Below are 490,471 nucleotides of genomic sequence, written 5' to 3' on the forward strand. Positions count from 1 at the left end.
ACTTGGCTTACAATCCTCCACGACTGAAACGCCCAAATATACAAAGAGAATTTCAGTACCATACATAGGCCAACACAGAGGTGGTACAGAAAAATGTTGATTCATTTGAGGGGCAGGCTAGAAAGTCTGGCTATTTATATCCTGTCTGCTGAAATTACATCATATGAGCCAAACAAACAAAAAACCCCACAAACTCCAGCAGCTTATGAACCCTTTACATAGTTGCAATCACTTATGGGGTTCACTGATGCAAAGGACAAAATTATAACCTGATGATGATGTGGACTGACTGCCTATCCACTAACAACGCCCTTTGGGGGTACTTAGGTTTTACAATAAATAGAAAATGAACAATTTTAGAGCATCCTTTGTATCACCTCATTATCTCCTTTGAATCTAATCCTGTTCAGGACAGCAGACTCTCAACTGTACCTTTCAATCCTTTTGTATATGTTGAACATTGCTGTTTTCTTAGAATCTATACATGCACATAGTGTATTATAGAGATATACAATGGCTAATTTAACTGTATTTTTAGCTTTGTTATACCCTTGGTGGTGTAAAAATAAATTAGGATTTTTGTAATGTTCAATTATAGATGCTGAAAGAACGGATCAGTCCAACATCAGTTTTCTTTTCATCCTCTTTGTTGATTCATGTTCCTTGATTTTCTGCATAAATTGGTAATATATTTCTATACTGTGTAGCAGCGGATAGCTAGCAACCTGAGAAACAACAAACTAACTTTCTATTTATTAAGAATAAATGCCTACTTTTTTTGCAGCAGGTTATTTTTATTTTTGCATAAACAAAGACAGAAAAAACATTTAGAAAGTCTTTGAGATTCAGAAAGATTGAGACTAGGTTAAACTCAGAAAAAATCTGTATATGAACAGAAACACAAAATGGAAGTTATCTCACAACTGTCCCTGTTGACAGCACTCATCTATATTTAAGTGTAACGTACAAAAAAAAATCATGATAGCTTGATATTTTATATATGTAATTAAAGCAGCAAAGTCTAAATCCTCAGTAATCCTGTGCAAATTATATGTGGGGCTAATGACCAATGAATCTAAACCAATGCACAGAGGCAAGTGTAACAAGGGTGCCCAAAACCACCAAGACCTTCTGTCAGCTACCCAATAGATGTGGAAAGCATTTGGGTTTCTGGAAAGTATGTAAAGGTTTCCTATGATAGCAATAGGCAAGATGCTCTTTACTAAGACTAGCAAAGTTTGGTCTTAATGACAGAAATAATTTTCCAGAAAAGACAGAGGAAGAAAGGAGGATGTAGAAAGAGACTGATTAATAGCTGCACTTAGACAAGATCAAACAATGTAATAAAATCAAGTATCTTTGAAAGACCAAAATAAGATCCAGAAAACCAGACCCTATTTGATTTGAGTAATAAAGATGTTGTAGCCAATAAAAGTTTATGTGGAAACATAATCCTCTAAACTGATAAAAACTAATTTCACCCAGAATCGTTAAGAGGTTACCAAATTACCCTTCTTTATTTTAACTTTCTTTTAATGTCAGTTGTATTTCATAGATTCTGTGACAGATCTCAATGTAGAGGTTAGTTTCCATACTGTAAAATTTGAGCATCCACATCTCACCAGAAATCAGATATCTGCCCAAAGAGAATAAGATATATAAATGATTATTATCTCTCTTCTGACATTACTGAGAGACTTTACTGCTATTCCAAGACTTGTACCTGCACCAGCATGGTAGGAAGATATTTCCTGCCCAAAAGATTTAATCACATAATTGATTGGCTTCTTTTATACTTGGTGGATGGACAGGTAGAAAGTGCTTTTCTTCACTGAGTATAGTGTCTACGGGAGGCTTCACACACCCCATCTTTGATATCTGTGATGTGAGCACTTATATCTGACCTATATGATCAATGGAAAGAAATAGGCACTTCTGGGGACTTCCTCTGACTCAGATGTCTGCTTCAGTAGATGAGTCATGCCTTAGCAGTGCCTACTTGTCTCCATTGATATTAAGGCAGACTGAGGTCTTTAGGTCAAACGTAAATTTTATCAGACAGCCTGCCCACCCCTGCTAAGTGCACCAAAATGGTAATGTCAAAAAAAATTACTGTTGCCCCAAATTATATTTCCTTCCTTTTTATCTTCATTTCCTGTTTAAACCAGCTCCCTAGGGATGCCACATTGTTACTGGAGAAAGTGTAATTAATAGGTTGGTTATCTGTAGCAGAGACTTAATGCTATTCTCAAAAGAGCAATGTTCATTCACAGATTTGGTGTTAGCTGTGACACCCAAGCTATTCTAGCTGCATATGGGGCAAGAATAAGATGCTATAGAGAAGAATAGACACATCCTATAGCTCAGGGTGCCAAAACGGCACACAGTTTGTGCCATGCAAACATGGCCTGGACCATGCATCTTCCAATCTCCTCTCGCTGCCTTCTGCACCTCTGCCTCTTCGGACCAAGTGATGAAGAGGGACCCACATCGAGTCATGTGGTGGGAGAAGGGTGGGAAAGAGGGAAGTTGCAGGATGGAGCCATATCCTCAGACATGTGTCTTCTGGCAGAGCCCCTGGAAACATGGGGACCCTCAGGGAGATGGCTTCTGGGTTTGTGCCATGGCCACTCCCTAACTCTGGCAGGAGAAAGTAGAGGAGGTGCAAACTGCAGTGTTTCCCATTCTGCACCTGCATTCTTGCTACATAACACATTATTTGGCCTCTGTTTTGAGTTTCCAGGTTCATTTGATCAAAATATGATTTATAGACAATAATACAGTATGAAAAGCATTCTCATTTCCCGCAGTATGTACAGTAATTGATGTTGATGCCAGCTGACTGGAAGATGCAGGGGAAGACAGGGAAATTCAGAAAATCTGGCCCCAAATCCTTGAAAGTTATTTCTACTCTCTGCAGAGGGTTTTGGTTGCAAGTCTCTGTGAGCCCTTCAGAGAGCTCAAAGTTGTCAACACTGCGTTATTACTAAGACAAGTTTTTTAATTTAAAAAGTGAGTGGCTGATTTATGATAGTTTTCCTTTATTTCCAGACAGCATAATACTGGCCAGGTGATTTCTCTATTGGCAGTGACAAACTATGGAAGATTTTAGTTGTGTCAGTATTTCTATGAGTCTGATGCAAAGGAGAATTTGATCCCAGCAGTATGCAACCCACAGCCGTATGCCATGTAATGCTCTCTCAGTTGTTATATTCTGTCGCCTTTTATATACACATCGGATTTATGTTAATCTCCACTACAATAAATAATTGTGGCTGAAATAGCCAGTCTACTGAGAATGTTTACTCATTTATAGTCTATACTTGTCTATACTATAGATTTAAGCTGATCCATCTACTGCTGTAGCGGCACAACTGCAGTTCCATTTGGATGGACTCTTTATGGCAATCAGCCACAATTTGCAGGATAGTATCTTCACCTGCTTTCCAACAGGAGTAATTTCCACTGGTGGAAATGGAAGTTTTGGCTGTCACAATAAAGATTTGTAATTGTGCAGTTATACACTGGCTGAAAGTGGGGAAATCCAAGGTGTAGGCAGAACTGTAGCACGTACAGTTCCTTTTACAGTCTAACTTAGCTGCTCATCAATGAATTGCCATGAGAATATGTGCAAATGAGCTGGAGTTGTCAAGAAAGAAATACATTAGAAAATCCCCAACTCTGCTGGAAAATTTAACTAGAACATCAGAGGGGAGGACTGAGACTGGCTGTTAAACATAACGGTACTTATGAAACCTACAGCTCAGAAATTTTTTGAACTGTTGACTAACAGAAGGTAAGGGGTACGTACATACAGCAGGACAGCTCTATATACAATTTATGATGGTCTCCTAAGTGTTTCCTGAACATCAGTGCCTATCGAATGTCAGCCACAGGACGAAGTGCTAGACAAACCTTTGGTTTGACCCATGTGGCCATTCTTATACACAGTAGTATAAGTAGACCTAACAGCTTCAGGTCAAGTACTTGAAGATGACTGAGAGCCCTTTTCCTGCCATATAAAACTGTCCTAAAGCCCCGGTCTTGTCCTTATAAGAGCATTGTCCTCTGGCAACAATTTCAAATAATTAAATATTCAGACTTTTGGGCCTGTTTCACACGGTCCAGGATTAGAAAGATGCGAAAACTTTCCATATTATTTGCATAGCCTCAGAGTGCTGATTCATTGCCAATGGATTTTGGATTAGACCCACTTTACTTTCAGAGAACCAGCCTTTAATGACAGCTGTCACACTCGCTGCTGTACAGGTCAAAGGCATTCATGGTGAAACTCAGTGAATGGTAAAGAGATAAACATGAACCAGCCCACTGATGGAGTTGCTCAGGTAGGCTCATAGGTAGGAGCTGTTCAATTAGATATTAATTAGATATTTAAAGGCTATAACAGGAAAGACCTGGGAGCTCACAGGTATGGAGGCAGAGAACCAGCATGTGACCTCTCACAAGCATGAGTGGCCCATGAGTCTTCTGCAAGCTGATGGGCATCTTCCAAAAAAGTGTTTCACCTCATCCTAAGTGTCTAAGGTGTGTCATATACATTTTTATGTGGAGCTGATATCTCTCTCCATTGATTAAAGGGTGAGATTAGATGTCTTTCCTAGAACAGATGACTTACTTTATACAGCTAAAGTCAGTTGAGTCCCCTCCTCCCATGCTCTGTGATGAAATCAGTGGCCAAAATATCGGAGGAAAATACTCAGAGGGAGAAAAAAACATATATTCACTGCAGTAACAGAGAAAGAAAAAGTAGAAAATAAACCTCAAACAAATATATGCTGATTATAAAAAACTGCTGTAAGAGAATGTGTTTATCAGAACTAGGATAGCCAAGTTAATCAGAGCAACAGAAGGAAAACCACCCACCATGAAACTGTGTCTCAGTTTCCCTTCTTTGGAAAGGTTATTCTTGAGAACTCCTGTCTCCTCTTTTCTTTTCACCCGCAAATCTCCTTTATCTTTCTATGCCCTTTACAACCCCCTGATTAAATGTAGGCTGGATTCCTTCACACATTGTGTTACTACCTTCAGAGAGCTGTTCTGTTATGTCCAAAACAGCGTTTGCATGACAGACAGATGTATATATAGAGGTAGATATAGATATATACAGATATTTAAAGATCACCTCTTCATACTTTTTTTGCCCTGTTTAATTCTAGCTGTGTGAACAGGCTTACACATTTAGATCAAGATTCAGAGCCGATTAAGCTCAATGAAAAGCTCACACTGACTTCAACAGACATTAGATCATGCTCACAGAGAGGTTAATAGACCTTTCAGCAAAGGAAATGAAAGTGTAATAATACACTGGCTTAGTGTATAATCATGTCTTCATCTAATAGCAAGCCCCAGTGTCTGTAATAGTCCACTGGTTTCTTACAGATAAAAGGCCTACTTTTTTGGCTCAGATCTCACTCTTTTGGTATTGAAGGTCATGGATTCAATTTCCAACAGTTTTTAGGTCTTGCTCTTTTGGTATTGAAGGTCATGGATTCAATTCCCACCAATAGCCACAATGTCTGAAGGGATGCTGCCATATCCGTGTATGGAGGCAGCTGAGGAACGATGTGAACTCTTTGTCTTTTAGAGGCATTTGTCTAAAAGAAATAATACGTAATAGAGTGATTTAGTTCCTGAATTCTTGAATCATGTATTCTTCCTCTAATCCCCAGTCTCAGAGGCTATAAAACCTAGGGTTTTTTACTGGAAGCACATATAACTGGCACATAACTCTTCAAGCTTTGCTGGTAGAGGTAGCTTTTTGAGTACTGGCATTTGTGATATCAAAATATATGTAACTTTGGTTATTGCAAAAGCTGTATCTCTATTACTAAACTAAAAAATGCCAGGCAATGTTCCCAGACTTTGAAATGTTGTCCATCCTGGTACACTGTCAGAGTGCTTCCAAGGGCAGATTTGACCAATGTCTCCCAGAACCTCTCAAGGTTCCTGGCCACAGTTGGCCATTCCCATTAGATTACTTCGGAGGGTAAGAGAACTTGGCAATATGGACATGGGCTGTTTGGTGCCACTTGAACATTGTGCCAGTCTCAGGCAAATTTAATTCCTTAGAATACTTGCAGACAAAGGGTCTAAATCTGTCTCCCGGCATCTTCATTCAGCAATGACCCCAGAGGAAGAGTCCTGTTGTAGACGTCAGTTGCAAGTGGTATCTCTGCATTTTGAAGAGTGGTCAGCTAGACTGGAGTGAAGAATATTGTAATTACTTGTCTATATTTCCTGTATTATAAGAACTAGTTTGAGGAGGTTTTGACCAAAGGCTGCACTGATAACACAGAAGAAAAAGATAATAATGCTTTATTAGCTCATACTTGGATGAAGCTTTATTGACTGCAAAAAGGAACTGTCCACAGAGAAGAAAACAAAGGAAAAGTATACATACCCTACATCTGCGAAAGTTCCCTCTGTTGTATTGTCATTGAAAGAAACAGAAATAACAATACCAGAGGACATAAAATTAATTTCAGGACTCCATTAAACACTATATAGAAAAGGCTAACTCCAGCTAATCAACTTTGGCAACCTTTCATCTGCTACAATAGACCATGAGTATTCTCTTGCAGGTTCCTTACAGGAGAGATAAATGGGAGTTTGAGACAAGAAATGCTCTCTAATGATGGATTCTGACATGTACAGGTTGCCAGGATCAGTGGGAACATATTCCCAATCCATCATCTCCTTCACCTTGCCTTCTTTGAAGTTTCACTTGTAACAGTTTCCAAGGCTATAATATGTCATTCCTTTCACAGATTCCTGCATTCATGCATTAATTTCTATGTAGGCAATTGTAGGAATGCAGATGTTACCTAGATTTAGCAACAACCTAATTTTCAAGATGTCTTCTACCAAAATTGCCAAGAACCATGATCATCCCCATCTTCTGGTATTGCCTCCACTTCACTCTGTTGCCCATTAGCGAGGCAGGTCTTCATGTGCACTGCAGGCATATAATGGCAGAAAAAACTTCCTTTCAAAGTACTATATCCATTTACTCTAGTATGTAACTAACATACAGTAGGTTATAAAATGGAGATAAAGTTCAGCCACAGCTATTATCAAGCCAGAACTTCTCCACTTCAGTTCTCAAGTGGGGTATCACATTGGCACTTTATAACAAGTATATGAAATACCTGAAATCCCCCAGATAGGACTCTGAAGAAAAAATCATAAATGCTCTTTTTAAATTATAAATACTATGTTTAAACCTGATCCATAAAGAAAGCATATAGACTTTTAAGTCAGTAATGATTTCCATTTAGTCTTCTAAAGATAGCTTCTCCTCCTTTTTCTGACCTAGGAAATACATCATAGCATAATAATTCATAATCATAATATTAGTATTGTAACTATGGCATAATAATATAGCTAATCACAGTATTGTAACTAGAAATTTGCAAAAAAGTTCGATACTGTAATCATGATTTTGATTTAGCTGTTCCACAAACCTCGACAGTAGCATCACTGACTCATATTAGAAATCTAGCTTTACACCATTTAAGTTCTCCTGATGCCATATTATACAAAGTCTTCCTGGCTTGTCTCACAGACTCTCTGTGGGTGGGGTTTCATCTCACTTTAAACATCCACAGAAAGGATCTTAGCTGCCAAACTAATCACCTCAGTGTCTCTTTATGGTCAGGAGGAAGAATTAGACACTTCAAGGCTGTGATTCATTTAAATTATTTTAGGATGATAGGAATAACACCCTATGAGTCCCATGTTTTGACTCTGGTGTCTGTAAAGGAAGGCAAGGATGATGAGCTCAGATGTAGACATCTATGCAAGTAAGTCCTATGCACAGGGTCTTGCTATTTGAGCTTTTCCAACAGAATACTGACTTCATTCAGATGTCAGACAAAATTTGAAACATGATTCAAGAGACTGAAAATGTCCAGAAGGCTTAACAAACTTTGCACTCCTCGTAACTTCTCAACTGTCATTTCCCTGCTGCTGAAACTTCTAAATACTCAAAATCATGTGGTCAATAAAGCTAATAATATATGTCATTCTTCCCTAAGAAAACAATTCACTGAATGGCAAATCCTAATGGGTTCATTTTTGAAGAGTAATATCAAAAGAGTTGATTAAAAAAGAGCACTTGATTTTTATAAGGTTTGTGAAAACTATGAAAAACACATTATTTGCAGTGATGAGGCTTTGTTGGAACCGCTGTTTAGGAACAGAAATAGCTAACCAAGATAAATCAGTAAATGCAAAGGAAAAGAGTGAACAAATACTACCTGAATCAAATAATTTTATCTCATTAGTGTAAGTACTGCAGCTTAGAGAAAACCAGCACCTCCAGTCTCTGCTGTGCCAGCTCCAGCAAGGAGCCATTAGACTCATCTCTTAATGCTTCCAGAACCTGTGCCCACACCTGAGACATATTGAATGCCCTTGACTCCCCCAAAGCCAGTCAAAGCTATGGATGCTCACATCACCACGAGACTAGGAACTTACCATTCTTGTTGTTCAGCTTAGATACCCCAGAAATCTGTATTTCATCTTTTAAAACATCTTTTTTTCATCTTATAAAACATCTTTTTTTCTTCCTTCTCTGACTCCAGTAAGCTGGATTTGTTGATAGGTATAAGCTACTAATTCATACTTACCCTTTGAAATAGAGCAAGTATAAAAGCATTCTTGATTTTGCTGAATTCTGATTAATTTAATCATTAAATATTCTTGATTTATTATGATTAACCACCATAACCAATCATAAAGCAAGAAGCACTGTGAACATTTCTCTTTTGCACTCTGAAAATTTGGCTATTCTTGTTCTTAGGACAAGGAGGTAAGAAAAGTAACAGAAACAGGATGAACCTTTAAAAAAACATTGACAGGAATCTTTTTTCAGCTACTTACTCTGACTGTCACCGGATCCCTCTGGAATATACTTGGAAAGTTCCTTTAATGACAATAACTTATGAGAGACTATTGTAATAAAAGGAAAACTAATAAACAGAAGATATGGAACCCAGTGATTCCTAAACAAGAATTTTTAGTTAATACTGACTGAATTATTTATGACAAAAGATTCAGTCATATAATTGCAAAGCCTTTCATACGACCACAGGCAGCAAGTTCTTTTATCTATTACATTTTAAAAGTACTTCAGTATGTATCCTTCTTATACCAAATGTAAGATCAAACACAGGAAAATCAACAACAACATAACAAAACCAAGCTGAAGAGTGATAGGACTGCTTTCAAAACAAAAATAATATATTGCTGTTTAATTATTCAGTAAAATTATTTAAAACTACAAAAGCAATTGAACCGTTATTAACATTTCCATTAACGAGCAGCATGTCTTTGTTCAGATTAGGTTTATTACTGCTAGCGAAAGGCTGCCACTGTCTGAAAGCTACTCCATGCTTCAAATAATAGCTCTTACAAGAACAGGATCAGATCAGCCTCGAAGAAAAATCCAAAGGAGGACTCGGTCTTCTTTAAATCAACCAAGTAAAACAGGACTTGCAAAGTAAAGAGGGGAGATGGTCAACCCGGTGGTGTCAAGGGGCCAGAATGTCTGAAGTGTTGCCTGCTCCACAGGCTCTCAGGTACATCAGTCTGCCATGCCTATCAAGAGGAGGGTTTGATCTGATCTTTGCCTGAGACTAGTGCTCAGGCAAAACGCCTGGAGCTGTGCTGGCTGTTCGTCCCCACGGCAGCGCTGGGATGCTGAATCCCTGTGGGTGTCCCTGTGGCTAAATCCCTGTGGCTAAAACAGCCTCTTTTGAACATTCAGCATCTGAGCATCCTTGTGGCAGTACACACATCGCGGCCTGCAGGAGCCTCCTGGTCTCATCCCCAGGATGGCCAGGGACAGAGGATACTGACCAGGCATGTGCTGACAGCGACTCTCTGCGAAGGCCACAGGGTTTTATAACAAGTGAAAATTGAAGCAGTAGTTTTAAGCAGCAAGAAATATCGTGAAAGCTTATTAATTTCCCTTAAATGTGTTCAGGGTGCAGGATGGGGCTTAGCATGTGTAGTCTGAGAAAGGATGAAATTAATTAGAGCTTGCTCGGGATGTTTCCTGCCTGCTTCGTGTTTGTTGAGGTGGGGAGTGGTTCAGACCGTGCCTATAATTTAGTCCATCCCAAAAGGAAAACTATACCAGTTCAGGAGGATTTTGTTGAGCTTGGTTGTAAGCTGTGCAGAACAGACTTTCTGTAGTTCAGGAAAAATATACTGTTGTGCCACCAGAAAGAGAATGAGTCTACCAGACATTGGACGAACAGCTCAGACCAGAATCGGGATCCCCTGCTCACTGTTTCTGATCATCGGTTCTGAACTGCAGAAAATAGGTGCTGCCAATTTTTTATCACTCCTCTCTATTCTGCTACAAGCATCAGATACATAAAGGCATTTAAACAAGCAGGTGTGGGCTCCAGCACAAACACACAATGTATATGCTACGTTCCAGTCTCAAGGAAACTCTTGTTTTTCTTCACTACAGTTCCAAAGCATCAGATAAAAAATAATTCATGCTTGAACTAATTCAGTCTGAACACTGATGAAATGCCAAACACAGTACATTTTTTGGAATAATGCCCAGGACAAGGAGCCTACCCAAAAACCGGCCATGGTTTATTTAGTTACCATTGAGTACAATTAGAACCCAAACCTGTTGCAATGGGGATGGGGGTATTTGATTTACTTTGTTATGTGATAGGAAGCACTGCTGGTTTTTAGGAAAGCACCCAAAAGCACAGTCATGACTCTATCCTTAATGCTTTCTTTTCCTTTTTTTAATTTGTCATTTGCAATCTATTTTTTATTTTGCAGCTATTAATCTGTAATCTTTGCAGCTCATCTGCCACCTTGTGGCCCCATTGCAGACTTTTCTTAGAGCTGAAAAGGAAGAATGGGTTCTTTAGCAAAACCTCTGCATCTGCTCTGCTCTTGCCAACCTGGCAAATTCAGTGGCCTTCATTAGTATTAGCCTGATTAGCTTTTCATTCTATAGTGTCAAAAATTAGAAATCCAAATGTGAAACTACTCATCCAGCAGGCCATGTCTGTAAACTATCAATATGTGGTGGTCTGTAAGCCCTGTATATGTGTATATGTGGGAATAGAATCAGTGACATCTATTAAATCATATAACTGATATTCAGAAGATATACATCATATAGCATGATATATACATCTATAGAATGATAGAAAATGAGGCTGAAAAAGACCTTGTGAGCTCACCTTGTCAATCTTCTTCGGCAAAGCTGGACCAGGTCTAACAGATCATTCTTCACAGGTGTTTAAGCTTTTCACAAAAACCTCAAACAACAGAGATTGCCCAGCCTCCCCAATAAACTATTCAAGTGCTAACTGTCTTACTACTAGAAAGCTGCTCTTCATATTTAAGTTAAACCATTGGGTTTAATCCCATCACTTTCTGTTCTGTCCAACAGAGACATGATGAATAGTTTATTCCTTCCTTTCACAAACACATAAAACATTACTGAATTGATATCAGTTTAAACTGTTTCTCTGATATTAACTGATTCTGATATGGATAAATGATGGATATTTACATTAGAATTATCTGGGCCTGAATTATTCACAAATAACTAGGGATTTTGTGTGTCCAATTTAAATCTCATTGAAGAGGCTTGATTTCTGAAGTGTTTCTTTGCAAAAATAGGTCTCTGTATAGTGGAAAAAAACGAGGAAACTAGAAACTGGGACACCAGAAATAACTGGTTGTTTTTGAAAATCTAAATGCTGATATTGCGAAGAATGAATCAAAATTTTTATCTCATGGTGATAAAAGTTTTATCTAAAGAGCATCCAGGTGCTTGATCTTGCTATCTTGAGAACTTCCACAATTACAGTCAGTACCCCCCAAAAAAAAATTGCCTCTAGTTTTTTATATTTCAGCTCAATTTCAAAAACGAGCCGCTACTCCATCTGCTGCAGCAGAATTCGTTTACAGATTTGAACTGCATGGTCTACATGCTAATACCATTGTTCGAGCTGCATGATTACTGCTCCAAGACAGATTATATCTACACATCAAAAGGATCCTACAGAATATGCCAGTTTGAGGTGTTCATAAAGAACAGTCACTTTTATGGCTAGTGCCATGCCTATTAAAGGTATTTATGTACATCGCTAATATTAAAGACATCCCTCAACCTTATCTGGTTATTTACTGAGATCTGTTTTTATATCAAATGTCACCTGACATACAGTTTATTTGGCTGAAAGAGTGGAAGAAAAATGTACAACAAAACACATCAGGGAGATGAAATAACTCCCTTTTCAGTCTTTGCCTTGAAATGTCCCTCCCATCACCAGGTCTCTCAAGGGCAGAAATTAAATATACTCTCTGCCTTCTGTCGTGTTGCCTACTGATTTTTTTCTCCAGTACTTTAGTGCACATTGTCTCTTACTCACACACCAAAAGAAAGGCTTTCACAAGATTCTCAGTCACCTACCAATATGGCAATATTGACTTTGGAGACAGAGAGTCCTCTTTGCCTATAAGGTGTGCAGTCCCTTGCAACAGCTATCTCTTAGGCACATTTGAAAATCTTAACCCCTCATCCACATCAGCCCAGAATAAGTTAAGCCTCATCCCACATCAGTACCTGGCAGTAGTTGTGAATCACGCCTAGAGCGTGCTCTATACCTTTTCTGGCTAAAGCACCAGCCTTATATTTTTGGCCTCAAAATTTATTGTAATGGCAAGTGGATTCATTTAGTCCTGAGCATCTGAAGTGATCAGAAAGCTTTGGCTGCCATTGGACAGGAGATGAAAAATTTAAAACTCAGGCCACACAGAAGGCAACATCTGATACTGCCCTTAGAGGGTCACTATGATTTTTGCCCAGGGGGCAGTGATGGCACTTGCTGAAGGTTGTCCTCCTGCTGATTTACTCACGACCAGATCAATATGCTGGCCAGGGGCAGAGAAAGGCTGTAGTTTGACATAATTTTGCCTACCTACAGCTGCCGGACATGAAGAGGGTTGAAAAAATACCCACCACCATTGTGCAGATGTCTTCCATCTCTCCCAGAGCAAGCCTGAGTGCAAAAATGCAGCTTTTTTTGCAGAAGTATCACAAATTGGCCTCAGCCTGTCTCCATGGAGGTGCCTGATGCCTGGGGTTGAGGCTGCCCCCAGCTGCCCCCCAATCTGCCCTGCAGGGTGGGGGTCCCCCGCAACCTCTGGATCTTCTCTACAGGGAGCCACCTGCACGCATAAATCCTGACAGTTTGCTAGCAGTGGTCCTGATGCTTGTGACGGAGAAAATAAATCCCAGCTCCTTTCTCAATACTGTGTATGTGCTGGGAATGGAAAGGGAAATGTGCTTGGTGAGGGGTGTCAGGCAAAGGGGCTTTAGCTGTTGCTGGCTCAAGAGCAGCCATATGGAGGAAGCAGCAGGCTGCAGTCACCATCACGCTTCAGTCTCTCTCTGCCAGTTCTGAACACCGATGCTGCCATTTCCACCAGCAGTGAGCAATGCCAGAAAGCCTCTCAGGCAGCGTATTGCCCTCAAATGGGAGAATAGCACTGCAGACTCCTGCAGACACACTGTTTCTTTGTTTTCTGACCATACAGCATCTACCACAATGCAGTCCTCGTCAACAATTAACACACATTTTCCATGAGCTAGGAGCTAAAGATTTACTGTAAGTGGGCACTAAGTACAAACTGCACTTTGTTGCTTTCCACTTTGAGTGTTTGTGCTGCAAAATAAAATTATGGTGATACCTGCTTTAAAAATAACTGGGTGCAACGGATCCAGCTGCTTTTAGGGTAGAAATACAACATGTCATTGCTGTTGAGTTTCCACTGATGAGGTGTGTTACAGCTATCAGTGATCCCCACAACAGTGTAGGTCACCATTGCCTTTTGAAAATGGAGAACATCCACCTACTCCACCTGTTTGATGGACAGGACTGTTCACTGGGAACAAACACAGGATGCTCAAGATCGTTTAAACTTCTTGACAATAGGACTTCACAGAGAGGCTGCAGGAAGAGCTTTTCTGTAAGAAACAATGTTCACCGTGTTACAAGGGAGACCTGTACGCTGGCTCCCTCCAGATCAAGCAATAGCATGAGTGTGTTGCAGAGGCCTCAGAGCAGCCTCTGTCCCCAACACCTTCCAAGCAGTCCAAAAAACCTCTAACGAGGCATAGAGATGGACAGAGTAGGGAACAGAGAAGATATCTTCCTTGTGGCCACTGAAGACAGATTGCGGATGAAGAGCTCAAAAGCAGTGACACTAAACAGGAGAAACAAAAGTATAAGCAAGCAATGATCATATTCTTATCAAGGATGTCTAAGAAGGAAGAGGCAAAGGAAGATTAAATAAGGTGGGTAGAGAAGAGGGTAAAAGATGGAAAATATTTACCAGGGCCTTTGGAATTGGAAGAGGAAGATGGAAAAATAAACTTTACAAGCTAGACAGCATCCCTGTAGAGCATCTGATGAGATCGCAGCTGGTTCCCATGTGCTACTGCTTCTTCAAATTTCTCACTTACATATGTATATGAGACCATCTGCATACATTATTTTCTATTTCAGAACTAGTCCAAAGAGCTCCCTTGAATAATACATTTTTTATCTATACCAATATTTTAAAACAAAGCAGTTCTGCATTATTTGTTCCAATCTGTCTGCAGTTTAAATTATGCCACATCAGAATGTTTCAGCATGAATTGCATTTGAAATATAAAATTGTTTATGCTGCTTTTTTCCCCCTTTCCAATTGAAAACAACCCAATGTACCAGTTATAATGGATTTTTAAACACATTTCTCATCAAAGAATCTTTCCAAGGAGGAAAAGCCCGTAAGTGGAACACAAACGGACCTTCCTTACAACATTTCCCCATGGTGTGGCTATGTACTGTAAAAAATATGATGCCAGAAGCTTAGACCCTCTAATTACATTTTCTTTATATTTGTGATTAATCAAATTTTCAGCTTAAAAAAGAACAAATTCCTTAAGTACCATGATTAAGCAGAACATGATCTTCTTTATGCCTTTCTCAACACAGCCTTCCTCCCTGCCATATATTATGTAGGAAAACCCAAACAAAACTCTTGAGAATGTGGAGCATTCCCACCAAAGGGCTTGTTTTTTCCCATTAAAGAGCTCAAAGGTAGTTATTTCTCAAATGAATAGACCCAGAAGTAGCTAAGAACATCCCCAAAACCCCAAGTTCAATTTGTTCTAATTTTCATAAAGAGTCAAACAATGGTTAATTATTTGCCTACCTACCTAGCACAGACACAGCCTTCTTCCATTCTTACTGTGAGAGGCACTAAAAGACTGTTACACCTGTAATTATAACTTCTCTGGATGCAAGAGTGTTGAAGAAAGTCCATATCGTTATTTTGGTGATGTCTTGCCTCTGGGGAAGCTCTTGCAAGCAGGGAGTTTATTTTATGACTTAATTTGTCCAGTCAGAGTGAATTGTGAATGGTTTTGTGGTTGTCTGGAGTGAGAGTTTGATTTGCTTTTTCTGAACATCTCCCTACACAATTGTCCTGGTTTTGGCTGGGATAGAGTTAATTTTCTTCCTAGTAGCTGCTATAGTGCTGTGTTTTGGATTTAGGATGAGATAATGTTGATAACACACTGCTGGTTTAGTTGCTGCTAAGCGGTGTTTACACTGGCCAAGGACTTTGCAGCTTCCCATGCTCTGCCAGGTGCACAAGAAGCTGGGAGGGGGCACAGCCAGGATAGTGGACCCCAACTGGCCAAAGGGCTATTCCATACCATACGACGTCATGTTCAGTGTATAAACTAGGGGGAGTTGGCTGGGGGGCAGCAATCGCTGCTCGGGGACTGGCTGGGCGTCAGTCGGCAGGTGGTGAGCGGCTGCATCATTTGTTCATTTGTTTTTCCCTGGGTTTTGTTCCTCTCTCTCTCTCTCATTATTTCCTTTTCATTACATTATTGTTATTATTATTATTATTATTATTATTATTATTATTATTATTATATTTCAATTATTAAACTGTTCTTATCTCAGCCCATGGGTTTTTTTACTTGTGCTTTTCCGATTCTCTCCCCCATCCCATTGAGAGGGGGGAGGGGGAGCGAGCAGCTGCATGGTGCATAGTTGCCAATGGGGGTTAAACCACAACAACAATGAATGTATTATGTAAACTTTATTACAAACTCAGATTAAGAAAATACCTAAATTCCATGCAATAGATATTTCTTTTGGCAGGAACTGATTTCCAAGGCTCCAAGATTTACCATTGTTTAGGGATAATAAAAAGCACGTCTTTGACTTCCCCATTGGCTGCCTCAAAAGAAAAGTTTCTTGAACCTGTACTGTCACTAAATACCCAATCCATTAGTAAAACAGACAGAGCTATATGGGTTTTCAGCTCTAAATTACCCATCCAAGGGCACTGTTATGATAATGTTATTAATTAAGTAGAAGATAAGTCTTCATTTCAACTTCAGAATTAGCAACAAAATGTAAATTGCACACCACAACCTAACAAAAAGTATCAATAATTATAGAGAATATAGGTAAATAGCAACATCAGACCTATTAGTTATAAAAAAGGGGTTTGAGCAGGGTTTTAGCCATACCTAAGCCGCAGCTGTAGATGTAGGGAATTGCAAAACTGAATGTGCCGGTTGACGCAGAGACATAAGAGTGGCCGGGCTTTTTCACAGTGTTGCATCTCTTGTAGTAACAGCTATTGTAATAGTTTTATGGACCAGAGGAGAGACGTAATTTAACCAGCAAGTCCAGGCTGTAAGCTAAACTTATGATCCTCACCACTGTGACCTGAAAACATGTGTTTCATGTGCTGAAGCTCTGCGCATCTTGCCACACACACCACTTTCAGTCTTGGCTCTGTGCAGAACATAGCAAAGGCCTAATTTTACCCTCAGACAGGTACATGCAGCCCTCAAAGACTTCAAACAGCCTTACCTGGCCATATTTCAGCTTAAAGCGCCAGCAGCACCCACCATCTTGCTGTATATTGCAGCCACACACATACATCCCGGCCATGAGTCCTGCTACGATGCCAGCTGCCAGCTCTGTTCCTGAGGAGGGGCTCCTCAGGATGGAGGACCAGTAAGGCTATGAGGTTAGCAGATGGGTAGGATAGGCACTGCTCCAAACCTTTTTTTTATAATAAGAACTCCATGACTTTGGTATTTTGAGTATTTCCTGTAATAGATGTGCCAGCAGGGAGGACTGTGTTTGTCAGGTGTTTGACTGGCAGGTGTGAAGATGTTGTCATTCCAGTCTGCTCCACCAGGGATCAAAGACAAATCCTGAATTCTTGCATATTTCTGATAGGCTTTGGCATCTTTATGGGTCTGGTATTTGCACTCAGACGTTGCAATGTATTACAACAAGAGCGCAATGAGGTTCGACTCAGTTCACATGGAAGGCACTGTGGAGCATGATCAACAGGTCATTACCCAGATCTTTTTCTGAACAGAAACTCTCTTTCTTGAAACAGATTGTCAGGGTTCAGCCCTGTAAGCTTTCTTAACATTCAGAATTTCATAGTTTACACACAGTGTGACAGAGCAGAGTACATCTCTGGTATATTATTCCCCATTTCCTCTCACTCCCAGAACACTAGTCCAGGAATTTCTTTGATGAAGTGATATTTTACCATGGAATCATGGAAAACAAGACTGGCAGGGACCCTTAGATGCAGAATTGGAGGGGTCTTTGCCATTCCTGACACAAGCTTGTCCACCTTATCTTTTGTTTAAATAAAACCAGCAGTGATGATTCCTTAATCTCCCCATAAAGACAGCCAATCTTGATCTGAGAGCATCAAGAGAAGATTCATTGCTGAGAGAGAAAACAAATGTTTAAAACTTGGGTAAGAAACCTTGTTTAAAAGGAATAACTTTCTTATGACATATTTGTTTTGATTAAAAAATAAACATTAATTGAAATAAAATAAAAAACACAAAATCTCTCTGCCGTTGTAACAAAACAAAGAAATGGAAATGAATGTATTTATAACAAGGATGCAATCAGAGGAGGCCAGTTTCCTAAAACCTCTTTTTCTATAATCACAGCTGCATGAAATACATAGGCAAAAGCCCAGTGTTTTTCTCAGAAAACAATTTATATCCTGCTAGGACAGTAAATTATGTTCACTGCTACATTTGAAAAAAGCTTTAAAGGGAAAGGGAAGAAATCACTTCCAGAGACCTCAGCCTGGTATTCCAGAGACCTCAGCCTGTCGGTTCTGACTGCACTGGGCGTTGTGCTCATTGATGTCTTTGCATCTTTATTGCGCCTTTAATACACATTGACTTAATGTGGCAGACAAAGCTTAACTTCTCCCTGAATTTGCTCTAAAATATCTTTGAGAGTAATGGTGCAAAAAAATTCTCTCCCTCTCTCTCCTCCCATGTATGTGTGGGGGTGCACGTACGCATGCCAGTATGGGCATACACATGTGCATCACTCATACATGCATGTAAGCAGTATTTTTTTATGCTGGGGTGCTGAAACAGCTTGTTAACATAAATATCTCAGTGATTTGTTTAGGTACTCAAGTGGCAATAAAAACCACATTCTTATAATCTGATGTCTTTTGCTTTCAAGAGTGCCCCCAGGAACTTAATTTGGACCTGATGTTAGCAGAAGCTCAATGCTTAAGAGTCTGCTTTTCATAAGGATTTACTCCTGAGACAGAGTTGAAAAATGTCTGTAGCAATGGTGTGCCACCATTTACACATCACATGGCCAACCTGCTGTAAAGGACCTACTGAGATCTCCCTGTACTCTGGACAGTATGGGGTCTGCCCATTGCTGGTCAATGTGCACCTGCAATAAAAGAAAAGGCCATTTTAAAATCTTTAGAGCTTAAGTTTACCACGTGGTGAGTATATAAAAAAAAAATCTTGCTTCCACCCTTTTTTTATTGATATCCTGCCATATGATACTATAACAAAGCTACTTACGCTTTGTAAAATGCTGCACAGTTCTGAACTCAGAAATTTGTGATAAAAATAACTACGTGTTGAATTGGTGGTGGTACTTCTGCTGGTAAGGGTGGAGTAAGGTAAAAGGCAAAATCTGTAACAGGTCTCTGCTACTTCTTTTCTCACATCATACACAAAAAGAACAGAACTGCCATCGACATTATTAAGTCATTGCTGCAGCCACATAATGAGAAACCTCTGCAATTTGCAGGATTTACACCTCTAACTTGCCTCCAGTTATTATTTTGCCATGCAAATATAAACATTATAGGTGATTATTATTGCAAAATATGTCCTCACCATTTAAACTGCCCTGTGCTTTGTCAGTGCGGGAGTGACAAGTCCCCCTTAAGCTTCACTCTTGAGACAATAAAATAATACAAGACAAAATGCAGGATAACAGATCAATAGATCGAAAGCCTAAGGGCTGCTGACAGAGAAGAAAGAGGGCAGGGGGGAGGATTTTAAGTGATTTTAGAAAGTAGAAAGAGGAAATAAATAGGAAGAGGCAGAATAACAGATGTGTAGCACAGGGAAAAGAAACACAGAGAAAGGAAATGTCAGAGGAGTGGAAGAAGTTCAACATGTAAAAGAAAATGGGAATGAGCAAGAATGTAGGCAAGAAAATTTTCCTAACAAATAGTTTAAAAAGAAATGTACCTACCCCACTAGTCTTCATAACCCTTCTGGGAAAGGCCCAAGAACAGGGATGTTTCCAGCCCAATCTGTAAAAATGGTTTACTTCCTTTTTTCACCCTTCCACAATGAAACCCATCCCAGCCACCCTCAGTCCTGTGAGAAAACTGCCCTCTGGTGAGAAATCACCCCCAAATTTGTGACTTACTAATGTAGGTTACTGGTGATGTTTTGCCACTGTTTATTTCTCCAGGCCCATCATGCTGTCCTAAAATTGGGATCACCTCCCCTGTTCTCTATGGAGAACATAACCATAGTATGGGTAAAACACTAATTTAGCATCATAAGCAGAGAGGATAGCTTCACATCAGCTCGCTCCAATATGATACTAAGGAAGCTGTACAACACTGTCAATTGGCAGAAAGTGGAATGGTTGTCAGGGGACAGTTTGTTTTGTTATGTTTTGCTCTTACGTTATTGCACATAGTGAGTACTCCCAAACCAATGAAAAAAAGTCAAAATCTAGGTTAAACAATTCCTTCCTACCAATAAGGTACCTTTATCTGGAGCCAGGCTCATGTTTTCTGAAAACACTGCTTAATATGATTCAGGTCATGATCCGCCGCTTTATCAACCATTCAGTTCAGATGCACTTCCTCACCTCAGACTATGCTGTGATCATTAGAATCAAATATTCAGAAATCGTTAAAAAGACAAATCAGAATAAACCCATTCCTGTATGGGAAGAGATCACAGGAGAGCCGTAAGATACAACGGAGTTATCGGCCAAGAAAATGTGAAAGGACAGAAAACACTAAGGAAAGCTGCTGTGAGAGGAAAACACGGGAATTGGAAGAAGCTGGCTTTTAATTTTTAGTTTTGACATTTTCTTAGTTTTTCAATGTTTTTCCCCCACATTCAGGGTAGTCTTACCTATCTTTTGGCACAGCAAGTCAAACCCAGATGAGGGCTATAATTCTTTCTCCTAAGAGATCACTTTCCATCACCCTTGTGCCTGGCTCCCGTCAACGCATGAAGAGGCAATAGTCATCTAGACTTCTGCAGCCCTTTTCACTATGGACTTAGGGAATGGATCTGTGATGGTTCAGGTCTTTCTTCTTAGGTCCAAGTTGATCACAGACAACTGTCCCGTTAGGCTTTCCCCCAGTGGTGATATACTCTGATATGACTATATGACTACTACCTATGACTCTAACTAAACCTCGTGGCCCACTTGCCTGGGAAGCTACTGACAGCAGTGGTGCAAAACATAGAATTAGAGCATGGTGGATTTTTCCTTCTTTCTGATGGGGTAACCTGTCTGGAAAACCCCACCAAGACCACTTTGTTTTACCCTGTTATCTTGCAGTCTCCTCCAAGATGAAAATAAGAGACATCGTCCTACTGCTGTCGAAGATTTTGATAATACTTGCTTCCCCACGAACGCCCACCTGTCTCAACTTAATTGTCAATCAAGAAATCAGCCAAGGAAAGGAATTCCTGAGTGTCGACCTGTGCAGGACTGATGCCCTGAGCAGCTCTGTTAACAGATAATGCTTTCTGAAGTGCCAGAACGGGCACTGAGAACAGAGTGAGCTTTGTATGGGTGCAGCGAGAAAGCCATGCTTTTCTTTTTAAAGCACAAAGAAAGCATTGCCTAAGTGTTCCAGAAAGAAACATTTAGTATCAGAGACAGTGCAAACGACACGTGTGAGCAGATGTGACTTGAACCAGCGGTGAAACCCAAGGAGGTCCCATGAGGCAAGTCACAACTACCGCAAACTGTGAATGCTGTGCTGCAGGGGGGAGCCTCTGCCCTGGCCAGGGGATGCCGCAGGAACAGGACTCGGTGCCCAGTTTTAGACCAAATGAGGTTTATGAGGTACCCATGCAGCCGGGGGCCAGGCAGCAGCGTGCATGGGATATGTTCTTTATTCATCTTGATGACTACACCAATTTGTCACGAATGAGTGATTTAGAGCACTTAAGAAAAACACCATCAAATATATTAGTAAAAGTGGGTTTAATATGATTTATAAAAGCACGCCTTAACAAAGTTTGATGGCAAGGTTCACTCTAGTGCATGGAACAATTATACACCGGAAAGTTGGGTTATGCTAGAGTTAAAGTGATTCACAGAGAGACCGAGGATACAAAAGGGTACGGAGGACCCTCTTGCTGAGTCAGGAGGTTCAGAGTAGACCCCCTTGCTTTCTAAACTCCTGATGGAGCTTGGGTGTGGCTAGGGCCAATCTTAGTCTCAGACGTGGACAATGGTTTATGTCTAAGGGATTATATATGCAAAATTTATCAATTCAGCATGCAATCAAAATTACCAAGACAAAATCAATGTTACCATACTACAAGGTTATGCGTGATATTGGTCACTTACCAAAGATCTGCCGCTGGTAAAAGGTCTTCCTGCCTCAAGGAGTAACCTTGAGAGGTGTCCCAGCTCAAGGGGAGATCACTGCCATGCAGCCACGCTGCCTAGCAGGGAAAGCTCGAAGAAGGCTCACTTAGGCTGTGATATTTATAGATAAAGTGGTTGGCTCGTAGTCAAATTACATGCAATAGGAAAGATATGAATGAGACTCCTTGTACCCACAACTTCCTTTGTTCCTTGATAAATGAGTCCTGGAAAAGCCACCCGCTATTCATGTGTTAACTGCATGATCGGTGTTCCAAGCTCATGTGCATCGATGCTCACTGTCACTCTGCTCCTTTGTGGGTTTTCAGAGAACGGATTGAAACTAGAGGAGTTCTTGCCCTGGCTACAGCTCAGGCCTTTGCCTCCTTTGGAGCCTGTATCAAACTACCGTTAGTTTGGTTAAGAGGTTGAGTGCATCCGTCACAATCATCAACATTGTTTTCAGCACAAATCCAAAACATAACCCCATACTAGCTACTACAAAGAAAATTAACTCTATCCCAGACAAAACCAGCACAATATCCTACTATTCGTGGGTAAATTACTTATAGACATGGTACTTGATAGTCTGTGCCTCAAAATGTCTTCTCCCCACTTACCAGCTTGGGAATGGCAGGAGAAACAAATAAGGTAAAAAATGCACATCACTGTAGGCAGTATGTTTCTTGAAGGAGAATTAAAAATCAATATGAATTACAGAACATAGGAGTGAGCTACTATAAAGTCATCTGAGGTACCATTCAAGCCTTAGCAGGTAGCAAGATTGCTTCACCCCGAATTCTCACCTTACTTTAACAATTTTTAATGCAAACACCACCTTGTGTAATCACTTTCTTGCAAAGTTGGCTTCTGGTTTTAGGAATCAAGTCTCATTTACAACAGGAGAGAAGGCTGGGGAAAATGAGATCAAAAAGGACATACGGAAGGATGCAAGCCCTACTCTTTAAAAGCTCCCTGCTGGAAGGGACTCAACACTCTCAGTGCTTATGGTAGACTATTGAAGCTGGGTACACTTTCTGTGGCTCCACAAGGCACTCAGGACCCTGTGGGGCAAAGCCTTTGATAGGTATATTTTACCTGGAGGAGATCTGAGATGGAAAACTGCAGTATACAACTAGCCTCAGCAGACCAGCAGCAATGAGAAGAAAAGACTTCTCCTGAGTGCCCTGTGCATTAGACTACATGTGCTCAGGGTTGAAAAGCACTTTAATCTCCAGATTGAGACATAACATCTGGCACTTGAAGACAGAGGATCAGGCACCCATTTACACCAGCCAAGAATCTGTCCCTAAGGTCCAAATTAAGCCCACAGTTTCCCTAAGAGGAATCAGAAGTAACTATGGATTTTAAAGACATTTATTTTTAGTGCAAAGTGGTAGAATGAGCTGGAATGCCCTGGAAGAACTTTAAGGGAATATTATTCATGTGTTTTTAAATTGTATTATATCATTTTATTGTGTTCCTTTAATATATTTAAGGTTTTAAATACATTCACTGAAACTTGAAAAATATGCTATACATAAAGAATGTAGCTAAGGAATAGGTGGCCAAATATGACTCATTCAGCTGGACTGAGGTTGCTCTCACCACTCTGGCTATCTGAATTTCCACTCTTGGGCTCCTTGAATAGCTGGTGGAGAGAGGGACACCTTGACAGAGTTGTTCAACCCATCTTAAAGTAGATGTCAGAAGAATCACCATTAATTTCCTTTGTAGAATAAATGGGGGTTTCTACGTGGGGTATTTTCCAACACATTAATCACATTGTTATTATGTAGAGAGCATGATGGAAATTCATTTCAGCTAATACTAACTATTTAGCTTGGCTAGTTGTCTAACCTTCCACTATAATTAAAGGAAAGAGAGGCACCCCTTGAGAGCAATACATGCCCCTTGCTCAGACTATGCTGTTAAGACAGGATGAATTACCTTCTGGGGATGCTGCTCACTCCCTGTCAGCTTCAATAGGACCATGATTTTGGTGAGAGCCTCTGGACATGAGTACAGCACAAAGAATATTCTTGTGCTTTAATGTGGAGTACAACCATAGTTCCATCTTTCCTGTTACTAGTGGGTCTGGATCCTGGGGTATTTTGCTGGGAATACAGAGTCCATTGTCAGAGAGGCAGTGAACCATGCGAAAGCTAAACTGGACCCTGACTGCTGCTACTGAAATAATACTCATAAATCAAACGGTTGAGCTGTTTGCCAGGTCTGGGGAGAAGCAGCCCAAACATTGTCCCCTTAAATCTAATTACACTGGAACAAGTACACAGATGCATGCAGTTTTCAAGTACCCATTTCTCACAGACGGATGAGTATTATCCCACATTATTTTCTCCCCTCAGAAGAAAAGGTTAAGCATCCATTTGATTGGCAGACATCCTAGCCAGAACACTAGAGTAATATAGAAATACGAGGAGGTAGCGTTTAGCAGTGTATTTTAAAGTCATGCCTAAAAATGTAGGCATAGAAGTGCACTTGAAAGACAGCGAGGCGAGTCAGACATCCAGCAATTACGTTGCACTTCAAATGAGTGAGAAGGTTGCTGCTGGGAGGTCATGAGAGATCACTTTGTCAAGCAGTGTTAAATGAAGCAGTTGCCTTGTGTCTTTCTTTGAAGCTGCTCTGTGAAACACAGCATCTAGTAATTTAAAGGTGACATGAAGAATAAGGCAGACAGTTTTCAGAAGAAAAGCCTGGCCGTGTCCATTTGCTTCCATTTGCAAAAGCATGGACAAGAAAAGATGAAAGATGACTTTGCATGTAAGTCAGCACACCTCTGCACGCTCCAGCTCTCAGCTCTCTGAAGGTCTTGTGCAGGATCTGTGCACAGCAGTGAGGCTTGGTTTCGTGCACTGAGGTTTAATTCTGGAATCCACTGACAGGCAGAGTAGCCTGGATGTTGAAGATGTCCCAATTCCTCCACTGTAGGTGTGATGCCATTATCAAAATCATGATGCAGCTTATATTATAGATACCATTGTATATGGAGTGAGATATTCAGGGCATACAAGGACTGGCCTGGTGTTTCCATTTCCAAAATGTCTTTTGTCCAACATTTTCATCTAAGCTCAGCATTTTTCCTGTCTTCCTTCAGTTTGACTGTTCCCAGCATGCGACAAGAGAGCAGCAGACAGGAGCCCTCCCTTGTACACTGAATGAGATGATCATTTGAAAAACAGCTTGATCATACCAGTGTCCTCCAACCTTGATGTGAAGAACCAGCTGCAGTTCCTGTGTGGTGTGCTCTGTTTTGGCTGGTTCCCTGATCCAGCTATGGATTTGCTGACCCTGTGTCCAATATTCTGGGCCTTTCAAAATTCTTGGTGTTCCCCAAGTGTCTTCTTCTGCATGCAATGCAGTTATATTTAATCTTCCTTCATCAAACAGCAGCACACAAGGGCTTGGCACTATTTTCCTTGGAAAAGCACATGTACCTAACGTAGCGATGGCCATTGTCCCAAGAGGCAAGAACCTGAGTGCTACTGATTGTTGTGAGAAAAAGATGTCCAGTGTGAAAGTTACACTCTGGCACAGCTTAGTGTGTTAAACATCACTCACTTTATGCTGAACACTCACAGAGATTAAAGAGCCCCACAAGTGCTGAGCTGACCCTCTAGTTTGTCCTTTGTGACTGCAGTGGAAGCACATGATAGCATTTGCCCTTTAATGGGATTTCAAAAGCCTTTAGAATCCTTTAATAAAAAAAATACAATCAACAGAAAATAAAGCTGCACTTTCAATTAACGAGGACAATTACTTCTAATTGTAAAGCTCATACATTTTTCAAAAGAAGAGATATAATTTTGCCTTAATTGCTAGGTACGTTGAATAGGCAATTAAAAACGCATTAAATTTGGACCCACAGATAACAAGGAACAAATTTCTGTCCTGAGCAGATTACAGTTGTGAATGTGCCTCTGTTTTCACTTTAAAACCAATAAAGGGGCTCCCTGAGCATATTTCATGGTTCCTCCATTATTGTCACTGCAGATAAGATATCAGCATTTCCATTACAAACAGCTGATTTTCAGGGGGAGTCGACTAAATGTTCCTGCAGACAGAAGTGTGCCATCACTCAGCCCAGGAGAGCTGGGTCTGTATTGTTTTAACAAATATTGGATTGCTTGAGCTCCCCTTAGCCATGCTGTGCCTGCCCTCTGCGCTCTGGGGGATGAGCCCCAGCAATTGAACAGCGGTGGGGACTGAGTTAGTTCTGAAGTGCAGATGCTCTAAAGGAAATCGGCTCCCTAACAGAAATAGGCCCCTTTACCCTACACATACCGATGTATGCTGTTAACCTGCTGGAGGGACTAGCTCACAACTGCACAAAATTGGTAGAAAAAAAAAAGAATTTATGTGATTTCTCACTTTTTCCTCTGGTCTCACTTCTGCAAACATTGAGCACATGAGGCAGCTTTCCAGACGAACTTGCTACCCCTTGAACTGAAGTAGACAAGCCCTGGAGAGCCATGTTCTTTTCTGCTACATAGCATCATCATGGGACAAATTTACATGTGAATCCATTTTTGCTGCTATTTATCTGCAAACCAAGAATGACATATGCAAAACAGCAGTCACAGTTGAATGTACTTTGCAAACTGGGATAGCTTCTGTATTCCAGCTCTGTTCTCGTTGTTCATTTAATCCTGCCTCTCTCCAACACCGTTTCTCAGTTAAAGAAACCAAGGCTCTCTGAGGGCACTAATAGGAAATATAATTAGTAATTCCCATAGATGTCTAAAGGTTGAAAGAATGTTAAGTGTAAGATAGCCCCCAAGACTAAAAGTTATGGCTGTCCATCGCTCCAGCCTATCATGCTGTAGGGGTAGCAGAGGGGTAGAAAGGTGCAATCCAGGCCTTATTCATAACAAGTGTTCAGACCTGCGTTCCAAACTGATAATTAATCCAGACTGCTGTCTCTGAACTTTCCCCAGCATTAAAGCTAATGTGCATTAGAAAAGTCTTCTAGTTATGCTTCTGTTCATGCAGCCCAGTGAATTTTAGTCATACCTAAAGCTGATAGGGGACATTACTATACAAAGGACTTTCAAAGCAAAAACACACTAGTAATTGCCATTTTTTGGTTAGGTTTATGCTCAGGAAAGCACAAAGCAGTATTTCATTTATCATGATTTATCATGCACATAAATTTATTCCATCAAGACATCTTTACTTGAACTGCTTGCATGCCTGGAGCTGAGACAGTGGAGAGCTGACTAGAAGTAAGACTGATCAGATGCTTAAAGGAAAGCCTATCTAAGCACCTGGCTGATTTGGTGCCTCTAATGAAATCAGTTGTGGAAACCTAATTCATTAGGTTTTAGTCTTTATTGATTTCTTACCAGGACAATTTATAGAGCCGCAGAGCCCACAGCTTCCTACAAAGATTCCTGTAGAACTAGTAGAAGAGTGAAAAGACAGTTAGAAAGGGTCATTTTGCTCATGGATGAGCAACTCTGGCTCCTGCCTGTCTCCCAGAAAGCTCATTTAGTTCTCCAGGAGAAGAGTTAGTGATGTGGACCCAGGAACCACTCGCAGGTCAGTCTTACCTAGGTCACACTAGGGGACCAACCCAGTTAATAGGATGTTATTGTCTGAAGCTGTGAGAGCTGCGGCAACAAACAAAAGCAGAGGGGCAGAGATAGCAGTGGCTTTGTTTTAGATACTCTCTGACCAGTCCAATGAAGGTATTGCTACTAGTATTGCTATAATATGAGTCTTTACAAATACAAATAATGGTGCTTCTTAAGCCCATTTGCACAGCTCTGTCTTTTAAATGCTTTCTTTCTGTAACATCCGAGGCAAACTTCATACTAATGGTCAGAACAGTTGATGGTCAGAACAGTTGATGGTCAGAACAGTTGCTGTACAAATGAGAGCTTTGATTGTAAAAAGCTCTGATTTATTTATTTATTCAACAGAGAGACCTAAACTTTGGCTTGTTTTGCTAGATGACATTCATAGCACTGTGTCCTCTCTTTGCTGATGACCGCCCTACTTTGCACTCTCAACTCTTTACTAAAGGACATTGTTCATTTTGCACTTCACAGAACCCATCCCAAAAGTTCCCTGGTGCCATAATGAACCAAACCAGCAGGTCCCTCTGAGCACTTCAAGCAATGATTCATGGCAATGCATCCAACCTGGGAGAGACAGTGTGGTGACATCTGAGTTGCTTTCAGTCCCAGATGTTGATGGTGACTCCAAAACTGCCCAGGAAGCAAAGCTTGCCCACACTGCATGGGGTATCACCCTGCTGTGTTAGCTGCTGGCTCTGGCTGACTTCAGTATCCACAACACTGCTTCTGAAAGGAAGATCCTGTGAATTCAGAGTACCACTTCCAGGCACCATCTCTCAAGAGCCACTTTCCAACAGCTAGATCTCTCCCAGAGAGACTTAGAAAACTCAATGGCATGTGGAAATCAGGACTCTGAAGTCAGGTCTGATTCACCTGAGAAGCAGAAAGAAAAAAATCCTTCACCTAGTGATGGGAAGCTGGGAGAAGTCCCTGCCTGATGGATGGTCAGGGGAAGCCTGGATGTGCAGAAGGGCATTATTCCTCTTGGCATTCCCCTTGGCTGCTCCAGCTTACCCAGCCACCAGCCCCAGGGCTGTTGAGCATTGCCAAGCTGTACAAAGGGAGGAAGGAAAATAATAAATATGAATAACAACCGTTATGAATGAGCTGTGTAAATGAGGAGAGGTGATATTACTGAGAAGGCTCCCTAGGGCTCCAACACATTTTGGTTCTGCATCCATGATAGTTCTCATCATTTTGTGTGTAAATAGATAGATACAGCACAGATGGAGAAAGACAATTGCAGAGCTTCAGACACAGAGCATGTCAGTAGAACTGGCTGGGAATTTTCTGTTTAAAGGCTTCTGTCCTCTCCGGAGATGGAAGTTCATCAGAAAAGAAGGCATTTGAGGGAGTCAGCTTCTCTGACTTTTCTGAATAGAGTGTTTTTATACCACCACTTCCAATTTTTCAAAAATACCTGACTTCAGCATTATGAAAACTATTTCTTTAAAAGCATCCTCAAGTTCAGAAATTTTAATTAATTGATATTCACATTTATGTTTATTTATGTATATTTAAAGGATGAAAATAAAAATTAAACAGCTTGATTGAAAAAAAATTGAATGGTTTTGTGTTTGAAAGGTTTTTGAGACTTGGATTTGTGTTTTTACTTGGGCAGACTCAGGTTAAAGAATGAAAACTGGACTTGAAATAATAGAATATTTCTCTATGCTATCAGAGAAAGGGCTAATGGTGAGCCTGTTGTTTTGCATTGTATTCACATCTCATGTTCAAAAGCATTAGTATAAATGAAGATTTTAAAACATTGAATTTATTTATACATCTAAAAAAAGTCCTCCAATATTAAGGGGATGAAAAAAATATTTGCCTGAAAAAAAGTTGATTTGTACAATATTAAAATATTCCATGTACAGCAAGCTGAGTAGACCAAGTGACTATTTCATAGTTGGAGTGTGAGATGCATACATATGATGCATTACATCAGGGAGTGCTAAGATGTATTTATAATTTGAAGGACTTCAGAGACTGAAGCAGCTTCAGCGTGGAAGATGAGATACACATAAAAAGGGAAGTAATCTTGAAGAGAGCTGTGCTGTATGCCTAGGAAAGCAAGGCACCAAAAGATAAACTGTGACAACCAATGCATCCTTAGTTGTCTGCCTTTATAAATATGTATCAGCTAAAAACAAGTACATCTGTCTCAATATGTGTGTAAAAACCTAATCAATATGAAGGATAACAGAGTACGGGTTTTGTCTGGTGAATGCATAGATATTGTAATATATGGATATGTTAATAGAAGTCTGGGATGGTAATGAGCGTATGGCTATAAATACACACGCGTGGGCTGTTTGCACTGAACTTTGCTCTTTCGGGCAATGCTCAAGCAGCAGTTTGCCATTGCTCTTCCTGACTGGGTCACTGCTAATCAATAGTCTTATAAATCAGTGCTTTTAGGCCACTGCCAGTCTGGTTCCTTGTGTAAACACTTGTCAGGTTCAATTAACGGCCAGCCAGGTCTGCTGCTCTCCCCTTCCATCGTCATGTTCTTGCACTGAACACAGGCTGCATTTATTGTAGTAGCTGTAGTTGTTCTCTTCAGATGGTGATGAAGGAAAGGGAAAGTCATCACAGCCTCCTTTATCAGCGGGATTTCTAGGCTTGCTGAGCTGCTCCTGACTCCACTAGCCTTGCTCCCAATTCACTTCTATGTAATCAGCAGGGAATTGGTGTCCCTTTGTGAAAAAACTCAGCTGGAGCAGAAGCATGTAAATACGGATGGGAAACAATGTAGTGTGACCACAGGCATGGACAGACCGACCAAACGAACTATCTCCTTACAGATTAATACAAACTTAAAATACAAGAAACAAAAGGAATAACAGAGAACTTCTTCAGAGTGAAGGAAAGTTACCAGGGAAGTCCCTCAAGGATTTGTCCCAGAGTTTATTCAGCTCAGCATATTCATAAATGGTCTGGAAAAGGGAATAAATAACACAAAATTATTCAGAATAGTCAATTCTGTGCTGATTTCAAAGACTCACAAAAGGATCTCACAATGCTGAGTGACAGGGTGATAAGATTGCAGTTGAATTTCAGTACTGATGAATACAAAGTAATGCATTGGGGGGGGGGGGAACATAACCACAAATACAAAATTATAGGTTGTAGGAATTATAGAGAGGGAAGAAAAGGATAGGAGAGCTCTGTATAGCTAGGAACTGTGCAGACAAGAAAAATTATAAATAATTATTCATGATGCCCAAGACATAGGCTGTCTGAAATAAAATGATCACTAGGAAGGTTTAAAAAAAAAACAATGGAAATTACTTTTTCATACACTTCATAATTAAATTGTGGAACTCATTGCCACAGGAAACTGTAGAGACAAAAGCAAAATCTGGTTCATAAAAGAGCTTAAACTCACTGATAGAGAATACGTCATTGCATATTAATGCTGGCTTAGAAATTTAAACTGCTGTTTGCCAGGAGCTGATAGGATATACCAGTTAAAGATAGCTTCATATGTGACCTGTTAATCCTCATCCATGTGAATCACTGATTACTAACAGAGACGGGATTGGAGACTACATGCTTTTTGTCTAGCCCAGGAAGCTGGTTCTTATATTTTTAATAACACTATTCTTACCCACTTTTGCAAAAAAAAAAAAAAAGCCACTAAACCAAATTGCTGTACATTTGTATGAAAACTAGAGGAGGTATGAAAAAATGGAATAGACTACTTTTTAAATTTCCAGCCTACAGGCAAATGGATTATTTCCCTTGTTTTCCTACTTATTGGGATAATATCCATAGCTGAATCAACATCCATGCTTCCCCATCACTTTGACTTTGCCACAGACTTGATTCTTCAAAGCTGTTATCTTGCATGGCAATATAGGGACCGTCAGTCATGAACAAAATGTGTCCTGCTTGTCAGTAGAGATTCACAGCACGGCTTTAACCGTATCAGAAACTCAATCTCCAGCCCCAAAATAAACACACTGCTTCATGAATGGTAAAGTTAAAAAAGACTGTTTTCTTGCAGATTTGTGTCCTACATCCTACAAGTCAGGTTTTCTCCCTTCCTTCCCACCCACCTCAACCACCAGTTCTTCCTGTAGATCTATTTGGGTCATATGTCAAATGGCTGGTGGAGGCTGGCTAGGTGGCTCTTACCCCTCAGGATACATGAGCTTATAAATGCCTCTTTCTATGGGTCTCATTGAGTTCCTTCTTTGCCATTCTTGTCCTTTATTTACCTAAGTTTAGAAGATATCATTAAGATCTTTAATTCTCTATTAGTTTTGAGTGAAAATGGCCAACAGCATCAAAAGCTATACGAGGGGAACCGACAGACCAAGATTTCCATTACACAGCTTTGATTCCAAGACAAAAGGGTGACATTAAAAGGGTCACATACCACTCTGGCTATTTGTCTGCAGAGCTTCTGAAACTTCCACCTCTGGGGATATAGTGATTAAGAGAGAATCCCAATGTGTATTAAAGGAAATTCACCCTTTTCCCTGATATCAGTAACAGGCAGAAAAACCAGCTTCCAGGACATTTTGATTTATAAGAACATATTAGGGAATAAAAGGACTTTGCAAGAAGTGCCCAAACTTGTAAACATTTTCAGTGTTTTCTGTTTCACTGTGAAGAGGGCAAACTAGCTTTTCTCTCTGCAGTACCTGATGAAACAAGAAGAGACAAACACAACCACAGGATGGAAACAAATTTCAGATCCCATCCAATTACACAGTTCAAATTCTTAAATCATATAAACCGCAAGTCAGACATTTCACTTCAGTTTAGTTCAGAACAAGAAGAAAAAAAAAGAATTCTTTGAAAAAACTCATTTTGTCTGAAAGCAAAACATTGCAAGCCAGCCATGAGCTGTAAGTTCAAACACCTTTGCTAAAAGCCTCTATTCATTTGCAGTTTATTGCATAGCATGAAGCTGCCCACTCTGGTTTTATTCTTTTTTAAATGCTTGGAACAGTAAAATAAAAAAAAAAGATTAATCACATGCAATATATATTCATTAGGTAAATATTGAGATGCTGAATCAAATAGATTACTTTGCATAAACATTTCTCATAACATATGAGTGGGCATCATAGTTAATAAAAATCACAAACAAGTGGAGAATGATTGCCCTGCACGCAAAAGCAATATAAAATAAACACCTTCATAAGCAACAGTTTCACCACTTACCTCCAAAAGCTATTCATATATACAATCCATTTATAACAGTAAACCGGATCTGGGTTTTGCAATTTTACAATTGTTATTCCCTCAAGAGGGAGACAATATGCAACTTTATGGCAACTTTTCTTTTACTTAATACTGCACATAAATTATTGTCAGGTCACAGGGAGCAGAATAAGCAGAGTAAGTCCCATTTTCTTTCCACTCCTTCTTTATTTATTTATTTTTATTCCTTCTCCTTTTGAGAAATGTTTTCCATGAGAATATTGCCTTCCACATTAAAATATAATCACTATTTTGGAAAAAAAAATGGTCTATAGGTCAAGTTCTATTACTGCCCATTAAGAGACCAGTCATTGCTATGGAAGGGCAGAAAATCAGTTATATTGCAGAATCAGTACAGCACTGAACCAGATGAAAATAAATTATTTGAGAAACAAGCACACAGTTTGTTGGAGCAACACAGAGGTTCACCATAAAGGTGAATGCCAGGAGGAACATGAGAACAGTCGATCCCCTGGGGGCCACCACACAAGGCTGCCCAGAGCGAGCATAGCACTGGAGAAGGGCTGTTGCCCTACTGTGGAGGAGGACAATGCCTATCCCAAACTCCTTCACTGTAAAACTAAAATCTAACGTAGTCGGTGTCCTGACTCATAGATTACATCCCTCCATATAAGAAAGCCCTGCCTCCCAGTGTAAAGCATGGCACAGAGGTCAGCACCCAACACTGCCTGGAGCTGTCTAGCCTCTGGAATTTATGGAAATAATTGTTACATGAAATTTTAGTATAAATACATTTCAAAGCAATAAGACATATTAATGGAGAAAGGGATGTTAAATGCAAAGACCTACCACCCCGGTTAAGGAATTTGCTGAGCCACTTACCATGAGATGCTGGAAGAATATGGCAGAACATATCACTCCATATTGCTTGGTCTTATATTGCATCTACTATTGGCCACTCTCAGAGACAGTACTGAGCAAGATGAACCTCTGCTCTGACCTACAGCAATATTAAGCTTCTGTGCTGCAGCTGCACTTTCAAGCAATCTAGTGATTCTCTCAGTTCAGATCCACTACTGACTTTATTGCTTATAAAGAAAGATGTGAGCTAATAGTCTGTATCTCATTTTAGTAGGAGAAAGGTATAAGGAACAAAGAGATAACACTGGCCAACAAAAATGTAACTGTTATTTACACTTGGTGGTTTGCAGCTAGGACACCATCCCTCCAGGAGTGCTGTTTGAAGTGTTTCTAAACAGTAAGGTATTAATTACATTAATTGCAAGTAGTAAAATCTAGGTGTTTCTTAATAGTTGAGCATTTTCAGGTCTAATCTAAGGTAACCATATGCTTCATATTCTTCATTAAGTAGAAGTAAAAGCTTGAGTATAACCATGTGTTTCTGGTGTAACGTGCTCTAGGAAGAACTCTGGAAAATTAAGCAGTAAAGGAGAATGAAGAGAAAATGCTGAGTAGAGAAAAGTTACAACTTACAGGATGCAGCACACACCTAATTATCACTAATGATAAATGTCATAGAGTCAAATACAAGGTCATACATACCATTTACTGAAAACAAGCACTGATACCATCCTGAACTTGTCAGTGCTGTGCATTGTTTATACTGACCCTGAGCAAGTCAGTTTGCTGAGGAGCAGAGAGTGGTTTTTCCTTCACTGATGCAAACAGTCCAATGACACTGCTTTGAGAATACATAATAGTCATGTTCCTATCAGAGATTGCCATTAACAACTTTGGGAAGTCATGATGAAGCAATAAAGCGTGCCTACTGTTGTTCAACCCAGCTCGTCCTGGTCTTAGTGGAAATCAGCCTCTCTGAAGTATGCATTTAGCTTTAAATAAAACTATGCATTCCGCATTTTAATTTAACATAGTATCTTTTTAATGTTAGTGGGTGTAGGATGATACATCTTACACAACTTACCTAAGGCCTTCAAGAGGCTTGGATTCTTAATAATTCACTTTTCCCATGATTAGTCTACACTATGTGTTTTTTACCTTAACTTATCCACAGACTGCAGTCCCTTAGGGTTGTACCTGCTCCAAGTGGAGCCTTATCTATCAGCCACAGTCTCTCCAGGGTTATACCTGCTGTGGCATAGACTTATGCACAGCCACAGTCGCTTTGAGGCAGACCTGTTCCAGCATGGCCTTATCCATGGGCCACAATGCCTTCAGAGGTATACCTGCTCCAGAGTGGCCTTACCCACAGCCACAGTCCCTTCAGAAGTAAACCTGCTCCAACACGGCCTTACCCATGGCTGCAATCCCTCCAGGGGTCTACCTGCTCTGTCATGGGCTTATCCATGGCCACACACTTTGAGGTGCTCCAGCATGACCTCATGCACAGCCACTGATGCTTCAAGGTGTACTTTCTCCAGCGTGGACTTATCTTTGGGCCACAATCCCTTCAGAGGTATACCTGCTGCGGCACAGACATAACAACGGCCACAGACACTTTGAGATGTACTTGCTCTGGCATGGACTTATCCACTGCCACAGACGCCTCAGGGTGTCCTGCTCCCACGTGGACACATCCACAGTTCACAGTCCCTTCAACTCAAGTTCACACTGGAGTTCCAGCCTGTCCAGTACAGCAGCACAGAAACAGCAGCGATGCCCTGGCCACGTGCCAGCCCAGGCACATCGCCATTGCTGTTATCAAAACGTTCCCAGGCAGAGCACAGCAAGATGATAAGCAGTACAGCTCTACAGCGAACAGCAAAAGCAAAAAGCAGCCACTAACGAGCACTAGATTCTAATATACTGCAAGGCAAGCAAGCCCCATGGCAAGCACAGGAGCCCGCCAATTCATAGCTAAATAGCAATAACAGCTATAAATTCCATCTAGCACATTCCAATCAAATCTGTCGTTATGTCGAGTCCTTCGAGCCCCACGTTGGACACAAAAAAGGACTGTTGTGGTTTAACCCCAGCCAGCAACTAAGCACCACACAGCCGCTCGCTCACTCCCCCCACGGTGGGATGGGGGAGAGAATCAGAAGAGTAAAAGTGAGAAAACTCGTGGGCTGAGATAAAGACGGTTTAATAGGTAAAGCAAAAGCTGTGCGTGCAAGCAAAGCAAAACAAGGAATTCCTTCACTGCTTCCCATGGGCAGGCAGGTGTTCAGCCATCTCCAGGAAAGCAGAGCTCCATCATGTGTAACGGTTACTTGGGAAGACAAACACCATCACTTGGAACGTCCCCCCTTCCTTCTTCTTCCCCCAGCTTTCTATGCTGAGCATGACGCCATATGGTATGGAATAGCCCTTTGGTCAGTTGGGGTCAGCTGTCCCAGCCGTGTCCCCTCCCAACTTCTTGTGCACCCCCAGCCTCCTCGCTGGTGGGGTGGGAGCAGAAAAGGCCTTGACTCTGTGTAAGCACTGCTCAGCAGTAACTAAACCATTCCTGTATTATCAACACTGTTTCCAGCACAAATCAAAAACCTAGCCTCATACTAGGTACTGTGAAGAAACTTAACTCTATCCCAGTGAAAACCAGCACACTTTTGAATGTAACAGCCTCAAGGTTTTAGCTCTGTGTTGGCATTTGCGTTACTAGAGAATGGTTCAGGGTACCTAATGTCTGGGGTTGGCAGCTCTTGCTAGAACTATAAATCCAAGTTAATATTGGGTCAAGAGGATAATCAGTGCAAACTTTCATGTGCATCCCCATCAACCCAGACAGTTTCACCATTCACAGACACATCACAGAGCAGATTCACAGCTAACGAAGTCTCCAGAGGTACTATGATGATTTACACTAGCTAGGCTGTAGTTTCTGAGTTTTGGACTTTTGCTTTCCAAGTGGGTGACATTCTCTCAAAGGAGAAAAGTAGGAAATAGGAAGTAGGAAATTAGGAGGGAGGAAAAAGAATTTGTACTGGAAGCCTTCTGTCAGAAAAATCTCAACACGAGCTCTCAGAACATCCATGAGGATGCACAGGCTGAACTGCCTCTTGTTCAAAAGGGGTTGAGCTCTAAGATTACTATTTTGCCCACCTTGCTGTGCTGTCTGTATTTTATTGCTCTATCAACAACCTCTTTCTCTTTTTCCCTGTGCCTTATTATCATATCTTCCCCTCCAAAATCTACCCACAAACATACAATATTCTGAAATGGCATAATCTATCTTACCAAAAGGATGAAATTCTACCATTTGAATTAAAACAAGGAAAAATAGCATGGAGGCTATCTTATCAGGCAGAATTAGTGCTTTAATCCATCATGCTGGCTACAGTGGTAAGTTATGACCCAGAACCTCTGGGAGACTGCTTGATTAGCTCGTAATTACCCATCACACTGATACTGTGATATGAGACACAGTATGTTCTTGATTTCTACATGAATCATGTTAAGTTAGCTGTTTGGCCCTGATTAATGTAAATACTGTAAGATACTAATAAGAATGCTATTGGAAGTGATTATGATGATATCTTCCCCAGCAGAAGCAAGAACAAGCAAAAGCAATGCTTTGTAGATTAAAATACAGTTTTGCTTCCTCCCTCTTAAAACTTTAGAGTCACAGTGCTAGATAGCGTGTTGCCTTGCATGCTTTTACAGCTATTTGCATTTGTAGTAGGCACTTTATACTTAGTTTTCAAGGGAGAAGTGGCTGCATTGCAGCAAGATGCTGAAGAGTCAGCTTCCAAATGTGCATAAATGATTTGAATATTCCATAACAATGTTTTTCTTCTTCTGCCTTAGGAACCAAGTCCTGCAGGGTAATCTGTAAAATAAGAATACCACAAATGGACAGCCATGCAAAAGTACACAGAAAGAAAGGGAAAAAAATATGCCTTTTTTTGGTCAAACCAAGTGGCACTAACAGTTATTAACTTGACCTATTACACCGTGATGGTGGGAAATCTGTTGAGGAAGGCAGAAGCAGGATTAAGAAAAGGAAATACTGCATTCCCCAGCCATATATATAAAAACAAAACCAAGCTGATATTATTTTTTATTTCTTCCCCAGGTACCAGACTTTTTGACAGTGCTGAGATTAACAACCTCACTCTCAAAATGTGTGGCCAGCCTTTGCACTCAAAATAACACTTTATGACTTCATTTCCTGGGAGGTCTTGATAAGGCTTCTGCAGAATTTTTGATGCAGAGCATTATTGTGCTGCTGTGATATTGATTGATCCACTCCAAGATGGGCAGGAGGTGCTCACATAGGCTTGAAATCCCCTGCTTGAGTTTGCAAATAGTTCCCCTAGGTAAGATTTATGTTACTGAGATGGGAAGAAGTGAAGCAGAGTTCACAGGGATCTGAGAGATGTAATTCCAACTCCTAAACAGTTTGTTTATTTTAAAACATATGTGTAAAAAATGCATATATTATTTCTATTCATTATTCACAAATACTGTGCTACCGAGGATTTCTCAGTGATTATGGGAGAAGGCTGATCTTCCTACTTTTCATAACACAGCTGTCAGATTTCTCAGGCTATGTACCACAACACATTTTAGGATCATTTTTAATTGGTGCCTGAGAGAGAGCTGTAGTAATTCGAGTTGATGCCACCTCTAGCCAGCAGACAGCATGGAGCACCCTATGAGCTCAGCGGACAGCGTTGTATTTGCTGAAACTACTAGCTCAGGGGAGTGGCAGTACTTGATAGCGCAAAACTACATCCAACCAAGAGGACACAATCAACTGAAAATTCAGACCGGCACAGACATGCAGATTGCAGAAGACCGACTTCACTTGCAGGATTCTTGTCCTACTGGAAGTTGCAAAGAAGGACAGCTGTGACATGACACTGGCTTACACAGCATCAACACTTGGCATAGTCGTTGAGTGAACAATACTGCATTTTGATTAAAAAGTTTAGGATACTTCAGTCACTGAATTGGTTTCCCCCAGACTGAATATTTTTCTTTATTGCAAATTGATCTACAGACCCAGTTCTTTTATTCTATCAGAGCTCATGCTGTGATAATAGCAATCATGAAACTGCAAGTGCTGTTCACTGCAGAAGAACATAAGCAGGACCTAAATTATTTCCCTATATTAGTCATGTATTAATTTAAATTAGTTACTAATTGACAGTAGTTACCCTCCTCAGGCTCATGCAAAGAAGAAATAGCAGAAAGTTCCTAAATCTCCTATATAACTTGGCATGTGAAGAGAGCCCTGCTGTAACTCAGCTCTGATCTAGCGCTGGTGGGAAATACTACAGTCCACCATTTCAGCCTCAGAAAATACCAGGACATCAAATTCTGAATGTTTCTATGGATTTCAATAAAACTCCACTAGAAAAAGTGCTACAATTAACTACATTCTCCCTTATCCTTTTAGATCTAAACTTTGCTCTGTTCCAGAATGGTTCCATGTCAGCGTTTAATAGAGTGTATGTATATCACACATGAATGGGATTAAAGATGCTCAAGTTAAAGCAAAAATTATATGCTTTTTTCCAAATTTCTTGCAGAGACAGGTGCACTCTTCCTGGACACTAAACCAGCCAGAAGTGCAGTGAATACGGTTAGCATATCTGTAAACTAAGGCTAGTACGTTGTGCCTCTCATTGTGAAGAACTGATAAAATTATCCCCTTGGAGAAGCAGCCTGTAAGGAACATAATGCAGAGCACAAGTGCAAACTCCATAGAATAATCAACTGCATAAAAGCTATGCAGCAGCTGGTTATGCAGCTATTCTACAAAAAGGATTTGGAGTTTCTAGGGGATCACAAAGTAAACATAAGTAAATGTCAAGCTGTCGTAAAAACAGAAAAAAAACCATAAAATAACTTTTGAAATACAAACAGAATTCCTTCTTTGCAACTCAAAGCTGATCAAATCCCTAAGAAAGCACTATTTTCTGCTTTGAGCATCACAGTTCAAGGAATGCATGGATCAGAGAGAGTAAAGAACAACAACAACAAGAGCTCTAGAAAATATGACCTATAGAAAAGACTTAAAGCATGAGGTCAGTTCAGTTTGGAAAGAGGCGACTGAGACAACAAACATCAACATAAAAGACATATACAAAAAAGACAGAAATAAACCATTCTTCATGCCTGCTATAGCTAGGAGAAGTAAGAGTCTTAAGCTACACAAAGGGATGTTTAGACACTGGGAAAACTCTCTTACTGTACAGATATTTAAGAGCCGGAATAGACAGCAGGGAGGGATGTAGACAGTCATCATTAGAGGTTTCTAGGAACATGAAAGCTAAACTTCATCCTGCACCAGAGAAAAAAAAAATCATTCCTGGTGTCAGCTTTAATAAGCACATACCCATTTTGTCCAGCAGACAGCCATCATCCTTCAGATCCAAAGCAAGTGGGGCAAACAAACCACTATAGCCTTCATGCGTTCGATAAAGGCTTCTGGCCTATTCCTAAAGGCTGGTCTGAAACTGCTAATTAACCTACATTTGTGAAATGCTTCAAGATGCTCTAAAAGATGAAAGTGGGTTTGGAGCATGGAGAAAAGCAGATAGGACAAAGACAAATGCAAGCAAGAACAAAAACAAAGAGTAGATCAAGTTCTGCTCTTGTGAGTCATGCTGGAAATGCAGGGCAATTTTCCTTGGGTTCACACAGGTGCAACTAACAGCAAAAATTCACCTCTTTTGTTGCACAGACTAGTTAAGGGTGCCATTTGCATCACTAGCATCCAGCTACTCTTGCCCTATCCAAATTTTTACAGGACAAGGGAAATAGCCTGCATGTGAAGTGTCTCAGTGTCACATCTCTGTCTCTGGTGGGTGTCACAGTCTTTCAGCTGCATGATCCGATTGCTGATCCTAGTGGGAAGAATGTTGTTGGGTTACAGTAGGACACAGAACTGGAAACAAGAGGACTTTTTTAACAAGAGGTTCAAGCTGAATCCAAACTGGATTAGGGCTTTCTAACGCACACTGTTTCTGGGCCAATTGAAGAAGAATGGGCCCTCCAAGTACTTTGGGTTGTGTGAGGAGGCAGCTTTCTCAGTCTGCTATTCATACATCTCAGAGTATTTCAGGGTAGATAACTTGTGCATTCTTATTTCTCCTTTTTTTATGAGTGCCTCATTACTTTCTTCATGTTGATATTGCTACCATCCTGGTCCATTTCCCAGCTACTTGTACAGTACTATCCAGACCTCCTTCCACTTAATGTCCTGTTCCAACTGCCAGACCCTGCCCTTCACATGGGCTTGTTCTCCTTAAAGCCCTCTTTCCCTCTTAATTCCTGTGCAAAGGTAGTTGGCTTCAGTGACTAGTTACCCAAGAGGAATCTAAGGTCCATAACCCAAAAACCATCCAGTCTTGAACCTCTGCAGTGTGCTGGCATGTTGTAGATAGCACTAGGAGCGGCACACCTATAGTACCATCAGCTGACAGCAGCAGGTTTGTGTCTTACAGGCCACTTCACATTTCTCTTCATGTGGGGCTCTGCTGGGTTGGCTCATTGCAACCTGAGGTCACTCTTTGCACACCTGCCACCTGGATACCCACTCGGCCAGCCACCAGCATGGCCAGTGCACTCACAGCAAAATATTGCCATCAGATGGGGCTGCATGTCACATTCCTATTTCTCGCTCACTCCGTGACTAATGAGCTGCACAGAAAAAGTACCTGTTTTTAGTGAAATGAAGAATACGGAGTTACTATTTTTATTTTGCCATATAAGAACACACTTGCACCCATTATTACAGAGCTCATGCAATTGAGTAGGAAGAAATCAGGAGCAGGCTGTAAAATACATGTCATTATAAGCATTTGCCATACATTCTGCTGACTAGCAATCACACCTGAATTGGAAATATTTCTGTGCCTCAGAAACCAGTCATACAGGACTGCACTTGTCATTGTATACTTACTGCTTTCTCATGACGCACTCCTGCTTCTTTACTAAATACTCCTGAACGGAAATTCAGGTGTCAGCCTAGGATATCTATCTGTGGCACACATTTCCCACAGCCTCCCCTTTCAGTCAGGAAGTGCAAAATTCCTTTACCTCACTCCAGCCCAGATGATTAAGGAAATTTTGAGGTTGGATCTGGTTTGACATTACAACACATGCAGGTGTGCAACCATGTGTGTGTGTCTACTTTAATTTCTGCATTTCTGAATACACCATTTGTACTGAGAAGAGTCTAACTCAAGATTGCAGGAGTTGAGCAAAACTTGCCCTCTCATTTCTCCTTCTGCAGCCAGGTGACAACTAAGGGCACAAAAAGGAATGGGAAAGCTGTTCATCTTGAAACATAGAAATAGAAATCCTGTGGAAATTAAAATATCAACTATGCTTGCGAGTTACTAAAATCAATACCATGACAGCATATGCCCAAAGTGACCAAAAAAGATTGAGTATGATTCTTTTATACGGGCACTTCCTAACTTTTTAAGATACTTATTTTGCAAGTTGAACAGCTTTAAATGTGTATACATACAGTAGAGAGTCAGTTCTGCATGGTTTCTTATAACAAGAAAAAATGTAAGTATATCCAACATGTATCACAGATCATATATATGTTCATTCCTGAATACTTGCTTTCATGTATGGTCTACGACATATTGCTATCAGATGCTGAATTGGATTTCATATTAAAAGGTGCAAGTGTTACAAGTTCTTGGAGACCATAATTGCATCTGAGGAGCTGCTGAGATAAAGTGTGTTTAATACTTTGATTCATTTGCATTCCCTTGAATACCAGAAAGGCATTTTGCTCCATACAGAAGAGGCTAATTATTTTACTTTAAATTACTAATAAATCAAAAGAGCTGGGGAATCCTGGCTTACCTAACAAACCACTTAGTTATAATCATTAAAGGATTAGACACTTATATGAATGAGAACAACCTCTACGGTCACCATTACTGAAAAAATATCAAGCCTATCCATCTTTATGCTGTAAAATATAAAGGGCTAGCCTTTCAAACTAGGAGAGTACAAATGCAAGAATAGACTCAAAATAAAGCACACATTATGTGCAGTCCAGTCTGGAGTTCACCATGTCAAAATCCGTCATGGCCACTGGCCTTGAATGGGACACTGAGATTTCAGCTATGTGGGTCTCGCTTTTAACCATCACTAGTTTCACTGAAAATGAAAATTTTCTTCTTCAACAGATTTTAATCATTTCAGTTTAGAATAGCTGCTGGCTATTCTACAGTAAGTAGGTTTATCTTTCTATACAACTGGCAGAAAAATCCTTCTGCAAGATAGACACTTTTCTAGCAAATGTTTTTGGTTTTGACAAACCCTAATTTTCCAAAACATTGCCCGTTTTTCTGAAGATCACTTGTCCAACTCAAGCTGAGATGAGATGCTCTAGGCCCTTTAGATTTCACGTGAATTCCGCCCCATCATGGGAGTGAAGGGTGGCCCATATAAAGTCTCTGGCTCGGAAGTATTTTGAAAACAGTAGGTTGGGAAGGATAGGAAAATCTCTCTTGCTGAGGAAAGTGGTGGTGTTACAGTGAAAGGAAAACAGATAAAAACTAACTGCCATGAGGAACTGGCAGGTATTTTGGCAAATTTTGGTTGGACTGTTCTGCTTTACAGCTGAAAACTTTCCTTTTTTAGTTTTCAACAAAAGCTTGAAAACTTTTAAACATTGAAAACTTGGATTGAAAACACATAAATTTTTAGTTTTAGCACAGATCAAGTATTCAGACATGAACAGCCATCACAGTGTTTAGACAGGGATATTTTAAGGAACAGCCACGTCATTTAAAAATAGTATTTGCTCATCAAATCTAGGCTTGAGTAAACCTAGCTCAGCTGAGCAAACATATATGTGTACAAATATTTGTACACATCCAACAATGAATCTAACTCCAATTGTGTGGTAATAAAGTCATAAGTGGTTTCTCATTGCAAAAGAGGGCACAGCCCTCAAGATCCATTAAAACAAAATTTTGAAATTACATTGATCTGAGCAGGACCAACATCAGGCCTCAGACATCTATATTTTTACATAAGGTTTTCACAAATACTAAAACTAGTAATTTTAAACATAGTGATGGTTTTATACCTTACCCTGTTAAATGGGGGTAATGGCTGTTATCTCACTCCCAGGGAAATGGTGGGTTAGCTCAGATTTGCAGAGCAATCTGGAAATGGAAACTTTACACAAGAGCTAGGTATTACTTTTATTACTCTCTAAAAACCTTTATCACCCACTATGTTTCCCAGAGAACTATATCTACAGCATTTGGCTGTTTGTTCACATAAGGTTTTCTCCTGCCAGACAGTTATGGCTGAAGTCCTGCCATATAAGATTTAAAAAATCTGTCTGCCTTGCAAGTGACAACAGAGAGCACCATTCACATCAAGGACTCCATGCACCTCAGTTGTTTCAGACTCAATTTTGAAGTACTGTAAGCAATTAATTATACTACGTTGTTGTGTTTGGTTTGGTTTTTTTTACATTAAAGGCATTGAAACACATCTGGAAGGCAGCTCTGAAGAGCTTTAATCCATACTGATATCAATTTTTTCTTTATGAGAACACAGAGATAAATAATAGCCATGCCCCAAATGCTCATGTGTCCACAAGCTAAAGTCAGGAACAACAGTGACATATTTAGAGGAAAGGTAAAGATATCAAACTATTTGCCAATGTTTTTGGCTGTCTTTGCTATGCTCCCTAAAGTCTAATTTTTTTTTCTAGGCAACAGCATAACATGATCAAAAGAAACACATACATCCAAACACTTTTCTCCAACTCTCCAAAGCAAACTTCAGCAGGCATGGAAGCAAATTATGATAGTCAATCTAGATGAAAATCCAGTGTGGCATCCAGGAAAAGAGTTGTAAGAATTCTTGAAAGACACAATAGTGTAATAATTTCTGTTTGTGCTGTAGGAGGCTCCCTGTGAGAACCAGGATGCACATTTACTTCTTACACAATATCTTTAGTAATACAAAAAGTTCAGCTGAATGATCTGATAAGAGTCTGATTAGAGGGAAATTCCTTAGCAATTAGGAATTTCTGCCTCCTATGACTTCAAAGCCCGTCAGAAAGTCTGTCTTCAAACACTTTGTCTTAGTAGATCTCATCTTTAAAGATTTATTATCAGTGAAGTTTGCCCCTTCATAAAGATTTCATAGTATTTGGAAAGTCAGGCTTTGAAGAGTGATCAAGTTACTCAAGAACTTTGAGATTTTTCATGTTTATGAGAGGAGGAATTTTCCTTCAAGGCTTTAACGTAACAAGGAATTTTTAGAGGAAATTAATACGCATAGACTAAGGGCATGCCAACTTTATTCCAGCATTAATGGGATAACAACAGTGTTTTTCTCTTGTGTTTTATTTGAGTGTCACCACCTCTGATTTTTCCTGTCATTTCTTTCGTTTACCAAAACATAGTTTCCCTTCCCCTTGTCTCAAAACAAAACAAACAAACAAAAAACCAAAACACAAAACCCAGAATTTGAGAACACAAACAGCAAAGGTTCGCTTACCAGGAGCTGAACTAAAAGAACCCAGACTTCAACATCAGAAAAGTAAATAAATAAATTAAAGCTGCAGTCTAAACTTATGCGAATCTGATTCATTATCTTTAAACTGCTGGGGTTGGCAATAGTCTTGGGCTGTCCACCTAAGTGACAAGGACAAGGCCTGTCCCATCCTCTGGGGTTGCACGTTCTGGGTTTGAACACACTGGGTTTGAACCTGTCACGTTCCTGCTCTGCTTGCAACTGAGACCCCTTTAAACACTGCAGTGACAAGAGCAATGCACAGATTTTATTTCCTTTGCAGGAAGGTTATCTGGAGCTCACAGCCAATTTTGACACCTAAAGAAGATTTCTAGGATCTCATGGGCTTCAAGATACGAACCAGAGGACATAATGGCAGTGGTTACAATAGTGAGTAACATGGTCCAATAGTAGCAGATATGCAGAGAAAAACGGCACCAGGGACCTAACATGCACCATATATGCGTTACTGGTTTTATTTCAGAAGAACTCTAAGTTGGTTCCCATGGTCTGTTCCCATCTATTAGCAGCTGGAGCACATTAGATGCACTCCTGGAGCTCATCTTCTGGAATAATTTCCACTATCAAGCAGTTAAATTCACATGCTCCAGGAGCTCTCTGAAACGTGAGCCCAAGGACAGCAAGTGGGACAGCTTCAAAAATGCACTCCCGGTTCAAGGGAAAATGGTAATTCATCTGCCTTCAGTTAAGGTGATTGCATGACCAGAATGCTACAGCACATCAGCTTAGCCCCTGTACCAGCTGCAGAGTAGTTTAATTCAGCTTATCCTGCAGTGAAACAAGATGAACCTAAACTGCAATATGTTGTGTCTGTGACAGGCACAGAGCACGCACGTAGGCAATGCTCACAGTTCAGCTGATGCACAGTGCTGGAGCTTTAAAGCTGTACGTACTCCTGCAGTGACTTTGAAACCTGGCTGGCTGTGGCCTGAGCAAGGTTATGACTCTTTTCTTGCCTTTTATATGCTAGGACCCATCCAAACCATACAAAGAAAAGGGAGTGAAATTGTCCTGTCTTCTGTGACCCAGCACTAATCAGATAGTACCAGAGAATTTACAAGACTACTTTCATCTCTTTTACAGCCCGGGCTTAGAGGTCTGGATAGTTCAGGTAAGCTTTGTGAATAATAAGCTCAATTTCTGCCTCTTTCCACACCAGACTCCAAACTTGAGATGTGCCCTTCAATTTGCCTTCTATTTTGAGCTATTGGTAGCTATTGGACATTTATTCAAGAATCATACAGTTCAATCATGTCAAGTTTCAACCAGTATTATCAGCAGAGATCGCTGTTTGAATGGATTGCGTTTTTGTCCTACTGACAGGTTGTTTTCCATCTTCTGGGGGATAAGTCAAGCTGCTATGCTCTACTGAATGACTGCTGGGGAGGCAACCCATACAAAATTTAAACTGATCATCGGTCCATGTGTTTTGGACAACGATTCATTCCATTCCTTGAGTTCCCTTTGGATTTTGTAGCTGGAAATGGATGAGATCAGTAATAAGAAGTCTGCTTTGAGTCACTGTCTAAGGATCTGCATTTCTACATGTAGCTGCAAGGAAGATGAGAATCTAAAGGTTTCTTCTTAATGAAGGGGCCCCTGCTTAAAGTACCAAATGTTTTTCCAAGTAGTAATGCAATCAGAATGATGGAATATATTTTTATTGCTTTTTTTTTAATGTCCAGATCAATCTCCTACATTTACAACCATGGGTATGTCTAGCTGATATTCTCATTAATATCATTGTAATTGTCATAGGTACATTGGACATATTTGTCTCCTTTCATATGAGAATATGTGATGACACTAAAATGTGGTACATACAGCCAAAAGGACAGGTCAAATTTCACCCTGAAGTGATATGGCTTTTCAGCCACCAGGTCTCAAAAGTCAGACAGACATTGTAAACTAATCAGATTCTGGACTTCTGAAAAAAATCAGTTCTCATCATATAGGTTCTGCAAATTGAATAAACCCTTATTAACCTTGGTGCAGCTTTGCTACACAGCTGCAGAAAGGTAAATGATTGTAATTTCTTAATCTAGATTATTAATGATGCCTAAAATGAAGCAGTATCCAGATCATCTGCTCTTTACAGTCTCAGCTTTGCATTGCCAACGAGTAAGGTAAATCACATTGAACAGATCTGAAAAGGGACACTAAGTGTCTTGAGTAAGAAGTTTGAGTAAGAAGCCAAGTTTTGTCATGCTGAATTCCTAGATGTTACTTGATGGATTAGGGGCTCTGGACTGTCTCCAGATACTGGCTTTCTGTTACTACTTGATGAGCTTTAGCAAGTCTTTTTTTCAGAAGTCAAGGCATTTTGGCTATAACTTCTCCAATAAAAGCTGGCTGTGTAGGCTTTCTTTTAGGGTAGCTTAGTCTATTTTAGGATAGAACTGTGTAGCTCCTGCTTGACTTGCTAAACCTGTGCACTGCTTCAGCAGCTGAACATCTGCCACACTGCTCACATTTTTCAATTCATAGTTAACTTCTAAGGTACAGAAGAATTCATTATCACCTTGTACTTAGTTCTCTACAGATGGGACATGTGGTTACTGTGGCTATGAAAGAAACTTTATAAACCCAACTCTGTACTAATTCTATACATTACTTTTCACTGTCTTATTCCATTTTCTCTTTGTACTACTGAATCAATTAGTTGGATGTTCCAGAGCATGGATCTGGAATGGTGAGTAGCATTGCTATAGCCCAAGACGTGCATCTATTTTGGAGAAAGAGTTTCATAGCTGTGTCTTCTGTAATAAGGGAAAATGAGTCGCCAAAGTCTCTGCAGATCATTTAGGGAAAAAACAATACTTAGCAGTTACAGCCTCTTTTCTATTAACCATTATCTTAATTGACATAGAAGAGTTTGATTCTTCTTTCTCTGTTTTACAGCTCCCTCAGCACCACTTGAGCCGTTCAGCACTATGAGCCGCAGCGTCCCAAGGGGGACCTAGTGAAAGGGCTGATCCTTAAGAACTCCTCCGCTCCCCAAAATGCACAGCTCTGCAGATAGTTTACAGCAAATCTAGTTCACACCAGAGGCAGCTGCATGCAGCAGCAGAAGCAAAACCCTTTGGTCCTCTCTGCCCTATGAGAAGGAATGAACACACCGAGACACACTGAAGCAGGAGTCCCTCTGCATTTCCCAAGTGCAACGTTGCAGGTCAGACTTGTTCAAAGAGGACTATTTGTTTTCAGAACCAGTCAGAGAAAATAACCATCCACTTCCAAGACAAAAGGATACTACTGACCGCAACATCATGCCAGGGAACACAATCCTGCCTCCCCGTCCAGAGACCCACCTAACCTGACCTGACCTGACCAACTTCAGAGAGAATATGATCAAGACATGAGCTCAGAGTTTATTTCAGAAAGTTTTTTATATTAATTCACTTACACCCACTAACAAAAAGACAAGATTAAGACACTGTAGCAGCAAGTAAGGGGTTTTTAAATGTTGTTGGCATCCTGGGACCCAGAGGCTATTCACTTCCATTGACCCTGATGTGACAAATCAGGGCAGTTTTCAGAATATACAAAGGTCATTATGGAATATATAATTTCTTCCAAGTGTAAAAGCTGTCTTGGTAGTTGCAAGAAATGGCAGCTTCAATGTTTGTTTATGATTTTCCTATCTCACACAGCACTATATTTGGGTTACTTTAATGTTTTATGAATGTTTACAAAGTTCAAAATGAGACAAAAAATAAGCATGAAGTTTAATGGAATTAACTGATAGGTGACACAAAAGCACTGTCAAAACCCATGATATTTAATAGGTTTGCAAAATACATTTGGGAAAGGATAGTGAATCCTATATACGGGCACTTGATTTTGTCTGAAAAAAAGAATTTTAAAAAGTGAACTGCATTTAAATGTTTTTGAAGAAAGCTGTGAAATATACAGTGGAGCTGGCAAATTCCACTCCTGATCATCTAAAAGCCTGTTAGACATAATCCCTGTATTTTTCTTTAGCAGAAGATTATGAAGTCTCCCACTAGAAAATAACATGAATAAAAACAAAGTAGAAACCTACACATAAATCTGGATTTTAGGAAGATCAAGAGAATTTGGTCAGCCTAGGAAGAATGAGTGATGAGATAAGGAGGAGGGTTTTCATGTTAGTGTTTAAAGGCAGATGGCAAATAACGTTTTTCTGAAAAACCTTATGTTATCTCTTTATTTCTCCTTTTCCTTACACACTGAGGGATAAGAACTGATTTGAAAGAGCTCCTTTGAAAAGCTATAACTATATAATAAATCCCAAACATTTTACGCTTGCTCAGGAAGCCAGTATTTTTCCAGTTTTTCAAGATTTGTGAAAGATCAGAGTGGGACTTTGTCCTGGTTTCAGCTGAGATAGAGTTAATTTTCTTTATAGTGGCTGGTATGGGGCTATGTTTTGGATTTGTGCTGAAAACAGTGTTGATAATACAGAGATGTTTTAGTTGCTGCACTGGTCAAGGACTTTTCACCTTCCCATGCTCTGCCAGGTGCAGAAGAAGCTGGGAGGAGACACAGCCAGGATAGTTGATCCAAACTGACCAAAGGGCTATTCCATACCTTATCACATCATGCTCAGTATATAAAGCTGGGGAAGAAGAAGGAAGGGGGGGACATTCGGAGTGATGGTGTTTGTCTTCCCAAGTAACCGTTATGCGTGATGGAGCCCTGTTTTCCTGGAGATGGCTGAACACCTGCCTGCCCATGGGAAGGAGTGAATGAATTCCTTGCTTTGCTTTGCTTGCGTGCGCGGCTTTTGCTTTACCTATTAAACTGTCTTTATCTCAACCCTCGCGTTTTCTTACTTTTGCTCTTCCAATTCTCTCCCCCATCCCACCATGGGGGGAGTGAGTGAGCGGCTGCGTGGTGCTTAGCTGCCGGCTGGGGCTAAACCACGACAGTCCTTTTTGGTGCGCAACGTGGGGCCCGAAGGGTTTGAGATAATGACAGATTTGACTGGAATGTGCCAGATGATAGAATTTATAGCTGTTATTGCTGTTTAGCTATTAATCAGCAGGCTTCTGTGCTTGCCATAGGCTTGCTTGCCTTACTGTATGTTAGAGTCTAGGGCTCGTTAGTGGCTGCTTGGCCAAAACTCTTGGCCAAGTCTTTTAAAATGCCTGAGTACAAGTTTTATAATTCTGTGTAGTTTGAAGTATTTTGTTTCAGCATTTGGCAACACTTCTACATCTCTGGATCAGTGTATTTTCTCTTCACAGCTTCTTTCTAAGCCAAGGTGCTCTCTCTCCCTATGTTCCCACAGATAAGACCAACAGAAGTGCTGAACCCTGCTTTGAACATAAGAAAGGAAGCTACTACTGGAATGTGCTCTCTGAGAATGCTTCAGCTTGTAATCCTCATTTTCTTTGCTTCCAAAGGACCCCAGGTCTGTTCTTCTTGAGGGCACATGAAAATCCCATTAGGGATGGTCTTTACAGGGCTTCAGAGATCCAGGGTGTGTGTTTGCACATAAGGATTGAGATGATCTGAAGAAAACATGGGAAGGAGAAAACTGTTTTAGTGTCCAAAAAGGCTTCTCCTAGTTTGCCAGTGCTCTTTCTTGTCTTAATTTGGTTGAATTTTTAAGTATCTGGTAGGGTGTCTAGATGCAGGAAAAGGTGCTCTGTTAATGTGCACGTAGAAATTGGGAATGAATAAATAAATAAATTGCCACCTGAGGTGCACTATTATCACCCCAAAATGTGATGCTTGACACGTCTTACTGCTTAAATATAACATTAAGCACTTATTACAAGTGCAAGTTTTCTTATTTCACACAAAATCAACCTTAGAAAGAATTAAAAAAGAAAAAAGGAAAAACCCTCTTGTTTACTCCTAATTCTTCTTTTGGCTAGGGTTACAAGAAGCAGTCTTTTCATCCCTGAGGGATGCCACTTCTGCAGCACATTGCAAAAGCAAAATCCCACCCCCACATAACAAAAAACAACGCAGTGTTAGTTAGCACAATTAGACTCACAGTTCAGTATTTCCACTCTTGGCATTCATCCTTTGCAAGTTTTGCCACATTATTAGAGACATTAGTGGTTGCTAATACACATGGATGCAATTAAGAGAGAGCAAAGAAAGGATTCACAAACAAGCAGATGAGCTTTGTATTTGGAGAGGGCATAAAAGCTGAATCACTTATTCATTTTGCTGTTTAAACTGTGAAAGGAGGGTACAGACTGATCAGTATGAAGGGTCTTGCAGCAAAGCTTGTAGCATAGATATAAAAGTGGATTAAAGAAGGAAATTTCTTTTATACTTTGTGTTGCTTCTCTTTTTATAGCATTTATATCTGCTCTTTAAGGTGAGGAATATGTTTTAATTTGGATCTGTATAACAACGCTGTTGACACAGAGGCCATAATTCTACAGACCGCTGAAGTCATCAGAAATTACTGATAGAAATAATTCAGTGCAAATTTTTTTTTCTCAGCCCAAGAGACCTTGAAGATTTTCATCCAAAATTTTACTAAAATAATTTAATTTCCTGATAACCTACTTTTCATCTATAAACAGCATCTATGTTCCCTCTTTTGGAGAATTTCCATTTGTGTATATTTCTGGCAGAACATTTTAAGACCCTCACTGGGAATTACCACATAATGAATAAATGCCAAAGCTGAGCTGAGATGCTGAGTTTACTTCCAAAGCTGTCTCTTCTTGCTTTCCAGGGACATTGACACCATTCTGATTTTACTTGGGACTCCAGAGGAAGCCCTGAATAGAATTAATTTAAGAAAAGAGATTCTGCCTTGTGTGCTACCCAGGGGCCTCAGAATTTTTATTGAGGTCACTATGAACACACGTTGAATATGAACAGTTGTCCAAATGGTCTATGTGGACAAGAATAGCTTCTATATTGGCACTTCCATCTGTCTTTTCCCTGCTGAAGATGAAGAGTTCCCCATTTTTTATGTGGGAGCCTGGATAGAAAGATGTTTGGAGGAGAGCAGAAAAAGATATAAGCCTGAATTCTCCTTTGCTTCTCATTGCAAACAGTTCAAGCATATCCTCCCTGGATACAGCTGGCTATGGGAATAAGTTCACATAGCAACTGAAACACACGAAGTAGGCTGAATCACAAAGAGATTCAGTGCATCTCAGTTCAGACTGTAAGGTAGGAGCATGGGATGACTGGTCCAGCCATAAATGTCAATAATTCAACTGTCTGGAGGATTTTCTCTCCTCTTTAGGAACAGTGGGCACTCAGGAAGATGAATTGCTCTTTTCAGGAGCAGTAAATACCCCTTTTTCCAATCCAGTTTTTTACAATAAAGTGCTGATAGAGATTCAAAGCTACTTGAGGGTGCCCTTCATAGCCACCTTTTTTTGAGATGTGCAATTTGCATATCTGGTTATATGCCCTTAAAAGGAGAGTGAATAAACTTATAGTGAAATCTAGATATTGTCTACTAATTTTGGAGCTCATATGGGCACTTAATTCTAACCACATGAGCAGTCCCATTGAGTTCAAAATGTATTAGCCCAGTAAGACTCTGTCTTGACTTAATCACACTGAAATATTGTTCTCTATCACAGTTTGAGCAATTGCTGTGAACTGGTGGATAATTGTAGGCAATTTCAACAGTACATGCAAACTGACTCAACTCTTGCAAGCAAACATCAGGAGGGAATAGCCAGAAACATTTACTTACCAAACTTCTCAAGATTTCCTTGAAAATCTTCAGATCCAAGCACCATTGGCTTTCATGAAATCAAAAGCTTGACTTCAAACACAGTTGTGTCAACAGGAGCTCTCTGGTGACTACCAAGGGACCTTATGTCCCCACCTTAAATTCTGGGGTCTCCAAGTGCAGTGATCCTATAAGATCTGAGTGAGTATTTTAACCCCACCAGAAATAAAGGAACATTTGGGGTCTCAACCTTTTCCCGGCAGTGCTGCCTGAGAAAAATCTTTTGGGGCACCAGGACTAACAACTTGATAAGGAGTTAATTACTACTGGATTTGGTTTTGTTATCAACAGGAATCTAAGAGGTTCATAGTATGGCATGGTTTGCTTCCACAGCAGCTGGGAATAGCCATGAATAAATCATGAAGATGCTTAGGCGTGTTCATATATTTGAATTACAACATGTTTCCTGAGCTAATTAGGAAATATTCATCTGAATGATTTGGACTCTGGCACATATTCCATATTGGTCATGTCAGCATTATATATATTTTCCCCCTGAACCTACACAGTATTGACAGACTAGTTTGCAGGCATACGTATTACACATTGTCTGCCTAGCAGCCCCTAAATGAAAAAGGAGTAATTCTCTAGAGCCGTTTTCTCTATGGATTTGCATCTCTCCCCAGATTATTAGATCTTCTTCACCCCCAGTTCATAATATCTAATTACCCTGTTAGCCTGTGCTGAATTATTTAAAGCCTCACCCTTACTTATTGAATTTTATAGTTTAATATTAATAGATCAGAGGTTAACTGGCTCAATATTACAAAAGCAGTCACTGGCTCAGTAATACAAAAGGACTCAGGATTATGTTGAGCTCCCCTGATATTAGTAATTGGGCTTTAAAGAGAGAACAGAGAGCAGCAAATGCCAGTCACAACAGGGTACAAAGGAGAAAGGCAATATTTACAGACATGAGTGTCTCCTACCTGAACCGCAGACAGTTCTGAGCGGGTTCTACCACCTACTGAATGGTTTTCACCTGGAGCTTGACAAAGTCAACAGAGAAGCTTCAAGACTTCAGTGGATCAGATCAGGGCCAAGGAAGAGATATCCAAAAGGCAACACTTTATCCAATTAAACCTGAATACTCTTAACACTAAAATAGATAGTGTATCATTAGATGACTGCCCCAACTGGGTGGGCAGGAATTATACAGGGTTATCCTCAATCAGGAAGGAATGATACAGGGTTAATTCTCCATTTCTCAACTGTTTCTTTTCACATTTTTTATGTGTTAAGCATATGGCAGTGATAATGCTGTAGGCTTTTAAGGATACAAGGGAAGCAGTGTGCATAGGGCAAGATGACTTTATTTTTATTAGACTAGCTGATATAGTCGGAAAAGCATAAAAGCTTTTGATCATCTGTTACATACCTATGGGGTAAATGGGCTGCATGCCATGGTATGAGAGAGGAAGACAAACTAGACAGACAGCAGCTTTGATCTTCCAGATAATGATAAAGTCCCAGTCTCACTAGCCCTGGTGCTTTATGAAGTGCTCATAGCCTTTTCTTTATTTTCCTTTTTTTTTCTTTAGGTTCAGATGTACAGCCAGGTTACTGAGGAAAGGCTACCATGGGCTAGCTGAGCCTTGATAACCATCCACAGGCACTGCTGCCCACAGCAAGTACAGCATAATACAAGTTACTTTTATCTCAGTGGAAAAAGCTTAAGCCTCATTATCTCACATTTACCAGGACAGTTATTTCTGCTATTCTATTTTTGTCTTTTCAGATACACAGAGTAACATTTTATGCCTTGGTTATGAACTTAAGTTTAGAGTGGTTTCCAACAGCCTTTTCCCTGGTTTTTAGGAGGGCATTTTTGACAGTCTGGATTAATTTTACGCAAGAAATCACTTTTTACAGTAACTGTAAACCAAATCACCCTTCTCCCAACAGAAGTCACAGAAGCAATTTCTCCCATTTAAGCAAATAGCAGTTTTATAGTTACTGAAATCAGGATTTCAGTTTATGCTTCTCTTTTCCTTATAAGCATGAGTTCAGTGTAAATGGCCACTTAATAGAAATTGTTCCAATGACTCTCAAATGGTGGGACTCACACAAAGCTTATCTGAAGACCAGGATTTAAGAAAACAAATCTCTTCTATGACTCAAATTATTAGGCCAATTATTCTAAAAGTCAAAACATTCCTAACCCAGTTGTTCTCAGTACTTATTGTCCAGGTGTTGTGGTTTAACCTGGCAGGCAGCTAAATACCACACAGCCGTTTGCTCACTCCCCTGCAATGGGATGGGGGAGAGAATTGGAAAAAAGGTAAAACTCATGGGCTGACATAAAGACAATTTAATAGGACAGAAAAGGAAGAGAAAATAATAATAATGAATATAGAATAGTGAATAAAGAATATACAAAACAAATCATGCACAATACGCAATACATCGGTCACCACCTGCTGACCGATACCCAGTCAGTTCCTGAGCAGCGACCATGCCTCCCTGGCCAGCCTCCCCAGTTTTTGTTCAGCATGACGTCCTATGGTATGGAATAGCCCTTTGGTCAGTTGGGGTCAGCTGTCCCAGCCGTGTCCCCTCCCAGCTTCTTGTGCACCCCCAGCCTCCTCACTGACAGGGCAGTATGAGAAGCTGAAAAGTCCTTGAGTTAGTGTAAGCACTGCTCAGCAACAGCTAAAACATCAGTGTGTTATCACATTATCCAATCCTAAATCCAAAACACAGTACTGTACCAACTACTAGGAAGAAAATTAACTCTATCCCAGCCAAAACCAGGACACCAGGATAGGAGCTCACATCTGTATAATAAACTAAATCATTCCCTATTGAGGATGATCTCTCTATTTGCAGAACTCAGTAGCTTTTAGGCTTTTAAAACTACCATGCTCCTTCTAAGCCAAACAATCCTGATTACGCTTATTAGCGCTAGTGTAATTGCTTGCAGTATCTTTTTAACACCACACTGAACACAATGTTTTGGCACTGTAAAATAGCCTTTTACCTGGAGTTTGCTTTTGAAGGCATGCAAGCTTTTAGGGGAAAGGTGAAGCAAACAAAAGAATGGTTTTGAATTCATGGAAGAGGACTGAATCAGGCTGAACCATTTTAAGAAGCTGAGTTCAGTGACACTCAGACTCAATTATCTGCCAAGAGGTGAACCTGAGCCTCCCAAGGTATAGAGCACTCCCGCTTCCAAAACAAGATGTTATCAGTCTGTATGAAAGCCAACAGCAAAAGAAAACAGTTGTTGTGCAGACGGACAGAAGGTTTCAAAGCATTTTTTCCAGCTCTGAGGGCTGAGAACTGAGTCATACCAAGATCAGGGGTTAGTAGCAGCCCAGAGCAGAGGTGCAAAGAGGAGGAATTCGCTTTCAAGCAGGCCGTGTTTGCCATGAGGATATTCCTGCCCCCACGGATTCTCCATGTTTTCATCATGAACCTGGCCTTTGTGTGCAGGAGTTTGTGCAAGTGTTCTCCAGCCTTCCTTCCCTCCATCAGAAAAGCATCAAAACAAAATACCTCCACAGAGCTGTTATTGCTTAGCTCCTCAGCAGAGGCAGAACCGCTATGCCTGACTTTGAAAATGTCATCAAAAATCCAAGGAAAACTGCTCAGTTCATTGTGCATCTTGGCAGGACGCCTTGAAGCCTGCAGCCATCCTGGCATCTCAGCACGGGGAGAAATGGAGATGCTCACCTGACAGATACCAGCCTCTGCACAGAAGGAGCACTGACCCAGGAGTCTGGGTCACCCTTGGCTCCAAAAAAAGCAGGCTATTGGCAAATCACACTCTGGCACAGCTGTTTTGGAAAAGATTAGCAGGGAAAATCCAGTCTGACTTCTTTTGGGGTTTTTTGGACTTGCCCCCATGGTTGCCCCCAAGCTGGGCACCATGGAGAACTGGCCCTTGAGCTATGCAGGGGTACCCTTAGGGCTACCCTTAGGGCTCCTCATAGCTCTGGCTCAGCCTTCAAATCCTGCAGGAAGTGATGGCTGGTACCAGAGGCAGGTCGTGGCCCTGCAGGCTTCTGTAATGACACTTGTACCCCCAACCTCCACTGCCCCCAGTTCCACAAATCTTCAGTAGTAATTGCAAGGTACCTGCCCCTTGTGATCTTGTAGATGGAAATGGCATATTATGCACGTTTCATAATAATTGATAATTGCCGGAAAATATAAGAATGTACCCAAAACCATGAGCCCAGCTTTGATTATTTAGGTGCCTTTTGTCTTCTCATCTGAAACAGAGTCCTATCCAAATTACAGCTCCATATGTACAGACACGGTCCATTATATTTCTCCTTCTATGAAGGGAATGTGGTGGTTCTTAGATGAATGCCATCAGCAATGCCAAGCAATATCCTTGTTAGGAAAATATTGCCTTATTTCTGAGGAAACGGGTTTGCCTTTAACAGACCAGGACAGTTTTATGTAACCACTGACTAATGTCAACAAGATTTCTACAATAATTATCCTCTTTCCAACTCCAATTTCCAAGAACTCCACCAGCAGCAATTCTTTATCAGTTTATATACAATCACTGCTGGAATTTCCTTTACATCAGCAACACATACCTAATTATTTTTAGTGATCTCATTATGTAAAACACTTCAGTGACCAGGACCTAAAATTAACAAGATTTTGGGGAGCCAAAAAATAAGAAACCATCGTATCTCATTTGACTTTACTGAACTCAATTTACTTTTATGAGATTCACTTTTTTAAGCTATCATTTTTACCCACTCATTTTATTATTAAATTTTTTGAGTTAGGAAATAATTCACATTGTGAAACTGCCACCGTTTTGCTGACATAAGTGCTGAGAGTATTGCTGGAGATGTGTTTCTGGTAGTCTCCTGTAATGAGATGATTCTGTCATCAGTGACTTTGGACAGACTTGGAGATGCTGCTTCGAGGGCTGACTAACTGGAGGCATTTTAGTTCACAAGAGGTAGTTGGGGTATTATCAGTCACTTCCTAGTCATTGCACAACACCACACAACATCAATCCCATCACACAAGTGTTCCATGCTGCCCTGGGTTCAGCCGTGCTTCCAGTGTGCCCTAATCAAGCTGCTCCGTCTATGCTGTATCACTGCTCATTTCAGCTCCTGTAGCTCAAGTACAGAAAAGCAGTGAAGGAGGCACAGAGACAAGTGCCCTACTGCTGCTATTCATGGATGTGTTCACCAATAAGTGATAGTTAAAAGTCCTCAAATGGATACAAATATTTATTTGTGTCTCAATACCAGACAAGAAAGCATAGAAATACAAACAAGCTTTTATCTCTGAGGGATTAATATGGTTTCTGAGGTCTGTCTAAAGACTTTCGAGTCTGTGAGAAGGTGACTCCTATGGCCTTTCAGTCCTTCCCTAAGCTTAGAGGTAATGTTAACAAGAGCTGAAGAGTGGAAAGATTAAAATGAGAGATCCCAGGGGTACCAAGAGATTCCTCTCAAAAACCCAGTTCACAGCACCACTGCAGGGAAAGACAATCTGTATTTTGCAAAGCATGGGCCAGACTCTGAACTGTCTGATAATCATGTCCTCAGATAACTGAGGTGGGACAGCAGGGAAAGGAAGTAATGCACTAAGTTATTTCTTTCTATCACTACAAACCAAGACACTTATACATTTTTCAGTCTTTAATGTTTGCTTACTCAGCATCTCCTAAAAAGGGATCAAACCCAATGTCTGGAGAAAGGCAAGCAAAGGACAACAGCCCAGGAAAATCAGTAGCAACTTTTGAACCAGAAGGCCTACATTCATCTCCCAAGCTTTTCGGGACTGGTCCTGGCTATAAAACGGGGAGAAGCAGGAAAGAGCCCTCATCTACATTGGGAGACTGGAAGGCAAAGTGGGGCTTGAGGCTAGTTGTGCCTCTTGGGAGGTAAGAGCAGAGTCCATGGAAGAGACAGTTTGACTCTTTTATTTGCATTGTGGCTCTCTCCGCACGGTGACTGCCATTGATGCTAATGCTGTGGGAAGGGAGCGGTGCCTCCTTGAGTTATCTGTTATGGCTGCTGCTGATTGCTGGAAATTGTCTCTCATTTAAAATTGCTGTTTTCCAGCTCATGCTGAGCTCCTTGTTTGGAGTTGCGCTGTGCTCATGATCAACATCAGTAAACACAAGCATTTTCAGGGAAGAAACAGTGTGTGAAGGTTAGGTGGGATCTGGCTCTCCTCCTCCCTCACCACCAGGCTCTTCACATCAGGCCCTGAACACGTCAAACTAGTGATGCTTTTTGAAAGATGGGGCCTCATGTTCTGAAGTTAATGGAGCCAGGTGTATTACAACAGAGAAAGAAAAGTTCATTAGGCCTGATTTATGTCTACCTCTGGAGTACTACCAGTGACAGCAGAAGATTTAGGAAGGTGTTGTTTAGGTCTCCTCAACACACCTAGATAAGAGACACTGGAAAAGTACCAGGGCTCCTCCATGATAAGGAAAGACAGCAGCACAGGAAAGCAAAAGTGAATGCAAATTAACTTTGCCCCAAGGAAGGCAAGATACCAAAGGATAAAGCAGCTTTGCCGAGCTCATACGAAGGACTGTTAGCGATGAACTGTGTAGGTCCAGAAGCACTGTCAGAAGACAGTGGGTCTGTTGTAGTGGCTCAGGGGAAGGTGTAATTAGAAAGACCAGCCTGCTCTAACATTGGAGTATCTATGGAGTGTTTAGCATTAAACTGATTGTTCTTTCTGACCATTTCCTACACTGCCAAAATTAAAATTCCAGTTCCATTGCTCTGCTGTTTCGGTCATTCCCTCCCAAAAGAGCGTACAGTAACAGAAGGCTTTGCTATCCCGCTCTATTGCCAGCCCTTTCTCACACACCCACACACACATATACATATACACTGGCTCTTCAAAGAGTCAGATAAATTCAGCCCACTCATCACAGGGAGCCTCACAACCTTCTACTAAGTAAAACCTCATGTAGTCTGAATCATCCACTGTTCTGGTCCATGTGGACTTCCTCTGTCCACACAGTACCTCAGTGGGAAGAAGAAAAGGAGGGATATCTGGGGATAACAGGGAAATATGTGAGGATAATGTCTTCTCTATTAGGGGAATATCACACAGAATGCAGACCACAAAACATCATTTTTCTGGAAGTTACTTCATTAATTTAATTTAATTCATTAATCCTCCATTCCACGTATTATTATTTTTTGTTAGATCCCACAGAGCCAGGATATTAATTTATCATCTTGATAAGCAGCACTATAACATCACATATGGAGATGGGAATGCAGCCAACCAGCCTAACAAGAGGCACCTGAACTATTGGGTTAGACAACACAGAACCAGCAAATCTCCCTTAAAATAGGAACTGGAGTAAGGAGGCAAGTTCCTGCATGAAGAGTAGTGCAAACTGCTAGGTTTTCATCAAGGGAGGAAGCAGTCTGTGAAAGAAAAAAGAAGAAAATATCACTTTTCTTTTTTTAAAAATGGGTGGAAATCCTATTCTATAAATAACTTAGAAAGACGCTGAAGAAAAGGCATGAATGCACAAAATTGAAAATAGCACTGCATTCACCAGCAGGGAAACTAATAGTTGTTTCCACATATGTTATAAAATATGGGGGGTAACTTAGTCCCTAAATGGGCTCCCAGATAGTAGAATATCATTAATAAGGATGGGTTTCAGTAACAAGCTGTACAGAAATGTCCTCTGGATTTAAAAAACTTTGTCTTTTTTCCATCTGGATCAAGTTGAATCATCTTTTCTCATTCTCCAAATTAAAATGGATGGAACAGAACAAAAAACTTAATGTATAGCTTAAGAGAGGATACAAATTCCTTTTCGAAGGGAAAAAATTAAGTGCATGGGAAAGTTATTGTGCAACTTGGAGACTAGAGTCTCTCTGAGGGGAGCAATATGAACTTTCATAAAAATGCAAAGAGACTTGAGCAGAGAAGTTTTGCAATAATTTCAATCAGCTGGGCAGAATACATATATAAAAACAACGCATAAAGAAAGTACAGCAGAAAGACGAACACAAAAACTAAAAGCATACAGTATATTATCTGTAGGAGCACAAAGAACAGGAAACTGATATCACAGGGAAAGGGGTGGGAGTTATCCTTAAAGCAGAACAGGATCAAAGTCAGCACGGGTCTGTAGCAGTATGTCTTATTAATAAGATTTACTTGAGCATGAGTGACTGGCAAAAGCAGGTGAAGTGGGATTGAATTGTTACATTAACCTCAATAGAATTATTATCCAGCTGCAGAAGACTGACAAAAAGTTGTCAGGTTCAACTCAGTTATGACAGCCATGGACTCAAAACATGACTGTGACCCAAAACTTTGCCAGCAAAAAATAAGTTATATCCTGACATTTAAAAAAAAATAAATAAATACAACAACAAAAAAATCAAAACCCACCATTCTCTTTGCAGGAGAAGAAAATAGGGTTATAATTTTCATCCTGACATTTCATTGAAATAGCCAGGTCAACTAGTAATGCTAAGAAATGGAAAAATGAAAGACTGCTGTAAAAATATTGCAACAGTAGTCCAGAAACCTTTTGGAACAACTTCAGATAGATAACCTATGCATAGAGAATATAACCAGAACATGTATCCTTACATGCCTCTTAGGTCTAGAAAAGTGCCTCTTCAATCTAGAGAAAGCTGACTTCATAAAGAGAGAAAAGTATTAGTGAGTGCTGGTTTGAGAACCAGGGTTTGTACTGATGCCTTTTGAATTCATGGCAGGGAGACCCTCCCCTGTGATTTCAGGAAACCTTGCTGAGGAAGCTCTGATCATCCTTCACTTACTCCCTAGAGGAAGACAGAAAATGTTCGGCTTCAGCTCAGTCTGAAGGAGGAAGGAGAAATCTCTCTATGCCCTTTTACTTTTATTAAAGCTGGTAAATTTAAAAAGTAGAATGGGCTTTTTCCTTTTAAGCAACTCAGCGGAGGGCTGCCGAAGGTTACTATTTCCCCACATATGCCATATACTACATTTATCCATAAATAACTACAGAATGCACTAACAGCTTGAAGCTCTAAGAAAAGTTGTAACAGGTTTTAAAAAAAGAGAAATAAAGATAGCTAACATAGTGTAAACATTACAGGTAGATTGCTTGTAGGTGTATATATATTAAACTCCACTTGTAGTTTAATCAATAATATTGAAAGTCCCTCCCAAAACCAGGAAAAAGACTTATAGCATTTGGGAACCAATCCAGTTTCCATTGCACTCCCTGATATTTCAAGGAAAAGCAAATGGTTTCTCAGGAAGGTGTAAAGCAGCAGAATTAAAATTGTATAGACCATCTCATCCAGGGCAATGAAGACAGATCTATGCAGGGCCAGCTGCTCCACTCAGAAACCCCAGAGTAAATTCACTTCACTATCAGCCACGCTGAAATTTCTCTAAATGCTTACCAGTGTAGCAAGGAACAGAAGATAGCCCAATGCCAAGTACCAGAGTTGTATTTTGGGGGCTGGGGGGGACAAAAAACCCAACCAAACAAAAAAAAACCAAAACCCAAACCACATCAACAGGACTTACAGCTCACATGGGCTTCAAATTTCTTCAATTTCAGATTGACACAGAAATCAATACCTGGCAGAGACACTCTTTACTCTTCAACTCTTTGTATATGCAGGAAGAAACATGCAGAATGTCAATGCTTATACAAAATGTTAACAATAATTGGCCACTGTAGTCTCAATGAGACCTGTAGAGTGGGGAAAATGGAAGAGGTCCTTGATGTCTCTGCGAGAGGTCTCCCAGGGACCAGCAAAACCAGAAGGGGCTTTTTTACTTCCCCCTCCCTGCAGAGACAGCACAGGTGAGGGGAACAGCCAGGAATAAACCAGGCAATACGGAGCAAAACAGGCCTCACAGGGCAACTCTGCATGGTGCTCCCACAACAGCACAAACGCACTAAGAAGAGAGTCCCATTGGAGGACAGTGGTGGAAGGAACCCTTTCTGGTGATGAGAGGTGCTGAGCTGTTTCTCATGACCTTCAGCATGGGTGACTGAGTGCGCCCTCTCCACATGGCCTTGCTCATCAGGGTTGCTGAATGACATTTTAAACAAAACAAAAACAGAAGGATCTCCACCTGCTGAGAGGACCTGAGACAAGCTTCTTGTGCAAAGTACTGTTCCAAAGAGATAAGCATTCAAAGCTTAAATGCTGCAGGAACCATGACCTCTTAGCTTTCATGCATGAGCTGCACAGTAATTCCCACCCTTCACCTGCTCCTGCCGAACTTTTGCAGTCTTTTCCTCCAACTCTAAATAAAGCGCTTGCCCTCCAGAGTCCCTCAGAAATCAAAAGCAAGCTGTGGAGCAAAGCCATCGTGTTTTGCTGAGGTTGTACGACTGACGGCTTGCAGTCTTCCCAAGAACAGAGGTGCAAAACTTTAAAGTACCTTGCAAGTGCAATGTAGCTGCTTCACGCGCTTTGATCTTGCTGCTCCGTGTTTCCAGGTGAGCGAGTGGCATGTACAGAAGGAAGGGGTGAGATATTGCCTCTAAACACACGGGGAACAACAGTATGACATGAGCCAGTGTTAAATCCTGTCCTCTGAATAACTGATGCAGCTGCTTAGTGCTTATACACACGTCTTAGCCCTCAGATCCAGTCTTGACTCTCCATCAGTTTTTACATGACCCTTGGCGCCATTTTGCAGTCTAAGAAAGAGTTTAGAAATAACTGTAGATGAGATTCTTCACAAAGGCTGCTTTTCAGTTAGGAAGGGGAAAGATTAGGGGTAAAGCAGATTGGCAGGGATCCTTAAAGCCATCCTCCCTGTACCCCACCAGTGGATAGATAGAGATGAGGAAGCAATCTCTTCTGTTGACTGTTTAACCAACACAAGGCTGGAATAAAGCCTTAGGAATTATAGGGGGGCCAGTGGATAAAATTATATGGGATGCCCTTTTCCATTAATTCTTGACTTAAATCCTAACCCAAGGTTTCCTAGCCCAGCTGTCAGGCTCCTCTGATCCATTTCTACACCCCTGATATGTACAGGGCAGTGGGGTGGAATGGCTGTCAGCCGTGTGAAAGGAAAGGTTGTATCCTCAACCAGTCCCTCCCTATAGCTTGTGACTTACCGGCTGGCCACAGGGAGACCAAGCATATCTTTCAGTAGAAATGCACTTTTCTTAATTGACAAAGATTGTCTTTGTGTTGAACGTAGCTAACAAAAGGGAACAAATAGGTCAGTGCAAGAGAAAGCAAAATAAAAGTAGGACAGGCAGATTCAGCCTAGTGGAGCAACAGATCTTTTAAGTAGAAGTTAAACATGAATTTTATTTTATGAAATCCATTTAACTTGCAGCAGTCTTGCATGCCTGAAGAGCACCGAGAGAAGAAGACAAGAAAGCCTTGGGCCAAAGACACAGTCACAAACAGGAAAGCACCCAGACATGTGGCCCCTAAGAGAAAATACATCAGGCGCTCCACAGTGGTTCAATTGACTGATGGATGAGGTAAGATCCTCAAAATAAAAGTGAGGAAACGTCTAAGAAGAGTATAAATGTCTTAAAACCTTTTAAAATGTAAATCTCTCTCTGTCAGTTGAACAACTTGACCAGATAAGTACTTTCACTGCTTTTAGGAGGAAGATGTAACCAGCACAGAGGTTATAGACAATGTTTCCTCCTTTGTAATTTAGTCCCATGTCTTCCCTGGGGAAAGAACAGCCAGGTTCAAACTGGCTCTTGTCCCTCTAGCAAATGAAATACAGGACAAATTTGCTGCATTCTTTATATTTGCAGTCATTAGCCTTTTAAATTAGAAGGAGTACTTGAAAGGACACACTCTCAAGTACTTTTCCTATAGTTCAACTTTGTTTTCCTTTTCTCTTCGTAGTGTGCAACAGCCTCTTAGGAGCTTAAAAATAAACGCTGCTTCATTTTCCTACCAAACATGTCTTTTTCCATTTGTCAAACACTAATTCCCCACACCCCTTGTGTTACTAATTAAGCTTAAAATTAACATGCAAGTAAACAGCTAGAACCTCGTTTGTGCATCTGCATCATCAGAGATGACAGGAAAAGAAATGTTATGTCGAGTCCCTATCCTCACAGCACTTCTCCCAGAGCACAATGATAGTAAAACCAGTGAAGTTTCGAGCCCTGCTGTCCCACATGGGTAAGTCTAAACAGCACTAGATCTTCAAGATAACCTTCAGTGATTCTCAGATGAAGGGAAGGGAGAAAGACATTGGCTCGGAAGAGTCCACGAAAAGCTACCAAAAATTCCATCTGGCATTTGCTTCTCCTGAAAATTCTTTCCCCTCTGATTGATGTATAAAGAGAAAGTATTTACTACAAGCCAATGGGCGCAGCAGTTGACAGGCAACCACCCAGGGAAGGTGCAAATTGAAGTATTATAGAAAAACAAGGAGTTTTTAATGGCGTCAGAAAAACAGGCAATCACACCCTTTTGTGCAGCACAGCTAATGAGCTGCAGTCAGATATGGAACTGAGACTACTTCATATCCATACAACAGGTTTAAGGGATTGAATTTTCCTTTACTCTGTAGGTCATTTTTTTACACATTGAAAGGTGATAGCTGAGTGCGTTTTAGAACAACAAAGTTTGCTCCCATTTTCCACAGATTTAAAAAACTGGGCAAAGCCCCAAACAGGAAAATCAAACCCAGTGTCACACTGTTTTACTTACCTGTAAATTTATTTTTAAATACATAAGTACATAAAACTGCAACTTCTAGTCTGACTGACGTGTATTGAGCATAGAGAAGTCCCATTGACAACCAACTTGCCAACCCCGTGAAAGCCCCATTTTTTTGGAGAGCAGAGAAAATTCCTTTTAATCAGTAAAGGAAGGGTTCATTCCACCCAAAAGGAACCATCTGGAAGTAACAAGGTCAAGGCAGATGTCTGAACTTCCTCTACTTATATGGAGGACACGTGAGGACACACTGCTCTCCACCAATGAGACACCTATTTTTAGGCAGGTGAGGCTCATGGGGGACGTCCCAGGGCTTGTGTCACTGCTGGTGTCTGAAATATGAAGCACTCAGATAGAAACCTGACCTTGAGGTCTCCTTTCCCCCTTTGAAAATTATTTCCTCTCGCTAAGTCTAAGAGGAGCAGTGGCAATGGCTGCGATTACATGCATGAAGGAAGCATACTAATACAATTGAAATGCTAATGGCTCTAAACAACTTGCAAGAAGGTATTTTCTGCCAGCGAGCACTGAAAAAACACAGAGCCACTCTTTTCTGTCTCAGCCTACTCACAGGAGAGCCCATGAGCTGTTTCAGCCCTTAGACACTGTTGTCCTCCACACTGCACTAAATGAAGCCTACGCACACACAAAAAAAACCAAACCACCTTTGGTTTCACTGAGAAGACACATGCAGGAGGTGCAACCCACCATGGATAATGGTGAGGGAATTATGGTCATGAGTGACATAATCCCTCTGATTAGAAGTCTATTTTAATCCTCAGATATTTGGGACCAATTCTATTGATATTCCTGTTCCTACCTTCCTCCACTGACATATTCTGATTTCACTGGGACTTATCCATGGAGCAGAGCACTGGGGCAGTGCCTCACAATAGTGGCATTCCTGGAAGAAATAATTTTTTACTAACAAAATTATAGAGATGTGACCTATGGTAAGTATCTTTTGTATGTCTAAATCTTTCAATAAAGTTACGGCAGCTAACTGGAGAGGGAGAGAAGCATGAAAAAGCCCAATGTTTTAAATGAAAATGTTTTTCCCATTTTGAATTAAACTCTTTTCCTTAGGAAAAACTTAACTGTTTTCCTTAAGTTTTGACATTCATGGGTTCAGCTGTCTCCCAAAGCAAATTTCATATCAGATTCTTCTCCTTCTCCTTGCAGTATTTGTGGATTGTAACATCAGAAGAGATCAATTATAACATCGGCTCTTATCTCCTGTATCACCTGGCCATAGAATTTCTTGCCTTTATTAAAGATAATCCTGCATCAAGCTGAATAATTAGAGTTTGTCTAAAGCATATCCCTTCAGTATTTCGTGTTATTTCTTAACTAAATACAGGCTATTTAGAAAAGCTCTAAGAGCTATTCTTCACATTATCAACCCACAAAGCCACTTCAAGCTTATACCTCCAGCTGACTTATGCCTGTTTTCTGACACAGAGCCATTTCCTTCTTCTCAGAAGGTGGCTTGATGTCTGTCTGGCTACCTAAGTGGCAATTCCAACTTTAATTAGAAAGTATTATTTCCACTACTCCACGTGTCTGAGAAATTAATTGTTTGTAATATCTCCTCTGTACAGAACTGATCAGAAAGAAAATTTGGCAAGGGTTCTGCGGTTTCCTGCGACTCACACCAGAGGCTGGGGCTGGAAAACACAGTTATTAGTAGAGCTGGATGCCTGAAGAGATAAATTCAGCTCTCATTCTACCAGATTCAGGATGACAAGGACAGGAAAGCACTGTTATCAGCTAGGCAAGGCTGGAATTTGAACCTGTTTCTGCCAAAGTGCAAGCTGACATCCTCCACCCAGACTCCAGAGGTAATGCATACACATGCACACTGCTGTGTCCTCATTTCTATGCAGAGTGCAGAACTTACCATAACAAGTGGCTCAAATACGACCACTTTCATTTTTCCTCTTGAAAACTGAATGCCACTTAAGTACTTACAATTTCTATAGCGAGAAGTACATTTTCTAAGTTACAGTCACCCTGAGCAGGGAGCGAAAGCAACAACAAACGCAGATTCCCCGTCATCATTTCATTACATATCTCAGTGTCAAACAGCTTCTGCATGATAGCATTCAGTCTGTACTTCAAAGTCCATAACAGCATCCAGGGCATCTGAGTTTGACAGCAGAGATGCTGCGAAGCAGCCCCGGGGAAGAGGTGGTGCAGAAGGAGCGATAGCAGCATCTGACAGCCTGGCACAATGTCTCCAAGCAGATGATGTTACAGGGGACCAAAGGCCCATGTAAAAGACTAAGAAGGGAAAAGGACTATAAAGGGGTTTCTGGGGTAAGACTCAACCTTGTCACCTACTGAAAGCTACAGAAAGTCAAGGCGGCCAGTTCTGAGAACCAAGGTGAACTAAGCACTTGAAGGTGCATTGTATACACGAACTCAACAGCAGACACAAGGCTGGTTGTGAGGAGTTCAGTGGTCATAGCTGAAATTACTTATTTCAGGGATTCTGGTGTGGTTGTAATTTGGTTCATAAAGAGTGGCCGTGTCAGCCTTGCGTCCCACAGAGGAAAAGGATTTCTGAAAGTAGAATGAGATGTGTAAACCAGAATGAAGCATAATTTCAGTGAAAATACCAGAAGAGAGGTCACACAGTCCCTCACCTGTGAGCACCGTCAGTCCCTCATGCATCATCTCTTGTTCAACCGATCAAACAGGCACCTAAGCAGCACTATCGGGAAACCAGTTGTAACAAAACACATGGGCCTCCAACTCTGCTGAAAAGGAAATCATGCTGCTCCTCCAACGGTCTCCAGTAGGGAATTGTCATTCTGCTATATTTGTCTGCTAAATTAATCATTCAGCCTTGCAAATATGCAAAACAAGTAAGTATTGATCTCAGGATTCATTCTGATATATTGACACAGACTGGGATGCTGCAATACCATTAAGCACAGACAACTGCTAATATTTCCGCATACTCATAGTCCAGAAGATGCCTATCATCTCCGGCTCATTTAATCTGAGTTGCTGAGATTTCTCTTCACTTACAAGATTGGATACTTCCATGCTTCATTCCTGCTGGTTAGTTAACCTGTTTTTTCATAGCAAACATTGCACTGTAAGAAGGATGAGCAAATGCAATGGGGTTCAGATATGTTGTGAGCTTTGCTGACTCTTTACCCTCAAGCATCACAGAAACTATCCTTTAAAATTTAACATTTACAATGAAATTTAGTTTTAGGCAGAACTTAAGTCTAATGTTTCTATTACTTTTTTAATCCAGTGGAAACAGTCTTTACCATTCAATTAATATCCCACTATAATGCTCCCAAACGCACATTACAGCCATGCAGGAAGAGAATCTGACACAAAACGTAGCAGAAACAAGAGGAAAACTAATCAAGCTCTTTACATTGTCCATGCTGTGAAGTCTGCTTATGGAGAAAAGTGGCATACCTGTGAAATGTAAATGCAGGATAAAAACCCCGCTACTTTAATAACTGAAGGAGTCAGTAGGCCAGGACTTGAAACCATGGAAATGTTATTTGCAGTAGAGGAACTACTGGACAGTCCCAGGGCCAGACCTGATAACCACAACATTTCCATACATGCTGTTAATGCGACTCCCTGTGTAGCTTTCCAGGCAGACCCAGCCTCCCTGCCTGCCCAAGGCAGCTTTTTCTGCCCTACCCCAACAAGCCATCCGCTGTGGCAAATTCAGAGCCAGAGCTGGGTACACATCTCTAATACATGGATGAAAATGATTTGTTCCCTCTTTATGGAACAATGTGAGATTGTAATAATGTTATTTTAGAATTTTTTTTTTTTAATTTGAACAAAATGACTCTGAAAATTTGGGTTGAGGTACCTGTGTCCTCTGTCATGTCCTGGGTGGGACCTTGCCACTGAAAAATGAAATGTGACAGAGCTGGAATGCAAGTTGTCCTTTCACCTAACAGATGTTTTCCATCCTATTTATGACAACATGACAGTGGAGGAAGAAACCAACACAGAAGGACAGAAAGAACTTCCTACCCAGGGAATACTGTTTGCTTTATGATCCCTAAGTCATTTCACAGCTAAAGTATACACAAAAGCATTTTTGTTCCTATTCATAAGCCCCCTTGCACTGTCCTAACAAAAGCAGTTTCAAAGCCATTAGGTATCAAGCATGCCAAGTGAACCTACTTTTTATATTGCCACACATTATTTTCCATAGGATAACTGTATCTCACAGTGCCTTAAGTTTTGCTAATAGCTGCAGGTGTTTTACTAATCCAATCTGTCCAAAAATGGCACTTTCATATTTCACTCTAAGTTCAATGGCCCATGGCAGAAGAGCTGGGACATAATTCTGACTTTGTACAAGCTTTTAGTCTTTTGGAAAGATAATCAGTTTGCATGATTCCCTCCTCTTGTCCTTCAAATGGAGACTGTTGTTTAAGAGCTTTTAGCTTTACAAAAAAGATGTTGATTAGCTTGCTCAGGAATCTCAGCAGCCCTACTGGAACCCCTCACCTGGAGATTCGGCAACTCTGTGCTACCATTGTATTCCTACATCTTGATAGTCAGTGGTTTCTAAAGTTTTAATTTAAATCTCCAGTCTTGCTAGTTGCAAAATGGATGCCAAGAATTCCTGATTTAGCTTTTTAAGCCCTTCAGTGATTGTTTAACTGTTCATGGCTGATCACCTGTTTTTCTGGTAGGTTATGATGCATAAGAAATGCAATTAGGTGCAATTTGTGGTGCAGTTTTACAAAGCCACCTTTGTGATGAGAGAAGCGCAGGAATGCAATTTGGGAAGAATATGAAATAAACCGAGAGCAATCAAAAGGGTAAGTCAGACCACAAAGAAAGTAAGTGGCAATATAATGTATTTGACAAGCAGAAATATCAAAGCTAATAAGGTGCAGCTGTGCGAGGCACAGGAAGCTATGTTTGATTTTAAATCATTTATAAGAAGCCATTCAATTGCCTGTCACCATATTAGCATATTTAAATAGTTTTAATCTGGTTTCATCACTGTGATTAAAATTGCTGACAAGGATGGAAAATAATGATGAACAGAATCGAGCATAGCAAATAGTGGGACTGTAAATGGGCTTACAGAGGCATTAGGAACAGCGGCACGCCTAATAAAACAGCAAAACCGGATCACAAGGGAAAAACTCAGGAGGCAAAATTACAAGAAGTGAGCACGTCTCAAAACCTTCTTTCCTTTTCTGATTTTAGTTCACTCTTTGAATTAGATCATAGCTGAAGCGGGTATCAACGGGGGTAGAAGATACGTGCATCATTCAAAAGGCACAAGTTGAGAGATATTAATTCTCAAGAAATTCACTCAGAAGCAGCAACTCTGATATGTCCTGTACTGTCTGAGATCTGTCGATGAGCAGAGTTAGCTGGGACATCACTGCTTCTGCCAAAAATAACTGAAGAGACTGACAAGTACTCAGAAACATCAGGAGCTTGAAAATTCATGAGACCCTTTTGAAAGTATCTTTTGTTTTAAGAATTCTGATTTGTAATGTTTTCTGATCTTGGAAACTAGGGGAGCATTTTAATTGATAACTGAGAATCATTGCAAGTAAGGCTTTAAGGAAAAGCATTGATGGCTCTTGAAGAAATTGAAAGACCTAGAAAGTATTTCCTTCCTGCATGCCCCAAAGTAATTCAAGCAAAGACTAATTTCAATCCTTAAGCAGAGTGGTAGCAGCAAATTCATTTCCACATTAAGAAACAACTGATGTAATGCCAAAGAATATTCACAGTGTAGAGGAAGTTCCTCTGTATTCCCCAGTGTCTGCAAAAGTCTGTTTTGAGCCACTGCATTTCTGCAATCCCTCCTCATAGGAGTTTGCAACGAGAGCAGCTGCTGTTTCTGGAAGCCAAGAATTGCAGATGCCAGCAGTGCTGCTTTCCTGAAGGACTCCCTTCCCTTCAGGCACCCGCTACCCTAGGTGTTGCACACTCAGAGTGAGATGACATCTGTCCCAGAGACTCCTCCACATACCCAACTCCATTTTTTATCATTTAACCACACCATAATATTGCAGCATCCCCATACTGAAAGCACACAGAAGATCTGCATCTTTAGGCCTCCAAAATAACCTTAAAAACCTGCCCTTTTCCAATACTACCCTAATATACAGTGTCCTGGTTTCGGCTGGGATAGAGTTAATTTTCTTCCTAGTAGCTGGTATAGTGCAGTGCTTTGGATTTTAGTATGAGAATGATATTGATAACACGCTGATGTTTTGGCTGTCGCTAAGCGGTATTTACATTGGTCAAGGACCTTTTTTTTTTTTTTTCCCCAGCTTCCCATGCTCTGCCAGGCGCCCAAGAAATGGGAGGGGGCACATCCAGGATAGTTGATCCAAACTGACCAAAGGGCTATTCCATACCATATGATGTCATGCCCAGTATATAAACTGGGGGAGTTGGCCAGGGGGTTGCGATCGCCGCTTGGGGACTGGCTGGGCGTCGGTCGGCGGGTGGTGAGCGGTTGTATAATTTTCTTTTATTTTATTTTTTTTTTCCTTTCCCTTTTCTTTCCCTCCCTTGGGTTTTGTTCCTCTTTCTCTCTCATTGTATTCCTTCTCATTATAATTCATTATTATTATTATTATTATTATTATTATTTTGTTCCAATTATTAAACTGTTCTTGTCTCAACCCACGAGTTTTCTTACTTTTGCTCTTCCGATTCTCTCCCCCATCCCACCGGGGGGGGAGTGAGAGAGCGGCTGTGTGGTGCTTAGTTGCCAGCTGGGGCTAAACCACGACAGTCCTTTTCCGTCATCACCCCAAACCCCTCGAGCCCCACGTTGGGCGCCAAAAAGGACTGTCGTCCTTGACCAATGGTCACCAATGGTCACCAATGGTCACCTTCCCAATTGGTCCTTGACCAATGTAAATACCGCTTAGCGACAGCCAAAACATCAGCGTGTTATCAATATCATTCTCATACTAAAATCCAAAGCACTGCACTATACCAGCTACTAGGAAGAAAATTAACTCTATCCCAGCCGAAACCAGGACAACAGGCAGCCCATTGTGGCAGACACGGGAATTAAGCTAATGTACTAAACTTCAGCCTAGTATCCATAAGACTCTTCTTCCTCTCCTCTGTAAGGTCTACAAACCTTCAGAGTCTTGACAAAATCAGCATCTCCCTGCTTGTTCCTACCAAGAGGGGTTAAGGGCCAATGTCCCCAAGCTTGGATGCTGCCCCAGGATTGCCTTGCTTACCCCCAGGGGCAATTATTTGGGGTTGGGAGCATGTGGACCACACCCAGCATCTGCCTCTGTCCTCCCCTGTAGAATGTGGCTTTGTCTGTCTTTATAGAAGTAGCTAAATGGCAGGAAAGCATGCTAAAGCTCAGTGGGAGGGTAAAACAAGCAGAGAGAAACCAACTGATGTGTCATCAGAGACACAAGAAATGCATGCAAAAAGAGATCCCCTTTATTCTTGCAGCTCTATATCCCTTTGTATCTTTTTCACCAAAGCTTTTTCCATTGAAAATGACAGAAGGCAATATGTCACTGAGAACAGAGATGACAATTGCAAACGGTAGGTGTTTTCACTAGAAATTGCCAACACAAATTTTGATGTCTTTCTCCCATGGAGGCCTTCAGAAAAAAAACGATGCCTTGGAGGTTTTTTTGAAAAGCTGGAATATTGCAATAAAATATAATGCAGTACACGGCTATACAAAATTTATGGGGCACCTCTTATGAGAACATCCCAAGGGGCTTCCTATAATAGCTATAAAACAGTAAAACACATCATGGCACAGATTTAATTTTTTAAATGGCAGAATATATATTAATGATTTACCATCATTACTCTTCATTGGAGGTCTAAGAACACTAATTAAATAGTTCTATCTAAAGTTATTTTAGGTGAAAGGCATTTAATCTGTGAATACGGTTCATATTTTAATAAGTTTAATTGGTTAATTAAAACAATACCAAAACAAAAACAAATGTGATGTGTTTCAGCCAGGAAAGGTTTCTGAATTATTAGTCACTGTAATTTGTTCCCCTTTCCTTCAGGTTACCCAGGTCCGTCCCTCTCAAACTTACAAAGGGACAACTGAGCGGATAGCAGCTGAGCAGAACATTTTGGTCATGTTGAAATATGCACCCTGGTACCATCTAACCTGTCAAAATGCCTCTACCAAGGACGGTATGTAAAGAAGAAGGAGAGTCCTGGCAAGGAATGGCATGTAAGAAAAGCAAAGGAAGATACATGATGAACCGCTTCAGAAATGTCTTGGCTCCCTTTCACACCAGTCCTCTGGCATTGCTATAACTTATACCTCCTACAGCCCCCTCACCATCTGGACCATCTTACGTATTAGAAGTTGACTCTAGCTGTGCAGTCCAGAGCTTTCCCTGCACTCCCATGGGTTATTAGCTACAGGCACTGTTTTCTGCTGAATCTAGGTTTAAGTCCTTTTAAATGAGAACTAGCACCAAAACTCTAGCAACAAGATTGAACTACTACTCTGCAAATGAGTTATTTGAAGAAAGATAAGCCAAGCACAATGCAACACACAATTAATAGGCTGAATAAGTTATGAACTGACCTCAGGGAATAAAAAGTAAAAGAATGGTGTCTGTTTTTCAGCTCTTTGATATAGAAAAGAGGTCAAAGCTGGAAAAAAAATCGAAGTCAAAGACCAAAGTGGGAACATCAAGTCAGATGGGACAGTAACAATTAAATGCATTAGTGATTTTGAAAGCTCAGCAACTGTATTTATCTGGTTCTGTACACTTAAGATTAACACTAAAGTGACCACCAGCCCACATACTTAAAATAACATCCCAAGGAATCTATAAGTATGCAAGGTCTTGACATATCAAAAAGCAGCCTGGGCAATCTTCTGAGCTACTTCTGTTGGCAATCTTTCTGTGGGAAGTTAGGTTGAAGAAACAAAGGTTTTGTTTTGTTCTAAACTCCAAGGTCCTTCATCCCACACTGGAAATGAGCTGAAGGACCATTACAAGAAAGCGTCCAGGAAACACAAGCTCTTACCTTGAGGCAGCTGTCTAGGAACAAGGGAAGTCATTTGCCATGGGCAAAGACCTTATTTACATGAGATGCATCCAGTGGCGTTGAAGATCAACACAAAACACAAACCCACATCCTTGAATTTGACCTGATATTTGACAGAGTATCTGGGAAGACTGGGCTGCAGAGATGCCTTCAGCTGAGCATCTCTGAAACTACTGCAGCTTTAGCTGGGAGTGATGTGAGTGACAGCGTTCCCACCTGAACACCTCGGTACGCAGACTACTGTGGATGAGAACAAATGTATCACAACAGCCAGGCATACCCATTGGCCTGGAGAAGACCTCTTATAGCCCTAACTGCTGGTACATGGGAGGCAGGACCACGTCCTTCCTCCTCAGGAGGGTAATTCACTGTGATCTTCTGATGCTGTTCATGCACTTCTGACTGCTTCTGTACTGCCTCGGAGAGGGAACATACAGACACGCACTTATACCCTCTGTCCCCAGCCTCCCTATAGAGGAAATGCATTTGTTCTCTTGCCTGGAAACCACTGTAACAGTGAAGTTAGCATCTGGATTCCTCACCTTTCGCTCCAAACACTCTTTAGAAGAAAGCACCAGATGAAGCCTGGTCTTCTGTAAAGGCAGATCAGGAGTAGTTCTACAGTAAGGTAGACAAATAATCCAGCCAGGCATCCCCCGAACCATCTTAGTATCTGTCCTTATCTCTGGGTGAAGCTGAAGAACATCAAGTCCTTCATAGTAGTTAAACAAAAAAGCTTCTGATCCCAAAACTTCCTGTGTATTTGCTAACAGGGAGGCGAGTTCAATCCCTACTGTCACTGAAGTCCCTGTAGATGCCACATGGGTTGAGTGCTCTGTATTGACAAAGGACATACATTGGTCAAACCAACAGTAGCAAACCAAGCCTGTACTAGGGCTTGTCAGCCAGGATATCATCTAGCAGGCTTAATAGCTCTGACTGATCTAAAAAGCTGTAAATGAACAAAATCTGTATGTTTTACAAAAATGGGTAAGTAATCAGAGCCCTGCAGTACTGAAATGATAAGCTCAAAGATACAGCATGGGAGAAATCTCCTTATTGCTTAATCCTCAGCTCTCAAGCAAGCCAAGCGTAAAATCCTTTAATCAAATCTAATAACCTGGGATAATCTTCAAAATAATGACTGCGAGGAATAACACATTCCTGCATTCATTAAACCCTGAGATTTTAAAAAAACGGATTTTCTTTAGCAGCAGTGTTAAAGGTATTCTCACATGTTGCATTATGCATAATTTCCCACAAATAGTAACAAATATTCAAACAAAAAAATATTTGATTACACATTCTGATCATACTCAAACTAGCTTCCTCAACAGAATACAACTATTTTCTGTATACAGGAACAAATAACATGTAAGTGTAACCATATCAAACACTGAAACGTGATGCTCTTTGTCCTGAAAAAATTGTCCGAGATATCAGAAGTATTCACTACTCATGAGAACAGATTTATTAGGAAGAAAAGTCTCTCTCTTGCCCTTGTTTCCTAAGAAGTTTTTTGGTTGCCAGTCTTTGGGGGCTTTGGGTTCTTACATATTAACCAACCCACAGCAGCATTTATTTCCGGGAAATTCTATCTACAAATAGTTTAGAGAACTGAGAATACACAAGACTGAAACATATTGCCATTGAACACACCAAACTCTGTCTTAACATAACGCATCTCAGAGTCTAACAAGAGCCATCTGTGCCCCCTCTACAACTGGTAGATGACAGATGATAGACAAGTTAGTCCTAACTCGCTGTCCAGCTTCCACCTTCAGCAATTATATTTTGCCTGTTGAAGATGCTTTTTCATATTTAATCAATTCTGAAGCACAAAGAACATAGAAAAAGATTCTCAGAAGCTGGTAAAACTGATTTCATTTCATACTGTGAACAGATTTGTCTGTATTATGAACAAATGATCACAAAGACATTTATTTTTCTGCTCACTCGTCAATTGTGAAGTGAGAATGTAGTATTTACCCATAAGTATTCTCCAGAGTTAAACAGTTTTCAGTCAAAGGCTTATATATGAATTTCACTAGCTGTCTGTATAATGTGAGCAGTCAGCTATGCCATGTGATATTATCCCTCTTTTCGGTGACTAGGTGTCTGGAATTAAAGATAGGGCAACAACAAATGATTACTGTCAGCAGTATTCCTATTCATCCTCATGTCGTTCTGTTCACAAGCCAGTATGGCATTAGTAAGAAGAAGGGTCACTGCCTCCAAATTGTCATGCAAATAAAAATCTCATTCACTCACACTGTAGAAAATTAGGCTGGAAAAAATCCAAGAGGGCATTAACTGGTCCACCCATCTCCCTGCCTAAGGCAGGATCCCTACTGACATTCCTGATGAATATTTGTCAAACCTATTCTTAAACCAGCTCTAATGATGGAGTCTCCACAGCTCAACTTGAATCTTCCTTGCTGCGAGTCAAGTCCTTTCCTTTTTCCATTTTCAAAATGCATTTACAGAAGATACTCTTTTTTTCTTTAAATAGGGAAAAGGGGGGGAGGGGAGGGGGAGGAAAAAATAATAAGAAAATTAAATAAGGAAAAAGCTATGTTCTCTTCAGCATTCTTTCTTTATCTTGAACAAGCTCTATTATTTCAATATTTCCTTGTAGGTCATATTTCTAGCATATTTCTCAGTTAGAGAATAGGTCATCTCTTTCTTGAAGAGCAGCACTGAAAATGGCAAAATTCTCCATCTAAGGCCATCCTTTTGCTACATGGAAGAATTAATTACATCTCATTGCAGACTGTGCTCCTGTTCACACTCTCGCTGTGACACTAACTGGTTTGCAAAACCCTGCCATCATTCAGTTGTGTCTAGTTTGCAGTCCTCCATAACCTTTTCACCCATCTCTAAATGTCCAGATAGTTTTCTGCTCATCCTATATTCACATACTTATTATTCCTACATAAATATATAGTCATTCCCTATTAAATAATATTCTTATCCATTCTGTCAAGATCATTTTTAAATTAAGATCTGTATCACAGTGTACTGATAGGGATTCTCATCTCAGTATCCTCTCCATTGTACAGGTCACTAACAAAAACACTGGGCAGAGCCAAACTCAGAGGAGACCCTTGAAGAACCTCACTGACAATATCCTTCATTTGGACATGAAATGCTTATGTGCTACGTTGTTCTCAGAGTACTAATCAGTCTACAGTCATTTCCTCTAGACCATACTTCTCTAGCATCCATCCACTTTCTACACTCACTGGGCACCTTACCTTCCTCTAAGCACTCTCAGAAAAAATGCTAAGGGCTGCTAAAATTGCTTTGACAAAATCTTTGCATGATCATTTTGAAAACTCCCTCTGCTGTGTTCCTCTCCTGCTCTAGGATGACTTCTCACTCCTTTAGGCACTGGTATTAATAGTGCTGTCCACCTGATTGCAGGTGAAGATCAATACAGAATAAAGCATTCATCACTTTAGGCTTCTCCAAATCTTCCGTCTATTAAGTGCCAACGTTTGGGCTTCTCATAACTAATGCACCTTGCTATTTCATCTCACTTTATACCTTGACCTTTTTGATTAGGTCACTGAGAGCTCTTGCAATGCCTTTATTCTCCTTCTTAGTAGCCTCACCTAGTTTCTACTTTCTGTATTCTTTCCTCCTGTATTTGAGGACAATTAAAAGTTCATAATTTAGCCAAGTTGATCTCTTACTGACTTCTTATCTCTCCTCCACAAGGAGAGAGCTTTATTAATATCCTTCTTTAAGGAACTGCCAGCTTACTTAAATTCCCTATTCCATCAGGCTTGCCTCCCAGGCAACACCTACCAATTTTGTGAGTGTTCAAGTCTTCCTACTTGAAATTCATTGTTACTGTTTTGCTACTTATCTTCCTTCAAGTCCTATGAATCATAAATGTATCATTTCATGATCATTCTCACCTAATCTGGCCTTTGTCTAGACATTCTCAAAAAACTGTTTCTTCCTATTGGTCAGTATCTAATCAAAGTTCATCCTACTCTAGTTATTTTAATAATCTTTACCAAAGTACATCAGAAGCATGTTCAAAGAGCTTGCTAAACAGACTGTCACTGAAATATATATTTTTTTGCAACAGTTAGTTACCCACATATCTGTTGGGTAACATGCCCAACAGCTATGTGGGTAACTAACAACCTGCATTAAGACTTTCAGCTCCTTCTGCTTATTCTTTATCCTTCTTGCATTACAGTGATTGCTATCCAGTCCTATAACTTTATGAAGAACAACCCAGCCTGGTTTTTATGTCCATCTACGTCATCATTGTTTATGCTGCTTCTGGGACTGATTAACTCCAAGTCAAAGATCTTCACTGGTCTCTGTTTTTGCTCATCACTGTGTAGAACATCATTCTTGGGTGAGGAAAACAAAGGCCTCCTCGTACGTAGCCATGCATTTACTTCCAAGATGCATATTGGTACTCCCTCTACACTGACCCCAGACTGAATGGGCTGACTATAACACCAGCTGTGCCCTTGTTTCTCTCATCCTTGCCTCTCCCAAGCAGCCTTATGACCACTTTGACCTGCAGTATTGAAATGTTCACTGGAGAGAATAAAAGCCCCGCAAAAGAGGAAACCTGAACAGGTCACTGAATTTGAAAGCTGTGTCTGTACACAGCTGACCACAGCAGATTAATTGACTTCAACGGTTCAGTGAAAGTGCTTATCTGCTGAAGAGAGACAGGATGATCCAGCAGCTGGACCATAAAATGACAGAAGATAGGATGATGGAAGAGGGAAAAAGACATTCACAGGGACGGTGGTACTCAGAGAATCTCAAGCTTTGGAGATTTTCAAACTGGACAGGACAAGGCCCTGGTCCCTGAAGAGGCCAAAGTCTGTTCTACTGAAGTCTGGGTCTGTGATCCTGCTTTGCCTTGTTCTCTCCTTTCATAATCCTGACTTTTACCATCGCATAGTCAGTGTCATCAAGGTTTCTGCCATACTTCACATCCCCCAGCACTATCTCCTTGCTTGTAAGCATGAGGTTCAGCAGAGTGTCTCCCCACTCATCAGCTTCGCAATCACCTGTGTCAAGAAGCTGTCATCGGTGCCTTCCAGAAACCCGCTGGATTGCTTGTGCCCTGATGCATGGCCCTTCCAGCAGATATCGTGGTGGCTAAAGTCCACCATGAGGCCTAGGGCTTGTGAACATGAGGCTTGTGCCCATTGTTTGAAGAAAGTCTCATTTACTTTTTCTTAATCCTGTGACTGCAATGTATTCTGTGAAAATTAATATAAAAACACAGCTAAGATGGAAATGCATTTACAGATCCATAGCAAGCCTAGAGCACTCTGCATTACTTATTAAAAAACTGCAATCAGGAGGAGACGAAATGAAGAGGCAAATTTAAGGACCCTTTCCTCTGAAGATGGGGTCATAAAAGACTTTCTTATTAAAAACCAGACAGGTTATAACTATTAAAAAACAAGTCTGTGAGCTCTACTGGGATGGATTTGACACTACTGAAGTCAAGATATATACAGTTATGCATATACCAAGCAGCAAAGAAACAGTAACACAGAACCCTAGAGAAAGACCAAGAAGATATATCAATAAGCACCTGTAAGCAAAATTGGGAAGCAAATGCAACAAAGATGTATTTGATGTATTTTGCAAAGGGTGGAAAGCAGGAAACAATGCCAGTAACACAGCAATCAGCACGACTACAGGAAATGTCCCCGTTCAGGCAACTGCACAGACAGTGGGAAAAAACGCTATGTTGTTGTGCAACTCTTATGCTCCAGTGTACCAAAAAGTCAGTGAGATGTATGTTTTAAACACAAAAAGGAATTTTTAAGCACTGTTCTTAAGAGATCTTGCTAATTAAATAGTATTCCAATAACACACATAAAACAGACAAGATGGACACAGAGGGACAAGTACACATAGCTAAAGAAAGCAACCAAATTGAACACATTGGGAACTGCTAAGTTTCACCAAAAGAGTATCCTATACAGAGCCCAGAATACAAATATGACCAAATGCAGTATATTAGTAAAATAACAGCAGTTCAGAAAAGATGTCGAGCCTGTGGCACCTGCCACATAAAAGCAGGAGACAACACTCAGAGAAAAGCCAAATCAACAGATCTGATTTCTCCTTGGTTACCAGTGAAGCAGGGAAGAAGGCAATGTTATACCAAAATTAACAAAATCTTTCTCATACCACCTGGAGAAGCTGCTGAATATTCCTCATATAGGAGTTTTAGAAAACTGGTTAGACAAGTGTAATATGTAGACAGCCTAGGTGTACCTACACAACTCCATCAGAGGGAGGTGGCTCTCTAGCACATTTCCCTTGCATAATAATTTCTATTGCAATAGACAGCATTTTCTTCACCTTGGAAGAATTCTGGGCTATTATCTTGGACTGCACAATTTTCAATTCTGACATGCAGCTGGTCCAAATTATGCAGAAGCAACAAGATTAATAAGAGAAGGAGCTGAGCATTCTCCTCTCCTCATGACAAGGCCATGGGATGCAGCAAAGAATCCAAAATGACACTTTTGCATCTTCTGTGCCATGAGAGAGAGGAAACTGGGAAAGCACGGCACTAAATCTATGAGCAGAGCTGAAGACCTCACATCTGTGCCCACCTCACTGTTGTAAAGCAGAATTTAAGCATTCTATAGCAATATGTTTGTCTCCAAAGAAATGTCACTGGAGAACAAGACAGATGTTGTGCATCTGAGAAATGTGAAAGGGTATGCTGATGGCATAGGGATTTGAGCTGCAGCAAACGTTAGGAATGACTGAAGCAGAGGGTCTTGAGCCACAGAAGACCAAACCTTACTTTCAAGCAAGATGCAAAATTGTTAAACTTGTTGCTTCTGCATCATTTTGACCAGCTGCATGTCAGAATTGAAAATTGTGCAGTCCAAGATAATATTATTCTCAGGTGCAAAAAACCTTGTCCCATTAATCTCATTTTCAAGTAATATTGCATGTGACAAGACTGGAAGATGAAATGGTTCAAAAATCAGAGGGGAAAATGTAAGCTCTCTGCAAAGCTCATAGAACCCATGCTAGATTAATGAACAGGTGTTGATGCTACAGCACAAGAAGAGCCCAGCAAAAGAACCTTTAGGCATCAGCAGCAAACACCAACTTTTGACCTGTTGAAAGACATCAAACTCTCTTCAAGGAAGCAGCAGGGAGGGCCAGGAGCAGTACTGCTGCAGAATCATAGAGCAGCCTGTTTATTAGCCTCTTACATACCCACAGGTTTGAGAGCTACTTGAAGATGTGTACACAAACTGAAATAGATGGTACATTTGCTATATTGACCTAAGCAAGGATCTATGAATAACATTCCCAAGTTTCCTCTGGAGTTGCAGTTTCAAAGCAGAAACTAATCAATGAGCACTGGCTGCAAGACCCAAAAGAGAAATTCTAACAGATATCACCAAAGAGGATTTTGCAAATATGGAAGCACTTCATCACAACTAGGGTTCAGCTTGGGTGCCATTAGTAATGGCAGAAACACATTCAAGAGCAGCTAATGATCTGAAACAAGCAGTAAACCTGCATGCAAACATGATAAAAAGCTTTGCATTGAATCTGCAAGTCTGCAAGATGAACCAGAAACAAATCACTCAAGAAGAAACATTGCAAATAGAAGAGAATCAGTCTGTGTGCATATTCCCACTATCAAAATACTAACACTGATGTCTGGGATGCTTTTCAGGGCTGAACAAACCAAATCCTACAGTGATGGAATGGAAAATATCAGAATGAACACTAGAATCAGAAAATCCCAATAAAGCAAGGTAGCTCTCATTTGGCCACAAATAAATAGAGGCATTAAAGAAACACTAACATACCAAAAGAACAGAGATGTTGAAAACAAAGCATTTAAAAAAAATGAAGAAAAGTGTTTCCACATTAAAAAAAAAAAAAGGCAAGAATTTGGCAAAGTGGACAGTGCTAAGCCAAGCTATCATACTCCAGAAAGAATCATTTCAGTCGCAGTCACTAATGAGAGATGAAGACAAGACCTTTAAGGGAATCAGGCTTTTGAGAGTCGTCAGAATTTGACAGAAGGGAGTGAAAAGTGCAGGCACCTGGGTCGAAAATAATGCCCAAGATAATCCTTGTATTGACAGCTCAGCAGCCTGTCACCTCAGAGGACTGCAAAACACTGGCTTAGAAAGACCGTGCCCCTTTCTAAGACACTGAGATACATTAAAGCTGCATCAAAGCAAACTAAAGGGCTATGTCAGCTATTGGATTCATTAGAGCTTACTAGTTTAGTAATATTCTACTTAGAAAATATAGAAAGGGATCAAATGTCAGAGCAGAAAAGAGAGTTCTCCAGGAACAGAAGCCTCCTTTTCCCCATGATTTCTACATCATTTATTGTCTTTTCTGCAAGATTCTGTGTTCAAATAAAGCAAACCAGTACAGGGCCTGGCCAGAACATGTTGCCTGTGAACAAGTGTTTCACGGCCTTATATCCTTACCAAACGTCCTTCCTTTAAATAAAGCTGTCTTTGATGGTCAAAAGGTACAGCCAAGAACCACTTGTTTTCTGTCACTTTGATTATTATACAAGAACTGCGCTTGCTAAACAGAGCTCAAAAAATATGAAGAAAGGTGATTAAAGAGCTATTTCATAGCAAAATTCTGCACTGGCTGCACACTGCTCCTGTAGTCCAAGTCACTCCCTTTAGTACTCTGTAACAAGAATTAGTTAAGTTTACGTAATTTTTTATTACCGCTGCAATCATAGTCTTGAGACAAGATTCATATTAGCCATTTTCTGCTCTTGTTGCATCATTTGTCAAGAAAATAAGGAATAAGAATTTCAGCGCCTAATATGCTCTGTGAGTTATAGGACTGTGCCAGGATTATACTTCAGCTTTTCTGATAGTCAGTAGTTCTCTGTCCTACCTTTCTCTGCATACATCTGCTTGACAGCTGACTTATAACCAGCCATCACTTCACTTCTCCAGGGGGACCCTTCACTTCTGGATCTGACCAAGCTGTGACACCTCATAAGCAACAAAAAGAGGATAGTAAATCTATTAATAAAACATAGCCCAGCCATAAATCTGTTACCAGCCCAATCCATTTTGGGGATTTTGCTTCCAGCTCCCAGGTGAGGGCCTTAGCATGCATATAGTCCATTTGAAGGGTTACAAGGAGACAGGGATGTCAGGGCACAAAGTTTTGTATGTGTGTGCCCTTTGGTTCTTGTGTGTGCATCAGGGAGGGGTGGGGTGGGATATAAAGTCATGAGCACACATGTGTAAATTTATGTGGGTGTGGAGATTGATTCTCCGTATAGAAAGGTCTGAGGTATTTGGTGCTTTCATTGCCTTAGGCATTACTGGAAAGGTCTTATTTCAGTCCTCCCACATCCCTGTGCTTAGGGCAGGGTCAGGGGCAGTGAAGTACTACTTGTGGTAGAAGATCATCAAGTTAGGGACTACGTAAGCCTGTACCAATGTATATGACACCAGGCAGGATGCATCCAAAGGCGCTGGCTGATGTCATTAAGAATCTGCTCTCTAAATATTTGAAAGGTCATGGTGACTGGGGAGGCTTCTGATGACTTGAAAAAGGCAAGCATCATATGCATCTTCAAGGACGGCAAGAAAGAGGAGCTTGGGAAATGACAGGCCAGACTCACCCCAGTCCTGGGAAGGCTATGGAGCATATCCTGCTTGAAGCAAGTTCCAACTATGTGTAGGACAGGTGGGTGTTTGGGGTCAGCCAGCATAGATTTGCCAGGAGCAAATCATACCTGACAAACCTGATTGCATTCTACAATAAGAGGACAGGAAAAGAGCAGTGGATGTTGATTTAGCAAAGATTTTGGCAGGGTATCCCATGATATCCTTATAGCCACGTTGGTGAAATATGGACCAAATGGGTTGTCTAAAAGGTGCGTGCATTACTGTCTGAATTGTTAGGCACAGGCAGTAGTAGCAAGAGGTTAAAAGTACAATTGGAGGATAGTTGCTCGTAATATTACTTAGGGGTTGATACTAGGGCCAATAGTGTTTAACATTTATATTAACAACCTGGGCAAAAGCATGGACTCCAGTCAGCAATTTTGCAGATGATACCAAACGGGAGATAAGAAGTCAATACACTGGAGGGGTGCCATTTGGGAGGACTTAACAGACTGGAGAAATGAGCTGCCAGAAATTTCCCAGAGTTCAGCAAAAGCAAAGCTCTGTACATGGGAAGGAATAACTTGCACGGTGGCACAGGCAAGAGGCCAACCAGCTGGAAAGCAACTCCATGGGTCCCATGGGTCCTGGTGGACAAGTTGAGCACAAGTAGGCAGTGCACCCCTGCAGCTAATAAAAGCAACCAAATATTGGCAAAAGCACAGAAAGCAAATCAAGGGAAGTGATTTTTTTCTTCTCTATTTGGCACTTGTAAGACATCATATGGAGTACTGCGTCTTACTTGGAGCTCCCATATACAAAAGGGACACAGACATACCAGAGTGAGTACAGCAGATGGCCGCCACGGTGCTCCAGGGCCTGGAGCACACAAAGTACCATGAGAGGCTGAAAAACCTGGGTTGGTTCAACCTGGGAAAGAGCAAGGATCTAAGGGAGGATCTTATTACTGCCTTTAACTACCTAATAGGGAGATTATAGAGAGAAGACACACCAAAACTTTTCTTAGAGGTGAACAGCAATAGGTGCTAGTTGCCACAAGGAAAATTCCTATTAGATATAAGTAAAAGCTTATCACCATGAGCGTAGTCAAAGCTTGGAATCAGTATCCTCAGAGGCTGGGAATCTCCATCCTTGGATATATTCACAACTCAATTGGAAAAGGTCCTGAGCAACCTGACCTAACACTGAAGTTAGCCCTGCTTTAAGCAGGGACTTGGACCAGAGAGGCCTCTTCCAACCTAACTCACTTCATGACTTTGTGCTATGAGAGAGTGCAAGTTCGACATCATCCCTTTTCTCCTCTGCCTTTTTCTTCAGCCTTACAAGGTTATTTGTGTTGCTGTCTCAAACACTCTCAAATGCACCCTCCTCAGGGAGCCTTCTTCCACGTCTTTAAACCTTTTGAAGTATTCTAAAGCTGCCAATAATTGCATTCTACCTTTGTATTATGTATGGAAAGTGGCACATTGTTGAATATGAAAAATGAAGTCACTCGCAATGTACATTCTAACAACAGGGAAGCTTAAAGTGGAATTAATGACTGATGAAACTACAATGAATTGAGAAAAGGGTAATGAGCTCCCTGTAGCCTCCACCATGCTGCCCACGTTCCATTATCTGCTAAAGTCCCTTTCTTCAAAAATCTAGATTAAAATAATATGTGAACTGAAACTAATGAAAACGTAGTCTTAATTAACACGATAGTGCAACACAGTTTGAAAGTACTTCTGAATGGCAATGAACAGCAGCCCTAGATGCAAACAGACGTATGGATAGCTGTTGCAGAGAATTCTTTTCTGTAATTAATTTCTTGCACAGGGGTTGATTCCTGGAATGTATTTATGTGTCTTCCTTATTCCAGATATATTTTAATATTTCAAATTAGATGTTCCAAAACATTCACATCAAAAAAGACAATAGGCAGACAAAGTTTTCTGTTTTCATCATAAACTTGCAGCCCAATTCCAATGGAAACTGTACAAAGCTTTTGAATATATTTGTGCAACTTTATGGCTTTCAGTCAAATTCTCAAGTTCCTGCAGGCCTTCCAACAGCTGCCTCCCACATAGACAATATCACAGAGGAGAATGAAAAACAGGAAAGCCTCTATCCTGCTCCAAGACACTTCTTGCATACTAAATTGACTCCCAAATGGTATCACAGGGAATTTTTATAATAAGACATATTGCCATCCTGTTTCACAGTCACAATTTTAGAACAGCAGGATGTCTCTGGAGCTCTGCTGGACTGAACAGTTGGATTTATAACATTGTCTGGGTTCTCAAGGCACAGAAGAGGAGAGAAAGTTAAATGTTAGCAATATCTTGGAGCCTTTGCTCAGAAAAAAAATCTACTCATTTTTTTTGTTTTCATTGCAGATTTTGCTGCTGTATGTTGGACTGATTTAGATTATTGCCCAGTTCCTGAGGCACACGACCTGTGCATAATATAATTTCTATCTCTGGACACAGATTTAAGGGTTTTTTTAAGAGAATTTTTTTTCTCCAAGTAACTAACTATGGAAAAACAGTCTGTATTGGGTGGAAGCTGACAGGAGGAGACAGGCTCTGTTAGCTGCACCACTCCACTGTGCTTCTGACTTCAGGACTGGAAGTGGCTCAGGGCACAGGCAGGACCAGCTACAATCCTCACGTTGCTCATTCAGCAGTGGAACCGCTGTCCCAGCTCACAGCCCTGGCAGGGACACTCAGGTCTCCATGAGGCAGCTGCTTCTTCTCCCTCACACCTTTCCTGAGCTGTGCTCGAAAAGACAGAGAAGGTGTCATGGGAGAACCATGCAGAAATCACTGTCTAGGAGAGTATTTTCCCCCCTGACCATTCCCTTTAAAGCCTCCTGCAATAACTGCTGTCCAGGATCTGCTCCTGAGGGTAAACTCAAATTTAAGGACGCTGATGTTGCCTATCACCACAATATTGCAAGGCGCACAGCACCGTGGTCCGTGTTTCAACGCAAGGTCAGTCTTGGTGTTCCTTCCCTTGCTTGAGAGCTCTTTGAGCTTGTTCACTGGGCAGCTACTGTGAGCTGGTTTACGAGGTGCAGAAAAATAAAACAGCACAAATGATAAGGAAATGTGAAAAGATGGCTGGCAGGCCTCCTTCATATTCCCCTCACATTTACAACAAATTTCAGGCTTCTTTAGCTTTCACTAGGCTGCAATAATCACAAGAGGCCAAAAATTGCTATTCTGACCCGCCGATTTTCACTGCCTGGCTGGTGCAGACTCTATGACAACAGAAGGCATAGGCAGTCTCCTTAAGCTGGAGTGTCATAGCAGCAAAACAAGGGAAAGGAAAACATGCAGGGTAAGTAAGTGTACTTCCATGATATCTAGCTGTGTACTGTCTCCTTGTCAGACGTTAGTCCAGGGGACTACGCACTCTGCATTGAGCATCTTCCCTGTTTGGATACCTGCTTCATATGACTGAGATGCGCAAGACGGTGCCTGTGAAACACAAAAGTGGTCTGCAGGGTAAAAATAGCCAGAAGGCACTTTTGCAGCAGCTTTTTTCATATCCCATACTACCTAGCTGTGGATTCACACAGCTCAGGAGTACTCTGGGTAGGGCTGGCTCAGCTGCTCACCCAGCTTGCTGTATTAGTGCATGTAAATCATGCCAGGTCCTTACATGGGATGGGGTTGGTGGTAGCTAGGACGCAGCCGCAGAGGCACTGTGCTGGCAGATATGCTTGCTCTTCTCTTGTTCCAAACTCAAATCCAAGTAAATATGGGTACCTGGTGTACAGCCCAGGTGTATATCCTGCTCAAACCTGGTGTATATCCTGCTCATACCTTGTGTATATCCTTCTCATACCTGGTGTATATCCTGCCCAAACACAGGCTACATTCACATTAATATGGATACATTGCTTTCAGATGCAGCTCAAGAACAAAGCGAGCTCATATCCATCTACAAAAGACTTAACATATCTGTATTCTGCCTCCTTTCGCAGAGGTTAGATCCCTACTTCATATTTCATCCAGCTCCCTGGAACAGACACTTTTAGGGTCCAATTCACCTGACCTATTGACTAAAAGGAGCACAGGCTGTCTGGGTTCAGCTGCAAATGACTAGATAACAGACATCTAGGGCTGAACAGGATGAGGTCACCCTTAATAACTATACAGTAAAATGAACCTAGGAAGAATTATATCAACCCTGCATTAAGTTGTTCTGACACTGAACAGATGGAGCAGACCCTCCACTGGGGTTATCTGAAGCAATTCTGCTGACTTCTGTGGAGCTGCACTGTGGAGCATCATTACTTTCATGAATTAAAGACCTGGCTCTTTGACATGGTTTCATTGCAAACAGCATTTCTAGAGTCCACTTTAAATTGGAGTCCAATGAGTGCAACAAAGAACTTAATTAAAATGAAAGAGATTATAATCCAGCTTTTTGCTGTCCTTTGTTTCCCCTCAACAAAACACTTGCAGATTTATAGTGAACAAGACTACAAAGTGCAATATTAGTTCTAGGTGGTAGGTCTTTGTACTGATGGAATGTAGGCTTTCTCAAGAAAAATCTGATGTTTGTCACATACTACAGCTATTATTGTATGCATCAGCACATGAAATATGACCCAAATTCCATCTTCAAAGCCATCACAAGAAATATTGTTTGTACTGAAGGTTCATAAAGTGCTGTAGCAAGTTATTACATTTATAGTCTATTTTTTCTTTCCTTAAGATTTATCTTCAATTTTTACTCAAAAATCTGGGGCCAGAAAAATCACATTTGGGCTTTAAAAAAAAAACCCAACTCTTTCACTCATTTCCTCTCAGTTTGATAAGTTAGTCTTAGTACCCTACTTAGAGATACTTTCTCCAGAAATGCATAGTCACTATGCAGCCACAGTCTCTTAAAGCAAAGAACCAATATTTTATGAATAATTACAGTAAAATAGAGTTTAGAGTAGACTTTAATATTCCTATTTCCCACCTGTACTGCAGCAATCTAGTTGCCAGCATGAAACATCAGCAAATCCAGTATCACCCTTAGTACTTGTTGGTCTTTTCTTCCTGGCTTCAGATTAATGTGACAACAACAAAGCTCCATAACAAGAAAGTACATCTGGTTGTTGCCCAGAGAGAGGAACAAACTTGGTAGCTCCCTGAACTCTGTTCCTATTACTGAAATCCTTTCTTGGAGTGTGTTGTGCTGGAGTGCTTCTAAAAAAGGGAAGACTAATAGGAGTAAACCCAGAAGTAAACCCCAGGTTACTTCTCTCTGGAGAAGCTTGTTTCACCATGGACAGTATATCCCCAGCAAAGGCTGAAGCAACAGATACACTGCTTGCTACAGAGCAGAGGTCACAGAGACTTGTTGATACTCAAGCAACACTGAGAAACAAATGTCTTGCAGTCATTACAAACCCATTTTTCTCATTTGATTTCTTTTTAAATCTTTTCATTCCTGTAGCTCTGAAGCTCACAACACCTTTTGGCAGGGATTCCTCTCTCTCTCATTAGCAGTGGTGATACAAGCTGACAGTGGCAGGAATCATGTGCTGTAGAAACTTATCTTCAGGTATTGATGCCCACTGAGCTAGCTTTGACAACTCTGCAGAAGTCTCCTTCAGAAGAAGACATGATGTATACTCCTAGCAAGAAGATGACTAGCAATTTTCTGAATTGAGGCTTGCAGCTGGATCATTGTGTTTAATAGCCAGAAGTGGAGCAACTCTGTGTGAAATTGTCCCATTCCACTTGGTTTTCACAGTTTTCTGTTGCAACAAGTTCCATGACTTAATCATATAGTTGGTGGGTGGAAAAAATGTTTTAACTCTGCTGCCTGATAGTACCAGAATAAGGAACACACAATGAAGTCATGAGGAATATAGATTAGATGCCTACTAGCTTTCTCTGAATCACCTGTGATTGCATTATTTCATTGGCCCTAGTCTCTTAGGACTTGGCTGGGATGCAGTGAAGAGTGGAAAGCAAGACATTTTGGGAGACTTTTCTATCCCTAAGCATGTGCTTCTTACTTCAAAAAGTATTTTCTGTGAAATTTTCAGATAAACTGGGAAGTTGAAGAGGAGAGGGTGAAAAGAAAAATGCTATAGTTTATCTTAAAGTGCTAGAGAAGCTTAAGAGGCAAAGCATTAAATTATCAAGCCAAAAAGAATAAATATACATCTCCAGTCTATAACTCAGGTGAGGTCTTAACAACACTGTCTGGGATAGTTGTGGAACTGTTAAATCTATAAATAGAAATATCCGATGGGAATATAGGATTGCCTGTTCACAGGACCATGGAGACATCATGACTGGAGATCAGCCCATTACATTTTTGTCATCATCATTCTTAGAGTGCAAAGGTCAGGAAAGGGCTCACAAAGGATAAAGAAAAATAATTCAAGGCCTGTAAAATCAACTTTGCACCATGAGATTTAAAAACGCTCAATTTGGCTTAGATGATGAATTAGTCTATAAAAACCTACTCAAAGAAAGAGATTATTCTATTTTTCTGACTTAACAGGATCTTTATGTTAGCAGACAAAGGCATAACATGGTCCAAAATCTGAAGTTTGAAGTGAAACTAATTCCAGCAAGACATAAAATCAGATTTTTAGAAGAGAATAATTAATCACTACAGGATGCTTACAAATGATTAGAAGGCACTGGCCATCCCCTGCAATTAAATAAACTTTCTAAAATACATGTTTTGGAAACATAATATTTATACAGGGAGACTTAATGCAACACAGGTTTGACTAAATCGCAGTATACTTTTACAGGCACTCCCTTCCTCTGTGTTTCTGCAGAGGAAAATAATGCTGTGTTCAGAAAGCACTACAGATATTGGTTTCCAAGTAGTTCCTCACATCAGGAACCATGTCTTCTTTGTTTTTTCACTGTCTTTGTTTTTTCACTTGGCATTTCTACAGGGCAGATAGGCATTAGCCATTAGCTGGGATTTCAATGCAGGAAGGTGATGCTTGCTTCAAAAACGTTCAAGTCCAACACACAGCAAGGCAGCACAGTGAATGGGGGCACATTTAACTCTGTGCCACCACCTGGGTTCATCAGAGAGTAAAAAACTGAGGGATGGAGGAGCCAGTCCTTACTGTTTTCATGAACAGCATTCTTAGAAAGACAGACATCAGTATTTTATTTCCTGCCTACACACAATAGCTACCCACTCCTTCCCACTCTCCACCAGTACCCAAACTCTGCCAAACCCCTTTTGTGATTTCCCCATTCAGAGTAAGTACCTAAATCAAAGTGAGCATGCCCCTCAGAGCTGTCCAATAACTATAAAGGCCAGATGTGTACACTAAGCACATAAGCAGAATATCTTTCAAAAGACAAGCACAAAAGTGCCTTCTGGGTGCTCAAAAGTCTGGATTTCCCTCTTTAATAATTTCCAAAAAGCAAATTATGTTCTTGCTATTTACACCATTTATACACTAAATTGTCCATGCTTCCCAATTCTATAGGAATACACTTCAAAAATAAGTCTCTATGAAAGGGGTAGATATTTTAATATTGTTACAAAGTTCTATTTCCCATTGTTTGCTTAGAATAAAACTGTCTTAACAAATTATATGTAAAACAAGAATAAACCTTGTTCTCTACATCTTCTGACACGCCAAGATGGTTTTCAATGCATGCCCATGGATGATGGATACTGACAGTATATTTGTAATTCAGAGAGTATCTGTGGAGTGTTACTGACACTTTATACTAAAAGACAAGCAGAGAATTTTGTAGACAATGCTCCATCCATTCCCTTAACTAGGAAACTGCCATCAGTTTTCAAAAGATTTGGATCATGAGTCCTGCTCCAACCATTTTTCTAAGGCTGGTTAGAGACAAAAAGGGGTTGGACAATCACACTGCCTTTGTGTGTCCTCTTCACATCTGAACCGTTCAGCCAGTTTCAGTGAAAATTTGAAGAGAGGAACTGAAGTCTTAAATGCATTTAGTCCCTAAAAGTTTTGTGAAAAGAAGTTCCAATGTGAAGGAGAGAAACTTAAATTAGTTCAGCATGAGTTTAATTATGGAGTTAGACATCAGAGAATCCCCCTGAGTGCAGATTGTTACAAATGCTGTTACAAATTCAGGAAAAGTTTCAGTCAGAGCCTGCACTTAATTTGATGGAGGATAATCCAACCACACAATATAAAGCCACAGGAAACCAAGATTTCAGTTCCCTTGGTCACAGAGCAAACTGTTGTATTTTTAAACCTGCCCGGATCTCACTTCTGCAACTCTTCTCAATGCTCGCAGGCTCAGCACTAGCAAGTTAACTCTTACTCACTCACTTATAAGCCAACTTTATTAATATTTAGAGTTTGCAGGCTAGAACACAAAAAGGCTATTCACCAGCAAGTTCTTGCAGTTTAGTGAATTAAGATATTAAGGAAAAGTAGCTTAGACTCATCCAGAGGCTGCTGATGTCAATGCAAGAAGCACCAGCCAGATTCAAAAGGTTTTGTTAGAGCCTAGGGGATTTTTATTAGAGCCTTAGAAAATAAATGAGATTTAAAGAAGGATAAGGATCGCAAATAGCACACAAGATAACGATTTGAAAAGTGTGGAGTGCTGCATGAAAGGAAGAAGGATGCCAGAAGCAAGAGAAAGATAAAAAGAGAAAATTGTGCTGTAGGAGGAGAAGTTGGCAGGCTCAGAACAATGTGCAGTCTCTGAATAGCAGGCAAATGATAAAGAACTACTAAAACACATCAAACTGACAAAAGGAGGCAAGACAGACCAGCAAAGACAGTATCCTGAGCAATATCACATTAAGTATAAGAAATGATGCATAACTATCAGAAAATTCTGCTTGATCTGGCAAGCACACAACAAACACCAGTTCTCTAGGAAAGGTGTAGCAAATCAGGTGAAGCTATTTTGCCTAAAGCCATTTTCACCATCATATTTATGTATATCTTGTAGCGCTTTTTCACATCTCACGTTCCATTTTTCATCTCCTCCAAGATGTCAATTATCTATTGATTTCTTCATTTCAGAATACATTGGCCTCAACTTGAGTACAAAGGGGATTAAGATGGCCATTGATTTAGCACAGTGGATTAAAGTCAGTGTTGACACACTCACAGCTACTCAGTGAGGAAACAAGACCACAACATTATACACCAAGCTCAAACCAAAAGCAAATATACAGAGCTGCAGTATAAAGTACCAGCCAGAGGAACGATCAGAGTCAGTCAAAATGTTAGTTCCAGTGGAAAACAATTATTTCCATGGAATCAAAAGCTTCAGCAGGAACATTTCTATTTTCTCAAAAAACATTTAATTTCCCCTCCTTCCCTGGCTATAAGTAAACCAAAATAAAGCAAGGAAAGATGAATAATATTAACTCATCTTCTGTAACTACATGTCTTGGTGTGTAGCTTTTCAGTCAAACTTTTCTTTCATTTACTCAAGCAAAGGCCCAGTGACTATTTACGTCAGTCCTTTAGATACCTTAATTAGGCGAGATGCTGTTCTTTACTTCACCTTGGTAAATTTGGGATCACTTCAGCAAAGCCAAGCCCTTGATTTATTGTTTTAAGAGAAGTTATTTTGGATCCACACATGTGTAACTGGAACTGGGGCTTTGCCCACTGATCATAAACAGAAGATATGCACATATTTCTTTAAACCTTTAAGGCTTCAGAGTCAGATACAAGACTTCTTAAGCTATGCTTTACATATTTTGACAGAAACTCACTTCTTCATCCTATTATTCCTTCTTGCTGCATCACAAGATCAGAGTTTAATACACTCATTAACCAAAATGTGACAAAAGTTTAAGATCAGGCTAGCCACATTTAATACACAAGGGAAGCAAAGGTCTGAGCATATTAACTTACTCAGCAAAGTTTGGGCAGGAGATGTGACACTGGCCATTTGCTTAATGCAACGTAACAAGCAACAGCAGAGGATACATACGCTCAGGGGAGCAGTCTTGTGCATGCCTATGATAAACAAGGTTTCCCATATGTTCTTTTTAGTTGACTAAACAAGTTGTCATGGTACAACGCTCACAGACAAAACCCTTCATACCTCAGGGGTTTAACTGGATTGACAAGAGCCTGGTTCCATCCTTCTCATTCAAGAAATGAGAGCTGGGTTAACACTAGGCTAAAACCAGGAATAACGCAGGCCTCAAGATCCAGCTTGGAGTGCTCAACCTTTGTTTTTGTTGGTGTGGTATCCAAAAACCACAAAGTAAATCTAAAGGAAGATGAGAACCCAAACCCATATAAAACCTTCTTACTTTCCTATTCTATTCAATGGCAAAACAAACTGGACACTTTGGAAGGAGAAAATGTGATCAAAAATCAAAAATATCAGACTATACAGAAAGTGAAACACTCCAGCATGCCCCACTTAGCAGCAGTCCGTGCAGCAGATTTGAGACACCATTGCTGTTATATATTATTTACCACATTTGGCTATTGAAAACACTGTAATAATCATGAATGCTGTCTAAAACATGTTCCTCCACTGTACGCAAAAGAGCAGAGTAGAGGGAAATCATTTTAAGACAATGCATCTGCGGACCCGTGTCTTACAAGTTGTTAAAACATGAGTGCTCTCTAACCTCAGCTTCTGTTGCTTCCAAGGTAGGGGAATTCCTGCTGCTGCCAAATGGACTTCCCAGACTGCACTCAGCATGATGTGACTTCTGACCTCTGTCACTAATCTTACCTTCAGAGTTTATCACTCGACACTTTTTTGTGCCGCAGAGTCATCCCTGGAAGAACTGCAAGAGGAACCTCAGGGAAAGGAGATCACAATACAAAGCGCTCACATTTATTTTCTTTGTGAAGCTGGATCCTGGTCAGATACTTCTTCACATCCACTCTGTCTCTGAAGTCAGCCTGACTTTGAAGCTTGCAGGCAACGGATAACTGTAACATTCAGATAATTTTTAATATGATCAGACCCAAGCAAATATAGCTTTCTCACTTGTACTTCAACAAACAGTTTGCCTCAACAGAATATACGTGACCAACAAAATGTCATCCATAAGTCTAAGAGTTAAAAGACCTCACAACTGACTCACAGGAGAGGTTTATGCTGGATGGTGGGTCTCTGGTTCCACTGAGTCCTAGGTACACTGAGCCTGTGTAACACCACAATTACACAGCCAATTCTTTTCCCATAGCACTGCATGTCTATTAGGTTAATGATACTGCTGTGCTCTCCCCAAGGTAGATTGCCATTGTCTAGAATTTGGAAGTTAAAAACATGATACAGTCTAAAAAAACCACTCCCCCAAGGAAAGGGGAATGCATGATAATTCCCACCACCTAAGAATTGGACCCAGTAAGGTTTGAAGAGACACAAGTTAAGGATAACCCATTGTTACTATCTGGCGTGTTGAATTTTCTTTATCTCGTCAGAAGCCCTTCTCAAGACCAGTTCTAGCCACCTAGCCATACCAGTCCTGAAGAAAAATGCTTTGGCTTCAGGATACCTCTTGCAGGGATGGTCCTGTTGTAAGCTACAATCTTACTGACCTCCTCAGCCTTGTGAGTGCCCAGAAAGTGACAGACTTCCTTTCCTTGGAGATCTTCTTTCCTTGAGAACCCTGTATCCCCACAGCTGTCGCTCTGTGAAAAATTGGATGGTGCTAATGGGGCTCCCACTGTTCTCCAATTTCTTCTAAGGCCCTAGTCAACCCCAGCGTAGCCAGGACACTCAACGTACACTCGAATCTTGCACATTTAGTATTTTCACTTTGAAAGTAATGCCTCCTGCTCTTGTGTTCATAAAGAGAACCAAGGGGTGGAGGTATGAAGATGTGGCATTGTTTTCCTGTTTAAATACATCGTGGTTTATACCCTAATTATGCTGTCTATTTTTCATTATTGTGACTCACTTAAATTACATCTTGTTCTGCTGTTCATTTAGCAAGTCTAACTGCACACTGATTTTGGTATCTTTTTGGACAAAAAACTTGAAGAGACTAAGTAAAGTAGGAGTGATAATCAAGTTCATGTAGAGATCTGCATCTGTCATTTTCTTTTCCCTAAGAGTGGAGCCAATCATCTTAAAATACTGTGTTAACACACAAACATATTAAATGCTATTATGAACTAAAAGCGAAAGCATTTTACAGTCAGATAGACCATATTCCAATGAGACTTACTATCTATGAACACCTATGTCAGTATTTATTGCTCCATTAGACGGTAATAGGATATTTGATATAAAAATCACCTCATTGATCTGAATGTCATATTTAATTTAAACTTGACTCAGAACAAAAGAAAATGCAGTTGTATTTAATTCATTATCTGTTACATCATAACATTCTATGATCTATGGATGATATTTCATTGTTATTACCAGTGCCATGGAAAGGATCCACTACAACAACATTTAAGGTTAAAAAAATAAACTAAATATTAAAAAAAAAACCAGGACACTAAATTATTTCTGTCCTAAACTTTCTGTTCTCCATCTAAAGGCAAAAGACCAATGTCCTCTCAGTGATAAGAAAACTAAACAGGAATCCTAAGGAGACTGGAAGAAAGCCCTAATAACAAGTCATCTTAAAATTATTAAAATAGCTCTGCAGCTATTTATTCTTGCCAAATTAAAGGGGGATTCTCCACACACATCTGAAGTATGCTGGGAAAAAGCTGCTATCAGAACAAGTGCAAGGAGATGAAAGTTTGTTGTACCTGCTAGAACCACATGCTAAAGAAATGATCTTTTAGTAGCCACCAAATACATTGGGCAGGGTGAAAAAATGCTACAAAGAGGCTCCCACTCTGCAGAAACTTCAATTATTTGCTTTAGTCCCATTGAACTCCATGAGAGTCACGCAGGGTATATACTCTACAAAGTGCAGTGTATTTTCCTCAATAGGATGGCCTGTTAAACTCCGGCCCAAGTGCTTGGCCTTATATAAGGATTTCTCATTAGGTACCTGGGCCACAGTTGTTTTTGACCTAAAACTAAGATCAATGTCTTAATTGGCACCTTCAAACCACCCACTCTGCTCTCGTCCACATCGTCCCTCCACCAGTACTGTGAAAATGAAGCAACAGAACCAAAGCTGCATGCTGCACGATTCAGCCTTCCCTCTGTGGGAATCAATAACAAAACACCCACTAACTTCAGTGAGGCAGAAATACACCTTCAAAGCCTGGGAGTTTGCCCTTAAGTCCAGCAATGCTAAAAAAAAATAAATCAGATAAATGGTTTCATGGTATTTCAAACACATTTACAATCTGCCTTTTTAAAATGGTCCCAGTAGTCCTTTGAAAACAGAAGTCAGGTTAGACCTGAGGCCACTGAACAATTGACATAAGTCCAATAAACACATTAAGAAGTTAATTCACTTACTTATAGCAATGTAGTTTCTGGTCAGCTCCCAAGAGAGAATTGTCCCTGTACTACACGTGCAGCACGACCATCCAGTGTTTGCTGCCCAAGCCAGCAATGAGTACAGCTAGGTCAGAGGCTGGGGTGTAGAAAAGGGGGCTACATAGCCCATACTCCAACAGAAGGTGATGGGAAGAAAAGAGGGGAAAGCTCTTTTCCTACTAAATTGTCCAATTTTGTAGAATTGGACAATTCTACATTGACTTGTCAACCTAAACTGTAAAATAAGGGTTTAGCTTCCTGTTTAAGAGTTCTGAAAATATGATTTACTCCCAGTAAGTACTCCTGCATTCAGTAAGCAAATACCATGCAACAGAAAGAAATCTGGCAGTCATCAATGAACCAACCTCAGAAAAGGTAGTTGTTGTTAGCGCTTTACATGTTAAGGCAAACACTAAGAATGCTCTTTGAAGATATCTATGGCCACAGACATGGTTTAGGTACGATATCCTTCCCTGAAGGATAGCTCAGAAGCAGTATGATAATCTGAACCATGATAATCTTTAATCTTGCAATAAATTTAGTTTCGCACTTAAATCTTGCTACTTATTACTGAAAAAAGAGGGGTTTACTACACACAAGGAATTAAAAATATCTAATATATTCCTTTTTAAAAGTGACATAAATAACCCAATATTTTCTTCTGATAAAAGAACATCAGACATATGGTAAGGCACTTGTAAGACACTTGATATATACTTCAAACACTATGGTAATTCTCTTCCTCCTTCTTATCTTCATTGAAATGATCTAATACTCTCTTTTCCTCTTCAGCATCAGCATTTTGATTGGTAATACTTGTGCATCACTACACACTCAAGTACATTACTAATGCACCTGCATTCACTGATTTGTCAAAAATGGAGACAGCTGCATTTCATAGTCTTCTAGGCAGCTTTGCATCTGGCTACTATGACCTACCCAAACAAACTCTGTTGGCATCAACAGCATAGCTGTCATGCCCACCTCCGTGTTCCCACTGTCAGAAGCCCGTCCCCATTGCTTGTTAATGGTCTGGACATCACACAGGCAGGAATAGGGCGATTAGTGTCACGTTCATTCCTTTTGGCACAGGAGGGTTGGTAAAGGCATTCACTGGCACTGACTTTGCAAAAGTTTTCACTTTACCAGCTTTCTCTTACCAGCAAAATCTGTAATAAGATCTCACTTATCAAAGTCCCCTGAAAAATCAAGCAGGAAAAACAGTGTTTTCCATGCAATGGTTTCAAAGGGGAAGGCTAATTCATTGTCAATAAACCACGTCCAAGTCTTTTCCAACTTTTTATACACCAGGCAGTGATTACCATTGCTGAAAACAAGGCAGAGAGACCAAGATTGCCTGTTTCTTCAGCTCTGATTGACTGTTCTGTATCCATTACCGGACACAAACAGTGCATGCAGAAAACCACTGGAGCATGAGTCCTCAGGAGACAAGGGCAGAAGTTCTCCTTCCTTTCAGTGCTCTAAGTTAACTGGAATCAGAGAGGCTCACAAGTACTTTAGACAACTTGCATACCACATTTTTGTAACCTTTTTTACCCCCATTTTTCTAGCTAGAACATGGTAAGGCTTGACTTGCTGATGAGACTATAGATTGGATTTTGTAACCTGCACCTGGGTTCTTGAAATACGTTTGTGTTTAATCCCCTGTTTCATTTCTCAGCATTTTTAATTGATATCTCCTTGTAAATGCTGACCATTACATTAATTCCATCATTTTCTGCTTCTTCACAGAGCTCTAATGATCAGAAACATCCCAGCCAGCTAATGTCTTGTTAACACCACTTGTTGTTTCAACCACACTCACTCTATACACTCACACAGACCCATAGCCAGCAAATGGGATTATTTGGGGATATATGCGAGCATTCAGATTCTTCTTCTTTGCTCACTCTCAGCTTTTGCAATCTCTTCCAGCATGTGTAAAGCAGAAATCCAAAAACATTTCTCTAATACTGTTTTGCAGATACAGTGTTGTGATGTTGACTTTTCTCTGCTTACTCTTTCCAGCAATAACAGCCATTTTCTGGATTTCAGGTTAATGAATTAAGAGTAAATACCAGCTCCAGGTATATCATGCAATGCACTGGTAGCTCAGCAGGATACCTGAGGACATATCAAATGGTGGTAGATGTCTGTGAGTGGGCAGTTGAACTGAACTTTTACTATCTCTGCATGTGGGATTCAGCTCAAGAAGCAGGCACCTAAATTAATGTGTCTACATGAATCTAAGCTCCCATTATAGCCAGCAGTGATCAGGTAAAAAAAAGTCAATCAACAGAGTTATCCATCTCAGCCTAAAGCAGACACTTACACTCACCCACCTCTCCAGTCTGCCCGTGTTGCTCCAAGCTAGAATAGCAAACACACAAGATTAATGTTTCTTGTAAACGCAATGTCTTGTTCTGAAACAAGTCCTAACTTCCAAAGGCTAAATCCTGTAGAATAGTACAGGTAATTCATTAATTTACTAAGAGAATGAAAAAAAACCCAAAATCAACTATGTAACGATTTCTTAGAATAGCCTCAGCCTGGCCAGAAAAAAGCTTAGTGCATAAAGATTACCATATGCACATGCTCTTTTACTTTCCAAAAATGATTTCAACCATGGACTAACTGTCCGTGGTGAGTACCAATCATACTTAGACATAGTGTCTCAGAAGCTATGAGCCAGCATAGAGGGAGTGCAAGCAGACTAAGTGAACTTGAGATAAACTCAAATCAGTAGATTATTTATGTATTTAGCTGGTTGCATTACAGCCTTAAAAGGCTTATGACTAATAGAGTGACGGAGATGTTAACATCGCATCAGCAAGACAAGACATAAGCCCTGAAAGAAGGAAAAGCTTTACATTTTCTCAAATGAGTGGAGATATGATTTTCCATGGATCATTGAGGAAAGCAGTAATTGCTTTAAGGCTTATTGCAGTTTATGCAGGCAGTTTCTCAGTTGCTCATAGTGGACCATCAGAAGGTAGCATCCAAATACAGCAGATCATGATAATTTTCTATAGCTCTTAAGAACAAAACTTTTTAAACACTTTGATGCCAAGAACCTGGGAGGAGATAGAAAATCACAAGGTTACAGAAGGGACAGAAGTGTCCTTTAGCATTACCCACAATCACTGATATGGATACCTCAAGAGTAACTGCAAAGGTAAGGGTGAATCCTGGAAAACAAAACTCAAGAGATAACAGGATGCATCTCAGTAGCTTTGTGCATGGACAAAAATACATCAGCTTTTCCTCCATATATCTTTTTTTTATATATACACACACGTATATATCTTTTCCAGTTGAAAAAAACAATACATGAAATGGTTGAAAATAGCTTTTTTTTTTTCTCTGCAACCACTAATACTTGAAATCATGGATATACAAAAATGTCTCCAAAAACTGTTTGTTACTTTGTGCTTCAAAGGGAAATAATCCATTGTCTGATTATCTGCCAGGCAGCAGTGAAACTTAATTTAGAATACTTGCAGATGTAAAAAGGTTATGGCAATCAAATAAATGGCTGGGACTTTGAAAATGCAACCTCATTTGGAGCTGCTAATTTTAATTTTAATACATCTACTATTCAAAGGAAAACAAGAATAAATATTTGCTTCCAGCCAGGTGCTTCACTCCCATACTGTGTAATGCAGCAGAGGACAATCAGAAAGTCATCCTTTGATCTGGGAGTTTATGAAACATAAGTTTTCAGTCACTTGTCATCTGTCAAGGGAATTTCAAAATTATAGGAAATCCATTTGTCAGCCTTCAGCACAGCAAAGCATTGAGGCACACCCACGCAGATAATTATATGTATATTGAAAGGATCTTAACTATTTTCCAATAATTATCACTTTCTTTGGAGGCAAGGTGAGGGTTGCCTTTTCTTCACAATGGCAAAGATTAAGATAGTGGAAATACATTTTTGGTGACTGAATACTAATTACGGGCTAAAATTGCATGCTAAAAATTTCAAGGTGCTGTCTTAGAAGTAGAATAGTCTTATCTGGGATATACTCAAGTTTAGGACATAAAGGATTCACTGAAGACCAAGTTATAACAAAAAAAAAAAAAAACCAGAACAAATGCTTTAGTCAGAAGTACAACCGATCTAAAAACATAAAAACTGGAGTGCGGCGATGGATGGCTATAAACTCTTCAGGAGGGATAGGCGAGGCAGGAGAGGTGGTGGGGTAGCCCTATACGTCAGGGATTGTCTGGATAGTTTAGAGCTCGATGATGGTGATGATAGGGTGGAGTGTCTATGGGTAAGAATCAGGGGGAAGGCCAACAAGGCAGATATTGTGGTGGGAGTCTGTTACAGACCACCCAACCAGGATGAGGAGACAGACGAACTATTCTATAAGCAGCTGGGAGAAGCCTCACGATCGCTAGCCCTTGTTCTTGTGGGGGACTTCAACCTACTGGATGTCTGCTGGAAATACAATACAGCAGAGAGGAAACAGTCTAGGAGGTTCCTGGAGCGTGTGGCAGATAACTTCCTGACACAGCTGGTGAGTGAGCCAACTAGGGAAGGTGCCCCGCTGGACCTCTTGTTCACGAACAGAGAAGGACTTGTGAGCCATGTGATGGTTGGAGGCCGTCTTGGGCAGAGTGATCACGAAATGATAGAGTTTTTGATACATGGAGAAGCGGCGAGGGGGGTCAGCAGAACTGCCACCTTAGACTTCCGGAGGGCAGACTTCGGCCTATTTAGGAGACTGGTAGACAGAGTCCCCTGGGAGGCAGCCCTAAAGGGCAAAGGAGTCCAGGAAGGCTGGACATTCTTTAAGGAGGAAGTCCTAAAGGCACAAGAGCGGGCTGTCCCTAGGTGCCGAAAGACGAGCCGGCAGGGAAGAAGACCGGCCTGGCTGACTAGAGAGCTCTGGCTCGAACTCAGGAAAAAGAGGAGAGTCTACGACCTCTGGAAGAAGGGGCAGGCAAGTCAGGAGGACTACAAAGGTGTAGTGAGGCTGTGCAGGGAGAAAATTAGAAGGGCCAAAGCTGAGCTAGAGCTCAATCTGGCTGCTGCTGTAAAAGACAACAAAAAATACTTCTTCAAATACATTAGCAGCAAAAGGAAAGCTAAGGAGAATCTCCAGCCCCTAGTAGACGGGGGATGGAACACAGTGACCAAGGATGAGGAAAAGTCTGAGGTACTTAATGCCTTCTTTGCCTCAGTCTTTAATAGCAGGGCCAATTTTTCTCTGGGTACCCAGCCCCCGTGTCGCGGATGGAGTGAGCGTGCACTTCACTCGTAAGAGAGAAGTAAAAATATAGTTTATTGATACAGAATAGGGAGTTAACAAAGTTCAATGCGACAGTGTTTTAACAAGATTCGATGGTGAGGCACACTTGATTATTTACTGCATAGAGGACAGGGTCAGACAGGACTGTCAGGGAGACCCTCCCGTTGAGTCATGAGGTTCGGAAGGATCCCCTTGCTTTCTAAACTCCTTCTCAGAGAGGAGTCTAGGTGCGGCTAGATCCAGTCCTAGTCCCAGACTTGGTCAATGGTTTATATCTAAAGGATTATATATGCGCAATCAATCCTTTATATCACTTAGCTAAGATTTCAAAGTTTAGCATGCTATTAGTCACTTACCGAGGATCTGTTGCGGCAAGGAATCTCTCAACCTCGAGGAGTAACCTTGAGAGGTGTCCCTGCTCAAGGGGAGATCCTGGCGTGCAGCCCGCTGCCGTGCAGGAGAGCTCAAAGGGCTCTTGGGCTGCTCACAGTTTATGGGGATAAGATGATTGACCCATAGTCATATTTGCATGCCGACCACAGGTTTTAGTTTCTTCATTGGGTGCATTGCACAATAGCCCTAGGCTATTGTGTTGTTATCTGTCTCCTGAATCCACTTTGAGCTGATGCAGCCATCGTGACCAGATGCATCCATTACAATCACCGCTGGTGGTTATCACCTAAGCAGGGTTACAGGAGATAAAGGTCGGGGGCAGGGGAAGCACACCGTCACACCCTGGAGTTGGAAGATAGGGACGGGGACCAGAATGGAGCCCCCATAATCCAGGGGGAAATGGTTAGTGACCTGCTGCACCACTTAGACACTCACAAGTCTATGGGGCCTGATGAGATCCACCTGAGAGTACTGAAGGAACTGGCAGAAGTGCTCACCAAGCCCCTTTCCATCATTTACCAGCAGTCCTGGCTAACTGGGGAGGTCCCAGCTCACTGGAGATTAGCTAATGTGATGCCCATCTTCAAGAAGGGCCGGAAGGAGGACCCAGGGAACTACAGGCCTGTCAGCCTGACCTCGGTACCAGGGAAGCTGATGGAGCAGATCATCCTGAGTGCTATCACATGGCATGTAGAGAATAACCAAGGGATCAAACCCAGCCAGCATGAGTTCAGGAAAAGCAGGTCTTGCTTGACCAACCTGATCTCCTTCTACGACAAGGTGACCCGCCTAGTAGATGAGGGAAAGGCTGTGGATGTTGTCTATCTAGACTTTGGTAAAGCCTTTGACACGGTTTCCCACAGCATTCTCCTGAAGAAACTGGCTGCTCATGGCTTGGATGGGTGTACTCTTCGCTGGGTAAAGAACTGGCTGGATGGCTGGGCCCAAAGAGTGGTGGTGAATGGAGTCTACTCCAGTTGGCGGCCAGTCACAAGCGGTGTTCCCCAGGGCTCTGTGCTGGGGCCAGTTCTGTTTAATATCTTTATCAATGATCTGGATGAAGGGATCGAGTGCACCCTCAGTAAGTTTGCAGATGACACCAAGTTGTGCGGGAGTGTTGATCTGCTTGAGGGGAGGAAGGCTCTACAGAGGGACCTGGACAGGCTGGATCGATGGGCCGAGGTCAATTGTATGAGGTTTAACAAGGCTCAGTGCCAGGTCCTGCACTTGGGCCACAACAACCCCATGTAACGCTACAGGCTTGGGGAAGAGTGGCTGGAAAGCTGCCTGGCAGAAAAGGACCTGGGACTCTTGGTTGACAGCCACCTGAATATGAGCCAGCAGTGTGCCCAGGTGGCCAAGAAAGCCAACGGCATCCTGGCTTGTATCAGGAATAGTGTGGCCAGCAGGCCTAGGGAAGTGATCGTCCCCCTGTACTCGGCACTGGTGAGGCCGCAGCTCGAATACCGTGTTCAGTGTTGGGCCCCTCACTACAAGAAAGACATTGAGGTGCTGGAGCGTGTCCAGAGAAGGGCAACGAAGCTGGTGAAGGGTCTAGAGCAGAAGTCTGATGAGGAGTGGCTGAGGGGCCTGGGGTTGTTTAGCCTGGAGAAAAGGAGGCTGAGGGGAGACCTTATCACTCTCTACAACTACCTGAAAGGAGGTTGTAGAGAGGTGGGGGTCGGTCTCTTCTCCCAGGTAACAAGTGATAGGACGAGAGGAAATGGCCTCAAGTTGCACCAGGGGAGATTTAGACTGGATATTAGGAAATTTTACTTCACTGGAAGGGTTATCAAGCCTTGGAACAGGCTGCCCAGGGAAGTAGTTGAGTTGCCATCCCTGCAGGTATTTAAAAGACATTTGGATGAGGTGCTTAGGGACATGGTGTAGTGGTGGTCTTGGTAGTGTTAGGTTTACGGTTGGACTCGATGATCTTAAAGGTCTTTTCCAACCTATACGATTCTGTGATTCTGTGATCTCAGAGCAAAAAAGAAAATATGGAAAATAATTTCAGTGATATACATTGATTCTTGGATACTCAATTTCACAGCAAATAAGATAATCTTACCTGAATCAGTCATTTTCTCTGGGAAAAAAAAATGCTGACTTTTAAGGTTATCCCAACCACTGACGGGCCAAACCTTAATACAAGGCTGGATCTGAACTTTTTGTGTTAGAAATACCTTGTACCTAGTGACTTGGTACAGTGTGTACACAGAAACTTCCAGAACCTTCGACATCGGTTTTCTCAACTTTTTTTAAAACATGGAATTTATTACATGCTTTCCTATCTCTAATGCAGCAACAGAAAGAATATTTTTCTCTGTAAATGGATTTGGACAGATGCAGCAGCTTGCTGAATACGGATTCTACTAAGGCTGAACATCTATTAAAATTGTCAGTGGAACAGGAATGGATTTTTATGAGTAGGTTTACGAAAACAAAATGTACTGAAATATATGAAAAGTGATAACATGTAGCATTTTCACCAATAAATTGAGGCTTGTGATGACTGACAGTATATTTGAAGGCAGTAGAAATATACATTTGAGATAAAAAACACGATATACCAAGGGAAATGCTGTTTTCCTAGAAAATTGTCTAAAATTAGGCCTTTTTCTGCACTTTTCCATGTTTCTGTCCTAGCTCTGACCTTTTCCCCGTGGCTGTGATCTGGTGGCAAAAAGCCAGTTAGTCCCAAAAGGTCGCAGGCTGCGTTTCAGAGCACACAGCAGACCAGGCTCCATCCTCCGGGGCTGTACACAGAGCCCAAGGTGCTTCCCAAAGCCTTTGCCTGTAGTAACACGGCTTTGCTGAATGAGCATTTTTAAAAGAAAATCTCATTTTTCAGCAAGGCTTTTCAGATAACACCAGCTCCTGTTAAAAATCAAATCTACCTCTGCTTTTAAATGCAACTTTTATGGTTTGCTATATCCACAAATTAACTATCCATGTAACATTTGCTCTATTTTTTTCTTAATGTGCTGTTGAAAATGGGTAAAATCTTCTATGGTTTAGAAACATCGCACCTAGCTAAGGCATCTGTAAAAAATGCAGCTTACAGATAATGAAAGAGCCCCTAAATTATCTGATGGTCTCCATTTTGTGGATTTAATTTTCTTGCCAAAGCCAAAAGCAAAGCACTTGAAGCAGCAGCAGTCGCTGTGTTAACACCACTTTCAAACAAACCAAGCGTATTGTTTCTGTCCCATGGAAATGGCCATGACTTATAGGAATAAGCACAATTATATATTTATTTTTTATATCATTAAAGCCAGGAAGATTGTTCTATAAGAAATGTTTAGATATAAGGGTGAGGCAGATGGAACTGAATCTACAGGCGACAGAGAAGCTTCTCCAAAAGATCACTGTAAATGAAACCTGTTTCAGCTGCATTCGAAATAGGTTGGTGAGTAATTCTCCAAGAGATCTTCCAGGGCTTTGTATGTTTTTTGAAAGATTACAGATTCCTAAAAAAACCCAGAATATCTGTGGCATAAACATCTCAGTATCAACTCTGGATGCTCGCTTTATAGGCTTAGTGATTATCCTACTCTTAATTATAAATAAACCCCTTTTTTTTTAATAGAGCTCAGCTTTTGTATTTTATCCATATTACTGGAAGACATCGTTTTGTCTAATATGGTTCTTATGCCGAAAGATAAACAGCACTTTTAGCTTCTAGTAAATTATGCTGAAGGTTTTCAGTACTGCCTGGCAAAGTCAGACATAAAGTGTAGCAGAAATAGAATTTCATTCCAATAATGAAATTCCAATTTTATACTGTGATGAGATTAAGAAAGCCAGGTAACTTTACACGCTAAATTATGGGTATGTAAAACTGCAGCATGCAAAACATTAGGCTACTACTTTATTACTCAATTATGTATTAATATGGAATTAAAAGACATCATGGTGTGATTTTATTGCTAACCACATCTGTTTGCATTTTTTTATAACCAACCACTGAGTCTTTTCATAAGAAATTTCCTTTTTAAAGTCTGAATTACCATGCCAAGAGGCAATCTTTAAGAATTCAACAATCAACAGGGCTGATCAAAAATGTTTAATAATGGCCTTATACTGGAAAATTGTGCTCATTCAAAGTGTTCTCTTAGGATAATTTCAAACTGGAAATGAAAAGCTTCAACCAATGTGAATTAAAAGGGGCAAAAAAAAGAGAGGGAAAGATCACAAAATCTGCCCAAAAATACAGGTTCTAGTGTGGTTCAGCAGTCTCTAGCGGGGGTGTTGGTGCTGTTGTTTCTGTCCTGGTACTCGGGCCAGACCCCAGGCTGGGGTGCCCATCCCGTTGTGGGCTGCAGTTAGTGAATCCCATACAGTTTCAAGGTGCCTCAGCTCAAGACCACAGTTCACCCAACCCAGTCATAAAGAAAGGGTTTACAACTCACCTCCAGTCCAATTCCTACATGCCATCACAGCAGCATTTTTAATTGATTTTTTTCCTGTTTGCAGCCAAAACAGGGAGAGGGTGGGAGCAGGCAGATTTCTTCTAGTTAATGTGGACAGGGCATATGTGAAAAAACTCCTAGTCATGTCTAATTCACGATGGTTGCATCTGCAGTAGGGTGTTTTTTGGTTCAAAGCAGCAATGAGTTTCTGAAGTCAATCCCCAAATGGTCCTGACTTCCAACGCATTGGTTTGGTCTGCAGTGCAGTGCTGGCATAGGCAAAATAAATTTCCTCTGAAGGAAACTACAGCAGAAGCTCTTCCCCAGGTGTTTACCAAATGCACTACAAATCCCACTCCCAAATGGCTGCAGGGATCCAAACCAAGGGCTGGTCCTTTGGACAGCTTCAAGCCACGTGTAAGGTAGAAATGCTCACTCCAGAGCACCAGGTTAAATTTGGTCTGAAATAAAATCCATCATAGTATGCAGCTACAGGGGGGCTCAGCATCAACTCCTCTGAGTTGTCTTTCCTAATGCAGACATAGACAGTTGCTATCAAATTTAACTCATTCAGGCCAATAATTAATAGGCATATACGTAGTAGCATGAGTGTAGGCAGAAAGATACTGCTCCGTGATGCTCATATAAATCTACGTATCTCCATGTACTGCTTTCATTTGGTGTTAAAACTGGTACATATGAACTGGTGTAAATGCTGCCCAAAGCACTGTGGAAATCAGCCTGTTCCCTCTTTGTCAGCAATAACCATCAGCCTGGGTATGAGACAAAAAATACATGCAGCAGAGGTGGAGGGGCAAAAGCAAACCAATCTGCTTGCTCATCTTAAGGGAAAAGAATGGCATCGCTCCAGCCTTGTGCAGTTATTTAATTTTTTTTTTTCCCCTGGAAGAGCCTCGTGAGACAAATATCTAATTTCCTTGGAGTTCCCAAAGAGGCAGCAGTCATAAAATCCATGTTTCAGCATCCTGCGCACAGCACAGACAATGTCAAGCAGAACAGATGTCACCATGCTCTCGCATAGAAACTAGGAAGCAAACAAGTGGCCTGTGTCTTCCCTGTGCCTGCCAGCTGAACAAGCGAGCGAGAGGCAGGCGTGGTTTGCAAACAAAATTCACTCTCCAGCTTCTGAACAGCTCTTAGTAGTACAAACCATTGCAAAACTGAGCCCGCACCTTAACGTTATATCATCTTTGTAGCATTGTTTCTGCACATTAGCAGCTAAGAAAAAAAATGGCAGGGACATGGCCGCAGCCTGAGCTGTGCATTTACATCAGCTTGTGGCTTTGACACCTCCTTTGGCACCAGGAAGGACTGCTCATGGCTCACCCACATGCAGGAGCACCCAGGGCCTCTGTCAGGAAACAAACCTCTGTTGTGGGTGGCTCTGCAAAAACACAGAGCAAAGATAATCCTCATGCCAAAGACAAGAAAAAAAGAAAAAAAAAAAAGAAAAAAAACCCACACAGGAAACCGGAGAAAATTCACCAAACCCAATGAGTAGGTGACCATCCTCCCTCCAGGTGAATTAGGGCACAGCCTACGTGTAGGACACCTGATGTGCTAGGAAGCCAGGAGTCCCAAGCTGTGTCCAGGCAGTTGGGAGGTAACTCTTGTGAATATGGGTGTTGGGGAAAGCTGTGTGTTGTTTGCTGGAGGAAACAGCTAACATGGGACCCAGAAGCAGGCAAAAATGTTGAAGGAAAACCAGGGAGACAACCAAAACACAGCACTGGAGATGGGGTACAGGAGTCCTTTCTGAGCAGTGCACTGAGTGGAAGAGGAGTTGGCACTGTGCATAAGGATGCAGGAGTACAAGATATAAATTAACCAATGTGATTAAGCAAGACAGATGGTGGCTGCTCACCATAAACCACAGTCATGACTCCATTGACTTCTTGGGCCAGTCTCCAATTTACTTGTTATTTAAATGTTGCATCATTAGTCACAAAGCATTGGCCATGGACATCTCTATAGGTTTGTGCATTAATATATTCAGAATGCAACATCACATATAAATCTTCCTGTCTCTCCTATAAAACCCCCATGCACTGGTTATGTTATACCCATAGCTGTAGGCTCTTCTTGCCCCCACACTTGCCTACAATTTTGCAGATACACAAGCTCTTGTGCACAAGCTGTGGTCAGCCCCTGCTATTTGCTTATCGGAGTCAGCGAGGGAAAGGAACAGTGGTAAGAAGCAGCTCTTTTGTCAATCTTCCCACAAAGAGCTCCTGTTCTGGAGAAACCACTTGCCCATTATCAATGTCCTTGTGAGATAAACTACACTGGGATCTGTGCCTGTCAGGAAAAACAAATTGCAATAGCTAAGAATGTGATAATAAATGCAGTGTCATAGCCTCCAGTATTAAAAATTAAGTCATGCCCTACAATATTTACCTACAAGTGATGCACAACGTTTCCCTCCAGGCAGTAAACAATAAGAATTAATCAAGTTGTATACAAGGAAAGGGTATGGCATCACCTCTGCTAGCTGTTCTGCTTTCTGTACTTGACACGCCTTTTGCCCATTTCAATTAAGGAGTAAGTTTTTAGGGCAGCTGAACTATTTCTGAGGTAATAACAGTAACTCGATGAGCAATATTTATCTCTGCATGCGTATGGTAAACAGGGGACAATAAATATCTAAATTTAGTATTTGGCCAGGCACCAAATGTTTTATTAGGAAGTGATATTCTCCCAGTGCCAAATTAGAAGTGAGAAAGGCAATGAATTATTTGGTACACCTTTTTGTCTTTAATTTACATGGCACCTCATGCTAAGGTCTCTGTAGCGGCCTGATAATAATGAAACCAGAACCAACTGGTAGTTGATAGCAGAGCTGAGCAAATCAGAACATAAACGAGCTCTGTATTACCTAGCACCATTTGTCAACGGGCTGTTATCAGCCTGAAATCTGCTGCAAGAGCAATCCCTGACTCTGCTTTTTGGTAACAGCAGCATGAAGGAGAAGCTATTGCATGGGAGGCACTGGAGAGTCAAAGTCATGCAAGCTCAAAATCATGCCACATAAGCGAGCGTTGGGTTGCACCGTCTGTCTGGGCATTTCAGTGCCAGGCTGGGCAGTAGCAGTTCAAGCTGTTCTTTCAGGCTACATCAGGATGTACTGACAGCCGAAAATTCAGCTGAAAATAAAAGGGTCTTATGTCATACATTGATTCAACTCTCCTTCTGACAAACACAGCAGGAAACCGGGATGCAGGGAAGAGAGGGGTCCAGGTGCTCGCTCTCTGGTACCTCTAGATGCATGCAGCTAAGACAGGGGATGAATCCATTCAACAGAACTTAGATCCCCTTCCGTGGCAAAGCTGCGCAAAAGCATCCCGTCTGGCTGGCAAGAAGAGGGAAGCAGCATCCAGGTACTTGAGGAAGGGTAATTTCAATGGGAGACAACTGGGGACACACAGCCATAGGATTGGCAAGGAGGTGGGAATCTCTCACATGGACTGGCTACAACAGAGTGCATCGCTTGACTTTGATGGAGCTATGCTCATATACACAGACTTTTTGTCTTTGCAGGATCATCCCTTCTGATACACTCCTGCAAAAGAGACGCAGGGACTGAAAGAACAGTGAAATTGTCACCAACCTGCAGCAGAAAACCCTGGGGTGCAAATCTGAACTGCTGGGTGAATCCTCACTGTTTGCGGAGTACCAGCACCTGCAGAGGTGGGAGCATCCTTCAATGTTTTGTCTTTGCCCTTGAAATGTTCTTAGTAATGCAATTTAATTTTTATAGCAGATTCTGTAATCTAAGGTGGATGTAAGTCACACATAGCAGGGAAGAAACAGAGGAGAGGATCAGTTGCAATACGCCTCTCCCATTATCTGATGGCAAGAAGTTAATAATTCACAACTCTTTAATCCTCGTTGCTGTCTATTCCCAAAAGTTTCATGATTCTCTATTAGCTCCTTAACTATCATTAAATTAATATTCCTCCTACTTTGTTTGCAGTACACCCTTCATTAAATGTAGATGCCTGCCATTCATCTTGTGTGCTCCTACTGATAGATGCGATATTTCCCCGAACAAAGGGCCTGGGTGGCTTTGTGGGGTGAGGAGGGCATGGAGACATCCCTGTGCCCTGCCCACACACCTTCATGCAGTTCCTGCTCTCTTGAGCAGCACTCACGCTTGGACGCCAAAGCTCAACAGCAAAGTATGGGAGTATGGGAGATGGCACACAGTGAACAGCATGGCCAAAAAACTTTCCATCCTTGCTGTGGCTGCTGGGCCCACTGGAACTTGCTGCAGCTGAGCCGTCAGACCAAAATCCCTTTCCTTCCCATGAAAGGACCTTAAGAACACAATCTCTCAGGCTTGCTATAGAGACTTACTCTATGACGGTGATCCAGTCTCTACTACTGAGGACTGAACTTCTACTGACTATAAAGGGATAACAGGGGGAATCCAAAGTTTCATGCAGTCGAAGAAACCTTACCTGAAATGGCTGTGTGCTGCCTAAAGTTACAGAAGAAGGCACCAGCTCTGACAAGCAAGGACAAGATGAGATCACTGCCTGCATCTGTGCCTACTTTATTGTTTGCCTTGCGTAACAAATGCCTCTGGTTAAGACAACTACAGATCTTTGGATTGTAGCTTTCACCCTTCCCAAACCTCTTGAAATTGTTGGGTGGGTTTTTTTTCCCCTGAAGAAACCTTACTTGAAAATTACATCCCATTTCCTACCTTCCATTTAACAATTGTTTGCCATTTGCTTAACCTCAGGAGACTGTCAAAGATGCTTTGTTTTCTTTTATGCTGTTCTAACATCTGTTCCACCTTGTTCAAGAAACAATAAATCCTGATTTAAGGTTACACAACATTTAGTAAAATATATCTCCCCTTTGGGCAAGATCACTCTTTTTATACTATAAAACTGGATAAGTTCCTGGGAAACAGAATTAAGTAAAAACATAAATTACTGTTCTTCTCCTTTTTTAAATACTATTTCTCTTACTGCTCCCTAGAGTTCCCTGATATAACATTTATTTCAGTTTTGCATTATATTTAGCACTGTCATGAAGAGGAGCAGCCACTTAATGATATTAAAATATTTATGTCAGCAGTATGTTCATAAACAAAGAAAAGCTATTTAACCTCCTTTTATGCAAGCTGGTCCTACCAATGTACAAACACACTGCAAGAATAGTGCTAGAGAGGCCAACAGAAGATTATTTTCATCTAAACAACAGAAGCTATAATAAAGAAAAAGAGAAGAAAAGCATACATTCAGTATCTTAAATGCTTGGAAATATAATAAATATGGGAGACCTTGGCAAATGCTTTGTCTCACACAACAAGCTTCTCCCTTTAGCACGCAAAGCCATAACCAGAGCTGTGCTATCTGCCCTCTCTACAGGCTTTCTGCCACTTTTCTCACATCAGTTTGCTGCTGGCAAGCAGAGCCAGTCCACATACGGAAATGCCCTCTAGACAGTCATGCATCTTTCTCTATGTCTTTGGGATCTATGTTTGATTGTACCTGGACTTTGGCTATGTGACAGCCTACACAGGAGTTTGAAAGTGCCTTTTGACCAGGGTGACCTTCAAGCTGTAGACACTCCCTTGGAGGTGGAGTGGTTCTGTGCTGCCGCTTCCCATTGCACAACATGTAGTGTGCAGCAGCTGTGAAGACACTATGGCCCTATTAGCTCGACAGTGAACATGTCCAGATCTTCTCCTGTCTTTTAGGTCACTGCTCAGGAAGTCTCAGCTTCACCTGAGGCTGTGCTCATGCCTTCAGAGGCAAGCAGGAGCATCCAAGGATGCTTTTGTCCGTGAATGGCCTGCAGGCAGATCTCCTTGGGCTGCGACAGTGTAAGGTCACATCAAGCAGTGGCTCATCTGGTCAATCTTGGCTGGAGGTGCTATAAGTAAATCCTAGCAATGCAATATATCCATTTTCAAGAAGATGTTGTTGGGGGGTTTTGGGGGTGTTATGTGTTTTTTCGTTTTGGTTTCCCCCCCAAAAAAATAATGCTTTTTACATCCCCAAAAGCTCTCAACATCAATACCAATAGACAAGGTGTGGTTGGTGGTAAATGTGAGTGTTTCTAATGTGAAGGCCATTCATAATTCTCATTAGAGATCTAGACTTTCAGTCCTCTGACCCTGGTATTACGTTGTTCATGCATGGAGCCCTGAAGTTCAAAACTGCAGAAGCCACCATGCACAGTGCTGATCTTCCTGAAGGCCTTAGCAAGGAGCAGGAATACCAAAGAGTGTTCATTGTAGAAACATTAGAAAGGGTGTTTAAGTGGATTACAGTTGCACATGTCAGAAGAGAGATGTTGTGGCAGGTTTGGTGCATTCCAAACCTTGCAGTTCTGACAGCTGAGCAGGTAGGGTCCTTCCCTGCACAGGGGAAGACCTGACAAAATATCCCTTCTGCCAGATTTAGAGTGGAGCACTGATTTTGGTTCTCTGCTCTCACAGAAAAATATTCACACTGTAGGTATGTACAAGACAAACTCTCCTCCTCCCCTCATTTTGTGATGACACATAGATCCCCACATAAACCTAATCCCTCACTAATTAACGGCCTTCATATTTATTGAAAATAAGCCAAATATTTTCTCTATAAGCTTGAATGAGGAAAGAGACCATATGGACTGCTGCAGAATAAGAAACTGCTAGTAGTAAAACCCTCCGCTACGGCATACTTCTGTAAACTTTAGGGGAGCAGGACTTGTATTTTAATGTTTCTTGTAAATGAACAGGAAAGAAATATCTGCTCAAGTCATCAGCTCTCCCCCCAGTGGAAAAAACATTCTTAACAAGGCCCTGAATATGGGCTGGTGGGATAAACCCCATGACAAATATCCACAGATGGGCCTCAAGCTGGGCAGACACCTCCTTCCCCCAAGCTGTGAAGCACTGGCTGGTAGAGGCAGCAAGTTATCCTCCAGAGCAACCATTTCCCACTTTTATGGTGGGTGTCCAAAAGCTTTTCTCGTCAAATGCCAACTTTCTTGACAAATTTAAACATCTCATGACTTCTTGCTTCACCGATCTGCTTCTTGTGGACTCTTAGAGGTAAAGAGGACCTTGCACCCACCATGGAATCCCTGGCCACTGGGATATTGATATTGCACAGGTTTATTTCCCTGCACTACACAATACAGCACACGCTGAGCTCCAGAACCACACAGGAAAACTCAAATATACACATCAATGCCTTCTTAGTTGCAAAGAAAAACACATTTCTCCCCCCAGCACCACACATCTTACAACTCTTTGGGCTTTCTTCAGCAAGGATCACACCAGCATACAGACATTAGAGCTGCCCTGCAGAATGACTGAGAGAAGAAAGACAGCAGCAGGGAAGAGAAGCTGTAAGCCCTGTCCATGGCTAGAAATGACAAATCAGCTGTTACATCCAGTACTCCTATTTGGAGAGCTGACCCGTGCAACCTTTGGATCACAGCTTGCACCCTCCTCAGCGGTCTCTCTCCTGCCTCTTTCTGCTTGTATTCGGTGTGGGCATCAACACATGCCTGCACTCTGATAGCAGTTTGTGTTTTTCTCTCTGTATTACAAGACAGAGAGGAAGAAAACAGGCACAACTGAGTCTCAAGGAAAGGTGCTTACTAAATATGCACATTTTGTGAGGCTCTATAGCTGCTGTTAGTGTAGTAGTTTTCTAGTGACCCTTAAAATGCAGAGCAGAGGGCTCAGAAATACTTTAATGTCTTTTACTATACCCAAGCTTTAGTGAGTGCCCTGCACATCAGGCACTGAACTATTATCTAAAACTTATTTAAGGCATTATAATCTGAGTTACGCAGTGAATTTATCTTGTGCAACTGTTTGTCAGCATGACTCTGACTAGTGGCTAAAAATTTACCTTATTACCTGGGGAAGTTCAGCATCTGCCACCTGTGCAGGGGCTCCTTGGTTCCACTCAAGTAGGAAGTTATTTCAGTGGAAAAACACACTGAAACTGCTTTTGATCAGATCAGAGACTGCAATCACTAATTCAGTCAGCTCACAAGGACTCAGAGATGGTAGAATCATAGAACTGTTTAGGTTGGAAAAGACCTTTAAGATCATCAAGTCCAACCAGTAACCTAGCACTGCCAAGTCCACCACTAAACCATGTCCCTAAGCACCACATCTACACATCTTTTAAATACCGCCAGGGATGGTGACTCCACCACTTCCTGGGCAGCCTGTTCCAAGGTTTGACAAGCCTTTTGGTGAAGAAATTCTTCCTAATATCCAATCTAAACCTCCCCTGGCGCAACTTGAGCCCATTTCCTCTTGTCCTATGGCTTGTTACTTGGGAGAAGAGACCAACACCCACCTCTCTACAACCTCCTTTCAGGTAGTTGTGGAGAGTGATAAGGTCTCCCCTCAGCCTCCTTTTCTCTGGGCTAAACAACTCCAGTTCCCTCAGCTGCTCCTCATCAGACTTGTGCTCTAGACCCTTCACCAGCTTCGTTGCCCTTCTCTGGACACGCTCCAGCACCTCAATGTCTCTCTTGTAGTGAGGGGCTCAAAACTGAACACAGTATTCGAGGTGCGGCCTCACCAGTGGCGAGTACAGGGGGACGATCGCTTCCGTAGTCCTGCTGGCCACGCTATTTTTGATACAAGATCCAAATGTCTTTCTGGTTTTTCCACAGGCTTTGATGAAGCTGGCATTATCATGCTAAATTACAGTTCAGGACCACTGTGCATGTACAGATTTATCAGAAGAAAGCTATTAGATGTCTTCAGTATAGTGCCAATTATGCAGTCCCTGACACATAATTAACTAAGGCCCAAAAGCATGTATTTTAATCAATCCCTGTTCAGCAAAGCACTTACGTGTGTGCGCTTAACTTCAACACATATCTAGCTTGCACATAGGTCCTTCTGTGAATAGGGAAAAACATGGGAGCTGTAAGAACTGTCCTACCAATGCTATTGGGCCAGGCACTACTGGGATAAGATACTATACTGCTTGGTAATGGCTTATATTTTCAAAAGTATCTATATAAATCAGAAGCCAAGACCAGTTTCTAGAGTGACCTAGCCAAGGTGCTGTAACTATGGTGATTTAAGGATAAAAATACACAAGTTCTGGAGGAAATAGTATTCTTTACTACATGGTATGTAGTTGGATAAAACTTTCAAACTTGAGGCAGCAGAAATCTTTCTTAAGCCCTGTAAAGCTAGGATTCATCCCATTTGACCTGAGCTGGCTACAGGTAAGCCATGCTGTCTAAACAACTCATCCCGGATTTCCCTGCAGTCAATGGAGAACATCTCTAGATACCAGTTCATCCCATCCAAAGGTTTCCAAGAAAGGTAGGATGAATCACTCTCTGTTTCTGTGTTGTTGTTGGAAAAGCCCACACAACTAGTTTAGATTAAGCACATTGGTTTCCTCTGACCAAATGCACGCATCCATCCAAGCTACCTGTCTCTCTATATAACTAATGAAGACATTCATGTTGCAGACTACCATGCCACAAAGTAGACATCTAAACTGAGATGACTCATGCCTTAAACATACTTCTTTCTCTCCAGCCTGGCCTACATTGACTAGCTTAGCTGCAGAAAGTGGGCTAGATTCAGTCCCATAAAATAGGAGCCTAGCACTGTTTTGGGCACTGTGGGTTATCATATATGGCCACCAGCTGCCGTCCCAGAAGGGTGCAGGTCTGGAGTCTCTCCCTTAGCACCACTGCATATCATGGGAGCTTAGGGAGTGAGATCACATGAACCCTGCACAACCAACACCCAACATTACCTAAGGTGAACCCCTCCCTGTCTTCTACCTTGTTAATGGCTCAGTGGGGTGCAGCAGATCCCCTTCTAATTGCCAGATAATGCAAAAAACAAAAACAGGTGGTAAAGGCCAGGCATTTACACACCTAATGTGATTTCTTAACGAACCTAGGCAACTAAGTTCCACTACTCCCACTTTTAGCCGAGATCAGGCATGGATCATTTCAGAACCAAATGCTGTATCTTCCCAAAAAGCAAAGAACCTATGAAAAGCATATATTGACTTAGAAGCTGCTATGCAGCCTGAACTACAGCAGCGTGAGCCTCTCTGTAATCCATTACGGCTGTGTAAAATGTAATAAAACTACTACAAGGTGCTCTAATTCCATTTACTAATAATCATAAAAGTGTTTGAGATGTGTCTGATGAACCGTTTAGAAGATAGCATTTTCCAAAGATGATTTGTAGTCCAAAGAAAAGCCTTTAATACCACATAAATTAGATTTTATGTACAACAATATTTAAAACCATTGCAAAGGAGGTGTTTTTGTTGTTTTATAGTCGCTGCTCAGTCTTCACTGAATAATTTGTTTGAAGAAAAAAAATGCTTGGCTTCTGAGTTCTTCCCAATGAATCACAGAGCAGGAGTAATATCATCATTTTTCATTTTTTTATCTGCAGATGCCATTGTGTTCAGTGTAGCTCTACCCAGTTAATCTGAACAGCTTCTGATGAATTGCATTTAGTAAAATACACAAACTTATTTTGCACTTAACTAACATCCTGAGCAGCTCCACTGACACAGCAGCTCCTCATGCTGCAAACACACAAATGTTTTGCTTTTCCAGAAATGGAGGCCAGGTGTGCCCGAGAAATACATGGATAAATAAATTGACCATTAATTGATCTGCTGTAGCATTGAGATCAGCTAGTTTGCTAGGTTGAAAGTGACTGCCATATTTTTATTTTTGTCTTACCATGAGCTTTTGCCATCACCAGACACTCCCAGGGCATCTTGGAGCATACATCTGGTCTCACTCCAAAGCTAGAAGTGTGGGGCTTTTTTTTTCTTTACACATTTGCTTTATGCTACCTTTGATCTGACATTTCTACATAAAGAATCTCCTTAAAGGTACAATTTCCTCTGCTCCCATTTCCTCCAGGAGAGCAGGAGTTTCCTGCTAGCTCCTATGAACATTAGGCTGTCTGTTACACTGAATTTTTCCATTACACTGAAGTATTGAAGACGTATCCACTTCTTTCACCTAGCATGGCCTTGCAGAGTGAAGCAGACACCAAACACGCTCCTTGCACCCATGCCAGGCTGACCCCACGCTTGCCTTAATCTCCTCTCTTCCAGCCCACACAGGCGTCCAAGCGAGAAGCAAGTTTTCCTCTCCCATACACAGAATTTTGCACCGACTTTCCATTTGCACTCAAAGCTGGACTATGAATACTCTCCCTCCCTTGCAATGCCATGCAATTTAAATATTCAGTCACAAAGAAGTTAAGCTTTTCATTTGTCCACCAGTGTAAACAACATTTGAAAAACAATGCATAAGACACAATGAAATAGAAAATCTGCCCCTCTCCAGGATTTCTGGGCATCCAGAAAGTTTTCAGCAAACCACTATCTCACCATCAAAAGTCTCATGGAAGCAGCAGTGCTGGCTAACGCTGCCAGTGATGTGTGGGCATGCTGGTTTGGCTGGGATAGATTTAATGTTCTTCACAGTAGCTAGTATGGGGCTATGGTTTGGATTTGTGCTCAAAACAGTGTTGATCACACAGGGATGTTTTCGTTACTGCTGAGCAGTGCTTACACAGGGTCAAGGCCTTTTCTGCTTCTCACCCCACCCCACCAGCGAGGAGGCTGGGAGGGGACACGGCTGGGACAGCTGACCCCAACTGACCAAAGGGCTATTCCATACCATATGGCGTCATGGTCAGCATAGAAAGCTGTGGGAAGAAGAAGGAAGGGGGGACGTTCCAAGCGATGGCGTTTGTCTTCCCAAGTAACCTTTACACATGATGGAGCCCTGCTTTCCTGGAGATGGCTGAACACCTACCTGCCCATGGGAAGCAGTGAATGAATTCCTTGTTTTGCTTTGCTTGCATGCACAGCTTTTGCTTTACCTATTAAACTGTCTTTATCTCAACCCACGAGTTTTCTCACTTTTACTCTTCTGATTCTCTCCCCCATCCCACCGTGGGGGAAGCGAGCGAGTGGCTGTGTGGTGCTTAGTTGCTGGCTGGGGTTAAACCATGACAGTGGGGTATGTTAAAAGGAGCACAGGCTCACACAAGATCCCTCTGCCACCTCCATTCAACTTTCCCCACCTACAGCTTGTGCTTGCAAAAAAGAATAAGAGAAGAAAGCTGGAAATCTGAGCAGCACTGGGCTGCCATATATTTTTTTAAAAGTATGTACCAAGACCTACGTTATCGTCAGCTTTTGTTCCTTTTGTTCCTCAGTGGCACAAAGCAAATGTCTTATCTCAAAACATCTTCCTCATCCCTGCAAAGGGAGTCTCCGAGGTCAGCTTTAACAGCAGCCAGAGAAGGAAGAAACCTCTGAAATGAAACACCTCTCAATTCAGTGAATTTAGTGAGTTTAGACACTTCTTAGTTTCCAGAAGACAAAGAAGTGCCTAACATGTAAATATACCTTTCCATTCTAGCTTTTTAAGGAGCAGCTTCCCATCTGAAGCTGCATATCATCAATTCAGTACAGATTGTGGAGGACCGTAAGTCCACCACAGACCGACAGTGCTGGGATGAAACACAAATTTTGACAACCCTCCCATCCCACCCTCCCCCACCAAAGAAATGTTTGGGAAACAGAAAAAAAAAAAGAGAACAATAATTTTGCATTTAGAGAAAATTCTTAATTTACTTACTTATTTCTTGAATGTAAATTTATACAACATCAAAGAAGTCACCATTTTCCTTTACAGCTTACACATAAAAAATGACTGTGGAAAAATCTCCTTTCCTACCATGCTGTCCAACAAAGACGTTACTGACTCCAGCTGAAGGATTTGCCTCTGCAGTAAAGTTTGATCACTATAACGCACCACGTCATTCTCAGTTACTTACAGTTATACTCATATAGCCCATAGACACTCCTACTCTAGTGAAACATGGCCTTTTTCCCAGCTTAGCTTGTCATTTTAACCAGTTTAAGCTGTGCTGAAAAAAAATATTTTCACTACAACAGAGGAGGATCTACAAGAGAGTTATGTCCTCATGGTTACATTTTCATGATATGCAAGAGTCTTAGCCACACTCCTGGAGATCAGCTCTGCTGGGTATTGAATAACCACCATCCCAAGGAGAGTTTGGGTAAGGCTAACATGACTAAATCCAGGGTGACTAGACAGGACAGCAGTTCAGTAGACTCAGTGCCCACTTTCCTTCGTCTCAGACACCCAATAAGCATTTGCACCATTCAGATCTCTGCCTATCATTTTCCCTTCCCCTGTATACCCTACCTGTTCTGCCCACATTATTTCCACCTTCCTACTGAAAGAATAAACTTTTATAAAACCTCACCAGTTCACCGCAGTGCTAGCAGCAGGGAGTGGATCCGCAGAGCAAATGGTGTTCTTGGTTTCTCTGGCCATTGCGTCACATGCTCTTACATTTGGAGCAAGACTTTAAATATGCCAAGTGCAGCCACAGAGGAAAGTCACTCATATTTCACTGCGATCAGAGCAGCTGATTTATGCCAGTCAGGAGGGACTTGGTCCTCTAACCTGAGCAAAGCAAACTCATATTCAGGAAATCCCACCTGCTCTCACTCCACAAAAACTCAAACAGAAATTATCCATGGGCACTGTTGGCACAGCAGATCAACAGTGACTACCAACCAAGACTTCAGTGAAGGTTTTGGCTGGTTGGGCTCCATGCACCACAAACTATAAAAACAGGAAAAGGCAGCAGGGGAAAGATTTCCATCTTTCCCACTTTGGTGTTACCTCTGCTGCTGTCAGTACAGCTCCTATGGCTTTCACTTTCCAGGCAGCAAAAACATGAAAAGAGCCATAAATCCTGAGTTTCTGACTCACACCTAACATAAAACCTTTGGAGTCATCCATCTCACCTGCTTTTCAACCTGCATCAGTACATCTGACCACTGCATTCACACTTTCAGGAGTCATTCTGTTCTAGCACAACAGAGATCAAGTTGCACAGCTTAAGCTAAAAGAAATGAAGAAACACTTATTCCAAAACCAGAGTTATCAACATATAAATAGAGGATGCATCTAAAATCTCCCAGCATAGACCACACTTTGTATTGCAGTTTGGTGCAAGCAGCAAGATGCTTAAACTGAGAGATCACAATCAGGGCTAGGAGGCAGCTGCCACTTATTCCAAATCAATGGGGAAGACTGAACAGCTGCAGGTGCTTTTGACTCCTACAGGTATAAAACATGTGATAGAAAATTGAGTGAGTTGATACAGTCTGAGGTGAACTCTTGAAAGTTTGTATTTTACCTAATTTGTTGTGTAATTACAAATGTACCAGTTTACTTTGGCTTAAGTATATTTCTGCAAGAATAAGCAGTATTTTTCTTCACTGGGCAAATGCTCCCAGTGTAAAACTTCTGGCAGCCAACAGGGACAAAAGTTTGACTTCAAATCTTCAGGGGTTTTGTGTAAACAGGAGAAAGAAAACCTAGAAAATCCCATGGGAAGTTGCCTACAGGGAAGATTTTTCAACTATTGTTCTTTTCATCTATTCTTTATCCATCAGTCTTGAAAAATTCAAATACCCTATCAAAGGCAGAGGCTACATTTTGAGCTTTACCCCTTCAGTGAGGTACTAACAGTGAGTGCTGAAGTGCAATGTACGGTGTGGCACCGCAGACACCGCACCATCGCCCAGACAGAGCATCCACAGCTTGGATTTACAATTTGGACTGCCAGCACCCTCATGCAGAATAACCTTTCCAGGGTAGTTTCATCCAGTCAGGGAAGACAAAAATAACACGTGACTGACATGGATACTCAGAAAGCTGTCATGCCATGCACTTACCAGTGGAAAACTCACTGATCATGTCCTTATGCATTATTTGTTGAAATTTTCTGCCAGATACAACAATTTCCAAAAGATGTGGAACAAGGCAAAATGAACCTCAGTTCTTATCAGAATGAAGCCAATAATTCTTGGCTGGTTTTTAACCCAGACAAAATACCCGCTGTTTTGCCTAAGGAATACAGGACGATAGAGATCAGAAAGTTTTAAAGATGCCATTTAATTTATCCCTCCTTCTCAAGGCAGGACTGATTAATGTAACTTAAACATGCACATCCTCCCCATCGCAAGCAATGTGAACAAGACAGCATCTCCAGAAGAAGCATGCAATTCTTGAGGCATGAAAAAGATGTCAGATACTTCCCCGGAGGAATATCACAAACCAGGCTGAGCTCAGCAGCCAAACTCTCATAAAAGAAACTCTCACACCTGTGTCCATTCCACAGACTTTGGTCAAATCCCAGGCAGATGTAAACCCATACGGAACAGACTGCAGGACCAAGATGCTGTTTACATGGAAAACTTGTCAATATGAAACAATTTTATCTGCAGCTGTCAGCTAAATCTCATTTGAGAGAATATGTCCTGCCAACAAATGCAGGCTATGCATTTGTGAAAGGCAGGACTAGTACATTTTCAATGCCGCTCCGTACTTTTTAATGCAAGTGCTAATGTTTCTAGCATATTACCTTCCAAATGTTGCAGCACAACATGCTTTATAGGAACTAATGAATCACATAGTAAAAACTAATTGCAACTTACATACTGTTGTGAACTGAGTTTTGCAATATAAAAGCAATCAGCCAGCAATTAAAATGCTAATACAGGGCTGAACCTCATATAACAGTGTGCCAAAATCTAGTGGAATACAGTGCTTCCCGGAGAATTTTGAACAGATGGAATTTAGTTAGTCGGTAGTCATTTCATCAAGCTTATAAAACTTACAGTGCTGGAAGAGGGTCCCCACCATGATGCATTACATATTTCCAGCGTTAGAAATGATGGTAAAAGATCTGCCTAACTTGATATATTTTCTTCTTTTGACTGGCTTTTTCTATTCACATGTAAATGATTAACAAACTCTTAGCAAGTCAGAAAGGAGTGGTACATAACAGATGCTCTTTCCAAACACAGATGTCTTGAATTTCTTTTTGTTGTTTTAAACTGCAAGTTTTGAAGAGGACCACAGATAAATTAATATAGATAGACTCCCAATGTGGTGGTGGTCATCATCAAATTTACTTTTGTTTTTAATTATAAAAGCTCCTTTTCACAGATTCACTAATGCAAGATTCTGAATTGAATGAGACAATTACATTTTAATTGGGTTCACCTCCCCCACATCCCCTTTTTCTTCATTACTTTCCTAATACTAAGACAATTGAAATACATTAATTAATTCAAGTGGGGAATTATTAATTTTCAACATCATCAGCCTTGGAGAAATTACCAGTGGTCCTGGAACAAAGCTCCCAGGAAAATGAGGAGCTACAGACTGTGCCCTGTATCCAGTTCTAGTACCAGTCACATAAGTCTTCATTTTCCCTGAGGACAAGAAATGTCTCAGCAAGGAATGATCCTGGGAAGTTAGTGAAGTATTCTTTAGCAAGCTTCATTCATTGCAGGTTAGCCTTTAAGTTTGTTCAATCATTATTGGCAGCAACACTGGAAAAGCATGGACAAGCTCTAAATGGAATTAGTAACCCCTTTGTACTAAGTCATCTGCAAACAGGAGCCAGGAAGGAGATCAGAGTAGGCACTGGGAACTTGGTTGTGTGTACGTGGTGATGACACCCAAAGTCCTATCAGCTGAACACAGGACATGGAAAGTTAATGAGAGACTCAAGAATGTCCCAGACCTTGCCTGCTTGGATGAAGCTGCCTTTCAGCCATGGGAAATCTTGAGTAATAGGGTCTTGTCTCTCAGGTCCTTGCACCCCTCAAGCACAAGCAAGGCTGAATCACTGCCTGGTCCCAAGACATAGTCAGGCACAGATAATTAATATCAAAAATGGACTGAACCATTTTATTCTCACTCATCAGTGGCTTTCATAGCTTCCTTAAGGTCTTCCATTCAAAAATAATGCTATTTTTCTCACTTTGCTTACAGTCCCTTTTCATGTGCAATGCTCTCCAGGAGAGACCCTGCTTGGAGGACCATGTTCCTTGCTTAATAATCACTTCCCTTCCTTACCATTTTATCCTTAGCATCTCCAAACACCCACTTTCCTCGTCTCCTCCGAGCTCCAGCCCGAGCTCCAGAGCAATATACAGCTACTGCTCCCAGCTAAAGCCCAGCAGTAAAACCCCACACTCAGCACACCTTCTGCCATCTGCACTCCCCTCCCATGCATCCACCCTAAAAGGAAACAGGGCACAAAGTGCAGCAACGGTCTGAAGGCATGACAGATGCCTAAAACACAGAAGATGTCCCAAAAGGTAAGAAACACCCCTCCGCCTGCTCCAAAGGATGGCAGAGCTCCTAAATGAGAGGAGATGGGCTGGGGTTTGCTCCCATGTTTCAGTGCTATAGCTCTACCAGCATGTCAGAACAGAAGGTGTCATTTTGAGCCTACTTTAAATTTATGAAGTAGTAAACCTATTGCTCAGGGCAGCAAAAGGTGACTCACCATTAAAGGAGTGACCTGGACTCTGAAAGAGGTCTGTCAACAGAGGAATTGGAAACTTAAAGCATGGCTTCCCAAATTACCGCTCTGAGATTACTTTGGAAGAAAATTGCCAGGAGGAGAGTGGGGGGCGAAAGCACATTATATGTAAAATTGTTTTTCATGACAGCAAGGCAGAGCCTCTATTAGCCAGGCTAGGAAAGGAGCAGGTCTCACAAAACCTTAGCATTCATGGAAGCCATAGAGATTTTCCTCTACCTGTTCCCCGAGGGAACCCAAAAATTGGCAGGAGTGCTTACGATTTGTCATCAAAACAGAAGAGCTCTGGTGTTCACCCTCACAGGTAATGCATCAGTATAGATACAGCCTGTCTTTCTCAATGAGGGCTTTATATTAAAAAATAAAAGCTGCTCTTCTCTAAGGTCCTCAGTACAGAGGAGAGGAGCAGTACCTTTATTTCACTGCAATGAGCAGAGATTGTGGCTGGGTTAAGGGTATGCCCTGAATCGCACACCACCTTGGGTAAACCATCCTGTGCCATCGTCATTACATCATTCTGCTTCACTTACAGCACATCCGTAAGGAAATAGGCAGTAAAACTCCGAATCCCTCCTTCCAAACCCTAAGCTCCCAAGCCCACACACTTAACACTCACCAATTTATAGGTCGACTGGGGCCTATAACACCACCACCATTTTTAAGTAGTTTATTCATCTTGCAGCAGGTGCAGACACTCCAGACTGACCTAATTCTTCACTGTTTTATTGGTAACTGCGGCCTCGACAACCATGCATTGTATAAAGGGGGAAATGGCTATAAATATCTCTAAACAGTGGAAGTCGGCTGATATTATAAACACACTAATGAGCCGAGGTTGGTTTGTATCTGCTGAAAATTTGACCCTCATAATGTGTTTCTATACACATTTATGAGAAGCTGTAAGCACACACATTATCTATTTTTCACCAGGCAGAAATAGCCACAATACACATCTGAAGCATAAATGTACTGAATTTAAAGGTAAGTAAATTAAAGCAAAGCTGAGACATAAGTTGGACATGACAAAAATGCTACTATAATACTTTACAGTATTAAGCTCTGTCGTTTCTGATGCCTTGGGATAAATATTGCAATAGGGCTGAAGATCTCATTTCATTGTGCCCTGGAAGGGGATTAGGTTCAGACTGCCTGCCCTGGGAGCCTTAGGAAGACACTCATTTGATGACCTCATAATACTTCGCTTTCATGCAAAGCTTTGGGATAAATGGGGATCTGAGCATAGCTGAAGCTCTGCTGTCATATTATTGTACCTGTGTGTACCACAAAATATTTCAATGAGCAGTGAAAGCAGAAAGTTCTCCTCTGATTAAAAAAACCCAGTATCCTACACAGAAATAGTATTTTCAAGGAAGGCACAAAAGCAACCAGATAATCAAAACAGCTCTGTATTTTCCAAATTTACACATTCTTTTGTTTTATTCTCATGTATCTCTCTAATAGCACAGCAGAGTGAAGGGAGGGAGGAAGAAGGCACTTTTGTGGTTAGCAAGGGGATTGCAATAGGAGCTTAATGTTCAGGAAGAACATGAAGGAGACAAAGGAGTACAGTCATGTCAAAAAGAAAAAGTCCTAAAAAGCACTTTCTCTTCTAACACAAGGTCAGAGGAGGAACCTGCCATGCTATGTTTCACTCCTTTGCGAGTGAGAGATTGACCAGTAATTCTGCTCATTGCCTCTGGAGCAAGCCCCAAGTAAGAAAATAACTCAGGGAAAATCTCACAGCCTGTTCCCTCACAGGAAAGTATTCACGTGAGGTTGCACTAGCAACTGGGGAATTTGCATGTCATTTCAGGAGCCACCCTCCCACCTAGGGCAATTGCTCTCACTGTGGGAGAGAGAAGCTCAAAGTCGTTATTGGAGACTTTCCTTGAGGTGGGGCTCAGCTGCAGGACATTGGCCCTTGACTCCCTGTGCACAGCAGAAGACCCAGGCAGGTGAGTTTTACGTACAACCTGCAACACAATGCCTGTGTTATGCAGACGTCCTCATGGCCACTTCTCACCTTCAGCACTGTGAGAAAGCAGCACTACTGTTCAGCCAAACGAGAGGAGTGGAGCTCCTGGGGTCAGTGACAAAGCCCAACACCTAATAGAGAAACAAGCTGAAATGGGAATCAGACCTTTGCGAGGAATCAGAAACCTGATTAATGAGTTTGGGACTCGTGCAACCTAGAAAGGGTAATTGCCTAGACCCTTCTCACCTCTGAGATGTATTACAAAAACAGAAAGAAATTACACAAATGGAAACTTTTTAATAGGCTTGGGGTCGTGCAGCAGGTCCTCATGCCTGGATCTTCTCCTCTCACAACATCCCCAACATGGGGCACTATGGCAGCAGTTGCCAGTTGCAGAATTTCTTTTTTTCAAGAAGCACTAATGAGATGAGTGGAATTAACAGATACAGAGACACCACGGACCGTGGTATATTGGCATCAGTAGATAAAGTTTGCTTTTGGTGACCTACAGAGATACAAGCACTGACAAGAAACCTGCTGAAAGAGGAGGACGGAGCTGTGGGCATAACCCAGAGCCCAATTCAGCCATATGAAGGGGCTTCAGAGCAAGAGGCCAGAAAGGACGGAGAGGAGGAAAATGGTCAAACTTAGGCACTTTGAAGGATCAACTCAGTGAGACGTAAATCTTCAGAGGCATTTCTGTATTGTGGCTAACAGTCTTTCAAGTGGTGAACCATCCCACTTCCAAATAACAGCCCATAAATCACTCAGAAGTCACCATCATGGGAGCCAGGGCACATGAAAATAAAGGTAAAAATTAGAAATGGGCAAAATGAAAAGATGTTAACTACAAGCAAGTCATCGGCCTTTCCAGAGAAGGTAACAAAATCAGGGATAAACAAACAGAGCAGAATGAAGAGAGAGATGAGGAACAGCGAAGGTTGAGAGAAGGAAATGCTGTGCCAGTGTGCAGCTCCCTTCCACACTATAGATGGGCTTGTAAGAAAGAAAAGAGCAGGAACAGAACAAAAATAGGTCAGGGAGTGAAGGATGAGGGAAATTTAGGATATTTGAAAGAGACATATCTAGGGATCATGACCTGACAGCAGTGCGATGGGATGGTGGGAGAAGAGATAATAGTAAGAGGAATGAAAGGAGAAGGAGAGGAGGTACCCAGGCACCAGTGGGATAGCTTTCACCAGAAAAGTGTTACAAAAATTTTATTAAATAGCTTGTATGGGCATCTGAGGGTTTATCACAGCTGGGCAGTGGGTGTGGGAGGTTTTTTTACCCTTGCTATGAAATGATGGTGTATAGATCAAGTTTCCTCAAGCCAGGTCAAGGGGCACTGGTTGAAGCCACTGTCTAAGTGCCACTGGTCCATCCGTGCTCTGGTGGACCCCACAACAGCTGGGAGAGGTGAAGACAGGGAAACATAAAGCAAGCATGTCCTTTGTGCTTGGGAGTAGTCAAGAAAATGAAGTGGGAGATGGGAAGAACTGAGGTCCCCATGGACGGTACTGACTTTGTACAAAAGTAATGGGCAAAGTCAGAGAGGTGAGATTTGATGAGGACAGAGATGTCAGGTCAGTGAGATGAAGGCTATAATTGAATACGGTGAGGTGGTAGCAGAGGTAATTAGGGCTCAGTAAGCTGCAAAGGGCACAAATTAAATGAGGATAAAACAGAAGTTAAAGCACAGAGACAGTCAGCGTGCTGGGTTTCTTTGCCAACGGCAATCTGGCTGATGAAGATCAATTAATTGAATTCAAAGAGCTGGGATGAGCCAGGCCTCCTGGGAAAACAGAGTTTGGGTTGTAAAGAGGAAGAATAGAGCTGGTGAGAGAACACCGGGTGGTACTAAACAAAAGTAATTTGGGCTCAAAAGAAGATAAGAGGGAGCTGCCATGAAAGGAGAAATTAGGAAACAGTGCTGGCCATGCAGGGAGGAAAACACTGAGAAAATTAATGTTTGAGAAAAGGATCAGAGAGCAGGAAAACTGAAAGAAAGGGGAGAAGAGCACTACCAGAAGTGGGAAGAATGAGGAACATAAATTAATTTGTGTTGTTGTCATGTTTCCAGACTGGAGAGGTGGGTAGTCAGAGATTTTTAACCAAACCCAGCACCTCTCCTCTAGTCAATGGCCAACACACCCTCCCGATGAGCAATCAGTGGAGCAGCACTCCATTCAACACAGTATTTCACCTGCTTTCCTCCTCCCTTTGCACTGAAGCCATGAGGCATGTTAAAACTACCAGGTGAAAGATATAGAGTCACCCTTCCTGTTAAACCGCATAAATTATCAACTGGAAAGCACCACTGGTAATTTTCAGGATTTCCCTCTTCTCTACTCATTCGTACTGGGGGAGGTCTGGCTTTTTGGTCAGAAATTTGGCTTCACTGAGTCATTTCCCAACAATTCCCAGGCACGTGGTGTTCTCATATAACAAGATGGACTCCTCTCCTTCACCACCTGGTGCCAGGGAGGCTCTCAGGTTGGTGCTGGGAAAGGTTGAGGGTTGAGTCCCTGCTGGACAGTATGGCTTGACTCCCAAAGCAAGTGCTGTGACAAGGCATCAGGCTTTGAGGGGGCTCTACCTTCATCTTCCCCATCAAAAACACCCCGAGGTCTTTGAAGTCCATGTTCTGCACTTTGTCAGAACACACACTAGCAGGAGGTAACTTTTAGGTGGATGAAACTTGGGTCTTATCAAAGTGATGGACCAGGATCAGAAAGTAAAGGGGTTGTAAACAGATCTGTCCCGTTCCTCACATGGTGGGTCCATTCTTCTCAACTGGATCTCAGCCCAGCAACCTTCAGCAACTTCTGGGGCACAACAGACTCTGCATCCCTCAGGGTCTGTAGGAAATGTCTCTCCTTCCTTCCCTTTGAAGGCTTAGGTGTGGGTCTGCTCCCTGACTCCCTTCAGATTTTCCTGGTCATCACCTCTTCTACAGCCCCATTGCATGTCTCCCAGTCTCTGCACACTGCATCCTCACATCAAGGGGGTTTTCCCCAGTTAAGTGAGCTCTGCTGCTCGCTGGGAAGGAGCAGCTCCTCCCTCCCAGGGTCCTCCCCAACCCAAGGTGTACCAGCCTGGACAAGGTGATGAGGCTGTCCTTTTCCCTGCACATCTGCTGCTGCACATCTCTCTACACTTTAACTCCTACGCCTAATAATAGATTAATCCCCAAACTTCTTGACCTCATGTTAATTAGATTAGCAGCCTAGAAGGACAACACGGTGGTGAGATTTTTCGCAATCCTGATTCAAATAAAGATGAAACTAGCCATTTAGAAAGATATTTTTCCATTTATATTCACATGCTTCCCTGCACTGTCCATCCAAGAGGTGCAGCAAATGGAATTGATCCTAATTCTGCCAAAGACTAATGGTGGATATAGGCCAAACGGAGAAGTGAATTTACCAACAGAGTGAAATCTGCCAAAGGTGATGGAGATCCTTCCTTTCATTTTAAGGTTCTTGAGAAGACACACAGTAGGTTTGTTTTAAAACCATCTATGTAAGATTACCAGCCGCCTCCCCACTGTGGGACTGTAGATAATGTTGATAAAAAAATAAATTGCCACTTGAACAGTTTATATCCCAGCCAGTGCACAATAAGGCTGGAGATGAGGACAAATGGACCCGTTTGTGTTATTTTGAGAGAGAGAACATTGAGTATTACACGTTTGCCTTGTCTGCAAACCAGTTACTGCTGTACCTGACCACCTCCATGAAAGGCTCTTAGATATGCTGGTTGAGAGCTTTATTATCTGTATCAGTACCTGATGTTTGTGTTATTATTATTTAAATTTTTAGTCAAATGGGTTGTTCTATAGCATAAAAACAGCATGACCATGAACTATTCAATTATTATATGGATCCCGGTAATATGAAAATAGTCAAGAGAGGTGAAGCTCCCACTAGGCCAGGAGATGTACACATATAGAGCATGCAAACCTTGCCCAAAGAGTTCCCAAAACCAGGAATTATTTTATCTTTTTGTATTTCTTTTTCTATTTTGCAGGCTGGGAACTCTGGCATAGAAAGGATTAAGCATTAAACTATTTGTTTAATGGCTTCAAAGCCTCCTCAGTGAAAATCAGATAAGATAGGAATCCAAAGGAGAATATGGCTAAGATCTGCCCTGAGAAATGTGCCAAACCAAAACAGACATTGCCACTGTTCATTTGGCTGAGAGTGCACTGTTATAATTTCTGACTCAGCAATTACAGAGTAATAACCAAAATTGGTGGGGCTGACACTTGCTGCCTCACCTGGAGAACAAGAACTGTGATGGAGCCTTTCCATGGACTACCAGCACAGGCTCATCTCCTATCATCCGAGTTTGACTCAATGCCACGGAAGACTTTTGCAACTTTGGTTGCTTTGTGTCCACTATACAGTGGAAAATCTATAGATTGCATCTGTTTTTCCTCCTCAACAACTGGCTTGGGTTTCTAGTACTACTGTGATTAGACTCTTCCGAGTTATGCAATCAGTCCAATTTATATTCCCAAAGCAAAAGACAGAAGTGCTCTGACTGGAGTCTATATTTTCTGTCTGATTGCTTTTCATTTCACACTTCTTTGTTTTAATTACATTTTAAGATTAAATACGGGGATTGTAGTTAGTTGCACTCAATGGATATTGTACAGATTTAAGGGTCATAGGAAAAGGAAAGGAAAAAAGACAACTAATACCTCATTGTTTACTGTGGTTCCTATAACATGTGCAGTCAAGTGCTGAGTGAGTTTTAATAGAAAACTGGCTTGATTGTGATTAAAGGAAGAATTTGCTGAATGAATTCTTTAGCTCAAAAGTATGGGCTTTTAATTTTTTTACATGTATTGAGACTAAAAAAGCTGATTCTGCAAAGCTTTCTTGACCTCACTGATTGCAACCAATTACAAGATGGATGGCCTGGATTTAAAAGTATCAGTATGCTGCAGCAGCTGGCCAAGTATGTCTTAGACAGCTCAACAAGGAGATGGTGGGGAGGAAGGGGACACATTATGGATTTTATGATTTCTTTCATTAAGGCAGTAAAAATCCTGCTTGGCTAGACAATAAGCTCTTTTTCTACATTAATAAATAAACAAAAACAAAGCTAGCACTTAATTGCTTTAATATTATCTAAATAATGTAATTATTAATTATTTAAAAGCTGTTCCTTTCCTTTATTTTCATTCTCAACAGCACTGAGAAAGATTTGCACACAATCAGTATGGTACCAACAGTCCCCCGGCTCCCTTTTTGTTTCCCCTCTTGTATGGCTTCAAGAGAGGTGCTACCGAGAACGGCAAGTAACACTGTGAATGGTGCTTTCACAGCTGAACTGGTGAGGAGCAGAGTGGCTCACTGTACGTAGAATGGCTGAGGGAATTTGTAATGTTATACTGCATCTTGCACAGCTCTTACATTAGAGCTCGTACATAATCTTTGCTATGTTGCTATGAAAAACCCAGTATCTGCACCTAGTAGAACAGATTTCAAAGCTCCAGAGGATGACAGGGTGATACTCATGAGGAAGCAACAATTTCCCAATGTTCAGATCTTGTCTTGAGGTTCAACAGATGTCATGCTAGTGGTTACACAGTGAACTTTATGACCTCAGCTTTTTAAAAAGAAAGCCCTGTGAAATTCCACACAAAACAAGCAGTCTGTCCCAAAAATGCATCATGATGTGATCTTTAACTGCACCTTCACACATTTTTTTCCATGTATGTTTCACTAAATGATGCAGAAAGAGGGAGAGAGATGGCTGTAATTTCCTTAGTTCTTTACATCTGGATTTGCAATCTTAAAAATTTCTGACGTATCTTTCATGTTAGGAAATAGATATAATAAATCACAGTGTCTTCTTGCTCTGAGTTCTCTTTAGACATAGAGATATTGAATAATGGGAGTTAAATAAACTAATAACACTTACAAAATCCATGAGAATCTAAATCAAGAAGAGGAATAATACTAACAGCTCTTCCTGTCCAAACCTTTGCTGACTGTGAAATCTTTTCTCTGGCAGTAAGTACATTAGCATTTTTTAAGAGCATGAACCTGCTTATAACTAACTGGGCATTACCCTGCTCATAACTAACTGAGCATTAGCATCACTGACCATGAAGGCCAGCAGTCTGTAAGCATCAGGCACCTCAAGGTTGCTCAGAGTTCTCCAAACGAATTGAAATATCAATAGCTTATGTGATGATGCCCTCACTGCAAAACCTAATGAGAGTGTTTAGCTAGATGCGCTTCATTGGCTTGATGGAGTATATCTCCTTTGACTGTCAAAGGCGTACAGGTTACTAGCTGCACCATAAAAGTGTCCACTTAGCTACATGAACCCAACCACAGACACCAAGTGACTTCTGGATTTCTGTGGAGATGTCTAATTCCTCTCCCCTTTTCAACTCTAATGAACAATTAGTTGATGGTATAAAATGGCAACTTTGCGGCTGAGGAGGGAAATGAAATATCAGGACAAAATATACAATTATATCATGCTAGAAGAAGAAAATCAAAACCACCGTCTGAGTTTTATGAAGAATATGGTGCACTAAACAGGAAAGATAATAAAAAGATTTTTTTTTTAACTCTGTCCTATTCAGGTTCTTATATGACCCTTATTTCTCAAAATCTCAGTGTCAACCCTCAAATATATTTGGGCAACTTTCATGAATGGAAATTTGGGCTGAAGAGCCTTCCAGGCAAAAATTAAGTTATGTGGCCATTCTCTGGGGCCCTGTCAGGGTCCCCAGATGACAGAGTTGTGATGCCTTGTTCTGCAGTGCTTGGAGGAGTGGACATTCTTTACTTTCTACTCTCTGTGCAAATAAAGTTTAGTAATTTAAAGCGATTGCAGTTCTTTAGTCTCATGCCCACAAGAGAGAAGCACTGAATTCAATAGGCAGTTGTAACCTTCCCCCACAATTTTTATTCTGCACTAGCCCAGTAAAATCTTACAGAAATACTCTTTTTAATCAGTTCTATAGTTTTTAGAGACACTCCTACAGAACACTACTGAATCCCAGTTCAGAGTGACAGAAATAAAGAATGCCACTGCTGAAAGTTGCACTCTCCACATCTCAGCCTTAAAAATAGGCACAGAGAAAATGAGATACCTGACATTTTCTCATCCCTTATCAGCAATCATAGAGCCAAGGCAACCTGTCTATATACTCTTGTACTAAAGGGTTAAGTTTCCTAAAATTACCTTCTTTTACTTGCTGCTTCTTCCATCTGAAGACTGTTTCCCAGCACTAAACCAAGTAGGAAAGCACAATTCCACTTTACAAATGGCAAAATGGAAGGACCTTTCCAGCTCTCACCCAAAGATCTTTTACAGATGAGGTCTTCCAGAACACTTACTCAATCAGACCTAAGGAATGGTGTGACTCATAGCTAATGAAGTGATATTGGCATTATAAAATAATAGAGCTGAGTAAATTTAACAAAAAAAGAGAGGGAGGTGGTAGAATAGGCATCAGCTTTGCAAAGCCTGAAAGGTTTCATGGTCTTTTAAAGGCTTGTTGTTGTTGAAATGACAAGGAAAGCCAGACAATTTCAGACAAAATCCCCATTTATGTAAAGTTGCCAACTCTGCCTACTAGAACCACATGTTCCATTAAACCAAGCATGCAAAGGGCTCCCAGTGGATAGACATCAGCCTAGTGTTGAACCTGGGCCTAAGGTCATTGATGGATTATTTTAGCCTTCCACCCTTAGATTTTCAACAGGGCACATGCAAAGGGAAACTTCTTCTCCAAACATTACCTCACTGCAGCAAGGTGTATAGTACTCAACTGCAGTGAGGAACACTCTTCTGTAGGTTCTGTTATGCATTTAAAACACAAACAGTGCTTAAACAAATGGACTCAAGTTAATTAAATCAATAGCCCAAGCAAATTACTTTTACAAGTGTAAGTTTTATTAAGCATTATTTTACTTTACTGGGAGTCTATTACCAGGATAAGGAACTAGGTAAGGTAGTGAGCTAAACACAAAGCACTGAGCCTTCTGGGAATTTCTTTTTCTGCTTTCCTAATATGCTAGTACTAAGCCTATTACTCAATTAAGTGCTTTATCCAATGTCCTCTCCTGCTTTACCTAAACTAATATAAAACAAGATCACTAATGAGATGCATTGCACTCAGACTTTTATTTGTACAAGAAGTGGAAAAAGAAAATGAAAAAAAACAAACAAATAAATCCCACCAGAGCTAGAGCATTAATAGCTGGTTTTATTAACACTATGTGGCCACATGAGTACAGCATGTTAGCATGTCACTCAGCAAAGTGACAGAGTTTTCACCTCTTTCCTGCCGTCTTGAGCAAGAGGTATAGATTAAACTCATATTCCTTATAGGCCCCTCTCAGGAGGGTCATGGACATCTCCCCCAGGGAGAAAGAGGAGGTCACCCTTTCAGATGTAACTGACCAAGTGAGAAGTGCAGACCCCATACTTGTGGGGGAGAGTGGGGCTACCAGGCACCAAGACTTTGAATGTCTACAGTGAAGGTCTTTAAAGCTGAGCTCATCACTCTGGTGTCTTTGCATACTTAATGGACATGGTTCATCTGATCCTTTCTGGACATCTGCTTCATGGTAAACACCACTGAAGATGAAGAGAGTGTAAGTACAAGAAGATCCATCAAGTGTGCAGGTGGTGCAGCCACTCAGAGACCCAGAGGCCAAAGAAACCCACAGACAGGGTCGAGATGCAGGAATACTGAGGCTGAGAGGAAAGGAAGCCCCATTTAATTCTTTCTAGCAGAACAGTCATAGCACAATAATCATAGGGACTTAGGCAACACAGTAAGCATCGAGGAGAGATACATTAATGAATGAATAGCCATCACAGTTCAGACATTCATCATGACTCCCATCATGCTTAAATCCAGTTGACAGGATAGACGCTTCTTCTCTTGTAGCATTTAGCACATATGCGGATTGCATGTTTTTGTACTGATCAAATGCACCTCCTCTCCCCAGTTGTGCACTCTTCAGAATAAAGTGGAGGTTAACCTGAAGAGAGGGATTGAGAATACATAGCTGTGGAGGACTGGAGGGAGGGACTGGAGGGAGGGACTGCAAGACATTTGGTGGCCAGCCAAATTTGAGCAGAAAGGATTTCTTGAGGCTGGTGAATAAGTCCTTTCAAATTACCTGCTCATGTTAACTTCTATAAATTTATCAGCCATACATTTCTTTTCGGAAGATAAAACAGGGAAAATAGATACCCTCGATAGATGATTGCTTTCTTGATTTAAAGTAAGGAGTCACACAACTTTTTATCTCACAGTTCTCAGTCCTAAATCCCACTTAAGAGTTTTGACTTTGTAATCAAGCTGTGTGGGTGTAGGCAGTAAGCATGCATTTTAGATGTTCTTCAATCTCCAAGCAACCACTTCATAAGGTATTGCAAGGTGTCCACTGCTCAAGGAAAGAGCAGGGGTCAGGCAAGCTGTCCAAATGCAAGGCTGACACTGAATGGGACTGGCTAACAATTCAGTCCCCATTCCCTTTGCCAATCAGCGCCAACAGTCTTGGCCACAAGAATGATGAGCTGAAATAACCATCCTGTCAGCATCATCTCCTGTTGCAATATCACGTGCATTTAGGTCACTTGCTGAACATACTGCCAGTGCTATATTCATTTATTTTGGATCCTCTGGAATGTAGGAGGTGGGAAAAACTGAAGTCCTGTGGAAAATCTCCTCATCGCCAAGAAATTGGTAGCAGCAGTACCACTGTCTTTGGTGGCACCAGGACCATCCTCTTTGGCATGAGAGCCACGAGAGCCTACCAAGAGTTCTGGGAAGGCTGGATAGCACAAGGGTTTGCTGGAACCCCCCAAGTAGTGCAATAAAGATGGTTTTCCAGAAGTGGGGAATGGAAGGATGAAAATGAATTTGAAACGGATAGCTGGATCTCTGAATTTAATATACCAGTGGTAAGGGCAAAAATGAAATACTCATATGCTGAGCTGCAACCCTAAGGAAAATAAGGGGTAGGGGTGGAGAGAGATGGATTTGGTAACCAGGAAGGAAGCTGAAGGTCACAAGAGACTTTCTTGAGGGAAGTACTGAATCTAAACTGTATGACTGCTTGGGCTGGAGCACTAAGGAAAAATAAAACAGCCACATTAGAACTTAAGAAAGGGACCCAAAAATCGTAACATTTCTCTTGTACAAAAATTTCCAAACTCCCTAGTAAAATTATTTCCTGGAATGGGAGGCAGAAGGGCAGATAGCAGTGGAAAGAGGGAGTTGTCTTAAATAACTACAACAATATAAGAGCTAATTTCTTCCCCAGCTACAGAAAAATAACTCCACAATATGGGGAAGGAAATTCATAGAATCATAGAATCATAACATTGTTTAGATTGAAAACGACCTTTAAGATCATCAAGTCCAACCAGTAACCTAGCACTGCCAAGTCCACCACTACACCATGTCCCTAAGCACCACATCTACATGTCTTTTAAATACCGCCAGGGATGGTGACTCAACCACTTCCTGGGCAGCCTGTTCCAAGGCTTGACAACCCTTTTGGTGAAGAAATTCTTCCTAATATCCAATCTAAACATCCCCTGGTGCAACTTGAGCCCATTTCCTCTTGTCCTATGGCTTGTTACTTGGGAGAAGAGACCAACACCCACCTCGCTACAACCTCCTTTCAGGTAGTTGTAGAGAGTGATAAGGTCTCCCCTCAGCCTCCTTTTCTCTGGGCTAAACAACCCCAGTTCCCTCAGCCGCTCCTCATAAGACTTGTGCTCTAGACCCTTCACCAGCTTCGTTGCCCTTCTCTGGACACGCTCCAGCACCTCAATGTCTTTCTTGTAGTGAGGGGCCCAACACTGAACACAGTATTTGAGGTGTGGCCTCACCAGTGCCAAGAACAGGGGCACGATCACCTCCCTAGGCCTGCTGGCCACACTATTTCTGATACAAGCCAGGATGCTATTGGCTTTCTTGGCCACCTGGGCACATTGCTGGCTCATATTCAGCCATCTGTCGACCAATATCCCCAGGTCCTTTTCTGCCAGGCAGCTTTCCAGCCACTCTTCCCCAAGCTTGTAGCGTTGCATGGGGTTGTTGTGACTGAAGTGCAGGACCCGGCACTGAGTCTTGTTGAACCTCATACAATTGACCTTGGCCCATCAATCTAGCCTGTCCAGATCCCTCTGTAGAGCCTTCCCACCCTCAAGCAGATCAACACTCCCGCACAACTTGGTGTCATCTGCAAACTTACTGAGGGTGCACTCAATCCCCTCGTCCAGATCATTGATAAAGATATTAAACAGAACTGGCCCCAATACTGAGCCCTGGGGAACAGCACTTGTGACCGGCCACCAACTGGATTTAACTCCATTCAGCACAACCCTTTGGGCTTGACAGTCCAGCCAATTTTTTACCCAGTGAAACCATCCAGAGTTGCTCACCCATCCTTATTTCTTCTCTGTGCTCTTCTATATTTTCTGAGCGGCACTATATTAAATGGCTCATGTGAATAAAGTGCAAGCACTTAACTGAAATAGCCTCCAAGTCTAGTTAGTGTCACTCATGATATGCGGCAGTAAGTTTGGCAGAAACTCAGATCATTAACAAAATTTAACCCCCTACTACAGAATGCCTTTGGACACTCCAGCTCTCGGCAGTCACCACCATCCAATGCTGGCTGTCTGCCTGTCAATAATTAAAATGCAATCTAAGAAATAATGGGAAATTACTACTTCTGGATGCTTTCCTGATAGCTGAACACCAGTTGCCTTGTTCTGAGCTGTAGGAGCTTTCAGGCAGCTGCTACCCTTGTGCAAGGAAATGGTGAGGTTTGGAAAAAGAGCTGCAGACAGAGAGATGAGCCACAGCTCCTGCTCACAAGACAGTCTTATTCTGGTGAACAGGTTTTTCTTTCTACCTGATGGTCTCCAAAGCTTTCCCTGAGGTTTGGTAACTTTGTGACCCATTTCACTGGCTAAGTGGTTGCTCAAGGCCAAGTGTACCCTGATCTTTATGTGCCATTGCTCCAAGGAGCAGTGTTTGATTGGAGCACTCAGGTAACTGAAGATAACAACCTCAATAGCTACAACTCAAACATAGCCTGAGCTGCGGGCTATAGGAGAGCTGGTGTTGAGTACAGCATAACATTGACTAAAGGGATTTATACTGAGCCTCTGGAGAAATGGGAAGGGAGCTTTGCTGACTCCCAGGAGAGGGAGGGACTCCCTTTTCATCCCACCGGGATGTGACTGAGAGTGATTTCCCTCCAGGGAGGAGGGATAGGGCACAGGCTGAGGACTTCGGAGGGTTGGGAATCTCAGCAGCAGCCAAGCATGCAGAAGGGGTTGAGTTTAGTCTTTATTAGTGTGCAAAATACCTTGAAATAAGAATCGGGGAAAGCCCTTGCTCACAGCATCCTTCTATTATGTTAAATTACACCTCTTCCTTTTCATCTGTATTTACACTGCTCTAATGTCAGGCTGTCACAGAGACAAACTGTGTACATTTGATGCTTAACTTTTCTTCATAAATCCTGCTGTACAGCCCTTATTAGTATCTGTGCTTGAATTCTATCCAGTCCATCAGTGTGTCCCAGTTATGACCTACCCAGGGAGACCAGAAAATTCAAGGTACACCAGCTCGGGCAGCATGGAGGCAATGCCTTCTCGTCCCATGGCTCCCTGCCACAACACCCATGCTCTCACTCCCACCGCTTCCTACTACTTCTTATGCGCTTGGTTCTTCCACTGAATCTGGGGTTTGTGCCAGGTTTTTCTTCTGTAAATTGCCTCTCATTTCATTTTGCTCTGTCCCGTTTTCTGATCTTCCCAATTTGCTGACTCAAAAGTTTTGTAGAGTTGTAAAATGTCACTGTTCTCTGGGACAGGTGCACAGCTGTGTGTCCCTCCCTCCCTGGGAGGACACAGCACTTACCTGCCTCTCTTGTGAATCTCTGGCACCCAAATTTGGTGCCGTCGGGCACCATAAATGCTTTGGTAAATTTGCTTTTGAGAAGGAGGAACGTCAGCGTGACTTGTTTGGGCTGTTCACACTGTAAGACGCCTTGTCCTGCTGCCGCCGCAGTGCCACCGTCCAGCATGGTTTCATTAGGTCTAAGCACTTTAAAATTGTGTATTGAACTCCTAGTACAGACTTACTTAACACATGATTAAGGAACTAAAAGGAAACTGCTGCAACAAGCATTTTTTTGCACTAAAGCCTCTGTATAGAAAAAATTGGTAAGATGTCAAGTTTTTCCTTTAACCAATTTATCTTCCCTGCACAGTTAATAGTAAGATCATCTTGAATAACTAATCCACAGCCCTGAAGCAGAAGCTATCATTTATTTTAGCATTTGCATTTAAACAAAATGATATTAAAATTCAGCAGGACATGATATGTAATCCAATAACCTAAGGTAATGTAATTCTAGTCCATGTAGCAATCATTCCCACAAATAATCTGGCCATACAAGACCAGCACAATTTACAGCAAGTTTTATTGTATTTAGAGTTACGATAAGACTAAAGTCAGTAATGAAAAGAATAAATGCTCTTGGCTTTAAAGAGCTGATTAGCCGAACCGCAAGCATTCACTGGCGAAAATTTCATTTGCTTTACTACACCAGCTTTGTTATATCATCAAGGCTTCTGATTTTTCCTGAAACACCAATGCGTATCTTTGACAGCTATTTGAGAGAATTCACTACCAAAGTTTATTTATTAGTGAAATATAATCCCTGGTAAATCAAACTGGACGATCTTTACTCTTACAGAATGTCACATCAGTATCTCAATTCCCAGAAACCCAGTCAATCCTATCTAGTCTTTAATTGTATTTAAATCTAACCACTGAAGACCTCCAGGTCTGAACTCTTCCTGCAGAAAGGGCTTTTTATTAGAGTGGCAGGTCTGCCTAGGCATGACTTGCATTACTGACCCCAGCCTGATGAGAGCACCAGACATTTTTATATAGATCTAGAGTATGGCTACTGACTTCAGCACCATGATCTGTGTTTGTGAAGGTAAGAGAATAAACCACCAAAAAAAAAGTATACATATAAGGAAACCATAGCGTGCTGGCTGTAAAGAGGGTATATTGTCTGCTTGCTCTTTTGTTCTACATTTTCCCTATGCAACCTTTATTGGCTGTGCCATATACAGGCTTGGATGAATTTTTGATCTGACCTTGTATGGTCATTCTCATTTTCTTATGAATTGTTCATTCAGTGAAGTTTATAGTAGAAGCTATTTCACCCCCCTCCAGACTGACAGTCAGCACGATTTTCCTCATATTACATGGACAAGTTAACAAACCAAAAAGGTATAAATAGGATTTTTTTTCTTTTTTGGAAATCTCTTCTGTACATAAGGCATCCATTTATACATTAAGTGATGAGGGAACTGGGGTTGTTTAGCCCAGAGAAAAGGAGGCTGAGTGGGGACCTTATCGCTCTCTCCCACTACCTGAAAGGAAGTTGTAGAGAGGTGGGGGTCGGTCTCTTCTCCCAGGTAACAGGTGATAGGACGAGAGGAAATGGCCTCAAGTTATGCCAGGGGAGGTTTAGACTGGATATTAGGAAATGTCACTTCACTGAAAGGGTTATCAAGCATTGGAACAGGCTGCCCAGGGAAGTGGTTGACTCACCATCCCTGGAAGTATTTAAAAGAAGTTTGGATGAAGTGCTTAGGGACATGGTGTAGTGGTGGTCTTGGTAGTGTTAGGTTTACGGTTGGACTCGATGATCTTAAAGGTCTTTTCCAACCTATACGATTCTGTGATTCTGTGATTCTGTGATGGAGTTGTTGGGTAAGCTCTACAGAGACCTTCATCTAGTATAGGACAGCATGAAGTCTGCAAGACATTGGTAATCTTTAGGAGGTTTTCAAGCACCTTCCATAAAATCCTTTTCATCAGAAGACTGTCATTAGTTGAGTGGGTTTTGGATCAGGCACCAGTATATGTGAAAGGTTTCAATTTTCTGTATTAGTCACCAGGAGGGGAAGATATCAAACTCCTCTTTCCCTGGAAGTATAAATCCTGCTCACACATCTGTAACGGCGTGCTGCAACCCTTTGCAGCAAAGAGAAAAATTAACACATCAGTAATGTGCCAACTGCTGAAGGCAGCTGGCCTTGGCTGCCCCAAGGGGACCTCAAAACAAGCCTGTTATCCTATACCCATGCCTGAGCTGGGCATGGTTGAAAGACAAAGTGAGGAAGAGAGAAATCACTAATCCCATCCTCCTTGAACTGTCCATCCAAGAAAATTTCTAACTATTAATGTTTGGAAAAGTTATGCCAACTCAATGTGACAGTCTTATAGTTGGACTTGTCACGTAGTCTCAATGACAGGAATGTTACCTGTGAATACTGCAGGAGCTGCTACCTACATTGAACAGATGATAGCTGCATCACGTGCCTAGTAGCTGGAAAAACTGGTACACGCTGCCTACACCAGCTCAATAGGCCAGACAGGCTCAACTTTAATGTCAACCTGTCAACGTAACGTAGCCTTTCTCCTTAGAACTATATTTTCAATGAATTATCCCAATGTGGTGAGCACCATGGCAGCCCAGGGCACTACATTTCACAAGTTAAGTATTCATCAAATTCATTCAGCCTTCAGGTTCACATTTTCTACCTCTGAGTTTCTTGCTGTTCCATGTTGTTGAATTATGGAGAGGGACCTACAACCATTTCATGAACAGGGCAGGCTACTGCTGGTCTCATTCTGTAGGCTGGAGAAGCCCCAGAGGTGTCTCAAGGTTACCCAGAGGAATAATGGTACTCAGATCTCTGCTGATATTAGAGGACCGTCACAGATGTTGCTCCTAAACCTTAACCTCTTCAAATAATAAACTACTTCCTTTCTGCTTTATTGGCTATTTCTTTCAGCCTGAGATTCTTTACCTCAGGGCAATAATTCCTCATAAAACTTCCTGTTGAAATTGCATTTGTTCCTGTACTTTGCATTTTATTCCTTGTCTATCAAGCTATCTTTTGCCTACCTGACTTGTTTGACTTGTGCTTTACATCTATAACTGCTTTGCAATTAATCTGCACTGTAACAATTCGTATCCCTGTTGCTTTGTTCTTTTTATTGGTTACACCTTTCAATCTCCCCACCTGATCCATTATTATTTGCCTGTAAAAATGCCTGTCCAATTGTTGATGTGACAATAACAGCCGTAATTTTCCAGGGAATTGAGAACACAACTCCCCATTCAGTTCCTGGGAACTGCCATGATTTAATGAGTCTGAAAAGAATCTAAGAGTGTGTCTACATCATACCATGACAAACAGAGCAGAAATGCCAGAGCAAACGATGATGAGCTGGGCCCCAGAACAGCTCAGCCCTACCTCTGAGTACATTAGTTTTGCTAAGAGGCAGAGATTATCAGCTTGGGTTTATCACTGTGCTAAGAGCAATAAATTGCTCTTAGGGTCTGAGCTAGTATCTCTGTGTGACTCCATAGCCCACATGATATGTGTCTGCATCAGATAACTCCATGTTAACCTGCTGATGTTTGCACTGAAATCAGCTACAAGGTGTAGACATGACTAAAGGTGGATAGATCAAGCGATGGTCTTCTAGTATAGCATTGCACTAGAGAGAGGTTCAAAGGGGTTAAGGAGACATGGCCATTTTTGACAGCTCAGGCAAAAATGAAGCACAGGAACTATCAGTCCTCTCCTAGATACTTATTTCCCTGGCCCACCGATTGCCATTTACCAGGGTAAGCAAAGGGGGCTGCTGTCACACAAACCTGCTGTGTAGAGGTGTCCCAAATGTGGCATTCAGCTCACTGCCCTGGGGAGGTCAGGCTGCCTGGGCACGATGCCTTCCTTGCATGGGTGAAAATCTTGATAGATGCTTCACATGGCACAATGTCCACCAGCAGCTTGGCTATTGACGCTAGCTAACTGGTAAGCAAGTTTGCAGACAATATAAAACTGGGAGGAGTGGTTGATGCACCAGAGGGCTGTGCTGCCATCCAGAGGGACCTCGATAGACTGGAGAAATAGGCCAACAGGAATCTCATACAGCTCAACAAAGGCAAGTGCAAAGTCCTGCACCTGGGGAGGAACATCCCCAGGCACCAGTACATGCTGAGGGCCGACTGACTGGAAAGCAGCTTGCCAGAAAAGTCCCTGAGAGTCCTGGTGGACACCAAGTTGAACATGTGCCAGTTCAATGGCAATGTGCCCTTGTAGCTAAGAATGGTATCCTGGGCTGCATTATGAGGAGCATTGCCAGCAGAGGATGGCCCAGTGGTAAATAGGGGTAATACTGGTCTGAAGTGTTGCTTGAATAGGGTAGAAACATGCTTGCTCCCTCAGCAGCCACCCAAATAGCCTTCCTCCACTACTACCCCTATGTACGCTCCCCTGCAAAAATGCCTGCCCTCTGTGTGCCCCCTCTCAAAGCCCAGTGCAGAGCGAGTCAGGTACAGGTCCACAGCAGACCTTTGCAGAAGCAAGGCTTCCCAGGACTGGCAGGAAAAGATGTGTTTTTGCAAAGAACATGTATTTGCAATTCCTGTCACTGTGAACAAGCAAAAGGTCAGTTCTCACCTCTGCCTGTCTCCCCAGCATAACACAGTCTCTCTCCCCAGGATATGACCCAGATAGCTTTCTCCACTTAAGAATGCAGTAGCTGCACCGTAGCTGCCCTCCAGTCATGCATTTCTTAGGTTCATAGATTTGTAATGCCAGAAGGCAACATTATGATCAGTGAGGATGACAGCACCATAACACAGGGCATAACATTTCACGTGGTAATTCCTGTATAACTTCTGCTTGAACTGAGTAAAGCTTACCAAGAGAAATCCAGCAGTGATGGAGAATCCACAAAATCATTAGATGTAGTATTACCAGGGCTGTTACCCCGTAAAAAGTTCCTTCGTGTTTTTACCCTGAATATGTCCAGCTTGAAGTTCCAGGCACAGGATCTCACTACATCTTTACCTGCTCATTTCACCAGTCCTCTGCCTTCAGTAATTTTTCCCCTACATAGGTGCTTACAGTCTGTAAGACACATCTTTATTTCCGAGTAACCTTCCTCTTGTAAGTAAGCCTTTTTCCTAAACTCAGATAATTTTCAAAAATATTTGTTGTTATTCTAGTAGTAAGTACTGCATTGTGCCTTTTTTCTGACCCTAAGATAATTTCTGACCAGTGAGCATACTATTGTAGCAAACACTGGTAATATTACTTTCTTCCTTTTACTCCATTTTCTCCTCGTTACACATCCGAGGCTCCCATTAGCTCTCTTAGCCACACGATTGCATTGGACAACCATTGTATGCTGTTTATTGACCATGACCTCCCATCCTCTCCCCAAGTCAATGCCTTCCAGGAGGCAGCCCCACATCCTGTAAGCACTATGCACATCTCCCCTTCCCAGAAGCATATGCTGGCATTTGGTTACATTAAAAGCACTTGTTATTTAAATCATTCCAGCTTACAAAACAAAGTATAACTGCCCTTCCCTTACCATTATTCATGACTGGCAGCTATTGCTCCAAACTGAAAACCTTGCTAGTAATGAGCTGATCTTTTCCTTTAGATCAATAATAAATGCCTTGCACTGAGATAAATCCTATGTATAAGTACTCACCAAGATCTCCTGATAAGTCAGCTTTTTAAGACATTTTGCATGGTTTAATATGTCATTTATTGTGAGGTTTAATAAACAGTTTAATGGTCATTTAATATCACTGGGAGCAATTGCTGTAATAATCTCCCCAAAGTCATTGGTCCCGATTCATGTCATCCCCCAGGGCAGATACACCAAGAATTACTTTGGCTCACAAGCATTTCAAGAGATACATACCCCTCCCTCTTGGGAGGCCTGAGCTATGCTGTAAACATCAATACAATTTTAATCTAAAGCCAAAGAGAGCCACAGTACACAGCTATGTGTGTGTGCCCATACACACCTCTACACACATCTATAAACACGCAGGGCATATGCACTTGCCAGATGTGTGGGTATGCAATCTTCACCCATGTCTCTGTGCAGATGTATTACACCAACATGTCACAAGCAGAGCAGCCCTCTGATTAGGACTTGAGGTGACAGATGACCGAAAACCATTGCTTGGACTGTGAAGAGCTCACAATATTTCAGCAGGTGGGTTCATGATATCCTACATTACTAGAGGAATAGTCAGTACTGGGACAGGTGTAACTGAGGAGCCTTTAATAATCGGTACTTTAAATATGCAGCTAAATCTCCAGCCCTGTCTGGTATGACTATATTGATAATTTGTCAATATTTGTTATAATACCCCACATTATATCGTCCCTATGTGCTGAAAGATGAGCCAGCGGGGAAGAAGACCAGTCTGGCTGAACAGAGGGCTTTGGCTGGAACTCAGGAAAAAAGGAGAGTTTATGACCTTTGGAAGAAGGGGCAAGCAACTCAGGAGGACTACAAAGATGTAGTGAGGTTATGCAGGGAGAAAATGAGAAGGGCCAAAGCCCAACTAGAACTTAATCTGGCTACTGCTGTAAAACACAATTAAAAATGTTTCTATAAATACATTAGCAACAAAAGGAAGGCTAAGGAGAATCTCCATCCTTTATTGGATGCAAGGGGAAACATAGAGACAAAGGATGAGGAGAAGGCTGAGGTACTTAATGCCTTCTTTGCCTCAGTCTTTAATAGTAAGACCAGTTGTTCTCCGGGTACCCAGCCCCCTGAGCTGGAAGACAGAGACAGGGAGCACGATGAAGCCCCCATAATCCAAGGGGAAATGGTTAGCAACCTGCTACACCACTTAGACACACACATCGATGGGGTGGATGGGATCCATCCAAGGCTACTGAGGGAGCTGGCAGAAGTGCTCACCAAGCCACTTCCAATCCTTTATCAGCAGTCCTGGCTAACTGGGGAGGGTCCGAGTTGACTGGAGGTTAGCAAATGTGATGCCCATCTACAAGAACGGCTGAAACGAGGATCTGGGGAACTACAGGCCTGTCAGTCTGACCTTGGTGCTGGGGAAGGTTATGGAGCACATCATCCTGAGTGCCATCACGCAGCACATATGGGACAACAAGGTCATCAGGCCCAGTCAGCATGGGTTGATGAAAGGCAGGTCCTGCTTGACTAACCTGATCTCCTTCTACGACAAGGTGACCCGCTTAGTGGATGAGGGAAAGGCTGGGGATGTTGTCTACTTAGACTTTAGTAAAGCCTTTGACACTGTTTCCCACAGCATTCTCCTGGAGAAACTGGCTGCTCATGGCTTGGATGGGCATACTCTTTGCTGGGTAAAAAACTGACTGGATGGCCAAGCCCAAAGGGTTGTGCTGAATGGAGTTAAATCCAGTTGGCGGCCGGTCACAAGTGCTGTTCCCCAGGGCTCAGTATTGGGGCCAGTCCTGTTTAATATCTTCATCAATGATCTGGACGAGGGGATCGAGTGCACCCTCAGTAAGTTTGCAGATGACACCAAGTTGTGCGGGAGTGTTGATCTGCTTGAGGGGAGGAAGGCTCTACAGAGGGATCTGGACAGGCTGGATCGATGGGCCGAGATCAATTGTATGAGGTTCAACAAGGCTCAGTGCCAGGTCCTGCACTTGGGCCACAACAACCCCATGTAACGCTACAAGCTTGGGGAAGAGTGGCTGGAAAGCTGCCTGGCGGAAAAGGACCTGGGGGTGTTGGTCTACAGCCAGCTGGATATGAGCCAGCAGTGTGCCCAGGTGGCCAAGAAGGCCAATGGCATCCTGGCTTGTATCAGGAATAGTGTGGCCAGCAGGACTAGGGCAGTGATCATCCCCCTGTACTCGCCACTGGTGAGGCCACACCTCAAATACTGTGTTCAGTGTTGGGCCCCCCACTACAAGAGAGACATTGAGGGGCTGGAGCGTGTCCAGAGAAGGGCAACGAAGCTGGTGAAGGGTCTAGAGCACAAGTCTGATGAGGAGCGGCTGAGGGACCTGGGGTTGTTTAGCCCAGAGAAAAGGAGGCTGAGGGGAGACCTTGTCAGTCTCTACAGCTACCTGAAAGGAGGTTGTAGCGAGGTGGGTGTTGGTCTCTTCTCCCAAGTAACAAGCCATAGGACAAGAGGAAATGGCCTCAAGTTGCACCAGGGGAGGTTTAGATTGGATATTAGGAAAAATTTCTTCACCAAAAGGGTTGTCAAGCCTTGGAACAGGCTGCCCAGGAAGTGGTTGAGTCACCATCCCTGGCGGTATTTAAAAGATGTGTAGATGTGGTGCTTAGGGACAGGGTGTAGTGGTGGACTTGACAGTGCTAGGTTACTGGTTGGACTTGATGATCTTAAAGGTCTTTTCCAATCTAAACGATTCTATGATTCCATGATTCTATATTTTCAGGGTGCATCAGTGTCATGATCCGTATTAAGGATACTTTCATCCGCAGTTTCTAAAAGGTCACTCAGGTTATAGATGTGGCTGTTCAGTGCTATGACTTCCAATAACCCTTATATGGCTTTTGCAATTTCTTTCTGAAGTTTGAAACCCAAAATCAGCCCTTGGCAAGATACAACTCCATTGACTGCAATGTGGTGCTATCACCTCAGATCTCCATCTGAGACTCCACTTTATATTCTGTGGTAACATCCTTCTTGGCAGGGTCAGGTGAAAATTGCAAAAGCCCATTGAGGGCTCGACAGCATGAGGCCCCATGAGTTACAAGTTGAAATTTTGTGGACTTTAACAGGGGTTCTCCTCCTAGATAATTTAGATGCATTGGGAAATCTGCTCTTTCCAGCTGCCTTTTGTTTAACAAGCAGGATCCTCTGTTCCTGTAGAGGTTCTGTTTCAGTTGCTGCTGTTACGGTGCTAGTGAACATGGTGGGGGGGAATAAATGGCTGATCTGTTTATTTTGATGACTCCACTCAATGCATCTGGATAGAAAGATACAGAGAATTATTGTCTGATTATGTATTCTTTGACATTAATCTCAGTAGCTGAAATGAAATGTTGGGCTCTTATGAAGTGTGAATGAGCTTCTAAGTGATAAGGAAGGTTAAGATTTGAGCAGTGGCTTGGTTTTCTCGTTGTTCATCTTCAGCACGCCAGATGGTGTGTCACTGGGCTTTTATTGGTTCTTTATCAATTTTATTAGCCATATGATGTGATTGATCTTATTTTGCCTGAGAAAAAATCAATTCAAAAAATATAACTTACAAGAGCAGCTCCCTACCTTAAAGAAATAGAAGGGCCTAACAAGCATAAAAAAGTGTCAAAGATCAGAGTGGCTTAGAGGGGCTTCAAAACACATACGTACATGAACAAGCATGTTGTCAAGCGATGAGGCCACTGGGAGAGGGAGGAAGAAGGGCATACTTCATCAGATTGGAGAAGACTGATTGCTTCTGCAGATGCAGCTAAGAATAGGCATCAAGGTACAATAATCCTGCAGAAATAGCAGCGCAGCAGGTGCACCACTGTGAACACTCCATTGCTCAGGTGGGAGACTGTCTGCCACACACAAAGCCCATGGCCTTTGGAAGCATCAACAAGGAAAACAGGAGCATGTCTAGGCTTGGGTTCACCTCAACAGCATTTCTAGAAGGGCTGTCTTTCAGATGAGGAAATATGAGGTGTCTGGAGAAGGCAATTTTCAAGGTCCCTGCCATCCCTAGGGACAGATATCAGAGTTACGATCTGCAGCTAGGACAGTAGCTTCGACATCCAGCACCATCACCTCTGGGCACTACATCTTGTCAGTGTTGACATGGAGATGTCTATATATGAGCTTCCATTATACCTCATAAAGAGTTGGCCCATACAGTCAGTGAAATCTAGAAAGTATTCATCTCATCCTACACCTATGCAGAGCTGAACAGTTCTCTGCATTCTGCTGGCTCAATTGACTGGATCTTCATGGATTAAAATGGGAGTTCAGGTACCTGGCTCACACACAGCCACCTGAGAGTTTAACTATCCCTAAATTTAGGACAAAGTGAATCCCACCAGCAGTTTCTGAAATCAGAACTAGAATACATCTCTTTTTTCAAAGCTAAATCCTTTTTCCATTCCGTACTGGAGTGTAGTTGAGGCAAATTTTTATAATGTAGACATCCTACATTAGGGGATTGTCATGGTTTAGCTTCAGTCAGCAACTAAGCATCACACAGCTGCTCACTCACCCTCCCCCCTCCCGGTGGGATGGGGGAGAGAATCTGAAGAGCAAAAGAAAGAAAACTCCTGGGATGAGATAAGAACAGTTTAATAATTGAAATAAAATATAATAATAATAATAATAATAATAACAACAACAATAATAATAATAAATTGTAATGAAAAGGAAAACAACGAGAGAGAGAGAGATATTGAGAGGACAAAACGCAGAGAAAAAAAACAGTGATGCAACTGCTCATCACCCACCAACAGATGCCCAGCCAGTCCCCGAGCAGTGATCGCTGCCCCCCGGCCAACTCCCCCCCCAGTTTATACACTGAGCATGGCATCATATGGTAAGGAATAGCCCTTTGGCCAGTTTGGGTCCACTATCCTGGCTGTGCACCCTCCCAGCTTCTTGTGCACCTGGCAGAGCATGGGAAGCTGCGAAGTCCTTGACCAGTGTAAACACCGCTTAGCAACAACTAAACCATCAGTGTGTTATCAATATTATCTCATCCTAAATCCAAAACACAGCACTATAGCAGCTACTAGGAAGAAAATTAACTCTATCCCAGCCGAAACCAGGACAGGAATATATATAAACACCACTCAGACTGATGGCCATGGCTTTTCTACAGTAGAAAATGGGCACAAACAGGTACCAGGTGTTGACCACTGTGCTGACCAGGTGTTGACCAGGTGTTGATCAACAGCAGCACCAACCCTAAAGCCAACATGGGGATTTATAAACTGCTACATAAACCTCACTCAGTGCCAGGAGCAAGCAAGTGCTCAGCTCTGTGGTTTTATGCCTCACACCCTACCAGAGTAGTGCCACCGAGCTGGAGGTTTAGGGATGGAGTAGCTTCTTCCACATCCTAAGAGGCAGGGTTTTTTCGATAGCACTTGTCAGAGCACATATCCTATTCACAGCCATATGCTCCTCCAGCATCCAGGCGTTTTTGAAACACCACCTAACAGCTTCCTGATAAGAAAGAGTGTTTCATAGTCAAGGTTAAAGCAGGAAATCAAAAACGAGCGCTGCCCCCTCCCCACAGTCCAAATGGAACAGGGAGAGACACAAATAAAACCCCCAGTCAAGAGGAGGGAGGAAATGCTGATGAAAAGAGAGTGTGAGTGAACATTATGAATCCCATTACACTTTTATCTTGCGGAGCAGATTGCTGTGGGCAGGAATTTCTGACATATAGTCTAACTTGCTGTAAAGTCTTAGCACATATAAAATTGCAGTAATCATAATGCCAAGGAATGAGACAATGACAAATGAAAAAGCTTTCAGAAGTTAATGTTTACAACACACTGCCAGCAAAACACACAATCTATTTAATTAGTAAAATGCCATGAGATACTGTTCAATTCTCCATTCAGAGACACTGTGAGTAAATATGCAAGAGTGTTATAATACAATGAGATGGCTACATTAAAGATTTAAATATATGTGGCTGGTGAGATGCAGACGCTGCACATTAAAATAAACACATTGCATCATAAATTTAACACACTTGACATCATAATGGGCAATGAAAACTATGTCACCTATGAAAACAGCTGCAGATCCTTTAGAACCAGTGGCACTAACTGCTGCAGACTCACATTGACTTTCCCAGTCTGTGGTCTTGCTGCTCAGGTAGTCCAAGGCCACCAGAATAGCCAGTGGTCTAAGAAGAACCAATGGGTCTTCCCCATCCAAGCAAAGGATGGAAGGAATCAATCATTCATCCACGCCGTGGTGTCAATTCTCTAGTCACAGCTCATTGCTCCATTTTATTGGCTCTTCGCTTTGCTCCAGGCCTCAGTTTAGATAGCAAATGCCACACTCTAAATCAGATACAATCTCACCAGCCTCAGCCTTTCCTAAATGCTCTTCCACATTCTTCCTCTCATGCCTGGGGACTAACACATGCCTTGGTCTGTTCCGAGTGGAGGTGTAACTCTGGCGGCAATCTCCACCAGATACCACCTGCAGCAGTTCCCTAACACTCCAAGCCAGGAATGGTCAGATATTCCAGGCTCCTACTTCTTTGGCCACAGACTCTTTCTAGCATCCCCTAAGCCATCTCCATTGCTAAAAATATTATTAAAATGGGATTCACACTTCACAAGAAGTCCTGGAAAGTAGCCTCAGCCACTCTGAGCTTCTCCAACCTACACAGATGCCAAGCAGTAACTTTTATTCTGGGTAAGTCCACATATGCCAGCGTGGAAATCCCAACAGCCTTTGTTGTGCTGGGCCCAATTGACTGTGAAGGTTCATCACAGCATTGCTGGGTTTCCCTGGAAATGGATGCATTAGGATGTGTGAGTGATGAAAAGGTCATGATGGCAGACTTCAATGCAGCAGCCACTGTCATCAATTCAGGTCCCTGTGCATATTTTACACCTTTCTGTTGCATTTTTCACATACGGCATGGAATATTTAAAATTCATGGGACCCCATGTGGTCCTCAGGGTGTCTACCCAGCAAACCATATATTCTGTTCTATAAGCAGTAACTTTGATTTAACATTGCTAGTGTCTCTTCCTAAATCAGTTTTGATGTCTCCAATTCCATACCATCACACGGCTGTTTCAGCAAGTGATGCTATGATTCACAGTGAGCAATCTGGTTCATCAATTAATCTATTCCCTCACCTCAGTAATTATTTTTAATGGGTGATTTATGCTTTTATGAGTAAAGCAGATTAAAAGCACAGCACAGCATATTTCAGTGTATGGTACATATCTGCTACTTTTAGGATGTGGATTTGAGTTGATATGTCTTTCTCAATTCCAGGATTGACTGACACATCACAAAATGTCACTTCATTAGGAGACAAACAGAAATAATCCAACTAGAACAATTTTTATTGATAAACTGGAGCAGAGAAATATCAGGGTCACTTATCATTTTGTATGTGGGGAACAGGCAATGAAATCTTTATCGAAAAATTCTCTCTGACAGGAATGCACTTAATCTTGTCAGAGATAACACAGCCACAGTAATATATTGCTTGATATTTATAATAGCAACAGCAGATAGCTCTACCCAAACATGCTGTTTCAGCAGTTCACAAAGCTTGAACTACTTTATGTCAAATGCCTTTGAAGATTCCATTTCTCCCTGTTTTTTGCCAGGAAAATCCAGTGTCCAAGCATTTCTTATGAGCATATTGCAAATTCTCAGCCTTAAGATACAGCACAAATAGTGTGATGTGCTGTAGATCACCTAGGTTTTGCTAGGCCTTTTGCAGTTTCAGAAGCTACTTCTGCATGACACGATGGCCTACAGTTTCAAAATGGTGGATGGGATTCCTTTAACAGGCAAAATGCTAGCAGAAAAGCTCATACCACTTGTCTTTAAAGATGACTTAGAATTTGTTTTATAAGTAGCTTAAGCCTTTGAAAACCAAATTGCCTTTGCATTGCTCCAGAAAGACATATCTCTTCTTGCTGTCACACCAGAGACTCCTCAGGAAAATGTAAGCACAGTCAGTAACCTACACATGGGGACCATCTCAGACTGATGACATCCCCAATTCCAGGGCGGGGAACTGTCTCTGTAAATGAAGCCATGATTTGTGTAGTGTTTTATACATTGTCTTTCAATTATATTACAATAATGAAGTGAACTTATGTTTCAGTCACTGAACTGGAAGGTATCTAAACCAACCTCCTCCAACAGATATTTGTCTATACCTGTGGACAAATACCTCAAACGTTGACAGCTCTACATCCTTCTCAGTAAATCTATTCAGTGTTTCATTACCAAGTTTTTTGTGATGTCGCTCTTAAATCCTCCCTGTTGCAACCAAAATCCATCATTTCTCATCTTATCCTCCAGGGATTTGGAAAACAAGTTATTTTTGGTAGCAGTCCTCTGTGTATTTGAAGACTAGCACTACTCCTCTTCAGTCTTTTCATACTTAGGCTGAGCAACTGTGTTGTTCTCAATCTCTCCAGGTTATATTTTCTATTAATTTACAGTAGGATTCAGCACCAGATGAATGAACCTATATGTAAGTGACTGCCTATGGCTCTATACATGGAAACCAGGTGTCTAAGATCCCAATGTAGCTGACAGTCAATCAACAGAGTGTAGAGAATTATTCTGTTCAGTGTAAGGCAGACATCTCCACTGACTATTTTGTCTACATCTTCATCAGCTATGAGAGCTTAGACATCTGCTTCACTTGCAGATGCTTACACTGTAGCCACAAAATCTTTGGTATCTAAACCAGATATCAAATGATCCCCATATAATTTTCATTGTTTTCCACTGAACCAGTGGAGTCAAGCCTCTAGGGCAGCTCCAAGACTTCCAGCCTATACCACTTGGTACCACCTATATCTCTCAACAATTCCATTCTAATAGTTTTCTCCAAAATTAGTTATTTACACCATATATATATATATAATAAGTTATTTACACCACAGACAAACAATTCAGAAGAGTCCTATCCTGGCCTGAAAACATTAACCTGGCAGGAACTTTTCAGCCAGGGATTTTTAATGGCAGATGTCCCAGGCCTGGGAATTTTAAAGTGATTAAATCTGGGGCTGTGGAGCAGTTTCAATGCTTCACCAGCCAGAAAACAATTATAGCAGTACTGGGAATCCCCCTGGCCTTTCCACAGGGCCAGATGCATCGTGATATAAGCAGGAGGACCGCATAGCTACATAGCTGCCTCTTTATCAGGTGATGTGGGAATACGCTTCAGTATCTGGTGCTGATCAAGGCGGACTGTACATTTTTAGCCTGTCCCCTATAAATCTGTGCTCATATGTACAGTCCACAGATGCAGCTGTGATGAATGTTGTCACAGCCTCTCTCTCCTACAGAAGAGTTTCATATGGGTACTGCTATCCACACAACCCCAGCAGCCTCCAGACTGCTGCCATCATTTCTTGTACTACAGACATGCCGAGCCCTGCACAAACGCACAGTGAGAGGCAGTCCCTGGGCAGGCACTTACAGGCAAAACAGACTCGACAGCAACAAAGAAAAGAGAAAACCATTGCCCGGCCCAGGATCCCCAGTCTGGAATGAGATCCATAGGAAAACGCATTCCTCCATCTCCCCACTCTCTCTCTCGCTCTATACACACATCGCCTTGCAGACTCGGTGGCCAGTTTACCCACTGGGACCAGCCCCAGCTCCTGGCAGCTGCGTTTGTAATGGGGAGAAGTGAAAGCCAGTGCATGTTAACTGGCAGCATATTTCTGTAAGATGAGATTGGAAGTGACTTCAACAACAGCTGCCAATTGAAGAATCTTTGACTTCAGATAAGGAAGAAAATTTTGTTTTCCTCTGTGCTCCCCTACAGACCAAAGTGACTGACTGATGTTCCTAAAGGGAATCTAGAAAGCAGGTCCTGCAAAAGTCACCTGAGGGATAGGAAAGGGCAAATGACACCTTGCCTCTCCAGGTTGTCCAGAAGAAATATTTCAAACTGTTATTTTGATTTTCACAGCTGAGGTGCAGCATCCCACTTCAAGCTGGAGCTCCCCTGAAGACAGGGACAGGGGGCACGATGAAGCCCCCATAATCCAAGGGGAAATGGTTAGCAACCTGCTACACCACTTAGACACACACATCGATGGGGTGGATGGGATCCATCCAAGGCTACTGAGGGAGCTGGCAGAAGTGCTCACCAAGCCACTTCCAATCCTTTATCAGCAGTCCTGGCTAACTGGGGAGGGTCCGAGTTGACTGGAGGTTAGCAAATGTGAGGCCTATCTACAAGAAGGGCCAGAAGGAGGATCTGGGGAACTACAGGCCTGTCAGTCTGACCTTGGTGCTGGGGAAGGTTATGGAGCAGATCATCCTGAGTGCCATCACGCAGCACGTATGGGACAACAAGATCATCAGGCCCAGTCAGCATGGGTTGATGAAAGGCAGGTCCTGCTTGACTAACCTGATCTCCTTCTATGACAACGTGACCCCCTTTTAGTGGATGAGGGAAAGGCTGGGGATGTTGTCTACCTAGACTTTAGTAAAGCCTTTGACACCATTTCCCACAGCATTCTCCTGAAGAAACTGGCTGCTCATGGCTTGGATGGGTGTACTCTTCGCTGGGTAAAGAACTGGCTGGATGGCTGGGCCCAAAGAGTGGTGGTGAATGGAGTCTACTCCAGTTGGCGGCCAGTCACAAGCGGTGTTCCCCAGGGCTCTGTGCTGGGGCCAGTTCTGTTTAATATCTTTATCAATGATCTGGATGAAGGGATCGAGTGCACCCTCAGTAAGTTTGCAGATGACACCAAGTTGTGCGGGAGTGTTGATCTGCTTGAGGGTGGGAAGGTTCTACAGAGGGATCTGGATCAGTGGGCCAAGGCCAATTGTATGAGGTTCAACAAGGCTCAGTGCCAGGTCCTGCACTTGGGCCACAACAACCCCATGCAACACTACAACGCTATAAGCATCCTGGCTTGTATCAGAAATAGCGTGGCCAGCAGGACTAGGGAAGTGATCGTCCCCCTGTACTCGCCACTGGTGAGGCCACACCTCGGATACTGTGTTCAGTGTTGGGCCCCTCACTACAAGAAAGACATTGAGGTGCTGGAGCGTGTCCAGAGAAGGGCAACGAAGCTGGTGAAGGGTCTAGAGCAGAAGTCTGATGAGGAGCGGCTGAGGGAACTGGGGTTGTTTAGCCTGGAGAAAAGGAGGCTGAGGGGAGACCTTATCACTCTCCACAACTACCTGAAAGGAGGTTGTAGAGAGGTGGGTGTTGGTCTCTTCTCCCAAGTAACAAGCCATAGGACAAGAGGAAACGGCCTCAAGTTGCACCAGGGGATGTTTAGATTGGATATTAGGAAGAATTTCTTCACCAAAAGGGTTGTCAAGCCTTGGAACAGGCTGCCCAGGAAGTGGTTGAGTCACCATCCCTGGCGGTATTTAAAAGACGTGTAGATGTGGTGCTTAGGGACATGGTTTAGTGGCGGACTTGGCAGTGCTAGGTTACTGGTTGGACTTGATGATCTTAAAGGTCTTTTACAACCTAAACAATTCTATGATTCTATGATTCTCAGCAAGTGTGCAACTGCGCCGTGTAATGCTGGGCAGAGGCTGAAACCTGGAGCTGTGCAAAACTTTCCAGACAATTCCCTTCTTTACAACAGAAATCTCTGTTTGAGGGACTGTAATTTTGCATGAGTTTATCTGAATCATTCTGAGGAGGAAAAATGAGGCAGTTTTCAAGGGTTCCATAATATTTTATTCTGTTATTTTTACATTATTTTATTTTTTGTGTGTTTAAACTAAACATATTTTTCACCCTGAATATATTTATTTTGAAATGAAAACATGGAAATGATGTTTTGTCCTGCCCAGAACAAATTGTTCACTGAGAAAGAAGGCTTATGGCAAGGGTGGTTACACAGCCAGTAAATAGCTGTGTAACTTCTTACCCTCCTAACCCTCTGCAAAATCAGGTACTTGACCTAACCCTCTGCCTATGAAAGTCTTCCCAGCACCACCGGCTTCCTGCACAGACAGACCTGGCTGGGACATCATGTGTGGCAGCTGGAGCTGAGTCAGTGACTTCATCTGCACTGGCAAGTAGTCCATGCTCCGCTTGATTTTAGTGCTGCTTTTGTGCAAGAGTCTTTTAGACTTGATACCCATTACCTCCACACACAAAAACATATCCTGCAGCCTTGAATTACAAATGCCAATAGTCCAGTTTTAAGACATTACATTTTTGGATCCTGTTACCAGCTTGCTGTAAAAGATGTACCGATATGAATCCATCACATATCTTGTTCTCTTGTTCAACAAACTGTTGCTCTTGTTCAACAAACTGGATTTTGAGGTATGGAGCAGTCAGGCAGTTTGTTTTGTCTCTGGCACATTGAATTTCATGGAGGTACTGATACTCAGAAATAAAACAGCAAAAGTCTTGACCAGAAAGACAAAGGGTTGCAAGTTGCACTCTTGACACACGTGCAAACATCTAAAAACCTGCAAGCACTGTAATCCAAGCCACACAGTAAAGGCAGGAAAACAGGAAGGTTTGGGGGCTCACGGGCTTTGCCACAGAAATCCTGCGTGTCTCGACGTATGCTGTTGGCTCATGCTGCACCTCAGTTCTTCCACCTGTAAACTGGGAACACCAGTATTGCTGGGCTAGTGTGATCTTGTAGGGTTTATTTCATTACTGGTTGCAAGATGATCTGAACACAGAAGTGCTAATTCAAGATTCAGAAAGCACCAAAACCTTTTTACCAAATCCAAATGTGAGAGGAGGGAGAAGCTGTTATAAGAGAAAACCTACAGAGTCTTCACAAACTTTTAAAGAAAACAGATACAGAATCCTTCCTGTATGAAGCCACAACTCCAGCAGGAAATAATTAGGGTCAAACTGTTGAAGTCAATGAGTGTCACCCCAGAGACAGCAAAGAGCTTTGGATCAGGCTGTTAAGGAGCAAGCACGTGAGCACATGAGCATCCCATAAGCAAATGTGCTTCTCACTGGAAAACACCACTTACATACAGCTCTACCAACTTCAGATATTAAAAAGGAGATTTTTTTAAACAGATATTGAGTTATTTGCCTTCCCACCGTAGCAGGAATTCATCACAAGGGAAGCTGAAAAATTCTCCTGTCAGGGTGACCAACCATTTTCTGGAGATCAGGCAGGCAAACAAACTCACCAAACCCAGTTTCTTATACAGAAAACCCATTCCAAATCTTTAATTACCATTTTAAAATTAGTTTGGAAAACAACAGTCGTGACAGGTTGGTGATATTAAAATTACTGTTTAATGATGAGAAAAAGCAGGGCTGAAACAGCACGTATCTTAGACAAAGAGCTCCCTCTAGCTAATCAGTGTTCAGTAGCACAAAACTATTTCTTGCACCACAGAGCAACACTGCACATACGCAAGTCGTACTTCACAGAAAGTATCGCAGTATAGCGCATATGCAGTATGAAAGTCTACTTCTCATCACCCCGCAGGTTAGAGAACAGCAATAAATATGAACAAGTAAGCCATTAAGTTTGGCTTCCTGAGATGTCACTTCCGAGGTTATTTCCTTAATGTTAAATCCAATCTGGCTTAAAAGAGTTCTTGCCACTTCCTGTAACTCTCTCGGCATCTTACCAAAAAAAATCACAGCCCTCAATATTGTTATGTCAATCTGTGTAATGCAGCTGCTGTTTTCTCTCCAGGTTACCAGGAGGAGATGGCTAAGCAGAAATTGTTCAATTACCTCTGAAACGCAGCCATTTTAGGGAGGCGAGGCAGGACCTCTTCAAATGCATCTGACAGCACCAGCCAAAGGACGGTTCCCATTTTTAGAAAGCAAATGTGGAGATTCAGCATTCCCCCAGTAACTGACACACTGGAAACACATTAATTGTGATACACAGCTATTTACTGGCCAGGAGAAAGGGACAAGTACTCCTCCAGCAAAATAGATTCCTGGGAACCTAACGAGGGCAGTGCCTACACTCACTGCAGCCATGCTAATTAACGTCATTTTGCATTCCCAAAAAGGTTGATTCTACCTATTCAAAATCCCTCTGAATGCTGATAAATTCAGGGTTGACTCCTGGTCCACGAGCCAACCTACTGACCGACCTGCTGCCTTGTCCCCAGCAGAGATGGGGCACAGGTCTTCGGGCAGCTTGACTGCCCTAACACCCCCTCCTGAGCCTGCGCAGACTCCACACGTCTGAGTTACTGTCTCTGCTTCTTAAACAGCCACGTGCCCAGCAACAACATCCCTGCACTGTGTGTTAGATAGCAGCCACCAGCCCACCCTGCCCCACTTTCCTCTCCCCATCCTCAGGTACAAGGTAAATACCAAAGAGCGGCTGCAATGGCTGCTGGAGGGGCAGGGGAGGTGGGAGAGGAGATGATAATGTTTGATTTTCCAGAGGGCAAAGGTTGCATCCCTGGAGAGAGAGATCATGGGGATGGGGTCACATTCCCCAAATCTAGCATTTGCAAAGGTTGGACCATGCTGCTGCAAATAATAAGGACTTATGTCGTGCTTTAAAGCTCTGCCAAGGAGCTCAGCACAGTTTATGAGGAAAATAAAGTACAGATTCCCTGTATTGCTTTACTGAGCACTAGAGAAGCTGGTTTATCAGTCAACTGCATCTGTCTGGGGGTGATGTCTGAACAGAGAGCTGGGTCTCTATCAGAGCTGGATAGAGCTGTGATAAAGACTGGGGAGGGTCCTACACCAGGAGCAGACAGCCTCTTCCTTCTTCTGCATCACGGAGCACAGGCAGCACCACGGGAGGCCATGGTGGGGGCTGGCTGGGGGCCTGTAATGCTGTAAATCTACACCTAGACAGTGCTAGAGTACTTCAGTCTCTGCCAATTTTCGGCCTTTGCTGAGTGTCCCCAAATGCAGACACTGTTTCTCAGAAGTCATCATGTTTGTTCTTCTTGATTTATGAGCCATGGAGGAAGAACTGATAAAGAAAGTAAATGGAAGTAGGGCTTAGAGTAAAACAATGTCTTGAGATCTGTGTCTGCCTCTTCCCAACCCCCCACCAGACTCAATTCAGTATTTCTCTTCATTAGGGCAACACCTAACCAAGTAATTAGAATCACCATGAGACTTTAGCTTATAGCTTTATATAACTTTCCCTGAGAAATAAATTCTACCTAAAGAGAAGAAAGACAGGAAGGGAAAAGTTAAATCTATTAATCATCCCAAGCTGCATCAAGACACTCATTTTTAGTTAAAGCTCATCCTTTGTATGTATGCGCACAGTCCTCAGACTTAAGCTTGCGTGTTTCCTTGCCCCAAAACAAAATCCCGGTTAAATACCTACTCATAGTCAAGGAGAGCTTTATGTACAGAATAGCAGTTGGGCTTCAGAGATTAACTGTGAAGAAGTTTCCTTCATCTAAACTTAATTAATGTGCATCCTTATCAGGTTTTAGAAAATTGCTGAGAAATCAAAAGCACTGTACAAAAAAGTTTCCATAAGTAGAAAGCTCTAGGATTTCCTTTCTAATAGAAAAAAGATAAAAATTTGCATTCCTATATACCCTCTAATAGTCTAATAAACTGCAACTATCTGATTTTCTATTAAAGGCCAAAAGGCAAGAATTCAAATAGAAATGTCTTCTATCACTATGTTCTGTACATAAAGTAACGTATAGATGCAATAAGAAAGTTAATTGGTTTCATGTTGCTTGGAGTGCACGTGGAAGAAAATTAAAAGAACCCAATTGCTATCTCTAATGAGAATTTCTGAGGAACAACATTGTAGAGATGGATTGTCAGCTTCCTCAGGCATTTCCTACTCATGCCAGTCAAATTTATGCACCCCCTTTCCAATTAGTATCTTAATTGCCTTTCCATAACTAACAAACTAGTGCTGGCTGCTAGTTTATTTTAATTCACAGAGTCACAGGGATGCTAACACCTACCTACCAAAGAGCAGGTGGCCGACTGGGTAAAACACTGCATTGCAGTGATGTCCAAACACTGCTACGTGGCGTATTTCTGTTATGAAACTAAACCCTTTACCATCATCACCTAGGAGGCCAGGGTAGTTCTGGTTCGAGGAGAACAGAAGTAGGTGAAAGATAGCAAAAATGTTTTGCAAAAAATATGTCTGTTGTAAAGCATTCAAATACACAGGAAGGCTTTCATTAATACCTCTGCTTTACTCTTAGGGTCCCTTGGCAATTTGGGCTGGATTTGGTTACCAACTACAGTCTCCTTTTACTGCTCTGAATCCAAAGAGGAGGCTGTCAAGTCAAGCAGAGCATAAGCTGGGCAGAAGGGACAGCTGAAGGATAGGGTAGGATGATGTGAAATCTCACCCCTGCCAGGCTGTGGTTCACACACACTTTCCTGCCTGTCTTCAGTCAGATCAAAAACTAAAGTTTCTTCATTATTCCATGGCAAGAAGCTTCAACATTAAATTGCCATCCAGCATCGTGGGTCCTCCCTGAGTACCAAACTATGAAAAAGTCAAACTTATAAAATGCAAGAAATTAGAAACTAGGATATACAAACTCACACTAAATGTGTTTTTCCCTTTCTGTCACTCTTTCCCTACACAGTCCAGCAAAGCAAATGGAAAACTCCTGGTGGCACTCAGTAGCTTTCCCAAAGTTAACTGGTTTTATTGAAAGACAGAGGGATTCCTAGAAGGGAAGTCAGCACAATTCTCATTGTAATGGAGACCATCACACCTTTCTTGGGACAGAAGACCCCTCGGCCTCGGCACCTGGATGCTACTGAGGTGTTAGATGAGTCTGGTTTATGGGCTGACAAGTAGCACAGGATGAAGATATGCACACAACAACAGAGAGGCTGTTAAACACAGTGGACAGCACGTTCTGTCTGTGGCACAGACTGACAGACGCTAAGGCAGGTGTAAATAAGAGTTGTCAGTTGGTACAAGCAGGCAGAACTAAAAGATGCTATTCTACAGGTGTATTGGGCTATTTCTCCCTGATCATTTGGTGCTGCTCACCCTAACGTTCCCCGTCTTGCCTTCAGAAATTTGAATTTTTCTAAATAGCTTTCTGGAAAAAGCACAACACAACACCCTGCTGTAACTATTTTAATTGAGGGTTTTCTTATCAGATTTGTTTTAACCAAAGACATAAATGTTAATTATAAGAGCTAATAACTATGCAGCCATTTCTATGGTTGGGAAAAGGTGCAGTAGGCTATGTGATCTGTAGCATTTCTATGCATACACACAGCATTGTTGTATATGTGACCTAAATGGGATATAAGTTGTAGCTATGCATCAAACACTGGATTGTATTCTAGCTCCTCCTGACTGCACTGACCAGAAGCTGCTATTGACACCTGCCAGGTTCAGGATCCCATACAGGCAGCAGAGAAGAACTGAGACCCCTCTCTCCCAAATAAGCTTCAAGATCCCCTTGGATCTTGAATCCTCCTACCCCACCACCTCTCCTAAACTGTGCTCTTCTACAGATGACAAAACCAGAAGATGAGGAACAAACAGCCTTCCCAGACCCAGTTTAACTCACTGCTGAACATTATATTCTGTATTTGATCTCCAGTGGGACAGCAAGGACTGCACACTGCTAGGCGGAATCATTACCAAGAGTTTGGGATCCTGCTAAGACTGATGAGAGACACATTTTGACTGTATAAAGGGCACACAGAAATGGCAAAATCTGTCCATCAGATTCCCAATTATCAACATTGCCTGAAAGCTCTCCTCTGCTGATTCCCACTCACTTCTGAAATGGAAAAAGTAAATCAAGTCCAGGCTCTTGGGCTACCTCCACACTTCATCAAGTGCCCCAGTTAAATTTCAGCAAAGAGCACTAGGGTGAATGACAGATATTTTAACATCTTCAAAACCCTTGAAAAAGCACCCCTATTAATACCTGGCCATTTCACTATTCTGAAAAGTATAACTAAGGTATGCTTTCAAAAGATAATGTTACAGCATACAGGGATTCATAATTTAGCTCAGGGAGAGCTGTAGCAGAATTAAGCAGTACAGTGCATTAAATAGAAATGACCTTGAAAAAAAATGGTTGGCAATATACCAGAAGTACTTTACCTACACAAAAATCAGAGTAATGAAGGAATTTGCTGCCCAATAGCTATGACTTTGCACCTTGTAGGCTAACCACAGTCGTCCAATTTAGTTTTGCTTATATAAATGTTAGCTGAAGAGTAAAAGGTTTGCATCAGTTAAAACTTTGTGCAATGAACTGCCCAGAAGCTTGGATTTTTTTAATTATCAAGTGTAATGGCAGGATCTTAACACTACAAGAAGGATGTAAAACTGACTAGAAAGCAGGAGCCGACAGGTTAATGGACACTGTTGAAGATGGTGGTGGTGGATGGCAATAGGGAAATTTTTCATACAAACTTTTTTCATCAAAATTAAGAAAACCAAATGTTTTCAAATCCTTATTCAAGTTAAGCACAGCAACAACAAATAGGAAAAAGTAAATCAGCTTTTTAAAGGCATTTGAACTTTTAGCAACTTCCCTAGAGAAAATTACAGAGCAATAAAAATACTTTCCCTAGTGATCACATGGGATAAATCAGTGTATCCTCTCCCATGTTATGAACCTGCACAGCAACTCAGGCTCTTGCTTAGGACTATCAGAAGTACTGCAGTAATCAGCAGGACAAAATGTAACTCTCCAAAAGAAGATGGATACAGAATTTCACCCTGCAGGTACACATACTTGTGGAGTAAAGGCATGCAGAGAGAACAGCATCAGGTGCCTACAGGCTTTATACTAAATGTCAGCACAACCCTCCTCCCCGTCCCTCTGTGCCCCACAACTCTTTGTGTTCAAAAGTCAACACAATCCAGAGTCATGCACCCATCTGAGTGAATGAACACTGGTTTTGCCTCCCTAAGGAAGCTCTTACAGTTATGCTTGACATATTGTAACAGCTTGACTAACAGAATTGCACTGTGCTCCCAAGCAAGAGGATAAACTGAAGACACCTTCCCGAGTACCAGTAAGTAACAGGAGATCCTGTTTGCAGCCACTGTTGTTGCTCTTCCATTTTTAGCCCGGAAAAAACAACAGTTGCTTGATCCTGGTGCTACCTTCTCCCCAGTGCATTCTTTCTATAGGTGACTCCTTCCCAAGCACCCCAGAGCTCCACCTTGCTGCCAGAAACACCTATCGTCAAGATCCTTCCCAGCCGAGGAGGTGAGAGACATTTGCTCCTGCGTGGGTGCTGGTGTCTCACAAACTTTGTTCTAAAGCTGCCAAGAAATAACCAAATAAATGAACATTATTCAAGAACATTCACCCATGAAAAATTGGTCCGCTACAACTACTGACATCCTATAGCCATGGTACGCTTTCAAAAGACACCGTTACAGCACATAGGAAATCCACGTGGTGGACTTCCATATGTCCAGATAAAGAAAACAGTGTTGTCCTGAAGAGCACCAATAGAGACTACAAGGACCAACATTTGAGCTGCTTGTGTTGCTTCTATCAGTCATTCAGAAAGAGCGAGCGCAAGCTGAGCTGCCGCACTTCCCCTGGTGCATTCACAGGGAAAATTTTCCTGCGATGAACCTAAAAGCCCCATGATGTGCTCAGCACTCCCAATCAATGCAGCTGAAATACCTCCCTTACTGTAACACCCCACACCCTCAGGAAAGCCAGTTTTATTAAGACACCGTGTGGGTAGTCCAGCAAATCACTCATCTGTAAACAATTTAATTAGAAGCTTATCCTCAGAGTAACGTCCTAGTACAACGGCAGCCCACAGCAACAGAATATTAATAGCCCTGTGTGTAAGCAGGGGAAATGCTCCGGTCTGGGCTAGGAGAAGAGCCTTTGATACTTCGGCACAGCCACCGATCCTTTGTACGCTCTACAGTAAGTCATTTACTGTCCTCTGCCTTTGTTCCTCCATCTGTGAAAAGGCCATAAAAATATTTGGCCACCTTGTACAGTTCTTGACTTGCAAAAAGGAAACCCACATGTAGGTGGAGGGTGTTGTTCCTGTGACATGGAATATATTGTTCTCTGTTATGAGCACACCCTTTTTAACCATACAATTCTTGATGTGGTTTGAAGAGCAGGTATAATGGTACAAATAAGTGTAGGTAACAGCACATCCTTTTTGCTTCTTCGGAGTCATTCTTAATGGGTTAACTTACCTTCACCATTTGAATCATGTTGTGATGAGGAACTTCGGATGCGCCTCAAAATTCTGAGACGGTTGACTTACAGCACTCTGATGTCAATGGCAACTGCTGTTGTTCGCGACAGAACGTAAGTGGATCAGACAGGTAACAACCTTATGAGAAGCAAACATGGCTGAAACAACAGAACACTTGGCAGTAATTTTCAATGCAAGACAAATAGCTGGATATTGTGCAGCTGAATAGCTTGAATGATAGATGGCCACTGTATAATAACAAACATCAAACGGCAGCTGAGAGCGGGGAATGGAAACACTGCATTCAGTTTTATAGCAACAGTGAAAACATGACCGAGCTGTAGTTGTCCAAATGTCCTGAAAGACAAGTGCTAAGCTAACCACAGGCAATGCTTCAGACTGGCAAAAAGTTATTTTTGAACTGTTGGCCAATGAGTTTGGCACTAGTAATTTATTTGCTTAAAATTTATGTGAAGGGAATACTTGGGACTTCCAAGTTCTTCTTTACTTCTCCTCATGCTACACCAACAGCTAACAGATCACACAGAGACTTTAGCCAACACCACAGGAACCAGAGCACAGCTTTTTTACCAAGACCTTCAGCACCACATCACCTGCTTTGTGGAAGAACATGAGAAGGACCACTGAGCTGGGTATTATCATCCAAAGCCCTGTCAGTGCCAGTCACATTCTTCATCAATACCACAGGCAATCAGAGATGTCAAAAAGCACATGCAGCTGTTGAAAAGGCCACATGCAGCAAAGCCGCAGCATGGCTGTCTCAGGTCTAATAATTCCCATTAAGATTAAAATAAAAACAAAAGATCAGGCTCAAGGTAACAGTGCCTCTTCGACCCTATGGCACCTTCCATCTTTGTATCCATTTAGCAAACAAACGCTGATAAAACAGGCTCCTCTGGAGAGCGGGCTGCCCTCCTTCCCCCCACGGGGTTGCTCAGGCTTTCAGTCCCCATCTTTTTTCAGTGTGCACGCATTTAAACTCTAACACTTTGCTCTCCTCCTCCTGTTCTGTCTGCTTTTTCTTAGAAGCTCTGGTTCTTGTTTTGGAAAAGGCTAAAGCAATCCCAAATGATATGAAATTAATTCATAAAGCTATTTAGGAGTTTGGTCTTTGCCTTCAGTGGCAACAGATACAGACGCAGGAACAGGAATTACAATCACTGGTGAACTAATAGCTGCCTTTAGGATAAGAAGACAGAATCCCGGAATCTGAATTCCCTGTTATTGAACTACAAAGCTATAATAAATGCCTTAGTTGATGTCCCTAGAACTTGATAAATCACAATATAGCAAGTCATTGCAGCATTGCTTGTTAGAAGGAAGAGGTGTTGATAGCTCAGTGAAGATAAGAAGAAAAAGAACTTTAAAAGCAGAATCATGAAACACAATCAAGGAAGGACTCAAGAACAGCTACAGTCCAGGAGTAAGATGATTTCAGAGATGTCAAAAGAAGCTCTTTAAACTTAAGCAGTTGTATTGGGTTTGCGTGGCACGGTTTTGGTAGCAGGGGGGCTATAGGGGTGGCTTCTGTGAGAAGCTGCTAGAAGCTTCCCCTATGTCTGATAGAGCCAGGGCCAGCCAGCTCCAAGATGGACCTGCCGCTGGCCAAGGCCGAGCCCATCAGTGACGGTGGTAGCACCTCTGGGATAACATATTTAAGAAGGAGGGGGGAAACTGCGCAACCACAGCCAGAGGGAGGAATGAGAATATGCGAGAGAAACAGCTCTGCAGACACCCAGGTCAGTGAAGAAGGAGGGGGAGGAGGTGCTCCAGGCGCCGGAGCAGAGACTCCCCTGCAGCCCATGGTGAAGACCATGGTGAGGCAGGCTGTCCCCCTGCAGCCATGGAGGTTAATGGTGGAGCAGATATCCACCTGCAGCTGTGGAGGTTAATGGTGGAGCAGATATCCACCTGCAGCCCATGGAGGTTAACGGTGGAGCAGATATCCACCTGCAGCCCATGGAGGTTAACGGTGGAGCAGATATCCACCTGCAGCCGTGGAGGACTCCACGCCAGAGCAGGTGGATGCCCGAAGGAGGCTGTGACCCCATGGGAAGCCCGCACTGGAGCAGGCTCCTGGAAGGACCCGTGGACCCATAGAGAGAGGAGCCCACACTGGAGCAGGTTTGCTGGCAGGACTTGTGACTCTGTGGGGGACCCACGCTGGAGCAGTCTCCTCCTGAAGGACTGCACCCTTCCACCCCATGGAAGGGACCCACGCTGGAGCAGTTTGTGAAGAACTGCAGTCCATGGGAAGGACCCACGTTGGAGAAGTTCATAGACAACTGTCTCCCATGGGAGGGACCCCACGCTGGAGCAGGGGAAGAGTGTGAGGAGTCCTCCCCCTGAGGAGGAAGGAGCAGCAGAGACAATGTGTGATGAACTGACCGCAACCCCCATTCCCCATCCCCCTGTGCCGCTCGGGGGGAGAAGGTAGAGAATTTGGGAGTAAAGCTAAGCCCGGGAAGAAGGGAGGAGTGGGGGGAAGGTGTTTTAAGATTCAGTTTTATTCCTCATTATCCTACTCTGATTTGATTGGTAATAAATTAAACTGATTTTTCCCAAGTCGAGGGGGGTGACAGAGCGGCTTGGTGGGCACCTGGCATCCAGGCAGGGTCAACTCACCACAGCAGTACAGTCACAAAAAAACAGCAATGTGAAATGAACCTCCTCAGCTCTGACACTGCACATCAACCAGCGCCTTTGAAAATATGTAATATTCAGACTCACACAAATTACACCAGTCAGTTAAAATACAGCATCACAAAGTACAACTGAATAACATAGAAAGGATGCATGGCAAGAATAAACACTCACAGTTTATCTAATCGTGACCATTACACTCAATTTAGTGCTACTATCAGCTGGTAATTGGCAAATGGATATCTGAATTGACTCAAATTCAGGACAACATGAAAACATTACCAGAAATTTCATTAAGAAATGCAGGGTCTTTCCCTGCTTCTAGTAGTAAACAGGTTTTCTCAGCCTTTCAGAGGTTTTAGTCCTAACCTGGTGCTCTCAGACTCAGAAAAAGGCCAATGTTTCTGAAGAAGGGTTAGCAAACGTCTGTTCTTGTCAGGGACTAGATATACCACCAGAAAATTTGAGCCCAAGCTTGTGACACAGATTTGAGTTTCTGGGAAGAAAACTCTTCTCACCTAAGATCAGCTGCATATCTTGATGTAACTTCATGGAAAGAAACAGGCAGTGCCACGGAATCATTCCTCTGACCTATTTTAGACCTGTGTGAATTGCACTCACAGGCACATACGTCTCTCCGTGGATTATAAAAAGGAGCCCAAACTGATGAGCTCAAATTTAGGTATCTTTCAGAATCATAAAGTGGAACAGACGAATTCTGTCCTAAAAAATAGCACCTCATCTCAGGTTTAAAACCCCGTTTTCTCAGCACGCAACAGTGAACTCACTTGAATATCCGCTAAGGAATCAAGAATATCAAACGTGAGGACTGTTTTCCTCACACGGAAGCTGACACTTTCAGGAGAAGGAATGGTTGTAAAATTACAAGTTTTTCATAATACATCCCCTTCCGGGTGGATTTGCTCACATCTCTCTCCATTCTGCTGCCCTTCACAGAGCTGCCCAGAGAGCTGAAAAACCATGACAGCATAGTTGACAAGACCAAAAAAAAGAAAAAAACCAAAACCAACCAAACAAAAAAAAGCTCTAGAGCAAGAGATGCTAGTATTGACCAGGCATGCCAGGCTGCCATATGTTTGTCCTCCTAGTCAGCACTCACCATTCCCATGATAATACCAGGGATCATCCAGATTGAAGAAAATTAGTATCTGCTGTTAATTATTGTTGTGAAGGTCTGGTAGCATGCTGAGTACATCTCGGACAGTATGTAAAATTGGTCAAAATATTAGGTTTATTGGAGTTTTGCCCACAAAACCAAAAAAGTGCTTCAACTAAACTCTTCTGAGAAGATTTATCAAATGAAATGAAAACTTATTCTCAAAAAAAACCAAACCAAAGCAAAATAAAGGTGGAGGGGGAAGGTGAGAAGTCCTGGAAGCACTTGCCTGTAGTCCCAAAGGAAAGGTAAACCCCAACCAGAGCCAATCTGTAGTGAAGGTGCAGCTTAACAGTGGTACCCGATTTATAATACTTATATTAGCATCATTTGGAAAAGAACAAGTTCAGCTTGGGGACTGAAATGCTTTTATTTTCCACACAAAGACAACTCCTTTCATGAAAGTGTTTAATCAAAAATGTTTTTTGGACTAACATATCTAGCTGAGAAAATGCCAAGCAGCCCATCATGAATCATCCTTAAGTCTTGTTCACTAAACCAGTACCACTTTGGGACAGCCAAAGCTAACGGCATTCTGCGCAAGGACCGTACCTTTCCCATGATCTAATTGATCCCACTTCAGCTCCCAGTTGTGCCCATCCAGAAATCATCCTCATAGTTGATGCTGCTTGGATATGTTATTGGGAATTTCAGCAAAGCCCAGAATGGGGTGAACAAGGGAAAGGGATTATTCTAATTTATTTTAAATTTGCCTCATTTAAGGAAAGGTGGCTTTTACTTTGAGGTCCACACCATATGTGCGCTCTCGCCTGTTATGATCATTCTCCAGCTCATGAGTGCCATGCCTTATTACATTTCTGCCTGATCATAAAATACAGCAACCAAGCCATTTTAAATGCTATTTTTTCCCACTCCAGCCAGTACTTTTCTTTTCTTACATGTATTTTAAAAAACATTACTGCTTAATTCAGAGCATCTCACTTCAGGTGACAGCTACTTCAAGAAGCTACAGAACTATCCCTCTGAAGGCAGCAGAAGCCAAAACACAATCCTGACAAAAGCAATCTGTGAGCACCAACCCACAGGACATGGTCAGAAGCTACCCGAATGATCTCAGTGGGCTGCTGATCTGCCTGGTGATTTCTGGTGGTGGCTGGAGCAGATAAAAAGTTGCTGCAAAGAGGCAGATCTACTTCCGCATAATTTATTATTCAAATGTAAAAGTTTAATGTACCTATTTGAACAATTAAAGTGCGCTATCTGGAGCGTAGTTGTCTTTTTGCTTCTGAAGACACAATGGCTCATGAATCACTAAGTGCTATGGCCAGGACCCCAACGTGCATTTAATCATGAGTTGCTTGTTTCTCTGTACACACCCAGGAGGAAGAAATAGCTTTAATAATAGACACCATTAAAGAAAGATTTTAAGAAAATTAGGAACCTCACACAAAACTCCCTGGGCTTCTGGGACAAATGTGCTCATAGCTGGAAGCCTAATAAGTTTAAGGGTGGCTGATCCTACTCGAATACAATTTTTATAAGATTTTTGCAGTCCTGCCATAAAAGCCTGTGGTGCAAATCATGATTGAAACAAGCAGACCTTCCCTTGGGAAAGAACCGAGTTGGCTTTGCTGCAATTCACTTCATGTAATTTTGTGGATATTTATCTCTGTGCAGTCTGATGATAGTACTGATCTGTTGCCCAATTACATTTAGCCCCAGAAGAAGAAAGGAGAATTAATTTCAGTGTTACCTTCAGTTATTAAGACTTTGGAGTACTCATGACTCAGTGTCTAACTCACAGGGTAGATTTAAATTATTATTCTGTGAAAGATTTGCTTTCTTTGGTTTTTATTACGGCCATACAGCCTAGCCTATGAAGGAGAAAGCAATGCTTGGCTTTGAAAAAAAAATGACACCACTAAACTTGTCTTCTGCTGATATTAACAATTTATTTTTCAGTGCTGTTCTGCTATGCAAACCATGATGGCAACTGCATCTAGCAGCGTATTTAATTCTGCTTTACAATTTCATTAACTTTGACCCATTTGGGAATGTACAGGTTCAAAAGACTGCATCTTGCCAAAGACTGGGAATTGTATTCCTTGTTCTGAAAAATGACTATGCAAAGAACCTATTTCTAGCAGAGCTGCCCAAAAAAATCTTCCCCTTTCCACTGAAAAGTGCCATTTTGTCACAGCCAATCTTTTCTGTTAATTTAATCATTTCATCAAAACATCCATGCAAGTTTCTTAGGTCCAAGACAGAAGAAAACTGGGGCAGGGGGGAACAGGGGAAACACCATACAGACATGAAAGGAGAAAGAAGAATTTTGACTACAATTTCAAAGCAGCTTCTGCTTGAAGAGAAAGACATAGGAGCTTTAATGTTCATGCAATGCACATAGCAGGCTAGTTCCAGCTGTCAGGCCTTATTTGTGGCAATACTCCGGAACAAATTGTTCGATTTATAGTTCCGTAAAGCCATCCGGAGAAATACAAAAGTCAGCCTGGGTTCTTTTTCCTTCTCACATGCTCCCATCAGGAGGAAAGATTCTCAAAGACAAATTAGATGCTAGATACATCTCTAATCTAAGAGCCTTACTGAGGTTACATGATGGTAACTCATGCAAAATAGTGAAATGAAAAGACTAAGGAAAAAACCCTGTTAACTATAAAAAACTGCAAAACCCACCACCCCACACTACAGGAAGTTAAAAGTATAAGCTGACCTGTAGTCTTACATATGTGCAACTTACACATTTAAATATTATTCTGACATTAAAAACCATACCACTGGCTTTAAAATTATGATATTTTTTCAAAACAAACTGCAGAGTCTTTATTTGTCATTGTTATCTGACACCCAGGTTCACATTTCTTAGCAACTATAGTAGAAGCATTCTCCTAAAACATAAATCAGATTCATGTAAAAAACAGCATGACAAAGATCTGGTGCCTTAAGAAAATAAAATAGCCTGTTTGAAATATTTGGCATCACTCTGCCACTGAAAATACACAGGTTCAATTTATGCTGGTAAATTAAACAGTGCCAAGGAACATTCCCAGGCACTGGAGTGCCATCAACTACGCTGTTAAATCGTAAGCATGATCCATAGTACCATTTTGGCCATGGCCAATTCTCACTGAGCCAACTAATGGCAGAGCACAGCTCAGGAATTAGCACAGTCCAGAGACCACCCCAAAAAGCAGTCCACATGTGGACACTTTATTGGCAAAGTGAGGAGAGTTTAGTAAGAACAGGCTGTTTCATGCAAGTGGGTCTCAGTGGCAAAGAAGGGGTTTAAGCACGTTTAGTCTACAAGCATTGCTATAACCACTCAGAACTGACATGGGAAGCAAGATGTTGCATTTCAAAGTTAATATAAGGTTTGATGCTACCCTTAAAGAGAGTCATCCAAGTTCACAGAAAATTAAATGGCATTTAGTTTACTTGTTGTAATTTGGCAGAAAGCAGCCTAAGTTTCCCATTTGGGGATTCAACTAACAGTTCAGCGCTATTTTGCTACTTCAAAGACGATCCTTAGTTACATCCTCATCCATTCTAAATAGCATCAACATTGGTTTATCCTCATTACAACTAAACAACTGCAGTTCTTCAGAGAAGCGTTGATCGCAGAGGTTCTTAGAGTAAATCATTTTCAGATATACAGAAATAAAATGTTTAAGTCCTACTACTTGTGTAATATGTAACCATGTTATCATGAAGGCTCCCATCTCCATTCCACGGAGATGAAGAATCCAGAGCATCTAGCTGAGATGTCTCTGCTGTGAAGGAAAAGCGCAAAAGAGGAGCAAGTTTTACAGTGCAAAGCTGTCTACTGAAGCTTGTCTGTTTTCACTTCCTTAATACTCCAATTTCAGTGTCATCTACTCAAGCTCTGAGCTACCCTGACTAGTAACCGCATGATAAACTCAGGGTGAGGGAGGGAAACAAGCATAACACAACACAAAAACATTCCACTGGACAGTATCCTTTAATAACATTTCCCATGAGAGGTCACTAGCTCCTTAAAGCCAGTGAATTGTAAACTGCATAACCGTGAACTGCATGTTACAGGAAAACAGTCTGTAATCCCCCTATTAATCCTTGGCATCAGGGCACACACCATATAATTATAGACTGCAGCAGAATAATTTGAAAACTTTATTCCACAGGGCCATAATTATATCCTAGCTGTAATCCTTTAATTGCCAATATCATCTAATGCATTATAGACATACCATATGACTAGATGAACAAATGTACTAAAACATTCTGCAAGCAAGCCACAGTAAAAGCAATAGCATAGCCAGTGATGCAGGCTATTAAACAAGAAGCATGATTAATAAGCAGCAGAATACGCAGCCTAGAAACATCAGGATTTCTACTGTCACTTTGCGTATTTGTTGCACCAATAGCTGGTCTTCAAGAGTACCTGATTGGATGCACAAATTAAAACTACTGAAAGAAATTTGTCATAAATTGCCACTTACATCAATCAACCATCAAGCAAAGGGCAGAAACAGATTTCTAGCAATTCTTTGGAAAGAAGTTATGAGGACTTAAACTGCAGTAGATGTTGACCCAGTCCAAAATGGAGTGAAACCACAACAGACCATACACCCAAGTGCTACTAAGGACTATTCTTCCGGTCATCTCTTACTTATATTCTCCACACTAACATTGTCAACATTTTGTTTTTACCCTGGAAAATAAAAGCCAAGGAAGCTGAAAGAGTTTGCTTAAACCTTTTGCTTACCTACAGCATATGGGATCAGAAAGAAAAAGCTTAAAAGGAAACATAATTTGGAGCCTAGCTATTATTCTCAGGCAGGTAATGCAGTGTTCAAGAATCTCCTCACTGATCCAAGAGTTACTTGTATTTTTAACCAATTATTACTACTACAAATGCATATACAGTTCAAATGTAGAAACTAGAAGTTGCCCACTCCAGTTCTGGATGCTAGATCCAGCCTCTCACATCCTCTCCTAGCGTAACAGACTTCAAAAGTAGGAGAGACCACTTCAACCTGATGAGAAGTTTCCTCAGCAGCTGTTCCTACCACAAGATTAGTACCTTAGAGGCAGGCATCCCCTGCCACATTAAAGAGGCTGAGCCCTGCCAAGTTAGAGAACTCCGAAGGAGGGTAATGCAGCCAGCCCGCTGAAATGCATCCTGTTTCTGGATACGAAGTGTCCCTGAAGCACTTAGATGTTCCAGAGAAAGGATGAGAACTAGGACGCAGTCATGCCTAGTATTTTCTAGAGGCTGGCTCTATCCCTACTCATAAACAAACTTCAGTCCCCTTAAGTCCAGATCAGGGGACCCTTATCACCCAGCTGCCAATTCTGTGCTACTCTGTGGGCCAGGGAGGTGCCTGCCACCTCAGCAACGTACTTTCTATTTTGTTTTGACTGCATCCTTACTGGAACTGACCCAAAGCATCTGTCTTTTGCACCAAGCTACAGATTACCAGTAGCAATAGAATTACAAGCAATACAGGTTTACATTAAAAATCTCTCTCTCATATACAGTATCTACCACCTGTCAAAGGCAGTGAACAATTTTCCCTTTGTAAAAGTGGCTGCAACTCTTGTCGTTACCCCACAGGGTGCTAGAAAAACACTAGCAACCTGCTGAAAAATTGCTTGAAGTGAATGCAGCCTCCCAGTTAAACTACACTGCTCCTTTATTTACTGATGTACAACAGACATAATAGGGCACCGCTTCTTAAAGTGGAGATGCACATGATTGCAAAGGCATCAGAAACTCAAGATGTATGGTGGCGATCATCCTCATAAATACCCTTTATTTTCTGACTGTTCAAACCCCCATCCACTCATTTTGTTTTCCATGCAGTCAAAGGGTTAAACACCTCCCATTACTGGCAGCTCTGTCACTTCCTTGCCCTAATTAGAGGAAGATAAATTGAAAATGAGGAAAAAATTCCTTCATTATCTTCCATATATTCATTTATAACGCGAGATGCCGTGTTTGTTGGGAAATGTAAAATCTTTAGTTTTAGAACAGCTGATGTAACTGGGAAGATGTAACAGGCTCCTGGGACCACAAGAAAAGCAGCACCAAACAAAACTAGACATAAGTAAGAAACAATGACTAATAATGTAACCTAGTTACGTTCATCAGCTGAACTCAAGAGAACAAAAGAGAAATAGCACTAGAGAAGTGCGAGAGGTGACAAGGAGTTTGTTTAATTATTTACAGGTACTTATGAACCCTCTACCTCTCCCCAGTACGACACCTAGCTTTTAATGTAATGTATTGGTAAAAAATGAAAGTCTCATTTAAATCCCTAAGGAATTACAAAGTCCTCCGTCTTCTTCCCAATTTCACCAGAGGGAAAGTTGAAAAATAATCCAAATGTCCTGATTTAGCTTGACCTCTACTTCAACAATAGCTGAAGGCAGCAGACAGATTCTTCGGCTAGCTCCGAAGCCTTTCATCTGCCTGGCAGGAAAGTGCTGCAAGACACGAATGCCACTGAAACTGCACTGCATATAGAGTGGACAAAATTTCCTTCTTGAACAATGTGAGAAGTGCTGGTACACACGAGAAAGCCACTGCCTCACAGGAGCTCTGTGCTGAACGCCGTGAGGACACAGCACAGCAGCTGTTAGACAGTGTTTCCTGAGGCACATCAAAACTGCTGTGCTAGCACACCCTTACCTTGCACGTGAATAAGCTGCAGTTTACAGGAGTTACTCTTAAACCGTTCACAAAAACAGGTAGAAAGTGTAACTAACACATAACAGGTTGGCACGTTACACCAAAGCTGTGAACATACAAGCAGGACCACAGACGTTGTTCATTTAAGTAACGTTAAGGTAAAAAACCCTCAAGTCATTTGGAAACTAAAGCAGCATAGCACTCATCCTTCACCACTTTTCATGGATATAGTGCAGTGAACTGCGTCAGCCCTCCTCCTCAGGGAGTCTGCTCCCTCAACCACACTGCTTTAGTATGTACTATCCATAGTGCCCAGAGACCAAAATCAGGGTGGGATTTTTTTTTTCCCCTCTAACTTTGAGCCTTTAAAAATTAGAGGCAACATCTGTGCTAGATATCATAGGTTTTTATAGTCAACTGATGGAGAAATCACTGCCAAAGGATGAGTCAACCAACCTGTTTTAGATGCATATCCTAGGATGAGATGACTTGCCCTCAGGATATAATTCTGCTACTCTCTTTGAAGCCAAAGTGACCATGTCAGACATCCGCACCTAAAGATTTTATGGTTACGTCAGAGCAGACAAATGCTAAGGTATTGTCTAAGAGGCAGTCCCTAGGAAAAGATCAGGAAAAAGCATACAGAAATGAAGTGACTTGCCCACGATGATGCAGCATGGTCAAGACTGACATGGTAGGTGGCAGTAAGAAATGGAAAGGAGTCCAAAACATTACAGGATCAGTAATGCCAAAGAGAAGTCTTTTCCACTGACTTTGGGTCAGGCCCCAAGTGTTTACAGGAGAATCATCAGGTCTGAAACAGTAAGAACAAAAGTGGCCACAGAAGCAAGCTGTGAATACGTACAATTCTGGCTCTTTCTTCCATCACATACATTCAGTTAGCAAAAAAGAAACCTAAGAAGTTGAAAAATTTTACAGACAGTCCCCTTCTCTACTTTCTTTGTGGGTTTTTTTTTTTTTTACCTTTTGCAAAAATGCTCTTGCTAAAGACCAGCATATGAAAATGAGGTAAGTGGCTATTCCTTTGCCATAGTTTTACCTGAGGTTTCATTCACTGTAACTATCCAACAGCTACCACACACCACTTTAATATCATGCAATGCATTTTTCAATTAAGCAGGAGGCTGCATATCTCTGCTCAGTATCCCTGGTGGTTTTAAATAAGCTTTTCATTTATTCCATCTCCAACACTTGTTTGGCACAACAGTAATTTTTCCAGATGAGAGAGAACCCAGTGATCATAAAGAATGAATTATTTACAGAAAGATCAGTACTCCAGTTTACGTCAAGACTTCACTAATTGTAGTTAATTGAGAGTACCACACTGAACATATGCACAATGCTCTTCAGGTTCATAAAAGCCTTAAGTGCTTTTAAATACAACTGAAAAAAAAGGAAAAGGCTCAGAGGATCAGTAGCAGGAAACAATACCTTCCACTTTTACAGCACTGACTCAAGTCGAAGTTAATCAAGGCCAAAACACATCATCTGCTAATTGGTTGATGGGGACAAGTAATTCCCTTTTCTAATGGGCACATGGTAAGATAACCCCTCAACAAAGTCAGAAGTCCCAACTATAACTATGCAGATCAGATTGAACTTCTTGCTGCAGTTTAGCTTACCTACACTCTGTCTCCATGCAGTCCCATCACTGAAGCAATACTGTTGACCTAGATCTTTACAGTGCTTTTCAATATTTTCAAGGCATTTTACAAGCCAAGAAAAAAAGAACAAAACAGAGGAACCGACTTCACAAGACTCATTAAGCAACCAGCAGCAAAGCTCCAGAGCAGTTTAGGTCCAGGTTCATTGTGCTATTCAGTAAACTTGCGGTTTCACCAAGCATGGTGAGCCAATCTAAGAGATCATTGCATTCAAGAAAACAGGAGTGACGAGAGTTTTCTGCAAGGTTAGCATATCAAGTCATCCCCAGAGCCTGCTCCAGGGACAAAGCACTACCACAACCCCTTCAGCAACAGCAAGCTATTAGAGCAGCAAACTATCACCCTCACCAGGCTGCAGAAATCTGCCCTGATGCATTAGGTTTAGGGAGAGCACTCCTTAAGAAATCACAGTTCGCAGAAGTGCACTAGTAATTGCTGGTGTGTAAGTGTCTGGAGGCAGAATAGATACCTGCTGGCCCTTCTGGCTTTAAGTCTTGGGTTCAATTCCTTCTTCTCTCCAAGAGGATTCAAACCCAATGCATGTGCTCCTTCTCAGGTGAGCGCCCCAAACAGCAGGTTAGAGAATTAATTTTCAACTTGCTGTTCACAGATCCTTGTGGTTTTTCATTAACTATTTGCAAGGAATTCATAAAACACAACTGAAAAGGCAAGCTTACTTGCTAACAAGCTTAAATTAGCCCATCAGTAGTCAGCAAGACAGAAGAAAAGGGGCTAACAACTCACATTTGCATTTGTTCTCTGACACGTCTCATCTTGAATTTTCTTCCTCCCAATGACTGTTTTAAACTCACATGGTCTGCACTGTGATAGGTAGGTCAGCCTTCCAAAAAGTTGAAGAACAGGGGAACTTGGCTCCAGGACATTTGAACATCCAGTATTAGTTTTCTTACTATCGTTTGTGTTTGGTTTGTTTTTTGTTTTCTTTTTTTAAATGAAGAGTGAACATGAGCACATTTCCTCATTTGTTTTCAAAGCAAGTCTTGCTTGCTTTTTGAAAGAAGTTTTTCCCTCCCAAAAAACAGGCGCCCATGCCTTATGCCAGAAGTGTGGAGCAAAAATGCCACTTCTTGCTAACTCTGGAATACCTCAATACCTGGCTAAAACTGGTTGCAGGCCACATGTAACTATGCCACATGCCCAGCATTCCCTATTTTGTAGAACCAAGTGAGTGTGCCAGTGTTTCAGCCCACACCTGCTCAATGCACTAGATGTGTAAATCTTCCTCTGAAGCCTGACTCCAGCCACGTTGTGCCCATGGTTCTGGATTCTGCTGTATGGGCCAAAAACCCAAGTAGCCAGCAGTGCAGTGACAAACTTGAAACATAGATTTAAACATAGACAAGCTGGTGTAACACTGGAACAAATTGAAACAGTACACATTATATTAGATTACCCATTTCTTAGTGAGAGGATTGGGCAAAGTAAGCTTCAATGTGTTTCTCCTGAGAGCTGAGCTTTAAGTTCAAAAGCATTCAGAACCAGGCTTGAGTCATGGAGTCCCACTTTGTTTAATTTCTAATTTATGCTGAACAAATAATTGCTTGGTCTCAATCCCTCCATGCCAGTTAAAACCAAATTGATGTGTCTTGCAAAATTCTCATTGGGCTACACAAACTGTTACAAAATCTCTGCTGACAGAGATCAGATAAATACCAGCACAGACAGAATAAGTAGGATTTCCTACTCTATTTAGATTTAAACCATAGAAGAACAAACACCATGTCCACAATACCAGAACATGTACCCATAGTAGGGTAATTAAGCCTTGGAACAGGTTGCCAGAGACATTAAGGAACCTCCATTCACAGAAACTTGACTGCCCCTGAGCAATCAGATCTGACTTTGAAGCAAGTCCTGCACTGAGCAGGAGTCTGGACCAGAAATCTCCAGAGGTCCTTTCCAACCTCAGTGTTACTATGGTTCCATGTACTTTGACATATAAATGGAAAAAATGAAATATTTCACCTTGTGAAATAAAATGGATGAGTATGTAAATCATGACTACCACAAACATTCATAAAGATGTTAACAGCTTTTATTTCACTGGTGCAAGGCCCGTGTGTCATCCACCACTCACCAACATCAAAACCAAACATCTTCTATAAAACAGTTTCAGAAAATTCAAAACAAAGTAACAGTGGCTATAATAAACTTCATACAATACTGTAAATCACTTAGTTTGTGTCATCCAAACAAGAACAAATCAGTTTCTAGCATACATGGCTTTTTTTTTTTTGCCAAACAAAAATACCAGCACAACTCCAATACATGCCTCACACCTGGAAATGCGTAATGTCGCTCCATGACATTGATAGCTGTTCGTGCTTAGAACTAGTCATCAATTCACCCTACCAATATCATAAAATACAAAATGATGTGAAAAACCTACATTTACAAAGTAGTCCCAATCCTGCAATCTAATCCATTTGGGCAGGTACCTACATCCATTCCAACTCCCCTGAAGGCAATGTGGTATTTAGTGCTCCATTGATAAAGATTTGATTGCAGAATCAGGGCACAAGTGGGAAAGGCTTAAACCTTTCCACAAGCAGTAAAGCACTGCCTTATTCTTCTAGATTCAGTTTCAGTAGTATTTGCACAACCTCCTAAACCGAGACTTACCTATTTTCAATTACCTCACATTTAGGAAGAGAGAAGGATAGGCTTTAAAGTAGTCAGCAGAGAAATGGCTTTTACTGAAATGACTTGGGGCTGCAAGTTGTGCTTTAGTGCACGGTGGTGATCCAAATGCTTCCAAGAGACAACCACATCTTGCTTCAGTATTTACAGTATCTGCTGCCTTCCTCTGCATTACATGAGTTTCTTCACCAGCAAGATATCAGAGATCTTGTTTCCATTAGATGAGCATTATGACATGACTCCAAAAACAGGATTATGACGACAAATACTAGGGCCATACTCTTCATAGTCTTTCTTGGTGTGACATACTTGGAAAAACTCTGGCTATGAAAATATAAAACAAATCCCCTCAAAAGCATAAGAATATATCAAGCAGAAAAACCAACAAATAAACTAATGCCTTAACATTTTTGTAGCTTGGAGCTTTATGATGTGGTATTACATTTTTTGAGATAGAATAAAACTGGAAATATTACGATATGAATACAATTAATCAAGAAAAGTTTGACTGGACAGAAGACTGCTTTTAAACACAGCAATAAGAAATCCCACTTTGGAGACAGGAACTGCTCCCATTTTCCTGTATTTGCTTCTCTCTCGGGTTTAAGACCATTGAGTTGGATCCTGTATTCCTGAAGTCCTAACTAATCTCTAGTGCTGACTTCAAGAATAAAGGGACTATATTGCCACTATCATATAAGAACTACTTCAGAATTATGTCAAATCATGATATCCTTACTGAAGTAAAGCTCCCACCTGCCCTATACAAATTTTACTGAGATAAAAGTTGTGTAAGGATCCCAGAATGTGACACAGTTTAGGCTGTCACAATGAAAAGGTTTAAAACTTAGTACTCAGATCAAATATAGCCAGAAGACAACATGTAATAAAAAAATTCAGAACAATTTTGATAAAGACTTACTGTTGAAGCCAGCATGGAACCGCCAAACCAAACTGCGTAACGCTGCATGTGATGTGTTATCACTTGAACTTCAACTGGTTTCGGCTAAGAAAAACAGTTTGTATTTAGTTGGTTTACATTTTCTGGCAAGATCCTTACAAACTGAAAATGCTCAGACCCAGACATCTTCACCCCTCCATTCACATCACTATCTCACATTTGTCTCACACTATCTCTACTTGTCTGGCAGACGCACAGTCTGCCATGTTCCCTAGGAGACCAAGTCATAAAACTCTGCACGATTAGTATGCTGAAGGACACAACAGTTAAATCCCTCTTGCCTACTGCTAAGATCACATATCTCCTAGAAGGGAAACCAGAAATGCCCTTAGAGACTGCTCGCAGTAACTTTAAGGTTCCTGTAAAGACATGTCATACATCACAAGGCTACCAACATGTTTAACAACACATACATACATACTACTCATTTTACAAGACTGCTTTTTCACTAGTGAGGTGAAATTCTGAACTTTATTTCTTTCACTACTCATGTAATCAATGCATTGGAAATTCTTACTTACTTTTATCCGACCACCACTGAGTTCCTCACTAAGTCGCAATCTCGCATCCACTACCCTCTTCAAATCCCTTTGCAGTCGTCGTCCAAAGTCCCTGAACATCGTGGATCCTCCTGAGAGGACCACATTCTGTGCAGAAATTAAACACACATTCTTTAAATCCATCTTCAAGCGAGTTTTCGAAAAGCCAACACTGCAGAGATGACTGTTTGGATCTTAACATCATTAGGAAGCTGACAAGCTACACAGAACAAATTAAGCATTGCTCAATTTCCATAGGAGGTCCAGGGTCCCCTACTTTTTTTCCCCTTTGAAGAACAGTTTTATGTAGAATGTTATTACAAAAGAGAAGGATTCCATTAAAATGGTGAGCTAGTACCCTACATGTGCAGAGCAGCAGAAATAAGACACTACATCAAAAAGTATCCCAGGGATGCTCATAGTAAGCAGTTTTAGCCCTGATACCAAATAAGGCTCTAGACTCATCATATTGCTGTTAGTGTCTTTCCAAAAGCTGTAAAGTTATCTAGAAATCAATTTTTTTTATTTTAAGAGTTAAACTTCTAAGCATAGCAACCAGCAAGTCCAATGATTCTTCAAAAAGGTACCACACCTCCAAAGAGGACTGTAGTACAGAGAAAGGTACAATGCCTTTCACTTTTCTTATCTATACCTGTTTGCCTGGTATTACTTAGTTTTCAGAGCAGAACCAAAAGCCTCTTAGCCTGGACTTGTACTTGGATTCCAAATAGGGGTTTTCAAATGTCACATCCTTAATTCTGATAATGTTGCAGGGTCATAGACTAACACAGAAGTCATTTCAAAAGTGGGGAGATTCAAAACAGGTACCCTAGAACATAACATTGGTGGCAGCAAAAATGCATTTCATCATCAGAAAAATGAACTCTATATGACCAAACTACGTGTTCCTTTGCATACTGCTGCAACTGCAAACCAAACTGCCAATGAGTGCTTACTAAAACCACTTCTATGCCTTAGACACATGTCCAGAAAGAACTCAACTGAGATCAAAAGTTCATTATACACAGGTCAAAGGATTATCTCCCAGTAATAGTTTTTGACACTGCAGACCAAGACTGTGCACGTAATGAAAGAATCCCTGAACCACTGTTTTCAGCTAGGAAGCCTGCACACAGATCTGAAGAGTCAAAGACATGCATAGTAAGTGTTCACACTTGCAGGGTGCAGAAGTAACTGCTTGGATTTTAAGCAACAGATAACAAGGAAAATCTTGTTTGTAACTTGTAAAGTGAGAAGAAAGCTGTTTGTTTATTCATGAAAAAATCTCTGCACATCATAAAAACCATTACAGCAGGAAAAACTCATTTCTTCACAGCTTCAGATTATCTACAGTATAAAGGAGTGCATAACAAGGCAGGTGTACTTAAAAGAAAAGCACACATCCCCATAACATTACTGAAACATTTCCCAAAAGAAAGGGAACACAAAAGACAAAAGGAGACATATGTATAAGCAGGAGCCAGAAACCACAGTTGGTCCTAAAATTAAAGCAGGAAGGAGATCCCCCCTGCTCCCCCCATACACAAGAACATCTCTTCCCCTGCCTCAAAGTGGTCACGCGCTCCACATTGGAAAAGAAAATTGCTAATGGGGAATAAAAAGACAAAAACCAACCTGAGTGATGAAATAGCAATTAAAAAGATGCCATCAGAAAATATTACCTGGAGATAATGAAGTTGGCAAAGACTGTGAAAGCAATAATTCTATTCAAAGCAAACTTCAAGTATGCTCCATAAAGTGGACAATGCTACCACTAAAAACAGATTTCAGAATACACCTGAGAATAATTGTTTGAATACATCCGAGACCAATTCATGCAACTACAGAGTTAGCAGTGACACTGGGAGGATCTGTTATCATTCCAGGGTTAGAAGCTGAGAGGTTACACCTTCCTCAGATTATGATTACTCAAGTACTTCTATACACTGAAAGAAGTTTAACGATAATACTGGTCAAGGAGGACAGAAGCACTAGGGTATACTGTTGAAAAGGTGAGTCATCTCACTACCACATAACTGGACAAGCCAGGCCAAGCAGAATTTTGGATATAAGTAACTAGGTGACACCAACTGCTATTATAAGATGGTTAATTATACAATTACAGTTCGCCTGCTCCCTGCACTTCTTGTCAGCACTGGGCCAAATCTGTGCTAACTCTTTAGTAGAAAACTTACTGAAGCCCATGCATGAGCAGTCATCACAATTCATCAGGTCAGTCTTCTACAAGGAGGTTAGAAGCCAGGTAGTCCTCACTCACAATGAAAGCAGAATCCATACACATTCCCCATCCCTCAAACAACACACCCACCACTTACAAAGGACCCAATGAAGGTGGGAAAAGACTGTCAGATTAAAAAAAAAAATCCAAACCCCTAAAAAAACAACCAAGAAACCACCCCCACACCAAATACCTTCTCTAGAATAACTGAGTGTAACAATTCCAGTAACTACTTAACAAAAAACATAATAACAACGAAGTATGCTAAATACGTCTGTGGAGAAAGCTTACTAGTGATGTTTGGGTTTTCAGCCTGCCTGGGAATTCTCTGGCCTCCCAGAAAAAGACATCAAGGCAGTTAGGATTTAAGTTCTGTTTCCAGCTGATTCCTTTAAACAAGACTTGTTCTGATCTTACTCTGCTCAAACACACTTCGGCTGGTTTAACAGCTCTAAGCAGACCACAGGTTTCACAGCTAACACTGATTATCATACCATCTGACAGAAAGCTCCTGCTGATTTTTATTTTTATAGCTAACTGGTTGAAAATTTAAGGTGTTTCAAAAGAATTCTATTCCCTTAGAAGAGAGGGATGAAGACCTTCCACACACCTGAAAAAGCTAACCACAACAAGTAAATAATGAAAGTAGGCCATTTCTGGAAGGAAACCACGGGGTGAACACCAATCATTTCCGAGGGCTGGCAAGAAATTTCTCACTTCTCATCCATACCCTTTGCTTCTCTTATGAACTCTAGAATATTGAGTTTCTCTCCATACTGTTTCTGGTATTATGCCTGTACAGTGCAATGCTGCAGAGACATGAGGCTACCTAACAAAACCATCCAGTTACAGTAACAGAAATCTCTAGCTAAATAAAGTTTATATAAAAATTCCAAAAAGTTAAATTAGCTTCTGCAGAACTCAATGCTACCAAACACAAGGTGCTGAACTGATTTGTGCACCTTTATGCCGCACCTTGTAACATGATATAAGTGCACTCTCAGCTGGACACTTCAGACTTTGCAGCACCAAACTGAGAAGCATCCACTACTTTTCTGGTAAATATAAATGTCAACAACACATCCCAGTTTCCCTTCCTTCCGAACGATAGCCTAAATTAAAGTTGTTTAACATGACACAACCACACCAGGAGAGACATGTAATAAGAGCAATATATGACTGTTAATAAAAATTATTAAGGGTAAAAACTGGAAGGTTCACAAGCTGAAGCCAAGCACTTCATAAGCAAGTGAATCAATTAAGCTACATGCCTCTTAAATTATTTAAGACAGGGCAATATTTGCCAACATTGTATGGAAAGCATAAGGAGAAACACTGCACATATCAAACAACAAATATGTTACAAAGAAGTAAATATATTGTGAGAAACACTTCTTTTAAATAAGTTCAACTTTTAATGATGAAAAAACAATTTCTGTTTCTTTAAAATCATCATTTCAATGTTCATTTAACAATTCAAGTAATAGCAAAAGATTTCAGCATGACTTATGGTTGTGCTGTTCCGCAGAAATATGCCTGCACTCAGACACAAAAGTAACCACAAAATACTGCAGATGTATTGAGCTACTGTTAAACCAGCTAGCATGGGTAATGTTATAAATTTAATTACAGCTGTTATAGGAATAAAGAGGGCTACTCCTCAGTACTCCTGTGCTATGCTAACGGTGTTAATCACTTGGGGCTTCCACGTGAGGTAGCAGGAATAGCTTTCCTTTCCCATGTCTTATCATCGGCACCAATATGATGCAGATCTAACAGCCTGGCAGTCTATCCAGCCTTGCCTCACCCACAGAGCCTCCCCGCTCTGCACTTAGTAACTAATAGCAAAAATTGTCATTTTGCTGAAGCACAGATAAGCAGATGTCAGTTGAACCCTATCCAGTCTTGTGCTTGAGGATACTTACAGTTTTGGAGGGGAAAGGCAAGAATAGGGTTGATACAGCAAATAAGCTGGGCACCATCACAGGCTGTATTTCTCCCTACAGCTCGCAGATGTCCAGCCAGACGCTGCACAGCAGTCTGACAGCGCCATCTACACACCACGCAGCGCACGTGAAGCTGTTTTCACACAAAGTATCAACCAGCAATCCAAGTTAGAAGTCATGTTAGGGGGATGTTTACCACTCCCTTAGCCTCCCGCATGCCAGATCTCTCCAGGCTTTGAGGATGGTTCATTATGAGCTGGGCAGTCAACAGTTTAACCTTCCGAGAGAACGCTGATACAACAAGTGTAGTCCAAATCTTGAATTATATCAGCAAGCTCAAGTTCACTATTGTCCACAACAGTTGCACACCCAGCTAAAAAGTCATCTTCTCTAAGGAAAAGAGCCAATATCATTAAAATCCTGTCTCCATGCACCTGTGTTTCCACTGAAAACCTGGATGATTTATCTACAATAAAACACCACACTTGTCAATACACTACAGTCCCCACCTCATGCAGTGTTTTCAGCTTGAGAAGCTAGCTTAAATGTTTGAGGTCAAGGATGTTACAACTTGATCTGTCATGATTTCAATCATGAATATTTAAACATGCTTGGCTAGGATCTTTCAGAGATGTTTCTGACAGAATTTACCTGGTTTCAGATGTCACTTATCTTAAACTCTTTCATCCATGTATTTGTGCCAAAAACACAGCAGAGAAAAGTTGAAAGAAATCAATTGTTGGGACAGCCAATGACCCTACACTTACATCCTTTCTACTGGGAGAAGGCACAGACCTCAAAACTGTCAATACTGTTGTCATCTCCTGTTACCATCTAAACTCTGGCAGTATCTGGGGAGAGACTCTGGGTGGCAAAAAAGGAAGATGAAGTAGAGTGTGGAGTAAGAGTGACACTTTCTGAACCTGTTACCAACAAAAAATACCATTTATTAGAATAAAGCAGTTTTTACAACTTCCAAAAGCCCTTTGTCCACCTTTAAAATTTGTCCACCTATTAAAATTATTACTATATTCACTAGCTGACTGTTAAATTCAGCTACTCTTTTTTGACACTTAAGCGTCAAAACTCATGCCTTAACTGACATAGGATATTCCATACCGTATGACGTCATGCTCAGCATATAAAGCTGGGGGAAGAAGGAGGAAGGGGGGGACATTCAGAGGGATGGTGTTTGTCTTCCCAAGTAACCGTTACGTGTGATGGAGTAGTCTATGTCGCAGCAGGTATAACCCTGGCAAGACTATAGCTCATAGATAAGGCTCCACTCGGAGCAGGTACAACTCTAAGGGACTGCAGTCTGTGGATAAGTCCAAGCTGGAGCAGGGGCAAGGGGAGGAGTTCACTGCAATGTTAAACCCGATGGTCTGGTCCAAAGGGACCAGGGGTGGAGACTGTAACGCAAACACCTTTCAATTGTTGTAACCCAGGATTTGAGTTGCATGTTATGGGAATTACTATAGCAGGAACCACCTGCACCAGTGGAGGACAAGCCTTACAAGAAGCAGTGCAAGTGCAGCAGCGACCCGGCTTTGGTGCTCAGTAACTCCATGCAACACACCACCTCTCCTGTCCTGAGTGACCACCATAACAGATGGAGCCCAAAGTCATGGACTAAATGAACTCAGTGGACATTTTGTGGACATTTTATGAGCACTTTACAGGGGTGGTCCATAGACTAAGGGAATGATATCTGTGTATTTTATCAAAGGACGGAATGGGGGTGGTCATTAATGAGGTTGTATCAGATAGTGTGGGACCTGAGCATGGCATAAATGGTATGGAATAAGGGTGGAGAATGTGCTGGGTTTGGCTGGGATAGAGTTAATTTTCTTCATAGTAGCTAGTATGGGGCTATGGTTTGGATTTGTGCTGAAAACAGTGTTGATCACACAGGGATGTTTTCGTTACTGCTGAGCAGGGCTTACACAGGGTCAAGGCCTTTTCTGCTTCTCACCCCACCCCACCAGCGAGGAGGCTGGGGGTGCACAAGAAGCTGGGAGGGGACACGGCTGGGACAGCTGACCCCAACTGACCAAAGGGCTATTCCACACCATACGGCGTCATGCTCAGCATAGAAAGCTGGGGAAGAAGGAAGGGAGCGGGGGACATCTGGAGCGATGGCGTTTGTCTTCCCAAGTAACCGTTACGCGTGATGGAGCCCTGTTTTCCTGGAGATGGCTGAACACCTGCCTGCCCATGGGAAGCAGTGAATGAATTCCTTGTTTTGCTTTGCTTGCATGCATGGCTTTTGCTTTACCCATTAAACTGTCTTTATCTCAACCCACAAGTTTTCTCACTTTTACTCTTCTGATTCTCTCCCCCATCCCGCCAGGGGGGAGTGAGCGAGTGGCTGTGTGGTGCTTAGTTGCCGCCTGGGGTTAAACCACGACAATACCACATATAATCTGCAAGAAGGGCACCTGCAGGCATTTTCTGCATGAACATTGAGGAAGAATCCAAATACATTTGATGGAAACCCAGCTCCAAAGCACAGTGCCTTGGCTGGCCACCACGCAGCACCATGGGTAAGTGAAATTGATTAACCACAGAAATGACAAGAAAGTATGAGTGGATTTCTGCACTTATACACTTTTAAACAATGAGAACAGAGATGTTTGTCCCTTTGCAGTGACCTTGCTTAAGGAAGATAGCAACTATTAGCATTAATAACTACTGACATCTATCATTACATTCAATAGGTAATTGTGTAACATTGTTTTAATTAAGTAAGTATAGTGAAAAACAGAAAATGGAAAAAACAAATTCTCAATCAGTGGCAAGCCAAGGGAAAATTATTTGCCTGCTGATTACAGTGAGGAAAGAGTAACTTAACCTCAATTTTTAAATTCCACTTTCCAGAAGTCAGTACTCATCCCTGCACTACCAAGCGATGAAGCTATTGCTCTATGGCAACTTTGGTCTTTCAGGAAAAAAAGCACAGATCTTAAGCACAACCAGACACTAAGAGTTCCCTAAAACTCTCTGCAACATACCTAAGCTTGAAGCTGCTGAAGACATCTGCTGCAAAATTCACTCCACATATGAGCTTGTTAAGTAGCTTAACTTCCCATTTTAACCTGCTCCACAGATTTGCTCTGAAGCACTATGTCTCATTCTAGATTACAGAGTATGTTTACTAGACAAGTAAAACAGACTGCAAAATTGTAATAGTTACAAATTACCCTGAGATATGACTTAGTTGGAACTTAATGCTCATTCTAATAGGTGAAGAAAAGTACCACCTTTTACAGGAGCAAGCAAACTTCTCCATGCTATTACTTTATGCTGTTATTTCCAAAAAGGCACTGCTGCTGCACGAGCAGAAAACAACCAGGAAGCCTAAGATGTGCTGCCAATATAAAGAGAGCTTGCCATAGGCTATGCCTGTCAGTACCTTCCTTTTCAGTTCTTAAAGAATCAGTGACTGAAAGTACTCTCTGGACTACACCCTCAACAAGTTTAAGCAGGCATAATTATTGTCTCCTGAAAGATTTTAAGTCTTCATGTATTTTAATACTGGGTTCAATACCTGGCTAAAACTGCAGACAGTAGGCAGACACAAGTAAAGACTATGAAAAAAAAAAATCTATGTATTTGAAACCACTGCCTAATAAAGTAAGGGGGCAGAGGGGGGGTGAGACCATGACGTAATCCTTAAAATGGACAAAAGCCAAGGACCTTCATGCACAAGAATTCACATTACAAGTGTCAGATGCAAATAACATCCCTCTGCCTCAGTTCCCTGGGGACAATACTTACCTGTGTATCAAACTACTGCTACAGATAACCCTTCTTTCAGAAATAAAAAGCAGCAAAGGTCAAGTACTCTTCATTCAGAAGTGGCACTTTAACTTGAACTTTATCCCTATTCAAAGTTCACATTTCTCATAGTGGGGGAATTAGTAGCTACATATATGCTTCATGATTATGTCAATATTTAGTCTTCAAATGAATTAAGTTAATCTTACAACAGAAAGACCATACCTTATATAATGGACGCCGGACATCAATGGGACAGTTCTGTATAACTTCATCAACTACATCCGAAATGGATTCCATAAAATCAGGATTAGCAAACTACAACAAAATAGAACAGACATTAGATATTTCCTCCCAAGAACAGAGGAAAAAAAAGGCAAAGTGAGACTGTAGAGAGATTCTGTAATAGCACTTTTAAAGGGGGCGGGTGGGAATCAAAAAAATCACTATTACTCCAGCTCACCAATTATTCTATGTTATGACAAATCCACTTCTGTACAAGGGAAATGAGAATTCCTTTTTCTGCAGAGAAATTCAGATTCTCTTCCTTGGTCATAAATTCACTGTTTAAAATTTATGTACTATGGGTCTACTACTGTGACACGAGTTTGAGTTCTCCTGCAATATTAAACATACTGTTACTGTGTACTGTGGTTGTGCCTTTCCTTTTAGGTGAAATAAAAAAACTCAGTGTGCAAACCAGAATGTTTCCCTGTGAAAAGTTTTCAACCCTACTGAAATACTTATGTTAAATTCCCACCAAAAAGTCAGATATTTTACAAGTACACAAAATCTCTAATATTCAAAAAGGCATAAATACTCTACGGTTTTGAGTGGAAATCCCCATCAATGCAAACATCAGTACAGTGCTAATGTGAATTTCTGCATTTATAAATATTAGAGAGTCAGAGCTGCTAATGCTAGAAAACATTATTGGACTAATGGGAATTTTCCACTTAAAACTTAACACAAGCTTTGGGGGGAAAAAAAAAGTTCATCGCCTAGGTTTTGCCTTTTCACAGATTAAATGTTGAGAAAGTAAATGAATTATCAATAAATACATAATAATATATTATTATAGATATATTATTATGTAACTTTAAAACTTTCCCCAGGGTGCAGAAACTATTTGGGATTCACGTCCTAAACAAGATGAAGTATCTAACTGGATGAATAACAAAAGCCAAAACACAAAAGTCTACATTGAACTGAAAGAGAAATTAGCAAAGGAAGTTGGCTTGGAGATCAGGTTCCATAAGAATGATGTGAAAAATCCCCAAGAATTCAAGCTAATTTCCATAGTAAGAATTAATCATGCAAGAAGCTAAAACATGAAGCCACATAAATTAAAAGAGAAGAAAGAAGTGGTGTTGCTTCACACAGAGAGTTCTCATCTGAATAAACTACAGCCTGAAATCTTCTCCTGAGCTCTCCATAAAGATACTGATAAGACAGCAGGGCAAAAGGAATAAGTACAAATGAGAGTTATGGCATCCAAAGCAGAGTATAACATGCTCCCAGAAAGGGGACTAGAGAACTGACATGTGAAATTGCAGTCTGCTAGCAAATACCATATGGTTGGAGCATAGCAACTAAAATACCTAATTTAAAAAGTGGAGAGATAATCTGGATAACTACAAACCCCAAAGCCTAACTTGAAGAGTATTAAAGACTTCAGAACAAATTTTGTAAGATGGAGATAAACTGAAAATAGGAAAAGATTACAAGACAGCTTTACCAAAGGCAGCTTTTACCTAGCTAACTTGATACCCTTTGAAGTGAGGAGTTAATGAAGTCCAGCGAGAAATTCTCTTTGGATGTAGTACGTATCATCTAGTGTGTTTTTCTTGTCTAGAAAGTCAGTTCAGTTTTGTTTTTTTTTCAATACAGAGCCAAGAAACTATCAAGAAATGAAGAAAATGAAAATTAGTCCTTTATCCTGTTCCTAACAGTCTTTGAAGGGACTATGGAAAGAGGAGCTATTAAAATGATGTCTGACATGTCAATGCCTCTCTGTAAGATCACATGGGTAAACAGCAGGGAGGAGAAACTATTTAGCCCAGAGGTTTAATGCTGGCACAAGATCAGATGGCTACAAACTGACCACAAACAGATTAAGGCTGGAATTTAGACAAAAGGTGAGAGAATGAGGCTTTTTAATATCCTTCCAATGGGAAGAGGGTAGACAAAGGGAAACTTCACCAGTGTTAACATGGATCTTGATTAAATTTTTTAACAGTATTACAAGTTACAGTTGCTGGCAATAAACTTAATGGAGTGCATAGGAATGGAGAGGACCTTCTCTGCTATACTGTAACATATTAAAACTTGACTCCTTCCTCTCCCACAATATCCTGAAGCTTACACAAACTGAACTACCAAAAACTAGACAGACTAGGTATTGTAATGTTTCCCAGAATTGTACATGTTACTTATGAGCACAGCAACACAGACTTCAATGGACTTCCCTCAAGGACAATTTAGCATCCATGCTTTATAAATTGACTCAGTGTCAACAAAGTACACATAAGCCAGTGTCCACGATTTAAAATATTATCAATGCAATGCTACTCACGTTTTTCTATGCTTATGTTATCTGAGACTGTAGCTGGCTTGCAGTCAGGAGGCTTACTGATCTCCTACTTCCACGTGATGGCGCGCTGGCACCAAAAATGATAGCACCTCCCTCCCCCTCTCTTCACTCACACAGTGAAGTTTCTGTAACTGTTCTTACCTCAGGATGAAAGAAAATTTCAGGTCCAAGGAACCTTTCATAACCTACATCTATAACAAACTTGGTTTTGTTGATCGCATTGATGCCCGTATACTGTTTGATCCATTTTCGAGGATCTCCATCGTACTTCGCAAATTCTTTCACTATGTCAGGGCAAATGTAACAGTATTTCTCCTGTTAAGATATACCATGCATTAAAAATTGCTGAAATAATTATTCTGTCATTGAATTAAAAGTATAAGACAATCAGAAAACAAAAATATGTGAGCATTACTACAGATGAAGCTGTTCAACAGATGTTCTCACCCAAATGACTACTGAAGACTCAGCCCTACAAGACGATGCACATGGCCTAGTTGTTTCAATAAGATTGCACACTGACTCATCTAGATTAGTCTCAAAATGAAAACATCACAACCATTAGGTCTGCAACAATAAAGAAGTTCAGTGGCGAGCTCTCATTGCAAGATCAGACCCACACAATCACCGTACTGACATTACATACATTTATTTTTCATTAAACTAAAAAACAAATTTTAAACAAATCTAAAGCTTAAAATGCTGATTTAGTCTGTAGAACATATTCACTCCAAACAGTCTAGCATGAAGATTTTCTTCCTCTTTCTCCTTCCCCCGCACTTGATTGGATAAACCACCAGAAGCTTGTGTAATTACAATACACTGCCTACATTTGCATTTTTAAGAGCCACTGGCAACTTGTTAAAGCCAAAAAATTAGCTCAAAGACTTTTATTTATGTATTAAGAGATAAAAAGGGTGTACCTTTATGGCTTTTGCTGTCTCCAGAGATTGTTCAGGAGGAATTCCCACCTCCCTTTCCCTTAGGAGTTGCTGAATAAAGTAAGTAATATCTCTACCTGCAATAGGAATATGTTTGATGCAACTTCCAATTACATAGCCTTCTGCCTATGTAGGAGGAGAAGAAAAACAACATTTAGGGAAAAACCTACTGTGTACCAATAATTAGCAGCAAAATTAACACTCATTTTTATGATTGTTTTGATTTTTAATTAGAGGTAAAATCTTGAAACTGTAAAATTACTATAAAATATGCAACCCACTGCAAAGTGGATATTATTTCTATTTAAAAGACCTTGATTACCACATATAAACAGATACTGATTATCTAATAGATACACAAGTGATAGATAAAAAAATCTTGCACACATTAGAAGACAAACTCTGGTCAGATGGTTCCTTTTAGGCATGATCTGAAAAGCAAACGTAATATAAATAGACCACTCATGTCCTGTTTGAGAGTGAAAAATGAATAGGAAAAAACATAAAATTTATTAAAATCCTCCAACAAGGAAAAATCAAATGAAGTAGTATCTAACAATAAGCACAATAAAAACAAGAAATCTATTTGCTAGATTTTTTTCAGGATGCATTTACTGAAAACACTGCTGAGCCAACATTATTTCTTCTCTTGCTTTTTTACACTTTTCAGAGTTTCATATGGTAAATGCTGTTTTTTCCCAGCATTTGCCATATGAAGAAAATACTGAGAAGACCAGGTTAATACCAAAACACAAGATCAAGTTAAAGGGAATCAATTTTTCATTTCTAAAATAACTGATCATTCAAGCATACTATATGCTTCAGAAATGCACAAAATGACATCAATACAACAGATGTCAGTATGCACAGATAATTCTGTATTTTTAACATCCTAAAATAATTGAGCCATTTGAGATCAACCATGTATATGAACATGCATTTATACAAGCTTGTAGTTGTTTCCACACAAGTGGAGTTCACTAACTTCTAAAATACAATAAAATCATATAAAAAGCACACGTTGTCAGCTATATTAAACACTCAAAATGCAGGACATCAAGGAAGTTAGGACATTTCTTGTCAGACACTAGTGGCATGCAGGAGATCCAAAACCATGATAAGCATTAATATTAAACAGAACTGACGCATCACAGTAATGGAAGACAAAGTTTTACATAGAAGTAGCCTTTAAAATACGGCCTGACTATTCCTTACTGTGACCCTCCTATAGCCTGCAAGCTAAATAAATTGCATAAATAAGTTCACATAAGAAAATACATACTTTTGAAAACAATCATAAGGGAGGAAAAAAATCCCAAACAACCAAGCAACACTAAAAATTGAAAAATAAAGTTTAGTTTGACACTTCTTATTTAAACCTATAGTAAATAAATCCTGTGCTTGTCCAAAGCACTGATAATTTCAAACTACATCCTGCTACATACCACAGGAATTACGTGGGTCACTCCATCACCACTATCGATGACAATTCCAGTCAAAGTACGTTCTCCAACCTGCCGTGACGTCCAAGAGGCAGCTAAGGCCAACACTGCCTACATGAGAAAGAGTTTATATTTAGAAGCAGGCAGAGTGTGCTAATTTACAATCTCAGAAAATACTGTTTCAAACATTTTAGACATATGCATACAGAAGACTATACATACTGCAGCTATACTGTACTTTAGAAGTATATATTCACTTTGTTCACCTGAACAGCAATGTAAAGTCCTGGTATGTTAAATGATTCGAACATGATTTCTGCAAGATACTCTCTGTTTTCTGGTGTGTTCAGTGGAGGCTCTGTCTGAAAAAAAAAAAGTTTTGAAAAAAGCACCTCAATAGCGTCCTAATGGTTCATGCATTGATTAGCTTGGTATGGTAATCAAACTTCTAAAATTCTCTTCTATGCACTCAAAATAGAAAATTTCAAACAGAATTTAAACAAAGCGATTGAAGCTTTTCAAAAACAAAATCCAACTTGCAGTAGCCTACATCACAAAACGAACGGAATTTAGTTATAATGCAACTTTACAGATTACTTTCCTCCTCCCACCCCCCCACACCCTGGTTGCTGAAGAAATAAGAGACATATACACAGAAAAATCCTCCAACAGAGCTACTCATGCTTGGAACATTATTTAGTTTTCCTCTTACAAAAATATTTTCTTACCCAGTCTCATTAACTCACCATTAAAAAATAGTGATCCTCAGGTTCAGCTCGTAGGTATTTAAAGATGACCTGCTCCATGAATCTCTCCATGAGGTCCCAGTCTTCAACAATACCATGTCGTATAGGCCACTGAAGCAAGAAAACTTGTCAACACTCTAGACCATACAAGGATAAACAAACCAGAAACAGCCTGAGTCCCCAAACCCCTACATCTTCTGCTAGAATGAAAACATTTCATCTCATGGTTACCTTATCAAATCCTCCATTCTAATTTTAATTTAGAGGCACTATTTGAAGTTATCTCCTGCTCCCAGGTACTTCAAATTGCGATTCTATCTTGCAGATGCCAGAATCCAGACTCTGTTCCTAATACTGCTATTGCTCTATCATGGCACTGTGTTTTAATCTCCTTTTCTATCAATTTTATCATTTATAAAGCTGAGAATCATACTTGGCTTCAATATGCCTTCGAATCTATAAAAATAAATAGAGACCATATAGTCTATATATTTTTCAACGAAAATTCTGGCAGGGATGATGTTTACATTTTGTTCAATGTTAAGAACACAGCTGACATTTAAGTAAGATAGTAGGATGTATAAAATATTTTTTTTCCACATAATTCATAAGCCGGTAACATTTTGTAAGTACAAGAAGTCCTTTACTAGGATATGGAAAATATGATTCACAGAAAAGCCACATTGAAGACAGCCCTCCACAAAACAATTGTGACATTCCCTGAAGCAAAAGTAACCAACACATTCCCCAGTTCATATGCCACATTAAGAGGATACACTTTTAGCAAGAATTTAAATATTCAGTGTTTATGACTATTTTAATAGCTAATCATTTTGAAAACTGAAGAGCTGCACTGTATCAATGAATATTTACAAAAGGGTTCAAGCACCAATCACACAGGACAGTACCAGTAAAACAGACATTTAAAAAAAGATAAAACCATGATGAAATCATGCAGTTTTTAAAAAGCAACAAAAATACTTTACAAAAAGCAAATGCATGTTTTAATTGGCTATCAAAAAGGCCTAGAACATTATATAATAATAAAAATGTGAAACTTTGGAAAGACTTCTTAAAAATACTCAATGCTTACCTTTGTAGCATAGGTAGGTTTATCTATGGCTTCATCTCCTATGAAAAAGTCCAGATCATCAACGCCTTTCATAACCCTTCTCTGAGCCTGGTCACCTACTTTGGCTGATTCTCGGATTGCAATACCTTAAAATAAAACCCAAACAAATCAAAACAAAGTTAAAACAGCTAAATACCAAGCAATGAATATTCATTTACCTAAGGATTCTTTTCCAGAAATAAAAATTGGGATATAGAAAGTATAGCTTCCAGAAAGCAGAAATTATGTAAGTGATCTATTGACAAGCCAATACAGCAGAGTTCATTCTCGCTGCATCACAGAGGATTCTTGTCACCCTTCCCTCATTAATGTAAATGATAACTCAGAAAATCTTAAAAATGTACTCTGTTACAGGCTACCGCAGTCACTAAACCTGCACAAGTACAGCATTCCACCGGAGATACTCTTTAAGCCAGTAAGCAACATGATTTTCTGAGTTTCAACTCTGAGAATTAAGAGAAAGAGCACAGGAGGAGAAGAAAAACTATGTAGAAATAAGTATTTGAGTCATTATCCCAGTTGGGGGGGGGGGGGGGGAAGGTAGAAATCAATTTGCAGTGCTACAGAGAAATCTTTGGAGACACTTATGCTTCCTATTAGCAGGCTGCAACTATCACTAAAATTATTAGATGATGGCTGCTATAGGCAAGATGATGAGGCAGCAAAAAACCAAATCTGGGGCAAGCTATAAATAAAAATGGAATAAAGTACTCTTAAAACATAACCTTATTTATATACATTTTTCTTTTAATAGGTTATAATCAGGATCTAAAGAACATACAGTAAAAAATGTGGAGTAGACAGGCATCATCCACAAACGGACCAAATACTATCAGCACCAAAAATTACTGACAGGCAAACAATTCTTTTGGAAACACGTCTAAGCCCCAACAAGTTTATAGTTTTATAAAACAGGATTTATAACAAATTCACGTTATAAAAGAAGTGGGAAACTCTTGCTTTCCCACTTCTTTAACGCAAGACATTTAAATCTTTACCAGTGGTTTAAGTTTGAGTTTTTTATAATACTTAAAATAGTTAGGCTATAACCAGTACTGAAGCTATATCCGGTAAAGAGCATGTCCCCCTCCACCTCTTTGGCCCCCAATTACCTTTATTATTTCCTTATCTTTATACCTTCTACTGCGAGGAACTACAAGGCAGTCTAGATGCATTAATAAGTAGTTCCTTGACAAACTTCAGAAAACTGGAGATAACCATGAGATAATAGATGCCATTATAAATGTAAATACATAGCCAGTGCTACTACTTATAAACATATATAGCATTTGAGAGAAACTATTAAGACAACAATTAAAATCAAGAACACCAGAAAGGTATAACATTTTAAACAAGTTTAACACAAAAAAAATGAAGATTAAATCTGCTCAACAAAAGCATATTAAGTGGGCAAAACCATTTTAATTGGTAAAACAAACACCCAAAAAGAACATTTTCTAATAGGAACAACTTTTTGAATATTAAACTGTCTACAGTCCCAGACAATGTAAATAAGGCAGACACCACCTGCACTTTAGTACTTAATTTGATTGGAAGCCTTCCCCAGATTATCCAGGCAGTAACCATGGTGTCAGGTAGACAGGAGGTAAATTGCATTCTGTCTACTCAAGAGTCCTGGCAGAAAAATAACGGAGATAAAAAGGAAATTGGACTGGAGTTCTCTTCATCTTTGTCATAGCAACCAAGAGCTGATTTAATGAGCAACAGTCCTAGCTAACTGCAAACAAGGAGTTCTGTTTAGCTACACTCTAGCCAAAGATGCTAACGCAATGAATATCACTTCCCAGATGGACAAGAGACTATGAAGGCTGAGTTGGGAAGCACATCATTTACTCATGAAACTGCTCAGTGATAGCGGTGTAGATTAGAATTTGGAGGGACAAAAAATTACTCACATGATGGGATAATGAACTGAGGTTCTGTATTTCCTGCATAGCCAAGTTTTGTATACCTAGAAAAAGAATGATCACGAGGTCATTAGATGCACTTAGATGTAAAAAAAAAAAAACAACTTTCAATTCACTACACTTCTTAAAGTGAAGGCCAAACAATTGCATACCACATCTACATTTTCTGGGTTATGCTTTCAAGTGTCATCCTGCTGAGAAGAAAACTCAGAAGTTGTAAATATTTTAGGCATTATTTATTTTTCAGACACCTTCAGCTTACATATTTTGGTAGTGTTTTTTCCAAACTATGAAATCTGGAAACTCAGCTCTTGCTTCTCCGTCTTGTTGGCCAGCTATGACAAAAGACAGGCAGGCCACATTCCGCCCTTTGGTAAAAAAAGGGCTGTGCAGATCTTACCTTTCAGAAAACTACCATGACCAAAGATGTCATTAGACTTTGCATATTTGTTTAATATTGTCAAACACAGGAAAAAAAATAGCATCTTAAGTACAAACCACAGTTCAGAACTCTAGTTGCAATCCTGATACAATTCCCTTTCATGCCTTGCACAAACCACTCACTTTGTCACAGGTATAGTATCTGTGTGTGGTAATATATACATACTACACCAAAGTGAACATGAATTGATAAAATGCTTTAGAAATGGCCAGCAGATGGTACAAAGCATTGTCCATCCCTTTCAATATACATATAATATCTATTTTAACAAGTAAAGGATCAAATCTATTTTAACAAGTAAAGGATCAAGAGAAAAAACAAACTGGTAACTTGGAAATGAAAAAAAAAAAAAGAAAACAAATTTTCACACAAAACCTAAAATCTCTGCATGGTGTTACTGGCTGCAAGCTACTTCAGGTCTTTAGCAACCAGAAAGAATTAACATCCCAGACTATGAAAAACAGCTCTAATTCTGGGGGCGGGAAATCAGAAGCCGTTTCAAAAAAAAAAAAAAAGAAAAAAAAAGGAAAAACCCACCAAGATTAACTGAATGGTTGCAGAGACTGAACTCTTTCTCTAATATTGTCATTAGATTGGAATAGAAGTACAATAATAGCATGATTTGAGGGAAATCAGCATTACTCACATCCATTTCTACCATGAAAACCTAAAGCCATGACATTCTTCAACGAGACCAATCACAATCTAGGTCCTAAAGTGAATTTAGGGTCTTTGTCTACAGCGTACTCTCAATATTTGCAAAACAATATTATGCCATCGCTAAAGCAGAGGCTTGCTTCTTCATTAACAGCTTAAACAGTAAGTTCCCCTTTATGGAGTATTTAGTATAAAAACACACATTAAGAGTCAGTTTGTTTAGATAAAGGAATTAAATCAGAACTGAATTAGCAATGACCTTGCTATTTAAATATTATATTTTCAACATCTCTTCAAAGCTATAGCTTCAATAGTCTTCAAATAATAGTTAAAAAAGCCTTTTTCCCCAAGGCTAAAAAGACAAGGACTGTGTTTTGGGGGCAAGGGTTTGTTGTATTTTTAATCATCATTATATGGCCACATGCTTTCAGTTTGATCTAAAATGTTTATGCATACCTTCTGCGGCTCTCAAAAAATATAATCAGGACATTAAATTAGACTGATTTGTAAAGAAGGCCACTACTAATAAGAATTCTTTTTATGATTATTATTGCATAGTTTCTTCACATTTTAGCATGAGGCCTACCTAGGGAATATTCTTAAAACATAACAAGCAACAACAGGATTTACACTGGGATTTAATACTTCCTCTTTGTTTCTCTCTCTGAAATGGATGTTGCTCAAACAAACATAGTGAGGACTAAGGAAACCGGTTTTGGATTCAAGAGACCTCGTTCTAAGACTTAGAAATAGCAATCAGGCAGAAAGCTCATGAAAACAGCCCTTCAAGCCCCAGTGACAAAAAACAAAATCAATATATACATATACATGCATATACCTAAGCATGTAAATATGTATATATACTTTTTATACAATTTTTATATATGTGTGTGCATATATATATATATATGTGGTTTTAAACTAAGGGAAGTCAGATTTAGACTGGATTTAAGAAAGAAATTTTTTACAATGAGGGTGGTGAAGCACTGCACAGGTTGCCCAGAGAGGTAGTGGAGGCCCCACCCCTGGAAACATTCAAGGTCAGGTTGGATGGGGCTCTGAGCAACCTGATCGAGTTACAGATGTCCCTGCTCTTGCAGGGGGATTGAACTAGATGACCTGTAAAGGTCCCTTCCAATCCAAAGCATTATCTGATTCTATGATATATAAAAATAAAATTAAAAGGTTCCTGCAATATAACCAGAACTCATTTCTTAAACTAAACTCTGCCCGAGAGGTGAGTTCAGTTTCCCATCTTTTCCCCCTCTACACACATGCTAAACTCACACCCACTCACAGTATTAAAAGAAAACACCCTCTGAAAGTCAACTTGGTCTATCAGTCTGCCATAGCTTTACCTTCCCTCTCAAGCAGGCATCAGATCCCCCGAGTGGAATAACTTATAAAGTTACCAAAAGTCTATAGCTCAATATTTTACCAATTTATTTTTTCACTAGCTTAATTAACCCCAGTTAAAACTACAGGATAAGCTTATTTCTCAGTCTCAGTGAAAAATAGTTGTCTTCAAAGAACACATCTCACAGAAGATAACATCTGGAAAGATTGCTTTTGCATGCCATTAATCCATGAAGGATTAATACTAGAACTATGAGAATAACTAAATTCTCAGTTCAATGTTGAAGGAAGTGAAAAAAAAAAATGCTGTTAAAAGAAAAAAAAAAATCTATTTAGGATCAAACAAGAGACAGACTTGAACAAGCAACCATATTTCAGGTGTTTTGACAAAACCAAATGGAAGGGTAACTCAAACTACTCTCAAAACCACTGAGGAAGAGAAGGAAAAGAGATGCTGCAGTTGTGTGGCCCCTTCTTATTCAGTAGCCTACTCACTCAGGACATGACAGGCTTGGTCCCAGATTTTTCATCTGCCCAGCAGGACCTGAACACATTCCACCTTCCAGAGCCATACCCAAGGGTACATTAAAGTGTTTGGGTGACCCACTTCCAGGACCTCCTACAGAGATTGTTCCCTTTTATACAAGATATTTAAATATTCATTGCCCTGAAAGGCTCTGGACTTAAACAGTTAGAGAGGTTACCTGGTCTCCAGTCCCTTCTCCAATGAATATTTAAGCATCTAAAACATGGTTTTCTTTCTCCTGGGTTACAGCCTAGCAGACTAATGGTAATGCAACGTCTTGTGATCTGTAAATTACAGAGACAGCTGTAGGGAACATATAGATAATCAGTATTCCAACTTAATTTCATTAAAAGTAGCAGATTTATTGCCAGTGAGATAGGAACATACTGGAAACTCTCCAAAATATAGGATACTGGAGGCTGCATTAAAGATTAGTAGAAAACCAATCCAATAGACTAAGTCTATTTCATGCAAGGGGATTTGGAGGGACTACTCATTTAAAAGGAAAAAAAAAAATCACTGGAAGTTATATATTGTTGAAACAAGCAGTTTCTAAAAATACTGCTGTCTCCTACATACTATTTTTCCCAGGTGATTACTTAGTACACAAATCTGTTTCACTAGCTTTTGCATGAGGAATGGTCATTCTAACCGTGTTCTCTTCTGAGGTCCTACCATGGAAAGACTGAAAAACTTACATAGAAAAATGACTGCAAAGATATACAAATAGACCAAACTTGGAAGCAGATGCTGCACCCTCAACCACTGTAAAGAGCAGGGACATATTTTGGAAAATGCTTACTAAAGCATGAGAATAACATAATTTAGGCATTTAAAAATCACAAACTCAGGCTTTATCCATCTCAAAATACAAGACATCCAATTTTTCTCTGGACAAGTGTGCAAAAGACCAAAGCCCAGCTGTGAACATTTTAGCATTTCCTCAGTTTCTATTGCTTTTTGGTCCAGATCTTTAAAACAATGTGTTACATCCATTAAAAAAAGCTCTGAAAAGATAGATATGAAGTGACTGAAAACAGCAAAATGCTTTAAGAAAGTCCTGTAAACAAACAAAAAATAACCTCTGTAAAGAGAACACTGTCTCCGACAGCTAAGATGCTAAATAACCAACAGTTATTACTGCCAGAACACCTGTGATGCCATGCTGCCATAAACAGACTGTATTATCATTCTTATAAATATGCCTGAGAAACTCACAACACAAGTTCTTCATAAAGATGTGGAAAGGCACTTTTGGAATGAAGGAGGATGCGATGAAGGAATGGCAAAGAAGAAAGAAGCAATGAAGGAGGAAATACCAAACAGAAAAAAATCTACTGTCTGCACAATTTACCCAAAAGCACCAGCAAGCACTATAAGAATAAAGTGTACATTAGAGCCATTGCTTTTTTTTGAGAGTCTAGTACTTTAAAGGACTAAAGCCTGTGATTATAAACAACAGTTAATTAACTCAGGCTCCTTAGACCCAGAACAGCAATTACAATAATGCCTGTTCACAAGTCTCACATGTAAAGAGCAGAGGTAATACTTGGCTAAAGCAACTAATTTAGTATCAGAAATATAGTAAGAAGGGGAAAACGTAACATGTTCTGAGGTTCCAGCTATCTTTAATAGCCTAGCAACAACAAAACACACCTTAAGCTTCAAGTTTTAAGACAAGTCCAGCTCACTTCTCCCAGAAATCAAGTATTTACCTCTAAGCTCATCAGTAAGACTTTGCCGAAGTAATTTTTCTTTACTAAAAGAAAAATGGAGTGACATCAATAAAATACACCCAAAATAGAAGTATTCCTCAGTGTCTGCAAAGACACACACTGAAGAGGAGAGAGGTATTTTAAGACATCTTTGTTTCTCACACCCACCTACTAGCGATCTCATGTCCAGAGCTAAATGCCAGTTAATAAAACTACTTATGAAGTTTAAAGCTACTTAAAACAGCAACACCAGAAAGGCCTGGTAGACCTAATAAACTAAAAACATCATGCCCTTCTCCACAAAAAGACCGATAGCAACGTGTAACTGATCACGAAGAAAACCTCATGCAAAAAAATTTAAGATGCAGTGCATCAAAACTGGACATGTCATTTGCAAATACTAATGGAAAAGATGATAGCAAATTATTACCGCTTTCTCCAAATTTGTCATAAACTGTTCACTCTTTGTTTTATAAAGAAAGTTCAAGTCACCTATCCAATAGAGAAAAGAAACGTTATCCTGTTCTGCTATGACAATATATGTTTCTCACTGAACGTCTGTAGCTATTTTCTATACAACTGTTGTTGCTTTTTTTGAGAAATTCCAGCATTTTACAGGACGGAGACTTACGGCTGCAAACAACAGTAAATTAAACCAGGCTCCTTACGTGCAAAACAACAACAAGAGTCTTTTCACAAATTTCTTAAATCCCCTTACACGAAAAGAAGAGGGATTAGTGCCTGGACAAAGCACCTCATTCAGTACCAGAGATGCACGTAGAAAAGTGTATTTTATATATATATGATGTTCCACAGTGCATGTCTGCATATACCTTTTCCTTTCCGCTATACTCTTCCAAGTTTTTCATCCGAAAGCCTTTTCATGAATAATTTGAATGAATTGTTTGAAGCTCGTAACCCAAAGTAGATTCATTCTAACAATAAGAAGGTTTTCAGCCCACACAGAGGAAAATTCCAGAGACTGCGTATCAATGAGTCAAGCTACTTCTTCTGGCTGCTTTGGTTCAGACTCTCATTTCTTCTTGAATTCTGCAAGATAACTTATGTCAAGCTCAATCTCATTGCTGAAAAGTCTTCCACATTTCAGTGCCCTACAGCAAAGCCAAGCAGAAGTCCCATCAGCAGAGACACCACGTTGTCTCATATGAATTAAGATCATTTGGAGGCATGGAAACAGGGACTATCCGAATCCTTCCTGAAACAAACTGATATACATGCCCACACACACAAATTCCACCAGTTTTTCCCCATGCAAGCACTAAACAGATTTTTTAAATTCAATTATTATTTCTCTGAAAGGACACAATAAACCATTTTCTGTCCTTACTTATTTTGTACAACTGTTGGTCAGCAGTACCTACTGCTAGTGCCACACTGGAATCACTCCACAAACTGAGAGCAAAGGAGGTCTCCTGCAAGAGACAGACACTGCATTTAATGCATTTTCTGGATTTTGTAGTTTATACTGTAGCCTTTTTAAAGGATCCACCTAGAGCTCCCATTTCTCTCCTTGAAAAACTCTTCAAAACTGTCAAGTAATATTCCTGTAACACCAACAGTTCTGTGGAGAACAGATATTTAAAATATCTTAAGCAAATAAATAGAAGGAACCTGGGAAACTACCAAGGAGTAGTTTGCACAGGCAGAATTACACACAAGATGGAACCCGGTCTCTATTCTACTCCCAACATTTCCAGCTGTAGACTCTGGTATTCTCCACTGAGGGGGACAGAGCTGATTTCTGGTAAGATAAGGTATAAACAGAAACAGGACAAGAGACTTCTAAAAGTTGTGTGACAGTTGAATAAAGACATATTTCAAAATATGAAACACTTTTTCAGGAGACGGCAATGTGACACCACATCACTGGAAAGTGCTTCCTCTGGTTATCTAGGGGTTTGGGTTTTTTGTTTGTTTGGGCTTTGTTTTTTTTTCAAGATGACTCAGTTTTAGAAATTTTACAGGTAACTTTCCAAGCATTAAATAAATGAAAATAGTGCTGCAAATTCCCTGCACAGGAAAGGTCTATTATTGCAATAAATTGATGCAATCAATGACACTGAGGCACAGCCTGACAAGTAAAGCTATTGGCTGAATAGTTACACACAGACCAGTGTCTCCTCTCCTCCTCAGAGCTGTCTGTAACTGTTGGGCCAAAGGAAAAATATTAGCAAGAGCACGCCACATATTCAGCATCACCTTCATTACAGCTCCCTCTGACACCTCCCATTCTTGAGGCACAGCAGAACTAGTCTACTGGATGATGAATGGGTCTCCTCTAGCCACAGACAGGTAGAAAGGACCTGTTCCTGAAACGCCTCCCGAGCACAGCCTCTGCAATTCAGATTCATTTTAGTCCTCGAAGACTTGAGTTACAAAACTTGTGGCTTGGCCAAATGTAGAATAAATCTTACATTGATTTGACAAAGGTGCAGAGGGATGACCTAATGACCAAGAAACACCAGTAGTATAAGACAGCCAGCTCCCATCGCTGGCTGGAGGTAATACCTGGAAAGGTTCAAGATGTATGTGCCTTCTAGAGGCACAGCCAGATGCAATCTGGCAAGGCCACTGCGGTCCCAGAGCTGTGCACGAAGGAGACACGGCAGCCCAGCAAGCACACCTCACCTGCCTCTGGACCGGAGTCAGTGCTGGTTCATAGCTTCCAGGTAAAGCAAACCCCTCTCTCCAGGCAGTCATTTGAAATAAGCCATACCCAATTTTGACATTTTAGTCATGCAATAGTTTAAAAGTCAGGGAACACGAACAAAAATTGGACCCAGGAGGAGAAAAGGGCACGTAGAAGCACACCATCCCCGGAGGCGCACGGCCTGCCCGGGACACATGGCTGGGGCACGGCAGGACCGCTCTGCTCCAAGCTCCCAACGGGGAGGAAGGGCAGGAGAAGGAGAAGGAGGGTACTCAGTGGACGGCGACAGGCCGAGAGGGAACCGGGACCCACGGCAGGAGCCCGGACCCGTGAGAGGTGAAGGGACTCCCCGCTGAGGGCCCTCGCCGGCAGCGGGAGGCGGCTGAGGGGCGCCGGCACGGCGGAGACACCCCCCCCACTCCCCAGAAAGGGGACTGGTAGCGCCGGTCCCCCCCCCTCCCCGCACTCACCCAGTGCCTCCGTCTATCACGCAGGGGGGCAGGTAGCTCGCCATGCTGGGGAGCCAGCAATACGGGCCCTACGCCACCATCCAGGCCGCCGCCGGCTCCCCCGGCCCGGCGCGGCCTCACTGCACCGGCGGCCGAGGGGCGGCGGGCACCATGCAGCCGCCTGTCAGCGCCGCCCCCGGGGCGCATGCGCCGCCCGCCGCCGCCACGTGACGCGGCCTCCGCCGCCGTCCGCCGCCGTCCGCCCCCGCCATTCGCGGGCCGCCATCTTGGGTGAGGGCGGCGCGGGGCTGCGGGCTTGGGAGGGTGTTGCAGGCGGCTCCAGCCCCCTGTCATGAGGCGGGTGAAGAAGCTTGTCAGAGGCCATGCGTGTCAACAGGATCGTAGCCTTGTTGTGGGCTTGATGCCGTACTCCCTGCTTTCTGAGGGGTGCTCCTTCATCCGGGCTAGTGCTTTAGGCCTGTCAGCTGGGGCTGGCCCCAAGCAAGGACATACTGGCCAAGATGGATTTCATCAGCTTAAAAGCCTTTTTCAAGCCATGTATGACCACAAAGGATACAGTGCATGTCAGAGGGAAGAAAGGGTTCACCACCCCCCAGCAAACACTGCAGATGCTGCTGCCGTTCAGAGCAAGACTTGCCTCACAGTTCACGTTTCAGTGAAGGTGGGGTTTGCCCCAGGAAAAAACACCAACATTGAACCAGTCAATTGTAAAAAACACAAAGCTGTATTTCTCTAGGCACAGGTGGCCACGCTACAGCCCAGAAATCCTCCAGGTTGGCCGTAAACAGGCTCAGAATACAACATATTAGTACACTTGAAGCACTTGGAGAAAAAAAAAACCAGGCTGCAACAAACATCACCTGCAAAGTTGTTGTTACTTAATTTACATACAGGATAATGATGTCTCATAGATGACTCAGCCCTGGTCATACTGCAAGTGCGTGGTAATGCCAGAAATAGACCCTCCAGATGCCTGGGCCCAAGCATGAACCACAAGAACAAGTGTGTTTCCCATGAGGGTGTAGTTTTCTATCGCCCTCTCCCAGCTCCGCATCGCTACACCAGAAGCTTGTGCAGACCAAGGGCTTGTGTAAGAAAATTAATGAGATTTATCCTCTGGTCCTCAGACCCAGTGTTGGTGTGATGGCTATAGACTGTGCATATGCCCTGGGGGGGGTTGTTCAGCAGTCTACCGCAAACTGAGCACACTCGCTCAACATATTTGTTCACTCCGTTCCCCTCAGAGATTTTGGAAGATACAGAGGGTGGTGGAAGGCAGCCCAATTTGTTTGTTGGAAGGGCTCCCTTATCAGTGGGTTGAAACAGCAAACACTCAGACTCTAATAAGTAGACTGCAGGACTGGGGAATTAAAGCTCGACAGAAATCGTCTGCCCCCCTCTTCAGGCCAGTCAAATCAAAACAGCCCGTGAAAGGCACTGTTTTAGCATCCAACAGATAAAAGAAAGAATATGCTTTGACTTTCCTGGCCAAAATTTCCCCTCTCCCATGCTGTTGCACAATATGCTGTGCTGGGCTTAGAGAATATCTGCTCATATGCTATATGGGCACATCACTGTAAACTTTCTTATGATTCTCAACTTTTCTTTTTTTTTTTTTTTCTTCCTTTTTTTAAGAAGTCACTAGCTGTTACAGCAGAGGAGAATGCCTTATCTGGAAACACAGGTATTGCCATAGTTCACATGCAGCCTACAGGCTCTATGTAGACATTCAATTTGCAAACAGCTGCAGAGGTTTGAAGCACTTGTGCCCTGCCCTTCTCAAGCTGTTTGTCAGGGTCCCTCGGGCATTGATTACTACCCCCGGAGTTCTCCCAGCTGTTTGTGTGAGTGCTCCCTAACCCACTTCAAGCAGAATCAGCTGAGATAGTTCAAACAGATTAAACAGGAGCTATGTACTAACTCAGTTGATTGTGCCTGAAGTGGGTTAGGGAGCACTCAAGTTGCTTTGTTAGCAGAATTGCGGGGAGGGGTAAAGCACAGTAACATCTTAAGCTGTTCCAGCTGGATCCAGAAGAGGACATCTGTCCATAGTCTGAGTAACAAAGAGACAAGTCCCTGGAGAACCTGGAACAAAAATTGTGCCGTGAAACTATGATAACATACATCAGCTGATGGTCTTACAGCAATGAGAAATGTAAAAACATTCATTCATCCCCGTGATGTACTAGAGATCAAGTATATAATGATTATTTAAATGACAATAATGATAACTAATTCCTCAGATAGAAGAGGAAGGAGGAGACACCTCATCGATACAGCTTAGTGAATGACAGATTCTTCCGATACCATCGTTGTGCAGCATTTGGCGGATAACATGGCCTTTCCCTCAGAACACAGCCATTGTTATTGTCGTTTCATGCTTTAAGCCCACAGGGATCATTATGTCCTTCTGCCCTTTGCACCATATAGGCCACAACAGTTGCTGAGTTTAAGCTATAGTGAAAGGGAAATGGACACCCAAGAAGTGTACGTAGTCTCAGTTTGAGTATCTGTAGAGCCTGCCATGAGTTACACAACTGAAGCTGTGCTGTTTTACGTTGGTTTGTCTACACCCCTTTTCACCACAGCATCCAAATGCCTTCCAGGAATGTGTTAAGTGATGTGGCTAATATCTGCCATTCTTTCATTTCAGTCTCAAAGGGAGAACTGTGTAGGCAGGAGAGGATTGGTTTTTTACTTTTTATTTCAGGGTTTTTATCTTAAAGTGTTGATGCTACTGTATGTTTCCAATAAAGAAGGTAATCTAAAGAAGCAGAAGGTGTTGAAGTTTTGATAACCCTTTACTCCTGTGAGAATTTATTCAACAGTAAGAGAGCAGCCCTCAAGAAACTCATAGATAACTTTGAAAAAGCAACCCTGCACTTAGCTATGAGAAGCCAGTATGTGAGAAGAGGGTGCCTTTGATGCATTTATGCTAGCTTTTTGTTATTAAGATGAACTGCATGTTGTGTTCTAGATCATGCCTCTTCAAAGCTGATAGTGTCATACCCAGATATATCACGCTGCTATTTCAGAGAAGGGGTAATGGAAACCCAGCTTTGGTTACGTATGTAATCTGCCAGGCGGAGACGGGTTCCTAAACAAAATGCATGCACAAGCTTAGTGACAGCTCAGAGTCCAGGGACATCACCAAATTAATTAGCAAGTTAACCAATTGTGTTTGCATACCGTCAAAGAAATGAGACTACAAAAAAGGTTTTCTTTGTTTACATAACCTCTCCCCTGCTTGAGATCAGCTTCAGTCAGCTTTTCTTCATCACTGAGCTGATCTGTAAAAGCACTAGGCTATCTTAGTGGTACTGATAAGACCTAAGATCTGTTGCAGGACTGTACTGCTGGCAGTTAGGTTCACATTGCCCGAACAACTTACCTGCAGGCCACATGTTCATAGTGAATTCTAGTTAAAGGGATAGTTGTAACGGTATATTCTTCCATCACTCCTTATTTAGTGGACACCTTCATAGAGGCCCTGAGAACATTCTCCTGCACCTCTGCCTCCTCACAGAAAGGTCATCAGAATCTTGAATCGAGTAACATGAGGGTGAGGGAGCACTATCACACATCCCCTGAAGTTTCTGTTCTGTCCAGCTGTCATGCTCCATCCAAAATAATTTCAGCTATGTATTTTTTAAAAAAATTACTTTCAAATCTAAAATTTCAATCTTTAGGTAAGTGGCTGGTCAGCACTCTTCCTTTAAACTTTGATTTTTGGTAAGTAGTGGAGAACTGTTATCAGATCATATTCAGTGAATTACTTTTGAATTAAATAAACTCCACCCTCTGATTTTGTTCATCTGACCAGCCAAAAACAGTGCTTACATCTTGGTCACAAATACATGATTGAAGTCTCAACTTGTTTTCTAACTAGCAGAAATGATGACAACATAAAAAAGACTCAATTCAGAAGCTCAAAAAGTAGCAGCACGAAAGACAGGTCTTTAATCCCTTGATTATCTCAAACACGAGGCGAGTTTAAGGGCAGCTGTTAGGCAGTTGTCATCATACAATCACTAGGAAAGGTCACTAAGTAATGGTGTTCACACACTAGCAATCACAGAGTATTACTCAATCACTGGAAAGTAAATTGGTGAAGCTAAGCTTTCCCCTTGGCTGCAGACGAAACAAAGCCAAAAAAAAGCAGCAACACAGTGCAAACTATTCATACAAAGACATATCTGTAGAGCACACATTAACCTATTGTATATTCTTTTTGTCTGTGTAGACCTGTACATGGCTATTTCTAAGACCATTCTTCAGCCATTTCTAAGACCATTCTTCAGGGTACTTCAGTCCATCTGCAATTTAAAGCACATGAATAGTCACACTGAAAACAACAGAATTATCCATGTCCCTAAAGTTATATGTCCTTTAAATAAGTCTGCAAATTGGGGCCTAAACAAGCTTTAATTCCTACCAAACAGTTGACCTTAACATAGTAGTTAACTACTTGTTAACTACTAACTTAACTGCTTGTTAACTACTAACTTAAGTAGTTAAGTACAACTTAAGTTAGTAGTTAACAAGTAGTTCTGTAGCAGAAAACTACAAGCTGCTTATGCAAACAGACTAAAAAGTACTTGCTGTCTTTAAATTATATTAGGGTCTTACATTACAAGACAAGCTAAAGCGGGTTTGGTTGACAGGGGACAGAGATATATGTCTTTTGCAGAACAGGTGACTTATTTCTGAGTGCCTGATCCCACTGTTGTGGGCTCCTTTATTTGCTTCATAGATACATGGGGGAACGTTGCCATTTCTAGCACCTGTTCAAAAGAGGTTTTTCTCTCCCAGGTAAAAATCTTTCTGTGCTTCTCAAGTTTCTAAAACATCTCCTGTGTCTGCTTTTTCTGTGCTAGGGTTGAACAGAATCAGAATCCAATACTCCTGTTGATATTGTATTACCAGCCATGATATTACCAACTGCTTCCTACCTTCCTCTTTCTATAAACCACTCTAGATTTACTATTGGTGTGTATTTTCTTAAATTTTGCACAGTGACTTCCTACCTCTCTTTCCTGAATGGCCACTGTTAATTTAGATCTACTCAGAAACATTTTGGATTCTATCATCTAATCTATTTTCTATTTATACCACATTCATCACCATGGTAGCTGAGTGCCTTAGAAAGTATCTTTGAGGTAGAGGCTATGCAAAGCTTATTTTAAACCACTCTGATTCTTTGCCTTTAAAATGTTATTCTAACAACTTCATCTTACCCCAGCTGAGAAATTACCCTTTGCACTTTGCAAATAACAGTCTGAAATTTGAAGCAAGTCCAGCATGACTTGGGACCCAGTTTTAGCTGAGAATATAAACTGCAGTAACTCTGACACCTGTGTAAATAATACACTTTTATTTTGATAGTTCTCTTACTCTAAGAGAAATGTTATGATATAGAACATTCATAATTAATGAAAGCAGCAGTTCCTCAAACTCAAGCAAAGCCAGCAGACTTGCAGTAAACTCTCATGCTCACTTTCACCTATGTTAACAGACCTGTCTACCTTGAAATCTGGTTATTATTAACTATACAGTAAAACTCTGCATATATATGTGTATATGTGTATATACAATGACAGAACTGCATTACATGGTTTTAAAACAGAACACAAAATTTTGTTCCATATTCTCAGTCTGTGTACTTTGTGATGCTGCGCCATGGAGTTTGCCAAACATTACACCTCTAATTTTAAAAATAATACACCAGAAGCTATGTTTTTGCATCAGGGGATTTTACCCCTGCACTTCTGAAGAAATCTGGAAAACAACAGAAGGTCTAACTGGTACCTAGGGAAGGTCTGAACTACTCTGTTCATCCCTATCTTCCTAAACAATACCAGCGATACACTTATGAATTGTAAATTTAAGGAAAAGAAAAGAAGACTTCCCATATTGAACATGGGAATAGCATCAAGTCAGCTGTATTTGTCAAGTTTTTATATTAATTGTAGTATTCACTTTCAAATTCCATCTTTGGGTTTTCACTTTGGTATTCTTAGGAAAAAAGCTTGTATTATCTGACAGTTTCTTCCCTCTCTCCAACTTGAACTCACTGGGCAACTTCAACCTAGCTTGAGTCAAGGGTAGAGGCCTGAAAGAGGTAAGCATTTCCCATAGTTGTGTAAAGAAAATAGCCGAGAAGCTTACAGAGAAAGGCCAATATCACCGTCATAGAGAGACTGCAGCATCAGCACAGCTATATTGTTAGACAACAACAAATTAACATGGCAGAGGCAACTTCCCAGGTGCCCCTGTCTAAAGGACTGTTTGCTTAATTTGCCCAAAATGGCTACAGAAAGCCAGCAGAACAGCACAGAAGGCAGCAACACAGTGATGAATTTGTCATCGTTGGAGCACGTATGGCCACCCAAATCTTTATCTGCTTGGAAACAGATGCATTACAGCCAGTTCCAAAAATGGCAATTCAGGCTCTTTAGACGCACCAAAAAGAAAGAGAAATTTAAGTTCCTCCAGGGGTACTCCAGGATGCAAACAATAACCCAGCTCCACACTATGTAGAACCACCCCCGCTATGAGAAGTGCGTCATTCAAAAGCAACTGCACACATATGTGTGTGCAGAACCTCCTATCCAATGGTTTCCATCCTTAAATAAAATTGCCTGCAGATTGAACTAACCCTCTGTTACTCTAGCTTGGAAACTGCACATCTTGTCTCCTGTGCACTGGATGGAATATTTTCTCCTATTACTGAGTCATTGAAATACCATTCAAATAACTTTTATGCAATGTAGTTTTTATCAATATCAAGCATGCTCAAGTTTCATGGTTTGGTAAGTTTCCCATAACATGCTGTTCATAAAGCGTAGATCTGTTTGTCCCAACAATGCCATATGAAACTTCATCTGAGGCCCAGAAGAGTTGGTGGTAATACAGAACGGATTTCTTCATACGGACCATGAAGCAAACAAGAGATCACAATAATCTGATGAGAGATGATCTTGACATCCTCCAGCCCAGCCTACCTCTGCAGATATGTCAGCTAGACTCGTTTGGACAAGCAAATCAGTTTGTTGTTTGTTTTCTTTTAAAATAGATCAAATGAGTCAACACATCAACAAAGCAGCAAGATATTTTTCCAGTTACTAAATGCATTTGTTAATCAGCCAGACCAGAGATATCAAGAAGCCTCTTTGTGGAGATGAAGTCTTTGGTTCTCCGAGTCACCACAAGCACTGTCACACACAACACAAACATCATTTTGATTTAATCAGGCTTTAAGAAAACATTTATCGTAGCTGAAAACAACTGTCCAAAATCACAGAGATCCAAACTGCATGTGACAGGATCAACCCCAGAGGCACAAAAAGGGGTCTGACCACAGCTTGCTGCAGGAGGAGGGCACTAGCTGGTCTAAAGCACCATTAAAAGCAACACGCCGTTCCTCATCTCCTAAACCCCTGCTATTTATACCAAATATCTTTCCGAGTCTGTGTTTAACTTTCTCAAGCAGCAGAGCTGTTTTTAAAAAAGGCTTTTGAGGAAAATCTTGTGAATTTTTCAGGTTGCAACAAGTCACACACCAGAAGGGCTCTGAGGCTGGTACTGGCACACAGTACTTGGAGGTGGAAATGCAGCCTTCCACGGAGGCCAGGGGCTAATTCTCTTCAGTAACATGAAAATCCTGGCATATTCTTTCTGCCAACAGGGGAATGGGCTCTTTCCTTCTCCAAGGCCTTCCCACAAAAAGATTCACAGAAAGTGGAGCTGGACCTTACTTTTAACTCAAGCAAATATACCTTTATTGGGCGTTTGCATGTTAAAAATTGATCAAAGTTTTTACTGATGAAAAAACTGATCAAACTGATCAACAAAACTGATCAAGAATCCCCAAAGTCTCTAGTTGGACTTACCTCACTGCAAGTATTCATCCATTTAGCAGCAAAAATGCCGAGTATGGAGTGTTGTTTTGACTCCAAGTTCACAGGTCCAACATCCAACAGCTGTCACCTACTGTAGAGTGCTCAGACCTATGGTAGTTGTGCTGTTGACAATTGTCCATTGATTTACAATTTTTTTGCTTCTTTACCCCAAGCACCGTGAAGGTTTATGCCAGCCTCAGTGTTTCTAAGTTATATAAGCTCAGTCACCATCAAAACTTAATCTTTCTCTACATGAGACAGCAAAGGAAACACATCTTCCCAAACTACTTTCTTCATCTTCTGCTATATGGAAAAAGATAATTTTCTCAAATACTCTTTGCTGCTTCTTCCCCCTCAGCTCCTGTGCCTCCACTAATACCTCCCTGCATCCAGCTCCACTTGTTTTTGGGGGCTGAAATATATGTCAGCTAACACACAAACTAGGACTTTTCCATGAATTATAGAATTTTGCTAATGAATTACAAAATGTTTTGATACTACTACTGTATAAAGACAAAACCCGATGGTTCAAGTCTCCCATATCATAGCTTCAGCATTTGCGAAAACAAAGACTGTCAAGTCTGTGGACACCTGGTTTCACACAATACCTTCACGTACACCACAAAGCAACAGGTCTGTTCAGCAACTGGAAAAAAAAAACAATTGCAGCACCTGTAAACATATGCAAACTGTTCCTAATCTATATATCTCAGCTATGGGTCGCAGTGATGACGCAACAGCATGGAGTGGGCTGTGGGCAAGTGGGTGGCTCTTCCACTGATCTCTTCACCCTGCTTGTTGCCCAAGCAAAGTAGATCACAGCTAAATCAAATGTATTTACCCACACTACATGCAGACCCCCAGCTGAAGGCAGACGTGCATGGCCGCTGCATATTCTGTGAGAACTTGCATATCAAATTTCCTCTTGCCTGTAATCGCACTCTGAGAAATGTTAAGGTTTGTAGCAACTCTTTAGAGCAGCTAAGGAAGATGTACTTCTGTGGTACTTGTGTGGGTGCCATGCCCTTCCTCTGATGGTTTTGTTTTGTTGTTTGTGGGGGGTTTTTTGCATAAAGTCAGCTATCACTACAGTAGCTGAGACTATCACATCATGAGGTTGAAAGTAAGAAAGACTATCAGTAGATGCAAGCAATGAGGTGAAGATTCAGTACTAATAATCTCAAAGCCTGACAACAAGAAAGTGGATATCACACACTGACAAAATAAGCAGATGCAATCAAGCAGCTGCACCCTTTACAAGAGAGCAAGTTTTTCATCTTATCTATTTATTGCAGACCCACTATTACTTTTCCACTTAGCCAGGCACTCGAGCTCCCTCAGGAAAGGTATGGAATTGGCATGAAAAAAAAAGGAAAGAAAAATGTTTCTTACTGTTTGAAAAATGTGTCTGCTTCACAGCTTTATGGATGAAATATGGGATTCTAATGTAATTCAGGAGCTTGGTGTTACAAAGAGTGAGGCAATAGTTTAAAGATCATCCAGTAGTTACAATCTGCCCAGCACACCGCAGGAACACAGCCACTGCATCATCACTTTGCAAACCCTTATTTACTTTCTAATGACAAAGTCATGGCTCATCTCTGTGCGCTACACCCCTGCCCCCAGCCATTCCTGCTGGAATGAGAAAAAAGCGTAACACAAAGGGTTCGTTCCATATTGTACTTCTCTAACACAATTCAGTTTTCAGACAAAAAAAAAAAGCCTGCTTGATTTAACAGCCAGAAGGCCAGCTCCTCCCCACCGACATCACCAGCAAATCATCCAGTTTGGGGGAACTCACTCGCAGATAATGATTCTGACCACTTACTGCAGTAAGAAATAGCTGCCAGAGGAACTAAATGTGTACATATATAGGTGTATGTGTGTGTGTGTGTGTGTATCAACTGTTGTCATCACTTTGGAATACAAACTTACCAGAGGTCTGAAAAAGAAGAAACATGCCGAGTCCCTAAATGCTGCCTCAAAATTGCTGTGAAGCTTTTGTGCTTCCTGCAAAACTCTCTGGGGAAAAAAACAAAGTTTATCTTAGTATATCCAAGTGAGTCTACGTGGGAGTTCACTGCAGAACACAGGTGGAGAAGATGGTGGTAGCCTTTTGTATCATAATTCAGTGTCTGCAGCACACTCCTGAGATGTTGAAGACCCAAACTCCTCTTTTCCACAGCTCCCACTTCTCAGCAAGATCTTCCAGCCATCAGAATATAAAGTGCTCAGTCCCACTCCCATGCATCTCCTACTGCAGCTGGCACACTGAGCTGCAAAGAAGACAACTTTCAATGGGCCAGTGAGAAAGTAAGCATGAATTTTACTCCTTACTGATGAACATCTCCAGAAGGCAGGAATCTGGTTCTCACTCAGGGACTGCTTGTATTTTTCCATTTAAGAGTCCACCTATTATTACCTTACCTTCCTAGAGCTCAGTATTCTTGATCTGTAAGGGAGACAGACACCCCTAGGCAGTCCCAAGTCAGGCACCTGGTCCCAGACACATCTTCATCCACCACTTCCCATCGGCTAGCCTAAGAGCTTCTTCCTCAGCCCACAGACTTCATCATCCCGTAGGTTCATTACACACAGAAGGAGAGGTATTGCCTCAGGCATGCTGACATGCCCTCTGAGCTTTCTGTCTTCACTTACTATGTGGAGACCCGCAGGACTTGGGTCCGGTGCTGGGAATCACTGCCTGATGGCCAGCACGTAGTTTTGAAGCATTATTTCACTTTAACCCAGTGCCTGAAGCTACTGGGTATATCTGAGTCCTTGGTCGTGTTTTCTAAAGCACTTGTGTGACCTCAGATCTCCAGAGTAACTTTCAAACTGACTCATTGAAAACGGTCTCTACAGCCTCCAGTTATCTCTTCAGGCCAAGAGGTAAGCAGGACTGAAAAATAAAAGAGGGGAGGGTATATATGCTTATAAACATCATGATAAAGTTTAACACTACAATAAAAAAGCATAGAAAGATATTTTACAAGTTACATAAACCATTAAGTTGCTGAGTACAAATGAGGTACTACTTGATATAAACCAAGGAGACATTTCCCTTTTGGTAGATGATTCTCTAACGGTCCACTGGTTTCTCTTATTAGTGCTTTGAACTACGTGGCAGTTCCTCTGTTTGGAGGTAGTGAGGTTCAAACCATGCAGAGCTTCACTAGTTAAAAACTGTTATTTTAAACTGAACTGTATGCCAAACAAACAAAAATATAAAAGATCTTTGCCATCACTTGACAGTTTCTTCTAAATTCCCCTTCGATGCCCAGTTTGGAGTCCAGCACTTGTAAGCAGGTAATTTCTTTCCCGTCCTCTCCAAGCAAACTCTAAGAGGGCTGTCTTGTCTCCTTGCAGGTGGCAGGAAGAAGTCATCACAAAAAGGAAATCCTATCATAGCCCGATGAGCATTATTTTCAGCAGCGCTGCCTGCTTAAGGGGTCCCTGCTCCTACATGATTCCTCCTTGTACCTCCTAGGTTGCTGCAAATAAATCAGAGCAAGGAGCTGAGGTGGCTAACCCCCCCACCCCTTCTTTTTCAGCCCAGATTTTTTCAGCCAGATTAGCTCTCCCTTTGCACTTCACCACATGCCCAAATGCTTGTGCCAGCATAGCAGAAGGAGGAGTAAGGGAGTGGGAAGGAGTGGCTGGAAGTAGGAGGAGGTGAGGGAGCAGAAGGGACTGCTTCAGCAGGTCTGATGCCCGCAGCCTAAAAAAATAACTGCCTCGCTGGGATCAAGTACTCCTAGGGTGCCCTTGTGAGGATGGATGTGCTCTGTCCCTGAAATGCTTCACTTGATGAATCTTTGTGTGCTAGTGAGCATCTAATTCACTGTAACGGAGATCTACCACTGAATGCACTCATCATTTTCTAGTGGGGACATTACCTGCTAAGAGACAGAGGGTTTCAGGCAAACGCTGCCAACATCTCCTTCAGTGTGTTAGCCTTTGGGCCTTTGTATGTCTCTAACTTTGTCTTGGGCACTAAACAGATTCTCACCTAAAGCAACACTGCAAGCAGGCGTACTGTTGCCTGCAGATTTCACACAGCCTACAGCGCAATCACAAGAACCTGCAAGCGGCTCGGATATATTTAGAATCCCACATTGTCATTACTTTCATCCTGAAAAAGCCGAGGTGGGGGGAAATAAAGAATAGAAGCAGATGATAAATGCACAGCTGGAGAACGTCAGCAGACATCTCAGCACTGGCTGGGCCTGGTTCACCTCTTGTTTAACTGACAGGGAGTGGATGACCCTGAGAAAAAGAAAGTCAACATTTATTTCTCTTGCTGTGGTCAACACCTGCCTGCCCCTGTGAAGACAGTGTTATGATAATCCGCCAACCATCGTTTTCTGCGCCAAGTCACTGCTGCCACTGAGGACCGAGCATGCCGGTGGGAAAGGACACAAGCCAAAGAACTGCCTGTGAAGAGGGGAGCACACGGCTGCTACCTGGCTTGAAATACCCTACAGGCAAAGCACAGCAAGACAACATGCCATAAGGACGAAAGAGACTGATAATAAGAGGTGATAAAACGATACGAGAAAGCAGTGGAACAGGAGTTCATCTAGCCAAAGGTCAATGCATAGTCACATGTAAGCAGAGATGCTTGTAATTAATGATTTAAATCACAGTTGTTGGCTAATTACCTTGGATTGTGAAATGTGATATTTGTTCCAAGACAGGATCCCAAGAGAAAAAGGACAATATTGAAGATGCAGATAAAGTTAGAATTCTGCCTCCAAAAGATACTTCCACAATCGTTCAAACTTATCAGGACTGTTTCGCCTTCCTTCTCCAGGCCTCTAATTTATGTCTGCATTAAAACATCAGCAGAGTTGCTTGCAAGAAAGGCAAGATGAACTGTTTTGTGTTCCCTTTCACTGCTCCTGAGACTCCTCATCTATCTAGCTTTGTTTAATTCCTCAGAGGCACCTAATTTCTTGAGAAGGTGGAGAACACTTGCTCATACAGCCTTCAGGCTATAATTATGGGTAAAATCACCCAGATTATACCATCTTTTTTTCCCTCCATGCTACATTTTCAGTTAATTTTGGGGGTTGGGGATTACACTAGTGAAGGCTTTTGTCTGTCAGGGCTTTGTTTGCCAATGGCAAGAGGGAAAGGGGAATGGAGAGAAAGATTCTGGTTATTTTACTTAAAGCTATTCTTGAAGGAACTATTAGGTTCATTTCAGAAGGGCAGGCAAACATGACAGTCAGCTGAAGACTCCAGATTATGGGGTGAGAAGAGCTCTTCTGGGTCCCCATAACTCTGTCACTCTCTAAATAATCCATATTATTCTTAAACTCAGAAAAAAAATCACCAATTTTAGTGGCTGTTGTGTTCAATTAGAAGCTGTAGTGTTAATCTCGGACTCCTAACCATATCAGCCCCAATTTCCCCTCTCTTCTTGCAAACCAGTCCTGTTCTTTCCTAGCACTCTGTTCTCAGCACCCTTAATACCACTCAAACCAGTGGTTCCACTTAAATGATGCAGATATTTTGCAGACATTTCCATGTTTCACTCTCCCGCTACAACTGCATCTCTTCATCAGAAGCAGATCTTCCAGTTAACATAGACACAAATCAGCTTGTGGGATGCCAGCAGCAACAGAAAGATTTGCTGAAAACGGCAATGGTCTCTCAGAAATCCAGGGACCTTTGTTGATGGGTCCAATGTGTCAGAAACCCTGCTGTTGATGCACAGGATCCTTGTAGTTATTTTTAATATTGCAGGTAACTTCTGAAATGCCACATGGATATGGAGAGGTTCCCAGAAATCCATGGTCATGAGCTGTGCAGCTCCCACAAGTCTGCTACTACTTCCCAACTCTCCATGTTGTCTTAGATCACCTTCTTTGTTATTGACCATCCATTTAATAAATCCAAGCTAGTGCTTGCATGCAGGTCTGTCAGAAGCATTGTAACACATTTCTTGCTGCGGTTGCTACCTTGGGTGAAATCACTCTTGTTGAAACTCTCTGCTGTCCAAGGATTTATACAGAAATTATTTTAGCCTACAGATCTATCGCAATTCCCTCACAAATTAAAGGGTAGAAACTGCCCTGTGTTGGGTCAGGCACCAAAACATTTTGGATCACCCTCAGATGGCCTAGCAACAGGGTGTTTTCTTCTGGATGCTTCATTTCGTGCTTCAGAGTTTCAGGCTTTGTTTTTGAGACCGTAAATTGCACTGAGGAGAAATTAACCTTTGAGATTAACCAGTGCTTCGAGGTCTCCCTGCACCTGGCTCTGTAGTCACTTTTGGCCAACCTAAATACAGGCTGCCAGCATGAGACAGTCCTGCCCTCTCTCACCTCTGGCTTCACGTTGCCATCTCCACATCAGGGAACTGAGCACCATAAACAAAGGCAGACTCCTTCCTCTCACCTCCGTCAGCTCCCAGCTGGGTCGCAGGGCTGAGCCGGTTCAGTAACAACCACCAGCACAGCCCAAAGGAGGCAGAAAGAACGTGCAGCCCAGAGAGGGATCACGTCTTGCAGGAGCAGCTTGAATTTATGTCATTTTAAAGCAATGAGGCAATTGCAGCCTTAGCCTGCACATTGAAAAATCTTAAATTACTAGATTTGTTTTAGTGAAGTGCTTGATTTTCACACATTGCTATTCACTACCGCACTGCTTATCGAAGATTACGGCAGTGAAAGAGGTGACCGTGTTTTCAAGTTCTACATAATCTGAGAAAGTATGTCAGAAAACCCCATTTGCAGAGAAAGAATGTTATCCTATACTTTTTTCGCCAGAAACTACCGTTGCCAAATCTCAGTTCTAACCTTTTTTGCAGACTTTTCTGTAAGAAGTCTCTTTCTGTAAACTGTCCCTCAGCAAGTGCTATAAACATGCGTCATCAGAAAATTCAGGCCATCACTGCTTATGTGAGTGCACAGTTCATACAGTTGATGAAAAAATTGTGTGTTTTATATATATATATATATTTAGAATTAATTTTCTGCAGATATACTTGAATGTTCACTTACAAATTTGGTGCTTCAGTGAACATTCCCATCAGCAGCTTACTGCCAGAACATTTGCAGAAAATCAAGCATTGAAATAGGTATGAACACAAGCAAAGTAAATACATTTAATAATTAGAGAAATCCTACTTATCCCAAAGTGATTTTTTGCACTAGTGCCAGGGTGCACCGAATACAGGAAATCAAAATACAGGATGATGTTCCCAAGTCACAACAAGGCTATTTTGTGCTACCCTAACATAATATAACCACAGATGGATATTTTCTTTTACAACAGTAGGAAGACGTTTCCCATCCTAGGGGAGTTTCAGGATTTCAAAATCAGAAGAGCAAAGTCTTGTACTCTAATCCACCAGTGAGCCAACGTGAACATTTTTTATTTATTCATTTCAACTATGGCCCTTTTTCATTAGTATCTTAGGTCCTTCAGTCTGCCATCTCAGTAGAGGTAGGGGATGGAGATCCATGCGGCAGCAAAGACAAAAGGGTTATGGATGTGTTAGAAACCATGGAAGCGCCTGAGAATGGTCACGTAGGAATTAGGGCTTCTTCCCTCAGAAAGGTGACAGGATCAGTAGCCCAACTGAAGTGCATCTACACCAATGCACACAGCATGGGCAACAAACAGGAGGAGCTGGAAGCCATTGTGCAGCAGGAAAACTGCAACCAGCAGGAAAAAAGCAACCAGGTTGGTCAAGCGTGATTTACCATTGGTAAATAAATCTATCCTCACTCTTCCTTGTAATTACCTTCTTGTCATTTGCATGTTTGGAAATGGATTCCAAGAGGATGTGCCCCATGAAGAGCTTGAGCTTTAGTTGCAGTGACAAGGCCAACATCATACAACATCTAAATTTATTCACAGATATCCAGATATTGGGGTATGACTCAGTTGCAAGTGCAGCAGTGTAAGTGTAGTCAGGTTAGCCCAGACCTAGAAACAGTCTGGCCGCAGCAGCACAGGCCAGCTTTACTGACCAAGCTTATGTTGGGGCTTATAGCCGTGGTGAAACAAGACTGCCATAGTAAATCTGTCATCAGTACCAAAGATGGCCAGTCACTGCAGTAAATATACCCCAGTTCTTTCCGATAGATTTATTTCACAGGCCGTTCAGATTAAGTTGTAGATATCTCCTGAGTGAGTGCACTATCAAGCCCCAGTTTAAAGACAAAAACTGTCAAAAATGAGGCAGTCCCTGAATAGGGTCTGGAGTGTCATTACTGCAGTGAAAGTGTGGTCTAGCTTGAACAAAAGTTTATAGCCTTCTATAAAAACATACCTTTTTCTATTACTACCAGTAGCATACCTGACAGCTGTTATCTCTCTACTTACATTTTATGCTTCCTAATTCTAACATATGATGGCACTTCACTTCCCAATATCCAATTGACATTCTTTTGATGTATCTTTTGGGCTAGTGCCTAAGCACATTTGCAAATAGTTTAGTGCTCAATTTAAGGCTGTATATATTCCCAGAATTTCTTTGGCAATCAATTATTTATTACTTACAAGTGTTAAGATCAGAAAGAAAAGAAATAGATGTATATTTCACGCTGACAGGAGGTCCATGGGGATTACAGAAAACAGAAACTTTAATGCTAAATCTGTGTAAAGAGGGTAAAATGGGGATTCCCTAGTCAGTTTAAGAAAAAAAAAATAAAAAAGGGAAATGGCCTGGATTATACAGTTATTCTTCTTGGGCTTTATCTCATGGTTAGAAATGCATGCTTGAACTGTACCATTAGTTCTCTGTACCACAGGGGCAAATTCTGGTTTGCTTTCGCCAAGGAATACCAGTTAGCTTAGACTCGGTGCCAGCTACCTGGATCTTTTATCAGCATACGCAGGGTGGCATAGATAGCTAATTAATTAAAATACTGATTAATGCCTATTGACAGGCCTAGGATTTCTGTTAATTTTTCAGCAAGGTCACACTGCCTGCATGACTTCTTTGTCATGTTTGTAAAATCTGGGGCTTGTAAGAGCATCAACATTCAAGCAAAGGGGAACTCGCAAGAGTAGAAATTAGAACGATCATTCATACTTCATTGAACAGCTCTGTAGAAGGTGGAGAACATTTTCACAAGCATGTTTTACTGGGCCAAAATTTGCATGATTCCTGTCAGTGGGGTGCGAGCAGTGATGGAGGTTCACAAGGTCAAACACAAGACATCTCCCTTGGTGGGCTGCAGGTCAGAGCTGAAGTACTCAAAATGAAATTTCATCTGTAGTCACCCCTTGCTATGAAGGTGCCTTTACAAACCGTGTGCTCTTCTCTGTAAGCATTTATTTATTTATTTATTTATTGCTAACCTTAAACTGTGCCCCAAGGACAAGCAAGAAAATACTCCTGGCCAGGTCACCAATACAAAACCAGTCCTTATCTGTGTGATTAGCGTCCGAGTAGGGAGTATCTGGCACCTTCGCAATGAGCCGGTGCAGAATTATTCAGACAGAACAGAAGAAGCAGCAGGAAAAGAACAACCTGGTACAAAAAACAAGGAGTAATTCCAACTCAGGAATACAAGCTGATAAAAGGCAACCTGCAGAAATAAGAAATCTAGACATAAATACAGGTGAATGGCTGCACAGAGCAAGTTTATTCCTGATGTAACTCTGCAAGCTGAAATGTAAAGCAGAATATCCAGCAACCAGCTATGAAACTCTATCACAGATGCCAGAACTTAGTAATGACCTGGGCTGGTTTTTTCATGGCTAGCAGTCCATCTACAGATGGACTAAATTATTTTCTCTTTTTTTTTGTCCCAGGTTACACAGCAAATCTATCACTTTCTCTGAGGTCGGTGAAATTATAACACCCTTGTAATTTAAGTTACTTATTTCTCAAGTAAACAGATAAATTAGACTACCATAAAAATGAGATGCATCTAAAGAAAGTGGCAGCTCTCCAGGTAAAAAGAATCAGCCATCTGCTCTAAAAAAATCTAATAAAACCCAGTGACAGCTCACTCATTGAGAGAAACTTGGAACAGTGGGGCCGTAATCAGCCGCATGAAACTAGAGGAGTCATACAACAGAGAGGTTGCAAATAAACCAACGGGCAGTTTGCTTTGCCACATGCAGATTCAACATCTACCTTAAGTCTTAATTTTTATTGTTATGATGATGATGATGATGATGATGATGATGATATTATTATTATTATTATTATTATTATTATTATTATTATTATTATTATTCCTTGCTGAGGTCTACTTACAACTTTGAGATGGTCTTTAGCTGGTAAACCTTTTGGGTTTTGAGCATTACTACACAAAGGAGTATATAAGACAGAACTAGAAAATGAGACCTTTCTATTTTGTTTCTTGGAGTGATTCTTCTGTTTAATGACTTTTCGGCTAGTCAATTTGTCACGTTTGGAGTGAAGGTATTTAAGAGTCTAGAGGTTAATTAGAAAAACAACAGCTGACTTTACTGAAAGAGTTTAATTCAACTATACGAATGGAGACAAACTGTTTTCAACCTAGAAGATCTGTTTGGAGCTGGTTTGTGCTGGAATGCACCCACACAAATCTTGCGAGGGAACATCAAGTGACAATACGCTCAAAATGATGAAGCTTATGTTGGAACAAAATCTTTGCAGCTGAAAAAAAATGCTTAAAGGAGGAAACATTTACATTCCAGTTTCTAATTTAGCTATTACTTAATTAAATATAAAAGTTTGATGTATTTTTTGCAAACATCTTCACACAATCTAAATTTCTTGTCACCACATTGGTTTTCTTCATGCTTTTCCCTTTTGTTTAAGCTCTTACCTCAGGCCTTGTTCCAGGATAGGGTGTTAATTCTCTAGACTGACTCTGTATTGTAGACCAACTGGCAATTTAAAGTTAGGACTTTGCTTCTTAAAAATAATTAAATGTTTCTATAAACAGTAGACTCAGTTCTCTACAGCAGTGGGGCACCTGGGCTAGTCCTTCCTTCCCCAGAACCCAGCCCAGTTTCCTTCTGTTGGCTGAAATTAGCAATGATGAACATATGAATGAGCAAATACCCCCCAAAAAATAATAAAAAATCATTTTGCTCAGGGCTGCAACTCCACTTAAAATACCTTCCTCTCTTGTACTGTCATTTTCGCTCCCTACAATGAAGGTCTTAAACATGTGCAGTGGAAAACACGGCATCTCACTGTGGAAGATGCTCAAAATCAAGATTGGGAAAGAGGAATTTTCTCTGCAATACACATTTCATAAAGATGGAGATGCATACCCCTAGAGTCTGATCTTTCTGCTATTAGAAAAGTCATTGCTCTTGCTGCTGAAATGCTACATAAAGAGTGCCTGTGGCTCAAGGGGCACCCTCAGGCTTCCCACATGCCAAACAAAGGAAGACTAATTTTCTGCCTGTAGAAACAGGAGTGCTGGGGCATAGAGTCCCTGGATACTATGAGCTACTTATAGCTATACTGCATTAAGGAGGATCCTGCGCTAAGGAGGTTTCTGCTATTTAGGAAGGAAGAGTAAGGAGCGGGTAGGATCCTGTAGTCTTGGATCACACACTATCACTCAGAAACACTGCAGAGAAATATGAAAGAATGCGATGCTGAGTGCTGAAGTGCAGAGGGCAGGGGTTTAGACAGACAAAGATCTACATAAGGCTGGTTTGGGCTTAAAGTTTGAAGTGTGCATCATTGCCAAAATCTAGCTTTTGATCTGCAAAGAAGAGAAATGATAGTACTGGCAGATAAATGGAAAAAGCACAATGTGAGTCTTTATTAAGGCAGAGCGCTGTCAAAGTAAGTATCAATTTTCTAACTTCATAATGCCAGGCACACTGTATGGAGCAAATGCATGCAAAGGGAACATATGAGAGGTGGTTACGGCAATCTGCCTATCAAGGCAACCAGTGTATTTGATTTACACATTTCTAACTGTTACGTACTAAATATGTCAAGCAATTAAATATGCTTTTTTTTACTGCTCAGGTGAATTCAGTGTTTTTACCCTCTCTCTCTTGAATCTTTGTTGCTTGATCTCCATTGAACTGTGACACTTCATCTTGCGTTAGATTGTAATACCAAAACTGCGTTCACCCATGCAGTAGAAGAGCTCCCATAGGACCCTGCTGGGATACAGACAGTGGTAAGTGATGAGGTAGGAGTGGGTTTCAGTCAACGGGCATTTATGTGTCCTGTATATTTTATGTCTCCGAATTCAAGTAGCAATCACTTTTTAAAAATCAGTGCAATGGCTTTAATTAGAGGAGAACAGCAACAAAGAGCCTATAATTAAATCAAACAACAAAATCATGTGGCTGATGCAGTGAGTAGTGTCTTTGTCATAAGTTACAGCTAGTCCCACTCTACTCTTGGGTTAGGTTCAGTCATCAGTCAGCTTCAAGGGCAATCACTTCTAATTAACAAGTCTTTTGAACTCTTCCAAGGAACATGGCCCAGACCTCTAAGGTACTATAACAATAGTCAGACACGCGGCTCTTAAGGTTGTCTGTCCCTTATGTTGGCTTCTTCCAAAATGCGAGGCAGAAACTTCCTTCAATAAAATTAAACTAATAGTATTGTAGTTGCATTTTTGTGCCATTTGACCCCCCACAGCCATCCAAGTCTTTCTCACTAGAGAACCAACCACCTTCCATGCTCCTGATAATTTTGTGTGTGTATCCATACACAGAGAAGAAGAAAGGCTACTGCAACTGTCCAAAGAGACCATCCCCTTTCTGTACTTTAATGAGCAGTATTAGAACTTGACACTAGAAGTACTGGTTTGAGTTGGGTTAAATCTGACTGGCCTTGCAGAGGCAGGTGGCCTCCATCTAAAACCTTGACTTAGAGTCAGGTGGCAACAACAGGGTGTTTTGAACAGAGGGAGCAGCATATTTTGGGCCGAAAGAGGGTTGAAAGAGTGAACAAAGCCACTGCCTTGCATCTGAGGTTAGATTTGTTTGATTTGTGGTGTATTCAGGACCAAGGTAGGAGAAACTCTTTTTATATAGACAAACATGATTTCTTGGAAGAAACAAAGAACTCCACCACCAGTTTCTTCTCCTAACTGTAAGAACGTGCAGTATCGCCAATAACCTCGCTAAACCCAAAGGGATGATATCATTACTGCTCTTTGATATGCAGATACGGGGAGTTGCTATTCTTATCCTACTGTTTTTGCATTTAGCCTATGGAAAACACAAACAGGTTCTCCACGTTCTCCAGTGCTCGTCTCTCTTGCTGCCTCAGGTTGCACAACTGCAGCGGATGGGCCATGGTCCTCAGGAGGAGCAGGTGCCGCTGCTGGCCATGGGCATACAGCCGCCTACGCCGGGGACTCGCCGGGCAGTCGGCTCCTGCCCTGGAGCATCGCACACCACACGAGCCCAGTTCACTCAAGGCACATATTTAAAATATTCCAGACCCCTTTTCATCTAAGCTGTAATTGATAGCTGGCTTTTGCAAAGAGCAATTTCGCAGGCGTCAAGAGTTTAATCGTGGCCGTGCAGATGAGCTTCCCTTGAGTCACATCTACCCCAGTGTCACAGATGACGTTCCCTTGAGTCACATCTATCCCAGTGTCACAGACGAGCGTCCCTTGAGTCACATCTACCCCAGTGTCACAGACGAGCGTCCCTTGAGTCATACCATCCCAGCCACCTACTCCCATTTCATCAGGAGTGGGGGAAAAGAACACAAACCTATAAAGAGACAGGTCCTTTAAACAAAACATAAATAAACACCCGCCTTCCTGCAGTGACAGGTCCCGCGGGAATCCCAAACAGCACTGGGCCGGCGGGCATGACACGAGCCCGAGGCGGGACTCGAACCCGGGAGCCCCCAGCACATGGCCTCCACCCCACCCTCCTGGGAGGCTGAACCACGCATGCGCAGAGCCGCCGGCGGGCCGAGTGGGGTTCGCTCGGGGCCGCAGGCGCTGGGGAAGCCGGCGGGCAGCGCGCTTGCGCAGTAACCGCTGCCGGCCTGGAGTGGGAGCTGCGGCCCCCTCCCCCAGCCGCGCCATGGCCGACGCGTTCCGGAGGGCGGAGTCGGGCACTCAGGTGAGGCGCTGCCCTCGCCCCTGCCTCGGGTTCCCCTCAGCCGCGGGGCTCCGCTTTCCCGCGGCCGCCATGCCCGGGCGGTCGGGGAGGGTGAGGCGAGGCGGGGCTGCAGCCCGGGGAAGGGGAAGCGCCGGGCGCTCCCCCCTCCGCCCGCCCCGGGGGGGGGGGCGCGGAAGGGGAGCGATCGGCGACCGCGGCGGCTGCCGCCGAAGGGGCGGTGTGTGAGGGAAGGAGGCGGGGAGCCGCGCTGCAGAGCCGCGCCCTCCCGCCTCCGCCGCCCTTCCCCCTCCCGGCTGCCGCCGCCGCCGCCTCCCCTGGGTGAGGGGGGGAGCAGGGCCCCGTCAGCCCGGCCCCGCCCAGCCCGGGGCCGGTGCGGGGAGGCACCCCTGGGGGTGTGCCTGAGGGGAGCTGCGGGAGCGGCCGGAGGCGCCCCGGGGTGTTCAGTCAGTCGCCGGTTAAACGCTTCGGCGGCCTGCTTCAGCCAGGAGAAGGGGAGCGCGGGTGCCCGTCCTGCCTTTGTGTCCCCGGCTGCCCCTCTGAGACTCGGGCGGAATGCCTGCTATGGCGCTTCCTTGCAGCACGGGGCGGGGGGGGTTATTCAGGTGTTTCAGTAATTTCTTTATAAATGTTTTCTTCGCGCTCTCCCTCCCAAACGTTGGAGTGGACGCGGTAAGGAAGAAGAGCTGTGAGGAAGGCTTAAATAAACAGTATGGAAGGTGTAATTGCTTTCCTATTCTTCGGAGGAAACCGGTTTGAGTTTTGGGGTTTTGTTGGTTGTTCTTTTTTCTCTGCTCGATGGTTTATTAGTGACTTCTACTTGGAATTGGCAACTTAATTACTTGGAGATTTGTGTGTTACTGTATCAGAATATGCTGAGTGGTGTGCATAAAAGCATAGAAACGTGATAATATTTATTTCTTGTTAAAGCTCCATGTTTTTTCTGTGGGACTTGAGTTCTTAAGCCCTTTTGACAATTAAAAAAAAATAGTAACAGCTGTCCATTATTAGCAAATACACACAAATTAAGGACACGAGTTGTGCTCTGTGTCCAAGTGGGTACATGCATTTATTTGTCCACATGAGCGGTGCCAACAGGGAATGCGCATGGCAGCAGCTGCCTCTGTTGGAATGGATAACCAAACCGGAATGAGGAAGGAATTGATAACCAATGGGTTAAGAAAGGTTAATGTATAAGTACATCATCCAGAAAAAATGGTAAAAGTCCTTGAAACAGAAAACGCTTCATTTAAAATAATACTTCCTCAAATAGCCTCATGCATAAGATCAGATTTTAGTGAGGGTTATAGTGAGACTGCAGTGTTGTACTCTTATTATTGCATATAATTAATACAGCAAATTAGAACTTCTCGCAAAACACCTTTGGTATATCACAATAAAATAAAGGATAAATTGCTTGCATATGTCTTCGTGCCCAAAGTTTACAAAAGCTCAGAGTGGTTGTAGTGGTTGAAAATTAAATTTTGTCTCATACTTGAGATAGGTTTGTATTTGTAAATAGCCTGTAGGTTAGCTCATAGCCTCTAACAGAGCTGGAGTATTTAATTTGAATTTCTTCAACATTTTAATGAAGTAATATCTCATTCCTGACAAGACCTACATGTATGCTTGCATTTATGCGTAGCTTTGTTGAAACCAATATAGTATAAGCATATAATGTATTAGTCAGTGGGACTGTCGGTATGCATATTACTTTATTAAAAAGATGAAATTGATAAATTATAAAATAGTTGAAATATGAGTCCCACCAGCCTTGTCATTAATGAAATTTAACCCAACTGTTGCCTAACTCTTCCTGTATAGCTTGTTTTCTACACGTATGTGCAGTTTCTTGCTAGTATAATTACACTTTTGAAGAACACCTAAGAGCCAAGACCTACCACTAGCAGGTTGCTAAAAGGTGTTTTTTGTGTAAAAGAAGATAAAAAGAGCATTATAAAAGAAGAAATGAGCACCTGCAGATAAATTATAGAATTTCAAGTCTCTAATATGTGATTTGAAATTGTTTTGGTGTTTTTTTTCCAAGCTCTTCCCACTCAAAGGCTCTCTTCAGTGGTGCTGTGTTCTGTATGCTGTCCATGACAAAGCTTGGGATGCCTGATGCCCACCATCCAGATCACCCTTTAAATGCTGTAGATTCTCCCTCCTTCCCCCCCCCCCCCCCCCCCCCCCCCATTTTACAGAAGAAAATGCAGGAAGGCAAAATGGAAATGCCTCCCCTGGAGTAGAACCAAGGTGGCTTTTGCCGATTTGGAAAAACCCATCTTGTCCCCATCTTTAATGTCAGCAGAGGTGAGGGATGCCTGTCTAGTGTCTCATCTCAGCTTTGCTGCCATCACTTCTGCTGTAGTGTGGACAAACCTTTGTTAGATTTGAAGGAAAATTGTTAGCTGTTTCTGCCAGGAACCCCGTTGCTCCCAGCGTGACACTAATGAGGCAAGTGCCTTTGGAGATTCTGCTTCAGAACTCGGAAGTAAATACAAGTTTGATAAAAACACAGGTGTGCTATCATCAGTGAATTATCATAAATTACCTACATGAGCAGTGCTCAGAGTAAGCACCTGTAGTTATTTAAAATAAATACATAAACTTGTCATTTAAATAACCGCAGATTTTTATTTAAATGATAGTGATCAATCTACCGTGTATTTCCAAAGCTCTAGCAGTAAGCTTAAAGAGGTGATAGTCTAAGAAGAGTCGGGGGCTCATCGTTTCCAGAAGAAATAAACTGCAGAAGATGTATTCATTAATGTACAAATAAATTTGGGAACGGGAGGCTGCAGAAATGTGTTTAGACGAGCAATAGTTGTGACTCCCGGCCCCAGCAGCGCCCATAATCAAGCCCCCATGATCGCTGAGTGCCAGAGTGGTGCTTCCCTTGCTAAGAAATGAAGAGTGTCAGAAAGCAGCAGCCTGTGGTGGTTTTCCTGTTTCTCTCAACTTCCACGGCCAGACAAGGGGGTGAGAGATTCCAGGCCCTTCTCCGTGGCAGGTGCAGCCTCTCCTCACCAGGGGCCAGGGCCAGGCGCAGGCAGCCGCTTGCATGGGAGGGCTGCACGTGTAGGGTCTGTGATGGCCCTCTTGGTAGTTGCAAGCTCCTGGTTTATGTGCCCCGAGATACATTCCTGTATTCTTGTGTATGTATGTCCATCTGGATTTTTGCTTTGTCCAGGTCTCAGAGCCCTACTGGTTCCCAAAATATTCAAGAGTTCACCGCGTGAGTGTTTTCTGTGCTGCACAAATGTGTGAAACGTAACGGGAGGATCTGCAGATCCAGAGCAAGGTCGAGTCAAGTGTTTTTATGGCACATCGGTGGCTGTGTCAGAAAACTCTCCTGAATACGTGTGAACAGGCAAACAAAGGCAAACACGTTGACGTTTCGTTAATGGAAGGGAATGTTAAAATGTCAATGAAAATGTCACGCTTAGATTCCCATCGTGACCACTTGAAGTAAATTCAGGGCCATTTAATGGAGTTTTATTCTACTATTAAAGGCAAACACACACACCACTGTTTAAACAACTTTTAAGACAATTCAGAGCAAATGTTGCTCACTGATGTGGCAGGGAGGAAAGAAAGATAAGGCAGTGTGTGCTTAAAGGTTTGTGCTCACTGCTTATTTGGTGACTGGCTTTAAGGAGGATGGGATAAAACTGAAAGGGATTTGTTTTGTTTAAGTCTTTCAATGACAGCTGGTTGTCTTGGAGAGTGAAATATTTGGCACGAGTGTACCTGCTCTGGCAATGCTCTGAGCATCCTGATGGCGTCCTTTCCCGTGTGTGTTAATACGCCTAGGGAATAACAGCTCTAGCACTGGGTGAAATGTTCATTCTTGGTTTACGAATGTATGCCACAACTACAACTAACACATTACGTGAATACCTGTCTACTTGCTATGCAAATACCTGTCAATTTGAGAAACTGTCCATGAACTTTGGACTAATTTGTTTTACAATGGACTTGCTTTACTAGGGGCTTTGGAGGAACTTGCTTTACAGATTCGAGCTTGCTTTAGAAAGGTTCTTGCAGAGCCTTTTGATCTAATTACTTTTGATCATTCTTAATCCATACTATGTTTGAACAAGTAACTATGATATAATAGGACTGTAGTCCAGAAGAGTCCTATATAACTTTTCAGATGAAATGTACATGTTTTTACTTACAAATGCGTAGAGAGACTAACTCAGGAGACTAATGATGGGTAATGTTTCGCCTCTCAACCAGCAGTTTATTGTGGAGGTGATGGTTATTACAAATGATCTTCTTTCCCTTTGTTCTGTCAAATGGCAGCACTGCTGTATACCAGAGGGGATCCCTCTTATGAGTCTACCTGTGCAGCTTTTTTTTTTCTTTTCTTTTTTTTAAGCTTTATTTCCCCTATTGTATATCCACTCCTTATTGCTATTGAATCTGTGTGCTAATTGTTTGTAAGGATGAAACCATCTGTTGCTGTAGTCCAGACTACACGTTTCCATATGTATTTATGAAAACATTTTTAAAATCAAACTAATCTTTTGATAGGGCTGTCTTGGAAAACTCCCAGTTCTCTGAATCCTTTAAATTTGATTCCCCAGGTCCATTATTTTGAGTTAACAGCATGTCTCTTCTGTCTTTTCTTTAAAAGCTACTTGCACGACTTGAGGGCAGAAGTTCTCTGAAGAATCTTGAACCTTATCTGTTTGCTGAGGAAGGTTCTCCTGTTCATGGTAAAAATGTATCTTTATCCCATTTATGGAAAACTGTTGATGTAAAAGTATTCTCAGAGCAATATGACAGAGATAAACATACAAGTAGATCTTTTTGCCCTGGAGTCAGGATTTTAATTGTTGCTGTGGTTTTATGCAAACTAGATAAAATGAAATAATGTAAAGTCACCATTCCGAACATTATTAAATAGACTTTAAAATACCTACTTTATGGGTATCAAAACACAAGTGTAGGTGAGTAAATACCAAGCACGGTGGTCTGTTTCTAGTTTTACAGAAATTTGTTCTAGATGCTGTCATTTAACCTTTTTTTTTTAATCAGTTGTGTAAAAAACCACCACAAAGTCGTAAGTGCAGAAATTTGCAAAGAACTTGAGATTCAATAAATAGCAAAGAGTTCAGTGATATGGAGTGGTCTGGATCAGTTAGGAAGAGGGGCACAAGGAAACAGTATTTTTCAATAAAGCCAAGTCATCAAGCTATTCAGTCTTGGCCTGAAAAATCCTGATTATACTTAGATGGAACTTTGGAAGCAATTCCATTATGAACAGAGGTACTAATCAGCTGAACGAGTTCGCGGACGATATTAGGATCAAATGGCTTATATAGACCTTCCTTGAATAAACTAGAATGTCAAACTGGAGAAATTGGGCTACCTCCTAGTGATGCCGGTACAACAAGTTTAAGGTAGATTCTTCTACCAAGCAGTTTTAAGATCAAGATTGGGTGTTTTAATGGAAGAAATTACTGAGCTAAATAGAAATTAGCACACTTAGTAATTCCTTGATTATTCAGCAAGTCAGACTGGTTTTCCAGATTGTGTGACGTTTAATGGATATCACAATGGAAGAGACAACTCTGATTACACAAAACTAGAAATATATAGTAAAAAAGGAGTATGAATGGCAAACTGTAAGGATCATGCTGTGAGGCACTACAGTTGTTGAGTGTATGTATGAATGAATGGATTTCATATGAAAAATATGTGGCTGCAGTGGTTATCAACATACCTGTCTGCAATTTGAATTCCCACAAATTATAGAAGGTTCAGAAGAAATAGCAGAAAAAGCAATAAAAAGAATCAAGATAATTGGATGAGAGATGATGCTTAGTCTACAAATGCGGTCACTGTGAGGCTATTCGTGTATTATTTTGCAGCACTTGAGAATACATTAGAGGTTTAGCAATAGATGATTCCTGTCCCTGAAAGTTTCAAATATGATATCACAGAGATAAAGGGCAGAGAAATACTGGTAAGCCAGTGCAAATGGAGCAGAGAAGATCATTTAAATACTCTCAATTCTGAACTGCTTTGTTACCCACAGGAAGAATTAATGGATAATTAGTGCAATTGGCATATGCTTCACAAGGCTCCTGAAGTCTTAACATTTTTTTAAAAAGATGAGATATATTTGTTTTGAAAAAATGCAGTAATAGAAAATGCTGATCTTTCAGTCTATTTTTTTAAATGAACTTTACACACAAGAAACAACAAATGTGTGAGACTAAACTGGCCATATTCTGGTAGAACAGACTATAAGAAGGCTTCCTGGGGGTCAGTAATTGCACTTGCTGTCACAGTCCACAGCGTTACATAATTCCATTCATCAAATGATGAGCTTTGATCTAAAAGCTATATTAGGTCGTTCCTGTCTGTCCAAAGACTGTTCCAGAACCTCAGTTCTGAGGTGGCTGGAAACCTTCTAAATTTGTCATTGGTTTCTCTGTGCCAACACAGTCATTGAGCTTCTGAAGCACTTCTATTTTTCTTCTGCTTTTAACAAATGGCATCAATTATTATCTGTATTGGTCATGCTTTTTGGCTGACATTAGTGAAGTTGCGTAACATATTAACACAGATCTTTAGCTTTATATACATAAATGGACTTCACCTTTTATTACATTTTTGCTTTGTCTTTAATACCACAGTATTTATTGAGTACATGTGTTATTTTGATGTGTGTTCTCATTATTCAGTCTTAAATCCCTGTTGAAGACCTACCTCTCCATTTGTCATGAACTTGACTTTTAGTGGGTCACTGTGGAATACTGTAATACATTGCCCGTGAAGTCTGTACTGAACAGCTCTTAATCTAAAATGTTATGATTAAAGCAGTGCAAAGACCTAAATTATTCTTTTTTCCTGATGGTATTTGAAACAAACATACATATATATGAAGTTTCGTTAAACTATCCAAAGGTTACATCATAGTTAAGTGTTCATAACATGTATGTCAGAATACTATAAAATAGGACCAGCTAATATGGTTACTGCTGTGATATTCTAGTCACTGCTTCTAATTATGCATATTTAAGAACACATAAGCATATTAATTACATACCATTTAAGCTCTTCTGGAATGGAGCAAAAGTGACACGAGCTTTAAATAATCTTCCACTATTGCCAGTCATATTTCTCCTATGCTACTGGTATGAAGGTGTGGGTGTCAGTATAAAGCTCTGATGTTCAGCAACAGTAGGACACCCAACATTAACTTGGAATAAATATTAGACCTTTCTACTTCACTTACAAATGGTAAAAACGTTAGTGACAGCTTCTGCATGGTATTGTAAATTACTAGTCCAGTAACTTCAAGGTATCTGATGATGTGAAACCTGCAGAGCTATTGCTGAGTATTCTAATAGCCTGTTTATAACTGCAGCGTCAGAAAATAGTTTAACCAACATTTGCTACTGTAATGATTACAGACAAAACTTAAGGCTCTTCTCATTCAAAAGATAACACTGAATTGAGGACCAGGACTGAGCACAATGTTTCAGTTAAAAATATATTAGTGTTACATAAATATTTAAGTTTATGCAACATAATTTAGTTTGTCCTGTATGCCATTGCATAGCAGTGGACTCTTGTACTCTTTAGTTTGACTGTAGTGGGCCAGCTCAAGCTATCGTGAGCCAAGCAATGTGTTGGGTTACTTGTTAAAACGTACTTCTTGAATTTGTCAGTGCTGAATTTCGTATGAAACCATTCCGCTCATCCATCTTGATCTGTTAAATCTTCACAGTCTTAAGTCTTTATTAACCCAATTAGTTTGTCTTCTACACATTTTGCCAAGCTAATGGAACATTCATCTACTGCTACTTTGGTAGAACATTGGGCAACACCAATTCTAACAGGAAAATTTCCCATTAGCTTTCTTCTGTGTTAAAGTGTCTGTTCCTACTCTGCCTCTCGGACTGTTTCCATCCCATAACAGTATCTCTTTACTAATCCTCCTTTTGAAGTATTTTGACATTAATGGATGATGCTCGTACTGATCACTAAGTTTCTTCCGTGACCTATTGTGAGGGTGTGAAAGGCTTCTTGAAAACGTTGCTGGCCACACTTCCTCCTCTGCTGTGTCATGGTTTGTCCACCCTGATCCAGAAGGATGAATTTCCCCTCTTATCTTACTGTAACAGCCTGGTTGCTAATTTAATTTAACCCTACATTTATAGATGTTGCTATAAATGGCTTCTGTTTTGCACCCGTTCTTCTTGTGGGCAGCCTCTTTGATAATCATGAAGGCACAGAAATCCCCTGCTCTCTTGAGGTTATCTTACAGTCCAAACTGTTACTCTTTTCAGAGCAACTTAAGTGCACTTTTTTGGTCAAACTACAGCCCGGATGTGTATCTTGTTCAGCAACATTGAACAAGCTTTGAAGGGTGCTTAGCTATCTTGCTGTTGAAATTTATAAACCACCACCACAAAAACTCCTAAGAATGATTTTTCATTGAACTTCAAATTTGTACTTAAATAAATTTGTTAGTTCTGCCAATAAAAGCTCATCCAATGTTGTTCTGTGCATTACAGCTCCCTTATGTAAAGTTTTATAGGAGTTAACGCACAGGCATCCTGATAAAACGTCTTCAAATGGATAAAGTCAAGCATTTATTTCAATTTTTTTGAATCATTACCAAGCAGTAACTCAGATTTGCCCACTGCTGCTTCTGAGCGGCCATACGTTCTGAGCTGCTGTTTTTTTCTTAAACCAGTCATATTTTGCTGTAAAGGTAGGTGAAGCAACCTGTATTGCATAGCGGCCCAATTCAGCTGTTGGGCTGGATTCAGAAATGCCAGTCAGGGTGGCAGAAGTCTTGTGCTGAAGCCAGTGGCAGAGAGAAGATACACTTTGTTCCTTAACAAGAGGTGCCTTGTGCAATTGTTCTAAAATATTTCGATAGACTTGAAATATGAGGGAATGACCTACCCAGCACGTTTAGGAGGAGTTCTTCCAAGCTGGTATCTTATCCAAACAGGGTGCGGTTATGTCACTGGCACAGTCTGTGTGACAGCAGAGCAGCTGCTGGCTGCAAGTGGCGGAGTTGGACATTGCGATCTCTGAACAGGAGAAAATGAAGATTTATGTCATAGGAAGTGTAGTCTTTAATCTCAAAAGTGGGGAGAGCCATTCAGAACAGATAAGGAAGGGTTTGGGAGGCAGTCAAGCTTTTTAACAAATTTCAAAGTACCAGAAATTCGTCAAAATGGAATTGCAGTTGTGGAGCAGCATGGAATTTGATTATGGAGAGGCAGGCACTCTGAGTGTCACTGAAATGACAGGATGGTCACATCAGGTGTAAAATGCTTTCAGCACTTGCAATGGGTAAAGTAAGAACTTAGTTTCTTCCCCACCAGCCTCCGCCCCTCATCCCATGTTGCATCTTGACATTATACACACTTACGAACAAGGACATCCTCTGGAAGTTGAGTAATGACTTGAAAAACCCTGTTAACTCAGGCAGGCACAAACATGTTTAAGTAAAGTTGCAATTAATTCTCTATTCTTGCATCCCCCCCTATGAAAAGCTGTTATGCCATTTGCACTTGCCAAGGCCATAGAAATCTCTCACCTTCCTGCAGTTACAGTTGTATGATTCTCCTTACTGCATGTCTTTACCCATCTGCCTAAAGTCCACAATGTCATAAATAAATGATCCGGTTTCCTAAATTAGAAATTTATAAAGGGCAGCTAATAAATTAACTTTCTTTAGAGTCTTGCTCTGATATGAGACAGAAGACGACTTTGGAAAAGACTTTAGAGTATCTTGCATTTACATCCAACAAAATAACTGGTTTCCTAGAAAAGCATAATGCTTTTTTTAATCAACATTTTAAATTTCTGTGGTATGTATTTTATTGACCCACATGGATCAGGCAGTTAGGCTGAGTCCGTTTATGAACAGAAATCCTTCGCCTCAGACAGTAGAGTTGTTGCCTGGAGTTCAAGGAATCTGAGTCCCCCTTGTCAAAAGAAGCCGTTTCATATTATGATCACCACAGAAGAATATAAGTGCTAAATAAATAATACTGGCATTCTTTTTTACCCGTCACAGATTCCTGTTGGTATCTTGTGACACGCACAGCTACTGAACAAGCGTATAGCAGACATGAAATGCTGAATGACAGTTCGTGCTAGAAAAATAGATGTGCCAACATGATTTGGACCTCCAATATGTCAACTTTTTTTTTGTTTTGCTTGTCCTCTACTTTGTTGCTTTCTTAATTTTGTGCACATAGTGTAAATAGATGGTTTCTTAGCCACTTTTGTGTAGCAGCATCCTTTTCAGCCTTTGTCTACCTGTAATGATAAATGACCAGTTGCCAACCTTTTCTCGATATCGGTATCCGAGATGCTGTTGGCGGGGGGGGGGTTCAACTGTTGTTCCCAGTTGATTTTTTTCACTTCAGAAGCCTTTCTTGAAAATTGAAATTTTTCTTGGTAGATGCTAATCAGGATTTAAACAATTTTATAAATATCACACTTTAAAAAATGCATTTTCCAATTAGTGGAATAGTGAATATTGGTTCACTAAACACTGAAAAAGGAGCTATAAATTCTCTTACCTGACAGCTTGCTGCTTTCTTTTCTAACAGGAGATGTCATTGAATTCCATGGTCCAGAAGGAACAGGAAAAACAGAAATGCTTTATCACCTAATAGCCCGCTGCATCATTCCAAAATCGGGAGGAGGACTGGAAGTAGAAGTAATGTTCATTGATACAGACTACCACTTTGACATGCTTCGTCTAGTTACCGTTCTTGAGCACAGATTGGCACAAAGGACGGAAGAGATGATAAAGCAGTGCCTGGGAAGGCTTTTTCTTGTGAACTGCAATAGTAGCACTCAGTTACTCCTCACTCTCTACTCTTTAGAAAACGTGTTTTGCACTCACCCCTCTCTCTGCCTTTTGATTTTAGATAGCGTATCAGCGTTTTATTGGATAGACAGAAGCAATGGAGGGGAGAGTCTTAACTTGCAGGAGATGAATCTGAAGAAATGTGCTAACTTTCTTGAAAAGCTTGTGCGAGAGCATCACTTAGCCCTCTTTGCAACAACACAAACACTTATGCAGAAATCAACAAACTCTCCAGAAAACTTCTTTCCTTTAAAACTTCAACATGAAACTGATACAGACTATAGACCTTATCTTTGTAAATCATGGCAACAAATGGTAACCCACAGGATATTTTTCTCTAAGCAATGTAATTCTGGCAACAGCAAAGGTTTTACGGTCATTTCTTGCCACCTCAAAAGAAACCATGTAGTAAAACGTTCATTTAGTGTTGCAGAATGTGGAGTTCAGTTTTAACTTGTTTGTTTTTCAAATGTGTAGCAAATCCTGATTAGTCCTGATTAGGTCTAAGTAGTTTTTAGTACCTTTTAAACTAGTTGTTGTTGCTGAATGAGTAAGAATTTTTGTCACCGTTTTCTTAAAATTTAGTGAAGGTTAAATTTTTATATTACTGTAGACGTTCAGTCCAAACTGGCGAGGAATGTTGAAATTACTTGTTTGTGCTTAATGCGTAAAGAGATTAAATCAAGAAAATTATAACCAAAGAAATTTTAAACTCCTAGTATCCTTCAGTAATCTAACCTATGTGATATGCGGCCGAATGCACTGACTTCATTTCTGGGTCTTACTGCTTTCCAGTCCTCCTCTTCCAAGCTACAGAAATAGGAGCCTAGTTGTCCGTGGGGGAGACTGCAAAAAGGCGAGTGTTCGCTCTTTATAAATATTGGTCTTGGTTTGTTCCCAGTAGCCTAGGGCATATGAAATGCATTCACGACTTTGCCTGAAGAGGAGGATTCGTTTTCACAGCCTGTTAAATAGTGGTAATCCTGATCATGCTTCTCCAGGATCCCAGCCTCTCTGTTTACGTTAGCATGTGCTTGGAGAAGCAAGGAGCGCAGGTGTTTTGACCTTTACAAACATCTGGGTTTGAAGAATCTACAGCTATCGCAGAAATGGAGGCCTGATTTCCACAACTGAAGGAAAACTAAAGACTCAGCTCTGGGTACCTGCGAGTTTGTGCTGCACGCAGCAAACAGTTTAGTCTTTGAAAATAATGAAGTGTGGGTTATGGGTTGGTTTGGGTGTGGGGGGTTGGTTTTTTGTTGTGTGGTTTTTTGTTTTTTTTTTTAAAGATGTATGAACAGGCATAATTTTTTTTTCTCTGCCCTGCCTCATTATTCCCGCCCACTTCTTTCCCTTCCCCCACTCTCTCTAAGAAATCCAGGAATGCCATGCCTCTGGTCTTTACTAATATGTATTTGCCACATGTAGAACATTTGTGTGCAGGATTTGGCATGCAACATGTTGCAATTCTGGCAAAGAAGATTCAGAACTTATGGGAAATGCCCTACAGTTCTGGCAAAGAATACCATATTATTTATTAACCTAGAGTGCCCTTTGAAAGCTTCAAAGTGCTTTACAAGAAAGAAAATTGCACACAGTACATTATTTAATACAAAAACTTATATTAGCTTACAAATTTAAATTACTCAAACAAGGGGAAAATATTTCTCACAGCAATATTCGTTCAGTCATGTTGCACAGCACGTTTTATAGTCTAGATTGAACAGATTATTACCAAAAATGCATATTAAGAAGTAGTATCTAGCACAGTATCTTTCTGAGGAAGATGCCTAAAAAACTCTATTGTGAGACACTTACCTTTTAATTTCTTGACTTTTGAAGCCAGCTTTTTCAAGGTGAATGTGTATCTGGATTCCCAGCTGTGTATAGTTCAGCGTGCGTTCCCAGACTTCTCTATATAGAGCTAGGAGCGTCTATCTGTACTGTTGTTTATAAAATTTGGCATTTCTGTGATTTGGCTGGAGTTTTGCAAAGATGATGAGTGTCCTACCTCTAACAGCAGCCAGTACCAAAGGTTTTGGGAGGAGTGTGAGAATAATCAGTTTTCACTGGCACAGCCTCCCCCAGCATGGGGCTTGGGAGCTCCTGACCAGAGCCTGCGGTCAGACCAGTGTTTGATGGCCATTGATCAGACCTATCTGCCGTGAATTCATCCAATCCACTTTTAACTTACTTGCCCTCTTGGGTTCCATCATGTCTTTTCACAGTTAGTTCAGTTTAATTATGCTTTCTGTGGGAAAACTTCCTTCCATTTTAAACCTGCCATCTGATCACTTCTTCACGTCGTCAGTTCTTTTACTGTGAGACATGAGTGAACTTTGCCTTTTCAACATCTCTGCAGAGGTGATGATTTTATAGACTGTCATTTCATTTGTGCTTTCTCTTCCATCAAACCAATATTTATTTTATTTCAGAACTTGCATAAGTACCCAAATACATGACAAACATACAACTTAACCATTCAGCCTAGACTGGCCCCAAGTTAGATGGTTTAACATGAGTACACACTTCCACTGGGAATTATGATAAAGGACATACTTGCATTTTTTTGTAAAAAACTGGGAAGATTCAAGTAGAGCTACAGGACTTTTAAATGTGAAAATTACAGGACTGCATAATTTCTACTACAAAAAAAAAAAACCACAATCCCCTTTTCCAGCAGAGAATACAGCTCCACTGAAGATTAACTGCTTCATAAAATCATACTTGCTAAAAAATATGTTTGAGAAAGAACAATGGAAATGTTCTGGCATTCCCGACTAGAAAAAAAAGCTTTTACATTATTCACAATGTAGTTTATATTTTGCATTGTACTATAAAATAAATGCCTAAATTGGAATGAAGCCAAAGTTCTAATTGATCAAAAAGAGCACCTCAGGAAATTTTGAAATTTCTCAGTTTTATTTTTAATGCAGACAGATTTTTTTAATTCTCTGGTAATTGTAATATTCATGCTCTGCACATTTGTTTTAGATCTATAGCAAGCCTAGCTTTCAGAGATGCTGAGCATCTGCATAGCCCTGTAAGGTTGCAGGAGGGATAGGCAGTATGCAGTCTGGGAGTGCACTGACCTTATCCTCTGCCAAAATTACGCCATTTGGAAAAATGAACCTTTAGGATACAAGTCTAAGAAAGATGCAGTCATAAAGAACCTGGGAAGCAGCAATTTTGTTTGTACCTCAATTAACTGTGGGTATTAAAAAAGGTTTTTACCATTTTTTTAATGGAGAATTTTCTCCATTAAAACTATGTAGCAATCGTAGTTAGTGGAGAATGCAGTTTCTCCTCATGAGCCAGGAACGGTATATGAAATGTAGCATTATATTTAGTATATAATATTAAACCCAAAGTCTCCTCTTTCACCTAGACCTAAGCTACTGCCCAGTCTCCAGCCCACTGTCTAACCTGGAGCGACCTGTGCTGCTGCAGCTCAGTCTCCCAGGGAGGAAGCACGTTTTGGGGTAGCAGGTCTATGCCGCTGGAAATCGGCCCTGCAAAGGTAAGTGCCACCACATACCATTAAGTATAAGGATAGAATGCATGTATTCCTAAACTCTAATTTATCCAAGTATTTCTTAGAAAGGAAAATCCTTTCATGCCAGTGTTGTTGTTCTTCAGCTCAGTGTTGCATATTAAGGCTTTTGTAGGCACAGGAACTTTTTACATTCCTTGCAATTTTTGTTTGTTGCTTCCTATGCAACATCGAATTAAAGCAGCAAGCTTGAAATAAAGAGAAACTAGTTCAGCCTTTTTCCCCCATCCTTTTTATAATGAGAGAGCTTTTTAGCAAAACCAAATTAAGGTATTTTGCAGGTTTTATATTTATTTTTAAATAAACCGGTATTTCTATGGACACCTGGAAAGAAAATGTCATTTTATATACTCGGCAAAAAGTTTTTTGTATTCCTAGACTTTTTAATAGAGCAAATAAAATACAAATAAGTTTGCTTGGTTTAAGTTTCTACTTGCACATAAAATTCAAGTTTCCTTTTTCTTACATAACTGATGCTAGCCACTTAATTTTCCATAGAGTTTGGAAGTGCCAAAAGAGAAAGTTCTCATGTGGAAACAGACCTGCAGGTGTATTTTTCCTGGAGACTAATGGACAAAGGCAGAAGGCAATACCGTTTTGATGGCTGCTGGACATAAGGCTTGGACTATGGCCTGGAGAGGAACCTGACATTTTAGTTATTTTCTGTGGCTGCTCTAATAATTGTCTCTCGAACCTCTTTATTCCAATGTATTTTTGATATGCAAATATCATACTGGGCAATGGGCAGCATCATTTCGTGATCAGCAAGCCTTATGCCAAACTTCATACTCATCTCAGGAGAAAGCCCTGCCACGCCACCAAACCCGAGCTTGTGTAGGAAGTTGCAGTGAATACTCACCTGTGTAAAAGCTGCAGACAGTTTTAATGTTTCCAGCAACTACAGAATAGCATAAGGTTTGCCATTTTGTAAAGAAGGGAAAATGCTGGAAGAGCTTGGAAGCTTTTGGCAGTGGAAAAAACTTTCCGACAAGGAAAGGAGCATCAGTACAATGCATCTGCATGATCTTCTGGGTAGAAAGCTCTGATGCCCTGCAGCAGTCTCTGAAATTAGAGGTCTGGCCATCCCTGTGCCTGAAAGAAGACAGCAGAGTGGCACTGAGCTGTGAATAACGTGTAGTACGACAAAAGGATTCTTGAACTGTTAACATGTCTAGCATGGTAATGCTTTCAAATATAAAGTTGGCTATAGTTGACCTGCGGGTTCTTCCCACCAAGGGATGAAACTGGTGATGGATTCCACTATGTAGATGCTGTATAGCTTATTTATAATGAAGATATAAAACCCTGCTCCTCTGGACCCAAGAGGAATTAAATGTAAAAACAGACTCCTTTTTTTATGTTTGTGTTTTTTGGTTTTTTTTTCCCTCCAGCTCTAGGCACCTTCCCAACAGTCAGCACTTAGCTCCAAAAGCACTCTCACAGCTTTCTGTGTCAGGACCAATGCTTTACTGGAAGTGGATAGTTTTCTCCTTTGCTGAGAGTTTATGTATACACTCTTTATTACCAGCACAGACTGGTATACCCGAATATAAAAGATTGAAGCCATGTGTAACTGGTAAATAGCTTTGGAGACTCCATTCTGTTTGCAACCAGGCGTAATGTCATATCGGAGTAGATGATTTTGAAGAAATGTGGCTGTGACTTTCCTTGGGAAAAGTCTGGCAGTCTTCCCTCTTGCTTTCCCACACTGCTTTGCATCCTGCCCCAACCAACTGGTCGGTGTACCTGTGTGGGCCCCAGTGCTCAAGGATAGCAGTGACAAGATGTCACTGCCTTGCCAAATGCTGGTGAACAGCCATGTTCTGGATCTTGGCACTCTCATACTGCAGGAGTTGGCACAGCCACTGTAGTTTTTAATTTAAACCATTTGCCAGGCTTCTTTCTCATACATCTAGCTGGGCCTGTGCTAAAGACCTCCTAGCCCTGTGGGAGAGATGAAAGAGAAGAGATCTTGCTTTCCGAGTATAAGAAGGACAAGATTTTTAGGCCATTGCTACAAAAAGAGGCCAAGCAAGGCCATGAGGTTCCTGGCAGTGGCAGGTAAATGTCAAGGTCTCGAAGGTGGCTTGGCAAAGATCAAGGGACAGACTGTACATCACCCTTACCAAGTGTCCATATTATGAAGAGGTGGATAGGATTTCTGACTTAGGATATATGCATATTCTCACACTTTAGCATACTGCTGAGAGAGAAGACCATGCTACGGTGGTCTCTGAAGTGCATCTCAAAAGCTCTGCTCAAACTCCATCACTGACGGTTCTGTCTCCAGCCCAACATCTCCATGGACTCCCAGCCTCCTCCTCTGTAATACGAACAGCAGCACTGCAGAGATCAGTAAACATCATTGCATTTGCCTTCACTGGACGTAGTGATACTGTGTGCATTGGTAGATGGTGCTGGGCATTGTCATCTAGGGCAGGTTTGAGCCACGCTTTTCAACTTGAACAGTCTTCTGCATATCCTGTATGATGACAGTGGTCAGTGCAAATGCAATAGCAAGTCCACAGCCTTTGAGTAGGCAGACCGCCAACTGCAAACCCATCCTCTGGACTCAGTCAGCACTTCAGTATTACCGTCTCTGAGCCACCAGCTGACCCCCAATCTCCTGTGCTGTGTGTTCACCAGGTTCAACGAAGAATCCTTTTTCACAGAAGTGCACAACTTGAAGTATTATCCCCTAGTTGTGTAACAAATCTATGCCATATTTGGACCATGCAATGAATGGGTTTAGAAAAATCAGTGTATGTTAGTGGAGATCTTGTCAAAGCAGGTTCATTTCTGCTCAGTAAAATCTCAGGCAGTTTTAAAAACTCTGAAGCTGCGTTTGACTTGCAAAATAATAGCAGAGTTTTTCTAATCTGTTAAAGAACAATTGCAGCAGTAAGTAAACATGGCACCACATGGCACACCATGATTCACAAGGCACAAATAAGATTAGTCCCAGAGAGACCCACAACTTGCTATAAAATGGCATTAGCCGCACCAAAAAAATTACCATCTTCCCAGGGAATATAAAGTGGGATTTTTAGGTACAGAAATTACTCTAGTGCGTCCCCAACATTGTAAGGCCAGGAGAACCTTCTCACTGCTTTGCATGGTGGCAGCTGGACTTGATGATCCTTATGGGTCGCTTCCAACTGGAGATACTGTATGATTCTATCACATTGGCCAAAACAGTTGTGCCATTCCAGCCACACAAGATCAGGAGGTATTAGTCTAGTGAATACCAGCAGTATGTCACTTGCTGGTTCCCCTTAGCCTTCCTCAAAAAGCAGCATGCCTTTTCTATTTTCATTCATGGACAGGGACGTGTCCTCCAATGAATGTATTGGCTGTAGCAGTGCAGTGTGATGACATTTCCTAAGTGGACCTCACAGGTTCCGTACACAGTTAATCTGAAGGCTGATCACATACTGCCTCACTGATGTGAAACGCAATACAGTGGAGGAACAACCCAGCTGGTCTCAGGCACCTAATACCACCCCTGAAATGATGGAGGTTTCTTCTACTTGAGGTTCAAAACATGTGGAAGGGCAGCTGGGAAAGAGTCTCCAAGGTAGAGCCACGCCACAAGCGGGAAGAGGCTTTGGGGTATAAAAATGTGAAGTGTATTATATAAAAATAGTCTGTGGCGAAGCTGAATGATGAATAAGAGCTTATGAATTTCTCATCCAACAAGGCTATCAACTTGCCCAGCAAAACTATCCAGAAACTGGGTGGTAACTACTGCCCAGGTTGAGTAGGGAAGTGAGAGGGGAAGGGGCAGAGAAGAGGGGAGGCTGTTTGGGGAACTCCTCGAGGCTTTGCTAAAGCATAGGAAAGCTGTATGGTCATCAAAAGCTGGCAGGCAAAGGGCTCCGTTTCACTCGAGCCTGTAGAAAAATGCCCACAGTGGTGAGGAATGGCTTAGCTGGAAACAGCAAACAGACTCTGAAGTGGTCAGGAGTTTGCAGGAGCAGCCAGTGGCCACCATGAAGAGGAAGACCTGGCTGGAAAGGACGTACCACCGAACTGCTGTTCTGCTCCTGAACTCTTCTGAGCTTGTCCTGGTGGGAACAGCAGATTGCCACTCGAAGCTCCTGTCACAGCTCCTTTCAGCTGGAGATGGGACACAGCTTAGCCCCTTCTGGCAAGCGGGAGGCTGGTGGGAGGCCACCCTGTCCCCATGGCTGCTGAGCAGTCTTGCCCCACGGTGGGGAGCTTTCGCTTACAAGGTCATGCCTGAACTTTCCCTCATTCTTTATTTTAACGCCTTAACTTTGTGATTCTGCAGTGAGACTACTGCCACTATTTGCACTTCGATTACCATATGTATCAGTGGCACTTTCCTGACAATAAAGTCACATTTTGTGAAATTATACAGATGCTTTTATTTTCACCCGTCAGAAGAAAATGATGCTATTAATAACATTTACAAATAACCTAAGCAAGTGATATAGACCAGTTGTGTAGACAGTGAAGCTACGGAAGTCAGTAGAGCCAGGTATTTGAATAGCCCATGCAGTTACAGGAAGGGGCCCAACGTCTTTAAAATCGGAGGCATTCAAAATATGATTATTCTGCAGTCTTGTTCACGACAAACCTTGCAGGTTGACGCTACGCAACCCTTCCCATTGATTGATATGGCCTGCATGAGCGCTCTGAGCATATTAAGCCTGAAGTCCTTGGCTAAAGTTTAAAACTTAAACATCTCTGTCCCTCAGAGCGGATGCACAAAAGTATTTCTAGCACAGTTACTGTTTTGTGGAAGTGTCCTGTGGGATGCCATAAGCATCCTAACAACTGGCTGAACTTTCTCCTTCGCTCCCGCAGGTGTGGTTAAATGAAAGAGCAGTCTGTGCCAGCTGGAGGCAGGCAGGGCTCAGCTGCGTGGAGCCTGCCAGGGAGTGCCCATGATCTGCTGCTTGGCCTCCCGAAGGCACCGCTGGCTGCTAAATGCTCAGCAAAGGTTTCATCTCCCAGCACAGCAAGGGAGTAAGTGGGACCTCCCTGGACTCAGAAGGTAAATCCTAATGTGCCCCATTTTCACCCTGTTCACCACAGTAGCAAATCAGCCTTTCTCAGCGGTGGAAACAGGAATTTCTGACAGTTCTCAGGTCTTCGCTGGTTGCAGATCAACTCACACTGACATCAGTAAACTCACCCCAGTGACCAGCAGCACAGCCCAAAGGAGTGTTTCACCTGGAGGCGTCTGCTGGGAGGTCCATCACGGCTCCTGGAGGGATGTTCCTCCTGGGATGGGGAGAGCAGGCTCGTCTCCTCTCTGGGGCACAATGCTCAAATGTGGTGGCAGGGACTCCTAACCACTGTCCCAGAGTACGGAAACCACCAAGTCAACCCCTTTCTCTCATATTGATCAAATTCCTTAGCTCTACACATGGCTCTGCTCTGGTGGGATCACGTGCCTGTGTTTTGTGTTGAAGTCACTTTTGTTTTGTAAACTCAAGTGGTTTTGCTGCTCTGAGTGAAGGATAGAGGTTGTATATACCAGTTTCGGTGACATTTTATGCTACCCTAGCAGTACTGGCCATAACTGAATGTTAACGAGTCAGAGCAACATAACAGACTGTCGAGATTTCAAAACAGGCTTTTCTTTTTGTGTTTCTTTGGGTTTTATTGCCACTACTAACATCTCTTCCAGGAAACAAAATTTCCCAATACTTCCTTTTCTGGTAAGTCATGTAGTGTGTGTGGTATCCTACCCACAGGAGATCTGAGAGGTGAAAGGCAAGGAAGGGGCACAGTCTCTGGGTTTATTTTCTGGATCGAAGGCATACTCCAGTTTGGACTGCGCATTACACCACGGTGTTGTTCCACTCATGGATTGATCAAAGATACCATGGGCAATGGGAGAAGTAGGAGGGAGTACTAGAAGACAGTACAGGTGGAGCTACAGACAGAGAGGTATTTAAATGAACACACTGGATATAGAGAACAGAATTCTGCAGCGTCTGAAAGCCAAGAGTAAAACTTTGAACTATTCCTTCTGAATTTGCACTTTTACATACAGAGCACGGCTGAGTTAGAGCCTGAAGATGGAAACATGCAGACACAGAACAACAAGGCTGATTTTCTAGATCTTTTGATCCTACAACCTGTTTTCTCCAGGAACAAGGTCTAGCTTCTAGGAAAATAAAGGTAATACAAATGAACGTGCTTGCTGTTAGGATAAGAAATCATGAAATACCAGTGTAAAAGTTCAAAATATGCTGAGTTCCCAGTATTTAGAATTGGTGACTGCCTCATCTCTGCTCTGGAGCGTTTCAGTGTCACTGTTGTCCTGCCATTTATTTGAAGCCAAAACCATTATTCTTGGGAACCAGGTAGGTTTTCAGACTCTCTTTCCAAAAACCATTCAGTATAATTATGGGATAGGATGTACTAAAACTAAAATGTTAATTCATCCCCACACTGAAACATACATTTAGCTGCCTCTAGGATTCTTGTGAATGAGAGCAACGCACAGATAGAATAGAAGGCACTTCATCTTGCAAAGCCATCACGACATGAAACAACATTCAGAGGGAATGGAGAAACCCTTTAGCTCCAACATGTTTCATGAAAACTGAATGCAAGGTACATTTTCTTACAGTGTGGTCTCTGGTCCCAGATTTCCTCCCTGTCTGCAACGGCGTGCCAAAGCTCAGAGCACTGCATCTCCCCATGCCAAAAGAAGCCTTTTGTAAACCAGAATAAATACAAGTAGCGACTGGAGCCTCACCTCCTTTTGGACTTGTCTTGTTTCCCCACAGCTCTTCTTCTCACTAGTTCATTGGTTTTGATATTCAAAAGCAGATCCTCATAATCCTGGGTAGGGTGACATTAGGTTTTGAATACAGAACAAAAGAGAGGTCAGAGTGTAGTCTTGATACAAAGAATCAACTGCCCCCCCAATCCTATGCAATTGTATAAAAGCCTTAAGTACTCCTGAATAAGGAGTTGCCTTTTTGTAGACCTACAGCTGATGGTCTTGTTCAAGTATCCATTTTTAATGCGTGAAAGGAAATGTAGAAGATGGTAGTTGAGAATGCAGCTTGCCAAAACTTCTGCCACAAAACAGCAAAGGTCTGTTTTAAGATGATTTAGCAAACACAAGTCTAAAAGGCTTGAGTATAGTGCAACTTTGAAAAAACTAGTGGCCTTCAGCCACAAAATGGATTCGGTAGTGCTGTAGGCTGGGTTCATGTTCATCTCCAACCACTAGCTCAAGTCACAATATTGTAGCTAACATTCATAAACATAGGCCATGGTAACTCCAGAACAACCTATAGATTTAAATGCTAGTAACTACAGCTTAAGCTAAACAATAAACCTCTCAAGAAGACCTAAAGCAATGTGAAGAAGCAGATACAGACAATAAAAATGGAAATATTTCCCATGTGAATATAAAAAAAAATAAAATTAGAGGCTAATAACTAATAGAAGAAGTCTTACTAGTCCAGAGAAGCTACTCCTTGAATGATAATTCGTTACTTATCATTGGACTCTGGATATCTTGCCCACAACAGACTGCTTAAGTAATGTAGATCTTGTTCGTTTTTATCAGTTCTCTTTGTCAGGCCCTAATGGCATTGGTTAAGTTTGACTTTGCACAGAAGCCGCCAACAGAAATGCATTACCGAGCGTGCTGCTCTATTGGCATAACTCAGGGTCGTCAACACAATGAAAGGATCTCAGCCGCACAACCCAAGTTAAAGTTGCCTCCTGCCAATCCACCACATGCTAAATTCCAGTGAATTGCTTAATTAACGTAACGAATGCAGACTGCACTCTAGTCTGCACTACGGGTAGCTGGAAACACCCTCTCGTACATAACCAACAATGCCTTGTCCTTTAACAATGTGGCCTAGATTTTATCTATTCTTAAGAGCTCCTATGTGCACACCCCTTGTAAATTTTCCTATTTCATTGTGCAGAAAGTATTTCTGGTTAACTATTTTGGTAGTCTCATTTATATTCCCTATTTCTAGAAAGGCTCATGCATATGTTTAATGCATGAATAGTTCCAGGGAAGTCAATGGGAAAATTTTTATCTTTAAAGTTAAGGGTGTGCATACATCTTGACAAAGTCAGACTGGACTTTGCATCTATACCTAAATCTTTTCTCCAGCTGTGTCTGCCAGAATATACATAAGTGAACCAGATTTCTAACAGTAGTCCATTATTCCTCCAACTGGAAGGTCGAAATCCACCATTGACTGTACAATCATCAGATATGGCTGGCTTCCTTTTTCCTACTTCTTTCCCAAAATACTCTGAACATGGGGCGTGAAACAATTACTGTGGGGGCTAGAAAAGCGCATGGACACACAGAGCCAGTTGATGATGACTGGAGAAGGAAGGCGGGTCGTGCTGACAGTCGCTGTCATCTCACATCGCAATTCAGAGGCCTGTAGTGGTACCCACAGGCTCACCGCACAGAAGCCAGTGTCCCGTTACCAGACTGTGATGACTTGCACTCGCTTCCACCTTCTTCTGGATCAAAATCCATGATCGAAATAGCTTATCTTGCCTCTGTACTATTCATGCCCCGGTCACTTGTAGTCCTTTCCCATCATCACGTTGATGGTTTAACATCACACTAGTCTTTTTGGTATAAATGTTCCACTCAGAAAAAAACAACCAAGAAAAATAATAATAATAATCTGTGTCACAGAAAAAAAGTAGCTGCATTTTTCCTATCTCAGTTTCATTTTCTCTACTGCAAAAGATGGGCCAGTCGAAGACTCCATGGAGTAGAAAAGTATGCTCAGTAGAACAGCATAACTGCTGCCTAAATAACGTTAAACTATCAAGTAGAAACAACATTTTTTGCTCGGTGATTGCATTCCCTCCCACTCTCACACAAGCCAAGAGAAGTCTCTTGTGGTTACAGCCAGGGAATGGGAGACAAGCACTGGGCTGCTCTTGGCTCAGCTCGTTTTTTTGTTTGTGTTGGACACATAGTGACACTCCCCTTGTCAGATCCAAGGTCCTAAAAGCAATTTGTTTTTGTTTAAAAACAGAAAAGGCAGTGCTTTCTTACCAGCACACACGCTGGGGAAGGCTGCCTTGCTGACAAAGCAGCTGTCTGCCCTTGTGCTTCAGCTTAGGTGCCGTGGCTCCCATGGCCCCCACCCAAATCTCAGGCGTGTCAGAAAAAATATAAACACAAACTTCCCAAACTTTTGCTATTGAGCCAGCTATATTGCCGGTTTGGCAACTACAACACCCACTTCTCAGCCTTATTGGGCCCTACCAGAGCCACGTGGACACAGAGATCTGCCCACACAGCCCAACTTGCAAGACCGGTGCCTCAATTTGTCATGCTCGTATAATAAATCAATTTATTTCCTTTAACTAGGGGCTAGTCAGCAAACTCTTACTCATGCATTTCTCATACAGTAAGTCACACTTCCCAGTAGCATTCGTGCGAATGCGGTTTCTGACTGTGGCCTTACCTTCACTTTAGAAAAGTAGCGAGGTGAGGTTGGTTTTCCTGAGATATCAGTTCTCTTGTGACTCCTCACAACCAATAAAGACCTAATTTTTCTACCCATGGTGAAGAGTTATTGGACACGTGGTCTACGGACACGTGTGTCCCATACACCATGGTGTAGGAAAGGGATGTCCTCCAAGCAATTGGCCTGACCTGGATCCGAGTGGCCAAGCAGCAGAGCTGCATTTCACTTGCAGCCCCTCTGCCACCCCCTGGTACGTGTCCTGGGGGCGTATGCAGAGGCTCTTCGTGCTGGAGCAGCCTGGGACACTTTCCCACTGAGCCGTGGGAGATCTCGTCTGTCCTTCTGGGCAAACAGGTTGTTGCGGTGAGCAGCGGAGGTCTATGAGCAATGGCATCTCTCAGTCTGCCCCAGCGGGGCTGCGAGGGAGGGCTATCGCTGGTTATCAGCATCAGCAAAGGCATGGCTGTGGCTCCCCGTAGCCCCCTTGGCCCCGCTTGAACTACTGCACTTGGGCGAGAGAGCCTGCGAGAGGACGGCGGCAGAGGTCCCCTTGGCACTGCTCCTCACAAGCTCTGGCCGATGGACTGCAAAATCTCTAGGCCCGTGTGCTCAGCCTGCCTCGTCCAGCTGTGGGAGGACTTTCAGCTGTGGAATAATTTCTCAGAGGAAGTGTCTACCCATGAATTAATGTCTCTAAGAACTAATTCTTGGGTAAACTGTATAAACAGTCCCTGGAGTGCCTCTCCAGTACTCAGCTTTTGGGCTCAAAACAGACCAAGCAGGCAAGAAGATTTTCAAAGGACGGTCTGTCTGGGCAAGGGAAGATGTAGGTGACTCAGTGGTTTTCTCTCTCACAGCCTAAAAAGACAGAAAGGTCCACAGTGGTCATTTGGGGTGAAAATTTATAGCTTATTAATTAAAAAAGAAAAAAAAAAAGCCATTTCTAAGCCAGATCATAGATTCTAGGCTGCCATCCAATGTCAGGAAATGTTCCCTCCCGGCAGGGGATCCAGGCTAAAAGGTTATTTAATACTTTCTGGTTGATCTTGTATTTGGAATAACTGCCTTAAATGATGGGGTTTGGCCTGAGAAACTGTTTGCTTACCTGGCACCTGAACTTCAGTGATAAACTTTAATGTCCTCCTCTGAGTATTCCCACAGCACACAAAGGAGACTTCACGCAGTCCCGCTAGCTATAAATCTGACTTTTTTAAAGAAAAAATCAAAATCAGATGTTGCTCATTATCTCTTCCAACTCCTATCTATCCGTCAACATCCAAAAGTTTTAAAAGCCCTGCTTAAGCATGTCTCCACTCCATTGATGGAATATCCTTTAATATTTTATAGCTCTGACTTGCACTTCTAAAAGTACTAATTAATCTCACTAGATAAAAACTGGCACAAAATGGCACAAGTGAGAATAGCTCCATCCTTCCTCACAGCAATCGTGTGCCAGTTCATCTTGCAGCATGTAATGATTTACTGTAATAGTTTTAGGCCCGTAATGGGGCCAATAACTGGCATCTGGAAGCTGTGAGGCTCTTTCCCAATGGATGCCATTCACATATAGTTATTTAATTAATTAACAGCTCCACTAGCATAAGCCAGTAAAGAGTCCATTAAAGTTTTTTTTTTTAAATATCTTCCAAAGTAAGAACATATGCTGCACACTGCTTTTCCCTTGGAGAGTGCTTAATGTTGCAACCTGTTTATCTTATGACTGATTTTCAAATTCCACCTTAACCAGCTGCTTTTTGCTCAACTTTAGGATTCGGCAGAGAGCGAACTGCCGAGCACTCAGCAGGAGCAGCGGAATAACATTCTACCTGCATGTGCTCATTCCCGCGCAAGGTGCCAAACCCCTGCAACGGCTGCCTGGCTGTCTCTGCGCTGTTCCCAGACGTTACACGTGATGCACTTTCACTTGCCCATTTCTCTGCTGAAAAAAAAAAAAAAAAAAGAAAAAAATCAAGGTGTGGAGTGCATTTGGAATAAGCAAAATACCAGTGGGAAAACAAACCCCACCAGACACTGGAGGGAGTTGGTCAAGTTTGTAAAAAGCATTTGAGAGCCCAGTCCCATGTGAAATGTGGAAAAGCTATCAGGGGCCATAAAGCCAGCAAAGATGGGTTTGGTCTGGTTACAGTGCCAAAGGACTTTACTTCCCAAATGATGAGGATTCCTATTCCTGAGGTGCAATTAAATGCAAAGCAGGTCCTAATGGGTGCTGCTCTGCAGTAGGGTGAAGGGCTCATCCGTAAGCCTCCCTCCTTCTGCAAGGAGCTGAAACAGGAGATAAGAGTGGCTTCCTTTGCCACTGTCCGGGCACACGCACATGCAGTGTGCAGCTCTGGCATGGTGCCGTGCAGCAGGCGTTATCTAAGGAGCTGCCCCATAAGGACACAGCAGACATGAAACTGGAGAACCTCTGACAAGATGGTAACGTCATTTAACAATAACTGTCTAAAGTAAGCACTGCTAACATGGCATGGCACGGCACAGTGTTAGCTCCCTGGTACTGGATCATGATGTATAGGACATGTCAAAAGTTACATAATCCTTGATGCAGAATCCTTTTCTCTTCTCTGGCTGTAATGCGTTGTGTTGTTCCTCCTCCCGCGCTCCCTCCCACCGGCCCGCAGCACAGCTTTCTGCCTGCAAGGCTTTCAGCGTGGCATGCAGCAAGGCTTTGGAAAAACAGCAGTGCCCTGGAGCGGCCGTCACCTAGAGCCCTTCAGCTGGGGCCTCATCCCTGTGATCCACCACGGATCATCCAGGGGCTGTGAGAAACCCAGGGGAAGGCCAGCAAGAGCTCGGTTTGATACCCTTGTGAGAGAGATGTCAGGTTTGCTTTGCCTAGATGTCAGGTATGGATGAGTGAAGAGGCATCTTTTTAACTTTTAACGTTTCATGTTCCTGCCTAGGTAGAGCCTCAGGCCTGACAAGCGTGAAAAGTTCCGCACCCAGCTCCCTTCCAAGTCCATCTGGACCTCTGAAATTGCTCTTCAGCCTAAACCCCCTAAAGCGATCAGTCTGTCAGGGCTTCTGGGTCATGGCAAGACCTCAATGGTAGTCCTCCTCCTTACAAAAGGTAATGGCAGTTGCTACTGCCTCGCAGGCAAAGCAGGGACTGTAGAGGAGGTGGTTCCCACTTTTAGGCAGTCACCTACTGCTCAGAGCCCTCTCCAGGAAGTGGCACACGGACTGAGTTCCTTCTTCTGTAGGAGGCCATTCAAACACGCATCTCCCACCTTCCTCGGCAATACCTCATCCCCTGTGATAATGTGCTCTCCTGGGCAGGAGGAAGGAGGGAGACTGTGCATTCGTTATTGCGTGTGTCTGTATGACCTGTAATTTGCACAAACTCTATCAGAAGTCCCTGGAGCAGAGGCCAGAGCTCAGGCTCTCTCCTCCCAGGAAAGTGCCATAACCAATAGGCCATGCAAGGCCATCTCAGCTAACTTCACATATCAAGTAGCTAGATACCTAGATGTCTCATACAGGCAGCAGAGCAACAGGCATTTCCTGTCCTGAAAGGAGACAAACATCTCTCTTGAGTTCCTTTTCCTCTCCACTGACTGTACGTGGAGCCTGTGGTGACTAACAGAGTCTTTGAAGTCCAGTTGTTCAATATCTAAATCAGGGCAGATGAGTTCCCCCTCTCCTCCCTCCACCCCTTTCCTGTCCTGTCTTTCTATCCCAGTGAACCTTTCATGTTGTCGCAGCTCTAACAGGAAGACCTGGGAGCACACGGTTACCCTAATCCCCTGCAGAGCAACCAAGAGTTAGGGGCTAGAAGGCTCACCATGGAGCTGTGGGCTCGAACCATCTCCAGAAGTTGTCCTGTCACCCAGCGACTGTGCAGAGGATGTTCATGGGATATGGTTTCCTTTCCCCACTTATTTTAGTAGACAAGACTGACCGCGTCTTGGATCTTCGCAACAGATGCTGTAGACACCTATCTTCTGCGAAGAACTGTAAAAAAAATATTAATTAATATGGTAATTAATACCGCATGGGTGCTCTGTGCTTTTGTGGAAAGCAAAGCAGCTATAAACCCAGTTTAACTGGCTATTCTGTTTCGCTGATTTGTACTGCTCTATTACTCCAATGAATATACTCTTTAAATGGGATTTAGGCTTAATATTACTCATCTTCAAAATATTAGAAGTATCCCACAGTAGCCATGACTTCAGGTTTCTTGATTAGAGTCCATTTACAGATAAATTATCTCAAGGTGGAATGAATGTTAAGCACATATATCCGGAATTTAAAGTAAAACGCCTCGAACAGATTTTGCAGCTAAACTAAAACCAAGCAGCAGAAAATCCAAAACACTCATACCTAAAGGTACACTTAAAATCCAAACAGGTTAAGATTAGAAAGTGCATTCTGTAGCAAATATATTCCCTGGTAGATTTTATTTCATGAGAAAAATCCATCTTCTGTCATAGGTCTCATGAAAAAATTTTGACCAGCTACAGCTACCTCTGCAAGGTCACGGGCAAGTCCAAAGACGCAGTGTGGGACCTTTGTGTGCTGACTTCCTACCTCCACATCCAGCCTTTAGACCAACCTTCTGTTTCTTTTCTAAGTTTGCAAATACATTAGACTGAACTTCTATTACGAAGTTCTTTGATTCTCTACTGTGGAAGAAAACCCAATTCACAGCCTGAGAACTTCCTGGGATGGAAAGATGATGGTGCGATTTTCTGTTTCCAGTAGTGTCACTGGAGGATCAGCAAGTATCGTTAAAACCATACGACAGAACTTTCACTGGACATATGCCGTATAATGTAAAAACACTCAAAGGATTAACAGCAATCAGTGGATATATCTCTAGCTGTGCACAGACAGCAAATCTACAAAGAAGGGATTAGAGATACAGGATATGAACCTGCAAGGAAAAAAATATAGTGGAGCCAGAAATGAAAGCATAAGAGAAAGGTTATTCCTGTATTTGTAAAATTTTATACAAATCCTTGTGTTACATGATGACTTATTTGTATTGCAGCAATATGTAGAGATCCCACAATAAGAGACCAGTCACAAGATGCTGGGTTTTGTATACATTGATCATGAAAAAAGAGTACATGCCCTGAGGCTTGCAGTCCAAGAGCAATTCCTTGCAAGTGCATCCACATCGTTCTACTGTCAATACGTGGAAATCCAGTCCCAGGTGTTAGCCCAAAATAGTTATTTAAACAAGAAACATCTTTATTCTTTTGATGCTCATTATTAAAATAAAATGCCTTTATTACGAATTTTAACAAGACCCATGCACTCCCTAGCTAGCTTTACTTCATCACCCTCTTATCTAGCAAGTTTTTCCTAATGTCAAATCTAAATTTTATTAGCTGCAAATGAATCTGGTTCCTTCTTTCCCTATCCCCCAGTGGCCATGAGGAAAGATTTATCACTATCCTCCTTACAATAAACTTTAACATATTGCAAGATTTTTATCATGTCTCTTCTTTAGACTCTGCTGTTCCCAGACTAAACAAACAATCTTTTCAACATTTCCTCCTAGGTTGTTCCTTCTATGCCTCTGATATTTCTAATGTCTCTCTCCTGGACTCTCTCCAGTTTGTCTACATTTTTCTTACAGTGCAGTGCCCAAAACTGGACACTGTATTCCAGCTGAGGCCTTACCGGTGCCAAGTGGAGTAGAATAATTATCTCCTATGTCTTAGGTTGCAGTCACACATCCTGTTCTGCCTGCAGCTGAGCTGGGTGAAAAGAAATAAACTTTTCACCCACTCCAGCTGCTTATCACCACCCCTCAGCTGCAGGCTCTCCCCCTCCCAGGTCACCCAGCATAACTGCCGTATAATCGTTCCCTAACACAATCTGGGTAAATGATCCAGGTTAGAGTCAAAAATTCAAAAAAAAGGTCTTTTCTAATCATCAGTTTAACAGACCCAGGTAAGGCTGAGGTATAAGAAGGTATAAAGAAGCCAAAACTTCAGGTGAGAGGAGATGATGAGCAACAGGGTTACGGACAGCGGCTTTCGCTGCTGGAGTAACTGCAGCCAGAAAACGAAGCCCGATATCGTCCTTATATTCAGCCTTTAGTTCACTCTGTGCCCCCAGTCCCTCCCTATGCTGCTGCCCAGCTGGGAGGTCCCCTTTTTGCATTTCTCCTCCCAAAGTGCAGTAGGTCGCACTTAATCATGAGGCTGATTTTGTAACATTTTTCCCCATTATCAATGCCATTCTAAATTCAGATTTTGTTGTCCCTAGTAAGACCATCCCGAACAGCGGTGTTTTGTAAGCACATTCACTGTTCTCACACCCAGGGTGATTATGAAAAGGATGAAGGGAACGGCAAGGCCTGGCTGAAATGCCTTCCTAGTATGACAGCAATACCTTCATAGCCATCACCCACAGGTTTTCATCCACTTCTGCAGCCACCTTAGAGTGACAATGTTTTGTGTCTGCTCACAGCACTGCACAGAACTGGGTCATATGGCTTACTAGTGTCACAGTACAAATTTCCACGGGTTTCCTCCACTTACTCTTCCTATAGAGAACACCTAGCAGGACACCACACGAGCTTCTCACACTGGTAGAAGAAATATGACTAAACATCTTGGAAATTCTGTACTGATTAGACTGGAGATGAACATTTCTTTTCTTAATCTGTGGCTTCTGCAAAGATATGATGGAGACCTGAGTTGGCTGCTGATCAGTCTCGCAAATCCTCTGCTCCTCTGCAGAACAGAGTGTTTCATGATCTGAGGAATGAAGACTTGGGAAAACAACAGTGCTAAGATACTTTTGTCACAGTCCTCAGCACGAGCTGAGGACTAAGGGCATCTCTATACCAACCAGGACCACCAGACACAGTGAGGCCATTCAACAAAGTGACTCTGAGAGACTCCCTCCCACAGCTGACGTTTCTTTCTGCCGTTAGACGGAGTTATACTCGTTTTGGTTTATTGCCTTCAGCTCCGGGTATACCTGCATCCCACCCTTTGCTTACCCATGCATCCTTTCCCTGTTCATCCTCATTCCCTGTTTTTCCCCTTCTTGTCCACTTTCCATCTCCTCCCATTGAAACTTTCCTCCAACAGCTTCCTCCTTGTTTTCTCAGGCTCCCCTCTGCCACCTTGCCATTCTCCTCTTGGCACCACCACAGCCCCCATTAACCGCATGCATGCACTGCTCTGCCCGGACACAGCTGTGATGACTCTGTTCACGCTGCAAACCCTGTCTATTTTCTCAGGCTCTTTGGAAGTGGAGGGTTAGGTAGTGCGAGCTGATGGCAGGATGAAGTAATAGGAGTAGAGATGAGGTGAAGTTCTTGTTCTGTCTTGAACACAGACTGCCAATCATGCCATAATAGATGGTGGTTCTGGGCAGGGAACAGCTTTTCAGCCCACCAAAATTAGACCATTAAATGGAATTTCCTCTATGGGCTAATCAGGATTTGAACCCATTTCTCTGGAGATAAAAGGCACAGCTCAATCTCCTGATTTGCGAGGTCATCTGGAATACAAATCAACTTTCATGTATTCATTTGAAATGTTTTTATGTAAGGGATTTTTTTTTTTAACCTGCTTGTTAGTGCCTTGTGCCTAAACTGGAGCTGTGAAGTGACTTTTTCTCACTAGAGGCTAAATAAAGTACTGTACTGTTTTTATAAATGTCCTAAGCTTTGCCAGAAGGCTGGCAATGAAAGAGGCTGGCAGGAGACAGGCACCGTCTCTGTTCTGTATCACGGAAGTAAGCCCAAGGACGCTGGCCAGTGCCTCCCATCCGCGGGAATGTGACCAATTAACGCGCAGATGATGTCATTGGATGGCAAAAGCACTTCCCTCGCAGCTCTCCCTGCTCTGCCAGCTCCAACCTTCAGTGTATTTTCCTCAGTCTGGTCCATGTACTGTAATAACTAAGTCAACTGGAAAAAATATTGAAGAAAAGGCTGAGGAAAAACAGAGTGTAGGGGCAGCTGGAGCCAGCAAAGAAGGCACACTGAGAGCTATAAAGAAGCTTTGTGCAGCAGCTTCTCTCAACTTCAGGATATTTAGCTCCACAGGAGTTGGAGAAGATGGGTAATAAGCTGGCCTTTATTTTAAGGGATATCCCTTGTAGTCTCAGCTGCATAAAGATCAGTCTTTGGGTGTGTGGAAACAGTGCTAACAGTATCTCCCTTTCAGTACCTCCTGCTGCTCACTCTGTTGAATGGCCTCGGTCCAGCTAGAGAGGAAAAAAGCCTTCCATCGCAAAACAGTCATCAGTCTGAAGGAAAAGAGGTGATGAAAAGAGGCTGCGAGTGATGAAGTGAAGTAATAATTTATAGAAAGATACATGACCACAGCACTCAGGTGCCTGCTCAGGAACAGGGCCTCGTACTGCTAATCCTGAATGTGAGGAATACGTGCCTGTGCTTCCCCTGCCCCAGAGCACGCACCGCGTACTGCCCCGGTGCAGGCGAGCAGAGCACGTCTCTTGGCTTCACCTGCGTGGACTGCCCTGTGCGCAGGGTCAGGGAGCACCAGCCTGGGTATGGGATGAGGCTGCTCCGAGATCAAGCCAGGAAGACAAGGGTCAGTGAGGGACGTGGCCGGGCTCAGACGTAGCTGCAGCATCGCTCAGGCAAGGATCCAGGGCGAGGGCTGGAGCAAAGGCAGCTCCCGAGCGAAGGGGTCAGCCCCCGGCAGAGCCTCTCCCAGCTCATCTCACGCAGCTCCTTTCCCAGCAGCCTGCTCCCAGGTTGCAGCTGTGCCGCATCGGAGTCGGGCTTGAGCACCAGCAGCCAAACCCTTGGAGGGGACACGAGGTTTTGCAGAGGCTGTCGGCGCACCCAGGATGTGGATGTACCTATGTAACTACTTATAGAATTGGCCTACAGAAGTGACTACTCCACACAAACCACTAGTCAAGACATCCAAATGGCTACGTGCAATTCAGGAGTACATACATATTTGCAAATGGATTTTGTATTATTGTGAATCAATACGTGCAATGCTGATTACGCATATACGTAAATTCTAATTGGCTTTGCGTTATTGTGAATCGATACACGTAGTGCTGATTACGCATATATACAAATTCCAACTGGTCTTGTATTATTGTGAATCAATATACGTATTGCTGATTACACCTATCCAAGTTTTTACATTTTATAGCTGATGGGGGAGAGCCAAGCTTTGAGGACGGACGGGAAGAAGAAGCAGTCTTACAGGCATTGAGCAGAATGTCCCAGGGACCAATGTGTTAAACTGATCAAAAACCAAGTTTAAAATTTTACTTGGAAAGAAATTCAAAATAAAATTGCCTTGAATGTATCACAAGGGAAGGCCGCTTGAAGTGTTCTGTTGTGCTAGGCAAGCCAGCAAATGTTCACACTTCCTTTTAACCACAGTCACCTGCACACAGTTAGCGAACATTTTTCTACCCTCATCATTTTGCTCCCAAGCCTATGCTTTTCTGTTCTACCTCCATTACAAAACTGGCTTCAAATCATGTCTCCAGTCTGATGTGACAGAGATGAAGAGCAAAAAGATGCCAGATTGCTGGTGGGGGCTCTGGCTGACTGGTACATCGCTGGTAGCTGGAATGTGCTAAGACTAAGGGAGAGCAAAGGAGCCCAAGTTTTTCAGATGCAATTGGAAGGTTCCAGGGGACTTGTCTCTGCCTTGCGAAACACTGTGCAGATCTTCCAACTGGTAAAATGCGAAGTGACAATAAGTGAAATAAGCTACTTTATAATTCAGCTGTAAGTGTCTTCAAGAACCATATGACTGAATTATAAATTGTTTAATAAAATAAAAGTTCTTCTTGTCCTAGAAAGGTTTTCTTTCTGAAGGCTTTTCTTTCATCTGAAGGCTACTTCAGATGTTCAGTTAAATGTATTGTGACCAATGTAATTATCATTTGCCTGTATCTCAAAATTGTCTAATCAAGCACTAGCGGGCTGAGTATTTCATATGCACAAATACAGTGATATTGAACTCTTTTCTTGTGGATTTAATCTTCCATTTCCACTCACCAGAAATACAAAAAATGTGATGAGAAGGGCTAGACATAAGAGTATAATCGGTAAAACTAGCCTGGAATAAACACTGGCTCAAAAATCAAAAGTAAGGTTGGGCATAAGTTTACTGCAGGAGGAGAGGAGAGCAAAACAAGTGGAGAAAAAAAGGAAAACAAGCAGAACTAACTACTTTTAGAATGGGAGTTTGCTCATGTAATGAAAGGGATTACATCATGTTTGTCTGCAGTAGTGAAGGGCTGAACTCGGTGACCTCAGATATCCCTTCCAGCTTCTTGGGCACACAGATACCATTTCACTGAGCACAAAAGAAACACCTGACCCCGCTTCCTTCTGCCACTGAACCAAACCATGCAGGCTGTCTATGGGCAGGAGAAGCAATTTATGTGTTGACTGCTTTTTTAGAAAGGCACTCAGAGTGTTATCCATGCTCCTTAACCTCTGGATTTAGGCACCTTAGTTCCAGAGGTGCTAAAGGGAGCACTGCCTAACCACCATCACTGCCTAATCCCTGAGGAGCCCTTCTGCTCAGCTGGAAAGCCTGGTCGGTCTCCCACCTAAGCTCTTCTGCAACCTAGATTTAGGCCCAATCCTACAAATCACTTGAAAGATCACTGGAAGGGCATACTGAGAAGACGCTGACAAATGCTAACAGGAACACCATGGGGAACGTGAAATCTCTTCCCACCTTTTTCATAGCAATTTGGACACACACTCAGGAAGCAAGAAAAGCGCGCTGTAGGCTCTGCTCAGCCTAGTGCCACTGGTTGTTTCTTAAAAAAGAGCGAACCCGGCTCAGTTTGGCACCCAATAGAAGAGGTTCCTCCAGGGCCAAGAGCCCAAAGGACAGCAGTTCCCGTGGGCAGCCCTGAGGCAAGGGCTGGAGCGTCGGGGAGAGAAAGGGAGCGAACACAAATGCAGCATTTAGCACTGGCTACATCCCACCAGCTCTTCCTTCACCTAGGAAAGCAGATTGGCTTTTTGACTCACTCTCTGCATATGAAGCCTAAATGTCTAATCTAGGTGACCTGGCTTGTCCTGCTGGAGTCAGTCCCATAATTTCAGCTTTTGCAATGACTAATGGGGACCTAAATTAGGTGGTCTTTTTTCCTGAGCTCAGTTCCTCAACCCAACTTCCCGGGCATAGGATGACTGTTGCAATTAGCAGCACTGTGACTGACTGGGTAATAATAGTTTCAGGTTGTGCTGCACAGATTTTACAAGTATTTCAAAATGCCACTGAGCTTTACAGTGCATTGCTTTTCCCTGCAGACTGAAGGAACAGCATCCACCAGCCCTGTGTACCAGGTATGTCTGTCAGCAGTGTTAATTCACCATAAATATTGTCTCCCCCTTTGTGGATGCCGTCTCCGTCTGTCCTTCAGGATGCAACAATCACACTGTGTTGCCCATTCCTCGGAGTAGCTGGTATTCAGCAGAATACAATATCCCTTCTTTGGTATTTTGTATTGCTACTTTTGTATTGCCATTTTGGGAAGAAATGGGTGTATGGGCCGCCTGCAGAAACTCATCAAGAGCTGTTGTTCCTGCTGAGTTCCTGCGGGCAATGTGGAACAAACAGGCTCCAGAGCCTCTCTCTTTCTCTCTCGCAGAGGCAAGACCCAGCCCAACAGCTCCTGCCGTGCATGTGGCTGCACCCCAGCATCCCCCCGACTTCAAGCACTCCGGCTGCTAACGCAAGGTGGATTCAGAGGTGCTCATTTAGGTTTTCTCCTGTTTCTTTTTCCACCCTGATTTTTACCTCTGTCAGCACAGACAGGTGCAGACAGATGTGAGCTCACCCTGCCCGTACTCCAAGCCAACCGGACTTGTGCCAGCCCCTGTCTAGGAGCCACAGAACTATATTAGCATGGCTCGGTGCCCAAGCTAATATGCCTGCTGAGAAGGCATGGGCAGAAGAAGCTTGTGTCTGTCTGCACAGAGCCTAACAGGCCTGCCCTGGAAAGCTGAGGACCAGCCACCTCTCTCGAATAACAGACAAATTTTTGTTAAATATGGATACAGGCATGAAAGCAAAGGGCTCTGATCATTTCAGGAAAGGCCCTGTTATCTTTCTTTGAAACTGCCATGGATCAATCCAGCAGAGACCCTCGGAAGAGTACAGTAAAAGCCAAGACGCTGGGGAGCTGGCCACCTTCTTACCTCTGCTCTGGCCCTCCCAGTCCAGATTGCCTGTGTTTACCTCCCCTTCCTTGAGGGAAATGGAGCATAACGTGCACTTTCCTAATGTAATTTAGGCCAGCAGATATTGCTTGAAAGCTTTGTGGCGGTCTGACATTAAAAAATTATAAATCTGTTAAAAAAGGTAACACTTTTCTAGAACACAGTCACACATTATATCCTATTTTGATAGAAAGAGAACTGTACCAGCATGCTGCAGCACATATGTAGGGATGTCAAAGAAAATGAAGAATTTTCAAAAGAAATTCCTGGCTGCTAATAAAAAGTTTACTATCTGATCCTTTGTCTATCAATATAGTGACTCAAAGCTGTTTCTGTTGTAATATATAAATGCATTCAGTGTTTCTTTGTGCAATAGCTACTTGGCGTAGCCTGCGAAGACATAACTTCCAATGTTTGTGACCAGGTGGAAAATGTCCAGAAAAAAAGTCCAGTGACAATGTGCTCAGTTTTCTCAGAACGATAAGGAGAACTAGGAAGTGAGCTACTTCTTAATTTGGGCTACCTTCAGATAAAAAGTTTCTGACTGAATTTGTATTTGGTAATCAAAGGTCAGCAGCCAAATCTACTTCCCTATTCTAAAACTCCTATGAGCTTCACACCCAAAAAACCTATCATCTCTTTTTTGTTGTTGTTCCCTTTCTCTCTAACTATTATAATCCAATAACAGCATTTGGTGGAATCGGAATAACAGACAATTCTCATAAATTAAGCAGACTTCATGAAGAAGATCTTATGACTACTTTGAAAAGCAGTATGTTATCCTGAGGTCTGGCCATGTCTGATAGATATTCAAAGTTTCAGCGATGTTTGTTAATCGGAGGAGCCTTTCTATCATAAGCTGTCTCCATACAAGCCTGTAGAGAAGTTAATATGAATAAAAAGAAATAGCTAAAATCTTCAAGTCCTGGAAGAAAATCAAGAGTAGAAATTGCAGTTGCTGGATGTTTTCTTTCTGCATCTGAATGGGTCAGCATGGAAGAAGGAGCACCTGGAACAAAAATGGTCACTCTATCATTATGATTCCAGAGGTTGCAGCTATCATCCTGTTGCATATCCTCGGGAAAGTCCATACTGAAAAGACTGCACTGTGCTGAGATGCTTGAAAAATTATTTGGATTGTGGCACGCAACAAACATCTATTCATTAAAGTCTTGCAATTGTGACCCAGCCCTTCGTCTTGCACAAGACCTATAAAAAAGGCTGAGTGACTATAAATGTGTCCCTTGAAGCAAATTATGGAAGACATTATAGGAAGACTGGTTTCCAGCCAGCTTTTCCAGCTTAATGAATTCCTTTCAAGGATGTGTGAAAGCTCCATTGAGACCAATGGTGAGTATCCTTGGACTCCTCTAGGAAGATTTTATAAGGGGTCCTGACTATTGTATTCTTATTTTTCTTCTATTTTCAGAGAGAAGTTAGAAAATAATTTGAAATGGTAATGCTACAGTTCAAACACTTTTCACTGTGAGAACAGACCTAACCGATCCATGAAAAGTCAGCAAAAGGCTCTTCAGCAGATTCAGTTTTATCATGGTAACAATCAGCACACAAATTATTACAATTTGTGTGCTGCCCATTCTGGAAGAGATAAAAAAATATTTTCCTGCATCTTCCACATTAAAACCCTGTTCATTTAATTAAGGCACAGATCTGGACTTTCAGTGTGTTCCTACAGACATCAGCTATACATAGATATGGAATGAGAACATGAAGAGTCAAGGAAGACTTTGCTCAGATCAAATATCTGTAGGTACCTTATATTTATGATACCTCTTGCAGCAGAAGGACTTTCATCTACATATTTACTGTTATCAACTGACTTCACACATTTTCTGTTTCTCCATTAACAGAGAGAGAAAGATAATGATCTGCAGTGTTTCTCTAGAGAATGGTTTGCTCTTTCAGAAACCATTGCTTCAATTACTGCTGCCCAAGATGTTGGAATGAGTGGAGAGTGAGGGAGAGAAATTATGAACTATATGGAGAGAACCTACTAAGGGCAATGAATGCGAAAAAGAGGGATGTTTCATCTGGGAAGGAAAAGGCACAGGGCAATGGGGAAAAAGATGGTAAAGAAAGAGAACAGTGTATAATATGCAGACAGAAAGGATGGGAGATGAATGAATGGAATAAAAAAAGAAAAGGGAATTAAGTTTTAGCTGAAAAGTTCATCACAAATTCTTTGTTTGTTTGTCTTCCCATCCAGTTGTACTAGAATAGCCTGATATTCGACTTTTCGCTTAGGTACTAGAACAAGTCACAAAGCACACAGAGTTTAAAAAGTATTACATATGCCAGCACAAGTCAGACCAACTGTATGCACTCTGCTGGACCTTGTCAGATTAATTCCTGCAACTGCTGTTGGTACCCTTCTTTCTAAAGTGCTATGTAAATGGTAACTTGTGTTATTATCCAAGGAGATAAACATACAAGAATACGTGTCGTCACATGTAGCAGAAATTACCCACACATACTAAAACACATGCCATTACCTGGAACCAGTAACCATACAGGTCTGCAGGCTGACTCTCAATGGAGTTGCCAACTAGAGGTGCTTTTGTCTCTATCAGTAAGGCCTAACACATTATGTGTTTGTATGGGGAGGAGACGCCCATCAGGAGTATCTTGCTACAGCCTACATTCATGGGCAACATGCAAGAACCAGTCTTTCAACCAGTTTGGAAAGCTGAGCCATAGATTCTAAGCATTTCCCTATTTTATTGTTTTTCAGACTACAGACAGAGGAAAATTAATTCCCTATGTAATTCCATTGAAATCTAGTACATTAACTGAAGGACTGCATTTATTTAAGCCTGTACCAATATTTATGAGATGAATTTAGGCCCAGAATGTGTTGGCTGATGGCCCTTTATTGGGAGATGAACTGGATTGCTTTACTGGGAAGACTCCCCAGCCATTGGAGTGACAGTGGGGAGTGGGGAGGAGGAAAGAGAAGAAAAGGGCAGAACAGAGTGTCGAGACCACAATAATTAATGCTTAGTGAGGCAGAAAAGGAGACAGACTCACAGGACGACAATTCTAGCATTTTAATTCATATGTGGTGGAGTTTCAAAGTCAAATCAATGGCTTGAAAGCAGCTTTATCTACACAGAGCTGTACCACAAGGAGTTTATACACTTCCCATTATTTAAAAAACAACCACAACTAGCATTAAATTGTCTTGCCAGAGCAACAGAAGTCTTGCCGTAGACTGCAGGAACAATAAAGGTGGGACAATCTTTTAAACCTTACTCATTTTAGATTTTAGAAATACACCTGACTTTGGTACCACAGCAGCAGAGGCCTGCACAGCTGAGAATAAGAGACAGTTCATTTCAATACAGGGACGATGATTTGGGTATATTTGAAAGTAATTAGAGATAACAGAGCTAGAAAGAAGCTGGAAAGGATTACAAAGAAAGAGAGGGAGCATGAAGAGAACGTGAAAAACTAACGTAAGAAAGATGTAGACCCTTCCAATGGTTTGCATATCCTGGAGATGAATTTTCAGTCTACTTTTCCAAGTAATTTAGAAGTTCCTAAGGCTGAAGAATATACCTCTTGCAAGACACAGATTTTGCACAGTGCTTTAATATAGAGATAAAAAATATAAGTCCATTGCCTTAAATAAAGTGGGTCACGATGCACAAAAATGTACGTGCTCTTTGAAACACTCAGCAAAGCGATCAAAATTCAATAATAGTTTCTTCAGCTCCCTACAGGGGAAGCAGTTTAGAAGCAATGTGGCAGTCTCATGGAAATTACGACATGGAAATTACTGCTGAATTCAAGGTCAAAATTAGTACCAGAGTCAGTATAGGATCAATGATCTTCTTTAGTTCAGTTTCAAATACTACTTACTTAAAAATATTATCAAATTTTAGTTTGTCACATATATTTATACTTGTGAAACATAACATCCCTATGTATTCTGTTTACTCATGTAGAAGTTGGGTCTCAGAGACTTCCACCTCTTCTTTGCAATTAAACTCTGCCACAATTATCTCTAAGTTTGAAACCTCCAGAATGGATTACACAACAATTTAGGGCAAGCAGAGAGGGACCTTTGGGATCACCAGTCTGTGGACTGCAGAGAAGTTTTGACCGCTGTGCCCGTACAACACTCAGGCTCTGCTCACTGCTTTGGATACCTCTTCAGTTCTAGGTATAATTCATATTTTTAGTGATATACTGTTAAGTCTTTCATAATTTGGAACTCCATTTAAATATTGTGACTCCTTTAAATCTGAGTTGTTGCTATTGGGAGCTTGGTTTTCCAAAACCAACAGCTGAGTATTTTTGGTCTGTTCATCAAAACCGCACTTGGTACATTTTGAGCTCCTTAAGTCAACTCAACCATTTTCAATGTTCTTGTATTTGCATACTTGCATTTGCTTGGTTGGTTTGCCCCTTTGTTGCTGGATTGGCAGGGGTGGAGTATTCCTAGTTTCTTGCTGGACCTTTATGAAAGGCAGATCACCTTCCAAGACTGGAGGTCAGAACATTCCTGCTTTTACAGGTGTTATGCACAGACATGCCAGGGGACTAAGGAGTGCTGCAAAACTTTTCCTCTATGTTAGCACAAGCAAGCAGTGTGAGTCCTTGTGCTGGTTTTGACTGGGATAGAGTTAATTCTCTTCACAGTAGCTAGTATGGGGCTATGGTTTGGATTTGTGCTCAAAACAGTGTTGATAACACAGGGATGTTTTTGTTACTGCTGAGCAGTGCTTACACAGGGTCAAGGCCTTTTCTGCTTCCCACCCCACCCCACCAGCGAGGAGGCTGGGGCTGCACAAGAAGCTGGGAGGGGACACGGCTGGGACAGCTGACCCCAACTGACCAAAGGGCTATTCCATACCATATGGCGTCATGCTCAGCATAGAAAGCTGGGGAAGAAGAAGGAAGTGGGGGTCGTTCAGAGTGATGGCGTTTGTCTTCCCAAGTAACCGTTACGCGTGATGGAGCCCTGCTTTCCTGGAGATGGCTGAACACCTGCCTGCCCATGGGAAGCAGTGAAGGAATTCCTTGTTTTGCTTTGCTTGCACACGCGGCTTTTGCTTTACCTATTCAACTGTCTTTATCTCAGCCCATGGGTTTTCTCACTTTTACCGTGCTGTTTCTCTCCCGCATCCCACCAGGGGGGAGTGAGCGAGTGGCTGGGTGGGGCTTAGTTGCCAGCTGGAGTTAAACCATGACAGCCCTCCAACATCAAGCAATATGGCTACACATCAGTATGATCCCCTCCAGCCCAGTCAGACTGGGGCTGAACCCTGAGATGCTGTGTAACGAAGTAAATAGGAAAATGTCCGTGTCTGAAAAGAGAATTGTCACTGTTGGTATAATGACTGCTATGCTTCCTGGAAAATGCAACATATTGTGGTACTTTGTTCAGGTACTTTTTTTTCAAGCCACTATTGCCAGCTCCAAATGTTCAAGAACTACAGTTTGACACTCAAAATCATAAGCCTGTCTGTAAAATGATAAATGTGGAGCTCTTCTACTTTGCTTTCTGTTTTTTGAGCCGTTAGGGTGCACCTGGGTCACATTTGCAAGCTTTATACTCTAACCATTAGGACTAGAAACTTACTTAAATTAAAGAAAGAGGAAAGCTGAGTTTCTAACCCCATTACACAACTCTAGTAGCTGGAGTGTAAGGAGTGAAACATCAAACATCACAAGACTTGTGATAACATTATGAGTGCTGACAACATCAATTTAGAGTAGGAGGTGGGATAGCAGGAGAAACTCAGGGCAAATGGATTTACTTTTTATCTTAGTGTTTTTACAGGCTCTCTACTTTTATCTTTAATCAGAAGTTTTCAGTGGCAGCTCTTTCTTTGTGTATCTGTGCATGACATTAAAGGGTCACTTCTGCATTAATACGTGATGCCATTTGCTAACTGCATCTTTCTGTCAAGATAACATGAAAAGGTAGGTGTACCGACAGTACACCTGGTGCTAGTATCACAGCAAAGAGGTATTATGGAAGTACAGGTCATAAGTGCATGGCTGAAATGATATTGAGAGGGATTCCAATTCCCTGTTGTGTGTGTGAAGAATCAGGATGTTTCTCACGGCTATGATATTTACTGCCTGAGTGAAGAATATTGTATTGAGAATTTCCTAGTAAAGTTCCACATTCTTTGTGAAATGGGTTGTTATAAGGCATTGCTTGCTATATCTTTTATGCCTTAAAATTATCTCAATGAAGAATAACACGGAACTTAAAAATCTACATATAGCTAAACCTTTCACTAGAATAAATTAGCTGTAATTAAGCCAAGTAATTAACGGATCACTATGATTACATATCAGCAGACTGGCCAGATCAAGAATTCAGGTCAGTCTTAAGTAACACCAAAGTGGCAGCGGTGACAAAGTGGCCAGCTGTCCCTCCACTATTAGAGTTAGTTTCCAAATCATGGATGCTTTTATTGTTTGAAATCCTCCAGTTAGTTAGAGGGAATTGTGTACTCACCAGTCCGTTCAACCACATGCAAAGGGTTGTCAGTAGGCTTCTTGGTCACCCACCTGCTGTCATTGGTCTGATCTGTCACTGATCTGAAAAATGCCAAGGTTGCCCAGTGGTCACTCAGGAGGCAGCTCCAGCAGAATGAATACTCCTGCTCTATCATCATAATCCTGTGATGTAAAGTAGGAGTTAAACCTGGTCCAAACGGCCAGTTTGCTTCAGCTGCTTTGCACAGCTCCAGTGGTACAAGCAGAGCGTACAAGTGAATTTCACGATGACAAGCCAAGTTTTTTATATGTCGTAATGCTGATATTATATATCTTCCACTCATTAAACAGGCTCCAGTCCCATCTGGGTGGGACCGAGTTCTTTAGTTCACGTTCATGGATGATTATGTTGCTAATTGGAAGGAGAGACACAACCGCTGTGTGAACTGAGAGGAGGTGCTGAGGGTCTGCAACGTGGCCCTTGTCACAGGAGGAGTGATTCAGCCCAGCGCTGCCCCGGGAGGAGCAGACCCGTTTCTCATGCTGCATCACTGAGCCTGGGCTGCCCGCTCAGTGCGACAGCAGCAGGGCTGTCCAGGCCCGCTTGTAGGTGCATTTTTGCTCACCCTTTCAGCCCCAATCTTGGCACTGCTCACATGAAGCTGTAACTCTGCACTCGGAACTAGTATCAGCACTAGGAAAGGAGATGAAGGCAGAAGTTAATGTAGGGGAGGATCTCCCTTAAAGCTTCCTCCTCCCCTCCCGGTATCAGAAGTGTGTATTGAACAAGGAATTGTCCCCAAAGAAATCATGTTAAGCCAGAGTTATGTAAATAAATCAGAATATTATAATTATCCCCCCAAAAATGTTACAAACTCAGGAAATTCAAGACAAGTACACATGCATAATCTTGTAGTACTGAAATGCAGAATTCAGAAATCCAAATAACCTCAAATTTGCTCTGAAATGATACATAACCATGTGTAACTCACAAGTGTGACAGAATTTTACAGTTCATAGTCTGAATTTAGTAGAAAAACAATTTTTAAAGAGAAATGAATTTAAGAAATATGTTTCAGTACATTTTTGTTCCACATACCACTACAGGAACAGGGTTTGACCCTTTCATTCTCATGGAGGTGATTTGGTGTTCGGTCTAATTTGATAGATTCCATCTTTCTATAAAACTTGACTACAGAGGTCAGAGAAGGAAATGCACTGTCATCTCTGCCTGCTTTCTTGGGGGAGCATTGAGGTTAGCCTTCTGGATTTAGAATCTTACCACAGAGACAGAAAACAAGATTGGCTAACCACAATGACTTGACTCAAAGAATTAGCAACACTGACATAATGTAGTCATTCCTGAAAATCTAAAGTCAGAGTTCTGCCTACTTTTTTAAATAAACAGCAATCCAAAAATCTAGGGCAATAAAACTCCATAGGCATCTCAGAATTTTATTTCAGCCAACACCAATCTTCCTTCTTTTCAGACAAGCTAAATTATACCGGTAAATCAGCAATGTTAGATCAGTCAAACCAGCTGAATGCAAAAGATGAGGCAACAGACCAAATTTGTACTGTGTATATGAATTACTGACATAAAGGAAAACTGCTCATAAAGTTAAATCTTAAATAAACATGAACCCTCAGTAAGAGTACACACAGAAAAAGAAAGACTACAGTCTAAAACTTCTGAGAGGCCTCTGATTAAATGTACAGTGAAGCGGGAAATGGACTTGCATTTCTCCGTACTTCAGAGGATGCAGCTTATGTAGCCAGAGCTTTAAAGGAGCTAAGTCATACTTACTAAGAGGAGAGCAATAGAGCCATGGAGTGCTGGGGCTAACCACCCAGGAGCATACCCAGTTTGATGGGTTCTGTAGCTGCCACTGCTGGAACAACACTGTTAGCAGCACATGAGCTTGCTTGTTCAAAGCATCTGCATAAACTAGGCCACTGCAGCACAGGCACTCCTGGGACTCATGTTCACTGCCCTGATGGATTTCATTGCAGTGGCCGAAGATGTGATATCCTTGCCTTTCTAGTGGAGGACCCCTTCCTGCACAGATGGCAGACACAAACGTGTGCTAGTTGCTGAGTCACTGATGTGGCTATTAAACTTCCCTGTTAGTTTAAACTGATTTATGTTAAAGATACCAGAGTGGGAGCTGCTGAGCTTCAGCAGCAGTATGTGTTTGCTTCTGCTGATCATACTCTAGTTTCAGTGAAAACTGGGTAATGGAAGCTCCAGCAGCTGAGGAACTGGTACCTGTGGAAATACTAACTACACTACAGGGTCCTGTATCAAACCCTGTGAGACTCTAGAGGTTTAGGCACTCTTTTGAGCAAGGCCAAGGACCTCTTGTCTTACATCAGCCACATCTCTTCCACGTAGATCCCTACATTTGCAGCTCCCAAGCCACATGGGACATGGATTTAGAATGCTCCAATACAACCTTCCTCAAGCTTGCCACATCTGTAGGAACAGAATGTCTCACTGCTTTGTAGGTACCCTGGAATAACCTTTAATCAAAGCAAATATTAGAGAAACTAGAATAAAAGAATACACATGCACATATAGACAGCACAAGCCAGTGAGAAAATAATGATTTTCTCTTCCTGTAATGCAGATCAGCTCCAGGAGGCCTGTCGCTGTTTCATCCAGTGAGCAAGCTGTGAACTGTTTGTGGCTAGGATCCACCATCCCCATACAATGATTTTGATTGAGGTTTTCTCAAGGAGTGCCCAGAGATGAAAAACTGAACTGCCCTTAATGCAGAGCTCGCAACAGATCTCCCTCTGCTCTACTCTTACTGAGCAAGGGACATCTGAACTTGTCTGTGGAAAGCAGCTGAAAAAGAAGGTAGAAAGGGGATAAGAAGGACTCGAGATTAACCGTCCTTTCACTTGGGATTTGTTTGATTTCCTTTCACAATATGATACAGTAGAGGTGGAACAGGTCTACCAGATCAGTGAGTATATCTTACTTGAAGAGCAGGATTAGTATCTTCCCACAGCCATCCACAATGAAGAATGCTCCAGTTGCCAAAATAATTCTGTGCTGAATAGCGAAATCCACAGGTGGGAAGCAATTCTCAGTGAATTTGCTTTCTAGGGTGCTTAATAACCACACATATTTAACATCAGCATCATTCTCTCAGACAAACTAGAGCATTTTTTCTGTGGTGCCGTCCTACCTGTTGGCCGAAGGGATCAGAATCCTGAGTTCTGTCCCTACACCACCAACTGGTGGGCTGATCCTTGCCAAGACATTTTTGGAGGAATTATAAAAATCCCTCTTAGAGAAGGGAATTATATATGGTACTTAGGCAAAACAGGCATTCCATTTATAAATATAATTACTTTTGCTATTCCATCAAGAAAAAGAATTTAGTAGTGAGGGATACAACAGAGAAAATTATTTTTATGTGTTGACACAATATAAATAGAAAACAGATCCGGCTGAAACTAAGTGGGAAATGAAAAACATGAGAAAATATGTAACTGAGATTACCAATTGGGGGGTGACTTATGACCACTCTAGTGCATTCTTTCCAGTGGAAGTACAGTCCCTCATTTTGCTTTATGTTTGGATCGTAATTATGTGTGCACTTATTTAACAATAAATGCACAAGCTTACTTTGCATTTATCGCCAAATTATCTTCTTTTGACTGATGACCTTGAACACTGCAAGGCGGGCACTCTTCTCCAGTGCAAAGTAGGGAACAGGATACAGCTTGCACATAGTCCCTCTGCTTTAGCGTGCTGTAGCACAGGTTAGGGAAGAAAGGAGTGAGTATGCCATTCACACTCACATACAGTGACTGGATGCAATATTATCACCTAAGGAATGACTTTGACCCCATCTCTTGTATTCATACACATGCTCCTTTTACTCAGGCTGCTTGTCTGGGTATGTCCCTTACTGCACGTCTTCTGCTTTAGATTTGTGAAGAATATTTTTATCCAGCATCTTCATTCTTAATATTAATGATTTATCACATATGGTGCACTATATTTTTATAAAGCTGTAAGATACCATGGTGATTAACACCATATGAGAACCTAAATAGAAGGGAACAGGATAACAGAAATGTCCTCCCAGCAGACATAGGGCTTTTGCTTGTTTTTAGGGAAAGTATCTCAGCTGCATGATTTTACTCTGTACATAAGAATTGTAGGAGTTCCATAATAGAAGACTGTACTGTACTTGACAATGTTGTAGAGAGAACAAGAAACCTTATGTTTAATTTCTCTCTAGCCTTAATTAGAATTTTCAGATCAATTATGTGAGGAGAGATTGATTATTCTAGCTCTTTTGACCATATAGATTTATTACTTTGATTCAAGGAGGCAGGAGAAAAAAATGTAAGAACCACAAGTATACCCTTGTGTTTATGTATGTGCATATGTATCTCCCCATATTTCTGGTAGGAAAAGATCCCAGCTTCAAATAGCCTTGCAAATTTGTCCTGTCAATATCGCAGTCCACACACAAAATCTACTCACTGAATCAATATGGTAGTGAGAAACTAATCACATTTTACTTACCCATCCAAACACTGTGAAAGCCTGGAGACACTGCAAGGCTGCTTCGAATGAACGTACTACTGCTGGGAACACTGCAGGCTGCTCACACGTGCCCACAGCCCTTCTTTTCAAACAGCTCTGTCCTCACCCACCTGGATTAGGACTGCCACTGGGAGAGCCATTCCCCCCTGCATTACTGGATCCAAAGCAAGGATTTTTCTGAAGTGTGGCAGGCCAGCAAAAAAGGGGATTGTCTCTGGGCACTGGCATATACAAAGCAGCCAGCGTGGGGGCTGCTGGAAAGAGTCAGGTACCATGTGGTACAAAGGAGCTACAAAGGAGCTGAAATTTTGGCTCCTGACGGGCTCCCATGGGGGCTGTGGGGATGCCAAACAGCGGGCTGCAGGCTGGGCTTCCCTGGGTGCTGTTTGGTCCTCCAGGTCCAGGGCTGCAGGGAGTGCCGGGAGGGCTGCAAGGAGCATGGGGAGATGAGCACTAGCAGCTCCCCATGCATCTTCCCCCGGGCAGCGCAGGAGAGGTTAAATAAAAAAATGCATTGGGGAAAAGGCTGTTTCTGCAAAACTGGTCACTACCAAAGAATGGCAGCCAGGCCCCCAGGGATGCTCTCCTTGCCTAAGGATGAAATGGGATTACGACGGTAAGGTTTGCTGCACTATAATTAAGGTGGTGTCAGGACTTTCATTAAAACGTGTGTTTTTGTTGAGGGGCTATGGCTTGGAGAAAATTTTTGGTTGAAGCTGAAATATAACATTGTTCTCAGCCAGAAAACACATGCACAGCCTTTTTTATATATTTAATTTAGGATCTCAGTATAGTCTTGACTGTGGAGGCTCTACTATTGTTTCCATATGGGTATGTAGCTAATTGGTTTAAAACATTAGTTATTAAAGAAGTAAAGGATTGAATTCTGGCTGGACCTCATGTAGGTGACACGTCCCCATTAATTGTCTGCAATTAACTTCAAAAACCAAAGGCCAAATTCTGCCCTTCTTACTCAGACACGTAGTTTTACTGAAGTAAACAGCTGCAAACAGGATTGGGCTCCTAGTGTTGACCTGACTTCAACCCAAGGCACCCGCCTCTCCCACATTATCACTCCTTTAAAAGTGAGGCCATCCTGTCTGGGACAGAGAATATTTCCTTGCAAAAATGGCAATACATAACAAGGTTATTTTTACTAATAGTATCTAAATTCCTATTATCGTAGCATCCAAGATCTCATATAAGGAACCAGTACCCCTATGCACTAGGTGCTGTACAAAACACAGCATAAAAACATAGTCCTGCTCAAAAAAATGCATGATTGAATGCACGCAAATCCTTTCCCCTGTTTCACGGCCAGGTTTGTATTATTTCTGTTAAGTAATCTGAGTGTAATGCACCACTCCTGCAAACAGCAAACACTGCTCAGACATTTTTATTTAACTTTCTGCATGATAAAGTCCTAACTTCACACCAGTCTATTGTCTTTCCCGAGAGGTGCACACAAAGTGGCCGGCTACTGCCCTGTGTGCTTGCTGCTGGCTGTGGGTTTTTTCCTGGCTTGCATGTATCTGCAGTGCAGCCAGCATTTAGTGTGTACTGGTTTCAGATACTAATTCGATTTTACTCAAACTACTGGCATTCTACCTTTTGAGATAAAAAAATCATGCAACTAATATTATGTCATAAAAGATTATTTCTCCGCTGCCCACCACCACATATATGTCAAAACTAAAACTCAGAATATTAAAGTTTATAAAATAACAGTTTCATAAAGTTGTAAACAAGACATGAATTGCAACGAATTAGGCAAGTCACAACGAATGGAACTGAAGTTCGTAAGTAACTTGTGGATGCTTTATGTGACTTCACATGGATGGTAACAAAATACAACATAGTCCATCATTCCTTATAAGAACAAATTATATAAATTGCTAGTTTAGGAAGAATTTAAGCATTTCTGCAAATGCTTAAACACAGAACAAACTTTATTCAGGAGGTAGTTGTCTTCAGTTAAACTATTTATGCATTTAGTTACTTATCTGCCTAATTTAGCATCCCCAGGATCATGGCCTTGGTATGGAATAACTTAATGAATTTCAATATAGTGTATCAGCTACCACTTGTCAAAATAACAAGATTCAAATGTAAACAAGTGATGCTCTTATTAAGTGCAAACATGTACAAAATTAACATTCCTAATAGACAAAGCTTCTCCACATGGGAAGGTATTATTAATACTACTACCAGAGTCAGGCAAGCGCAATTCCTCATGTGGACAAACTCATTCCAATACAAGTACCTTTTTTGATTTAATTTAAATGAATTAAAGAAGGTAATCTGAAAAAAAGCCAGAAGATGCCAGAATGAATGAGTCTGCATGAGGGTTATACTATAACCACTAGTTTTAAAATCACACTTTGGCGTGCACAAAAAGAACATTTTCTTATGAAGATAAAAGCCTCCACGTGTAATAACTCGATATATAGACAAGCCCTAGGGGCTTGCATCTTGAGCACTTAACATTTTTGGCCCTGTCTTAATGGATAAAAAAGGTGTGTTTCTCAGTCACATTAGCCCAGTCTAAGCAGCTTAATATGATGAAAAGGCCTTAGGCTTTGGCGAGACTGAGGTGTAAAGGTGTGAGGTTAGCACATATATCACAGCGTGGGCAAGGCTGCCTTTAACACATACTAAACTAATCAAGTTAAAGCAGGCAGGGGATGGGGAGGCTAGACTGTATTAACCCATGTTCATACAAACGCTAGATTAGCTTGTGCGGAGAGTAGCTCTTGTAGACTGTTAAGTCAGGATATTTCATGGTGGGGAGCAGGTGAAAAAACAAGAACTAGAATGAAATGGTTTTCCTCATAGACTGTGAACTACACTGCCTCCAAAGAGAGCAGTTAGATGGATTTTAGGGGGACTGGACCTCCACACTATCTGTCCATTGCTCCGGAGCACCTGATAACTGGAATTCTCCAGCTGTCTGGGAATGCTGCTCCGGACGAGAAGGGAGGCTTATCCCCCACCATCTGCAGCAACAAGCATCTCCCCAGACTGCTGGGAAAGTCACCATTGCTCAAGGGTATGTCGTACCCACTATCCAGGCTGTGCTGTTGCCTAAAGTAAGACACATCTACAAGATGACAAGTAAGCAAAACTGAGGAAAAGAAGAAACAAACATTTCAAGTTTAAAACTAGACTTCTACAATGCATGTGTTAGCATATGACAATTAACATATGCTAACTTTTTTTTTTAGTCCAGCCAAGTTTAGTACAAATAAACCAAGAGTCATGTATTTGTATGATGTAATCCTGATTTTGCCACTTGATTTAGGCTTTTTCTAGAACTCTTTTAAATTATCTTGGGGTTGGTTTTTTTTAATACTGAAAAAACAGTAATTCAGCTATTTCTGAACTACTTGGGTGAATAGGAATGCAGATGAAAAAAACCTACCATGAGCAGCTGATGTGGTTACTACCCTCAACTGCCCACTGCACCTTTTCCCTGCAGTTTGCTGCTCTTGCAGCAAGGATAGCCAAATGGGATGTGCACTGGCACCACAATCTCCTCAGTTTTCAGAGCAGCATATTGAAGTAAGCAGATGTTCACTACAGTCAATTATCAATTTAGCACAGGTTAAAGACAAAGTGGTTCAATATACTGAACATCTAAAATGTTAGCATGTTGCTGATGTATCTTAAATGAAGCCTTCACTTGGTGAACTGCAATGGAAACACAGGTGCAAAGAGAACAAAAATTAAACTTTTTGGTTTATGGAGAGTGGTGAATGATCATTAAACTGGCTTTATGACTAATGTCATAAAAGAGAAAGTATCTGGATCCCATTCCTGATAGAATCTGGAATAATTTTCTCATTATTTCTGTTACATACACCGCTTTAGTTGTAAAATGGTACAACAGTATTTACATACCAGTTGTCATTTCCCTTTAATTATTTCTATAACAGCATCATTTTCCTTAACTAGCTGATTTAAGACAGCGTCCCATCTTCAACTTGTTCTATTATGAAAGTATCACTCTGTCATTAAGCTCATTGGGACAACTTATGAAGGTTTGAAGCTAAAACCGTTAGCATGCCTTGTTTAATCACTACTGCAAGGGTCTCACTTGTATTTCAGAAACACTTCCAAAAACATGGAAGCGTTTATTTTAAGGAAGGTTAGAATGTAAAAATCTAGTAGAAAGTTTCAAAGCTTCCAAAGTTAAAAAAAAAAACAGGTGTGTCAGTTCACCTGAGTTAGTTTACAATGAACAGGAAGATCTCCTTACATTCAGTAAAGCAGAGGACCTGTTCATTTAATATTACGTCTTTGCTGTAAAAATGTGTGTTTTCCAGACAAAGATAATTTATAATAGGTGGCTAGTGTGGGCCAGGTATAAACGTAAAAATTTTCCTGTCAGAGCTGTTCAAATGTCCTGAATCAACAAAGTACTCCTACACGGGATTTATGTTTGGTGACACAATTTCTCGTAGCTTGTCCCCCTGCCTTCAGTGAGTGATAAATAACGCTAGCAAAGACACAGGTTCCTGCAATTCCATCTCCACTTTAGGTTCCTGCTCACAAGTGTCTCTCAGTCCTACACAGCTCTTCACACCTTTGATTGCCACAGCGATGGCTGCAGCAGGTCACAGAACAGCTGCAGCTAGACCGGCCTAGCTTTGTTCAGACACGTAACGAGATACGGCACAGTGGTATAACTAATAGGCATAAGTCCCTTAACACGCTCTTGTCCTAGACCACACTACTCCAAAGCTAACTTCGTCCTGCCTCCACTCAGATTTTATATTGCGATAGCTACATATAGTTAATATAAAAAATAATGGAGAAAAAAAGTTAAAAACACACATCCGTGTTTGCATAAGAGACAAAGCCCAAAGCTCAACCACTTACAGGTGATCTAAAGGTATTAAACAACGTTTACATGGGAGGACCGGATGAACCATGCATGAAGAAGTGAATCTAGTGATTTCACTGAACGTATTCCTGCTGTGGGATGTGACAGTTATTCCCCACACACCTAGCAGTTGATCTGAGCCCACAGCATGCTCGTGTGTCTCAGCTCAAATCAATTTGCACATGCATAGTAGCTCTGACACATCCTAGACTCACCCAAGCCATTGCGCATGTGCAGTAGATCCACACATGCACGGTCGGTGTTTCAGGAGATGGCCATTTTTTTTAGCAGACCAGATGGCAACCTGGCAACTCTAGCAAATGCCACACCAGCGATCCCACTGTGCCGAGGCTGTGGCCTTTTACTTCCCACTCCCTCCCCTTCCCTGCTTTTTTTCTCTCTACTCCGCCCAAGCCTGGGCCTGTATAGCATTAAATGTCTTCAGTTAAATTATGCTAACTTGCCTGAGTTAACAAAATTCAAAGGCACTTTCTTCTGTGTGGACAGCATGTAAACAGATTAAGTTCCTGTATCTGAAGTCATGTGAGCAGTATACCTATGTTGTCATTTGCAGACTTCACAATACAAACATTTAGCTTAGGATATATTTTTGAATTTGGCAGAAATGAGTACCTTTTCAGTAATAGGGCCAAGAAAGTCACACCAACAATCCAGCTGTTGTCCTTGCACGGCTGAGTGAAAGGGATGGCTTCATATAATTATATATACATATGTATACATATGTGTATAGACTGAGATAAATGTATTACATCTATGTCCACATATAGTATGAAAATATCACAAAGGTCTAATTTAATTATTCACAAAGCTAGGAAATGAACTAACGAAGGCTTTTTGTTATGAAATGCTTCCCAGGAAAACAGGTCAGCAAAAGTTGCATTTGCCACAGCATGCCATTTTAATTTCGTATTTCTGAAGCTGCCAAGTGAAAATTTTGGGACGGAAGAACAGCGTAAAGGTCTGGATTGCTGTGTTTATCTGTACGTCAAAAAAATAGTGACAAACATTAGCTCCTCCCTCCCTCCCTCCCTCGTTGTACCTGTGTGCTACCCTAGGCCATTTTATCAACCGGGATTCAAACACGGAACAGAAACCTAAATGACAAGGAAGAAACGCTTAGTGCAGGGCTCTCAGGAGGTATTTGTACGTATTCGAGTCTTGGAGGTACCGCTCCCCACGATTTCTGTACGTCCAGCGAAGTTCTCCAACACGCCCGCCCCAACCATGAGTCACCCATGCAGGCTGCAGGGCAGCGGGGTTCACTTCTCTTCTGGCCATACGACCCATTTCATGATTCAGCATCCGTGCACCGGATTACTCCCTTCGCACGCGCTGCTCCAGCTCCGGGCAGCGGGAGGCAGGGAGGGAAGGAAGGAAGGAGGGACGCCCGGGCCTGGGGCGAGGGGCCCCGCGGCGCTGCCCGCCGCGGCAGGCAGGCGGGGCGGGGGGGAGGCCGCCTCAGGGGCTGCCCTCAGGGCTGCGCCCGGTGCGGAGGCGCGGCGGCGGGGGGCCCTCGGCCGGGCGGGCAGCGGCGCGGCCTCCTCCCCGCCGGCGGGCCCGCTCTGCTGCCGCTCCCACCCCGGGTGGCGGTGCGCGCCGGGGCAGGGCCCGGGAGGAAAGTCCGGGGGCGCGGCCCGCTTCCTCGCCCCGTGGCCGGAGTTTTCTCTGGCTGCGAGGACGAAGCGCTCCCCCTCCCCTTCGGAGCCGGAGTCCCTCCTGGCCTCCGGGACACGTTAAATCCCGTGTAATGAGGCTTAACCCCGCCCCGAGCCGCGGCGCAGCCGGGCGGGCAGGCAGCCAGCTAGGCCCCTGCCCGGGGAGGCCCACCCCCCCGCCGCCCCGAGCGGCCGCAGCTGTTCCAGCCGGAGCTGCTGGAAAGCGGCCACGCTCCCCAGACTTTGTCTCCCTCGCACACAGCGCTGAACTCTGCTCCCTCCCTCCCTCCCTCGCCTCCCGCGGGGCGGCCGCGGCTCCCTGCCGCTCGCTGCCTTTCTCCCCCCCCGCCCCGAGCCACAGACGCACGGCGGGGGGAAGGGGGGGGCTCCCCGCCCCCAGGCTGCAGCCAGCCATGCCCCGGCTCCCCGGCAGGAGCGAGCGCCGCCGGGCCGGGCACGATGCGCTGCCCCCGGAGCCGCCGTCCTGGGGAGCTCAAGCCATGTGCGGGGACGGGGCGGGGGCACCCTGCTGCGAAGCGGCCACTTTCATCCAGACGGGGCTTTTTTTTTTTTCTCTTCCACGGGGCCGTGGGGCAAAATAAATAAAAAACAAGGGTGGAGAGAGGGTGGGGGAGCGAGCGGGCTGCCGGCCCCCGCGGGGCGCGGTAGGGGGTGGTTGCGCGGAGCGCCCCGTGGCGTCCCGTCCCGTCCCCGCTCCGCGGCTCCGCGCTTTCCCCGCAGCCCGCCGCGGCAAGCGAGCCCGTGAGGTCAGTGTCGGCGGCGGATGGGTGTCTGCGCCGTGGGACGGGCGGTGGGCGGGCGGGCCGGGCAGGCGCAGTGTGGGGCCGCGGCAGGGGAGGAGGGCGGCGGGCGGGCGGGTTCTGTGTCTATGTGTCGCACTGGCGGGGGAAGGGAGGCGGGGGGGTTACACACCAGGGCAGCGGCGGCAGCGCCGGGATCCCTTCTCCACCCCGCGGGGAGGGGGAGGGAGCCTCCTCCCCCCTTCCTCCTCCCCCTTTTTCACCCTTCCTCCTCCTTCTTTCCCCAAAGTTAAACTTCCTGCTCCCGGCCCGGCTGGGAAGGGGACGCGGAGCCCGGCCGGACTCAGCCCTCGACACACACAACAGCTGGAGCTGTCAAAACTTCCTCCGCTCGGCCTCGGCCCCTGCCGCCTCCGCCACCGCCGCCGCCGCCTGCTCCTCCTCCGCCCCCGGGGGCTCTGCGCGGGGGGAGGGCGCAGGGCCAGTGTACAATGAAGCGGCGGCCGCCGCAGCCGGGCAGCGCAGGAGCCGGAGCCGCCGCCAGCTCCCGGGGCCTCTGAGAGGGGGGGGCGCCCAGCGGCGGGATCAGCCGCCTCCCGCTCGCTCTCTTCACCTCGCCCGCCACCTCCCCCAGCCCCGACAGACCCCGCCGAGCCGGGGAGGGGGTGTTATTGTGTGTGAGACCCTTCCTTCCTCTGCGCTCTTTCTCTTCGCCCCCCCTCCCCTCCTCCTCCTGCTCTCCCCATGCTGCTCCCCCTGCTACCTGTGCTGGTCGGCGGCGGCTGAGGCCAGCAATGCGAGGCGGAGGTGGAGGAGGCGGAGGTGAGGAGGAGAGGAGCCGCGGGAGCAGGAGGAGCATCGGGATCCCCATCACCATCCTCATCTTCATCCTCATCATCATCATCCATGTGTCTCTCTCGTCCTGCTGACTAGGATGTCAACGGAGGACAAGAGTCTGGTGGTGGCGGTGGTGGAGCCGCCTCAGCAGCAGCAGCAGCCCCCCGAGCCTGGAGCTCCCCCCCCAGCAGCAGCAGCAGCAGCCACAGACAAAAGACCTAGGGGCCGGCCTCGCAAAGATGGCGCTTCCCCTTTCCAGAGAGCCAGAAAGAAGTAAGTTCAGCGTTTGTGTGTGCGAGGCAGAGAGGGGCAGGGGGCAGGCGGCCAGGCGCAGGCAGAGCTGTCAGCGGAGACTCGCTGCTCGTCGCCCCCTCCCTCCTGCCTAATGCCATTTTGAGAAGGGCCCTTCTTTCTTCTCCTCCTCTCCCCTTTGCACTTTCCCCTCCTCCTCCTCCGTTTTCACCTTTGTCTTCCTCCGCCTGCTCTCCCTTTTACACTTTTCTTTCACCGTCCCTATTCCTTTCTTCTCCTCCTTCTTCGGAGTTTCTCTTTAGCTCTTCCCCCTTTACCCTCTTCCTCCTTTTTTCCGTGCCTTTGCACCTTCCCCCTTCTCCTTTTTGGGTCTCTTCTCCTCCAGGACGCTCGGCTGCCTTCAGCGTCGTCTGGCTACTCCCTGTGCTTGACGGTAGTTCCTCGTCGCTTTCCCTTTTTATCCCCCCTCCTCTTTTTGGGAAAGAAAAGACGGTTCTCGGCGGGTGGCGAGGAGAACACCCCCCCTCCCCCCCCAACACAGGCGGGTGCGGACGCGCACACGCAAAGTTGAGGCAGGAGTTTCTTCGCCGCCAACCCCGCCGTGTGCTCGGAGGTGGGGAGAGGCTGGCGGCGCTGGGGGAGCTGTCAGGCGGCAGCCTCTCACGCAGGGACGCGCCGGCGGGACGGTGGCGAAGCACAACAAACACAAGGGGGGGGGGTGGCGGGGGGTGCCTCTTCCTCGCCTCTGGCAGGTTTCCCTTCACCGCGGCCTCTCCCCGCCGGGGGCGCGGGCGTTCGTTAGCCCCAACGGCCGCGGCGTGCCGCTGCCGCCCCCTCCCCGAGGGAGCCGCTCCTGAGGGGCCGCTCCTCTCCCCTCAGCCCCGGGCGGGCGCGCACAAGTTCCCGCAGCGCGGGTTCGGGCAGCCCGTCGTGCCAACGACCGCTTCCCCGCCGAGAGACCCGGGCAAACCGGCGCGTATGGCCGCTCTGCTGGTGATAGGCGTGAGGTGCCGAGCCAGGCTGGGCTCGGAGAGGCCTGGTGGCCGCTTCTGTGGAAGTACCGCTGCCGTGCTGGCTGCTCTCCCCGCGGGTTATTTTTGAGTAGGATGGATCTTGCCATGACATACCTGATGGCAGCAGTAATAGGGCAAAGCTGGGCGAGCGCATTTGGAGAAGAAACGTAATGATCGTTAGTAAAATAGCCTCTGCGCTGTAGAGTCTGTTGGAGCCTCGGGGTTTCAGAGTTTGTTTCCCTTTGTTTTGAAGGGACTCTTTCCGCTTGACACCCCTTCAGTATATTTCACCAGGTGAGTTGCTGGTGCTTCGCTAAACGCCCACCCCAGACCTCACCGTCAGTTTCTGAATCAATCATTTAGGTTGGAAAAGACCTTTAAGATCATCGAGTCCAGCTATAACGTCACAGTGGAAGTCCAAAACGCTAGCGAGGGATTCTGCTGGGCTGGACCTAAACGCAAAGACTATGCTTTCCTCTATTACAATTTGTTTCTACAAATATATGGTACATAAATATCCCAGGACAGGACTATCATTAGTTTGGGATATATGTATTTTTTTAATGTTGTCGTTGATGAAAGTTTGCCTTCGAAGATTTTAATGTTCATCCCCTCGTTTTGGTGGAGATGCATTGTTTGCAGCTCCCTCTTTTAATTATCTTATGTATTCGCTCGATACAAATTTTCATATAGCGATAGCTGAAAGTAGTTGGCAAACATACACACACAGTAAAGTTCTTAGGTTCATCTCCTTTATGCTGAGTTTTACATACTTTGGTTTTATTTCTACATATAGAATCCAAACCTTACATAGGAAACCTTTGAATATTTTATTTTAAAAGAAGTTTTAGGAAGAAAAATGCAAATACAACTGAAATGTACCAGTCTGCACAAAAAGCAAAATAGTGTTATTTGTGAAAACTGACATATCTTGTAGGCCAATTTGAGGCTGTGCACACGCTCTTGATGAAAAGTGGGTGCTAAAGAGGCAATTCCTCTTTTCCAGTTAGGTTTTTGGTGTCATGGGAATATTGTTGACTAGTTTTAGGAGGAAATTAAATTTTCCTGTAAAAATATGTACTTATGCTGACATGACTATAAGCTTTTGTGTAAGAGCTGGAAGTGAAATTAGCTGAGGCAAAAATTAAAATGAATCAATATTATTTTTCTTCACACTATGATTGTTCCTGTCTGGCGTGGTGCCAAGCGTCCTTCTGTATCTTTATGGAAAACCTGTAATGTTGGTAAAGGTGTTATGACATAAGTCATAAATGCTTTCAAAACTAGGATTTTATAAAAAAAAGTTATTTTCTAACTTTCACAGAGTAGGTATAGACTGGTCTTTTTTAGTTGCATCCATTTTGGGGAGAAAATGGTTTTGTTTTGTAAGTTTTGCTATTTACAAAATATGGATTACAATTAGCTAAGCAAATGCAGAAATAAAATAAGTAAAAATATTTTCTATTTTTTTCTTGTGACTGGGTCCTGTCTTCACTTCTGTGCTTTCCAGTTGGATTAATGTGCCTCATGTAAACCAGATAAAAGAGCATATGTCAGACCGTTTTCTGTACTGTAATCACATGTCTAAATCACTATTAGCCAGTCAAATTGTTCAACCGCTTTATCCCATTATAGGAAATGTTCCATTGAATGTTCAGTCTAAGTGCAGTCTAAGTAATGATAAAACGAAGAGCCCTGCATTAAACCAGCAAAGCCAAAATAGAATAATTCCTCAGCTATGGATGCATCCATTAAAGAACAATACCATATTGGAGAATACTGTAGGTTGGTATTTTACCTTCTTGAAGGCCATGTTTTTAAGCAAATTTGATGAGTTTAAGCAGACAGATGGAAAACTGCCTTGAATCTGCTTCTGTGAGATGCCAAGGATTCTCAACTCTTCCCAGAAGCAGGCTTATGTTAAGGGAGCACAGGGTTCTTCAGTAGGACAACTCTGCGCAAGTCTCTGTCATCCTGCGTTTTACCTGGTTATCAGTAAAAATTCCAGGGCTTCTGTAGGCACAGGTGTGTATAGGGAACAGCTGACATTTCCTATAGGAGATGAACCAGGAATCAGTTTCTTTGTGGCGTTGGTACCTGGAGAGGTACTGATAGTAGAGCATGATGCTAGAACAGCTTTTTAGCATTGTTTGAAGGATATAGCTTCATGAATAGCATTGTCAGGAGACTTAATCTTAGGTGAACAGTTCATTTTTATTATTTGTATTGTAATTGTGCCTAGAGGCCAGGGCACTATTGTACTACATAGAGTACAAATGCATAAGCAAAGATTGCTTCCGCACAAACCATTTCTTAATTTAAATGTAAAGATAAGACAGTGTGTAAATGTAAGAAATGTATTGGGAAAGCACAAGGGAGCTGTGAGAATGCTATGAGCAAAAGAACATGCAGAAGTTCAAGTAGCCTGGCTATCTCAGCATCGGTGAATGATTCATAGGCATCGGACTTGGAGGATATGTTTAAAGGAGGGTAGCATTGTCACCCTGAGGATTTTCACAGATAGCTTGTTTTCTGCCTGAAGTGCTAGATGAACGCTCGTAGTTTCTTCCTTACCCCGTTGTCAAAATGTATCTGTATAGAGCAGTGGTTCAAATTTAGGAGGTAGAGTGAGAATAGGCCATGCAGAGCCTTGAAACTGAGAGCAAGTAGGTTGTTCATGATATGGTTCATCAGGAAGAAGGAAGAACACACAGAACTCTAATCAAAGCAATGAACGAGGAAAATATTTTTGTAGTATCGCCTTTCAAATTAATTTAAAAGGTGGAGAGATGGCACTTATGAAAGCCAAAAAGAATAAAGTTGCGTTACTGAAGATACAACCTGATGGAGGAGGAAGAAACTTTGAGGTGCGTGGTTAAAAAAGAAGTCTTGCTGGTATTGTGTAGGAAAAATGGAAATAATTAGGGGCCATCTCATCATATGGCCTGAAATCTTGGAAGCTTAACTCCTGTACTTGGATTATACCTCAACTTCTAGGCTATGGACCTGAAGGATAGGAATGTGATCAAAAAGAAGTTGCAGGGGAAGAGTATTGGTTCCATTTTAACTATATTGTCATTGTATGAACAGCTGGTTACTCATGAAAATATATCAGAACAGTATTGTACAGGTGCAGTAAACATTTTTGTAATCTATTTTAAGTACTAGAGCTTTCTTGATCTATACAGGTTATAAGCAGCACAAACAGATGTATCTTCTTAGCAAAAATTTAGTAGCAGAAGTCTCATTGATTGTGATCACGATAACAGTTACTTTGTAAGTCAGTATCTAAGCTCATTTTAAATTTTATTTTCGGCATGCATCAGACTGATGTATGTTACAAATTATTTTTGCAAATGTGTGCAGTCTAAAACAGCATAGGGTAATTTCAAAAGGCATGAAATTTGTGGAAAACTTTGGGTGTATTTACTTATGTTTTAATTTTCATCCTAGTTTTTCATTAGTTTGGCCAATGTAAGCTGCAGTAGGTTTTCAAAGGCCACAGATTTCACACATGCAGATAGTTTTGAGGACACGTAAGCATAGCATTTTTGCCAGGAAATGATTATTTAAGAATTTCTATCATTACTTTAGCTGTATTTGCATTAGGGTAGGCCAATATTTAAAGATATCTACACTCATTTCAAAAGAACCTTAATGTGTTGGATGGATTCTCTTAATTGCTCAGCTGTGTTTCTTTAGTTTGTCACACGTTCTATGTGATACTTGTATCTTTACTTGCCTGCCCTTTTCTGGCTTCAGAATGTAACATTTTCAAATGTAAAATATATATTGTGTTATACAATAAAAATGCTCGTAAATACACCTTCACAGGTAGGGAAAGTCATTACAACCTGGCAAGATGGAAGTCTTTCGATGGATGGGCTTTGTACAGCTATTGTACGGATAAGGGTTAAGGTATTAAAGCAAAGAGTGGCCTATACTTCTGCCTGTACAAGCCACGTATCAAAATGTTTGGCCAAAAGCCAGAAGGTACATACTCGATCACAAAGTGTGAAGATGAGGCGTTGCAGTAGGCTTCATAATCAGGACATGACATTAGCCCTTTGAGGGCCTTTCTAGTCCATTGTAGAACAGGACTGAGCTATGTGCACCAGGGTCCCCTGGGAACTTCGTGCCATTTTCTTTGGCAGCCCATGCTGCATTACTTCCTCCATCATATTCATGTTACCAAGCAATTCCCCAACTGTCATCTGTAGTTCTTGCATAGGAGCCTGGCTTAAACTGTTCACAATACTATTTTGCTCAGGAGGTAAATGATCTCCGGTAAATTATCTCTGTATTAATCTATTGATTTTCAGATCTTGGTAAGACTTACATGATGGATGACCATGAAAGTTGTTGCACATAGTGAGTTTTACGGAATTGTTTTGCCACGTTATCAAAGTTGTTAAAATATTGATTAACATGAAGTGGTGTCTTCACTTCTGTCTTAAGGATGTTGGAAATAGATATTTTTCTATAATCTTAGCCTACAGTTTTCACAATTTGAAACAGACTGCACTTGCAAATGAAGAATTCTTTGATTTTTTTTTTTACATTGCAGTTTTTAGTTTGTTAATGTTTGTATTTGATGATCCATTTAATTTCTGTAGCACTTGTCATGTGAGGACCTCCAAGAGCTATCAGACACTATCATGAGAGACCAAGTATGATGACAGTCTGTGAAATCTCAGCATATTAGGGATATTGGTCATAGGGCATGTCTTTGCAGAAGTTAGGAGTAAGAAGCCAGTCTCTAGGTTTCTACTCTCTGAGCCATCTACACACCAGACATCTTTTCATCCTGTAGTCAATGACACAGGAGACTTTTCCCAGCTTAAAACAATAAAACACTTCAATTTTCTTGGCTTTGCTTGTGGATATTAATTTTTTTTTCTTTCTTGTTAGCGTGTTCAACTCCTACTAACTTCTTGTCATTGTTCTTTCATAAGATAAGTAATTGGAAATGGAGATTTTTATTCTTTGTCATAATTTGAGTTGAGAGATGGTTTTCCAAGGCAGTTGGCTTCCTGAGAATAGGTAAGCTCTGCCTTTCTCAGGCTGGAGTTGTTTTTTTTCCTCCTCGGCCCAGCTGTCCCACAACAATGTTGGAGGGGTAGCAGGGTCATGTGTAACTAGGGAAAACAGAATTTCCTTATCCACCGCTAATGATCGCTCCCTTATGTTATTTAACTTAAATAATGTGGATTTAACTTTTTAAGAAGTGTTGTCATAGGTGCGCTAAAATGTTATGAAATTATAAATGATTCAGCAACTAACAATTTTAAAAAATATTGAAAGCTTTTCTCCTTTCTATGTTTAATATATTTGATTATCAATTCATGCAGTCTGCATGATTTGTATAGTTTGGATAAATACAGATAAGCAAGATTTTACTGTAGCAAGTACTGTTTGCTGGTAACTTGCATTGAATTCTGCATTTTTTGTTTTCTTTTTTTACCGTTTTTTCCTAGAAGATGGCACTAAACATTCCCATTCATGCTATTCCTGAGTTTATCAGATGGGGTAATCAAAATAAGTTTGAGCACTTGCTTCAAGAACTACATTCAGTATAAGTTCCTCTAGTAGCATTGGTGCTTTCATTCTTTCGAAAGAAAATAAGATGAAGTAGGAAAAAGCCTTTAAAGTCTAGAATATTTATTACTTAGAGGAACATAGGCAGTGAGTGTATGGAGTGCATCAGGTGGTTATTTTCCCCAAACACCATAAATCTTAAGCTGGTTCTGGCAGGGAAAAGAAGCAGCAGTGCTGCCCTCCCTCTGCTACCAGCTGTTTGTTCTCTCCCTTGTGCTGACCCAGGCATTTGTGTAGACCATGTGGTGAACTGCATTGGGAAATTGATCTGGGTTAAAACTAACCTGGCAAAGAAACATGTTTGTGATAGCATGAGGGAGGAGGCCAGAGCAAGTGGCTAGGCTGTGGAGAGGCAGAGCTACAGCTTTTGGTAGCACTGCCAGCTTAAAGTAGTATCTGCGGAGCTATAGCCTTGGTTGTCTGAAATTTGAGGGTATTTGGTTTTTAGGCTGACTCCTCTGAGTTCTTTAATATAGGAGTTCTTACAGGAGATTGTGAGAGATTTTTACAGCCTATAGTCACGTTAAATATGCTGGTTGGTTGTTTTTTAAAAAAAAATGCTGTTGAGAGGGTTCTTCACAGCATATAGACAGACAAGTTGTTCTCATCTAACTGATTCTTGCCCCAAATGTTGGCATTGATTAAATAAGGAACTTTGGTTCTCACTTTGATCCTCAGAATCATTCTTAAATTGAATATTCAAAATACCCTACAATAGTAGTATAAGTAAAATGCTTTATGTTAACAATAGTTTCTGGTATTCTGAAAGCTCCTTCCTACAAGTATATCAATATACAGGCATTACAATAAAATAACACTAGATCTTGCCTCTCTCAGAATATTCTTCCCTTTCACATTTTTGGAAGTATTTTTATTAAATCACACATGCACCAAATCCTATTGCCATCCATTCCTATATATATATAATTACTAATTTTCAATGCTGTATTTATCAACATTTTAATTGCTTTTCTTGAAGAAACTGCTGGAAACCCTATCAAACTAGGATGTTCCCCCCTGGACTTCTGGCTTTGGGTGGGTGGAGGAAAAAAGAGGCCTTTTTTATCTTCTGCTGCACCATTACTGACAATAAATTCTTCCCAAAAATAGTTTTAATTAGGCTATCAGAAAAAATCAGCTTTAGGAAAATTTACCAATTTTGCCTATTACATTTTTATATTCCTTGGAGTACGTGCACTTGAATCACTTTTATGGCACAGTAAGATAAAAAGAATTTTTGGTAGCAAAGATGTGGTCCAAATGTGCAGTCTCTGCCGCTAAACGTTTACTGGCATCTTATGTGACTGTTCAAGAGTACTGTCTGGAAGCCTTGGCTAATCCAGAATGACTTCTGGAACATCGCAGGGTTCACGGAACCCGGGCTATTCCGGTAATGTTGTCTACCCTCCTATCTTTGTCTGGCAGTGAAGACTGTCTGCAGTGTTCTTAGTGAAAGTCTTCTCAACAAAACATGATAGGATGGCTCCATATTGTTATTAATAAAGGGAGGAGCTATGCTGTATTAAAATTTGAGAATAGGTAAACTTTCTCAAATTTAGAGACTTATTAGTACGCCATTTCATAAATACAGAATGTGAATTATTTAGGTTTTTTCCTGAAGTGTGGAGTTCAGAAGCACAATGAAATTCTTTTAAATAAAATGAATATTTAGTTTTGCTATATCACCACGGATGAATGGAACTGTATGGCCAAAAAGACTTCAGGGTGATCTTGCTCATCCTTCTGTGTTGTGTATCTGTACCATTTCTGACAAATGTTTCTCCAACTTGTTTTTAAAGTATTTGGTGAATGGAATTCCACTGCATCTCTAGGCAATTGGTTTCAGTAAATAAGTTTCTAAAGTATAAAATAAATATTCTTTACTGCTGATTAAGCCAGTTTTGTCTTGTATTACTCACAGTTAAGACTCAACAGCTGAAATGGAGAACAATTTTTATAAGAAACTTTTATTTCTTAGGAGATAGTCTCCTTTGTTCTGCACTGAACCAGCGTAACCTCTATAGCAACATAATGTTGACTTACCTGATTTATCCTTCAAAAGTTTGCTAGTCTTTATTAAGTTTCACTTGGTTGATACGAACCACTTTTCAATTTATCAGAATGTTTTTAATCAAGATCTTGTCCTCTAAAACGGACAAGATCCGTTTATAGCCCCTGCCTCAGCCATGTGTCGTATGGAGCTCTTCTATGTGTGCGAATTTCCTCATGCAGGTCCTGGAGGAAGGAACTTTCTTGCAATGTTCTCCCACCTTGATTGAAAATAAGTTGCAAATAAATACCCTTTGAGTGCTCTAGCTCATTGTTGCTGACCTGTCTTAGGGCAGTTTCACCAGGACTGTATTATGGAAGATGATCACACATAGCTTAGAGATTACTTCTGTTTGTTTCTGAAGTATAGTGTGAATTTCTTCCAGTCCTGCTGACTTGCATTTCCCTCGTTATTTAGCCTACTAACAGAATCAGTTTTTAGTATTAGCTACAATAAATCTGTTTTATGAAGGCTGAAATACAGAGAACGGCATTTGATTCTGTTTTGTTGTCCGTTTGTTCTTCTTTAACATTGTTATGTACTGACTTTCATGTTTTTATCCTTACTTCTAAAATATTTCTGAAACTTTGTTTGCCTTTTATATTGCACAGTGGTAATAATGCATGCTGTGTTTTTATCTCTTCTGATTTTTATCCCTGACAGTTTATGCTGTTCCTTTTATATTCATTAAAATGCCCTTGTTTCCATTCCTAATATGATTCTTTCTAGTTTCAGACCCTTATTACTGGCTGCTTTTGATGCAGCCTGTATTGTTCATACTGCATTTCCTATCTCTCCCCTGCATTGGAATACTTCGCCATTGTGCGTATTCCAGTACAATAACTGCCAGTCCTCCTTTAAATCGCATTCTCGAGATTCTAGCAACAAGTTCAAAGAGTGTGTTGAAATTTGCTTTTCTTATTTCAGTTAATTGAAGATAAAAATTTGGTCTCCTTTTTCTACTGCTCTAATTTTTTCCCCTTCCTTGGCACAGTGAACGCTTCTCGTTACCACTTCCAGCCAAATCACTGTACACATTGAGATGTTTAAAATGGAGCCTGCCCTAATAGAGTAAAGTGTGAAGTAACTGCTCTTCTGGCATCCTCAACTTTGTGAAACAGTTGTCCTCAACGTTTTCACAAACATGTTGGGCTGTTTGTTCTGTTATCTTGGTTTTCTATTAGACGTCTGGATGATGAAGGCCTTCTCTTACCCTCAAGATACGTGCTCTGAAAGCTTCTGTTAGTTGCTTCAAAAGGCTTACCATCTTCCCCTCATTTGGTCAGTGGAAGTTTTTCTCTCCCAGCCTTTGCAGTTCCTTGTTCCCTAGTTCCCATTCTCTGTTGCTTATGTTTTTGTTTCTGCTCCAACTTTTTTCCTTCTCCTCTGTTTTTTTTCCCCCCTCCTTGTCATAAAAGCAAGTGAGTATTTTTTTCTTACCGTGGACCACTGAAATGCACAAGACTAGAACTTCACTTAGAAATGGGACAGATGCTTTTCATTGTGACGAAAGGCTTGGAAAAGGGAATTTTGAAATAAAATTCAAAATAAAGAGGAAAAAACTGTTCATTTCAATTACCTTAAATTTCCCCATTTATAAACTGGGCTAGTTCATGGCTGTGCTTGTGTTTTGTATTGATTAGTGGCATGGTTGTAGCTAGCAATAGTGTTCTGGTGCCCGAAGCACTCAGCTTCTTCACAGTGGCCATGTCTGTGCTTGTAAAAAAAACTCAACAGGGAACATTTGGAGTCTCTGGACACCATCGTCCCTATTGTCAGATTATTGCGGCAGTTACTTGTACAGTTTCGACCTGGGCCTGCCAGCACTCCTCCAAACGGTTCTCAAGGCTGGCCCAAGGGTTCGCGTGGGCATGCACCGTTCCCAACGTAGTTTACGTGTGGCTGCTTTGTTGGGAGTTTGAGAATTAGATAGCACAGATGGAGGCTGCTCTGTGCTAGTCGGCCTCAAGGCCAACATCACCAACTATGTTTAATTTATTAGTATAAATATAACCGGTGTTTTTTGTTGTTTTTTTCTTTTTTTTAAAGGAGAAATTCAATGAAACTGATAGAATTCTCATCGGTTTTACTTTCAGCCTCCTGGGCAAACACTGTGCCACAGTTAATGTTCTCTAACCCATAGGGATGTAAGTTTAGGAGGAACAGCTCACAGCAGAATTGCTCTAGAGGGAGCAGAGGAGATGGGATGTACAAGCCATAAGGCTCCGAGAAATGCTGGCTTTCAGTGCTACTTCAGTCTTCTGACACACAATTTTTCCTGGTTCATGTTTTGTATAATTAACCTTGCATCAGGCATCCTGGTAGAGATTTATACAAAGGAAACTGCAAAACGGATTCAGTGGGAATTCTAATGTGTTTTTCTGCCTGTGTCTTCCAGAAACAGTTTAGGAGAGAACTGGGCCCAGAAATGGGGGATAACTCAGGAAATAAATGATCTGTAAGCAAGATTATTTAAAGAAATTATTTCCTTAAGGCCTTTCAAGTAGCAGTAAAGGGTTGGCTCATGGCTGGCTATTCTGTCGCCTCTTTTTGTAATGGAATGGGAGAGCATTCTTTGTCCTGTCGTGTGCTGTGTATAGCTTGGAGATACAATCATTTCTGTTTCGAATGTGTTTGTTGGTAAAGAATAAATACAAAAACTTGGTAAACTGACTCAAATATTTTGTGTGCTCTACATGTGGTCTTCTCAGATAAGGATACGCTGGTAGAACAGAACAGAGAAAGTACTGTTGATTGTATACCTACTTTATGGACAACCAGAAAATCTTGATCTCAAGGCTCGTTAACCAGCCACTGTCAGAGGGGGTTTAAATTACTGATAACTTAATGTAAATAAATACTGTTTTAAGAATATTTTCAGTTTACTTTTTTTCAATTAATGTGTCTTCTGTAATTTTACTTGCTTTAGACTGTCTTGATAGGCAAAAAGAACCTGTTTTTAAATTGTTAGCTTGACCATGTTATTGTAAAGGCTTTTTTAGACCAATGAGAGTTTTTTGTCTATGCTTAGTTAACATGCTCACACTTCAAAAAAGTGAAGTCATAACTGTCTTGGACATGTATAAACTTGTTGAGTTGAAGCTTGGGCTCTCAGTTATCCTGTATCTTCTAAGGTGCACTGTTTTCCTTGTTTGACTAGAACTTGGGAAAATATGGTGATAGACATGTTAGCTGGCTTTTATCTAAAGACTATAAATGTTGTGCGATCAAGTTGTTGAGTGGTTGTTTTTTTTTTTTTTTTTTGTCCCCCAATATGTAGCTCTCAGTATGAACCTGGGGAATATACAGCTGCACGGATGTGACCATGTCATGTGGTGTGGGAGCATATTCCATCACAGCTATTAGTAATGGTCCTTGGGGACAGGGCAGAGACTGATTTCTATCTCCTGTAGTCATGCCACCTAGGTTTCTTTTTCAGCAGTATTGTGATGGTCTAGTTTCTATCTGAATTGTTTTCTTTCAAAGCTTTAAAAGAATAATGATATTTATTTTACTACTCTAAAGGAGCTTACTAATGAATAGGAGGAAGCGTACTCAAATTCTGCTGAAGTCTTTATGCTTAGTCAGAAGAGAGAACTAGGTACCTCCGAGATGCAATTCAGAAGGACTAAGGAACTCACTGCTCAGACCTTAGAGCCATCTAATAGGAAATACTAGACGAAGGGGTTGAGGTGTGGTTTAGGCAATCTGAATATCACCTTTATGCCCTGATCTCTGTACTTGGTTTGTTCGGGGCATAAGTTATTTCGAACAGGGTCCCACCATCAGATTTCAGCACTGTGTATAATTACACAGCTATGTAAACAATGAATTGACCTTCAAAAATATTTGCAAACCATTTGGGGAACTGACTGTTTGACCTGCTTTGAGCAGGAGGTTGGGCTAGCTGACCTTGGAGGTCTTTTCCAACCAGAGTTACTCTGTGATCCTGTTCTGTGAGCATCCTTTCTGATGGTCATGTCTATTATTTATGTTGTACCCATTGCTTTTACACAGTGAGTTATGTGTAATAACCTTTATTTTGTAGAAAGTGTTTTCCTGTATTATTTCTTGAAAGAAAATAGTTTACTAAATCTCTTTCATTGTCTGTGTCCTTTATTCCCTCTGTCACCTGATACTTGCTTTATCTATTAATCTATGTGATTCCACATATACTAAATAAATTATTACTTCCTTACTACGGTGGGTTTTTTTTTTTCTTTTTCCCAGAAATGGTGTCACCTGGCATTCCAGATTTTCTTCTTAAAGGATATTTTTAAAAGTTTATATGGTAGAAAAGGGTAGGGCTATTTTGATTACTTTAAAGAAAATATGTCAGAATTTGTATTCTCATTGGATTTCCATCATGCACTGTTGAAAACAGTTTTGTCCTGCCTGTGCTAGCAGCTAAGAACGCATGTCATTAGCAATGAGTCATTTTCTGATGGCCCGTGAGCATTTAGGTATTGCCTGTTTCCTACCTCTTCCTTTCAACTTGTGGTCGACTCATCTATATTGGTTTTTAGTCCTTTCTGAATTCATTTGCTCACCCTTTTATTTCCGTTTCTGGTAAGCAGTACTACATTATCATTTCAGTTACGCAACAGAGTTTACCTGTACCAGCACTTAGTAATAGTGTAAAATGGACACAGGTCATGAGACTCTTGTCTCTTGTGCAGTGTTTCTATAAGAAAGCACCACATGCCATGTTACTTCAATACCAGGTAAAATAGTGCAGTTGGGAAAGTGAAGAAGTGAGTAAGGAAATCTGAGATTTCTAGAGGTAATGTGAGATTTGAAGACCTATATTTTTTATTTCAAATATTTTTTTCAGAAATGCCTTTTAACCTGATACAGCCTATGCTTCTCCATTGATATCACTGTTTGCATTGTGTTACTGGACAAGATCTGGTGACACTTCGTGAGCTCAAGCTACCCTGAGACATCTGTGCTGATGCTCTGTGGGAAGACATCAGCCATAGAGGCAAAAGGGTACACTCCAGCTTGTTGTTTGGGGTTTCTGCCTCAAATTCACATTCATCAGTGAATTAAGTGTAATGGTAGGCTTTGCGTTGGAATGTCCTGTTCTGCCATCTCTGTTGCAGGGCTGGTAACCTTTGGCTGAAGCACGGAAAGATATCAGGGAAGAAAAGACACTTTCGGCCTTTTCAGTAATATTTGCCAAAACTTGTCAAAGCCATAAGAACAGACAGAATTTGATGCTTTCTATGTAGAAAGCGATTTCAATTACCTAACTTACGTTACTGTTCAAATTTTATTTCTAATAACATGCTTGCTAGATAGGACATCTTAGATGTAATGGCTTTAAATAAAATTTATAGTAGTAAGTTAACGTGGATATGTAGTTAATGCACAAAATGTGTTTCTTGGCTGTATGATGTGCTGCTGACCTATCTTGGGTTCCAGATACGATCTGGTTCATGCTCACAAGAAAAGAAGAGCACAGGGAAGAGGAAAAAATATGGTTTGGAAATGGGTTGGAACCTTTTTTTTTTTTTTTTTTTTTTTACTTTTAGAAATGGACTCTATCTCCAGAGGCTGTCTTAGTACAGGTCTTAGTATCTAGAAACTAAGAACTTCCAAAACCCTTCAAATGCAATAAAAAAGAAGTCAGACTACTTCTGTTTAATCTATGCTTTGGCATGAAAAGTGGAATTAACAGAGAAACTGTTAACTGTAACAGAAGAGGGTGGTTCAAGTTGATTTGTAGCATGGAAGCATAAAAGGGTGCTAGAAGGTAAATTGCTAGAAGGTAAATTGCCTTTACATTTCAGTAGAATTGCCAGGCTAAGGAAAAATATTTGAGTTTCCTTTCCTGCTTGTTGTCTTTTTGTAGATAGATACTTCCAGCTTAATCTCAAGTCGTTCTTATGATTCTATTATAATATTATTAGAAACCCATTTAAGATCTTGGAAATAGCAGGTCAGCAGAAGTTAAGAAGAAACAAATGTTTTAAAAAGACAAACACATTTTTTTGCTTCTTAATATATTCATCTTTGCATGTTTTAAAATCAGTGAAGTACCAAATCAAATGTGTATGACCTAGCTATTGCAACCAAATAATACTTCTGTTGTGAAGCCGGTGTCTCTTAGAATCATAGAATGCTTTGGGTTGGAAGGGACCTTTACAGGTCATCTAGTCCAACCCCCCTGCAAGAGCAGGGACATCTGTAACTCGATCAGGTTGCTCAGAGCCCCGTCCAACCTGACCTTGAATGTTTCCAGGGGTGGGGCCTCCACTACCTCTCTGGGCAACCTGTGCAGTGCTTCACCACCCTCATTGTAAAAAATGTATTTCTTAAATCCAGTCTCAATCTGCCCTCCCTTAGTTGGATGTGTATTGCACCTGAAATTTAGATTGGAATATATGGGAAGTGGTGACGTGTGTATGCCTGAGTTTCTCTTGGTTGCTGTGAAGTAACATTCTCCAAAAGTTAGGAATTGTAAATAGGGCCTATCATAAACAGATAAGGCATGCTTCGCTAAATGTGTCTTGATTAGCTCAAGGGAGTTGTATCCTTGAGTTAATCAGTTTGAGTTTGGAAGAAAACAGTCCAACATATGTATAGACATAAGTTTTTATCTTAATCATTAAATCCATCGCTTCTGTTGCTTACAAAAAAAAAAAGTCTGTCTTAGGAGAGATGACTGATCCCATTTTTCCCATGTACATTTTCTTGGCAGAAGTGTTGGCTTAAACAGTTTCTGCCTTGCCATCATGGTGAAACATGTTTGTGGAGACGTGTGAGTCAGGGCAGGCAATCAATGCAGACAAAATTGCTTTGCCTTTTTTCAGTGTCCGGCCCCGCTGCTTCTTGCTGGGTTACCCTTTAGCCGGATCAGTCCCCTCATCTGGTTCACAGCATGATCCAACATACAGCTGAACGGGTACAGTTCAGAGGCTGGGAATCAGAGGCACGGGGTGGGATCAGCTTCACTTAGAATTGCTGCCTAAGGTGAAACCCTACCCCAAGTTGTTCCTTTAGCTCATTGTATAATCCTGCTGAAGGCAATTTATGGGCAGTTCGTATGGCAAAGTAGTAATTAGTCAACATGACTGGTGTTGGACCATGTCTGACCGTGCTGTAGTAGAATTACAGTTTTGTCCTTACTAAGATTTTTATGGCAGTTAATGTGCTTTTACAGTAAAAGAACTAAATCTCACATCTTGCACATTGAGAGAAAATGCAGCTCCATGTTCGAAGCTCTCGGGAAGAGCAAGGCCAGCTAATACGACTTCATGCCTATTAGCTTGCATCTTGGGTCACGTGAACAGCAGGGAAAAGTACTGAGGGTAATTTATTATCATTATTTTAACCAGCTATTATTAAATTGCAACTTGTCTTGTTTGTGCTAACGTACTTAAACTTGTCAGGTGACCCATTACCTGGTATGTTAAAACATGCATTTTTTTATGGAGTGTAACATGTTTGAAAATATCTACAGGTTTAAGGTATAGCAGCACAAACAACTTTGTGAATTCATGGTGCATCAGTTACACTGCAGGGGTATCATCTTAGATGGTACCGCACCAGTGTTGTAGCGGACGCTTATATAAATAGGCAGTTATGGGATAGCTGGCATACAATAAACTTGGTGCTCTAGCCTTGCTTAACCTGCTAAGTATAAACACAGAATCTCATTTTATTTGATACAATTTGGAAAATACACAGCATTGCTCCACTGTTGAGTATCTTCTTTGATTTAAGAGGAGCCTATTTTAGCTAATCTCAGAATGACTGGTTAGAAAAATGTTTATATGGTGTGTCCAAGAGGGGTTTGTCCTGGTTAAACCTAAAGGGCTACGAGTGCTAAAGGGAACAGGTAAATTGATTAATGTCTCGGTAGTGGTTTAGCAATTCCCCATTTCTTGGTTGGCCCAAAGTAACCAACCCTTGCTGCAGAATAAAATATTGACATTTACCATCTTCCCCAAGGTTTAGACTAACATATTGAACCTTCTCATTGCAGCAGACTAAGTGTGCTAATACGCGTGGTTACCAGAGGTGTGCTGATAAGCAGTAGCTTGATAGCTCCATGTAGCTAAATACATTTGTGTGTCCGTACCTGTACTAACATGGCACAATGGCTCTTATACAATAGTTACTTGTTTCAGAGTAAACACGTGGAGATTTTTTCAGGTGAGTGCTTTCTTTTTAAAATTTTATCTTAATCTCTGGAGAATTGGTTTGATAAAAAACTTTCCTGTAGGCCAGGCACCGGGAGCGTGTTTCAATTGAAAATGTAATGATAGACAGCGTTGGTCCACTCCCTCGACCTGGGTAGATCGTGCTGTGTGAATCAGTGTGGGGTTTGGGGTTTGTTTTGTTCAGTCTTAGAGGTGAAATGGTCTTTTTGAGTTCCTGAGTGCATTTATTGGGAATTTCTCTAACCAGTACTGATAAGGCAACACTGAACTTATTTGCTTGTCTGCAAAAGAGGGTGCCCAGTCTGTCCAGCTGCAGCTCAGTGTAACAGAAGAGGATTTGATTAAAAAACAACAACAAAAAAATCAGATGAGTGAGAAACCAGACATAACGCATGGTCTTATTTTTGTTTGGCAGGTAAGTTAGAATATTGTTGTCAACATGTCACCCTATGTCTTGCAGATGTCTGATATTTAAGCAAATTTTAAGAAAACTTACAGAAGATTGACAGAAGCCAACCATTACACAACAGCTGTTTCAGGGGTTTTGTGTGAAGGGAAGTTGAACAAAGGTAGTTGCGTTACTACTTAAATTGGCAGACGGATTGGTTTGCAAGTATCTATCAATACAAGTGAGATGATACTTGCGTAATGTTGTCTTGATTTGTTTTTCTCCCTGTGGAAGAAAATGAGAATTGGCAGGGACCATTTGAAGGGTTAGGAAGGAGCCGTTTGTAGACGGACATTTGTCAAGCTTGCTTTCTTAGCTCCTCTGTTCCAGATTGATTTTGGAGAAGTGTAGAGCAGCCTGAAAAATTTTTAAAAGGGGGGGGAGAGGTGGGGGGGGGAGCCAGTCCCCGAAGTCACACCTTGATCTTTAAGGCTGAAATTCTCTTTTTCCCGAGTAGCCCCAAACAGCCGAGGAGGGTCCGCCGGGGAAGCGGCCGGCATCTATGGAAACGTTTTGTAACTTTTCAGTTGCGCTGCTTTGTTAAGTGGGAAGGTGCAGGCGTTGGGGGAAGGGAGGCGGGGAAGGAGAAGGAAACGGGGGACAGCTGCCGCCCGCCTGGCTCGGAAGGTGTTCCTAGGACAGGGGCTTGCGGCAGGACAGACCGCGCGCCGCCGGGGCCGGCTCCCGGGCTCGCCCGCCGCAGCTTGCCGGGACGTGCGGGGCCTCGGGCCCCTCCGCTCCGCTCCCCGCCGCGCCCGCCCGCGGCGGCCCCCAGCCCCCTCCGGCGCCAGCGCCGCAGCGTCCCCGCCGCGCCGGGGGTGCGGGGCGGGGGCCCGGGCGGTGGGAGCCTCCGGCGGGGGCGCTGCGCCTCCGGCCGCCGCCGCTCTGCCTCGCTAGCGCAGTCGGCGCGGCGGCCCCGGCTCCTGCCGCAGGACTCCGGTCCGCACATTGGCGGCGCCCGGCTGCGTCGGATCTACTTTCTCTCGCTCGGCTCTTTTTTTTTTTTTTTTTTTTTCCTCTCTTTTTTTTTTCTTTTTTTTTTTTTTTTTCCCTTTCCCCTCCCCTTCCCCTCCGCTCCCCTCCCCCTCCGCCCTCCTCCGCCGCCGGCTCCAGCCTGGTTCGGGGAGGATCCCGGAGCCGAAGTTCCGAGGCGATCGGGGCTGTGGCGGATCGCTCCCCTGGCGGCGCCGCCATGGGGGCCCTCTAGAGCCGCCCGCGCCGCGCCCGCCCGGCCGCGCCGAGGCCCCGGGGCAGTGGCCTGGGAAGCGCTCCTACCGAGCGGCGGGTCTGGGAGAGTAATATGGCTGATCGCGGGGAGTGCTGAGCAGTCGGTGTCTCCGCACGGCGCTGGGCTCGGGCCGTAACATGTAAATAACTTCTCTTTCCTCCGGATCGTACGGGCGGGCACCGATGCCAGCCCCTCCATTTTCCAGAGGGGATTTGTGAGAGGTTCCGCGGGGCTGGGCTATGTCGCGCAAAACCAATTCGCCGGGGGTGAGTACGGCTGTCGTTCAACTTCTTTGTATTAAAGGGCAAACTGTGACAGCGGGCACGGAGCTGTGTGCGGCGGTCTGCGGGGTGATGCCCGGGGGAGGGGGTGCCGGGGGCAGCGCGGCGGGGGGACCTGCCGCCGGGACCGGGGCGAGCGAGAAACTTGGCGGGGGGACTCGGGCGCCGCTGACACTCGGGACAGGGAATTTTACGCCGTTTGGTCAAAAAACCCCTACCCGAATATAGACTTGGATGTATCGGTTCAAGTTACACGCTCACTAGATAATCCTCGACCATTTAAAAAAAAAAAAAAAAAAAAAAAAAAGAGGGTGGGGGTGGGAGAAACAACAAACACAAAAGCCCAGCTCGGGGCTGACCTGGGCTCCGCAGCCAGTCATCTGGCCATTCCTTCTCTCTGTGTGTACACCTATACACACACACGTGTGCCTGCACGGACACACACACGTACTCTTTTAAAATTATGACTTTATATGGTTAGCTATAGCACAACTCTTTTTTTTTTTTTTTTTCCTTTCCCTTTTTTTTAGCACTTTCATTTCCTGGTGTGAATTCTGGAGTGATGGAAAATGAGATAGCATTAATTTTTCTTAAATATTTGAAAGTATTCTGTACATGCTGTTTTTTAAAAGAGTGCCATTTTAATTTTGCATGATTTCGAAGTGTACCTGTATGGTGTTAATTTTAGATGATCCTCCCAGCTGCCTTTATCTATGGTTCTAAATTAAAAGAAAGAAAAACCCCCACTTTTTAAAATACACTGTGTTCCCAGCACGTAATGGATGCTCAGACCATCATATATGATGATTTTTGTATGAGCAGTGAGCAAATAGGTCATAAGTCAAAGTAAGTGTTATGTAACTGGCTGGCTTTAGCAAACTTGATACGAACTGTAAAGGCAAAATAAAGTCTTACTTTGTTTTTGGTTTTTGATCTGGACAAAATGAGAGGCTGGCTATCCCTTTTTTTCAGTGGGATTACTTTGTAGCAGGTTGATTTAAAAAAAAAAACAAACCGAAACAATCTATGCTTTAAAAATACGAGCCAGCTAATCTGTATGGTGTTTTGTATTTTTCTAAAAATCTGTTTCAGTCATGCACCTAATTCTGGATACTAAATATTAGATATTCACCAGTGAATCATTAGTTAATACTGAAACCAGATTCATTACATAATTGAAAAATGTTCCTGAGTTAGTTTAGTTTTACTATTTAACTTTGCTGTTTTGTAGAATAGCATTATTTGGCATAGTTTGAGTTCTTGAAAGAACTGAAGATCAGTATGAAAATAATTGGGGTTTTTTTGCATCTGAAGAAATAAAGCAGTAGTGGGTTAATACTCCTGTTGAAAACTGAAACAAATAGGCAGACATTTAACGATTCTCAGTGACTATGTAAAATACTATGTGTTGAAGTAAACACAGTTACTAAGCTGGAGCTTACATGTAGGGGTCTTTGTGCTTTTTGTACGTCATGGTGATGTTAGTATGTTGTGTTTGATGTTCTTGCACAATAAAATACACCTGCTACAGAAAAAAACCTGCAGCTCCCAGACTGTTTAGTGCAAATATTTTAGCCATCTATTTATAAGACAAATGGAGGCAGGAGGCAAGATACACTTTTCTCAGTGCTGATGTGATTGCTGCATCTATGCTAGCCATTCATTAATTTCACTAATGGCTACTGTACATTTATTTTTAAAGTATTTGGTGTATGCTTCCTTTACTACTTCATTGTAAATGTCCTTTCTTTTGATAATATACTTGGAGTTTGAGTATCTGTGGTTTTTAATTGCTTGTCTCACTTGCAGGTCATCTTTGTAAACTGTTTTATGACTCTACTCTTCTTATGTCGTGTCTGCTCTGTGCAAAGTAATAAGTAATATTCTGTCAGCGTTAAATCTAGATGCTTTTAGGGCAAATACTCTTAATTATTTTTCTGTAGGAATTGTTACTGAATTTTGGTATAATTAATTTGTCAGACTGCGTAGTCAGTTGACTTATATCCTTTTTTTTTCTTTTTTTTTTTTTTTTCCCCGCCTCTTCTTCTGTATTATTCTTTCCCAAACAGAAACTCCTGCAGAGTTTTGGCAAAATGTTCTTTTGAGAGTTTTTTTTTTGGGGGGAAGGCAAGGGGTGGCATTATTGTCATTTACATAATATGCCAGTAAAAAGTAGTTGCATCATGTACGCTTTCTTAATGTGACTGTTCATTGGACTTGCCTGAAAATGATCTCTTAAAGGTAAACGGCTGACCAAAAATGAAAAGCAGCCATGTAATGATTTCTGCTTTTGTTTCGGGCTAAAAGGACCATTCAGCCTGTGCTTTACAGGGTATTTCCATCCTGAAATGTAGTCCGCTGTTTAAAAGTAATGGTAAAAGTATTCTTCTATCATCACTGCTCTCAAACCTTATGGCTTTGCAGCTGTTTTCCTGTTCTTACAGTGTGGATAGAAAACTCTTAGTGTAGAATAGTATATACTTTTATACCATTTAGTATAAAATATGCAGCCCCAGAAGAAGGGAAAGTGGCTCTGGAGTGTTGTCAAAAGCACACTCTAAATGAGCTGAAAGGTACTTTTTTGTTTTATTTGGGCCATTCCCATTTTAGTAATTACTAAAGCTTCTGGAAACTCTAGGAGGTAGCGTACTTTCAGAAAGTATTAAAAACCAGTTGACAGTGGGCCTTCAGCTAGTCTTTTATAATTCTGTCTTTCCTCTGTGAAATCCCTTTGGCATGTTGTGGTTCACTGGCAGTAGCCCCGCATGTGATATCACAGATATCAGATGTCTTCTTGCGATTCATGGCGTTTGCTGTGCCGCGGTGGTGCTCTCTGGGATGGCTCAGGTGAACCAGGAAACGTCATAGAAATTCAGTAGGGAAAGCGGTATGATGGAGAAGCAGTCACGTAGTATTGGGAATAGGTAAATGCCTTCTGTTTAAGAGTGTTCAAATCTTTGTGTTTGGTAATCTGATGTGGAACGTATTCAGCAAACAGATGCGTCTTTGACTGAGTGGTCTTTACAGATTTTTTTCCCTAACAACTTAGATATAGATGCATATCAAAATGAGTGGCAAAACGTCACAGTTAAGCTTTGGAAATATCTTTGATTTAAAAAATGGATCATAATTATATGTGACCTTGTTAAGATTTATTTTCATCTCAAAGTTGAGGTCCAAAGCCAGGCATAAGTATAGATGATATTGCACATATGGAGGATAGTTGACTCCTCCATAAGATCTGTTGAAAGTTAGTCATAGTGCATTGCATTTCTGTCTGTCTCTTCGGTGAAGTCTCCCTCTTGTCTGTATTCACTGGTGAAATGTTAACACAGTAAGTGTGGTTTGTGCTGACGGTGCTTTTGTAATACAGCTAAAAAATAAAAGATTTCACATTGGCTACTTGGACCCATGTTTTCATCCTGGTTACCAAGCATTGAAAGGTAAATACTTGAGTAACAGTACTTAATTAGACACTCATAGAAGATTAAGGCATGGAAGAAGAGTCTGCTTGTGTATTTATTTGTTTGTTCAGTCAGGACTTGCAGTTCTTGGGTATAATTCTGTTTCAGAGGTGAATTCTTTGTTTTAGATAGAACTCAGTGAGTTCCTCCTAACCACAAACACTTCCATGTTGTTGTTACTCCAGATCTCCCTTTCTCTTTTCTTTTTTTTTCCTTCTTTTTTCTTTTTTTTTTTTCCTTTATTAACCTTGTTTTTAATTTTTGTGCCCCAAATGCCCCAGTGCTGTAAAAAGAGAATGTAGATTGCTTTTGTAAGACTGTTTAGGCAGAACTGAATGTGAGAGCAGGTTATTACTGCCTGGTTTATAGTTAGGTTTCTGCCCCAACCAGCTTATGATCTAAATTATACTCTTGCCCCATGTTAGTGTCTAACATCAGATGCCATAGAGAAAAACGTGACAAACTCTGAAGTGGGCAGTTATGGAATAATCATTCCATGGGGGATCTGTTTGAGATGGGATTAGACCAGGAGGAGAGAGCGCTGTGTTTTTTTCCAGAATTCAGAAAACCCCAAACGGAATTCTTACTTACTCTTATAGTTCTGCAGAAATCTACCTTCTTTGAATCAAATTACTTGTGAGGATATTGAGTTTGATGGAATTTGAAGGCTTTTTCCAAGCGTGAGGACCAGGGTGAAAGGATATGATATAATTGGCAGAACAAAGAGAATGGGGCGGGGGGAAGGGATGGGACTACACAAGGACAGCGTATCTGGAGCAATGAGAAGGACTAAGGTTGGAGCTTTATTTTAGTCATCTTGCACTTCCACTTGAGTTGGGAGATTTTGACAACACAGTTTTGTGGCACTGTTGAGAATGAGTTTAACAAGCAAACAGATACTGATGGTGGTCAAGGAGAGCGATGAGGGAATGAGTTCAGAATATTTTCCAGTCTTCTCAAAGGTTACTTGGTCTAGGCCAAATAATAGAAGGTGTACTAGGTGTTGTCACTGCCATGTCAGCCTTGCCTTGCCTTGCGTACAAAAGCTTTAGTCATAGTCATGGCAGAAGTCATTCATTATATGTTCAGAACTGTCATAAAATGGAGGTCTGGATTGCACAGTAAGTAGTCTTTTAACCTTTGACAGACTTTGCTCATTTGAAAAATTTCATGTTGGCTTTATGATATGTTAGTAGGAGGCTGATTGCTCATAGCAATGGGTACAAAAGCAAGGTAGAGTGCTTTTGGAAGAATCGTGGGTTTGCAGTGATCAGAAATGGGGAATCCAGAGCTACAGGAACGTAATTTTTAAGACAGATGGGAGACTGAGGCTGAGCAGCATAGACTTCAGTCTTTTTCTTTCACCTTAATCCATCTTGGTGCAATAGCTTGCCTGTGAGCAGTCTTTCTTTTCAAGTGCATTTAACCATCTTTTCCTTTCCGTTTGTCCCTTGTCATCTTCTGGTTTTGCCTTGTTAAAGGAAGCCAAGATTTTTAATTAAAGAAAAATAAACAGTTTAAAGAACGATATAAAGACAGTGTTAGGCAGTTCCGGAAGTAGCAACTATTATAATTTGCAGTCTAGTTCTTGGGAGAAGAGGGTGATGGTGAAGAAGCCTGGAAGATTTCTGAGGTTGTTTGTGTGGATCAGGGTACAGTTTTCCATGAACAAATTCTTGAAACTGGGCTAGGGAGAGGAGTCTGGCCTGTATACTTTGTTTAGCTTATGTATTAGTCTACAAAATGTAACATAATTATATCTATCTTTCTTTTTTTTTGTTCGGTATATTTGTTTTCAGGTAGTAAAATCCACCTAGAATGATGTAGAATGTTTAGATATGAGGAGTTTGTAAGTTCATTATTTTCTCTCTTCCATTTTTCAGAAATGCACATAGCTATTGAATCTGTCTTGACGGCCGTGGTCCAGTTACTGAGATGGTTATGTCACTTTTCCATCAAAAGTTTTGGAATCCTAGAGCTGAATCGGTGAATAGCAACTATTTTAGGCAGTTCTATTGCCTCCCTTGGGGATGTTTTGAAATCGGTTGACTTCTGTTTAGTACGTTACCGGAAAGTCAGAGTTTCTGAACTGTGGTGTATAGCCCGAAATTGCTGTTGCCAGTTGTGACATCTGCTGCCATCACCCCTGTTGATGAAGATCGTTTGCTACTGTTTCCTCTGGTGATAGCTGGGAGAAATGAAGCTTAGGGGGAGGTAGTTCTCCTGATCATTGATAGACCTACATACAGTTCATATGTAAACAATCCTATATTATATTTATATATTTGTTTCTTTTCATATGGCTGCCTAATCTTCAATGTCTGCTGCTGACAGCTTCACTAGTACTATGGAGGAGTTTTCATTATTGATGCCTCTGGACCTCCGAATAAAGAACTGTCAGTGAATAAGTACTGTATGGATTCATTTAATTATTAATCAGCATGATAGGGTATTCTCTAAGGTACACAATTCTGTTTCAAAGACAACTGAAGTCAATAGAAAGTTTTCCATTGAAATAAAATAGTCATGAGAGTAAACGCTCATGAGTATGAGTAAGAATTTGATAGTCCAGTCCATTCTGTATCTACTATTTTGAATAGTGCTAACCGATTGCTGCTCTGCATGATGAAAAAGTGTGGGGAGCAGGATGCTTTAGAAAGAATAAACCAGTCATTGCAGAATAGTTTTTCATTCTTCAAATTTCAAGAAAACATGAGACTAGTTTCCTGTCAACTTGGATTCTGTGAAACAGTGCTAAGCTGAAATCATGACAATTATAAATTGCATAAACTTGTTCTTGATTTCTGTATTATTGTTTTACTGGCCAATTAGTCATGTTTTACTCCCACTGCTTCCAGATACTGACAAGAATCACAGTCCTGTTGTGTGTTGAGGGAAAAAAAAATGAAGGGCACTTCTGGGCTGCTCAGTGAGGACTGGTTTATTTGATTGTATTCTCCCTGAGCTAGACATGTATTTCATGCCTCTGAGACCCAGCCTACTGTCTGATACATAGTTTCATCAAACACTCAGCAGCATCATAAGTACTGATATTATGTGTTAAATTTTATCAGAGCGATGTAGGGCTGAATAGTTTTGCATGTAGGACTCCATATCCTATTCTTGTACTTTTCACCATCTCCTGTGCCAGAAGTTTCGGGCCAGGAAGCAGATAAAGAAGAGCCTACTTAGTTGGCTCTCCTGGTAAGTAACATAGATTTGTGAAGAGTAGGAGACTTTTTTCTGGGGACGGCTGTCTTTTAGATCTCCTTTGTAATAGAAAAGCCAATGATGGTTTTGGTCTCTTCAGCAGGTTGTAAAGGTAACTTTTTCTGACTGTTCTGTAGCATCCTCTGAGTGTGAAATTATTTGTGAGGAATTTGAAAGATGTGTTGTAGTGGTATAGTTACGAGTGGAAAAGCAGTAGTGGTGGTGTTTATGTCTCTTAAGGCTATAAGAGAAGCACATATGGGGGGGAGTGGTTGCATCTTATGTAAAACTGTTGTAACTGGGTAAAACAGATGAGCTTTTAGGCACACATAAGGAAATATGTGCTGTTTTTTTCACAAAGTGTCCAGCTGCCCCATAAACACTTCATGTCAGTACAGGAAGTGCCTTCTACATCTGGAATCCAAAATCAATTTGCAGAATCTCTTCAGTGGTTGCAACCTATACTGAAAGAAGATCTGTCTTGAAATACTTTCTCCTGGAATCTCCTCTCCAGTCCTTCCAACAGCCTCCTAAGCCTGCTAAACTCGTCAGAAGCAAACTTTCTGCAGATCTTCCTGTACCCAGATTGTGCCTGAGCAGCAAAAGCGAAATTTGCCAACAGAGCTCCATGACCACCCCGTACATGCACTCCAAGACAGAATCGCCCAGATCATAGGATTCTGTGTAATACACTTTGTCTTTTACTAGATTTCCTCATGAACGTTCACTACATCCTCATGGAAAGTGGTTGGAGGAAATTAAGCAACTTCTAGGTATGAGGATGAACTTGCCCGCAGTCAGTGAACACCAACTGTTTCTCATAAAACTCTGTCCTTAACTCTTTGGTCCTGGCATTCAAAGATGCATGCCAAATTTCATCAAAAAGGTGACCCTGGGTACTGAAAATCAGGACGTGTGGGATGGTTAAAGTCATGAGCCTGACAAATTAATAAATGACAAAATACAATCATACTCTAATATCTTCCCTGCACTCGTGCCCTAAAGCTCACCTCTTTGTCTTCCAGAGATATAAATTGCCTCTTACTCCATCTCTTTTCCCCAGGAGACAACCATCTTATGAACTTTCCCTCAGCCCTTTCTACAAGCCATGTCTACCTGTCTGCTCAGATAGGTTCAGAGCTTTAACTTTGAAGATTGGGGAATCTGCATAGTATTCAAATAAGAGCTTTTGTGTCCAGGAGCTTGTTTGTTACTTGACTATATTACTTGATCCAGGGCAGGGAGCAAAATAAACTCCCACGAATCTCTCTCTGTAGTCTTTTAACTGACTACAAGAAGCAAAAAATCATAAATTCCCTACAAAAAGTAAGGTTAGAATGCTGGTACACTAGGATTGGATAGTATTTCAAATTAGAAAATAGCAGCAAAACGTCACCTGACTTTCTTCAGTGACATGACACATGAAGCTTAGGTTATTTCTGAGGCTGTGCACAGAATTTGGTGACTTAGGAGGATCCATTGAGCTGCCAGAAGAGCTTAGTGTTGCTTAAATACAAGAAAAGTAGGTGTTTTTTGACTGTGAAAGCGTCTTCTTGAAAGGCATGGTTGTATGACATGAAGCTTTGTGTTCTTGAGGTTATTTTTTTTACTGTAGTAGATAATGACCGCCTGACTGAGCAATAAGCACTTAGTATAATCTTTTCGATACAATATGGGCAAAGATCCTAATAAGCAATTTACTGAATGGGAAGGTGTATAGGATGCTCAGACATTTCCTTTCCTTTTCCTCCCCCCGGCCCCCCGCTTCCCAGCATACAGAACTGATTCTCTGTAAGCCTGCATTAGTGTCTCTGGATGTCAGAAATCAGGAACAAGTCCTTTAGAGGAATGAAACTTTTATAAACCACTGAAGGCTACCTAATTGCATGTTCACTATTCACAGTTCAGGATGTTGAATGCAAGGCTGGAAATGAAGGTTAGTGTTGTTAAAGATCAGTCTTTAGGTGTGACAGTAATTTGGGCAATATGATGAGCTTTGTTTTCCTAGCCCTTGGTTCAGAGTCTGTTTGTAAGATAATATGGGGAAATTAACCTATTTCACAACAGCAGCTATACTGGGTCAGGTCAGAGATCTGGATGTCCCATCGTCATGTTTCCTGCAATGGTTAATAGCAGATGCCTAGGAAAGAAAATAAGGAAAGGGTAATTTTGTAATGGTACTTCCCTGAACCTCTAATTACAGAAGGTTGGGAAAGAATTGTGGGATTTCTGGAGTCAAGGATGGTATCTCTGCGTTAGATCTGCTGACCATTAGACATCTCCTTTGAATGTGTCTAGCCTCTCTTCGATCATATGAACTTTCAACATGCTCAGCGTGGAGTACCACAGTTTAACTGCATATCGTGAGAAGAACAGCCACCTTTTCTTGGGATTTTCTTGAACCTTCTACCTACTGGCATCAGTGCCATGTAGTATGTGTTGGAAGAGACAGTAAATTCTAACTCTGTGATCACTTTTTCAATGTGAATTGTGATTATAATTATCAAGATGCATGAAAATGTATGTGTGGAAAAAAACGACTGTGTACTTCTCAAAGAGGTGTGCACATACCAAAGACCTAGTTGAGAGCACCAGGTTACAGCAGTGAAATTTTATTTAAACTGAAAAAAGTGTGTGTGTAACAGGACTGCTTTTTGAAGGCGTTAAGAGACAAATGTACTCCAAAAGGAGGATGTTGGGACTGTTAGCAAGTTTTCTTGTCATTCTTAGGGCAGTACATTTTTTCACTTCTTGCAGCCTTAAGGAATCATGGGATCTTATTTTCTGATGTTAAATGTCTGTATTGCATAGCTTAGGTTTTGAGTGATTCTATTAGTTAAATAATATTTGTATCTGGATGATGAACCTGTTTTCTATCTACCATAAATGGACTTAATTATTCCTGATAGAACTGGTTATTGGTGAGTTTAGGTTTCACACTTGATCATGCTGATGTCTGTGGATCTACAGATCTTTAAAACCCCCAGTGTACTAATGGTGTTATCAACCAAAGCTGCTGCAGCTTTATTTATTTATTTTTCCTTCCTCAAGGGTACCGTAGTGGCCAGTTTGAGCAGTAGCCACCAAATGCCAAGGTGGCTGTATGGTAACTGCAGCAGCATTTCAGTATCTAATGGACCAGGTCACGTGCAAACCCTCATTAAAATATGATTAAAGTATCCCCTTTTGTTTGTTAGATGGAGCCAAGCCCATACTTGCGCTGGACCGTCTGTTACGTTTGTGCTGTGTGTTTTGAAATGCCTCTCTTGTTTGTGAAGCTGATTGTTCACCACCCTAAACCCCAGCCTCGTCAAACCTCTGCTGAAGATGCACTGCCTTCAGCTGGCTTTCCGTTATTCATCTCTCCTCTTACATCAACTGATGATTGAATGCGAGTGAATGAAAATGTTGTCTGCTTTCATTTAAAACATAGTCTTCTAAAGACAAATATGAAATACGAAGCTCCTGTTGTTGACTGGGGGTGTCTTATTTTCCTATACGTCTGCTTTTTAACTACCACAGACTGTTGCCTCTTTTTTTTTTGTGTGTGTGTGTTTATTTAATAAGCTAGTCTTACAGTTGGAGAACCAGTGTAAATTATATTGGTAATTTGCCATGACCACCTATGGTAGCACATAAATAACGAAAGAATAATAAAAACTTACGACTAAATTAAAAGATTCTAAAGGATTTAGTTATGCATTCTAAGACAAGCCTTCTTCTCTTGTCTGGGAGTAGAAAAAAATGGGCTGTTCTTTAGGTTTATTTTTTGTGAAACATGGAAATCAGTATGCTTCAAGCTCAAAGACTCATAGCATGAATCCACAAATTTAATTTGTATCTTTGATCAGGTAGCCTTGACAGTACCTATGGAAAGCATAAACTTATTGGGAACATAGGACATCAAGTCCTATGATGAGCATAAATGACAGGAGAGGGGCAGCTGACTGCTTGTGGTTATTGGAATTTGAGCAAATGAAGAGTATTATTTCCAAATCAACATGTTGCAGAAGAAAAAGGGGGAGAGAATGCTATATAAGTTCTTAGATCTGTCTTTTTCTTTTGACACTCCGTGAAATCAGATGATTTGGCACTTGTAACTACTGTGGGTAAGAGGCGTTTATAAGAAATAAAATAAAATGTATATGTGGCAGTGGTGGGGGAGGCGTCTGTTCTGAAAACATCTGAGATGCTGGAAAGTGCGTCCCCAGTGGGAAAGAGAAATTGCGTAGCTGGCACTGAGGCTCGCTTCTTATGCATGTGTGGCTATATTTAGAAAAGGATCAACATTAGGAACTGAATTATTAGAGAAGTGAGTGGCTAGAGGGATTGAAAATAAAGGAAATTATTTGTATCTTGCTTGTTCGTTTGAATTTGGCCAGACGATGCTGTGGGAGGGTTGCTAACTCCAGACTAGCTGCCTGTGCGAAGTGAATCTTGAGATGAGTTTCAGAAGGTAATGGTTGATTTAAAGCTCCACAGCTGCTGTTACCTGGATTTGTACATGGCGGCCTTCTGCTTGCAGATAGAAGATGAACAGGCATGAAAAAACCCGATCCTCTCGACATGTAAGCCTGGTCTGGAAGGACCAGATCCAACACTTGATGGAGCAAAGTGCAGGAGGCTTGTACTGTATGTAGCGCTCTGGGAAGCTTCTGGTTTTTAGTACATTTTGGAAACATTCATGTGTATAAGTAAAGCAACCAACAGCCAATTAAAAAAAAAACCCATAACATGTTTCAAGGAAGTTATATATATAAAAAAGAAAGCTGTCTTACTGGCAAATACTTGCCAGTATAGTAATACAGTTCATTACAATTATTTGCACCTATGTGGCAGTTTTTAGTTCATTGCAATTCTGTTGAAGAACAACAGATTATCTCAATGAATTTATTTGGGGGGGGATTCAAATGATGCTTCTAAGGAGACAGCCAGAAGGAATGCTTTCAAAATTTTCAGGACCACTTAAACTCCCCCCTGTCCCCTCCCCCCTTTTTTTTAGAAGTGATTCTTTTTGTTACACTCATCAAGACTCATTTTGAAAGACTTATTTTTCTTGTTTTGGCAAAATAGTTGATCAGCGCAACTGGCAAGGAACTGCCATGGAGTAACAAAGAATTTCTTTCTAGCTAAAAATTGTATTCGAGGCCATCTTGGAGCACTTTGTGAACTGGAGTAGAAACTCTTTGTGTAAGAAAGGCCATTCAAGTTAAGTTGCACGTTTTCCTCCCCAAAATTAGCATACCAGAATACTTTATTGCAGAGTGTTTAGAATACTTTGTACAAGAAATAACAGTTGAAGATTGCTAACTGAGGATCTGTAATGAAGCCAACTGACTTTTTTTTTTTTTTTTTTAATGAAAGCTTTGTATACATAACAGGATGAGTCATCACTGGAGAGTTCTGAAAGTGTTTGGCATCCCAAAGAATCCTTTTGTATGTCTCTGCTGCACAAAAAAAGTATTTTTGTCATGAAACTCTGCCTTAAGAAGTATTGCAATAACTGGAAGCTTTAGGGGAGGGTTTTCTAATGTGGCTTAAATCTTGACTTTCCATTATTGTTTTAAAAATATTTTGGTATTCTTAGATCTTCCTGAATAATAGAATGAAAATTTCTAAGTAGTTTGTTGGCTGTTAATCTTTTTAAGATGAGGCTTCAGACGTACTTCTTTTATAAATTTGTTTTTAAAAGTGTGTCATAGGAGCTTGACTGTTTCCTTTAGCTTTAATGCAAGTATTAAAAATCTGGTTGTAGGAGAATACTGGAACTCATTTTGCTTTATTGAAACAGGATCCCTGTTGTAAACCCGTAGTAGCTGCTTATCTGAATTGCACTTATTTTAAGTACATTTTCTTTTGATACAGTTGTCATGTAGAAGAACTGGTTGGCCTTGGTGGTTTCTGTTGTGTCTCTTAAGAAACAAATATCTTACAAATTAAAGTGTTTTCTTATTTGTGTTAAGAACATCAGTAGTTGCTATCCTCACTCAGAGCAACTGCTTGATAAAAAGAAGCAGAAACCTTTCTTAGTGTTTAAGATGTTCATAAGTAGCATATCAGACCAGCATTGTATTTTGCCCGTGGTTTTTCCTAATGATGCGAAACCCGGTTCATATAATGTTCAAGTGCGTGCAAAGCAGCAGAGATTGAATTTTGCAGCTGGTGAAATAGGGTAGCAAACTTATTTTTATCTGAGATTTTCAGGAATGTACAAAAATTTTCATTTTTTTTTTCCCCCCGATTAATTCTTCAGCAGTACATTTTCTAAAGCGTGCTGTAATTAATTTAAAAAATCAAAGCCATTGGTGGATTCTTTCACGCCTCATAGTAGTGAGGATATATCTGTATTTATTAAGTATTGAATGTAACAGTTTTAATGTTTGTGATTTCTTTTGAATGAACCTGAATGTGAAATTTGTGGCCGAGGAAACTTGAAAAAAAGAACAGAATTCTTCAGAAGAAGAGTTCATGAAGAAGTCTTCAGAATTTGTAGTTTTTCATCCAGGAAAAAAAAAAGTGCTTTCATAATAATTTAGAATTATATAGGCTTTTAATCCCAATTCTCCAAATAATACTGGTAACAGAAAGCATAAAAGACAAAAGGGCTTTCAGACAGTCCTTGAAAAAGTATGTAAGTTAATTATTCAGTGCTGCACATGCAAGTGTGATAGTTTTGGGTCCAGCTCTTGGACTCATATATTTGTATTAGCATGTTTTATTTTACTGTGCACATCCAAGGCTAAGCAATTAAACAGTTCTTTCATTTAATTTGAAAGTGAAACAACAGAAACTTATTTAGCTAATAAAGTTGATATTTGGTGATAGGTTTTAATTTAAGCTTAGAATTAGTTCAGTGGCATTGCTAAACAATGTTTTTTAATGGTAGCGCACTTTTTCTGTGTTTTTTTGCTCTTTAAGTTGAAGTTCTTATGCTGTGTGTTACCAACAGTGTTATTCTACAATAAATGTTGGATCGTGCTAATATGGGGTGTGTCTAGTGAGACTGAAGCCCTATTTTTTTTCTTATGTTCCACGGGAAGCTAAACCTCAACTTTTGGTTTCATTTTTGGAAAAAGTAAACCCTCAACATATCTGCAAATTGGGCCACAGAATTGGATATAAGAAAATAAGGTGTTGGGATGTGCCTGTATCGAGGGAAGGTAAAATTTTTATTTACTATTAATTTTACCTTTACCTGGCATCCTCTCGGAGCTGTTACTGGGAGGAGCTGTACTTCAAAATACTGTACTTCCTCCAACAAAACATTATTTCCAGCTTTTCAGATGAAGAAAGTTTCCCTTGGGGACACTGAACGAACAATGTTACCTTTACTGTAGAATCCAGATGCAAAGAAGAAAACCAGTATTTGTTCCTCTACGAGGTGACTTTTGTGTGCTTGTTGTGCAGCTTGTAGGACAGAACATTGGCACCTGAAATTTCTGGGTAGCTTAGATTTTCTCCCAAGTCTTGAGAATTAAAGAATACTAGATTATCCATTTTCCTATATGCTGGATGCTGCAGGGACCAGATGCCATTATAACTTTCTTAAGTTTGCAGTAAAAAGGTATTTCTAGTGCAATCAGTCATTGAAACAGAACAAAGATACATGGAGAAGAAAAGGTGGTGAAGGTTATTGAATGTTTCCCACCTCATTGCTTCTGAGGAACTGTTCCCTGGTAATTTACGTACCCATGTTTTGTTAGTAATGGAAACTTTCTCGTTAGCTTTATATTTACAGGGCATTTAAGGCCACGATTCCAGAGATCTGTTCTGCTGGCAGCAGTGACTTAAGCAGTCGCCTTTTATTGCAGCTGCTCAGCCCTGTTCCTCTGCCAGTGCAACTGTTAGCAATGCCTGCGTGGAGAACCTGGCTGCGAACTCGCTTGTGACAGTATAACCTCAGTTTGTAAAGGGTATGTGCGACTTATGTGTCACTTCAGGTGAATATCTGACTGTTTTCCAAGTCCTGTTAGTTTTGCTTTGACCCATGCTGGCTTTTTGAAGTGTTATGTATAAAGCTATTTTTTGTATTTGTAGATTCTCACAGTAGAATCATAGCGTTCACAGAAGCAATGTGCTTAAGAGGAAGAGAGCTCTTTGATGGCAATTGGTTTAAAAATAAAATGTTTTGGATTTTTTTAAGTTTTGGAGTGGGTTTTTTTTGTTTTTACTTAGTCTTTACCTTTTTTAGCTTTGAGGTCAATGTTTCCTTTCACTTTCTATGGTATAGTTTTATATTGATAAACTTGTGCTTTTACATTATTTTTTTCTAGTTAAAAGGATTCTTGATAAAATTTTAGATCTTGTACAGTTTTAACCTGTGTAAGTAATTTAAGATTTTAAATGCTTCAGACATGCAGAAAAAGACAAGATTTGGTATAGTATTGGCATCTTTATCATGTCAGTAACATATAGTCAGCAGTCAAACAGGTCCTGTTGTGCCTACATCTGTTTTACTTGAGTAAACTAAACCTTCCACACATCAAGGCATGCCATGTCTATGCTACACACTCAGGAAATTTAAGTTTTGAAATTAATAATGTTACTCAAAATTACCTTAGTACTTTTGAAAAGTTGATGTCCAGAAATTCAGCTTTGGGTTATCTTTGTGAGAATTTTGTGCAAAAAAATAGATTGCTCAAGATAACAGGTGTCTAAAGAATTCATGTTGTGATGTGTTAGTGCTAAGCTTTTAAAGATAAGAAAGTAAGTGTTAATAATTCATGTATTTTACTTATAATAGTTGCAGCACAGTTTAAAAAATGATAAGTACAGGTACTCTGTAAATGTTTTGTGGAAATTTCACTTGAAAAATCAATATGAATTGAGCCACAATTCCAGTACGTTTGAAATTGCTTGTATCCAAGAAACAAGGAACGAAACCCATCTGAAAAGTTGGAGCTGGATAGAAGTGGTTAACGGCAGACTGTAGGGATTAGTGTTGGGTTCAGCCTTGCTGCTAATGAGCTGGAAGAAGGCGGAAGCAGCAAGCTAATGGTATTGACAGACAGTATGGAGGTAAATGGATTTGTCAACACAAGGAGAGAGGAAATGGAAAGGAACATAGGTTAGGAATATACAAAAAATAGAAAAAGGAGAAGGAGGTTCCCCCCCAACCTCCTCTAACATAAAATGACCACTATTGAGTCAGTCAGGGCTGATGGGTTTTCCAAACACTGCACTGGTGAGAGTGAGAATCTTGCAATAAAATAACGCTGAAAGGGGACGGCAGCTAAATGAATGCTTTTTTACAGATCGTATTTTAATTACCTCAAATATGTTATGAAGATTAATGCATTACCAGTTGTGATACAGCTAGACTTTGTGTTGATACAAACAACAAGCGTGTCCATGGGATAGTGCTGCTTTGAGACAACAGTTAGTGCTCACACCTAAGTTTAAATAAAATGTGTCATGGGGGGGAAAAAAAAGTGTTGGTAAAATTTAGTAGTTAAGAGTTTAGTATATTTACAACTAGCAACTTTCTATTTTTATATTAAAAATATTAAACCTATTTTATCTTGTAGGCGGAGGTGTAACGATAACTGTGCCTTTTAAGCAGAGATTTTTTTCTGTATTCTAGGAACTTTGAAAACAAAGTTATACTGAGAGAAGAGAAGGCATTTTCATAAAATACCGTTTTCTAGACATTATCTCTGTAGTCCACAACAGGTAAAAACATGTAATAGTTATCATCATCCTAAATAAATAAATAAAATTATCCACTGTTGAAGTGTCCCAAATGTAACCTCAGCTGCTCTGCAGACACAGACATGGAGACTAGACTAGCAGCATTTACCAGCTGTGTGTAAGAGCTACACTGCGCGTAAAGGGATTTCACATTTTATTATGTGGGAGGGATGATGTCAGTTTGGTTGATTATGCCCCTTTCAAGCTGCTGTGATAATTACCTGCTTGTTACCAGAAGTGTCGAACCCATTTTCAGTTCTTGTTTGCTTTTGCTGTCATGCCCTAATTGCTACATAATTTTGTCCCTGCCAATTACTACCTTGGAGTTGAATTTTACAGTGAAAAAGTTGTAAGAAGCAATAAAGTCATTGTTTTTTAGATCGTGTAATTTCAATAGAATATTTTATTATGCTACAAAGTATATTGAAGGACATGCTGCTCAATTCTGTGAGACGGTGAAATCCTGTGGTCCTCACTGAAATCAAGAGGATGTGGAAGGCGTGGCTTTTTGGGAGAGCAAGTCCCTTGCTGTTGGGATGGCTGTAGTATGTGCCTCAGTGGTTAAATATGCAAAAATGAAGAGGTGTGGAGAATTGATGGCTTCTAACTTTTTATTTTTATTTTGGAAATAAATATATTTACTACATTATTTAGAGGCAGGAACTCCTAAGTTTGGTGGTTTGTTCTTATGCCTTCCCTTCCTTTTCATCCAATCTTTTACCTACTATGTGAGTTTTAAAAGTTGCCTTTGATGTAGATACTGGGTCACCTGATGTGATCCTTTATCCATAGTTTTCTATAAAGATGTAATGTAAATGGATTTCTTTAAAAGGTGCTGGGCCTAACGGTGTTTTATATTCTGATTAAAACTATTCATTTGAATTATTCAGTGGAATAAAACCTACAGTAATTGGGTTAAGGGCTGGCTGACAAAGCACTTTGTTGTCTTTGGGAACTGTTGTTGCCTTGCTTTGGGTTTTTTGGGTGGTCCTCCAGCAATATTGACTGGTATTAGTCAATAACAATTACTGCTGTTGAAATCTGTATGTGGAATGACATGCATGAGCATAGGGAAGAGGCAAAAGTGGGATTTGGATTAAGCACTGTTAAACAAAATGCTCTTCAGAATAAGGAGAGGGATGGTGTGACCAAGTAGAGGTGTTGGGATGGGGCTACAGTTGGGAAAGGATCATTTCTGGAAAGCGATTTAGTGTGGGATGTTTGTGGCTGCGTCCTGAAGCTCTGTTTATCATAGAGATTGTGAGATTGGCTGCTGCTATTTTAATATGATTCAGATATCCACAATTGAAAGACTGAAATGTTGGCAGAGAGTCGTGAAGTGGACCAAAGATTGTAGAAAGCTTGGAGAAAATTCCTTTGGTGAGAAAGGTGAAGGTACTCAGTCTGTTAGGTTATGGGAGGGTGGGGAATCCAAACCCTAAAACTAAGTAGTACCTTGATTACAGTGGATAATATCTCCAGCAGAGAAAATACTGAGTTCTTAAGGGTTCCCTAATGTAAGGGGAAAAGGTACAACAAGAGCCAGTGGTTGAAAACTGAAACCAGAGAAGCTCACATAGGAAATGAGCACGAATTCATAAGGAAGAACAAATGACAAAGGGTATGGCAAAGTGAGTGCCTTTCTGAAAGATGGGTTTCAATCAATTATGGTTATTGAGTGATATTTATGGATATTAGACTCATGTGGATAATGATTCTGGCATTGTATCCCATGAGTCTGTGAGCAGTCGGACTTCTGTTTTGATAGCACTCTCTTTAGCAGCTTTTTCATGGATGGTGTAATAAATGTTGAACATCTTTGTGGTCGAAGATTCTTTTCAAATGTGATCTTTAATACATTGATTGGAAAATAGAAATGGTTTCTAAGATTCTGAGGACACAGTATACCTCCATTGTAATGCTTTTGTCATCATGAAGGCTTTCAGGTGCTTTGAGGAGAAATTTCAGTGTGCAAAAATAGAGCAAAAGAAAAAATCAGTTATGCAGAAGTAATACTGTAACAAAAACTAATGGTTTTACTGCTGAAATTTGTGTGGACAAACTGTGAACTAGCCCCTGTTCTGTCCTGTCACGATACCAAGGCAGTACTTGGGTAAATCTGAGTAGCCTTAGGGCTGCTGTAAGTTACACCTAGCAGCAGTGTTGTCTTCACAAGCGGTTGAAAGTATAGCTGTTACAGAACTGCTCTGCCAGCTTTTGATACCTGAAAGTACTTCTGAGAGGTTTGATTTAAGATAATTTTTGAGGCTGTGTGGTCTGGTGAGTAGAACTGAGCTTTCATGCTGCAAATGTTAATTAGAAGCATATGTGTATATGTAAAAAGCAAGCTGAAATAAAAGTATAAATATCTAAGAAGCTGTCATTCCAGAAGGTCTGTGCTCAGAAAAGATTAGGTAAATATACAAATAGTCCCATTATAAATCAGCTTCAGTATCATTTCTGATAATCTTTGTTACTTGTTTTTCTGGTGGCTTCTGAAAAAAGTTGCAAAGCGAGTGATTCGGATTTTAATTTCCAGATCCTTTAAGACAGCATCGCTTACACCGTCCCCAAAAGAACCTTCACTCGCATTGTTCCCTCTCCTCCTCCTCTAGCTACTCTTCCCTATCCCTGCTCTTCTCCCTTGCTGCTTCCAGCACAAATGTTCGTAGACCTCCAATGAATGAAATAGGTTGACTGATCTGGATGAAAATAGCTGTGTTTTGCTGGGTATAAATTCAATCTGTGTTAATTCTTAAACTTTGTTTTACCGTTATTTCTATGTCTTCAGGTTAGCATGTTTGAATCTTGAACATTTTGGCATTTTTCTCCATACTGAACATAAATTTTGAGAATTAATTTATTCTACTAAATTCTGTAATTTTCAAGGTAATCCTGTTACCTTAAAAACACATTTCTTTGCCTGTCTAAACTGAGGATAACTGTGGAACTGGAGAGAGGTCACAGAATTTGAGGATCTTTTGCAACTTGCAGTGCATTAAACGGAGTAAGCTTGCTGCTTGTGTGTCCTTGGATGATGGCCTCAAAGGAACTTGACCTGGAGGTATCAGTTGGTCCTCTTGGATGACTTCCATTGTAGTAGTTGCTGTAACAAGGTTCACTGGATACATGCCCCTATCGTGTGACACAGATATAGTTTTGTTTATAACTCTGACCTGTATCGTATGATGTAGGCTGAGCAGTAGATCATTCTTTTGGTAGCACTTCTGTCACAGCCTGATCTCATCTCATGCTGGGGGGTGTGAAGGAAATGATCAGGTAGTAGAACTCCTCTAGCAGCAAGTGCTGGAAAACCCATCTATTTATTAACCTACCTTTTTTCAGGTTTTTCTTGAAGAGCATATTAAAGAAATGAGGGAATAACAGTTTTAAAAACAATACTGTGAATTTATATATTTAATCTTAATGGACAGAAGTCTGGCATGGAGAAAAATGGAGAAAGTAGCTTAGGTATGGTTTGCAGTGGTCTCAAATAAAAAGAGGTGAAATTTTGAGAACATTGGTGTACAGCAATGATCATTGTCCCAAATAAAGATGATAATTTAACAGTTCTTTGAACAGAAGATTGGAAATTCTCTTTTACAATTATTCGGGGCTATTTGTAACCTATCTGTAATTGTCAGAAGGCAAATTTGTGTCTCCAGGTTAGAATAATCCTCTTTGGGGTGGAAAAAGTGTTGGACAGTTTTCTTTAGCAGAATGCAGCATTTCTGCCTTATCCATGCCCCTAGAGATTGATAGGTCTGTTTATACAGAAGCTTTTAAACGTGTTTGAAGACTCGTATTAGTTGTGACTGTGCTTCGGAGCGTTGCTTATTATGCTGCTTGTATTGTTGCTTATATTTCACAATAGTATTTCCGGAGTTTTATTTACTCTGGTATAAAAATAGTTTCCATGATCTGGCTTTTAGGATTTACTGCTAGTTTGAAAACAATTTTGGTAAAAGAAAAACAATTCATGTGAATTATAGATTTACACTGACACCCATCTGATTCCATTGCCCATTTTCTTTTCAGGTCTATTTTTATTCTTCTGAGGTTTTCCAAGCCTTCTGAATAAGTTTTAATGGATTTTTAATTAGCAAACAGATCTTGTGTTTTTCCCTTTGGCTTTCTTAGGTTTAGCAGTTTTATTGAAAGAAAAATATTTCGTAATACTTGTTGACATTATCTGAAGTAAAAATGCATTTCTTTATAAGGAGCACTAAGGGTGCTAACAGATGGAAAAGATATGTGGTGATATGACATTCATTTCTGTTGTGTGGTTTTTTTTTTTTTTTTTGTCTAAATCCATTTTAGATTGGTAATGACAAACTGTAGTTAACATGCAAGAACTAGTTTTCTTACATGCCATCAATTAATTTGGGTATTATTAAGAAAATTCTACCTAATGTGTTCTAGGTCAGCATCTTGCATAAAAGCAGGCTATTTATATCACTTTGGGTACTGCCGTTCCTTTCATGTCCTGTTCCTTCTAGTTTAAGCTTACATACATGTTGGGGAAAGCAGTAGGGAAATACACTGGTACAGTTGCCATAGGTTGTTCATCGCCTCTTATAAACAGAAGCTCAGGTGAAATCGGAGGACGGATGCCTTTCTCAGGGAATCCTGTAACACCCATCTGAGGGACAGACAGGTGGAATTTTTTTGTGATATTGGTGGGATCAGAAATATTTCAGAAGCATAAGAATGAATTGAGTTATTTTGCATGTAATCTATGGGAAGACTTGTGTTTGCTATTAGGTCTAAAGACATGAGTAAAACTGATTTGAGACAAAAGATACTGAGCTTTATTTGATGAGCAAGCATGAGATGTTCTGAGTTGGCGGATGCATTTTGATAGAGTTAAGATTGGGAAACCTCTCAAAACAATGTTGTGTGAGCGGGATTTAGCGTCTCTTAAATTGATACAATAGGTAAGAGTTGAATATTCACATTGTTTTTTTGATTATCCTAACTGAATTAACAATGAATAAAAGCAGTGGTTAGAGCTTTTTATGATCGTTCTATGCAGACTGTACTTGCTGGGTACAAAACCAATTTTTTTTAGTAAGAACTTTAGTACTCAATCATTTGGTTGTTTGTATACGTGCACTGTGTGTGGCTCGGTATTACGGCAGGCAGCGTAGTCTGCACCTGCATTTAATATATCCAGTGAGAATATTTAACGTAAGCAGACAAATGCATTTTGAAAGAATCTTCACAATCTTACTGTGGTAAGACTCTGGCAGACTGCAAAGTTTCAAAAGGAAATCTTTGAAAATGACTCTTAATTAATGGTGCTAAAATTACAAAAATCTGTTCAGAGAGACCAAAACTTCCACCAAGTTCCAAGTACTTGGCAGCCGTTTCTCATGCATGATGACTCAGATCTGCTGAATTTCATGTAGAGGATCTTGAAATCACCAGACATGAGAATTACAGTCCTTACCATTTTATTGCCACCTTCATTCAGAAGAGAGTAGCAGACAAACCCTGCAACGTATGAAAGAGCAAGTAGCTGGATAATTCTTAAAAAAGGCAAGAGCTTGGTCCTGTTGTGGGTAAAAAAAATTAGGCGTCATGGCTGTCAAAAGATTGGAGGAGTTAAAACTTCCCGTAGCCGTCGTCATGGAGAAACAAATCTTGTGTTCTGATGCAAATAGATGCTTACGCTGCCCATCAAGAACAGACAGTATTTGATGCAGTAGCTTATTTTGATGCAATTTTGTTACTTAAAGGAAGGAGAAGTGTGGACGAGTACAGCATTTGATGGTGCAGGTGCACATGTGAAACTCTTGCAAAGGTTAGAAGATTTGTGGTTTTGACAATGGTAGTGGTCTCTCAACTGTTAGTATTGCCATTTCATTCTTCTTGCCTGTAAAAATAGAACATGTGAAATCATTCAGCATTGATAAGCATTGTTTAGCAAATTTATCTTGATAAGCATTGCTCAGCAAATTCATTGACGAGGAAGTCACACAAACTGTTGTCCAGAGGAATCATAAGAATACAGCCATTACTAGGTCTGGAGCCAGGTAGATACATGGGGTATCTAGCTAGCTGGGGTTGGAAACGTGCAGATGGCTCTGCTTGTAGCTGCTGGTGCTCCCAAAGATTTGTCTAATTTGATTTCAGAAAAGGTTTTAAAAAATAGTGCAAGTGCTGAAATTCTGGTATGTTGTTTTGCATAATTTTGATAGTGAATATGGCTAAGTGCATTGGTAACAAATGTGTAAAGGATGTACTTTGTGCAAAACTGAAAATATATGATGTGTCGGAAGGTTGTAATTGCATCAGAATGTTTTTTGTGTTATAATTATTTCTGAAATGTCTATAATGGTTAAGGTCTGCATGTAATGCATTTTGTGTTACAGAACTAAAACTATATACTGCAAGTCAGACAATGAGTCTGCCTATCAGTGGAAAGGTAGTTCTTGAGAAATAGGAACTTGTAGCAATTTTTGATGCTGTGTATTGCTGACTTAACATGACAGATATTTGACTAAAAGTAATTTTTGCTTACAGAATTTATAGATGTCTAAACAGTCAGTTTGAGAAGTAAAAAGAAAGCTCTGAAAGATCTGAAAGCCTTTTTTGTGATTTCTCATTCTGTTACTCGAAATGTCTCCAAACCTGAACAGTCCATACATGTAGGTCAGGCAACCTGGCTTCATGCTTTTAACATCAAACTCAGATTTTTCTCATGTAATGGTATCACAAAAAGGTATGCAGAAGTACATGGCAGTATAGTAGCCATAGCCTCAATATTTCAGTCTGTAACTGGCTGTAGCAGAACTGTGATTCCATGGGTATTTTATGGGCTCATGTGAAAAGTTTATTCTTTTACGTGCCTGTGACTGTTATCGAGAATGAATCCTCCTAGTTTGGTCCTTGGCTGCTGTGACCCTCCATCTTTCTCGCCAACCCACTGAGGATGTTCCCAAACGGGTAACAAGTTGGGAAGAAGATTTCATGGTCTTGTTAGTAAGGCTCTGTTTCAGGGAGGATAGTCTTCATCTGCTTTACATTTTAAAAGAGCAGTTCCAGACTCAAACTGAACAGCTATGACTTCAGGGAATAGCAGAGAAAACGGTGAAGACAGTCGCTTTGGCCAGACCAGCCTTATCACCCAACAGAGTGTAGCTTCAGGCTCCTGGATCTGGTGGCCTTCTGCAAAATTGAGTTGAGATTAAGATTTTCCAACTGTGAGATGACATTCCTGTTACAGTAATTATGCCTCTCTGATTTGGGTAGTCAGTTCTGACGAGAGCCTGCCAGCAGGACATCCTGTTTGCCTTTTCTCAGTCTCCCATGGAAAGTAATTTTGCTCCACTGTTGGCCCGAGAGTCAACCTAGTACAGGTAACTACGCAAAAGCAGTTGAAGTTGAAAATACAGATAACCCAAACTTCATATTTACTTAAAAGTACTAATTCATTTGACCTTTAAATTGTTGTTAGAACTGTGCCATGCAAATTTGTTTTGACGTACAATATTTTACTCAAAGCCTGTTTCAGGGACAGCCTTTTTTCTTCAAGAGCTCTGCATTCATCAGTCGGTGTCCCTTGTATTAGCTTACTTTTTGTCAACAGTGCCTGTACTCTAGAATGAAAGCAAAGATGCATCTACGACATTCCGTACAAATAATCTTTAAAAGACTCCTATTTGCATTTCTTTGAGTAGCGTAGGAAATCTTTGACAAATCTCCCTTTCACAGGGGAGTACTGGAAAAGTTTAGATAAGAACCATCGAGTGGAGGCTAGGTTCTTTTTATGCTTTTTCTCAGACATCCCTAATCTGAAAAGCTATAATATTTTTTTATTTCAGGTGTTTAGTGCTCTCAGTGGTAACTGTATAAAATATAGATGTGAAAAAAATTTCAGCTCTGAACATGTTAGAGCCTGGGTGAATGAATAATGTTGAGTGAATAAATAATGTCTTTTAGCTCGTTACTAGTTAAAGGAGATGTAAGATGGGAAGTTGCAATGTTTTCGTTTTAAACGTAAGCTGGGTCACTTCTCTTTAATGTAGTAATTTATGAAAAGATTATTATGCTTTATAAATTAGAAGTATTAAGATACACACTTTTTTTTTTTTATTGTACCGGGAGAGTAATAGGCAATATCGAGTATATTTTTGAGAACTTTTAATAATGAAACTGGAGGTTGAGCAAGTTCTATAATGAGACTGTAATAAGTCCAGTTCCGTTGATGTTAAACAAAAATGGTTTCCTACAGTCTTTCACTTCTCTCTGTTACTAAAAGGTCAGCTTTTTTTCACCTCTGCATCACTTGTGATGTTTCTGTTGCACATCTTTTCCATACATTGGGGTCCTTCTGCCTTTAATATACATATATCTAATATAAGAAGTAAATAGGAAGAAAGTACATGTGGAGTTCTTTTTTAATAATGTGCGAAAGAAAATGTTGTGGAGGGCAAGTGCAGAAAATATGTTCACCTGTTACTGATTGATCAATTTAAAAATCCTCCTAAGAATCTTTTAAACCTGAATCAGTTTGAAGGTGGAGTCAATATGATAGCGAGTTTCCTATTTTGGGCTGGTTAGTGTTTAGAGCTATCGAAATTATTCTAGCTAGCTGGCATCTGCCTTGCTTCCAGAGCCATATTGTTCATTTTATCCAGATTTGGATGTAGAATTTTCTCAACTCTTATATGTAATAAAGACTACATTGAAAAGTAGGGTTTTTCTTCCCCTCTCTGAACACTTTCCTTGTAGATATTTCTGTGAATTGAGGCTTGCTTGCTTGCTGTGGTTCCCTTCACATGGGGCTACTAGCTGAACCTTAGGTACTCTAGCTTATACATAAGCACAGTTAAACTTTTACAGCTGTACTTACGATTCAGAAATAGTGGGAGCATGTGCTTTTGCATGCCCGTTAAAAAGATTCTTGAAAAGCCTGTAACAGCTTTCACTTTTGAAACTGTCGTGTGAACATTAATTCATTACTAGCCGTGCTGGTGGCAGCACTAACTGAACCTTTTTATAAATCATTCCTGTACCATCTTCCAGGGTAAGGCTGTGGACAGATGTTCATTTAACAAGACATCTGTGCTGGTTTAGGATGTTACTGTATCCCAGATGTTATGCCGCTTTTTGAGGTTATTGGCCCTGTTTTATATATTTAGTACCGTCATTGTGCTCGGCAGTTTGCAAAGCGTAGGAAGGAAGGTAGTTTCTCCCCTGAACAATCTAGAGGTTTTGGCATTTGAGAAAGCAAGGGAAACTCTGGAGTGGTTCATACGTGCACATTCTTATAAGCCTGAAACAAAATGCACTGGATTAGTAAGGTAATTTCTGTGGATGGTCTGAACAAATTGTCACCTGATTTTGTTGGTAGCAACTTAGGGAGAACTTGCAGAAACTGGTGTCTGGCAATAACTTCTGGGTAATCATAAACTAGTAGCCTGGCAGTGACAGGCATCTGAGGATAGTAGCTTTGTCAGTTATTTCATGTGGTTCCAGGAGATGTTGGCCCATGGCCTCATTACTGATCACCTTGTGGAAAGAATGAGTAAGATCCAAGATGTACTTTTGACCTACGTTGTACCGCCAGGATACGGTGCTGTTGCTGTCACCTTTAAAAAAAACCCCAAAACATGCAAAAACTGTCATGCATTTAAAAAAAAAAGAAAAAAAGACTAAAAGAAGTAGTATCTGATTACTGGCAGGTGAATAAGACACTTTTCCATTTTCTCCCAGCTTTGTGCATCCGTGCTGCTCTCCCTGCGATTCAGCAGAAGCCACTCAGCTGCCTGGTGATCTTCCCGTGGTAGTGAAGTCGGCAAGGCTTTGAGATAGCCTCAGCGAGGCTTTCCGCAGTGCAGAGGGAGTACCTAATGCTCTGCTGAGCCCTGCACAAGGTTTTTCTGGGCTCTTTTTCCTGTGGGCTAAATTTAATTAGTTGCTTACCCAGAGAAGAATTACAAGATTTTTGTTTACTGTCGTGTATTTAAAGATGGAGATTAATGAAAGGCGTTAGCTAAGAAAGCTAATTGATAACAAGTTTAGGAGTGGGTCACAAGTGATTTTGATAAATGTCTCCATTTTATGCAAATACAAGTTAAATTATTGTAGACAGTGGTTATATTCAGCTGGAGTCCTATATACATAAAAAGTGTAGTTTTGTCTTTTGATGACTTTGTTTCATGAAACAAGCTGAATAAAGCTGAATGTGCTTTAAGCACTTAAAGAAGTTCTATTTCTCTCAGTGGATCTGTTCTTTTAAACACAGATAGATGTGGTTTTGGTTTTTTTCTTCTAAATTGAACTCCGTTGTAGGAAAAAGGCAAGCGAGAGAGCCAACCGCGGAAACCTTGGCAGCAGTTCAGCCTGCGTACCAAGCCCACTGCCTGTTGTACTGACTAATATTTATTGTTGTTTTCTTGTAGAGTCCGTATTGGTCGGGCTCTGCCTGTACATTTTGTTCCTGGTTTGTAAGCTGTAGGAGACGTGGCTCATCTGTGTTCGGTACTTCTGCCATCGCAAAACCGATGGGGTTTCTGCAATGATATGTAAAAGCATGATGTAGTTACTCCTCCTAGTAAGAAGGTTTGGGATTGAGCTTCGAGATCTAGAGCAGAACTGAAGTTATAATGTTCAATATAGCAGTTACGGTTCAGTACTGGCTGGCTTTGTGTGAGTGAAGGGGAATAGTCACGGGCTGTTGTTCTGTAATTGTTTTAAGGCAGTAAAAGCTGGCCCTGCTGCTGTCTTGCCCCAGCAACCTTTTTGCATCCTCCTTCAGAAGGATGGACTTCAGAAGAAAAAGTCAAGTCTCAGGGGAAGAACAGAGCACAGGTTACTTTTCCCACTTTATTTAAGGGGGAGTGGAATAAGTAAATAGAAAAATAAAAAAAATTACAGGATTTGTCAGTGGAAAAATCTAGTGTTATGCAAACCAGCCAAAAGCTTTATGTATAAAACTATTACATAAAATGTATAAACTTAATGCAAATAACATCAAACAATCCATTCTTATTACAAATGTTGATTGCAACGATTAGGTATGCTATACGGCCTTCTCAAATGGCGTTTTCTGTGGAAACATTAAATTATAGTTGTCAGTACAGTGTATATTTTGCACTGGTTTGTGACTTGAATTATTTTTTTCTCTAAGTCAAACACAAATTTCTAGGCTATAAAATCTCTTCTGATGATTGTAAAATGAATGTAACTAGCAAAAATAAGTTAATTATATAATCTGGTATTTTTTCCACCACTTTTTCAGTTTTATTTAAAACTTGCATGGCATTATGAAGGCTTTTAGTAGAGTATTTGGGGGAGGGGAATGGCAAGAAAACACCAGACGTTGTTGTATCTTTGGCTGAGAGAAGCACTTATGTTTAATTAATGGAAACCTCTGATTTTCCTTAGTGTTAAATAGGTTGGTAAAATACGGTAGGGAGTTCAAGGAGTGAATACTGCTCTTGTTTAAGCAAAATGTTTAAAAAGGCTTTGTGAGGTACTTCGGTGTTTAATACATGAAATGTAGTTTTAATATAAAATCTAAAGCTGTATGTAGATTACTAAATAAACATAAACAATCATCATCTTCCACTATCCAGTGACCTTCACCTACATGGTTGTGTTGGAGAATACTAAAATGGGGTATTTGTGAAGAAAGCAGAATTATCGTTTACGTTTGTGATGATTTCAAAGCAATCCTGGTTTAGTACAAACTTGTAACTTTGCATTGCAGAGGGATAGTTGGTAGAAGAATAATTGGGATAGGATTTAGAAATAATCCCCGTTCTTAGCTGGTTGTGTTCTGTAGAGCTTTTGAGCATTCCTGTACCAAGGGAAGTGATTTCACTTACCTGCATTCCCATCCTTTCATTTGGTGCTGGCTGTTGTGCTGGGATGTTGTGAAGAACTACAAGAAATGTAATACTTAAATGCTCTTGTTTTCTTACCAGCTGCCTTGTTTTTCTAAGTGTTAGAAGAGCATTACCTTTTTCTTGCTGTATCTCAATCATGCTGAAGAGCCTATTCTACCTGATGAGTATGATGTTCCATTTGCTCTACTCCCTGCTCTTCATTACGGATGGGAATAAATCCATGTGACTATCGCAGATGCTACTAAGAGAAACATTCGTGTCCTTCCCACTTCCAAAACACGTGTCTACCTTCCAGACAGCTCACCGATCGCTATATGCATGGATGGGCTGACACGGTGGCTGAAGGGAGGAGCATAGGACAGTTTCTTCTGGTCACTCTGCAGTTTATTCTGGTTTAAATATGTGTGAAACGTGGGTTTTACGAAACTACACTGGAAGCTTACAGAGCAGCAAAGAAGGGGATGCTGGCTTCTGTCTTGTCTATGAAGGCTATTACTTATTGTGTGTGTTATATGTATGCTGTCACTGCTTATGGATAAGCAGGCAAGGGGAAAGATAACCTTGTATCCCTAGGGTTACCACTGCACCCACGTTTTTCAGCATTGTCCTGAACAAATTTCATAGGGATGCCAAGAGTAGTCCTCTGTCCTTCATCTCTTTCTTCTCACTTTCTTCTCCCCCTCCCTGACTCCTTTGTAAATTGAGTGTTTTGTTTCAGGCTTTGGTTTGAGCCTCATTTTAATTCTTAAATTGTTCCCAGTACAATTCCAAGGGATCTTGTCAGGTAGTCCAAGACAGCCACTCCTCTTCTAGCAGAAGAGCAACACATGTAGACCCAAAAGATGGTGCCAGTTCTGTGCATGTTATTGTCTTTGATCCGTGAGAACCAAAGGCATTGCACAACAGAGATTATTTCACAGCTGATTTAGCAGATCTAGTTCTGCGGAAATAGTTTGGATAGATTTAAATATTATAAGACCCTGTACAAAAAAAATGAAATGCTGCTTTTGGAATGATTTAATCACGTCAAAGAAACCCAAACCCTTTTTCCCCAAGATAGAACTAAACCCAAACCTTTCAGAGTCCTCTGTGACAGAGGAACCAGAGCGGTTTTCTGTTCAGGGGTGCAAGCGGGGTGCCCATGTGCTGGCCTGCATGGCATCCCAATTCAAGGCATGTTGGTTGGGTGAATGGTTGCCTGGGATCTCTGGAACGTTGGAACTGCTGAGATGCCCCAAACCGCTCAGAATTTGTGTACTTGGAATCAGAAGCTCCCAGGGTCTCCCAGGCTTTCCGTCAGCACGCAAGGCAGGTTGCCAAGTAGCCTGAAAATTTGGGAGGCGAGGTGCCAAGCTCTTGGCTCCCTTTCAAATGGGCTGCTGAACAGCTGGGAATCTGGATGCTTGGGCTTCTCAACAGCCCACCACGTTAGTTGCTGAAGAGCCAGGCAGGGAAAAAAGGCTGGAATTTGTGGCACAAACCTGCCTGCTTTTCTGTCAGACCTTGGTTGAAATTGAAACAAATCTGCCAGGTGTTTTAGTTTTGATGTGCTGTCCTCATGTGATGAGTTTTTTAATGTGGTGACATCTAGTCGTCTCTCATAACATTTTATTTTATGTGTCAAAATACTTGTTTCAGTGAAAATAATACGTGTTTCAATTTAATTGCTTTAGTGTCATTACTATTCTATAGAAATTTCTTCCAAGGATGCTCTGGATGGATCAGTATCTATTTTATAGTGTATGTAACTACTGGCCAGATTTTGGATTGTGTTCTCTCATGTCTATCTATAGTTACCTCCTGTGTGGAGCAAACAGGATGCTCCTGTCTTAAAATCTTGCTGGTTTAATGTATTTTTTGATCCGTAAAAGTTTGTTATTCTATTTTCCTTGTAAGAATAATCAGAAAAACTTAAGGGGCCAACTGCTGATTCAAGTGTATGTTGTTGAGAACATTACCTAGAACAGGAAAAAAGGGGAGGAAACTTCTCATTTGTACAAGACTCAAATCACGGGGTAGCTTAAATGTTACATAATTTAATGCTGACATTTATCCCTCAAAATGAAATTATTTAAATCCTGGATAAATTTAAAACTTCAACATTTTAAAAGTGCTTTCAGTTTAAAAAGAGTTTTCCCTTATGTTTGCAGGCCTCGGAGTAGAGGAAAAACTGCAGTGGAGGATGAAGACAGTATGGATGGTTTGGAGGCAGCAGAAACAGAAAACACTGTGGAAACAGGTAATTAGAGTATAGTATTGATGCTGCCTGGTTATTGCTTCTCTCTTGGAATGCATTTAATTATGCAGGACTTTGGTAGACAAGAAATATTTCTTTAATTTTGTAGTACAAGATGTGCATTTGGGCAGATAGAAAAAACCCTATATATTTAAACGTGTATTAATTAAAGCTATTTGAACCTATTGCTTTTAAATAGTCTAATGGGAATGCCTTTGTAGTGTAGTTATGTAGAGGCTCTTTTTCTGGTTTTGCAAGTCTGTATCTGACAAAAATAAAAGCTCTGAAGCGGTAGCTGCTATCTTTAGAATACCTGCCAAAATACAGTATTACTTATTGACCCATATCTTCGGCTAACTACAGCAGATTATATACCAAAGGGTAACCGGGATAACCGAATGTTAATGCTTCCTACTGCTGCTTAGGAAACAAGATAAATCTCTGTTCTTGCTTTTGTAAATATTTGTTTTGATAGTACCCAAATGCTTCCGTTACCAGAGGGATCTCATTGTACTGGACTGAGTGCTGTTGTAACAGTGTGTGATTTCTGTTCTGGCAGGTTAAGAGTCTAAAGAGACAAGCAGATGAGCTAACACACAAGATAAAGGCCATGGTGAAGAACTGTCATCTCTTTGCCAGGCACATGTCTGTAGCCATTTGCCTGTTTTTAACCAGGGACTGAATATGTGTAGAAGGATGAAACCTGCCAGGAAGGATGAAGCCATGGCCAATTGGCAGAAGTTTGTTGGTTTCACAGAAATAAGCCTTAAAAATGCATTGAGACATAAGGGTTTATAAATTTAATTAGGTGGCCCTGAACGTGTAATGAGCAAAGTGGAAGGAAGTGCAGACACACTAACAGCAGAAGCTGACGGTCAGGGCGGCAATGGTATGGAAATAGGGAGTTGTCGAATTACTCTCAGAGCTGCTAAGTAAAGGAGGTAGAGTTGTGAAGTCCTTAAAGATGAAGACAAGAATCTGTCCTTAGTGTAGATTCACATGGAGAACAAGTAGAGGACCTCAAAAGAGCCATTTTTACAGCAACATCTTCTATAGACCATACAGGAATATGGTTGCAGTGGTGAAAGCCATAAAAGAGGAGGCTGAAATTCTGAAGTGGATGGAGGAGGAGCTTTGACTGCATATGCTAGTCTCTTGCTTCTTACTTGCTAGATGGTGAACGATGTTGAGAAGGCTCTGTACTCGAGACTCTAGGCTTTGGGGAGTGTAGTGAGTGTTTAGTCACAACTTGCGTTGAATTTAAGTGTTGTTAATGGTTTGTGGAGGGAGTCTAGATTAAAGCTTAATAGAAAGATGTTTCATCGTTTTATCCTGTCTGTTGTTTTTCTGACCCGGTAATAAGCTGCTGGTGGTAGTGAACCTGGATAGTTTTTTCCAGCTTCTACAAGTAGGTAATTACCAGTTATTAAAGTTGAAAGTGAAAAAGTTGTAGCAGGTATTTGTCTGTAGAAAAACAGAGTAGGGGAAAGGAAGGCTAGTTCTACTTGTGTCCTATATTCCATTTATTACTCGTCCTATCCCATGTGCTAGAAACAGTCTTAGAAAATCAGCAACAGGGACAGAAAGTGTGATTATAAGTGGTAAGTTTTGTAAATTTTAAATATGGTTTTAAAAAAACCCCAATCAAAAAGAAATTCAAGCTTAACAACTGCTGATACTCTGCTGTGTAGAGAATTTATTGTAGCTGTATTTTTTTGGCTTTACATGTCATTATTAAGAAAGTTCCTCAACAGAGATCTGAGAGCAGATCTTCGGAGGAGAGACAGACACAGATAATTATTTTTAAGGCTCCAAGAGTGCATATAGTTAAGTGTCTCCATTATCCTTCATCACAATCATCCTGGCTGTCACAGAGGGCTGATGCTCATTTCTAAAGGTACAGGCAGCAGTGGAGCACTGTGCTAGAAATCCTGATAGACAAAGACTCTGCTGGGTCTGCTGCTTGAAGTGATGCAGCATCACTTCAGTGCTGAGCCCAAGATGGCTTTGCAGACTGTACTCTTAAGTGAAAAGAAGCCTAGTTAAAAACACATAGGTCTTGAAATCCCATTTTTGCAGGGGGAACCAGAATAGACTTGAAAGACCATTGTTGTCTTGAGTGATTTCATAGAGACAGAATTGCAGTTACGTTATTTTAAAAGTTGGAATACCATGTGACTTGACAGAGGTTTAATCTTATTAATTGAAAAGGCTGCTGCCTCTAAAATTTATTCTAAGCGCTTATCTGTATTAATAATAAAGTGTGGGAGAAGGAGTAATTCCAGTTTGTTGCTCCATGTAAAACTGCGCTAATGAAATTGAAGTGTATTTGTGTTCTAGTTTATGAGTTTCTACTTGGACTAAAAACGGCTTTTATTTTGTTTTCTTGCAAATAGTGGACTTGCCAACAATTTGCTGTAGTAGTTGGCAAACCGAAACATAATACAGTAATATTATGAAACACAGAATGAGGTCATCTGAACATACAAAAACTCTTGACATGCAACTTCTGACATATTTCAAGTCTCCGTATTTCTAGCTTCTTTGCCATTGTTTGGTTCATGTGTTGAGTATAATCAGGAATTCTTTTACTGTGTGAGGTTTTCCTTTCGTTTGTTTGGGTTTGGGAAGTTGTTACTATTTTATTTATGGAGTCTAGCATTACTGGTGCCCTTTTGTGAAGCACTATTTTAATGAGAGAAAAATCCATGGTATTAATGGTAAAAATGAGAGAAATCCATGGTATTAATGTTGTATTCGGTGTAATGAGCACTACCTTTAGGGAAGGGAGCAATGCAGGAGGAATGAGAACTTTCCTTACAGGGAGAGAAAAAGGAGATGCGCCATATAATCCCACCTAGAATAAAGAGGTGTTTTCTACTGCTGAACCTTTTGTGGGGAAGAAAGCAAGGGGGGATGTAGGTACTAAACATTATTTCCGTTCATAATGTTGACAGAAACGTTCGTTCAAAAAAGGGGGGGGGGAGGGGGGGAAGGCCAAAATTCTTCCTGAAGTGGCTCTTTAGTAACGCTAAGGCACAGCTGTTTTAATGGCAGTCCAGGAAACAAGGTGCTACCCTTAACAAAATTCTGTAATCTCATATGTAAAAAGAGGCAGAATTGGAAGCAAAGCAGGGTAAGCTGTGTGCCACTCTGATCGTTTCTGATCATCCCCGCCAGCTACAGAGCTTTCTAAGCCCTGCCCGTTTTCTGCCAAGTGCTATGTTCACTTTGGTATAAATGAAGGTAGAATTCTTAAAGATGGAAAGAGAGGGGGATTTGGAATTGGAAAAAGGAACTTTTGGAATTTGGAAAAAATATCTGTTTGGAGCTAAGTCAACTTCTTCCTAAAAGATGGTGCTGGCAACCGCTTCTACTGAATCAGTAGACTTTCAGCTTCTCAGAAACCTCAGGACAGACTCCTTTCCTTTACCCACCAACCCTGTCTCTCCTGTTGATTTCTTGGGTCCTCCCTTAGCAACTGTTTTGCTTCTCAGCTTCATATTGGTCTTTCCAGCTGTCTGTTCCTTCATTTTTCTTCACTGTGGTTCTGACCAGTGATGTTGCACTGGTATTTCTCTATCCAACTGAGGTTGAGCTTACCCATCACTCCCATCATTTCAGCACCCACAGCATCATAGCATGGTTGTGGTTGGCTGCAACCTCTGGAGATCATCTGGTCCAACCGTCTGCTCAAGCAGCACCACCTAGAGCTGGTTGGCCAGGACCATGTCCAGGTGGCTTTTGAATATGTCCAAGGATGAAGACTCCACAACCACCCTGGGCAACCTGTGCTAGTGCTCAGTCACCCTCACAGTAAAAAAGTGTTCCCTGATGTTCAGAGGGAACCTCCTGTGTTTCAGTTTGTGCCCATGGCCTCTGATCCTGTCAAGACCTTCCAGCCATCAACACCATCCACCTTTCTAGCTATCAGTAAAATACAGTTTGTTGTAGAATACCGTGTTCTCCTCTAGGTCCCCTTGTGTTGCTCCTCTCCATAAGAGTAGTTTTCTTCTGATGAGTGAGTCTCTGTAATGGCCGAAAAAAAACCCCAACCAAAACACAAAAGTCTGGAAAGTATGTGCCTGCGTGTGCACACATATATGCAAATACAAAATTGCTAATCTAAACAAAGAAATAATTTAACAAATACATCCTGGTAAGCTTTATTGTAGGTTTGGTGGCCCTTTGCTATTAATGAAGGCTTGGCTTCTGCTTCTTTTTCCCTGTCTTAGTTTCAGCAATTTTCTATACTTGGTATTTTATTGTTTCTGCATTTAAATTGACTGAAACTGAATTCTGTGTGTTAATTCTTTGATTATTCCCTCTTTTTTTTGAGAACACCTGCAAAATATCCAACTCCTCCTAGAATCTGTAATCCTTCCTGTCTTTGTCTCACATAAAAATGTTGAGATTCAGACTCTGATCTGGGAGAATTGCAATAAAATAATTTTATTTTAACTGCTGAGTCTCTTGGGAAGCTCATAGTAAATCCATCGGGTATTCTGTTTACTATCTGTACCATGTCAACCACTTCTTAAAATAAATCAGTACTTAATAACAGACCTTTACCTCCCCATGGTGTCTGGAGGCTTCAGAATTGATAATACATAAAAGAATCTGTATGATTTTATCAACCGATAGCTCCTTGCCTGTGTTATTGTCGTTAGTAATGTTATTTTGAGACCCAGTGACATTGCCTGGCCTGTAGATTTCTTGTTGGACTTCACCTTAACTCCCTGAAGATAAGTCTTCCTCTAATCAGCCTCTTTTGTCTATGGGCAAAACACAGAAGAACCAGAAACAAACACTTCTCAGAGGAGGAAGGTTATCTGTGTAGAAGGTGCTAGAGAATTTTGGACTAATTCAGAATCTCATCAGCATTGAAGCAGCCTGAAATGCACTTTTCTAGAGAAAAAAGTTCTTGCAATATCCTACTTATTAGAGGAAACGCAGTCACCCTTTGCAACGGTATGAACCATACTGAGCAGAGCCTCCTACTAAGACAAGTAAAACACACCTGACAGCAAGTCCTGGTTTGGGTGAATCAATGGAAAAGCTCTCGTCAACTTGTTAACACCAAAGACCACTTAAAATCCACTTTGTGCTTTTCAGATAGATACTTAGGCCTCATCACTGTACTGCTTATCACTTCTAAAATTAATGAAAGGAAGAATTAACACCACTGAGGGCATTGCCTGTAGATTAAATTTGTCCATAAATATTTGGGGCAAATATATGCTTAAAAATGCACTTAAATATGTTTTAAGGCAATTAATATTCCCTGTACTCATTATAAAAGGAGTAGTTCCTTCTTTCTTACGCAGCTGTCTCTTACCTGTCCAGGCACTGGAAAAATTAGCAGAACTGAAGCATCTTGTTGTTATTATTATGAGCATCTTATTATTTTTCTTCATGTTCTGGTAATTTGTTTGTAATAAGGAAACCAGATGCAACAGGAAGTTATTTGATATTTGCCTTTAAATCATTACAGGCTTACTTGATAATAACATTTATTGTCATGCACGCCTGAAATGGGCCATTTAGAAAAATCTGATTTTTTTTTCCTTCTGACTGATATCTCTGTCTCAGGTATTTTGACAGCAGGTGGAATATTTTCTAGTAGGTGGAATCTGTTATTTCCAAATAAATGCTAACCTCACTGAGGTTTTTCATTGCGGCGGTTATTTCTGAAATGCCACCTCTTTTTTTGCTTATTTATTCAATACTGCTTTTGCAGTTTTGTTATCAAACTGTGCTTTGTTAAACATAACCAACAGGTTTTGGAAGGAGTTTTCAAGGACCCAGAATATTCCACCTTCCCATTGCCCTGAAGCTTAATGCTGCTGCTGCTGTGTCATTAGTGTCATGGTGGGAGAATTTGCATTGAAATAGTAGCATGTATCTTGTGTGCTGTGCACTCTTTTCCTCACTGGAAACAATGCTGTTTTGTATACGTTTTAATTCTGTGGACCTGTCTTAATTTTTAGTATTGCTGTGTTGAGGCTGACTCTCCAGTTTGGTAGAAGAAATGTTAGAGAAATTCAGACCTCAGTCCCACCTAATTACAATCATAGCGTAAACCAGGCTGTCACTGGAGTCCCATAAGCATCTGCCCTGGTAACCCTTTCCTAGGTCAGGTATAAAAGGGAAGAAAGTAGCGGATAAAATAAACTTATTTAGGGTAATAAAAGAGGTACCCACCTGCAAAGCACTGAAGACTGACTGTAGAAAATGGAATGACTCTTAAATTCAGTAGTAATGCATGTAAAAGAACATGAAGGGGAAAATCACCATCCTAATTTTGTATAAACAAAAATTGGCTCTCAAATAGCTGTTGCTACCTGAGCAAGTGGTACTGTAGTTCTTCGGAGAACTGCAGTAGCTTTTATAAGTCAAAGGAGGAAATGAAATTCTAAGAATTACTGGCAAAGGGATAAGGGGAAAAAAGCATCAGTGTGTTTTTTCTACTGTTGCTTTAGAAACCTGTGGCATGACTGCATGTTAAATGCCATGTGCAGTTCTGCTTCTCCTTCTCCAAAAAGATGAACAGTAATTGGGAAAGTACAGGAAAGGCCAACGAGTACGACAAGAAGTAAATAATAGCTTCTGTGCGGGGATCAGTTAAGGTAAAAGACTTCAACCTGAAATGATATGACTGGAGAGGAATTTAATAGGGTCCCACAAAATGGTGAGTGGTGTGGAGAAAATGAACAGGGAGTGATGATTCATTTTGTTTTGCACCACAAAAAGTAGGGGACATCAGGTCACGTTCAGAGCACAAAGGTAGGTGCATTTGCACTCGGCATCTACTTAAATTACAGTATTCATTGCTACTGGATGCTTTGGGCATGAAAAATTTTACCTGGGTTTCAAAAAGACCTGAACAAATTAATGGAAAAATAATCAGATGAGTGCTGTTGAATACCACCCCTAGCTTAGGAAGTTCCTCAGTCGCAGATCACTGGGAGATGGTTATCCATAATATGGTGTCTTGTGTTTAGAATGACTGACATGATAGTTTGAATGGTCCTACATTGAAACCTTCTTTTTGTTTTATAACCAGTACAAAATTTGCACAAAGGTATTTTCTGTATAAAATGTATTTAACACATAGGAGTTCTATTTGAACGAAAAGTATCAAAATACACACCGAAATGTACAAAAGAGAGTAACTGCAGGCTTTCTTCTCATCTCCATATAACAACTGTCGCAGCAAGTAAATCACTGCAATGCCCTTCAGACAGGAAAAATAGATAAGTGGTGGTTTTAAAAGAAAATACAACATGTGCAGCACTTGCAAAAAAAACCCAACAAAACACTTCTGATGTGGTGGTACGTTTTGTTGTTTATTGTTGTGAATAAAATTTTACAATGTTGACTTAAGATGAAGAAAGTATGTCTCTGTCCGTGGAGAAGTGGTTCTTGCATGTGGTTATTACCATCACACTCCAGTGTGTTTTTTTCCCTTTCTCTGCCGTGGCTGTGTTTTTAGCAGGCAAGAATAGATGGCTACAAACTCAGTGCAGGCCAAGTAATGGCAGTGGCTGTTAGCAACCATTGCCCTTTGCGTGTCTTTCGACATACCTTGGCTTGTCTTGGTGCTGTCCGGAAGGGTTGCAGGTGATCTGCACGGGACCAGTTAGCTGCAGCATGTCCATTTGTTCCCTCGAGTTCAGCTGCTAAAACGTATACATATAAAGTTATTGTATGTGAAAGATTTCTGCATGTTAGTGATTGCTGTACCTGGTGGCTTGTATGTCTCGGACGCTAGCAGGAGAAGTGATGTTTCTGTTAAAACAGGTCCTGAACGGTAACAAAGTTATGAACCCTAACTAGTGGAAACTAGTCAGAATTTACATTCCCTTGTTAAAAATTATTTTTGTATTGTTGCTACACTGACCTGGTTTCTTTACCTGTCTAAGCTACTAGAAACTGGAGCATTTTGCTGGTGTTTGTAATTCTGTAGACCCCTACGAGGCTGTATAAAACACCTTGTGCCCTTAGCCGTTTTCTGATGCAGCACTACCCCTTCGTTGTGCAAAAATAAGAACTGCATCTGCTGGTTAAAAGCTTGTTATTCCCTGTTACTGAACATCACAGTAGGCAACAATTGAGACCCCTGGAATGTCCCTGCAGTGTTTGGTGATACTGATATTTTCCAGTCTGCAACACTTTCTGTTCTTACGGAAAGTTTTGGAAGCTCATGACATTTGCTTTGTTGTCTGCCAAATTAGCGGTAGGTCTGACAGTAGAGTCCCAACCAGTAAACTGGTTAAACAGTCAACTCGTTGCATCTAAACATCCAGTGGAATATTTATTTTATGACAGCTGCTTTGATCCCCCCCCGTGTCACCAGGTAGTGAATATTATCTCATAAGATTTTAAAGGAGAATTTTTTTTGTGGCAGAACTCTTACAGTATTTTCAGTTTTTGACATGGAAAGTAGTTTCTAACTTTTTAAAAAAACTTTTGGATATGATGGTGTTTTTTCTTTGGCTGGTTGCCATAGCAGAGCCCACACATATGTCTCCTTATCTTGCTGTAGGTTTACCCAAGTGGCATGCAGAATAACATCTTTTGATTACTAGAAAACAGAAAAGGATTGTTTGTAACAAAAGAACATTTTAGATCTTTAGTCGGTGTTGCTTCATCACTCTGGCTTCATCACATCCCCAAAGAAATCTGTGGTCATGTAATAAAATTCCAGCCATCACCAGTCTCCTCCTTCCCGCAAGCATGTATGTGATGGTCTGCAAGGGAACCACTGCCACAGATGGGCTTACAAAAACCAGGGCTTCTGCCTGTAAGTCTACATGTCCCATGCATGTCTCTTACGTGGGGAGAGGTTTCTAAGGCACCTGAACATAGAGCAGGAAAAGAGGAAATTGTCAATACAGTTATTATTCTGAAAGTTATAAATCTCTATCTAAGACATGTAAGTAAGGAGACCAGCTACTGTTAGGAAGGTGGGTAATCCACGTAATCGACTGAGAATGGTAGGTGCTTTTTGTTATTATCTTTGAGTATTCACTGTATTCTGTTCTAGAAAGGAATAAAAATTATTATTAAGAGAATAAATTTTTGAATGCTTGAAATGCAGAACCTTTGTAGAGACTTTTTTTCCTCATTTGAAAAATTTCAAATTACTTCTTAAATAGTATAGAAACTAAGGATTGTCTTTTCAACCCAGAGCCTAATGTAAATGTATACATCTTATTTAGGCAAATGTGACGAAAGTGTTAATTAAAAGAGAAATTTAATACACATGCTGTAAATCTTATCAATTCCAGTGACTTCCCTGCATATTTGTCCCCTGTCTATGCTAGGCTTTTTTTTTTTTTCCCTCCCTACTATTCCATATCTCCATCCTTGGAGATGCTCAAAAGCCATCTGGGCATAGTCCTGGCCAGCCGGCTCTGGGTGGCCCTGCTTGAGGTGGACACAGTGACCTCCGGAGTGCTCTCCAGCCTCAGCCATGCTGTGATTCTGTGAATGTGACTCAGGTTGTAAAGTGTGTGGAAGTCTTGCCCCTTTTGGTGGCTCATGTGAATGAGAACTCTAGTCCTTGTACTTTTGGGGATTTCTTTTAACCTTAATAAGAAAAGAAGGCCTTTCTGTCCTTGCTAGTCAGGTGGGGAAGAACTATTGATGTAATTGTCTTAAAGGAATAAAAAAAATTTAAACGCTATGTTTTCTGGTATTTTCCTAATGTTTTAGTAAAGGATAGTGACATAAAAAAAATCTTAGAGACATTTGGGAATTGTGCAATTAGCTTTTTTAATTCTCAGTTCCCCCACCAACTCATTATACATGGGCAAGACCTTCACTTTGACAGAAACATTCATGAAAGTAGGATGCAAAATAAAGCCTTAAATGTGAATCTGCAAATGAGCTTCACATTTATTAATCATTCATGGTTCCTTCAATCCCAGAAGCTTCAAAGTAGGATGCCATAACCAAGTCTTATGAACGTTGATTAAATACAGTGAAAAGCAGTTAATGTATTGTGCCAGATGCTTCCAAGAACATCCCTGAGGCAGCGATGAGGGTATCTGCTGTCCCTTTGCCGTGCCAGTGCCGGACTCCCATCTCCAAGGAATTTGACTCATGAAACACGTTACTTCTGTTCTTCCTTAATCTTCTGTTGGAAGACTCTAACGAAGTATGGCACACACAACTAACATAAACGTCATTTTCATTCTGTTCGGTGAGCACCGTGTTTTCAGTCTTCCAATGGCATATTGAGACACAGTTTGGTTTATTGGAGAGACAGCAGTTGAGATGTTGTTTGTCTCATTTAGTATAATTTGGGTCCCTTCTTTTCTAGGGAAGCAAACAGCAGGGGGAAAAGCACCATAAGGATGTAAGCTCATATAGCTGTAGTGTGTAGTGAAACAATCTGTGTCTTCTCACACAGTCCAGAGTTCTTGAGAATGAGTTAGTGCCCGTGAACTTTGCCTTTCCAGTGCAATGGGTGCCCATTAATGTATAATGAGATGAAAGCTGGCAAAGAATAAATGGCTTTTGCTTACTTGAAAGTTTCTGCAGGCAGACAGTAAAGCAGAGTTCCTTTTGCAAAGTTTAACTAGGTTAAATAAAGTCTCAAGATGGATCAGAGCAAGGCCACAATTTCTGGTGGTCTTCCTTGAGCATTTCACGCGTGGTTGTCCTAGGCTGTGTTGTGGGTTTTGTTTTTAGCGATTTGGCATCTGCCTGTCTTACAGGTGTTCATGTTTTGTGCTCTTCATTGAGGCTATACTTAGAAATTTGGGGGTTATTTGCACAAAATTATCCTTCAGACCCAAGGTACTTTGAAAACTCACTGCAGACTGTTACAAATGGCTCCACTGGACGCTGCCTGTTTTGGGAATCCTCGTCCGGGAATAATAGCAGGGATTGTTTGTTCAGACATGCCAAAAACTAAGGGTGTGGGGTTTTGGTTTATTTTGTTTTGTTTTCTGTACAGAGCCATTTACTATTACAAGGGATGTATTCCCAACAGGATATTTATTTAGTGTCAAATGATTGTCCAGCATTTTTTTTTTTTTCAGGGTAGGTTGGTGGAATGGGTTTAACACAAGCCATCTGGCTTTTGGACAGGTAGTCGTTTTTGAATGTTTCAGATGTCCAAAAACATTTCATATGTATGTTACTGAGTAGCTTAACCGAAATAGGTGAAGCAATTCCAGTTTACACCAGCTCAAATACTTGGCACACCCAGTCATGAACAGGAATTTCTTACTGCTTTTTTCTTAATTTTGTGTTTTTCTTCAGTATGTTTTAGATGCCTTCATTGAGGGTTTTAAATGTTATACATTGTCTTCCTAAATGAGTTCACTCTAGGTTAAAGAATAATTTTACTTCAATCTCTGCACATCAAACAAGAAAGATTTCCCCTTCTCCATGTGCTCTAGTGGGCACATAATTTCAATATTACAGACCAAGCTGTGCACTTTTACGTTCTGAGAATTTTCCTCTCTTTTATTGTTCTTACAAATAAGAGTAAAGCTTGTAGCCGGTTTTTGTGCCATGTTGCAGATTCTTCTACCCATCCATTTCTCCACTTGAATCATTTATCCTTTGCAGTATTTGATTATATTTTGTCATGTTATGTATTAATTTTTTTAAAACATGAATGTATCTTCTGCTTAAATTCTCTAAATAATCTGTTGCTTTACTCTAGCTGGACTTCTTTGAAAGAGTTATATGTCTTGGCCTCTTAACTCAAGCCCAGCTTCACTGGAAGTTTAGGTGGCGTGCTGGACTGTGGCGTACGACCCAGGTGCAGGTGCTTGGTCTGGCTCTGCTGTGGGGACAGATGTAGCAGCCGTGGACACTGACAGGAGGAGGCAGTAGTGTCTTAAGCTGGATATGCCAAAGAACATCTGCCAGAGTCCTATGGTTTTCATAGGTTTCAAAATCAAGGTGTGGAGGAATGTGGAAATACCAAATTTGATTGCTCTACAGCCTTGACCCTTGTTCCTGTGCATTCTGATGCACTTGGAGCGGCGCGTTGTCATGTCCCCATGGCAAATCCCAGACTCACTCCGTGCAAAGGAGAGAACCAAATGGGAACAGGATTTAAATTGCACAGACAGTGGCAACTTGGTGTTTCATGTTTCTGAGCAGAAACAAACATTCTAGGCGAATACTAACATTGTCACCTGGAGATGTATATATTTCTGTCTAACAACCAGTCTAAATTAAAAAGATGCTGTAAAAATGCTTATATTCCTACAGTTCGGAATGAAGTTTAAGCTGGCATAAACCGTGTCCTTCCTTCCTTCACCTCCTCAACCCTGTTCCAGCACAGAGTTAGTGTAATCAGGAATGAACTAGTGCAGGGAATAGATCAAAGTTAAAGCTAATCTGGGAGCAAAATGGTTTATTATACCCCAGATTAGTGTGCTCACCCTGATGTTTGTTCAGGGATGACAGAGCAGGCACACAAGAGGAGGTGCGGGGAAAATGAGGTTGTCTAAAACTACGACCTTGTACGAAAAGGTTGTCATTGAACAACGCTCCCCATGCCTTGTTACTTACTGAGCATCTTTACTTCACAGTGGTATGCTGTGTTATGGATGTAACTTTATAAGCATTCAATTTCATGTTTTAGCTAGATGTGAAGGATAATATTTTCCTACTCTTTTAATTTTGTTGTGTCTGAGAACATAGTTACATGGGTTAATCTATCTATAAATAAAATGGATGTTTGCAGCACAAGGGAAAGCTTACAGATGTTTTCATAGCCTAAATAAATAAATAAATAAATATTATTCATATTTTTTAAACAGAAGTCAAAGAACAGTCTGCAGAAGAGGATGCCCAAACGGAAGTGGACAGCACTAAGCAGCTAACACCAGTCCTTCAGCGCTCAGTATCCGAGGAGTCTGCAAGCTCCACTGCCTCTGTGGGTGTGGAAGCTAAAACCAGGTTAGTGAGCGAGGAGGCAGGTGCTGGATCAGGGGCAGGGCTGGGAGCCGGGTAATGGGGTGCAGAGTGCTCGGGGCGCAGCCTTGGGACATGCTACTGGTGCTTTGAAGTGCTGACAACAGCAGCCTGTGCTTGAGACTGATGGCTTAATTGGCATATGAGGAGATTGAGGTGAAAAGCACATTGCTTGAGTGTTGTCCTCAGACTACACTGGTAAACCCTTGAATTACAGCATATTAGCTGTTTAAATTAAAACAGACATAAGTGATAGGAGCTAAAACGTGATTACTGAAGCTTTCCTACTGAGAAAATGGTGTATTGGCAAATCCATATAAAATTATTTCTGAAGTTTCAGCTTGTATGTCTATATTTTCAGGAACAAAGTAAAACAAATCTCTTGTCATTTCTACTATGTTCTTCCTTATTTCAGAATTTATAATACAGAAAATAACTTTTGTATTTTTTTAACTTTTTATCAATATAAATTACCCAAAAAGCAGTGGAAGTATTAATTACATTATTTGAAGGAAACCAAAACACACTGTCTGTGACCACTGTTGAAACAGTATCAGAGCATTCTAGCAGAGCTTCTCTGCTGAAGCCCTCATAACAGCTTTTAACCCAGTAGCAGGTCTCTTCTGCTGCAGAGATTTCTGTTACCAGTTACCAGGCACTTACAGGTGTAATTATATTTTGACAGACTTGGAGAGAATTGTCGTCGTCATTTTATTTCCTCCTAATCTGACACAGAGCATATTTTCCATGCACAAAAAATTACTTCATCTACTTGCTGCATATATAATTTTCATGTTTTACATGCTCACAAACTACTTAGGTTCCAATAGATACTTCCCTTCTTACAGAGAATTTCTGTTAAATAGATCTTGTGTGTACACCTGAATGAAATACACAAAAATTTCTGTTCTTAATGGAATTTTCCAAAGCTGGTATTAAATTGCAGTAAATATGTAGAGCAGCTTGAACTGAACAGCTGTTTTGGTTCTTTATTTGACCCTGTTTTGGATCATTTGCAAAAGTTTTGGTGCTGTTTCATCCGCTCTCTGCTCTTCTCAAGGTTACTTTCTTGCTGTTATCATGAATAGTTGATTGTTTTTTAAACTGTTTTTTATAAGCTGGACAACAGTCATCTTAAAAAAAAAAATTCTGCATGGTTCTGAACCAGCCCTTATTTGCCCTCAACTTACTCTTCCTTCCAACTGAAAGCGTTGACTTTGATTAGTCAAGATTGAAAGGCTATTATGGGCCCAATGCTTTGGCCGATCAAAGCATTAAAAAGCTAAGTACTGTTGAGTTTTAATTAAAATAACAATGATTAGACCCTGTCTCTGACATTTTGGAAAGAAATGTATTAAGGAGATGTGGAACAGTTAATTGGGAGTCATAGGTTTCTCTGATCGCAGGTAATTTTGTTTCCAGACTTAGATGCAGAATTGGTGTAGTTGCAGAAGTCATTTATGTCCTTATAACAGTGCGGAAAAAAAATAGATGCCAGGGTTTTTTTTGGCACTGTGTCTTGAAACCTAGCAGAAGAAAGCCTCTTCTGATCTGTGCTTCTTGATCAGTTGTCTGTATCATTGTCTATGTCTATGACACTGCCACCAAGCCATGCAGGGGTAGGAGGACTGGAATCTGGGTGGCTTAACTCCATTCTCTCAGGAGAAAATATAATGTGTGAAATAACATACGTTGATGACATTTGGTTGTGATGACATTTGGTTGGGTAATGGTGGGAGGAAATGTATCAAGATTTAGGATAAGGTGTGACTCCATAGACACTTCAAACCTGTAACTTGGGGAAGTAGTTTTGAACCTGATTTCCAAATTAATCATACTCATCAGCTTAATCTCTTTTTTTGTAAGCTTTTCTGTTTCTATTTTATAGTATAAGTGACTTAATCCAGTGAAAATGTTTATATATTTAGAAATAAATTTAATAGGTACATGAGACGTAGGAGAATTATGGGAGTATATTATAACAGACAGTGCAGAAATTGCCTAGAACACAGAAAAGAACCAAAGCCTCCAGCAGAAGTAGATGCAGGTGTAGGTGGAGCTACTTTTGCTTCACCTTTTTCAGAGTTGAGTATAAGACAATTCTGGGTTTCTGTCTTCGGTAGTAAAGATAAAGGAGTTAGAGAAGCACAGGGCACAGAGCATAAAATGAAGTCTTGTACATGAAATAATTAAATAATTTGCTACTGAAAAATAGTGATTTGAACGTAGTAGGATATATCAGAACTAGGATGGGGATTTCAGTAGCTGAGACATTAGCCAAAGCTTGGCTTGTATGGTATTTTTCTCTGCATCCCTCCTGAGACTGAGGCTAAATTAAGACCATTCAAGAGATAGGCAAGAGAGAAGATGGGTCAGTATTGGAACCTTGGACTCCCAATATGCGGGAGTCCAAGAGAACTATTAACTGCAAATGGGATTGGGGTGGGGAATTTAACAACAGATTTAGGATTAGTGCTCAGAAAGCAATATGCTAAAAACCATTAAAATAAATAGTATCTGAGTCATACTGGGTTAGGGAGGCTGAAAGGGGTGAGGCGTGTGTGTGTGTGTATGCTCAGAAGGAATGAGTGAATTATTGACCACATGTGGGGAGGGGCAATAATGTCAAGCAAAGATAAACTATCAGGCCTGGCAGTGGTAAAGGTAATGCTGCCAGCTCTTATATATCATGAGCGTCATGGGTTTTGGAGCCTTTTCCTTCAGTTGTTCCCTTTTTCTTTTTATAAGCCTTGTGAGAAGCTTCTGTCAGCCCAGGACTTATGGCTGAGTGGATTCCAGCTTCTTCGAAAGGAATCTGCTCCCTTGGTTTTTGCTGCCTGCAGAGAGCAGGGGAAGTGCAGCCCATGAGACAGGCAAGCAGCCAGAAACCGGCTGCGACTTACAGCAGAGCCCACTTCTACCTTCCTCCTCTGTTTCCCACATTGTCAACTGCAAGCATTAAAAGCTAACGAGAATGGCCTAGAAACACAATTTCATAGAAGAACAAAACACCTTTTGATTAATTTTACTTTCCGTCTGCTTTCGGAGACTGTAAATTGCATTAATTGCACATTTTCAGTCCTTTTGCCATAATCATGAAGACAGAACATTCTTAAAATAAATAAGTAGAAACTGAGATTTTCACACAGCTTTTTGATTTCGATATTTTGGTCTGCTAAATATCTGCTCTTGTGAGACTGTCGCTAAAACTACAGAAAAACCCTGGCAACACACCTTCCTGCTTTCCTGCTTCACTTGTAATTGGACAAAGCATGTAATTTTCATTCCAGACCAATTGCAGTATTCCCCCTTATTTTGTTGGTGCTGCTGAGATCGAATTTGGAGTCTGGAGGTGGAGGGCTATTCCATCGAAAAGAAGTGGTTGGCGAACATCTGTTGATTGTATGAACAAAGAAAATAGGGAAAAAGTAGCAGTGAACTTTTTTATCTTTGTTCCTTATATTTTTCTTTATTTTTTAATCTTCAAAGAAAGCGCATTACAAAACTTGAAACGCTCAGAGCAACACTCAGTGGAAAACAAAATTGTGGAGTGGCAGAGAGATTAGATAATCTGGACAGAATAGCATGGCAGTGATGGAAGGAGAAGCTAGATCTTTAGGCAGGAGGGAGTTAGGTAAAATACTTAATATTAAAAACATGTTTAAAAAATTGTTAAAGTTGCAAAGTCAAGGACATATTTCATGAGATACCTGTATTAAGATTAATTTTGAAACTGATTATTTCTTTTGATGCACATGTATTACGATACAGTTTGTAGTTTTACATGAATGTTTTTCTGCAGAGAATAGACCTTACGCACGAAACAAGGCACTTGAAATCGTTGCAGAGTTTTGCCTTTACACTTTCAGATCTAGATCCATGTAAGCATTTACAGTATCTTCCTTTGAAGTCAGTGATTGACTTCTACACCTGCAAAGTGGAGATAGCATTCCTTCATGTTACAAAAATAAATTACTTAATAATAGTGAAGTAATATTTCATCATTATATCAATGACCAGTCTAGCCCAGAGTAAAATTGCTGATTTGGCTTGTGGGGCACAATTTGAATATTGTCAGTGGGTAAAGACTAAGACCACACACTGAAAAATGAGAAAAAAGTTAAATATTTACTGGTTGTCCATGCCGTCTGTTCGTACATTGAGTAGGGAAATGGTCTTAAGAAGAATTTTATGACAGATCGTTGTTAAAGGACCTCTACCTCAGATTCACAGGGCAAGAAGGGACCTTTGGAAGTCATCTAGTTCACCTCCTTTTCCAAGGCAGATATCTACAGCTGTCATTCCTGACAGAAGTTTACATAAACTGCTCTTAAGTCTTCCAATAATAAAAACTCCAGATCTTCCCTAGACAGTCCTTTCTAGTCTCTTTTTTTTTTTTACTGTTGGAAACACTTTCCTCACATCTAACACACACTCTCCTCATTCTGGGTTTATCCCGTTACTACTTGTACCATCTGCTGAGGATAATGAAGGATAGGTTTGTGCAAAAGGCTCTCGGTTTATTTCCCCACCATACTTTACTTCATAACAAAAATCCCAAATTTGTTCATACTTTCTTTGTAGATGATGTTTTCTTAAGCTCTGATTCTTCTTGCTCTTTTGAGTTCTCTCCAGATGGTTCACATCTTTCTTGAAGCACAGAAGCGTATTGCACAAATGGGGCCAAATAAAGGTTTCACAGGCAGCCTTAGTCCTGCCTTTTTCTGAGCTTGAACAATTGACATTGTGACCGTAATGTGTTTAATGCTCTCATGTAGAACTTCTGCCTTGTGGGATTTGACACCCATGATCAATGACATTCCTGACCAGGCCTTTACGTTGCACGGACCTTTGCTCCTTGAATTAATCTGTTACATAAGATCGTCCGACCACAGAAACCACACTTAGAAATATCTCCTGCCCTGTGTGAGCAGGTGCTCCAGGTTTCTGGAGTCCCACTCTCAGCTTCTCATGGATGTTTTTAGGTGTTTTTTCTCTCTCTCTCCCATCTGACTAAGGCTGCTTGTCTCCACCTGGGTCTGTCCTGCTGCTTACATGCAGCTGTCCTGCCACTGGTGGCCAGCAAGCCTAGCGCTGGCAGGTCAGGTCTATTGGCTGGACAGATTTTCTTTCCTCTGAGAGATGGCAGTCAGGCAGACAGAAGCATCCCATGAGCAGGTTTTCATGGCTGGTCGTCTGTCAGACCATGCTGAAGGACTGATAGCAGTACTTGTGACACTGTGTCCCATGTAGACCAAGCTCAGAAGTGGATGGGATGCCTACTGTGTCAGAGGATTGCACAGATACATGTTAATCGCAAGCGATGTTAAGAGTCTGGGATCTTTAGTTCTGTTTCAGTGTTGAGTGAATGCAGCATCTTCTCTCATTCCTTCCAAATGTCACCTTTTCTGTTTTTTTTTTCCCCCCGACTTCAGCTTTCTTTGTCCGACTCTTGTCTTTTTTCACGTTGTTGAATCCTCACCATATTCCCATTCCCTTTACTTTCCTAATCCTAGTCTCTGCTCATCAGTTCTAACCATCTTTTCAGTTTCCACTCCATTGTGGTTTCTTCTTTTTTGTCACTTCACTTGGTCTGCATTTTCCTTCCCTCCATCTCCAGTGGCTCCCAGACAGATGTTTGTGACATGGTATTTCTTCTCACCCCCGTCTCCATTTTCTTGTTCATTTTCCTTGTCAGCTGAGACTGTGTTCTCTTCTTGCTTCCTTTGGCTTTCTGTGTGGTCTGTATTACGCCCCACAGTCACTTGTGCTGTTTCCCCATCACCTTCCATTTCCCTCGCACAGCGAGCCCTCTGTCGTGCCCTGCCTATTCATTCATCATTCCTTCCTTCGCTTCCATTTCAAAGCTGATTGAAAGTACAGGTAATTTAAATGGCAAAATCTGGACTCACAGCATCCCTAAGCTGTAGTTGCAGAGATGATCCCTGTGAGTGTCTGTAACCTTTGCTGGAAGGATGTTCGTTCACAGCGTAAGGTTGGTGCATATGGAGTCTGCTTGCACATAGGGACTGAGAGAGAATGGAGCGTGCTTAGCGAAGAGAGAATTTTTGAGCTTGTAGCTTCGACGTGCTAACGCTTTGCTTGAGCACATGTGATCTACTTGGTGAGGTTAGAAACATTTGGAGAAACGAGTTTGAACTTATTTTCATAGAGTTACAGAAAGTGTATCTGTAACTCCAAAAATGAATATAGTAAAACTTTAAAAGTTCCACAGAACAGCAGAAAGGTTGATCAAAGATCTGGAGTAGGTTCCAGTTAAGTAAACTAGGACCCTTCAGTCTGTAAAAGAGATTGGAGGAGGAAGATAAGAAGCTTCAAAATCATAGGTGGCATGGGGAGGGTGGCTGTATCTTGACTGTTCAGTTTCTTTTAATGCAAGAAACTGAGGGCTGTCAAATGAAACTTAGAAGGGCCAGATGCAAAATAAAAGGAGGTGATTCTTTGCACAGCAGGTAGTTATCCAGAGTGACATGGAAATCCTTGCCAAAGGATGTTGTGGATTGCTGAAAACTTATGTGAGTTCAAGAGCAGACGGGGCAAGTTCATGAAAGAGAAACTGAGAATTATCGAATATATAGGAATCACAGCTGATACAGGGCGGCCCTGAACTGAAAGTACTGGGAGGCATGGCTAGTATCATATGTTTGCCCTGCTCTTTAATATCCCCTGTGTATCTGCTTATCCTATTTCTAACACTGACCGTACAGGGCTGGGTGGACCTTTAACCTGACCCAGCGCAGTTTTGACTAAAGAGCCCCACTTTGTTGTATTTCATCTCTTCTGTAAACATATTTCCAAAGAAAAAATACAAAGTTTGAATTAGGCAGAACAGCATGTTTTTCCATTCCCTAATGTAACTGAACAATTTTGATAAAACTTTCTTGAAAAAATGCTGTTTAAAGCCAACTTGGTATATGTTAAATTTCAGTAATTTTCAGGTAGTAAGACCCAACTTAGTGTTCATATGAAGTTGCCTCCTAAGAGGTGCTGCCACCTCTGCGAGGTTTATGCAGTTTTGGTGTGAACTGTGTTGATTTGCCAAGAGAGGGAGTTTGTCTTGAACAGACAATACTTTCTGGGCACAAAGGCACACCAAAGATACAGGCCACTGTACTTTTTATTTGGATTTTATCATTTGCAGGTTAAATCACCTCTCAAAATGGTGTGAGGTATCGCCCTTCAGGTATGCACACAGTTGCATTCTATATGGGATTTTTGTTTGAGAGTACAAGTCAGTTCAGTTGGACATTAAAGAATGATTTCTAGATGGACTTGGAGTAGACCTCTAAATTCACTTTATTCAGCTCTGGCATTCTGGTAACCCCTCGTGCATTTAGGGTATGTGAAATCCTAGCTGAGCTTTAAACATTTGTTTAAATTAAAGCTGAGACATATTGATGGTGAATAAGAGCATATTTTCATATTTTTTGAATTTTAAAATGTCACTAAAATGTGTTGTTTTGGTGGTGGTGTTTGGAGGGTAATGTTTTCTTTCTTTCAAATGAGAAGAGTATCATTAAGTTGATTATATGGCTGTAGAACTCCAACTGTGCTGGTTTGAAAAAATTGGAAAGCGGTTATTGTCTAATGCAGTTTAATTGCTTTGTGCAAACTTAAAGTTTTAAAATTCTTCACCTGAAGTTCACATGAACTCCCTTCTGCCCTCCTTTTTTTAAAGGAATTGTGCCGCACAAGTTAAATACTCATTTCAAAACCAACTCTGTGTAATAGTGTCAAACCACTTCAAAATTTCAAGTTGTTTTGTGATTGTGTTTCCTGTTGGAAAGAGAACACTTTGCATGTCAAACGCTTAAATATAGCTTGCAGCTGAGAACTTTTGCATCTTTCTCTTTGTGGTGTCTCTATGTTGCACTTTTCATCCTTCTCTATCCTTGGTATCGTTCATTCAGAAGGGTGATTTATTGGGTTGTTAACCCTGTATCAATGTGAAGTTGTTACGCACCACCTAATCAGTTTTCTTCATTAGTTTCCTTTCAAGCATCTTCATTATTGAGGTCCAGATATTTACAGGATATTTAAATGAAGCTGAAAAGCTTAATCTAAACCCCTGAGTTTTAGAGTAGCTTCACCTCTGTGAATGTCTCACATATATTAGAACTCACACTGATGCAGACCGCTGGCATTGTTTTAAGCCAGAAATCTTTTTTTTCCACTTAAAATACAGCTTGCAGGTCTTGATTTGAATTTACATGAATGATACAATGGTGCATCTTCACTAAAGAGAAAAACAATTTACTCTTTAAATAACACAACATAAAACGAGAGTGAAGGCAAAGTAGTTTGTGCATTAGCGCAACTTGGCATAGCTAAATAAATAGTAGGTCCCCTGTAGGGTTTAATTTAGCCTTTTAACATATGTTAAAACTGCTGACAGGGTTAGGTGGGAGAAGTATTCTCAAGGCCAATTCTCATCAGTCTGCTTCAGTAATCAGTACAAACGATGCTCTGAAGTTCTGTTTTGCTCACAGGTATTCCATTTCATTTTGCTGAGCTTAATTTTAATTGTGAAAAATAGATGTTAAAAACATTTTAAATTGCTGTAACAACTTTGCCGACACAACCCAAGGTTTTATGCTTCTCAGTTTCACCTTTCAAAAATGCTAAAGAGTGTGTGAAAAAGACATCCTGAAGGCATTTCCAGACACTGAGGAAAAATATTGCATAATTCCTTTAAAAACAAACAAACTCATAGCAAAAATCAAATGATACCCTCTTCACCTTCTTTTTCAACCCAGAGCATGAATGGAATAGATCTTTATTTTTACATTTTCCAATTTTTTTTTTTTTTTTTACTTTAGTGCAATCGTTATCATGGCAAATGGCAGTTGTGGTCATCTGTAACTCAGTATTTAATGTTAAGGCGATGGTTATAGCTAGTGGATCTTACTGGAATTGCCATGCCTTGGGTTTTCTCAGGTATAATCCATTGCCTTTTCCTGTTTAAACAGCAGCAACAACCTCTGCTTTTAATGAGGTTGATTGAAATGGTGACTGCACAGTAAAACTTCTTTGATAATTGGTGTCCCACAGTAGGCTGGGAGGGATTTGAGAAGAGGTAAGAGGAGAGCATCTCTTGAGCTGAATCCATGAGTTTGTATGTCTCCTGCTGTTGTCAGCTTCCGTTCATCTCTGTGGGATGCTTGGATTCCCCCGTGCGTGTTCTCTTGAAAGAAGGGGACCTTTAACACCTCTCTGCAGAACAGGAGGCCATAAGATTTTCTTTCGTCTGCCTCCTTCACCATTTACTACTATAAAGGTTTGTATAACTTCAAGCGTCTTACCGATAGACGTGCTCAACATACGCCACTTGCTGTCTTCCTCAGCATTTAGCTGTACGGGGATCCTGGAGACATGGAAGGAAGTTACTCCTATGAAAATGAGGAAGGGAAATTTATTCCCCCAGCTGTATACACAGAGTTGCGGGTGGACGGCAGTGCCCCATAGCGTTGCAGACTGCTGTGCCTTCTACCCAGGTATGAAGAATGGGCAGGAGAGTGAGAGGTCACATCTGATACTGTTGAGGGTCACATTAACTCACATGGACCAATCTAAAGATTTCCACCAGCTGCACAGCACAGTACTCATGCAGACACAAGCGTAGATCTGTGAGATACAGGACACTGCATAAACAAAACATGTTTACGTAAGTCAGTCTGCACATCTGCTTATTATCAAGGAGCCGTGGCTGACACAGGATACCCCAGTGCCATTTCCCAACTCAGAAGGATCCAGGAGGGGCTTCTGCTTACTCTTAGGAGTATAACTACAGTGGCACTGTGTGGGCTTGAAGTGTTGGTAATCCTGATGGTCAGCCTTAATTCTGTTAAAAAAAGTTTTGGGGACTGTCGATTTTACCTTAATTCTCTGACAGTATTTGCAAGCAAACCAGAAGATGTTTCTCTGGTTGTAATTTAATATTGTGCAACTAGTTGCCCAATACTGCATGTGTTGAAATGAGCTCCTTTCAACGGGAAAGTCTGTGTTTTAGGATGAGTCCTAATGACTGTATGTCATTGGTCAAGTAGAGGAAATAGTGACTGTTCTCCCTTCCTCCAGGATTAACTGCTGGAGGGCATTTTATTTTCCTTTGTCGGGATGTGGACTGTGGAGGATTGTAGCATCTTAGATTCTTGTCAGGGGGCTGAGTAAATTCTTCTTGAGGAAGAGACACTGGTAGGACAACTCGATGAAATAAGAACTTGTAGAAGAAAATGGCTTGTGACATGTTTCTTGTTAGAAAAGGCATCTTTCTAACAAGATCCAAGTCTGGATCTCCTCTCATGGCTTGGTAGGAACAGACATTAGCCTCAGACATTAGCCTTATTGCCTCTTACTGCATTCCCCTAAACCCAGTTGTATGTTTGGTTTGTTCTGAACATACTTTTTTTTTTTCCCTGCATCATGTATTAAAATTTGTGTGCATACAGATGTATGAGATTCTTTGGGATGAGGTGAGTTGTATAAGCACCTACTGGTAATAAACCACCTGTGGAATTTTAAACCTATATAAAAAGGTAGCATTTGTTCTGGGAAAATTTAGGAATTAAGTTGAAGTTACATATAATATGATGAATTTATATTTTGGGTTGGAGCATCATAGATATATCTTACATGGAGTATTGGTGAGCTTTCTCTTTCTTTTTTTCCTTAGTAGCGTATAAAAAGATATGTGACACATCGTCTCTTGCTTGTTATCCCATTTTGAATTAGCCTGTTCTGAAAATATGCTAATTATGATAACAGATCTAGGGTTTGATCTTAAGAGTTGCCAGTATCTCAGTTTTGTTATCTTCAATATGAGAGCTCTTCTTGCATCACAGATTTAGATCCTCTAATTGCATATTGACATATGGAAAGTAGATTTGTAAGTACTTTCTGCAATCCTCAGATGATAGGAATAAAAAAACTCTACCTTCTGCCCATACAGACATAACTTAAAATATTTACTGAGCACTTAAACGTAAAAGGCTAACGTGATGGAACTGGCCACTTTGTACTGCATGACAAGTCAGCAACATGACATGTTGGGAAGTGGAGGACCATGGCTTTCATGTGGAGGGTCTCTCTAGCATCCAGATGCGAGGCAGGGAGTACGCTGCTGCTGGTTGTTTCTAGGTATTTGGGGGCCTGATACATTTGAAGCCCCTCTGCTTACCCTCCCTGGAAAAAGTGTGAAACCCTTCCCCCCCCCTTTTTATAATCCCTCCCCTCTATCTCAGCCCCACGGTCTCTTGGCTGTGGTCTGGGAATGTTCTGCTGCTCCTCTCTTTTACTTCTGCATCCGTGTGTTCGCAAACGTTCAGTGAAGGGTTCCCCCAGCCCCCTCTCTGTGGCGAGTGCTCGAGTGCTTGCTTCAGCGGCGGTCCCCAGCTTTGCTGGAACAGGAGCAGTAGCACAAACCATATGATTCTTGACAGCTTCACAGCTGTCCACACCATGCTGCAGAGTAGCTGTGAAACTCGCTGCTCCTGTTGTTTCACTTCACTCTGCCTGCAGAAAGCTACTGCTGGAAGTTGTGATACCGGAGCTGCTTTACATGCTCCAGAAATATCAGCTTTACCCCTGTATTCCTTTTTCAAATAGTACCGCTTAAAAGTTAGGTTTTTTTTTTTTTTGTAATTACTGCTTCGTATTTCTCTTTTATAAACCTTAACATTATTGTGTATTTGCTACAACTTCACTTTAAGGAGCTTTGTTTATTTAGTCATAATTATCCTTGAGTCTTTTAATGAGCAGTGATAGTCTGTCCTAACAGGATGTATGAATAATTGTTTATTCCACTGTGGATAATCTTGTGTTTGTAACTAGTGTAATTTATATACCATGGTGCTGCCTGTTTAAGTCTCCTCAAAAGTCTCTCTAGTCTCAACTAGCATAAATAGCTTTGCTTTCCCTTCTTCCAAACTCTGCCTGCGAGGTCAGGTCAGGTTTCACTGGTAGCCTGGTGGTTATATTCACTGACATACAAATAATTTATTTGTTGCTCTGTCACATTGAAAGCTAGCTTTAAAATAGATGTATGTACTGTTTAGCCGTGACTATTCATTTTTCTGCATTCTTATGCTACGTTTATCCATATTTTCTTTGCATCTATTTATCTTCGGGTACCTTTTTCTAAAGATTTCTGGAACGTGTCAGACATTTACTGTCAGCTCCGGTGGTTGTGCTGGCTCACACTGATCCTGTGCTCAGGCAGGATCAGTGAGGGATGTGCGACCGAGGCCATGAATATGAGGATGAGTGTTTCCTAACAGTACTATGGTAGGGTCTTAGTTTGAGTACCATGATGGGACCTATTTTACCTGCCCACCAACCTGCATGTCCCCAAAGGTCTGTCTGCCTTAGGGAAAGTGCAATCCAACCTATAGAGCATAAGTAAAAGTATTTGGCTTCATTTTGGGCTCGTGACGAGCTGCTCCCTTCCTTAGCATCTGACTGTCTGGTATTACCAGTACCGTAATAGTGGAGAAGTTGAAAGGCATTTTACATACCCACTTGTAGTGCTCTTGCCTCACCTGGCTGAAAAGCACAGGCACTCTGTATTTTTTTTTCCCCAGCATTTAGTGAATATTATACAGGAGTTTAGCCTTAAGGTTTTCTCTTCCTCCCACCTTACCTCCCTCCACTCACCCACCCAACGCAGAGTGCCCCAAACCCAAATGTGCCACCTTGCCTATGTACTGGAATCTATTTAAATGGGCTCCAGGCTAAACTGAGCCTCTATCCAAGTGCCTGATTCCCTGAGGCATCTTTTTGGGGTCTGAGGGGCATAAATATGAAGAAAACAAATTGCTCATTTAAGCATAAAAAGATGTGTTAAATGGCCTTCCTTTAATGCAAACTGCATTAGTTGCAGAAGTTCGCATTTTAAGTTTGTGGATATGTTTATTATAGAAATATTTTTCAGTAGTTTCCATATGATGTGACACAAGGAGCGCTGTCAGAGCTGTCATTTCAGTGCTGTTGCTATGTTATGCATGTTAAAAAGTAATTGCAAATGGTGCAGGGATATTGTAGCGGTCACAGTTCTGTAAATGTACATTTCCTCTAGTAAAACTTTTAGGTATTGTTTTGTTTTTAAATATTTGGATTTGTGTATGTTGTATGCCCTGGTATGCGTGACTGTAGCCATTGCTGTGAATTTCTCATTGTTCCGGTTTTTTTTCCATGTTTCATTAAACCTTTTGGTGTATAGTATTTGAACATTGTGTTACACATGAGGTGTAGGTGCTTACGGAAAGATCTGTGTAGTAATGTTCTGTGTTCAGAAAAGCCTTTTCTGTGATGGCAACGCTGAGTTCCTTTAATGGGTGTGAGGTGTTAATAAAGTTCTTCCTCCCATTCTTTTCTTCTTGTTTTTTTTTTTTTTTCCCCCTGTTTTCTGACGCCTTTTAGCAAGCGTTTGTCTAGAGATACAGAATTTTTGAACAAAAAGGTTATATTAATCATTTCATTATTACATGTGGGTTTTTTTGTTAATCATGCACTTTTGTGAACAAAAAAGTTCTTTTAATGTAACTTTAAATTAGCTGGAAATAGCGTTCCTGAATGCTGAATTCTGATACCTGACAGCACTTGGGAGCTTTTATTATTTTGTTATAAAGGGTTAAATTGGCATGAAAGTTGCTCTTTGATGGGGTATTCTCTGCTGGTTCCCCCCCAAAAAAGAAGTAATTATCTTCCCTTTCACAGCGAACAACTCTGCGCCTTTTGTTACTGTGGAGAACGGAGCTCATTAGGACAAGGAGACTTAAAACAATTCAGTCCAACTCCTGGGTATGTTATCCCATGGAAAAACCAGCCTTTAAGTAAGAGTGAAGCCAGCGACAGCACCGATGGAGCTTGCGAGAGAACTCCAAGGCAAAACTCAGTGCCGCGCAAACAAAGAGGACAGAAGAAGTAAGTCCGTTCTACAATAAATATGTAAGGTTTTCGTTTTGCATGACATTCAGGAGGCATCTTTACAGATACTGTACTGCAGTAGGCAAATAACTTGTACTTGTGAAAACGCAGTTCATTGATATTAGTCTTTTTAAAAAAAAAAACAAAAAAAACCCCACCCAAATGCAAGCAGTATAGGAATAGCTGTCTCTTCCGCTTTTTGAAGAGTGGTTGGTTTCTCCCCTCCAGTGAGAGTCTTGACTCTGGAAGAACATAGAAAAGAAACATAGTTATTGTAAAGCACAGATCTACTTGTGAGGTTGAAGCAAAAGTATGCGCAAGAGCAGAAGATAATGGACTTCTGACACTTCGTGTATTTTGTAGACCGGAGTAACTAGCATCCCATCTTGTTGAAGTTTTTTCCCCTTGCCCTCCAAAGCTGGCTCTTGCAATGGCGACAGTATCGTTACAGGCACATGGCACATGGCATGTGTTTCTTACCCTTCAGAAGTGGGGTTCGTTGGCAGGTTTCCCAACAGCATGGTTGTACTATCGAAAGGGCAGCATCCCGAGTCCTCTCAGGTTGGTTCCACCTTTCAGTAATTCTGAAAAATGACAGGAACGTGGTGAAGTTTTGTTCAGCATATGGCACGTCTGGTGATGCCACGTAAGACGTGACCGATCGGTGAAGCGTGTTTTTTAAATCTCTCTGCCCCTGAGTTTTTCACAGAATCACAGAATCGTATAGTTTGGAAAAGACCTTTAAGATCATCGAGTCCAACCGTAAACCTAACACTACCACGTCCACCACTATACCATGTCCCTAAGCACCTCATCCAAACATCTTTTAAATACTTCCAGGGATGGCGACTCAACCGCTTCCCTGGGCAGCCTGTTCCAATGCTTGATAACCCTTTCAGTGAAGTAAAATTTCCTAATATCCAGTCTAAACCTCCCCTGGTGCAACTTGAGGCCATTTCCTCTCATCCTATCACTTCTTACCTGGGAGAAGAGACCGACACCCACCTCTCTACAACCTCCTTTCAGGTAGTTGTAGAGAGTGATAAGGTCTCCCCTCAGCTTCCTTTTCTCCAGCCTAAACAACCCCAGTTCCCTCAGCCGCTCCTCATCAGACTTGTGCTCTAGACCCTTCACCAGCTTCGTTGCCCTTCTCTGGACACGCTCCAGCACCTCAATGTCTCTCTTGTAGTGAGAGGCCCAAAACCGAACATGGTATTCGAGGTGCGGCCTCACCAGTGCTGAGTACAGGGGCATGATCGCTTCCCTAGGCCTGCTGGCCACACTATTTCTGATACAAGCCAGGATGCCATTGGCTTTCTTGGCCACCTGGGCACACTGCTGGCTCATATTCAGCTGGCTGTAGACCAATACCCCCAGGACCTTTTCTGCCAGGCAGCTTTCCAGCCACTCTTCCCCAAGCTTGTAGCGTTACATGGGGTTGTTGTGACCCAGGTGCAGGACCTGGCACTGAGTCTTGTTGAACCTCATACAATTGATCTCGGCCCACCGATCCAGCCTGTCCAGGTCCCTCTGCAGAGCCTTCCCACCCTCAAGCAGATCAACACTCCCGCACAACTTGGTGTCATCTGCAAACTTACTGAGGGTGCACTCAATCCCCTCATCCAGATCATTGATAAAGATATTAAACAGAACTGGCCCCAGCACAGAGCCCTGGGGTACACCGCTTGTGACTGGCTGACAACTGGATTTGACTCCATTCACCACCACTCTTTGGGCCCGGCCATCCAGCCAGTTCTTTTCCATCGGTACAGGGATTCTGTCACCGGGGTCTTGGGCTGTCCCCGCGGTTAGACGCGGTTTCGCTTCAGCGGCTGCCTGCGAACCCGCGGATCGCTCAGCGCCGGCTGCGCGGCAGAGGGGTTTGCAGCCTTGGCGGGAGCGCAGGCGGCGCAGGGCCCTCGGCTGCCGCCGGGCCGAGCCCGAGCCCGGGCCCGGGCCCGGCTGCGCCGCGCTGGAGGCCGGGGATTGGCTGCGGGCGCGGGGCCGCCGCCAGCCCGCGGGGCCCGGCCGAGGAAGTGGAACAATAAGGGAGGCGGGGCCGCGGCCTCCTGAGGGGCCGTGGCCGCCTGAGGGGCCGTGGCGTCGCGGGCTGGGCAGGGCCGCTGTTCTTCAAATCTGACCAAAAGACACTCAAAAAATACTTAATTGCAGATGAAATGGGGACGTTTGTTAAATGGGTCAGTTTGATCTTGTGAGAAGGCTTTCACATTAATGAACGTGCCTTGTCAATGGGGATTTAGTTTTTTCTTAATGGTCGCTTTAAGTCCTGTGTTTTGAGTAGCAGTTTAATGTTAGAAGTGGCTCCACTGGACACGGGCAGTGTGCAGGAACCAGCTTTATTGAACAGAATGGGTTAATTTAATGCTTTAGTAAGGGGAGTTTTAATGATGATAGTGCCAGAGTTAACAGGTTTGGTTTTGTTTGTTTTTTTATGTTCAGCTTCTGTCATGGTGTGGGTTATGAGGATATCATGTAATAATTGAAAATTTTTAAACTTTTTTTGGTGGTACCAGAGGGTTGGCACCCCCCCACCCCCCCCGGCTAAGTTTTTTTTCATGTATTTCTGAATGTAATTGCTGAAGTAAAGGACACATGGTTGTCAGGAAGGCAAAGTTATCGCAGGTTAGAATTCCAGCACTTTCTGTATCTCTTGGCTTGTTGGAGATTGGTTGTTTTTCAGCATATTTTTTTAGAGGTTATAATCAGGAGAGCAGTCAGGAAGGAGAGGTGGTTTTGTGCTGTCTCAACTCTAGAAACTCAGAAGTAGCAGCAAATGTATACATTTGAGTTATTAATGGGGAAGAATAATGAAGTTCAAAGAACCTTAATAGAAAACACAGCACCGCCTTTCCTACCAGCTGTTGAAGCATCAGAGATCAGGTCTCTTTTGTCAGTAAGCCTAATGCACATCCTTAGATGTCCAAGATAGTTTTTTGCCTGCAGGAAATAAAGGAGGAGGAATCATCGCTCCTTTTTTTAAAAGGAGTAATCTGAGTTTTATTAATTGTTTTCTGTTGAGATTAGAATTTGGGGAACAAATTAATAAGGCTATAAACTAGATCCTCCCATGTCAGCACAATCTGCTAGTCTTTGTATCACTGCATTTTTCAGTGTCCCCCCCCCCCCCCCCTAACATCTTGGTGGCATTGGATAAAGATATTTACTTCCAAGCAGCTTTTTCACTCCTGGTCTTTTTTCTATCTTCTGCCCATAGCTGCTGTATTTTATCTAGGCACCTTACCTCTGGCCATGGTAGTCTCCTTTGAGGATACTGTCAATGCTGTACTCTGGACCAGCTGTTAAAACTGCAGGGAGAGGACCATATCAAAGCTGCAGATGGTGCTCGCCCCTTACACCACTCTTTTTTCTTCCTTCTACATCTCTTCTTCCCCAGAGTAACACAGACTGTTTGCTGTTACCTAATTCTCCATTCCTAGGGTTGGGCAAGTTTTAATATCAAACAGAAGGGGGCTTCAAGAAAAGAAGCATGTGTGTCCTGAAGAACTGGAAGAGAGCAGGCTGGGGAAAGGGGCATTTTACCAAGCATTTTTTTTTGTCTATTGAATAGCAGCTTTAGCTGAAAGCTTTGTTATTGGAAAAAATGTTGGGCTAAAGTATGAGGAAGAAAGATTTTTGTTCATGTTGATTTATATTTTATCATGTTTGGAAAGATTTATACTCACTTTCCCTGAGTTTTGGATCATTTACGAGTATCTAGCTAATTGAACAAAGAATGTGGTCACTTCTAAGTTTGTTTTTCTGCTCCCCGATACAGATCTCGATCGAGTATAGCATCATGTACAAGTGTAAGCACCCAAACTGCTTCTGACGATCAGGTTGTCAAATTCTGGGATGAACTCAGTTTAGTTGGCTTACCAGATGACATTGATGTTCAAGCCTTATTTGAGCCAACAGGTAAGATATGTCGCTATCCTCCTTTTTTCTATCCAATAGTAGTACTGTAGCTACAATGACAGTGAGTGAAGTTTTTCAGCTGTTGATTTTCTGTGCTCTGGTGTTTGTCAAGTGTCTGATGATGCTTTCGTAGCTTTTGCCAATGTTAGGTGGTGTTTTTGTAGTCTCCTCTTCAAGTACTGGACAGAATCATGGTCAGCTTTGTATGGGGAAATATTTGTAATCTACTGCTGAACTGGTGTTCAAGTAGTAATATCTTCAGTATCATGATTCTGTTTTGTGGAGAAAAGGAAAAAGAAATGAGACACAGTTTAATGTAATTCTTAAAGTCCTAATCCTGTAGCCTTACCTAATTTCCTGCTGCTAATGCGGGGTTATCAGAAATAATGGAACGGAAGATTTAAAAGAGCAGTATTGCTAGAACAATAGAGGCATAATACACTTGCATGTTTCCAGTATCTGCAAGTTTTCTGTCAGAAAGCTGTCTAGTTTGTCATCTGCTCTTTTCATTTTAATGGAACTTTTGTTTTTACTCAGTTATGAATTACTTTTTCAGAAAGCATCTATGTCCAAATGCTTCGATACCAGTAGTCCACTCACGTATTTTGCCTCAAAAATGGAAATATATTTGTGCAATAATATAAATGTCATTCTTTCATGAGTGTGGAAACTCATTTCAAAGTCTAATTAAAAACAAAAAATAAAATTTAATGGTTTACTTTAAATAGTTATACCATAGTGTGTGTGGATAGGTGGGGAGGTTTATCAGTCTAAATTTTTTTAAGTTGTTATTATTTGTAGACTACTCTTCCCAGGCCCTTAAGAGAGATTTTTGGGGAAGTTTTTTTGTTGCTGAATGATTAAGTTGACCAAGTACTTAATTTCAACAGCTAATGCAAAGCATCATTTTGAATCTAGTATAAAGCTGTCACAGAATTCCTTTGGAAGTATGCATCATTTACATTGTTTGTCCCAGAATTAAATTAGAAACTCCTTTTGAGAGATACCTTTTGAATTCTGCAAATTCTGAATTGTTTTATGTAGATAAACTTTTCTAATTATATCTCCATAATGTGTTTGTTGTATTGACACAGTTTTCTCAGTCATTTATATGGTGTCTCTGTTCATGCTGTATTTTGAGCTTTTAAAAGTTTTGTGTAGAATTCTAAAGCATCATGTGAGTATGTTCTACATTAACATACAGATCTGTATCTGGTCCTTGGGAATCATAACATTTGTCTATATATGAACTCTTGGCTTATCCACAGTGAAATACAAGATCGAATGTAATTCTCCATGTGTCTCGCACACAAACATTGCATATACACCCTACTGTTACAATTATATGATCGAGCATCTGAAAATTAGAAACAGATATACAGAATGTGCCAAAATGAAGAGGAAGATGTGTTAGGTATCAAAAAAATGGCAGTATATTTAGTGTCTGATAGTAACTGCAATATATTTAGTGTATGGTAATAAGGGCATTAAATGTCGCAACAAGAAAAACAGGAAGTAGAAAGACTGTTAATTTTATCTGTCAAGTATTTACTACTAGAACTAAGTTTCATACCTACAGGAAGTGCTTGATGGAGTTGTACCACCAAAGCTCTTTTTCTTTCATAACACATTAGGTCATTGCTGGGCTCATCACCGCTGTGCGGAGTGGTCATTGGGAGTCTGCCAGACTGAAGAGCAGCTATCGGTGAACGTGGACAAAGCTGTTGTCTCAGGGAGCACAGAAGTGAGTAAAAGACTTGAATGCTTAAGCCAGTAAGAAAATAGGGGATGGGGTTGAAAAAAAGATAGTAGACTAATGCAATACAAGGTATGACCAAAAATATCCACATATGGATCTCTGAGCTTACATGTATAATAAGATTTCTTTGGACAGGTCTTCATGATAAAAGCTACTGTTGCAGTTTACTAAAAAGGCTTATGGAGTTGCGTGGAATATATCATTAATTAGTTCTGAGGTAACTAGAATCAGGAAGTACCTGACTGACCAAAACAAACTACAGACAAAAGGAAAGTTGAATTCAAATTAGCAAATGCTCTGCTAGATAGAGGAAATACTTATTTTGCCAGTTTGTATCTGAAATTATAGGATTCAAATGTAGTAAAAAAATTCTCATTTACTTTCATACCAGTTTCAAAAAGCATGTTAGTATAGGAACACTAGTGTTTACCACAAAGCCTATGTTGTTACTTTAAATATTGATAGAAATACATATATAAATATTTAGTCTTTTAATTTGAAATGGTAATGCATTTGGAAAAGTAGGTACCTTTGAAAAGGATGGACTCCTTCTGGTGTCATATTCTGATAGCATTTTTAAATGATGAAGAGACCTGTTTCACATTGGTTTTACCACATGTAACTATATTTTTTTGGCCATATTTAATCATATCTGGTAGATTATTTTAATAGTTTTTTCTATATTAATCAGCCATGCTATCAACAAATCTGTGTAATATTTGCTGGTTTTCCCATGATCATGCTTAGGCTAATTTTTACTTGATTCTTAAAGTTTTTAATGCGTTATATTAAAATAAAAAAATGATGCGGAAGATACCAGTAAATGCTCTCCATTGTGTGTACTAAAAAGCTGCTTTAAATCAGTCTTTCAATATAAGCCATATAATACAGCTTTCCTTGCGCCTTCTACTTTTAGATATAGTCGTATTGAGAAGTGCTTTGCTTTGAATAATTTAATTGATTTCTGTGTATCTGCTTTCAACATAAAAGACTATTCAGAATGAATGAACCTGACAGTATTAAGTTCTAAATTAGCTTGAAGATGTTAAAGCATTTGTATGTGTGTGTGCATGTATAAAAAATTATAAAAAGAATTAAAAGAACATTCAAAATTGGTTACTTTTTTTTCCTTTTCTTTTCTTTTTTTAAAAAATCTCCCTGCTGAAAAGTTTTTGTCTCCTTGGTTTTGGCTGATGGTGGTGGCTTGTAGTCATTCTGTGATCAGCTCATTCCCATCTGTAGTCATTTTCATTATGATATTTTGGTTTCTAACAGAAATCCCTGCTGCTGTGTTCAAGTTTGTATTTTGCTCTATTGAATTTCATCCTATTTCCATTATGTCAGTTCCGTTTCTTTTGATATGGTACCTTGCTCCTCCCCTGTGCCTCAGGGTGGTGGTGCCTCACCTTCACGTTGTTAGTATGTTTTAAGTTTTGTGTAGATGTTTATAATGCAAATATTTAAATAATTCTTGAAGAATCCCACATTTCTCTGGTGTGATGGTTTCCATTTCAGCCCTGTCTTTTCATGTGCTGCTCTTTAGCTTCTCTACTAATCTTTTCAAGTTCTGCAAATAATCTTTAGATACCCCTGTTGTATGTTTCAGTGCAATGCAGAGAGATGAGAGAAATTTGAATCAAGTGCCATTCTGCATATTTTCTATTCAGTCTTTGCTGAAACCATTGAGAAACTTTCTTTGCTGTAATACGGCAGTCAGCCAGGGAAGAAAGGTTATTCTCTTTTATCTTTCTTGTGATATCCCCAGGGAGAGCAAAGTAAGAGTGCAACTGCAATTGTCTGATTCTAGAGGAGTAGCTAGACAAAATGGGACATCTTTATCCCACGATTGTACCAGGGAAGTTTTTGCTTTTATTTTTTTTCAAGAAATAAGGAGCAAACTCTTCTGTAGTTCTCTGTTCCTGACCATGGAGCAGCAACGTGGGGGTTGCTCAAAGAGTTTGTATATAACTGGGTGGGAACCCAAGTAATCCCGTGTTTCCTTGTGTCCAGGCTGTAGTGCTTGGAAATAATTTTTCGCTGCTTTTTAACTTGTCACTAAGGTAAAGAAGGCACGAAAAAGTGTAAGGTGTTGGTTATCCTATGCAATAGTGGAAAATTTAGCTTAAGGGAAGAAATTTTCTTTGTGTGAGATATTTTGAAAAGTTTTGAACGAAAGGTATAGCAGTTAATGTATGTTTTTGCATTTACAGGTGCTTGTGTTTTGCTTTTGCTAAAATTTTGGGCTTTTTTCTAATGCGATGTTACTGCATTTTAAAAGTCAAGTTTCTGTTTAAACATTCTGAATGCTGTTGGCAATGCAGATGCAAGTATGTGCTCAGGGCATACAGAAAAATAGTTTAAATAAAAACAAGCTGTATGCGATTTCCTCTACTTGCCACCAAATTTGCTTTGGGTTTTCTTGTTGTTGTTTGCTTGGTTGGGGATTTCTGTCTTCTTGGAAATCCCTCTGGCTTGACTTGGGTTTATGATGTGGTCTGCAGCATTGACATCTTTCCTTAGCTGGGAAAGTACATTTTCTTTTCCTTGTGTTCATGTACAGATTAATTTTTGACATGTAACAAATGTTTTCTTGATAGCGTAGTCCATTGGTTTAGGTCTTTTAATTTGTGGAGAGCATTTTGGGGCTGTTCTTACCTTGAGGGTCTCTTTAATTTGTAAGTTACATTCATGTTTCTCATTAGTTAGGCTGCCTATTGTTTGCAGATCTGTTTTAACTGGATATGACAGTGTTTCTTATTACTCTGTTTACCAGTTGAGATGTCCATTTGGCTTCACTGAACTTGTGATTGCATTAATAGAGCTTGTGTGGGACATTTCATTGACCTATTCCAAAGTATGTACGTTAATTCATTTTGGTTTTCTTCTTGGCCCGTGTTTGCTGAAGGTTTAAAATACAATACTGTAGAGATCTCAGTATCTGTGCATGTTTCACAAAATACCCTGCTTAGCGTGTCTTTCTTCTTCAGTTCTTTCTTTTGATTCACTCATTTTGAAGCCTGGCAAAGACATCTGACCGGTTTGTTACACGTTTGTGTCTAGACATAGGTCGGTTCTTCGACTTTCTTTCAAAGTCTCGGGTTTGCCCCTCTTTAATGTTAATGAGCGCACATACATACATCGGTATATGTGAGGTGTTTGAATCTTGTGCATCGTGTTGTTTTATAACAAATGACAAATAAAAGCTGGAATATACAGTTAAGTTTATGGTAGTAGATGTGCTGTAGCCCTTGCAGGTGGTATAGGTGACTCATTTCATCTCATTGCTTGTCTTGCTTACCTTCCTTACCTCAGCAAGTGAGAGTCGTGGATTTTCTCAGAACCACTTTCTAAGTTTAACAAGTCATAAGGAAGAACTGGTGATCCAGGTGACAAGCATGGTGTCAGAGCTTTTCTCAAGATGTCTCTTAAGAATTCACATACTCATCTCTGGAGCTTGTATAGTATGTGAGTTAAAGAGCCTGAACACCCAGACATGGCAGTTGCTTCCCCCACTACTTTAATAGGTTTTCACGGGGTTTTGGAGTAATTTTGTTTCAAGTTTTGAAAGAAAAAAACTCTTTGGAATATAGACAGGGGGAGAGAAAACTGCCAGGGATTTGCTTGATCCAAAACTTAACTAAATTTTCTTATAATTCATAAGTGCTCTATGCAGTACATAAAAATTACCATAGTAAAGAAGCTGTCATATTGTCAGCTTTATGAAGATAGACTTTTATCAGTAAGGTGTTTCTACAGATATTTGTGGTAAGATGCAAAGACGGTATGAAATGGAGACTTAGTAAGATAAACTAAGTGAAGGAAACTGATTGAACAGAAATCAGTTTTTGCTGAAAGTAATAGATGTGGACAAGCAGAATTTTCTGCTTTTTCTTGTATTTCTGGCTTCAGTCTTATGCTTTCTTAATTATGCTGCTTTTTGATATTTGGAAGTGTGAACTTACTGGCATTACCATTTAAAATTGAGGCCTTTAGGGCTTACATCTGCTCAGTTTTTAACAAGAGTGGTTTCTGAAATATTTTTAAATACTGCTTTCTAATTTCCTTGTTTATTTTCCATATATTGAGTAGGTGGCTGTTTCTCTACAGTCAGCTGAGGAAATAATAAAGTTTACTACTTGTCTGCCTTACATTGTCTAGCCATAGCTCTTCTGTGCTACAAGGGAGACACTATGCTACGAAGTCCCAAATCAAGTGGGCTGCTTTTTTCCCCCAGTATGTAAGTAGCTTAATTCAAGAAGTGAATTTAAGGAAGACTCAGTAGGTAATGCGTTTGAACCACTTTTGAACAAAATGCGCAAGAAAGGAATGTGATGGTAACTTTCCCAGGCAGCTTTCTCTTCTGATAAGATGTAGAAAGCAGTTTACAAGTCTGGGAGAATTTGTCAAGGACACTAAAGTCAAAGAAGACAGTATTGGTGGAAACCAAGAAGGAGGTTCCTATCTACTTAAAGACTGAATAGGGGAAACATGATAGTAGTGAAGTGTCTAAAGCAGTCATTCCAAAATACTGCATTTCTCTGTTTCCATTTTAAAAATTGTGGATTTCTGTTTGCTTTGAAATTCTGTATAGCTCTTTGCATATTTATCTACTTCACAGCTTTCATTTTTCCAGTAATAGTCAAGTGTTTCTTCAGGACCAAGAGTCTTGCAGCCAGACAGCTGAAAAATTGCTGTCTTCTTCTCCCACCCATCCTTTTTTTTTTTTTTTTAGTTAATCAGGGCAGTATCTTCTCTCTGTACAAGGCAGCTGTTTTCAGCTCCTGCTGGGTTTCTGCAGGCAGTGTTTGGCATGTTATCATTGGTGAGAATTGTAGGAGTTGTTGCTTTGCATAGAGACAAGCTAATCAATAGTATCATGCCTTGTTCCAGACTCAAAACGATCTGCTGTTTTGACACTCCTCTCTCCTGTAAGCCCTTTTCACATGGTAACGCAATCTTGGAATTTTTTTTTAAGGCAGCTTCCCTTCAATTCTGTCACCAAAGGCAGGAGATTGCACTGTTTGTAGATGCTTCCAAGTTGGGGCAATGTTACAAGGCTTGCATATTAAACATCTCACTCAAACTATTTCTTAAAGCCATTCCCATCTACTGTTTTTAATTCTTTGCTTAAGACTTGATTCTAGCATGGTGCTTTCCAAGCTAGACCATAAGGAAATAAATTGAGGGGAAAATTGGGAAACATTTCAAACTTTTATACTTTTTTTTTTTTAAAGTGTTTGTCCATATTTTGAATATATCTTCACCCCTTAGCCTCAAGAAACTTCTCATCTTGTTGAGACTTGTCCACGATTTTAGTGGTATGCGTGTATGTTTACTTGTGCTGCTTTAAGTTGAAAAGTGATTTGGCTAAAATGATACTTACTTTTGTTGTTCCTTGTATGTAAAGATAAGCATCGACATCTTAATATACTGTTAACTTCATACACTGTGGAGGATTGTACCTATTTAGCCATAGCAATTTTTCAGCTAGTTTTACCTTTTGTTGACATAAAAACTGTGTGTGAAAAATCGTTTAGAAGACAGAATCCTGAAGATAGGGACAGTGTTGGCTTCATACATGTCAACCTAGCTGAACAGAGCACGTAGAGATGTCTTTATTTTGAGATAGAGTGCAGGATTTGCAGTTCCTTGATGCTCTAAAAGCTCCCTTCTTCTTTTTTCATTATTGGAAGAGCTAGTAATTCTTAAAGCCAGGGAAAAAATGCATAAAGAATGTCATGTATCATAATTTATACCATTTCTGGGCAGAGTCCTCTGTATTTGCCCATTTTTCAAGGAGAAGCTTTGTAACGTGATACTAAATGAGCAGCTCTGGTATTCAGAAGTTCCTCTCCCAACTCTTGAGTTTTTTATGGTACTTTTGCACGCACAAGGCACTTGGCTTCTCTTCATCTTCCTTCCATGGCAGCTTGGGAGTGACTACCTGGCTGCTCTATTGGAGTGACTTCTGATTTCATCTTACCAAGTTTTTTTTTTTCCTGTAGTTGCTTTTGTCTTGTAACTGAGGAAGGAAGTACTGCAGGAAGTATTCTTCCAAAATAACATCTCTACTTTTTTTAATGGGTTGCTGTCTCTTAGAGAACTCTAGCACAGAAAGTCCTAGAGAAAGACTAGAGGAATAGTGACATATGTCACATCAAGAAGACACTTCCATGTGCTTTTGGTCAGTTTAGTAGTTTCATTCAGTTCCTAACATGTTTTAGAAATACTATAACAGTTCAGCGGGGGGGGGGGCATGAGGTGTTTCAGTTTTCCATGAATTTCCCTCTTGTTATTTTGGAGTTTCTCTAGAGATTTGTAGACATTTCCCTGCCAATGATGACAAGCTCTGTACTTCAAGGAGAGACACAGTGACTAATGGTACAGCTTTGGTAATATTTTAACACTGTAAATTATCTTCCATGAATTACTCTGTTCCAGAACGGTTTGGATTTTGGTCACCTGAAGCCAGATCATTTTTGTCTTGGAGAACGTGAATCAGCCTGTTCTTACGGCTTGTTAATGACATCAGAAGCAATTATTGTCAATTATTAAAATATGTCAATTATTGGCAATTATTAAAATATGTAAATTATTTTATAACTGTACTTTCGAAGTTCTGCAAAGCAGCCGTGGTATCTTAAAATTATCATAGTTGGTTTTGGTTTACTACATGTAATTCTTCTGGAACACCTTTGTACATCATAAATGATGTCAGTACAGCTTTGGTAAATCTGTTCAGGTGCAAGAGCTGCCATTGGACCTGCGTGTGTGCGTGTGTTCAGTTTTTTGCAGGTCCAGCAGTTTGAGAACAGGTATTTGCCTACTTAGGAAGATTTACAACTTAATTCTCGTTAATATTGTCACTTAAACATTGATGAAATTATTCTTTCATTTGAACCAAAATAAGCTTTTCCATGACATACTGTTGTTCATTTGAAGTCATTGTCCTGTAGCAGCTGCTTTGAAAAGCATACATCAAAACAGAGGAACCAGGCATAGGGAGGAAGTGAGAACAAGCAGATAAGAGAAGGAGGAAGGTTGACATTTGAAAATACTGGGATTATTGAAAAATTCACCCTTCCCTGTTTTCTTCTCACCTATGTAATCTGACTCTAGGAGCCAAAGCAAATAAAGTGTAATTTAATATAGTTTATGCAAAAAAAAAACCAACCCCTAGCTTTTTGCCTACTAGTTGTTTTTAACCCTATAGTCACTTTTGCCAAATTGTTATGACACCACCACCCCTCCTACCCCCCTTATCCAGTGGAATTTTATGCATTCTATTTTTTCTTCTGCGGTGAAACACAGAAGAGAAAAAACTAAATTACAAGCCTTACAGATAAAGAATTTTGTTCCCTATCAAAACACAACACCTTTAAAACTACAGAGTTTAGGACTCAGCTTGCAAAAGACAGTTTTCCATTTCCCCAGTGGTCTCATAGACTACATTTTCTAGTACAAAATAAAATACATTTTTCTATAGCCTTGCTAGTATTTAAGAAAATGAATAGTGGAAACTGAGTAAATGTGAATCAAGAACTCTATGCTTCTCTGCTTCTAATATGTTTTTGTAATTATTTTGGCACATAAAGTATTGATACCTTAGGACATAATTAGGGTCCACACTTGGATGTGGATCTTCAGTGACGTAACTAAAAGTTTGAAAGGATTGCTATGAAATGGAGTGATCTGTCTGAATAGTATGATCATCAAGTAAGAGGCAGTAGCATGTGGAAGAAATGTGGCTAATGTAAAGTCTAAACACTTTTGATTAAAGAAGGGGTCTGAAATAGATTTTAATTTTGACTAATCCTTTTTTTGAGAAAGAAAACTTCATTTATTTTCCTAGTGTTTCTGATGGAATAGTTGCTCACTTGTGAATGCTTTGATACTCAAGTAAATCTCTATACATTACTGAAGGAGAGATAGTTGGTAAGTGTTGATTGTGATAGTCTAATTGAGGTTTGTTGACTGAGTAGCTGATCTGTTTTTTCCTTCCCCACCAGTTGTTAGATGGATTAATGTTTCAGATTTGTACTATCTGATGTGAGATACATTATTATCATGAAGTAAGTTTTCAAGTCAGCCAGCCAGGAAAAAAACAAGGGGATAAAAAGATACAGTATTAAACTTAAACTATTTAATTAAAAACTTGTTTCTAAGATAATCTGATAAATATCAGGCTACCTGACTTTGTGCCTATCCAAAAATTAATTTTAAAGAAATACGTAATTTCCTCACTTATTTTCCCATTATTTAACATATTTATTGGTAACATTTCAGTAAAGCTAGTACTCTGCTTCAGCGTGTTAAGGTCTTTGGGATTTTTCTGGGTGAAAAAGTCTTTTATAAAATGCGAAGAAATACTTACTTCAAGGCTATATGACACATCCCAAATTTAGCATTTTTTTTAATTAGCATCTCAAGAAACAGAAAATGTTCCTTTCTTGAGAGGCATAAAACACACTGTCCTGTTTATGTGCTAATATACAGTAGAGTATCAATGTACCAAATGGTGGCAAAGCATTTGATTTAGAGCTTTTTCTGGGTACTTGCTTGGGAGTTTAGTTTGTAACAAGCGCAAATACTTTAACGTGACTTTTCAGTCTTTGTAGTTCTTCCTTGCTTCGTAACCTGTTGTGATCATAATTCTGCCCTGTTAATTAGAAAAAGGAGCACATGATAACGTGAGACCAATTTAGCTATAGTTAACTTTTATACCATCTTCAACATGTTGATTCTATTTACAAGAGGAAGGCAGGCATTAATTTATGAACCACAATTTGGAGGAGCATGTGTCTTCTCAGATGAAGCAGAAGAGAAGATGTATGTTTTTAAACAATTTTTTTTTTTGAGATTTTTCTTTTGATTTGCTTTGTCCTGAGCCTTCTGTGAAATAACAGCTGTGTTTGTATCCCTACCTTTTTGTTTCCAAATATATGAAAAAAAAAACCAACTGTGAATTTGTCTACCTGGTAAGTAGTATTGTCGGTGCACATTATAACACACTGATTGGAGTGAAAGTGTGTCTTATCCTTCTTTGGTCTGTAAGAAATAAGTGCTAGAGCTTAACCCCTGCCAGCTGTTGCAAAGGGACAATGACTAGTGCCTGCATTCTAATATATGCATTTTAGGTTTATATAATAAAGTTTATTCAGAGTAAGAGAGGCCTTTTCATAAACTGTCAGTTTTTTCCAGTGCATGAAAACAATTTCTGTGACTTCACTGCCCGGTTCCCCCTGCAATTTTGCAGACCTGAACAGAAGCACAAAGTCATTTCTGGCAGGTGGATCTGCATAAAAGGTCTTTCCCATAACTGCATTTCTGGAACACAGTAGCAAATGAGGAGGGAAAAGACTTGGGCTACTTAGGCAGCCCAAACCTCCTTTCCTTAAGACTGTTCGTATGGCTTCATCTAAAGGATAGTGTTTGATTTTTCAGCCTCACCTATTGCTTTTTCTCTCCCACTGCAGTGGTGCTGCTGGTTTCCTGCTGTGGTGCCAGGAGGCTGTTCTGTGGGAGCTCGCTCTGTGAGCGCTCCCTTGGCACTGAAGTCAGAAAGCAGAGTCAGCCTTAGAGTTTTCAGTCTGTGGGTTTTTTTCCCATATGAATGCTTTGAAAAATGCACCTTTCTTGAACTCTAGATGTTGAATATGTGGGTACTAGAATCAGGGGAGAGAGATTGTTGCTACAAAGACGTTTCTGAGAAGGTTTTGATGCTGAATAGACGATAGGCATTGCAGATGCTAAGGGCAGTCTGTGAGGTGTAGGAAGCAGACAAAATGGACTAGGGGCACAGAGAGAGACTGAGAGAGAAGCAGCAATAGCCCAGTAATGAAAGCCGAAAAGCCTAGCTGAGAAACATGAAAGGGCCTATGTTCCTGAAGGAATTTCCAGTGCAGGTTTCCTTTATTCACTAACATTCACTGAAATAATTTACTGAAAGCTCTGAAGTGAAATTGTTTAGTGTGTGTTCCAAACTGGTGAAGTGTGTTTCACAAAGACCTTTTCTTCCTTTTTGCATGACTTGAGTAGAAAACACTTTTTTCATAATACACTCAAAGAAATTCTCTATATTCTTTTTCTTCAAACCACACCCCCCACTTCCCCCCCCCCCCCCCCGACTGTCTTTCTTAAATGTTACTCTGAGCATTAAGGCAGTGACATACTAGTTCACATAGAGGTGGCACTCTGTTGCTGGGCATTTCATTTCAAGATTTTAAAATCTATCTATACCAAGTTATTTTTGGAGCTTATGTGTTAAAAAGATGGAGAACCTGATCTCTGAAGAGCAAAGAAGGCCCACTAAAGGAAAATCATGCTGTCTCTTAAATCAAGATTGTACCTTCTTCCTCAGCTAGTGCTTCAGTTGTCTGGTGGGACTGACCCATTTTGGTGCTTTGTTGTAGAACATGAGAATAAAGATACTTGGGCTCTCCCTTTCTCCTGTTTTTCTGTGCTCAGCAACAGTAGCATAGTCCTTCAAGGTCTACAAAAGAAAGAAAATGACAATACAATGCTCCCAAATTTTAAATGTGGAACAAGGAAATAACAAAATATTCTTTTAAACATCTATGAAAATATTTACAAATTTATTTAAATTATTATTCCATTAATATTTTCAGCAGATAAGAAGACTAGAGTTCTATATATATTAAAAAAAGGCAGGAAATCGTACCCATCTCTTAACGACTATGCCAACAGTAAGCCCATAGAAATTTACACAAGGAAGTGTAGCAGCATCTCCTATCTCATCACTTTTGTAGGTATCTGAATGCAACCCTCATTTTCCTACCTTATTACCACCTCACTCATGGCTGCTTCTTCTTTAAATCTTTTATATTCAGTCTTTTTCATTGCTAATGCAGATCGATCTGTTGGTTTTTTTAAATGTTAGTGCTTAAGGGTCTAATTTTGCCTTTGTGTGATGGTTACGTTTATGAAAAAAGACTAATCAGTCTTTTGTAGTTAATATTGGTTAGTTTTAGTCAAGGAGAGGCCCTCATTATGCTTTGAGCATTATAGAAATAAAAAGGCATCTTCCTTGCCTTCAGAAGCTTGATCTTTAATAGATAGCACATGAATAAAAGGAAAAAATACCCCTTTGGGACAAGTTGTAGGTATATTTGCTGAGCTGTAGCATTGTTTGGTTAGTGTTAAACAAGGGACTCTAATATTGGTTTTGTAGCAGTTTCCCTTTTAAGTAGTATTTTATTAAGCATGTCTTTTCAGTTTTTTATGGATGTGGATCACATGCTTTTTTTTGAACAAGAACTTTAAAGTTCAGTCTCCTTAATGAAATTAGAGTTATAAAGTGGTTTTGATTATTCCAATCAAAAGAGTCTGAGTAATATTTTTCCTGCTAGTATAAATTATATCATGGGTTTTCATTTGGGGTTTTCACCCATCCTCAAAAAAAATCATACAAACATATTTTAATTTAAAACTCAGGAGTACTCATATTAGTCTGTTAGCATCAATTTGCTTTTAAGCAGTAGCCTAAAAACTACTTCTGAGATTGGTGTACTCAGCAGCTTGCAAAATCAAACCATTAGCAAAAAATAGTTTTGAACTCCCTAAAGATCTTGTTCTTGACTTCCATTAATGTAAGTTCTGTCCCAGAATTGCAGATTGAGCATAAATATTGCAGGCATCAGTATGAAGTAGTGCCATTAATGCAGGTGTCCTTGAGTGTTTTTTTAATAACATAGAACAAATCACGCATGAGAGAGACGTCTTATGAATCTTCACAAATGTGACCAACTGCCCTTCATGTGCGAGTGCATAACACTCAGTGATAAATACAGACATTACTTGCATTAAAGCTATTTTTTCTAATGATCTATGCTACTATTGATAGTCATCTCTTTATGTGAAAGTATTAATATTGTTTATTTTAATTTATATAATTGTCCTCTCCATTCTGCAGATCTGACCTGGGAATAAAAAGTAGGCAGACAAGGGTGGGTCTGCTGCCAGTAATGAACTTGTAGGTGTTCCATGAATCATGGTCATGATTAATAATAAGAATCCTATTTAATAATATTAATTGAAGAACTGATGAAGTGGCATGTTCTCAAATCAGCACTTCCCATAAGCTTTTTTACTGGTGTGTTTTTTCTTCAGTGATATTAGTGTATTCCTTCAAAGATGTCATGTTCCTCTTCAGTACATCGGGGGGGAAAAGTAGCTGTTATGAAATAAATGAACAAGTATTTTCTTCCTGGAGTATCTAACATTGGTAAAACAACTTGATACACCCTACATATATTGCTGTGACAAGGTCTCACTTCAGATACAGTGAGAATACATGTATTAAATCTGCAATCTAGACACTTTTTTTTATAACACTGCAGGTATTTCCATGTCTAGCCTCACTTCCAATTTTTAATTCATAAAATAATATTTCCTTCTTTTTAAAAAATTTTCCCCCACTCTGCTTCTGTATGAAATTACCTTGCAAAGAAATGGGAAGAGTGGCAGATTCTGCAGAGTAAATAGTGAATCTGGATCTAAATAAACTGCTGTCAAATATCCAAACAAATACTGTTTTTCTTTTTTTTCCCTTTCAATTACTGCAGGTTGTTATGGCAATATTAGGTGTTATTTGTATGGTATTTCCAGGGAGATGTGTTGACAAATCATAAACCTTTAAAAGCGAATAGAGACTTTTAGAGAAATAATACAAGACAACAGTTCAGTTGCTATCATCATTCTTTGAGCTTTGTGAGGAAAACGCTCATTTTCCAAAATGTAAATGGATTTGATACATTGAGTAGGTAAGAGTTTCAGGTTTTCCAAATGTCATACCAGGTGAGGTTTTTTTAATGAGAGTAACTTGAAATAGATGGTGAATTGTTGGGAAGACTGTTACTGTTCTGCATCCATCACATCAGAATGTGCCTTGGGCACCTCCAGAATGTTTGCTTTCTGTCAGATGTAAAATATTGTGATAGATAAATCCCCCAGTAAAGGTCGGACCTGGCAGCAATGCTTACTCATCTGAGAAACTGAAAGGTCAGAATACTCAAGATGCTGGTAAGACTAGAAGCTCAGCATCACAGTAACGTACGGTTGTATGTCCACTCTTATTTTAATGTAAGCCGATTGTGTTTGGTACTCCTGGAAGTTCATTTCTGTAGGTGAGTGCACTGTTACAGTCTTACGGACCAGTTCAGTGTTTTTCAACCTTCGCTGAACTCCTTTAATTGAAATAAATCCATTTTGTGGTAAACCATCTCTTGCCTTATGGGTGTTTTTAGTAAAGTATTCATCCTAGTACTGTGACAGCATTGTTATCTTAACACTACCACAGAATTAGGACGATCATCTGATGCTAAGGTTTCCATGCCATCGGATAAAATTGGTTTTAGAAAACAGTGATTGAATCTTGATTGTTTTAACCATCTAAACAGTCTCTCTCATACTGCTGGACTGCTCACATGAATTAGCTGAGCAGCCTGTGTCTCTTAAAGAGTTTATTTGTAGATTATTATGATTATTAAGCCTAGGAACCACAACAAAGTAGACTTTCCACTGTGTTAGCATGTGGACAGTCTACGCTTAGGACTTGTAACCTTGCTGTGGACTTGCAGCCCAGTCTGTGTGGAGCAGCAGGAAAATGCACTGTCCACGTAACGCAGAAACCAAAATACAAGACTCAGAATCTCCGGCTGGCTCCTGCTCTTTCTCCAGGCCCATGTCTTTTGTTGACCCGAATTATCTCCCCTTCACTAGTTCTGATGTATTATTCATGTAATTTCAATACAGTTCTACTTTTGATAAAGGAATGGGATTTCCCCATTTCACTGTAAAGGTGAGAAAAACCTTTTAGGACATTATTCTAGTCCTAGTTTAGCTGTAACGAGATAAGAATAAAAATATCAAAACCTCCTTGGCCTGTCATTAGAGATTAAGGAAAAGCAGCATGAAGAAATAGGACTGTGCTTCGTTTGACTATATGCTATATAGGAAACAGAAGCTTCTTCTGATTGTTTGTCCCTTACTCCTTCAAGAGCATAAGCAGCCTGTTATACATAGCAACATAAAAACCACACAGAATCTTGTAGTGGAGAAAAGGAATTTTAATGTAAAAGAGACAAGGTGGGAATTGGTGCTGGAACAGGAGTAAATATGTACATTTATTAAGGGAATCTGTGACATATAAAGCATAACACTATTTCCTGGCAGTTTTTTCCATTTGATGGCACTAATATCTCTATAATTAAGAGCAATGGAAGTATTTAGAGGAAAACTGTGTACTGTTATAAACCATTCTTTTTTAAATTGAACAGCTGCAATTTCTACCAATGGAACAAACTATATTATAAGAAAATGGTTATTAGTTTAAAATGCAAAGTTAAATGAATGCAAAATTAACAAACAGATGGTGAAGAATTATTGTGTTTTATTTTACTCCTGGGTAGAAGGGCTCATGCATGATTGTAAAAATGTCATCACACTTCGTAAACCTGAAAGCAAACAGAATTTGCAGTTGTGCACATCTGTTTTGGGACACTGCTAAAGGGTTAGAAGAATCAATGTTGTTTTCAAATAAGGGTATTCATCAAAAGGATATAATTTACTTAACAGTTATGGCTTCTGCTAAGCATCAGACTTAATGTTCTGTGGAATTCATTACAAAATTTGGCAGCTTCTTTCTTCACAAGCTACTGAGGCAGCATGCTGCAAAATGAAACGAACAGCCCCTTCTTATCCACCCCTCCCTGAACCCCAGTACAACAGTTGAATTACCTGCTAAATGTTTGACTAGTAATTTTGGGATTTTAAATTCTAGGTCAAGATGTCGCACTTCATGATGCTTGCCCTCACAATGTCAGTGATGGAATAGGATGGAAAGAAAAGGGGCTTATTTGTTTATTTCAGTAGCTAGCGAATTAAAAAAAGGATATATAATGTTTGGGGATACCATGTTTTGGGAGGAGGAATGGGAGAAATATGTGTAAGAGACTAATTTAGTCAAATTGAAAAAAAACTAAAAGCCCCAGCCAGATAAAACATGTGAAGCTTTTATTAGAAAAGAAATTATATTAATGTTTCAAGCTGGTAGTTTCGAAGTATGCCATCTAATTGCTTTATTTGAGCTCAATTTACAAAAATTAGTGAACTGAAGATGTAGGATTTTGTTTACGATGACTCTGTGCCATTTGGAGAGCGCAATTTAGGAACAGCCAAGGAAATAGGAATTATGAACAATAAGGTACTGATTGCAGTCAGTGGGGAAGGAATACTAAGGAGGTGCTCACTAATGAGGAAGGTATTAAAGGCAGGAAATTCTTGTATTTTTTTATGTCTGTACATAATCCAGAGTTCCTTGTCACCCCATCCGTACTATTACCTTGTAAATTAGGCGTATCATTGAGTATATATAATGACTTTTGCTGACATTAAACTTTTGCTGACATTCTGTTAAACTGAGTTAATATATCTGCAAAACTTTTCTTAAAAGAACACATTATTAAGACTATAAAATCAAACACACAAAGTTAGGACATGCCAGAAGACAGGTTGTCTGCACACAATTAACATCCTTTGCACACAATTAATACCCTTTGTGCGTATGCCTGATTATGCAGTCTTTAATTGTAGGATCACATGCAGGACAGCTAGTGCCTAGTTCAGGCCATATGATGGACGTTGCTGTCTTAGTAGGAACCTCTTCAATATTACATTTTTTCATTGTTGTTCAATGTGTAGGTATGTAGACTATTCAAATACTGCTGAAAGGAAAGAATGACTCATTTCCGCATGAGTTTTTCTATGATGTTTCTATTATAATAAACACGTGAATAACTTGTCTATAAATTTTTCCAAATAGCAGATTTATCTGGCATTTTTATGCATCTTGGGCTCCATTTTCCCCAAAAGAAGTTGATTTTTTTTTTTGTACTTAAAAATATCTGCTCATTTGGATGGCAAATTGAAAGAGTTTCAAAAATACTCAGACTTACTTAAAAAGTTGTGCTGATATTGCAGTTCTTTCTTCACTCTGTTGGAGTTGTGAGTGCACAATCTATGTAGAAATCAAGACTGTATTTTTAGGGAGGGAAGAAACCCAGGCTTTTAAAAGTAAGGTTAAGAACTAAAAAAGCTTAAGAAAAATTTTACTTAATGCTCTGCCCGATATCATAAAGGAACTCTGTGAAAGAAGTGCAACTAGATTGTTTTGCAGGTCATCATTCTGTTGCCATAACTAAGCGGTTTTTTTTTCCCCCAAGCAATCCACAACCTTTTTCAATACATACTTTTTTCCCCTCTACAAATTAAGCACAGTCCTGGAAGTAACAGGTTCCTTCAATTGCAGAGACTCCTTTTAAGCAGTCTATTTTATGCACTAAATCCATGTTTGATCTGCAGTTCTTTTTGTGTTCTAATGTACATACATAGTTACAGTTGTGCATATGTGTGTTCATTCCTTTATCTGTGTGTCTGTACGTGTGTGTTGCCTTGTAATTGTCTGACTATATGATTACCTTGCATCAGGGAAAAAAAGGAAAAGGCAGACCTCCCAAACTGCAGGTTTAAAACCTTTGTAGGTGCATACAGACCTCTGCTATTTGAGCCGGCTAAGTGATAGCGATAGCACTAGGAGTCAGAGGACAGTGTATTTTTCCTCCTTGTAGTCTTCATCCAATTTCAGTTGCCTCAGACTTCTGACTTTTTGTTCAAGTTGATTTTTTAGCCACTTCCACTCTTCCTCGTTCTTCCTGCGTCCCATCTCCTTAGCCTTTCTATTCCCTTTCCCCAGGTTCCTTTTGAGATCTGTCCCTTCGCCATTTCCTGTGTCTTAGCACATCAGTTCCCTCAGCTCTTTATCCAATTTTAGTGCCCAGTTTTAGTTAATTGGCCCTTGAAGTGTCATCCCTCCTCCTCTTCCATCTGAGTCCATGGTTTCTCCTCCCAGTTTCATCAGACTCATTCACTCAGTGGAGTTAGTCCCTTTTGTCTCTTTCACCCGTATATGTCCATCTGCCTGAGTACTGGATACTCTCATTCCCCAGACGATTGAAGTGACAGTAGTATCAAGAGCCTTAGGGATGTTTGTTTTCCATTCCAGTGGCTTATTGTGCTTAGGCTTAGAGTATTTATTACACACTTCCTCTGAATAAATCCTTGACATACGGAAGCAATCTTTGCAGAAGGTACACATAGTCCGATCGGCGATAGAAATTGGAGAGTTATGATCAATGAGAGTAGATTTTTCTGTCATTTTTTCACTGACAAACTTTTGGAAATGTTTTATGTTAATAAAACAGTTTTCTCAAGCTTGATTACATCTGAATAGATTTGTGGGGTAAGGGCAAAAGTTGCACCCCACACACTAAAATTCCTGACAAATTGCAAGTCCAGTGAGTGAGGTTGTTTTTAAGATGAGCAAAATGTTTTTCTTACTGACTTTTCTATTCTCAGAAATGGCTGGAAAGTTTTCACTAAGTGTTCCAGAAGTATTTAAGAGAATTTAGGCATGTGTTATGTGAAGCTTTAGCCCAACTTTTTATCATTCAGAAAACTTACACGAATACAACAGAATTTCTATGGAAGTCTTTGTAAGCAGTACCCATTCACATCCCTTCATTGATAGTGCCATGCTGACAAAACCTTTGGTGTGGACTTAGCTGTGTTACCAGTAGAGAACTTCTGTCAACGTATTTTAGGCAGGCTTCAGCTCAAGACTGTCATCTAAATGTAGACCTCCCTGTAGATGTGTCTGCCTGTGAGCTGTGTTTAAATTCCAATCACAGGCAATGGAGATGTGGCTGGTAGTGTCAACGGAGCCTGAAAATGGACACCCACTGTTTGGTCAAAGGAATTGCGATGAAGTAAAGTCCATAAAATGATGAAGTCTCTATTAAGTGTAATGGGAGCTTAAACACTTTGCTTGTATATAGACACAAAATTTAGAACTTGAAGTTTAGATGTCCTCGTCTCAAGCCTTGTGTCATTTGGAAGCACAGTGTGACTGTATCAGCAGTAAATTCTCCTGTCACTGAGTTTCTATTAAATGACTTTGCAAATGTAATTATGCTAGCCTAGCAGTAGCTACAGAGGATCTGTAGCATAGACATAACCTGTAGAATGCTTAAGCCACTTCAGAATCCTTATAAGTGATTTAGGAACCTAGGAGCTGTGCTAGATTAGACAGAAAGTTGACTTCATCCCAATATCTTCCACAATGACCAGTAACAGATGCCTAGAGAAGATCTTTAAACAACAAGCATGTAGCAATGTTTCCCCCAATTATATTTTTTCAAGCCTCCAACAATTTGTGGCTCAGACTGTGCTCTGCCAACAAAAAGAAATGTCTACACATACTTCTTAAGACCTTCTGAGCATGAATCAAATGGAACTGGCACAATAGTCTGTTTTCTGAGCCTGCCAAAGAGCAGCCTTAAACCAAAGCTGATGATTTCTGTTCTTGCCTTGTTTGTCCTGAAGTTGCTGATGCTGGAGCCTAATAATCACAATTTAAATTACATTAAACATTTTTGACCTTCTCATTGTTGACACGCTAACTAAACAACAGGCTTGTGTGTGCCCTTCTGTCACGGTGGATATTGGATGAGAATTAAGGGAATAGTTGGTTGTTAGCTGTGGGAAAGCATTTCAAAACATTTACATTATCCTAAATCTTTTAGGAAGCAAGGAGGTGAATTAAAAAAAAAGCTTTTCCTCATGACAGTGTGAAAAAAGCAGCAAAGGCAGAGTCTGTGGAGGAAATCATATGCATGCAGTTATTCTACCAGCTTATATAATAATGAGGAGAATACAACTGCAAGGCACACAAACCCTTCTGTGGAGGTTCTGAATAGACAGGGTTTGGGAACATTTTAGGTTATATGAGGAAGGATTTGTGCGCCATTAGGTTTGCATGTTTTCCTCTACCTATTCCAGGTTTCAAATAAAAAATATTATCTTCCTTAGCAAGCTTGCTTCTTATAGGTTATTAACCTATCACAAGTATTACAAAAAACACCCCTGCAAAATATGCATGCTTTATTGTCCTAATTTTCAGATGCCTTGATACCAACACCATTTATTTAATGTAATTTTTTATAAAGGTGAAGAAAGGAGACAACTGGTGGGAAGGAGGAACAAAGTAGTCACTTATAGAGAGCCTGAAATCTCCACACTTAAAGGGACTTTTGCTTTCTACCTTGATTACATGTGCTGAGTCACTGATAGTGGTGTTAGTCATCATCATTTGTATCTTCTTACCTTTGTTCCTTATTCCTGTATAGATGACTGGGCAAGTTACGGACAGATGGAGTATCTAGTCAAGAATTCTGCATTAGGAGACAGTCTTTCTCAGTCATGTGTTGAGCTTGGCCAAATTGCATCTCTTCTGGTTGTCCATGTTTTTTCATACAGTTTTAGAAGCAAAACTTGATAGTGTGTTTCTACAATTGTGATTTACTTTTCTTTAAGCTTGCTTCAGAGTACTCGAAGCATGAAGTGGACACTGTAGTAAAGTTTTAATACATGCTGTCTCTGTTAAGAACAGAGTAATTTAAATTGTACTTTAAATTGTTTTAAATTACAGTTATAAGAGAGAAATCTGAATTTTAATTTCTTCAATTTTGGTATGTGCTAAGGATTGAGGAACAAATAGCTGATCTCTGATCGACTTGCTTGTTATAAATTTAAGTAATTTCCAAATTTGTGACATGATTAATACAAAATTAAAAAATTAGAAGGTAATTTCCAGTACTCCTGGAAATGCATGTCATTTAGTACCTTTTCTAATCAGTAGTTCAATCAAAGCCATTAATTCTTTTTATGTTGCCATCTTACTGCATTGTGCTTTTAAATGCTTTATGGTACTTAAAATGGTGTATTTGACATTAGAGGTGCTAATGGTGATTAGTGTCTATAAGCAATATAGAGCTTTTTCTAGATGATAGAGATCAATCAATGAAGATTATCAGAACTACCAGGGAACATATTTCATTAATCACTGTTTATACTAAAATTTCTTTGCAGTCTCGTTAATGACAGGATGTTAAGGTCCAGTTCTCCTTAGTTACAGGTTTGTACGATAGCAGTTTTCAGTAGCTAAAAAGTCTAAAATTTGTTCTTACAGGTAATACGTTAAAGTGTTTAACTAAGGACAGATGGCTTGTGTGCATTTTTGGGTACACTATAATAAAATTAAAATTGCTTATTGTTATCATAGGTTTTGTTGGCTGACCTTTTAAAAGATAAATAAGCTCATAATCAGTGAAAACCTTTTGTCATTTTGCTTAAAAAGCATTTTGCAATACCTAAGACTAACATTTAACTTTACTGCACTAATCAGGTCACAACTAAGTATTTATTCAAAGTCCATATTTCAGCCTTTCTTTAATGGGGGTTTAAGGGTTAAACAACCTTTAAGGGTTGTTACTTGTCCGGTTGCTGAGACAGTAATACTATAAAGTAATTCTAAGGGCAATAAAATAATGATAAAATATGACCTCTGATTTGTTCTTAGTACTATCTGGACAAAATGTTATGTTATCATAAACACAAACATCTTTTCTTCATTTGAACTTCCGCTGAGGTTGATGTAAAGTTGGAATACATCTTTTTTTTTTTTTTTTTTTTAATGATGTAGGAAGGTTAGAAAGATGTAAACAGTAAGCTGTTTCTCTTGTCACCATTTTACAGTTTGGCCATCTCTTTCCATTAAAACCAGTAGCATTCGTGACATTCAGCTGAGCTTCTAAGCCACAGGCAGAACTAACCTTTTTGTTCAGATGACTTTGGTGCAGTTATGATTCTAGCATGGCGGTATGAGTTTTTGTGTTCCAAGAAACTTTGTGTGTGGTTTCTGCTACTCTCTTTCATGGAGGATGTACTCCCATACAGCTAGAAAAGAGAGGAGGTGATGGATCAGGTTTTCTTGTGTTTGCTGTTAATTCACTTAGTTCTTCCTCTTTCACGGTATTTGTATAACAATGTCATATTTGATCCAACAGAATTAGTGAATAAAGGGAATTTTAAAATGAAATTTGAAAGAGCGCATAGCTATTTGCTTTTAAAAATGAGATCCTTTTCTGTCTGTATGAAAAAAAATCAGATGTAAAAGAAAAAGGTGAAAAAGACCAAGAAGAAGGAGGTGTGGACAGTTTTAAATCATGGAAATTACAATAGTAAGAAGTAGCAGAAGTATGGATGGGATCAGAGCTTTCTTGCCGTGGGCGAGTGCACTAGGAGCTTGCTGAAGAAAACAGTTGGTAACCAATGAAGGACTTCTTGAGTAGGAAAATAGTCTGCTGACTCTGCTTTAGTGATGTTTATTTTATTGAATGTACTATGAATAAGTAATGAACTATCTCTCTAGCTTTCTGACACCTTGTAAAGTTTTTTTCTGTAGAACAGGACTGTAAAATTATTTGATCCATGAACAAAACAGTGTTTGGCTTGCTTTGACAGCTTGCCATTTTCCTATACCTACCCTTTGAATACTCGGATTCAGCTTCCACCCCCTTCACATAACGCCTTATTTTGTGCTCATGCTAATGTTATTGAAGACTCCGTACTGTCTCTGTCTCTGTTACTGTCCTCATACAGTGTGGTAAAGACACTTGCATTTCACTGACAACGTGATTTATTCCTTCCTCCCACCTCCTACTGTCCTGATGCCGTATTTTAGCAATAGAGTAGTAAAGTAGTATTTGTTCCTGAGTTTATTTAGCAGAGCTTTTGATTTCTTTTAAATTAATATACTTCACTGTTCATATCCTTACTTTCTTCATGAGGGTTAGTTAGTCATAATAGCTGCATACTTGTTCTGTTGGGATCATAGCATGTGGCCTGGTTTCAGAGAAGTGTTGGCTTCTACTGCTGGAAAAGTAACTCTTCTCATCAACAGCTGTTGCCAGAAAAATCCCTTTGGGCATTTGTTTCTTCAAACTGCTTTATCTCTCTTATCAATTCAGCAAATGTTGATATTCTGTGCTTTTTATTTGCTTCAGATGATATATACCACATTGTTTGTAAAGTGTGTGTTTTACTTAGCTGCCAAATGCTTTTCATTGCCAGCACAGTTTAGCAGATGGGTTTGAAGGGTTCAATTAAATGTAATTTGGACTTCCATTTTTCTTCCAGCATCTTTACGTGATTCCTTAAATCAACATCAACATTTTTCAAGGATTTGCAGTAATCCTGTAGTTCGCTCATTTCTAATAATTTTATCATTTGGTCATACAGCATTTTGAAAAAGTTGTATTCTGATTTTACATTTGTTATGTGCCATTGTTGATTGGTGGTTTTGAAAAACAGATGTGATGTTTAAAAATGCCATTAATATTGCTATTTTAATCCATTATTCCCAGCTTTTAGTAAATGTTGGATTCTTAGAGTGCTTGCAGTTCTTCCAAAATTTTATTTCCCAATTAGATAATTCTTAAGGGTTAATTATGGGATGCAACAAAGTCTCCGTTGAATACTTTCTTGAGGGACACATTTTGGGCCTTAGTTCCTCACAAGTTCCTGCTTCTTGTGTTTCTTACTGAATAATATCTTAGAAAAATGGGTGGCCTGTAAGAGTTGGGCCTTAGCTATAAGCTGGGCCATCCCAATAGGCTGTAGGAGCGTCAAGTACAAAATAGTGCAGTGGGTTGTATGCTGTTTAATGTGCAGCTGCGGTTCATGAAGTTGGAGGCTTTGTTCTATATTTTCATGATTTCACATCTAAGTTCAGGATTTACCTTTTACAGCATCCTCAGCAAGTGTTTACTGAATATATCGTTTCCTAAAATGAGTTTCTTGCATGACTTTGGTTTTGTTGGCAGTCCTTAAATGTAATTACTATTGCTACCTTCTTCAGGAACTCCATGTTATTCTTTGCTTATCTTGTCCCCCCTCCTGTCCTCTGCATTTTGGCTAGTAAAGTAACAGAATACATCTTTTCCATACTGTTAGTAGGTGTTAGAGACATGGATAGAGGTGAGATGTCTTGCAGATCTGAAGACTAGACGAAGCATTGTAGCACAGAAACATGGCAGTAGCTATCCTTAGTGACCCGTTTTAATTTCTGTGCCAAAGCTTTTTATCTTTTTACACTGCAGTTGCGTTTAGCATAAACTAATATTTTTTTCTTTCTCTTGTCCATGAGTTGTGGTGCAGGCGGACATTTTGCTGAAGACGTTAATTTCATCTGGTTTTAAGAATGTCAGTGTAGCTGTTACCACAGGCAGCTTTGTGATTTGTATTTTTGTATGGGCTGGTTTTGATATCTGTGGACTTGTAGTAGCACTATTTCATGCCTAATTTCATGCCAGGCTTTGAAGGACAGAAGAATTATGGTAATAAATATTGCCTGTATTCTAAGAATTAAGCAGATGCAGTATGTAACTTTTCTTTGATTTGGTTTATGTTCATACTTGGATGTTACTTGACACTTGAGCTAGTAATCAAACATGCCAGTGTTAGTATTATATTTTTATTATGAAAAACGAGAGTCCCTGAGCTCAGTTGTTGCTGTATGTTATGTATGCCTTCCTGTGAGCCACTGACCTGTTTTTTCTTAAGTTTACTCCAAATCTTACGGTGCTGTGCTCTAGCCTTAAGAAGTATTGTTGCCTTGGTGAAAAAGTGCAAAAGCATGTTACAGTACTTCAGGGACTGTAATGAATCCAAGAAAGAAAAAAGACTGATTCACTGAATCAGAAAGGTACGGGTGATATTACAAGCAGACTGATGGAATCTGTTCCCTCTTGACTAGAGAACTGGAGGGTTATTGGGTAGTTCTTCCTGAGAAATTATTTATTTACAAATGTCACTATGGTCTCTAATAATAATCATGCTTATTTATGACTTCTTGGAGTTTGGTGGTGACATTTGTGTAGCCTTGAAAGGAGAGATGAGAAGAAAGTGCTAGGTTATGTAATGCACTATCATCCCAGGGAGAATTGTATAATGTCAATAAGATTTTTGGTAGAACATGGTATTTCATTTCCATTTGCATTTCTGATTACAGTGTCTGCAGTTTTACATTACAACTTAGAGCTATGTGTTTTTTAGTTATAACCTAATGACAGCATAGTGTGGTCTGCCTTTATTACTCAGAATAAGTCTCCAAGCCTCTTTACTGAAGGCACAGCTCAAGTTAGATAACATATAGAAGAAAAATGCTTTTCTGTGACAAGAAGAATCTCGGTCATCGGAGTGCATTTAGAGTAGGTTTTGTTACACATTTTAAGTTGGAAAGATCTGGGAGTGCCACTAAAAGACACAGTCCGCTGGCTTCCTTCTCCTCAATATGCACTCCCTTCTACTGGCTGAGGTGTTTGTCTGTTAAATGAGGCTGGGGAACAGGTCTGGCTGAAATATTACAAGAAAAAATAGTTTTTGAACAATTTGTTATGTTTGTTTTTCAGCGATGTGCATATTGTAAGCACCTTGGAGCCACTATCAAATGCTGTGAAGAGAAATGTACCCAGATGTACCATTACCCCTGTGCTGCTGGAGCAGGCACATTTCAGGATTTCAGTAACTTGTCCCTCCTTTGTCCAGACCATATCGATCAGGCTCCTGAAAGATGTAAGTACACAGTATTCAAATGACATGATTAGTACCAGGTTTTATGAAACTGCTCTGTGGTGGGATCAGCTTAAGAGTGCATTTGTTCAGACCTGTTTTCCCCATTCATGTACCCAAGAACTCATGTACATTCAGGTATGAGAAAGATGCAAGTTCATACTCTTCTGTTTTTGAAGACTGACAGTGGTGCACAGCGAAGTTAGTATTTTTCTTTTTTTTTAATGACAGAACATGGGAAGCATTTACTCATAAGGCTTGTCTTCTTGTCAGGTTTTAGTTCAAATTGATAGGCTTGCTTACTTGCTCTAACTCAAGTTAGATCAACCATATTGCAAACACTTCAGCTAAATAATAGGTTTAGATCTGTTAGGAGCTTTATTTTGTACTTGTTCCAGAGAAGAGTTGGTCCTAAAGCTCTCAGTTTTATCTTGAGAATAAAATGGTTTCTTTTGGTAAGACTTTATTAAGGTTTAAAGTGAATGTACTTTTGTTACAAGAAGATTAGTTGAGTATATCAGAAAACCAAATGAAAGGAGTAGTTATTAAGTATATTAATTAAATTTGAATTTCGTAGGAATGATGAAATTTTGCATGTGTAAGAACTACTAAAGAATTTGTTGGCTTCAATGGATTCATTGAATTGTTTATTGTTTTGAATGAACTAACAATTGAAAAAATGATTTCTTTGTAGCAAAGGAAGAAGCAAATTGTGCAGTGTGCGACAGCCCTGGAGACCTCTTAGATCAACTTTTTTGTACTACCTGTGGCCAGCACTACCATGGGATGTGCCTGGACATACAAGTTACACCTTTAAAAAGAGCAGGTTGGCAGTGTCCTGATTGCAAAGTGTGCCAGAACTGCAAGTAAGTGAGACTTAAAGGACGTGGAGGAGGACGGTGTGAGATTTATGTGCTGTGATTTTAAAACACGAAAGTGCAGATTATTTGCCCAGATATATCTGTTACAATCTTACATTAAGTAGCTGAACAAACCCTTGTGTTGGGAACTTTCTTCTAAAAGAGCTGAGCTGGAACTCCTGCGCATTATACCCCCAGAGTTACCATTATCTTGGCAGGTTCTGGAGAGCAGCAAAACCTCTGACTTCTTCCTCCTTTTATACAGGAGGATTTTTCTCAAATTTGCCAAAATAACAAATTAGTTTAATGTAGTGCCTTCACAATCTGGGAACCTGTGCTCGTACTCAGCTGACATTTCAGCTGTGCATGTTCCACCGTACTGGGTAGGTCCCCTGCATTAAGCCCTCTCTTCTATTTCATAATAATATCTTTCAGAGGCAGTTAATGGTCATTATGAAAACAAAATCATGGCTTAATTGAGCAAAGAAAGAAAGTGACGTGAGTGACCATGATTGAATTGTTACGCCAGACAAATACTGAGACAACAAAACATAGTTGTGATATTCTAAGGGTTCACTTAGAAAACTCTGACGCTTGTACTCTTCTTCTCATATAACCTAACCTGATGGGCACTGCAGGGTTCTTTTCCTTGCTAGTTGTTTTTTCAAAGCGCTTACTAGAAAAGAGATAATGAGTTTTGTTCAGCTTTAGTCAGATCAGCTGGGACAGTATGAAGGAAAAAAGCCACTTCACTGCTGCCTCATATACCTGATCAGTCAGTGCTTTGCTGTTTTCCAAGCAGAACACTTGATATTTGCCAGCCTTCAGATTCACCCACTTGAAAGAAGATGGTTCCCTGATCACACGCAGCTGATAGCAAATGCCAGCAATGAAGTTATAATAGCGAAGCATGTTCGAAAAAGTATCCCTAAAAGTGTCATACTGGGTAATGACGGTATTTGCTAACAAACTCTCTCTCTAGTGGAAAAGTAGAAGAAAAGGTGATGTTTTCACACCTCTTACTTCATGCAGTATGGCCATTTTATGCTGGTGTTGAAGAATAGCATTTTAAGCATATCTCCATGCAAAGAGAGAGCATTTAATGGTTTGGGGTTTTTTAAGTATCAGGTCTTCCAGGTAGTGAAATAGTATCTAGTATGTGTAATGCCATATATTGTGAAGCTTTATCCAGGCAAATCTTGTTGCATACTTATTTATTGAATTAATTTATTTGAACTAGGGCAGAACACAATGCCTTTAGCTATTACCAAACTATTTGTTTTATTCTCTGCAAATTTATTTTATCACTGGAATTTATGGTGGAGCTCTGTAATACATGATTGTAGGAAAATTGAAATCTCTTCCTTTAATGTTTGTTTTGCTCTTGCAGTCATATTGTTTGACATTGTAGGAGCTCTGGTAGTCAGAGGTGGTGGCTCATTTTTGTCTTTGGAAAAAATACAGTCAAACTCTTTGTAGGAACAAGTACAATTGCATGTTCTTTTCAGAAAGAAGTAAAGTACATATTTCATATTTTGATCTGATTTCAGTACAGAAAGGCCATTAAATCTGCCTACATGTGTGTAAATGAAAGTGGGCCAATTTCCAGAAGTTGGAGTGGTTGCACAGGCTCAGCACTTGTTAGAGGAAGCATAGTGGTCTTAATTCATACTTAAATACAAATTTGAGGGCATTATCTTTGGAGCTATTTGTAAATGATAGTCATATATTTTCATGTGCTCAGCTATGTGTCTTCCTGTTTAGACTTTTCATTAAATAGATTTTTTGTTATGGCTTGTTTAAATAATTTTTTCAACCACTTGTTACTTCTCTTAGACATTCTGGGGAAGACAACAAGATGCTGGTGTGTGATACATGCGACAAAGGCTACCATACTTTCTGTCTACAACCAGTTATGGATGCTGTACCAACAAATGGTTGGAAATGTAAAGTAAGTTGAAAGGTTTCAGAATAATTCCATATCATTATAGGGGCCCAAATTTTGTTATCCACATTATGCTGTTCTAGGTGTATTGTGGACTGCTGTTGCCATGTAATATAACTTGTAATTTCTGAAGGAATCCCACTTGGATGTAATCATATGGCTCTAGAGCTGCTCTGTGAGGGTAACTGTCAATGCAGTGGCTGAAGCAGCCTATGTAGGACAGTAAATCAACCCCTGTAGGGGAAAAGAGAAGTGTAAGATCCAGGTGGAGTGGATAACCTTCACTTAATGACAGCTGCTCTCATGATCTAATGTAAACTAAAACCTGTGCAGTAGTATATGTAATCTATACTTGAAGGCTCTTCATATTCAACTACTTCTTGCTTACCAGAACAACAGTTCTGCAGCTCAAGGGTTCCTTTGCATTTGAGGAGAGCAGGATGAATTTGTTGTTTTATCAGTTACTTTGTGAGTAAGTGTAAGTAATAATAAAAATACAATTCCAGCATAACAAGGGAAGTCCCTGTACATGAGATGTATGTAATTTTGTAGTTGGTTTGTGGCAGTCATAAAACAACTGAGATTAGGAATAAAAAAGTTTGGTCTCGTAAGAAATACTCCTTTCAAGTCAGGGAGTAGTGCAAGGAAACTCTTCTTGCTGTTGCACAGGCTCTTCATGCTCTATTATCAGATCCTGCATAATTTATTAGTGTTATCAAGGACAGAAACTTTCTTTAATTTAATTCAAAACAGGAAAATGTCAGTTAATGGCAGTTCTATCACATTGTGAAATATCATAATTAACAACTAAATTCTTGTGATCTCTAGAACTGTAGAGTATGTGCTGAGTGTGGCACACGAACAAGTTGTCAGTGGCACCATAATTGTTTGGTATGTGACAGTTGTTACCAACAGCAAGACAACTTATCTTGTCCTTTCTGTGAAAAACTGTGCCTCCAAGATTTCCAGAAAGATATGTTGCATTGTCACATGTGCAAAAGGTAAGAATCCTACTTTTTGTTAAATTGTACTAAAATGCCTAAAGCTTATCGTGAGCTGTATGACATTGATGCGTTTCTGTGAAGGGTGTAGGCTGTGTTTGATGTACAATGCTATAGTATCCTCTTGTGCAACGTCTTGATCCTTCATCCCTAAATACAATGAACAATAGTAGGTAGTCTTATCTTAATCTTAGCAAATAAGTGTTAATTGAAAGTTACCTGGGGTATACAGAGAAATATGTGCTGCTGCTTCTGCTTCTTACATTGCGTCTATTTTGTGAGTAAGCAGACTAGAGGAGTCATTGTCCTAACTTTCAGAGACTGTTTATAAACAGGGTTGTTTGTAATGGTCTATTTTTGTTAAATTTTCAAGTAGGTGTTCTCTATTTAATTTTATGTGTTTTGCTATGCCAGTAGTTAAAAAAGCACTATTGGGAATCTTTTAAGAGCGTAGACTGTGTTTCATATTCAATGCTATTATATCTTGCTGTGCAACGTCTTGATATTGCTGTATGTGTTGAGGTGTCCAGTTGGGTGTAGTGACAGTTTAGGTCTTCATGTTTAAATTTGTTCACTGCTTGACATACTGACGTATCATGCTAATTTCTCTAAAATTCTCCGTAATAAAGCAATTTTTTATTTCCCCATAGGAATGAAAAACAGTGCTATTTTTTAATTGATTTTTACTAGGATACCTTATATTGTTATTATTAAAATCATAGTCACACTAAATTAATCTCCGCAGGTGGATTCACATAGAATGTGACAGATCTCCAGGTAGTGAATTGGAGTCTCAGTTGAAAGACTACATCTGCACTCTTTGTAAACAAGGAGAAGGGGATCAGATTCAGTCATGTGATGTAATGGACACTTCTGAACTCATTCCTGAACCTGGCGGTATAACAGGTAACCAGATGTAATCTTTATATTTCTGAAATGCTAACATCAAATATAAATGTCTGCAGCTGTCTCACTAAGTCTTTTGTGAACCAGCCACTCATATTCTACTCTGAGGAGTTCATCTATTCCTTTATTTAGCAGCAGCTTCTCAAGCAATCCGTGGGTGAGCTGTCTTCTCAATGTTCTTTCTGGCTTCAGGATCCTGTATTAGAGACATGGGCAAGTAAGCACCTTAATGGTGGCTCTCAAACTTCCAGCTCCAGCTTCCCAGCCTGTAGCTGTAAACTTCTCTAACTTTTTTTGAATGTGGTACGATTCATAAATGTATTCATTTGACAGCCTAACTGTTGTATTAATTTGTGCCTAACTACCAGGCACAAGCCATCTTCTGGTAGATGTTCCTAGAGAAATCCAGCTTTCCTGTTTCCCTCTTGCTACTTGTCAGTCTCATAGTGCCCATTCTCCTCACTATGTCCAGGTAGGACACAGCAGTGGAAGCTGGACTCTGTTCAAGGGACAGGTATATTTAATGAAACAGCTTTTAATCAAATGTCCTTTTTCAAAACAATATATGATTAGTCATCTAGTTGCAGTAGAGAGTAAAGTATTTTTTTTAAAATTACTTAGTAACAGTAAGGAAAGCACAGAGGGAACTTGGCTCTGTTGATCTGAGTCCAGTGGGTCATCCACAAGACCTATGTAATGAACTCATAACTGGATGCCTTGTGTACTTCACCCCATGCGCTCTGTTGGATAGCACCTACTCCCATGCAGGCTGAATTTCCTAAGAGAAGTACAGTTGTGGTTAAATTTGGAAGTAAGGTAAAATCTAACAGAGGGAGGTGATTGTCCCACTCTACACTGCTGTGGTGCGGCCCCACCTTGAGTACTGTGTGCAGTTTTGCGCACCTCAATAGAAGAAGGATATCAGACTATTAGAGTTTGTCCAGAGGAGGGTGACCAAGATGAAGGTGAAGGGTCTTGAGGGCAAGACTTATAAGGAGCAGCTGAGGTCACTTGGATTGTTCATCTTGGAGAAGAGAAGGATTAGGGGCAACCTCATCGCAGTCTACAACTTCCTCAAGGAGGGCAGCGGAGGGGAAGGTGCTGATCTTCTCACTCTGGTGACCAGTGATAGGACATGAGGAAATGGAATGAAGCTGCATCAAGAGAAGTTCAGATTGGACATTAGGAAAAGGCTCTTCACTGAGAGGGTGGTTGGTCACTGGAACAGGCTCCCCAGGGAAGTGGTCATGGCATCAAGCCTGTCAGAGTTCAAGGAGCATCTGGATGACGCTCTTAGTCATATGGTTTAGTTTTAGGTAGTCCTGCGAGGAGCAGGGAGTTGGACTCGATGATCCTTATGTGTCCCTTCCAACTTGAGATATTCTACAATTCTGTGAACTGTACTATCACTGCTATGTGCATTTCTGATGCCTAAACAGCAATGCTTGTGCATTGATCTTTTGTTAAACAGATAGCTCAGTTGCATAGGTATCTGTGTTCTCAAAAGCCTGATAATTTTTGACTGGAAAGGGAAAGTATTGGACTACAACAAAACTCTAATTTTTGTGTGTTCAAACTGATTTTTTGTGTAAACAAGTCATTCTCTTTGATGTTAGCCTGTAGACATAAGTGCGTACCTTTCGTGAGCAGTAAAGAAATGATGAAAAAGATGATCCTCGAGCAAGGGCAGTGGCAGTAGGTAAATGTATGTGAATGAGGAGAACAACTCTGTCAGTGAACATGCACACTGAGTTAGGAAAAAGTGGCGACATCACCCTTGAAGATCACTTCCATTCTGAAAGGTTAGTAGAGGCTGTTGGACTCTCAGGTAGTGTATTTAGAACGTTTAGGAAGATGTCCAAGTAATATCCAGAACTTACTCTGGAGAAACTCCCAATCTTCTACTGAAAACCCTTTTGAATACAGGTTTATCTGAAAGGCTAAAATTTTAAGTAATACTTCTGTTAGGATTTCTAGCTAGTAGAAGCATTGACAAGCATACACTTCTCCCCAAGGAAGAACAGGACTGTCATCTCAACTACTAGGAGTAATCTGGAGCTATTACATCAGTACAGTCATGCAGTGTTTTATACCCAGGAGAGCACTTTTGTACATTAAAATCAGATTTGGAGCCAATCTAAATGATCATTTCCTCAAAGTTAAAATATCACTTTAAAGTTGGGAGAGCCTGAGAGCAGTTTTTAGGTGCTAAAAGTAGCACCACCTAATAGTTCCTGGCTTTTTGAACTTTAAAGAGACTTTTCTGAGCAGAAAGCTGTATTAGTTTGACTTTTTTTGTGCTAACATCTGTGGAGGATCAGTTCCTTTTGAGTTAACACTTACTATATACTTTGTTTTTCCTGCTCCTACTTTATCTAATGCATTTTAATGAATTTCCTTAACTGAAAAAGCTTTTGCACAAGGAAAAAAGTAAGTGTTTCCTGTTGCTGTGCTCTGTAACGATACTGTCAGCCAAAGAAGTGCTCAGTAGCACCTTTTCCATGCAAATTCCTTTATTCAATATGGGGAACTCACAGATTAAGGTATCCTAGTTCTAAAGTGGCAAAATTTAGTTTTCATGTTGTTGAACAGGTAGGTTGAAAATCAGTGTTCCAAGTGCTGGTAGTAGATGGAACCTCATGCCATAAGCCATTGTAGTATTTGTATAAAAATTTGAAGCCTTCATGCTAGATTCTGTTGAATTTAGCAGATTGGAATTTGAGAAAAGACCTTTTGTATTGCTGTTGTGGTTTAACCCCAGATGGCAACTAAGCACCACACACAGCCACTTGCTCACCCTCCCCCCTCCTGGTGGGATGGGGGAGAGAATCTGAAAAGCACACGTAAGAAAACTCGTGGGCTGAGATAAGAACAGTTTAATAATTGAATATAATATATAATAATAATAATAACAATAACAATAGCAACAACAATAATAATAATAATAATAGAAAATAACAAGAGAGGGAGAGAGAGAGGAACAAAACCCAGGGACAAACAAACAAAAAAACCAAGTGATGCAAATGCTCACCACTCGCCGACCGATGCTCAGCTATTCCCCGAGCAGCGATCGCTACCCCCCGGCCAACTCCCCCCAGTTTATACTGAGCATGACCTTATATGGTGTGGAATAGCCCTTTGGCCAGTTTGGGTCCACTATCTTGGCTGTGCCCCCTCCCAGCTTCTTGTGCGCCTGGCAGAGTATGGGAAACTGAAAAGTCCTTGACTAGTGTAAGCATTACTTAGCAACAACTAAACCAGCAGTGTGTTATCAACAGTATTCTCATCCTAAATCCAAAACACAGCACTATAGCAGCTACTAGGAAGAAAATTAACTCCATCCCAGCCAAAACCAGGACAATTGTTCAGGTAATGCAGAATTCTGTGACTACATGTAAATTAAATTTTCACAATTAGGTGTATATAATTGCTTTATAGATATTTTTCACTGTCTGAAAGGTATAAAATAGCTTCAGTGTTAATGAGAAAAAGGCTCTTAATCTTTAAGGAGTACTATATGGTCTCCCTAACCTTCTCATTGACCTGATTTGTCCTAACTCCTATCGTATCATTAAACATTATTCTCTTTAGCCAAAAGGTCAAACAATGACAGCAACTCTCGATGCCGAAGTAGCAGAATAAACATAATATCAATTTTGATAACTTCTTTGCCTCTCCTTAAGCTTGTACAGATGAAATGGAAATGGAAAGTGGTGGAGAGGATGTGACGTTTCAGGAACAACCAATTACTGGTGATGGCCCTGGTCAAGAATCAGCTGTTGGATGTGTCACAGACGGTAAGAAAGAGTTTTGCAGTGTGAGAAAATGCCAGTACTGAACGCTTCAGAACCATCTTCCATTCTGTAAGGTTTGTGGTACTTCATAAATTTAAGAGGAAAAAGTGCCTGGAAAGCATTAGGAGACAAATTGCATCAGTTCTTCTGTCTGAACTCTCAAGCAAGAGTATTAACTTTTTTGCTGGAGAAGTATTTTATTGAAGGCAAAGATAGTCTTCAGAATATTTGTGTAAGAGAAAATTGTTTTACTTGTTTGGTGGGACTGGCTTTCTCCAAAAGCTCAAAATACAGTTAAATGCTTTTGTACACTGGAGGTTTATAATAAAAACCACTATTTGTTGCTATTTAAATACAGTCACTCACACTTTCTCTTCAAGTCTTTTTTGTTTGTAGCTGCAAATAACTGGATCAGATTAATTTCCCCGGTGTGTTTTGGGGCACGCTGTAGAACTTCTTTCCAGTTTATGTGCTTTGTGGTTGTAACTCCACAACTATCTTTGGTTAAGGATTTCTTCTTTTCTTTTTTCCCTTTGTAAATAAAAGATAATTTGTTTAATAAACAAACGTACTCATCCAGACAGGGTGTGCTGCAGTAGCCGATCATTTATGTTCTGCGAATAAATGCATCTTATCAATCACGCATGAAGTACCAGCCAAAGAGAAGGATACAAACAGAATGGTTTCTGGGTCAAGTCCTGTAAATGTGTCAGTGACTGATATCAATGGTGAAGAACTTTACAGTATGTCCCATCCACCTCCAGCCAACGTTGGAGGATGGTTGCTCTAAGGGCAATCAAGAAACCTGTGTTTAAAGCCAAAGCAAAAAAATACCTTGCAGATTAGCTGTGATCACTCTGTTATGCATCACAGCCGATGGTATAAGGGCCATGATTTAAAACTACCAGTAAAGACACATTCATAATAAAATGCTAGGCTTTGAACTGTAGTGGCTGAGGAGGTTGTAGCAGTGTGAATTTAAGAGTGCAAGTGTAATAGAAAGTAAGTGGCCTGTAAGAGAATCAGGGTCTGTCAAGATACAAAAAGCCAAATTCAGAGCAAAGAATATGGTTCTCCATGGAATGGATACAAGACTGGAACTCCTTGATGAAGAAAGTTGTGGATGAAAGGTGCTTGATTTGGTTCAAGGGAAGGCTAGACAAATATTTTTGAAAGAAATCCATGAGACATCAGTAAATTAAAAAACAGAATCAACTGTTTTCATTTCAGGTGATTTCCTAAAGTCCAAAAGAGTGCTAGGAGGGAAATGTTTTTTATTTGTACTTGTCCTGTTCTTCTTAGATGTCTGCTTTTGGGAAGTGTTGGGACAGTTGCTTAAAATACATTAATTTATGCTAGCATACATCTTCAATATGCAGAAGTGAAAAAGGAGAAGCTACTTTTTTAGCTGCCTACCTGGAAATGTGTATTCAGATTCCCTAGAAGTTAATCTTGGGTCTGCTTTCTTGTGATTTACTCTGCTGTGTTTCCAGGGAAGAAAAATAATGATCAAACAGGGGAAATATATACTAAAAACATAGACTACTGTAAACATAGGTACAAAGAAAGATATTTATGAAGTATATTTTAAGTTACATATTAAATTCACTTAAGTGAAGTGATATGTACTTGGTGTACTTGATGTGTACCAAGTATACTTGTTGAACGGTACACCTGTGTAAGTTTTTCTTCTTTGCACTGAGCCTTTAATATCGTTGTACTTAGTTACAGGCATATCACCAGAAGAAAAGACCACAGAACTGGAAACAGAAGTCTCTGTTGAAATTAATTCAGCTGAAATGGAAATGTCTCCTAAAAAGACACCAGCATCTGGTGACAGTCAGACTGAGAAAATGATGGAAGTGGTGGAAGGTGTTCAAGCTGTAATACAGCAGGAGTTAGACAAACAAGTGGAAGAGACGCAGCTGCCACAAGGTAGCGCGGAGGTATCAGAAGTATCCACAGTAGACTCTCGGTCTCTGTCTTCAGTACCTGAGACCTTAACTGTGACGCCAGAAGTACAAGAGACTGAAAGTAAAGGAGATATTTGTATCTCTGTAGAACAACAACTGGAAATAATTAAAGTACAAAAAGATGTAGAAAAAGGAGAAACCCATGAAAAGTCAGAAACACCAGCTCTTCTAGAAGTAGAAACTACTTCTGCAAATGAAGGTGTTGCAAATAGTTCACCAGTTGGAGACAAACCCATAAAATCACCAGCTGAGACTTACCCCTCACTTCCCCCATCAGTTAATATAAACAAGGCAAAAGTGTCTTCCTCGCCAGATGTTTCATTAGACTTGCATTCTGCACGAGATGTACAGCACAGTCAGCCCCCAGCATTGCCTTCCACTGCTGGAAGTGCTCTCCCAACGACTTACATATCAGTCACTCCAAAAATTGGCATGGGAAAACCAGCCATCACCAAACGCAAGTTTTCTCCTGGGAGACCCAGATCAAGACAGGTAAGCATGTAGAATAATTCATTATATATTTATGAAGCACATAGTTCAATTTTCAGTATAATGCATTAAATTCACCTATTTTTTAGCATGTAGTATGCATTTATTCTCCTAAGTGAATGTGTAGTTTATTTATTCCAGAAAGTAATTTCATGTTAAATAATTGAAAGGTCAGACATCATAAAGGTTCTCTAGTGAGAAGTAAAGTTTCTTCCAGCTCATGCTTAGAGCAAAATAAAAGAAAATTTGTTATGTTTCCAATACATATGCTACAAATGCAGGTATACATAATGCCGTGCCTTTTAACTGATCTCTTAATCTTTTTCATATATGCATTTATTTTGTCTAGTACTTTCAAAGTGTGTTAACATTTCTTAAACTGGCTTTATAGAAAAACCTGCAACAACTCCTGTTTCCGTCATGCTGCCAGGTATTACCTTGATTGATGTTTTTAATGGTGTTGCAGATAATTCGATGGTTTTGTTACATTAGCAAATACCATGTAAGAACTGTCTGGTACAAATTGTTGTGGTTTGACTAGGATTAAATTTGATTAAGTGAAAAGAATCCTCAAATCTGTCACCTTCTGCAACATATTGCTCTCTATTAAAGTTGCGTAGTTGTGGAGAAAATGGTTCATCAATCTGTAGGATTTATTTTGTGTTTGAAAAATTGTACACAAAATGTATGTCAGTGTGACAAATGAATGTTTCATTTCTGTTCTTATCACAATTTATTTTCAGTCTTTGGGACTTCTAGGTTGATGATTTCACGCTTTTCTGAACTTAGTGTTAAAAAAACTTTTTATATATTGCACAATTCGTTCCATTTTTACGTGTTACCTAAGGGTTCAAAATTCTTGGTTCTTAAGAAAAGGTATGAGATAGTGTTCCAAAAGGGTTAGAAGTATACAGTAAAGGCAACAAACATAATATAAGAAATTAAATTTGGAATGTTTTAGAGTATCTCGCGGGGGGGGGGGGTGGGGGGTGGTGGTGTTACTCTCATATACAAGCATGTATAAAAATCATTGTTCTTAATACTCGGTACTGTCTCAAACTGAGAAAAGAAATTTAATTTTTATCATGCAAATTGAAAAGGGATGGGGTTCTTAGGCAGTCTAAAATGAATTTGGGTTTTCTGTTGGGGAAGTTTATTTGTCTTCTTTCATATTTCAGTAAGAATTGTATTTATTTTTCTGTGCAATTTGCCCCTGTTCTCCATTGGAACCAGCATCATGATACTGGTAATAAAATTAGTTAACCACCAGAGAGCCTGTCGAGGAAAACACGGAGGCTGACCGCAACTGTAAACGCCTGTAGTAGAATAGATACGTGTCTTAAAAAAAAAAAGGGGCAACAAAAAAACCCCCCAAAAACCAACACACACACACCCCCCATCAGCTGTAAAAGTAGCAGTTTGTATAGTCTATGTACACTAGAGTATAGATATTAACCTTTTAATATGTGGTGTGAGTAATGCAAATAAAACTGAGTTGAACTACGGTTTGGAAGTCAGGTGTAACAGAAAATCCTAGCTGTGGTGCTAAATCAATATAATCTCTTCAACCGTTTGCAAATTCTATTTTAAAATAAAAAGGTACTTAGCAGCTTAGCAGTACCTGTCGTAGAACTGGACGAGTTACTTTTAAAATTCATTATCTGTCTTGTAAAAGTATCTTGGAAATCTGTGAAGGTTTCTTTGTCTTGTGCTTTAAACACCTATTAAGATGGAACTTTTGTGAAGCAAATAGCAATTTTCTGGTAAGAAAAGCATGGCCATACTTTAAGTCCCAGCACACTTTCTTACTTTCCATTGATTATTCAGTTTTAGCACAGATCGGCACCTTGTGGAAGTCAGTGAAAAATTGTCTTGAGTGAGGACTGAAAAAAAAAAAAAGAAAACCCTGTGGATACTTGATTAGTGAAAAATAGACACTGTTTTCCTCACCTACCTGTACTCTGAATTCAGCTTAACTATCTGGTAGGGATTTGGGCTTGGGGATCTTTTTGAGACTCTTCATCAGGCAGTTTTTACTTCTGTTCATCTGATTTTCCATGTTGGGTGTGAAGGATGCAAGTCTCGTACCTGTAGATAATGTGTATTTTGAAAAAGGAGAAAAAACTTGTATATAATAGATGTTTTCTAAAACCAGCTCTATTATTAGGACCTTACTTCTGTTCCCATTGAGTTTAGGAATTCTGTGTTTATTTTGCTGCAGTTAGATTTTTCTTGATCACGGTGCAGTAAGGTATATGTCATATTTGCAGAAATACGTATATGCCTTAAAGAGTGAAAAAATTCTCTCTGGTGCTGTAAGTTTGCCGTGTTAACTTCCTACTTTAGGCCTTTGCTGAGGGACTGAAACCTGTCGAATGGTGGTCTGTAGACTATAAATAAGAGATTTAGAAATGCCCGGTTACAGGTAGGTGCTTTTCCTTTTGTGAGCAAGATGTAATCAGACAAATCCACCATGGGTAAGGCATGTGTTTGAATGTTTTACCCTTCGGATTGCACACAGAAACTGGTTTAGGTTTGGTTTGGGTTTTTTTTTTTAATTACTGTTTTTGCTGTAAATGTTCAGGTTTTTTAAAGAATTTTGTACTTTTCCAAATTGAGAGTTGTGGATAGGAGCAGAAACCTCTAAATATATTTGATTGTCAAAGAACACCTTGCATTTTTGACTAATTGTGCTCAATTTATGTCATCTTAAAAAGTGCAGTAGTGATTTCTTGTTAATATTTGTTCCAGTTCTCCAGAGAAAAAATGCTACATTTTTCTAATACTTGTGCCAGCAGCCCTATATATGACTTTCTTTATAATCAATTCATTATGTATGATTTTAGAAACTGATTCACCAATTGGCAAAAGAAAGAAGAAGCCTTATAGCTGTAACTGTAATCTTCCTTCTGATGCTCTCTCTGCTTGCCGTCAGTGCTCTCCAGACACTTACATGTGCCAGGGTCTGGTTTGGTTTCCTGTTACATGACAATTCTTTGGGGCAGGTTTGAAGGCAAGTAAGCAGGTTTTCAGCAGGTATAAAAACAAAGAATTAAGACTTTTTTTTTTTTTTTTTTGTGTCATAGTCTACAGACACTTCAAAATGGATATTTTCTCCCACTTCTGGCTTAGGGAGAGCATCATATTGGGCAGGTGCTGGCAGCTGAGAAAAGTGCTGCTTTCTGCCATTCCATCTTATTTTCTGTGCCAAGTGTGGCCTCACCACTGCAGAAGGGGCATAAACTTAATTTAAAACATTTTAGTCTAACGCAGCGTTTCAGTGCTTGTCTGTCTGAAGATGATCACATTGATACAAAACAAGTAAAAAGTGGGGAAAATAATTCCGGAGGAAAAAATGGTTCTATGAAGTTATAGGTATCGCAGTTCGGAATAAACCAGGTCATGTGTGATTCTTCTCTGGGTGTCACTAAAGAGGAATTTTGCGTTCTCAAAAGCAGGTTAATGTTATGGATTTGAGGTCTGCTTCTTTCTGTTTAAAAAATAACACATAATTCTGTTGTGTCGCTTTGTGTCAGGACCTAGGTTATGTGATACAAATGTTACCTTGCAGCTGGATGAGTTCTTAGCAACATGTCTTAGAGGGCAGTGAAATCAGAGAGAAAAGTTACACAAATAGGATTGGGTTATTTTTATTGATTAAAGAGCTCCTATACTTGGTGAAGGTAACATTGGCTCCACAGCTGCTGTCTTTTGTTGCACAACAGCACTGTCATTGCAGAACTAGTTGCTTGCCAGGACTGCACAGGTTTAAAATAGGCATAGTCTGATTACTCTGTGGACCCGAAAGACAAGCCAACATTAGCCAATTTCTACAGATGGCAATATTCTTCACTTTCTCCTAGAACATGTGAATCTTTTAACCTGTAGTTTACCTTGTTGGAATGTCCTGTTCCTGTTTTTTTTTTTTTTTAAAAAAAATCCATTGCAATGGGTTTATAGAACTTCGTAGGAAGAAGAATAGGAAAAAAATTCTCAGAATCCTGAATATATTGCTCCTCAATTTTATAAGACACATGCTTCACTGGAGTCAGGGGAATCCATGTAAAGGAATAGTTTCTGATTTGGATTTACTTTCATTAAATTTAATGTATTGTACTGGGCAGTAGGATGAATGATTATGCCTTTGTTCAAAATCTATTAATACAACTGCTAATAAAATATATTTGAATAATTATTCAGTTTTGCTATTGAATACAAAGTTATGCATAATCTGAAGTGATTTCCTGTATTGGATCTTTGTAGTTTGCATTTGTAATAGGCTTTAGTGATGTGTCTGCAACACCACTACATCTCTCCTATTTTGGAAGGACTAAAACCTATCTCACAAACCGTGAAGACAATATTCTGCTTAAAAAGGCTTCAAGAGTCCCTTCCAGTGTTGCTGTCATCACCACCCCTCTCCCCCCTAGCATTTTTGCAGGCATCAGTCCTTTGGTTAGAAGCAACAGGAGAAAATCCATCTTCTAAACAAAAGGGGAGCTATGTATAAATCAATATGTAGGTACGGTTATACTGATAAGAATTGCTTTTGCTGGTACAAGCTTATTGCACTTTGGAGAATGTGTTTTTTCTGTGTCAGGGTGAGAACTCCTATCAGTAAGGTGTACTTCTACTAACAGTGTTTGTTAGGATAGCATATTATCCATACCTCCAGCTACAGGTAAGCTTTAAATCTGCATGCAGCCCAGAGAGGACTCTTATATGCCAGGCTTAGCATTTCAATGACGTCCCATGAGTTTTGGTCCATGGGTTGTGTCTTTTCTGTTTCTGTTATCCTACTCCATAATGGAGCCAAATTCGTTTTTACATATATCTGAAATTTAGTTGTTCATAGATCAGAGATAGTTGCTAGTAGCTGCCAATGTGATAAAGTTTTTACAGTGCTGTCCTCAGAGTTGTGTCTGTGCAGTGTCTTCTTCATGGAATATGCAGATTCTCCACCCTTGCCTACAAACTACAAATTTATGCCGGGGGCAGGACCTTTTTTTGATCTTTTTCATATTTCTTTTTTCTGAAGTAGTAGTCTTAAAAGAAATTATTGTGTAAGTTTATTAATGACTAATCTGACGTATATCTAGTTTGAAATAAATCTTCACAAGGAAGATGGGTATTTTTTTCTGTGGAGGTATACTTTAAATGGTATTGGGTATATTCTGTGTATCTGAACTGAACAAATTTGAAATAGTTATTTTTGCAACAGTACTGTGTACTGGAAAGCATAATATGAAGTCAGAAAATGGAGAGCATTAGAACGTATGTGGCATTGTAAGACAGGTAGGTAAAGAGGTGAGAATGGTTTGTAGAATAGTGTTGAATAGAAAATAATAACCTTCTACTGTTTTTGTTTTATCGTATTATTTTAGAATATATTCCATGGAAAATACTATGATTTAGAGGTATTTAATTTTCATCATGACGATACTGGTGATCACTATTATATGGCTCACTACATATTTCTAGGTGTTTTTAAAGAGATTTTCTAAAATGACACTGAAAAATGCAAAGCACCGTGATGGGTTCAGATTGATGTTCTTTCTTGGGTATTATGGCTTTTTTGCTGTCTTCAATTACATGGTACCACTAAGAATGTTCTTGTAGTTGTAGATGGTGGGAAAAAAAAGATCAAAAAGGGTCTTTTTCAAGGATTAGTTTTTGTTACGGTTTTTTTATGAGGGGAGCTATATTTTGAACAGATTAAATTTTGCTCACAACCCCAAAATTACATTAAATATTAAAATGCAAATCCAGGTTTGTGCATTTGCAATTGCGGTAGATTTCATAAAGCATTAAGCAGCTAAACACAGTCAGTGGTAATTTAGTGAGATCTCCTGACCCTTGCTGACATTGGGTTTCCTTTTGTTATAATTTACTTGCAGCTGTGTTGTTCAATTTCGAGGACTCAAGAATATGATGGAGAATTAGAACTTCCTGTTTCTGTCACAGTACATAATTATTGCCGTGGTTCAGATGTAAATGAACTCAATAGAACTTTCTCTTCAGTGTTGTGTGGTAATAGGCATTAATTAAATGCCAAAATATAATTAATGCATCTCTTTGATGTAATTCATTTGTTCGTAGTATTGTAGAAGTGTGTGTTTTTAATTAAGTTTATCTGACCAAGAATTCAAATGTTTCTGATCTACAATAAAACTTGGATTAAATTTCCAATTTAATTCTTAACAATATGGTTCATGAATCATATACAATTCATTTTGTTTTGCAAGACCGAATATTTCATATTCAGATTTAATATTCTATTAGCTTTTTAATCTTTTGAATATACTTAATCACTAGAGAAGTGTATCTTCTTAAAAGGAAAATAATTTTGTACGTTCCAAATAAGAGTAGGTAGTTTAGTTGTTGATTAAGTATTTTCAGCATGCTTGAGATCTTGAATTTTGACCCTTAGACAGCATGTTGCCTCCCTTATAGATTGATGTAAAGATTGTTTCTACGATACACAGATTTTCTTTGTGTTGCTATACAGATTTTCTTTGAGTTGCTATATTATAAGAACAGTTACTTACTATGCATTATGAATTTTAGAAATATAGGGAAACTAACTAAAATTCAGTGAAAATCCTAACTTTCTAAAACTTTCTAACTCTTGCTAAAATGGAACATTCTTTGGTAGTAAAAAATATGGCTAGCATCGTAAAGTTAAAGTTCCTATTGCCACAAACCTGCTGATGTAGTTGCTAACTAGTGTGACAGTGCTTAGTAAAAACATGAGGTTTCAACAGAGAACTGATTAATAAACTACAGTGCTCTTGCTATAACAAAATCAGACTTCAGTCTTGCCTTTTCTGCCTCGTGGAAGTTGCTGCGGGCTTGAGGAGTGGGATTCACCCACCCACAGATACCTGCAGTGTTAAAGATCTGCTGTAGTCACCTTGAGGTTCCCATTAGAGTCACTGGAGAGAAGTGGGGGCATGTAGGGTGAGACTAATCTGATACCTTCCATCCCATGCGGTGAGTTGCCTTCTGCAAGCACCCGTTTCCCTTTGCTGACGATGCCTGGGGTCCAGGGTGGTTCAGCACAGGTAGAGAGTGACGTGTGTTTCAGAGGAGTCACCCCAGGAACATGTTTGGGTAGGTGTATCAAACCTCCGTTTCTGTGGTAGTTTGCTTGCTTTCTTTCCACCTGTTTCTGACTTGGTGCGGTTGTGCCCATGTTACATCATGAGTATTATGCCCTACGTCCTGGATGTGAACAAGAACTCCCGTCCATCTCTAGGTTTGGAGGTGCAGAAGGTTTCTGCTCAACAGTATTCCCCCCTTTTAGAGGTTGTTGATCCTTTTGATCTGTTGTGTTGTCTGCATGACGACCGTCTATCTGAAGTCAAGCAAAAAACCGGGATGGCAAAATCTTACAATGTAAGCTGTTTAATCAAGCATACTCACTTTAACCCAAGTGTAGGTGAGCAGTTGCTGGCACTAGCAGTTCAGCTGGAGTATTTTTTGGAAGCACCTTGGCAGAGGGAGGACACTGATGGGAAGATGAAAACACAGAGGTAATCTTCTGGCCATGAAGCAGTTTGTAGGTTGTATGTCTAAGTACCCCCTTGTGTGGACAAAATTGTAAAGTGGTGAGGTTTTTTGTTTTTAAAGTGTTGTATTGTCCATATTCCCTTTCCCATGCAGGCATAGCTAAACTTGTAGAAAGCAGATTTATACTGAATACCACCATTTCCACACTGTGGGTTGTACCACTTGGACAACGTTGGCATTTTTAAAATGCAACTTTTATGCGTAATTAGGCTTTTAGGTTGCTGACAGACTTTTCCTTTTGGATCTGTTGTGCCAGTTTGAATACTGAGCTATCTGAGCAGCTGTAGGTTACTGCCTACCCAGCTCTGCAAGCAGAAGGCGTCATATGAGCTTTTCCTCATCTGCTCGAGGGTAAGCGAAATGTTGGCTCATACTCACCTTCATCAGCAGATTGAGCTAACCTGGCTGTGCCTTGTATGGATTAGGGAGGTCTTGCCTGTGATCCTTCTGGCCTGAAATCAGTTGAGGGGTAGCCCTATTTTCAGACAGCGCAGCTGTTAGCAAAATACCTATTTACAGTCTAAGATGAATATACCTTTTGATGACTTGTTGATTCCAAAGAAGCTGTTTCCCACACATTCTTGATGGAGAACATTTCATTTCAGAAAAAAACCCACATTTTAGAAAACTATCTCATTTTTCTTAATGCTTATTATTGTATAGACCAGTATTCAAAAGCATAAATGTGTTTGGGCTTGCCCATGTGAGCAGTTATGCATGTGTGAATAGTTGGGACTATTAGTATGCATGAGGTTATTCTGTATCATCCGTGTGATTCTGCTGCTGAATGTCATTCTGGAGAAGGTAAATCTATACTTTTTATCTGTTTCACTTCTCATCTTGGTATTCATTATTTCTTTACTCTCACAAACTTAGAATTAGGAAAATGTATTATCCTTTAAGTATTCTAATTTGTAAATTTAGAATGAAGTTATTTATTTTGATGGCTATCTCCTGCTGTCTTTACTCAGGGTTCGAGGAAGTCTTCCACAGATTTTAATGTGTATGAGGAACTTCAGCGCTGTTTTTTTCTTGTCCATCTTAGCACTTTCTTCTTGTTTTGCCATATTTCTTGTGACAGAGTTCTGCAATATCTCACCATGATGGCAACTATATGGATAGGGATAATAATCAATTAGTTAAAAAGAGTTTGTAGGTACACCATATGGGTGTATATTATTACATGTATATAATAACGTATTAAAATTTGATACCACCACATAACATGAGAACACTGGGGCGAAAAAAACCTTGGTAGGGGGTTTTATAATGGTTTATTTGTGGCAGACTTGCAGGAAAGAGGTCCTTTGTTAATTACCATGGCTGTTTCTCTTTTCTTTTTTTTAATGGTTTATTTATATTCCTTTTGTTTCAGGCACCTCTCAGACTAGTTGTTGCTGTGATTGTCAGTAGTTTAAACTCAAAAGTCAACTAAGGCCATCTGTTCTTTCAAAATGTGATTTGAAGTGTAAAAGGGGATGTTATCATCTCAAACTACTGTCTCCATTTGATGCAATAAAATTTAGGGATATAATCTGTTGTTGTTATGATTGCTTGCTTTCAATTTGTATTATGCTTTGTTTATAAAACTCATTTTGTTGTACTTAACCTTGAGTTTGAGGTTAGTATTTGTTTTATTGTATGTTTCAATGAGAACCTAAAAATTTCCCACCTTCCTCTCACTCAGTGAACTAATTGACTACTTAAGTTAACGTAGAAATGCCTATGCCTGCATGTGCTTTGCTTTTCAGATTTTTTTTGTTGCTTGCTTTTTTCTTTTTTTTTCTTTTTTTCTTTTTTTTTTTTTTTTATGTTGCGAAGTTTTATACATCTATTTTCTCACCTACCGTATCCTAGGGGGCTTGGAGTACCAATAATACAGTCAGCCCACCTTCCTGGTCCCCAGACATTTCAGAAGGTCGGGACATTTTTAAATCCAGACAGCTTCCTGGCAGTGCCATTTGGAGCATCAAAGTGGTAAATAATTTGAATTTATTTTCATGTATCCATTGCTATCTTTCTGCTGTAGAGACTAGTGATGAAATTCCGTATCTCACAACTGAATGAATCTTCCATTGTATTACTGTTTAAGGCCTTTAAAAATTATTGAAACTCTGGAGATTTCCGGTTAAAAAATGTATGCTTTCCAGAGTGTACAGTATGATGGCATTGCCCTGATTTTCAATGGCAAAGAATAGCTTGTATTACCAATTTTTTGTGCATGTTTAGTAGTTCCACTTTTTGTGGTTGGCTTTATGTAGCTGTCTAAATAAATTACCTGAGAAGGAAAACGTCCTTAAGACTGGCAGTAAAGTAAGCCAGGCATGGAAGGGAGCAGAGATCTGAAGGGTGGCTTGAATTTGTTGCTGTGGAGAAATCTTGCAGAGTGAATTCAAAGTGACATCATTTTTAGCTTATGGGGGAATAAATAACAACTTTCCTACCTGATTAGGTAGGCCAAAGCCTGTATCCACAGTGACGTTTACCATTAACAACACCTGAAGAAACTAAGTGGAATTATTATTTTTAAATAAAGGCAAGAAAGCTAAATGATGAAACTCTGACATAGTTGTAGCTTCCCAATGGTTTATTTTCATCTCACTTTAACTCTCATGCTAATTTTATTTTAATTTGACATTAGCTTAGCTTTTGCTGCTTCAAGCATTAATTTTCAGCTTAATACTCAGCATTAACATCGGTACAAGTATGTGCTTATTCCTGTTACTAGTTGTGTGAAAATAACAATACTGATACCTGGTCTGAAACAGACAAAATAAGAAACATGCCAGAAGAGTTTACATCTTAAAAAATTGACGCTTGTATGTCCTGTGTGTGCATATGTATTAACTCCATATATATGTAAGGACAACATTTTTTGTTTCACCTTAGTACATATAAATACTTCAGCCATCAGTAGCATCCTTCCTTTCACTTCCTAAAATAGCATTGTGTGACATTACCTCGTTGTGTAAGAGTAAGTCAATTTAATTTCTCTCTCCATTAATAGATGGATGTTAATAAAATTTTAACATTGGGATGCTTGGATTCTCCCTTTAATTATGACCATAAACTTCTCTGTCTTCTTTAAAACAGGAGTTGGCATGTTTGAAAAATACTGTTGGTAATATTGAGCCCATAGTGCTGCTTTCCATCCAGGGAACTCCTGTCTCTTGTCAGTAGAGACTGTTCGTGTCTGTTGGTGACACCGTCCCCAAGGAGCTTTGTGGTCCCATCAACATTGTTTTATTGAGTAAATGTTTTGTCTTGGTATTAAAAGTAGTTTCCAGCAAACATTTGTATGCAGACACCATATCTAGATACTTTGTGTATGGAGTTGGGTTGTATTAGGAGCCGAGATTATTCATAAATTTGAAATGCAATAATCTCTTTGCTTATTTCATAATAGGAAAGGTGCTTAAATTTGAGTATATACTGTAATTATCATCATTTATACAGATCAGAGGCTCTGAAACATGTTGTAAAGGTGTCTGACATACCAGCCAGAACTCAGGGACATTGTCAATATGTTCTTTTTCTCTCTGGAAAAATATTAAGTAGGATTAGGGATCCTCTTTGTGTTTCGTTCGTTTGAAATTTAAAAAAAAAAAAAAAAAAAAAAAAAGAAATTCAAACTAAATCACAGTATTAATATCAGGTAATTATTATTAAAAACATACTTCCTTTTCCACAGTTAACTGTAGTTGAACATAATGTGGATACTCCAGACCACACAACACTGCAACTCTACGTCTTCATTTAAAATAAGGAAGGGGGAAAAAGAAGCTGTCTAAAAATAAGTGGATATTTTGTAAGAAAAACATCATATTATGAGAAGTGTTGATCTGAGTGTAATTGATATAATTAATATAAAAAGCTCTCTCTGTGTCTGCCTGAATTCAGAGAGTTTGGTGGAGCCAACTCCTGCTTCGGTTTGGGAGCAGGATTGAGTCCTAATAAATTCCAGTGTTTGGTTGATTATTCACAGTATAAGAAAAGCATCTATGATTGCAAGTAATCAAGTGTCCAGACCCTATTCAGAAGTCCCATGACTGTCTGAGCTGACTGTTTAAAAAGAAAAGAAAAATGAGTCATAGAGTAGAGGATATTTATTTTGGATACTTTGCAACTGTGGAAAAAAAACCCCAACATTTCCGTATTTCCAGTTATTCCTGAGCAGAAAGTAAACATTTCTAGTTTTGGCTGCTTTCTCACTGGTGATAAAGGTGATCATATTATGTAATGTAAGTAGTTAAAGGTATTTCACAATGATTTATGCAGTGACTTAATGACTATGGCCTAGTGTGCTCTTATTCACTTGAAATCATTGGATGGTTTTTTACTTATATTTTTCCCTAGATACGTTGAATAAGTTTGAATCCCATATAACAAAAGAACGTCAGGTTGCATTTAAATTCTTGTCTTATATTGAATAGGGCCGTGGATCAGGATTCCCAGGGAAGCGGAGGCCACGTGGTGCAGGTCTTTCAGGAAGAGGTGGCAGAGGTAGATCAAAACTGAAAAATGGAGTTGGGACTGTAGTCATTCCAGGGGTAAGAACATTTAATTTTAAGTCATATTGCAGTCTGTTAATGTAACATAATTTTATTCAGCTATAATTCTTGTATTAAAATACTGTATAAAACCAAGGAGCACGAAAACCCAGAGGTATTTGATAAAGCCTGGCTATTACTAAGTGTTTGTGATGAAGAACTAGAGCACTGTAGCTTCATGGACCTGAAGCAATTTTATGCTGCTCTTGCCTCTAAAAGGGACAACTGTTGGGAGTCTTAGAGTACTCCTTCCATTTCCTCGGGTAGAAAACGCACTGGGTAAAGGCAGCGCTCACTGGAACAACACAAAAGGGGAGAGCAAGGCTTGTGCATAAGAATGTGACAGCAGCCTAGCAGATCAGACCAGATGTTCTTCTACCCAGGGGACCAAAACTGAGTGCTGGGGGAAAAGTGCAGAAACAGAAGAGGCCTAGAGAAGGAAGCACTTCAGCAGTTTGTGGCTTGGGGGCTTGCTGAACAGGAGGTGGTATCTTTGGCCTGGGCAGCCTATGTTGGAGCTTTCTGTCATGAATTTGTCTGTTCACTTCTAAACACTTTTGGAAACCATGTTAATCTTTTTTAATTCTACAGCTCATCAGCATTTAAATTGCTGCCTGCTGGTTTAATTGCTTGCTCCTTGGTGCTCTTACAGTAGAGGCAGTGGAGAGTTGTTTTCTATTCACCTCCTCCATCCATGCCACTCGGTTTCTATAGATCTCCATCATTTCTCCTCCTTTTTCTTCCACTCTTTCCTTGTTGGTCTGGAGAATCCCAGTATTTTGAGTTGTTCCTTGTATGGAAGCTATTCCATATTTTTTATTATCCTTGTCAGGTTTTTTTCATGTTCATTTTTTTTACTTTTTGGACTTTCATCTGCCTTTTTATAGCCCTCAGCTTTATGAAATTCTTGTGCAGTTCTTCACAGTTGTCTTTCAATTTTTGTTACTCTGACTATCTTAATACTGTTGGCAAGCTTTGTCACCTTACTCCTTGCTTGATTTTTCAGATTGCACACGAGTGTGTTGAACAGCATGGCCTGTTAACAGACATCTATACCGGATTTCCACTATTGCTATTCTCCCACATAGAAAACCGATGATTTATTCTACTCTATTTTGTATTGTGTCAATATAGGGACCATTCCTCTTAATTCTATGTCAGTTTACCTTTTTTTAAGGAGCACTGGTGAAGGACTTTGCCAAAAGAATTTGGTAACGCAGTAAGTTACGTCAGTCAGATTTCCCTGTCCCCAGGCTTGCTGACTCCTTCAGAGAGCTCTGTTAGATCCTGATTTACCATAATTAAAGCTTCCTTGACTCTTTAACAAAATATAATATATATCAAAGTGGCTGCAAGTTCTCTGTTATGATCAAATGTCAGATATTTTGTAGGATAGTACACGGCTTCCCCCAGAAACCTTTGAGAAAATGGTAGTTGCATTCACCGTCTCCCATTCCTATAACACTGAAGTGATCCTAAGCAAGTCGTTGCTCACTGCAATTGCTAGTTAAGCTATTTCATACTTGAAGTCCTTTTAAAACTCTTAAATCTTACACAGTCCTGGTCTGCTCCTTATAAGAAGAGGGATTTTGGTATGAAAAACTGTTGGAAATCTGGACTGCAAATAATTCATAGTCTTTTTCCTGCTATGGACTTGGCTTCTTTGAACGTTCCTTTTAAAGTTTGATTATCAATCAGCCCTGCAGATTTTGAGAGGCATCCTGTTCCTCATGTTCAGCGAAGGACTTACTCATTTTTATGTCTTTATGAAGTAATTCCTCAGACTCTCTTTAGAGCTGCTTTTTTGTGTTCTTACATACAATCTGTTTGAGTTTATACGGCATTGTGCCACTTTTTGCTGCCTATATAATAATTTCTTGGAATACTCTGGTATTTGTGATCTGGGAAAGAAACAAACGTCTGTGTCATTGTTCCCTTTTAAAGCTTTGGATGGTCAAGATTCGTGAGCAAATACATAATTTTAAACATAAAAAATGAATTCCACTCAAGCTAGTCATAGGTACCTTATTGAATTGGAGGCATTCACATAGTTATTTAGTCCTCAGGGAAAGACATGGACCTGTTGGAACTGGTCCAGAGGGGGACCACAAAAATGATCAGAGGGATGGAACACCTCTCCTATGAGGAAAGGCTGACAGTTGGAGTTGTTTAGCCTGGAGAAGAGAAGGCTCTGGGGAGATGTTATAGCAGCCTTCCAGTACTTAAAGGGGCCTTATAAGAAAGGTGGGAACAGACTTTTGAGTAGGGCCTGCAGTGATAGGACAAGGGATAATGGTTTTAAACTAAAAGAGGGTAGCTTTAGACTGGATATAAGGAAGGAATTTTTTACAATGAGTGCGGTGAAACACTGGAACAGGTTGCCCAGAGAGGTTGTAGATGCCCCATCCCTGGAAACATTCAAGGTCAGGCTGGACGGGGCTCTGAGTAACCTGACCTAGTTGAAGATGTCCCTGCTTATTGCAGGGGGGTTGGACTAGATGACCTGTAAAGGTCCCTTCCAACCCAAACTATTCTATGATTCTGTGTTACAAAGCACAAATTTGTACTTCAAAGGAAGCTGGGTTTTATAGAACACTTAAAAATTTTTGTAAGTGAACAGAGGATATCGAGTTAGATAGATTGCTATAAATACAAAATGGACGTCACTCTCCACAATTTCCTATAGAAATTTAATCCTGTGACTCGTCAAGTAAATGCCAGCTTCAGAGTTCTAGAGCAGAGATGTGGCTGTCTTGTGATAGAGTGGATGGAGGTAGCAATACCAAGAGACCAGTCTTTTGCCAGATAAATGTTTGAAATGGGAGTATTTTCAGCCCCTTTGCACAAACTGATTCTTACTCAGCATGGGAGCATGACCAGTGGACAGTTACACAAATTGGGAAATATTTTGGTGTATCTTGGGAATAGGGAAGAAGGTGGCTACAGGTTAACCCAAGCTGGGTCATGGCTGGCATTAAGCAAGCATCAAAATTACAGTGATTCAGTCCTTCAAATTCTGCTCTTTTGTATACGCAAGTAATTCCAAGAACTTTGTGGAACCTGTGGACATATATGTGAGGGAAAAGCTCTCCCCCAACATATCAAGAGGTGTTTTGGGTGTTTTTTGGTTAATTAGTTAGTTACAGCTGCAGTGCTCTCAACCATGCAGTAATTAAAACACGGTAACAGTATATTCCTGTTTTAGCTGTTTCTCAGTAAACACTGATTTTCAGCAACAGTGTATCAAAAGGATTCCTGTAGCTGTTGTAAGGGTACTTACATTTGTATCTAGAGTGATATTTGGATTTGTAAAATATTTAAATTATTATTTAAACAAAACTATCTGTGTAAGATTTAAACTGTGTTTAAAATAATCCACATTTATAAAACTAAAAGAGCTGGTAAAACAAAGTTACATTTCTCTGTCATGCATTTGTTCTTTTATATAGAACTGTGTGCTTATATCTTCCAAACTTCCATGGCTGGTACTGGTTCAGAGAGTACATAGTTAGGCCTGTTAATTTAAATTCATGGATAGCAAATTCTGCATAGCAAGATTTGCATGAAAGTCAGAACACAGTTGAAGTCTTTTTTTTCTTCTTTTTCTTCCTGAAAAGCTGTATGTACACTGAATTAATAAAGGGCAGGTCAGAGTAACAGTCTCTTGATCAAAAGGAGAACGACTGTCTGCAGTAAGAGCTTATGGATTGAGATAAAAACAGCTGTTTCAAGTTCAATGCAAGTTTTTATGGGCAAGATAGATAAGCCTCATAAAGAAACTGCTTACAGAGAATATCTTAACCATTGAAACTTTAGAACTCTTGCTTATTCCTCTAACATACTTGGAACATTAGCTAAACCACATTTTAGGCAATGTGGGACAAATTACATTTCTGCAATTGCTCTTTGAATTAATACTCAAAAGTATGTCGCTGCAATTAACTTTTTGATGAGAAGAACTTCAATGTTTATATGTAGGGAACAGAGCAGACTGGTCACAGTATGAAAATTTCTGCTTAGCGATTTTTTTGTTTGTTTTCTTAGACTACCTTTTTCCTTCCATTTCCATTTTAAAGTGCTATGAGGTAATATGTAAAGGTGAAAAAAGGAGAGGAAGAGAATGTGTCTGTAAAACTGAAATAGTGATGATGCTTGTACTGACGTGAAAATGGGAATTAATATCATAATTTCTGATAAAGGTAGCTTTTTATGAAAGCTCATACTGTATGAATAAATATTTGCAAAGCTTGTATTCTGTGGTACTATTAAAAAATTAACATACTTAGAAAATAAGTTTCATCTCGTCTCATGTCTTAGAAAACATGATGTGCTTGCTATTTATGCAGTGTGTTTTTTTTAATAGGTCACAACTATGGATATTTCATCTAACAAAGATGAGGAAGAAAACTCGATGCATAATACAGTTGTCCTCTTCTCTAACAGTGACAAATTCACTCTCCATCAGGTTAGGATAATAGTTACTGTGTTTTCATTTTGTTTCTCTGCTTTTAATTAGAATAAAATAAATGAATATCCTTGTTAGGAGTTAAATTATACAGCAAGCTAGTTGGATTTTACAGTTACATGTTTTCAGAATTTAGTGTCTGGCATGTGTTGAAAATCTGCTGTTTTCTATCATTTCAGGATATGTGCGTAGTTTGTGGGAGTTTTGGCCAAGGTGCTGAGGGCAGGTTGCTTGCCTGTTCTCAATGTGGTCAGTGTTACCATCCATACTGTGTCAGTATTAAGGTGAGTGCTTTTGTTACATAAAAAAATTACTTGATTACACTTTTTTCATATTGTATTTTAATAGCACTATGCTACCTTTGCTTTTGTGGTAATTAGGGGAGTCATTAACTTGTTAGATATTCATCAGCTAATGTGACCATTATTTGTATGCGACTTGTGAAAGACTTTAATTAAATGTCATTTTATAGTGTGCATTGCCTCAAGAGAAATTAACCTTTCTGTAATTTCACAACCATAAATAGCACTGATTATCCAGCAGTTGGTTAAAATAACAGTTTAAGATATAAGCTTAAGACCTAAATACAAGCAGAATTAAAAACAAAGAAAAAGATTATACTGCATCTTCATTTACTAGGGGTATAAGGTTTAGTTGATTGAATTTGTCTGTTGGCTGTCAGAATTGACAGCAGTTGGAGTGGTTAATTAATACATTTTACATTCATTAGTCTAGGAGAGAATGTGTGAAAATTAAATTTGAATGGTATGAGATGACTTAGCAAGCACATAATGAGCTATTTACTGCAATATATACACCATACACTCTTTATGATAGAAGTACATCCATGTAAAAGTGGGATTTTTTTAAACATGTCACAAAACTTTATTTTAAATGTACTTCACTAAATGCCATATGCATATTTCATGCAACTGTAATTTGGCTTTGCGTTTATATACTATTCTTACATTATATATTAATTACAATAAATTAATTGTTTGCTTCAGGTGACTAAAACACCAGCACTGATTATCACAGATAATTTAGGAAAGATAGAGGATTTGTAGTGACCTGAATCCTGGCTTTACTACATGGCTGGAAAAAAGCACCTGTATGTTCTCCTTCTTCCCTACAGAACCAGTTACTCCTATAAGGAGTAAACTGTCCTACATGTAGATCCAGTGCAGTATATATTCTCTGGTATGCTAGTTTATCTGAAAAAATTATATTTGGGAGCAGTATCAGCTATCAGTAATTACAGTTCCTTTCTGTTTAATCCATTCCCATTTATTGAAGCTTCAGAAAGTCTAATTGATAAACAGCTACTTGTGATGTGGATAGTGTGCACAGAAGAGCATCCTGTGCTCCACTAGCCAGACCTTAATTTATACAACGATCACACTTCAGAGAGCGGTTTTCAAATAATTCTCACCTTGCCATTTGCAGATTACTAAAGTGGTGCTTAGCAAAGGTTGGAGGTGCCTGGAGTGCACAGTGTGTGAAGCCTGTGGGAAGGCAACAGATCCAGGAAGACTGCTTCTCTGTGATGACTGCGACATCAGCTACCACACGTACTGCTTAGATCCACCCCTGCAGACAGTTCCAAAGGGAGGCTGGAAGTGCAAATGGTGTGTTTGGTTCTGGGGTCAGAAATATTGACTGCTGGCTTCTTTTGTTTCTTTTTGTCACTTCATATTTGCAATGTCAATTAAACTGTAATAATGTTTAATTGTATTTGTCAGGTGTGTTAAACACAGGAAACAAAATACTTTTGAATTGTTTCATTCAGTTATCAATTTAGCAGGGAAACTGTAATCTCCTCTTAATACTGTTTCTTTGTGCCAAAAACCAAGTAAGTAGAGATGGACATTTTTCTTTTGAAACTCTTAGCCAAAAAAATCTAATTTACATTCATTGGAACGTTCATTCCAATGTTCAGTTGGAAAAATGAATGGTCACTTCAACAAATCGTTCTCAAAATAAAACCCTCTGAAAACCATTCATGTTACTTGGGTAAAACACAGAATAGACCTCTCACATGGTTAAGTCTGTATTATCTCAAAGTGAATGGCAACTGGAAGCAGGAACGCCTTTGACCTGTTGAGCTGTTACAAACACCTATCTGCCTGTTTTTGCAGATTGAAAGGACTTCTTACTTAGGAACTTTCTTTAAAAAGTATAGAAGATGTTAGTAATTTTCGAAATCTAAATAATATATTTTCATTCAATTAAAATATTGTTTGACCTGAAATGAGTTTTCCTCTCTGCCATCCCCCCTCTCCCCGCTCCCGAAGCAGTTAGTGAACTAAAACTTAATTACTTATCCAGTTCTAAGTAGGATGTTTTAAAGCTGCAAAATAATCTTCCTGTGAACTGAAAATAACAGATCTTTTTTTCTGTTCTGCAGGTGTGTTTGGTGCAGACACTGTGGAGCAACTTCTCCAGGTTTAAGATGTGAATGGCAAAATAATTACACACAGTGTGCTCCCTGTGCAAGTTTGTCTACCTGCCCAATCTGCTATCGCACTTACAGAGATGAAGAGCTTATAATTCAGTGTAGACAGTGTGATCGGTAAGGATTTCTAATATTTTACAGGTTTTTCCTGTTTAAAGCTTATTTTAAATTTTTTCCCCCTAATGTGAAAGTGTAAAGATGAAGGGAATGGTCTTGTGGTAAAGAGCACTGGATTGAGTCTCAGAAGTCTCTTATTAGTTCATTCCTAGTTGTACCGGAGACTTAATTATATGACTCTGGGCAAATTAATTAATCACTCTGTGCCTTGTTTTCCCTCTCTGTAAAAATAAAACTAATTTACCTCACAAGACTATTGGTATGAGGCTAAATCTAGATAAATTGTATGAAGTAAGTAGTTAAAATGATTACAATATAGGGAGAAAATTATAATACTAAGACATACTTGATTCCGGGACATTGTTTTATAGAGATTTCCTTCCTGTGAAGGGAAATAGGTAATCTGATACTGTATATACAGTACTTAACACACACTACCATAGGGGAATGCTATATACAGAGAGCCTGATTCACCATTTCTCCCTAAAAGAATTTAAACTAAACAAGTATTTCACATTTAGTTGGACCATATACTGATATTTGGGTCTCCTGAAACACCACATATTTCCTTTAAATTGTATTTTTTCCCCCACTTAATTTCTAGATGGATGCATGCAATCTGTCAGAACTTAAACACAGAGGAGGAAGTGGAAAACATAGCTGATATGGGTTTTGACTGTACCATTTGTAGGCCATACATACCACCAACAAACGGTAAGAAGACAATTGAAACCAATGGCAGGATTGCACACTGCAATAAATAGGTTTGGGAATGTGTTACGGTTCTTTTCTCTGGTGGAGATTTGGCTCATGGTAGAAGTAAGATATTTCATGTTTATTTTAAGGGCCCTTCTGGAAGTGTCCTCAGCTCTTTCACACCTTCTAGTGATTGGCTGCAAGGCCAGAGAAAACCTAGCAGAGGGAATTCTGGATAGATTTATTGAAGATAATTTGGTAAAAGACTAAAAGCATTTGCTATTGAAAGGGTAAAAGGCATCTCACTTTGTCAAGTGGAAGGAAGAAAGCCCAGTTCTCTGAAGTTCTTAACTGCAGAAGAATCTGAAAATCAATTCTAAGCAGAAAAACTTTCTATATTTCAGTACTTTGAGGCTGTCTGAAGCAGCAGTAGCTGTAACAACAGTCCGTATAAGCATTTTTCCCCTGCTCCCTCATGTTGTATTAATGTGACTCTCTCAGCTCTCCCAGTATTTAAGACCAGTGCTTCCCTCCCTAGCTGCAGTCTTTAAAAATATTTGCCATGCTTTCCTGCTCGGGAGTTGCCACTTTCTTGTTAAAATGTATAGTTCTTCCTGATGAACTTTGCTCTTCTTCGCACATGTTATCAGTGAATATATATGCCAACTTCTTCATTAGTCTGTATTACATAGTTCTATAGCAGTGGTACTTCAGAAGCTGAGGTTACTGCACTTTTCTCTTTAAGCACAGCTACAGCATCTGGTTCTGTGGGATGGTACTGGTTACTGTTATTGTGAGTGGCCTGTCAGCAATTAGATTGGTCTATTACATGATTTATGGTCTTGCTACAAGGGTGGTATCCCAGGTCTGTTTTCTCTGCATGTCAACTCACGGGAGTTGCTGCTTCAGTCTGCTACTTTAATAGAGCGTTGACACCTATACCTAGAGGAATAGCATGTTCAAGTATTCACATTAACCCTTTCTTGGGGTACGTGAGAGTACGGTAGGAGGAAGGAAGAATGAAGCAAATGTTTCAAGAAATATTCATATCCACCAAGAAGATGTCAGTAAGATTGGCTTTCCTGATCAAGGCTGAAGATACCATGAGGCAAGTGTTTGAGAGGTCTGCCAAGGAAAGTTCAATAGAGCATCTAATGTCCCTTTACACTGGCATGTCCTCATAACAGCGTGGCAGTAATTGTAACCTACTGAGGTGACCTTGGAGGTTTATATACTCCCTTGTCAACTGCATATGGTTGTGGAACACTTCCAAGTATCCACTTTCATCACTGTTAGAAGTAAGAATGACTTATGCTTATGTATTTCTACAAATCGCTTCATTTTTGAGATCTGCTTTCATAAATTCAAAAAGAAAGAGATTTTGTAAGTGGGAAAAACAAGAAACTTGCAGATATAACATAGATGTTTGTTTATTTTGATAATAAGCTTTGAGCACTTAAAACAAAAAGGTCCAAGTAAGAAATACTGCCTCTTCCTTTCTCTTTTAAGCTGGCAGAGCTACCTTTTAGAGATAATTAAAGACCATAATATGTGAGATGGAGCAACTTCGCAAGATAGTATCAGAGATGTTTCACTTCCAGGCGTAAGCTGGCTCCTGAGTTAGTCCTTCCTGCACACCTTCATGAAGTTGTGTTGCTTAGGTTTGTCTGACAAGGAATAGGAACCAGTCCTGCAAGACCTGTTAGGGAGTTCCCAAGCTTTCTTTACAGGTTTTTTTCACCTGTTTTTATAAGACAAGTTTCTCTTACTCTTTCATGTTTTGACTCAGTATATATAATACCTCTTTAACACGTATACATTTGCACAGTTGCATGTCTGAATATGTCATTTGATGCATGTTCATAGAAATACTTGCATGTACTTTTATATGAAATGTTTTGGTCTTTCATTAATTCTCCAACTTCTCTGGAAATTTTCTATAATTTTTTGTTTCAAGGTGAGAACAATTAGCATTTGATAAACTTACAGAAACAAATCTTCGTTAACAGTAGAAAGCTTCTTAAAATATACCATATTGTGGGATTCTTATTGGGATGGTTCTTGCTCTTTCCATTTGGATGTATCACAGGTGTGTTGCAAGTATTATTACAAGCTTTTTAACTACTTTCTAGAAGAAGGAAGAGCCCCTCAACCTAGTAAACTGCCAATACATTGCAGGTTTACTGTTAGTAAAGAGTAAATACTTCTAGCATGTAGGTATTGAGAAAGAGCTTCCATTTTTCTTGCTTCAGAAAATGGAAACTTTTAAATTTGTAAGACCTCTTCCTTGTCTCGTCTTAAGAACATCAGATGCATACCTGCTAATCTTACGAAGTCATCTTCAGGAAACAGAAATAAAAGCTAAAGAGTTGTTTTCTTCTTGAACATACATAAATATCAAAAGCCAGAATGTGGTAAGATGTGCTCCAAAGTAGTATAACATAAACCTTCATTACTATATTCTTTTGAAATAATCATCTCTGATCAGTGTTTCATCAGGTTCCTTTTAGTATGGTCTCAAGTTATAACATATGTCCCCCAGCATATTGCTGTGCCTTGTAGAAATTTTTTTCTAATTTAGATTGCTTGAATATTATAATGACTGGGTACTAGCAGCTGCTCTAGGCAGCAGCAGCTTTTCCTCTGGCCTGTAATTCCTGCACATTCAGGAAAGGTGTGTGCATCTCTCATCTACAGTCACTCCTAGACAAGCAATTCTCGACCATCTACGCATCACTTCTGTCTTTCTATCATTTGCCCTTGTACATCATAAGCCCCGTCTGCAAATGTCATCCCTCACTTTCTCCCATCCTCTCTCCATCCACATACTCCAGCTTCCTCCTCCCTTAGTGCTGTTTTTCTTTGTCTGCAGGAGGCAAAGGGACCAGCTCTGCCTGGTTTTCTTTAGCTAGTTACAGCTGATCTGGTAACAGTTTCTGGTAGCTGCCCATGTGCATGTATTCCTCCTGTGGCTCAAGTAAGTGTGACCACAGAGGCAGCGAGGAGTTCCTATCACTTACTAATTCAGAGATGCTTGATACTGCCAGTGATATGCACATTATGGCTGGGAGCCTCTGTTGTACAATTTTCATGAAACTGAGTTAATTTTTTCTTCATTCTGAAACTTAATTCTATGTACTTTACAAATACAGGATACAAAAGCAACATAATACTGTATGTTAAAAAAATAACTTTTGAATTTTTTTATTATTTAGCACATTTATTGTGTCAACTCTTATGTTCTTGTAAGTGACTGTGTTTACAAAGAAATCCCTGCGTCATGCACACAGTTATGCAGGCATCCAATAGTGCTCTGTTAGTGTTGTGTTTCTACATCAACCATTTTGCTCTGTTCCTTATGCTGATTTAATTTCTTCCTAGAATTGTTCTTTTCTATTACAGCCTTACAAATGGCAGCTCCCTTCCTTTTTGAAACTGTGATTCTTCTCATCGTATTGTATTCTGTGCAATTATTTGTTTTCAACTGAAGCTACTAAGTGCTGTATGATACTCAGCATGTTTAAACCCCTTTGCAAATAAGCATAATAGTTTTGGTTAAACTTCAGCTAAGTGCCTCAGAAAACACTTTTTTGTTCAATTTTTAATTCCCCCCCCCCTTGAACAGTCTTTCTCTAACAGTACTCTGTGTCTCTGTTATCCATTTTATTGATTTTAATCCTTAATCGGCACTCTAATTAGCTCCTTTTCTGGAAGTCTGTTTGATACTGTCTTCAAACACTGTTTGTTTGTGCAGCTTTTGTGAGTTGGTCTCTGAAGGCTTCACCTCTGTCACTATCAGCTTGTTTATTTGACTATTTCAACTCTATTCAGTCTCCAAAGCTAAAATTGTTCACAATCTGACTTGGACCAGAAGAACGCTCCCTGTTGTTTGACTTTTAAATAAGTATTTCAAATTCCCATTCACAGCCGTCTTTCTGAAATTTTTGTTTACCTTAGATTCCGATTCAATAATTGGTATCTCTGTCTTAAAACATCTTGTAAATTATAACCAATTATATGAACAGATGACGTCTTATTCCACTTTGAGTATTTCTTACAATCTGCCTTTTTTCTGTTCTTTCAATTCAGTGCTTTTGAGTATCTTCTGTCCTGCAGCTTGTCCCGTATTGTTTTGTTTCCCTCCAGCTCTGCCTCTTTCAAAATCTCATTGTCAGTTTATTTTCTTCCTTGTCTTTTCCTTCCACTCCTGTGTATCAGTTTTTCAGTAATTCTCATAGGCTGCTTTCATTTACTAATTGCATGGAATGTTGGTTTTCTGTAGGTTATATACTTTAGTTACACCTTACATAAAACTTTTGAAGGACTATAGTTTTTGAAGACAGACTTACACTTTCCTTAAATTTTTTTATATACTTAGAAAGCATCCTCTAGATTTCATATTCATTATTGTATTTAGCAAAGAATTTAAGTGTTACTTGGAAGCTTTTGTGCTTTTCCTGGTCTTGCCCCCGACTCCTTTACTGTGTGTGCTATGGTCAGCAGCAGCACACATGCAGTGGTCTGACATGTCTGAGAAACACTGAACCTCCCACACGTGCTTTGCCTCAGTGATCTCATCTTGTGTGGCAGATGCAAAGTAGATACTCCAGATGTTTGTCTGAGTCTTAAATTCAGCGTGGATAAGATTTCTAGGCAAAAACAGAAAAAAGTGTGGATAAACTTGACTATATGGTGATGCTAACTGTGCCAAACTAACAGGTCTTCTGATTCTAGTTCTCAGTGTTTGTGAGATAGAAGCTTCTAATTTTCACCTTACTTACTCTGTCTACATAATCTCTGTAAAGTCACTACTAATATTAAAAGTCTAGTCTGCACATCACAGGTTAGCGAAGTGTGATTACGGTTATTGTAATTAAGGCAGATGGGAAGAGCATTACCCACAACAAGAGTAGCCTAGTATTGTAGGACATTTTGATCATTATTTGTTCAGACACACTGTTCCAGTGCTTCCCTGAAGCACACAAGCTGTAGTTTTTAAATTGAATTTCTGCTCTTTCATTTATCGATATTCTTATCTTGAATAAGAATTACCCTATCTAACTTCAACAAGTAATGTATCATCTGTTCTCAGATATGAGAAACAAAATAAGGCTGATATATGTGTTGTATAAGAGACCTGACAGCATAGACACAGCTGGAATCTTGTGTGCAAAGCTGTCGGAGTGTGCCTGCCCCTCCTTGGGGAAATACGACAGCAGTTTGTACCCAATACACAAAGCCCTCCCATTTTTCACGCTTAGGTCTGCAAAACCTGGACATCATGGCTAGTGTAGAGCTTACTTTCCAGTCCAGTAGATCCAATGTGTTCATTTGCCCCTGGTCCAGTAGAAGGAGATAATTTACCATCGATTTCAGTGCCCTTCCAATGCCATTCTTGGCTCTAGGAAGTTGGAGGACTTCAGTTTGTATCAGGCTTGTTTTGTAGTCACATCTTCTGTGGCACTGAAAAGCACTTTATTTTAAAGGTGCTAGTGAATGTTGCCAGCAGTATAAATTAGGGAGTTTAACAGAACTGTTTGAAGGAAAATTAATTGATAGTTTCAGTTTAAATCAAGTCACCATTTTTAAAAGTTGAAATTATTTTCCTTATATTTTTCAGTGCCTTCTTTGGACTGTTGTGATTCATCAGTTGGAGCTCAGATTATTTCAAAATCAAAAGAACTAGGTAAAGAATGTAAATGCTTAATCTTTGATCATTTAGCATATTTTAAGGGTACATTTTCACATGAGACAAAAATTCCTTTTTCTGATTTTATAACACACAGCATTAACTATCCTTCAGTTACCGCAGCATGCTTTTCATTTTTTTTTCTCATTCTCTCTCCTTTCTTCTCTTTTGCCTGCCATACCTGCAGTATAATAATTACTTTAAATTATGCTTTGATCCTGCACATTTAGTTGCTTGCCTTAATATTAGCAGTGATAACACCATGGGGCTGAGTCAAACATGTACACAAATGTTTACAGGCTCAAGCTGTAGGAGGACACAACTTTTCTGTATTTGTCTGGTTTGTGCTAGGAATTTAAAATCTTGACAAGCCTACTCACAAGTAACTTTTTATAATGATAGTACCTAACAGCTTCCATCATGCTAGGACAGCTTCTATCATGTCAGAATTTTTTTCCATTTGGTACTGCACAGATGTAGTTCTGAGAGAAGGTTCTCCCTTCAAATCTTCAATCTGAAAAAGAGTATGCAACTTTTTTTAAAGCAAACATTCTTTTTTAGTTCAGCGTAAGAAAACAGTCATCTGGGAAGAACTGTGTTCAGAACCAGCTGCGTTTTGAGGTGTGAGATGTCACATAAGAAAATATTTTAGGTTAAAGGGAACAAAAGTTATGACACACATATGTTTTCAAAAACTGTGTTATCAAATCATTATTTAATTGGCTCCAAAGAGCAGAAGCATCGTTGCAGCCTCTTCATTATTTGGTCATTCCCTGAAAGTTCCCAAACCTCCACTTGCAGGGTCCCAGCACAGGTGACAGCGCCTTTCTACACGGTGAATTAAGGAATGTTAGAATTTATTGGTAGACTCAATTATCATGTAACAGCTTGAGGAAGAATCAGTCTTGCAGGTCTTGGGAGACTTGGGTTCTATCCACAATTTCCAATTTGATCATGAGCAGCTCAGTTGATATAAATTGGTTTTTGTCTGCCTGTGAAATAGGGCTAATAACTTGCCTGAGTTAGCAAGAGTTCTGGGAGGCTTAAAGTCATTAATAAGATGAAGGTACAGTGCTGGGGGCTGGATGAGGGCCTTGGCCAATAAGCAACAGGGACCCAAAGTAAGACTTGCACAGTTTTTTGTGAGAGCCAGGGGTACAGAAATACCCTGCAAGGCACCAATTTCCATAATAATTGTTTTTTCTAATGAGCCCTTGATGTAAGTTGTTTTGTAGCAAAATAATGGATTGTTGCTGGATTTGACATCAGACTCTAAATTATAAAGCTGTAACTGTAATGTGTAAGACAGTATCAGATATCTCTGTGTTATTTATACCAATTACCTCACTCATGAAAGAGCTCCATACATGTGGATTATTAACTCTTAAAAGTGCTATTCCTAAACATCTAAGACTTGTAAATGAAAGAGCTTTATATTGCTGTTATGATTCATTTAACTTTTGTAGACCCACCGAAGACATACACCCAGGATGGAGTCTGCTTGACAGAATCCGGCATGTCTCAGTTACAGAGCCTAACTGTTACAGTACCAAGAAGAAAACGGACGAAACCAAAGCTTAAACTGAAGATTATAAATCAGAACAGTGTGGCTGTGCTTCAGACACCCCCAGATGCCCAGTCAGAACACTCAAGAGATGGGGAGATGGATGACAGTAGAGGTAGCAGTCTGCTTTTGGCATGTCTTGTATCTTGGAGTGTTGCAGTACATGTGTGGATTGGAGATAACCTTGGGAGTTTTTATTATACTGATGCTTGTATGTTCGTACAGAATGCTTTATGGAAATTACTTGAACAATAGTCATGGCTCGTTGTTGTCCATTTCAGGGATTTTTCTTGTTGTTGTTCTGTTTATGGGTCATCCATCCTATAGGAAACTCACCTTTCTAAGGCTGGCAACACTGGAAATACAAGTTGCCTCTTTGTCTAACCCTTGGGTTACCTGTGCAAAATATTGTGCACTCACTGAGTACAAGTGTATTTGAGGCTGTCAAATTTAGTGCAAACGCTGTTTGAAAATGGTAACGTTGGCTCAGCAAAGCAACATCTAGATCTGGCCAGTATGTAAAGCTGGTATTTAAAACAAAGGGAAAAGTGAAGTAAAAAGCTCTTTGCTGAGAGTATTTATTTCTTCTGAAAGAAATAAGGTGGGCTGACCTGAGAGTCCAAGGAAAAAAAATAATTTCGTGTATTTCCGTAGATGAAATGTTCATTTTGTCTATATGCATCTAAATAGCGTGGCCAGTAGGGCTAGAGAAGTGATCGTCCCCTTGTGCTCAGCACTGGTGAGGCTGCCCCTCGAATACTGTGTTCAGTTTTGGGCCCCTCACTGCAAGAAAGACATTGAGGTACTGGAGCATGTCCGAAGAAGGGCAACAAAGCTGGTGAAGGGTCTGGAGCACAAGTCTGATGAGGAGCAGCTGAGGGAAGTGTGGTTGTTTAGTCTGGAGAAAAGGAAGCTCAAGGGAGACCTTATTGCTCTCTCCAACTACCTGAAAGGAGGTTGTAGTGAGGTGGGTGTCAGTCTCTTCTCCCAAGTAACAAGCCATAGGACAAGAGGAAATGGGCTCCAGTTGCACCAGGGGATGTTTAGATTGGATATTAAGAAGAATTTCTTCACCAAAATGGTTGTTAAGCCTTGGAACAGGCTGTCCAGGGAAGTGGTTGAGTCACCATCCCTGGAGGTATTTAAAAGATGTGTAGATGTGGTGCTTAGGGACATGGTTTAGTGGTGAACTTGGCAGTGCTAGGTTAACGGTTGGACTTGATGACCTTAAAGGTCTTTTGCAACCTAAACTATTCCATGATTCTATGATTCTGTGATTTTGTTTGTCCTCATCTCCAAAGTAGAATTTAAGACAGAACTTGAGTTTAGAAGTGAATTCTAGGTGTTGCTCTAGTTCAAGTAGATAACGCTGTATGTAGAGTCTTACTGAAGGATTTCAGGTTCCAGGGTGGGGTATCCATGTGGTATGGAGGGAGGGGAAGGTTTAAGTGTTTTTGTGGCCTCCGAGGCTGATGAGAGGTGAAGAGATCTGGGCTAACGCTTGCCTACCCAAGCACATCCATGTGTATGGGGATGACATTTCAGTCAATGGTAGAAGCCCTTGGGAGAGCTCCTTCCACTGCAAGTCTAGACATGGAGCAAAGATCCACGTGTCCCAGGGCCACCAGTACTTGTCTCATGTGCTTCCCTCACAGCTGAGCAAGCACAGCAGCTCCAGCCAGAGGAGACTGAAGGTGGGAGACGAGAGTGGGAAAAGCATGTAGGAGTAGCCAGCCCCACTCTTCAAATCCCTGCTCTTCAACACTAGAAACAGCAGCCAGCATGGTGCAATACCATTCTCCTGGCCACTGAATGAATGAATTTGAATGAATACCATTCAGCATGGTGCAATACCATTTGCCGTGGTCTGGCTGTACATCCTGGTTAAGTGTGTTGGTAGAATAGGTGTTAATCCGTGGCCTGGGGAAATGGCAAGTGTGAATGTCATTAAATTAGTCATACAGGTGTCTGTTACAAGAGGAACATAGGCACCCCACCTCACCACAGTCTAACTTTCTGTTTATACAACATTGCCTCCCTCGTTGTTAATCAGATTAAATGTCATAAGAAGCTTTTTTTAGATACAGAGAGTGTACTTGAGATAACTGGGTAGTTTAACCATCAGTGCAGTTTCAGCATTAACTTGTTGATGCAAGTATTGTTCCTGTTGTTTGGTTAGCACAGTCTTACTGTCTGCTGTTGACTAGAAGTGTATTTTTTTTAATAATAGCTCCCCTTTATTTGTTTATAACCTTTAAAACAGTTAACTAGTTGTTTTTCTTTCATTTTCTTCAGTATTCACGGGGTTTGGTACATTATCCTAGCATTACACTGACTCTTAAATTTCATGTCATACTTTCATATAGTCCATCAGGTGGGTTGTTGAAAGCAAAAAAGCTTTTGATTTTGGTTTGAAGGCATCAAGATACAGAATTAACCACTTTCCTTGTTGTTCTTTTCCAGTGGTTAATCATCTTTACTTTTACAAACGTGTGCGTGTTTTCTATATAACTTTGTCTAACTTCATTATCTGCTTGTTGGCTTTCATAGGTATCCCTTTTCAACTAGATAACAAGATACATAAATGTAATAGCAGAGTATAAAAGGGAGAGCCAAAGCTTCCACAGACTTTAATTTCAGTTCTGATCACCTTCCGTGGCCTTTTTGAGAGTTACAGCACATTCATATATGTGACGGTAACAGCACAGCATGTACATGGTAGATTGGCTGGATTTCCTGGAAGCTCTACATGTGCTCTGTAGAGTAGATCAGTGTTTGTTCTCTGAAGGTCCGAAATTTTTGTAAGAGCATCAGGATGAATAAAGCTGTGCCACGGCTTTGATTGGAGCAATGTAGTGTAGTAATTCCAGGCAAACAGGAATAACCCTTACTTCGACCCTAAAGTTCCAGGTGGAAAAAAGAGGCTGTATCTGAGAAAACTGAGCTTGTGGTAATTTTGTCGCCATCTCATCTATAGGCTGTCATCTGGTTCGGCAGTTCATCAGGTGTTCCACATTTTAAAGTCCACTTGAAAGTTCAGCTTGCTTTGGTAGACTTAATGTGGCCCTTCTGCTACTATTTGTAGAGCTATGCTTTGTCAGTAAATGGGAAGGACCACCGTGGGGTTTAGCATTCGGCATACATGCTTTGTGTAGCAGGACACGTTAGCACTTAAGCAGGTTTCTCTTCTGCCAGAAGTGGACACGTTGCAAAGAGGGCTCATCTATGCTCTTAAGGGGAGGAGGGAATTGGCTGTGGTGGTTAGTGGGGACTGCCTTTGCCAAGCCACCAGCTTTGCTGGTCGAACTCAGAAAAGTCTTCATCAATGGGAAAGTCTGCTCTGTGACCCAGCTTGTGGAAGAGCAAGGGTTGTAGTTTGACCACAGCAGAAGTGGTATGAAAGAGTCCAGCTCTGTCTGTTGTAACAGTATTTCTCCCTCTTACAACTGTATGTGGTTTTAGACCATACAGGATTATGCACCTACATCCAAAGCAGGAAATCGGAATTCCAGTATCTTTTCGGAGGCAAGAGCGTACTTAACATGCTTCAAAAGCTTTACAATAAAATTAAGGTGTAAGGTCATTATTATATTGACATTTTGGGGATATCAGAAACAGAATTAACTCACTCCCTCTTCAACACCAAAGGATTTTTAATGCCATCATACTTTACATCTGTTTCTGCCCTGCTTTCCCACAGAATATAAACTCATACTCAAAATTACAGTCTTCATCTTCAAGGCTGAGTAATTCCTTTGGGCTGAATTTTCTGCTATATAAGTCAAACTCCTCTGCATAGATAAAGTCTGCTTTCAGTCAGTCACACAGCTTCAAGTCAAGAACTCTCCAAACTAAGTCATTATACATTACCTTCCAAGTGCAGGCTGCAATTTTTCAGTCTGTCTTCTCAATAAAAAAAGCCTTACCAAACAAAACTTAGGTGGACGATAAACAAAACGAAGTATACCTTGCATGTTAAGTTGTATCCATATTCCTTGATGTATGGCTAGAAATGTATGGCTATGTATTGCTCAGACACTTAGGAACTGTGATAGCACAGGCTTCTGAAAGGGGCGCCAGAAAAATTTCTCAGATTCACCTATAGTAACTATAGCATTTATTCTCTGATTTTGTGTAGACATCATTTCGCAGGAAATGTATGTATATAGTGGTCTTTGTGTATAGATAGGGTGGGTTTCCCCGAAGTGTTTAGAGAGCATGAGTATCTATTACCCTTTTGAAAAATCTGTCATTCTCAATCAGTTTTTCAGAAATCAGTCAGATGTAGGAACTTTGGAAAAATATCTTCTTTCCCTTTTCCAGTTAAAATTACCGTTGCCTGTTTTCTGCAGAAGGTGATCTTATGGATTGTGATGGGAAATCAGATTCCAGCCCAGAACGGGAAGCTGTGGATGATGATACCAAAGTGACAGAAGGAGCTGATGGGATTAAAAAAAGGAAGCGAAAACCATATAGACCTGGTAGGATACAATAATTTATATGATTGTGTGTCCCTCATTTGTTTTAACACTTTTTTTCTTTGTAATTAAAAAAAAATAATTTAACAAACAGTATGGAATTCTGATGTATTCTACTGCTAATTCTTGATTTTAGTTTTATTTTTTTCCCTGTTCTGTTTAAAATAATTTTTAGTCCTCCTATCAAAATACATTTCCAAAGGTTGCTGCTCAGCAGTACACCTGTTCTTGGTATGCTGTCAATTATTGGCTAGTTGTATTGATTCTTAACTTGATAGGAAAATGTACTGTATTTATACAATTGATGAGGGCCAGTTTTTGTGTGTGTATGTATGTACATATATCTGGCAATATCTGGGCTTCAGACAACTTTTTGCAGGTATTTTAGTTTCTGAAATCTTGATAAGAGTAATTTACTAAATATTTGCACATTACTTCTGACAGTGAGTTTTAATGAATTCAGTTATTGGATGAATTCATTTAGTTTAATTTATTAGTGCAGTCGACTCTTAATTATCTTGACTGTGGATTAACTTTGTGTCCTGGGTGCACCTGAGCTGTCTCCAGGCAGGAGAAGCTAGAGGTACCTAAGTGACTCCGTAGGAAGTAGCTCTGATTCGTTAGGGCTAAAACTGAACCCAAGATAATAAGGTCTGCTGAGACACCGCCTGGCTTTTTGAAGAGCCCCTGTATCACGTAACTTCGTATGTCTCAGAATCTGTGTTAACATCTCAGAATTTGTGTTTCATTATGCAGCCTCCCACTACTGTGGATAAGAAATTGATTGTACTCTTTGCAGTCACAAATACTGTTTTCACCAGTCACTCCGATCCTGCTTGCTCTAACGGGCTATATCCTCTGATTATGAAGATAGGGGAGGAGAACAGAGGCAATGGAATGATTGAGGAGGTGAAGGCAAGGAATACAGTGAAGGAAGGAAAGGAAGCAGGAGTTACAACGTGGTCCAGTTTCTCTTGCTTCTCTCTCAGTAACTAAAGAGATTTCTACCACCTTTTACCCTCCCCACGTCATTTCCCACGCTGCTAAGAGGCCTGTCTCAGCAGGTCATGCTTGTGTATATTGCCTTCCATCATTGGCCCACCCTGGGGAGATGGTGGTACAAACCCACATCATTTAACAGAGATTTCCTTTTTCTTTACAAATAACGTACCTCAGCAAGCCATTTATTTCCACTGCTGGGTCCTCAAGAGAAGAGAGTTTCGCTTGCTTGGAGTGGTTTTGGATCATGAGTTGAGCAGCCATGTATTAGTTTTGTGCAGCCAACAATTGCCCTGAGAAATGAAACAAACCTGAGTCTGATGCATGTACTTACATACACACCTGAAACAAACCTGAGTCTGATGCATGTACATACACACACACAACAGGTAAAGGAGCAGGAGCACTGCAGTCAATCTCTAGTGAAGGATTCTGGAGTTTCAGGCAGTATGGTGTTGATTAATTGTCTTTTTATTTTGTCATATGTCCTTCTCTAGTACCATCATTAGGAGTGGTGGGACTTCTAGAGCAATTTGTAGAGGTTTTTTATGGTCATTTAAGTTAATAGGTTTCATTTGGTAGATTGACTTCTAATTCTAGCAATTCATTAGCTTACCAAGGGAGGGGAAAACCAACATGTGAAAGTTGCAAAGTTTGGTGATTTGAACTTCTTGTGGATGTTTTGCAGTCCTAAAATTTGATCCTTTTTGATAATTACATATATACCCACCGATACATTAAAATTCAGAAATGTTTTGTAAAACTCTGAATGAAAAGTCCTCAAGTATCTCAGATTCATTCTTAGACCTCTACAGATGTAGTAGTCTCCTTTACCTGCAGAATAATCTTGGCTCGCATTCTTACTATGAAACATAGTTTTAATCAATATACTGAATTTTTGCTTCCTTGTTAGGTATTGGTGGATTTATGGTACGTCAGAGAAGTCGTACGGGGCAGGGGAAGACTAAAAGATCTCTCTCCAGGAAAGATTCTTCTGGATCTGTTTCTGAGCAGTTGCCTGGAAGAGATGAAGGTAAGTGCAGAAACTTGTTTTTAAATTTTGTTCGTGCTTAGTGCAATAAAAATAATGCAACTCATCAACATACAATTCTTTCCAGAGATGTGCTACAAAGGAAAAAGTTTTTTGTGTTTGTTATGATGTCTTTATTAATTCAACTGAAAATACTCATTCCTACATACTTATAATTTCAGCAGAGCCCATGATTTACAAAGAAACTGAAACAATGAATTGCAGGCTATTGTGGGAGATAAATAGTGAGGATTATAAGGACTGCTGTATTGTATCAGAGCTCTGTTTAGCCTAGCTTTGACCAGTAGAAGACAGAAAAAAGTGTAAGAAATGAGGTAGGTTTAAAGCAATCCTCTTTCTGATACACCTTCTTCCAGATGTAGTCCTGATCCAGAGGTGTCTTCTGGACCATCAGCTTTAATATTCATCAGTGTTCCATGTTCCACAAATGTGTGTGATATTTTTATGTATCTGTTTATGCTCTGAAAAATCCTGTATTAGTGAGTTCAACGATATACTATTGTTGCATGAAGAAATAATTCCTTATTTTAAACTGGATAGCTAAGAGTTTCATAAGCTACCCTCACGTTTTACGTTACGAAAGATAATTTTTAAAAAATCATTCCATATTAATTTGTAATAGAGAAGGATTTTCTAGACATGTGTCGTATTCCCCCATCAGTTGTTGTCTTTTCCAGGGCTGAAGAATTACTCTGTTTGGTCTCTCTTCTCATAGCAAAGCCATTTTAATGCCTCTGACATTGTAGTACTCAGTAGATTGGGCACCTAACAAGAAGTCAGATTTTGTTTATGGGCCTTGTTCTCTTGCTTGCTATGTGTGATTAGACTTATTTCACCCATCTGGATTTGTTCACACTATTTAATCTAGAAAATATTGAGGTATCATTAAGGTGAGATGTGGAATATGTTTAGTTCAGAGCCTCTTTCCTGTAAAGTCAGTAGGAGGCAGCTGCTTCTAAAGGTTGGCTGATGGCATCTCAGTTAGAAGACTCTGGCCTTTGATTTCTCCTATTATTCTCTCCTGTCTGTTTAGCTATTGTGTTTTTAACCTTTCTAGAGCCAGATCGGTCTCTTGCTATATATTTGTACAACGTGTTGGAGACCAGATCTTTACTACAGCATCCAGACAGTATTAAAAACTAATAGTTAAATGTTGTCCTTGCTTGCATTTGTAGAACTACTTTATGAAGCCAACAAACGTTTCTTTTATCAGTGCAACCCGGTATTCTAGCTAGGTCCCCTATTCAGATATAGTGCTGCTTTCTCTTTAATATTAGTGTTATAGCTATGTTTTTCTGCTTTGTAAATATCATTTCAGTATAGTATACTACATTGTTTCAGGTAGTGCTGAAAATTTTGCTCTAAAGTTTTTCATTCCTATGGGGATCTGTTCCTTTTAAGTAAAAAGAAAGAAAAGGCTAAAAAGTTAATTCCCCATTCTGGGTCACAGTACAATGCATATTGTTAAAAAGCGGTATTCTTAAACAAGTATTCTTCAGTTAAAAGTTTGAGCTTCTTTTTGTCTGCTCAGGCACAATTGCTTGTTAAGAAAAAAATAACTCAGAAAAATCTTTGTATGTTTTAAATCATCATAGCTTGCTGAGAGCCTGCTTCTCAGCTGCCAGTACTCATCAGCCTTACCAAGTTTTTTGCTGCTCTTGTCATGTTCCACCCCCTTTCTCTGCAAAAGCTCACTGTCAAACAATGCGGAGGTCACAGTGTTGGTGAGCCTTGTTCTACTTGCTGTTCTCTGAATATGGTACAGGAGATCACTACAGTACAAAGCATAGCTGATTGTACTACCACAATAATACAGTTTCTTAAATAACTTCCCAGGGTCATTAATTTCATGTAATTAACTTTGGCAAGACGGAAGTAGCAGGACTTAAAAAGTTCTGCTTTTACCTGCGGTGTTTTCCCTGGTCTGTTGAAGTAAAATACTGAATGATTGATGCGCACTGTGTACTTTTGTGTTTATTAGAAAAAACAGTGCCACTTTGGAATATGGTAGATGAATAAATGTGTAATTTTTCTTGAAGGGCTTCTTTATAGATTTCTTTTTCTAGCCTGTTCATTATTTATACTACAGTCTTTTCTCAGATTTAAAAAAAAAAAAGGTTTTTACTTTTAATTTGAGAAAAATTAGTGTACAAGATGAAAGGTGAGTAATGTGTAACTCAGCATTGATGATTTTGGAGATACTACTTCAGTGGAATTATCTTTCAAATATCTGGTTGAATGGCACCTATAATTCCTCTCAAATTACCGAATTCTTAGGTGGCTTGGAGGTATGAAAGTTAAAGGTCTGTCTTCAGCCAGTGATGTACAACAAGGTACAACAAGGTGATTAGTACATGGTGTTTCTTACTGCCAGAGCCCAGATGATCAGGTGGCAATTCCCAGCTGGATAGATAGAAGCCACCTTTAGAATACATACAGATTGAATAAACCCATGCACCCAGATAGATAGCAAGATATGTTAGGTATGCTGCCACTGTACCTTTAGAGCAAGATACCGAGTATTTTACTTATTTGTGCCTGAACATTACTTTTTAGGTTGGACAGAACAGCTGCCAGACACTCCAGTTGAGGAGTCTGCCCCAGCTTCTGAAAGTACTGAGAAAATAAAAAAGCGTTACAGGAAAAAGAAAAATAAACTTGAAGAAACCTTTCCTGCCTACTTGCAGGTAAAGCTATTGGTATACTTCTTGTGTAAATACATTTAAAAACCTAATCTTTATGTGTCTTGATTCATAGTTCATTTAAACCATTAATGTTTCTTTTCAGATTCCCATTTTATCATTCAAATGAAATGGGTTTTCTGTAAAGAAGATTGAAAAGTTTGTACAGAAAGCTGTATATTATGTTAAATCTCCAGTCCTCTAGTGTTATTTCTAAATGTATGCCTCTCTACTTGTTCTGAGAGGTGGAGGAGACGGGGGAAGAAGCCTTTCTTTTCCCTCTGAACTGACACATGACGTTTTCAGCATTCAGCTCTGTAGGATGTCTTAGCCTGATCATGCCATTTCCTTAAGATACTAATTTTTCTTTTCAGAAGATTATAGAACGTGATTTGATAGGAGAAACTTGTTTTCCTACAGTTTTGTGTTTTTCTATGCCCTGCATCTCCCTACCACAATAATCTCTGCTCTCTCCCCCCCATTAATTCTGTGATGTCCCCAGCAGATAAGAGGTAGCACTCATGGATGATAACTAGGATATTAACGGTGATTGAGCAACTTACCTTCAGCTGGTTTATAAAGTGATTGGTTTATATATGTCTCTCACTGAGACATTATTTGGCTTGCTCTTCTTCTCAGCCACCTTTTTCATGAAAACTTTATTATCTTGTAGGTGTTCAACAAACTTCATGACATAGACTATATTGGGATTGAAAGCAAGGAATTAACAGAGGCAGAACAATCTCTGTCTAAAAATAATTTGTATTTCCTAAGTGGGGAAGTGAGTTGGAAAGAAAATACTTAAGCAACATTTCCTTTCAATTAATAAGGATAAATATTTTTTTCTTAATGCACATTTTACTCCTGTAAAACATAGAATATTTCTTAGATTCTTCTTTTGCTTATGTTGGAATAACTGATACTGAAAAATCTATCTTTAGCTTTATTTTTAGCAGCTGTATCCTAAATCAAGTTTTTAAAGACTCCATGAAAGCAGAAGAAGTTCTTATATAATGAATAAAAATTGGCTTGAAAATTTGATAGGTTGTTGTCAAATTACTGAGTACTCAGGCTTAGGTGAGTGATAGCTGTTACATAATATTTTAAAAGATACTAATGTAAGTTAAACAGATTTAGGTGTTTTGTTACTGCAGTTTGACGTTAGGATGATTTTGTGCGCAGTGAAATGCAGTGTATGGTTGTTCTAGAGTTTGGAGCACAGTGCGCTTGCGTGTTTTTCATAAACTTCTTTTGTGGCCTTGATCAAGTTGCTCAGTAATATTCCCCTTCTTCAGCTGTCCTTTTTGTGTGAGGAGAAATATTTTAAATACTGAAAAAGTATACATAGTAACGTGATACATAGTAACGCTGTATTGGTACACTGTCTGTGCCACATATACATAAGACGACTATATTTTTTCTATATAATTTAAGGTGTGAACTTAATCATAAAACATTAATAATGTAGCTACCTCAGGTAAGTTGTATCCATGCCTCATGGCCTGGAAGAGATACTGCCATACCGGAAGGCATGTGAGACTGAAACTATATTTTTATGTTTCTTGTAATCATTGGCTTTGAATTTTAACTTTGCTGTTTAGCCAACTTTTTCAATAGATACAGTATTCCTCCTACATTGAATCATTTTGTCTTCTGTGCAGGAAGCTTTCTTTGGGAAAGACTTACTAGATACCAGTAGACAAAACAAGATGAGCCTAGATAATTTACCTGAAGAATCACTTCCACTCTCATGTAAAACAAATCTGACCACCAATTTCCTGGATCCTTCGTCTGACCCCCTTCTTAGCTCAACCTCCACACCAGCTCAGGCAAAACTGGGACCTCAAGGTATACAAAGCTAAAGTTAGTGATAATTCAGTAGTTTGATTTTGTTGTTGCAACTGGGGCTTTTCCACTCTCTTTTCCACTTTTCTCACAATGTTTATCTGATGTATTTTTCAACATTCTCTGTATTAACTGTCCTTGTGAGGTTAAGTTACATTGATAATCAGTGTTATTCAGCTCTAGGGCTTCAGTTTTTTCAGAAAGAGCAGTGGATGGCACAACAATTGGCACTTGATGCAGATCTGAAACTCCTTGACTGTAAAGTCCATGTCTATAAAATCCATGAAAATTAATTCTGTGTAAGAATAAGCATACAGATCCATTGTAGAAGACGACAAAAATAATCTAATTAAAAGGTATTTTTAGTAGTCTAATGAATATTAGTTGGATGAATATCATCCAACTTTTATTTTCTTTAATGTTTTAGATTATTTTAGGTTGCCAGTCTCCTCGGAATTTTTGGTTCACCATGTCCTTTCTGAACATGAGTGCCCTTTACAGGTACAGTTTGTAGCCCCTAGGCAATCTTTTGCTTTTTGCTATTGCAAAACCTTACTGAAGTTACTGCTGAGAGTTTTGCAAATTAGCCAGAGGGTTGTAAAGTGCTGCTGAAAGGGCAGCTTCACACAAAGGAGCAATTAAAAGCAAAAACCTTACTGTCCCCTCCAAATTATTTTTTTCTGTGTGTCTTGTAGTGTGTGCTGTTAGCTAGAGGTGTCTTGGCACTCCATATTTTTAAACTGTTACTATTTCTTGTGTGTATTAGTTAATTTGTGGCTTGTGTTTCAGCTTGTCCTCACAAATTTTTCCATCTAAAAATGTTTACACACATTGATATAGTTTCCTGTGTCCAGAGAGTTATTTGAAGAGAGGTCGCTTATTTGTGATTGTTACTTGGTGAAAATCCGTTAAACGGAAAGCAAAAGGCTACATTATCATTAAACATTGATGGTTATACAGTTGAAATTGTGAGTAATAGAGAATGCAAAAGTTAACTTCCCCTGAAGGGGAAACCGCTGCAAATGGAGTGTTTCAAGGTCTGTATTTCATTGGTTCCAACACTACAAGAAAATATGCTCACGTACTTTTTTTCACCCTAGCATTCTTCTGAAGCCAGAGAAATACAGATTCAGAAGTCTTTGCTGGCCTATCCAACTGCAAGCTTAAAGTCATTAATGTTCATTTGTTATGGTAGTATAAGGTTTTAGAAGTTCATGAACTTCATGTTAATTTAATGTTCTAGTTTTCCAAAGTTTGAAAGGAATTTTTTAAAAACCTGTTCTTTATGAATGAAACTTTGTCATTTCCTCTTCTTTTTATTCAGAAATAAATCATAACGAGGTGGCTATTAATAAATAAATCACTAGCAACAGTTTTAGTGGATAACCTACTGTCCCATTTTATATATGAGAGACTCAAAGGACAGTGCTTTCTGGCCATAGGAATGTTCTCAACAATTGTCTCTCAACTGTTAAGAGTTCCAGCCAAAATTGTGTCCAGACGGAGCTGTTTGTTGTAGTTGGAGCACCAGTGGGTGAAGTAATCTGCCAGTATTGATCAGTTCCAGTGCTATTTTTCTTAACTCTTTCACTGTGACTTTGTGGGAGACAGTTATTTCTGCAATAGCATCTACATCTATGAGAGAGCCAGATTCGTTTTGAGTAGTGGAGACCCTGGTAAATTGGCTAACTGCCAAGCTAGCAAATCTCACATCTTCCCTTCTGGCTGGTGTTGCAGAGGAGCTGGTGGTGAGAACAGTGTCTGAGAGCACCTGTTTGGAGGTGCTCTCAGACCTCCAAACCTGGCTTTGGAGCAGGAACAACATGAACTGCTTTATTCACTGCACTGGGAGGCTGTAGGACCGTATTGTCACCGACTGTGTTATTTTCCTACAGTGCCGTTTCTCACGAGGATTGCTGACTTCTGTGAGAGCCCTTGCTTAACTGGATAGGTCTTTTCCACAAGGAAGATATTCTTCTCTTGGAAACTCCACTTGTTTAATCCTGGGATTAAGGGTTAGATATACTTGTTCATCTTCCAAAGAGCTCTCAAGCATCTAAAGAGGAAGTTATTCTATCTGCTTTGCTTTTCAACGTGTGCATAGTGCTGCTAGGGAGTTGAACAGTGATGTGTTCAATCTGCTCATGAACTGACAGTGCATTTCAATGGCATGTTCTGTGACTATTTATTCTTAGAGCTTGGTTAAGGGTAGCTGAAGCTTTTGCTAGACAAGATTGCACTAGTGATGGGCATTGGCAGAGCCAGCCAAAAGAGGATTTTTGGAGTCCTTTGTTTACTATTAATTTCTACTAACTGTGACTAAAGTGAGCTTTAGGCTCCCAGGCCTGATTTCTGTCTGGCAAAGAGGTTGCAGTTTTTGTTTTCAGTTAGAAGACTCACTTTTCCTGTGGTTTTAGAACATGTGGCACGCTACGCAGTGTATTCTGCGTGGGACCAACCCTTAAAATCATTTCCAAGACAGTGCTAGAGCAGAGTGCAAAGGGTTGCTCACTGGGAACAGAGAGCACTATATCTCCAGGGTCTCCCTGGTTGTTCATGGATAAAGTTGAAGGTAGTGATTGGGATCTGTTGCATCTTGAGTGGTCTGAGGACTGTCTGCACCTCTCTTGAGTTTCTTGATCTGGGTGTCTCTGATGAAAAGGAGGCCACTTGGCAAGGTGTGTTCTGTGAAGGCTCTGGCAGTGTGATCTTTCCTTTAGTTTGAAATAGCTTAAATTCAGTATATTTTTTCTAGGGATGCTGAACAAGTCATCTGTTTAAGTCGGGTCTCCAGAGAATGCTAAAGAAATTCTTCCTAGACAAAAGCAGAGGAGTCATCTGAATCTCTGTGCAGCTGACTCAAATGCTGCTGGGACATTTTATAACTAGCTACATTATTGTATGATTAAATATCTTAGGGTGGCTGCAGCCTTGGGAGAGACGTTTTTATTCTTTTAGAACTTCATAAATAAATACAAGTAAATGCATCAGAGGAATCAGGATCACAAGATAGCAGTAGAACTGTGCTCTCTTAGAGATCCAGCATTACAAGCAAATTATTTTCCTTTTTGCTTTGTCTTAGTTTTCATCTCCATTCTGAAAGAGTCAAATTAATGAGCAGTATTGAGCTATTTGTGTGGCAGCAGATGTCAACCAGCTATTGATTCTGATCTGAAGCAGCTGACTAAAGTGATTTAGTTGTTTCCAAGATAATATTTAGCACACATGGAATTAAAATGAGGAAGAAAATAGACAAAAAATGTAAAAATATGCTTTACGTTATATGTCTTTTATGAGACTTATGGATCATAGAGTCTAGCCCTCTGCTATCACTAACACTCAGCCTTTTTATAGATTTAACAAACTCCATTTTGAAAGCAGGTAGGTTTTTTCCAACCTAGTAATCTCATCGGAAGGCCATTACAGAATTTGATTGCCTTAATAGTTAGGAGTCCTCTAATTTGAAGCCTGAATTTATTCACAGCCAGTTTGTAGCTATGGGTGGTAAACTCTTCAGTTATATCTTTCCACCTGAGCTCTTTCTAGCTACTTAATCAATATATATGTATTCAAATTAGAAGCTGAATTTTTAGGGACTGTTCCCAAGCACAGTACTAAGGGCTGTGGAGAAAAACACCATAACATAAAATACTACAGAAGAATTAAAGGCTGCTAATACAGTCTCGGTGCTTCCTTTGTAAGGGCTTTTTTCTCCCTGATACTTGCCTGCCTTCAAGTAGGAATTCAGGAAAGTTAAAGAACAGCTAAAGTCAATCCTTTGCCTTCCAGCCAGCTGAAGTCATTAACATCACCTTGTGGTGCTTGGGGTTGGTTAGTTATTTGAATAATTGTTATTAGACCAAATTGCCAGAAGGAAAACAAGTATCTCGGAAAAAAACCCCAACAACAAGAACAACAAAAAAAAACCCAGCCCAACCCAAAACGCAACAACTAGGTTCTGTTTAAAACCTTACATTTTGTAGTACTTCTTATCAGGTACACAAAATAACTATACCCACAAAGTGATGTGGTTTTGAGGCACTTTTTAATACTTCTCCTGATATCAATAGGAGCTGAATTCTTTATGTATGTTTAAATGGACTGGTCTGCACTGGCACATTGATCCACCTATTTGAGTGGCAAACTAAAACATTATTTAATTAGGATGGTGTCATCTTGTCTGCATTACAAAGGATAAAAATGAAGAATAAAAATAGTAAAGTGAAGAAGAATCATTTTCATTTTGACTTCCAGTAATGGTGGAAGGGAAAAGGGCTGTCTCTGAAAAGCAGCAGAAGGAACATTTAAATCACTTAAAATTTAGCAGCTTGGAAAGTAGCCTTATGATATAAGTAAATCCTTGGCACCAGGCCTCTGAATTAAGCTAGAAATACTTTCCTGGGGCAGTTGGGTTGTAACAGTGGGAAAGATAACCATATATCTATGAAATGTGTTTGCTCTTTGACTTCCTGGTCCCTCTTCAACCTGCCCGTATTTGTTTTATACACTGTACATTGTATGACTTGTATTAATCCCTTTTCTCTGTTTAATTACATGTGTATTTGTATATTTTACCATCTTTTCATGATTCATTGGTCTTGCAGTGATTGCTTGTGTAGTCATGATAGTCTGCAGTTCTTCTGGAAAATATTTTTCTCAACTTCTATTTATTTGTCAAACAATTTTCTTCAAATGTTGCACATCTGTAATAGTCCTAAAAAACTACTTAATAAAACCAGATGGGCCATTTGGAGTTGTTTCTCTCTAATGAATTGGATGTCAAGAAGATAATCATATCCAGAATTTATTATTTAATATTAAATAATTTATTGCTAGGACCAGGCCAGTTTTTCCTAGACAACAAACAAACATGACATTTCTACCTCTGGCTGTTCTCACTTCCTTCAGGATTTCCTCTGATGTTAAAAATAGCATCTCCAATTTTCATTTACTTACTACTGCTTCTTACTCCTACGTTTTACTTCCCTATGAGGGTGTAGTGACTGGTTGCTCCATAGTCTTAAGAAAGATAGTGGTGGTAAGAGAAGTACTGATTACTTTCTTACCCTCTTTTTTTTTTAATATTCCCTGTTGATTTCCTGTGAGCTGTGTCCTTTCTAAAACCTATTTGTTGACTTTTAAATTCACAGGCCTTTGTGTCTTAAAGGGTGCAAGTTCTCATGAGATCTTGGTTTTTTTCCCCCTAAAACCATCCAGTCTTTCTTCCACATGACTGATTACATTATCACTTTTACTGTATTGGAGAAAATACTAAACAGCGTAAGCATGTGAAGATGGGAGGGGATGCTAGGCAGCACAGTCTCTCGCCCCGGAGTGACTTGCAGTACATAACACACTATAGAAAGCCCTTCTAGCCTGTTAAATCTGTGAGTTTATAGCTCAAGCTATAGTACATCAATAGAGTCATGTATAAATGCCATGACTGGTTGATTTTATTTATTGCATCTTATACAGGTGGCACCGACGATCCTTTAGTCGATCTTTCTGAGGTCTTAAATACTGATGATGATATTCTTGGAATACTTTCTGATGATTTGGTAAAGTCTGGAGATCATTCGGGTATGTATGTGTATGAGGTCTCTCCGGTATTTGTTTTCTTTTTTTCCTCTTTATTATAGATGTATTTGTTGTATTGTATCTATGCTCTAGGTGATTTCAGATCAAATTTTCATATCTTAAGAATACCTTGGTTTGAAATGATTTTGTTGTCTTCTACAAAAAAAAAAATCCCCAAGCTTTTCAACATTTTGTTTTACTTGGCTCTTTGCTTTGCTGCTTAAGAGAGAATAAAATGTAGCTGCCGTTGTCTATCATACCTGCGTAGCTTTTTTCAGCATGCAGCTTTTTCTTTACTTTTTTTTGTTTTCGTGTTATAATCATCCATTTTATCTGGTTTGGGTCCTGTAGGTCTTGATTTATGCACTTTCCAGGTTGAGAACTCACCCTCCCCATTTGGTAAGAAACTAAACAATGGATGATCCATGGTTAGAAGTAGTCATCTTTCCTAGTGGTTTTAGCTGAAAGAACTGCATGTGTAGAAACTAGTACTCCTTTACTGTGTCGCTAGTTCATGTTTTCATTTTCTGCTCTTTCTGTGGTGTTTGAGTTTAACACGACCTATAAACTCTGCACTCCGCATTTAAGAGTACTGCATAAAGTTTTGCTTACAGCTTTTAAAAACCTTCCTGAGTTTTTGTGTTTCATGATACAAACCCATGCATTTTCTTGCTGTCACTGTTAATTTTAATATTACTTCTAGTAGTAGTGTGTAGTTTTTATCATAGTGGTATCTTTTGTAAATTAAAAGCATTCTAACAATGTGTATATATTAAAGCATGAATAAAGCAGTCAGCATCAAATCTTTTTGTTTCCACTGGATGATGACTCATCACTTTATGTAAAACACAGGCTGACAATAAGTAGAACGGCACGTTTCATTATTTTAAATTTGTTTTTATTTGGTATCTAATACAGAAATAAATACTGAAGTATATAGTTCTTTTTTTCAAAGATCTTTCTCATTTGAGAGATTTATAGACTTGTAAAGGATGTTAGGAAATTTATGTAGTAAGTTATGTTTTCTCAGTACCAACAAATCACTTTGTCTGATGTAACCCAGAATATTCAGTAGTTGTTTTTGAAACAGAAACTGCTGTAACTTGTTTGATACTGACTACACTTCAGTAGATATTTAATGTAATATTATAAGAACATTTGGGGTGAACCTTAAGGTACATGAGGATGAACCATATTGACTAGTGGTGTGATTGTTTTTAAAATGTGAAGAATAGTTATAGTGGAACCTGTATACTGAAAACTATACACTTGAAAACATGCTGTACCTAAACTTAGTAGTCTCATTTCAGCAAAAATTTCCCATTCTTCCAGTTGCATTCTAGTCAATTAACATTCCTCAAACAAAACAGTAAACTGGAGGTAAATAGTGGACGGTTTTGTTTACTTTTTCTATTGAATGCCTTATTTTGCCTTACCTTTCAAATCGTAGAAAGTTTTGGTTTACTTGATAGCTCAGCTCTAGGGAAAAAAAAGTTTTATGCTCTTTATTCTGTACCAATAAATTTTACTACTTATGTCTGACTTAGTATTCTTTCTTCCTTCAGCTGGATTGGATATTGGCCCCATCTCTGATGATCCTTCTTCTCTGCCTCAGCCGAATGTCAACCAGAGTTCACGGCCATTGAGTGAAGAACAGTTGGATGGAATCCTGAGTCCAGAGCTAGACAAAATGGTCACAGACGGTAATTTTTTTGTCCTTGATCTTGGTCTTCTAGAAAACTCAAGTAGAAATCTTCTCTTTTTTTCTCAAATTACTGTCTATGTATTATAACATACCTATTTGGACTTAGTTGCAGAATAAATTTTATTGCATCTTTTGATGATTACTCATTCTGTGTTGTCTTTACTTTGTCCAGGTGCTATTCTTGGCAAATTGTACAAAATCCCAGGTATGTGCTCTAATCTTTGTTGTCTTTTATAAAATATAGTTTATAAACCATGCCAGCCAACTCATACACAGCGTTTTTGCAGAGCTAGGAGGAAAGGATGTTGAAGATTTGTTCACAGCTGTATTAAGTCCAGCAACCACGCAGCCAGCTCCTTTGCCACAGCCTCCACCTCCACCACAACTTATGTCTTTGCACAGTCAAGGTATGTTCCTTTGTTACTTTTAAAAACAGCAGCCTGGTCAGGGGAGTTCTTTTAAATACCAGTGTGAAAATGGGACACACCTTACTTTTTCCTATTGTTAATTTGTGGAATCTGCCATTGTTAATTTATGAAATATCATTCTAAAACTGTTCTGAAGGGGGCATGTGATTAACATGCACATAAATATTGCTAATAGAAAGGGACAGTTATTTTAGATTTTTCTGACATATTGGAGCTTTTATTTTAGCTGACACTTTCATATTTTTGAAATTTGTCTGTGATAAACTATGTGTTCTCTTCTGACTTTACTGTTTAATTACTTTTCAGTACCTCCTCAAGTGTAAGGAAAGAGTCTGTATAAAAATGATTTACTGTGTCTTAATTTCCTTTAAGAATTCAGTTTAACATGTTAACTAGTCCTATCCAAATAATAGAGAGAAGGCTAAGTAATTTTGAAATGTATCTGTGAGATTATAATTTATTTTCTTTGTTACTACTAAAGTTACCATGAGTTGATACAGCATATTCTTGCTCTTGTATAGAAAGCAAGGGGCAGATTGGTTTTTTTTTTTTAATTTTACTTATTTTACCAGTAAAGCATATATATGTGTGTAAATTTTTTTTAGTAGTACGTATGAGCATAATTAATGCACTCTTTTCTCATCAGACATCACCTCTAGTGGATTTTCCCTGAGCTCATGTAAAGAGTGCCCATTCTGTTATACTGGTACTACAAAAAGTAGTATGCAAATTGATTTCACCAGTGAATTAATCATAAGAAGAAAAATAATTGGTTTCCTAGTTGGATGAATTTCCATAAAAAGGAAAGACTTCAATAAGTCTTAGAAAGGAGAGAGTTTAAAGCAAATAACGAGGTGATTTAAAGCAAAAGATAATATAGATATCATTGCCTGTTTCCCAGTTACTTGAGTACTTGGAGATAACTTCAACATTTGAGCTCTGTAACATTGTTTAACTTCTCCCTGTGGGAACTGCCACAATTAAAAAGTTTTAGATTTATAATTTGGTTCAGTTACGGTGTAATGATCCACATGTTTCTGTGCGATAAATGCTTCAGTAATGGGGAAGCTTGCATCAAGTTTCAGCAATTTCAAATAAAATTAATGCTCTCTTCTCATAAAGACATGTGATCCTACAGTGCAAACCAGAGGCCTGACTCTCCATCCTGTTTATTTGCCAGGTCTTCACACTTACCATATACTATCTATTTAGCAGCTATAACAAAGCACGTTCTCTTAAATTTTGAATTACTTTCATCCAAACTATACTTTCTGCATAGTGTATGTAACCTGTAGATCAGAAGGCAGTCGCCTAAAGCATGAGAGAATGATACAGTGTCATCCTACAGATGCATCTAATTCCTGAGCTACTTCTGTGCTTTTAAGAAAAGGCTGGGACAAGAGTTATAATCGTACTTAAGTGACAGAGATTCAAAGGCCAGCATTAATTCAATGTAGGAACATCTGCAAAGGCCGTCTGCTGGAATGAATCTGCCTGTGCCACATTTGCCTAATATTGTAATCGAATAAATAAAATTTTCTGCCTTCGTACTGCTAGGCTGGACATTTAATTAGAAAATGCTGATGCTCATTTGACTAGATTTATCTGTTTCATTGGTTACAAATTAGGGAGTTAGTAGATAATGAGGCTTACTTTGGTACACTGCTCAGAAGTCTCAGAAGAGGAGATGTTCAATTCAGGTTGGCTAATGATAATTCTGCAAGGACCAAAAGCAACCTTCTCCATGCTTGCTTGGATCTGGGTATAACAAATATGACAGACCATTAGCCTTTAAGAATATACCTCAGTATAAAGTGCAGTACCATAGCATGGGCTACTGCAAAAGTTTTGGAAATCCATTTTTAAAAAACTTATTTTTCAGACAAGAAAAAAAATCTGTACAGGGATGTGATACAGTAGAAAAGAACCCCTTAAGCTTGTAGGGAAGCAATGCAAACTGATGTAAAATATTTTTGAAAAATGTAAGTACTATAAAATTTTAAAGCAATTAGTTTTTCATTAGATGAGACATTTTTTCACTGAAAATTTCCACCCCTACCTTAAAAGTAGTCACCCTTTAAAACAGTAATTTAAACTTCTTCTTTCCAGGAGAGAATGCGTTTCCAAGAGTGCCCCTTATGAATGGTCTGATTGGCCCTAACCCTCATCTCCCTCATACAGCTTTGACTGCTGGAGGTGGACTGGGCACTTTCTCTCCTATTACACAGCAACCATATACTGATACCAGGTAAGTCAAGATGAGAAATAAAAAATATCCATGCATTTATCACTTGGGGGGTGGTGGTGTTATTAATACTGTGATATTACTAGTATTTAACTGCTTAGTTCTTGACAGCCACTGCAAAAACTTACGTATTCTTGCAGCCTGTTCACTACTGAAGTAGTAGACAGAATAAGTACTTTGCTAAGTGTTTGGGTTTTTTTTATACTGAGAGCAATCTATCTATAAAACAAACCCCTTTTATGATTTGTCAGGGATAAGAATCCAGCGTTCAATCCAATGGTAAGTGATCGGAACAGCACATGGGCACCATCTGCTCCAGCTTTGGAAGGTGAAGGCGATACAATGTCCAATGCTCAAAGAAGCACTCTTAAGTGGGAAAAAGAAGAAGCTTTGGGTGAAATGGCAACAGTAGCACCTGTTCTCTATACAAATATCAACTTCCCTAACCTAAAGGAAGAATTCCCAGGTGAGTGATGTACTGAATAAAGTTAAATACTTTATAGCAATTTATGCATCTTGATTTGAAAGAATGCAAAACAGACTTATCAAAGCCTTGCGTATTAACACGTTTTGTGGTTGCAGATTGGGCTACAAGAGTGAAGCAGATTGCTAAACTGTGGAGGAAAGCAAGCTCACAGGAGAGGGCTCCATATGTGGTAAGGACAACTACCACCTGCATTCCCTACTTCCAGCAAACATGTATTTAATCTATAAGGTTTTACTGGTTGTGGTTTTGGGTTTTTGTTTGTTTGTTTGTTTTTGGTTTGGTTTTTTTTTAACAAATTAAGTTCTAGGGTTAATGAAAGTTCACTTACTCCAAGAATGCCTTTGTAATTTAACTTCTAATTCTGAATACTTCTACCTGTTTTCTTTGCTTTTCAGCTTTGGAATAAACTATATTAGTATTGTGCAATCTAAAGACACCATCTGAGACAAGAACATTTGTGGTTCCCACTGCCTCTTTGCTACATTTGATTCATGCCTCAAGTCTTATTTGCTCTGTCTCTTTCTGCACAGGATCTCACCAGTTTCTTCAGAAGGATAATAACAAATCATTATGTGACCTTCCTCTCTTTCATCTTCCCCTCTCACTAGTCTTTTCTTTTTTGCCCCGTTAGAGTTGCTGAAGTCTTTCACCTGTTGAAGTAACTATTCCAGAGGCGTCAGTGCTCACATCCATACTTTCCTCATTTTCTTCTCCTCCTGTGTTCTTGCCTTACTGTTCCCCTTCACTGCTTAATCTGTTCTGTTGCTTTGTGGTGGAAACTCTTTTGATATTTTCCATGTTGTGGGGAGCGTGAAGGACTCCATTTTTGTCTCCAAAAGTATTCACCTTCTTCACATCTGAGTGATTTCCTTCATGTTCAGGAGGAGGGTGCATGCAAGTGCCCACACATGCACACATAAGTATTTACACAGCAAGAAGCAGTTATTTCCTCACAGAAGTTACAGTCCATGTACTCTTGCCATTCAGCTGTTGCTAGTGTTCCTGGCATTGTGCATGCAAGAAGCTGCAGCGGTACCTCTCCTGGGGGACTTATGCTCTGTGGGGATGAGTAAAGGCTACCTTAGAAATGAAATTCAGATGTTAGTAAATTTTCACTGTAGACTTTTTCCTTTCCTTAGTATGCCCAATCCCATCACTTATAGGGGAAAATGACACTAATTTGTCTGCTGCTGTGACACTGGTGCTCTCATCCATGTCATTGTTTCATTGTTGGAGGGGAAGGATTTAAGCCTTTTCTGCTAGGCAACCCCTACTTGACAACTGCAAATAAAATTATGAAAAAGATGTGAGGGTTTGATTCAGAAAAGGAATCACATCCTAGACTGGTGGTAAAACAGACTCTTTGAAACTTCCATTAGATGCTTTAAACTGTCAGTATGGCTGTAAAATGCCTCATTGAAGAGGAATTGCTGTTCTTCCATCCAATTTTTCCTGATCCATAAGCCCATATCCTGTGTTTATACTGCTAACTTAACACAGGCTGAGATCTATAGAGGCTATTTAATGAAGTAGACTGTATTTTTCTTGTCACTGAAGTTCTTCACATTAGTGGCCTTTATTGATCCAGACATCATCTGTGTGCTCACGTCTTCAGATTGCAGACCACACCAATATGTGATTTGAAAGGTAAACTGGTGGGATTCATGCTTTCTTGGCACTGCACAGTACCCGAACAGAGGCTCCTAATGCATAGAAAACCTCTACTGCTAAATAGTTCCTTAGCTCTTTCCATGTATGTTAGTTTAAATGCAGAATTTCTATAGAGATGAAGTATTTTCAGTTTGGAATTCCTTTTGAAGTACATAATTTAGTTTTCACAAGTATGCATGTGATTAAAACAGTCTGTACAAATAATTTGGTTGTAGATTTTGTAGGAATAACAGATGCAGTGTTCACACTTAGCAGAAGAAATCAAGGCTAACTAGATTTTTTTTCTTTTCCCAGCAAAAAGCCAGAGATAATAGAGCTGCTTTGCGCATCAATAAAGTACAGATGTCAAATGACTCCATGAAAAGGCAGCAACAACAGGATAGCATTGATCCTAGCTCACGCATCGACTCCGACCTCTTTAAAGATCCATTAAAACAGAGGGAATCGGAACATGAGCAGGAATGGAAATTCAGACAGGTGTGTTGCATTTAGGGCGTTTTGTTATTTTTTTTCCAGCTTTTTATTGCATTGTTGGAATCTGTTGTAATAAAATAAATTTTAATCTTTCTTTGTAGCAGTGTATAAATTCAGCCATTCTGTGTAGGAAAAAAATAGATGCTATCAGAAGAGAAGCTGCTTGTAAATGTTAGAAAACTTTGTTTTAAAACTTTGACTCTTAAATTCTACCTATTATGGAAATAGGTTATTCTTTCTCTGTATGGCTGGCTGGCTAGTGCAGTAGTTTGTTTTTATATACCCTGTATTGCAGTAACCTTGTCCTGCAGACTACTGCTTCAAATTGGGCTGGTTGTCTCTCAGAGCCCATTTGCCTCACGTCAGTGCTGCATCCGTCAGTAACCTTTCGTCTTCAGAGTATAAGGTTGGAAAGCAGTGCTGCTCTTTAGGCAACCTGGGAAATGCTTCTTCCCAGGTAATCAAGGTGCATGTCAAGGTAGTTGAACTTCACAAATAGCTAGACCCTTGCATTTAAAATTTGTGATTTACAATTATTTATAATTGATCTTTGATGTGTCCCGAAGTTTTATTTACAGATTCAGTCATCAGAAAGATTTTGTATACCCTGGACTTACAAGTGTAACCTTTTTCCTCATACTTTTAAAACAGCAAATGCGGCAAAAAAGTAAGCAGCAAGCCAAAATAGAAGCCACGCAGAAGCTTGAACAAGTGAAAAATGAGCAGCAGCAACAGCAACAGCAACAGCAGCAGCAGCAGTTTGGTTCACAACAGCTTCTGAACCAGTCTGGCTCAGACACACCTAGCAGTGGGATTCAGAGCCCCTTAACACCACAGACTGGCAATGGAAATATGTCTCCTGCACAACAGACATTCCATAAGGATCTATTTACAAAGCAGCAGCTACCTGCTACGCCTACATCAGCATCTTCAGATGATGTGTTCCTAAAACCACAAGCCCCACCCCCTACTCCAACCCGAATCTCAGTGCATGATTCACTGTCTCAGTCTCAGACTCCTCAGACATCATCACAACAGATGTTTTCTCCAGGTTCCACAAACACAAGACCTCCTTCTCCAATGGATCCATATGCTAAAATGGTGGGAACACCTAGACCAGCACCCATTAACCAAAACTTTGTTAGAAGAAGTTCCATTGCACCGTTAGATACCTGTGCACCACAGTCATCCATATCTAGGCCTATTCAGGTCACGGAACCATCAGGAAGCAGGCCTTCTCCAGTCAGGGATTCATGTTCTTCATCTCCAGGTAGCAGTGATCCCTATGCAAAGCCACCAGACACACCCAGGCCTGTCATGGCATCAGAGCAGTTCTCCAAACCATTGGGGGTCCCAAGATCGCCCATAGTTATGGAACAGTCAGGGAAGGTTCCTTTAGCAGCTGGAAGCAGTGATCCATTTACTAAGCCAGCTCCTAGAACTGATACGTTTCAGAGACAGAGGGTAACTTCTGCTGATGCGTATGCGCGGCCACCATTGACTCCTACTCCTACTCCTGTTGATGGTAGCCCTGGACCTTTTAAAACTCCCATGCGCCCACCTCAGTCCCCGCAAGATCCTTATGCATCGATGCCAACTACACCAAGGCGCGTTGCTGTTGATCCGTATGAAAGGCCTGCTTTGACACCAAGGCCAGTGGATAACTTTTCCCATAATCAGCCTAATGATCCATACAGCCAGCCTCCCCTTACTCCCCATCCTGCAATAAAGGACACTTTTGCCCATCCACCCCGGATAGTACGACAACAGAGTGATTCTTTCCCTCAATCTGGACCCATTTCAAGGCCAGCTTCTCAGGACCCTTACTCCCAGCCTCCAGGTACTCCTCGGCCAGTTGCTGATCCTTATGCCCAACCTCCAGGAACTCCTCGGCCCACCACAGTTGATCCGTATATGCAGCAACCACCAACACCAAGACCTGCTCAGCCAGCGGATTTATTTACTCAGTCCCCAGCAAATCAGAGACATTCTGATCCATACGCCCAACCTCCTGGAACACCAAGGCCAGTTCTCAATGATCCTTATTCTCAGCAACCAGCAACTCCAAGGCCAGGGATTCCAGAGAGTTTTAACAGACCTGCAATGACAAGACCAGGACTAATACCAAATAGAGATCCTTTCCTGCAGACACCACAGAACAGGTTGCAGGGCACTTTTGTCAGGCCATCAGATCCATGTTCTCAAACTCCCAGACCTGCAGGACCTGCAATAACAGATTCATTTAGCCATGGTCCAGCTGCTCCAGCACGTGACCCATATGATCAACCACCAATGACTCCAAGACCTCAGCCAGAATCTTTTGGAACTGGTCAGCTGGCCCATGATGCTGCTGAACAGCCACGGCCTGGATCTGAGGGCAACTTCAATGCATCTGGAAATTCTCCAATGACTTCTCAAGGACAACAGTTTCCCAAAGTTTCACAAGTTCCTGGCCCAGCACCCACTACAGGAGTAACAGATACACAGAATACCATGAATATGTCTCAAGCAGATACTGAGAAGTTAAGGCAGGTGAGAATGATGTTTAATACTGATGGTATTAGAATTTCATAAGTAGAAGTATTTTCCCAATTCTTGTTAATATTTGAAGTTTGTTGCCATTAAACATAGCTACATAACATAGAATTATCTTCATTCACTTAGCATGTTAATTTGGTCCTCCTGGATAGAACCACGATATATAGAATATAGAAACATCAGTAATTTTTAAGGAGTTTGGACAAGATCCAAAAAGGAAGCAAAGGCCACCTTTGAAACCACTGAAGATGTAGATGGTCTGTAATAGCTTTTTTTATCTACAGTGTAAGAAAAAAAACACCCTGAAGGGACAGTTAATTCTGTCCTATAATAGATTAGGTATAGAACTGATTGTCAGTGACTTGTTCACTGACTGAAGAAAGGAGTATAGGCAAAGATCTCAGACTAGACATCTAACTTTTCAGTTGACTGACATGTTGAGGTGAATCCTACCCTTGATCACTGCTCTTCTTGAGCACTCCAGGTTTTTGTCAATGAATGTTTGGCAAACGGCTCTTGCTGAGACATAGGATTACATCCAGCTTGTGGAAAGCTGCTCAGTCTTTTGTTCGGAAGGAGCAATGGGAAGTGGATTTAGCAGAAAAATTGGTAGTATTTATCATAGAGAGTCAGAGTAAATTCTGCAGCTTTGGTGTAAACCTCTTGCTGAATTTCCTTCATTGGACCTCCAGTCACCTTTCTCCCTCAGAATGCACTTTTTCATGTGGTAAAAGGGCCTGCATTATTGGAATAGAAAAAGGAAAAGAGAGTTGCTGTCGTGGTTTAACCCCAGCTGTCAACCAAGCACCACACAGCCGCTCGCTCGCTCACCCCTGGGTGGGGTAGGGGAGAGAATCGTAAGGGTAAAAGTGAGAAAACTCGTGGGTTGAGATAAAGACAGTTTAATAGGGAAAGCAAAAGCTGCATGTGCAGGCAAAGCAAAACAAGGAATTCATTCACGCCTTGCCATTGGCAGGCAGGTGTTCAACCATCTCCAGGAAAGCAGGGCTCCATCATGCGTAACGGTTACTTGGTATATGTTAATTGGTAAAATAGGTTCACACAATTCACTTTAACAAGAGGTCTGGAGGTTAAGTTGCGTTACCAGCAACTTGCACCATTTGATCCCTCTTCTAATTTCTGAGGTGATTATGGTAGTTTGTAATATTTTCCTGTAGCGACTGAAGAATTTCTTTCCTCCAAAAGGCTTAACCTAGCGGAGTATAACACTTCAAAATATGTCAATTGCAGTGTCAAGCACAATGATTTTTTTTTTTTTAAACAGCGCCAGAAATTACGTGAAATTATTCTACAGCAACAGCAGCAGAAGAAGAATGCGGTTCGTCAGGAAAAAGCCTTGCAGGATGCAGCAGCTCCTACCCATGCAACTCCTCTTCAGCATTGGCAGCAAGACAACTTAAATCAAATTTTTAACCGCCCTCCTCCTCCATATCCTGGGAATATTAGGTCCTCTGTTGTCCCTCCAGGTGGCTCAAGGTTCACCGTATACCCAAAAGACCAACGTGGACCGTTTCCTGCTGATGGGCAGTTCAATAGACCCCAGTTTCCAGGTGATATGAATGCCATGGGGATGAGACCTCATGGTCTTAGGTAAGCTCTTTGATCTCTTAAAACTAGGATACTACAGGGGTAGTTCTACATTTACAGAAATTGTTTGATAAAGGTTTTGGGGGTTTTTTTGATGAAGAATCATGTGTTGTCTACAGTAGCTGGTAATCTTCCTGAAGTCAGTATGTACAGTGAGTTTTCCTGTAAGTGTCTGAAACATTAGAATGTGTATTTTAAACTACCACTGTTTTACGCTGTCTTTTTTGGGGAATTAAACAGAAATAAAAACGGAGAAACTGCGATACTTGTGAAAGTTATGTGACCTGAAAGACCTTGTCGCCCATGGTTTTGCAGCATTTCTTTTTTTTTTAAAAAGTGAAAGGTCTGACTTTAGCTTTGATGTCTTAATAATGAATAAATGTAATATTCTTGTTTTCATTTATAATGAATATGTAATCAAACGTCAACTTCTGTCTGTGCCATTTTTATCATGAATGTTATGATGTAAAATGAATACCAGTATTGACATACATTGTCATCTGAGGAATTATTATTTTCAATATTTTGGATTTATTTCAGTAATTTCTAAATCCACACAATACTATTTTTTATGCTGAGTTGCATTAACATGTAGTTTATTTACTAAGATAGTTCTTTCTGTCAGAGTTTTCTATCTGTTATTATTACTGGAATTGAAAACAGGTTGTTTATTAAACATAATTAAAGCAATTATTTTATTGTAGTCATAAAGCTCATTTAAATGTAAGTGTAATTAGTCAAAATATTTATTTAAATATCTTAATGAATGCATCATGTAAACCATTTTGGTGAATAGTTATTTAGTCTAATATGCCAGACTAGACAGTCCTGAGAAAAAAGATGATCGAGTCTTTCATACTTTATTTCAGATATGGGTTTCCAGGAGGTGGCCATGGTCCACCATCAGGTCAAGAACGTTTCCTTGGTCCTCAGCAGCCAATGCAACGCCCTGGAGTTCCACCACAGCTGAGAAGATCTCTGTCTATTGATATGCCTCGGCCAGTGAACAATCCACAAATAAATAATACATCTGGGATCTCTCAACATTTTCCTCCACAGGGAATTCCAGTTCAGCAGCACAATATATTGGGTCAGGCATTTATCGAGTTACGTCACAGAGCTCCTGATGGGAGGCCAAGGCTGCCTTTTAATCCTGCTGCAAATGTTATGGATGCAGCAGCACAACATCAGCGTCATGCAGGGTTTATACCCAGGCAGGAGTTTCCGGGCCCAAGACAGGCAGAACCACTGAGACATAATTCTCAAGGCATACCTAACCAGTTGCAGATGTCTACAAGTTTAGAGCATATGTCACAATCCCAGCAGGATCAAATCAATCCTGACAACCCACCTGCACTTGTAATACGTTCTCTAAGTCATCCACCAGTTGCTGATGCATTCCCAGGACCATCTTTGTCTACATCTGCACCAAGTGATGAATCTGCAAATTTACAGATTCCCAACCAGCCAAGTGATGGTCTAGAAGAAAAGCTTGATCCTGATGATCCTGCTGTAAAAGATTTGGATGTGAAAGACCTTGACGGGGTTGAAGTCAAGGACTTAGATGATGAGGATCTGGAAAATTTGAATCTAGACACAGAGGATGGGAAAGGAGATGAACTGGACACTTTAGATAATTTGGAAACCAATGATCCTCACCTTGATGATCTTCTAAGATCTGGGGAATTTGATATAATTGCATACACAGACCCAGACCTTGATGTGGGGGATAAGAAAGGAATGTTTAATGAAGAACTAGATCTTAGTGTCCCTATTGATGACAAATTAGATATCCAGGGCAAGACAGAAGAACCAAAACAGAAAGAACAAGGTGATAGAACTGTTTCCCCTCCTGAGACCCAGTCTCCACAAAAGAAATCTGCTACAGAAAATGAAATTAAAACAGAAGTACTTTCCCCAAACACTCAGGAGGAAAAGAAGAATGAAAATGAGAAAAGTGATGGAAATGCTGAATCCACAAGTACTCAACAGGCTGCTGAAGTGGAGTTAAAGGATGGAGAAAAGGCTTCTGCACAGCCTGCTAACCCAGAATTCCCTGACAAAACTACTGCTGTTCCTAGTCAAGAAACAACTGTGCCTAGTCCAGATGCTCAGGGATCTGCTCCACTGCCTGTTCAAGGAGCAGTAAGTTCCTGCAGTATTTCTGGGTCCACACCAGTCCTCTCAAGTTTGCTAGCTAATGAAAGCTCAGATAATGCTGAAGCAAGGACTCTAGGATCTCCATCTCAATCTTTGCCAACAACACAAATGAACCATGCATCAGGTATTCCACAAACACTAATGACACCTGGTGGACAGATCTTGGAAAACACTTTAAATTCAAATTTGACCATGGTTCCACGAATGAACCATAATTTTTCTCAAGGGTCACCAAATCCAGGATTTATTCAGGGTCAGTCATCTAATCATAATTTTGGGACGGGACAGACATCGAATCAAACTGTGGCTGTAACAAACCGTCCTGGTCCTAGTGGCATATCTGGTCCCCAACAGATAATGCTCCCTCAACCATTAGCTCAACAACAAAATCGAGAGAGACCACTTCTGCTAGAGGAACAGCCACTTCTTCTGCAGGACCTTTTGGATCAGGAAAGACAGGAGCAGCAGCAGCAGCGACAGATGCAAGCCATGATTCGCCAACGTTCGGAGCCATTTTTCCCCAATATTGGTATGTGGGTGATCTATTTGTCCGTGTTCTGGTTAGTTTTTTAACAATACAACAACCAATAGTTAAATAATCTGTAGCACTGAAAGAAGCAGGTAGATACATGGAGCTTGAAGGTGGCATAACAAAAAAACAACCTGCCGCTAGGTACAATGGGAGTATGGAAATTGAGCGTGTAGGTGGAATTCTGAACTCTGTGGCAAGGCTCCTGTTGACATTACCAGGATCAAGGTAACTCTGCATTATTGCTAATGTTTCTGACATCAGCTTTGTCACATAGTGTCTTTATACTTTAAGTTCTCATACCTGATATGGAGTAAACGTAGCCTTTGTAAACAAAATTAAATGATCAAGCGCAATACCTGACCATTTGATATTTGATCTCTCAATTTTCTGTTTATGGTTGTTTTATTACATTTTTTTGCAGTGTTTAGTGTGTCTCAAGGAAAGGGATCATCGAAAGCTGTCTCACTAACTCACAATCTAGGCAAGCCCCAGAAACATCACAAATAATTCTGCACGTACTAAAAGCGTTTTAAGATAAACTGCCATTTCCTGTTCAATATAACGTAGCAGTTTGAGTATTCAGATCAAAACCATCACTATCACTTAATTGTTATTAATGAAATACAAAATTTTGAGAAATGTGTTAGTTGTAACTACACTGGCCATCAAGGCTGTTTGTTCAAAAGACAAATTTAACCTACCTCGTAAGTCACAGTTCCATATTTGTAGTGTGGCTAGAACGTGCTGTAGCCACCCCAGGTGGCTAAGATGACCTCCAGAGGTCCCTTCCAACCTCAACTGTTCTGTACTCCCATTTATCCTGCTCTGTGTGAGGCACTTAACGGGAGAGACAGCAAAAAGGCAGAGTTCACCATGCTTATGGTCTTTTCACATGCTGTATGGGGCCATGTGCCTTTCTGCCTGTAGTGCTACTGGTAATTACAGAGTGACTAAACCATTTTCTTAGTCCGTTAGTGGTGATGTGCCAGTTTTGCCAACTGAACCTGCAGAAACAACTCTTCTTCCTGATTCTTAAGCCTGTAAATAGAATTTATTAATCTGTTGGGTCATAGGCCAAATTTGGTCTAGAGCCCTTCTCAGGCTGACCTGCTTTTCTTTGTATGTTGTGGCTGAAAACAAGGACAGTGTCTGCTGGAGTGACTTTCCTTAGAGGATATATGAAACTGCATATTAACCATGAATTTCAAAGTGGAGGGGACAAGTAATGTGAAATAGTAATGCAATTATGTTGTTTTACTGATGATTTATGCATGAACTAGATCTAAACAAGTCAGTTCCAGTTAGTAACTTGTAATGTTCAGTTATGTAATTCACTTTTACTGTTTTTCTTTTATAGACTTTGATGCAATTACTGATCCCATAATGAAAGCAAAAATGGTAGCTCTTAAGGGGATCAATAAAGTCATGGCGCAGAGTAACATGGGGATGCCACCAATGGTTATGAACAGGTAGGCAACACTTGATACCATTCTTTAGGGGTACAAAATGTAAAAGGAAATGATAGAACTAGGGGAAACTGTGCACAGGAAATGAAAAAATTTCAAAGTGGAAAAACATCTTTATGTCATGTAGTTCATAGTCCATGCTAACACAAGATTATCTCCTAAGAGTAAAACCGATGTGGCAGTAGAAACTATAAAAAGTAGTAAAACGCATCAGACTTGTGTTCCAGTTGTAATGTCATTGGTCAACATGGTCAATATGGCTTCACTGTTAATGCTTTTCTTGTTTTCCCACTTACTAGTTATGTAATGACACATCTCCCATGCATTGTGTTTGAAAACTGTTGGTGGCCGTGTAACGGTTAAACTTCATGTTGCACCATATCATTTAATGCTATGCATAATTAAGATTTAGCCCAAGTAATGGAAGTTTCATCCTCTCTTTAAATCCATTCTGAGGACAAAAGGAGCTATGAATTGTGCAGACTTCACCATGACTGCTTTTACCATAGGTGGGGAGTCTGTGGGCCAGAAAGGATCTGCTCCTTTTCTTTTTATGTGGCCCTTAAAATGGTGTGTTTTCTCCTTCCTAACACATGCTTCAGTGTTGTATGATAATACATGGCTTACCAGAGGTGTACATTTACCCAACTCTAGTTGACTGTGCTGCTGACCATGATCTCTAAATCCATTAAATCTTTTTTTTTTGTACCATAATGTATTAAAATACAAAGACAGATATTTTTTTTTTTTTTTTTTTTTTTGGTGCGTCTTCACTGTTTTAGCACAGTACATCAAGTTTACTTCATCTCTCTGAGATGCAATAAAATGCAATAGTTTTCAACCAAGGGCAAAGTGTTGTAGCATCAAATGAGAATTAATATTCTGCAGACATTGAAAAAGTTTGGTACAGAAGTTCAAGCAAATGTCTATAAAATGTTTGGATGCTTTGTATAAGTTTGGTGTAATACCAAAGGTTGTCTCTCCCCTAAAATACCCACGAGTTTTAAAAGTTATAATTTCACTTTCTGTTTATATATCAATAGGTTTCCCTTTATGGGTCAGCCAGTGCCAGGGGCTCAGACCAGCGAAGGCCAAAATCATATGCAGCAGGCAATTACACAGGTAATACAACTCAATACGGGGTTTAAACAGAAGTGTTTAATAATGATAACTAGTTTTTGGTTTTTTAATTGAATCATGATTTAATATTGTTGTCTGTATGTTTTACTGAAATTTCTAGGACGGAAGTTTGACACCTCAGATTTCTAGACCTAATCCTCCCAGTTTTGGTCCTGGTTTTGTCAGTAAGTACACATTTAATAATTTATTGTATGTTGATGTTTCATTCTACAGTTCTGTTTTCTTTAAAATAAAATATCCATAAATGGCTCCTGTCTCTCAAAAATTCGTCCTTTTAAAATTGAGTCATTTCATCATTCCAATACCAACTAATAAAGGGGTGCATAGTAAATGCTATTATCATTTTTTCTAGAAGATGTCCTCAAAGAAACATCATAAGGAAAGAGGGAAACAGAACAAACAGAAAATTGTCATTATTTGGATTTGTGTGAGAATAGTAATGTATTACCTGACAGACTGTTATGTCAAAAACCTGGTCTTTGGTTGTGTTGTAATATTCTGAGCTCAGTGAGAACAGCAGTCTGTATTGATGGGAGGTTTTTTATTTCAGAAGCAAGAAGTTTTGTGCAGCATCATTGTCATTTTAACAAATACCAATAAAAGCTTTCAAAGCATTAGTTAAGCAAGACTGGCTGGGAACCGCAATTGTTGAAAGCAGAAATACACAGCACCAGGATTTTGCGTTCCTTGTTTCTGGTTGCCCTAGATCCATTGTAAATCCTAGTCTCTATGACGAGAAAGATTTATTAGCAGAAATTAAAACTGAGCATATGTTGGGAGAGGGAAACCACATGTAAAAAAGTGTTTCCATCACTGCAAAAACTTTACTTGATATTTATGAGTAAGAAACAGAAGTAAATACCTTCACCTTTTCCAGAAACTGGAGTAGCAGCACTGAGTATGCAGTAAGGAGCTTTTGCAATATTATCTGTATTAATTTCTGGTGAGATTTGACATGGCACTCAGCGGTGGTTGGGGGTGTGGTAGTTCCGAGCACTTCAGAAAATCTGTTTCTTATTTCAGTAGTAGTTATTGTTACCTGGAACTTGTTAATATTTCAGTACTTTCATTTGCACTTTCACGTTGCTCCCGTCTGCAGTTACTCTCCATTGTTTCCACTCAATTGTTCCCTGTGATTAGTTTTGCAGAATTTATCATTGAAAGAATGGGCGCCCCTCTAGACTGTAGCTAGCTCTGTGAATTGATTTAGTTGAGCCTTTAGAGTCGATGGCTGTTGCTACCGCAGTGACTGTTAAAGTAGAAGGTGGTAGGGACTGGAGCACAAAGAGGACATGGTTATATTGAAGCCATACGATCATGTAGGTATCTTTATTAAACTTTCTTTACAAGGCAGATCCATGCCATATGTCTGGTTACCCAGCTCATTGCCACAATGCAATCAGGAGACAAATGATACCATCACCAAACCTTCTTTCTTGCCTTCTGGGCTTGCTGCAGATCAAGTGTTATCAGACATGATTGCTTTGCCTTGAAAAAGACCATCTGAGAGCAATGGACTACTCATAGCAGATGAGCATTTCTCATTTGTAAAAGGAGTAATGTCTCAGTTACAGTCTAAATGAGAGTGCATTTGTTTGTGGGGAGGAAAAGGCACTGGTGCTGAAGGCCCTGTGCGGAGGACTGACAGTTATTTTTACAAAGAAAATACCTGTCTTTCATTTCATGAATATTTGATGAATGTTTATCGTTCTAATTTTTTTCTTAGAAGTAGTAATAAAAATAGATTTTATATGTACAAAACTCTTCTGCAAACACCAGAATTAATGAGGCCATGTTTCCTGTAAATTTGTGTCCTTACTCCCTGATCTCTTTCCCTCTACCTGAGTACTTGTAGAGGTCTTCCATGTCCCCTCTTCTGTAGCAGAGCAGAGTACCACCAGGTTCTACAGCTGCTTTCAAAGCTACGTTTGCTCACTGGCTAGCAAGTGCACATTTACTGGCTAGACAGTGGGCTGGTGTCTGTTGAAATCAAGGGACTATGTTAAAACTGCTTTCTCTCAGTAAATGCAGTAATTTGGATCTCCTTTACTCAGATCACTTCAAGAGCTTAATATCTCTTAGAATATCAAATCCTCTGTGAAATTTGGCTGAACTTGACCAATGGTTTCTTAAAATAAGGGGGGAACCAGATTGTTAAACTTCATCTCTAAAAAGTAGGATGAGACCTCACCCCCAGGATGAGATCATATCATACTTAATTTCCCTTCTCTCTAGATGATTCACAACGAAAGCAATATGAGGAATGGCTGCAAGAAACACAACAACTTCTTCAAATGCAACAGAAGTACCTTGAGGAGCAAATTGGAGCACACAGAAAATCAAAAAAGGCACTCTCAGCAAAGCAGCGTACAGCCAAGAAAGCTGGCCGTGAGTTCCCAGAAGAAGATGCAGAACAACTGAAACATGTTACTGAGCAGCAAAGTATGGTCCAAAAACAGCTAGAACAGGTAATCATCTGGAATCCAAACTGATCACCTTAATACTAAGCTATCATACTGGTATGACTCTTTCCTTTAAATCTTCTAAAAGGCAAGTTGAAATGCTTAAATACAGTGGAGCTTATTTAAAGGGAGCTACTCCCTACCATATTTTGTGTGTGTAACAGCATTACTCTCGAATGCTGGTGACACTGGAGTTGTAGGAGAACATGCTACAGCAAACGTAACAAAAAGCTGTTTTAGTACTTTGGGAAGAGGGGAAATTTCTTGGCAAAATTACTTGCAGCAGAGTTCCTGGCACCATGAAAAGCATAAATGAAAGATTTGGAGGAAAGTCTTCGTATGCAGGGCTTTGTTTCATGCTTGAATGAACCTCATAACTCAGTCTTTTTCAGGTGTCCGTACGTAATGAGAACCTCTTGGTTATATGCTAGTTAAATGTTACTGTTTGAAAATCTCTTTTCATTATATCTTTAGTGTTAGGCTAGTTTTATGATCTGTCTAGTTCCTAGATGCTGATCATCAGTGTGTGTTATCTGTTATTGTATCATGGAATATACAGGTCAAAGGGATATCTGGAGATCATCTAGTCTACTCATCAAGCAGAACTAGCTTCACAGTTAAATCAGGTTGCCCAGCGCCTTGTCAGTCAAGTTTTGTAAACCTCCAAGGGCAGAGATTTCCCAGCCTCTCTGGGCCCCTGTTCCAATGTGTAACCACTTTCACTGGGTTTTGTTTTTCTTTCTCTATATTCAGTTGGAATTTCACTTGCTACATCTTGTAACTGTGATTATAGTAAGTGAGATTAAAGTTAAACCTGTGATAGCTTTGATAAATCTGTGCTTTGGCCAACAGTATTGAATGCTGTGTTCCTCAATACATTGTTTATAAATTATCTGGCATGATTGTCAGGATCAACTAGACCTGTTGAACATGAAAATGCTTTAGAATTATCCTTTATTAATATAAGGGGAAAAAATTGGCAGCAGGCTGCTTGGAATGAAGTCCTAGGTGATATCTGGCCCTCGAGTTCTTGCTCCTGTGTTGCTTCAAGACAAAGTATGCACTGGATGGAATATTAGTTGGCTTGTCTTTTCACGATGTGGAAGAGGGATGGAGCAGATAAATTATGTCTACATCATTTCTTCCTTTTTTTTTTTTTCCCTTCCACAATGAATCACAAGTACAATAAATGCAAAAAAAATTCACTTTAACCAATCTTTATCATACATACGTCAGTCTAGTCTTACGGTGGAGTTACATTGAAGTAACAGCTGTTAATCATGACATTGCTGGCAGATTCATTTCATGCCCCATAATTAAGATGCTTTTATTTTTCATTTTTAAACTTAAGTTTCATATACTGCTGATGAATGCCCTCCACTCCCCTTCAACCACTGATTTAGACCAGTCATCCACATCCTACACAGCACTTTGTTGCATACCCAGTAGGAGCTTAAATAAGGTTTTATTAAAGTATATTTTTAAGGACCTTCCATTTGAAGCAATTCACTGCTCTTTCAAATCAGATCAAGTAATTGTACTGTAATCAAGCTTCTGTTAGTTTTTGAAAAGGGCAAAGCCTATATATGTATATATAGAGAAAAGAGCTTTCAGATCCCTGTGAATTGCTGGTCCTGGACATAGGTGCAGAGAAACCGGAGCTGACTTTGTGCAACACGAGCTTATGTCTGACAGGGTTATTAGCTCAGGCACAGAGCCATGCAGACACTGCCGTATTGTCTCTGTGGCCAGGGCAGTTTAACTGCTTTGGTGTGGCACTGTGCCTGTGTTAATAAGCTCTGCCTTGTTCTCCCCTACACTGTTACAATCACCAGGTCGATCTGCACAGGTCGGCTCAGGTCCAACTGGGTGTAGTCAGTGCTGTTCCTTTGAGATCTCAACTAATTCCAAATACAGTCACGTGGCTGATCTGCCACTGCAGATCCTGGGAGGGCGGAGTGGTTTGGATGCCTCATTGTATAGGCATACAGAGCCAAGGCAGGTTTAGTGCTGTATACACGGAGAAGTCCTGGAGCACTGGGCTGTGCAATGCAGTTTGATCCAGTTGGTGGCTTTATGCAGTGGCACTGTTTATCTGATGGTGTCAGTGCCAAGCCAGAGCTCATAAATCATCTCGGACCTGAGATTACTGTGTAAAATAGCCTTTTGGGTGCATCTGTCCTGCATTCTGGAGTGTGTCCTGTAATATCTTTGTTATCCTGAGCTTTCTACCTTGTCCCTTGCCCCAGAAAAAGGAAAGTACTATCAAACATTTTTACTTATGTTACGGACTTTTTCTATCAGTACAAACAGCAAATGGAAGTTGTGGAAGTCATAATCTAATGAATAGAAGTGAGAGAGAGATTTTCCATAATGTATGTATTATTAACCGGTGGAGTACAGTTAGGTATCTGTTGTGTTTCTGAAATGCTCCTTCTTGTCTGGTTGACACTGTCATATCCTTCCATTGGCTTCTTCTGCTTGCCTTAAAAACAAACTACTAAGCTTAACTTTTAGTGTCCAAGTTGAGTTTATTTTCATGCCGAAATTTAAAATTTTCAAGCAGCGGTTGCCATTTTCATCTGCTGTGTGATGTTTGTGGATCTGCCTGTGAATAAATGGGAATCTACCTGGCTGTTTTCCTGCAAACTTCTCCTTTTCAATTACATCTTTTAAAATTTTTTGCTGATGTGTGAAGATAATCCATCACACTGTTTCCTTTTTCTTGTCTGTTCCCAACTATTGTTATGCTGTGCATGGATGGTAAGATCTGTAGGACAAGGATCGCTTTTGGTTTAGGTTTGTATATTCTCTAGCACAGTGCAGTCTTGGTATGTAATAAGAACTTTGAGGCACTGTTATTTTTTCTAAAATTTTGGGATGGTTAGTATGAAATTAAATAATGGCTATTTAGACTTAAAAAGGGAGAGAAAATAAGACTGTGCAGAAATGCTATTTTTGCCTGAGGTTCATTGTCTACTGAAATTATAATGGTAAGTTACATGTTTTATGCTACTTACATAGTCAGTACGTGTCAGAGATGAATAATGACTTTTTAATTTTTAGATTCGGAAGCAGCAGAAAGAGCATGCAGAACTAATTGAGGAATATCGAATCAAGCAGCAGCAGCAGCAGCAGCAGTGTGGAATGGCACCCCATGCTATAATGCCAGGCGTCCAGGCTCAACCACCAATGGTTCCAGGAGGAACATCACCAGCAATGAATCAGCAAAACTTCCCCATGGTGGCACAACAGCTCCAGCATCAGCAACATACAGTGGTAATCCCTGGGCAATCCAACCCACCCAGAATGCCAAATTTATCTGGATGGCAATCTGCAAATGCCCCTGCAAGTCATATTTCCATGAATCCAGCAAGGATGCAGCCTCCAATGGCACTGTTGCCAATTACTCCCGGTACACCAGCTCCTGTGCCTGGTCCAAATGCAACTGCACAGTCAGGGCCACCACCAAGGGTTGAGTTTGAGGACAATAACCCTTTTAGTGAAAGTTTTCAAGAGCGGGAAAGAAAGGAGCGTTTACGAGAGCAACAGGAACGGCAACGCATTCAGCTTATGCAGGAGGTAGATCGACAGAGAGCTTTACAGCAGAGAATGGAACTAGAACAGCATGGTATGATCGGGTCTGAATTAAATAACAAAACATCTGTATCTCAGATACCTTTCTTTAATTCTGATCTACCTTGTGATTTCATACAAACTCCACGACCTCTTCAGCAGTCTCCACAGCATCAACAGCAACAAATGGGGCAAATTCTGCAACAAGGTCCTGTGACCTCACCTCCTGCCACAAATTTTATGCAAAGCAGTGAGCGAAGGCCAGTGGGACCTACAACTTTTGGACCTGATGCATCTGCTGTTCCAGGTGGAGCCCCTAATTTCCATAATGTAAAACAAACTCATGGGAATCTCCCTGGGGCCACCTTTACGCAGAACCAAGTCAGGCCTCCGTTTCCTTCTGCTGTACCTTCATCTACAGTACTCAGTAGTGGTACCCCATGTGGTTCGGAGACTAGCGTGCCCCAGGCAACCAACTTCCCTGGATCAAGCCAGTCTCTCATACAGCTGTATTCTGACATAATCCCAGAAGAGAAAGGAAAAAAGAAAAGGACACGAAAAAAGAAAAAGGACGATGATGCCGAGTCAGTAAAAGCCCCGTCAACTCCACATTCAGATATAACTGCACCATCAACTCCAACCATTTCTGATTCTACCTCCACCCCCACAGTTAACACCCCCAATGAACTTTCACGTCATCAAGATGAACAAGAGTCAGTGGAGTTAATGGGCCCATCAACATCAAACGCAGGAGAGAGCCAGACCTCTCCAGAGCTGGAATGTAAGCTCCCCAGCAGCAGTCTGCCACAGAAACAGCCAAGTGTAAATACAGAGACTGAAAAGGCTAAAACAGATACACCTAGCAGCATTCAAGAAGTTAAACTAGAAGAGGCAGAAACTGATCAATGCTCCGGTCAAGCTGAGCCTAAACCAGAAAATCCAAGCAGTATTAAGGTGGAAGAAGATAAGGTCACATCGCAGCCTGCCTCTTCAGCTCAGAGTCCAGCCCAACCAGCTAGCGTTCCAGCAGCGAAAGGGGAATCAGGGAATGAATTGCTGAAACACCTGCTTAAAAATAAGAAGTCCTCATCTCTTCTAAATCAGAAATCGGAGAACAGTGGCCGAACAGAAGAGGAGGCTTCTGGGGATAAGAAGTTAACAGAGAAGCAGAATCCAGCTGAAGGAATGGTGAGCTTGTTACTGGTTTTGTTATGCAGTGGTCATCAACAATCAAAGGCTAGTTTGTGCCTTTACCACAGGCATTTGTGAAAAGGTGGGGAGATAACCTACCTGCACAAGGGTGGAGTAAACAGCTTTAAGGAATTTTTACCTCCCTTCCTGCCTTTTCTCCATGAGTAAATCATCTGTGTTACAAAAAGAACAAGTTTTAATATGACTTCATAGATCACTGTATTCAGAGATTATTATCTATAGAAAAAATATTTTTTACATTTTAATAATCTTAAAAAATGCCACTTCCTAATATTTACCAAGATTAAGGCAAGATTTTACAGTATGACTCTTAACTACCTACTAGTATGTTTCTGTACAGTATACGGTATGTGTGTATGCTGCTTTATTCTGAGATTCTACCTTAGTCATGTATAGGATAACCTGTGCGTCTTTGCAGAGGTATGGGGCTTGGCTTCACACCCCTTCAGCTGCACCATTTGAAGTGTTCTGTGAATGAACCAAGTGCCGTGCTCATTTTTTGCCTGTGAAAATCATACATTGTCTCTAATTGTAGTAGAGACTATGCTCTAGGTTTTTTATCAAAAGTGTGAAATTATTAAGTCTCCTAAAATTGCTGGGTTTCTGTGTTACAGAATATTTCTCCAATTAATTTTATTTTAATGGAAGGGAGCATTAATTTTTTATATTAGTGGCATTATATGCTTTAATCATTTATAAGGTTCTTAAAAACAAACCTAAAGAAAATTGCTTTCTGTGGAGGTAGGATACACTTTACACTTTGTTGGTCGTTTTATTGTAATCTTTAATCTCTACTCAGTTTTGTTTTATGACTGCCTAAACTCTAAATACGTCCTTGAAACAAGATTTAAACACATTCAAAAATGAATAAAGACTGATAAAAATAAAGGTAGCTTAGGTAAGTGTTAAAGATCCACAGTTAAAACATATATGACGGGAATAGTGGTGAGTACACTATGTAGTACATAGTACTGTGTAGGGGTACTTGTGGTAAGGGTTGTGTAGAGCTGTTTAAAATAATAATTGATGAAAAGACATTGGACTTTCTTTTGGCTTGCCTCTATCTGTTGTGTTACCAAGTCCCATTCTGATTGCTTTTACACAACTGTCCTTTTATGTGAAGAATGGCTTTGCAAATTCGTACGGAAAGTGTTTAAGCAAATGGTACGATCCAGAAGTGTTTCACAATACTGTTTTTGTTTCTAACCTCAAAATACATGTGTATTATATTAACTTACATGCCTTTTTTCTGTAACCAAGTCTGCCTTTTTTTATGCCCTCGTGAAAATCTCTAAGGTTGCATGCATATGTAACTTTATTTTAGGGGGTATTCAAAAGAAAATGTTTCTGGTCTGTGAGTTTTTAATGATGTTTTCAGATGTTAGTGGTGTTAACGATAAGTCGTAATTCTGTGTGTAGGGACAGTACAGCAGTTACAGGTGCCAGTGAGACAGTAAAGTAAACAAACTGTAAAATACAGTTTGTTATCGATGAGATCTACTATACTGTGCGTGTTCTTTTGGACTATCGTGCAGTAAATTTGAACGAACTGTATGTTAAAATGTAAAAAATTCTGCTTTACTTTCTTTTTGTATACCAGCAAACTGCAGGAAACCAGATGCAAGGTGCATTTGGGTGTAGTAACAGCCAGCTTCAGAGAACAGAGGTAGGACCTGAAACCAAGAAACAGAGAAATAAGCGAACTCAGAGGACAGGAGAGAAGGCAGCTCCTCGGTCCAAGAAAAGAAAAAAAGAGGAAGAAGAAAAGCAAGCTATCTACCCTAATGCTGATACATTCATCCAGTTAAAACAGGTAGGTATACAGATGCTGGGTAATGCATCAAGAGGACACTTGAAAGAGTGGACTTCTCATGACAGAAATGAAGTTGATCGTTAAGTTGAATTTTGAGTACAAGGTGGAGAAAATGGAAACTTCCACAAAACTAGGAAATTTAAAGTTTTGGGTTTATTTCAATTTGGAAGATCTACTGACATGGCAGGCATTTGGTAGTCTCAAAGCCATGGAGTTCCTGTCAGCTCTGGCAGCCTCTGTGGCTGAAATGTCAGGGGGCCGGAGCTGCGGCTCCAATGGACAGGGGACCGCCTTCCTTAACAAACAGAGAGGCCTGTGTTTGACACAGTTTTCTGATAGTGGGTAAATTCCGATCATTTTTTTAAATTAGAAACCACTCTGCTGATGTTTGGAGATTTGCAACACTTCTATGTTATAGTTAAATTAATTTCTAACTTTTTTTTCTTTTAATATAGCAGCTTTCTCTTCTGCCTTTGATGGAACCAATAATTGGAGTGAGCTTTGCACACTTTCTTCCCTATGGCAGTGGCCAGCTAAATGGTGGAAATCGGCTTGTAGGAAGTTTTGGTAGTGCTACTCTTGATGGGGCTTCAGATTACTACTCCCAGCTCATTTACAAGGTACAGTTTCAATCTGGATTTACATTGTGTGCTCTCTGTGGGAAAAGAAGTTCATGACATTGTTACTACTAGTTGGTTAGAGTTCCTGCCTTTTATGCAACCAGAAGAAAATAATTTTCTGTAGCTAGACTAGGTAGACGGTGCAGTGGTGAAACACTCACCGTTGTTTTACTCTCTGAAAGTGGAAATCAGTTCTGGAAACTGTGTTGTAAACTAATTAAAAACTACAAGTATTCCTTTTACAAATGGATGCTAAATAATGAAAATTGTAATTACAGTTTTATGGAGCAGAAAAGGCTGAATTCTCAGTACTTTGCAAAGCATTGAAAGCATTAAAGCATTTCTTAATGTGAATTAAATGGGAAATAGACTTTCCTAACTAAGAACCTGAGAACTCTGAACAAAATAGACTGCTTGTTGACGAGCTAATAACCCACAGAATTTAAAACTCAGTCTTTGAGATCAGAGCGGCAGTATTGGGAGAGCAGCAAGATAGCGAACAGACAGAATCAAATTTGCTGCTTGGCTACCCTAACTTATTAAAAAACAGTGGTGTTTACTCCAGCCTTACATGGCATGTAGGCTGAGAATGTGACCTAGCAGAAATAGTTGCTGTGGTCAAAAGTGGATAATAAGTATTAGCTTTATAGGCATGACTGCAACAAGAACAGATACTGAAGTTCTCATTTATTTTTCATTTAAAATATGGGCAGTTAAGTAAGTTAGTGAGAAGTAGCTTGGAGTGTGAACTTGCAGAGTATCTGCTTCTCCATGGTAACTGCTTCAGTGAAAGCTCATCCTGTGCTAAATGTGAGGTAGCTTCCCTTTTAGTGGAAAACGGGTAAGCTGACTTGTTTATGGTGATGGAGAGTCACTGCGGAATAACGCTCTCAGTCTTAAATTCAGACCTTTGCTTAAACTGTAGGAACTTGTTGGGGCTCCCAAACCGTTCCTAAAAATGTTCTTTGTGCTTTTCTGTAAATAATTTAGCTATATCTTCTTTCAGTAATGTATACACCTCATGTAAACTATTTCTGTGATAATATCATTGATACAAGGAAAGCAAAGCATTGTCTTTTATAGTAGATACTTTTATGTATTTGGTCACATACTTGAGAATTAACTATCGCTGCTTATCAGTGCTACCTTTGGGTGTAAAAATGTGTGAGTGGGTTACATTATCTAGTACTAGAACAAGGCAAGTTTTCACCCTGTGCTCCATGGCTGATTTACGGTTTTTTAATCTCACGCAGCAGAACAATCTGAGCAATCCTCCTACACCCCCAGCCTCTCTTCCTCCCACACCACCTCCAGTGGCATGCCAGAAGTTGGTAAATGGCTTTGCAACCACTGAGGAACTTGCTGGCAAGGCTGGTATGTTAGGAGGTCATGATGGTAAGACTAATACTTATTATTTCCATAATAAATGAGTCAAGTTTGTAGCAAATTACAAAATAGAGAACTGGGGTGCTTTTCAGTTGTTACAGTTGTCTTTTATAAAACAGTATGACTCTTTAAGGTTGTAATCATTATTATCCAGCTTTATTTTACACCAGTATAATGTCAAATGTCAAAAATGCCTTTTCCCTATTCCATTTCAAAAACATGTTGAGAGCTAGAATCACTCTTAAGTAGTGAAAAGGAAAGCCTTAAAATCATTTTTTTATGTCCAGTACAAATGACTAACCAGTTAGTGAGCTCAAAAGCAATCTACCCGAAATGTATCCTCAGCAGGCTTTGGATGTAGTCAGTATGTATTTTCTGATGCTTGGAATTTGGTCAATTAAAATTGCTTTCTATTAAATAAAACTTTATACTGCCTCTTCATAAGGACTGTTCAGTGATTAAAATCCTTTTTTCCCACCCCTTTTCCTTTTTTGTTACTAAGTTGTAAAATTTTTTTTTTTTTTTTAAGTAAAACAAAAATCCTCTCATACTCGCAGAAGGCACACTCAAAGCCTTTCAAGCCCTTTTTTGCTCGAAATTTGCAGGTTTTTGTAAATATGGAGATTAATCATGAACGGTCAAAACTTTTTGAACTACAAGTGGATGAGTTACCATCTGCTGTAATGCCTTGGTTGTATCAGGGAGCCACCAATACCCTGATACACAGAATGTATATCAATGGAAGAGCTGTACAGATGTCTCATTGCACTGTGCATTTCTGTTTTTAGTTACCAAAGCTCTGGGACCAAAGCAGTTCCAGTTGCCTTTCAGACCACAAGATGATTTATTAGCAAGAGCAATGGCTCAGGGCCCTAAAACTGTGGATGTTCCTGCTTCACTTCCAACACCACCTCACAACAATCAGGAGGAGTTAAGGTAGGTTTTCCTTGATGTCTTCATAAATGTATTGGGAGCCAATTCTGTGATCTTTTAGTAGGAGATGAGACTGTGAAGGTGTGAAGAAACAAAATCCATTGTGCACAGCCACACAGTGCAGAGAACGTAATGGGATAATTTGTCCTGGTTAACTCTTATCATTCCATGTGTAGAGAGCAGCGTAGTGAAATAGGTGACTTCTGCCATTGCTAGACTCTAGATTCTTTTAAATTGTTAAGAGTCCCTTACCTTGCTCTCTTAAAAGTGGAAGAAAACTATACAAATTGGTATTTTTCCTGGAGCAGCACAGTACTGTTGCACCATGACAGTACATGACTGCTGTACCAGACAGCAGTACTGTGCAAGAGTCAGCCTGAAAACTCCCCAGCTTTACTCGGTTTCTGTTACAGTGTGAGAAATGCTTGCTAGAACGTGAGTCTCCCTACAAAGATCCTCCCTTTTGCCTCCCTTTCAGTTGCCTAACCAGAAGTTGGGTGTCTTTGAAGCACTGAAGCCTGCGTGTGAACGAGGGGGGATGAACCAGTGAATACACTTAAACCAAAAAGTTTAAATATTAAATACTAATTTTTTACACACCACAGGGAACAGACAGTACTATGATGGAGCCTGGGCTTTGTTAGTGCCTCTGTTTTTCTTTATGTATCTTTCCCAAGAAACCACTGTGTCCAACAGAGTATGAGATACCCAGAAGTAATGGCCTACCACATAATTGCGTTCCATGACTAGCAGCAAGAAGCAAGTTCATTATAGCTCCCTGTCATGATTTATAACTTTGGGTTACCAAAGGTTTTTAGACAATTTCCAAAACAACTTTTTTGGGTTTTGTTCCAGGGTTCAAGATCACTGTGAGGACAGGGACACTCCTGACAGCTTTGTTCCTTCTTCCTCTCCTGAAAGCGTGGTGGGAATGGAAATTAGCAGGTATCCAGACTTGTCGGTTGTAAAGGAGGAGAACCCAGAACCTGTACCATCTCCCATCATTCCCATCCTACCTAGCAGTACTGGAAAAGGTGAGACTGCAGCAGAGTGAACAGTTAGAACTAGGCTCTTTTTTTTTTTTTTTTTTTTTTTTTGCATACACATGTGTGTAGGATTAACCGGTTGTATTTCATTTTATTTTCAGGTTCAGAAGCCAAAAGGAATTACATAAAATCAGAACCCGGTTCAGGAGCGTTACCTGGTTCTGGCTTCTTTGCCTCTCAGCTTGGACCATCCCAGAATGGTCCTAAATCTGGCCTTATATCTGTAGCAATTACTTTACATCCCACAGCTGCTGAGGTAAAAAAAATAAGCTTGTATTACATATATAAAGTACCACAGCAGTTAATATATTTTATATATAGTGAATCTGAAGGGGTTCTAGCATAGTACAATAAAGCAGCTGTTGCAATCTTCTAATAATTTATATTACTGCTATCTTAACTGCTTGTCTGATTAAAACAAAGGTATGTTTTTATTATTGTTTTTAGAACATTAGTAGCGTTGTAGCGGCATTCTCCAACCTGCTCCACGTCAGAATTCCCAACAGTTATGAGGTTAGTAACGCTCCAGATGTCCCATCCTCCATGGCAACCGCCAACAGTCACAGAGTGAACCCATCTATGGAGTACAGGCAACACTTACTACTTCAGGGTCCTCAGGCAGGATCCATGGGACCTGCCAGGATCGTAGGGTCTTACGGACTCAAGCAACCTAATGTGCCATTTCCTGCAAACAGCAATGGTGAGTGGGCATTAATTCTCCCAAGTTTTCAGTACCAAAATTTTAACTGAATCAGTATTAATGCATTTCAGCCTCATAAATTCATGCTCTAGAATTAAATAATTGATTCTTGTTCTAAATAATGCTTTCCTCTTCTTACGTGATCAGTACGTGTGGACCTGCTCCTGATGTTAACCATAACTTAATAGGTCTGATCCATCTCTGATTTCCATTATGTTGTCTGCGTCACTGTCAGTGAGGTATTTCTTTGAGCAGTTTCCAACGTTATTAGGTTTTTTTGTCCAGTCTGATTTTAAATCCATCGTTCAGAAAGATTGTTCCTGTGCTGGAAAACTTGACATAGTTGTTTAAGCATGTATTGCTATGTTCGTTTAGTTACTCATTTCTTATACAAGAATGTATGTTTGCCTTGTTGTTCACACAGTTGGTTTTATAGAACCATCGATTCGTTTAGATTGAAAAAGACCTTTAAGATCATCAGGTCCAACTGTTAACCTAGCACTGCCAAGTCCACCACTAAACCATGTCCCTAAGCACCACATCTACACATCTTTTAAATACCTCCAGGGATGGTGACTCAACCACTTCCCTGGGCAGCCTGTTCCAAGGTTTGACAACCCTTTTGGTGAAGAAATTTTTCCTAATATCCAATTTAAACCTCCCCTGGCGCAACTTGAGCCCATTTCCTCTTGTCCTATCACTTGTTACTTGGGAGAAGAGACCGACACCCACCTTGCTACAGCCTCCTTTCAGGTGGTTGTAGAGAGTGATAAGGTCTCCCCTGAGCCTCCTTTTCTCCAGGCTAAACAACCCCAGTTCCCTCAGCAGCTCCTCATAAGACTTGTGCTCTAGACCCTTTAGTCTAGTTTAAACAATTTCCCCATCAGGACGTAGTTTAAAGCTTGCCTTCCATGCCCTATCCAGGAGGATGCTACTCCTCTAGAGCACTGAAGAATACCGTGACTTCTCTTAAATTTGGTTTAATCTGATACAGCTTCTAACAGACTTATCTATTTTCTAGGTATAGCTGGCTATAAGGATCACAGTCAGAATATTGCAGAAGGCTCAGCATTGAGACCTCGATGGTGTTCTCATTGCAAAGTTGTGGTTCTGGGTAGCGGTGTGCGGAAGTCCTTCAAAGACCTGCCTTTCCTTAAACAGGTACTGCAGTGGAAGTACAGTTTCTTGCACGTAATGGTGAATGAGCAAACAAAGGCAACAAAGACTACTGCTTGTCATGCCAACTGATACCACTTCCAGATTTCTTTGTAGTCTCCCTTCTATGTGCATCCTAATTCAGGATGGGACATTCAAGCACATTTGTAGTACAAATAAGAAAAGTCAAAGTTTTTACTTATATAAAATGAATTTCAGTAAATTTCATAAAACAGGTCCCATATATGGCAGCTTGCTAAATTCTGCTGCTAACCTCCTTCCACGACCACTTCAGGGACCTTAATTCAAAAAGAGCTTATTTGTAAGGCAGCGCCATATTGCCATGTCAATTGCCATATTGCTGTGTTGTAAGAGCAAGAATACTTGTACTTTTTGAGCGGGAATCAGATTTCAGTTTCCGTCTCTTGTATTTACATTGGGAACTGTCATTCATTCAAAAAGTACCATTGCTCTTTCAATGAGATGCAACAAAGGTATATAGTCAAAATTTATACACAAAATAATGGGTTTGTGTAGCCAGAAAAGCACTGAATTCCCAGTAATGTTTTGCAGATGGATCAGTAGATAAAACAGTATGATCTGTCTTCGATTAGGCTGAAATGAGACGTTCTTTTGCCATCTAAAGAGAAAAGAAAATGGATTTTACTTTGCAAGTGTGCCTATGGAGCAGATGGGTGCATGGTATAGAATGCTTTATTTTGATTGTTAAACTTCTGTTAAAAGGCAAGAAATGCTGAAGAACGAGGTTGTAGGTGGTGGTAACACTAGATCTGTCAAATAATCAAGTATTTGTATCACAGTATCTCTCATTATTTCACAAATGTTCTACAAATAAAGAGTTTCTAGCCAGATTGGAAGACTTGTTTCATTACACTTATTATGTGAAGAATGGTATTAAAATGCACTTCTGATAATCTTCCGTGTTTGATTCCCAGGATTCCCAAGAAGGCTCTGATAAAATGAAGGACATTGTATTCTGTAGCAACAACTGCTTTGTTCTTTATTCAGCAGCTGTGCAAGCAAAAAACTCAGAGAGCAAAGTAAGTATCAAATGCTGGTAGACCCTAGTGAGCAATTATTGCAGCCATTTTTTGAAGAACAGAAAGGGGATGAGGGGCAAGTCTGCACTTCATTTTAGAGGTTTATAAATGAATTGCTCTAGATCTAGACATTGAGATTCTGAACCGGCAGCATGAAGTAAAATTCATATTTGCAGAACTTTCTGTCTGATGAGATGCATGGAGGAACAGCAGCCACCTTTTGCTGTCCTCACAGGCTTTGAAGATGCTGTCTCAAAAAAGTAGTCGTTTAAGTTCTCTGGGCATTGTACAAAACCATAGATAGATCTTTAAGGGCTATATTCTGCATTTTGATTTGGCTAATACAGTAAAAAAAATTTGCAACTGTGCAAATAATTACTGAACAGCAAGTGTGCAAAAAGACTGTTATTTGTTCAGTGTAACTGGAAAAATACAATCCTGTTCCGTTACTTTATTTGGGCAAAGCTGCCTTTTAAAGCATTAATTACCAAAACACTAGTAAAGAGCCTGCTAACTGACAGTGACGAGGAAAAAGATGTTCTAATTACTGCAGAAAGACATTTTAAGAAATTTGTTCAACTGAAAGTGGAATTAGGCCATGGATTTTTCTCAGGGGTTCCTGAATAGTATGCTGTAGTTCTCTACCTACAGACACTGCGAGGGGTATACGACACCTTACAGAAACTCAGCACTTCCACACAGCGCATTATTTCTTGCTGTGTCCAGGTTCATTCTGTTTCAAAGGAAGATAACTTAAATTTATCGGTTTGTTTAATCATTAAAAATGGAATAGTCTTCATTCAAGACTAAATGATCCTGCTAAGTTTATTTTCTCATAGATAAAATTTTTTGAGTACTTCTTTTAACTAGCTTGGTTTCTACTTTTTTAGTTCAAATGTACCTTTTTTTCCCTAAACCAGTGGACAGAACAGCCCATGTGCTTCAAGCATTACCTAATTAATGCTTTCTCATAGTCCTGTATTTACTGTGGAATTTGCAGCCTTCCTTCAAATGCATCCTACTTACTTTTTCAGAAGAAATTTAAAAAAAGAAAAAAACAACAAACCTGGAGGAGAAGATAAATGTGTGTACATCCACATCCTTTTAGTGTCCCATGTAGCTCATTTTCACTAGTACTTAAACAGGGTAACATTTCTGCACAAGTGCATCAGCATGTACATAATTAAGTTAATTAAATGTCATGTTCAGCCTCTTGATCCTTTCCTTTACTCTTTCAAGATTAATGATGCAAACCACATTAAGCACTTTTTAATCTAAACTTCCTTTGTTGTTCTTGTTTTCTCTCCTTTTTTTTTAACAAATCTCTGCAGGTATAATTCTTCTTTACTGTGACTGAATAGTTAAGTCCTCAAGGTGTATCTAATCTAGAGCCCTGCAGGAATTTCCTCCTCACTTGTTTCTAGGAAAAATATGTGGTATTAATTCCAAATCTTCCCCTTCTACCGAATAACAAGATTCTTACTCTTTAAATTAATTCTGTGACCCATATTTTAAGGTTATTTTGTGTTGTAACAAAAGTTTCTAAAAATACCTAAGAACTAAAACTGTCAGTTTGCTCATCTAGGGTAATTGAATAGTTTTTCATTCAAAACCTGGACAAAGGATTATTTGTGCTTCCTCTTCTGTATTAAAGGGCACCACGTTCTAGGTTGACTGGGAGAACTTTTGTGTTCTGTATCCCGGCACAAGCTCCGATAACACGGGTCAGAGTAATTTCCATCTTTCTCTGTTGCTGCATCATGATTTTAGGCATTCTGAGTGGCCTCTTCCATACTGACCTGACAATGTTTTCAAGATACATTTAACGGTTAACAGTTCGGGGTTTTTTTCTTAAGAGTTTTCTGTTGATTTAGCAGGAATCGGTTCCATCTTTGCCACAGTCACCAATGAAAGAGAGGCCGCCTAAAGCATTCCATCAGTACAGCAACAACATCTCCACTTTGGATGTCCACTGTCTGCCTCAGTTGCAGGAAAAAGTTTCTCCACCCTCATCACCCCCCATCATGTTCCCCCCTGCATTCGAAGCAGCCAAGGTAGAGGCAAAACCAGATGAGCTTAAGGTAACGGTGAAACTAAAACCTAGGTTAAAAGCAATACACAGTAGTCTTGATGACTGTCGGCCTCCAAGTAAAAAATGGAAAGGAATGAAATGGAAAAAGTGGAGCATTCAGATTGTGATTCCTAAAGGATCATTCAAACCTCCTTGTGAAGAAGAAATAGATGAATTTCTTAAAAAACTGGGCACAACCCTTAAACCAGATCCTGTGCCTAAAGACTATAGGAAATGTTGCTTCTGTCACGAGGAAGGTGATGGATTAACTGATGGACCAGCAAGGCTTCTTAACCTGGATTTAGACCTTTGGGTCCATTTGAACTGTGCTCTTTGGTCTACAGAAGTCTACGAGACACAAGCTGGTGCCTTAATAAACGTGGAACTAGCACTGCGAAGAGGCTTGCAAATGAAATGCATGTTTTGTCACAAAATGGGTGCCACCAGCGGTTGTCACAGGTTAAGGTGCACCAATATTTATCACTTTACCTGTGCCATTAAAGCACAATGCATGTTTTTTAAAGACAAGACCATGCTTTGCCCCATGCACAAACCAAAGGGAACTCATGAGCAAGAACTTAGTTACTTTGCAGTCTTCAGGAGGGTTTATGTTCAGCGTGATGAAGTGCGGCAGATCGCTAGCATCGTTCAGCGAGGAGAACGTGACCACACTTTCCGTGTGGGAAGCCTCATTTTCCATGCCGTTGGTCAGCTGCTGCCCCAGCAGATGCAGGCCTTCCACTCCTCGAAAGCACTCTTCCCCGTGGGTTACGAGGCCAGCCGGTTGTACTGGAGCATGAGATACGCAAACAGACGTTGTCGCTATCTTTGTTCAATTGAGGAGAAGGATGGGCTTCCGTTGTTTGTCATCAAGGTTGTGGAGCAAGGCCACGAAGATCTGGTCCTTACTGACACAACACCAAAAGGTAAATTTTGTGAACTAAGGTCACGACTTTCGTGGGTTTGCTGTTTGTTTTGTTGCTACTGATACTTATCAGATGTATGATAGATGTTTCAAATAACACGTTGCAGAGACTGTTCTAATGTAATGCTTATAGTGAGCTTCCAGGGCCCATTTTTAATATCATGCTGCAAAGACTGAGGACACCTTTGAAGAAATTGTATAAGCTGCAAATAAGAAGACTTATTACAAGTTCACAGAGGAGACCCAAGATTGAGTATTGAAAATCAATTAAAATAGTAGGAATGTCAGCATTTCCTTCCATGAAAAGTGACTTTATTTAAGTATGTTTTCATTACTCAGTTACCATCAGATCAGCTGTGCTGAAGTTAGTAAGCAATAAAAAGACAGTTGAGTTGACCACGTCATTCTCAGGGCAGGTAACGTTGTCTCTGGTGGGGTGAGGAATGATACAGGAGACTGTAAACATGTGGGGCAGGTCTTAGGAACATGGCACACGAATGTGGAGGTGGCCTGTCACGCTCTGGCTCTTAACCCCTTCGTGCTGTGGGTGCTGATACACCCAGCCGCGCTCTGCCCAGTCAAACCACTGCCGGGGGAATTGCCCACATACAACTGAGAGCTGAATATAAGCAATCAACTTTGCTTATAGAATGGAAATAGAATATATCATTTATTTCTTAAAAATTCTACTTCGTGCAGGTTTTCTCAGGAGAATCTGTGTATGTTATTGTTGTCAGAGGACTGAAAGTTTCCGTGCTGCGAATACTAGAAGTTTCATTCCCGAGAATCAAGGGTGCAGTAGAAATGTCATGCGTGTTTGGAATTTGTTCAGGACAAAATAGCAACTCGCCAAATGATGCTGTGCTTCAGTTGTTAAACACTGGCCTGTTTGTGTACGCAATCAAGGACAAAATACTTTTTCAGTATTGGTTTCGGGTTCCTGATGTCTTCAGGTGTTTGAAAACCAGTACAATAGACTTTTATTTTTTTGATCACTGTAATTCTTTCCCGTATGGTGTGTAGGTGTGTGGGATAAAATCTTGGAGCCCGTTGCTTCTGTTAGAAAAGAATCTGAAATGCTCCAGCTGTTTCCCGGCTATTTGAAGGGTGAAGACCTCTTTGGTTTGACAGTCTCTGCAGTGGCCAGGATTGCCGAATCGGTGAGTCTTCACCATCCCTGTTCTTGCTGGATTCCCCCAAATTGTTGGCTATACACATGAGAAGGGAACAGGAAGAAGTGTGGAAAACTAAATATTCTGTTACACAAGATGAACATATAATTACTTGGATTTTTTTTTTCTTTTTGTTTTTTTTTTTTTGCAGCTGCCAGGGGTTGAGGCCTGCGAGAACTACACTTTCCGCTATGGCCGAAACCCCTTAATGGAACTCCCTCTTGCCATCAACCCCACGGGCTGTGCCCGTGCCGAGCCTAAAATGAGTACCCATGTCAAGAGGTTTGTGTTAAGGTATTTTGTTTTAATTTCACATAGTACAGCCCAGGGTTTATAGGCTGCTTAGGGTTATTTGTGCTTTCGTCTGCTGCTTACAAACCCTGTCGTCTTTGGCTGTGTATGTGCATGCCCAAATCAAAGGAGTTGCTTTGTTGTCTATGCTAGCTGGCTTTCAGTGTCTGTACGTCTAAAAGAATTTTGAATGGGTTTCGTGGCTGTTTTCAGAGAAATCTTCAGTTTTTCTTGTATTCTTTCCTGTTATATGCCCAATTCCTACAGGCCTCACACCTTGAATAGCACCAGCACATCGAAGTCATTTCAGAGCACAGTTACGGGAGAGCTGAATGCGCCTTACAGTAAGCAGTTCGTCCATTCCAAGTCCTCTCAGTACCGCAAAATGAAAACCGAATGGAAGTCCAATGTGTATCTAGCTCGCTCTCGTATTCAGGTCAGTTCTCCTTTTAGGAAATGTGTATTTGAAAAATGTACTTCCACTTCGATTTAGATCTATTTTATATATAAATTTTATATTTTTATATCTTTCATATAAAAATATTTATATAAGTTTTGTATTAAAAGTTGAAAGTAAAGCTATTGCCAAATTCCTTCAAGTCTTGTCCCAAAATTGGCAATTTTTATGTGGCAAATCACTTCCACAGATTTATCTTAAGTAAGATTTCTTTCTAATTACTGTAAATATCTTAAAAATTCATTTGTTACAGTCATCTAGGAAAAAAATTTCTTTCAAGTTTTGGGTTTTGGTTTGGTTTGGTTTTTTAGCATATTTCTCAAAAATTTAGTAAAACTTAATAAAAATACAGATACACAGTGGAAGTATGAGATGCTCAGACCAAGCTGAGTAAAGTGGCATGAGACTAGCATGAAGAGTTCAGTACTTGTTTGCCTTCATAATAAGAAGAAATTCATTGCTTTACGTAATTCCCTTGGCAGTTTGCTCCACAGACTATTGCAAAAGCTTTGTAATTAATCTTTCCGTCTATGAACACGGTTGTTGTTTATTTTAGGTTGGACTTTTAGGTTGGACTTTACTGTGCTGTTGTGTTCCTATTGGGTTTCTCCGTTCTAGTAAGGCCCGCTTTATTTTTCAGGGAATTTATAATCTTTACACAGTCAGGTGTCAGAGGTATAAGAGACAGAAGCCAAGTACGTTTTCTTGCATCTTAAAAATTTAATGTGAAGCTGGGTTCTGCATCTGGGCTGTTACAGCGTCAGTTACTTCGTTCTTTCTGGGGAGCTTTTCACATGACTTTCTGCAGGAATGGTTTTGGGGCACAGTGAGGAATGCAGTGTAAATGTAAATTTATTATGGAATTCTAAATCGCAACGTATTTTTTGTAGGGCCTGGGCTTATATGCTGCTAGAGACATTGAAAAGCACACTATGGTCATTGAATATATCGGAACTATTATCCGGAATGAGGTAGCAAACAGGAAAGAGAAGCTTTATGAATCTCAGGTATGGGTGGTGTTCGTTCACTGTTTCTTTCCCCTTCCCCTTTCAAACGTTCATACAACAAAACAAATGCTGTTCTTCTACTTGATGAATTTGGGTCCCCTGAATTCTCTTTGCTGCTGTGCTGTAAATGCAATAGGCTAAAAATATAACCAGAGGAGTCTGTTGTAGCACGAGAAACACCGTAGTGTTTCTTATCAAAGGATCAGAGTATTTAAATGTTTAATAAATCTCACAGCGCCCTGGCCAGGTAGGTAACATCTATCCTCTGTCCCCGAGGACATAGAGAGAGCTCTGACAGAGATGTCAGGACCTCAATTTTTAATGAGAACTTCTTTAAATTTAAAGCAAATTCCTCTGTACAACTCAGTGGTATTGTAACAGTTAGTACATATCTGTGACGCACTTTGAGATGAAAGGCAGCACAGAAGCTGTTAGGGAAATACTAATTCGACAGAGATTTACGTTTATGACCCATCCATTCCCTCACGAACTGGTGAGGGTGAGGGTGAGGGTAAGGGTGGTACGCAACTCCCGCTTTCCCTCGTGAGCCAGTGGGCAATGTCTGATCCTGAATGCAGAACACCTGGAGGTAACCCCTGCTGCTGCTTGGTTTTTAATTGTTGACAATGATGTAAAATCTCCCAAGAGTCTTTTTTCCAATTCTCTTTTTCAGAATCGTGGTGTGTACATGTTCCGCATTGACAATGACCACGTCATCGATGCTACCCTGACGGGAGGTCCTGCAAGGTGGGTGGCTCTGGAGAGATCTCCAACCCCGTTCTGGGGAGTCATCCACGTTCCCTCACCTGGGGCTGTTCGTGAGGGACGCCAGTTTGTGGTTTTCTCGATGTTTTTTATTCTCTGAGCTGGTACACTCGGTCTTCGGACTGTTCCACTGAAATAATGTCGTCCTTTTCGTTAGCTTTGCTCATCTTTGATTACGTTTCATGACAGCTACGAAGAAAGAATGGAATTTTTTTTTTAACGTTTAATTTTTTTGACATTTTCTAGGTAAAGAAACAAGTACAGAGTAATGTAATTGTATCTGGAAAGTCAGTGCGACCCTGAAGCTAAGGTCATTCTAAGGCTTGGTTTAGATTTGCCTCAAGGGATGCATTTTCTTAACAGGTTACCTTTTTCAAACTCTGTTTCCATAGGTATATCAACCATTCGTGTGCACCTAACTGTGTGGCTGAGGTGGTCACTTTTGAGAGAGGACACAAAATTATCATTAGCTCCAGCAGGAGAATCCAGAAAGGGGAGGAGGTAGGGCGTGCTCAGTTGTTTTTACGTACCTCTCGCTACTCACGCTCATTTCTAGATAATTCCATGATTTCTACGGCCGGTAGCACAGCCTGTCTGTGCTAGGGTGGGGGAGAGCGACGCTTCCCTTCCCCTCTTTCCTTTTCGATCTTGCCAGTTCCTAACAGTGCAGCCTCTAGCGTCTTTTGCTATTTGACCTGTAGGTACGAGGAAAGCTGTGGTACATCCCAGTTGTTCCATAACCATTCTCCTGCATCTTCTTCCAGCTTTGCTATGACTATAAGTTTGATTTTGAAGATGACCAGCACAAGATTCCATGTCACTGTGGAGCTGTTAACTGCCGAAAGTGGATGAACTAGAATGCATTCCTTGCTGTCTTTGAGGGTTGCTTGTCCCTAGGAAGAAGCGATTCACATTTTGATTTTGTCGACGGAAAATGGTTGCCTTTTTGAAGGGGGAAAAAGAAAAAAAAAAATCACTTCTGGAAGTACAGATTTCTACTCAAGTATTTAAAAAGAAAAAAAAAAAGAAAAAAAAAACCAAACAAGCGCCAGAAGCAAGCCGGCAAAATCTGACCTAACTTTCCAGACAGATGGAGGTTAAACTGAATTAACAGAATGGTCCAGCACTTTTGTTTTTGAGCTCACTAAGGAGAAACTGTTTAACTTGGGCAAAGAACCGAGGGCTGACCTGCGGGAGTGCAGGTGGGCGTCTATGAATGTAAGACTGAAATCACCAGCGAAAGGGAGAAGTCCAAAGTGCTGGCCACAGCCTTATTTGATAAAGGGGCAGGCCCTCTAATTAAAGAAAAATTTTAAATAAAAGTAGACACCACTGAACAAGGAATGTACTGAAACGACTTCCTTAGGGATAGAGCTAAGGGAAAAAATAACTTGCACTAAAATACATTTAAATACTTGATTCCATGAGTCAGTTTATTGTAGTTTTTGATTTCTGTAAAATAAGAGAACCTTTTTGTATTTATTATTGAATAAGTGAATGAAGCTATTTTTAAAAATAAAGTTAGAAGAAAGCCAAGCTGCTGCTGTTACCTGCAGAACTAACAAACTCTGTTACTTTGTACAAAAGTGTAAATATTTTGAGAAAAAAAAATACAGTATAAAAAATAGTTATTGACCAAATGCTACCAGACTCCGCAGCAGTTCGGGTGCTTATTACAAAACGCCAATAGGGATGTTACAATATGATCTCACGTACTAACGGAGACGTGAATACAAGTACAGAATAACCAAAATCTCGGTTTAAAGAGAGGGGTTTTATGTTTCACGCAGTCTCAACTGTGGTCTTCGAATTTTTTTAAGTAAACCTTCAGCCTGGTAAGGGCGTGTATATGACAACTCTGACTTTTGTAGATGTTTGGGTAATTTTGATTAATTTTATTTGTATTATATTGTTGCATCCCTATTTCTTCAGTCAGGTTTTTTGTGCTTACAATTTGTGAGAACTGTGAATAACTGCTAAAACCACCCAAAATAGAGGCTGGACATGGTTTTTTCTTCAGCAAAAGTAGTCAAGATTAGGGGAGTGTTCAGCCTATGTTAAATCATGTAAACAGCCTAGAATCGTGTAGTTGGAGCTTAAGTCAGATACGATAGCCTTCTTAAAAGGAAAACAAAGATAAAAAATTAGATGTAATGTGCTTGCAGCTGCAGGACTCTGGCAATAGGGTTTTGGAAAATGTAATTTAAAGATGTGTTTGTATGGATTGTTTTTGTTTACATTTCTTTTTAAAAAATAAACACTGTTTTGTGTTTGCTTGTAGAAATTTAATCAGCATTTTGAATCAGGTTAGCTTTTTATTTTGTACTTAAAATTCTGGTACTGACACTTCACAGGCTAAATAAAAAAAAATGAAGTTTTTTTTTTGTGTGCACAATTAAAGTGGACTGTAAACTGTTGGTATATTCAGTAATACAGTTCTGAACTTGTAATGTATATGGCATGATGTATTTTTATCTTACAGAATAAATCAATTGTATATATTTTTCTCTTGATAAATAGCTGTATGAAATTGTTTCTTGAATATTTTTCTTCTCTTGTACAATATTCCAACATCCTACCAGTATTTGTCCTACAGTTTTTTCTGTTCTGTATAATAGTATCTAATGTTGGCAAAAAAAAAAAAAAACAAAAACAACACAAAAAAAAAGAATTTTTTGAAGTATACAGAGTGTTATGGGTTTTGGAATTTGTGGAAACAGATTTAGAAGATCAGCATTTACAAATAAAAATATTTTACATCTATAAATTATATCTTCCTGTTTTCATTTGGGGCGGCTGGTTTCTAGTTCTTTCAGGATTTCAGTGGCTGCTTTGAGAAGCGTTTGCGTTCCCCTCTTCTCCAGTGCAACCTCCACTCAGTTTCACACTGCGGTGCCGTGTCTTGAGCGTCTACCAGAAACCACTCCCTAAAATCATGTCTGCCCCAGGAGAGCGGTGAAAGATGCTAAAAAAGAGGAAATACTGCCTTCTGCTTGTGCTGGTTTTGGCTGGGACAGACTTAATTTTCTTCACAGTAGCTAGTATGGGGCTATGGTTTGCATTTGTGCTCAAAACAGTGTTGATCACACAGGGATGTTTTTGTTACTGCTGAGCAGTGCTTACACAGAGTCAAGGCCTTTTCTGCTTCTCACCCCACCCCACCAGCGAGGAGGCTGGGGGTGCACAAGAAGATGGGAGGGGACACGGCTGGGACAGCTGACCCCAACTGACCAAAGGGCTATTCCATACCATACGGTGTCATGCTCAGCATAGCATAGAAAGCTGGGGAAGAAGAAGGAAGGGGGGGACATTCGGAGTGATGGCGTTTGTCTTCCCAAGTAACCGTTACGCATGATGGAGCTCGGCTCTCCTGGAGACGGCTGAACACCTGCCTGCCCATGGGAAGCAGTGAAGGAATTCCTTGTTTTGCTCTGCTTGCGTGCACAGCTTTTGCTTTACCTATTAAACTGTCTTTATCTCAGCCCATGGGTTTTCTCACTTTTACCCTGCTGCTTCTCTCCCCCATCTCACCGGGAGGGGAGTGAGCGAGCAGCTGGGTGGGTTTAACCCATGATGCTGCTGCAACAAAATTGCCTGACAGCAGAGACATTTCTGTCAAGACCTCAGTGCTGGGTCAAGTCTAAAAAAGGGCTCCAAGATTTATTGCTGAGAAGTGGGAACCAGCCAGGCCAAAGCTGTTCTCCAGTGTTAGTTGTATCGTGCACTGTGGCTGCTGGAAGGCAGCGCAGCCGTCCGCACAGGGCCTGGGCACGTCTGGGATGAGCTGAGGGGTGCTGAGCTCGTGGCCTGGCGTTTGGCTGCTGGAGCAGCAGCTGTTGGAGCTGGGCTTCGCTCCTGAGTGCCCACCTCGGCCCTGGCACCAGCGCATGGCCAACCTCGGAAACAGGAAAGAAACGAGCCACGAAGCAGAGCCACGCTTGGCTTCAGGCTGTCAGCCACGGTCACTACCAACTCCGTGAGTCATCAGGAAGGAACTATTTGACACAGAGGCTTAAAAATTAGTCCCAGGCGCAGTTTCTTTACAAATAATAAGTGTCTCCGTATGACAACGGCAAACTGAGTGCTGCAACAGCTTGTAACTCGGGATAAGGCTTTTCCCTCTATCCTTCCTCTTCAGCCAAATTCCCACGGGTCAGCCGTGAGCGGTCACGCACATACAGGACGCAAACTGAATTTCCACCTAATCCCAGGCAGCCCGTGCAGGGCCTAGCTGAGAACGGTCAACTGAGTCAGGACTGGGTGTTCACAGACAAGATTGATAACCCACATTTGTTCAAATTTTGCCTGCGATGACCCAGCTGTGCAGCTGCAGCACTGAACGTACACGGCTGTGGCCAAAAATTGTTCGCTGCAGAAAGGGCTGACGCTGTCCCTAATGCCATCGCCTCCACCTGTTCCTGGAAACCGGCAGCGGTCCCTCGGTGCTGGCAGCGGCTGGGCACGCACAGCCAGTGCGGCGTGGGAGGGCTCAGCCCAGCCCACAGCCCTGGCTGAAACCACAGGCCCACGCACGCAGCGCTGCCAACGTGGGTATCGCTAATATTAAAAAAAAAAAAAAAAGTGTATTATTTATACAAGAGTGAGGTGGAATGTTTATCTTCTTTATATTACAGAACAAGCCAGCTGCAACTCCGTGGTCCATCAATTCTACGTTCTTGTCTACTATTGCAGGCTTAAAGAGCACATGTATTGAGCTGTTCTTGACTGCAGCCTCCAAATTTCCACACCAGGAGCAAAAGGTCAAAAATTCTCTGTGGCAACAGACTCAGACCTTAAAGCGAACTTCTGCTTTGCCTGTTGGAGGATTTCACTGTTTTTTTATTTTTTAAATATTTTTTAAAAGGACATCATAAAGGCCACAGAAAAAGAGGCAGAACAGCCTAAACAGCCTAAACAAATTTCACAGCCTGCAGGGAAGCCCGGCACACAGCTGGGAGCAGCTGTACCAGCACCCACTGCTGCTCCACACTCACTCGTGGGAGCAGTCAGGGTTAATCCGACAGGCGTAAACCAAGCTGCCGCCCATCCTTTCACCCCTGGCAAGGACTGGAATTAATTCCACACACAACGGCCACCCAGGTGTCCACCCGAGGAAGCAGGCATTTTGTGTAACGACAGGCAGCACAAACCTGCTCTCGAGCTGGCTGGTTTTATGTCGCCCTCGCTGCCGCTGAAAGGGTTCAGCTGGAGGCCGTCGTTACCTGGCACAGTGTGAATCTGTTCCAGCCCCACAGGCCGGGCAGCCCTACATGGCCCTGCAACAGCGATTTGGGGACTGATTTCAAGACTCGGGGTGCCCCTACAAGGGCCACCTGACCCCACGAGGCGCACGGCACAGGCCTCAGCTGAAGTACAGCTGCTGAAGGGGTCTGCGGTGGTTTTTTAAGAGACCTTTGGCAGTAGGAAGGAACTTGGCTGGTGTCTAACTGTAATGCTTTATCCGGAAGAACTTCCACTTCAGCCTGTTCTGGTTTACAATTAAACCCTGCTTACCTGGTCCCTCCCTGCCCATGACTCACCGCTTCCTCAACTGCTGAACGAGGCAAGAAGCTGCGGAGCGGCCAGGGACCACTCTTACCTGCTCATTTTCTTCCTTTTGCGCTTCTCCCCCCAGGGTGGCTGCCCTGGCAGGCGGCTGAAGGACCAAATGCAATCTGTCACAAGTGAATCTCTCCTCTCTGCGGGAAGGCGTGTGTCTATAATTACTCTGACATTATCCTTATTTGCCTCACGCTGCCCAAGTGTCAATAACTGGATGCCAGAGTATTTGCGCCGTTGGAAAATGTTTCTGCTGCCCAAGCGAAAGGGCAAGGCTGTCCTGGCGCTGCCGACGTTTGGACTGCACGCTCCCCAGGGAAGGCAGGTCGCTGTGGTGTGATAAACAAGG

At 40.6% G+C, this 490,471-nt stretch overlaps 3 protein-coding genes and 1 long non-coding RNA gene across 25 annotated transcripts; 2 read left to right on the top strand and 2 right to left on the bottom strand.

Annotated features, from left to right (window-relative positions):
- Positions 1–180,199: 180,199 nt before the first annotated feature.
- On the bottom strand, positions 180,200–207,083 carry ACTR3B (actin related protein 3B). 4 transcript variants are annotated; one of them, XM_072854726.1, is made up of 12 exons: positions 206,901–207,083; positions 199,052–199,107; positions 197,097–197,221; positions 196,004–196,114; positions 195,524–195,619; positions 195,261–195,368; positions 193,798–193,941; positions 193,016–193,189; positions 190,507–190,599; positions 182,299–182,424; positions 181,739–181,822; positions 180,200–181,136 (listed from the first exon to the last, which is right to left on the bottom strand). In XM_072854726.1, exons 1-12 carry the CDS (start codon positions 206,942–206,944, stop codon positions 181,002–181,004), a joined length of 1,296 nt encoding a protein of 431 aa, XP_072710827.1. In that variant the 5' UTR covers positions 206,945–207,083; the 3' UTR covers positions 180,200–181,001. The 4 variants fall into 4 exon arrangements, with proteins under 4 accessions (XP_072710827.1, XP_072710824.1, XP_072710826.1 ...); XM_072854723.1 differs by having other exon boundaries at positions 180,200–181,140; XM_072854725.1 differs by lacking the exon at positions 206,901–207,083 and adding an exon at positions 204,593–204,706 and having other exon boundaries at positions 180,200–181,140.
- Positions 207,084–228,693: 21,610 nt separating this feature from the next.
- Positions 228,694–246,007, top strand: XRCC2 (X-ray repair cross complementing 2). 5 transcript variants are annotated; one of them, XR_012041268.1, is made up of 6 exons: positions 228,694–228,832; positions 233,475–233,556; positions 239,437–239,546; positions 240,495–240,555; positions 243,088–243,219; positions 243,751–246,007. XR_012041268.1 is itself a non-coding variant. In XM_072854744.1 (4 exons), the coding sequence occupies exons 1-4, from the start codon at positions 228,794–228,796 to the stop codon at positions 240,601–240,603; spliced, it is 234 nt and encodes a 77-aa protein (XP_072710845.1). In that variant the 5' UTR covers positions 228,694–228,793; the 3' UTR covers positions 240,604–240,868. The 5 variants fall into 5 exon arrangements, 3 of the variants coding, with proteins under 3 accessions (XP_072710845.1, XP_072710844.1, XP_072710843.1); XR_012041269.1 differs by lacking the exon at positions 240,495–240,555; XM_072854744.1 differs by lacking the exons at positions 240,495–240,555; positions 243,088–243,219; positions 243,751–246,007 and adding an exon at positions 240,601–240,868.
- Positions 246,008–246,657: 650 nt separating this feature from the next.
- LOC140648549 (uncharacterized) lies at positions 246,658–284,243 on the bottom strand. Of its 2 annotated transcripts, XR_012041271.1 has the most exons (7): positions 284,039–284,243; positions 271,400–271,563; positions 256,522–256,691; positions 254,543–254,655; positions 253,822–253,921; positions 252,714–253,574; positions 246,658–250,080 (listed from the first exon to the last, which is right to left on the bottom strand). It is a non-coding gene; the product is annotated as an uncharacterized lncRNA (long non-coding RNA). The 2 variants fall into 2 exon arrangements; XR_012041270.1 differs by lacking the exon at positions 271,400–271,563 and having other exon boundaries at positions 246,658–253,574.
- Positions 283,153–487,330, top strand: KMT2C (lysine methyltransferase 2C). 14 transcript variants are annotated; one of them, XM_072854734.1, is made up of 62 exons: positions 283,153–283,281; positions 283,565–284,097; positions 284,209–284,385; positions 333,529–333,617; positions 346,412–346,550; positions 360,300–360,506; positions 364,306–364,445; positions 366,080–366,189; positions 390,591–390,753; positions 391,445–391,616; positions 393,447–393,561; positions 394,384–394,556; positions 395,302–395,462; positions 399,146–399,259; positions 400,982–401,721; positions 411,148–411,267; positions 413,724–413,840; positions 418,204–418,305; positions 418,485–418,589; positions 419,752–419,933; positions 420,713–420,877; positions 421,482–421,591; positions 427,194–427,259; positions 428,729–428,941; positions 433,179–433,307; positions 435,217–435,336; positions 437,911–438,041; positions 439,697–439,883; positions 445,356–445,460; positions 445,809–445,856; positions 447,023–447,160; positions 447,335–447,367; positions 447,450–447,569; positions 449,700–449,838; positions 450,087–450,301; positions 450,418–450,491; positions 452,288–452,470; positions 453,119–454,999; positions 456,291–456,616; positions 457,483–459,302; positions 460,663–460,774; positions 461,815–461,893; positions 462,012–462,075; positions 464,147–464,379; positions 467,440–469,137; positions 470,762–470,974; positions 471,430–471,594; positions 472,848–472,989; positions 473,769–473,916; positions 474,769–474,947; positions 475,061–475,215; positions 475,407–475,659; positions 476,681–476,820; positions 477,771–477,875; positions 479,750–480,872; positions 481,895–482,031; positions 482,195–482,325; positions 482,602–482,770; positions 483,682–483,798; positions 484,472–484,545; positions 484,956–485,064; positions 485,328–487,330. In XM_072854734.1, the coding sequence occupies exons 3-62, from the start codon at positions 284,210–284,212 to the stop codon at positions 485,418–485,420; spliced, it is 14,967 nt and encodes a 4,988-aa protein (XP_072710835.1). In that variant the 5' UTR covers positions 283,153–283,281; positions 283,565–284,097; position 284,209; the 3' UTR covers positions 485,421–487,330. The 14 variants fall into 14 exon arrangements, with proteins under 14 accessions (XP_072710835.1, XP_072710830.1, XP_072710832.1 ...); XM_072854729.1 differs by having other exon boundaries at positions 472,851–472,989; positions 482,195–482,337; XM_072854731.1 differs by having other exon boundaries at positions 471,433–471,594; positions 482,195–482,337.
- Positions 487,331–490,471: the final 3,141 nt, after the last annotated feature.

This window comes from Ciconia boyciana, chromosome 2, assembly GCF_034638445.1.
Source record: "Ciconia boyciana chromosome 2, ASM3463844v1, whole genome shotgun sequence".
Lineage (NCBI taxonomy): Eukaryota > Metazoa > Chordata > Aves > Ciconiiformes > Ciconiidae > Ciconia > Ciconia boyciana.

Bases quoted from the DNA above. Each gene is read 5' to 3' on its own strand.
- ACTR3B (XM_072854726.1), bottom strand. From the start codon at position 206,944: ATGGCGAGCTACCTGCCCCCCTGCGTGATAGACGGAGGCACTGG. The intron at 199,108-206,900 runs GTGAGTGCGGGG...TTCTTTTTCTAG, and splicing joins GTGATAGACGGAGGCACTGG to GTATACAAAACTTGGCTATG. The intron at 196,115-197,096 runs GTAAGCATTGAG...TTCTTGCTTCAG, and splicing joins AACCTACCTATGCTACAAAG to TGGCCTATACGACATGGTAT.
- XRCC2 (XM_072854742.1), top strand. From the start codon at position 228,794: ATGGCCGACGCGTTCCGGAGGGCGGAGTCGGGCACTCAG. The intron at 228,833-233,474 runs GTGAGGCGCTGC...TTTCTTTAAAAG, and splicing joins GGGCGGAGTCGGGCACTCAG to CTACTTGCACGACTTGAGGG. The intron at 233,557-239,436 runs GTAAAAATGTAT...CTTTTCTAACAG, and splicing joins GGAAGGTTCTCCTGTTCATG to GAGATGTCATTGAATTCCAT.
- KMT2C (XM_072854736.1), top strand. From the start codon at position 284,210: ATGTCAACGGAGGACAAGAGTCTGGTGGTGGCGGTGGTGGAGCCGCCT. The intron at 427,260-428,728 runs GTAAAGAATGTA...TAACTTTTGTAG, and splicing joins TTCAAAATCAAAAGAACTAG to ACCCACCGAAGACATACACC. The intron at 456,617-457,482 runs GTAAGCTCTTTG...ACTTTATTTCAG, and splicing joins ATGAGACCTCATGGTCTTAG to ATATGGGTTTCCAGGAGGTG.